This window comes from Thermobia domestica, chromosome 3, assembly GCF_964235325.1.
Source record: "Thermobia domestica chromosome 3, izTheDome1.hap1.1, whole genome shotgun sequence".
In the NCBI taxonomy this organism is placed as follows: domain Eukaryota; kingdom Metazoa; phylum Arthropoda; class Insecta; order Zygentoma; family Lepismatidae; genus Thermobia; species Thermobia domestica.
In genome coordinates this window covers 3,280,467-3,857,182 of record NC_137456.1, presented here as the reverse complement: position 1 = coordinate 3,857,182, position 576,716 = coordinate 3,280,467, and the positions used below count along the sequence as shown (strand labels likewise).

The following is a 576,716-nucleotide window of genomic DNA, read 5'->3' as shown; positions in this document are numbered from 1 at the left end:
CTCCAAGCCAGCCTTTGCAATCGGGAAAAAGTTTGCAGATGTGTTTTTCTTCTTTTAAATATAATAAGACTTGTTACCAAGTGTTTAAAAAAGCAACATTGATTGAAATACTTAATGATACAATATTTCGAAACCTTTTATTAATGTGAGCACATGCTTGTTTGTCGTTTAGCTTTCTATACGTAATGGAAAATTTAAATACGTTAAAAAAATCTTTCCATATGTAAAAGAATGCTCAAATTAAGAAATAGAACATAATTATCGCCTGAGTACTAAAATAAAAGTCAAAGTAGAACAGAAACAGCGTTTGTAATGGATATGAATGTCATAATTATCTTGAGATTCGTTATACATCGCTAGAAGCTTAGTTCTGGAAGTTCTTGTGTTAGCTCATTGGTAAGCTGTCGGATTTCAAATCATAAGGTTGTGAGTTCGATCCCCATCTGGGTCAATACTTTTTTTAAATTATATTTTCCGCAATGCATGAAAAATTATATAAAATAATTACATTAAAAAACATAAGTTGTTTATATATAACATAATCATTGCAGAACATAGTAATTATTATGTTTAAAATATAACATCTGAGATAATTTTCACAGTAGGTCGGTATTATATATGAGAATGTTAAATACAAGTTAGGAAAATCGTTTAATAGCAATAAATAAGTTATGTAGTGTATTTATTTGCAGTTATTTGTCATACAGATTTAACTTCTCAATATTCTCATTACAGTATGTTATTTATATCCGTGAAATGCAGTATATTCCTACGGATATAGAAAGTGTATAAACAGAGTATCCAAAGTCGTATCCTGCTTCAAGACACATAACTTTTCCCGATCCCCTTAACGTCACGGGAAGAAACACAAATTCTCTTTAGAACGGAATGTCGTTACTTAGAGTCTCATTCGAATACGTTGAATATGCTTTTGTGTATTCATCTCTCTCTCTCTTTCGCTAATGTTTATGTGTGTGTGTGTGTTGCGGAATATCTTAAGTTGAATACAACATTTGCAAAGTATATGAGCATCATTGTCATCGAATACCAGAAATTGAAAGTCGTGTTTCTTCAGGTTGGGTTTGCGAGTTCATGTTAGCTCACTGGTAGAGTACGGACTTGCCACTGAAGAGGTCTTGAGTTCAAAGCCTACAGCTAATTATCATTTTTTTGTTAGTAGGATTGCACAGAAATCGGATACAAGGAGTGGTTTACTTCTACAAATATTTTCAGAAGCGTTTAGGTAGCCCTGAAAAGGGCTGTTTTCGGGAGTTAAGGCGGGGACATTAATATTGTGTCCAAGACCCTTCTGAATTTATTACACGCTCCATTCTTCTGGGCATGGAATCTATTACATGGGTGACAAATCTATCTCCTTCCCCTACCTCCAGCCATGCTTCGGAAACAAGATGCCACAGGTCATCCTGAGTTCTTGGTGGATCTGCCTCAGGCTAACTTTCCCTTAGAGTACGCTTCACTTCTGCCCACATATTTTCCATGAGACTGAGGTCTGCTCCACGAGGCGGTCAGTCGATTAAATCAATCTCAGGGTGCCCTGCGAACCATTCCTGAACCACATGGGAAGTATGTATTGGCGACTGGTATTGCTGGAACTGAATTACACCATCAGGCTGAAATACTCGTACAGATGGCACCATGATATTACTGATAATGTCTAAGTACTGAGCATTGTCCAGATGTCCTTCAATTCTATGAAGCTGTCCTGCTCCGCGACTGGAAATCCAACCCGAACATAAAATAGATACATGGCCACTGCGATTGCAAGCAGCCACATATCCATGGTCATTTCGGGTGCCTCTCGGACGATACACAAAACGGCGTCCCTCCTTTGATGTTGTGAATATGGATTCATCTGAGAAAACTAAGTTTTCCCAATTGAGACCCACATTCGCCTGTGCAAACGCGAGACGGTAAATTTTGTGGTCGTCTGAGAGTTTTTCCTTCACGGCAGCAACACGGCCACGTAACCCAGCATGACGAAGCCTTCGCAGAGCTGTATGCTTACTACCAGGAAAGAGAGAAGCTTCCCTTAGCTGTCTAGACGTACTTAGTGGGTCTAACCGGGCTTAGTTTACTAATCTCGCATCTTGAGCTTCGGTTGACACTTGCGGACGACCAGGAGATCGTAAATTACCAGTCTGACCTGTAGCACCATATTTCCGAATCCATCGCCTTCCTGTAGAGGCCGGGACACCTACTCTCCTGCTAGCTGCAGTTGCAGAATAACCTTCCAACTCCCATAAAGTAATTACTGCTGTACGTCTATCCATAGTTACCAATGTTCTGAGCTGTGAGAAGGAAGCAATAGGTAAAAGCTAGTACCTGACGTGTGATTGGTTACTTGCACGACACGCCTATTGTGGGGAACAGCGTTGCCAGATCTAGCATAATGATGCTAGATCTAGCATAAGTTGCATGTCTCTAGCATCTAGCATCTTGCTTTTAGCATCCTGCCCAAATCTAGCACAATTTCAGCAAGTTATCAAAAAGCCGTAAAACCTGGAGATGAGAAAGAAGTTGGTCGTGGGAAGAAAAAGAACGGCAGAAATGGGGTCTAGGTCAAAACCCCCACACTCAAGAAATGTCAAAACACCCACACAAACGGTCATAACCCCCACACAAATGGACAAATCTCCCAAACGAACGAACGGTCAAAACCCCCACACTCAAGAAATGTCAAAACGCCCACATGATCGGTCATAGCCCCCACACAAATGGACAAATCTCCCAAACGCACGAACGGTCAAAACCCCCACAGCCAAAACCCCCACACTCAAGAAATGTCAAAACGCCCACACAATCGGTCATAACCCCCACACAAATGGACAAAACAGCCACACATAGCAACGGTCATAATCCCCACATAAATGGACAAAACTCCCACACAAATGGTCAAAACTCCCACATGCAGAAATTGTCACAACTGCCACACAAATGTACAAAACCCCCACTAAATCGGACAAATCCCCCACACTCTGAAATGATCCTCATTCCACGTCTTTGTTGTGGCTCTTTATGACGCCCAAGAAGAATAGTTGCAACATCAGTTTAATTGGAATAAAAAATGTTATTAAAAAGTACAAGGGCAATACATGCAACCAGGATCATTTCAGAGTGTGGGAGATTTGTCCGATTGTGTGGGGGTTTTGTCCATTTGTGTGGCATTGTGACTATTTCTGCATGTGGGAGTTTTGTCCATTTGTGTGGGGGTTTTGTCCATTTATGTGGGGATTGTGACCGTTGCTATGTGTGGCTGTTTTGTCCATTTGTGTGGGCGTTATGACCGTTGGAGGTTATGACCGACTACCAGTGTGGGGGTTTTGGCTGTGGGGGTTATGACCGTTCGTGTATTTGGGAGATTTGTCCATTTGTGTGGGGGTTATGACCGATCGTGTGGGCGTTTTGACATTTCTTGAGTGTGGGGGTTTTGGCTGTAGGGGTTTTGACCGTTCGTGCGTTTGGGAGATTTGTCCATTTGTGTGGGCGTTTTGACATTTCTTGAGTGTGGGGGTTTTGACCGGTTCCCCTAGAAATGTATCGTCTTCCATTGATTCATACACTCGGTAAACCATACAGGCAGTCTTATTTTCCGAAGTAAGTTCGGAACGGCTTTGGGCTTTTTTTTTCTTTTGTGGCTCCACCCAGGGTTTTCTAATCCTTTAACTCCGAGGCATGGGCGGAGCTATGGAGGCCATTCTCCTCACAACTTTTTGACAACTTCACCATCTTTATTTCTGACTTCATGATCATATTTATACCTGAAATGATCCGAGACCGACCAAAAATCTCCCCCCCCCCCAGCAGACGATTCCCAACTCCGCTTATGCTGCGAAGTAATTTTCTTTCAAGATATGTAAACAAAAACTTTGCATTCATTTATACGATATATACGCCATTGAGTCTGGCAACGACTGCAGTAATTTAGTTGAGTTAAAATTTTGGTGCGTGAAGTATTGAGTTCTATTCATGCATTCTTGCTCTCTGTGTATTTTAAGTTACGTTATCGTATCTCAACTTCGTTTTTTTTAACTCCTGAATTAGTAATTATGAGGATCTAGCATAATTTGACCGAATCTAGCATAAGTTCAATCAGGTTTTGGAATAATTCCGAGCTGTGAGTCTGGCAACGCTGGTGGCGAACGACTTGGTCAACAACTCGCGAAAGAAATCTGAAAATGGTGCGCCGTAATAATAATATTAAAAATAGTTTTTATAAAGGAATATTAATACATACGAAAAGCTGTTTAAAGAATGAATTGTTATACTGACTTTACACGTATAAAAACATATACCATATACCAAACAGATTGAGCGATATGATGATAGCTGTTTCGAGACGAACACTTTCGAAGTCCAACTTTGGGTATCTTCGGAAAACAGTAAACTAAAGCTGCTGGTTCGAACCTCCAAAGCCAACCTTAGTAATCGGGAAAAGATGTACAGATATGTTTTTCCTTCTGTTAAATATAATAAGACATGTTGAAATGGTATTAAGTGTAGAAAAAAGTAACATTGATTGAAATACTTAATGATACAATATTTCGAGACTATGTATTCACACTCTCGTTTCGTCATTGTGATTTCCATACGGAAAAGAGCATTTACGTATGAGCTCAGTTATATTTCAGAAGCAGCTTCCGAAAAGTGGTACACCACCGAGCGTTTAAATCGTGAGTTCCCGTTCGGTGAGATTCTTTTATATTATTTTACTTTCCTCAATGCATGAAAATTATGTAAAATAGTTACATTACAATTCATCAGTTGTATATATATTTTCTTATCATCAGTTGTATATATGAGTTGAATATATATATATTCATATCATCAGTTGTATATATCAGTTGAATTTATATATTCATATCATTTCACGACATAAGTAATTCTTATCTTTAAAATATAACATCTGAGGTATTCACAGAACGTCGGTGTGTTATGTGTGAATATTGAATACAAATTTAAAAAACCGTGTAATAGCAATAAATAAGTTATGTAATGTATTTATTTGCAGCTACTTTCATCGCAGATAACTTCTCAATATTCGCATTACAGCATTTAGATAGAGCATATCGAAAATCGGATCGTGGTTCAAGACGAAAAACTAGCTAGCCCCAAACAGTCACGTAAGAAATTCACGAATCGCAAAAGTAAAGTGAAGAGATTGAGAGCGGTAATTCATTAATCGCTCTCTCTCAACTCTCTCTTATCTGCATTTATACATATAAAAGTGTATGTATGTATGTTCCTTCATAGCTCATGTATGCCTAGAGAAGGGTTTCTCAACCTGGGAGTCGCGGCCCCTAGTGGATCGCGAAGATAGGCGGAAGAGATAAATATAGTTATAATCTAAAACCAGAAATTATTTTTAAATATTATTTTTAATTTTGTTCTGATAGGCATACTTTTATTTTTTATACACACTGTAAAGAACAATAAAAAATAAGTCTACTGAACATTTTCAAAGGGTGTAGAATTCGTGTTACTATTCGGTTCAAAGTCTCTTGTCGTCGCGAATTCTGTCGAGAAATTTGAAGCTTAAAATATACAAAACGATAATCATGCCTGTTGTTCTGTATGGTTGCGAAACATGGTCGCTTACTCTGACGGAAGAACATAGACTGAAAGTATTTGAGAACAAGATCCTTAGACGAATATTCGGACCCAAGAGGAACGAGAATGGGGAATGGCGGAAACTTCATAACGAGGAACTACATAATTTATACGGGTACCCAACATTGTTAGGGTCGTCAAGTCTAGGATGCTTAGGTGGGCAGGTCATGTAGCTAGAATGGAAGAAAGTAGAAACGCTTTCAAAGTCTTGACTGGAAGACCAAATGGAAAACGACCATTAGGAAGACCTATGCGCAGATGGGAGGACAATATTAAGATGGATCTCGCTGAGATAAGAATACAAAGTAGAAACTGGATCCAATTGGCTAAGGATAGAAGTCAGTGTAGAGCTTTTGTGAACGCGGCATTGAACCTCCGGGTTCCATAGGCCATAGAGTTAGTTAGTTAGTAGAGTTGTTTAAAAATGAATTTAAATCAAAGAGGTATGATATAAAACTAATGAGAACTGTATATAAAAATACTAGAAAAATACACATGAAACAAAACCTGCACATTGAAATACAATTAAAATTAAAACCTAATGAAATACCTAAGCATGGTGTAATTTCACTAGTGAAGCAATGCCCGGTTCAATCTTCATGACGAACATTATCAAGCCATTTTCAACTGATAAGCGATTTCTTATCTTTGTTTTAATGTTTACCATAAAAAAAAAAACACTTTCGCACAAGTACGATATAGCAAATGGAATTATTACTTTTAAAGCAGCAATCACCAGACCAGGATATTCTTCTCTCCTCATCAGGCAGAACTTGTCCAAGTCTTCGTTACAGAAAACCAGTTGCAAAAACTTGTCGCATGATCATTCTATTATTTGGTGAAGAAGTTGTGGGCTTAGATCGGATACGTTAAACTCCGATCATTGAAGAGTTTAACATCCATCTTGAACCAGCACCTTCGTCTTTGGGAATATAGATATTACAGTTACTGTATCCACTGTCAGTGCCGGGCGCCGAAAAAAGGGACCACACATTTCGGAGGAACTGTGTTACTCATGTTACGAAAGTGCATGTGCACATGTGTAAAATAGAAGGAAAAACGCAATAAAATGTGCTCAAAATTAAGGAAAGGTAGGGTTTATTTTGAAAATGTTTTTGAGCTTCGTGCCAACCATGGTGGCGCTTCGTAGCTAGTCTGTCGACGTCACTCATATATACGGTGACATCGTACTATACTCTCGCCCCGGGCAATGATTTTCCATGGCACTGTTCACTATAAACAAAAAAATGGATTCTACTATTATAGAAATAGGTATGTTAAAAATCCCACACAAGCTTATTATAAAACAAATTATAAAAGGGTCGCTGGCAAGAGCGTGTGATAAAAGGGGATCGTGATAGGAATTAGATTGAGAACCACTGGCCTAGAGTAATTTTAACCACATTTCTTATAGTTTCAAAAAGAAAGCTGTCGGGTTACCTATGGTGAATGGGAGGGGGATACATATAAAAGATTGCTAGAAAATGATAGATATTAGATTCATAGTTTTCGGGGTCGCTTAGATAAATAGTGAGACTTTCAATTTTGCTTAGCTCCGATTAAGCTCTCATTAGTAGGGATGGGCACGAACGACTTTTCTTTGAAACTCGACTCGACTCGAAACAGACATCTTTGAGGTCTACTCTTGGACTCGGCGCGAAAAATATCTTCCAACTCGACTCGGATTAGAGTCGAGTCGAACCAAAACGAGCCAAATCCTGTGTGTAGTCCTACCTAGACAATACATAGACAATAATTATTCTATCATCAATTATACTACTGTTACTACAAATAATAATAATAATAATAATAATAATAATAATAATAATATGACAACACCGTGTACAAACATGAACGATAGATTGTTAGTAAAGGAATACTAAAAGCTAGTTGACTGCCGACGTCGGTAGTCATGAAGTCTACAAGGCAAGGACATCGTTCATTACCCTAAGCTGTAAGCGTCGGTGGACTACAGATGGTCAACTATTAACCTCTCGCCAGAAATTGGTGGCCCCGCAGCGACGATCCGTGATGGCCCAAGTTCCATTTTGAAAACTTTACTACCAGCGGCAGAGACACGATGAAACGCCAACGAACCACAAAATTACTCTCCCAAAATATGTTAAAATGCCTATATGTGTGATTTGTTTATATTTAGGTGAATCAAAAAAACACAAAACAAATACCCCGGGGTGGACGCGAACTATCAATATTACGATTACTAGGCACGTGTTCTTCTGACTTCCCCACGGAAACAATCATAAAAAGCTTGGTTGTTGAAGGATAAATCATTGACGTCTTAATTTAGCCAATCAGACAAACCCCTACATCTCGAGTTCTAGGAGGTGATACCGTGAACCGTTTCAGATTTATTGCTTTCTGGCGGAGTACTATCCATGCGCAAAATTTGAGCATAATAGCCGACATGCATCTTCGGTGCCTCTTATCTTTAGTACAATTTTAACAAGAGATGCTGTGGGTGAATGAAAATTTGATCCACGACCCACCATGACCCACTATCACCCACCGCCCAAATGACCCATTGGCCCACTCTGACCCATCAACCATCGTGATCCACTCTGACCCACCACCAACTATGAACCACTCTGAACCATTGCGACCAACTCCGACCCACCAAATCCCATCGACATCAACTCTGACCGATGACCCACGTCCTCCTCTCCATTGACTAAAGAGATTACACTTGTAATAAAACAAGACTGTGAAATTATCACTTATCGGAGTTTGAATTTCTACCGTCATTGGCTCAAGCACCTCTTTGTTACAATACTGGTGGGTCTGACCTTTACGATATATAATGGCAAAGTGTTTCTCATCTTCCGAATTAAAATGAATTTAAATTTATCATATGTAATTATTTCTTTGTTGCCTTACAGACACATTTCAGTAGAAAATAGGGTGAAATTTAAAAGTTTCGAATCAAGGAAAAGTAAACCAACGTAAAAAAAAAAAAAAAAAAAAAAAAAAAGAGAGAGAGAGAGAGAGAGAGAGAGAGAAACTAATTTTCTATATAATTAAGCATGCCGTACTAATTGAAAATGCCCATGTAATTAAGTTTAGAATACAAATTTTATGGCCATCTGTCTCTAACTTTATGGCTTGATTGCCTTATGCTCGGAACGCTCCATATATTAAACACCAGCTTCAGCAATTATAAATAGAAAGCAGTGGGTATAAAATTCAAAAAGAACTTTAGTTTGCATTACTCAATTTTTTTCTCAACTAATATCAATCGTTTTCGATTATTTTTACAAATCAACCCACTACCAATTTCCAATATATAGAAAATGCACCCCCGCCCCCCCCGCTCATAAAAGACAATTTTAAAAAATGCCAGGGCATATTCTCTTTATTTTTAATAAAGAGTTATATGCTGAATTTCAGCTCTCAGTTGAACGACTTGTGAGATACTAAATTTTTCGCAAAAATTCGGACTTCTACTCCCCCTAAGGATATGTATTATAATGAAAGTGACACGCGTATGATAACTTCCCAGTTGGGATTGGAGCCTGATTATATACCAAACGTCAATTCATTTGACTTTGCAATTTGACCGTGATGATTACGCAGACATAGTTACTTTCAATTTTTTATGATACATATCCTTATTTCATATGTTACAGATGATTCAAAAATATTTTTTCAAGCAGTTAGCTCCTCTAGAATCTCACAGGCTGCATCCCAAAATCCAACTCCTACTATCCTATGACAATCCAAAAGTGACTGAACTTTTTTTATTAGGAACAAATGACAAAAGAAAAATGGAGATCTTGAAAGTAAAATGTACAAAAGATCGGTGCCCCCAATAACTACATATTTCTCCGCCCCTTCATTCCGAACTTAAAAATAAAACTTAATTCGAATATGGTTAATTAGTGAATTTATTACAGCTAAATTCCACTCACTACATGCAACAGCTACAACTATGTAACCAAAAATAACAACTGTGAAACATGTTCTGAATTACTATTACATTTCTTACGCTATTATTAAACATATTAGAATAGTAAAAGAGGATTGTTCCTGAAATAGTATATTTGCTCATGATTTTTAACTTTTTCATACGGAAAAAAATTAAAATATTATTCAAGTTTTAAAATTTGCACTCTGCAAATACGTTGCCCTCTAGGCAATGGGACTAATGTGGACTAATGGGAAATGCTGCACTGTTAGCGGCGCTGAAAACTTACGATTCGATTCTAATATCGGTTGATTTCGATATCTTTATGTCGCTACGTAACCACCCTGGGTGCTAATGGAAGCTTAATTGCACTTGAATTGAAAGTAGAGCTATTCACCTAAGCGACCACGAAACTATGGATTCGATACTAATATCGACCCATTTCTAGCATTTTTGATATGTATCCCGACAGTACTCTTTTTCCAGACTGTAAGAAATATAGTTAAAATTGCTCTAGATATATCAGAATTGTGTTGAAACACACACATAAATCCACTTTTATATTCTGTATAAATAGAGAGTGAGCGAGCGAGGGAGCGAGAGAGGGCGACTCAAGGCATCACTACTTCCACATTGCAAAAGCATATATCAGGAATTGAATTGAAAATCTACGTAAAGACTTTCTGCTGTGGCATACTTCATAAGGACAATTCCAGTCTGCTCACGTGACCTTTGGGGTTCATGAATTTTTTTGCGAGCGTTCCGACTTTGGATTCTCTGTTTATACCCTCTGTTTACGCATCGAATAACTTTTCAAGAACATAAATGACATTCTGCATTATGAATGTTGAGAATTACTCTCTATATGACGAATAGCTGCAAATAAATACACTACATGATTTATTTATTGCTATTGAACGAGTTTCTTAACTTGTATTTACATCCTCATATATAATACCGACCTACTGTGAAAATTATCTCAGATGTTATATTTTAAACATAATAATTACTATGTTCTGCAGTGATTATGTTATATATAAACAACTTATGTATTTTAATGTAATTATTTTATATAATTTTTCATGCATTGCGGAAAATATAATTTTAAAAAAAAGTATTGACCCAGATGGGGATCGAACTCACAACCTTATGATTTGAAATCCGACAGCTTACCAATGAGCTGACACAAGAACTTCCAGAACTAAGCTTCTAGCGTTGTATGACGGATCTCAAGATAATTATGACATTCATATCCATTACAAACGCTGTTTCTGTTCTACTTTGACTTTTATTTTAGTACTCAGGCGATAATTATGTTCTATTTCTTAATTTTGAGCATTCTTTTACATATGGAAAGATTCTTTAACGTATTTAAATTTTCCATTACGTATAGAAAGCTAAACGACAAACAAGCATGTGCTCACATTAATAAAAGGTTTCGAAATATTGTATCATTAAGTATTTCAATCAATGTTGCTTTTTTAAACACTTGGCAACAAGTCTTATTATATTTAAAAGAAGAAAAACACATCTGCAAACTTTTTCCCGATTGCAAAGGCTGGCTTGGAGGTTCGAACCTGGCTTACTTTTTCCCGAAGACACCCGAAGCTGGACTTAGAAAATTTTTGCCTCAAAACACCAATAAAGAATGCGCTCAACCTTTTTGAGACAAGGTGTACTATTGGGTCTATTGATACCTAATACACAAAATTTCATCAAAAGTTCTTGCCAAATAAATGGTCAGGTCTCAGGAGGTTAAAAGAAATAGTAGCGCCTATATGTTCCATATTTCTTCGAAGTGGAATTGTATTCTTTTTTAAATGAAAATTATCGTGAAACATATTTTAATTTTAATTTGGGAGTTTACTCTTATATTTTTGAGAGACTTTAACCTCAAATAGTGGGATGACTGATAAGCATTAAAGAAAATATGCGGCATGCTGCATCAGAACAGAATCCTTTATCATTTGTCATAATTAGAAGAATTTAGTGAGAATTATTAGAAATTTTTATCATATTATTTAAATGAGGAAGCTTCCAAATTTGAGGGGATATTACCTACTTTGGACCTTTTTTGTCTTTGCAATAAACTGATGGGAATTATGTTGACGCCCTAAAATACGTGATACAATGTTTTATCAAAAATCAAAATCGAATAATTTTTACATATTTTATTCTGGAGTGGAATTGGCTTTACTGATATTAAAATTCTTGACTGGGAAATGTAGACCCAAAAATGGGGTTGTTACGGAAAGTTGAAGAAAGATTCGAAATTTCGTAACACTTGTATAAGGTTTCCGGGGTTAAACGGCCACACACAAATGTTGATTGAGTTGGAAGTTTTAAAAGTTTACTTAAAATAAAACTATATATAGTCTACTTGTGCGGAACATACCAGATGCAGGATACTTTCCCATCTTCTTTGTCAAAATCTCAGAACAACATAAGAAAAAATAAATAAAATCTTTGAGTTTAACGTCGCACAATTATGCTCGTTAGGCTAAGGGAGATGATTAGAGCAAGTGAATGATAATAGAAGAACTCGTGGAATGAAAAGTGGGACAAAACGAGAGTACCCTGAGAAAACCCACGGACACGATCTTATCCACCACAAACTTACTTGGCCGGGGATCGAAACAATAAGGACCCCATGCACCAGAGGAAGCGCTCTGCCACTGAGCCACCGTGCCACAACAACAACAACATAAGAAAACTAGAAGTTACTAGGAAACATTTTAAGAAGCAATGCCTTTCAAAGGTAAAACTCACTGCCCGAAGGTTTTAATACCTCCATGAGCAGAATAGACTGATATGTCCCTCTCCCATATCATCTTTTTAAAACCATATACGTTATCCGGATATTATCCTTTATCCTTCATCCGTATATTATCCGCTATCCGAATGTTCTACTACCCGGATATTATCCGTTATTTGAATTTTATCCATCATCCGGATATTATCCGCCATCCGGATATATCGATATCCGGATATTATCCGTCATCCGGATATATCCGTTATCCGGATATTATCCGTTATCCGGATATTATCCGTCATCCGTTATCCGGTATCCGCTATCCGGATATTATCCGTTATCCGTTTTGTTATCCGTCATCCCGATATTGCAAATCCGGATAAGTTTCTATCCGATATCCGAATAAAAAATTATCCGGATATGGCCATCCCTAATATATAATATATATTATCTATCTTCTATATATATAAAAGAGAACGTACAAATCCTTTGTTAGCTCATCACGCTAATACGGCTGAACCAATTTCTTTCATTTTTGGGGGGTTATTAAGATTTGGACCCTAGATGGTTTTTATCATATCACTTTAATTTTCAATTACCAGTGTCTTGAGATAATTGACCATTCAAGTGTCCATAACGTACAAATCCTTTGTTACCTCATCATAGCTAAATCTAACCGTATTTATACGCAACCCACATGACCGTGTCACTCGGCGGGTTAACATAAATGACAGGCGATATAATGTTAACATTTACTCCAATCTTCTATGGTTTTTATCATATCACTTGAAAGCGAAAAAGTAAAAATTATCTAAGTAACAAAGTTTATTGCGTTCCAGGGTGACCGCAGCGAAGCGGGGTGAACGCTGCTAGTTTATATATATATTATTTAAAATTATTATTATTAAAATTATTTATATATATTCCTATTTCGTTTCTTTAATCCGAAATTTTTGTGCTATTATCCTCTATGGCATAGAATTTACAAGGTGGTAAAATCTCCGTATTTTAATAGGCGCGGGGAATGGTTTCCGCAAGCTCTGCGGGTCTCCTAGCTTGATTCTTGTCGCCACTCAACGTCACGAATACGTCACAGATCACGTGACAGAGTACGACCCCAGCCTTATATAGAGCAGTCGGGTCCACCGACGCTTACGGTATGGAGTATTTTACTTGTTTACTTTTGGGACTGGTTTCTTCGAACGAAGTTTTCCGAAATGATATTCGTACTTCATAAATGTTTCAATAATAACTGAGGTATAAATTGTCTTAACTGAAGAAATTAAGAGCGAGAAATTTCAGTGCGATGATACAAGAGAGACTTGTGCATTTATAATTATCAGAAGAGAAGATTTTGTTTCCTTTTTAATGCAACTTTGGAGAGCTGTTTTAACAAATTCTGACACTAGGCATGTACTTATAATAGGATATAAATATAATAGGAGATGACAGGAGAACAATAAAGAAATGCAGAGGCCTTATTAAACACATGCAGGATTAGACGTAAATGCTGAGAGAACTAAATACATGGAAGTTCGTCGGGATCGTAATACTGCAAATTATGATGAATGCATTAAAATATCAAATAATACTTTCGATGAAGTGGATACTTTGAGATATCTAGGATTAATAACAGACGAAAACTATATTCACGAAGAAATTAAATGTCGACTAAAAGCAGGGAATTCATGTTTTTATTCAGTTCAAAACCTTTGGTCGTCGCGAATTGTCGAGGAATCTGAAGCTTAAAATACAAAAACGATAATCATGCCTGTTGTCCTGTATGGTTGCAAAACAAGGTCGCTTACTCTGAGGGAAGAACGCAGACTGAAAATATTTGAGAACAAGATCCTAAAAACGAATATTCGGACCCAAGAGGAAGGAGAATGGAGGAAACTTCATAACGAGGAACTGCATAATTTATACTATCAAACATTGTTAGGGTCATCAACTCTAGGAGGTTTAGGTGGGCATGTCGTGCAGCTAGAATGGAAGAAAGTATGGAACCTTTCAGTTTTAACTGGAAATACAATCGGAAAATGACCATTACGAAAACCTAGGTGCTGATGGGAGGACAGTATAAAAATGGATCTCGCAGAAATATGAATACAAAGTAGAAATTGGATCCAGTTGGCTAAGAACAGAAATCAATGGAGAGTTTTGTGAACGTGGTATTGAACCTCCGAGGCCATAGAGTTAGTTAGTTACACGTGTACTTACGTATATATTTCAATCCACATTTGAAGTACATTTTTGGTGACTGATTTTATCCTTCATAAAAAAAGGTACTTTTGGGCTGAAGATTCTATTCAACCCTGCTTTTCTACACCTTCCTTTTTTCTACTTCTCTGGGTCCCTACTCTCATATCACCTTTTCAGAAAGAGACGGGTGTACGAAGACAAGGAAAAAAATTACAAGAAACATCCCACAGCCTACAATACCCATTCGATTACAGTAAACAGAAAAACATTATGACTATCGTTATTCGAAGTTGCAGCAATCACGAAGTAAATATTAACTAGAATGAGGAGAGTACGGAAAGTGTTATCCTCATTATAATAGAAATGAGCTAGGGATCTGCGATTTGGTCAATCGACGGATCTTCCTCTGTTACCTTACATTTCTCCCATCAACGGGTCAGTCCGTCAATACTATCTGCACCAAAGTCTATGAACTTGGATGGCAAAGCAGGTTTCATATACATTAATAACCTCCTCATTGTTTCTTCATACTTGGGAAGAGAAAATAATCGGACGGTGCCAGAACGGATGAATATGGTGGATAGGGTAAAAGTCACACTGGTGCATAAGAATTCTGCTTCTGTGTCTTGGTACATTGTCCAGTGACAGCAACATACCTTCCAAGAACAAACCCGTCTCTCTGCTTTCATAGCATCCCGTAACTTTTGCAGCAGGTTCCTGTAATATGTTTCTGATCTTTTAACACAATCATAAAAACATACGGGTAAGTATATCACAGTCAATATTTTTTCTGGTAAAATTAAATCAAACTGTGTATACTGCTCCTTCCTACATACAAAACATTACATAGAACGTGAAATTGCATCGATTGAATTTGACATATTTAGCCATTTATACACTTTATGTATTTCTAATAGTTTGGTATCTTTAAAAATCATATTTCACGGAAATAAGAAAATTAATTTTTCAGCTTTTTAATTGCCTTTTCCAGAAACCACCTGAAAATTTAATTCCGCAGGAAAAGTTTTTTTTAATTATTATTATTATTATTATTATTTAAATCACAGGCTTTAATTAGACACAACTTTAACCTATAGTGTATAGGGAACCGAAGGCTCGGAGGGAAGAACTAGTTTCTTTTAACATAGTGTTTCTGAAATCTTGAGTTTTGTTATCATTATGTCCATGGCACAGTTACAGTTGTGGGATAGTAGCTACTTGTTAATGCCGTAAACAAAGAGATGATAAATATGTTTACTGCCATTTCATCTTGCAAACAATGAACTTAGAGGAACGTTGCCGGCGCCCTTGCTTTTCACATATTAGTTACATCTGCCAATATAAGCCATAGGCAACCATGTTGAGAGAATTATAATTACATAAGGGTCTTCGATATGAAACTATCTGTATTCATGAAGTCACTGAAAATCCTCGATTGATTAATCTGAAAGTACAGCTGAAAATAATACTTCTACATTACTGACAGAAACAAATTGAACTGAGTGAATTTATAATTTGGTTATTGTCGCCAGCAACAAAAGTAACATGCACACCACGTCCCTACTACGAATTCAAGTATCCACATTACACTTTTAGCACGGTAACCTCTGGACGTTAATTAAAATCATCATCATTATAGGAAAGAAACTGTCATGGAATAAAGAAGAAAAACACACATCGCAACGATCATTTTTTAAAAATAAACTATATTTTCACTGTCTTAATTAAAAATGATATTTTCTCGCATTAAAATGCATTATCCAACAATCACATATACATCACAAAAATGTATCGGAAGTTCTTTAACTTAAATTCAAAGGATCATGTCCAGGTAACACTGTTTTACACCAAAAGTTTTTCGATTTCCTGTTGAATGGCTTGGATCTGTGGTTTCAGCTGAGAGCCTTCATTCGCGGTCACTGAGCAAGAGATCACTGGCCTTGACACACCACACGCACGACCCAAAGCTGAAACGAAATGCATTACTTCTATTACTCTGCATAGTATCCCAAAACAATATAACCAATTATTCACCTACTTGTGTTCCCATATCTACTACACCCAATATATATTATTACTCAATTATAACTTAATCATTCTTATAACTTCCACTGTGTTGATACAACTAAACATCTGAGGAGGAGGTTGGAACAAAGTCAGTCTGTTCCTGAAGAAGAGTGATCCAAAGAAGTACTCGAAATATTAGATGTAATAATTGGCACAGGAACACTAGTACAATATTATTCATTACATTGCAATGTGTTCCATACGCTGCATAGGTAATTATAAAGCAACAAGCTTTAAGACTGACATACCACTGTTTCTGATATCCTAAAACGTTACTTTTATTAAATATTGGGTCAGCCCATAAATAATGTTTTCTGACAACGCATGGAAACAGCACCATATGTCGCGTTAATAAAGTACATCGAGGTTACCTTGGTATCCTGAGCAGAACACTTAGTGTAGTGTGCGGAGAGAGGTAACAGGGATGTGCATTAGAACATGGCAGTCAGTGACACATCATATACAGCGTGAAATACTGTATGGGCAGGGAACCCTCGAACTGCTAAAGTGCCAGAGATGGTTCCAGAATTCCGATTGGAAGACATCAGCCTACGTCGAAACTGGAAAATGGGTACCTCATGAGTTGACACAACAGCAAAAACTGCAACATGAAGTTTCCAGTTCCATGCTCTTCCGTCACAGAAGGGAGCCGTTTCTAGACAGGATGGTGAAGAAGAAAGAAAAAAAAAAAAAGAAAGAAAAAAATCATTTCCTATAACATTAATGCACATGTAATTGTGTGCAACAACAGTTGCGGGAAAAACAGTGGCGAAACACGGTCTGTAACCCGCAAAATGATGACGTTTGGTAATGATATGCGTGGCATTGTCCATTTTAAACTTTAGCCTTTGAAGCAAACACTTACGGAAGAGGTCTTCTATCAGTAGCTGGAACGGCTCCAGGCTGCAGAGATGGAAAGACGTCCTGCATTCTTAGTCAGTCACAAGGGTGTGACTGTCCACTCGTCTAACTCTGCAAGTGCAAAAATTGCGGAATTTGGATGGGAGAAGCTCCCCCACGTACTATATTCACCGAATCTTGCGAGCTCCTTCGTGGCTCAGCGGTGAGCGTACGTGCCTTTGGCGTGGGAGACCCGGGTTCGATTCCCAGCAGGGGCTGATGTGGTTCGGACTCCACGTTAATCAGTAGGTCCCGTCTCATATAGCCTCGCTGCTGAAAGGGATGTGAAACTCAAGATCAACTCAACTCACCGGACCTCGCACCAACAGATTTTAATCTGTTTCGCAGCCTCTAAAACCACACTGTTGGAAAAATACTGCGTGATCCTGAAGGTGTGCACTAGTTCTTTCCATTAACTGGAAGAAGACTGAACAGCTAGTTACCACGTAGCACAGGGTTGTGGAAGTGTTATGATGCCTAACTATTACGTTTTCTCCAGTCTTTGATGGTGACAAATGGTTACTTATGGGATAACCCAATATTTTCATCATTACTAAAAATAAGGGAAGAAGATTGAAAGAATGGGCAAATAGTAAAGAGCGTATTCATTGCTGAAGCTGCTTCAAGAGTTGTCCTAGATATAAACTCACCATGCTATTCTGTATCCTGTTAACAGAATCATTCAAAAGCTCACATCTACCGTCCATTCGCTGACCATTATCAACAGATAAGTAGGAAAACAGGGTTTCGGTGGGAATAGGAAATATGAGAAATAATTACACAGGTAAAAACTATAAAGAGAAGCACTCAAAAATAGTGAAATTGCTTCTATAAAAAGAAAATGGATAATCTAATGTGTGTTCGTACAATATTGTATCAACACGTCTGTAATTACAGTATATTCTCACTAATCCGGGCATAGGAACGTTTATTATTATTTCTTTCTTTCTTCATTTACTCTGCCGTTACCATTAAAACAGTGTTGTGCCTTCACGCCAACGATATGTAAAATGTGAGATGCTGAAGTACAGATAAGTGATTGACGCGAATTAGTACGTCCAAATGGAAAAACGTGAAGCTCGATTTGTCCAAGAAATTGGAGATCTTAGAGAAGTTGAAAAATAGTTTTCTCACATTGCCTTGCTAATTGCTCCCCCCCCCCCCCTTCAGTGTCCATGCAGTGACTGGTCCCTTTGGAGATCCATGGTACAATTTGTACCATACGGGGTGTTTCATGGTACATTGCGTTATAACTCTCCTATTTGAGCTTTTTCGTCTTTTTTTTTTTTTTTTTTTTTTTTTTTTTTTTTTTTTTTTTTTCCAAAAGTCCAGAAGCATTGCAGAAGACATTACGGATGGTTTCACACCTTCCTGTGTCGAGACATAGGAGGTGATGACGTCATAAAATTTATATTTTCGTGTAATACTTTTTGGGGGGGTTTATGTAATGTATTTTTGGCGGGCTTATTTTTGCACGTAGAAGATTGAAATTTTGCACAAACATGCAGTCCACCGAGTAGTATTTACCAGATTTTTTTTTCAGATTTCTGCGTTAAAACAGGGGGGGATCCAGAGGGTCAAAAAGTTGCAAAAGGGATATTTTTACCCAAAAATCCCGTTTTTCCTCATTTTCCCACCTTAGATACATGATGGAGACAAGTGAATGGTACCGCCTGAAAGGCAGTTCTATTCTGAAGAGAATGATGTGCGACACATGGCCCTAGGGTAATTAGGGAAGTGTCAGGGAATTTTTATCAAAATATACTTCCGTATAGGGGAATTTTGGACATTTTCGGTACTATTTTTGTGCTGGCTTATTTTTGCCCCTGGAAGATTGAAATTGTGCACAAACATTCAGTCCACCGAGTAGTATTTACCAGATTTTTTTTCAGATTTCTGCGTTAAAACAGGGGGGTACAGAGGGGATAAACGTTGAAAAATGGATTTTTTTAACCAAAAAATCCCTTTCACGGGATTTTCCCGCCTTAGATACATAATGGGGACAGATGAATGGAACCGCCTCAAAGGCAGTTCTATTCTGAAGAGAATGATGGGCGAAACATGACCCTAGGTTAAGGATGTCTCAGGGAATGTTTAAAAATTTCCCTCTGTATACGGGAATATGGGACATTGTCGGTATATTTTTTTTTTGGCGGGCCTACTTTTGCACCTGGAAAATTGGAATTGTGCATAAACATTCAGCCCACCGAGTAGTATTTACCAGATTTTTTTCAGATCTCTGCGTTAAAACAGGGGGGGTCTGGGGGGGGCTAAAGTTGAAAAAATGATATTTAGACCCAAAAAATCCCGTTTTTCCTCAGTTTCCCGCCTTAGATACATGATGGAGACACGTGAGTCATACCGCCTGAAAGGCAGTTCTATTCTGAAGAGAATGATGGGCGAAACATGACCCTAGGGTTATTTAGGGATGTCTCAGGAAATTTTTTACCTGAGGTAATTTGGGGCATGGTGGGAATTCCTGATAAAATTTCTCCCGCCCTTGGTATTCAAGATAGAAACTTGAAATTTGGCACACACATTCAGTATACCAAGTACTATTTATCAGATTTTTTTTTAGATGGCTACGTTCACACAGGGTCGCTCCAGGGGAGGCCCAAAGTGCGAGAAAAAAAATTTCCCTCCGAAATTTTCACTTTGACATCATTTTTCCCGCTCCTGGTAAATGGTATGAGCATGCAAGTGATATCATTTGAAAGCCAGCTCCATTCTGAAGAGAATGAGGTATGAACCATGATCCTAGGATAAATAGTGACGATGCAGTAGCTGCTTGACTGAAAGTCTAAAAAAAAGCCCAAAAAGCCGGGATCCGGAAAGGGTTAGCGAGAGTGCTGTGTATTTACGAATAATGAAGTAATCCACTAATTCAGTCATCAATTACTTGGCGTCAACTATACAATCCAAGTGGTATCCAGTATTCATACAAAGCTGAGGCAAAGACCAGCTATCGAATTTTGCTTCACATTTAAGATTAGAAGGACAACAGAAAATTAAAACTTATGGGAACAATGCTCTGTCATGCTCACAAGTCGTCAACTGGCAAAAGGAATTTAGTGAGGGGACTCAACAGTATGGAAGACACATTAGGAACTTGATGCCCTTTACAGAATCAACAGGGATTAACATTACATGAATCGTGTTTCTTCGATAGCGAGTTATTACTTCCATGAGGGCTGATTTCTTTATTCTGACCTACAATCCAAGCAAAGAAGTGTCCAGTTTCGAAATAGACAGTCTAAAATCAAAGGTTCAGAGAAAGTGCCTGGAAGGTCATGGTGGCTACCGACGATAGTCCTCAAAGGTCCTCAAAGGTCTATTATGAAGAAAACTTGCAATAAATCGTACTCAGTATGCAGACACTGGGTGCATTTTGCACGAAGACAACGTTCCAGCACACTAATATACTGCAAACCAACTTATATCGATGAACTGGAAGCTGAAGTTACGGCCAATCCTCCTACTTACCTGGACTTGCTTATAAGACTACTACCTGTTAACTGTAGTGCAAAAACAGCTTTGCTGGAGGGTATTTAATTTCGACAGTGACATTAATACGCGTGTGATGGGTATTCTCAACAAGCTTTCAAACGAAAGGTTCTATGTGAGGTTTCAGGAGTGGACAGATCATGGGACATTTAAGAGTACAGTTAGATGGAGAAAGGACTTTGAAGGATACTAGTATAAATAACTTTGTAACTGTTGTGTGTTCTATAATGCAGTCTTTGAATGCTTCGTGTACCTTAACATATTAACACTTGTAAACAAAAACACCTTGAGACTTCTGTTCGAGAATGAAATGGTCATTTTGTATATCGACCTCAAAGTCGTGGAATGACTGACAAGAAAAAAAAAGTGTCGATTTAAATCTGGTTGGCATCTTTGGTTGCGTTTCTATAAATCGACGTGAAAATATTTCGAAAATTTAAATGATTCATACGCATTAATTTTGTATTTATATGATAACACAATTAATTCCCCATCAATCCTATTTCTACTAGACCAACCTTCTTTATATCTGTCTTGGAAATGCTGACAGCACGGCAAAAATTCAGATTAATGATTTTTTTTTTTTTTTTTTTTTTTTTTTTTTTTTTTTTTAGTGAGCTTTAAAGCAAGACAGGATACAGAATAGCAAGGTAAGTTTATTTATAATACAGACGGTAATCTAGTTAAACCTTACACTGGCATCCACTTGCAAAACAGTAAGTGCTCTTTGAAACAAAAATATATTACTTCTAGTGCATTTAACTAATTATTATCTATATATTATTTTGTATTTTATAAACAAGGAATGTAATAAAAACTTGCAATATACTAAAATAGTACATACGAAGAACTGATCGATACTATACGGGGTGTTTCGAAAGTCCCTTATCACCCCTTTTAAAATCTGTACGGATGTATTTATATTGAACCTGATGTAGGAAATATACAACAGAGCTAGGGATACACCTGGATGACGGTTCGCAAACGGCCACCATCTTGAATTTCAATTTTTTATTTCAAAACATAGGTGACTCAGCACACGTAAATACTCAGACTCATGTGATACACGGCCTTAGGCTAGAATTTGCTCAGGATGTCAAATCTGAAGTCAGATTTCCCGTATCTTTATTTGGTGAGAAGTTATTCCTCTGTATTTAGTGATTATTCCTCTTTTTGCAGGTGTGAACCATGCCATTAACAACTGAGGAACGCATCCAGATTGTCAAAGTGTGGGGGGTGGGAGAAATTCCCGTGCAGAAGCAGCCGAGTTCAATCAGCATCACCCTGTGTCTCATGCGGAGCACACTGTGTATAACAGGTAAACATCAACTGTCGTTGTCCATAACTTCTAACCAAATAAAGATACCTAAAATCTGATTTCAGATTTGACATCCTGAGCAATTTCTAACCTAAGGCCATGTATTACATGACCCACCTATCGTTTGAAAAAAAAAATATCAAATTCAAGATGGCAGCCGTCTGCGAACCAACATCCAAAAGGTGTGCCTCTAGGACTATTGTATATTTCCTACATCAAGTTCAATATAAATACATCCTTACGTGTTTTAAAAAGAGTGGTAAGGGATTTTGATACACCCGTACACACTGAATCAGAGTTCTACCTTGTTTCGATCTCACGAAGACATAAGGAACATTTTTATCTTCACAAAGCAGCGGTAAATGCAGCAAAATCTCCAGAGGCTCAGCATCAGCAGCCATCACAATGAATTCCGCGATTCCTCTGTTCAGAGTCTTTGTCGCTGAAAGAAATGAAAGGATAAGACATTTTGTCAATATTCCATACATTTACATGATATTCAATAAAAAAATGAAATGAAATGAAATCTTTAAGTTTAACGTCCCGCGGTTATGCCGGTTAGGCTAAAGGAGATGGTGATAATGAGAAATGAATGAAATGGTGGAATGAATAAAGTGGGAGGAAACGGGAGATTCCCGAGAAAACCCACGAGCACGGTGTTTGTCCACCACAAAGTCCTCACGAAGCGAGCTGGGATCGAACCAGGGACCCCAAGCACCGGAGGTGAACGCTCTACCACTGAGCCAATAGAAATGAGTTGAGTTGAGTTGATTTTGAGTTTAACGTCCCGTTCAGCAGCGAGGCTATATGAGACGTGGACCTACTGATTAACGTGGAATCCGAACCACATGAGCTCCCGCCGGGAATCGAACCCGGGTCTCCCGCGCCAAAGGCCCAATAGAAATGAGTCTCGTACCGGAGAAGTAATAAGTGAATTAACATGGCATGGCTTGTGAACTCACATTTGCAGGACTGATTTTTTTTTTACATCAACACTTTCTTTTCTCCCTATTCCTATCTTCAGATCTAGCAAGCGCATATGAACACTTAACAACTTGTTTCGTAAGTGGAAAGTTTCCGGACTTGAATTCTCCAGAATTCAAGGATTTCCCTAAGCTTCACCACGCAAGTGCTCTGGCCAACGTCCTAAATTTCGTTATTTCCCATTGTTAAGTATAAAAAAAATGACTCGTTGTTTCATCTCGAACTTTCTTAATAGTAAACGACTAATAACTTTCAATTACAAAGAAATTATGTATTCAATATAATAATACCAAATCATTATGCAATTCTCAGTCGAAGTAACAACCGGGTCAGAATCAAATTCCATCAACAGTTTTCCAGTAAGTAAAAAATATTGATGGTCTGAAAAGGGTTACTCGAGATGAATAAAAATACTAGAACGGACCGCATTCGATTTCAAAATTTTTGCGTATATCTTTGGAATTCTGAAAAACTGGATCATAAATTTTTTGTATAATATTTTTCCGAAAAAGAGAGAGAGAGAGAAAAGGAAAGCCTTACATATCTGAAACGACATGAGATCTGCTAGAGGGTTCCTTCATTACAACTCAGAAGGTTAATCGCATGCAGTAATACATGTATAAGTATAGCTCTTGCACATAAACAAAACTAATTTCCTCTTCGATGATATGTAAGGGTAGTTTTCCTCAAGGAAAGAACAGACCCCCTGGCGGCAACATTTGATTAGTTAGTTTAGCTTTCAATGGAAATATATATTCAACGTACGCACGGACTCACTTTTGTTACCTCCTACAATATCTGTCAGCAAATACTACATATTCTACATATTACATACATGTCTAGTTATGCTTAAAATCGACATACGACAAATTTTCATGATCTAGCAACATTTTCCATAAAGATAAAATTATGGACCAACAGGAACGTTTCTATTATTACTAGCAGGACCTAAGCTCAATACACTGTAGTATTCTTTAAAATCAAGATCTACATTGTTACAATTACCGTTAGATTACGTTAGGTTAAGTCGAGGTATTCTCAATTTTGCCGTCATCTGCCAGAGCACTAGAACTGATATTACTTTATTATTAACTAGTTACATCTGATGGTACATAATAAACAGATCATACCCTTTTTATACTGTTAACTCATCCGTTTCCGTACTTCCAATTCGGATCGTATTCTATTTTAAAAACTGTACCTCAGTCAATATTATATCGGGTGTTCTAAAAATGACACCCACGGACCACAGAGCACTATTCCTCAGGCCAAAATAAAGCGAAAATGTTATATGATGGTTTGGCCTCCGTCAGCTGCTATGGATGATCAAAATTTCACAATGTGTCAACAACGCAGATTAACTTTGAGCCATTAGCATTACTCTACGAATACAACAAGCAGTTGAATCGATTGCTACACTAGTACGTGATGCTAGTGCCACTCGATATTGACTTTGGCTGCCATCTAGAAAAAAACGATATAACTGTTTGGTAGATTGGTAGATCTAATTTTTTTTTTTTTAAATTTGCGACGTTGTCACATAGTCCAATTTGTCTCTCCAGACGAGGACCCGAAAGGTATACAATTATATACATTTTTTCATTATTTTGAAAATGAAATCTTTGAGTTTTACGTCCCACGGTTATGCCGGTTAGGCTAAAGGAGACGGTAATTATGAGTAATGAATGAAATGGTGGAATGAAGAAAGTGGGAAGAAATGGGAGAACCCCGAGAAAACCCACGCACGCGGTGCTTGTCCACCACAAAGTTCACTTGGCGGGGTCTGGGATCGAACCCGGGACCCCAAGCACCAGAGATGACGCCCTACCACTGAGCCACCGCGGCCCCTTTCATTATTTTGACTTGTAGAATAATGCTCTGTGGTTCGTGAGCGCCACTTTTAGAACACCCTATATATTAGATACAGTCACAATTACAAATTACATACAGTATTATTTCAACATCAGCAATGCGATAGTGATGTATGAAGGTGATGCCCATCAATAATTTATTTTGTAACTGACACAACATTCATATATCATACATACAACGTCTTCCTTTTCTTCTATCTGGTCATATGAAAATTCATAGAAATTTCCACCTGCTATGTACATTCTCATCTCCAACAAGTACCACACATAATAATAGTATTATTGTTACAATAAAACGTTAATGTTATATTATAGAAGGCAAAAAAATACTATTTTTATTCTAACATTAACACTTGCATTACAGCTGATAAAAACCGAGCGAAGGAACAAAAGAAGAACAAACTCGGTATAAATGTTGCCATAACAAATCCAACAATTACTTTGTCCCTTAACCACTTCCCAATTCATGCATCTTTTCCATCAAAAGCTTAAATATTAACATGCTATTATAAACTGTTTAGCAAACATCTCTGGCTGATGCATATTTCCTCAAGTACATCTTACTGATGGTGCTAAATATGTTTGATTATACAGGCTGTAACTTAATTAATATAACAAATATCGGGAGGTGATTCCTAACACCAAGCTAAGTTAAGGAAACAAGGTCTATGAACATATTGACAGTTAGCGAGAGCCGAAAGCGTGGGAACTGTAAGTTCAAAGTAGTAAACATCGAAAACCAATAAGCTTAGAGATGGCGGTCTGGAAAGTCTAGAGATGGCGGTCTAGAAATTCTAGAGGGTGCGCTGATATGCAATATGTAGTAGCTCGGTTCACACACACAGGTGGCGCTTGTGTTCAATACGCCACAGTACAGGAGTGCTGCGAGTGTTGAATAGGTCAAGTGGAAGTGCTCAACTAAAACACGGTGCGCTATTCAAACCGCGAACAGGCCAACATGTTATTCATACACAGTCATACAGATGGCAATGGGCGTGAAGCAGCACCACTCTAACATACGCCAATCATCATACAGGATGTTCGCAGCAATTTATCGGCGCTTGTGAAAACAGGGACAATACTACCTGCCCATGTGATGCTGGTCGATCTCGTCGAGTACGAACACCCGTTATGGATGAATGTATGTCAGAAGCTGTGGACAATGAGTCAGGTACGAGTACGAGGGTCACTACGAAAGTTTTGAGATACGCATTGTTGTCGCACAGTATTTGAATTTCAACAATTGCGTTCGGTAGTGGTATCCAGAGCGAAGAAGCGAAGCAAGTTTCAACTCGCCTCGCTTATCGGAGTGGCCGTATCGCCTTCACTTGTTTGTTGATGTGAGCAATATTCGGCTGTCTAGAATGGAGCTCGAAAGGGAACATTTTCGATTTGAAAAGTGGTTTGAACGAGACACAAAGCCTTGACCGTTTGCAGCGGGCATTTGGGGACCTTGCTCCTTCCCGTGCTGCAATTTTTCGGTGGTTTGGTGAATTCAGAAGAGGCCGGACATCGCTTAAAGATGAAGACAAAGGTGGACGTCCGGCAACAGCTGTGTCAGATGAAAACATTGCCGCTGTGGAACAAATGATTCGAGAAAATCCTCGAACAACTTTCAAGGACATTGAAAATGAAATGAAATCTGTGAGTTTTACGTCCCACGGTTATGCCGGTTAGGCTAAAGGAGACGGTGATTATGAGAAATGAATGAAATGGTGGAATGAAGAAAGTGGGAGGAAACGGGAGAACCCCGAGAAAACCCACGCACACGGTGTTTGTCCACCACAAAGTTCACTTGGCGGGAGCAGGGTTTGAACCCGGGACCCCATTTCAAGGACATTGAATCTACAGTGAACATTGGATCGCCAGCAGTAACAAAGATTCATTATCATCTTCGGCTCAGGAAGGTTTCATCTCGTTGGGTGCCTCACACTTTGACTGAACAGCAGAAGCACATGTGTGTGGAATAGTGTGAAGAAATGCTTGCAAGATTTGATGGAGGCAATTCTCGACACGTCTCTGACATTGTTACTGGTGATGAGACTTGGATCTATCAATTTGACCCTGAAAATACACGCCAGTCTACAGTTTGGATCTTTCCAGACGAAAATCCACTCACGAAAGTGAAGCGACCGCGAAATGTAGGGGAAGAAGATGGTCGCAACTTTCTTCTCCAAATCTGGCCATGTTGCAACTGTTCCACTTGAAGAACAAAGGACTGTTACTGCTCAGTGGTACACCACAGTCTGCCTAACAAAAGTGTTCCAGAAGCTTCGGAAACGGCGTCCAAGAACTGGATTGCGTGGGATCCTGCTTCATCATAACAACTCGTCCGCACATACGGCCAACATCACAATTCAGTTTTTAGAATCTACGGAGGTCAAACTTATGACTCATCCACCGTATAGCCCTGACCTGGCCCCGTGTAATTTTTTTCTGTTCCCCAGGATCAAAGATCGCATGCGTGGGAAGAGATTTTGCAGTCCTGAAGAAGCTGTAGTGGCTTACGAGAATGAACTTTCAACACTTGAAGAAAAAGACTGGCAACACTGCTTCCAAAAGTGGTTTTCGAGGATGCAAAAGTCTGTACAGTGTAATGGTGAATACTTTGAGAAAATGTAAGTGTTAAATTGATTTTAAGTATGTAAGTTATTTCATATCTCAAAACTTTCGTAGTGACCCTCGTATGAGGAAACTTAGCCATGAAATGCATGTTAGTCATATGACTGTGTGACGTGTTAGATTAAAATGTCTTGTACCATACCACCTGCAGTCGGTACAAGGACTGACAGAAGCGGATTTCCAAACATGTGATGCATTCCGCCGGTGGTTAATTCAAGAAATCACTAACTTATCCCATTTCAGGCTTCACAACTGCTCACTGACGAGGCCACTTTGGAAGGAATGGTATCATCAACAAGCATAACACACATGGGCAGATGCACATCCCATGGTATGATTGCCACTAATCATCAATACCAATTTAGACTCAATCAACTGATCGGCCCATACATGCTACCTCAAAGACTGAATGGAGCACAGTTTGATCTTCTGCAGAATACACTGCCCGAACTACTAGAAACTGTTCCTCTAGTGATTCGCAGCAATATATGGTACATGCATGATGGGGCTCCCGCGCACTTCAGTGTGAATGTCTACCGGTGGTTGAACAATGACTTCACCAGATGTTGGATCGGGCGTGGAGGTTCAGTGCACTGGCCTACCCGGTCTCCGGGCCTGAACCCAGTAGATTTTTATATGAGGACGCATTAAAAGTGTGTTGTATGCTACTCCTGTCAACGTTTTGGAACAGTGTATCCATAACGCCTGTGCAACTGTTCGCTATGACTAGGTATCTTTGAACAGGTTTGCCAATCCATGATTCGGCGTTGTAATGCACGCATTGCTATCCATGGCGGACACTTTGAACATCTCCTGTGATGTGCCCAAGGAACGTTACGTTTGTCTCTCTCCGCACGTCGATATCTACCGTTTCAAACTTATTTTTCCCATGCTTTCGGACCTCGCCAATAAACGCAATATGCTATATGTCATAGGACCTTTTTAATTATCTCGGCGTGATGAATCATATCCTGATGTTTGTTACATTGATTGAATTACACGCTGTATATTACTGAGACGACGAAAAATGCTAAAGACTAGGTTGACAACAATATATGCATAAGCTTAAAAAATTTGTTATTACTCCTTTAATATAATTCACTAAATCATCCAGAATTCTTAATTATATACAGAGTGTTTCAAAACAACACCGACTACGTTTGGGTGGTGATTCCCGACAACAAGATAAGACAAAAAATATAGACCAACCTGGGTGCACAAATTCTTCCTTTCGGAATTATCGGCTGCCGAAAACATGAAAAAATTAATTTTATAGGTCCACAGCTCCAAAACTATGGGACCTACCGTAGTCGGGTCAAGATTTCACTTAGGAACTAATATGTGGCCTATCCAAAAATACATTTCAGAATCCTGCCGTACTTCCACAACAATTTTTATAGATGTAGTTCGTGACTACTACAAATTACATGCCCGTAGCCAAACTACCTCTATAAAAATTGTTGTGCAAGTATGTAACGTACCGATTATCGGTCACGATACATTATATTGTTGGGTTGTAAGTTCGAATTTGTGTTCATGTTTAACTTATGATTCGTGTTTCTTATGAATTCGTTATTGATATTCCCTTTTATTAAATGTTTGGTACTATTGAGATGATGCCTTAATGGTGTACATAATCTATATCTGCGCCGTGAGACGAGATATGTTTTATACTAGAATTGTCAAGTTATAGCATGCATGGGATTTCATTGGCCTGTCTGTTCTGTCTGGAGACCATGTCAGTGGAGAGCATTGATTTTGAATGATTAGTACGGTGTTTGTCGGTGATTGTATGTTTGAGCTGTACATACAACACACTATTGACTACGTGCGTTGTGTGTTGCGTTCACACAACATGGCTAATGCGTGTTGAGTTGAATTATGGGGTTGCATGAGGCATGCACGTATGTGGTTTGAATGTGAGTTGTCTCTATTAACTGCTAGTCTTCTTTTGCACGTATTACGCTGTTCTATTGTTTTATTATGATGTTGGAATTGGTTGACATGACGTGATTAGGTGAGAATCAGAAATACATTCTAATATTATTTATAAAGTTACATTTGTAGGGTTTTAAGATATTTAATAATAATGATGCACTTATTTAATAACAACAATGCATGTCTCTAATTCCAAGTTTGTAATGATGGGTATAATAATAATTATTATGTGATATGTTACGCTTAATGTGCGAGTAAGTTGGTCAGGTACAACATAAAAAAGAGAAGAATTCTGCCATTTTAAGAAAACGACAGTGACGACGTGGAGCCCTTAGATTTAGAAAATTAGTGCGCGACATTGCAAGATTTAGGCGAACCTGTGAGAAATTGTCATTCTTGGACTAACCTTGATTACGTTTGGCTAGAAAAGGAAGCTCAACTCAAAATTTGTTTAATCTCATGTGGCTATTAGTCGTCACTTTAGAATGTTCACCTTGGCAGTCTTGGAATAGGCATGGTGAACCTGTTTTGTCGTGAGCAGTATCAGGAGACTGTTGATGACGTTTAAATCTGCAGGACTCAGGTACACGTTTAAATCTACAGAAATTCTGCAAAAATTTTCTGCAGAAGAAACACTTGTGATTGTTAAAATACACTTTACACGACGTAATAAAAAAAAAAAAAAAAAAAGTTTAAACTTTATTTATGAGAGCCGTGCATTTAAGACATCTACACATATCAGGCATGCTTTTATATTTTTCTGTTGGCTATTTATTTTTCCTCTGGCAATTTTTCTGCGATCACATCACAGATCGCGGCATGTTCTGCTATAGGGTTCAGCAATTCAGAAAACTATGGATTAAACACTAATATCGGTCGTGTTAACTTTAGCCAAAAGTAAAGCTGTACCCTACTTGTACCGGAATCTACTTTTTTTCTTTTTTTTCCCAGCATTTTTCCATTAAGAAGAAACTAAAGCTGCTTGCAGTAGAATAATATTAAACAGATGCCACTGGAACATGTGAAACTGTACAAATAGGACGTCCTTATTTATCTAGCAAATCAACTCAAAAGTGCTGCTGGACTCCTACTATTTTGCTAACCCACTCGCAAAGTGTGGTTTGACCTTTCGCTTGACAATTCCCTAATTCAGGTGCGATAGGGACTATGCAATACTTACTAGTGTCCAATGCAAGGTAAATTAACAATGAAGCAAACGAAATTCCTCTCACCTTCATTAGCTCCCTTCTTTAACTGCTTATAGTTCATAGCCTGTTGGACCAGGTTCAAAATCTTCGTTGTTAAGCTGGCGTCTGCCAACGGGTATGCTTTAGGATTTACTTCTTCAGTCTGAAACATAAAAATGACAACACCGTTAACAGTGCACTATTTTTATTGATTAGTATTAAACATCCAACCTACTGAACTACTGATTGATTTCTAAACGACAATTCTTTCTCAATGGAAGAAAATTGTCATTATTTCTGAGACTCTTCTTTTAGTTGCATAAAACTGTTTAGCAGACACGAGAATAATACATCATAAAAGAACACTTCTTAGTAATGAATCCGTCGTCTGGAAATTCATACTATCACTCTCTTTCCGCGCTTTTCAATATTTTCTTGCAGTGTTATAGAAAATTTGTTTATGCCAGTGTACTTCTTTTATGTAATAAAAGTTGAGAGAGAGAAAGTTGACAAAGAACAAATCAAAATACATCAGTCGTGAAAATTAGTATGTCAATGAAGTTTACTCTTTTTCAGTGGCTATTCGTTCTTAATGGTCTGCGGAGACATTTAACTCTGAACTATTTCTCTAATTTCGTCAATTATATTAGTAGGGAACAGACACACAAAATACTCATAATGGGCAAGGTTCTAGATTACTGGTCCCCCTTCCCACTGAGCAGTAATAATGACACAAAACAACGTGCCCTGCGGGGCTCTAACCCGCCTTCACTCACTAACGCTCGCTCGGCAATACTGTGTAAATTAAATGTATAAACTTTAGTACAGACAGAAACCCACCCAGCTACTAACCTACATGGGGGACCAGTAATCTAGAACCTTCCCCTCATAATGTTTGGTGCAAACCGAGGACTTTGAGCAGGCTTGGCTGGTTTAAACGAGCTGGTTTAAAAAAAAAAGTTTAAACTAAAAAACGAAAAATGTTCGTAAAAGTGTAAGTGTTCGTAAAATCTTGATGAATACACATTTATGGGTTATCACGTTTCACTCCCGTATATTATTCGTATTATATTCAGACCTAAATTCCCCATTCATTACTCAAAGAGATTATACTACAAAAGCAACTTTTTTATGAATGTTTCTTTTGTGATTTTTTAATAGTTTATTATTTTTGTTACGCAATTGCAATCATATTCTTTTTATTCTTGATTTGTTTTGCATTTGAGTACGTATTAAGCAAAGTATTTGGTTTGCTGCTGGTTGTCCCATTGTCTTGTTGAGATGTAATTTATTTTTCTTTGTCATGCACTGATTTATGGTTAGTGACGAGTGTTTTTTTTTTTTTTTTAATTATTATTATTATTTTCCCTTATGTTAGCTTTATAGTAGTGGTGTGATTATTTATTGTTATTTTGGATGTTTTTATGGTACCTGAGCGGGGGTTCGGGGCGGTATCCCCCCCAAAAAGAACTCAAAATTGATAGTCAACACTTCACTTAAATTGATTTCTCGCAAGATTTTAGGAATGGTGTTTAGTAACATTTTGGATCGTACATTACTTTGAATGTGATAGTAACTGTAAGCGATTCATTTAATCCGGTTCCGGGAGCAGTTTAGGAATGATTCCTAAACTGCTCCGGGAACCGGATTGTGTTAAGTCAAAGTAAAAATTTGCCCCATCATGATTTCTATTGGATTCGATTCGTGAGGAACTGCTTCCTAGTGATTTAATAAACTGTTCGGAGGAAATATTTCCCTAGGAATCTATTCATTGAAAGAAATGACCAAAGTAAAAACTTGCCGTTTAATATACCGGTACTACTATTCACTGGCGGAATATTTCTGCACGATGTACGAAACTTATATTTTATATTACTCGGAATTACATCGGAGAAACCATTACAAATGCTCGACCCTATGATTTTATCTCAGCCTTGTTTATGCGCATACCCTCCGTCATTGACATGGTTGGCCTCCTTTCTGCTGCACTCCTGCCTTGACTTGGTTAGAATTCTCGCTCTTAGCGACTACCTAGCACAAGTTTTTTTTTGTATATTTGTTTATATGGCATACATCCGGACGCCTATTTATACTCATAATTGGAAGTACTTATAAGGTGACTCTGAATACATAAATGAAATACCTACCTTACGAGAGAACTTCTAAGGCACTACGAATGAATCTGACAATAAAATAACTGGATAGCAGATAATAGCATCGCTATCAAGTATTCAGTTCCAGGGCACATAAGTTTGCACGCATATCATCAATCTGTGCGGAATTACAATATATAACGTTTTAGTGCATCGTTAAAAGCAAGAAAAATGAAAGAGAAAGGTTGTTTTATTTTACCAACTATTTTTGATCTGCACCGGGGAGCGTATGCACGGTATGCAAAGATACTACGTAAGGGATCTCCAAGTAAGTGAATATGGAAACTATATGCAGAAAATATGGCGCTGTGTCCAACATCACATGTCTTCGCCCGCCAAGGAGAAACGCCTTTGGCGCTATTGGGCGACCTCTAACCCGCGATTAGAGATACGAATACCTTTGGAACTATTTGGCAAGCGAAAAGAACTACATGTAGCGCCAGGCTGGATTGTAAGAAAGTAACAAGCACTTGTATTCTGAAGGTGGCTGCAGGTGTACAGAGACGTTCCAATTGATAACCTTATGCAGAGACGACAAATAACACTGTTAATTTTAACAAAAGGAGTCAAAAATTTTCCTAACCCTAAACTAACCCGACCCTTCCCTACCCCACTTATCCCTACCTTACTTTACTCAATTCTACCCTACACTATTATACCTTTTTAAATCGGTCTTAAAATTTGATGATTTTTAAATTCTCGGCATATTTGTGGAACTAGGGGGGGGGGGGCAGAATTTTCTGTGCTTTACATGGTTTAGGCTAGGTTAGGTTATGTTAGTACTTAGTACCTAAAGTTACGTAACATTAACTCATTTCTCCGGTAAACATGGTGATTTTACTTGATTTTAGCTCCGCAGTTTCAAAATTATCCCAAATTTTCTTGCCTGTTATTACGCTTTTTGTCGAAAAGAACGCGGTCCACCAACTTCGAAATATATGAACAGCCAAAAAGTTATTTTCTAAGCAGTTACGAAGAAAATGAAAATGAAATGAAATCTTCCAGTTTAGCCACGTACTAGTGGTACGCCTAAACGCTCTACCACTGAGGTAGTCACGAAGAAATTGATCAATTATTTGTTTATACTTAAAACTGTTAAGCTCTCTTACAGTTAATTTGTAAACACAGATGAAATTACTTCCAATAGGAACAATTACTCTACTAAGAGAAGATTTTGTGAACAAGAAAGGGTTATAGTTAAGGAGGCGTACTTCCCATTTAGGGAAGGACGAGAAACGCCATACTTTCAGGAATTATTCAATGACTATCTAGGATGTTAAAAAGTAGGTAATAGACTGAGTTCTTGCCCTTGTACTTAGAGTGTTTAGGTAGTGCAACAGTAAGATGTATCTTCGTGCACGGGAGATGAGAAGTAGCTGTTCTTAACTATTACACAAGAAAGTAAAAATAACATTAATTTATACATGGTTCCACACTGTAAGTCTATACCAATCTTTTTTACACTTGTAGCGTGTAAACAATACACTACATTTATACATGTGAGTACACACGTGTTTCTTACGTTTAGTAACCACTACACTTACCATTGTGAATCAAGCTTATTTCTGCACGAAACTAAGAAATAATCCTCTCTGCGACTTTTAATCGCTTCACTGAGGATCTACTTATTCAATATATAATTCCACCAAGCGTTTCTTTATAAAAGTCACACGAAAATATATTTTACACACAATCAGACACTCAACAAGCTGAAAACATGAAACCACCGGCTGTCTGGAAACTTCGACTTCGAGATCGATTAGTTTTTATTGTGGTATAATTACTTTTTGAGCCCTATACAGAGTCGTTATGAATCATGATTAGTACCATACTAAAGAGATCGACTAAACATATATTTCCTGCAGTAGTCAGGTTTTTAGTATAACGTTAATCATACTTCAAAACGACTCTTCATAATGTGGAAACTGTCATATATCCTTTTACGTTAGTGTTATTCCATTATGTCATTAATATCCTAAATTATCTTTATTTTGGAAGGTGGAATGATGTGAAGTGTATACTAAGAAGCTTCATTACCTAGGTCTTCGAAAAATTAGCGGATTTGCTAAGTGACGCAACGCAAAAAAAAAAAAATTAATAAACAATTACAACTACGAGGCTTATTATTGAATACCAAAACGCAACTTTTGCGTTGCGTTAGTGCAAGAATACTAAAATTAAAATATGGCTATTAACCCAACTATTTAATATTGAATTCATTATTTTTTTATGGAGTTTTACTATGCGGATCCACAGATTGTAAAATGTACGGAAAAATTTGGGGAAATCTTTAATTTGCCCATTTTATGTACAGCACAGAACTCAACAAACTCCTGCAGGGCTTCTAACCAATACCTCCTCCTACTACTACTACTAATATTTATACAATGAATCCGTATAGTAAAACTGAACGATTATTTTCAGCAATGGAAATTACAATATCGAATTAATACTAAATATGAATATATATCATATTTATTATCTATCAAATAATCACTCGAGTCATAATCTACTCTGAAGTTCGTCACTCTTCCTTTCTGTTATAATGAGAATGATAATCTGCTTGTTTAAAAAATACACAAATATCAGATATTAAAAAAAAATAATGTTAAGCAACTTATTCCAAATAGGAAATAATTATTCGAGTACAAAGGATGTTAGAATAATTGGAGAATAATATCAATTAGAATAATATCAATCGATGTCTACTTAGTGTATCATCAAAACATATTGAAGTCTATTCTTAATACTCTATCGATTCCTATTACATTATTATATTCTTATTTAAATTTGTCAAGCAATGCTGTAAACCATACGAAACTTTGTCGTAGATCAGGTGTTCCCAACCTTTCTTATCAAGCATAGGCTCCTTCGTTGAGTATACCCGTCGCACACTAACCCACGACTTGGCAACAGTGCGGCATCCTGCCTCACATGTAATTTCAAGTTTCTTGTTAATTGCTAGTTTCTATTCTTGACAGACTAAGGATCTTATAAATAGAGGATCTGCCCTTACAACAAAATCTTGAAGCCATACATCACAGTTTCGCCACCCCTACTCTGCCCACTCCGCCCAACAGGATCGCAATGTTTTGAGCCAACAATCATGGCGGAAACGAAAGTAGCCAATCAGACGATGGCAGAAACGAGAGTAGCCAATCAGACGTGCCGATGCTCGGTTGTTTTTTGGCTTCATCGATTTAATAGGATGAAGATACATATGGGCAGATCCTCTATTTATAACATCCTTGTGACAGACATTTTTAGATATCCGGAATATTGTTCTTCTTCCTTTTCTTCAAATTTACAAATAACTTTATATATATATAACCTTTATATATATATATAATGTCTGTTAAATATATATAACCTCTCATTGTTACATTCCCTTAAAAATTTTGCGGGACACACACAGTGATGCCAATTGAGCCTATTTTGGCTAAATCTAGCCTATTTGGAGAGGCATTTAGCCATACAATACAATACAATACACAAACAAATTTACGAAATACTTATAGCCTCAAATATAGCTTATTTTATGAAACTCTTTTGCCATTTTTGCTTTTTTTATTAGCCGTTAAATTAATTGTAAAAATTATTTTTTTAAATATTTTTAATTAGCCTATTTGTCATTATATGTCATCGTACTAATTGATTTCTCTAGACAAAGGCTATTTTATTACGCAACATTTTTTCATTCTTCTTCTCTCTCCCCACCCACAGATATACAAGTATTTAACAATATTTATCGGCTCAAAATTTCAATGTCGCTCCCGTAATGGCCCCATTATGTGCTACTTTTTAATTTTCACATTTCATTACAAGAATGAAAGATTTCTAATACAAATTTAGTAAGCTGTTCGTTTCTACAAGCTACAAAGATTGTTTTTGTTTATCAAGGAAACAAATAGAATATTTAATTAGCTTTAAAACTCTCAATGCAATCATGATTATTCATGTGGGTGTACAGAGAAATAAGAAGTGTTTATAAGAACTATGAGCTGCCGAAAGAAATACTACTGAAAATTCAGACAATGGCAGGCTACATAAACACAGCCAACCCACAATCGAACAATGATGCATCCAGTTCCAGCATCTCGGCTAGCTTGATGTCATCGATGGTGACTTATTTGAATTAAACTAATAATATTGCTGTTGATTTTCATAAATCAGATGAGTTGATGAATTTTATTGTAATTTAGTCATGTATGTTGCGTGTTAGTCTTCTGCGAATAAAATTCAACATTTCATATTTTACTATAACTCACTTATAATCCTACACACAAAAAGGGGGCTTAAAATCTACAATGTGGGTTATAGGTTGGCAGTTCAAAATCTAGCCATTTTTGCGTAAAAAACTTATTTCTTAAGACCATCTAGCCTATTTTCTTCAGAATTTGTTGGCAACACTGCACACACTGCAGTGCGGCAGCGCCGCGGACCACCGGTTGAGAACCATTATCGTACATGTACAGTAATTATAAACTAAGTTACACAAAATGTATGAGAAATGGAAAACGTTTTCAATGTACAGATTTAAGAGAGTACATATAAAGGCATATTCCACTTGTTGATGTTCAAAATGCACACTTTCTGGGCCATATTGATTGTTGATATTATAAAAGAATAGTTGAATCTCAAGAAAGAAAAGAAAAACTAGAAACGACAGGTTCAAGGTTCAGGGTTCAAGGTATTTTTCTTCCTTCTCTTCGGAAGTTTAGTTTCTGAAAAAAATAGAGAGAAAATGAATATGTACTGTTTTTTTTTTCTTATTTAACATTTTCCATTTTCTTTTTCCACCAAAATTCTAGAAGTTCTTTGGGTTTTTTTCTATTTCTTTCTCAGTTCCTTTCCATTTACATTAAAGCCTAGCTTCCAAGCTAATTTAACCAAGCTCCTTTCTTCTCAAGGTTATCGTTCCATTTCCATGTTTTCCTTATTTTTAGGATTTCTTCACATTTTAAAATTAAGTGTTCTAGTGTTTTATCTTCTTTGGAACATGGTTGGCATTTTTCGTCCATTTCTTTAATTTTTTTCAATCTTACCCCTTTTCAAGGCTCCCTGACCTTGCTTTGAAAAGCAAAATGCTCCGTAAATCATTGTCCATGTAATTTATTTTCTCATAACCAGGGCCCGGATCTTGTTGACCTAAAATTTTCTAAAATGTGACCTATGAAATGACACTAAAATTCCTGTAAAATGACCCTAAAATTCACAAACATTGACCTTAAAATGTGCGTTTTCTTAAAAAGTTTATTTCGTTAAACATCGACATTTTCTTAATATCTATTGGATTTTAATTACCATTTGTCACTCATTTTCAAAAGTTTTGTTTCTGTTAGTTGCAGTCCATTGTACGGTATTCTACATACTGATGGTCGTGTGCACCAACGAAGTTCAACTGTTGAACGAGGGTCATAACCAAGCTTGGTGAAAATGTCTGATACACCAACAACGTTCAAGGTGAAGTCTCATTAAAATTATGGATAAACTTGGTTTTAGCTTGAACGGCCGAATTTGTTGGTTTAAACTTCGTTTGATCGAAGTCAGTCTGTTTACATTCAATAATGTCTTTGTATTTTTCCACTAACGAAATTACAATACATTTCTCGTGTTCGGAAAAATGTTTTGCTCGTGGTTTCATTACTTTACCATCACAATTACGATCACTGAAATTAGACTATGCACACAAACTCGAAAAGACCGGCACGCGGTATGCTTTCTTCATTTGTTACTTTGTTAAACGAAGATTAGAGACAAAAGGCGACAACCAATCAGAGTCGATTTTACAAATTGACCGAAGTTTACTTAAACTTCGACTTTCAATGGTACAACGAAAGTCCTGCAACAACGTTTTAACTTGAAAGTTTACTGTTGAACGCGTTTGAGTGAACGCTCGTTTAAACTTCGTTGGTGCACACGGCTGTGAAAGTGTCAATCCACTCCCGAGTTGAAACTAGGAAGCACACTTGAAGAACAGAATTTCGCAAGTGTAGACTGTATACACAAGAATGATAGATAAAAACCCTGTTTAAAATCTTTGTACGTCTTCTAATCCATTTTTAGTTATTCACGTGATCACATCCTTTGTGGTCAACAACAAAAAATTATGTGTTTAGCAGTGGTGCCCACCCCCCTTATGTCCATGACGCACCCCCCCTCAATGGTCTATCCGTAGGTGTTCTTCCATGAAAAAAACTTTTCGATTAATTTTTACACCCCCTCAAACATATTTATATAGATTTTTACCCCCCCCCAAATATTTCAATGGCGCAGTTTGCGTCATAGCCCCCCATTGTGGGCACCCCTGTGTTTAGCCACCTACCAACCCCTACCCCTCGTCAACCAGCTACAGCTTAGTGTTCATTAGCTTTTTTAGGAATGCAGTTTTCCATCCCGATAGTCAGAAAGCAGCAAAAGAGATAACCTAATTTTGTATTTTTCAAATTTGTAAAGAGTGTTCATTTTACGATTTCCTTATGTAGAGGAAAAAGACTAAAAAGACCATAAGTGACCTGAAAGTTACCTTAAAATGTTAAAAAATGACCTGAAACTTCAAAACGGCAAAAAATGACCAAAAGTTGACCCTAAAAATATATACTTTCAGAAGCTTGAGTTGACGGATAACGTTTTTATTTGAACTTGCCTTGTCCTATGCGTAACAGTAAAAAGTTGACTTGTCAACAAGATCCGGGCCCTGCTCATAACGCTTTTTGTATGTGTATATTCCTTTCAAACTGCTCTTTTTGACTACTACTACCACTTTGACTACTTTCCGTACCAAAGAAAGTCAGTCAATCACTTAATATTCCCGCTGTCACCGAAAGAAAGCAGCAGTGTTTACTTACGTTTTAATATATCTTTTACTTCTGTGCTTTTGTTCCTATACTGCTCTTCCTGATTTTATTGCATAGCACAATAGAAACAGACAATATTGAGGAAGATCTCAGTATACTTAAGTAGCAAAAACAAACAAGGTGGCGGCAAAGAAAGGTAAAATAGATATACAAGTACAATAAGGCAGAAAGACAAATAGCGATCAAATTCTTGCTCATGCGTAAGTAAAGTATTTGCACAATGTATTTAATAATATTGTGGGAAATTATCAAATTCTTCTAGTGTTCATATTTCTCAACAATATCGGATTCCACGTTAAACTGTGGATCCACTTCTCATATAACCCCAGCTCCGATAAGGAACACTAAACTTTCAAAGAAATAAAGACGTTTAACAGCGACTTGTTAGCGCCTTCCACATTCTCTCCCTTTCGAAATTTCAAATTTATACAAAACAGAATATTTTAATCCGTTTTGAGAATCTATTTTCTTAAAGACAAATGCACCTGTGCTCTGTGCGGTTAGGAGGAAAAACTCTCATGTGAAAAATACCTATACATTATTGTCTTGACGAGCTGGCAATATTGTTGTCAAGTGTTCTTTGGTTAGCAGTATAAGTTGATAAACCAGTATAAATTGTCAATAATTTAATTTATCTTTTTAAATTATTAAAATTGTACGTATTATTTATTTGTATGTTATTTTTATATGCTTGTTTATGAATTAAAATGACAGTCATTTATTAAAACTTGTTTTAATTCTAAATAATTTAGCTTACATGTTAACGTACCGTATGTTGAATTGTCCCTATTAAACTGTCAAATCAATGAAATATAAAGCTGAGATCATACTTGGTAAATAATTATTTTATAAACATAGATATCTTCCCAACAACTCGTTATTTCCAAACTCAATATATATATTTTTGTAAAATATTCTATTAACACGTGAAGAATTGTAAAGAATAGCACGACATTTACAGGAATATTAGTTTCGATTAAAAAAAAAAAAAAAAAAAAAAAAGAAGAAGAAGAAGCTACTACTCACTTTGATTATAAAATATAGATGTACGGTTATTTGAAATGTTATGCCAATATATTAGCACTTGCTTTGTTAACCCTTAACTGTGCTGATGGGGAATTTAAATACCTCACGGTTTCTCTTCAGCAACGTACGTAGGCAGATACATCTGTTGTTCAATGTAGTTCCAAGCAAACTATTTACAAAGAACATCATTTGTACATTTGCCCTGATTATGTGTAACCATATCTGCAATTATTGCGCGCAATATAACTATTACTACAAGACTTATAGTGCAGGGGTGCCCACAAGGGGGGCTATGACGCAAACTGCGTCATTGAAATATTTGGGGGTTAAAAATCTATATAAATATGTTTGAGGGGGTGTAAAAATTAATCGAAAAGGTTTTTTTTTTTCATGGAAGAACACCTACGGATAGACAATTGAGGCGGGTGCGTCATGGACATGAGGGGGGGGGGCACCACTGTAGAGTGTAATTTTAATGTGGGGTTTTCAGATTCCCCACCAGGAGGCAAAAGTGACTTTTTTTTATCAGCACAGTTAAGTTCAGTGCGTGAAATGATGTTGAATAGAGAAGGATTTTATGAAATGAAGAACTGACAAATATGTTTACCATTCTATTAACTTCAATCCTTTAGTTATCATCACCATCGCCATTATTATTGTTATATTATTATTTTTTACTTTTAATCATGCCTAGGAGTTGATGTACAGATAAATATTTCGAAACTTGAATATACTTCGTACCTCTCAAGTGAGAGAATTAAATTTGAAGTTCCCTAGTTCTAATCCTGTTATGTCAGCTTGTAGTGGTCAAACTGGGTTTTCTCTCGTTTCCTCCCTGTTTTTTATTATTATTATTTTGTAATTCCCTTTGTCGTTCATCTCTTCTAGCTTCTAGAGCATACATATATGGAACTAAAAATCGTTTGAATTGATCTTTTCGTTATACTTCAGCTAAAGCTTTAATTATATGAAAAACGTTCCTTTAAAATTGTTTCTACCTAATAAATGGAAACACTGAAATATGTTGTACATATTAAACTTATTTGATCTCGAGTTCAACTGAGCATACAAGGCCTCTAGAGCATAAATGTTGGAGAGATGGGACAATACACTAAAATAGGCTGGGAGTAGAAGCGTAGTTCTAAGCTAGCTCTCTTGAAAGTGAGATAGTGTAGGGGGAAACGGCTTGTACTTGATAGTTGCTTTTCCAGTGATGCATCAGCCAACTGAAATTGTATTCAGATCCCTGTCGTAGTTCAGGGGTCACATTAATAGCAGGCCGTTCTTCATAACCTCAGTGTTGCATGATGTTCGGAGCAAACCCTCAATAAACTACGTGTATAAATAAATAAAGATCTAACAAAATGATCTGGCATCTTGAGATTTTTTTGATACAGTGAGAGATCATGAAGTGGTTACATTATGTTCCAACTGTATTTATTGACAATAGGTTCTGTAAACCGTGTGTGTAACTACACAAAGTGGAAATTTCTTTCCTTTTTTTAAAAATCAGCATTTCTCAAGTTATTTGTGTGAATTGTGTTGAAACACTATAATATGTCAAAATCCTCATGGCATGTAGTGTTACTAGTCCATAGACAATGTAAGAATGAAACGCTAATTCCATATATTAGTATGTAAACTGAAACTTGTAATCTATTCCAGAGTTTGAGTGCACTATTGTCATCAGAAGAAAAGAGGAATGGAAGACCAAGTGGTAGATGAAGTCCCTGATATTGATGTGGATGACGATGAGAGCTTTTTCCAAGACGTTGACATTCTCCAGTCCCACGGAATCGTAAGCATTTATCTATTTCAGTTTTAGCAGTAACATCCATAAAAGAAACAAGTACCGTATTAGGCTAAGTGGTCAACGTTTATAGTTCTAATCGGGACGTGCGTGGTTAAAATGCTGTAGTAGGCTATCCTGAATGATGTTTGACTTTGGATATTTTCTACAGCGAGTTTCTATTTATAAATTAGTTTTATTATTATGGAATTTGCTTTTCCCTGTCCGTTCGTTCAGGAGACAAGAAAATCTCAAGAAGTACTTAATCCATTTTTCCAGAGAACAGATTCGTTAACGGAGGCGATCTCAAACCTGGAAGTTGTAGAAATTAACCATTTCCGGTCTAAATTGATCGAGCAAAAACGTTACTAGGTAGCGAGAATCCGTTCCATGTAATCCCAAGAATGCATCTTCATCTCCATCCTCCTACTCACACCGGAAGTGATAAGAACCCACTACAACTTCCGCTTTCAATATTGATCTCTAAAGTGTAAAAAGGATCAAACATAGCAAAAAGTGGATTTTTGGAATCGGTTTAGCGTTCTAATAATAGGTACTCTTTTCAGTTTGTCTCTCAACACTCTATTCAAACCTGAAGTAACAAATCAACCATTTCTGGTTTTAACGTTGATCGCTATAGAGTAAGATAGAGTAAAAATGACAGTAGATAAAAAGAAAAGAAAGCTATTTTCTACGATCAATTAAGCATCTCAACAGTATGTTGCAACTTCACTCTAATCTCTCTGCTAATGCCGTAAGAAGTAGAATTCTACCACTACTCCCGGTTTCAATATTAACTGAAAAAATGTCACGTCATACAAACCAAATTCCCTCACGTGGTGTACGCGTGACATTGCTATTTATTATTATTATTATTATTATTATTATTATTATTATTATTATTATTATTATTATTATTATTATTATTATTATTATTATTATTATTATTATTATTATTTTGTTCCTTACACTTACCAAATTCTATTTTAATTGTGCTAGCCAAAATTTTAATATTTTTTTTATTCGATCAGTTCCTTCACAAAAAACACTATATATCGCCCCTGAAAGCAGAAAGTTGCTAAGCGTCAAAATGCAAATTTCTCAGAAGATGAATAAAAACGAATGAAACACTAATTAATTACGATTATTTATTTCTTCAAGAATTCAGTTTCCACTGCAAAGCTTTCATATTGTCTCCTGTCACTTGCCTCTTTTTTGCACAATATTAAACATAAAATCGATAGTCAGTATATGCACCTAGTTGGAAATCAAGGAAAATGGCGCTTAGCACCTTTCTGCTTTCTGAGGGCAATATTTTATCAATAAGTAAAAGGTAGTATGGCTGTTTTACTATTGACAGGTCAGCTTCTAATTTAGGTTAAGATAGAAGCCAATTTCAAGGCTCTCTCACTCGGAACCTCATGTATCAAAGGCGCATGCGCTAGTCAGTGGGCCAGTATGGAGGGCTATAGTATAGAGTGGACTAATACTTACAGTTATGTGTCGAAAACGTCCGTATATGCACCTCCATTAACCCTGCACAGCTTAGTACTCCTCTACATCCTGTTACTAATGCGCTTTAGAAGCTAGAAGGCTTCAAACACACTTACTCGCAGACCATCATTGTTCACGTACCGCTTCTTCCTGACGTGTGATTTGACTTCGGACTTCGAGGCGCCCAAGGATAAGAAGCTGGTGAATTTAGGGACCCACATCTACCCACCGGCCTGGAAACAGTACGTGCAGGCGTTCACGAACAGCAAGTGCGAAGTGGGCTGGAGCTGCACCCTGTTGATAATCAACTGTGATTCTGCAGCTGTGGAAGAATCAAGTCATTCAACATCTCCAGGCAAGTAATCTGGGTCAAGACAAGACTGCTCTATACAGTATCTATACAGTATATATAGTAGTCTTGGGTCAAGGAACCCTCAAAGAAGTACGGACCAAAGATGTGGTGTTCAGTCATTCCTGCTCGAAACATGACGTTTGGAGGATTGCTCTTAAATTCTTGATTTATATATATATATATATGGGTTTTCCTTTCCTCATATGAAGACGTTCCCATCCTGCGAACTTCGATAAATAGCACATTTATCAGAGAAAAGAACGCACTTTCGAGAAGAAATGGTGGGGAAGGTATGCAACAAGATCCTGCATGCTTCCTGGCGGCGGTTTAAGTCATCTTCGGTTAGAGCCTGTCTATCTCATCTATGCTCTCGAAAAGTATGTGAACTATACTTCGGCCCCACCCCCGCCATCCCTCTAACGGAGGAAATTCTCCCTTTGCTTACGGAAAAGAAGTGAATGACGTCAGCTGTGTTGCCAATTTGTCATTCAATCCTTTGGTCTTGACGAGTGAAGATCGTAGGCTACTTAAAACGGCTAACAAGATAGAGGACAGCGAAGTCCGTGATATAATTCATTTTGACAACGCTTCCGCATCTAACAATTGAAAGATCTCGGCCACAACAACTTCTCTCTTTTCTTTTTGAGGGAGGTACGGGAAAGCACACATCGACTGCAGCGCCAGAAGGGGCACAGATCAAATAGAAAGGCTCTAGTGCATTAATGGCCATTGGCCGGAATGCATGCAGGCCTAAGTCCATTCTCATGTGGAACTGTATCATGCTCCTTGCAATTCCATGTTCTACAGAACGCTTTCTGGTCGACTTGCAGAGTGAACGCATCACTGACGCACTTACTTCTGCACACGTTTCCTTTCGGGTTGATGGACGATCAGAACAAGAGACATTCAAAACACTTCGCAGGCAAAAAGCTTTCTTCTCCTTTCACGTGATCAAAGTCTGATACGTGGAAGCTCTTTACCGAACCGTTCACGTAATTTATTTCACCTATGGTATATTTTTCATTGTTGTGTTTCCGTTGATGGATCAACACACTTGCCGCTAAGCTCTCCTTCAAAGTGAAGTCACTGATATCTCCCATTGTTGTTCACCAAACACGGAAAGACGAGAGAATGAACTGGTCAAGGCACAGATTTATATTCTCTTTCCTCCGCGGACAGTTGCGCGGCAATTTATGTGAGAAGCACCGGTGCATATCAATGAACAGGATGGGAGGTTCAAATCTTAAACATCTTACATTATTTCACGCTTTTACTTCGGATGTAAAGGAACTTTCTGACCAGTCTGTATATTTTGTTTTGCTTATTTCATTTTCTTGTTAAAGTTGTCTTTACTTCGTTCTTAACCTAATCTGCCAGTTTATCCAACAATAATATCGCTGTATTTAATGCATTAAAAAATACTTGTATTAAATACTATTTTTTAAACCTATGCACTTTGCTTGGTTTCGCTAGAATGCAGCAGACATCAAGAAATTGAAAACATCTGGAATCTGCACAATTAAAGGAATCCAGATGTGTACCAAAAAGAAGCTCTGTGGTATTAAAGGCCTTTCCGAAGCAAAAGTGGACAAAATCAAAGAAGCCTGCAACAAGCTTGTCTCTGGGAGTTTCCTCACTGCTCTCGAGTACAGCGAGAAACGGAAGCAAGTCTTTCGCGTCAGCACGGGCAGCCAAGACTTTGAGTAAGTTCATTATGTTACATTGTCTAATAAATTGTATATTTCAGCACATTAATCAGAGTCCTGTTGTAGACTTAAGCAAGTGGTTACACAAGGGAGAGGATTTTAATTTTAAAAAATTAAAATCAAATTATAAATATATGATTAACAGTTCTTTAGTTCACATATTGACGTCTTCCGCTTTCAAACTATTTTTGAAAACATTGTTATTATGTGAAAATTACAAAATACCAGAGCTTCAACCGCGAATAGAACTCTTACAGGTATCGTTTCCCGATCTGTCTAAGATTTGAGATTAATTCTTTGTCTTGGATCTGAAAGGGCCAATGTCATTTTTAACGGAAATGAGTTATTCGTCAATTTTAACATCTCAAAATGGATATTTTCTTGTACAAGAAGGGTAAATGTCAATAAAAATAATATATTCCAAGCTATTCCGTATTGACATTTGCTTTTCTTGAATAAGAAAATATACATTTAGAGATGATAAAATCAACGAATATCTCATTTTCGCAAAACAGTGACATTGGTTATTTTAGATTCATATTACTCAGAATTTTGCAATGTGTAATGAAGATGAAGATGGAAGTCTAATAATCGAGTGCTAAGAAAGATTTAATCCTATTAACTATTCTCAACATAATGACATATAAATACTGTGTTTAAATACGAGGTATGGATCGAAATAATCTGAAAAAGTAATATGTAAAATAAATAAATAAATAAATAAATAAATAAAATAAAATAAAAAATAATCTTTCAGTTTAACTTCCCACGTTTATGCCCTTTAGTCTAAGGTAGTAGACTTCGAAAGCTGAGCCACTGAGACTTGCACGTATGTGCCTATAGACTATAGACACATTGTATAAACTAATAGTGAGTCTCTGGAGTGAATAACTGAATTCAGAGGTATAGTTTGTTTCTTCATATAATCTGGTGTATTTGATGGTTGAAACAAAACCAAACTAAAAAGAAACTTTAAACGCAAGCTGTAGACGCTTGTGCAGTTAACATCTGTTCGATAATGGAAAATAAATAATTGTAATTTGAGATTTATGACTTTTCTACCATTTCTATCATTCATATTCACACTTGTGTCGTTAGTATAGAATCAAAATATGGCTCGTTGAATAGTTTGCTTTTATCTTCAAACCTCAAAATCAAAGAAACATTTGGGAATATCGGGTTCTCTGGGAAGCACTAAAGTATCTTCTCATTCCTTTTCTGTCAAGCCAGTTTCTGTAACAATTTCTTTCGTACCTGACTAGCTGATAGTTGACGTTTAAATTTCTTAATTTCTGGTGGTGATGGGTGTGTCCAAACTATGCTCGCAACCTTACTTCCTGGTTTGTGATTATGTACCCAACTTTCATCTACAGTAACGATTTGCTGTAAAAATTCATCTCCCTCGCGACGGGCCAAATGTTTACGAGAGCTGTCCAATCTTTGTGCCTTATGCTGCGCTGACAATTCTTTCGGAGCCCTCCCTGCACATACTTTCCGGTTGTATTTGATACCTTCCGCAAACAAAAAGCGAATCACTGTCCTTATTCCCTTCCCTTCTTGGTACAGATCGACAATAAAGCTGCCATGTTTAACGTTCTGTTACACTCCAACGACTAACGCGGGAGTAAGAGTGACACGTTGTATAGAAGTGTTACAGACGACACTAATTCAGCGCTGGATACTAGCAGTGTTACCAAAGCCTAATGTGAGAAATTGCAATGGTTCCTTTAGTTTTTGACTTTCCTCGTAATAACGTATGTTTTACCTGCGTCTTCTATATCTTGTCGCATCTTCATAACATGTATTACGCAAAATGCATCCAAAAAGAATGAGAAACCAAATTAGTTTTTTTAAAAGAATTTTTAAGAAACAAGTGGGTTAAGCAATGATTAAATGAAACTGATTTAATCACTCAACCCTGTAGTATAACCAGTGCTTGTATATAAGAATTAATGCATTAGATAACTTTCCCCCGTAGTTTGTAACGCAAAAGTTTAATTTTTACTGATACGACTTCCTTCAAAAGCCGCCACTAACTATAACTACTAAAGAGATTAACCTATTAACATCCGTGGCTAAGCGGTTAGCGTACGCGCCTTTGGCGTGGGAGACCCGGGTTCAATTCCCGGCGGGAGCTCATGTGGTTCGGATTCCACGTTAATCAGTAGGTCCACGTCTCATATAGCCTCGCTGCTGAACGGGACGCTAAACTAAAATCACCTCACCTCACCACACCTATTAACATCTTCGCTAAATACTTCATCAGACAGAGACTGAAAGAAAATAAAAACTCAAAGAACAGGAAAGTAGCTGCAAAGCATGGAGTTTGGCGCCATATTGGAATACAGAGTCACATGATACTTTTACTAGGTTGGAAGTAGAGAGTTTAGTGGAAGGAGAAGGAATAATGAATGAAGAGTGATATTTATATATATAATTTCAGCTTGATCCAGTCAATTCTATCATGCGGAATCATTTTCTAAGGTAATATCATACGACAAAAGTATTTACAATGCAGAAGAAAGTGTTACGAATAATGCTATCAGTTCCGTTTCATACATCAAAAATGAAATGGAAAATGAAATGAATTTTTTGAGTTTTACGTTCCACGTTATGCCGGCTAGGCTAAAGGAGACGGTGATGATGAGAAATGAATGAAATGGTGGAATGAAGAAGATGGGAGGAAACGGGAGAACCCCGAGGAAACCCACGCACACAGTGTTCACTTGGTGGGGAGCAGGGTTTGAACCCGGGACCCCATGCACCAGAGGTGAACGCTTTACTACTGAGCCACCACGCCCCCGTTTCATACACCAAGTAAACCATTATTTCAGAAATTAAAATATTACCATTGCCATGTATATACGTTCTCAAGATAACATCATTCATACATATAAATAAAAGAAACTTCCAACTCAATTCGGACCTACACCAATACAACACTAGAACAACTAATTATATTCATATATATATAAAATTTCCGTTTAACAAAACCTCAAAATTCGTTACACCATGTAGGAATAAAAATTTATAATAAATTGCCAAATTGTGCCAACCAAATGCCAAATTTGCAGTTTAGAAGATAACTCATGTTGTTGTTACATAAATATATGTTCTATAGTTTAGATGAATATCTTCAGTCTGATCTTTCTGTATAATATCAAGATTTACATTTACTTGAATGTTGAAATATACAAAACAAGGTACAATTAATATACTTTTTTTTTAAAAAAAAATACCCTTTTAATTTAGTATTTTTGTTAGGTATATATTTTGAATGTATAATAGTTGTACTATTAATTTTTGTACTATAATAATGCATATCTTAAGCGGAAAATGAAATGAATTATAGAAATAAACAGTTTAGGAATGAAGTCATCCTTCGTTGATTTTTTAAGCAGATCTTTGCTAAAATTGTTTTGCGAAAATTTCACGAAGCTCAAACCTCAAACGTGATAGCCCATAACTTGGAAAACAAAAGCTTGCACATTATAATATTCCATATGCTTGCAAAACAGGTGGTGGTCTAACGCTGTGCCAAGTTTGATCCAGATCAGCTGAGTTCGGTTGAACATGTTTTGTTTGCGAAAATATGAAACCCCAAATTTGATGGCCTATAAGTCCGGAACCAAAAGTCTCCACTCGATCATATTTCGTAAGCTCATATACCAGGTGAAAGTCTACCACCATCCGAAATTTTATCCAGATTGGATGAGTTTGGTTGAATCCTTGTGATAGGAAATAATGAGGGGCGAAAATAAGTTTAAAAATTTTGGTAATCATAAGAAGAGGTGTATTGAATACGGATATTTGAAATTGAACATTATCCTTTTATCGCCTAAGCTACATCAGATGTAGACTGATAGCTTTAACACACGAAGTGCCATAGGATGCGAATCCGAGTCTTGCACGTCGGGGATACATAAGCTATCCACATAGCTACAGGAGAGCCCAATAGGTGTATTCGAAACAGTTGCAGTCGGAGAAAGTGGAAATTATTTAGTACGACTTTCAATACTGGACAGAATACTTTCTGGTGGGTTTCCTGGCTTGTGGATTTCGGAGAAGAGAGAGTTTAGGAGTGTCTGGTGCTTTTGGAATTAAGTGCAAGACAGTGTTTGAGATAACCCCTAGAGTAGACCATAATTTACTAGGTAAAATTAGATTTTAATGAGTGATTGCTATAACGCTTCGGACGGTAATCTGAGTCATCTTTCACCACACGTTGGAGCTCTTTCTACGAGGCTTATCGTAAAGGTATAAAGGTAACCAAGGAAGTTCTGTCGCTTTTTGTGGAGGTCTGTGTTAAATTGGTCCTCACACCGTGAGTTGAATCCGAATGGAGATAAGGCGAAGGTCACTTGCTAGTGTGGGTATATTCAACATAATACCTGGTTGTAGTAGTTCAGTTACACCGTGAACTTGCATAAGAGCAGAGTGAACATCGGGCACACATCTACAGAGTGTCATAAGGCGTGTATGCTGTACTAGTTCAAACTGGGGTCAAACACCGCTGAAGCGGGTCGGAAGATATGCCAGGCCTTTGGTGAGGGTGTCGTAATTACGCGGACAATGCAGCGGTGGTTTAACAAGTTTAAGGACGGTTACGAAACACTCGAAGACGCACCAAGCGCCGGAAGACCAACACATGAACAAAATGAAGATCGTCAGGCAGCAATTGAGGCGAACAGTGGCCAGACATGTGAGGAACTGGGACTACAATTCATTGTGAGTAGAGAAACCATTCGGCAGCACCTCTATCAACTTGGGAAGCACTACAATGGGTTAACGATGTTGAGTCGATTGGTCCCACATGATTTGACTTCGGGCCAGAAGGCAACGCGAGCAGACGCCTGTGTTTTTTGCTGTCTCGTTTGAGGAAGAAGCCATTTCTCCACAGTGTTGACATGTGATAAGAAGTGGGTCCTGTACGAAGCTCCACGGCGTCGTCATCGTTGATTAGCATCGCATGAACCGGTTCCAATACAGCCGAAACCAGCACTGCACCAGAAAAAGGTTGTGTGTGCTTGGAGGACTGCTTGCGACATCGTGTATCGGGAACTGCTACCAGCTGGTCAGAGCATTAATGCAACTGTGTACTGTCAGCAGTTGAGCCGTGTTCAAGAAAAATTCAAAACTCTGGAGCATTTTTGAGTCGCAAAGGGGTTACAGGACAACGCTGAGTCCCACATGGCTAAGATGACCTGGGACACCATTCTGCACCTTGGATGGGAAACACTATTGCATCCACCATACTCCTGGACATTGCATCGTCCGATTATCACCTTTCCATTCCTTGGATGATCACCTTAGTGAACGCCAGTTCAAATCCCTAGTAGAGGTGCAACATGTACTTGATATCTTCTTCGCTTCACGGCCTACCAAGTTCTACCATGATGGAATCCATGGCCTTCCAGTACGTTGGCAGAAAGTCTTCGATGCTAATGGGGACTAATTTTGATCTTCCAGGTACGTCTTACGTGACATATCGATGTTCGAAGATGGTGGATGAAAAAGCAAAAGAACTTTCTTGGTTACTTTAAAGAAACAGAACTCAACATGGAGGACACTTTGTGCTCGGCTGGTATTATTTCAAAACTATTCAGCAATTGTTTGAAAGAAAGCAAATATATATATTTGTAGGCGTGATTGTTACTTACAGAAAAGAAGATCCTTAAAGAAAAGTGGGAGGAATTTTGAATACTTAAATAAATTTTTGTATAAGAAACATCGTTAGATCTCTTTGGCTGGAGGTAAAGGAAAGGAGATTTTTACTTAAACCCTTACCATATACAGCCGTCTGCGAGATGACCGGCCTCACCAGGTCGATTAACACAGTCAGTTGTGAGACGGTCTCAGCCATCGATGTCTTTTTCTTTTAGTTCTAGCTTTCTCTAAATAGAATAAATTTTTGTCTTATACCATTTGAAAGCTGAAGGAACTATTTTTGAATGGTTTATCATACATATATGTTGTAAAAATAGTATGTCAATCAGATAATGGTGATATTCCCTGTAAAGCAATGTTTTCTTTTTCTTTTTGAAGGGAGAAAGTAATAAGACAGAATTGAGAAGTTTGATGCAATAAGGGCGTAAGTCTGAAACATGCAGTTGGAGAAAAACGATGTTGAAAATTTAAGTAGTGTTTTTTTCTTACATAAAACAATGTAATATGCAACATTTTATTCCGATATTGAATTGAAATGTTACCAGGGGCTAAACAAGCATGGCAAAAGCCACAAATGCATTGTAATGCAAAAAGGGCGTAAACTCACTTACGCCCTTATTACATCAAATTCCTCAATTGGATTAACAAAAAATTGGCTACTTACCAATGAATCCTCCCTTGAAAAAATTTAAAGATTTTGACGTTTCGGAACTCTCAGCTGGTTCTTTCCTCCCTGGTTTTACTCCTTTTATCTCCTTTCCGTTTTAATTCTTTTTACCTTGCCATTGGTAAGTAGCCAATTTTTTGTTAATTTTGAATATCCCCCCATGCGCCCATGTAATTATAATCCTCAATTGGATGTTAATTTGTGAAATCTGTTTCTATGCAGCCAGCTATTAGGAGGAGGTATTGAATCTATGTCGATTACTGAAGTGTTTGGAGAATTTCGCACAGGAAAGACTCAGCTGTCCCATACTCTTTGTGTGACTGCTCAAATGCCAGGACCTAATGGCTACACGGGAGGAAAGGTCATCTTTGTGGACACTGAAAACACTTTGTATCCTTTTATATGAAGGTTTAACATTTAGTATGTGATAGTTACTCCTTTCGAAACTCAACACTAGTATGTATTTAATATCTATTGTTTCTTTTCAGTTGTGTCTTTTGAACATTTTGTTTTTGAAAGGAAAATAATGTTGTCTGAAAAAGTTACATTTCTCTTGACTGTTAATATTTATCCCTCCATTTCTTTAAAAATCAGCTCAAGATCATTGATTATTTTTAATGGTGATTTTAACTGGAAAACTTAATATTAAAATTCAAAACAGTCAGACGCATAAAATGTGTAAGTTTCTTCCTTTTAGACAGTGCAAAATCATGCTCACGAATTCTATTATTCTACTTACAGATTAACCCCCCCCCAAAAAAAAAAAAAAAAAAAAAAAACTTTTGAAAATAACATTCCCCAATTTAAGAGTTATTACACGATCCCAATGAAGAATCGGGTATTTATGAAATAAAATGCAGTTGCCAAGAAAGTTATACAGGCAAAACGAAAAGAAATCTAAAAATCCGAGTAAAGGAGCATATTAAAAGATTCAAAATCCGGGGTCAGGTTTAATGAAACATTTAAAATAAACATAACACAGGGTAGAAGATTCAAAAATTTTATTTGGAGCTAGAAATGAAGTAGAGACTGATAATAATTCTGAAAATAATTTATTTGTACATTTAAAAAAGAATGAAATTAAATTTAGATAAGGGATGATTGAGTGAAGAATGGGATGCGGTAATTACAAAATTTTGACAGTATTGGCATAACAATAAAAATAATAACATGAGTTGGAAACCTTACCACAAGGAACAAGAAAGACGCGCAAATTGACTCCGCCATATTTTAGTTTGCATCTCGAGATCACTGACGTACTTGACAACGTGTTTCCGTGTAACACAGCTCTTTCCTTGGTAAGTCTGTTTAATTTTTATTCCTTGAATTTTTTTTTCCTGTTTTTAACCTCCGTGACCAAGACTCCAAGGAGAGTCGAAAGCTTGGAAGTTTAAAGAAAATTCAGGAATTAGAGGAATCTGTAACTAGTATGATTCTTCCTCTTATTTTATCGACTGTTTTGTCATTAATGCTGGTATTTTCCTTCACTCTTCCTTGTTCCTTAATTTCATTCATTTATCCTGCCCAATTGATTGTCTCGGTGTTAATTACAACATATAAAAATAACAATAATAAGACAGCTCTGGAATTTCTTCTCAGAAATAGGAATAAAAGATTCGCTTCTTTTAATGATATATACTTGTATTAATGGTTTAACTCAAAAGAGCAAAAAAAAAAAAAAAAAAAAAAAAAAACGAGTCACAATTTTATCCTTCAAGATGTTGTTGGTGCTACTTATGTGTACAAGTTAACCTTTTCACATTGATGATAAAATGTGCTTGATAAATGTTCAAAGTCCTGTTTTCAGTTATTAGAAAGGGTGTCCCATAGGAAGATCACTACCCAACCAACGCGATCACCGTGTAATGTATGGTAGAGAAACGGTACACGGGTTTTCCCTCATCTTCTTATTACAAAAGTTTCATTTACAAGTTTATGTACACTGAATTATATGTAAGTAATGTTTCTAATAATCTTTTTTTCTATGAGTTTGACCTCTTTCCAAGAGCAGTGCGGAGGTCTTGTAGTTTATTGGTTAGGAATCTCCTACCCAGAGCAGCGCGTTAATTGGAAAGGAAGCTCTTGCCCATAGCAGCGCAGAGGTGGGTATCTTCTACCCAGTGCAGCGCGGAGATTGGTAAGGAAGCTTTTGCCCATAGCAGCGCAGAGGTAAGGTTAGAAAGTCTCTCCCGCCCAGAGCAGCCTGGAGGAGGGAAAGGTATATATTAATCAGCTGAAACTTTTGCCTCTTGACGTACTCTTTTATAGCCAGTTTTGTAGGCGGAGCCTGTGAAGGGGTTGTAGGGATCCTCTTCGTGACTCTTCGTGTCTTCTCTTATTTCTTTGGAGGCGGCATCTGTCGGCTGCTTGGTGATTCTTGTGTAGAAGCACGTGGTTACTTGTAAATATGAGAAGATATTGCAATATTGTCTACATTTCTAAATCCATAGGGAACATGATTAAAAGGTGAAGAATTAACAAATCGAGATATCCTTCCGCTGCTAGTTTGAACCTATAAATGAATATTGTGTGTAACTCCTCTTCTTTTCGTTATAGGTCAATGATGCTGAATTAATTCCTATCAAGTGATACTATATTCAAATTTTATTTGCTTTTTCGTTTTATAGTAATATTGGCATGACAATTTTCCTAGAAATACTGTAAACATTTGATGTAAACTTCTACATACAAAAGAACACACAACATTCTTAAGATTACAGAGGTCCTTCATTATTTGAGCCAATATTGTAACGGAGACGGCAACGGTGGAGGGTATTAGTGGTTAAAATATGAAACAAATTTTTAATAATCTCCCGTTATCCGGAATCTTGGTAGCAGGAGCGCACGCTCCGGAAACAAAGTGCATCAAGAAATAATGAACTCAAACAAGAATACCAATATTAATACTACAACACTCTTGGGTCGTAATCGACAATTTACCATTGAGCCTTCAATATAAATCTCCACACTGATGTTATTCACGAAATTGTCAGACGTAGCGTGGACGTAGAGAGATGATGCAATCTAGACTCAGAATTTTCAGAATACACTTGCGTAAACTTGTTATTAAAAACCATTTGTTTCTATAATACCACATTCTATCACAAAACAGTATTCATATACACAACGGATAATGCTCACCACAAATGAACAATATTTTGACGCAAACAGTCGCTTCAGTAATGATTTGATAACGTCACTGACTTTAATTATTGATACCTTTCAACATAAAACTGAGATTGACAAGTACTCAAAAGAAACAAGATATATATAACAATGAAACATACAAAATACTATATAAAACAATAATAATAATAATACATGCAATAAGGTTTCTCTACTATACTTATGTAAGACTTTTCAGAATAAATGAAAGTCCAGACGACAGTAGCAAATTATATTATTTTATATGTCTAGAAAGAATTGTTTTAGAGAAGCTTGATCTCTTATTTATTTTTATATTGATTATTTTTAATTATTTCCTTTTTACGGATGCACTGAACTATTATATTATACTTGCCACTTTGGTATAATTGTTTCTATCTTCAGTTTTGTCTTTGCCCGAACAGATGATTCACTAGTGAAATACTAATTTGAATACAAAGTGACTAACTAACTGACACTTGATGGTCGCGACTGTCAAACTTCTATTTAGATTGAATTCAACTTAGTACTGATACTTCAAACATTCTTCACAGATAAATATGTTAGTTAGCACAGCTTTCAGAAATAGTTCAGTTATGTAACGATGTTATATTACTACTGTAGTTGTTAGATATTTTATAGCTATATATTGAAGTTATATTACACTATTATATAGGCCTATATCAAATATAGATTGATTTTGTTTCAAGCGCTTTTTATGAATATGTGTTCCAAACTTGAGCTTAAGACTAAAAGAATTCAATACAAATGAATGCGTTCATATTGTGCGCTTATTATATACATGACGTTCTATATTTACTGATCCTCCAGAGTGTATACAAGTTATTAACTTCCATTAATATTGACTGGCGCAAGGAACTTTATATTTAATTTTTGTAGCACTGATATGCAGTATCCAATTAAATAGATTAGGCTATGAGTGAAGTATTTGAAATGAATATTATTATACCGGTTTACATAAATAATGTATCAATATTTTAGATTTACTTTTTATATGCGCATATGTTTCTACGGTTATATCAAAAGAATTCTATAACGTTACGAGTGCAAAGCATGCTTTGGTGTATTGTATACCGTATACACATATCACTTGTTTTAATCCTTTTCGTTGACGTTAGTACGTGAATTCACGTTAAATTCAATTGCTTAAATATATATATATTTTTTACTATGACGCATGCAAACAAAGTATATAACCCAAGTATTTTAAATACGATGATCTTCAATAGCAATATGCAATATTTACTTGCAGTATCTTGCTTCTTCACGAATACGCCTTAGCTTCACGCAAATTTCGCTTTCTTACCTTGACCGGCAGGTGAAAGTACGTATTTACATTTTGTCGTTCCTTCTTGGTCTTCATATGCTTCTTACTGTATTATTACATCACTTAAAAATTATTCTTCATCGCTGCCTCTTTCTTTTATTCTTCTCTTTCTGCCTGCCCACCTGCTCCTACTTCTCACACACAATGCTGCTGCTGGTCATGTGTTGTCAATGTTGCCAGTAAAGTTTAGACAGCTAAGTTGGAGTTCAGAAGGTTACTGAGCGGAGCGCTCAGTCACACCGCTCGAACTGAGCGAAACGCAAAACTCGCGAAAACAACGGGTACACAAATGCTGATGAGGCGGCGTGTCCTGTCCTGTGTCAAAGTGGTTGCTGTTATCCTGATCAAAAGAAGTTCCTCTATCATTAGCCTTTCCACCCCACATAACTTTAAAATGAATGATTAGTGATCCCAGTAGAACTGTTTCCATGAATTAAATAAAAGCTGGTGGTTGTAAGCTGTAATAGTTTCAAAACTCTTAAGAATTATTTGATTTATGGATATTTAAATGTGTTGTAACTAAACGACTCCCTTCAAAATAACATTCATCTCATTTTCTTATTAATGTTCTAGTATTAATAAAACATAACTAACCACAGCACCAAATATATGTTAATAATACGTGTGTAAATGTTTCGGCAACGTGACATCGTGTTCATCAGACATGATATGAAAAACTAATCCAAGAATAACTATTTAATATACACAGAAAGTTAAAGTAAGACATGCATGCACTTTCCACAGACAAATAAGTTTTCGCTTAACTTTCTACGTCAAGCGTTTTTTTTTATTTTTTTTATTTTTTTTTATTTTATTTTTTTTTTTTTTTACTGGTAGCAAAGTGTAAATATTTAATTAGGTGCTTGTCACATACTTTCTCTTACAATTAGCACACGTGCTCTGAATTTTGACACTTGACCATCTGTAGTGTTGATTACTCTTTTAGTTCTGCCTTTGCTATTCTGTCCAGCACTGCATTCCACAACTTATGACTCGTAAGCCCGCTCGTCGAATTTATTAATACCATTCTTCCCATGTTTCTTGATCCACTGAGCTTCTTTCCGCTTCCGTATCATACTTTTCTTTTCGCTCTCCAGTCTTTCGATTCTTTCCCAATCTCTTCCATGTCCTATTTCTTTAACACACTTTTATACTGCATTGTTCTCTCTTCTTGGTCTGACGTCGTCTTATTCTTTCTTCCTATCTTTTTCTTGTTTATTTCATATTACACTCTTTACAACTGATTGGATATACTACTACTTCCTCTTCTGCCTTTTTGTCTTTCCTCTTTCCTCTATCCCTTACTAAGTCTAAAATCCTCCCCCTTCCTTTTCTATATGTTTTGATCTTTCTTTCTTCAGCAACATCTTAAGACTGTCTGTCTTATTCTCAATTCCAAACTATCTTCTTTCTTCTTCTATCTTTTCTTTCTTCCTATCTCTTCTCTCAAATATTCTCTTCTGTATCTATTTCCTATTAGTAACTGGGGTAATATTTCCATGTGCTCTTTCTTTCTTCCATTATCAATATCTATCATTTCTAACCTTCTTTCCATGTTTCTTACAAAGTTCTTTTTTGTCCCCACATCTATGTCATTCCTCTTATGGCACTATATCCCCCCAAAGCATTCTTTTCTGTTCCACCTTGTCCGGAATTTTCCACCGATTTTTTTTTTTTTTGGTCATATCCATAAAGCTGATCTTATTCTCCTCTTCCACTTCCATTTCTAACTTGATTCCGTTTTGTTTATCCTCAGTTCTTTCAACAAAATTCTCCAATTGCTTCCTAGTCCCTTTCCATATTCTCAGACAATCTATTATATGTCTACAAAACATTATAAGACTCTGCCTTCTTTTTTCTTTCACTTTATGTTCCCATTTATTCATTACGATTTCAGCAAGTATCAGACTCAATCTTATGCTTACGCTTTCTTTTATCTTCACTACTTTTCACCTGTGGTATACACACTATTCTCCAAATCAACCTTAGAGCTTTTATTACGTTCTCCACTTTCTTATGATATTATCTTGCTTCTCGTATTCTACTGCCTTTATGACGTATTCTCTCTTATTGCTAGGGAAAAGTGAAGGGAAAAACTTGATTGGCTCTGGGCAGTGGCGTATTTACGATTTTGTTTCGGGGGGGGGGGGGCTTTGCCTGTAAATGTGAAAATTCTGCAAGATATTTCATATACTTTACTATAGTAAATAAGATTTCGGGGGGGGGGGGGGGGCTTAAGCCCGGAAGCCCCCCCTAAATACGCCACTGGCTCTGAGTATCCTCCTTTCACTTTCTGTGTACATTTAAGCTGTTATTCTTGCGTTAGTCTTTCATAATGTTTCCAATGAAGGCAATGTGACATTACCGAAACTGTTACCCAAGTATTATTAATATATATCTGGTGCTTTGGTCAGTTTTGTTTATTAATACATGTTAAATTTCCAAAGCTATAATTAACAAGATAATGTTCCAGGATAAAATACATTAAGAAACCTTATTAGATTTAACGTATGAAATATTATCTAAATGATGTTCACTATAGCTTTGGAACGACAAATAACTTAAATGAAAATAAAATTTGATCAAAACAAACACTTATTATTACTATCTATTTTACAGTTTTCAAATATATAATTGTTTTCTTGTTTTTCCATAATTACTACGTTCGTGAATTATGTTATCCATAAATATTATGTAAATTTAGACATCACTTTAACCTTATCCTTGATGAAGACAATGCTGCATTGCCGAAACTATATATAAAAAAAGATTATTAATAATAACTGTTTGCTTTGTTTGATTTTATTTTCACTTCAGTTATCAAGTACTACTGTAAGTAATCAATTCATTCAGTCATTATTTACAAAGAAAGTTTATCCGAAACCGCATAAAAACTAAAGAATAATTATTCAGATACATTTTTTATATTAATTTAAAGAAAGGATATTATGATTGAATAAGGATATAATAATATTAATAATGAGTTAATAACTATAAAAATAGATGATCTCCCTTGTGTCTAAGCTGTTAACGTACGCGCCTTTGGCGTGGAAGACCCGGCTTCGATTCCCAGTGAGAGCTCATGTGATTCGAATTCGACGTTAAGCTGTAGGTCCACATCTCGTATAGCTTCACCGTTGCAAGGGACGCTAAAATCAAATCAAAATCAAAATAGTCTTTCTTTCTTTGTTTGTTGTTTAATGAAAAGATAGAATGTATAAATGATTATAGTTATAAAGATTATAGCTTTGTTCTGTTTTCTGTTGTTTTTTTTTTCACTGCTACCACATTCAATAGCCTTATGTATATATTCAGTACATAAAATTATTCTATTTACTGTGAGTAGTGAACACGTGTTTATTGAAAATAGTGATGTCCATAACTACAATATTTGACACATTAATAAATTACATATTATTCCTAAAAAAATTCTCACTTTTTCCAAAAAGAACATACATAAATTGCAACAAGTTATCTTCTTTTTAAAATAAAACGACACATATTCTGTGATAAATTACATTTTTTATTAATTTTTAATAAAGAAATTTTGTTATTCTGTAAATAAGTTTCTTGAAGATAATATGCATTTTTTCTTTTTATGTTTAAGCATGAGATGAAAGCATGCATATATATGGGTGTATCCAGTGGCGGCGATTCGACGTTAAAAGTGGGGGGGCAAGACATGATCTGAATATTTGTATATCAATGTTAATATACAAATTTCCCTGGTTGAAACTAGATACATTAATAGGCCATTTCAGAAAAGTGGGGGGGCAACTGCCCCCCTTTGCCCCCCCTAATCGCCGCCCATGGGTGTATCTATAGTCATGTCTGTTAGAGTACTCTGTACAGCTAGCGACAAAAGTTCTTTTCGTTTGATGAAATTCGTTTCGTAAATAACTTCAGAATGGAAGAACAATTTGAGTACAGTTTTCAGTAAATTAAAAAGAATGTAATTTTCTAGACGTTCCAGCCATACCAGCGTTATTCCCAAAATAAATTTTACCAAATGGAAAGAAGTTTTGTCGCTGGCTCTACTTAAAGAATTTCTTTTTAAACCATTATCTTTTACTTTATAATCTGCCAACTGTGTGCTTACTTAGGAGTAATCTCAGTTGTATGCAAGACAGGCAAATAAATTACAGTTGTAATTATAATATTTTTTATAATTATAATTATTCTATGATGTTTTCCTTAATACGTATGTTAGTCGCCCTGATAGACTGAGACCAATAGCCAATAGATTCAACCTCGACCAATCAGCTGTGCTAGATAACGTTCTGTACGCTCGTGCATACACCAGCGAGCATCAATATGAATTACTCGACTACGTAGCTGCTAAATTCCATGAAGAGGCTGGAGTATTTAAGTTATTGGTACGTTTCCTCTATTATAACTTCAGTTCAAAGCTAATTAACAGAATTATCTCATGGACTTCTTTCTGATCAATAATCCTTACAATCACCTGATTGTGGAATATATAAGCATGATGTTTGCTCTTTCTTTTTTAAATAATGAAATCATAGAATTAGGGTCATTTATAATTAAAATTATCCCTATCGTAAGAATAGACTCCATAGATTGTAGAATGAAGAGAGAGAAAGAACAGATACATTCCTTAATTTGAGAAACAACTTAGTAGTATATGAGTGCTCTGACGGAATCGACTGTAGAAAGAAACTTTTGTTAATCTCTACGCTAGTGACTGGCTATTATTTCCAAAGCAGTCCGCTTGTGAAGCAACACACTTCACTAGACGACTGTGTAATTATCAGGAACATTCCTGGAACTCGGTTGACGAAATGCTGCCATAGAATATCCCAAATGCCATTAAATCTGTGTCGTTTTAAGGTAATTTCTAACTTTGGAAACAGCCTACAGTCGCGTAGTACTAAGTCAGGAGAATGAGGTCAATGGCAAAGTTCCTGGACGGATTTCTGGTGCAGAAATTAACGATCACTTTGACATTCTTCCAGATTTTTGTCACTTATTTTCCACTAACATGCTTCAGTGCAAATGTTGTATGGTTCATTATCAGAATGCTTAATGATAGCAGTCGAAGCATAGACAGGAGAAAAGAAAAAAAAAATCTCAAATAGTGAGTTCACATACTTGCACATCCATAATTATTAAGCTATGTAAGATTAGGGGTAACCACTATTTCAGCCACCACATATGAAATACATATTAATTATGTATTCTGCCAATAGTATCACTTTACTCACTCGCTCCCCTCGAGTAAGTTATTAGTAAGGGATTTTCTTTCAAAAATATTTAGTGGGGAAAAGTATTTTCCTAGGATTTCGCACCCTGTTCCAGAAATGACATTGTCACACCTTGTGTATACATGTAAGATACATTTTTGTTTCGCACAAATTTTATGAGGGTCAGTAATTAATTTTACTGTACTGAAAAACTATACATTAATTTTACTTCAATTTATCCTTTATTTCATCAACAGTATTTCATATTAAGAACTTACTTAATGTCAAACTATAATAATCACTAAATAAACCAATCACTATGATTAGATTAGATTTGATGTGATTCATAATTAATTATGAAAACCATATTGCATATACGTTTCTACAAAAGACGAAGTGAGATCTGGGCAGCTTGTTGGTTGTGACTAATGAAAGTGGGGTGGCCGTTGAGAACATACTTTGCATGCTCTTAGGGCATAAAGTACTGATCATCCTACACCAATATCTTCATGCAAGAAAAGTGTTCCTCTGATGGGTAGAACACACGATTTGTTTGAGTAGTGCTTCATGTTTCAAAGATTTGAAAATGGAACTACACGACAGATAGCAGCCATAACAAGCAGATACGTAGCCAAGGGGGGGGGGTCCGAACCCCCTCCTTCGAGTCCAGGAATGAAACAAAAAGAAATGAGAAAAAAAAAGAAAGCGTTAAAAATAAAAAGCTACAGCAAGCTTTTGGTTACTCTTTCCAATGAGGAGATTTGTATTACTTGCAATACATGGTGGCCAATCTGCAGAATATCCTGAGAAAGTCAGGGAATTTGAAATTTCAAGAAAAGTTACGGAATTCTCAGAATGTAGGGAAATTTCAAGCTTTCGAAAGCATAATGCCGTTCTGTATTTTATCATAATTTTTCGTCATCATTTCTCTACAGTATCAAACATGTTTTTTGAGAAATAGTTTTCTACTGCTCCTTTAACTTGTCATTTGGAGCAGACAATAGTTGATGGAATAATAAAAGCAAAAAATATGTGGACAGAAGGTTCTGTTAACATTTGATTCAACAGAGAAAGTAACATAGATATTGTAAAATAGTTTACAATACATTATTGGATATGTACTTTTTATAATAGTAAATAGTATGTACTTTTTATAATAGTTGAGGTCATAATGAAAGGAAAATTGTTAAATTTAAATGAACAAAGGAAGGAACGTAAATACTGGAAAATCTTTTTAAATCTTTTTTTTATTCTTTTATTTGAGACTTCTTCAGAGTTTGTTATTAAAATAGTTACTAACATATCCGCATTTTATTGTCGTAACAAACCAGTTGCCAGTAAAATAGTTTAGATTGAACGAGCTCCTGGTGTGATGACCACAGTATTTCATGCCACGGACCCCCCACCCCTTTACGAAATCCTGGCTATGTGCCTGTAACAAGAGGCGAGAATCAGGATTATAGTCCCGGAACGGAACCTCGGTTTGCAGTTTGGGTCTTTCCAAATGAGGAACGTTCTGTAAAACTGAAGAGAGTACGAAACTTCGGTCTGTGAATGGTGGCTACTTACTCTTGGATTTTTGGTCTCCCTTCCTCTGGAGGACAGAAAGACTGTTAATGTTAGTTGTTATGTATAGTTTGAATGTCAAAGCTTTTTTAGAAAGTGCGTAAAAGACAAACAAAAACAGGCCTGCGAAGCCTTCTTCTGCACATACTGTGATGCAAAATCCCAATTTCTGGGGGAACCATGTGTCCAGTTGATATTTACCCTACAGAAATCCAGATCTTGTAATTTCTTTTTTAATTCTCAAAATGAAAGAGAATGTTTGGGTTTTCAGTTAATAGCACAGAAGATGCTATTGGAGTGTACCGGCAAGAACCTCCAAACATACTTGAAAAAGGCTGGTGTGGGTGCTTTCAGACATGGTTTGAAATGATCCAAATCTTCATACATCATAAAGAGAAGTGCTTTGAGTTATGCTATTTATTTTGAACTTTCAACTAATATTTCCGTATCTGGAAATTAAATTAGTAACCCTCATATATACGTCATTTTTGTAGTCTGGAAGAAACTTTAGTGAAATGAAATGAAATATTTAAGCTTTACGTCGCAGTTATACCGGCTAGGCTAAAGGAGACTGTGATGATGAGTAATGAATGAAATGGTGGAATGTAGAAAGTGGGATGAAACGGGAGAACTCCGAGGAAACCCACGCACACGATATTTGTCCACCACAAAGTTCACTTGGCGCGAGTTGGGATTGAACCAGGGACCCCAGGCCCAGAGGTGAACGTTCTACCACTGAGCCACCGCGGCCCGAAGAAACTTTAAAAACGTGACTCTTGTTATTTCTTTTACATTGTGTTCAGCTAAACTTCTTTTGTAAACAATTAATATATATCTTAAATGATGCTCGTTAGCCTTCTTTAATTGTGTTTGTTTTCCAACAGATTGTGGACTCCATCATTGCTCTGTTCCGAGTTGATTACAGTGGTCGAGGGGAGTTGGCAGATAGACAACAGAAGCTGGCTCAGTTGATGTCTCGTCTTCAGAAAATCTCAGAAGAATACAACGTCGCTGTCTTTATAACCAATCAAATGACGGCTGATCCTGGAGCAGGAATGACATTTCAGGTAATATTTCAAGGCAATGAGTTGATCAATTAGATGAATACCCACGTAACATTGAGTATAAAATAAGTATTATTTGTTTAAGTCCGAGAAAATCATATTGCAATATTGTACATATTTAATTTGTTTTCCAAAATATACAAAAATGTAAAATATATATAGAGAAAAAGGTTAGTACTCACCTCAAAGAAACAAAGTATTCTTCTAAGGGCTTTCGGAATACACTGATTCCATCTTCAGCCTAGAAACAATTCGAAAAAGATTTAGAAAAAAAATATTATAATGGATTTAAAATATTTTAGTCCATACTTTTTAATATAATATTTTTTTATTTATGATTTTAATCATATTTCCATGTGATCATGTTTTAATGTAAGTGGTCATTAATTGCAATGTAGTGTATTTCTCTCTGAATATATTCAGTATGAATAAGACTTCAATTGTAGGTCTTTAGAGACAAAATAACTTATGAGAAATACCCTTTCATAACTTTACTTTTCTGACTCCTAACCTTTTCAAAACTACTGATTCAATTATAACTTTACTTTGTTGTTACAGGTTGATCCGAAAAAGCCTGTTGGTGGCAACATATTAGCTCATGCTTCTACCACTCGCATCCAGTTAAGGAAGGGGCGAGGTGAAACGAGAATAGCCAAGATATACGACAGGTAACTTTCATAAATGTTTACATTATTTTAAAACACAAATTGAAAGCACACTTTGTTCTGAGAAAGAAACCACGCTAAACGTGGACAAGAACAACTTAAACAAAGTTGGCGCAATATCATAATTAAACACACATAAACATTTAATGGAACATAAAACTCTTCAAACTAGTATTTAAAAGATTGTTACTTCAGAAAAAATATGTAAATAAGTAACTGACTATTAGTTAAAAACAAAGTAGATCACAGGGAGTAAAATGTACACTGGCAATATTGGCTCACTTAGAGGAAAGTACAAGAGCAAGAAGTTATTTTGCTTCAAAGATTATATATTCAGATAGATTATTACCTATCCTATAGAGTCCCATTAACATCCCTTCTCCCTACCTTCAGTCACTCTGACTGAAGAAAAATAGTCATAAATCTTGAAATGTTTTCGGCGAAATGAAACAATGATTTATACTGTATAATAAATATCAGTTGTTCATTTAGATAGTATTACTAGTGCTACTCAATATTATTTAACTTTTTAGTTAGGTACGACGTGCTAATGTATACAAACAATACTTTACGCTCTTGTTTGTAAACATTACCGCATGGATTTACGACAGAATATTATACACTATGTGAATTTACTATAAAAAGCAAATAACAAACCACTGGCTCCTCTTACAGAGCACATAACGACGATACAGCAGCAGCAGCGCCACTGAACGCCTATGTAATGAAACGCAGCCGGCAAATCTTCACCAATTTTCTGGTCTCCTTTGTAAACTTGCAGTGAAGTCTAAAAGGCAACTACCTTACTCCAAAGCCTTAACTTGCTTTGGAGGTAACAATTTCTAGCCTTTATCTCTTTCTTTGCTGCTTGCAGAGGAGCAGCGAGAGAAACCTAACCACAACCAGGCCTCTGCTTGCAGCGGAGCCTTAACGGGAACCTTAACTCCTTTTCTAGCAGTGAAGTAAAGTGTGTCCTACAACCCCTCACGTAGCTTGTTACTGAGAATTCCTTTCCAAGGCCAATAAGTCAAAAAACACCTGTATTTACCCAAACCTTGCATTGAGGAATTGTATATTAATATTTGTAAATACTATTGTAATCTATTTGAGAATTTGTTAATAAACAATCCTCAACATTTTGGTTTTATTTCAAAACTTCTAAAAGTACGGAAATGTCTAAAGTAATAAATATAAAAGATTTAAATAATAATACTTAGTTTAAAAATTTTAATTTGGAAGTATCTTATGATTTTTCTAATGTGAAATCTCTGCTTTAGTTGTCTTCTGTTTTATACTTCTCATAAATTGTTTTTATCTTTTTACTTTTATTAATGCTGGCAGTTAGATTAGATCAGATTATTATTTATTTTCTAACTAATGTCTAATTTTGATTGAGGAAAATAATCTCATCCTTGCATCCCATTATTGTACTTTTTTTTAAGCATTACTCTTGCATGATGTTGAATGATTCATTAACTCATTTTACTAATTTGTACGTGTTTATTTATAACACAGTTACAGAACAGAACCACTATAGTAAGTATCAGATCATATTTCAGAATGCTTCTGATTCATTCATTAATTCATTCATTTATTTCGTCTTTTTAGTCACATATATTGCACGATTACGTGCGTATGAATAAGATTCGTCAAAGGTACAAATATATAAAATACGTAGTAATGACAAATACATGCCTAAACTACTATGCTACATCTATAATATAAAAGCAGTACAAAACAATATATATTTCCAAAATTATCAATAGACAATTGAATTAAACTACTATTCTACATCTACGATATAAAAACAGTACAAAACAATATATATTTCCAAAATTATCAATAGACAATTGAATTAAACTACTATGCTACATCTACGATATAAAAGCAGTACAAAACAATATATATTTCCAAAATTATCAATAGACAATTGAATTAAACTACTATGCTACATCTATAATATAAAAGCAGTACAAAACAATATATATTTCCAAAATTATCAATAGACAATTGAATTAAACTACTATGCTACATCTACGATATAAAAGCAGTACAAAACAATATATATTTCCAAAATTATCAATAGACAATTGAATTAAACTACTATGCTACATCTACGATATAAAAGCAGTACAAAACAATATATATTTCCAAAATTATCAATAGACAATTGAATTAAACTACTATGCTACATCTACGATATAAAAGCAGTACAAAACAATATATATTTCCAAAATTATCAATAGACAATTGAATTAAACTACTATGCTACATCTACGATATAAAAGCAGTACAAAACAATATATATTTCCAAAATTATCAATAGACAATTGAATTAAACTACTATGCTACATCTACGATATAAAAGCAGTACAAAACAATATATATTTCCAAAATTATCAATAGACAATTGAATTAAACTACTATGCTACATCTACGATATAAAAGCAGTACAAAACAATATATATTTCCAAAATTATCAATAGACAATTGAATTAAACTACTATGCTACATCTACGATATAAAAGCAGTACAAAACAATATATATTTCCAAAATTATCAATAGACAATTGAATTAAACTACTATGCTACATCTACGATATAAAAGCAGTACAAAACAATATATATTTCCAAAATTATCAATAGACAATTGAATTAAACTACTATGCTACATCTACGATATAAAAGCAGTACAAAACAATATATATTTCCAAAATTATCAATAGACAATTGAATTAAACTACTATGCTACATCTACGATATAAAAGCAGTACAAAACAATATATATTTCCAAAATTATCAATAGACAATTGAATTAAACTACTATGCTACATCTACGATATAAAAGCAGTACAAAACAATATATATTTCCAAAATTATCAATAGACAATTGAATTAAACTACTATGCTACATCTACGATATAAAAGCAGTACAAAACAATATATATTTCCAAAATTATCAATAGACAATTGAATTAAACTACTATGCTACATCTACGATATAAAAGCAGTACAAAACAATATATATTTCCAAAATTATCAATAGACAATTGAATTAAACTACTATGCTACATCTACGATATAAAAGCAGTACAAAACAATATATATTTCCAAAATTATCAATAGACAATTGAATTAAACTACTATGCTACATCTACGATATAAAAGCAGTACAAAACAATATATATTTCCAAAATTATCAATAGACAATTGAATTAAACTACTATGCTACATCTACGATATAAAAGCAGTACAAAACAATATATATTTCCAAAATTATCAATAGACAATTGAATTAAACTACTATGCTACATCTACGATATAAAAGCAGTACAAAACAATATATATTTCCAAAATTATCAATAGACAATTGAATTAAACTACTATGCTACATCTACGATATAAAAGCAGTACAAAACAATATATATTTCCAAAATTATCAATAGACAATTGAATTAAACTACTATGCTACATCTACGATATAAAAGCAGTACAAAACAATATATATTTCCAAAATTATCAATAGACAATTGAATTAAACTACTATGCTACATCTATAATATAAAAGCAGTACAAAACAATATATATTTCCAAAATTATCAATAGACAATTGAATTAAACTACTATGCTACATCTATAATATAAAAGCAGTACAAAACAATATATATTTCCAAAATTATCAATAGACAATTGAATTAAACTACTATGCTACATCTATAATATAAAAGCAGTACAAAACAATATATATTTCCAAAATTATCAATAGACAATTGAATTAAACTACTATGCTACATCTACGATATAAAAGCAGTACAAAACAATATATATTTCCAAAATTATCAATAGACAATTGAATTAAACTACTATGCTACATCTATAATATAAAAGCAGTACAAAACAATATATATTTCCAAAATTATCAATAGACAATTGAATTAAACTACTATGCTACATCTAAAAATTCCATATCTAAAAATTCATTTACAGAATAAAAGCAGTGCTGCAGCAGATATGTTTTCATTAAGCTTTTGAACTGTCCTTTTTGTTCTGTCCTTCGGATATACTGAGGAAGTTTATTGTACAATATGGTATCCATAAACATAGGATTCCTTTCATATAACTTAGTGCAGTGCTGTTTGCTGGGAATTTTATCCTTACGCCTGGTTGCTTTTTAAGATTCTAATTAACAGTATTAAGTCACTTTTTTGCTGAAAATAAAATACAATTCTGTAAATATTGTCAATATATTTGAATGGGTGAGTGGAAAAACAGTACTAGTGCAAGAAGTCCTTTTCGAGATAATTCAAATATTAACTTTGGAGGATATGAAACAAATAAATATAGCAACAAGTTCTAGTGTTAAGCTATAGTGTCAAGATATAGCAAAAAGTTTTGAAGGGCAAATACGACTTGAATATTATTAATAACGTTGAATAATTTTAATAAAGATTGTGAACTTGTTCTATCTTTCACCTCAAAGAAGATTCATATACCAAAATTCATAAAAAATAATTATTTAACGCCAAAAAAAACTATTTATTATTATTTCATAAGGATAGTCAGCAAACTAATAATGCAAGTAATATAATAAATAAACCGCATTATAAAAAAAATGAACTAAGCATAAATAAAATTATGCTGGAAGTTCAGTAGGAAAAGAAAACATATATATTGCTGATTGTACTTTAGTGTAGTCTTAATCAGTTAGTAGTTTATTGGGCTATGTTCTTCACCATGTTCTAAGTATTCGAAAACAACATTTATAAGTTTTGTATATCCTAGGAGGCCATGTCATAAACAAACATTCTGCATTCTGGTACACTAAATAACGAATTTCTTGATTTTCCTTTGTTGAGTAGACTTGTCACTTTCATAAATACTTGTGTCACTCATTGTTATATCTATCAGTCAACTGATTCACAAATAACGTAAGAGCATTGAAAACAAGGGAATTACATAAGCCCTATATCACTGTCAATCAGAGTTGCTAACCTCACAGAACATACTTGTCGATTTTTCGTGTTTAAAATTATCGTATATTACCAAAAAAAAAAAAAAAAAGTATATTCGTTATGATCATGATAATTGTAGAGACAAGTATAATACTACTAATAAATAGCAATAATATAGGCTATAATAAGCTTATCTAATAATCTTTAGTTTCAAACTCCGAATCGGTGTAACTTTCGTCACCATTTTTTAAATCCCTATTAACAACCTTTGAATAATATTTCTATCCCTCGTAAACGTAATTGAATTTAAAGAATGGAATCAGGGTTGCCATTTGCCAATTCTCAAATTGATATTGATTTATTTTAGCGGGAATGACTGTTAAAAGTCTGTGTGTGTGTGTGTGTGTTGTATAATTATTTAATGCATATCTACAATTTATTTGCACGTTCAAAAACTGCTAAAGAGTGTGTGTTCTAAACTTATTGTATATTTACCTATTATCGCAAGATTATTATCGTATATTGCATTAAAGCTTAAATTATCGTATAGCACAATAAAGTATCGAATGGTTGGCAAGCCTGTTGTCAGTCATTAACTGAGTTATCTGCTGTGACCTGTCTGAGTCATAAGATGCACAAGTAAGTGGAAGAATGGTACAAATCGAGGTACTGTTCTTTCCCTCATCGTAAAGAACGAACTGCCTGAGCTCTTTACGAGCTCTCATCGTAAAGAACAGTACCTGAATTTGTACCACTTACTTGTGTATCTTATGACTCAGACAGGTCACAGCAGATAACTCAGTTAACGACTGACAACAGGTTTGCCAACCATTCGATAATTTATTGTGATATACGATAATTTAAGCCTTAATGCAATCCTGTTTTCAGGTCAAATGACCTTGTATTGTACTGTTTTCAGTGTCAGCATATAGCTTCATGCACTCAACACTGATTTCCGTAAAGAAAGAAAGAGAGCGAAAAAACGAAAATGGTCAATTTTGGACTAGTACTGTTTTTACATTCACCTATTCATTTCAACCATTTATTGACCAATTTGACAACTTACTGTGTCAAAGTAAACTTTAATTTATGAGTGATTCCAAATTTTCTACAACGATTTGATGTTAGTGTAAACCAAGAAGCTCTGGAAACGTTATGGTTAAAGAAATTCAAAGCCACTAAGTTGGATTCAAGTTTTTAGCAGTAGGTTTATAAAGTTATGTCAGAGGTCAGCACAAATTTACGCAAACAGGTTCACATTATGTTCAAAAAATTCGTATCAGTTTGTAGCTGTTGCTTAACAGAAATTTGAAGTAATTGAATGATAAGCTTTAAAAATACATAATCTAATACGATAATTTTATAATCACAATAGCAACTTACTATACTCCACGTCAGCCGAATTGCCGTATGGCGTCAGCCAATAAGCTTGCACTGCGCTGTTGTCAAACCTTTAGTGACGAATCTAATCATTCATAACTTTAATAGTCCAGCCCTGAAGGTTTAGTAACAGCGCGCTGCAAGCTTATTGGCTGATGCCATACGCCAATTTAGGTGACGCGGAGTATAGTGCATTTCAATGGTTAACACAATTCTGCAAAAGTATTTTTATATCACATACGTTATATAAGAAGTACTAGTGCAAAGTGTTAGCAGTAGTTGATTGTTCGAAAGAAGAATTGTTCGGGTACAAAAGATTTATATTACCAAGAATTTAAATCTCATAGTGTTTCAACTGGACACAGAAAAAAAAGTGCACAATGGGATTCTGGGAAGTGAAAATATTTTCATATGATTTTCCTAGAGCTACTGACGAAGGCGACAGGGATTGTTGAAATAGTTTAGTACAAATAAATTTTTGTTATATTCTTTACAAATTTTATAAATATGTGTCAAATGATATTTTTAAAACATTATATATGACAGTAATTATCAAAGTAAAAAGGCGAAAAATAGATTTAAAAAATAAGCATGAAATTTCTCTGAAAAATTTATTATTATAGTAGAAGCCGGAAATAGCATGATTTGCAATACCACAGATTCAGATTTTATTGGGAGAAAGTATGTCTTCCAATAGGAAATAAAATACTGTTTTTTTAAATAAAATTTTTACTTTTGAAAGTTTAGTCAAAGTAGTAAAAGTTTTGCAAAGACCTTTTCTGCAGTACAATTTTACTGTATTTTATATTGCTGTATAATATTGTAATTATTATTGCAAGAATATTTTCCTCTTTCACTCCCGCAAGATTTATTTTTGTCAGTTCTACGGTCACATTACGAAGTACCGCGCTGAGATTATAGCGCGTGAGTAGTCTGTCTCTCAGCAACCGCATTATATCGAACTTCTACTGTATTTATTATTATTATTATTATTATTGTTATTCTTCTTATTATTATTATTACTATTATTAGTAGTAGTAATACTAGTAGTAGTACAAGTACAATAATAATAATAATAATAATAATAATAATAATAATAATAATAATAATAATAATAATAATAATAATAATAATAATAATAATAATAATAATAAAATTACCCATTAGCCCTCCGAACGCCAAGATAATTTATCCCACGCAATGCCAAGATAGGGTCATGTTGACCCATATATATATCTCTTAAAAATGAAGTAGTTGTTGAAACTGAATGTATGTTAGAGTATGTGTAAAGAGTAGAAACTCTTCGATTTTCATTCATATATATTAAAGCTCCTGCCATCAGTACTGACTTGTGTGCACAGCTCCACAGTGACACGTAACTGAACTGAAGACATTTGAAAGGATTATTTTGACTGGTTTCCACTTATCTGCAAAATTGAGAAATTATAAAGTGTAGGTCATTTGAGTCGTCATCTGAACAGAAAGCAACATTTTTTAAATATATTTATTTAAATATGAAATGAAATTTAGAACTAGTTAGAGAAAACGCAAACGTTAAGACAAATTGACCCATGCTCTATTAGTTTTTCAAATTATCATGTAATAAATATACAACTTAAATCCGATGTAAACTATTCGCTGATCAAAACAATATATACGTTTATTGTAAAAATTATTAACGTGTAACAGTTTAACCATCCACTTGGCTTCATCGGACACTATATATACACACAAGTAATGACATATTATATATATATATAAGAGACAGCGAACAATTCCTAAATTCAGATTGGCTACCACAGACTACTTCAGTCAATCCCCTTCAATCACGAAACAAAAATATAAAATAGAAACATTTTTTTAAATTCTCTCTCCACCCCTTCCCCCTGTTGATACAATATATTATATACATATCTAGTTTATAAAATAACCTTACAAATAAGTCTTAAATATGAGTACTAAATAAATAGTATAAATAAATAATAAATAATAGAATAAATAAATAAATAAGAAGTACTAAAATTTACAAAAATAACCTGTACAATAACATATTCAATCTTCAAGGCTCCTTAATAAATTATTCAATTGTTCATCAATTTTAAGTCCTGAATTTCAGTTCATGATCCTATCACCTATTATTTCAATGAATCTTGCTCCCTTTCATTTTCTCACTAACCTTCTTTCCTTTTGACCCAGCACTTTTACTTCACTCCAATTAATTCAATGTTTCGTGTCTCCTATGTGCTTGTAGACGATGAAACAATTACATGTTAATAATTTTTCCAATAAATTTATTGTTTTGCTCAGCGAGTAGTTTAAATCGGTTTAAATCTACTAAAGCAAAGCTTGCGCAATGGAAAATACAACTTCAGCATTATTTATTTTCCAAAATCAGTAAAAACAAATTCACTCATGCGTATAAAGAATAAAGGACTAACTAACTAACTAAACTAAACTAACTTTATGACCTATGGAATCCGGAGGTTCAATGCCGCGTTCACAAAAGCTCTCTTCTGACTTCTATCCTTAGCTAACTGAATCCAGTTTCTACTTTCTAGTACTATTTCTGCGAGATCCATATTAATATTCTCCTCCCACCTGCACCTAGGTCTTCCTAATGGTTGTTTCCCGATTGGTCTTCCAGTTAAGATTTTGAAAGCGTTCCTACTTTCTTCCACTCTAGTTACATGACCTGCCCACCTGAGCCTCCTAGGCTTGAAGATCCTAACAATGTTTAGTAAACCGTATATATTATGTAGTTCCTCGTTATGAAGTTTCGGCCATTCCTCATTCACGTTTCTCTTGGGTCCGAATATTCGTCTCAGGATCTTATTCTCAAATACTTTCAGTCTATGTTCTTCTCTCAGAGTAAGCGACCATGTTTCGCAACCTTACATAACAATAGGCATGATTATCGTTTTATATATTTTAAGCTTCAAATTCCTAGACAGAATTCGCGACGACAAGAGATTTTAAACTGAATAATAGCACGAATTCCCTGCTTTTAGTCGACATTTAATTTCTTCGTGAATATGATTTTCGTCTGTTAATATTGATCCTAGATATTTGAAAGTATCCACTTTATCAAAAGTATTATTCGATATTTTAACGCATCCATAATTTGCCGTATTACGATCACGACGAACTTCCATGTATTTAGCTCTCTCTGCATTTACTTCTAAACCCATGTTCTTGCAAGCATTTAATAAGACCTCTGCATTTCTTTCTATCATTCTCCTATCATCCCCTATTAAATTTACATCATCAGCATATGCCATAACCTGGTGAATACCGTTCAACTCTAGGCCATGGTTGCTATCCTTTATTTTCCTTATAGCGTATTCAAGAGCAAAGTTGAATAATAATGGCAACAACGCATCTCCATGTTCGAGGCCATTCTCGACGTGAAATCTCGTGGAGAAAAATTTTTCCTACCTGGACTTTCCTTTGGGTTTCATTTAAACATATCTTAATTAATCTAATTAGCTCTTTTTGTATTCCAAATTCTGCAAGAATGTTGTACAATGCCTCTCTCCTAATTGAGTCATAAGCCTTTCTAAAGTGAATAAATAGTTGATGTACCGGAGTATTGTATTCCCACTTCTTTTCGAGTATTTGTCGAATGGTAAATATTTGGTCGATAATTGATCGATTTTGTCTAAATCCGCACTGATAATCTCCAATCATTTCATCTGCGTATGGGGTCAATCTTGCTAATAGAATGTTTGAAAGGATTTTATACGAAAAAATTAAAGGACATAAAAAGAAAATTGACTTCATTTGTCATGTTGATCTGATCTTGACGTTTCGAGTGGTAATCCATTTGCAATGTGGCTTTTGTTGATAATTCTCCAATCATAATTTCTAAAACTAGTTTTCTTCATTCAAGATTATTGTTTTTCTAATAAGTGTTTTAAATTCATTTCATCCCTAGTCCTGATATGCCTGAAAACGAAGCGATGTTCAGCATAACAGCCGCTGGAATAGCAGACGCCAAGGAATAAGTTAGTACGAGAAGAAGATGCTGTTTACATTGTTTCAAATATGTCGAGAACAATATGAATGTTGTAACTCTCATAGATAGTGTTTTCTTGTTAATCAAAATAGTTTATCAGTGTTTTCTGTTATATTTACTTAATATGTCTTCTTTGTGTAAAATAGTGATGACAGTATATATTCACGATCCAAGAGAAAATGTGTGAAAGCAGCTGACATTTAGAGCTGTAGCTGAATTTTAAACTTTGGAGAAGTGAAAATAAGATTTTGATTTTGCCATGTGCATAAGAGGTTTTCACTTTCTAATACAAGACTTCGAAGAAACATGTATAAATATCATAAACGTATCCGTGTATAAATATCATAAATAAATATCGTAAACATTTTATATCCACCAGTACAGAATTGTTCGTACTGTAATAAATTAAATTATGTGGCGTCATTGTTATCATGAGATAACTAGTATCATGGCATACATTTCAAGAGTTGTGTTATAGTTAGTTACGTTGAGAAACGTACGCAGTTAAAGAAGATGTGAATCATGTATTGGTTTTATCAACACTAGTTCACAAAATACTAAAAACTGTGAAATATTTGTTTACCTCTTACGTATTATGTGCTATATTAGGTATATTCCGTAACTTATTTTCCTTATGTTCGTAATCAATGAGGAATTCATTAGTTAATTTATTGATTTCCTTTATATTGCATGAATAACAAATATTATAATGTTAAAGTTATCTGTTATTTTTTTTTTTTTAAAAAAGTATAACATGTTTGGATGTGCATGTAAGTTATAACAATAATTCGGAGTACTAGTGTCAGTTCATCAGAGCTATTTTCTTTCATAATATATAATCTATAATTATTACAATATTGCAAGCGGCGATAATATTTAATGAGAAACAAGCCAAAAAGCTAATACTCACCGCAAAAAACAGTAGAGTTTTCTTCTACATGTAGGAAGTGCTTGCGGAAGAACCCTTCTCCATCATCAGCTTAATTAAAATTCAAAGAGGATTAAAAAAAAAAAAAAACATTATGGAGAATGTAGAAGGGCAAAAAATGGTTAAAAGGATTAAGAAATGTAAAACATAAATCTTCTGTTAAAAAATTAAACACATGCGAATAGGAACTCACTATCATCGTTCACTGCTGTTCACTGTATTTCTTTCCTTGCTTTCCAGATGGCGAAAGTATGTAGTAAAAAGATTACTCTAAATCATATTTATTTCTCCGCTATCTAAATTGAGTATGGGTTTCTCTTTATGAATGTAAATGAGTCTGATTTTTCGTTCCGTTGCTGTTTTTGCTTTCTCAGTTAAACATGAATCTACGATGTTATGGTAATAATCTCTAAAATGCGTTGCCAGACCAGACAGCTGTTGCAGACTCCAAGATTTTGATGTACGAATGTGTTCAGTTATTCTAGTGCAAATGTTCCTTTTTGCTTGACCTATATGTATACTTTATCACACTGACATTTTACCCGATAGACGCCAGTGCTTTGTAGAGGATCAGTAAAAAATGCCTTAAAATTTGTTACGTATTTGTCTATAGATTTGGGAGGAACTTCTGAAATTTTGATGGTTTTTGCAGAAGAATTTTTGCACAAATCTCGACAGAAGATTTGTATTTTACATTTCTTAATCCTTTTAACCATTTTTTCCTTTTCACATTCTCCTTCATGGTTTTTTTTTTCTAAATCCTCTTTGAATTTTAAGTATGCTATGATGGAGGAAGGTTCTGGAAAAGCGCTTCTTACATGTAGGAGAAACCTGTGCTGTTTTTGCACTGAGTATTAGCCTTTTTGCTTGTTTCTTAATCAATAATTACTTTATTTCTGTATTCGAGTAGTAATTATTGAGTATTTATATAGCGTTGTATAGGTATTAGAGTTTCCTTAACATTATTTCCTATATTGTATTAGCAATATGCAATGAACAAAGAAATGAAAATGTTAAGAAAAGTGTTGCCAATAAATGCCCTATATTTATCGTAATACTAAGCATTATGAAGTATGAGTGGGGATATAAGAATTGAATGAAGATAACCGTATACTTAATTTATAATCTACGAATAATTTGTCTATCATATGTCCATTCACAGGCACTGTGGAAGGGTTTCTTTCAAATTTAAATAAATTGCACATTTTAACTATATAATGTTAATATTTCAAATGGCAACTATCTGACGAGTTTACTACAATATAAGCCATTTATCTGATTGTGTTGCAGCTTTCTGAATAATAATCATATTGTTGTCGATGAAGAACAGCAGAGCTATCTTGCTAATGAAGTTCGCGGTAGTTCGTCTTTAGGGAATCATATTTGCTATCAATAACTATGTTCATTATCTATAACAATTTTAAATAAAAGGCTTTGCAATTGTCAGGTGCAAAATAAACAAAATGCATGTACAAGTACTTCATGTTAGTTCATTATTTTTATATTTTAACCATATCTAATGAAGTGAAAATTTGGAATGAGACTGCGGTTGTTGTTATAATTCTAGCATTATTTTTTTTTAAAAAATAGTTTTTTAATCTATTTTGTTATTAAGTAAGTAGACTAGAGACACAGTATCGCCAATTGCTTTATTTAACTAAATAGTTATTAGTTTTAACTGGGTACTAAACTTATTTCGTGGATTAAGATTATTTTGACACATTCTTCTCCAATAATATATTCGATGCTTCTGTTACTACCTTCTTCAGAGACAAAGGTTTGTGTATTTGTAAATGCAACTAATATCATCCGAAGCAACATTTACGTGGTATATTTTTTGACATAATAAAGTGAATTATAAAGTTAAAGTTTTATTAATTTCTTTGACACTAACGTTTTAATGCATCTTGCTTAATGAAACGAAGTTTGTTATTTATGTATACTTAATGTTTAGTAATTAAATTCAATTAATTCAACAACATTAAAATATTCCTTCGAATTTTTAGGAAATGATAGCACAAAAAAGTTTCTCTAGTCTAAACAGACGACGAACTAAAATGCTTCTGTCGTCCCGCTGTATGTCCGTAAGTTGTGTAAAATTAAGCAGAAGACCGATAATTTTGATCAGGCAACACAGGAACAATAACTATTGAGTAAAATATTAGATACTGAGTCAGAGGATCGATCTCTGATGTATTTTGTGCTCTATTGTTTTCTAATGTATTCAACATTTAACTGCAGAATGTGGAAAGAAAATGTACTGAATTCAGTGTAGCATTTTATTGCGTATTAAGTTACTATGTGTCAAAAAAGAAACATTATCCATTAGTATTACACACAATGAATGATGGATTACTTTTATCGAATTAAGATTGGCATACTACATAATGAAATTGTGAAGGTAATGTTTCTTTTTATAATTAAATACCGGTAGTACTTAGTTATTGTACATTAGTTATTTTCATCATATCGTTTTGACTCGATAAGTCCTCTTTATTTTCTCACAGCTACGTATTTTTAGCCCAAGGAATATAATAATAATAATTTTTTGATCTTAAGTATTATTATTATCTGTCTTTTATAATAACTTTCGAAACCACAAGCTTAATATGTTAATAATTACACATTCGTCGATATAGAATAGCTAAGCTATCTTGCTTACAGAATACTGCAGTAGTTCGTCTTGAAAGTATCACAAATGCTATTAAAACAACGTTTATTATTTGCAAGTATGTTAATAAGAAAGATTTGAAATTGCTAATGGATAAATAAGAAAATGCATATATAATTATTTTGTATTAGTTCATTATTTTTATATCTTAAGTCATATCTAATTGAAATAAAAAAATAATAATTGAATGCGACTATGATTATTGTTATAATTCTGATATTTATTTTATTTAGTGTTAGTTTCCTTACTAGTTAAAAAAGTAGTTTATCTTGATCCATTGGGGGACTACTTTCGAAATCTCGATAAGCAACTTTATACCTTTTATTGGCCCTCAGGCTTACAATAGCATCCTCAGCATAAGTATATTTATGATTTACTGTTGATATTTTATAACATTTCAGCGACTATAGGAGAGAAGCAGGCATGGTAAGGTTTAAAAAAATCCAATTCGGGATTTCAGCGTATTTACACGTTTAATAGCTCCTACATGTCAAAAAAAAAGGGACTTTTGGGTGTGTGTCGGTCCATTTCGATGTGGTAAGCTCGCTTAGAAGCTACAGCTAAAGTTCCCAACTGGCCGGTATTTCATCGGCCTGGACGGAAATTGATATTATTTTGATTTAAGGCCGATGACCGGTACAAACTTCTTACCAACTCCATTATGACCCGTATTTTGAAATCTGTAATCCAGATTAAAACATCGAACATCGAAATTCTTCAGCAGTGCTTTTACAAATACAAATTCCCGTTGTATTATCCATTAAGCGATATTTCTTTTAATCTATGGCAGTTTTTTAAAATTATTTATTTAACATAAGAAATTTGATAACATTTTTTTTCAACGTTATTATATTTGATATATTTGATATATGAATTATTTTATCTTGTGAAACATTGTTTTCAACAATAGAGACAGAAGTGTATAATTTGTCATAATTGTACAGCATAAATATAGTGATAAATTTAAATTGTCCATCGATTGTTGGCAAATATCTGTTACGTATTTCGTTAGTACAGTGTCTGTTGCATTGTTTAGTTTCGCGTCCCTAGCTGCTGCATATGATAATTTTCCTTAAAATTCCGACTTCCTTTCCTAGGACTTCTTAAAGCACTTTAAGTTTAAAGAGTAAATTTCATTTTTAAGTCCAAAATTGTGACGTAAAGATTAATATACTTTTGTTCATCTGTTTTGAGAATTTTAAAAACGTGCCAGTTACTGATAAATAGAATAAAATGATCAATACCGACTTCAGCTTCTCATTTTATCACAATGTATCTATTAAACTAACTAGTTAATGAACTAAGGATATGCAGAATAAAGACGCTCTTGCACTTTTGTTCACGATAGTACATTTCTTTCCCATGGATAGGTCCGAACAGAAATACTTCACACTTAGACCTATATCATGGGGAACTTTGAGGGGATACCGGTAATTTTATTTTCCAGAGTTGGCAACCCTAGGCTTCACCGTTGAAAGTACCTGAACTAAGGTTTTTAATACAATTCTCTAAAGAGAATTTCGAATTTTCTTCCTACCCTGAAAATAAGAGCAATTTACTGAAGTATGATGTCTTCTTCTTCTTTTTAAAAAGCCATTTTCTCGAGAATGGCTTTAACGACTTTATTGTTTTCCACAAATCAATATTTTACTAACAGCTATGTAATAAGACTTTTTAAAATATATTATTGAGTTATGAAATAAGACTTATTTTGACATGTTTAGATTATTTTTAAACATAGATCCCATCAGTTTCTTTATTGACTTGGTAAAGTGGTACACAAAATTCACAACGCGGGCTATTTGTTAATAGAATATTCAAGTGAAACTCTCTCCAATGAGTGTAAAACTGTAATCCCCGTTTATTAAAAAAAATCCTTGCAATTTTCTGTTTAGGAAACAGTTCCAAATAGTTTTACTCAGCTTTCCTTTCGTCAGTCTGTCTATATGAGGATGAAAAAGAGAAATAAAATCCTAAAGTACAATTGGAAACCTCCATTACATAAAGAGAAACAGTAAACTCTCGATAAAAAAATGTCTAGAGAAATGGATGTTTGAAGTACACAATCCAGTTCATTTATGTCTAAATGATGGAAATAATGTCGCAAAATGAGTTTCATCTTTAGAACGAAGACAGATACGTGAAAATTAGATAACGATTTTTTCTTTTAAAAAAAAAGTTCAAAAATTGATAGAAAATATTACTTTCGAGAGTAACTCAAACATTACAAAATGTTGAAAGCAGAATATCAGACACCCATATTAAAAGATTAGGGCATTCTGCCTTCTACTATAAGACAGTCACTACTTTGCTTTCACAATCGCTCGATAATCTTAAGAAAATGATTGAGAAATATGATATAATTGTTTCTTTAAAATGTAGATACAGCAATATCATACAAGTGTTTAGAAAATTATATGCATGCTTGAAAACCATATGTTAAATCTTTCGGAGCAATAACTTTTCCATGGCCTTTAAACTTTTTATTGACGTACAATCTATAGGGTTATTATAAATGATGGACCCATTTTTTTTTAAATGTAGTAATTAAAGTACAAATCCAAAATGAACAATCTTTATACCAATGGAAAGAGGAAGATTGAAAGCTTCGGTGGGCAATGATGGTTCCCGAAGTGGCCGGTAGAGTTCGCGCGGCAATAGGCCGCCATTCGTTTTTCTCTCATTTGTGAGTGAGATGGCTACCGTGGAGCACTCCTGGCCACCGAGATCTCCTGATCTCACCCCATGTGACTACTTCTTATGGGGTTATGTTAGGGAAGCTGTTTACGTTCCACCTCTACCAATAACTCTGGACGATCTGCGGAACCGTATCATAGCTGTCATGCACTCAGTAACAGTAGATACACTTGCTCGTGTGTGGAACGAGTTCAGCTACTGCATAGATGTTTGCCGTGCAGCAGATGGTGGACACATTGAACATTTATAATGTATTGCAAAAAAAGCTTTGAAACTTCCACTTTCCATTGGTATAAAGATTGTTCATTTTGGATTTGTACTTTAATAAATACACATCTTTAAAAATGGGTCCATCATTTATAATAACCCTGTACACTGCACTTACAGATTAACCCAGGAAAAAGTACTGAATAATATTAAATATTTAAAAAATAATTGTAAGAAGAATCAATTCCCTCATTTCCTACGCAAAGAATTATCCCTAGTAAGACCTTGCCCTGTTCCACTAGTTTTATAATAATAATAATAATAATAATAATGCCACAAGAGTGTGAAGTTACACTGACAATTTCTACTTCAGCTTCTGTAATATTTTGAAGAATGAGATGGTTAGTATTAGTAAACACCACTATTATATCCTTTACGTGTTATGCTAACAAAGTTAGAAGTTCAAGGTTACTGAATTCCAATGAAATGATGCCAAACATTTGTTGACGTAAGAATCTCAAAATGAAATTCACACAAAACTCAGTGAAGCAGCATTTTTCTCTTATCCGAGAGAAACATTGAATTTGGTATACTATAGGCACATTGTAAAAGTCTCCCAAAATGAGTATTTCTTCGTAAGAAAATAATGGTTTCGTGTTTGGGAAGGAAAATCATGTTCGATTTCCGGAGGGTGCTTGTGAATTCCCATTCCATGGTAAACTCTGGTGAACACATGTAAGCACTTGAGTCCTTTCCAGTATTTCTAGTTCGGGTGATCCAAAAGTTGAATATACAGGGTGTTAGTAAACTATACCGACGAATTGTAAGAGGTAAACCTAACATAAAAATACGCAGAAAAGTACATGAACCTGTGGAGAAAATTGATAGTTTCAGAGCTATGGCCATCGAAAACCTTGGAATAAATAAATTGCAACACACGTTATTTCGAACCAGTGGCAGATCCAGCGGGGGGCGATCGCATCACCTACCCCCCCCTTAAAAGAGGAAACTTTCTTATTTTATATATAAATAAAACCCATCACAGAGTTTGCAGCTCTTAAAAGTAGCTTTAAGAAGTAATATTACAACCCACCGCTCCCCCAGAAGTCCGTCCTGGATCCGCCCCTGTTTCGAACACGAGGAATCATAGAGTTGTGGTCCATTTCAATTTAAAGAAAATCATTCACCATCCAAGCATAGACGGATCTAGAAGATAAAAACTGGGGGGTCAGCCACAACCCAGACTATGATAGGTATATCGTGAATTTACTATGAGCTTTCACAAATATATAAATAATAGCTTAAATTATTTTTATCACCCAAAAAACTAGGAGGTCTAGGCCCCCCGGCCCCGGGCTAGACCCGCTGCATCCAAGATGAACATTTCAGTAATATGCAACGGGTACGCAAGGGATTTCCACAGGGTATAATTCCCAGATATGTTCAACTTAAAGGTAGGTTCAATATAAGCAAAAAGTAAGGATCGACAGCAGTGAACGCGGAATCCATCGAAAGTGTTAGGAGTGCCCAGCTCCACGTTCTCTCATTTTTTATAATAATTCAGTCACTGCGATATTTTTCACGCTTTTAGATGGAACTAACTTCGAAACTGTGACACTTTTCCCCACACACTCAGATGAACTTTATTTTCTTATTTTGATGTGAAGTATCACTTCTTAAAATTTGCCCGTATAATTCATTAACACCCTGTATATACTGACGGAAGAGCATTTAAGTAGAAATCCACAAATCTGACATTCCAAATGTGTTGTGCAGAGTGCCCAAAACTTCAGTACTCACTGCAGTAGCACGAGTAACCACTCTGAACGACCGCACAAGCCGTTGTTCGAGTAGGCAGCCGATCGTACAGTTACTGAATAGTGTCCAGAAGACGAGACGAGACGAGAAATAAGGTTGTCTCGCCCCGTAATTTTTGTTAGAAATCTTGTCTCGTCTCGTACTGTCTCGATTGGTGTGCACATGTTTTTCTTTCTTTCTTTTTTCTAAAGATGTCCAACGATGGTCTCGTGTCCTGCAAAATTTGCATCAGATCAATAGAACAGTTTAAAAGAGAAAGACAAAGATGCGATTGGCACTTTTCGGGAAATAATACTGTGACAGCGAGGCAAAAGAAGATATGTTACATTTAGCCAAAAATCGTTTGTATATCAATTGTTTTTCAATGTTGTTCCGTATCTTGACGCAAAATTTGATACATCAACGTCATCCATCATTTAGAACATTTCTTGAAGTCATCGACAGAATTTTTATTAAGACTATTTAACCGACTCAAGATGCAAAACGAATTGATTTACAAATTATTTTTGGGTAAATTGACATCAGGGTTTTTCCTTCCATCTCCCTTAAAATAAAATTTTAAAAAATCCAAGCCGAAGTTCATAATTCAGCCGCAAGATGACGCTAAATTGCTGCAACTAGTGTTATCTTGTGGTCAAATGTTGAATTAACTGGTAGGTGGAACGACCAAAATTATGTACACTATTTTGTGTGTGTGTGTGTTTAAGGTTTAGTACAATTGTAAGATAATTTAGTATTTTCGCTCCTAATAAAAGAAATATTTTGTTTCGTTTTATGCTACATATGAATAAGAATATGGGGCTTTACAAAAAGAGGTTATGGCCATTTTTTAAAAAAAGAGTAAGACTCTTCATTCCAATGTTATTGGAATTGAGTACGTGCGCCATATTTGAGTTTTAACCTATTGATTTATATGGGAACTGGAATTTTATCGATGTGATTTTACTAATTTCTTCAAGTCTAGTTGTTTTATTGTAAACTAGAGAAGTATATGGCTTCGCACGGGAAGAATAATAATTTTCATTTTCTCTCTGACCCAAATTTCAACTTCTCATGTCGACCGAAAGTAATTGTGATTTTGTCATTTTATGTAACTTTCCAAGGAATACTTAAATAGATCTGAGGAAGAAATCAGTGGAATAAAATATCAATAGTCTAGATTATTTCGAAGAATAATGCCCCCGAGAAATCAATCAGCTAAAAATAAAGATAGCACATGTATTCAGCATCGTTAAGATATGTGTGGCAGTTTTTGAGCCACCATTCCGCAAGAGCACGGTCGATCAGAAAAGAAAAAAAAATGGCGTAATAATATTTCCCTTAGTGTCCTCTAAAGCTAAATCAGATTTGGTAAACATTGTTGAGAAAGCCTAGAAGTAGCTATAGACGTAAAATTGGACTGTAACATCTTTTTGCTTATTCAGGTGAATAAATCTCGTTAACTACGAACTGAAACTAAACAAGAGATTTTTTTCCCTCTAAAATAGTAGTTCCCAACATAAGGAGCAAAGGAAGAGCAAAGGAGCGCAAGCTACTGATAGAAATAAACTACATTCGTAATTACAAAAAGTACGAATTGTATTTTAAAAAAGGGTGGCGTTAAATAATATACCGCACAAACACAAATTAACTATTGAGTAATAACTGTGGTTGCATTAAGAACAGAGCTGATAGAAAAGTAATACTGCACCTTGGTATGCAGCAGTCTTATTAGAAACAAATATAAATTTATTATTATTATTATTATTATTATTATTATTATTATTATTATTATTATTATTATTATTATTATTATTATTATTATTATTATTATTATTATTATTATTATTGAAGATTTGAGAATTTAATGCTGCATCTGAAATCGCAAGACTTGTTAAACCAACGAGCAGCAAGGAAGGAGGTGTGAGCTGTGTACACAATTCACGAAGGGAGCGCCAAGTAAAGAAGGTTGGAAACCACTGCTCTCAAAGGACTGCAATTGTCGATATTTCTCGTTGTTTGACTGACTGAACGCGATATAGCATTTTGTTCATAAAATAAATAAATTTGAAATTACTCTCGTGTTAAGAAAGTCTCCTTGACATTTGGTAGCTGGCATTGCTATCTCCATAGACGCTTCCAGCTCAGGGCCTTTGCAAATGAGTTATCTCCTTTAGTGGAATGTACACAGTGGGCGTTTGAAAGAAGAAGCTTAGTGTAGGCCTATCAGTGTAACATGTTTTCTCGTTTTCGTTCCAAGCAGAGTGAGTATGTGGCTCCAATCACATGAACTGGTTTTACTCTTTGAATCATCTATCTGTGACTAAAATCTTCTTTTCATATTAATATCTGCATAAGCTCCACTTACATGTAGGAGAATTAATTAGCCATTACCCAGTGACATCAGCAGTGACTCAGACGCAAAATCATTGAAAGTGCAGCAGGCAATTATGACGTCACACACGGATAATATGACGTAGTCAGGATGCTGTAGGTCATCGAACAAACTTCCATGATGACGAGTGGTCCGCATTAAATCCATGCTTAATATAATCTATAATATTTGTGTTTGGTATATGTAGATCATGACGTAGCATGTTATAGATTCACGAGTTAGGCCTTCATCACAAATGATCAAAAACTTGAATTTAAACTATATATATTGGTACAAAGAACCAATACATTGGAAATTCAATAATATAGTGTAATATGTAGTATATGGATGACCATTTCCTAAATTTTATGATAGGCTACCATACTGAATTATTGAAATATTTATTTATGAAATATCTATGAACAAAACATTTCAACTGATATATATATTTTTTTGTTTAAAAAGAGAAACTAACCGCTTTTTAACGAAATTGTCCGGAAAAGAACTGATTTTTCAAGAAAAATAACTTAGGTCATGTTGTTGGTTTCTTAATGAAATATTCCTATCCGAGAATGGCCACCATTTTATGTATTTGTGTTTAGTATTTCATAATCTATTCCAAAATTGCCTGGTCCATCCAGGGAAAAAATGTCTGACACCACCTATGTCTAGAGTGGTGAAGTTTGTGACCAATGACCCGAAAGACCCAGAGGTAGTCATACTCATAACCCACCAGACTCGGTGACCCGGGTAGATCCATGACGCGGAGTGACACAGACAGACTCGTGACTCGGACAGACCGAGTCTGATCCGGATAGGTACGGTATGATCTGAAGACGATGAAATATCGTCATTTACACGAGAAATATGCGTGAGACTTCTAATGTAATTGTAATAAATACGACTCTATCCTATACCTCTCTGTTCCCATTCTTTCTTGCCTGTTGTTTACATCTATATCTGTGTCAAAGTCTTGCGCTGAAAGATAACTACAAGGGTTTTCATAGTATTATCGCATGAGAATGACAAAAAAAGATAAGCTACCTATTTTTCCTATTAATAATCGTCACGATTAATCGAGCGAACCAGCAAAATTTTGTCGTTTAGAATATAGAAGATACGAGTGCAAACATTGTTTTGTTAAATCTTTTTGCACAGTCTATGTTATTATTTTTCAGTACAAATAAACATGAAATTATATTTGAAATGTTCAAAGCATGGTATCTTGATCAAGAGATCAGTATCGGACTGGCCAAGTTGAGAGCCCTTGGCGCTGGTATGTATAAAGTTAACACGTCAGTTGCAAAACATGGTGACAAAATCATATTTTCTGTATTGAATAAATATGTAATAGAAAACAGGTCACAAAAAAGTAACAATAATACTGAAATAATCATTACAACAATACATTTTCCAGATGAGAACCTGGAGAGGGGAGTTGAGTAGTATGTATCAAGAATGTTATAAAATAGCTATTTTATAACATCTTTGGTATGTATGAACGGTGTACCCATGAGACAATAGGTGAAAGCGAATCAGCGCAAGGGCCCTTTAAGGACTAGAGAAAGTTTTTGTTAAGTACAAAGTTTTACTGGCTCACGGGGCCGTACTGATATGAGCAAAGGGGGTCCGAGAAGACTTCTGCCGAAAAGACGAACTTAGGCTTCCCCAACCTTCTTGGTAAGAAGACTTAAGAAAGCATTTGCGATTGCGTAAATTCGACCAAGGCCTACAGGTCCTGCGTCTCGTGATCCCTGCGGGGTGCCTCGGGCCCTTGGCGATTGCCAAGTAGCCAACGTGGCCAGTCCGGCACTGTAAGAAATGTCACACCGTGAATCAAATAAATGAATGTTCGAGCTCGAGTAGTAAACATGACTAATCAGCCATAAAATTCTGCAGAAATGCTACGAAGCTGATTCCGTGTCGCCTGGTCTGTTTAGGTCACTGGGTTTTTTCGATTCATTTTACGTGTTTGGGTCTTTGTATTTACCCGGGCCTGAGAAGCGAGAACTAGACCCGGATGACCAGGACAGAAGTCGTGATTCAATTCACCCATGACCCGGTCATTTTTTCATTAACCACATTTATGGTTTTAAAACTAAAGTCGCAGCACTTTGGCCAGGTAGACTATTGCACTGTTATTGTTTAAAATTGTAGAGTTGTATTAAATTAATAAATTGTCTGCACTAAATAATTTTAGTCACGCACAAGTCGCAACCAAAATGGCGCAGGCATAAATCCGAACCTGCCTGCACTAAATGATATATTGTTACAAAGTAAATCCACTAAAGATATCTACGTACACGCTATAAACATTGAGTACAAATAAAATAATCAAAAACACTAAATAAAATTATTGTACGAAATGGGATTTCGAGATGGTTCACCAAACCCTGACGCCATCTTCTCTCTAACCCATAAAGATTTATTATATTCACCCGTTCCTTCACTGGTTCACAGAAGATAATCATAGAACATTGAGCAAAAGTATCATTTCACTTCATTTGCTAGCAATAGACTATGCGCTCTAGGCCAACTGGAATAATGAAGTAAACACGTCATTTATGTGAAAATATTCATTCAGGGAGTTGTGCACGCCACTTGAAGGTTATTGTAATTCTCTTCGAGAAACTTTCAATTTTCTGAAAACTTTTACTCGTGCAGAAGCGTCTAATTTCTCATCTTTTAATGAGCACAGAATATATTGAGATTATCATCTCATTTTTATGCGAGCACAGATTCACTCCGATAATCATTTGCGATTGTTGGGAACTCTCTCATAGCTTTACCAGATTCAACTTCAAATCTAATTTCACTTTCTTTCTCTTCAGTTTATTGCGTCTTTTATTTGCTAACCAATCTTGAACGTACTTTAGAAATTAATTTGTGAATTCAATTACAGTATCGTTTGTGGGATTTCTGTGCACGAGTTGGATGTAGCTTGCAATAGGTTATCTGCTGCTGCTCTAAAACAAGGAATGGAGTCACTTAAAACTTCCAGAAACCATTCATCGTCCAATAAAGAGAGAAGAAGAAGGGGGAAAGTATGTTAATGCATACGATGGATATTCATTATTCATTTTGTCTGCTACTCTCTCTCTCACTCTCTCTCTCTCTTTCTCTCTCACCCCCCTCCCACACACACATACACACAGACAATCCTAAACATAAGTTGCTCCAAAACTCTCGAACAAATGCTGTGAATATAGATGCTTGAATTAATTTTCGTTATTGATTAATAGAAATGAAATCTTTGAGTTTTACTCCGACAGTTTTGCTGGCTAGGCTAAAAGAGACGGTGATGATGAGAAGTGGGTGGAGTGGTGGAATGAATAAAGTAAGAGGAAAAGAGAGAACCCCGAGAAATCCCACCCACACGGTGTTTGCCCATCACAAAATTCACTTGACGAGAGCTAAGATCGAACTAGGGACCCCAAGCACCAAAGGTGAACGCTCTACCACTGAGCCACTGCGTCCTCTTTGACTAATAGAGGTCAGTCGTTCCGCTATTTCAATACAACGGTAAATGACAGTAGAAGTAGAGGAAGTTCGGGTATTATGGAATACCATTTTTGTTTCGCTTGTAACTCAGTTAATAATTTCACATTGAAACAAAAAGGAAAACAAGTATACGCCTTACATATTTGGCTTTACTTATGCGTATCTTGATAAAGAAGTTTCGTTACAGGGGTGGGCAAAATTTATAATTTGTAAAGAAAGCACTTTGGAGGGTAATATGAAATAGTACGGTAATATGGAATACAAATGATATATAGAAAAGAAATGAGTTTTATGTTGAACATACAATGAATACAGTGACAATATATGAACATTCTGAATGCCAAGCCATAACTGAATGTGATTACTTGCAAAAGTCACAAATATAATACTCTGCTTCAGGATCGGCACAGTCATTGAGTGCTCACATTAAACATGATGAACGCTGGACCCAAGCTCACCCCTTGTATCATCAGTAAATTTGCTGTTATAGAAAATACACTTAGCATTGTTGTCATCATAAATGTATGTTTAATTGCCCAATACCGATAGATATTTTTGTAATCGGAATACCATACGGAATACCATACTTTTCTTGCGGGTATTCCATATTGCCCTTCACGCCACCTTGGAAACGAAAGAGCTGTTAAACGCATCCGAAGGCGTATAGAATAATGGCGCTTATCGAACTACCACTCTGTATATCCAATGTCATAATAAACAAAGAATTGTTGTTCTATTACATTTTAATAGGGAAATACAGGCCGTAAAACACTTACCTGTAAAAGTTTTTATGAATAAGAAATCAGATTTTCACGTCTACCAACATAACGAATGTGACAATCACAAGGAGACTGACTGTAGGCATAGGCGGAGTTAGAACTTGGTTGCTGGGGGAGCAGACCTTTTGTCTGCTGGAGGGGCACGGTTAATACAAATCAGAATTGAAGGGTCTTATAAGTAGCGTTTTTTTGTGTAAAAGTTGGGGGTAATGCCCCCCTATGCCTCCCCATAGCTCCGCCCATGCTGTAGAGCATCATGGGAACTTGAGGCAGTAGTTTCTTTCCTCTCCGCTTGGAAGCAACACATCAGAGGAGAGATAATGAGGTATTCCATATTATCCAACTATTCCATAATACCCGAACTTCCTCTATATAAGAGTACTATGATAAGTCTTTGATATTAGTATATGACCTTAGGTTGGAGTGACAAGAACAAAATGTCGGGTTTTGCACCATATAGAAACATCAATTGCAGCAAGTATTACTTTTCTACTGTCATCAGAAGAAGTCTGCTGCTAAAACTCAGCGCAGGCGCACACACAGAAATGTTTGCTGAGATGGCACCAAAATATTCGGGAGAGGGGTCCAATACGGCTATGTAATACTGAGCCTGTCTTGTTCTGCACTCGGAAAGATTATAAGTAATTATTAATCACTGTCACTATATTTTCAGAAAAAAATGATAGAACTAGATTATAAGAAAAGAAACAGTACAGTTGAAGTGTTAAATCAAATATTTAGTCTACATCAATCATTTCTCTGTTAAACAAGTATAGTTCTGTTCAGAAAATCTACTAATGTTAGTCGAGTTACGAAATTCTGGAGGGACCCAAACACCGTGAACCCAACGTGCATGCGTCCCCGACTCTTCGTTTGCTAGTGGAGGAGTATCAAAGGCATACTCTATCTGAAACAACTTGCAGAGATTGATTTAAACGATTCAAAGACAACGATTTTGATGTGAGTGATAAAGAGCGTCCTGATTAGCTTAAAAAAAAAAAAAAAAATGAAGATGGAGAGGCATTACTGGAAGAAGATTCATTTCAGACGCTTAAATAGTTGTCTGAGACACTAAATGTCGATGTGTCAACTGGTAGCAAACATTTAAAAACAATGGGAATGATGCAGAGGTTGGGAAATGTGCATAGCAAAAATTGACAGAAAGAGACGTTGCGAATCGTTAAACCATTTGTAAATTACTAATTCAAAGACAAGCTTGTAGATCAATCACGACTATCCTAAGGCCAAGACAACATGAGTGCGTTCCGAAGAAACAATCAATATTAATGCCATAACAGGATAGTCATGGAAAGAATGTTATGCATTTAATGGCTTGAAATCAATGTAGTTTATTATAGCTGCTGCAACCAAATTAAACTGTTAATGTTGAACGCTACCGAATATAATTTGAATCGAGCACTCAAAGGAAACAATCGGGGATCTAGACATGGTACACGTATATTCATAAAGTACTGACCAAAATTAGTAAAAAATAATTATAATCAAACGAAATCTGTGCGACAGACTTCAAAGGCAAGACCAAGACGAAGACCCGGGTGGTCTTGGTCTTGCACTGAAACCTTTGGTCTTGGTCTTGGTCTTGCACCCCTAATCTTGGTCCTGCTTGCAAGAGTTTTGCAAGTCTTGCTTTTAAAAAATCTTGTTTTTCATACGTAAATTTTACTCAGGATATAAGGGATAATAAATTCTACAATGCGCCAATAGTAACGGAAATGCAATGTATGTTTCTAAATATAATATAGCTTACCTTCATGTAAGTATGATGGTAGTGTACAACATAGGCGATGCTCTTTATTGTTTTCCATGGGTGGCCACTCTTCACTACTTATAAAATAAATCACAACGTTTTGTAATATTTTTTATATTTTTAACAGATCCAATACTCTACTCGTTCCCAAACTGGGGAGGTTACCCCTGAGACGCATGAAAGAAATTCAAGACTGCACAGATTACTTAAATACCATGAATTGCAAAATTATGTTTACACTCTAAAAGCGTCAGTTTTTTTTTTCTTTTCAACCACGATTAGCTAATTTTCGTATTGAACAAGCTTCCAATTAAATATTGAGATTTTGTTTTACTGATTCCAATATATACTCTATGGGGCAGAAACATGGACATTACGCAAAAGCGATGAAAAAAAAAAAATGGAGGCTTTCGAAACTTGGGCATGGAGAAAAAAGGGGAGAATTAGCTGGGTTAAACGGAAAACGAATGAGGTATTAGAAATAGTAGTAGGGGATAGAAGAATTTGAGATGTAATTAAGAGGAGAAAGAGGAATTGGTCGGGACATTGGCTGAGGAGGAATTGTATTACGAGGAACGTGGTAATTTGTACAGTGGGAAGAAAAAGAGGGAGGATGAAAAGGAGACTGTAGTTGAAGGAAGGAATTAAAACAGAAAATTGCTACGTCAAGACGAAGAGACTAGCTGAGGACGACCGTACATCGAAGCTTCTCAGTTGCAGAAGGTGACCTGCCAATAATGGTAGAATAGCTATGATGATGATGGTATGTTTAGTAATATTGACAAAAAAAGAGAAAAAATAAAATACTAATGATTATAATCAAACCTCTTAATATTTTAGAATAATTTGAGTGAAAACTGAAAATACCTCAACTGTCTGTGTTTTTTATGTAAACTAAATTTATATAAATACGAGGGCTAGAAAGAAACAAGTGGCAACAGACAAATCATTCACGAACCCCTTATTGGACAATCATACTACAGGCCTTCAATGTAATCCCCTGCAGCATGTTGCACCCGTTGCCAGATGTGGGGAAGTCGCAGGATACCAGCAGCGGTGCCCTCTTTGTTGATGTATGCAAGAGAGCGCCTTGTAGCTCGAAGTATGGAATCTCTGCTGCGGAAACGCATCCCTTGCAGTGGTTCTTTCATCAAAGGGAACAGATGAAAGTCACATGGGCTCATGTCCGGTGAATAGGATGGGTGCTCTAGAACCTCCCACCCCCATCGTGCAAATAGGTCCCTCACAACACCTGCGTTGTGACAACGGGCGTTGTCATGCAAAACAATGTGTGGATCCCTGATGAAGTTGGGTCGTTTCCTGCGGAGTGCAGGACGAAGATGTTCTTCCAGAAACCTGCGGTAGTACACTGCATTGACGGTCTGGTTCGGAGGAACTGCATGCCGTAAAATTACGAACATCGTATTCCACTATCAGCATTACCTTCCCATTCCCAGGTTCCTGACGCAGCTTCTTGGGTCGGGGAGATGATGGGTGGCGCCATTCATTTGATTGGCGCTTCAGTTCTGGCTCATACGAACGTGAGACGCGCGACCTTCCCGTCTGTACCGTGCCAAATGATCACCTGCGAGGGCGTATCTCAGCCATTTCTGAACGTCTGTAAGGTGGTGCGGTACCCACCGGGATGCAATTCTTCGGTAGCCAAGGACATTGTGCAACACATTCAACACTGAGGTATGGAAGGTTCCTACCTCGTTCGCCAATTCCCTCGCAGTCCATCTCCTGTCTACATGCAGCAACGATTGCATCAATTCAATGACTCGGTTGTCAATCGCATGGCGTCCTCCACCTGGTTCCTGCTGCACACTGCCACGTCCTGCACGAAACGCTGCTACCCAACTTGCCACAGTCCGATACGGAAATGCGTCATTCTCGCATGCTTCACGTAGTCCGGAGCGACGTTCCGTGGTGTTTTTACTACGGACCACTTCGATCTTGTTCTAACTTGGAAAACATCACCTTTAGAGCGTCGTGCTTTGCCAAACTACATTCAACACAATTCACTGGTCTACGATCACTGCCGCGCCTACACTAGCGCCACCACCCGCGTTGTATAGCTCCACCCTCCCGCTACAGGTGTTGCCAACTGCAGCTCGCTCAAAATTCCCTGTTTGGGGATGGGACAGTATTGCCACTTTTTCCTTTCCAGCCCTCGTACTTTTGATCTGTATTAGAAGTACAAAATAAAAGCATTAAACTCCAAGTTATTTGAATTAACTGTACAAAATCACTCTCACTTGTGAATATCGATTATTTATTGTTGTAGTATAATGTTATATCGCTCAATTCTCGATGCGTCGTATACCTAAGGAGGCTACAAGTTATATTGATAAACAATTATTCAACGTATAAGCATCCGCCCATGAAATTAAACTTACAGTCACATGCACTAAGTTTTTGTCAATGTCATGAAAATGTTATTTCGATACTATTAATAATTTTATGAGCACACATTAAAAATTTCCAACGGATGCTTGAGCCTTGGAGCTAAGGCATACTCGTGTAGTCCGCACCTATGGTGTACGGAATTACCAATGTTCAATACTATATTCCTCTTTAGTTTTGGAAGAATACCACTAATATGTTTTGAAATAAAATGAAATATCTAGTTTAACGTCCCACGATTTTGCACCGAGGCTAAGGGAGACAGTGATGATGAGAAATGAATGAAATGGTGGAAAGAAGAAAGTAGAAGAAACGGGAAAACCCCTAGAAAACCTACGCAACGGTGTTTGCCCACCAAAAAAGTTCACATGGTTCAAGATGACACCTATGTGTCTTGAAAATGAGTAATACTAACAGAAAATGCGAACAACCGATTCAGAAAAATGTAGCTTTATGCTACAGGGGCAGATTGACTCACACGGATTGCATAAACTACTGGGAACACATTCACTCCAGCGGCATTTTTACTGAAGCCAACAAATTCAAGTGGAAGATGTAATGATTTTTCCCTTCTTTTTTACATTCTATAAAAAAAAAAATTAAGTAGTACCAGTATTTGTGCAAGACTCTTACGCAAGAGTCTTGGTCTTGGTCTTAGTCTTGCAGGTAGGGTCTTGGTCTTGGTCTTGGTCTTGCACCCCTTGGTCTTGGTCTTGGTCTTGGTCTTTCATCGGGATTCCTGGTCTTGGTCTTGGTCATGGTCTTGCATGCAAGACTCTTGCACAAACTGCAAGACCAAGACTCTTGCGCTCATCACTAAAGGGTATAGATGTTGGAAGGATCTAAAACTAACATTGTTCGAAATAATATTTATATAAGACAATTTAAATATGTGTTCTGCACATAATCGTTTTATGTAATAGAATTTCGCAGAAAATGGATTCTTAAGTTTAACGCTCCATAGTCATGTCCTTTAGGCCAGGAGAGACGGATGATTAATAAACGTGAATGACTGTGACATTAAATTTTTATCCTTTCCACCTGGAATCTAACTAGGAACCACGTGGAACAAATGCACACTCGCTAGCCAATAGACCAGCAAGAGTGGCTTGTAGAAATTTGAGAACTCCCTCGTGGCTAAGCGGTTAGCGTACACGCGTTTGGCTAAGCGTAAGCGGTTATTGTACACTCATGTCCAAAATTATTGTCGCATGTCTATAAATATGTTGTTGTAGGAATATAATTTGGTTACGAATTCGCCCGGTATTTCTTATAATGTTAGTATGATATAATCGGCAAAGACATGTATGTGGCAAATTTCATATCAAAAGAGCAATAAATAAGAACAATAAAACGAAAATAAAACCTTCTTGTCCGTTTAGAAACATTTTGTTTTACTCATTCTAATTTTAATATTTATAATTGTTTTCCTATGAAATTTACCACAAATATACATTTCTCGATTATACACATAGTATCAGTATTAAAAGTACCCTGTAAAATCATTAACATATTATATTGTTACAAGAAGACAGTTATAGATATGCTACAATCATTTTCAACATGAGTGTACATCTGAAGCTCATGTGCGTCGAATCTCACGTTTAGCTGTAGGTGCACGTCTCATATAGCCTCGCTGCTGAAAGGGACGCTAAACTCAAAATCAAATCAAATCAAGAAATTCGAGACGAACGGGAAATAAGGTTTTCCATAGTTTACAATGATAGTTTTAGACTCTTCTAACTCCTATACCCTTTTATGTCTGTCGTCAGATTTTGCATTTTTTCTACTAATTTCGGTTAGTATTTTGCTTATATGTAAATACGATGTCTATCCCCGATTGTTGGGTGAGAACTTTTACTTGTGACTTCAGATGCTGAATTTTCTCGCCGATCACGAACCTTAAACTTGTTTTTTCTCGACATACTGCAACGTCTGTTTCGTAAATAACGATTCCTAATAAAAGTAAAAGTTTATTACCAATTTTCATGCTTCCAGAGTGCTAGCATTCTTCAAAAATACTAGAACAACATGCATGATTCGTAAAACAGCAATCTCTATGGGTAAGTGGTTAACAGAAGGTTCTTATTCGAAACCCGTCGACGCAAGCTATGAACTTCTTAAAATTCTTCATTCTTCAATTTTTTCTATTCCTATGCAATCATCTGATGCTTCAAAAAGAGTTCTCCATCTTCATTTGACAACTGCAGATGTAACGCTCCCAGGTTCGACTGAGAAACTGCTTCACAAAATCACAAATTTCCTCAGAATATGAATAGTCTCTGATCTTTGTTCCTCCAATTTTCATCTTGCATATGCCAATGTAATCCTCTCTATCCCCATATTTTAATCTCTCTTTCTCTATGTCATCCACCACGAACTTTGATTAGAAACACGCGTTTTGTAACCGTAAGTAGTTATTAAACTTAGTAACTTTCATATTTTTCTTGACAACAACAACAACAAAAGGAGGGATCGCAGAATGTCGAATCACACTTAAAATTTTAATTATATTTTTCCTTTTGCTGTTGTCCTGCCTGATCAAATTTAAAAAAAAAAAAAAGCAAAGCGCAACGAAGATTTGAACACAAGTCGTGTGGGTAGAAGTCCTGTACGAATCCAACGAGCTACGAAATAACATAATAGAATTCCTGTACTCTGCAAATATGCTGCCAATAGCCGTAAGTTTCAATCTGTGAAAAAATGTACACAGTTTTTTTTTTAAATTTTTATTAAGTTTTATGATATCTCAATAGTGCCTTGTGTGACCAGCAAAGAGAAAGATAATGCATTTATTACGAATTGGGCCTTTAAAATTCTTAAAATATTTAATTAAATCGCGAGGTGGTAGAAAGGTAAGAATCTTCTATTAAAATGCTACAGTATCAATTAAGAGCGACCGAGCTCTAACCTATAACCTTAGCTTTCAAACCTTTGACTTACGGTTATTTGTGATTTCACGTTTATAACAAAGACAAATATTTTGAGTGTACTTTAAATAAATTAAAATGTAAAAGAGTGTACTATAAATAAATTACTTAAAGAAATATTTTTCACAAAGTTTATCCTTTTAAATTATTGTTCAAAGGCCTTTGCCTTTAATAAGCCTTCTCCGAAATAAATGCAAATGAATTGTGCTGCCATCTTTGGAGCTCTTTTAAACTACATTTATATGTTTGTGTCCAATCCTTTCGACAATGAGATCTCGGAAACTACAGGCTCTAGAAAGATGACGTTTTCATTGACTGATTGCAAATTTCATGTAGATTGTCCAGTTCTAATTGAATATTCAAAAAAGATGGGCACTATTTCTTTATTACATTTTTACGGGTACATTGGAAGTGTTGAAATTAAAAAAAAAAAAAGCTAAAGCATCACATCATCACATCCTAAGGATTATACATTCCAACATCACACTGTTGTATATGGGGGTTGTATATGTCTCAGGCGTTTGTTTCATGGCCAAATAATAATGGAAAAGAAAGGATAACCATTTCTCCAGTGTAAGATGAACCTTTTTTTTGGGGGGGGGGGAAGTGTTTTGCCCAATGAACACCATATATAACTGACATTATAATTAATTGTGTATGTAATGTATTTGCTTATTACATACTGCATGCAAGAAGAAAGAAAACACTGGTTATACATGAATTAGAAACTCCAACCGGAAGCAGGCTCAAATCTTGAAAACGGTGCGAGATATTGAGAAAAAATAATCGAAAAAAGTCTCTCTTTTATGATACTCCTTGGCTTTTTTTTTTTAAAATCAATACGTCTTTCACCTGTGTCTGTAAAGGGACATGTACAGATGTTGTAAGGAATGATAAGGAGATTTATGCTCATATGCGAATGATGCGCTGTGTCGAGAGCGCAGGTTAAGCTAGTCTATATATTAAAATACTAGGTTCATATGTTTGTCTCCAATCCTGTCGACAATGAGATCTCGTAAACCACAAGTGGTAGAAAAGTGCCATTTTCACTGGTCGATTCCAAATCTTGTGTAGGTTGTCCAGTTCTAATTGAATATTTAAAAAAAAAAACAGCCATTATTTCTTTATTATATTTTTAGGGGTACACTAGAAGTGTTGAAATTTTTAAAAAGCAAAGCATCATATTCTACGTATTATACATTCCAACATCACAGTTGTGCACAGGGGTTATATATCTCTCAGGCGTTTGTTTCATGGTCAAATGATAATGAAAAACAAAGGATATCCTTTTCTCCAATCTAAGATGAATCTTTATTGTTTGTAGTGTTTTGCTTAATGAACACCATATATCACTGACATAATTAATTGTGTGTGTGTAATGTATTTACTTATTACATACTGCAAACAAGAAGAAAGAAAACACTGGTCATACATGAATTAGAAACTCCAACCGGAAGTAGGCTCAAATCTTGCAAACGGTGCGAGATATAGACAAAATAATCGAAAAAATTCTTCTTTATGGTACCCCTTGCCGACTTTTATCAAGACGTCTTTCACTTGCGTCTATAAAGGGGCATGTGCAGATGTTACGAGGAATGACAAGGAGATTCATGCTCATATGTGAATAATGCGCTGTGTAGAGAGCGCATATTCAGGTAGTACCAATCTAATTTTCGTAGTTAGGGACAAAAGATACTATTCCGTGAAAAACATGCATTTTTTTTGTGACAATACATGCAATATGAAAATTGTAAGAACAGTATATGTATTGTTTGTTTTGTTTCTGGAACGAAGTTAAAGATTAAACTTCGGTTGTTAATCTATTGAAGTTGCGATTAGTGGTTATTTTAACATTAAACGCGAACTGATAGGGGAAATTTTATTTTATTGTTTCTACTTTTGAAGGTCAATGCCATGACTATGACATTAACGCGAATTCCCATCAAGATTCTGAAGATCGATTAAATAATTAAAAAAAAATCTACTATATTTGGCGTGGGACGAGAATCAAGTTTGCCAATGAGAAAAAATCGCCACGTATTGGTTAGTATCTGCCCACGGTCTCATGGAAGAAAGCTGAGTGTACAGATACAACGTGAAGTAAACCCTCTGAAATCAAAAGCCGAAGGAACCAACGAAAGAGCGGGTATGGGCGGAATAAACCTGGACAGGTCAGTCGGAAGGACAAACACGGAACGCATATAGATAGCGATGACGTAACAGATTAGCTATTGCTGTATCTCTGTATAAGCCATGTTTAAAATAGTGGAAAGAAATCCAAAGGATAAATTTCAAGCAATATAAAGGCGATTCATATACTTTTTTTTGTAATTTATTTGAAATTATAACTATATTATGCAAAGGGAGGCCAGCCTCAACTCAAAAACGAGACGACGAACTTCACGAGTATCGCGTGCCACACCACTGGCGTCTCTGGCATCTAAAATTTGGGGAAGGGGAGGTGGCATCAAAGAAAATGATTTAAACGGTACTACCTAGGCCAACCTGTTTATTATCTTCGATTCTATTTGTTACCTTTCTGCTTACCTTCACGGACTCCCTAAAGTATATCAAGAACTCTGTTATAATCGCTGCACAGCCTGAATATTATATTCCAAATAAATATTATTATTATTATTATTATTATTATTATTATTATTATTATTATTATTATTATTATTATTATTATTATTATTATTATTATTATTATTATTATTATTATTTATATGTTATTTTGTCGTTAGTAAATAAATTAAATTAGAATAAAATATTGAATATTTTATACATCATAATCTTGGGGGGACGTGTCCTCCTCCCTTCCCCCCCCCCCCCCGTTAGAGACGCCCATGAGCAACACTAGTTCACCAAAGTTTTACATCTGAAGCACTGTTTTAGTATTATTTGATTAGGGCTCCCAGCTTTAGCGGGGACAGTCCCGGATTTGCATAATCTGTTTCTCAAAATTGTTCGAAACTCCCATTTTTTTGTTGTTGTTGTTGTTGTTGTTGTTTCAAACACCAGGTAATATCATTCTTGCGATATCTAAAAGGTCCCGCTTTGATTCGTAATCGATGCTCAACTAACAGGATTGAACTATTACTAATTATTGACCAATCTAATTAATTCTACACAGAGAAAAATCCGTTCTCCGGACAGCAGTACATTATACAAATATACGGTATCCTCTTGCTTACTCTAGAAATCAGTACGGAGCACACGTTATCCGTATGCTACATAGGCACTGCCCTTAGATGTTACATCATGCCGTTGCAGGATGTCTGACATCTAACAGTTTTCCATATATCACATGCAGATACTTATGTTACATTCCTCAGCAGTATGTTATATACGTCCATTTGTATGTGAGATCCCGACCGTCTGTATTGTTTCATACGGAAAATACGTATAGATGGAACACTATGAAAGTATTATAAAATATGCGTTTTCAGTTATGCGTTTGCTGTACGTTGTCCAAAAAATACAGGAATTACGCACGTAACCTACCTTTTTAAGTACGCCACCTACATTTTTTTTTCTCAGTATACCAAGTACAGTGCATATGATTATGAGTTTATTGTAAATTTTCATACGGTGCCTTGGTTTTCAGTGTACACTTTTATACTCTGTCTCGGTTTGTTTACTCTGAAAATCTGGGAGCCCTATACATGATTCATAGTGTTAAAAAAAAAAAACTATACATAGGTAAAGTGTTTGTACAAACACAATGAAGAGCATTTATCAACGTTTAAAGATACTCAAGTTCTTACACGTGGGGGCGCGGTGGCTCAGTGGTAGAGCGTTCACCTCCGGTGCTTGGGGTCCCTGGTTCGATCCCAGCTCGCGCCGTATGGACTTTGTGGTGGACAAACACCGTGCTCGTGGGTTTTCTCGGGGTTCTCCCGTTTCCTCCCACTTTCTTCATTCCATCATTTCATTCATCACTCATCATCACCGTCTCCTTTAGCCTAACCGGCATAACCGTGGGACGTAAAACTTACAGATTTCATTTCATACAGATTTCATATCAAGTTCTTACACAACATATTACAATAATAAATATGGTTTAAATGTTGTTATCTTAACACCTTTCATGAACCAGAGGCAGGGACGTACTCAGGGGGTTGGTTCTGGTGGTCCGGACCCCCCGAAATTTCGACTTTTGTGTAAATTTAGCCTAATTTTAGGGGCAATTTTAGGAATTTTAATATAAGATATCCTCATATTGAGTTTGGACCCCTCCCGAAATAAATTCCTGCGTCTGTTACTGACCAGAGGGACATGGTGGCTCAGGGATAGATCGTTTCCCTCTGGTATATGGGGTCCCTACTTCGATTCTCGACCAAGTAAATTTGTGGTGGGTATCATCATATTCATGGGTTTCCTCGTGGGACTCCCGCTTCCTCCCAGTTTCTCATTCCACCAATTCTTCCATCATCATTCACTTGCTTTAATCATCTTCTCCCTTAGTCTAAAGAGCAGAATCGTGGGACGTTAAACTGAAAGATTTCATTTCGACCTTTCATGACCCTCTCGTGACGCGGAAGAATTCTGATAACTTGTGGATGAAATTAAGAACAAAATCTAAAACACACATTTTGCACATAAATTTACAAAAAAGAAGGAAAAATTCGAAACAAGTTGTGAAAACCCTTTTTACGAGTCGAGACATGACGTGAAAGGCATGTACGAAATTTGAAACGACTCGAAACCTCTACAAAATTTACTAGACGATAAGAGAAAACCTTATTTCTCGTCTCATCTTGTCACGTGGATAACACTACTCGTCTCGGAAAATGTATCTGTTTTTAAGTGGAAGAGCTCTGACTCATTTGAAAATTCGTCTCGTCTCGTCGCGTCTTGTCTCGTCTCGTGGACAGGCCTAGTTTCGCCCCTATACTTTGTCCATATAGTTTGGAAGCCTACTGAAGTTTCCTTCACTTCACAAACGAAACTCACTTGTTAGCTTAAAACAGAATCGCAACAAACAAGTACAATAAGTGAAGTTAATAAGAGAAACTCATTGTCACAATAGATGTTGGAAATGGCTTCCAATTTGCTGTTAAACACAACTGATGTTAAGAAATCATTTCTGGTAGTTTCGCTTAGTCCATTCAATATTCTTGGAAGATTCCTATACATCCCATCCTTTGGGTCCTTCGGTGCGAGCGGTCCCGGGTTCGATTCCCGGTGGAGTCAATCGGTCGAAAAAGTGTAAAACGCTTTTTCAGACCAGCCACCCTGAATGAGGTTTTCCTGGATTTTTCTCATCACACCAGGCAAATGCCGTGGTAGTACCTAACTTATAGGTCCTAGGCCGCTTCCTTCCTTCCCTTTCCCCGGATTGTGTGCTCGCCGAGGGACGGCATCCCTCAAAACGTGAAGGGCTAAATGGCCTTAGATGCCGAAAGCCCAGAAATCTAAATCCTAAATCCCTAAATCGCATCCTTTGGGTATCTCCATAAGAACAAGCTAGGAAATTTTAGGTCAGGTAATCTGGGAGGCCAGAGAGGTCAACAAATAAACTTCAAGAACTGGTCAAATACGAACCTTCTATTGGTTAACTGAGAGCAAGCTTTGAGTCTCTCTAAACTTGAATCTGTGATGTAGTTTATGAAATGAAATATAATTAGACATCCTTCAGTTACAAACTTTACGCCAACGGAGACGAATCATCATTGGTAGGATGACTAAGTAGGAATGTGCAGGAAGATCCTGGAGAAAACCCATCATAATCGCAATCCTTCCACAGGACGTGCATATCGTTGTTCCGTTCTTCTCTGTATGTTCGGTGATTACATAACGCCAGTGAAGCTCCCTGTTCCCATATGCTTAATATGCCCGTCCTGTGTTAACCTGGATTCCATTTTAGGTCGGAGCTAACTTTGGATTCTCTTTTGCTATTCGGTTTAGTAGCTATCACTCTGTGTTTTGTGAACGAGTCTCGTGTTCAATTCCTGGTGGGAAAGTGTCGAATGCACAAAAGTGGTTAAGCCTCGTCTAAATAGCCACGCTGCTGACAGAAGACGGGCGTAAATATAAACTAACCAATCAAATCATTTTAAGATGTAGATTCAAGTCTCATGTACCCCCAGCGGTGGAAAGGTCGTCAAATGAATCAACCAATCAACCTATAGCAACAGTTTATGATACGATTGGCAACCATTCTGAATGACTTGTAGACCTATAAACCATTAGGATATATATCGCACACTATTGGTTGGATAATCATTCTTAGACGTTACAGGGTATCTGTGAAGGTTTGAGTCACGGAGAACAGTAGCAGTGAAATTTTAGTTATGGTATCGGTAACACTGCTTTCTTGGCGATAGACAGCACTGACTGGTATCACTGCTTTTAAGCACTCTGGTGTTCCTGCGTGCATTTTTGCCGATCCCAAACGTTTCAGCATTCTTGCCAATTTGATGTCGAGAACATAATCCAAACAACCCCTGCGGGGCTTCTAACCCGTTCCTACTACTACTACTACTACTACTACTACAACTACTACTACATTAGCTGTGGATGTATATAGTACAAGGGCAAACATACTGCCACTACTACATTAGCTGTGGATCTATATAGTACAAGGGCAAACGTACTACTACTACTACATTTGCTGTGGATCTATATAGTACAAGGGCAAACTTATTTTAATGAAAGAAGTTTAATGAAAATTTTAAAACAATGATCGGTAAATCACTTTTTGACTATTATTTTTAATCTTATTTTAACGAAAGAAGTGTTATAAACATTTTTAAAAGTAGTAAAAAAAAACTGTCCGTAGGCAGGATTCGAACCCTCGCCAAAAACATTTTTGTTACTAGCATGTTACACTAGACCACTCAGTTACCAGAGCCGACAACAATTGCTGTTTACTTTGTGCTATATGTAGATCATGTCTTGTGATATCGCATCTGTATCGAACAATCAGATCAGAGGATATGCTGAAACGTTTGGGATCCGCAAATATGCTTCCTTGCGTTCAAGGTAACGTGGAACATTTTAGTTGCGAAGCAATGGCTCATGTAAGTGATTTCATTTCCAGGGATGAGGTTAAATTTGCATTGAAGTTGCACCAGCCGATTGTGGCGTAATGTCATGTGGTGTGTCCACTTTGCACACACAATTTTATTGTTAAACAAGTTGTTTATTTACGCTACTAAACATAACTGAGCGAGCGTCAACGAGCGTAGAAGGTTAGAAGCCCTGCAGGAAATTATTCCAACTTTATCACAATTTACAGAGAAACACCCTTCCCTTCACAGTCGACACGCCGCCATGATAATACCACGTGATATTACATCACGATCGGGTAGTACAATTTTAATGTAAATTTAACCTCACCCCAGTTACACAGTTGAGGAATGTTTGTGGCATGTTTGTGCGTACATGAACGATCACACTCACGGCAAACAATGGCATAGGTAATGCTGCATTTAGAGATCATTTTGGCAAGAACTCACCTTGTAAAGCAATTCTGATTGATTAGGAGAAACGAGCGTTTGCTTCAGGATGTGTCAAAGACAGGCCGCGTAGTGGACGTAAGAAATATGTGCTGCCATCGCTCGGTCAATTACGATTTCTTGAACTAAATCGTCAATTTCAGACAACTCATTGTGGGCAATGATGAAATCACATGTCTCTGATCGTCGATATAGAACAGGTGAGGAATTACAAGAAAGTGTGGATGAGATTTCGAATAATAACCCCTCAGGTGCACCACAACATGTCAAGAAGGACATGGAGACACAGCATGGTAGAGAACATACAGATCCACTGGATACATTTTTCGCATATCCAAATATTCAACTATAATATATACGCAATAAATAAAGCAAAATTACACTGATATTGCTCTCTGATACTGACACCTGGGGTTACAGGAACTTCTCGGGTACACTGTAGATTGGGAAGGAAGAGCGTATGAGATGGGCACCGCAATCACCTGATCTCAACCCATTAGACTTTGTCAAATAGAGGACTCAGATCTGATATGTATGCTATGAAAATTCCAGATTTGAATCATCTTCTGGAGAGGATTAGAACTGCTGTGGGTGTTCTGGATGCTCACACCGAACATGTCGAAGACAGTTCATATAAACATGATCGAGTGTTTGTGAAATCGTGTTTAGAATATGGGGTGAACATACGTGAGGGGAGTTTTGTATTAAGGTGACAGCTCTTAAAGTTTTGATAAAGGTTCCAGATTTTCAGCGGCTCTGCACAATTTAAGTGACACTTATTTTTCTCCATTTGAATTAACAAATAAAAAAATACGCTTTATACCCTGCCCCGAGCACTTCACTCGTCACGATAAGATGTTCGTGTGGGCAGTCTTCATTTTCCTAACGGTTTCAGTTGGCTGCAGTCGGTGATTATAGAGTCTACTTTACGCCCACCACGCTGATGATAGGCTCTTCTATGGTGAGCTCAACAACAATCAGTACCTGCTTCTTCCGAGGTCGCTCCGGAAATTACACAAGCATTTAAAGAAGAGTTTACATCACGAGATGATGTCAGAATTGTGGCAGACAAATTGTCCAGTTGTTCTTTAGATTAAGAAAAATAATTCCTGGGAGGAGCATAATGCAGGAAGTCATTTAGCCAGAAATCGCTGAGATGTAATCAAATGAGTAATCTAAAAATATACAAACTTAGTGATTCACGATTTATAAAATACTTAACAAGATTACTACTTCCAACGTAATTTAGTATACAAACGTAAAGTAATGTACTATCATCATCATCATCATCATTATGAACAATAATTATTTCATTTCAATGCATTTTGCGTTTAGCGTCCCTCTCAGCAGCGAGGCTATGTGGGACGTGGACCGACAGCTTAATATGGGATCCAAAAAAACGTGTGCTCCCGCCGGGAATCGAACCCAGTTCTCCCAAGCCAAAGGTGCGTACGCTAATCGCTTAGCACGAAAGAACTCGAAAAACAATTGTGAATCCACTACTGGATAAAAAGTCTTTACAACTCTTATCCATGATCATCTATTGAGCAGGGTGGATTAAGCCTAGAACGGTCACTTCTGGTACAAGGAATTCGTGGTTTCATTCTAGTTCTCGTCAAATAGGTTTTTGTGGTGGACAAACATTGTGTGGGTGGGTCTTCAAGGGGTTCTCTCGTAAGAATCAAGTCTACATTTATAAGAAATATAATGAATAAAATAAAATATGAAATGAATATAAAATTATCCCTTGCAATAGGATGCTCTCTTAAAAATGGCGACATGATCATGGACGTTGACGCAACCGGTAAGCGTCAGTAGAGGACCTACTGGAAAATCGAATATTGTAGCCTATAATATCACAGACCCGCCAAAATGTTTCACTGTTGTGGGAGATACTGTGGCGGATCTTATGCTTCTCTGGATGCACGCCGCACATAAACATGATCCGTTGTTTGAAATAAGGTGAGCGATGTCGCATCTGCCCATACCACACTTTTTCAGTAATCAGCTGTCCATGATGGATGTTCTCGGCAGCTAAAGCGTGAAGGTCTCGTATCAGTGGTTTTCCGAGGTCCATGAAACGTAACTCGCGGAGGCTGTGCGAGGTGTGTCTTGAGTTTTCCTAAAAACTTGCACCGCAGTCGCTTGACAGCTCAGTGACAATCCGCTTTAATACACAGCGTGACCTGCCTCTGAGGGTTTTCTTCTGACTAATCTTCCTCTTGAACAACGTGGTTTTCCCATGAGTTTTGTAGGGCATATCACCTTGGACACTGTCCCCTGCTACACACCCAATGCATTTGCCATTTTCGTCATCTCGTACCACATAACCAAATATCAGGAGCTCCCTCTTGGCTATGTGGATACGGTGCGCGCCTTTGGCGTGAGGGACCCCCATTCGATTTCCGGTGGGAGCTCGTGTGGTTCGGATCCTACGTTAAGCTATAAGTCCACGTTTCATATAGCCTCGCTGCTGAAGGGGACGCTAAACTGAAATTCAACCCAATCCAATAATCAAATGCCAACAATTTGCCCTCTTTGAAAATCACAGGTCGTCCATTTTATACCATCACCATCTGTTCAATTCACTGCGCACTGCCGTTTTACTGCTCTTCACGTAGTATAATTTAACCTAACGAACCACCACCATGAGCGCAGCTTTGAGGTCGACGTCTGACCGTTGCCAACCCAGAAATTTGACGTATTTAATCTTATATCTCGTAATGAATATATGTAACATGAATATTGTCCGTGATATAAATAAAAACAATATATACTGTACATACATAATCTTACGCCTGTGAAACGATTATGTGTAATCGTTAATATTATAAACTTAGACGTTTGTTATTAATATAAGTAATATTGAATTTATACTTATATTCCACGTCGAAAATGGCCTGAAACAAGGAGATGCGTTGTCGCCATTATTATTTAACTTTGTGCTGGAATACGCCATGAGGAAAATCAAAGATAGCAACCAGGGCCTAGAGTTGAACGGCATTCACCAGGTTATGGCATATGCTGATGATGTAAATTTAATAGGGGATGATAGGAGAACAGTAGAAATAAATGCAGAGATATTATTAAACGCTTGCAGGGACATGGGTTTAGAAGTAAATACAGAGAAAACTAAATACATGGAAGTGCGTCGGGACCGTAATACGGCAAATTGTGGAGGCGTTAAAATATTAAATAATACTTTTGATAAAGTGGATACAGTAGTAGTGGCCCCGTTATATTGAGCCGAGTCAGCAAAAATTTTCTCGATTCTGATTGGCTGAGAGAGGTCACGTGACGTTAAGCCCCGCCCACGCGGGAAATTCAAATTTTCAGGTCACGTGGTATGACGTCATGAGTCACCCTGCGGGGAAATCCCTCACTAATTTGTTCCCTTTTACGGGTAAGATGAGTGTTTATGATTGGTTGATAGCTGTCACGTGATTTTTACACCCTACGATATTTGAAATTCGTTCCCTTTTACGGGTAAGATGAGTGTTTATGATTGGCTGACAGAGGTCACGTGATCTTAGGCCCTGGGATTTTTAAAATTCGTTCCCTTTTACGGGTAAGATGAATCCTTTTGGTACCCCAATGCTGATTGGTTGATAGAGGTCACGTGATCTTAAGCCCTGGGATTTTTAAAATTCGTTCCCTTTTTACGAGTAAGATGAGTGCTTTGGTACCTCGATTCTGATTGGCCGACAGAGGTCACATGATCTTACACCCACCACACACCCATGAGTGAAATATAGAGCGATATGTCGGTGATCCTGTATTTTAGAATTTTGTTCCCTTTTTATGGTTATCCTTAAAGTTCCCATGAAGGGTTCAACCTCCTCCTTAAATAACCCTTTTTTTGGTATCATGACATTGTACTGAAGTTTACCTTAAATATTATCGTTCTCTTTGACAGATAAGATGATTACCAGCTTTTTTACCTTGATGGAGATCCTGTCCTTGAATTAGTTGCCTATGTCTCTGGAAGTAACAATGGTGAAAGAGGGGTGTCGCTTGTAGATTTCTTATAACACATTGTTGTGAGTTTAAGCGATTTATTGCTCAGTAAGCGCTTCATTAATGGAAACAGTGTTGCCAGATTTTTTTTCTACCTAAACTGCTCCGATTCTTTTCGAAACGATTCCGCAGAGTGCAAGAAATTTTAAACTAAAAATTTTTCGAACTAAAAAAAAATTTTGTAACTAAAAAATTTTCAAACAAAAAATTTTCGAACTAAAAAATTTTGAAACAAAAAAGTTTCAAACAAAAAATTTTCGAACCCAAAAAAAAATTTCGAATTAAAAAAATTTTGAAACAAAAAAGTTTCAAACAAAAAATTTTCGAACCCAAAAAAAAATTTCGAACTAAAAAAAATTGAAACAAAATTTTGTCGAACTAAAACATTTTTAAAAACAAAAGTTTCGAACTAAAGATGTAAATCACATCTAAAAATTTTCAAATCAAACTTTTTATCGAACTAAACTTTTAAAATTTTCGAACTAGAAATTTAAACCAAGTTTAAGAAAAAATCCTAAGAAATGTTTCTCCAGGAATCGAACTCAGGTCTTTCAAACCAAAGATGTGTATGCTAACCGCTTAAATGAATTCGGTTTTAATCGATCTTGGTGGGTTTCGAACCATGGTCCTTGAAAAGGATACACATATACTTTAAGAAAATAAATCTGACAGTGTAACGCTTCTCAAATCAAACTTTTTTTATCGAACTAAACTTTTAAAATTTTCGAACTAGAAATTGAAACCAAGTTTAGAAAAATCCTAAGAAATGTTTCTCCAGGAATCGAACTCAGGTCTTTCAAACCAAAGATGTGAATCCTAACCGCTTAGCTATGAATGAATTCGGATTTAATCGTGCTTGGTGGGTTTCGAACCATGGTTCTTGAAAAGGATACACATACACTTTAAGAAAATAAATATGACAGTGTAACGTGGATTAAAATAAAATGCTGATAGACTTCTTTGTGTGACGACATAGAAGTACATATGATTGAAAAAATGCAAACGTCAGCGGATCGCATTACTTTAGTTTTACTACGAACGTGTCAGCATGATTCATGCAAAAAAAAGCAAACATTGACATTCTCGTATGGAATATGAGGAAAATGAAATGTCGTCACAGTTACGACAAGTAGTGACATGATCCTGACAGAAAGCATTTTGGGATCAGAACTGTGATACTAGATGTTGTAACTATTGAGAAACTTGAATGACGTCACGATCGATTGTTACACATCGTTTTGGTTCGTGATTCATGACGAAAAGCAGCGAGCGTTTTGATTGGTTCGTTGTGATGTCATTTTATAAATTTCCTCGTTTCTGATTGGCTGACGGTGACGTCGTTTTCACAGCGACCTAAATAAAAATCTAAATTTCATTTTTCAAATCCTACATCGCTCTCAACTATCGTGTGAAGAAGATCTGTTCTTGAAAAGTGTCTTCATTTAAGAAGCTTTACTACACCGACTTTTTGTTCATTGAATTTGAGGTAAGTTCAGTGAGTCACCCAAGATTCCAAAATCATTTTTATTTTATATTTGTGGGCGGATCACGAATACACTGTTTTACTTTTAGTACGAAATATTTAGACTATGAAGAAATTAGTGGAATGGGAAAGTGGAAGTACGAATCAGGAACCCCCACACATTAAAACTAAGCACGATAAATGATATGGTTTAGCGTCCCTTCAGCGAGCACCCGTCGGGAATTGAACCATGGCCAGAAAAATGTGTGCGCTTAGTTTTGAAAAGAATGCATTACAAAATTTCAGAAACTATGTCTGAGAATAATATGGTTCGATTCCCTTTAAAAGCATTAGCGGCCCCTTCAGCTTAACGTGATATTCGAGCAACCGCCCGGGATTGAACATGGGCCAGAGGCGTGTACGTCAACCATTTAGCTTAGTTTTGAAAAGAATGTATGATAACGCATGAGAATATTAAATTTCAGAAAAGACTTGACAGCGATCCGATGTGGGAAAGCAAACCCACCGAGGCTTGAACCAGGACCTTCCACGTCCGAACCATGTACGCTAACCGCTTAGTCACAATAATAATAATAAAAAAAATACGCTATACAGATTTTGTTTCGACAATTACGTATGTGTAACGTTAATGGTTGGTGAATCTCTTCAACTTGCAAACGCATCATTTAAAGGTCGTTGTGAGTGGGAAAAAAAATGCTTACACGTACTTTATCACATCTCAGTACTGTTGAAACATTCATTCATGCATTCTTTTTATCACTATAGAATGGTAGGTCAGTTACATGCTGATGTAATGGTCTCGAGTTTGTTTTCCAGTATGACAGCAATAAAACACTCATTTCAGTAACATAATTATTTAAAAAAAAAAACTTTGATTTCTAGTACACGTGCTTTCATAATGAGATTCTGAACGTCACCGCCAGGGAATCAAACTCAGGACCTTTACATGAATGGGTTACATGCGTAGGATCGAAACTGCGTACGATCGAAACTGCGTAGGATCGAAACTGCGTACGATCGAAACTGCGTACGACCGAAACTGCGTAGGATCGAAACTGCGTACGATCGAAACTGCGTACGATCGAAACTAAAACCGGCGTAGGATCGAAAACAGATAAGGTCATATGATCGAACAATAAAAAAAACAATTATTTTATAATCACAGAATATTAAGTAATAGTATTTTTTTGAAGTTATATAGGGAAAAACCGGAGTAGGATCAAAACTGTATACGACCGAAACTGCGTAGCGTCGAAACTGCGTAGAATCGAAACTGCGTAGGATCGAAACTGCGTACGGTCGAAACTGCGTAGCGTCGAAACTGCGTAGGATCGAAACTGCGTACGATCGAAACTGCGTACGGTCGAAACTGCGTAGGATCGAAACTGCGTACGATCGAAACTGCATAGAAACGAAACTGACGAATAAAATAGCGACAAATATAATTAAATAATCATACAGGGGTGTACCCAGGAAGTTTTTCTTGGGGGACTATGACTTATTCAGGAGGACCAAAAAAGCTAAGTCTTGTCTCAGCAGGGAGAAAGGAGAAACCTCCCCCCAAAAGCCACTACTTCTGATCAAGTTGGCAAATTCCTTGTTCAGAAGATTGCCGTTAAGTTCAATTGACTTAGCTTAACATTTTCTTAGTTACCTAGTTGCTGTGAATTGTCACTTCTTTTATAGACTTTGCAGGTGGCACAATCGAAGGTTCATGTAATTAGTTCAAGTTTTTGCTAGTTTGGGCTTCGTCCCAAATTTACTAACTTCCAGGGTTGTTTTGTTTAAAACAAAATATTTAAAACAAATGATTAAAACTTTTTTTAAACAATTGATTTTGTTTAAAACAAATTTTGTTTTGTTTTAAACATTTTGTTTTAAACACGTGTATTTTGAAGACTTGTCTTAAACATATATTTATTTGCATTTTATTTTATGTTCGTAAAAAAAAATCTTCCAGAGCAAGAGAACTATAGAACTATCCAAAAGTGCTCCCCAATCAGAAGACTATTTTCTTCCCATGTGAATGGTTTGATTTCTCGTGGCTACAGCAGGTCAATTTGGTGATCTACAATTTATTTTGTCTCTTTTCCCCCTTATTTTTAACGTATATTGTATTGTTTAAATGCTTCTCAGTTAACTTGCGAGAAAGTGTCGTAGTCGAAGGTTGGACTACTTATAGAACTGATATTAAAAAATAAATAAAATAATTGTCACGGAAACAAACTGTTGTGTTGTATTCACTGCGACGTTGAGGTTCTGAAATTAAAATATCGCAAACATTCGTTTGTACAGCACATGTTAGTTCTGTCTCCGTACAACATGGAATCGTTTAACATGGGTTATACGTGAAGAAAAGAAGGACATGATTTGGCACAAATTTATTAGAGTAACTCAAACTCAATCAGGTAAGTAAACGATCAAACGAGTTTGTTGCAAAACGTGTAAGAAAGAAATGGGTGGTTTAGTTCCAAGAACGAAAATCATTATGAAAAATGCAATGTTTGGCAAAAATGGAAACCCAAACAAATGGTAAAAATGTTGATCCGAAAATTGCTTCTGATGAATCTAACGTCAGTGGTGTGGCTGAGATGCAACTGGAAACTTCAGGTAACAATTAATTTTGTATCAACAATATCTTTTTCATTATATTATGAAAATTTTATTTCGTACCTCTTCCCCACCACAGTTCTAAATTTTCTTTGAAACTTTACAACTTGGCATAGCTTGTATGAAGAGACCAGGTGAGAAACGCAAGGTATGGCAGTCGATCGTGTAACTAACCAAGTGTGATACTTATTATAACGTTAGTGCTGAACGTCAAGGTCTGGGACAATTTGATCTCAATTTGTTTGTTTGTATGTATGTACCACGCTACAGGGTGCAATATTCAGTCTTTTAACATTAATTTTTGAGGATAGAGGCACGAGGCGTCGGAATTTGCTGTATAGATTTTGACTGCGATCCCACGTAAAATTTCAAAATTAGTGGGCCAGATCCCACTTTAAAAAAAAGCCCTGTCTCATATAGCCTTGCTAGTGATGCAAGTTGTAATCAATCAAACTAAACAAACTAATTTTATATGTTTCGAACAAACTTGGGTTGCAGGATAAATTTGGCTTCAACTCAACATTTAGAGCACAAGGGATCCAAGTTCATTTTCAGAAAGGTTCACTTTTGCTCAGCAAACGTAATATCTTCGTAGCATAGGGTATGAAATAAATGAAACAAAAACCACGGGAAAGCGTGTGGACTAGAGTTTCATAGGACAACCGCTAGACAAGGGCGTTGACGGAATGGGGAGGAGGGCTAATTTTCCCTTCCCCCTCATACATTTAAGATATTAACATTATACTTGTATTGTGTATATTGCAGCGTTGGAATGATTAACAAGTCAAGCTCCGAATGTCATAGTCAATGATGCATAATTACGTTACATAAATGCAGAATGTGTCCAAAAGAATACATCGACGTAAAATGTCATATTTTCACAACCACGAATCCGAGATGAAAGAAAGAAAAACTACCTGAAAAAAAGGAATCTAGAATTTTGTATGATTGCCGCTAGATAGGGGCGTTCGTTTAGAAGTCATCCGTCTTCTACCCTGAATTTCAGATTTTTGGGGCAGTAATGCAGATTTAGAAACATTTTGCTTAGCAAAGTCCAACATTTAAAAATTGAAGTCCTTGCACCGAATAAATACAGATTTTGATCATTGGCCGTAAGGAGCTATAGGCCTATATTGCTTTCTTGTATTTTTTTTTTTTTTTTTTTTTACCCAAGGATTTCAAAGGTGGCTCTACTTTCGAGTTTCGGGCCTGCTTAAAATTCAGGAAATTGGACCTAAGCAACTTCCCAGTTTTAATCATCTGTATGTTCTTCGTATTTATTCGGTGTAATTACCTCAGGCTTATTCTGTTGGACTTTGCTTATCAAAAGATTTCTAAAACTTTCTTACCGTCCCCAAAATCTGAAATGCAGGGTGCGGATGAGGGTGGTTGCCCTCCTGTTCCACTGATGCCCCTACTAGCGGCTGTCATATGAAACTATCCCACGCCTTTTCGCATGGTTTTAGTTACATTTGTTTTGGATTCTTGACTGCGAAGTATTATTTTTTGAAATAGAATTCATTTGCTGAGGAAAACTGAAGTTTATTGAAAATGGATTTGGATCTATTGTGCTCTGAACGCCCCAAATATTACCTTTCGTCAATAAATTTTTGACTTAAAAAACAACCAATTCAATAGACTTGCAGAAAATATAAAGTTAGCACAATATGAAGTGTGCTTCAAACATTACTTTTCGAAAACGTTGCCCTATTATTATAAAATAATTTTATTAGCACCAGTGTTATGAAATAGTAATCAAATTTTGCAACAAAAATCTCACCCGCCTCCACGAAACGCAGCTTAGCCCCTAAAGGCATAACTACAAAACTTTTAGAAGCGGTAACTCGAAATGATTTTCTTTATGGTTAAAATAAACGCACAACAGCATTTCTGGTAAAATTCTAGCCCTCATGTAACATGACACCATTTGCATTTGAAATTTCGAATACTAAGCACAGATGTTCGCCATGATGCTTGATAGCACCATCTGATGTGTCAGACCACTTCCAAGTTTCATCATTCTCTCCCAACCCGTTCTCAACGCACAAGGATGGTGAGGACTTTTGTTTTGCCATGTATATTGATAGATTGTGTGAAACCTCTATAGTTGATAAGTTTTAAAATCTACCTTAAAAGCTTACTATATCCAAGAAAATACTTACTGTATGAGAGTCACTGGCAAGAGGGTATAATAAAAGGGGTCGTTATATGAAATAAGTTGAAAATTACTAATCTATACGGAAATGTTCTGTACCCAACACTGTGTAGTCTTAAAGAGAATAAAATAAATGAAAAGATCGGTTGAAAGAGCAAAAAGTCTTAATAAATACGTGATTACACGATTTTGAAATATGTTTAAAATAATATTTTAAATTGTTCAAAATGTTTAAAACATGTACTTTTACTTTTTTGTGTGTTTTTTAAAACATCTTTAAAACATTTTAAACACTTTTTTCATGTTTTAAACACGCGTTTTGTTCTTTTTTTTTAAAAAAAACTGTATTTTTTCCAACCCTGCTAACTTTTGACCAAGTTGGAAAATTAGAATGCGTTGCTGCCAATATTTACTTAAAAGACTTCCGTTTCTTTCAATTGACATTTGGATTAGCATTTTCTTACTTACCCAGTTGCTGTGATTTTCAATTTCTTTATGAACTTGGCAATTGGCAAAATTGAATGTTTATATAATCAGTTTAGTTTTAAGTAGGTGGGAATTTGTCGCCAGATACAAAATTTCTCATCCTACGGCCTCGCGCCTCATAAACCTACTAACATACCAAAATTCCTAGTTTTTATTCCGATTTCAATTACGGTACCTAAAATATGAGATTTTGTACATCCAAAAAGTCTATTTAAATTACACAGTTTTTTGTCTCTTTAAAGCTGCTAAAAATGGAAAATATTCACTTTTGGAAATTTTCTATATAGTCCCAGGAGGCTAAAAACTTTGCCAAATTTAATCCTTGTAGTTCTACTGGAAGTGCCTATACTGTAAAAAAATCGTTGTATTATTTCAACGACATGCCTATGTGTTAGCACGATTGTGTTAAAATATAACACAAACAAGTGGTTAGAACAACTCACTCTCCGTTTGGAGTTGTGTGTCAAATGCCGCTAGTTGAAATGACACACAGCCTGTGTGTTAACACAAGTGTAGAATCTTCGGTGTTGTTTTCTGCGTGATTGCCATATATGTTGGGTATCTAATTATAAAGGCTTATGAACTGAAGCTACAGGCAAACACAGTAGAAAGAAATACTTAAACAAATCCAAGTATACGCAAAATTTCAAAATACAAACCGCGCGATGTGTTTTCAATTGTTTTACAAAATGTTTCTGAAGAAACCCTAACAGCACAAGATGTGCTAGGCATGTACCATTTTGGTGTTCTAAATTCATCTCCCACATTTGATGCATTTATTGCTTCTTTTTCAAAGCGGTTGTGTACTAGAAGCAACAAACGCATCAACTTTATTAGATGGCAACTGGCGCCGATCATTTGAAAGTGAATATGGAAGAACTACAAAATAAAGTAAATAGACAGTCGTCATTTTGTAATAAAATTAGGTCTACATGGCGAGCAGATTTTATCCCGAACGGTTATCGTCGAATATACGCGGGTTAAAGGAGCACTCTAATTAGCCAAATTCAAAAGACCTTAAGAATCCTCTAAGACCATAAGAATTCAAAAGAACCCTCTACAAGCGACGGTTTACGTGTTATAGGCTGCCAAAAACATGAAAAAAGGAATTTTAAAGGTCCATAGCTCCAAAACTATGGGACCTACCGCAGTCGGGTCAAGACTTAACTTAGGAACTAGTATGTGCCCTATCCAAAAATGCGTATGTCAGAATCCTGAGGTGCTTCCACAACAATTTTTATAGAGGGAGTTTAACTACGGGCCTATGATATAAAGTATTCTCCAACTACCTCCATAAAAATTGTTGTGGACATCTTAGGTGAATTGAATTTTGGACATCTTAGGTGAATTTAATTCTGTATGGAAATGGAAAACATTTCAGTTTTATTTAAATCTTGGAAAAGAAACATTCTCTGTGTGCAAGAGGTTAATCTATACACATGACGATACATCACTCCAAATGTTTTAAACATATTAACTGGCAGAGTATATAGTTATCCTGGGGGCAAGAAAACAAAGGGATTTTTACTGAAATTAAAAATCGTAGTATGGTGGTACGTACCATACGCATGAACTTACTTTGGAGGAGGGGTCCAAATTCAATGCGAAGATAAAGTATTTTCAGATTTGTCAATTTTCGAAGTTTATGTTTATAATTCCGTACCTATACGTCCGAGCGCAAGTGAACTACGCCAGTCAAACATCGGTCCTTACTGAACAAACTTGGGCACAGATCGTTGCAATTGCGTAATTAGGAGGCGCACCATAAATTCGTATTTAGGTTCTAAACATCGTGTGTGTGTGTGTTTTATCGGGGTTCTCCCGTTTCCTTCCACTTTTTTCATTCCACCATTTCATTCATTTCTCATCATCAGCGTCTACTTTAGCCTAACCGGCATAACCGTAGGACGTGAAACTAAAAGATTTCATTTCATTTCATTTTCGTATTAAGGTTCTAATCCTTGATTTTTCTCACTTTTATATTTACCATAATCTATTAATTTTTAATTACTAGCTTCGTTTATTCAATATCGACATGATACTTTCAGGATATATTAGTGGTGGGCTAAGGTTTATTTGAAGATAGTTGCATCTGTCTCTTAGCAGTATTTCCAGCCATAGAACTATTTATTTCCAGACTTTTTTTGGTAAAAATTTCCTTTTTTCCCTTTTAAAATTTGCCTCTTATTTCCTTCTCTTCTATTGGCTACATTGGAACGAACATACCAGATTCTGGAAGCCTCATCCTTGACTTACACAACGCACTATAAAAAGTTTCACTTGGATAATTGGGGACACTACAATTCCGGTCTTACAGTATACCATATTACATAATTTTAAGGATAATAGTGACTTTCTAGGAAAAATGATATACTTTTTAAAATTACATGCTTAATTTGAGAGATATCATCATGATACTAGCTGAATATATTATTGGTGGGCCAAAGATTACTTTAAAATTGTTTGCTTCTGAGTGGTAGCAATGTTGCCAGCTACAGAAAATGTTAATTGTAATTGTTTGTAAAAAATTTGGGAAGTTTATCCTTTCCCCCCTATTATTTCAGTGTCCTTGGCTATATTCAAACCAACGTACAACTGTCTGGAATCATTCTTGGCCTACAAAACGCACCATAGAGGAGCACGATTGAATAATTAGGGAAGACGGTGAACCACCATGTATGCTGATTTTTGCTTCTGACGCGTAAGAAGTGCCAAAATTTGATGTGTATTATGAGAGAGTTTTTTTCTTTCTCTCTTTGTATGGCAGCCAGCGACTTCAGGTTTTTACTGTACCTTGTCAACATACCAGAAAATTCTTTTTAGGTGACTTGAACCCCTGTGGCTTCGGTGTTCCCAGCTAGAAAAAATCATGAAATTCTGCTAGGGATTTTTTTTTTTAAATTTCACTCCTACATTTTTTCAATAATCCCTCCCGTTAGCAACACTGCAATCTAACTTACACCTAAAAATAGCCATGTCCCTCTTCTAAAATACAAGACGTAAACGATATCAATCGGGATAACAGTGTTTGGGCAATAAATCATTAACTGAAAGTCTACCAAAAACCCCAAAATCGATTTTGTCCCGAAAGGGTTAATGAGATATGCGCGCCAAAGATTTCGGGCTCTAATTTAACGTGAGCCCCCCCCCCCCAAAGTTTCTGGGCTGGTCCAGAGAATGAATGGCCTACATAGTACTGTCTACGGGCTGGATAGGCTACCAAATTTCAGCTTTCGTTCTCCCATAGTTAATGTGATATAGGCGCCGAAAATTTGGGGGCTAACTTCACCAGAGCCTCCCAACTTTCTGGGCTAGTCGAGATAAAAATCGATGGGCTAACAAATTTCATCTTTTGGGCCAATATAGTTAATAAGGTGTGAAAATCAAAGTTTTGGGGCGTTAACTTAACGTGAGCCCTTAACTTTTTGGGCAAGTTGAGATAATGAGTGTACCAGGTACTAAACTTCATGGGCCTTCCAACCCATTATTATTTAGCATTTGGGGCACTCAAGGAACACAGATACAGGGTCTCCAAATGTGAAAATGAAAATGCAATCTTTAAGTTTTATGTCCGACTGTCATCCTGGGTAGACTAAAGGAGACGCAGATGATGAGAATAAATGGAATGGTGAAATGAAAGAGTTGTGGGAAAGGGAAACTCCAAGAAAACCCTCACACACGGTGTTTGTTCACCAAAAACCCCACTTTGCGCAAGTTGGTATAGAACCAGGGCCCCGCAGCATGTGTGAACCCTCTGCCACTAAGCCACTGCGGCCCGGAAGTCCTCGAGACGAGACACATAGGCGTATACCTAACGTGTAATTTGTTCGTAGCGGGAATTTCTGTTATGGTATAGTTAATTACATACAATGAAAAACCGAAAATGTGATGTGGACAATCGCGAACAAGCAATAAACAATCTGCGTGATTTGTTTTAGATTTCGGAAAATAGGTTCTGCCAGATTTACGCTTATCGACTGTAATCGTTTATTTATTTATTTATTTATTTGGGAGGGAAGCAAAGTATAATACATTTCAGTCATTACACATGCAAAGAGATGTTTTATGGTAATTGTTTTTTGCTGAAATATAACTTCGGTATCTTTTATACGTGTTTAGGAGCTGAGATTATTATCTAATAATTATAAGGAAGATACAAGTTTTTTTTTTTTTTTTTTTTTTTTTACGAAGATACAAGTTTTTCACCTTCGTACAACAATTTAATAGGCGTATAGAAGGGGCTCATGCCCAAAACATTGGGACTCCATTTCTGGGGCCCCATGTTGGGGGCCCGGTTCCTGACCACCACTGTGCTGAGGGGAATCGGATCTTTCCAACGTCACCATCTGTATGCAACAACTCCATGCTGAAACGAGAAATAGAGTGGACTCAAGCCCAACATTTCGGAACCACATTTTCTGGAGCTTCGAGGCCAGGGCCCAATTTCTGACATTACCGCTTTCGTTAATCGACCCCGACCTTTCAAACGCTAACACTATAGTACAACACCATGTTAAATAGGCAAATAAAAGAGACCTGAACCCAAACTTTTGGGATCTCATTTCTGGAGTCTCAGGTCCCGGAGCTTTCCAACACCACAATATGTATCCAATAACTCCATGCTTAAAAGAAAAATATAATGAAGCCAAGCTCAAAATTTCGGGACACCATTTTTGGACCTTTGAGACAAGGGCCCAATTTCTGACGTTAACACTGTGCTCAGACGACCCGAACATTTAAAAACTTCACCACCCACCCACATACAATTCCATGTTTAATAGGCGTATAGAAAGAACCCGCGCCCAAAACTTCGGGACCCCATTTTTCTGGAGCCTCATGGCTGGGGCCCGGTTTCTGATATCACCACTGTGCTCGGGATACCCGGACTTTTCCAATGCCACCATCTGCATCCACTAACTCCATGTCTAACACGGCTTCCCCATTGTAGGAGGATTTTGACGAATTTTCTGCAGGTTCTTTACAACTATTTACAACGTTTCAAACTATTCATAAGAAATGAAATTTCAATACATTAGAAACTATGTTCTTTTAAAATGTTCAAAATGGATGACAGCATTGATTTCCAGTAATAGTTGTAAACTTTCGTAATTTTATTCTCTATTTGAATAGTAGTTTAATTTCGAATCTTTTACGGTTAAAAATATTTTTGTGAAATGTAACGGAATACATTGAAATGCTCCTACCCCCACGGGTACGTGTTCCAATTATAAATCGATTTGAGGTTCAGCGTACAAATGAGAAACTCCCAAAGCGAAGTACAATATTGTAACGTTGTTGACATACATATGAATAACTGGTGATTAGGTCGTTAAGCTGTACATAAAATCATATAAATTTTCATTCATATTACGCAGACAAGTACACACAGAACAGCATATGAATCTTTATCTGACTTTTGTTTCTCTAACTTTCTGATAGCCTTTAGAAATAATATCTTTACAATCGAAATATTCGTTAAACATTATTATTATTATTATCCTTCAATATTCATTATACATCATATTCTTCATTACTTTAAATTCTTCATATTACATAACTATTTTACATTATATTCCGTCGAAGCTGTTTCAAAGTTAGTATTACACTTCTGACATAGTCATCATTACAAATCATAATTGATTCTCAATCCATACGCCTGTAACTTGTCCATCCTACCTGCAGTGTGGATCCTACGCAGTTTCGATCCTACGCAGTTTCGACGCTACGCAGTTTCGACCGTACGCAGTTTCGATCGTACGCAGTTTCGACGCTACGCAGTTTCGACCGTACGCAGTTTCGATCCTACGCAGTTTCGACGCTACGCAGTTTCGACCGTACGCAGTTTCGATCCTACGCAGTTTAGGTCGTGTGGAGTCCATGAATATAACCCTAATTTATAGCTGCACAGGTTAAACAAATTAAAGAGAGAGAAAAAAAAAATATTTTTTGAGCGCATGATTAAAACTTAAATTATTTCAGGGCAACTGCGTAGGATCGAAACTGCGTACGGTCGAAACTGCGTACGGTCGAAACTGCGTAGCGTCGAAACTGCGTACGATCGAAACTGCGTAGGATCGAAACAGGTTTTAAGCTGAATTTTTCGATCGTACGCAGTTTCGATGCTACGCAGTTTCGATCCTACGCCGCATTCCCTACATGAATTGCTTAGTTAAGAATTTATCATGAATGTTATGATTTCCCGGGCTAAGCGGTTAGCATACGTACCTTTGGCGTGGGAGACCCGGGTTCGATTCCCGGCGGGAGCTCATGTGGTTCGGATTCCACGTTAATCAGTAGGTCCACGTCTCATATAGCCTCGCTGCTGAAAGGGACGCTAAACTAAAAATCAAAAAATCAACTCAAATTCACGCTGCTCAATTCCTTTTTTCCCATTACATATTTGTTTTTACCGTACCTGTTTGTTTGTTTTCATTTTTTAATCATGGTCCAATCGGGTTTTACTGTTCGCAATGAAATCACTCGTCAGTATAGACGATTTATGTACGTTTATGTATTATGAGGTGTGCACGTCAACCATTTAGCTTAGTTTTGAAAAGAATGTATGATAACGCGTGAGAATATTAAATTACAGAATAGGCTTGACATGCCCCGACGTGGAAAGCAAACCCACCGAGGCTTGAACCAGGACCTTCCACGTCCGAACCATGTACGCTAACCGCTTAGTCACAATAATAATAAAAAAAATACACTATACAGATTTTGTTTCGACAATTACGTATGTGTTACGCTAATGCTTGATGAATCTCTTCAACTTGCAAACGCATCATTTAAAGGTCGTTGTGAGTAGAAAAAATGCTTACGCGTACTTTGTCACATCTCAGCACTGATGAAACATTCATTCATTTCATGCATTCTTTTTATCACTATAGAATGATAGGTCAGTTACATGCTGATGTAATGCTCTCGAGTTTGACAGCAATAAAACACTCATTTCAGTAACATAATTATTTTTTAAAAAAACTTTGATTTCTAGTACATGTGCTTTCATAATGAGATTCTGAACGTCACCGACAGGGAATCAAACTCAGGACCTTTACATGAATTGCTTAGTTAAGAATTTATCATGAATGTTATCAGGTGATTAAGATTTTTCTTTCTTCTTTTCTTTTGTAGTAAATTCACGCTGCTCAATTCCTTTTTTCCCACATTACATATTTGTTTTACCGTAATTGTACCTGTTTGTTTGTTTTCTCCTTTTATTAACCATGGCCGAATCGGGTTTTACTGTTCGCAATGAAATCACGCGTCATTATAGACGATTTAACATTGAGGGCAGAATGCTCGAAATTCAAGTCAACGCACCGCCCGTAGGAACCGATATCATACAGTATGTACATAATAGTTTCCAAGCAATGCTAGACCATTTGTTAGCCAATGTCGACGATGAGGCGATGGTTGGTTTATCGGTAATATCACCACGCAACACGAATAAACCGTTTTGGGTGAGTTTTCGCCAAGCACGAAACTTGACACTGGAAACGATGTGGGCCTCCTTTGAAAGAGTGTTACAAAGTAACAATGCATTTCTCCTGCACGAGCCATTCACGGTTCATTTTCATCGTGTGGATATTCCAAGAGGATACGGATATGGAGATCGTTTAGCACAAGGAGTACTTCAAAATGAAGAATTGTTACGTTGCAAGCGAGGGATTGTACGTGTAAAAAATCAAGATTCAAGGTGTTTGGCGTACGCCCTTGTTATTGCTATTGGCCTGAAAAAATACAAGAATGTAGATGTGAAACGACATAGACAATATCAAGATCAATCAAAATGTGTTGTGGACGATGAAGTGAATGCATTATGTGCAAATGCAGGAGTGAATTTGGATCATGGTGCCAGTGTAAATGAAATTCGACAATTCCAGGCATACCTCAAAGAATATAAAATTACAGTGTATACCAGTTTCACAGGCCGTGACATCATGTACGAGGGACCGAACGATGAAAATCGCACTCCCATAAATTTGATTTGTTTGGCTGGCCATTTTGACATCATCCAATCTTTAACTGCTTGTTTTGCAACCAAGTTCTACTGTGAAGCGTGCCATAAAAAGTATGATCATCGTAACAGACATGTAAAAAATTGTCCTGTAACGTGCTCCAAATGTTTACAGAGACCTCTATGCGACAAGAATCAAACGCTGATATTATGCAACGACTGCAATCGGCAATTTTACGGCGAAGAATGTTTTAATAATCATCGTAATATTGTATATCATCAAGGGGAACCTATATGCAAAATGGTGAAGCAATGTACTAGATGTTACAGAGTATATTCTTTTGTGCATACTGGACAACGACATCATGATTGCAATGAGATCTTTTGCAATGTTTGTAAGAAGATTGTTCCGGGATCCCATCAATGTTTTATGCTTCCTGATCGACAATGTTTGAAACCTGGTGTTCCTTCACTCATGCACGCAAAGAAAGCCTTGTTGATATTCTATGATATAGAATCTATGCAAGACACGAATATTGGCGATAATACGTATGTACACATTCCAAATTTATTGGTTGCAGAACAAGTATGTTACGCATGTGTTGAAAACAATAATATCCAGCAGTCTTGCAGTACGTGTGGTCAGCGCCAGCATATTTTCCAAGGAGAGGATCCAGTTTATGATTTTCTTCAGTACTTGCGGGAACGGCGTCCCAATATAAATAGGATTTTCTGTGTCGCTCACAACGCTAAGGGCTACGATGGACATTTTATTTTAAAGGCTATGGTCGAACAATGCCAATGGAGACCTGACGTCATATTAAATGGAACCAAGATACTGAGTTTAACCTTGAATAATCTGACGTTCATTGACTCGTTGAACTTCCTACCTATGGCATTAAGTAAATTGTCAAAAGCGTTCAATTTACCCACAACCAAAGGCTACTTCCCGCATTTCTTCAACACCAAGGAGAATCAATCGTATATTGGACCACTTCCAGAAACGAAGTATTATGGTGCAAATGAAATGGCCGTCGAAGACAGAAACAAGTTCATGCAGTGGTACAACGATCATCGTAATGACACGTTTGATTTTCAGAAAGAAATTCTCAAGTATTGTATTCAAGATGTCAATGTACTGCGACAAGCATGCGTTTCGTTTATGACGTCATTTGAAACAGAAACCAAAGTGAATCCCTTCTTGGAGACGATCACGATTGCCAGTGCTTCTAATTTAGTATTCCGCCGGAATTTCCTTAAACCCAACACCATAGGAATTCTACCGGCACATGGCTATCGATGGAGAAGTACCCAATCGATCGCTGCAATGCAATGGTTGGCCTACATTGAAAAAACCGAAGAAAAACAAATCTTACATGCGGCCCGACAAAAAGAAGTGTTTATTGCGGGATTCCATGTTGATGGTTACTACCAAGATCCTGAGACGTTAGAGGAGCACGTCTACGAGCATGCCGGCTGTTTTTACCACGGGTGTAAAGTATGTTTTACTACAGGCCGTAATCAGCCCATCTACAGCAATCCAGAAGACACCATGGAATTCCGTTATGAACGAACGCAAAGAAAAAATGCAAGACTGCGTGAATTGGGGTACATTGTACATGAAATGTGGGAGTGCGAATTTAATCAGTTCTTAAAACAAAATCCTGCAATGGCGATGTATCTGAAGAATCACCCGTACATGAACCGCAGACCATTAAATCCAAGAGATAGCTTTTTTGGAGGAAGGACCAATTGCGTGAAATTGTACCACCAAGTCGACGAAAAAGTTGGGGAAGTAATAAAATATTTCGATATTGTCTCGCTTTATCCCTATGTAAATAAGTGTGCTAAATACCCTGTAGGCCATCCACGAATTTATCTACAGGGTGATGAAAATATACCACCAATAAATAAAGTCAATGGTCTAATCAAAATGACGATATTACCAAGTCGCCATCTTTATCATGGTCTCCTGCCTTACCGATGTAACAAGAAACTACTCTTTCCACTGTGTGCTGCGTGTGCCGAAGAAATGAACCCAGACCCTACAGCAACGTGTACGCACAACGATCAGGAGCGATGCCTCACTGGAACATGGGTATCATATGAAATCCAGAAAGCAGTAGAATTGGGATATCAACCAGTGGAAATTTTTGAAATTTGGGACTATGACATTGAACAATATGATCCCACCACGAAAACAGGTGGCTTGTTCACGGAATATATCAATACATTTTTAAAATCAAAAATGGAAGCGTCTGGCTGGCCTAGTTCCTGTGTGACCGAAGAAGACAAATCAAAATTCATACAAACCGTCCTGGAGCGTGAAGGTATTGCATTGGATCGGTCCAAAATTGAAAATAATCCTACACGAAGAAGCTTATCTAAGCTTTGTCTTAATGCTCTTTGGGGAAAACTTTCGCAAAGATCAAACTTTAGCCAGACCACAATTATTGATCGGCCGGAAGAATTTTATGAAAAACTCACTTCCCCCGACATTAAACTCCATCAAATTGTACCCATCAATGATACGATGTTGTATGCGTTCTGGGAGTACAATGAACATGTGCCTGTTCAAAACCGAAACACCAATGTCGTGTTAGGTGCATTTACAACATGTCAGGCACGTCTGGAACTGTACAAGTACCTGGAAATGTTGCAGGAACGTGTTTTATATTTCGACACGGATTCTGTAATATTTACGGAGAAGCCCGGGGAGCCAACCATTGAACCTTCAACGTACTTGGGATGCTTATCGGACGAGATGGAGTCTTACGGACCACGAGCATACATCAAGACATTTGTCAGTGGAGGACCAAAAAATTACAGCCTAGAAATATACAATCCGGATACCAACGTCACCAGTTACATATGCAAAATTAGAGGATTTACATTAAATTACAATGCAGGACAACAATTAAATTTCAATACGCTAAAAGAAATGATTACAAATCAATGCCGTGGACAAGTCACCATCACTATCCCCCATAAGATATGCAGGAACAAAGACCATACCATCGTCACACGCAAAGAAGAAAAAATGTACAGTATCCGATACACAAAACGTCGATTTAAAGAATTCAATTCTTATGATACGGTTCCGTACGGGTACGTTAAAAAACAGAAGATGGAACTGGAAAAAGAAGATGAAGAAGAAAAAACTGTAAATACCCAATAAGGCCGCCATTTCTTTTCCTTTTCCTTTTCTTCTTTCCCTTCCTTAACCACAAAGCAGCAACACCAAGAAGAAAATGAAGTACCCACAAGAGTTCATAAACCATCAACACAACCATCAGTGGAAGAAAATGCAGTCATCTCGTACCGAAGGAGGAACCTTGACCATAAAGGAGCAACACCTAGAAAAATGCAGTACCCAGAAGAGTTCATAAACATCCATCGGTGAAAAAAAAAAATGCAGTGATCCTGTACCCGAGGAGGAAGATGAGCCTAAACAGATCCATCATTTACGAGTAAGTTTTATTTCTCTCTTATCAATATTGACTCATTTTTATTGTTTCAGAAAAAAAAAGAAATTCTTAAATTAATCCATCGTTTCTTCTTTTTCTTTCCAGGATACGGCTACAAGATTCGAAGATGATGACGCGTCCAACATATTCATTAACTAGATCCTGTATTTATTATGTTAATAAATTGTATGAGAAGACCACATACCTTTCGTTAAATACAACAAGTTGAAAAAAAATATGTTTTATTATTTCTTGAAACCCTGAACACTTGTTTTCAAATAAATGGTAATCTTGAAAATTTAAGGTGGAAAATATATCCAAGATTTGGTTTACATGATTTTGTTCGAAAAAATAATTAAAGAATTTTTAGTGTCCAAAATTTGATTTTTAATTTAGTTCGAAAAATTTTTAATTTGAAAATTTTCAAATGTGGTTTACATCTTTAGTACGAAACTTATTTTTAAAAATTGGTTCGAATTTTTTTTAAAATTTTTAGTTCGAAAAATTTTGATTTTAAAATTTAGTTCGAAAGTTTTTAGTTTAAAATATTTTTCGAAAAATTTTTAATTTTTTAGTTCGAATTTTTTTTTGGGTTCGAAAATTTTTTGTTTGAAACTTTTTTGTTTCAAAATTTTTTAGTTCGAAAATTTTTTTTGGGTTCGAAAATTTTTTGTTTGAAAATTTTTGTTTAAAATTTTTTAGTTCGAAAAATTTTTAGTTTAAAATTTCTTGCACTCTGCGGAATCGTTTCGAAAAGAATCGGAGCAGTTTAGGTAGAAAAAAAATCTGGCAACACTGTTTCCATTAATGAAGCGCTTACTGAGCAATAAATCGCTTAAACTCACAACAATGTGTTATAAGAAATCTACAAGCGACACCCCTCTTTCACCATTGTTACTTCCAGAGACATAGGCAACTAATTCAAGGACAGGATCTCCATCAAGGTAAAAAAGCTGGTAATCATCTTATCTGTCAAAGAGAACGATAATATTTAAGGTAAACTTCAGTACAATGTCATGATACCAAAAAAAGGGTTATTTAAGGAGGAGGTTGAACCCTTCATGGGAACTTTAAGGATAACCATAAAAAGGGAACAAAATTCTAAAATACAGGATCACCGACATATCGCTCTATATTTCACTCATGGGTGTGTGGTGGGTGTAAGATCATGTGACCTCTGTCGGCCAATCAGAATCGAGGTACCAAAGCACTCATCTTACTCGTAAAAAGGGAACGAATTTTAAAAATCCCAGGGCTTAAGATCACGTGACCTCTATCAACCAATCAGCATTGGGGTACCAAAAGGATTCATCTTACCCGTAAAAGGGAACGAATTTTAAAAATCCCAGGGCCTAAGATCACGTGACCTCTGTCAGCCAATCATAAACACTCATCTTACCCGTAAAAGGGAACGAATTTCAAATATCGTAGGGTGTAAAAATCACGTGACAGCTATCAACCAATCATAAACACTCATCTTACCCGTAAAAGGGAACAAATTAGTGAGGGATTTCCCCGCAGGGTGACTCATGACGTCATACCACGTGACCTGAAAATTTGAATTTCCCGCGTGGGCGGGGCTTAACGTCACGTGACCTCTCTCAGCCAATCAGAATCGAGAAAATTTTTGCTGACTCGGCTCAATATAACGGGGCCACTACTACTGATACTTTCAAATATTTAGGGTCAATATTAACAGACGAAAATCATATTCACGAAGAAATTAAATGTCGACTAAAAGCAGGGAATTCGTGTTACTATTCGGTTCAAAATCTCTTGTCGTCGCGAATTCTGTCGACGAATTTGAAGCTTAAAATATATAAAACGATAATCATGCCTGTTGTTCCATATGGTTGCGAAACATGGTCGCTTACTCTGAGGGAAGAACATAGACTGAAAGTATTTGAGAACAGGATCCTGAGAAGAATATTCCGACCTAAGAGGAACGAGAATGGGGAATGGCGGAAACTTCATAACGAAGAACTACATAGTTTATACGGTTTACCCAACATTGTTAGGGTCGTCAAGTCTAGGAGGCTTAGGTGGGCAGGTCATGTAGGTAGAATGGAAGAAAGTAGAAACGCTTTCAAAGTCTTGACTGGTAGACCCATAGGAAAACGACCATTAGGAAGACCTAGGCGCAGATGGGAGGATAATATTAAGATGGATCTCGCAGAGATAGGAATACAAAGTAGAAACTGGATCCAATTAGCTAAGGATAGAAGGCAGTGGAGAGCTTTTGTGAACGCGGCACTCAACCTCCGGGTTCCATAGGCCATAGAGTTTGTTAGTTAGTTTTAATATTGAATTTATTGTAATTTTGCCATGTACTACGAATGTAATGTTATAAATGAATGATGAATGCAGATATGTAAATGCGTATACAGGAAAATGCATATAATGTTATAAGACTTGAGAACCATGAATAACTATGTAATCCTAGAACCAGGGGCGGATCCAGGACGGACTTATGGGGGGGGGTTGTAATACTGCTTCTTAGAGCTACTTTTAAGAGCTCCAAACTCTGGGATGGGTTTTATTTATATATAAAATTAAAAAAATCCCGGGGGGCAATCGCCCAGTCGCCCCACAGTGCGTCGCCCAATGGACAAAAATGAGAAAAGAAATAATTTTCTTCGGACTTGCAAATAGCACGGAATGAAGCACAAATGATTCACAAGACAGAAATCCCTAGCCACAAACTGATGACAACCCGTCAGCCCACAGAGGGCGCGCGTAATGTTACCACATTAGACCGACCCGAGTGGAGATGACACTCTTACAGATAACAATTCGCATGCATAACTACTATACTAGACCGACCTGAGTCATTATCTCCACAGCGATCGCACTGGTGTTTCAGACCAAAGCGAAAGTTGAGACCTTTTGTCATTAGTGGGCAGTTATAGCACAGGTACGTTCTTTCCTTTACGACGAAAGATTGGTAATCATTTTTACTGGTATATTTGGAATATCTCAAAAAAGCCTAAACATGTCTTAAGATCTCTGCAGGAATATCTTCCTTTAATGATTTCCTTTGGATTCAGCAATAGTGTGTGTGCAAGTGTCCGCAATATTGACTGTAATTAGTGAAATTGCGAAAGGAAACACCATGAAAAAAAGGACATTTTTGAAAGATGGATAACAACCACCAGTGCTAGTCGGAAGAAAGCGGAAACTATGCAGGCTGTTTGTAGTCGTTATAAAGTTGAAGACGCCGCGGAAGATGTGTACAACAATTTAGAGAAATTTAGTAAGTTATTAATATGACCTTGAGCAAAAAATGGAGGATGTCGCACAGAGTTTCGTCGATTTTCCTAGCTAAAAATCGTGATTATATACACTTCCGAACTACACGTCTCAACAGTGATAACTGCTCGGTATCACAGCAACGTGAAGACCGATGTAGCTTGCTCTACTCGCGGTAGAACCAGTAAACAGTTCGCCGAGTGTTCAGTAAAAACAAATAAAAGGCGCTTAGATCCTCCTCTTGTAGCGACTAAATCGGCAGAAGAGCTTGTCTTTGCTGCCAAAGAATCTTCAGTGCAAGTAAATACATCAAGAAATGACGAATAGTCCAAAGAATTGTCGGTTATGCGGAAGAAGCTTTAGAAGCCCTCCACAAAGTCTTCCGTCACTTTAGGTTACATCTTATAACTTTTCTCTTCAATACTTATTTAGACCTAATGAAGCATATGCTTTTTCTATCTGACCCTATTGTCTCCTCCAAGATACAGATTCACGCAAAGAAAAGGAGGACAGATATGGATCTGAAAAGTTAGTTCAAAACTGATGCTGCTAATGCTGTGCAGCTTCATAATTCTGTCGCTATAGAATTTGATAACTTAGACAGTGATTGTACTGGCTGATCTTTAAAAAAAAAAAAAAAAAAAAAAAACTCTAGAACTATTTCAGTCATTTCATGCACTGCTTTTCATTATATTTTAGTGTTGTGTAGTTTTGAGTCGTATGGGTTCGTGTTTACGAGTGCCGTAAACAGGAAGGACCTTATGCAGAGTCGTTTCGACGTATGTTTAGCATCATACTAAAGGACTGACTACTGCAGGAAACATATGTAAGTCGAACTCTTTAGTATAACAGTAATCACGCTTCAGAACTACTCTGCATAAGGCCTTAAATATCTAACTTAGTTTTTTTACGTTCCTGAACGGGATATTATTTTCTATATCAGTACAGTTGTCAAGTTCGATAACTTCAAGAACAACTTTGCTTCAGTCTAATTGAGCAAAGAACGCTTTGCGACACAATAAACATGTAATAAAAGCTTCAGTATGATTTGTTTTATTTTTGTCCAATACTCCCATACGCTCGACGCACTGTGCGCCCCCTGGATCCGCCACTGCCTAGAACTGTAGGTAAAAACAAAAATCTTTTGCCATTTTCAGCCTAATAACAGGTCGTGGTTTGATGTTTGAAGAACACTGGATTACACTGATTAATAATAAACAAGAAATCATTGAATTTGAAGGTGATTCCTTGAGGCCAAGGCAATTCACGTGTTTTCAAGAGGCGCAAACAAAGACAAGCAATGACGATGTTGTGAGTCATATGTAGTTGTGTATTTTGTTTAAAACGTAATGCCTAAATGGCTTTAGCTGCATTCGTTTGGGAGACAGTGAATTCCTCCCGTGGCGGTCGTTAGCCTATATCTAAAGGCGAAAACGTGTGTAATACGATGAGTATAATACCGCCAGTGCATGTGTATGCTCTACTGAATGAAGCGAGTTTCGTAATAAGCAATTAAGACGTCGTCGGCTCTTAACAAGGAGAGAACCATCATTTTGCGGGCCAAGGTCGGGCCATTCATTCTATGAAACTACTTCCAAAATATTTACATTCACATTACTCATTGAAAACATGTACGTGTACTTTAATAGTACATGTTGTGGTAGAAATATGTTTAAGTCAGTAGTATTAGGTATCGGTACCGTGCATTCAGCACAATTGGTATTTTGATGTGTAGTTTATTAACAGAGATTTTGCACAAATCAAGTAATTCTAAACTTTCTCTACGTAATAATTTGCTATTGGAAACTCGGATTCGATTCCCGGTGGGAGCTCATACGGTTCAGATCCCACGATAAGCTGTAGGTTCATGTCTCAAATAGCCTCGCTGTTGAAAGGGAGGCAAAACTCAAAATCAAATTTAAAAAAAAAAATCAATACTTAATTATTTAGCATTCAGAGAAATAGTCTGTGCTACAGAGATGTACTTTTTGCAATCGGCATTCAGGCTCAGTAGTTTCAATGAGGTTCATGATATCTCAGGGTCTCACTTCCTCGAAAAATTACATTTTGAGTTTTACGTTCCGGACGATTAATGAGTCAATTATCGTAAAAGAAATTTATGAAAAGAGAATCTGGGAGGAAACTGAAGAACCTCGAGAAAACCCACGGACACATGGTTCACCACAACCCAACAATCTCACATGGCCTGAAATCGAACTAGAGACGTTTTGGGCCAGAGATGAACACTCTATCACTTTTTAAAACCGTAATTATCTAACTAACTAACTAACTAACTCTATGGCCTATGGAACCCGGAGGTTCAGTGCCGCGTTCACAAAAGCTCTCCACTGACTTCTATCCTTAGCTAATTGCATCCAGTTTCTACTTTGTATTCCTATCTCTGCGAGATCCATCTTAATATTGTCCTCCCATCTGCGCCTAGGTCTTCCTAATGGTCGTTTTCCTATGGGTCTACCAGTCAAGACTTGGAAAGCGTTTCTACTTTCTTCCATTCTAGCTACATGACCTGCCCACCTAAGCCTCCTAGACTTGACGACCCTAACAATGTTGGGTAAACCGTATAAACTATGTAGTTCCTCGTTATGAAGCTTCCGCCATTCCCCATTCTCGTTCCTCTTGGGTCCGAATATTCTTCTCAGGATCCCGTTCTCAAATACTTTCAGTCTATGTTCTTCCCTCAGAGTAAGCGACCATGTTTCACAACCATACAGAACAACAGGCATGATTATCGTTTTATATATTTTAAGCTTCAAATTCCTCGACAGAATTCGCGACGCCAAGAGATTTTGAACCGAATAGTAACACGAATTCCCTACTTTTAGTCGACATTTAATTTCTTCGTGAATATGATTTTCGTCTGTTAATATTGATCCTAAATATTTGAAAGTATCCACTTTATCAAAAGCATTATTTAATATTTTAACGCCTCCACAATTTGCCGTATTACGGTCCCGACGCACTTCCATGTATTTAGTTTTCTCTTCACTTACTTCTAAACCCATGTCCCTGCAAGCGTTTAATAAGATCTCTGCATTTATTTCTACTGTTCTCCTATCATCCCCTATTAAATTTACATCATCAGCATATGCCATAACCTGGTGAATGCCGTTCAACTCTAGGCCCTGGTTGCTATCTTTGATTTTCCTTATAGCGTATTCCAGCACAAAGTTAAATAATAATGGCGACAACGCATCTCCTTGTTTCAGGCCATTTTCGATGTGGAAGCTCGTGGACAAAAATTTTCCTACCCGGACTTTACTTTGGGATTCACTTAAACATACCTTAATTAATCTAATTAGCTTTCTCGGTATTCCAAGTTCTGTAAGAACGTTGTATAATGTTTCTCTCCTAACCGAGTCGTAAGCCTTTCTAAAATCAATAAATAGTTGATGTACCGGGGTATTGTATTCCCACTTCTTTTCGAGTATTTGGCGAATGGTAAATATTTGGTCGATAGTTGATCGATTTCGTCTAAATCCGCACTGATAATCTCCAATAATTTCATCTGCGTATGGGGTCAGTCTTGCTAACAGAATATTTGAAAGGATTTTATAGGATGTTGACAGAAGAGAAATGCCTCGATAATTATTACAGTCAGTTTTGTCGCCTTTCTTGTGAATTGGAACAATGATTGATTCTTTCCACTCTTGTGGCAATTCTTCCTTGTTCCAGATAAGGAGAATGAGTTTGTGCATCTTGTTCCACAATTTTTCGCCTCCAGCTAAAATTAACTCAGCCGGAATTTCATCTACACCCGGAGATTTGTGTTTCTTCAATTTCTTTATAGCGGCTTCCACTTCTATTCGATTGGGTTCTGGAATATACGGTTCTGCGGTGTGTATCTCCTTTTTTCCACGCACATTAGTTTTTGGCTGCGTGTTCAGCAAATCGTCAAAGAAATCTTTCCATCTATTTAAGAGGCTATCCGTATCGGTGAGAACTGTTCCGTCAGATTTCTTTAATATATAAGCACGAGGTTGATAGCCTTTCTTAAATTCGCTGATCCCCTTATACATGTCCCGAATATTTTTATTTTTACTATTATCTTCAAGTTCCTTAATTTTAGCTTTCAAAAAATCCCGTTTCTTTGTTCTAAAAGTTTTGGAAGTTTTCCGCCTGATATCTGCGAAATTTTGTGTAGTTGTTTCATTCGGATTTTGTAGCCACCGTAATTTTGCTTGTTTTCTCTTCTCTGCTAGTTTAATGCATTCTTGGTCGAACCATGGTTTGTTCCTACGTATTTCCGCGTGTCCCAATTTTTCTATTGCTGAACTTTTAATGCTATCTCTAATTTCAATCCAAGTATCCTCAACACTAGTGCACTCCGAGTCTTCTAAAACCGCGAATCTATTCGAAACTTCAATCTGGTATTCCTCTCTTACCTGGCTCTCTTCTAATTTCTTTAAATTAAATCTCTCCGTTTTCGGACATTGAATATTACCTTTATTCAACGATAATCTCTCCCGTATTACCGTAATTATCACTAATTTTTATTTCATTTTACTTTTTTTTTCAACAACCTTTTTTAAGGAACAGGAACCCTAACACACAAACATCAATGGACGGTTAAAATTCCGAAGACCCTCTCACCAGGCCTGCAACCAGAGGGGGGCTAGAGTGGTCTGGACCCTCTAAACTTTTCGTGGCCCCTCCAGACTTTAACACAAAATGCTATTATTAATACAAAAAAACACAATTTAGCTATTTGTAAGAGAATTTTTAATGACTTGGCCCCCCTAACATATTCATGCCCCCTCCCAAACCTCTGTGGCTGGTTGTGGGCCTGCCTCTCACTGGAAATCAAACCCAGTACTGAGCTACCATTCTTACCGCATTCAATCGGGCTCGCTATCCTCTAATCAGATTGGTGCTAACTCAATCTTACGTTCATTAATCTGTTGAGCTATTCGTTACTAAGAGCCCGTTGAGGTTTGAAGACGTTCACAGCTGAACTCACGAGATTCATTGGGGCTCGCTATCCACTATGATCTCGTGCTCACACAGTGAAATTAAAAGGATGGGAAGGAACCCTACATTTAAGCTCCTCGCCGTTAGAGAGGAACCCACTTATATATAAAACTTTTTTATGCCATATACGATACGAACATTAATGTATAAATGACTAGGAGGTGGGAGACCCGGGTTCGATTCCCAGCGGGAGCTCATGTGGTTCGGATTCCACGTTAATCAGTAGGTCCACGTCTCATATAGCCTCGCTGCTAAACGGGACGTTAAACTCAAACTCAACTCAATTCACCACATCCCTTTCCTCCCACTCCCCCTCCCCCAAAAAAAGAAAATGGAATGAAATGAAAATGTGATTTGGACCCATTTCAGTAAAATGTTTCTATTTCGGCCTCCAAAATAATGTATATTTCGTAAGACTTTAAGTCGTGACAAATATTGCCCCCTCGATTTAAGTAATGGAGCATGGAATGGGTCCACCATACAATTTCCAAAAGAACTTATACATTAAGGTGCCGCTGCTGGACCATCATTTCAAAAAAAAAAAAATCGAATTACATTTATAAATGTAATCTGGGCTCCACTTCAGTAAAACGGCAACTGCAGTCCCTAGAAATAAAAATTTTTATTAATCTTACGTACACGAAAGGATTACGCATAACACCGCACAATGTCCACCACATAAGTCATTATTTTCTGTCCCAGAAAATGTAATTAATATTCTTCTCTATTTTGTACTAACTACAGGGTGTTTCAAAACAACACCGAAAACGTTTGGGAGGTGATTCCTGACACCAAGATAAGACAAAAAGTATAGACCAACTTGGGTGCACAAATGCTCCTTCGGAGTTATAGGCTGCCGAAATCATCAAAAATTAAACTTTAAATATCCATAGCTCCAAAGCTATGGGAGCTACCGCAGTCGGCTCAAGATTTCACTCAGGAACTACTATGTGCCCTATCCAAATATCCATGTTTCAGAACCCTGCGGTACTTCCGCAACAATTTTTATAGAGGTAGTTGATGAGTATATTCCCGTAGCCAAATCCCTCTATAAAAACTGTTGCGGAAGCACCGCAGGATTTTGAAAAATGGATTTTTGGATAGGGCATATAGTAGTTCCTAAGTGAAGTCTTGACCCGACTACGGTAGGCCCCATAGTTTTGGAGCTACGGACCTTCAAAGTTCATTTTTTCATGTTTTCGGCAGCCTATAACTCCGAACGGAAGCATTTGTGCACCCAAGTTGGTCTATACTTTTTGTCTTATCTTGGTGTCAGGAATCACCTCCCAAACATTGTCGGTGTTGTTTTGAAACACCCTGTATAAACTAAGGTAACTGAAGGCACAAAATAGAGAATCATATTACATTTTCTGGGACAGAAAATAATGATTCATGTGGTGGACATTTTTAAACCCCTCTTTTGGTGTGCAATGTTACGCGTAATCCATTTTTAGTATCATCACTTTGAAACCAGCAGGCCTTTTGCGTTTAGGTGTGCGACCCTTTGCGTCAGCTGTACCCGTAGCGAGGTCTAGTGTCAGAACCTTCAACTTTAAGTGTCTTCAGACCGGCGAAATTAAAATATCGCTAATTTTACAGTAATTATGTGATATCTTCAAATAGATAAAAGATAATCGAAATGTGGAACAGGAGCGCCCTAGACAATATTATTTTACATGAGAAACCGTTATCACAACTCACTTATCTGCTTTCGATTTCGAGCCATTTTGAAAATCGGCATTTATTTTCCGTTTCTAAACAACTAAAAACGGAAAGCCGCTAGGTGACTTGTGATAACGGTACCTCACGCAAAATAATATTGTCTAGGGCGCTCTTGTTCCATATTTCAATTATGTGATATCTATTTGAAGATATCACATAATTACTGTAAAATTAGCAGTGTTTTAATTTCGCCGGGATGAAGACTCTTAACTGGAAATAACCACATGCACATTATGGCAACATGTTACATCAAGAGAGGGTAGTTTATGTACACCACGAAAACTTTTTTTGGGTTATTTTCTAGAAATTAAAAGTATTGAATGACACAAAATAAAAATTTATATTATTTTTGACACAAAACTTGAGTTATAACCTGATACGAGAGAAACATCCATAAAAAATCTTATCCTAATTAAAGTGTGGGCAAGTTTTAGCCCACCTTGGTATACGTAGGGTTAAGGTCTTAAATTCTAGGGAGGAGGCTAACTTCACATTTCATACACTTGTAGGGGGTGCAATCATTAATGCTTGTCTTTCCAGAAAGAGTTCCAAGTTACGTGGCTGTGCTACAGACTTGCGCTCATTTATTGAGTATTGAGCTCGAGACCACTTAAGCCAAGGAGAAGACCTCGTGAGCCAGCTCTCGATACCTTTCCCACTCTTACAGAATACATAATCAAATAATTTTTGACGTCGTAGACTTCAGACGACGAATTGAGGAAGAAATGAAGACCATCTCAAAGACACTGACTTCTTTATAGTCGCTTCGTTGTATTTTGCCCTTTCTAGAAAATCACGCAAATAAACTTTTCATTTTTGCAATATTTTGGAGAAAGTAAAAAGTAGGGGTGATATTAATGGGTACTGTCGTCGTTAGCTTTTAAATATTGACGGGCGTGCATTGCAACTTATTTTTTTTAACTGTATCTTATGGTTTGGTTTGGTTAACTTTCACAGACGAAATTTAATGATTTGTCATGAGAGGATTCAGGGGCTACTTGACTTAAAAAGGTAGATGATTGGGTGTGGAAAGCTAGTAGCAATGGAACCAGCAGTCGATACCCTGACAACTTATCAACCAACTGATCCGTAAGACATTTGGCCAGGTAATGAGTTATTATAGCTCTAAGCAAATATTATTATTATTATTATTATTATTATTATTATTATTATTATTATTATTATTATTATTATTATTATTATTATTATTATTATTATTATTATTTCTTCTCGGTTTAAACCCGTTTCAGCTTAATAATCTGACGGCCTGCTCTGGCTAGTCCAGATTATTTGAAGAGTTCTTCTCCAAAGAACTTCTTTTTTTCTGACCATATGACAGATGTCTAGTATTACTGATTTTTGTAGGTTTGTTAGGAGATGTTTTCCATTTATCGGTCCAAGTTGTGTCACAGTAATTTTAGGGAATATTGTTGTACCTGCTATGACATTTGCATGGCTTCTTGATTTCGTCTGTCAGATCCTTATATTTACTTATTTTTGTAGGGTCTACTGAATGAAATGAAATGAAATCTTTAAATTTTACGTCCCACGCTTATGCCGGTTAGGCTAAAGGAGACGGTGTTAATGAGAGATGGGTGAAATGGTGGAATGAAGAAAGTGGGAGGAAACGGGAGAACCCCAGAAAACCCAAGAGCACGGTGTTTGGCCATCACAAAGTCCACACGGCGCTAGAAGGTCTACTGAATGTTATGTTATGCGTTAACGGTATTGCTACATCTGTGAGGATTACTTCTTGATCAATTTTATTGATAACAGTTTCGTCGGGTCTGTTTGGAGGTACGGTTACATCTGTTCTGATTTCTCCATCTCACATCGTGGAATTTGTGTTTATCATTTTCAAGTACTGGACCTGGCTGGTATTTATAGTGTGGCTTGGTATCAACAATCAATGCCATGTTACGTGCCAAAACTGGTGCATGCTTTTTGCAACAATGTTGTGTCTTTTTTAGATAGTCTGTGGGAGCCATTATACGGCATGAGCGTGTGGTGTGTTCAATTGTTTCTGATGTGTCCGCTTTTTTTTTTTTTTTTTTTTTTTTTTTCATTTTTCATCCGGTACTTCTTGCTTCAGTATGTATTTACAATAGTTTCGGGTTGATATCACTCGATCCTATATGGCTATTATTTATTTATTTATTTATTTATTTGAGGCAATTATAAATTTAGGCAATATATATTTAATTCATATAATCTTATTTGCCTCAAGATTCAGGACTGTGGACTCTGTACTGCAAATTTTTAAATAAAATTACTAACTCCGCCGACACTTTCGAAAAGAATGTGTCTTCTACTTAGAGAGTCTGGTTTTTCAGACATTATTATCTCCCGTCTTTCTCTCTTTCTCCGTTTCTCTCTCTCTGACTGAAGCAGAAAAATAATTGAAGTGAAGAAAACAAGAAACATGTTCAATTGTGTTCCTCCAGTATGAGAGCTCTGCTGTTGCTTTTTCCATTAAAAAAAAAAATCTCCAGAGCAATAAAAAGACAGCATCGAAATTAAGAGTTCCAAGTAATTTCTCTCGATAAATCTGTCTGGAGTCGGCCTCAACTGTTTATATTCAAGCGAACTTATGAAGCCACACTTAACACATTATTTCATCGTTCAGAAGAAAAAGAAGAAAAGGATAAGAGAATGAGAAATCCACCAGAATGTAAAAGCTGGCTGAGTGATTTATGTTAATGAAGATTGAATGTAATGACTTCATAATACAATTATGTGTTTTGTAATAATTTTCAAAAGTGTCTTCGTGCGAATAGATGCTTCCTGTATAGTTAACTGATCTCAATACATGGGTTTGGTGTCTGAATATCGCGGTTCGATTTCTGATAGTGCGCAAAACAAATTATTTTTGGTATTGAGTTACAATCGCGAGGTGGTTGGAAAGGATTTGAATTAAAATGACTTATTAAGCCAGCTATACTTCGTAAAGAATTGCAGACAAGAAAAGTGAAAAAAAATTATATAGTCCTTGTTTTCATCGACCAGTAATACACAAGTTCGCCGATCTCAAAAAATAAGGAAGAAGCTTTAAGGTATGAAAAATATTATAGAATAGGCCCTATTACAATCTCTCAATCAAAAGAAAGTACTCATTGGTTGACTGATCGACACCTAAGCCAATCTGCTTAAGGTATAAACTAGAAATTTGGACAGGATATAGGATTTGTGATGTAAGGTGCCACTAGGGATTTTATTTTTATTTTTAATTCGACGGCGTAGAGGGAGAAAAGGGGTGAATTATTACCCTCAAATGTCCATATCTCGGAATTTTTGAAGGTTAGAGACATCAAATTTGGTACATGGATTCTCAGTTAAAATAATTAGGTGCATGTTTAAACGTTTATATAGAATATATATTTCCCCTACAAGGAAAGAAAATAGACAGGTAGAAAAAAAGAGTAGGGGTTGCCATTATTAAAATAAGATGGTCATATCTCAAAATCCGTTAAGATTACAGACATAGAATTTGGTATTTAGACTTTTCATTTAAAATAATTAAAGACATGTTTCAGCGCTTTATAAAAATATTTCCTCTACAAAGGAAGAAAATGGTAAAAAGAAAATAATAAACCAAATCAAAACACTCGGCGTAACAGCCCTTTGTGGCCCAAATTGGCTCAAACGCCATCTGTTAGAGATCGGCTGAAATACGTCGAGCCTATCGACAAATATGTGGTCAACGCGCTGTGTCTCCCTGTCCTCTAATAGACTTATCCGGAGCTTTCTAGAACTAGTGGTCGTCGCGTCTTTTGTTCACGTAACTCCCCAGTTTGACTCACGACGCTGGGTAAACGCCGAAAATTGGGAAGCACCGTTCGGGAATCAAACCAGGGACTATGCGGACATGAATCCAATGCTCTGACCACTAGCTACGGTGCCCCCTAAGAGAAACACAATGGCGGAATGAAAAAGGCGGGGTTGCAATTGTTAAAATAAGATGGCGATATCTCTAAACCGGCAAGATTAGAGACATGTTAATTAAAGACATGTTTAGGCCTATGCGTTTTCCAATGTTTGTCTTAGAAGGGAAGAAAAAGGGTAGGGGTTGTAAACAAGATAGCTATATCTGCAAATCCTTTAAGATTAGAGATTTGCTAGGTATATAAAAGGTACGAGGCCGTAGCCCGAGTAGACATGGGGATCTGGGGGCGAAGGTCCCCAGTAAGTCTATAAAAACATTACTCTAGAAATATATCCTATGCACTACTTTGCATAAATTAGACCCTTATATTTAGAGTCCCGTATTTCGAATATGACATATAAAAGTAATTCAGTCATAAATTTGTAAGGTGTCAATCGTTAGTTACATTTCGAAATCAGAAGAGAGGGGCCATCACAAAATTTGCCAGGGGCGTGCGAGCTTCTAATAGTTACACACTTACACACACACACAGAGAGAGAGAGAGAGAGAGAAAGTGGAGTTGATTTTCAGTTTAAAGTCCCGTTCAGCAGCGAGGCTATATGAGACGTGGACCTACTGATTAACGTAGAATCCGAACCAGATGAGCTCCCACGGGGAAAGAGAGAGAGACAAAGAACAATTATTAGAATGAAAAGAATTTGAGTAAAATATTCATAATTGTCCCCTCTTGTTCACAGAGGTGGATCTAGAAGGTAAAACCTGGGGGGCCAGCCAGAACCCAAAGTATAATAGGTGTATCATGAGTTTATTATAAACTTTCAAAAATATATCTATAACTTAAATTATTTTTGTCACTCAAAACATTGGGGGGTCTAGGGCCCTCTGCCCCGAGATAGATCCCCCACTGCTTGTTCTTGGGGTCTGTCCGCCAGAGCATAGCCTACACCGAGAAAGATCCTGTAGATGAGATCTTCATGTCTTGATAAAAGCACGCATTTTTTTTTTCTTAGAGTAAGTAGCAGAGCGGTTTGAAAGGGCTCCTGCAGGTCATCTGATTGTAGTTATGGCTTGTACGCTTCCTTGAACCAACACAATGGGTCGGTTGAAAGCTGAATCTCACAAACAAAAATAGACATTGCGTCTACCTATATGAGAAATATACAATACATGCCAAGGTAAGTCTTTTTATACAGTTTGTAAGATGCGTCACTACTTTTATGCATATCTTCTTTTACATTCCCACGCTGTTTTTCTTCAGGAGATATAGTAATATCACGAAAAAGTCATAAGTAAAAAAATATTACTTGGTTATTATAGTTAATTTCCTTCTACAAATATTAAATTTCTTTTTGTTAGAGAATTGTTATAAAATTTAAATATATTCTTTCTTAGAAATAAGTTACACGATCATTTCGCTTTTAAATATCTTTATTAGAAGACTTTCTTTGACAAACTTAATAATAAACATTCATAATCATTAGCGGGGAAATTCTGCAGACACAAAGTACTGTAGGCAGCTGCATAGAACCCTAACCTCGAGAGCAATCCAGTTAGGTTACGAAATGGTACAGATTGAGGATACAGGACACGAAAAATAATTCCAAAATTCGTCCTGACAATGTAATGCTATAATCATAAATGTAAAAATTGTTACGTATAAAAAAGTCTAATCTTTTTTTAAATAGTATTGGAACGAAAGGGTCCGTGTCAAATATAGAAGCAGAAGGGGAGAAAATAGAACAAGTGAATAGTTTTCGATATCTGGGTAGTAGTCTTAGTAATGACATGAAGTGCGAACGTGAAATAAAAGCAAGGATAGGAATGGCGAAAGAAGTCTTTAGGAGAATTTTTTTTTGGGGGGGGGTTGAATAGAGTCGAGACTCATAAAATGTCTCGTGTGCAGTATTGTACTATATGAGTTAGAAACATGGACATTATAAAAATGATGAAAAACGACTGGAGGATTTCGAAATGTGCGTGTGGAGAAGAGTGGAGAGAATTAGTTGGGTCGAGCAGAAAACGAATGAAAGGTGGGGAAAATTAACAATTTTAAATATTATTAAGAAGAGGAAGAGAAACTGATTGGAACATTAGCTAAGAAGGAACTGTATCATGGGGGACGTGCTAGAGAGTGTGATGGCAGGACAGAGTAGGAGGAGATGAAGGGGATTTGGAAGTTTGACTATTTCTAAAATCAAAATGTTAAACAAAAGTAAAGTTTGTACTTGATAGATTACCAAAAAAAGTGGCCCCAACTCTTCTAACTGCCTCGGGGCCTTGATCATCATAAACGCAGATCTAATAACCATTAGGCCTATTTAATCTCTGCACACATGATGTTAACAAGTAATGCCAGCTAATTGGTTGCAAATGTTTACTGAATCTGATTAAGAAATGCTCCATTCTTGCATGAAATCAGCGTGGAGTATACTTAGCGCCCGTAGATTTAGCGCCCACATATAATATCGTGTACTTAGCGCCCAGAAAATATTTGATGCTTATCAGTGTGCTAGGGTTGACCAAAGAGAGAACTAGCTTATATGTATAGATGTAATTTCGTACTCATATAATCTATCCCCATCCCCTCTCTTTTGACGACTAAAGAACAAAGATTTTTCACTTGAAAGATCCTGCTATTCTTGCTGCACAATTGTCATATCACTTTTAAAACCCTTAGGCAAGTTTAAAGAAATTGATTCTTTTCTTCCTCTTCTGATCACCACCGTCAGCTCTAACACTCTGACTTTTCATGTACATCTGTAATTACGTACAATTTAATTACGACTTAAGAGCATTACCAAATCACCTATGAGATTTTCATATAGCTATGGATATGAATTCATGTGCCAGTGTTATTTTAAAATTTATATAGTTTTAAATAATAATAATTACACGCACCTTAATGCAAATACTACTGCATGGAAAACAGCAATTATTTATGCACATTGCATAACTTCATTTCCTATCGTAAATACAGGGTGTCAAAAAATTCAAATGCCAAAATTTGCTGGGTAATTCTTTATATCAAATTAAAATAAAACGTTCTAATAAATATGCGTTATAAAACGACTCCTTTCAGTGTTATAAGCCGCCCTAAACACAATCAATTACATTTTAAATCCTACTTTGAAAATAATGGAACATATCGCAAGTAGTTAAAGAAATTCGGCAACAACTAGTATTTCCTCTATCCATATCCAAATAAGAATACACTTTTAACCCTAGGACTACCAGGTGGGTCCATCGCACTCGTACGCATACTTTCTTTAATAATTACTAAGGCTTAGTAAGTATTGATTGATTTTGAGTTTTACGTCCCGTTCAGCAGCGAGGCCTATGAGACGTGGACCTACTGATTAACGTGAAATCCGAACCACATGAGCTCCCGCCGGGAATCGAACCTGGGTCTCCCGCGCCAAAGGCGCGTACGCTAACCGCTTAGCTACGGAGGAGCTCTTAGTAAGTGTTGAGATTCTATGACATTTCCCTGGTTTTGTTCTTGTATTGTGTCATTTAAGTATTTTTTTTTCATTTCCGTGAGTCAAGTGATAGTTTTTAAAATTTATAGCATTGGGTACAGAGTGGGTCCATTAAACTCGAGCCTTAATGAAGAAATATGAGGATAGATTGAGATTGTGGCTCGTAGCGGAGTTAATATTCTGATAATCTTCTAACTGTCCGAATGAAGTCAGATATAACATATTGCAACTTTATGTGTTATTATGTAGTTTTAATGATTTAATTATTTGCAATTTTGCTTATTTTAGTAGCAGCTTTTCTTTATTTATTCACTTATATAAGTCCCTTGTCAGAAGCATAATAGTAGCTTTTGTCTATCAAACTGTATTAATTTTTCCATTGTATGCAGTTGCGTATTCAGGGGGAGTTTCCGGGGATCTGAACTCCCAAGAACCAACATTTTAAAAAGTTGCTAGAATAAAACCTAAATTTGCGCTTTCAGTCTCCACATTGACAAAAAAAGAGTTTTCCGGAGTAGGACACTGACCCCCCGATTAGAAATCCTGGCTTTGCCACTGATTGTATGTAAAGTTTTGTTTATTGTTAGTGTGTTTTGATCATTGCACGTGGTAGACTAACAGTTCACTAACAATGCACGTCACTATTGATGGAAGAGGGGGGACATTTTTGGTAAATCAATAAACGATGAAGAAATTGATTCCCGACAGACGATAAGATATTAGCAGACTTATATACAAATGCAACTGAAGTTTCTTGTTCAGGTACCGATATTCAAATGAGACGTTGAGTAGTTTCTTATTCAGAGAATGGGTTAGAAGTTTGAAGCGTAGCACTATAGCTAATGCAAAAAGCACGTGCTAATGCAAAAAGCAAAACTCCGGAGAAAAGCGATCCTACAAGGACTGCCTTATGTTTTGATGACAACATCGGCGCTATTAGAATACCTGATGATGAACTGTTCCTAATTCGTGAAGTTGCAGATTCTTCATACACTCTGCAATATAATTTTATTCTTACATATATTGGTTAAAACTCAGTTATCATATATTACAGCACAACAAAATCAGACGTTCACACTAATAATCATATAGCTCGCTGTTACACTACAAAACAATGAACAAAATGGCCTATGACAGTATTTTACATAACTGATGTAAGTGGAATCAACATTTATGGTATTGTATCATCAAAGCGTAATTTCAAACGAGAAATAAGCATTAAAAAGTTTGAAATGCCGTAAATTCTTCATTTCGTCTGGTTAGCAGTTCGCCAACGTTGAGAAGAAATCACGGAGAATAGAAGCTTCCCACCATACTGAAGAGAAACAGCCTAAGAAAGTCTCTCCACAAAACAAGAACTTTCTGTCGCAAATGCAATAAAACAATTACCTGTGACTAATTAATTTTAAATTTTGTTACGCAGAAATAAGAAATAAGTCACACAAACACGAAGTACATACTGCAGCAGTTGGGATTGGCGAATTTTTACAGGGAGAATGAGAAAGTCCGATTTCTATGGAATGGTGGACGGATTTGTTTTCCTTCTCTCTGACAAGGGTCAGAAGGGATGGATTATTTACAGCAAATCGTACCAGAAGAAACTGAAGAATTCCTAATTTATTTTGATCAACATTACGTATCAGGTAGTTTCTGGAGTATGCGACTTTCATCTTATGGTGATCTTACATTTCGATTTCTTTGCTAGCTAGCCTCTTTTGTTTCCTCGCAACATACCCGTTCATATAGCAACATTACAGAAAGAGACACGAACGAGTAAATTGACAGAAGCTTCGAATTTGAAATTCCAAAAGATTGAACCTGTCCTCCTTCCTTGTGGATGGACATTGGAAAAGGATGAGGCCATGGTTTCAACTGCATCGAACAAGTGTAGCGAGATGAATTACCGAAGAAGAGAGTAAAATGGAAGACGACTAGCCTTCAAAGGCGCTTGTTCAACTTAGTGATGGATTATTCTCAAGGAAACACCATACTCGTTCAATATCTGATTGGAATTGATTCCTGCATAAGGCTGTAACTTTAGGGTATAATGTGTACAATAAGGTTCGTAAAGCGATTAACTTATTGGTTCGTAAAGTAACGTTCTTTTTATTATAGAACGTTACGTTGTTTTTCAGTGCTTGTAGTATATGATATCAATTGCTTAACTATATAGATTTATATTACGCATAAAGTTATGAAATATGTATCAGGCTTAATGCGGCTAGCTTGTTAGATGTTTTTTTTTTCTGAAACTGTGTAATACCATATGATAATTTGACTTTCTTTCTTTTTTAGTATCGAACCCGATGTTGTTATATAGTCAGAGTTACCATATGTCAGGTTTTTACCGGGACAGTCCCGATTTGGAACCTCTTGAAATGAAATGAATCATTGGATTTTACATCCCACGTTTAAGGAGATAGGAGTAGGATAGAGGAGACTGTGATTGTGAGAATGAATGAAATGGTGGAATGAAGAAAGTGAGAGAAAACGAGAGAACCCCGAGTTTATCCATGCACTCAGCGTCTGACTACTACAAAGCCCATTTGATGCAAGATGGGATCAAACCAGGAACCCCATGAACCAGATGTGAGTGCTTCTACCACTGAACCACCGTGGCCTCCATGAAGACTCTTATTCCGGTGTTTCGCCAGTTTACATTTTGTCCCGGTTTTCAGTCGTGAGAATATGTTCACCGTTTTTAGTATGCCTTATCCTCATTGCAGTATTCTAGATTACGTCTGTTTTACATAGTTTTCACATTAAAAGCTACATATGTAATCTTGGTTTATAGTACATTTAAATATTGGTAGAGCATTGCATACCATGGCGTACAGTTATACAATCTCTGGATCTAATATGCTTGTTGCTTTCCTAATCATCATCATTGATACATCCAATAGAAATTAAATAAAAATGTCTCTTAAACTGCTTCTGTCGATGAAAAGTGGTGGCAAATAGTGCGCTTTGTCGAATTTTAGTGGCAAATTGTCCCTCAGCCCCCGTTCTTCCAGACATGTTGTATCATAATTTATTTAAAGTTATAATAACTTATAGTTTTGGGTATATATATATAAAAAAAAAACTACTGCCCTCCTAAAATTTTCTTCGCCTCCCCCCAAGACGTTAAAGCTGGCGTCGTTATTGGTCGATCATAGCGCCAGGAAATTATAGTTTGGTTACTAGTTATTGATAATTATGCCCATAAACTTCCTTTGAGGTCCCGCTGGCTCACTGGTAGAGCGTTCACATCTGGTGCCTGGAGTCCCTAATGGATCCCAGCTCGCTCTAAATTGGCCTTTGTGGTGGACAAACACCACGTGCTTGGTTTTCTAGGGTTCTTCCGTTTCCTCTCACATTCTGTATTCCACTATTTCATTCATTCTCATCTTATCATACCTGGCATAACCGTCGGACATAAAACTCAAAGATTTCATTTCATAAACCTCCCTTCACACTTTCTCCAGACTTAGGACTGGTTACATTCCTTACAGGAATATAGGTTTATATATATATATATATATATATATATATATATATATATATATATATATATATATATATATATATATATATATATATATATATATATATATATATATATATATATATATAAGTGAACATTTTCTTTATATTTAGGTATTAATTTTCTTAAAATAATTTGCAGATATTACCCTTGTCAGTGATGATATTCACAGGAAGCGTGCTTTCATTTGTTACCCTATTCGCATACTGACTACAGTCAAAATGAAATTACATAGTTAGCAATTTATTCGAACTTCTGGACATAAGCCAAAGCAGTTAAACAGATCCTTTGTTTCCTCGTATTTCTCTAGAATATTCTTTATTCTCTTGTCGATGTTGATATACCTTTTTGCTCTTTTGGTGCCTGGCTCTCCAAATTTCATTCTAGTCCGCATAAAGGTAGTGTTTACACCTTCCTCTTTCAGCTTCTTCACCATCAAAAATATAATATGTTCGGATGTTTTCTCCCTATGATGCAATTACGTTTTCCATTCCATTTTTCCACAACGTTATTTGTTCTATGCTTTTCTTTATAGAAATTCCAACTCTCAATTGGCCATGTAGTGTTCTCCAAGCACTGATCTACAAAATAATTTGCAAACTCTACTATTTTCGGCGAGTCAGGTGCGTTCGACACGATTATCAACCATCCTTCATCTATATCTTCTTTGGGTATAAAACTTAAAGCTCTATATCTTCTACAAAATAATTTAAGTTCTTCACTTTCTCTATAATCTTGTGTAAGTCCAAGCTCTTGAATTTTTCGCCACAAGCATTGCATGAAATGGAAATTACATCCCAAAACTTTTGTTTGTGGGAAGAGATCATTAAGAACCTTTTTTACAGCCGCTTTAAAATCAATTTTTAAAAGCTGAAGACTTCACTCTGGAGCCCATCTCTTGAGCAAATTAAAGAATCTCCTATATATTAATTCGGTTTTGCTTGGTAGTAACGCGAATACAACGGGGAAAATACTGTTTACTTCGTTAGTACTATCCAGCTCCACATGGATGGAATATAATTGTTGAAATTGTTGGGGGCAGTTACTGAAAGTTCCATCCATAAAAAAACGATTCAGCAGTATACTGGCGTCCTCAACCGCAAATATTAATATTCTTTGATCTTCAAAAACGTCGTCCACTACAAGAAAATTACCGCAATCAGGTAGACTTAAAAGTTCGTCCGGAAAACTCATGTCCAAACTTGTTGCAGGATTTTGATCTGTACCTAAAGCTTCTCTTCTTAATTTACAGAGACCAGACTTAACATTTTCATATCTCCAAACTTCTGTCACCAGATCAAAACCCTTTTCTTTCAATTCCTGAACCAAGTGAAGAAAGAAAACCTGTATTGTTAAGTTAGACGATACCAAATACAAATAAAATGATGAACTGAGTACAGGCGCACACACACACACAATATATAGGGGGCACGGTCCTCCCAAAGCTTGTCTTCTCTCTCCAAATATTTATTGAAAATTAAATGTTATTCCATATATACATAAAATGATTATATATATCGGGGATCATTACGGGCTTGGGACAACATAGTGCTACGCCATATTTATGTTGTTTCGAGAAAAGCAAGATTCAGCAGCAGGAATATCACACAACTTAATGGAGGCAAGAAGAACACTATGATGTTTTACTGCCGTCTAACTCCGATTATTGCAAGCCTGTCTGCGTGTCACCCTCTCCCCCGGAGGTAATGATTCATTGAAGCGTCATAATCAGTGCTATCGGCTGCTCTCTCTCTGTCTCTCTCTCTCTCTCTCCCTCCTCATAATAGTTTTACTTAGTGGACGCTAAGTACACTGAACATGGATGTAAGAAAATAACAGGAATTAACGACCTGTGGAAAGAGTGGTAAAATGAACTGGACATCCCTGATTATGAGATACGATCAATAGAAAATTCCTTCTGTGAGCCAGAAACACTGGGCGCTAAATCTACGGGCGCTACATGCACGGAACCGAAATCAGTGTTAAGTGCCAAGAGCAACTCTTTACATACGGAAGATTCGTAGAGCTTTCATTTCTTGAAAATAAATGAAATATTTCAGTTTTACTCGTACATCCCATGCTGATGCCGGCTAGGCTGAAAGAGACGGTAATGATGAGAAATGAATGAAATGGCGGAATAAAGAAAGTAGGAGAAAAGGGACAAGCCCGAGAACATGGTATTCATCCACTACAAAGTTCACTTGGAGCGACCTGGGATTGAACCAGGGATCCCATGCACTAGAGGTGAACGCTCTACCACTGAGCCATCGCAGCCCATGTTTCCATTTTAGCCTTGTTTCCTCGTGACTATGTTCTGTGTCTGGGGTCGCTGTGGATCACTGGTAGAGCGTTCACCTCTGGTGCTTGGGGTCCCGGGTTCGATCCCAGCCCCCGCCAAGTGAACTTTGTGGTGGACAAACACCGTGTGCGTGGGTTTTCTTGGGGTTCTAACGTTTCCTCCCACTTTCTTCATTCCACCATTTTTCATTCATTACTCATCATCACCGTCTCCTTTAGCCTAACCGGCATAATCGTGGGACGTAAAACTCAAAGATTTCATTTCATTTCATTTTCCTTTAGCCTAACCGGCATAACCGTGGGACGTAAAAGTCAAAGATTTCATTTCATTTCATATGTTCTGTGTCGAACAACGTAGTTCAGTTTGAAATAATTCCCAAGTGACGAGGTTAACCTAAGTTACTTTCTTTAACAAAATGTTTAGAAAATATTATTTTACTAACATTTTACAAATACTTTCTCAAATTTCTAAAATCTCTCATCATGTTCTTCAATAATATGAAGGTGTCATCTTTCTTCTTTTTCTTACTGCTATATTATTATTATTATTATTATTATTATTATTATTATTATTATTATTATTATTATTATTATTATTATTATTATTATTATTATTATTAGGCCTATTATTATTAAATAAGGATGAAATTAATTTCTGTAAACAATTCAAGAGATAAATATAATACCTAGAATTTTTAACTTAGTCTTATTCGTAAGTAACGTGAGTATTGCATGCGAGGGTGCCGCGGTGGCTCAGTGGTACACTGACGAAAAAATTGTAGGTGGCGTACTTAAAAAGGACTTAATCTACAGCAGACGTATAACTGGAAACGCATGTTTTATAATATTTTCCGTATAACTGTCCCATCTATACGTACTTTCCGTATATGAAACAATATAGGCGGTCAGGATTTCACACACAAATGGACATATATAACATATAGCTGAGGAATGTAACACAGCTATCTGCATGTGATATACGGAAAACTGTTAGATGTCAGACATCCTGCAACGGCATGATGTAACATCTAAGGGCAATGCCTATGTAGTATACGGATAATGTATGTTCCATACTGATTTTTGTAGTAAAGAAGAGGATTCCGTATATTTGTACAGTATACCGCTGTCCGGAGAACGGATGTTTCTCAGTCTAGAGCGTTCACCTCTGGTGCTAGGAGTTCCGGGTTCGATCCCAGCTCCCGCCAAGTGAACTTTGTTGTGGACAAACACCGAGTGCGTTGGCTTCCTCGGGGTTCTCTCGTTTCTTCCCACTTTCTTCATTCCACCATTTCATTCATTTCTCATTATCACCGTCTCCTTTAGCCTAACCGGCATAATCGTGGGACGTGTAAAACTCAACATTTCATTTCATTTTTTTATTGTATGCGAATCAACATAGTGTAGTATATACGCGTATTAAGAATTAGGCGCATCCACACACCGCAACTTATTATTGAGGGAGGCTTCTGACTCTCACATGAACATTGAACATTGTATGGGAGCGACCCCTTTTTCCTCACGACGCGACGACGTAATGAGAATGTGTGAATAAACTTCGTTGCCAGTTATCATTGGCCTCCTTTACAATATGTGGTATCCAACTATGTGAAGGTAATCATGATATTAAAATCTCTCATAATTTCCTTCTTTAAATACAGAAATTTATTAATTAATTTCACTTCTTGTAGGTATGACAGCGTCTACTATAATTATAAATATTCTTTCTTATAGCTGTTCGCACTTCGTTTAATACCGTGTAGCCATTAAATGAGTGCAGCGTACCGCTACCTGAGAAAATATCCCTTGTTTTTCAGATATCGCTCTAAAATTGAAACCTTACAGAATATGATTTTACGATGCACTTGCCACCAATAAAGGTATCAGTGATCTAATATAAATAAAGAAGTTTGTTTGAGTCTCTATCTGTGTGTGGCCTGGGGACCAGACGAGTGGACCAAGAGTTACCAAATTTTGGTCACGGGTACCTTGGTCCAGGCCCCAGACCGAGACGAAGAATTTTTTTTTAATTCGAACTAGGGGGTCTCGGGGGGGGGGGGGCGTTTACCGGGACATGTAAAAGTAGTAGAAAATGACCGATGTTAGTGTTAAATTCATAGTTTTCGCCGTCGCTGAGGCCGATGGTGAAACTCCGATCACATTAACTTCCAAATTCCCCCACTTGGCTGTGGGCCGGGGCTCATCGGGGTGTTGGATACCGAGACATGTAAAAATAATCCAAAATGACCGATATTAGTAAAAATCCATAGTTTTTACGGTCGGTGACACTTCCACTAGCGATGAATTTCAAATTCAGCTACCATTGTACGCGGGCCAGGGTTCAGCTGCGGGAGGTGGGGGGAGGTTACAGAGACATGTAAAAATTATCCAAAATGACCGATGTTAGTGTCAAATCCATAGTTTTCGCTGTCGTTGAGATGAATGGTGATACTCCGATCGCATTAACTTAACTTCACACAGTCAAGGCGTTATCTTCCAATTACAGCCTCCATCGGCTGGGGGCTAGAGGCGTTGTTTTTTTTTTAATTCGAACCAGGAGGTCACAGGGGTCATTCACCGGGATATGTAAAAATAGTAGAAAATAACTCATATATTTTCCTTTTGTTGTTCAGTTTGTTGACACAGATATCTTACCTGACCCATGGGGAAAATGGATATTTCAGCTAGTATAATTATAAAGATAGTTTGCCATCCACATCGGGGGTGTGGAAGGTAGACCATGGCGGAAAGTGCATCATTGCCATTCAAGTTTAGATATTTATACACGAAGAACACGGGGAGGGGGAAGTAGTATTTGGAAGTCAGAACCAGAAACTAACATGATTTGGAATCGAAGCAAAATCCCTCGCACAAGAGATTCACGAACACAAAAAATTTCACCGATAATCAAAACGACCGCGGGCTTCAGAAAGAAAAGGGATACGATCGCTCAGTGGTAAAGCGCTTACCTCTGGCGCGCGTGGTCCCTGGTTCGGTCCCCGGCCAAGTAAATGTTGTGAACAACATCATGTCCGTAGGGTACTTCCATTTTCTCCCACATTTTCATTCTACCGCTTCCTCCATTATCATTCACTTGCCTTAATCATCGGTCTCCCTTAGCCTAAAGGACATAAACATGGGACGTTAAGTTGAAAGATATCTTCAGAAAGAATCGAATTGTCGATGGGTTGCATCTCACGAGCGACTGTTATAAGTTGACCGGACACTCGTCTGTACCACAACGGCTGTTACCAGAAGTGTTTACCCTCAAGACGAGAATCTTCTCGTCTCGTCTCGGCTCGGAAACGAGACGAGAAGTGCCTTTTCAAATTCTAGATGAGACAAGGAATTTTTAGTCTCTCTTGGGCAACACTGGTTCATCCAAGTCTTAAATCTCAGACATTGTTTTAGTGTTACATCATCCATAGTATATAAACTACAGTCCGGAGCGTCATTTCAGACTTCGCTTTGTGGGGACAAACACCGTGCTCGTGGGTTTTCTCGGGGTTCTCCCGTTTCCTCCCACTTTCTTCATTCCACCATTTGACTCATTTCTCATTATCGCCGTCTCCTTTAGCCTATCCGGCATAACCGTGGGATGTTAAACTTAAAGATTTAATTTCATTTCAGACCGTTTGAGGGGGGCAAGTGCACCACCGATATAAGACTATCACGTCTTGTACTACATATTCATATTCAATACATTACATTTCATTTATGTGTTGTAGTTAATCATATTCAATACATTACATTTCATTTTATGTGTTCACTTTACGGGCCGGTTTTACGTGCCGCACCCTGTATTATATTAATAGACAATCAATTAAAGTATATGTATTCCTCAAACTCTTGCGGGGGCAATTGCCCCCTCCTGCCCCCCTAAATGACGCCCCTGACTACAGTATAAACTAATAAAGTAATTGTACGAATATAATAAAGGTCATTTAACAACGTTTATTGATACGCAAGTCATTACACATGTACTCCAATAGTAAATATGGTTTAAATGCTGTTATATCACACTCTTTGTGAATCTTTCGTGACACGGAGGGATTCTGGAGACTTCTAAATGAAATTAAGAAAAATCAGGACATAAATTTTGTAAATATATATACCAAAGGAGACTAGAAAACCTTTCCAACAATCGAAATGAGACGAGACGAGAAAGCCTTATTTCTCGTCTCGTCTCGTAGGCAACAAGGCTGGCCGCATATTGAACAGAGGTATGGCAGTCAAGACAAGACAGAACAAGGCAGGAGAGAATTCGGAGAGAGATGCCTCAGAGCATTGACTATGTATGTGTTTTACTAACAACATTGGAGGGGCTTTTGCGTAGCATGTGCTCCAGTGAATATACAGTACGAGAGTTTATTGTATTATTCACAATACTATACCTCAATTCGGCTGCGCTGTCCTCCGATTAATATGTGTCCGACCTAACTAGGAGCAATGGCAAAGAAGCCATATTGCAGGGGTCCGGCAACTTTTACGGAGATCGTGATTAGCTTATTGTCTTTTAAGGCTCTTCATTGGTAATTAAATTCTTGATAGTGTCTATCAATTGTATCCTACTTCGCTCCCTCCCTCTCTTTCCTGCCACCATATCCTCTAGCATGTCCCTCATCATACAGTTTGTTAGCCAATGTCCCAACCAGTTTTTCTTCCTCTTCTCAATAATGTGCAGTCGCCCCTTGTCAGTCTGAAAGCTCAGAAAATGCGCTAATAGACAGTGTGATTGGGGATGTTAGAACTGACAAGTTGCGCCCAGGATTTTATAAACATTGAATTCGGTAGAGCGTAAAGTACAGGATCTGACCTGGGTTGCATATAAATAAAATCAAACATATACAAAAGAAACAGATTGTGATGTTGAAGGGGTTGAAAGGGGTGAGAAGGGAGTAACTTTTAGGTTTGGTTAATCTACTTGCACTTACTTGTAAATCTTGGTGTTGCCTTCTCGATGATTCTCCCAGTGGATTGATGTCCGTCCATCCTTCTCTCTGGTCAGCTGGGCGTCCAGGTAGTCGTGTGTTAAGAGTCTGCGAAACCCGGGCAGGAAAACCAACGTTGCGAACACAGTAAATCTAATCAAAGTCGAAATAGCTCTTTAACGGATTATCCATCGCAACTGATAGCTACAACGTTTGCTAAGGCAAAGGCTCTCTAAGTCAGAGCAAGGTGAACTTCTTGTAAACTCGGAATCGTGGTTCGTGCTCCTACATGTTGACTCGTCTCTCATACGATCCGGACTACCTCTTCCAAAAGTCTCTCAATGGTTTTTGTTCCATGTCCCCTTCGTCTTAATATCCTGGGACGTTGACTATTTTTTTCAGTTTCGATGAAAAGTGCGTGCTCATAGATTAACCAAAGGTGAGGTGATTATACGAATGCTGACAGGGAAACAATCTGTCGTTTTTATTGATTGAGAAATTACATGTATAAGAAATGACAGACAGCAAGAAAACTTCCTAGTAGGAAAAGCAAATGAACTTAGAAAAAAAAATCGAAAAGTGATTCAACATTAAATGAACGATTATGCTTTTCACTGTAATGAATTTTGAAATAAAATGTCCCAAAGTCCGAAATAAAATGTTTCGTTATGTGTCCAAATACACATATCTTCACAATAATATCTAAAACAGTTCTTTTCTTCCCCACCATTTCTAACAATCTCTCATTCGTTTTCTGCTCGACTCAACTAAATGTCTCCATTCTTCCCCACAGTGGCCCCGTACAGCCTAGTCGCTGATACTCTCGCTTTCGGTGCGAGCGGTCCCGGTAGGGACACTCGGTCGAAAAAGCATAAAACTCTTTTTCAGGGCAGCCACCTTAAATGAGATTTTCCTGTTCACACCAGGCAAATGCCGGGGTGGTACCTAACTTATAGGTCCCAGGTCGCTTCGTTCCTTCCCCAGTCCTTTCTTCCTCCCCTTTCCGAGGGACGTCATCCCTCAAAACGTGACGGGTTAAATGGCCTTAGATGCCAAAAGCCCAGAAAACTCAACCCTAAATCATTCTTCTCCACACCCTTGATTGTCATTAAGATTGTAGCATGACTATCTTTTATTCTGGCTACCACTGAGCCACCATACCCCGGGAAATATTTGATCGAGTAAGTCGTTCAATGTTATGAAGAACGTTTATTGAATGTGCATATTATGAGAATGCACGTATGCAGAAGAAGGAAAAATGCATGTTCGTATGTTATGTGTACTCTTAAGGAAGTCGGTCAGTCCCATCTCTCCTAGAGCATTCCCCTTTCTCATCAAGGGAGGTTGTTTGTTTCTTGCTGTTTGTTACTTGTGAGTTGGCAGGTTATTGTGCTCACGGGAAAAACAAACAACATATGTAAATTCACACACAAACAAAGTGAAGGTAAGAAGATGCTTTCTGTAGTTTGTTCCTGGCGCAGAGGAACGTTTCAAAGCATTTGGCCTCGTTCTTATAAATATTCAGGCAACTGCAAAATGTACTAAGTGCTTCAAAGCTTAGTTCGTGTTCTACAAAACCTTTCACTCAATGTTACTGTTTCGAGGTGAAGAGTTGTAGCAGTTTGTTATGAAACACTATCTCATTATCTTTACCATAAGTATTCTGTTACTGGTTGAATGCATTAAGATTCTAAGTAAACTTGTCATGTTGACGCAGGAGTGCTCCTCCTCTAAATTGTGTGGGCGCAATCGCCCAAGTTTATTATTATTCACCCTTAAAATTACCAACCTCCCTTCCAAATTTACCGTTCTTTACCCTTAAATTTATCATTTTCCCACATGGGACGAAGCAGTGTTCCATGTGGGTGGGTTCATAAATCGCCATAACTGCCATTACTGGGTCCCTAGTAACAACAGTCTTGGAGCTACAATTGAAAAATTGCAGTCACGTCCTTCGCTGACTATGTGGTGTGGTATTCGTGATGACACTGTTATCGGTCCTTACATTCTTCGTGAAACAATGAATGCGGAAAGTATGTGCACATGCTACAAACGTTTGATTATTGAATTGTTTCAACCTGGGACGGAGTGGACAATTTGTACTTTATGCATGATGAGTCACCTCCCCATTTTGCACTGATTTCGCGAGAATGGCTTGACAGTGCTTTTCCAGGACGCGTTATTGGACGTCGTAGATATTTTGAGTGGCCACTGAGAAGTCCAGACTTGAATCCATTGGATTTTTGCCTCTGAAGTATTTAAAAGGAAAACTGTATGCCAGAAAATCGCATGACTTAGACACTTTGGAAGCAGTCATTAAGGAAGAGTGTGTGCGGGTAGCAAACGACATGTTGCAACCGTCTGTGAGGAACGTTGGACCTCGACTGCAACAGTGTGCTACTAATGCTGGTGCCTACGTTGAACAAAATGGCAAGAACCGTAGTACATAATAGAATTGACAGCAACCACGTAACATTGTTAATGACAGAATAATAGTGAAATGAAAATAAGGATACAATTGTGGATCACCCTGTATACTATTTGAGAAGAAGTTGCTATTAGGTATGTGATACGAGGTAAGGGTAGGTGTCGGAGTAAAAAATAACAACACTAGAGACAATTAGAAAGAAGAAAAGAAACTGACTAGAACATTATTTAAGAAGTGTTATTAGGGCTGTGATAGAAGGTAAGAGTTAAAAGAGGGAACAGTACTGGAGATTATTAAAAACAGGAAAAGAAACTGGTTAGGATATTATTTGAGAATAAATTGTATTATTGGTGATGTGATGGAAGGTATGGTAGAAGATAAGTGTTGGAGAAGAGAGAAACAATGCTGGAGGTAGCTAAAAAGAAAAAAAGAGGAAAAGAAACTAGTTAGGACAATATTTGAGAAGACATTATGTTATTAGAGATGTGATAAAGGTTTAAGAGTGAAAGGAGATAGGAACAATACTGGAGATAGATAGAAAGAGAATGAAATTGTTTAGGACACTATCAAGAATAAATTGTGTTATTAGAGATGTGATGAAAATTATGGCAGAAGATAAAAGAGAAAGGTGATGAAGAGGATTGAGCAATTGATGAATGGTATAAAAGAGTGCAAATTTTCAGTTAAATGAAATAGATTAGCGTTGAAGACGTTCCCAACTTCTGAAAAATGGACTGTCAGTCATAACACTCAGATATAAGAGAACCTAGACTGACTGATTGTCTCAAAAGAATCTTGACAGAAGTTCGTAAAAGAGTACTAATGGAGAATCGTTTCTTTTATAATTTAACATGTTTTCAGTTTCGAGACATAGGCTACATTTTTTTAGCTTAGCATTAGATCCGAATCAATTTGAGATCGAACCCATGGCCCACATACCACAGGTAAGTACTCTAACTTAAAAAAAAAATTAAAAACCTGGATCCTAACTTGTTTCGTATTTATGTAGTTGCGGCTCGGTAGGGATCTCACATCGATAAAATAAAAATACAATTTTATTAGGGATGCATTCGAGTCGAGTCGAGTCGAGATTTAAGCCTGTCTCGACTCGTCTCGAGAAAATGTTGTCTCGACTCGTGTCTCGACTCGAAAATATGTTTCTGTCTCGACTCGTGTCTCGACTCGACAGTCTCTGTCTCGACTCGACTCGAATTCGAGTCGAGACGTCTCGAAATTCGAGTCGAGACAAAATGTACGAGTTAAAATATACGCACACATCAGCCAGACCATCATGACTACCTACCTAATTGTCAGTATGTTGACTTTTGGCATGGATAAAAACGGCGACACGTCTTGGCATACACGCAATGATGCTTGATAAGTCGCTGGAGAGAGCTGGCACCACATGTGCTCACTCAGGTCATCTAATTCCCGTAAATTCCGGGAAGGGGGGCGATGTGTTCTGACGTCACGTTCAATCACATCCCACAAGGGACATCACTCAAATGTCCGGCTCCAATTTCAATGAAACTTTTTTTGCTGATAGAAGGCATGTATGCATCATTACTTGTGATGACAAATTTTTGCCATGGTGCATGTTTTCTATTTTTTTTAATAACTTTTAAGAATTGTGATGTGGTTATTAGAGATTACTACAGAAGTCCCTTACTACCCTTTGTAAACGGAGCGTTAATGAAGAAAAGTGAAGAAAAACCATGTGGATACATATAAGTCCTGGGGGGAAGTCGTATGGTAGATATGACCTTGATGGCAGCCATCTTGAAATCCGCCATTTTGAATTAAGGTCAAGTTTTCAAAATGGGAATAGGGTAATATGATATATAATTTCGTGCTAGAATTTAATTACAAAAATAATGGTGAGGTTAGTTTTAAGATACACCCATTTGGGGGAAAGTTACAGGCATATTAATTGTTTTTACTTACTGTGTGCGTAAGTCCCTTCTTACTTTCGTCTCAAGACCTGTAAATCGATCGCAACGGCAGAGCCCGGTTTCGCACTAGTGTTTAGGAATCTTTAAACTCACTTGAGGCAATATTTGTGGATTATTGTATTGTATTTTGCCTTTAATTAAATTTGAACCCACTTCATGATCTTGTGTAAAGTATCACTAAAAGAGAATTTCTGTTTTTATGGAGAACGTAAGCATAGCAATTATAAAAGGTGAGTAAGGTGCGTATGTATTTATAAGAAAGTTTATTTTACGAGTCTTTTGTGGTTCCGCCAACCTATTCTTTAGTTGTTTTTTTTTAATACTCATATCTCATAAATAAAAGAGCTATTATAAAATCTCTTACCACTATTCTTTAATACTTATAAAATTTTATTTATTGTAAAAGCACTGGCGAGATATTTCTTATCGCCCACTAAATTATGGTGGAGCTCCTTCGTCGCTAACGGTTAGCATACTTGCCTTTGGCGTGGGAAACCTGGGCTTGATTCCCGGTGGGAGTTCATGTGGTTCGGATTCCACGTTAATCAGTAGGTCCACGTCTCACATAGCCTCGCTGCTGAACGGGACGTTGAACTCAGAATCAATTCAACTCAAAATTATGGTTTTGACTTTATTATGATGTCATTAGTTTAAACGCCCAACTGCCCAGTAATTATAAACATTGACTACATTATAAAATTGTAATTTGTGACGACTAAAATAACAGAAATTAAAGATTATTCTTTGGGTTTTGGAACATTTTGAAAAACGTGAAAAACTGTTACTGCACCGATACAACACACCTTTTGGATTTATCATAACATGTCTTACATAGCTTTGGTTCGATTCTCAACACGGACTGCAACTACCCGTTAAATTGTGCATCCGAAAGGCACTCTTTGTTAAACCTCGCTTATCACCGCTCATCTTAATAATATATATAACTTCACCGCGAAGCAAATATTGCATTTCTCTCTTTCATCCTAACACAAAACAAAACTAACCACAGCTGTGACACGAAGGAGCTATTTCGAAAAGAAACAAGCTATGCTTCATAGAGATGTGTACCAAATGATAGAAGTATAAAGTATTGTTTTCTTTACTGTTTATTGATATCAGTTGGTGTTCTTAATGAGTTTACTCATTAGTTTAGAAAGAGTATATATGGAATTTGGACATATGTTGTACGTATTCTCCTGAGAAATTGATGAGACCAGAAAAGTTATAAGGACAGATGGAATAGGTTTAAGCGCATCTACGTGACTTTATCAAATATTTATTCTCCATAATGGTACCACGCGGAAAACTTGGTATAGGCCTACTTTTATCTTTGCCTCCCTCTGTTAGCTGTTTCGTATCATATATATCGGATGGTTTTGATATTTCTTCTGATCATTAAAACAACAATGATACCTGTGTGCGTGCAGAAATGCAAAAGCACAAGGTAACTTCCTATTTGTTTTGGAAACAACAAACCCATTTCACGTGTGCGAGAGAAATTGAGCACAGCGAGATCGGGTGTTTACTCACGGTCAGTTCGCAGCAGGAGTCCATGGTAAAAGATTTGGCTATCTCGAAAACACTCGCAAAACCTTACAAATACAAAAGACTTCGCTTCAAAGAAAGTTTAGACACAGATGTTTCAATTTTCTTTTAGCATCTTTCTTCAGCAAAAGAGTCGGTTCATTGTATTCGAAAAAGGAAAGGGAGAAAGGGTGAATTTATATTTTATGTGGGGGGTAACGTTGTAAGTAGTATAAACAATACATACCGCTTCCGACTTTGTACTGAAGCACTTCCTTTAGCGGTATATCACTAGATCTATTCTGTCCCTCATCCCACCTCAAGTTGTAAAGTAGAAAGGGTCAGAAGTATTCAACATGACTGCGCACTTGAGTTTCAGTTCACAATACGAAAACCAGTGAGCAAGTAAACAGTCTTTTGTAGGATCGTGTTTTACTTCTTGAATTTATTTTTGAACATTTCTGTGAATTCAACAACAGAACGCAGTAGAAATACGGACTAGTTTTTACTCCAACCATTACTTTCGCTCCAACCCAGGGATGCCGCATTTATGATTTCGTACTAGATTTAGTGATTTTACTATTGAACTAGTGATCTAGTACGTACTTTGGGTAAATAGGCACATTCTAGTGATTTTTTTGCATTTTTTTCTGATGCAGACAAATGAGAAGGAAATGGTTCTTAAAATAAAAGGAAGAAGTATATTGCAGTTCAAAACAAATGTAGAAACCTTAAATTATTTTTTCTTTTCCCTCTGACTGAATGAAACCCCTGCTGTGTAACGACCTTAGGTAAACAACGTCTATCTTTGGTCCGCTACCTCCTTTTGTTAGCCGACATGAGATGGGTTACTTTTTTTTCTGGAAGTGAAGAAATAATTATCCAGTACATTTACGTTTTGTCAGGCACACAGGCGCAGTCTGTACTTGTTTCCTAACGAATTTTAGCAACATAACATAAATGAAACATATGTACCAGAAAATAGAGGCAGTACAAACGGAAATTTTCATCTGTGACACATTTGATGAGAAATATAGTTAGATGTCACGTGCAAGCACTCTAAACATGTCTTATCCTGTAATTCTATTCGTATGTTTATGTAGGTGAGACTGAGAAATCAAGAAACAATAATAACTGGTTTTCTTCCAGGGCAAAAATCTAATTGTGAAGGGGTGTTACACTGGGACTTTAATTGCATCCTTTGTACAAGATTAACAAGTAATAGCAATTTTTTAATTTATTTTAGTTCTTGGGGAGAGGAAGATGGAAGCGAACTCTCGTCAGGACCTCTGCAAGGAAACATGAATACTATCCGCCACTGTTTGTTACATTACACAAAATAGTTTTTTATATATATATTGAGTTTTAGTCAGAGTTTTCATTCTGCAGGAGAGGGGGGGGGGATAGTAATACCTGACGAACATTTTCTATTCTCAGAGTGTTGCAATGATAGTATTTCCTCCATTATAACTTGGCCAAGCTAGTTGCATTATATGTAAGATTAAGTTAGCCTAAAAAGCTTAAATTTCTATGCCTGTTTTACTCTGTACCATATTATATCTATGGTTATATGAGGCATGGATCTACAGTTTAAAGTGGGATACCGGTAACAACTTCATGAGCTTCCACCGTAAATCGTACCAGAGTCTCCCGCGATCAAGGCGTATGTGTTAACCATAACCATACAGCCACGAGGAAATTCACATAAGCACACACACATATATATTGTTGAGTTGATTTTGACTTTACCGTCTCTTTCAGCAGCGAGGATATATGAAATGTAGCCCTACTGATTAACGTGGAATCCGAACTACATGAGCTCGCGCCGGGAATTGAGCCCGAGTCTTCCACGGCAAAGACGCGTACACTAGCCGCGGAGTTCACACACACACACAGAATCAGAGTCCTCACACACCAAGGGTGAGAGCTGTGCCACTGAGTCACAGCGGCCACGGGACTAGGTCGAGTCCACTTTACGTTCATAGTTTCTTAGTACATAAATGTTACGATTATGAAATAGATTTTCCTTAATGAGCTGCACAAAAACAAAAGCTTTCGAAATGCATTAAACAATTAGCTCGATTTGAGTGTGAACTTAAAGTTATATCAGAGTGTAAATACGGATACGCACCAAAGCTCGAAAACTTAATACACTATTTCTCCTATATAGTCAGCATGTATCAAGCAATCGTTCAGCTTTCATTTGAGAGGATGGAAATCGAAGGCCCCTGAACAACTATGTTACTAATTTGCGGAATGTATTTATCTTACAGTGAACTGCTTTGATGCCAAGTGGCCTAACTCCAAAATTGAAATTTTCCAGGAGTGAAAGTTGAAGTTCAATATATCATGAACAATCCATATTTCTTTTATGTTGGGAACCAAAACCATAACTACTGTATGTAGTTCATTGTTTTATAACTTAGTGTTTACAAAAATCCTTTTAAAAAATACCTATTCATAGAAGTGAATGATACTTATCTGTACTAGTTCTTGGCATCCAAGCAGTCCATTTATTGTAATACTAGCTTAATATACCCATTCTTCGCATGGGGGCTGTATTTGGAAGTCAACACTTGTGGAAGTATCACCATTCATTTCAGTGACCGCGAAAACTATGGATTTGACACTAGTATCAATCAATATGGGCTATTTATACATGTCTCGGTATTCCTCACCCGCTGACACCCGGCCCGCATACAGTAGTAGCTGAATTTGCAAGTCATCGCTGATGGAAGTGTCACCATTGATCTCAGCGACCGTGAAAACTATGGATTTGACACTAATGTCGATCAATTTGGATTACTTTTACTACATGTCTCGCTAAACGCCCCCCTGAGACCCCCTGGTTCCAATTTTGACAAAAACGCTTCGCCTTAGACTGGGACCTGGACCAAGGTATCCGTGACCAAAATTTGGTAACTCTCGGTCAACTTGTCTGGTCCCCAGGTCGGTTCCAGTAAACGTCCCCCCCGAGACCCCCTGGTTCGAAATTTTTTTAAAAAAAACGCTTCGTTTTGATCTGGGGCCTGGACTAAGGTACCCGTGACCAAATTTTGGGAACTCTCGGTCCACTCGTCTGGTCCCCAGGTAACACACAGACAGACAGACAAACACACAAACAAACTCTTTATTTTATTTATATTAGATAAGATATACTATGTAAAATAGTATCGTATCATAATATGTGATTTACAACAAATGTTACATTATATATTATCCGTAGCTCGTGATATGCTGCAACATATTAAAGCCTCAGAATAGTTGGGCAAGCGAATAATCCAGAAGTTACGTAACCCTATTGCGTTCATGGGAACGAAAACACAATAATTATAACTATGCTAAATTACTTAGACTACCAACTGCTCATTCAGAGAATTTATGAAGTTCACTTTATCGCAATAGTTTTATACAAACTAGATTTAGACTACGGATAATAGTTTTATACAAACTAGATAATCAATTATTATTATTATTATCATTATATTTGCAGTACAACCAAATACAACGACATTAACTATTAGTTCTAATTAACTGAATTGAGCTGAAAATTAAATCTTGATCTTTAAAGATTAACTATTAATTTTATGCGTTCTGTACCTTTCTGAAGGAATAAAAGCTGGAATTGGTTTCAAGGCTGTTTCTGAGTGAATACTTTCTTCAAAATAATATTAAAAATTATAGAAAGATTTTCGAGACATTCGAGTCGAGTCGAGATTTTTAAGAGCCGTCTCGACTCGACTCGTGTCTCGACTCGAAAATTCGAGTCGAGAAATACGTTTGTCTCGACTCGTCTCGAATTTTACAAAGTGTGTCTCGACTCGAATTCGAGTCGAGATTCGAGACATGTCTCGACTCGAGCGCATCCCTAAATTTTATAGCCTTGTTCCCCAATGTAATGATTCTTTATACAGTAATTAAGATATTAGGTACGTTTTCTAGCTTTAGGTTCACGATAAAATTTTGTTTTATATATGTGACTCCTCTCACGAGGTGCCAGACTGGTATTATCTCTGATTATTCTTTCTCTAGTTAACTTTGTTTTATTTTCTAATCTTACACGAACGTCAAAGTCAAAAATACAGGAACATCGAAGGAACTTAAAAAAAATGCCCATGCTCTTCAGTGGGAGTGGGAACCATGATGGATTGCGATTCACAAACTGCAGCCGAACACCGCAGACCTTTTTTCCCTCCATTAAAAATACAGAAAATTTCAGAATGAGTATCAGGGTTTGAATGCTTTGTAGTATTTATTACAATTAAGGTACAATTATAAATAATAAATGAAATGAAAGAGCAACTCAAACAGTTTTTGTTACAAGTGTTCAATGTGAGCACCATTCGTCACACGGCACACAACGAGCAATAGACGAGTTCTTCCCAAACCTTGATCAATGTGCTTGGAGTAATTGTTGCAACAACTACGCCAATTCTCTTTCTTAAGAGTCTCTATCACTGTGAAATTAAAATACCGCTAATTTTTACAGTAACTATATGATATCTTCAAATAGATAAAATATAATCAAAAAGTGGATCAAGACCTCCCTAGACGATGTTATTTTGCACGAGGTACCGTCATCACGAGTCACATAGTAGCTTTTCGTTTGCTGTTGTTTAGAAACGCGAAAATAAATGCCGATTTTCTAAATGGCTGGAAATCGAAAGCAGATAAATCAGTCGTGATAACGGTATCTCACGCAAAATAATACTGTCTAGAAAGGTCTTGTTCCACTTTTTGACTATCTTTTATCTATTTGAAGATATCTATTTCTTTTATCTATTTGAAGATATCTATTTGACTATCTTTCATCTATTTCAAGATCACATAATTACTGTAAAATTAGCGGTATTTTAATTTCGCAGTGATGAGGCCTCTTAAGTCGAGTAGGTCAGCTGGTAGCGGAGGCACATACACATTAGCCTTTATGAATACACAAAGATAAAAATCTAATAGCATCATATCTGGTAAACATGGAGACCATGCGAAACAAGCTCTGTCCTTCAGCCCTTTGCGGCCAATCCAGCGGTCTGGTACAACGTCGTTTAACCATCGCGTATATCGTTATGCCAGTGAGGCCGCGCGCCATCTTATTGCCAAATAAAGTTCTCTGATTCACCTTCCTACAATTGAGAAAACAGTCATAGTTGTAGTGCATCAAGATTAGAAGCACCAATTACAGTTGCTTCACCGCTTTCTGCTCACTAGTTGCCATCTTTGCTACTTGCGCTTTCTAACAACAGACAGAGGAAATAGTGCATGTGCATGCGTGCGTACAAAACTTTTTGAGTTGCTCTTTCATTTCATGTATTATTTATAATTGTAAGTTAATTCTAATAAGTACTACAAAGCCTTAAAACCCAGATTTTAGTTTTGAAACACCCTATATAAACTCAAACTTTATTTACTTTTTTTTTTTTTTATTATTACTAGCGGACTCCACCGTGGCACGAACATAGGCATAACTGAAAGGGAACAATTCGAAGCCAGGTCCACCCTAGAATATCATTGGAGCATAGGGTGAAACTGTGGTCGTTGATTTGATTTTTAATTTTCAGAAGCAGAGAGACATGCCTTCTTCCAACCAAAATATCCTAATTACGCCAATGGGTATGAACAGGGACGTACGCAGGGGGTGGTCCTGGGGGTCCGGACCCTTCCCTCCCTCGAAATTTCGACTTTGTGTAAATTTAGCCTATGTTTAGGGGCAATTTTAGGGAATTTAATATAAAATACCCTCATATTGAGTTTGGACCCCTCCCGAAATAAATTCCTGCGTACGCTACTGGGTATGAACATAAAAATATTGAAGATATTTGCAAAGGTTCATGCTCTTTAGTAGAACGAATCCGTGTTGGGTTTCGCCTCGCAATCATCAACTTAACAGCTCAGACCACGCGGCTACACCGGCTTATCCGCAAGAGAAGTTATAACAATCGCGAATAATGATCTGATTTTCTGAACAATATTCAATTGTCCATGTTTGCTTCCTCATTATGAAGCTATAGTTAAATCAAATATGAGTTGCCTTTTGATTAAAAGAACGTAAGAAGGCTGACGTTCAAATTTCAATGCACCGCTATAGTGAAAGTTGCAATGACAATGAGAAAACATACAACCTGTAATCATGGCACATAATGAATGGAACAGATAAATCACGTCAGAAGCATTTGTAATTCTGTAACCATTGTTGGAATTGGGTGTATCTCTGTTACATATTTGTGAATTGTTAGGAGTGTGTGAAGCGTGACTAAACATCCTATGATATCCAGTTTTCCTTCACAAAATTCAACTTAGATTTCTGCGTCATCATAGCGTCACCGAGAAGCCGTTTGCCAAAATGTAAACCCACGACGTTCCAATCCTATATTATCCATCAACAGCAGGCGTCAGATCTTGTTGTTCTTCCAAAGAACAAAGGTTATGTAATTGTTGCTTTCTCATCTTACGACTCGTCTTATTCAAGCCGTGTGGGAGTGTTCAAGGAGTAATTTGTTTAACGAAACCTGATTGTTTCTTCTGATTGACTGGATTGCCAACTTGAAAGAAACAATCTTTGTTTTATATATCTGCTTAAGAGCCTGCCTTACTAAAAATAACACAAAATTCATAGTTTTTCTTTTGCTTGTTCTTCGTAAGTGAAAGGAGATAATGAAATGGAACTTACCACAATCATAGACAATGTTATTCTACAACAGAAAATATGAACCTGAAGAATTTTCAGTGTTGCCATCCATAGAAATTACAGTGTTGCCAGAATAACACTTCTCCCAAAATTTAAGTTAAGGCATCTACTAGAGGAAACAACTCGAATACATTTGATACGTACCATGCTGTTTTGGTATCATGTGAACTACTTTTCAAATAACATTATTACTTAATTTTAATAACTGTATGTTAAAACTATTTTGTTTATTATAAACTAAATACAACTGTCATTTAAAAAAGTGGTATCAGGACATTTGCGGTACTGGACATTTGCGGTACAACCAGAAAACCAGTTTTTCTTTGACATTTGCGGTACTGTTTAAAACTTACTCTTAGACAGTGGCACATTTGCGGTATACACCGTGTAACGTGCGCCAAAAGCATCCATTTCACCCCCACGTTAGTCTAAATTAGAATGAATATAATAATAAAGGAGGTGGGTATGGAGATGGAACAGCCTAATATGTGATTCACTCTGATTGGCTGATTTAAGTAGGTTATGAATATATAAGGGGAGACCACGCGGGCCACCTGATGGAAACTATCACAGTAATCGAAATCTCTAAGAACAAACCATGCACTTTTAATCATGGTTTACAGTACAGACAGTATTGGAGAGACAAGAGCGAGAACGTAACTTGGAGGAAACAAATATTGTCCCTTTGACCGACCCGGCTCGAGCTGATGGCTCACCTGAGCCGAGTGGAACCGAGTCGGTGGCTCATCCCGACCGAGCCGACTCGAGCTGTTCGCTTAGATGAACCGAGGTGAGCCGGTTAACATCAGTACCCGGGTTGGGCTCAAAAATTCGAGTGTGCAGGCCTCAGCCTTGATAGTAAGAGCCTTGATATACATACCTAGGTATTAGTGCCATATTCAAGGCTTCTCGTTTTAAAAAGCTATTGTCGTTTCGTTATCGAGACGAGACGAGATGCGAGCACTGTTCCCTCTCGTGAGCAACACTAAAATTAATGCACATTAGTTACATTTCTCATGGCTCTCGCTTTCCAATCTAATCAGGCCATGAATTCAAAACGAGCTGAACGAGCGAGAAATTTATCAAACTCGAATCGACTCGAAACTCGTCCTCAAAAATAGTGATTCAGCTCGGAACTCGACTCGAAAAAAAAATATCTTTGACTCGACTCGTGCTCATTTTTAATTTCGAGACGCTCCTGTTACTAACAGAGGGTTAAGCATGTGCTTGTAATGTTGAACAATATAGAAGATGTTCTGTTCGAAAACAGCAAACATATCTTTAGAAACTGATGACCTGTTTCATCTGTATCTCTGGAATAAAACGTAGAAACGTAACTTGTTTTTTTGTGAGTAATCTAGTATAAAATGTAAACTACTCAAGTGCATAGAAAACTCTTACGTTCTGTTGTAGTAGTTGGAATCACGCAAACGACCTTCGCACAAAGTGATTCTCTCATCCGCAGAGGTGGAGGATGAGAAAAAGACTGAAAAAAAAAAATGTGTTACATCATGTTTTGTGAGGTGCGGTTGTCACGCACGATTAAACTAAATATGCGTAGTTACGTGGATGGTAGTGATTAAGGAGGTGTGGGAAGCTACAAGAAACATGGGAAGAAACCGGAAACAAAATAACGTTCGTGTTCAAAAGGATAATTCCTCCCGGTTTTAAGTTTCACATATTGTTCTTCTGTTCACACGCACTTGCCTCACGTTTTGGTCCAATCTTTTTATAATGATAACGTAAAACAGTCTAGCCATCTGGTGTTCCCAGTTGTGTTACAACCAGGCTAAATCGACATCTTTCTGAGTCTCCAGCAGTAGGAGAAAAAGTGAGGGCCCCATAATATTTCATGAAGTTCAATAATAATAATAATAATAATAATAATAATAATAATAATAATAATAATAATAATAATAATAATAATACGAAAAGTGAGGGAGCTCATGTGGTTCAGATTCCACGTTAAACAGTATGTTCCGTCTCATATAGTCTCGTTGCTGAAAGGGACGTTAAACTCAAAATCAACTTAATACGAAAAGTGATCAGAAAGTAAGATTGCAAAGCCAGCAGTGAAACGTGTATATATTATTTCATACAACTAGTACAGCCAACAGATAGTACACACATTAGGTTATTTTTCTACATAGTCTCCATATTGGTTAAGGCACTTATCGCATCGTGGGATGAGTTTGAATTGGAGATTCCCTCAAAAATCCTGTCCTTGCATGTTCTCTTCGTCTGAAGGGAAGCGACACCTTCCCAGTACTCCTAGCTCCTTCAAGTGTTTGAACAGATGAGTTTCTTGGGCCGAGATCCGGGCTGCAAGGAGGGTGGTAGATGATGTCCCAGCGAAACTGATTCAACAGCGTGGTGGTCTTCTGGGCTGTATGCGGACGCACGTTGTCGTGAAGGAAGACTTTCGACAACATTTTGTGATATGCTGACGAGACATTACAGTCTGTCTGTAAACCTCTATCAGCTGCCGGTGAATTTCAACTGCGGCTACATGTTTCGCCCACAGAAATCGAATAATTGGGTGGACTTCTTTGCAAGACCAGTTTTCCAAACCAGTCGCTATTTGTGTTTACGTACAGTTAGCACCATAGGTGGAGGGTGGTTGAAACTCAGCACAATTGCCAAATCCATATATTTACCGCACACTCCTCTTCCCTTTATAACAGACGAAACTCCAGAAATATATGTCTTATAACCTTAATTTGTGACGAAGGAAGAATAACCCCACCGCCTCACCTGGATCACCTATATAACCGAGAGGATTTCGGCAACAAGCTTCAGTCTGTAACTGGTCTCCCTTCCTTTAGCTTGTTTCAGAGCTCTAGGAGATACCTAATCCAAAGCTACAGATTTCTCGGAACTCTAGGCTTAGAAATATATGCCTTATAACCTTAATTTCTGACGAAGTAAGAACAACCCCACCGCCTCACCTGGAGCACCTATATAACCGAGAGGATTTCGGCAACAAGCTTCAGTCTGTAACTGGTCTCCCTTCCTTTAGCTTGTTTCAGAGCTCTAGGAGATACCTAATCCAAAGCTACAGATTTCTCGGAAATCTAGGCTTCTTCTCTTCCCACTCAGCTTGCTCGGAGTTTTGTTGCGACTCCTAACCTCAGTCACCTAGCTCCTTCGGAGCTCTGTGACTCTTAACCCTCTTATTGCTTGAACGGAGCATTAGGATCCTAAAATCCACTTCACCTAGCTTGCTTTGGGGCTCTGTGGGACACTTGCTCGGGCCTTGGGTCACTTCTCTTTGCTGAGTAAAAGGGAATTTACATTACAGTAATATTTGAAATATACTGTTTACAGTGGACTTTGTAACAAAAACCAGTAATGGGAAACGATTCAGGACTGTAATTTGCTCTACATATGCTCTAACCTACTCCTGCAAAACCAAACTTTACGATATACATGTACTCCAATCGATATAACAGATCTAATTGAAGCACTCTTCGTTGGTCGAATCGCAAGCGCCTGTGCCTATAATGCATTTGGCCCCAGGTTCAATCCTCGGTGAGAGAGCACAAAAAATTTAATTTCATAATCATTCAGTTATCATTAATCACCCGTCTCCCTTAACCTGAAGGGAATAACTATGAGGCCCCGTTAAACTTTTTTTAAAAAAAAAAACTTTTTTTTTTTTTTTTTTTTTTTTTTTTTACAAATAAACTAATATGCTTGGGAATAAATTCTCATGAGAAATTTTCGAGAAACACGAATATTTATGGTATTAAAAAGGACATCATTCGTTGTTAATCTGACAAAGTTGATAGTCTTCAAGGAGTTAATCCTTTAAGTGTTTACCCTGTCCGCTCGATAAACAAAAAACTCAAGAACTACTCGATCAACCATCAAATGCAGTCAAAATGTAGATTTGATTCAGTCAAGATTCAGTCAAAACTTGGGAATCAAGTTCGATTTTCGAGCCGATATCGAAACCCAAAGTGATAGAAATTAATCACTTACGGTTTAAACGTTGAGCCCTACTAGAGCAAAAACAGTAAGAGATACAGAAAAAACGATTTCCTACAATCGATTAAAAGTCTAAAAAATACATTACATCTTCATCCTTAATTCTATACTAAATCCGAAAATGGTAGAAATTCATTACAATTTCTGGCTCCAATATTGATCTACATAGATAAAACTATAACAGAGAACGAGAAGCGGTTTTTCGGACATCTTTTTTTAACCTTCTCTTGAAACTGAAAATGGCAGGAAAAAAACACTTCCGGTTTAACGTTGATCGTTATAGAGTATAAACGGTAACATATAACGACAAGTGTTTTTTTTTCAGTCAATTATGCGTCCCAAGAAGATATTCCATCACCATTCTATTCTCTATTAAAAATGGAAGCATCAGAAATCAACCACTTCCGGTTTAACGTTGATCGTTATAGAGTATAAACGCTAACATAACGGCAAGTTTTTATATTTTTTTCAGTCAATTATGCGTCCCAAGAAGATATTCCATCACCATTCTATTCTCTATTAAAAATGGAAGCATCAGAAATCAACCACTTCCGGTTTAACGTTGATCGTTATAGAGTATAAACGCTAACATAACGGCAAGTTTTTATATTTTTTTTTCAGTCAATTATGCGTCCCAAGAAGATATTCCATCACCATTCTATTCTCTATTAAAAATGGAAGCATCAGAAATCAACCACTTCCGGTTTAACGTTGATCGTTATAGAGTATAAACGCTAACATAACGGCAAGTTTTTATATTTTTTTTCAGTTAATTATGCGTCCCAAGAAGATATTCCATCACCATTCTATTCTGTATTAAAAATGGAAGCATCAGAAATCAACCACTTCCGGTTTAACGTTGATCGTTTTAGAGTATAATGCTAACATATAACGGCAAGTTTTTATATTTTTTTTCAGTCAATTATGCGTCCCAGGGAGATATTCCTTCACCATTCTATTCTCTATTAAAAATGGAAGCATCAGAAATCAACCACTTCCGGTTTAACGTTGATCGTTATAGAGTATAATGCTAACATATAACGGCAAGTTTTTATATTTTTTTTCAGTCAATTATGCGTCCCAAGAAGATATTCCTTCACCATTCTAATCTCTATTAAAAATGGAAGCATCAGAAATCAAGCATTTCCGGTTTAACGTTGATCGTTATAGTTTTTTTTTTTTTCAATCAATTATGCGTCCCAAGAAGATATTCCTTCACCATTCTAATCTCTATTAAAAATGGAAGCGTCAGAAATCAACCATTTCCAGTTTTAACTTGATGGACACAGAATAAAAAATCTTTTTCATGTAATATCTCTACTAAAACCAGAGGTAGCAAAAATCAACCACTTCCGGTCCAAACTTAGGTCGTTATAGAATGAAAATGACAATCAATTAAGCGTTACAAGTGTATATTCCACCTCCACTCTAATCTCTACATTAAAACCGGAACTGGTAGTAAATCATACATTTTTTTTAAATGGTGATCGCTTTACAGTAAAGACAATAATAAATAGAAAAAGTTTTTTTTTTTTTTTTTTTGCAATCGATCGAGAATCCAAAGAAAACATTTTATTTCCACCGTTAATACTTTACTAAAACCGCAAATGGTAAAAGTCCACTACGACTTCCGGTTTCAACATTTATCTACACACACCAAGAACGATAAGAGATGATGAGAAGATGATTGTTAGTATGAAAAGAATTATGAATAAATAAGTTGGTAATCAGCACAAATAGGCTTTAACTTTGTTATTACTGATATAAATTTGTTATTATTAATAAACCTTAAATTAGTGCAGAGAATTACGTAAATTACAAAACTTTTAAATCAACAAAATAAAGTGGAATTTTGATCTGTTAGCAGAAACTCAACTGTAATTTAATAACACTACAACAAAAATACGTTAGGTTATAAAATGAATAGTTTAGCTTACTTACTTTTAAAGTACACAACTAAATTTAAATTATTGTCTTTTTGTCATCCATTTAATTGAGTTTTGCAGCTGCTGTTTTGAAAAGTGAGCGTCAACAAGTTTTAAAACGAAAGGTAATACTAGTTTAATTTTTTAACTTGTTTCATTTAAACATTTTATATTATTAAACTTTTATCTGTATTTTTTTTTAAAAAAAAAGAATAATGACCACTTCAATAAGTCAATTTTTAGTATTTATTTTTTTATTTTCATTTTTAAAAGTTGTTAATATACTGTATGCTAACTATTCTCTAGAAATCATATTTTAATATTAATTTACTAAGGCAAAGTTAACAAATTGTTACTAAGTTACCTTTTAGATATTACTAAAAGTGTTTTTTTTTTTTTTTTTTTTTTTTAAATAATGCTTACGCCTTCAATGATGATCAAAAGACTTTTAGTCAATATTCATTTACAAAATTATTTATTTTTAAAACATTTTTTCCTTTTAATTTGTAATTTTATACGCTTGTGAATGTAAAGGCGATATTCAGACAAAAATTCACTCTGTCATCCTTACAAATGTATACATGCTTCCCCACACCTACTCTCAGGCGAGCAAGTGTTCACATACACTCATACTGTATAGCATAAAATTCTACGTTTTTATACAGAAATTGTTCAACATCAATACTAATATAATTAACGTTCCCACGTCAAGTTAAAAGAAAAAAACTTCACTTTTCTTGCTTTAAATGATACCCTAACACATTCTACATCAGTATTTTCTTGTCAATTGCCCAAATAATTTCGTACAGATAGACAATATACGTGCAAACTATATCATGAAAATGATTATTCATGAAATATATATCGATTTGTCGATGGATCGCTTTATGCTAGAAGCAAGAATTGTATCTATTTCGGTTCAGGACAGGGAAAAGCTGGAGAACTTGGTGAGGCCCGAAGCGTAGAAACAAGGTGGTCACTACAAACAATAAATGTATGTATTTTCACTGTGTACTCTTAGGCCTATCTAATTGTTGGAGGATTACCGCTTTCTTCTTAGAACAATATTGAACAGTTCAGAGACCGGAGGTTCCGACAGATTTACGGATAATTGCGTGTGTTTCAATGTGATAAATTTGTACGAGCTTCGTGATAAGAAGAAACTTCTGCTACAGTTTCATGTACACGCCATTTAGTAGGGTAATGGTTTCATACGTGAAACCTTTATCTTCTAAGAATAAATAGATCTTTCCTACATTGTGCACAAATACAGCTTCGGTGGAAATAAAAGCCTATGTTTAGCAGAAGGGATCCAGCTCTTTCTTTTAAAACATGTCACAATTTTGACCATTTCTGTTCGCATTTGGTTAGTAATTTTTCAAAAAATGATAGAATTTCGCTTATTTCTACTAATATTAGGTTAGTTTAGGTTAGTTCAGGTTAGCTTAGGTTAGGTTAGATTTGGTTGTTATGTTACGTCTAAGTTGCATCATCCAATTCTCCTATAAATTTTGTGTTTTTTACGTGCTTCTCGACCCGTTCTGCTAAACATAACCCGAAATTAATATATTATACACTCTTCTTTTATATGGTCACTCATTTCAGCTGTACAATTACATTTTTTCGACATATCGTAAAACTGTACTCTTTAAACTTTTGTACTTTACTGAAATAAACAAATCATTAATATATATTCTTGGAAAAGTTTCTGATAAATGTACGCAATCAAAATCTCCGTATAAACATAATTTCAAATCAATATAAATAATTACACGGAATAAAACATTTGTAAAATATAAATCTGAAGTTATTTTTTTCCCACTCACAACACCTTCTGCCCATACCTGCTAAATCAACTTAAACCTAATTTTCCAACTCCAAGAATAAATTAAGAAAACGGTAACAATTTGATACGGGGCCACCCTGTAGACAGTAGATGAAGGAGATAGGAAGACTTCTGACTTCATTTATTTTGCCTTTATCGCCAGTCCATTATATGTGATCGATATAAGATAAAACTAACCAAGGCAAATTTCCAGATACGCAAATGAAAGTGTGTCGGTACCATTCATCTAGAATCATAACATGGTACAGAGAAGCATTCAACGGAATCTTCAATAAGTGTTTTCAATTTCCTGTATTCTTTTGAATAAGAATCTCCGTATGCGAGGTGTAAAGAACCATTCTCCAGGCTTCACCACTGATTGCATTGTTTCCCTTTAATTAAGCAACTGCAATTAACACTGAGCCTGCAAGCTATGTTCAACTAATTAACTGTTAAATTTTCAGTCCACAATTCCTGGAATAATTGCTATATATATATTCCTTTGCTTATATTAACTAATATTACTATTATTGTTTCTACAAAGTTCTGTCTATGACAACCATTTTACGTCATTTGCCTTTCATTAGTCCATTAAGGAATTCTCCCTTTTCTCATGATTGGTCATCAGAATAGTATTACGACGTGATATTGTAATCTAAAGTAGCAGGGGTGTCGTTCACAGTACAATGGAACGAAAGTTAATTTTAGTTTAGAAAACTTTACACCTCACTCTTCAGCGATTTCAACCTCTAACAATAGAAATAATCCTTAAGAGGCCTCATCCCGGCGAAATTAAAATACCGCTAATTTTACAGTAATTATGTGATATCTTCAAATAGATAAAAAACATAATCGAAATGTGGAACAAGAGCGCCCTAGACAATATAATTTTACATGAGATACCGTTATCACAACTCACTTATCTGCTTTCTATTTCGACTCATTTAGAAAATCGGCATTTATTTTCGCGTTTCTAAAGACTTGAAAACGGAAAGCTTCTAGGTGACTTTTGATAACGGTACCTCACGCAAAATAATATTGTCTAGGGCGCTCTTGTTCCACATTTCAATTATATTTTATCTATTTGAAGATATCACATAATTACTGCAAAAATAGCGGTATTTTAATTTCACCGGGACGAGGCCTCTTAAGTCACAAACGGTGGACGTCATGTTTCATGAAAATAGAAAAAAAATTAACAGTTATCGTTAAACATTTTTCTTATGATGGACATAAATTTACTTTTTACCACATGGCTCAGTGGTAGAGCGTTCACCTCTGGTGCTTGGGGTCCCGGGTTCGATCCTAGCCCCCGCCAAGTGAATTTTGTGGTGGACAAACACCGTGTGCGTGGGTTTTCTCGGGGTCCTCCCGTTTCCTCCCACTTTCTTCATTCCACCATTTCATTCATTTCTCATTATCACCGTCTCCTTTAGCCTAACAGGCATAACCGTGGGACGTAAAACTCAAAAATTTCATTTTTCATTTCACTTTTTACCACAGAGTAATAAAATTGTAATTTCTGCATGTACAGAATATTGTTATTTTTCTCCGTTTTTAAAATAACACGAGGAGTAATCAAAAAGTAAGGTTACAAATCCCTGAGTGAAAAGTGTACATATGATATTATACAACCAATCTAGCCAACACATAGTGCATACATACACTATGTTATTTTTCGACATAGTCTCAGTGTCGGTTGAGGCACTTGTGGCATCGAGGGTGAGTTTAAAGATTTCCTCCTGGTAAAAATTATGTCCTTGGGTGTTGGACCACGTTGTCATGAAATGTTACACCTTTTCGTCTGAAGTGAAACCATGGCCTCCTAGATGTTTCTTCAAGTGCAGGAACAGGTGGAGCGAAATCCGAGCTGTAGGGAGGATGGTCGATGATGTTCCAGTGAAACTGATTCAGTAGCGTGATGGTCTTCTGGGCTATATGTGAGCGCGCGTTGTCGTGAAGGAAGATGGCGCTCTCGGTGAGCAGTCCTGGTCGTTTCCACATGATTGCTTCATTTCGCCCACAGGAGTCGAATCTCTGAGCGGACTTCTTCGCGAGAGCAGTTTTCCAAACGAGACACCATCTGTGTTTACCTACAACTAGCGACATAGGTGGCAGATGGCTGAAACTCTGCACAGTTGCCAACTCCATGTATTAAAATTACCGCATACTCCTCATTCCTCTATAACACACGAAACTCCACAAATATCGGTCTTGTAATCTCAGTTTTTGATCCTCTCTCGTAAATGCAATATACTCTAATAATATAGGAATTAAAGCCTGTGACAAACATCTTGGCATTTCATCTAAACGAATAAAACGCAAGCTCTAACGCGATGTTGCCGAGTACTAAGGGGTCTGGCTATGGCTAAGCAAGCCGCGATCAGGTGGAAGAGGATAGACGTGGATGTGTACAAAATAATCGTGGCAATTCCGCTGGACTCTCATTTGCTAGCAGCATTTAAAGGGAACTTGGAACGCCGCCTTCAAATGCCAAGATGTTTGTCACGCCGTTTAAAAGTCCCAACAACAGAGATGACCCTTGAATCTCAGAGAAAAGTTGTAAGTTTCATGAAAATTGGAGAATTTTTACAAAGTTTATGTGGAAGTGGGACACATATTTTAACATAACATAAATTCATATCTTGTTCTTAGTTAATTTTCAACCAAAACTATTTCTATGATTGGGAAGCCTAAACAAAATCTTATATATATATATATATATATATATATATATATATATATATATATATATATATATATATATATATATATATATATATATATATATATACGATATGCCAGGGACGTAGAGAGGTGATATATAAGTTTCATATACATATATACAAAGAGGTATCAAAAAGTTTCTAGGCTAGTTCTGTAACACACCAACAGGTGGCAGCGAAAGGCTGCACGCATAAACAGTGGGAGAACTGACCTTAATTCAGTGTGCCAAGAGAGATCGTCCTCTGTACATTGGGAGCAGTGCAGCTGGTGTTATTCTGAACACGTTTGCCACCACGTCAGTGATTTCATCATGGACAACAAGTTAGAACAACGAACAAACGTGAAATTCTGTGCGAAACTGGACAAACAAAGATCGGTTTTTCCTGTGCCTTTGCGTACAGCATTGCACTGCCATCTATTGGCGTGTTACAGAACTAGTCTCGACACTTTTTGATGCCACCTCGTATATAGCGTACATTTTAATCAATACTATATTAATATATTAATTAAAATCTTGAAACTCTATCTGCACTTACGTGGTGGAGCATTCCCTCCCCTCTAAAGAAAACCTGAAATGACATTATTGAAATCGAATGATTTTGTGGAAAACATAGTGGAAAATTATTTTCTTATTAAATTATGGTATTGCTGAACCTTCCAAGTTGGTGTGAACTGACCCTATTTACCCTGTCATCTTTAAACAATTTGAACACCGAGCAAAATATATAATTGGGAAGACTAAAAGAAATGCATATAATACATGGTATCCATTTAGTTTGAACTTCGTTTGACCACATCCTCGTCAATCTCATGTCAGTGAAACTCACAATCACTCTGATTCACGCTCATGGACCTCACTGGAATTATCAATTATTTTAATTATATCGATTATTATATTATCGATTATTTTTATTATATTATTAATCTGGATAGACTTCGTAATCAATCAAATTCGCACTCGCCAACTTAAATTGAATTCACTTTCAGCAATTTAAGTGAAGATACGATCAGTTGAATTTGAGCTTTCCAACCTTAATTGAAGTAAGGATCGCTTGAATTTAAGCTGTTCAACCCCAACTGAAGTAGCGACCACTTGAATTTAAGCTGTTCAACCCCAATTGAAGTAGCGATCACTTGACTTTGAGCTGTTCAACCTAAATTGAAATAGCGATCACTTGAATTTAAGCTGTTCAACTCCAATTAAAGTAGCGATCTCTTGAATTTGCATTTTTCAATTAAATGGAAGTCGCGATCTCTTGAATTTGTGCTTTTCAATCTTGAAAATCGTGCCCAGTCGAACTGACCAATCTCGCCAATCTCAATAGAACTCACTGTCCATCAAACTTTGTAGTCCCTAAAACCATATAAAGACACATAAAATGTGTAATAATAATAATAATAATAATAATAATAATAATAATAATAATAATAATAATAATAATAATAATAATAATATACGTGATAACGCATATACTGTATATTCTTAAACATCTGAAACACTAACAATAGCACTTAAAACTACGCAACTGTTATTTTATTGTTTGTGTAACTTCTTCCTCCCTGAATGAGACTATTGCCACACGTACATACGAGGGGGAGTCCGAAAATAAATTTCCGTCTCTCGTTTTCACCAGTAAAGTGAACAGCAATAGGGAAAACAAGACAGCGGTTGCGCGCGCAACACACCCAGACACAACTGGGTATCGTTTGCTTACGATCCTGCAGATGACGCCGTCGCAGCGCCTACGCCATGCAGGGACCAGTCTCTCAATCTGAGCCTGGTAGCTATGGAGAGAAGGCATGTTTTGACGTCGAGACCAAAGGAGGAAATGCAAGCCGTTGTCCATTATGAATGCGCACCTAGCGTATCGGGAACAGAAATCCATAACCGCCTCGTGGGAGTCTATGGGACTGACGCGATGTCGAAACAAATGGTGCGGAGATAATATCACCAATTCAGTGAGAGGCGGCAGCAAGTGCTGGACATACAGATCTGGAAGGACTTGCACGGCTACTACAGACGAAAATGTCAGGGTGGCTGCACTTTGGAAGTAATGCTAAAGTCACAGAAGTTGTTCGACGCTTCTTCCGTATGCAAAGCCTTGAAGTTTTCCTGGAAGAGTTTTTGAAGCTTATATACCGGTATGACAACTGTCTCAATGTACGTGGTACTTATGTGGACAAATAAAGGTGCGTCTGATCTTTATTTTAGGTCTTGCATCCCCACCTCTGTCCATAGTTTCCTGGGGAAATTTATTTTCGGACTTTCCTCGTATAACTTGGTACAAATTTAGATGCTAGCACCAGTAATCACTACTGCGGCTTAAACGCACTTTCCATATCATCAAGAAATTCGTTTATTCTTCCTCTTAATATCTTAGGGTTTACTTCCAACCCTCGACTAGCATATATACCTTAAGCGAATGCATCTATACTCAAATTCACTTAATACATAAAGAGGATATTCTTTAATAATCGATCAATATTTTCCCATACTCTACAACAAAAGTGGATAATTTGATAACATTTCTCAAATACAGAGCATGTGCTAAATATTTAAGATTCATTGCCCACAAGTAACATCAACTCCCAAGTGAATTTTAGGACCAAGATAAAACAAATTGGTATATTTTCACATAGAAATGCACTTATATACGTGAAATAATTGGAAAGTTCTTTGCTTACCACGGGTTACGTTTGAATGTAGTCGCCTTTCAGCGCCACACACTTCTAACAGCGGTGCTCCAAACTCATGACCTCTTCCTAGTAGAACCTCTTATCTTACATGTGAAAACTGTCCTCCACTGTATTGATGACGTCATCATTTGATGAAAACTTGGTTTCACCGAAGTGCCTCTTAAGTTTGGAAACTGATAAAAATCTGAGGGAGCCAAATCTAGCGAATAGGAATGGTAGGGAAGCAGTTCGAAGCCGCAATACTCAATGGTGGATTGTTGGATGGATCTGCGCGTGCGTTTCGAGAAATACTTCTGCAACATTTCACAACGTTTCACCTTGATGCCTTCATTGGGCAACACAACATGCATCGTTCACTGTTTCAAACATTTTGAGTTAATGACCAGATGACTGACACTCATGGCATTAAATAAATAAATAAATAAAATCACCTTCTCAACTGAGGAACTGACTTGAACTTCAAGTGTGGACCAGGAAGGGTGTTTTTACTGTTTGGATTCTACTTTGGACTGTGGCTAAAAGTGCTCGGTCCATGCTACGTCTATGGTCACAAAATGTTCGAGAAATATGTCACAGAATCTGTCTCAAGAAGGGTTAAGTCTCTCCCGTTCGTTTCCAAAAGCCAACATTTTCTGAACCCAGCGACTTGACATCTTGTGGATGTCTAGCACAGCTGACACAACGTACCCAAATCGCTTCTGTGACATGTCTACCTTCTCTGAAATGATACGTTCTGTCACTCACCTGTTTGCCATGGCGATTACGAGAATTTTGTGATGTTTTCGTAAATGAATTTGACTTCTCCAAATCCTTTTCAAGTACGCCACGGTTTCTGGAAACCAAATCTGTGGTTGCTGCTATTTTGACTAAATGATTTCATATTGTATAACCTGGAACATTATTGGATCAAAAGATCCAATATATTTCAGGCAAAACTTTTCTTGCAGGCCTTATAACTGGAGAACTACATATAGTTTAGCCAAACCAAAACTATCACTTAACTCAGTAGGATGTGCTTGTTAAGTCAAAGACACAAAATCTCGAATTAGGGGCCATTTTCAAAAATTTTGTGGCCTCTGATTCAAAAACTATTTATTGGCCAAGATCAGTCTTTTGATGCAACTTTTTTTTTTTGATCATTCCTAAAATGTTTGGCCAAAATCGCAATTTTTGGATCTTTTTTTTTTTTTTTTTTTTTGCCTGTCTAGGGCCAGAAATTAATAGTTTATAAAATCAATTCTTATTTTGAAGAATATGCCTTTACATTTGAGTTTTCTTTAAATGTAGGTATTACGATAGTGCATTTACAGAGTGAAGCATATCTATACGTTTTTTATCCGATTGTGTGTTAATAAAACATCAACTGGTTATTCTTTTATTAGAAAGAGTAGGTAATGCACGACAGGGATTCAAACCAAGGCCGCCGTCACCTGAAAAAAGGAGCCACTAAACCTCTCCTGGCTTCGTACATATCCTCTCAGAGCGGCCGACACTTCCTCGTTAGACGAGAGAAAATGCATCATGTATGTAACACGGAGATTCCATTTCAAAGTTATCCTCTTGACGGGGCTTCTCTGCGTACGTTCCTCTACAGATGAATTATTCATTACCCCCTCCCCAACCATCATCACAACCAAAGAGAAAAGGGAGAGAGATTAAAATAAATGTGTCACCCGCGCATGTCGAATGCACTACTGAAATGCAATGCTTAAATCAAAATGCAGCTTCATAAAGGCACATCTGCTAACACGTCCGAGATTATATGCAGTGAGTTGTTTTTCTGCAGTACATATTTTTAAAAAAAATCTTTTCACTGTGCCTCTTCACTACTTGTGCTATTGCAACCAGTGCTTTAGTGTTTGTAGTATGTTTAGCTTGATGCTTTAGTAATGGTTATCCCGTTACTTTTTTCGCTCATTGTGTGAATGAAGCTGTTCTCATTCTGAATGTAAATTATAACCACTGGTGGCGTGCACGGTAGAAGTGAGATTTTTTTTTCTGTTTCAAAGTTGAAATATTTAACCACTTTACCATTACCGATTTCGACTTCAACCAATTTTTAAACACCTCCCTTTAAATGCACGCCATGCTTATAAAAAATTAGTTTCATTTCATAAAATTTTCTGTGAAATAAATATTCGTCCTTACCTGCAAATCCATCACCATGCAATAGGGAGTTCAAAGGAGACTATGTGGCTACTGTAGCCATAGTGGGTGGTGGGTCAGTGGGAACGGTGGGTCGTGAGTCACGATGGGTGGTGCGTCAGTGGGTCATGAATCAAGAATTCATTGACCCACGCCATTTCTGGTGTTGGCACACAAATATTTACGTTTTTTGTCACCAGCACTGTTGCCGATGAAACAAACGAAATCAAACAAAAAGGAAAACTAGACGAGAGTCGAGATTAGATGATCCGATATATGAGTGGCTTTTTGAGTCAGGACGAGAAATATGGCGAATTCATGTCTTGTTTTCTGGTCGAGATGACAAACAATTGACGTGAGCAACACTAGTTTACCCAAGTCTTCTCAAACACTATCCTAGTGTTACATAATTCACAGCACAGCCATAAACACTGTAAATCGATAAAACGATTGTGCGAACATAATTAAGAATTAAGAATATTTATTAACATTTAAAGATACGAATACCATGAAACAGCATATTTCAACAATGTATATGGTTTAAATGTTATTAAGTCACATCGTTCGTGGATTTCTCGTAACGCTGAAGGTTTTTGATAACTTCTATGTAAAAATAAGAAAAATATATGGCATAAATTTTGTACATAAATTTCCGAAACGAGACGAAGAGAAAATATTTTTTCTAGAATCGAGAGATGAGAAATAATTGCTCGAGAATCGAGACGAGAAGAGACGAGACGTACAAAATTTACGAGATGACATTCGTCTGATTCTTGTCTTGATTCGTAAGCGATTCTAGTCAACAGTAAGGTTAATAGGACGAGACGTTACAGTTTAAAGTGGAATCTGAACCGGAGTGGGTCATCGTTCAAGATTTATGACTGGATTAATGAGTCATGGGTCAACAGGACTTGTCCCACTGCGAACTACCATCCATCGTGACTCCCTCTGACCCACTCTACGACCCACTCTGCTCATTTCATTGTAGACAGCATCTTTTAAACACTTGTAAATTTGTTTACGTTTTACTTTCAAGGCCTCCATTTTACTTCCTTTTTCATTTATTTCTATTTATTTGCCTGAGATGAGTACACCTAAGTGAATAAAGAACTTCAGGCATTTTTGAATATTGATATTTCTAATTGTAATAGTAGCAACAGGACTTACTACTTGGCTTTCGAGACACAGCCTGTGCGTGTCTTGAGGAGTTGACTACTGGAAAAAAATATATATTTTTTTTGGAATCACCCTGCAATAGGCCTATATGAATTACTATATAAAAAATTGAATGTAACTATGTGTGCGTGATTATCACTGCCAAATGGCAAAGCGAAATGAAATTACTTTTGGTATATAGTCAGGGATGCGCACGAGACGAGTCGAGACAGGACTTTCCTGACAAAATTCGAGTCGAGACACTGCTCTTCCAATAGAGAAATATACATTTTTCGAGTCGAGACATCACTTTTACAGCATATTTTCGAGACGAGACAGCCACAAATCTTGTCTCGTGCGCATCCCTATATATAATTAGGCCCCAATCCCAATACGAATGTTAGTGTGTTCGAATTTTTGCGAAAAATTTAATATCTCATGACTGGGTCATGAGTTAGAGTGGATCATGGTGGGTTGTGGGAAAGTGGGTCGAGGGTCAAGTTTTCGTTGACCCACACCATCTCTGACTGAACCAAAGTATTGCGTTGGATGCTTATCACAGGGAATGGAACCCTAGACTTCAAGCAGGAAAGACTCATAAGTTGACCATTAGACCAGATGGTAATTTTATTTTTAATGATAAGCATAATAATTGAACAGCATTTATATAGTAATTTATATTACTTCTTAACATTTGTATTACATTATTTATATTAACGTATTATATTAGGTTACAGGTGATTGCGTAAGTAACCTTAAATATTTAAGGCATTTAAGCGTTAACAGCATTTATACAAAATATGCCAGCAAATGCGTCATTATAGGATTAAATGATCGTCATAAAAATTAATAAGAAAATGTTTTCTAAATTATACAAATTGCAAAGAGAAATGTAATTTTCAATTAGCAATAATTAGGTTATTATCATCGATTTAGAAATTCATTTCCTTTCTGTGGAGAGGAACAAGTGTAAGAATTGATTTTAAAAATGACGTATTACACAAAATTCACAAGTTATGTAAATTGTAACAATAAATATTTTGCAATAAAACCTCAACAGGTATTGGTTTTAACATGACTCATGTTATGTGTATTATGTGTGTTTTATAATTACTTCTTCTGTTATTGATAATTGATTACTTTAGGAACTTACAGCTACGAACTGTTAGTAATTAACCACTAACATCATTACAACTATTTTGAGAAGTTTGCCAATTGATATCATATCAATAATTTGCAAACCTGAGCCTAACATGCTAAAACTAATTCAAAATTTACCAATTTTCTTTTGCTTGTTATTCATAAATGAAAGGAGATAATGAAATGCCACTTACCACAATCATAGATAATGTTATTCTACAACAGAAAATATGAATGTAAAGAATTTTCAGTGTTGCCATCTGCAGAAATTACAGTGTTGCCGGAATAACATTTTTCCCAAAATTTAAATGAAAATGAAATGAAATGTTAAGTTTTACGTCCCACGTTATGTCACCTAGGCTAAAGGAGACGGTGACGATGAGTAATGAATGAAATGGTGGAATGAAGAAAGTGGGAGAAAACGGGAGAACCTCGAGAAAACCCACGAGCACGGTGTTTGTCCACCACGAAGTCCACACGGCGCGAGCTGGAATTGAACCAGTGACCCCCAAACACCGGAGGTGAACGCTCTACCACTGAGCCACCGCCCCAAAAATTTAAATTAAGGCAGCGACTAAAGAACGAACTCGACTGCATTGGATTACGTATTATATTGTTTTGGTATATTGTGAACTACTTTTTAAATAACATTGTTATGTAATATTAATAACTGTATGTTAAAAATACTTTGTTTATTAGAAACCAAATACAACGATTATTTAAAAAAAATAGTTCCTAGGGTTCCAAGACAATATAATACGTAGTCAAATGCAATTGAGATCGTTCCTCTAGTCGCTGTCTTAACTTTGGGGGAATTGTTATTCTGGCAACATGTAATTTCTGTGGATAGCAACACTGAAAATTCTTGAGGTTCATATTTTCTGTTGCAGAATAACATTATCTACGATTTATATATATAGATTGTGGTAAGTTGCAGTTATCTCCTTTCACTTATGAATAAACAAGCAAAAGAAAAATGGTAAATTTTGTGTTATTTTTAGTATGTCAGGCTCTTAACTAGTAATACAACGTACTGTAGACGCAAGTAATAGGTTCGAGAGGAGTTTCTCAGCCTTACCCTTGACATATTTCAACCCCAACGAAGAGTCTTCGCTGAATCCTGCGTCTTCTGCAGCCGTGAAGCGTGTTTGTAGCCCAACGAAGCGTAGCTTTAATCTATGGCGTGAGTGGTCCTGGCTTCGATTCTAGATGGGGGCACTCGGCCGAAAACTTGTAACAGCTTTCCGTAAAAGCTAAACACTTATCGATACAAGCTATGAGAAGAAAAATATTTTCTATTTGTTGTCTGCAAAGTATTAGTTTATTAAGTAAGTGTTCTTCCCTTAACTTGAGCCCTCACCCTGATGGTCTAATGCCTAGCGCGTGCGCCTTTGATGCACGTGGTTCCAGATTCGATCCACGGTGGAAGAGTACAAAATTGCAATTTCACAATTGTCTGCTTTCGCTAAACATCCGTCTCCTTTAGCCTAAAAGAGATAATCGTGGAACGTCAACCTAAAAAAATCCTTTTTTTCAACCTAGCTTTAAGTCATAATAGTGTAAGTTCCTACATACGTGACTTCCTCCCTTAAGAGCCGCCACAGAGTTCTACTGTAATCTTTTTCATTAAAATTGTAAACAGAAATAATATCGATTTTATTCAAAAATTATTCTTAGGAATAGCATTACATTTTAAAGGCCACGTTGACAGTGGTATTGGTAGAATGCTCACTTTTATTGTATGAGTGCTGTGATTCAATGGATTTTCTAGTGGTCAAACACCGTTTGTCTGGGTTTGCTCGGAGGTTGTCCAATTTCCTCCTACACTATTATTCCACCAATCCTTTCAGAATTGTTCAATTTCATCAACCATCCATATCCTTCATCATAAATGGAATAATCGTGGGACATAAAATTCGAGATTTCGTTCCATTCTCATACGCGCCTGGCCAGAAATGCAATTTATCGATTCTCAATAACATCTGTAAACCATAGGAATATTTTTCCAACCTTGCCATCCTTTGTTATATATTGTAATAATCTTCAAAATTGCGACTCACTTGGTACGCACACCATTTGGTTAAGTAATACCGCAATGAAAGAAGAACTGAAAATTTAACACCCGATTTCGACTAGCATTCCTTCTGTTATAGAGCTTCTTAGGTTATATTAAATCCTTTTGAAAGGTCTAGTAAGAGTAATTAGTCACATTCGACAAATGGTTCGCAAGTATCTATTCACATTTTGGAATATATAAAAAAATACTTGCCTATTACATACAATGCATGCTAGTTAATAAAAAGCTTAGAATAAATCGCCATTCCGTATTTTAGTTTACTCATAACCTAACTTTGTATCATATGATGCGGATGTTATAATAGACTAATAGGAAAGTTAGACACTTTAGTCACTTGTGTCGCACATTCTCCGTCATTTACTGCTTTAACTATCTTTTAGAAGAATATTAAAAGTGAAATCTTCTTATACACCGTCCAGAGAGAGAAAAAATCGATGACAGGAGAAGGGAATCAAAATTTCAGCATGGAGAATCAGAAGATAACCTCTGCGATTTCAGGATAAAAGTAAAGTATAGGTCTTTTTTTGTCATAACATTTATTTGGACAATAATTTTTTGGATTGGTCTAAAATAGAAAGATACTTTCTTTCAGAAAATTTTGTCCGTTGGGGGTGCACTGGGACAGTACTAACTAAGGTGATCGCGAGGACTCGTGAAGCTTGACCTAGATTTACTAATTTCATCACCCAATAGAACGGAAGGATGTGTCCCGGTCGTCGGTTTTGAAATTTTGGCAGAGATGTCTCTCGCGCTATACAGAGAACATCTTTTGAGGGTACAATGTTGTCGGATTGCCGCTAAGTTTAGTTTTGTTGTTATTGTTGTTTGTGTTTTATATATTTGCTATTATTATTGTTAGCGTTTAATTTGAATACTATGTTAGTATTCATGTTATAGTTCTTTAAGTGCTGTTTTTTGTCGTTCCTTTGACATGTCTTCTAAATTTGATGATTAAGTTTATTTTTGAGTTTAACGTTCCTTTCAGCAGCGAAGCTTCATGAGACGGGGCCTACTGATTAACGTAGAATCCGAACTACATGAGCTCCTTCCGGGAATCGAACCCGAGTCTCCCACGCCAAAGGCGCGTACCTTAACCGCTTAGCCACGAAGGAACTCTCTTCTAAATTTGGCAACGTTGTTGGTGTTGGTGCACTTCTTCTGTTTCCCTGTTTCTCAGCTCCACGAATCGTTCCGAATTCTTCCGAAGTGTCACAAGTGAAGGAAAGCAGTTCAGTGATGCGAGCAGTTCTGCACTCCTGATCCGAGTTCAGTGATTCGTATAGAGCCTAGGCCTCACGAATCGTCGCGGTCACTTTAAAAGACGTGCTATCACAAGAGTGACTATAGTCCCTATTTAACATATCTTCGTTCCGGGTACAGGTGGGTGGCCAACTTCAGGAGGGAACAAAGCACTGATCCGGAAATAGTCTTGCAAGAAACACTGAATAGAAACAAATACAACTGAATACGATGAAACATCTGCCAGAATTATCTTTATTGGAAAGCAAAGTGAGAAAATGTGATTCAGATAGCTTATACACAACTATTCCTCTGTTTACCAGTCGTGAGTGCTCTATTAAGGGTTACCCTCGAACTCTGATTAAAATAAATAAATAAATTTTGAGTAGAGCATAAGTATTGAGGCGATGTGTTTCTGAACTTTTTTAAAAAATTTATTTTTGAACTTTACATGAGACACGTAGATCAATCTCACTTTTGTGCTGCGAAAAATCATGGGATCGATACCAGCTTTGTGCCCTTGTGGTGGACATCACGTCCGTGAGTTTTCTCAGAGTTTTCAGTCTCTGAAGGATGGCCAATTCCGGAAATTTCTGATGGTCAAATAAAAATATATGGTTTGGAGCTCCAGTTCCGCATTCTTCTTCTCGGCTACCCTTGTATATATCGCTATTGTGAGTTCCTTGTTGCTCCCATTTTTTAAAAATGTTAACTTTACCAAATAAAACCTTCTTTTGGGTTTGCACACTAATGAATATTGGGCTCAGACTGTTTTATTGATGGCCAGGAAGTTTTGTGAGTCAGAGTTTCTGCAAAAAATGTTTTCATTACACAATAAATGAAACTTGATTACGAGAGCTATCATTTTAAATTGTCCTGTTTCTTTATATATAAGTAGTGAGTGTCGGCGAGGACTTTTATTTTTTTTCACTCTTCAAAACTTTTCTGCACTCCTGATCCGAGTTCAGTTTGTTTTCCGGCGGGAGCTCATGTGGTTCGGATTCCACGTTAATCAGTAGGCCCACGTCTCATATAGCCTCGCTGCTGAAAGGGACGCTAAACTAAAATCAACTCAACTCAACTCAGTTTGTTTTCGAGGGTTATCAATTTTAGTAGGCTCAAGTGGGCAGGTCATGTAGCCAGAATAGAAGAAAATGGGAACGTTTTCAGTCTTAAGAGGCCTAATCACTGCGAAATTAAAATACCGCTAATTTTACGGTAATTATAATATCACATAATTATGTGATATCTTCAAATACATAAAAGATAATCAAAATGTGGAACAAGAGCCCCCAGACAATATTATTTTCCACGAGGTACCGTTATCACGAATCATCTAGTAGCTTTCAGTTTGCAGCCATTTAGAAACAAGAAAATAAATGCCGATTTTCTAAATGGCTGGAAATCGAAAGCAGATAAGTGAGTCGTGATAACGGTATCTCATGTAAAATAATATTGTCTAGCGAGCTCTTGTTCCACTTTTCGATTATCTTTTATCTATTTGAAGATATCACATAATTACTGTAAAATTAGCGGTATTTTAATTTCGCCTGATGGGGCCTTTTAACTGGAAGTTCAATCGGAAAACGACCATTAGGAAGACCTAGGTGCAGATGGAAGGACAATATTAAGATAGATTTCGCAGAAATAGAAATGCAAAGTAGAAACTGGATCCAATTGGCTAAGGATAGAAGTCAGTGGAGAGCGTTTGTGAAGGCGGCATTGTTCCTCCGGGTCATAGGCCATGGAGTTAGTTATATGTGTTGAATCCTATCTATATTTCCTGGGTTTTTGAGACCGTGAATTTCCTACAACAACTTGACCAAGTCTCCAATTACATAATGAGATAGCATCCAAATTTTATCCCTTTACCAAGCCCTTTTGTCCCTTTACAAACAGCAGGTAACGGAGTTCAATTAACTGTACTTTCTATTGCTTGTTGTGCTTTTTTCTTCAGAAGAGGGAAAGCAGGCATTGTTTTAGTAATTCTATAGAAAAAGACAAAATGTATTTCAAATGAGTGAAGCGCTGTTACAGATATATGGAATGACAAGAGCTGGTCTCCTCTTTTGAGGGAAAGAAAAAATCGACGCATGCGCCTTATGATATAAACAATGATCGGCCGCGTTCTCGTTTGCTTTTCTGTGGCTTCTATGTTCTTCGTGTTGCTCCCTCGCATTCAACAGGCGGCATTCATTCGCGCAGGAAGCTTAAAGGGAAGGAATGTAAAAACCTTCCACAACATACAATACTTAAATTATGATCATATTTTAAATTTTGTGTAAGGAAAAGATAACAATTTTGATCAGTAGTCGCTTGTGAAATTTTATTTCTAAAATACAGTGAACGGTTCTTTTAACTGAACATTCAATGTGTGATTTATTTACTGTGAATGTTAATTAATATTGAGGGCTACAGTCGTTTCGTGATATTTTCTGTGCATTGTGTTCTTTTCATTTAACGCAAAGTGTCTTTATAGTGAACAAAGCTTTTCAAAGTTTAGGATCCAGCGGAACTCTTTCCCAAGTTTTAAAGCTACTTGTTGCGTTTTGGTCCAGTTCCAAAATTGTTCCAAACTCTCCCTCGCTGAATATAGCGGTAAGTAATTTTATTTTTGTTTATAAGAGAATTTTAAATTTCAGATGTTTGTATGATTTATAACATGATTTTGTTAAGTTTCGCTTTTTCATTGTGGATGATATTTTTTTGTTGTTTTGAAACTCATTGTGCAGTTGAACCGTTAATAGCTTTGTTTTCAAGAGGGAAGTGGTCAGTGACCTTTGTCGGGGCTTCTGCCTCTAACCTCTGTGCTGTGTGAGGGAGGCACTCAGGCCTTCATGTTGACAGATGTTCCTAAATACGCTTGTCATCTGTTCCTGTCGCTGAATATAAATTAATTGCTGCACTAGGGCTCTTTTTTGTCATATAAATGTTTGCTCTGAAGTGGAAACGCCCACTTTATGATGACTTTTGTTTAAAAAAAAAAAAAAAAACTGCGTAAACTATCTACGGTTTGTTGTACTATCCGCTGATTTAGAAACTACTATGTTAGGCAATGGTGAATCTAACCCAGAGCCGGGGGGCCTAGCCCCCCAGTTTTTGAATGACAAAAATAATTTAAGCTATTATTTATATATTTTTGAAAGCTTATAGTAAATTCATGATATACTTTCTGGGTTCTAGCTGTCCCCAGTTTTCACCTCCTACAACCATCACTGATGTTAGGGGTTCGAATTCAATCATAATTTTACTTAGTAGCTATTTGATTAAAATGTCCCAGATTCAATAGCCAGTCCACTGCTAACAAATTCCACTGTATAAAGCAAAATTTTATTATAATAATAGACACCAGGGTTTTCTTCTGGAGAATGTTATGTGGGGGGCAGGGGCAAAATCAAAATGAAAAAAAGGGATGCACTTAGACACCATGTGTTAAAGGATGTGTTATACACGAATGACGTATAATCCAAATTTAATATATATATCTTAGCTTTGAGGAGAAAGGGGGTCCAAGCCTATCCAGAGTTATACCTGGAATAAATTCTGGTACAGTAGAGTCCCTAAATCTCGGTACTCGATAACCCGGGTCCGGATAACTTGGCCACACCCTGGCAGAAAAAAAAAACGCACAATAACGTTCAAGTATTTTTCTGAGGTCTGTCTTATCAGGTAAATTACTGTACAGTCTGTATTCATTAATTTTCATTTTCATATAAAGTAAAGGCTCCTTGCCTTCATAAAGTACGTACTTTTTCATTGTTTAAGGGCAATTGGACAGTTTATTCTCTGTTGTATTCAGGGGTGGATCCAGGGGGGCGATCGGGCCGATCGCCATCCCCCCAGAAGAGAAAACTTTCTTATTTTATATATATATATATAAATAAAACCAATCCCAAAGTTTGGAGCCCTTAAAAGTAGCAGTATGACAACAAACCATCCCCCGAGAAGTTGGTCCTGAATCCGCCCCTGGTTGTATTCTCCAATATAAACAAATACAGTACTGTATTTTCTGAGGAAATGCTCGTGCTTATTCTTTTTTAATCCCATTCCCTATAACCCGCTATTTTCATAAACTCGGCCACCCTTCGGTCCATTTCAGGTCAAGTTTTTGGGACTTTTCTGTGCTATGTGGCTATGGAATTCAATCCGTAATACAAAAACCTGCCAAATCTGCAGTGTTACCATAGCAAGCAGAATATATCTTCTATTCGAAATCGAAACTAAAGCAACATTTTCTTGAGTCAGAGCTTCGCTCCATCGTGGCTATTTGGTTAGCGTACGCGACTTCGCCGCGGGACATCCAAATTCGATTCCCGGTGGGAGATAGTGGTTCGAGTGCCACGTTAAGCGATATAACCTTGGTGATTCTAAATTCCAATCCAACCAATCATTTCCTTGTGTCAGGCTACCAGAAACGAGTACCCATTCTATCTTTTCTGCTCTGTTATGAAGTCTTTTTTCGCCGTCTTCTCTTGCAAATGAACGTGTTGTGAACAAGGTAGAGACAGTCCTGTACATACTGTACATGCAATTAAAAGGATTGAAAAGCGGCTTGGGTCCCGAGTTCATTTCCAGCACACGCTAGCTGAACTTTGTGGTGGACAAACACCGTGTGCGTGGGCTTCCTCGGGTTTTCCCGTTTCCTCCCACTTTCTTCATTCTACCATTTCATTCATTTCTTATCACTGTCTCCTTTAGCCTAGCTGGCTTAACTGTGGAACGTAAAACTCAGATTTCATTTTTCGAAAAGCAGCCACCACCTACCTTATTTAGAGCACTACTTTCCGCCCACGAAAATTGAATTTATGGTTTTATAGTATAATAGCCGTGCCAGTAACATTTCCAGTCGGAAAACTTTGGTAACAGTTCACAGAAAGAGTGATGTCTGTGGTTACTAGTGCTCGTGCTACTAACAGATAACGTTTAACTTATCATCGAAGCGTCAGCATAACACAAGCCAATATTGAGGATACGAAAGAACAGAGACGGTGGACGTAAAGAATCCATGAAATGAATAGTGTTTCTTTCAGGGAGAGAACAAACTTCTTTATATGAGGCTACCATACTTTGTAAACCGCTAACGCTCTCGCCTTCGGTGCGAGCGGTCCCTGGTTCGATTCCCGGGGGCACTCGGTTGATAAAATGTAAAACGCTTTTTCAGGGCAGCCACCCTAAATGAAGTTTTCCTGGGTTTTCCTCATTCACACCAGGCAAATGCTAGGGTGGTACGGTACCTACCTTATAGGTCCCAGGCCGCTTTCTTTCTTCCCTTTCCCCGGATAGTGTGCTCGCCGAGGGACGTCATCCCTTATCCTTGACGGGCTAGATGGCCCTAGATGCCGACAGCCCAGAGCTCAAAATCCTAAATCCCTTTGTAAATGTTGAACTGTAGTGAAACCAAAATTTTGAAATTGGTTGTTTACCATATTAACTATGTAAAATAATGTGAATTATTCAGTCTGTCGTGGAAAGAACGAATCTGTTTCTATTATATAACTTTCCGTCAGCAGATTCCATACAATATTTTGGCAATATCCAGGGCCGGCGAGAGCGGTCGCGGGCCCCGAGGCTGAGCAATCCCGGGCCCCTTAAATGACTTTTTACGTACTTACCACTTTGGACGGAGGTAAACTAAAATGAACATTAAGACTTATTTTGAACTCTTTATTAGACCATTAATGCGTTTAATTTACATGTTAAACAGTATTGCTATATCTCCAAATAAGTGAATAATAAGAACTCTGAACCTAGCCTAAGTTCACTGTTCGCTTAAAAAAAAAAAAAAAAAAAAACTAATTAATTCACTATTTATGATTTTGGTTAGACCCTATACATGTTGGTTCTAAGATTTTTGAAGGCTTCAAAACTAAAATGAATAAAAAAATTATATATTTAAATATAATGGTATCAAAATATAGAAAAAAAAGTAACTTATCTATTTGTAATAGCAAAAGTTCTCCCCTAATGCTCAATCAAATGCTCAAACACACTAATTTGTGAAGGAAATACAAAAAGAACATATTAGATAGTTAATAAAAGCTGAGAAAGTAAATGTTCTCAACCATCCAACCTACCCTGTACTATGAAATCTTTGCACAAATTGTTGCTATAAATAATTATATAGAAGTAAGCTATGCAGTTAGTCTTCCTTAACTAGAGGCATTAGGCCTAATTTAGTTACTTCAATGAAATATTGCTCAAGTTAATTATAGTGTGATTAATAATATGATATTAATAGTAATTGTCTGTAGGAGAAATTTATTATATGTATTACTACTAGACAACTGTTACAGTTACAATTTATCCTTTTCTACGTATAGTTACAACAAAATTCCCTTTTTGGCCTTTTTCAGGGCGAATTCATCAATGAGAGCATCCAGTTTGGTACACTTGATAAGTTCTGTCTCCACTGCCAACAAGCCTTAGCTTGATAATCTGTCTTGACACATTGTAGGGAGTAAAACATTTTTTACTCTATTTAACAGAGAGAAAGAGCGCTCTGCACTAGCAACGGTAGCAGGGATTGTGGCGAATTTACGAAGGGCCACTGTCAGATTTGGAAATAAAGTTTCTAGATTCAAAGTTTTGATGTTATTTAGGAGATCCCATGGTGAAAGCGTTTTCTCACCAAAATTGGCCGAATATATCAATTTCAGGCTATGCAGTTCATCAGAAAGATCATCTCCTAAATCTTTTGGGTATCGTTGGACTAGTGAAGCTGCTTGTTCTTGGCTCTGTCATCTGTCATTTCTTTGCAAGACCACAGTACACAAAAATTGTTACACAAAGAGCGCACTGATTGGAAGCGAACTGAGTAAAAATATACAACATTTAGTAATTCTTTATCCTCGGCCGCCGGGCCCCCTTTGGGGCCTCGGGCCCCAGGGCTCTGGCCCCTCCTGCCCTCCCCTCTCGCCGGCCCTGGCAATATCCACTTACCGTGTGGAATGAGACTGTATTAAATTAACACTGTCAACTTCTTGGAGTAAAAAGGGTCGTGATTCGCGGAGGGCAGGGGAAAATTGCCTCTCCTGAGTTCGGGAAACACATGCATTCAATAAATTGTATATATATATATATATATATATATATATATATATATATATATATATATATATATATATATATATATATATATATATATATATATATATATATACAGAGAGAGAGAGAGAGAGAGTAGCGGATCTAAATGGGGCAATGGGAGCTATAGCCTCCCCCCCCCCTTGACGCTCAGGTATACACTGGATAAAATGGGCTTCAATCCTGCTTTACACTGGATAAAGCGGTAAACTATGGTTTAGCCCCTTCCTTTATCATATCCTGGATCCGCCACTATATATATATATATATATAAAATATAATATCAAAGTGAAATTCTATTCTTATGCCGCTAGACAATCCTATATCAACAGGCGTTTAAGTCTGAAATGAATAAATCCATTGGTCACAAAAGGGTCATAGACCACTAGTAAATGAGTAGTGTTAAGTAATTTCTCTCGTAAAGTGTGAATCCCTCTAAATCTTAGTTGTGAGTCTCTTGTAACCTAACTCTTCTTTGTAACTGCAAAATCCATGGCAGCAAGCGGAGTGGCAGAGAATTTTTTTGTGGGAGGGCCCAGCTGATTTTCTTTCTTTCTTTCTTTCTTTTTTTTTTTTTTTTTGTATAATTTATATTCCTTGAATGACATTCCAGTATAATATTCCTGGGGCACCGAATCCACGGAGATGTGGGAGCACCCCTTGGCTCCCTTTAGCGTCGTCACTGCTCCATGGCCCCTTGATATTATACATGCGTTAGTTTACGTATTCCCGGATTTGATTTGAGATGCATTTGTATAATTATTTTTTGTCTTGTGCATATACCGCAGGGGCGCGTGCCTTAAATTTGGGATCATTGCTTAATATTGACAATGGGAGGGTACGAAAAACTGAAGGGATGGGACATTCCCGTACTTAATATTTTTCAATAAAATTCTCCCACTTATAAATTACTGGGGATGAATAAAATAGAAGTTTGCAAATATGATGTGAGAATTATTTAAGAAGTTACTGCAAAACTATTGTCAGAAGTTTCCATATTAAGTAACTGATGTGTAATTACCATGCATTTCACATATAGTTAGAGTGAAATAGTTGTTAGAGTATTCATTATCTTACCTAGTTTAATATGGACGTTCAAATATATGAAGTAGGAATGACCCATTCCGGAATTTTTACTTTCCGGAATCCGGATTTCGGAAAGAAATCTGGAATTTTTCCCAATTCAGTAATTTTTTTTTGAAATCCGGAAAGTGAAATTTTCGATTCTGAAAAATAAATTTTCCGGAATCTGTATTCCGGAAAATTTTGGCCTTCCTAATATGAACTCTCTATATCGAAAATTGAAGGATTCTATTGCGAAGCGTACACCTTTATCCCATTTCAATTGTTATGGTTTCGCACTCTGGGTCTGAGCAATGGGATGTAAGAAAATTAGGGGGAAACAAAATGATTTTTGGATTCTCCTTCGAGATACCCTGTAAATTTAGTGGAGAAAATGAGGAAATTTGCACAATTTCTGTAAACCTCTTGATTATTCGAGTCAGGTTCTACTTTATTTACTATACACACAACTATTTAAAATACACACCCAGTTGTTACAATATATAAGCTCTTAACTGTCTGTATGCAGAGCTGGATTAACCCATGTAGAGGTGCGGGGCTTAAAAGAAAAAGACTCTTCTTACTTCGCCTAATACATTTCTGTGAAAGTTAAGTGTATACGTTTCATATTTTTGGTCATATTTAACATAATTAATATTAAATTGATTCATAACAGTGAAATAGGTAAAGTGTATTAGCATACAACAATAATGGAGCGGGTAGTATAGTGAGATTATAGTTACAGTGTATTGCCTGTTACAAGGAGACCATTACCCAAATGATTTATGACATTTTCTTTAGATGTGACACATAGTAGAATAAAAAAAAAGAGTCAATAGAAATAATAAGAAGAATGTATAATGTAATTAATTAATATTTAGAATAAAGAAACAATTACATATAGGTTAATACACAAATAAAACACGAAAAGAAAGAAGCATACAATTGCTATAAAACGTGTAAATTGGCAATAGATAATTTTAACCTGTCATACAATACCATACGTAAGTTATACTTTCTTTCTGAGTTTATACTTAATGTCCTGACTTCGATCCCAGTCACCGCCAAGTGAACTTTGTGGTGGACAAACACCGTGTGCGTTCCTTTTCTCGGGGTTCTCCCGTTTCCTCCCACTTTCTTCATTCTACCATTTCATGCATTACTCATCATCACTGTCTCCTTTAGCCTAACTGGCGGCATAACCGTGGGACGTAAAACTCAGATTTCATTTCTTTTTTTTAATGTTCTGACGACAACTACTCCGAGACTTCTTGTTGAAGCTCTGAATGGAACGAAGTGAATCCGAAATAGTGGAAGACGAATGAATGATCGTTCAATGATTGTTGAATGATTCCAAAAGAATGATAACTTGGTTTATAAAATCTGTCTTTTTATATTTGTAAATGCCCTTGTTTGTTACAACTAGTTGGTACTATATTTTTGAATCTTAGACCAGTTAAAAATAGTTTTCTAATAAATATTATTGTTATGTATACAAATAAAGTGTTGATTATTTTTGTTTATTTTATGTTAATAAAAAAACTTAATGCACTATTAATAATAATTTATTTATTATGTGATATATTTTAGCTTATGATGATTAGTAAAAAAAGAAAAAGTATGATTGTTTTTAGACAGCCAGTTGAGATTTTGATCAGAATGGAGGACCGAAGCTACAGCCCCCCCTAAGCCTCTTCCTTAATCCGACCCTACCCTGCTTGTACGATTTGTAGTATTTGAAAGAGAATAAAATACAATAGTTGTCAAAAATTATATCCTTTGTATGCAGTTGGAACCCTGTCTTCAGACGGGAAGATGGAGGGAGCAGGTGGTGACCACAAACATAACGGGATATGAGTTGCTAGGAATTTCTAATGTAGAATACCTGTTGAGGGCAGCAGTTGTGAACTTCTTAACCCAAAGGGGCGGGGCTTAGCTACCGCAGTACTTTCACTCTCTGCTCATGGTCTTAGCAATTTGGGTAGAAATGAACGTCGGGAGGGGAGCAGTTGTTTCAGAAGGTCGTATATGTAAGTCCTACTTGAAAACTGTTGCGAATATTCATTTGGAACAAGTTGATTTTATTTCATTATTGAGAGCTTTCCCCAAAATCACGAAGTGTGGAAGAGGGTTCTGTAATCTAATTGCAGGATGTAAGCATGCCTTATTTTAACATTTGGTCAGGTTTAATCGATTTTCAACCTATTACAATATTACGAAGCCACATAGGACTGTTAAGTATCATTGTCAGTCGCTGTGGTAACTTTTCTCAGTTTATAATGTACTACAAAGAACGGTCGCCCAGGTCACAAGTGTCAGGCTCGTCACTCTTGATTGTTCAATTTATTCGCCATTTCTACACGGAGCTATTCCACTTTTTTGATTTTGCATATGCTCCATTCAGTAACTTAGGAGTATTACTTCCTCAAGATCCATGACACACCCCTTAAATTCATCTCTCATGTATTTGCACAAAATCGATAATAAATGCTACAGCAAGACAATCGAACTCAGAGGCTCCTGGTGTATGCAAAGCTGTAGAACACAGCCTCTATGTTCGATTCGAGCCTGTTCCTTTCCAAGCCCGGCTACCAAATATAGCGATCTTCAGTTTTTGGATGATGGTCTACTTGCTCACCGAATTCTGTTCAGATCCAGCCAGTAGTTACCGAGAAATTACCACTTAAAAGCTGATCCGATCCGAGCCAAGCCTGTTCCTGGTCGAGCCCGGCAACCAAATATAGCAGTTTTTATTCCCTAGACCATGGACTATTTGCCTCTAAATCTTTGTTCTGATCAGATCAGTAGTTACCTAGAAATAAAGTACAAGGCAAGTTAAACGGAGCCGAGTCCGGCTATCAAAGATTCCATTAAAAAAAAAAAAAAAAAATCCTTTGGATATGTGCTACTTGCAAAGAACGCTTCCTAACTTTTCTGCTAAGGGTGCCACATAAAGAACTCAAACCAGCAGTGAACCACTTTGTCATGTATGGAAATAATTATTAATTAACTGGCATTGTCTACCTATATGCAAACACTTGTAATAAGTTAATTTCACAATAATATGTTAAATACGTAGTAATATGTGTAAAAAAAAAGTATTGTAATTGGATTTACATATCTGTGTCAAATATGAGCTCTACTTATAATTGGAAATGCGTGAGATTAAGTTCCATAATTTGACTCTCACGAACTGTAAATTAAAGTAGAACAAAAAAGCATTGTGTTATTAAATTAATCCGTATTCTGTTATTTCCTGATTAGCTAGGAGACTTACGTTAGAAATATTTGGATAGTACTCATTCTTCCTCTGCAACTTAACTGCGTATAACTTAAATGAAGAGGTAATACCAGAGGTGTCTTTGGGATTTTAATTTTGGGTAGGACCGCTCCCCTCTTATGGATACATAAGCACATTTGATTGATTAATAACAGTAGGAAATTGCTTGTATAGTAGCGGTTGATGCTATTTGTTAAATAATTATCTACCATTAATATACATAGTGGAAAATATTTTTACTCTTAATTGTATCTTTTAGCGTTTATGTATTTTTTCAAAAATTTTGAGTAGGCCCGTGCCTACCCGGCCTACCTTCTAAAACCGCCACTGGGTAATAGCCTACGTGACAAGGATTACCGTCCGTCCCGAACTAGGTAGGACATCGCCAATTTTAAGAATTTTCAGCGTCCTGAGTTATGTCCAAGAGAGACGCAAAATTATCCAAACACTAACAAGATACACGATAGAAGTTGTTAGTGAGATACGTAAATTTCGACTCATGATATGAATCTATGATTGTTGAGATGTCTATGTGGTTATATCGCTAAAATTTTTCGTGTTAGCAGCAATCAAAATCATTGCCAATGATACTATTCTTTTCAAGTAGCGGTTCAGTGGTTCGTAAGCTCTGTTCAACTAACCGCTAATAACCTGACGATACGAATTTTTTGTGTTTTTGGTTTAAATGCTTTTTCGTGAATATCTGTATTTCTTTCTATTATTCTTAAAACTGTTCCACTTTCAAATACGAGTAAGAGAGGAGCTGCCAACCTGCGTATATTCGGTAAGTGTGCCCTGCTTTAGGTTGACCAACAGATGGTAACTGGAGAATTGTCCAAAGCAAACACCTGTCATTATGTTCATCAGAGTGGAAAGAAAAGAAGGGACAGGGAGAAGACTGTTTCTTCCTTTTCTTTTTTCATCGAAATAAGAGTAGAGGAAGGGAGGGAGAGAAGCTTCCTTTCTTTAAGTTTTTTTTATTCTTTTACCGCAAAAATCCCCCTTTAGAAAGAAGAAAGCAAAGAAAGAAAAATAAATTATTCTCTCTGTTCTTTGTTTCTTTCCGATGTCTGATGAAGGTAGTGATCTATTGTCGAATCTGTTAAACAGATTATTGATATAAGTATTTGTTTTGTTCAGATTTTACCTTTTTGAGGTATATTTCTCCTTAGGAAATTATTAAGAAATTAATTATTTCTGTAAATAACTCCTACGGAGTTGGATATCATATGATCCTAAAAGAAAGATAAAAGATACATCTTCCATGTTTCTCGGATAACTGCTGAGCTTCCTCGTACCTATATGCTCAACGTAGAGGCATTAACGTGAGAGACCTGGGTTCGCTTCCCGGCGGAAGCTCACGGGGTTCGGATCCCATGTTGTAGATCTAAGTCTCATATAGTCTCGCTACTGAAAGTCATGCCAAATTCAAACTAACAGATCAAGCAGATAGCTCGTAGGGTACGTTTGTTTGACTAGTTACACAAAAACAGCTTGATATTGTAATGTCTTTGAGCTAGTCAATAACTGTCCGGATGTTTCCCCTTCACCAATTTTATTATAAAATCTAAATACAGTTATCTTTGAATTTACAAAGAACAATTTAACCAAGTCTGTCCTTCTAAGCGACCAAGATGAAGGAGAAAGGTATTTTGCGTGGTGCCCCTTTTACTCAAAGCAGCCTCCAGAGCACCTGCACTGTTTTAGGAGAGTCTTGCGGGAAACCTCCACAGCCCAATAACAGCTTCGCGACATTTGGCTGTAGTTAGGATTCCCTAGTCCAAAGAGACCTCGGGTTTAGGTAAAAGTGAACTCCCTAGTCCAAGACGACCTCAGGATAGGGCTGTTCCGATAATCGAATAATCGATAACAATTCGATAAAATTTCAAAACCGTTTCATCGATAAAGAATTTTAATTTTATCGAATTATCGAACTTTCGAGACTCCCGAAATGTTCGAGACTCTCGAAATGTTCGGGACTCTCGAAGTGATCGAGACTCCCGAAATGATCGAGAATCTCGAAATGTTCGAGACTCCCGAAATGTTTGAGACTCCCGAAATGTTTGAGACTCTCGAAATGTTCGGGACTCTCGAAGTGATCGAGACTCCCGAAATGATCGAGACTCTCGAAATGTTCGAGACTCCCGAAATGTTTGAGACTCCCGAAATGTTTGAGACTCTCGAGATGTTTGAGACTCTCGAGATGTTTGAGACTCTCGAGATGTTTGAGACTCTCGAAATGTTTGAGACTCTCGAAATGTTTGAGACTCTCGAAATGTTCGAGACTCTCGACATGTTCGGGACTCTCGAAGTGTTCGAGGCACTTGAAATGTAAGAAACATTAGACAACTTCGAGACACTCGAACTGTTTGAGAGTCTCGAATTGTTTTAAAGCAGCAAATACAGAAATATATCAATATGATTGCATTTGTCGGGTCGCTTGAATATTTTGAAAAGTTCGGGATTATCGGAGTGTTCGGAAGAAACAATGTATTCGAATTTATCATAGTTGTATATAATATGTATTACATTTATACAGGGTGTTCATTTTAAAACTTCTCTCCTTAGCAATGAAGTGAAAGAAAAGTTTTTTCCCCACAGATCTGTACAAGGTTTAAGCAGTCTGTCAGAAAAGAGAAAAAGGAAAAGAAAACTTGCATCACCTAAATGGAATTGGAATCCAAGACACCATTAGTCTACTAATACGAGTATTCACTTTGCCGATTGCGCCAATAACGGGACAGGCAAAAAAAATAATTTTACATATGATTTCGAGGGTTTAATTTAAAGTTCTGTATAGAGACAGCTACTGATATAGGTAGAGGTAAGGAAATTACATAAGGCTGAAGACTTAAAAAACTCCCGTATCGAAAATTTACTATCCGGCGCTCGGATGCCTTCGAGTATTTGAGATTCTCGTGAAACAAACCTTGAGAATTTTGGGTACAAAGCTCTCTATTACAGGCCGTCCTGTCTGTCTGTTTGTATGTGGCATCCGACGATAACTTTGGGTTGCCATATTTTGAAATTAGAAGAGCGAGGGATTCTAAACCGTAAGTACTGATGTGAACTAGTGTATTAAAAATACTGACGATCCTCTTGACAACTTTTTTTTAGTGATTTCTTTGTTAAGTGACACTTCCAATGTACTTTTCTAACAAAACTAAAGTAAAGCAAATTTAGTTTTTGCCTTTAATGTTTTATTAAGTTCAACAAATGTGAGTCTGGAATTGTAAAGTAAGTATTACAGTAAGATATCTCTAATAAGGATATCAAGTTGTTTAAAAAAAAGCGATATATGGCAGATGCTCATACGGTTTTCTCTCTAAAAAATACAAAACAATTTCTAAACTTTTATCATAAGAAAGCTAAAACATATTTAGGAATCTTGGTCCATCTCTTATAAAATTTCTAATCATTTTCAAAGATTACTACTTGAAATCATACTAACATACGAAATTACCACAGTTTCACAATATATGAAATACAGTATAAACATTTTAAAAGAAAAAATTGCTAATAATGAATCTAATCTAAACAAAATGCTAAGGATACCGTAGTTCAATTTGCAATCATTTCTGAATATATAAAGACTAGTTGAACATATAGATTACGTAACAACATAGACTTGTTCAGTTGAACTGCACAGAATGTTATCAAAGAAATACGCACCCATGAGATCATATATTAGTATTCATGGGTTGAACCAAAATGTTGTATGATTATGCCAAATGTTTTTACATTTTTCATTCCCTTTAACTGTTTTTAAAAAATCTCGATTGCATAATATATCATAAAATTCTACGCATGATACGTCTTTCATATTGTACAAAACCAGTGGTAATAATTTGGCAGTTTCTACATTCATCTTGTTTCTGTCATCTGTCCATTCGCGATTGAGATTGACAAAAAAATCTAGCGGTTTACGTTGAATATAACAACACTTTATCAACAAAGTAGTCTTAGATTTTTCTCTAATCCAAAAAAAGCGGGTGGTTTTACGTGATTAAGAGATGATTAAGCGGGAGACGAATATAAGACCTGAAAATCAAGTAGTATCCGCTAAAATCAGGTAATATGGCAACCCTATTTCAGGAATTGCCTTCCAAACGTTGGCGGTGTTGTTTTGAAACACACTGTATAAAATAATGCACCATGTTGTTCTGAATTGAACTCTTACGTTTTTAAAACATACATTATTTGTCCAGGAAGCAATCTGCCTCCACCAAACGATGCTTCTGGATCCGTTAGTGTGTAGATTCATCATAATGTATATACAAACCGACTGTATAGAACATATGCTACACTGTATATTCACTGTCGAGGAAATAGATTTATTTCCGTTTTTCATCTTCATTAAACTTAGTGATGATTTCAAGGTTTCTCCCGGGTAGGCTTACCATACGTCCTAGATTCAAGCTTGGTCCGAAAAATTGTCTGGGACTAACTAATGCCCGAAAATTTAGGGAAAATGGAAGACCGGGAAATTTCGCTGTGTTTGGTCAAGTGTTTGGCTTGCAATTCTGTCTTGTGCTGATATTTATGAAAAAATCAATAGCGATGACGTGTTCTTCGCAAGAATACTTTAGGCCTACTCAGGAAAATAATTTCGACAATAATATAAAAATATTTTTTAAGTATAGAAAATGAGCATAAGCATTATTGGAACTTAAGATTAAACTTTTCTTAACTTCTTAATAAACACACATCATTCTTAAAAATATCCAGAAATTATGATAATCCTGCCCCGGGGGATTTTGAATACACGGAGGGTGAAAGTAGCAAAAATACTGGTAAGCCACGGTGAACATGATCAGAGATATGTTTGCGGGGGAATATTCCTCCTGAACAACCCCCTAAAATCACCACTGATTTGACTAACATTTATTTTACTGAAAGGCTAAAGGGGGAGTCTGCGCCCAAAGCATCAACATATCTGATTGCGGCAATGTGTGAACTAGTGGCCATTAACCCTTTCAAGTTTTTTGGTAGTTTTCGACCGCTATTTAGTTCCGGTTGTTTTTTTATTTTCCAAGAGAGGAGGCATTCAAGAAAGACTTGGAAGGGTCTATACGCTTCCGAGCGTCAGAACGTAGGCGGCTATGACGTCATCAATTTACAAATTCCCTTTTTTCTCCTGAGGTCTAACTTCAACATTTTTTGTTGAGCTTTTCTTTAAACCTAGAATCATAACATTTTCCATAAACAATCAGTGGACCCATTAGCTTTTATGAGATTTTTTTTCGGATCTCTTCGTCAACATAGAAGGGGGGTTCAGAGGGACAAAAGGGTAAAAAAGGAATATTTTTGACCAAAAATCCCACTTTTGCGATTTTTGCTCAGCTCGGCTACATGATAGAGACATTTGAGTGGTACTTTCTGAAAACCAACTCGATCCTGAAGAGAACAACGTATGAATCATCATCCTACGATAATTAGGGACACGTCAGGAAATTTTTGGAATTTGTATAGTATCCTTGGAAAATTTCGGAAATATTCGCAGAAGAGGAAAATATCCCCCCCCCCCTTAGTATTGAAGATAGGAGATTGGCATTTGGTACAAGTAATTACTACCATAAGTAATATTTTTTAAAGTTATTTCCAGATCTCTATGCTAATCCAGGGCCGCGCCAGAGGGCCCCAAAACGGGGAAAAAGGGGGTTTTCTGCAAAAATCACTATTTTCCTTACTTGTAACCTTCTTAGGAACATCCTAGGGAGATGAGGGTAATACAATCTGGATGCCTGCTCTATTCTAAAGAGAATGGCGTATGAATCGTGATCCCACGATAATTAGGGACATGTCAAGAAATTTTTGAAATTTATATAGTATATTTGGGAAATTCTGGAAATATTCTCAGAAGAGGAAAATATTTTTCTCGTCCTTAGTATTGAAGATAGGAGATTGGTATTCGGCACAAGTAATTAGTACACTACGTAATATTTTAGAAAGTGATTTCCAGATCTCTATGTTTACCCAGGGCCGCACCAGGGGGAACCAAAACTGAAAAAAGGGATCTTTCAGCAAAAAATCCCTATTTTACTCAATTTTTCCCTCCTTAGGGACGTCCGAGGGACATGAAGGCAATACAATCTGGACGCACGCTCTATTCTAAGAGAATGGTGTATGAATCGAGATCCTACGATAATTAAGGATGTGTCAAGAAATTTTTGAAATTCTTATAGGGTATTCTGGGACATTCTGGGAATATTCGCGGAAGAGGAAAATAATTTTTCTCATCCTTAGTGTTAAAGATAGGAGATTGGTATTTGGCAAAAGCAATTAGTACACTACGTAGTATTTTCGAAAGTGATTTCTGGATCTCTATGTTTACCCAGGGTCGCGCCAGAGGGCTCCAAACCGGGGAAAAAAGGGATTTTTCAGCAAAAATCAGCATTTTCCTCAATGTTTCCCTCCTTAGGGATGTCCGAGGGACACTTGGGTGATACCATCTGAAAGGCAATTCCATTCTGAACAAAACGACGTATGAACCATAATTTTACGATCATTAGAGACGTGTCAGAATTTTTTTTTAATTTGTAGGGTGCATTTTAGGGAATTTTTGGGCGTTTTTTTGATGCTCTCTCAACATGGGTAAAAAGAATTCCCGCCCTTATTATTCAAGACAGGAAATTCGAATTTGTCACAAGTAATTAGTACACTACGTAGTATTTTTCCAAATTTTAGGAGATTTGTGCGCAGACCCGGTAGAGCCTTAGGGGGCCCCAAACTTTGAAGAAGTTTTTTGGGCAAAAATCCCGATTTTCCTCAAATAATCTCCTTCTGGTACATCATAGGGACATACAAGTGGTACCGTTTGAAAGGCTTTTCCATTCTGAGACAAACGAGGTATGAACCATGATCCTAGGGTAAATAGGGATGACTGTCGCTGCTTATCTGAGACTCAAGAAAAACGCCGAAAAAGGCAAGAATTTAAAAGGGTTAACAGAAACCAAACACGACAGAAGATAACAAACACATTTGGCTTAGCTACAACATTTTAGCACCGTACGCGATTAATATGGTTGAGGTGTTAGGCGTATACTATATCGTATGAAGAGCAAATTACCCTATTTGTACGTTTAAGACCGTATGACTGACAGCAAATAACAAACAAGAGATAAAATTCAGGAAGAAATTGAACTTCCTGTGTGTGTGTGTGTGTGTGTGTGTGTGTGTGTGTGTGTGTGTGTGTGTGTGTGTGTGTGTGTCGGACGAAAAAGCAATCCCTTTTTGTACGCTTTCCTTTCTCCTCACAAATACAACTTTGCAATAACTTATCAGATGAAAAAAAAGTTGTTTGACTAGTTTGGCTGCAAGAAGGAATCATTGGAGAGGTGAAGAATACTACTTTTGATAATACCCGAAACTTCGATAATACTCGAACTTTCGATACTACCCGAAACTTCGATAATACTCGAAATGTCGATAATACCCGAAACTTCGATAATACTCGAAATTTCGATAATACCCGAAATTTTGATAATACCCGAAACTTCGATAATACTCGAAATTTCGATAATACCCGAAACTTCGATAATACTCGAAATGTCGATAATACTCGAAATGTCGATAATACCCGAACTTTCGATAATACCCGAAGCTTCGATAATACCCGAAACTTCGATAATACTCGAAATTTCGATAATACCCGAAACTTCGATAATTTCAAATACTCGAACGGTTTCGAGTAACCGATGACAATTCGATAAATTTTCACTCTCGAAGTTCGATAGGTCCTCAGCCTTATCGAACACCTCTACCTCAGGAGCGGGTGTTGGTTATTTAATCAGTGGTCAAACTGATAGCTGGTTCCTCCTCAAGCTGCGCTTTTATAGATGGTATCCTGGTGGCTCGTTCCTCCTCGGGCTCCGTCGCCTTTGTTTCGTATCTTCCTGGTTGTAGCTTTCGTCTGCTTATACTGTTTGTAAATAGTAGCACGTGTTGTGGTAACACGTGCTTGCGCTGAAGGTGGGAATCCTTACAATACATAGTAAATCATTGTAATTTATAAAAACTCCGCTCAAACTTTTCCAATGTTTTTGAAAAAAAAATACCACCTTAGTATAGTAGCCTCGCCCAAAACCTTTTCACTTTCTTTTGATTTTATTTTATTTTCAGTTTAGCGCCCCTTTTAGCAACGAGATTAATGGGACGTGGAACTACAGCTTAACATGGGATCCGAATCACATGAACTTCGCCGGGATGGAACCTGGATCTCCCATGTTAAAAGTGTGTACGCTAATCGCCTAGCCACAAGGGAGCTCTCACTTTATTTCAAAGGGATGCCGCCTTAGTGCAATAGCACTACTCAAAACTCCGGCGAGTAACAGGTTTTTAGACCAGCCATCCTGCGTGAGGTTTTTCCTGGGTTTTCCTCATTCACGTGAGGAAAGAGCCTGGATGTACCTAACATAATGGTACTAGGCAACTTTATTCCTCCCCAATTTCCCTGGTAGTGTCCTCGTCGAGGGACGTCATCCCTCATACGTGAAGGGCAAAGATGGCCATAGCTGCCGAAATCCCAGGTATCTAATTCTAATACTAATCCTAATCACTGAATTTTTCTGCTTTCTTTCTCAAAGGAACTGCGGCTTTTTATAGTAGCCTCATTCAAACACTCCTCTTTTCTTTAAAAGGAATGCCATATTTGTATAGTAGTCTCGCTCAAAACATATCAATTTTCTTTTAAAGGAATGCCGCTTTAGTATAGTAGTCTCGCTTAAAACTTTTCCATTTTGTCAAAGAAATTCCGATGTTGTATAGAGCTTACTGAAGATATTTCATTTCTAAGGAATGACAGTATATTCAATGACAAATTTTTCCTACACTATTTTACCCCTAAAATTGACCTGTTTCTTCTTGAGTTTTTTTTTTAGTACACGTACATATTACACAATAAGTTTGCCCTTAGTTCTTGGTGGCATGTACAGAAGTGATTACTATTTCTTTAAACTGTTATTAAAGCTCGCCGACAGTAATGTTCTGAGCGAGTGTGCTGTGCATGAAAACTGGTAAATCAAGTCTAAGTGCAATCGTCATTATTTGACTCACGTGAGAGTACAAATTTCCTCCCATTGACATGTTAACGATATGTGAATGTTGTTTGTTTTCTGCTACTGTTTATGATCATGACATTCTGACAGAACAAACTATTTATTGGAATTCGTGCTAAGAAATCGAAATGGTCTGAATGCTAATGGAATGTCTGTGACAGACCTGTTTATAAATGACCACGTTGTGTTTCCGTCGGCTAAAAACAGAAGGTAATTGGACAGGTGTTCATGAAATCATTTGGAATACGATGGAGAGGAAATAGAAGGGTCCTGCCTTTTAACATTGTCCTATTATTATTATTATTATTATTATTATTATTATTATTATTATTATTATTATTATTATTATTATTATTATTACTGCTACTACTACCAATAATAATATTAGTACTGCTAATATTAGTACTACCAATAATAATAATAATAATAATAATAATAATAATAATAATAATAATAATAACTGGTATGGAAGCACATTAATAGGATGTTGTAACTGAAATAAAATCTTTAGTTAGTCCCATAATTAAGTCCTGTGCAAGGGCACCCATCAGGGGGGGCAAGGTGGGGCGCCCAATCCAACGTTACTATAGTTTATCACCATAATATAGTTCATTTGCAAGCCTACCGTGAAAATTTTAGGGGGGCCAGCAAAAATTTAGGGGGTCCGCCCCCTAGACCCCCCTGGATACGGGCCTGGCGCTCGCCCCCCTAAGAGGAAAATGTACTTGGGAATATTGAAAACCCAATACAATTTTTACATTAGTTTCAGCAAAATTTGAAACTATATTTGAATCGTCGCTTATATTCCCCCCCCCTTGGAAACTACAACATGGGCGCCCTTGGTCCTGTGTAGGCTAAATGAAAATACAAGTGGTATACGATGTTGCCCAGCACAAGCTTGCATGAAGTCGAATCTGAAGCCCTTCGCACCTGGAGGTGTAGACTCATATCGCTTCACCCTGTAGTTTCAACCACGAATGGAAATTCAACGGTACATGTCTCGCTTCTGGTGCACGGAATCCCTGGTTCGATTTCAACCTGAGTTTTGCAACCGTAACGTTTATGTATATTTAGTTTTAGGGCAACTAGGATAATAGTCCGGCACCCCATGATAACAAATGTTGTGGCCAGACTTGTTTAAACTTGTTTTATTTATGCTGTTAGAAATATAATAAGTGAGGAAGTCATAGTTGATTGAAGTACAGTGAAACCTCTACTAACGGACACCTCCTGTAACGGACATATTTTGTAATCCCCAAACACTGTAATAGGAAAAACCACATTGAGATACCTCTGTAAAACGGACACTCTCTAGTACGGACACGGACAGTCTTTTCTGTCTTTTATGGGTATTTTTTACCTCCGTATTACGGACACTTTCTCTAGAAACAAGTTGAAAAGTATAGTAAGAATACATTTTTAGTAATTCATAAATGTGTCACGAAGGAAGCATTGTGTGTGAAGCATTTTGCCTCCTCAAGTGCCTGCGCAGCAACCCAGACGAAACGTCCTTTCCTTGCATCCTACTCCCACTGAAGCTGTTTTAGACAGTTTCCCGCCGTTTGGGATGACACGGTATTCTACTGTTCCACTTCAATCTCTAACCAAACAGAAGATCGGGTACGCATATTGTCTCAAACAAGACACTACTGGATTGCAATTAATCCACAAATTACAGCGACACTCTAAAAATGTATTACCTGACCAGGATATTAGTGCGGTTTTTCGTGGAGGGCGCTAGTGTAGTGTTTACATCAGTTTCTAGGTAAGCGCGGTGGGACAGGGGAACGGAGAGCGTCACTCTGCAGTGTATCCAACGATTTTCAAAAGTTGCAGTTTACATGTTATAAGTAGCCTAATCTGTTTCGCTTAATAAAGAACTCCATAAATTATATAGTTGTTATTGAATGCAGTAATGGTTATTCCTGCAGTAATGCAGATGTATTGTGGATAATGGCATATGCATGGAAGTTAACAATTTAAGAACAAGATAGCATACAAGTGAGTTTCTACCGTGTATTAAGCAGATTATATAAAAAAAATGATTACGTTTTATTTGATTTCATTATAAAACAGTAGCAACCTGTAAAACTCAGTAATAAGATGTAATGACTAATATATTAATTATGGGTTGGTAGCTTAGATACTTGCGCAATATCTTGTAACTGTAAGTTTAAATCAAGTTAAGGCTCGCGATGCTTGTATTTGTTTTAATGTAGGTATATCGATTGACAACTAAATTATTTTCTTGAGTTGTAGCCAAGAAAGAATTCCGATACGAATTCGAGAACTGTGGAAGTTCTCTCCGTTGGTCTATTGGCTAGCGCATGTGTCTTTGTTGTACGTGGTTCTGTGAGAGCCCAACAATTAATTTTACAATGTTTCACTTTCATTAATCATCTGTCTTCTCTAGCATACAGATCACAATCATGGGACGTTAAACTAAAGAAATTTCATTTCATTGTTTCGATTAATGTGAACCCTTTGGGGGAAAAGGAAGTGAAGAAGAAATTCTCCTTAATTTTTTAAAGGGCTACGGGATTGGAAAGCTTGTCTTTCGGGATTGCCTTGTAAAACCTGATTACAATGTATCTTTCTTTCAGGATTATAATCGTAATCCAGTCTTTTGGTAAATGTGAAATAAAAGTATCGATAAAACATCAGCGTATGGGTAATGTAAGCATAAATATCATTGGTTCAATACACAATAAATTCACAACTTTTATTTATGAGTATAGAAATTCCCTTTGAACTCCCTCTGAATTTCGTTCAGACCCTAGGTCTCTTGTGACAAAGAATTAATTCTATTATCTGTTTTCATACACAATATAATTTTGAAACTTGGGAGCCTAGTGTTGTCTTTGTGTCTGTAATACGTAATCATTTGTCGATTGACTTCAGAAGACTGAGTTTAGCCCGTGAGCATAAGTTGCATATAGTTCAAACATATCAGATGTACGGTCTTGTTTAACAAATCCTGTATGCACATATGAAATTCAAATACAAAGGTAATCAATCGTCTTTAAACAGCTGTATTTTTATTTCAAGATAAGTACTAAAATGTGCTACGTAGATTTCCGGCCAATTGTTTCATCGCCGGTATCTTTGAGCAATGAGATAGCAGTGGAAGACAAACTTCGTTCTTCTAACTTGATATTTTGAAAAACTTACGCAAGCGGTTTTGTTTCTTAAATACATATCTATTCACTCTAATCAATTTCAAAAGTACCATTAACTTTATAATAACATAATGAATGTAAGAGTTACCCTGAAAATGTATTTTGTATTTCTTTTTTAATATGAAATTAATTTTTCTGAATTTCACGAGCTATAAGAAATCAATTGTCAGGCTCCCCACTTTAAATTTTAATCGCTCCCCTACCGCCTCAATGTAACATTGGGTTTATTTCTTTTAAATTTTTTTTTTTCAAAATATGGTAGAAATACTGGATTTTTAAATTACCAAACCATGCTAAATAATGACAGGTTAGATATCAGAGAAAGTTATCTTTATCTACCTTCTTAATTAGGCGCGGATCCAAATCTCCTTCGGAGGCGGTTAGATTATCAGTTTCTCTCTCACCAGTCTTTTGCAGCACATCCGAAAATGATCTCAATGCAAATTTGTTACTGAAGGTACTGTCAATCGATCGATCACATGGTCCAAATTGGTAGCAATTTCGAAGACGCCTTATCTCAAAACTACACAATAGAACTTGCTTTAAACAATGAAAGCGCAGTTGCCAAAGTATAACTTTGATTCACAAAGATGAACTTCGAGGTTTCGTTAACAGATGAATTAGGAATTCCTTACACTCTAATGCTACGAAGTTCTTAGTGTTTCTTTGTACAACACTGAGGTTAGTTTATTCGCAAGTTATTGTCGTATTAATATGGAGGGTGTTTTTTTTTTTTTTTTTTTTTTTCTGCAGTCCCTTAAAATGTTCTGAAAATAACTTCCATAACTTTTGAAATTGTGTTTGTCTTAACTTGAACATATGCGTGAAGTGGTTTATTATGAACAGGGCAAAAACAACTGTGATAGATTAATTACAAATGATCCGGTTAGAAATACTGTTGTTTGTATTTTAGTTCCAAAATCGGCCGCCCGCATTCGTTCACTGGTGGACTAATAGTAAGTAGTGATAGGTGTAAAGTGCAGAAAACTATAAATCTTATTTCCATGTTGTGCCTCGAATGCCAGATGGATAATGCAGGTACTAATATTTTTGCAATATTCGTAAATATATGATTCATGCAAAAACATTTTTTTAAATTCCATATTACCTTGTTTATTAATTTAGGTAAGAAAGCATTGAAACCTCTCTTAGACGGACACCTCTCTATAGCGGACAGTTTTTGATTCCCCACGGCTGTCCGCTTTAGAGAGGTTTCACTGTATATTTTTAATTTCTGCGAAATGAATAAGTGTTAAGGAAATATAAAGTTTAAAAGAAATAATAATAGTTTAATTTATTGAAATAATTATCGTTGTAAGTTTTGGTGGTTATTAAAGTAATTTTAAACGAACTGGAACTGCAATATTTAATTGTGTATATGTATGTTTCAGTTTGTGGTGGATAAAATAGTTTCTTTGTGGTTTTCTCGAGGGTCTCTCGTTTCCTTTCAAATGTTCATAATCTTTCACTGTGATTAATCATCCGCGTCCTTGAGCTTAGACGCATTTTCAACAAATATTTTCATCTGAATCCTTCCAGTCGCGAGAGGGTTTCATGGAATTGTGTAGATAAGTGGAAGAGAGAAATATAATTCCAATCTGATGCCTCAAAATATTTTTAAATATTATTTTGAATTTTTTTAAAATTTTTATAGATACTGTTAAGAACAACAACAAAAAATAGGTCTACTAAACATTTTCAACAGGTGCTGAGTTGTTTAAAAATCAATTTAAATGAAAGAGGTGCGATATGAAACTAATTACGTATAACTGTATATTGAAATACCAGAAAAGTACAAATGCAACGAAACGTCCATATTAAAATATAATTACAATTGAAAGCTAATGTGTTACCTGAACATGGTGTGATTTCAGTAGTATGGCAATGTCCGGTTCAATTTTCGTGACGCACATTATCAAGTCATTTAAAATAATAACTTTTCTTTTTAAACAACTGTCCACGTTTTTCTTAACCAAAAGTAGAAATCACTTTGTCTTTTTTTTTTTTTTTTTTTTTTTATCATATGACAAAATTAAAGGAGTTATAAAGTTTTAAAAGTTTCAAACGGCCTCTATTTTGAAACAGTATGACGGATCGGATTCGATATTTGTTATATTAATGGTTTTAATCCATTCTCTTTTATGAGAGTTAGCGTATCCACTATACACAAGAAATGAATTCTACTATTATAGAAATAGATGGATATCGTGAGATCTTCATAATAGGTATATTAAAAATCCCACACAAGCTTATTACAAACCAGAAATTATAAGGGGGTCGCTGGCAAACAGATGTGATTAAATGAGGGTCGTGATTGAAATTCGGTTGAGAACCACTGCATTAGAGAACTTAACGATTGTTTAATTTATACTTCCATAAATCTTTTATATATATATATATATATATATATATATATATATATATATATATATATATATATATATATATATATATATATATATATATATTTTTTTTTTACGTAAAATTAAATGGGTGCTATGAATAATGCTGTAATTGGTAAGAAACTTTAGTTGTTTTAAGGAGACATCAAACACGTTTTAATGATACAGTAATTAGAAATAGGTTTCTTTGCTACCTCGTGTGTTTTTGGTATACGTGGTCCGGGATAGATTTCGAGCTCGTTCTATATAACCTTGCTTATGACAATGAACGTAATTACGAATCAATGAATCAAAGTATAAATATCGTTAATTAAGCCGTCCATGAACCTCTGTTAATAAACTAACCGTTCTATGTAAATTGTTCATGAATGCTAAATAAAGAACCAACTACAAATAAGGGATGTATATGAAGACAATTTGTCTTTGAGAGTTAAATGTGGGTTACTGGATCTTCCTCGTGGAGAATTTCGCCTCTCACAGAATTCGTAGAAAAATACATTGTCTGTCTCTAGAATTATGCCAGGGAGGATGTTATGATGTTTTGTAGTCTGTCGTGTTAAAGCTGCATAAATGGATAATCATCAACAGTGACAATGTTACGTAAATGAAATGCTTCCAAGCATAAGAGGAAGTGAATGTGTAACATTGTCTTTACTTCTTCGTGACAAGAGATGGTTGAGATATATAACAGCAAATCCTTTGATATGTTGTGCAAAAACTCGACTATAAACTCTTTTTAGTTACAGAGCATGAATGGCTACAGTCAACCGATCCCGATCCGTTATTTCTCGACCTCCATTGTCATAATCGCCACCGTCCTTATAAGTATTCTCCCATTGTGAGCACGGCACAGTGACAGCCGGGGTGAAGCGTTATAAGGTGACGATTGAGAGGTGAAGTCCATTGGGAGTTCGAATCCAAAGATGTTATAAAATAGAGGATTTCCCCATACAACAAATTCGTGAAGCCGTACGTCACAGCTTCGCCACACCTACTCTGCCACACTGCGCGCCACTAAAATCGCAAAGTTTCGAGTTAACAGAGCGAGAGTGGCCAATCAGACGTGCCGGTTCCGACGATGCTCGGTTGTTTTTTTGGCTTCACTGAGTTCATAGGATGAAGATATGTATGGCCGAATCCTCTATTTTATAACATCATTGTTCGAATCCCTCTGAAGAGCATGGTCGGAATTTTCACTGTCCTCGATATATCTGTTTGTGTCCGTGTCGTCTTTGCAATATACCGTACGTAGAAAGTACGTCAGAACATGGCGAACAATTTCCCGGTTGGGGCGAATTAAAAAAAGAAATGTTAGAACGCTTACCTTTGGTGCGTAGGACCCATGGTTCGATCTCCGGGCAAGTAAGTTTGTGGTGGACAACCTTGTGTCCGTGGGTATCTTCAGGGTACTCCAGTTTCCCCCACTTCTCATTTTTCCAACCTTAAACTGAAAGATTTTATTTCCATTTCATTTACTTCCATTTCCATACTTCGGGGATTGATGTTGCATGATGGTCTGTGCACCTGAACCGGATTCAATCTCCAGCAGTGGTTCCAAACTCACGTTAACAGTAGGTCCCGTCCTTGTAATGTCGATGATGCATAAGGACACAAAACCAAAAACCCAAAACCATTACTACCTCATTGGTTTTCCGTTCATTGAAGCTTACCTCCCTCTTCAACACCGAGGCTATTTGAGATGGAACGTAGTATTTAAAATGGGATCCCAGCCACTACTCGGGTTTGTAACATGTGCGCGTTAGCCACAAAGGAACCACTTTCCATTTGTCTCAGTTAAACTTCCACATTCAAATTTCTAAAACTTCTAATAGTTTTTCTTCGCTTTCGCGTTGTATACATGTTTCTGTCTCATACAGTAAAATAACTTTACAGTCATTTGGCGAGCTCCTTAGTGGTTAGCATACACACCTTTGGTCTGAGAGACTAGGGTTCGTTTCCCGGAGGGATCTTATGTGGTTCGGATCCCACGTCAAGCTGTCGGTCTAGGACTCATATAGCCTCGCTGCTGAAAGGGACACTAAACTCAAAATCAGATCAAATCAACGAAACATTTGGCGGGTATTTTTAATGCATTTAAGTACGAGGGCCAACCTGGTTTTTCAGCTCATTAATTTAGCTAGAAGAGATTCTTCTTATTTCTTTGAAATCAACAATTATTTTAATTTCTTTTTCGTTTTTATCAATGTTGATAAAAGTCTCTTGCTTTGTGAAAATGGATATCTCCGCTCCCACCTAATGGGCTTTGTGGTGGACAAACACCGTTTGAATGGGTTTTCTCGAGGTTCTCCCGTTTCCTCTCACTTTTATTATTCCGCCATTATCATCCATCTTATCATTCGAACATAGTCGTTGGACGCTAAACTTTAAAAGAAAAAGTTGCAGGAATCCCATTTGCCTTAACGAGTTTGATTCTTATATAATTCCTATTAATGAAATAAATATCAATTCATTTCGTCTTGATCAGCATCCGAAAATGTTGAATTCCATCGGGAGTTGAAGCAGTGCCAAAGGCTTGCATGGTAACCAATAGAAACAAAACATGTTCTTGACAGTGCAAAAAGTGATTATGGAATACTAGGGATTGTCATGGTAACGGTACGTTCGGTTTTAGTCAATAAATCCTCCTCCCTATCTTTACAAATAACATAAACTTCAGTAAAGTAGTTTTTCCCTGGTCGTTTAGTTAGTTCGAATTAATTACATCTCGATGTTTTCTAGTTTCAGCAAACTGCTGATTGGTAATAATAAAAAAAAAAAAAATCTACAACCGACTATTACACTGTATTACCCGCTTTGATATGTTTGTGATAGCATGAATAGGAATGATCTAATCTAATACATACTATTGGACACATAGAATTATTACTATTACTACATGTAGTTGTTCCTCCTAAGTCTTCGGCGCACTGTACGCTATAGGTTAAAATATTACTTAGAGGTCTTACGTTTAACTTTTGTCTTTTTCATACTTTACACTACTTGTTAGTACGAATCGAATGCAAGATTCTGAGGGTTGGTCTTGCAAGGTGTTTTTTCCCACCAGTCTTGGCTTAAAAATACACACTAATAATAATAATATTATTATTATTATTATTATTATTATTATTATTATTATTATTATTATTATTATTATTATTATTATTATTATTATTATTATTATTATTATTATTATTATTATTTTGAATGCTGTGAACAGCTCATACGCAGAAATACAGCACTATGTTAAAACCATTATATAATCATTTTAAACAGGCCAGAAAATTTATAGTATAGAATGAATATTAGAGTAGATTAAGGCCCTTGTTGAAACTGGTTTATAAAACAAGATAAAAATTTAAAAAAAAAAGTCAATTTCATAACACATCATTAACAGAACTATGGAAATTGAAGTTTCATTTAATTACCATTTAAAAGAATGAATCAATCTTGCTTAAAATTGCACACCTAGCATGCAAAAATCTTGTTCACTTATTGTCATATTTTAACACAAAAGACTTTTTTTTAAATAAAAGATTATAACATAAAAATACACTGAAAATACACAATAACAATAAAATCAAGATTGGTAGCTAGAACCCTTGTCATAAGATTAAAACAGTTTAATTTTTTATAAGAAATGCTCTCTTATTTGTCTTAACATAATGCTCATTTTAAATTATAACACATTGTCACCCTTCTTAGTATTTTACGTTTTAAATATAATGTTACCAATATCAATCGAGTCCTACTATAAATCGGTACTCTTGCTTATTCCTATATTTTCTAACGAATATTCGTTGTTATATTTGTTATCCAATAGCATTTGAATAAAGAATTTATCAATAAATTTCCTCCTTTCCGATAGAGCTCCATGTCCTCCCGAAAGTTAACTAATATTCATAGTCATGTAAATTATAATCCTTTTTTCATTTTGTAACATAGTAGCCTTATAAAACATTTCTGTATAGCTTCGATTTTGTTAACAAGTGTGTTAGATAAAATGTTCCAGACAACCAAATTCCAGTTTGGAACTAACAAGCATTTTATATAGGTACACGTAATAATAATAATAATAATAATAATAATAATAATAATAATAATAATAATAATAATAATATCTTTCATAACCTCGGTTGTGTAAACCGAGGCAGGCAGACATTCAGATGTAAACTCAGATGTATTTAAACTCAGATGTATTTTTTTTTTCAAAATGGTGTTTCTTTTTTCTTTCCTACCAAACCGGAGCTCGAGTCAGGAGTCTTCCAATTATGAAGGGAAACCATGGATCTTTCCAGCTGAGACTGATATTACTTTTCCAAGTAGTGAATAAAAGTGTGCAGTGAGATTCGTGAAGCCAGAAGAGTCAGTGGAATGTTTGCCGTAGCAATTAATGAAGTGAAAGAGTAAATACCACTGACGTTGTGGTGGGTCACCCATTTTCCGTTATGAGGCCACACACATATTTATTCTCGCTGAGTAAATTTAGTCGTGCGAAATTTCTCTTTACACAAAGTTCAAGGCCGAAATGTCCCTACAAGGAGAAAGAGAGAGTGTTTGACGCTTGTCTAACATCTACTAATTGCTTCCGCAAAATAATTGGGGCTCCTTATAATCCTTAGCTGCTTCAGAACACAATTACGAAACATTTGCAGTTCAAAGGGACAAAGTAGTTCTTTCTCATAGAAAGGACAAGTAAAGGATCTAATCGTGATGACGGAAGTACGGCCCACGGAGGACCCCCGAGCGTAGAAGAGTGCCTTGATAAAAAAAAGAGTTGACATAGGAAAATCCTTTGTTAAGAGTTGAATATTGCAGTTTAAAAAAAAAAAAAAAAAAAAAAAAAAACAGAAGTAGGGAGTACAGTGGTAGAGTGCCTGCCTCTGGAGCTTGAAGTTCCTGGTTCGATCTCCGACCAACTAAGTATGTAGTGGGGAACATTGTGTCCGTGGGTTTTCGCGGGGTGCTCCAGTCCCCTCCCACATTCAGTAGTAAAAAAAAAGTAACGATACGGGGACCTTATTCCGTACCAGCCTTCACAAAAGTTTGGAGCGTAATGAAACGCCGAACATAGTAAACCCAGTCGTAACCATTATGTACACTTTTGTAATCTAAAACGCAAATTCTTATGAAATGAGCCCCATGCAGTGCAGAGGAACATGAGATAGTTGCTTTCGTACTGGATATCATATTTAATACCATCTGTGTTTGTCATTAGGTTGGTACCAGTTATTTAGTATAATAAGAAATCACATTGATATACATTTTTCAGTTTTAGCGGAATTACGCCACCTACACAAAATCAATTTGGATCTACAAAATAACAGACGTAGGAAAGACGTAACAGTCACTTGCTCATGTCAGTTATTTCTTCAATAGAAGGCACTGACTTTGTATAGTGTCAAGCAGCCAGAGAGATCCCTTGTATAGTACAAGAGGGCGAAACAGTGATACCAACCCGTGGAAAAATCCTATTTTGGGGGATTGTTTTTGTACATTAATTTCTCGAAGACGGCTGAAGGGAATTTTTGTCTCAATTAGCAGCAAATATGAGATTTTTCGTCGATAGTAACATTCTCTGTGGGCAGAAAGCAGACCAATGATTTCTCCATAATCTTGGAGTCAATATTAATGGTCAAATTTTGTTAACGAAAAGTTTGTGCTACTGCAGAAGTAACCTGTGATTTAAAAAAAAAATCAAAGAAATGTAACTTGCACTCTCGTACTTTTTAAATAAGAGAATATAATTATGAGGTAAAAATAAAATTAAAAATTAGAAGCGACCAACTTTGGAGATGTTCTACACAAAACGACTGGAAAATAAGGTTCTTCTAGTATCTTTACGTTCATTGCAATATGATGACACAAAGGAATTATGTAAATACTAAATCCTGACGGCAAAACGTACTCGTCAACATTTGCAACTCTTTCTCTCAACTAAGAAAATTAGTTATTCATTAACTACTTGGTAAACGTAGATCATCAAAATTTACGGGTAGTTTACTCATATATTGTACAAAATGTGCAATGAGATTTTAATTTTTTAGGTTTTATTTTTTAATTCTGTAATTATTATAACTGGGAAATTTAAGAGCAAAATGGGAATTTCTCTCTCAAGATGGGATTTTATAATGTTTCAAGTTGACATCACTGGTGCGAATACGTGAGGTAGGGTCATTAATATACTACAAACTGTGTGTTGTTAAGATCTGCAAATGTTGATCGCGTTACTTACTTTCTTCTTTCAGAAAAGTTAATTACTTTAGGAACTCAACGCATCTTCTCTGACGTCCTGTAGAGTATAATGTTAGAGCTACAAACTTTCGTCCTACATTAATTTTAATCGTTTATTTCCTGTCTTAATTTACTGGAGGTCGTGGCGTGCGCAGAGATTACGGGATTATTGCATAATTTAAGATAATTGAGGAATCCAAATGTTTACTTTCGTTGCATGACAGCAGTATTTAAAGTGTTGCATAAGCGTTTGACATTCGAGAAATAGATGTATCTCAAAGACCAGAACTGATTAATGAAGAGGCTTTAACAGGTCTATTTGTGATATGTATCACGGCGTCTATATCTGTGATCCCTAAGAAGTTGTTACCTCCATTTCATTTTCGAGTAAGGGATGAAGAGAACCAAGGTTAAAGACCCTCCTTAGAGATGTAATAAATGCGATTGGTTAATGTCGCAACATTTCAGTTTGTCTTTGAATCAACCGAACACCAACGAGATAGTAAAGTTACCAGATGATAATAATAATAATAATAATAATAATAATAATAATAATAATAATAATAATAATAATAATAATAATAATAATAATAATAATAATAATAATAATAGACTCGGTGGCACCATCCATGTGGTTTGTGAACGAGTGAGATCAGTTAACTTGATAACTTACCTTACACAATGTACGATGAAGTATGATATTTTGCCGTATCCATCCTCGAACCGGGAATCACGAAAATCAAAGCTGTGCTAAAAGTGTAGCTGTCAACACAGGAAGCGTCTTTTCGTATGAAAATGCTATACATCATATTTCTTCACTTCCTCAAAATATTTCCTTTCCTAATTCTGGTGGAACTGAGAAATAAGGAATTGGAACTGGGAGTTAAAGGATAATCAATAATTCATATGAATATCTCGGTTACCGATTGCTATAGCGTTAATTGTGTTGTATAGAGCAATGGGTCCAACCTCCTTTGATGACGAGACAACATAGTTCGCTGAACGTCCACGTTATCCCGACACTTTTGTTTGATTTTTTTTTTTAATCGATAATCTAAGTTATTCTACACGGAGAACATAAATGATTCATTCATTTTGAAAAGGCTATATTTTCAAAAGTATTATACATACAGTACAAACATGAAAGATATATGGGAAGAACCACAAACTCACCAAGTTTTTACAACCTCTACACATGTTCAATGTGTGCGCTTTCGGTGACACGACACACGTCCAGACGATACTCGAGCTCATTCCATACACGGAGAAAAATGCATAATCCAGTCGGCATGTAAATGCTGTTTTTACCAGGTTACGCGCATCACCACATTAAGTAATGTTGTTTCATCAGTAGTACGATCTACACCACCGTCCAGCGAAAATTTTGTATTGTGGGACTAGGGATGCGCTCGAGTCGAGACATGTCTCGAAACTCGACTCGACTCGACTCGACTCGAATTCGAGTCAAGATTCGAGTCGAGACACACTTTGTAAAATTCGAGACGAGTCGAGACAAACGTATTTCTCGACTCGAATTTTCGAGTCGAGACACGAGTCGAGTCGAGACGGCTCTTAAAAATCTCGACTCGACTCGAATGTCTCGAAAATCTTTCTATAATTTTTAATATTATTTTGAAGAAAGTGTTCACTCAGAAACAGCCTTGAAACCAATTCCAGCTTTTATTCCTTTAGAAATGTACAGAACGCATAAAATTAATAGTTAATCTTTAAAGATCAAGATTTAATTTTCAGCTCAATTCAGTTAATTAGAACCAATAGTTAATGTCGTTGTATTTGATTGTACTGTAAATATAATGATAATAATAATAATAATTGATTATCTAGTTTGTATAAAACTATTATCCGTAATCTAAATCTAGTTTGTATAAAACTATTGCGATAGAGTAAACTTCATAAATTCTCTGAATAGCAGTTGGTAGTCTATAGTAATTTAGCATAGTTATAATTATTGTGTTTTCGTTCCCATGAACGCAATAGGGTTACGTAACTTCTGGATTATTCGCTTGCCCAACTATTCTGAGGCTTTAATATGTTGCAGCATATCACGAGCTACGGATAATATATAATGTAACATTTGTTGTACATCACATATTATGATACGAGACTATTTTACATAGTATATCTTATCTAATATAAATAAATAAAGAGTTTGTTTGTGTGTTTGTCTGTCTGTCTGTGCGACCTGGGGACCAGACGAGTGGACCGAGAGTTCCCAAAATTTTGTCACGGGTACCTTAGTCCAGGCCCCAGATCAAGACGAAGCGTTTTTTTTTTAATTTCGAACCAGGGGGGTCTCGGGGGGGACGTTTACTCGGACCGACCTGGGGACCAGACAAGTTGACCGAGAGTTACCAAATTTTGGTCACGGATACCTTGGTCCGGGTCCCAGTCTAAGGCGAAGCGTTTTTGTCAAAATTGGAACCAGGGGGTCTCAGGGGGGCGTTTAGCGAGACATGTAGTAAAAGTAATCCAAATTGATCGACATTAGTGTCAAATCCATAGTTTTCACGGTCGCTGAGATCAATGGTGACACTTCCATCAGCGATGACTTGCAAATTCAGCTACTACTGTATGCGGGCCGGGTGTCAGCGGGTGAGGAATACCGAGACATGTATAAATAGCCCATATTGATTGATATTAGTGTCAAATCCTTAGTTTTCGCGGTCACTGAAATGAATGGTGATACTTCCACAGGTGTTGACTTCCAAATACAGCCCCCACGCGAAGAATGGGTATATTAAGCTAGTATTACAATAAATGGATTGCTTGGATGCCAAGAACTAGTACAGATAAGTACCATCCACTTCTATGAATAGGTATTTTTTAAAAGGATTTTTGTAAACACTAAGTTATAAAACAATGAACTACATACAGTAGTTATGCTTTTGGTTCCCAACATAAAAGAAATATGGATTGTTCATGAGATATTGAACTTCAACTTTCACTCCTGGAAAATTTCAATTTTGGAGTTAGGCCACTTGGCATCAAAGCAGTTCACTGTAAGATAAATACATTCCGCACATTAGTAACATAGTTGTTCAGGGGCCTTCGATTTCCATCCTCTCAAATGAAAGCTGAATGATTGCTTGATACATGCTGACTATATAGGAGAAATAGTGTATTAAGTTTTCGAGCTTTGGTGCGTATCCGTATTTACACTCTGATATAACTTTAAGTTCACACTCAAATCGAGCTAATTGTTTAATGCATTTCGAAAGCTTTTGTTTTTATGCAGCTCATTAAGGAAAATCTATTTCATAATCGTAACATTTATGTACTAAGAAACTATGAACGTAAAGTGGACTCGACAAAGCCCCGTGGCCGCTGTGACTCAGTGGCACAGCTCTCACCCTTGGTGTGTGAGGACTCTGATTCTGTGTGTGTGTGTGTGTGTGTGTGTGTGTGAACTCCGCGGCTAGTGTATGCGTACAGAGTCGGAAGCGGTATGTATTGTTTATACTACTTACAACGTTACCCCCCACATAAAATATAAATTCACCCTTTCTCCCTTCTCTTTTTCGAATACAATGAACCGACTCTTTTGCTGAAGAACGATGCTAAAAGAAAATTGAAACATCTGTGTCTAAACTTTCTTTGAAGCGCAGTCTTTTGTATTTGTAAGGTTTTGCGAGTGTTTTCGAGATAGCCAAATTTTTACCATGGACTCCTGCTGCGAACTGACCGTGAGTAAACACCCGATCTCGCTGTGCTCAATTTCTCTCGCACACGTGAAATGGGTTTGTTGTTTCCAAAATAAATAGGAAGTTACCTTGTGCTTTTGCATTTCTGCACGCACACAGGTACCATTGTTGTTTTAATGATCAGAAGATATATCAAAACCATCCGATATATATGATACGAAACAGCTAACAGAGGGAGGCAAAGATAAAAGTAGGCCTATACCAAGTTTTCCGCGTGGTACCATTATGGAGAATAAATATTTGATAAAGTCACGTAGATGCGCTTAAACCTATTCCATCTGTCCTTATAATTTTTCTGGTCTCATCAATTTCTCAGGAGAATACGTACAACATATGTCCAAATTCCATATATACTCTTTCTAAACTAATGAGTAAACTCATTAATAACACCAACTGATATCAATAAGCAGGAAAGAAAACAATACTTTATACTTCTATCATTTGGTACACATCTCTACGAAGCACAGCTTGTTTCTTTTTGAAATAGCTCCTTCGTGTCACAGCTGTGGTTAGTTTTGTTTTGTGTTAGGATGAAAGAGAGAAATGCAACATTTGCTTCGAGGTGAAGTTATATATATTATTAAGATGAGCGGTGATAAGCGAGGTTTAACAAAGAGTGCCTTTCGGATGCACAATTTAACGGGTAGTTGCAGTCCGTGTTGAGAATCGAACCAAAGCTATGTAAGACATGTTAATATTGAGCTCTTTTGTGGTAAAAGTGAACTTCAGAAACACACAAAAGACCTGAAACATCAAGCTAATGTAAAGCAATTGAAAAATAGCCTACCTATCGCTGCATCTTTTCTGTGGCTAGAAACATGCAGTGTATAGCAACAAGAATCGTGTTAAGGACTTTTTTTTCGAACATAACATTCCCTTCCACACCATAAAAGACAATATAATGTTTGTTAAAAGAAAGTGCACATAATATTTTTAAATTTTGTTTGTGATCCTATCATGCATAATTATAAATAATGCCTTTCATACTACGAGAATGAGTTCAACTATACGTCATGGCCCCTCTAAAGCGGGGCCGCGGTGGCTCAGTGGTAGATCGTTCACCTCTGGTGCTTGGGGACCCTTGTTCGATCCCAGCTCGTACCAAGTGAACTTTGTGGTGGACAAACACCGTGTGCGTGGATTTCCTCGGGGTTCTTCCGTTCCTCCCACTTTCTTCATTCCACGATTTCACTAATTTCTCATCATCACCCCTCTCCTTTAGCCTAACCGGCATAACCGTGGGACGTAAAACTCAAAAATTTCACTTCATTTTTTCCCTCGAAAGCGATATCTTTCAAAATTATTTATTGTTAGATATTGTAAATTTACGGTATCTATTTTAGTGGACGGGAAATTTTGCATCTAATCGGATAATTTCTTGGCTTCTAACAGGAATTCGCAGTTACGAAATTTGCATCACTGTCTTTTGAAAGGATGCCTAGAAAGCAGCGAGGCTATGTGAGACGTGGACCTACTGATTAACGTGGAATCCGAACCTCATGAACTCCCACCGGGAATCAAGCCCAGGTTTCCCACGCCAAAGGCAAGTATGCTAACCGTTAGCCACGAAGGAGCTCCACCATAATTTTAGTGGGCGATAAGAAATATCTCGCCAGTGCTTTTACAATAAATAAAATTTTATAAGTATTAAAGAATAGTGGTAAGAGATTTTATAATAGCTCTTTTATTTATGAGATATGAGTATTTTGAAAAAAAAAAAAAAAAAACAACTAAAGAATAGGTTGGCGGAACCACAAAAGACTCGTAAAATAAACTTTCTTATAAATACATACGCACCTTACCCACCTTTTATAATTGCTATGCTTACGTTCTCCATAAAAACAGAAATTCTCTTTTAGTGATACTTTACACAAGATCATGAAGTGGGTTCAAATTTAATTAAAGGCAAAATACAATACAATAATCCACAAATATTGCCTCAAGTGAGTTTAAAGATTTCTAAACACTAGTGCGAAACCGGGCTCTGCCGTTGCGATCGATTTACAGGTCTTGAGACGAAAGTAAGAAGGGTCTTACGCACACAGTAAGTAAAAACAATTAATATGCCGGTAACTTTCCCCCAAATGGGTGTATCTTAAAACTAATCTCACCATTATTTTTCTAATTAAATTCTAGCCCGAAATTATGTATCATATTACCCTATTCCCATTTTGAAAACTTGACCTTAATTCAAAATGGCGGATTTCAAGATGGCTGCCATCAAGGTCATATCTACCATACGACTTCCCCCCAGGACTTATATGTATCCACATGGTTTTTCTTCACTTTTCTTCATTAACGCTCCGTTTACAAAGGGTAGTAAGGGACTTCTGTGGTAATCTCTAATAACCACATCACAACTCTTAAAAGTTATTAAAAAAAATAGAAAACATGCACCATGGCAAAAATTTGTCATCACAAGTAATGATGCATACATGCCTTCTATCAGCAAAAAAAGTTTCATTGAAATTGGAGCCGGACATTTGAGTGATGTCCCTTGTGGGATGTGATTGAACGTGACGTCAGAACACATCGCCCCCCTTCCCGGAATTTACGGGAATTAGGTGACTGAGTGAGCACATGTGGTGCCAGCTCTCTCCAGCGACCTATCAAGGATCATTGCGTGTATGCCAAGACGTGTCGCCGTTTTTATCCATGCCAAAAGTCGACATACTGACAATTAGGTAGGTAGTCATGATGGTCTGGCTGATGTGTGCGTATATTTTAACTCGTACATTTTGTCTCGACTCGAATTTCGAGACGTCTCGACTCGAATTCGAGTCGAGACACGAGTCGAGACAGAAACATATTTTCGAGTCGAGACAACATTTTCTCGAGACGAGTCGAGACAGGCTTAAATCTCGACTCGACTCGACTCGAATGCATCCCTATGTGGGACCACCATTTCAAATCTAGAAATAACGCCATACCCATTCCGACGGTGGTAACTTAGGTATATAATGTTGTTACTACCTTCCTACGAGTGTCCCCTCTTGGTTCTTTCTAAATCTGTGACTCCCTACCTTACGAGAGTAATAGTTTTTAACACGAAATCAATCATGTGAATAAAATTATCCAATCTCAGAGAGTTAGTTCGATGCCGAACTCCAGACTTGGCATGGTGTTCCCACCTGCTGTACTTTTATACATGAAATTACATTACTTAAGGAGCGCACACGCGTAAATACGATGTATCCACACAGAAATCCTAGTCCTTTCTTTCTCAGTGTACATTTTGTAGCATACTCTTGTCAATTGTCTGCACTGCAGCACTGATGCCTTCTTTGAGCTCAACTAAGGATTGCGGTAGTGAGTGTACATGAACAAGATCCTTAATGTACCCCCACAGGAAGAAGTCGCCGGGTGTTAAGGCAGGAGATCTGGGAGACCAGTTGCTTTTCCGTTTACACAAACAACCAGTGTTCTTGAATTGCCGATACCACCGCAAAATACTTTGTTTACATGGCAGTTCTTTTGCATACTCTCTTCTAAAAGCCCGTTGCTCCCCTATAACAGACGAACATCTGGCATATTGAAGCACACAAAAACTTTTTTTCTTGCTTTCCCTCCATTGTCGACAGGTACTAACCTCGTACTGCCACACCCGATCGGGAAGATAATGAACTCGTTGCTGCCACACAATACAAACTTGGTGAGTTTGTGATTCTTTTCATATATCTTTGATGCCGTGTATACGTGTAATAATTTTGAAAATATAGCCTTTTCAAAACGAATGAATCATTTATGCTAACCTAAGGGCGGATCCAGAGGGGGGCGATCTCCCTCCCCCAGAAGAGGAAACTTTCTTATTTTATATAAACAATATTTTATGTAAATAAAACCCATCCCAAAGTTTGGAGTTCTTAAAAGTAGCAGTATGATAACTCTCCCCCTTCCCAGAAGTCAGTCCTGGATCCGCCCCTGTGCTAACCCTGTAGTGTAAGACTGAAAATTTCTATAAAATGTTAACTTTATGTAGTATTAAGCATTGTTGTTCTTGCTAGAGGAGTTGCCTGCTACAGTCTCTCTCAAAATTGATTTTAACTAATCATTACATTGTTTCATGATTTTTAAATCCTAAGATTTTGAGACACACTGGTTGTGAAGCACTGGTATAGATATATAACGAACGCTAGTCATGTTTATTTATGTATACCGACCTCAATTTTTTAAAATCTAAAGAATTAACACTGCGTAAAGCGAATAAGAATTCATTAGCATTACGTAGTGTTATAATTGACATTTGGTAATACACATTGTTAAAAATAATGAACTTAATAATAAAGTAATTATTTAGCGTTTATTGCCTTATTACAATAAATAATGTTTAATAAAATTATTTTAACATTAACACATTTTAAAATCAATTTAATCAACAACACATTTATAATTAGTTGTATTTTCACAAGTATAATTGAATGCTTTGTCCCTGAATATTTCCTTTTGCATTCTGACGTAATGTGTTATTTTACTTTAAGTCATCTTGTGGAGTTAGTTGTACGGTTCAAAGAGCATAGCACTTTTTCTTTTTAATATATTCCAAAACCGGAAGCATTACGTAATATTGTATAGTAGATTTAATTTCTTAAAGTTGTTTATAAGACTGCTAAATATAACCATGTTACGCACGAGACTAAATTTTCCGACTCGTCTCCCATTTAAAGAATGTAGTTCTCTTCCTGTGAGCAGTAATACTCTATGCCACTCAATTTTAGAGAGTGTTGACCTACTATTTAATGAATTCTCATATTTCATTAATGAAATGAAATTTTTAAGTTTTACGTCCCACGATTATGCCGGCTAAACTAAAGGAGACGGTGATGATGAGAAATAAATGAAATGGTGGAATGAAGAAAATCGGAGAAAACGGGAGAACCCCAAGAAAACCCACGCACACAGTGTTTGTCCACCACAAATCCCACTTGGCACGAGCAGTGATCGAATCAGAGACCCCATACACCAGAGATGAACGCTCTACCACTGAGCTACCGCGGCCCCTATTCCATTAATTATATTGACCAAGTGCATATCTTTGAATATACTGTAAATTTTTATAAAGTGTCCCGGTACTTTAATGTAGAAATATGGGAGCGCTGTTCTATCCGCACTTGCAATCTTTAATGAGGCTGACAGTTGCTCGATATCGTGCCATTGTCTCTCGCTTACTTCTTAGAAATGATATATGTAGCGTTATTCATATCCTCTCTACGAAAAAAAAAAAGAAAAAATGGGAAAATGTTTTAGATGAAGATTACATAAATAGTGTCGGATTTTTTATTATACTTCTTCCCGTGCTAATTCCTAATACAAATATACATTACGTAAGGTTACCATGCAAACTCTTTTCCTACATTTCTTTTTAAATCTATAAGTAAGGGATTTCAACAAAAGGTTTATTCAATGAAACATTTTTTGGTAGTTAATCTACCGATAAGATTAGCCGTTGGATATACCAAAGGAAATGAGTTAAGATAAAGGAATTCCTCACTCTATTCATACTACGTTCGTATAATAGTGTGGGTGCGCCATATATGGAATACGAATAGACTTTACGTAAACTTGTGCACTGTGTCAGCCTCCGTCTGCGCATGAGTGGTTTGCTGCCGAACGATAACATAACATTTCCTTTTGTTGCAGAATAGTTTTTTTTGAAGAACTTTAGTTTTTCGGACGTACATTTCCAGGCTGCTGAATATACGCAAAGAGGCATATATTATTGTTGAGTTTGTGATATTTAGATTACATATATAGTGTACCATAAGGGCATAAAGATTCAGTACACAGAGAATCACGTAAGCGTATGTAGGAAGATAACTATCCAAAATGGCGATTTTTCTAATATGGAATACCAGCAGGATCCTAATATGGAATATTCCTAAATAGGTTCATACGTATGTGAACTAGAAGTGAAGAAGCATAACTGAATTGTATGTTATATTAGACCTGACATTGTTTTAGACCGAGCATCAAGGAAGTCTCCTAGTCGAAACGTTTCGCATTTGTGTTGTCTGTCTACAGGGTGTCAATAAAGTCTGGATACATGGGGAAAAGCACAATTTAGTCAATTTAATGGTAATGAATAATATTTTCTACATTATTTCCGTGCTGTTCAATGCATAATTTGATGCACTTTGCAAGATTAAGGTGAACTCGATGGAATAGATCTGAATTGCCGTCGATTTCAGCACACCAATTGGTAATGTGCTCTGTCAGGTGATTTAAATTTCTAATCTTCATCGAATAAACTTTCTCTTTCAGCATATTCCAGAAAAAGAAAAAAGTGGAGAAAAGTCTGTCGAACGAGGGGACCATTTCACATGACCTCTTCTCCCAATCCAGTAGGGAAATTGTCATTCAACCAAACTCTAACAGCTGCAGCAAAATGGGCAGGGGCCCCATCCTGCTGAAACCAGTCTGGAAGTTTCTCACTCAAACGCTCAACTTGAGACATCAGTTTGTCTCTCAACTTGTTTAGATAAGTCTCACTAGTTATATGTTCAACAAAGAAGAAAGGTCCTAGCACGGAACGGGGTTTGTCCAACATACTGCCTGCTTCTTTAAACTTGGTGATTAATTTCCCGACGGCAGTAAAACAAGTAGGTTGACAATGAGGGTGTCGAAGGTTAAATTCTTGCGCATTTTTCCGATACGATCATCCCTTTCGTCTACTTAAGAGTACCAACTTGACTCGTTCTTCTTTAGTCAATCATCATTCAATCTGGAAAAATAAAAACAAATTACTAGAATTCTCTATTTGCCCAGACTTTATGGACACCCTGTATGTGGGTATCTGTTTGTGTGTGTCTGTGTGTCTCGCGATAACTCCTGAGCACATCAATCAATTCGAATAAAACTTTCACAGATTAATTATTTGTTCAAATGTCTCAACTGCCGTGTCGTATACAGTGTTAAGTGAAGAGTACAGCACGACAGTACCGATTGAAGTAGTGAGTCCGCTACCACAACTACAGCCGCAGCATCGCAGCACACGTAGTTGAAAGCAAGATGGGCAAAAGTACTTACGAGTACTCCGCACAAAAACGATTTAGAAGCTGCCTCTACTTCATCACAACGGGCCTTTACCTCATCATTGCAAGTAATTAAAAAGATGTTTAGCTTTCTAAGCCCCACCCAACAAAATCCAATCGAAACAGCCAAAGAAAAGGACTTCACACTACTACAAATTAGATAGTTAATCCGAAGAATCAGTGAATGACTTGAACGAAAGTAGTGACAGTTTAAGTGATTCTACTGATGATGTTGACGATGATGATGAAAGCGGACATTGTGGTAAATTGTAGTCGCTCAGGGAGGGAGATTGGTTAAAATGCCCAGTTTGTAAAAGGTAATCTCACGAAATGTTTCCCGTGAAAGGTGGAGAAAAACATGTTTGTGGCCATTGTTCTGCAAAGTAAAATTGGTATCAAAATTTAGACGCCATAAGACACGCTAAGCCAGTATGTTTGAACTTTTTCTTTTATATAGTTTTTTTTTTAACTTTATTTGTCGCACGTAGTTTGATTCCCGTTCTATTATTTTTAATATTGGTTGTAGCTAGTAAACATACTTATTCCAAGTTAAAAGATATTATAGCTACTCCAAAAGTTAAAATAAGTAGATATTATAGCCTATTACAGTAATTTACAAACATAGACCTAATAATGAAGAAGTCAAGTCAAGTTCGATAATTATCTTTGTACTACGTAAAATTCTGGTATTTCTGCTGTTTTATATTTTAATTATATTAAGAATGTTATGTAATTTTATGTGCACTTGTCTTATAGACCTACCAAATACCCATCCTGAGTGAAGTTTTTGTGGTTTTCCTCAGTCCTATCAGACGTATGTCAGGATGGTTCTTTCCCTGAGGTCAGGATCGAGTCCTTTCCAATTCATAGACTTATCTTAAGGGCTGATGAGATCTCGGAGTTGGCCTTTGCTCTTTTTCTTGCACTAATAAATAAATTTATTTCTTAAATAAGCAAATAAATTGCTCGAACGCATTGCCCATGCTCGAATTATCCAAATGTCGCATTGTAGGCAGATGCGCATACTTTGTTCTAGTATTCAATTTTAAGAACAGGTAGTGTTCCATATTAGGAGCGGGGTGTGCCTAATATGGGAAATTGAGTTTCTTTCAATTTTGTAATATTGTAAAAAGTCAATAATGTGGAACAAACTTTCATACCTGTATTTTGTTTTACAAAGGCACCACAAGTATTATGATGTATAATATTTTTATTCTGGAATACACGTTTCTGAGAAATAAAGAAGAAACAAAAAGTATTCCATATTCGGTACCTTTACCCTATATATATATATATATATATATATATATATATATATATATATATATATATATATATATATATATATATATATATATATAACTTGAGTTTTTCTGGCGTATATTTCCAGGCTGGTGAATGTACGCAAAGAGGCATGTATTATTGTTGAGTTTGTGATATTTAGATGACATATATAGTGACCATAAGAGCATAAAGATTCAGTACACAGAGAATCACGTAAGCGTGTGTAGGAAGAGAAGTACGGTATCCAAAATGGCGATTTTCGTAATATGGAATACTAGCAGGTTTCTAATAACCGAGCGAAGTAGCTCAAGTGATAGAACGTTGGCTTCGCATTCGGGAGGTCGTGGGTTCGAATCCCGCTGCCGACCATCCTGATTGAGGTTTTCCAGGGTTTCCCTCAGTCTTACCAGGTAAATGCCGGGATGGTACCTACTAAAACAGGCCCTGGCCGATACCTTCCCAAATCCTTTCCATTGCTATTTTTGATGTTGTTATCCAGTGTAAAATGGCCTCGGAGCTGTATCTGGTGATTGTTAAATAAATAAATAAATAAATAAATAAACTAAATAAAATATGGAATATTTCTAAATAAATTCATACGTATGTGAATTATAAGTAAAGAAGAAAAACTGTATTATAATGTACTTTATATTAGACCTGACATATTACTTTAGACCGAGCGTCAGTGAACGTCTCCTAGTCATGATGTTTGGCATTTGTGTTGTCTGTCTGTGTGTCTCGCGATAACTTCTGAATGCGGAACCGATTCGAATGAAATCTTCACCGATTATTTATTGGTTCTAATGTCCCAAGTGCATTGTTATCTACAATGCAAAGTGAAGGAAACAGCACGATAGTGCCGATTGAAGTAGTGAGTCCGCTACCACAACTACAGGTACAACATCACAACACATATGGTGGAAAGCCAGGTGAGGTAAAAGTAGTTACAAGCACTCCGCAAATAAACTATTTAGAAGCTGCCTCTAATCAGAACGTCTACAACGCGACATTCGGATAATTCGAGCATTCGTAGATTTTCTTGGAATACACCCCTTTCCTCCCACATTTTCACTCCAACGATCACTTGTTTAATCATCAGTCTCCCTTGGCCTGAAGGCTATAATCGTGGGACGTTAAACTGCAGGATTTAATTTCGTTTTTCCTAGTTGTCTTTGTCTCGTTAGACTAGTCAGTTCCAATTCAATGTCCTGTCGCAATCTCAAATGAACAAACACAAAGAGCAAACGAAAACATGGGAGTTCACACAGACAGGATTTGAGACCCAAACAAGAATATTGATGATGGATGGTAGAATCCATGGTTCGAAGGTACACCACTCATGGATTCATGATGATTTGTACAGTAACAACACTTCTCTACTTGTTTCTCCCGTCTTACCTACTTCCTTCCCTCCTGGGCTGCATCTGTTTCTCTTCGAATGTAAAAGTGCTTTTAATAAAGATACATATCTGATGCTTACGAGTGAAGGTAATACTCAGTGGTCATTAGTCGAGAAATACCTTTTTAGATTTGAGACGAGATGAGAAAAATGACAATTCTAGTCCCATTTTCGAGACTAGAGACCTTATGCAGAATCGTTTTGTCGTATGATTAGCGTTATACTAACAGCCTGACTACTGCAGGAAACATATGTTAGTCGAACTCTTTAGTATGGCACTAATAATGCTTCAGAACGACTCTGTATAAGGCCCTAGAAGTCTTGTGAGCAACACTAGTTCACTCAAATCATAAATCTCGAACACTGTTTTTAATGTTACATGATTCATAATATAAAAAGTATTATTGAAAAAGTCATTGTATTAACACAATGATGAGTATTTATCAACGTTTCGAGATACGTAAGTCATTATACAGTATACTCCTTCTTCTTCTTCTTCTTCTTCTACTACTACTACTACTACTACTACTACTACCACTACTACTACTACTACTACAACAACAACAACAACTACTACTACTACTACTACTACTACTACTACTACTACTACTACTACTACTACTACTAATAATAATAATAATAATAATAATAATAATAATAATAATAATAAATATGGTTTAAATGTTGTTATAAGGAACTCTTCATGGACACCTCGAGCTGTGGAAGGCTTGTGATAACTTCTAGATGAAATTAAGAAAAACATATTGGGCCATAAATTTTGTACACACAGTAAATTTACAAACTTTTCGAAAATTGAGACGAGATAACATTATTTCTCGTCTCATCAGGTCTCGTTGGTAACACGAGTAAAGCATATTCACTTTTGGTAAGGGGGCACGGTGGCTCAGTGGTAGAGCGTTCACCTCCGGTGCTTGGGGTCCCTGGTTCGATCCCAGCTCGCGCCGTGTGGACTTTGTGGTGGACAAGCACCGTGCTCGTGGGTTTTCTCGGGGTTCTCCCGTTTCCTCCCAGTTTCATCATTTCATTAATTTCTCATCATCACCGTCTCCTTTAGCCTAACCGGCATAACCGTGGGACGTAAAACTAAAGATTTCATTTTTTCATTTCACTTTTGGTAAGTTTTGGTTCACTTCACTTTTGGTTCTGAGTTTGATTCCTATTGAGATCCCAGTTTTTACTAGATTAAATGGGTGTACTATAAGAAACGAAAAATAGCCATATTGCGATAATAATATATGGAAATATGTTCATTCATTTTTTGGGAAGACATCTTGGGAACAAAATTCTCAGTTTAGCGTCGCTGATTATGATTTTTAAGCTAAGGGAGACGGGTGATTAAGACAAGTGAATGATGATGGAAGAATGGATGGAATGAAAATGTTGGAGGAATCGACAGTACCCCGAGAAGGTCCATGGCCACCATGTTGTCCACCACAAACTTACTTGGCCGGGGGTCGAACCAGGGATCCCACGACCGGAGGTAATCACTCAAGCACTGAGTGACCGTGCCCCTATTTTGAGAAGAACTGAAAGCTACTTCCACGATACAGGGTTGCACCTTGGCTTCTGTAAAACTTCTTAACTGATCAGTTTTAATTCATTATTGGCGGTTGTTACTTGTGATAAATCCATTTGCTTTGTTCCCCATCAGCCTACAAAACACGATAAAGAGTGTAAAACATTGATGAAGCCCATATGTATGAGTAAGAGTTTTCTTCTGGTATGTGGGCAGCTCAACACGATAACGGTGAGTAAACAGCCGTTCACACTCGAATGTATTCTTGGACATACACTTGAATGTGTCGCAGACCAATTGGCTCAGTCTCATGGAGTAGCAGAGGAGGAAATAACATATGTACGTACGTTGTTACGCTGTTGCGGAAAATAGATAGCAGGAATCGATGTTAAAACTCTGGCCCCAAATACATACATTCAGAAACTTGACCAACCATCTTATTCCTCTATTTAACATTAGAGATGAAAAAGAGTTTTTTTTTTTTTTTTAGGGGGAGGTGAAGTTTTTTCCTATAAAAAGACGGATTTTAGGAAGGAAAGAACGGATTTTGTTTTTTTTTTAACATTTTATGACATTCTTGTTCAAGTACATTCTTTGATTCCCTGTACTGGATTCTACAATTAAGAAAATGTTTCTACAAGATTCAGTAATTATGAATCGTATGTTCATCCTGAGGTTGGATGTGCTGATTGGTTCCCAGTCTTCCAGCAGTTGCCAGCAATGTGTAAGTTATGCAGCACTCACATCGCAAGTGTTGTTTTGGTTGCCTAACTATTATTTTTTTAAAATCAAGTATCAGGAAGTTAGACGTCTTCATGCGTGCTAGTTTCGCTGGTTCATTGCCTCTCCACTGACACCAGTACAGTTGAGTTACCGTCCGGGAGTGTACTGTGTCCTGTGATCGTTTAAAATGTCTAAAACAATTGCTGTACGCACCGATTGTGAGATTCGTTTTGTTATCCGGTTTGTTAAGGAAGGAACGTTACGCCGGCCGAAATTCATCGTCAAATTGTAGAGACTTACGGAGTTACGGTGAACATGCAATAAGTGATGGAATGGTGCGATAGTGGGTGAGGCAGTTCAATGAAAGCAGACAAGACAAATATGTTCAGGACAAACCACGAAGTGAGCGGCCTTCTCTTGCGACTGGTGAGTGGTGAGGGAAATGGACCAAAAAATTCCTGATAATAGACGGTGCAAGATGGCAATGCTTTCAGATGAGTTTCCTGAAGTTTCGAGAACTATTTTGCATAAGACTGTTACCGACCACTTAAATTGTGGTTGTCTTCATTGGCGGGATGTTTCTTTGACGAAGGTATGGACAAGTTGCTCACGCGCTATGCCGAAGTAGCTCAAGTGGTAGAGCGTTGACTTCGTATGCGGGAGGTCGGGGGTTCGATTCCCGCTGCCGACCATCCTGACTGAGGTTTTCCAGGGGTTTCCTCAGTCCTACCAGGCAAATGTCGGGATGGTCCCTACTAAACAGATCCTGGCAGATACCTTCCCAAATCCTTTCCATTGTTGTTGTTGTTAGATATCCAGTGTAAAATGGCCTTAAAGCTGTACCTGGTGATTGTTAAATAAATAAATAAATAAATAAATAAGTGTGTGAACATTGGTGGACACTATGTCGAATAATAGTTTAAGTTGTGCTCGTTCATGTAAAAATAAATTTGGCTTAAACAAACCTGTTTTAGTATTTATTTTTCAAAACTGTACCGGTACTTACTTTCCGGACATTATATATATATATATATATATATATATATATATATATATATATATATATATATATATATATATATATATATATATATATATATATAATATGAGAACAAGATCCTGAGAAGAATATTCGGATCGCAGAGGAACGGGAATGGGGAATGGCGGAAGGTTCATAACGAAGAACTACATAATTTATACGGTTTACCCAACATTATTAGGGTCGTCAAGTCTAGGAGGCTTAGGTGTGCGGGTCATGTAGCTAGAATGGAAGAAAGTAGAAACGCTTTCAAAGTCTTGCCTGGAAGACCAATCGGAAAACGACCATTAGGAAGACCTAGGCGCAGATGGGAGGACAGTATTAAGATGGATCTCGCAGAGATAGGAATACAAAGTAGAAACTGGATCCAATTAGCTAAGGATAGAAGTCAGTGGAGAGCTTTTGTGAACGCGGCATTGAACCTCTGGGTTCCATAGGCCATAGAGTTAGTTAGTTAGTTAGTTACAAGGCCGGATTTAGGGGGGTGCACCGGAGCACGTACACCCCCCTCTGTTCTGAATATACACTATCTAAAGTGAGAAACTGCCAGTGGAAATAGCAATACTTTCCTAAAATTTCATGTCATGTTTCCGTTTAGGGCTTAAAGTGGTTTTGAAAAACACAATAGTTTGTCAGTTCCTCATACACGTAAGAGATGCCTAAAGGCATTTTAAAAAAATAAATTTGATTCAAATGTACTGATAGTTATTAGTGCACCCCCTTCAGAAAATCCTGGACCCGGTCATATATAATATCTTAATATAGCGCTATATAATCTTCCTGAACGGGGAGTGGAGCTAAACCCCGAAACACTCTTCCGCACAGCACTGGAGGAGAATCTCCTTGTATTGTGCTGGTGCTCAACAATACAATAAATGTTCTTCATTGTTTCAAAACAAAAAGAAAAGAGAAAATTGAGATGAAGGAAAGTGAGTCATTCGAACTTGTACTGGTTGACATGAAATTCACTTTCACTGTGACCTTTATGACCGATTTCCCATCAGGGACCTTGAACCTCTCCGCAATTGACAAAGAACATGCAACTACAATCACAGAAGTTTCATGTCAACTTGTGATCTATGCACGTATACACGTGAGAAATCACTACAGAAAAAAAGTTATAATTAGAAAGGAAAAAGAGAAGCAGGATGCATATGCAACTGGCCTTCCCTGTAATCTAGTGTTGCGTAACCAATATTTTTAAAGGTCAAATTAAATAAGGTTTCCAAATATTTATAACTTTAGTCTCGAGTAGTGCCCGTAGAGCCACACTATAGGTCTACAATAGAGTCATTTCCAACTGAATGCTCTGTAACGTCAGTTTCCTGCTCCTCTTCACGATAGACCACACGGATAGGATAAGGAGCTGGTAGATAGCTCACGTTGATAGAGAGTGGTATCAGGGAAACTAGAACGTGGGTAGCGTGGTCGAATGGTTTTGCAGACATCTCTTCGATCCATGACTACACATACTCTGATCAAGTTCGTTATTCTATTCTTCTGTATTATTTTTCCCTCTCATTAGCTCATTTTGTCCCTATTTTTCTCAGATGATAGCTTACTCCTATATTATATACCGTTCAACGTGAGCAATACAGCCATATGAACGTACAGTTTAACGTGGTATTCGAACCACATGAGCTCTCAGGTTATCTTCAGGGCCAGACAAAGACTTTCGTTGCTAGCTGTAAATCCAATTTCAATGGACAAAACAGAATAACATCTTCAATAATAATAATAATAATAATAATAATATATTCTTTGTGTGCCTGTACATCAGCTTCTCACATGGGTGACGTAGAACCACCATATTGTGTATACAGATACATCTTCACCATATCTAATTGTGTACGAAGCCAGTTTTTTTTTTAGTTTTCGGCTCTGAAAATAAATATCTTTATACGCGATCAAATTAGGTGACTCTGGATGATATATACGGTATGTATACAACTCAGATGATGCAATTGGCCCTTGTGCCGCCTTATTTAGCGGGCTTAAATAACATGAGATATGTCAAAAAAAATCGCGTGACTAGGTCTAAAGAAGAAATAAAAATGCTTTTCTGTTATAAGTTAATTATTTTTCTGGTTCCTGGCTGTCTTCACTTGGTATCCTGGACGGAAAAACATCCTCATTCCTTTGTCTTGAACTGGTTTTTACTTACATCCATCTATTTTTCTTTCTTTCTTTCTTTCTTTTTTTTCTTTTTCTTTTTTTTTTTTTCAATTTGAATGGAATGCCGGAACCTTGTTAAAGGAACTGCGTTTTATACCCTACAGACGGTTTCAAGAAAAAAAAGTTATTTTGCCTCAAGTTCTGGTTAAAAATTTTGGTAAATAAACAACTAGGTGATAACAAGTATGTGTGTGAGATGCCGGTATTGAACCACAAATATACCGGCACTACCAGCAGACATTTATGCGTTATAATGACAAAAACGGTAAACAATAGGTTTTGAGGTAACAACAAGTCCTGTATGGTTCTTGCAGAAAACAAGTAATTATCAACACGCAAGCGGTTGTTACGCGAGCAGATGCTGTTATTACTGTGCAGTAAAATGCAAGTTTTATTTATATTCATAACTTGAGTTGATTTTGTAAGAAAAAGTGAAGTGAAATGAAAGTCTTAGTTTAACGCTCAGGGCGTAAGTCCTTTAGAAAGTCTTCTTGCTGCTCTAGTATGTAGCGTGTGTGCTTTTGGTGTAAGGAGAGTTCGGGGTTCGATTCTCAATGGGGCTCACATCTTACCTTTAAACTGTAAATATGGTCATATATAAGCCCGTTACAGAACTCTTCGTAGCAATGTGGTTAGTGTAGGGGATACTTGGGTTCTAGGGATGCGCACGAGTCGAGACATGTCTCGATTCTCGACTCGAATTTTCGAGTTGATACACGAGTCGAGTCGAGACTGTTCGTAAAAATCTCGACTCGACTCGAATATCTCGAAAATATTTCTATAATTTTTAATATTATTTTGAAGAAAGTATTCACTCAGGAACAGCCTAGAAAGCAATTCCAGCATTTATTACTTTATAAAGATACAGTACACATAAACTTAATAGTTAATCGTTTGAGATCAAGATTTATTTTTCAGCTCAATTCAGTTAATTAAAACTAATAATCAATGTCGTGATATTTGATTGTACTTCAAATATAATAATAATAATAATAATAATAATAATAATAATAATAATCTAGTTTGTATAAAACTGTTATCCGTAGTCTATATTTAGTTCAGGACGCATGGGTTCAATCCCTTGTGGGACCTCATGTGGTTCGGATGCCACGTTAAGCTGTAAGTCCACGTCTCATATACCCACACTGCTGAAAGGGATGCTAGACTCCAAAACATCCAACCAAAGGATATAAATACAATGTCCTTGAAACTGATACACGGATGCACTAAAAATGAATGCTAATCGACCAATTGGTAGAGTAATAATGTGGATGGAGACGGAAGGATCTCGAGGAGACTCATGACCAGCACAAACTCATATGGCTTAGAATCGAATCAAGAACCCTTCAATTAATTTTATGCAGTTTTAGTGAACCGAGACACACACACACACGCTCACAGGCTCTGTTCCTGGTGGGACTCATGATCTTTGACTCAGAATCGTGGATCAAGTGGAGATACTTAATAACATTTAATTCCGAGTCCGGTTCCGAGACATCATTTTCATGATACCGTGGTCCCGCGTAGCGTAGTCGCTAACGGGTTCGATTCCCGGCGGTGACACTCGGTCAAAAAACTGTAAAAGTTTTTTTCAGGCCAGTTATCTGAGTGAAGTTTACCTAGGTTTTCTGCATTCATACTACGCAAATGCCGGGATGGCACCTAAGATATAAATCCCAATTCTTTCTTTCTTGTCTTTCCTTGGATAGTGAGCTCTCCGGTGGACGTTATCCCTCATATGTGACGGGTTAACATGGCCATACATGCCGAAAGCTCAGAAACCTGTCTTAAATCCTTTCATGAAACCTTTGCAAGATGAGACAGCTATAAGTTTTGTCTTGTAGGCAATAGGAATTTATAGCGTCCTATCTTTGCCAACGCAAACATCGCGTTCGATACAAAAATATTCTAACTGAGGAATATGTCGTAGACTCTGGTGTGCCTCAGGGATCGAACTTAGGACCTCTATTATTTATATTATTTGTTAATGATTTACCACCTGTAATAACATCCTCCCACAAACTATTGTTTGCTGACGATTTAAAAATCTATCGTAGTATCTCCACGGAGTTAGACGCTATTTCTTTGCAAAGCGATATAAATTCTATTTTCCAATGGTGTGAATCAAACAAATTGCTGTTAAATATTAAAAAATGTAAAGTAGTATCATACACCAGGAAAATGAACTATGTCCGCAATGTGTATACTATTAATCAAACACCAATTGAAAGAGTGGATTATATAACTGATCTTGGAGTCACTCTGCAGTCAAACCTATCATTTGATATTCATGTCAACAGAGTAGTTGGTGAGGCCTTCAGGAACCTTGGCTTTGTGATGAGATTAGGAAGTGATTTTTCTAACACCGATGTCCTCAAAACATTATACATTGCCTATGTAAGGTCTAAGGTGGAATATGCAGCGATAATATGGGGTTCTGATAGTAAGAAATATACAAGTAAAATCGAAAACATTCAAAATAAATTTGTGCGCTTTTTAACATATAAAGAAACAGGGATATATCCGAAATTTGAGAAGTATGAAGATCTACGAAGCAAATATTCATTACAATCACTTGAAAGCAGGAGGACTCACTTCATTTTATCTTTCTTACATAAAATAATACACAGTACAGTAGATTCAGAATATTTACTATCAGAAATCAAACTTCACGTCCCACATAGAGCAACCAGACCCCATAATAGCATATTCCATCTTTCAGCGCAAAGGACTAATGCATTGGATGTATCGCCTGTCAGAAAAATGTGTTTATTGTATAATAAGGTGTCAGAAAAGCACCCAGAGATAGACATTTTTAGCTATAGACAGAATTTTACTCTAAATAAATAAGGTGTAGATCATGTTATATGTATTTTAAAGTATTTTGCAATCGTATTATTTTGTTATCATGTGTGTATTTTAAATTATATTATCATGATGGAAAACTGTAATTAGGCATCCGCCTGTTGTTTTCTGAAATAAATAAATAAATGAATGAATTTTAAGGAATGACCAGGCAGTTTGAGGATTTTTTTTAAAGGTTTATTCTCATTTCTACCAACGAAATTCCGGGATGACACTTTTAAATATAACTTCCCTTACTGTTGTTTTAGTCATTTCACAATATATTGTCCGTTAACCAGAAAGTCGTTAATCATTATCAATTAAACAAGCTGAAATACCCGTTCTTCGTACGGGGAGAATACATTTATGAGGTCTAAGGAAAGTATTTGAATCCACTCCTCCCATAGGATACGCATGTCAACGAAAGTATTATCCTGTTGTGTAGGCAACAAATATTGTTTCAAGTTACCAGGTTTTGTCTAATCCTTTAGGTGCTGTTGCTAAACATAACCTCGTTTCCACCACCACCCCCCACTCTAGGAATGTTACAGGTGTCTTAACCCCAAACTGTTTTAAGTCATTGTGTACCACGTTTGGTTGAAATTGCTCCAGGCGTTCCAGAATAACGCTGGAACTTCCATCTATCCACCTATTTTTATTTATATATTGCCCCCAGAAAGCAGAAAGGTGCTAAGCGCCAAACTACACATTTCTCAGGACAGCATAAAAGCGAATGAAACACTAATTCCGATTCTTTCTTTCTTCTAGAATTCAGTTTTCATTGCAGACCTGTCATATTTGCGGATTTATTGTATCTAATGGAACTCTAAACAAAGGTCATTCAAAGATTTGTGGACCACTTTATTTTCATCCCCTTCATGGTGCTTGGCACCTTTCTGTATACTGACATTTTTGTACTTTTAGTGTCCAAATGACAAAAGTAGGATTGGTGTATACTGATTTAAGGATAAAATGAATTCTTTTGTTTGAAAAGAATTTACTTTTATTACCTAAAACCCTATTTTGTTTCAGAACAGCCTATTTTCACCTCTTTCATGGTGCTTGGCACCTTTTTACATTCTGACGATTTTGTATTTTCAGTGTCTAAGTGCCAAAAATAGTATTGATGAACAAGGGCGCCCATGTTGTGGTTTCCAAGGGAAGGGGGAATGGCAAGTATAAGCGACATTTCAAATGTAGTCTCAAATTTTGCAGTAACTATTCTAAAATATCTATTGGGTTTTCGATCTTCCAAAGCACAATTTCCTCTAAAGGGGGAGAGGGTCGAGCACCCCAGCTTGCTTCCCCTGATGGGCGCCCTTGTTGGTGAATACAGGATTATGAAAAAAAAAAGATTGTTTCAAAAAATGTACACTAATGTCCAAAATTATTCGCATGTCTATAAATATGTTGTTCTAGGAATATAATTTGATAACGAATTCGCCCGGTATTTCTTATAATGTTAGTATGTGTATAAACGCCAAAGACATGTATGTGGCAAATTTCATGTCGAAAGAGCAGTAAATAAGAACAATAAAACGAAGATAAAATTTTCTTGTCCATTTAGCAACGTATTTTACTCATTATAATTTTCGTATTTATAATTTTTTCCTATGAAATTCACCACAAAGATATATTTCCCGATTATACACATAGTATCAGTATTAAAAGTAACCTAAAAAATCATTAACAAATTATACTCTTCCAAGAAGACAGTTATAGATATGCGACAATAATTTTGGACATGAGTGTACGTTTATGAACTAGGACCCATTCAACTTATACATTTTGTAAAAACGAATTTTAGACCTATTATTTATAATAACCAAATTATTAATTTTTAGTGGTAGTAGGTTACAACAAATTTTATAATAGACTTTTAGTGGCACTGGACAAAATTATGCAATAAGAAAAGAAAAACTATATAGGCCGTAGAACATCACGGTTAAGAAAAAAAAAACACATTTAATACAAGATTAGTACTAGGCCAGGCTAGTGTTGCGCTGAACAAGCACAAAATAAAATGAAGGGCTTAGATCTATTTTTCCTGCTCCATGAACGCAAGAAAACCTACACAAAAGACTGAATAATAATAATAATAATAATAATAACAACAATAATAATAATAATAATAATAATAATAATAATAATAATAATAATAATAATAATAATAATAATAATAATAATAAAGAGCTGGGGCCTCCTTGGAACATTCTGTCCAGGCAGGCGTTACATCTTAAAGAATACAATACATAAAATTCACACAAAGGTTTTTTTTTTTTTTAGTTTGTTTTAGTTTTAGTTCTAAGTATCACTAAACAAACAAAAGAATAATAATATAGAAATATCTACTCTGAACATTTTTCCACAATCATCTCAACAACAGAGAATAAAACACAGTCTAATTACATGAGAATAGTAAAGTGAACGACAGATGTTGTGCTGATTAATCGTCAACATCAACAGCATCTGATGATTCTGAATCTCTTGCAAAATACGGTAGTGCGTAATACTCGGCCTTTGTTGCTATTGTTGGTATAACACATCCATCGCAGTTTTTTTTAAAAAATCTTTGTACTTTCGCTCGCTAATTAGAATTTTGCTCTGGTATGCCTGTTGAATAACAATATCCTAAATTTTGGTCCTGGATAAAATTGTCATTCTTGATTCTTCCTCAGCAAAAGAATATCTAAGCTTTATTTGCTTATCACATTTGGTAAACTGAAGCACCTTCAACAAGCTCCACCGAATGATGTTGCAGGAATTATCCTTCAACGGCAGACGAATCATTCTTTGTTGAACTGTGCTCCAGTCATGTCACTGTTTTGGCCGCGAGCCTGTACAGTGGTAGATGGTTGATCATCTGCTTAGAATGTTGGTTATCTACTTTTTCTTTCAATGTAGTTTTTCTGACAGATGGCTGATTGTTCAGTGGTTCTTCTGCATCACACTTGCCACTGTCTTCTGATGAAGCAACTCTACTAGGAACCTGATTCACTCCTAATATTTCCTTCTTTCTGGCTAATTTCCCCACTTTTTTCTTTCTCAGCACTTTCTTCGTCTACACTATGCTCTTTCTCTCTGCTTTGTTCTTTGTCACTACTCTTCTTTTTGATCACTTTCTTCTTTGTCACAACTTTGTTCTTTCTCTCTTGTTTATTCCTTGTTACCACTCTGTTCTTTCTGATCACTTTCTTCCTTGTCACCACCCTGTTCTTTCTGATTGGCTTGAACTTTCACCTTTTTGTTTTCATAAACATTGTCCATCCTTTTCTTCACATTCTTTCAATAGTGCTAAAGATTTCTGTTTACAATCAGTTATTTTCTCTATTCTCACATAATAAAACTGATATCTATAATGGGCTTCACACATCGTGCCTCCTCTCACACCCCCACGAGTTTGAGTTCCCTTCACCACATCATGCATGTTATCGTCCAGCCACCAAATAACAATCCATAAGTACTCTTTTCCTAACACTGTTTTTCCTCTTTTTATCTTATGGCTTTGTGTGGAAGATTACTGGCACATTCTCTTTTAAAGAGAGAAAAAAATAAACTTTATTGTAATTACTAAAAATTACTAAAGTGGTACATGCAGCTAGTCTGCAGGAAGGTTCCAACTCCATTGTACTTACCAAGGTGGTTCATGCAATTAGTCTGCAGAAAGGTTCCAAGTACCAGCAAATGGCGGTTGGCACCTTTCTTCAGACGGAACTGCTGAATATTAGCACTTAGGTCCTACATGTAACTTTGTACTTGCACTCCTGTCACTTGTCTCCTTTTTGCACAACGTTAAACATGAATAATCAGAATATGCACTTATATTAATGCCACATTGACTTGATCCCCTAGTCTTCCGTTGCAAGCGCTGCTATCGGCAGAAGGAATTCCACTCGCTTTCGCTCGCTTAGCAACAGCTGAACCCTTAGTGGCTCAACGCGTGGGTGTGAGCTTTAGTTCGCATTTTTTGTCACAGCTCAAGACATTTTGGCAGCACAATAGTTAGAAATCAACGAAAGTGGCGCTTAGCACCTTTCTGCTTTCTGGGGGCGATATGTAGATACCATTTGTTGCCTGATTCCTCCATAATAGCTTACCGGTACATCACAAGAAGGGGGCCAGTAAATGTCTAAATTGCGGTACAGGACTAACCAGATATAATTTAAATATTATACCTGGTTACTCTAATTGTTGTATGTGAAGTTTAATGCAGTGGTTCCCAATCTTTTTTGGCTGACTGCACACTTTACTGACATCGCGATACACTTATTTGATAACAGTATAAGCATGTATATTTTTATAAAGAAGTACCTCGCTGTGGTACTGACTATTATTACTGTCGCTGGGGGCGTTGATTGGTAGTCTATGTGAAAGTTGATCTTAAATAATTATAAAATGCATCATGATTTTTAAAAATTCTAAAACGTCGCGACACATTGGTTGGGAAACACTTGCTTAATGAGTAATGCAATTTTGTTTGATTTTTATGTTCTTACTTAAAGATAATATTTTACTTTAATGTCTACACATGTGTTGAATATGAGATGTAACACGTTACGCCTTATTATTCCAGATACTGTACGAATCAGCTCTTGGTAAGGGGAATTCATGATTGCAATATGGCAGCAAGAACATTACACATAGAAAAGGTATACAAAATAGGTCTATATATATCTATATAAAGTAATTTATCAATTCTTTATATATACGGGGCAAACTAAGTGCTACTGCAAATCAAACATAAAATTTAAATGAACACCTGAATCTATTCAGAATGAACAATTTCCAACATTTATTTCTGTCCAGCTATAAAAGATAAAATCGTTCTTTTTATAATTCAGCAGCGCATAGAGTTTCTTCTCGCCAATCGAAAATCAAACTCTATTCTCTGTTTGATCATCATGTTTTAAAAAAAATACCAGACAAAGTCGCTTCCCATGAGCAAGATTCTACGTATAATGACAAAATACTATCAATATATCGACAGTAACGCCCTCTTTTCTGCCCATACGAAGAGGTTTTGTTGCTTTCTTCGTGTTTCGACCGTAATTGTGGCGTCTAATAGGAAACCTCTGCGGCTATAAAATGGAACGTGAAAGAATAATAAACTTTGCAAAATCACCATCACTCTTTGGTTGTAGATCTTTTGTTCATTTATGAGAGAGACCACAAGGTCTTATTAATACATTTTTTTAAAAGTCGTTCTGTTGTTGTTCTAGAAAAAAATGGTATTAGAATCAGATATTTATTTCGATCAAAATGAGTATAGGTGTTGATAGCATTGACAACGTTGCAGTTAGGTGCATCACCACTCGGAAGTCAGTACATATTTTGGCTTATTCCCTTAACTACTGAGCAATGAAACGTTACATATTATAAATATTGTATTATAAGATAAAGTTATTTTTCAGCTACAACACAAGACACTGATTCATTTGATTGTGTTTTCTGACATCGAAAAAGGTAACAAAGAGAAGAAAATATTTGATTCGTTGTACAATGAGCACACAAGATAGCAATTTGAATGTGTAAAGTACTTTAAAAGTAACGATCTTATTACGAAATAGATATACTGTTTGACCATTTTTCGTGTTATGTTTCACATCTTATTTAAATAATAATTTATATTTAAGGAAACAGATTTTGAGAAGAAACTTACGCAGAACGCCATAATGCGTTGTTGTCAAATTTGTATGTTTAATTCCTGGATTGTAGCGTTGCAGTTCGAGAAGCGGAATTTAGCTGTGAATTGCAGTAAGGGTCAAAAACTAATTTCTCCAGCCAGTCTCCACGCCAAATTCCATTATTTCTTTTATTATCTGGCACCAGTAAACACACGACACTATCTGGCAACGCCGCACTATTGTTTTGCATAGTACTGAGAACACCTAGTGATCCACCTTAATATACTTGTAAAAGAATTTTAGTACAATATTGAAAATATTTTAATATCTGTATCATCATTATTTACATCGTAAATATTATCACGTTCTATCATTTTTTGGGAATTTGGAATCTTCTGTGCACTACGTTGCTCTACTACTCCTAATCACGCGGAGTTCACTTCAAATCTACCTTCTTTAGATTTGAAGATATATACCTACTGTATACTGTAGATATATATACAGTAGAGCGTCGATTATCCGAAGTAATTGGGGGACATGGGTGTTCGGAAAACTGGTTTGTTCGGATAATCGAACTGCACTGTACTGTACTGTACATCTACAGCCAGTGCCAAACCGACAGAAGTGTGCTGGTTGTTGAAACACGGCGACTGGCGGCTTGGCCGGTCAGCAGCGCCTTATGAAGGCCCCATTAGAAGCAATGTTCCGCCAGCGGTGGCTCAGTGCGGCGACTACTGTGGGAAACTTGGTTTGGGAGTGAGGGGGATGATGGACGGTAGCGTGGGAGAGTAACAGGTGCGAGCGAGTACACAGCGGTCGTTCGGCTGACGGACGTTCGGATAATCGACGCTCTACTGTATATATATATATATATATATATATATATATATATATATATATATATATATATATATATATATATATATATATATATATATATATATAATATACTCTAATTCCGCAAGAATTTATTTTCTTCTTCCTGAAGGCTTCTTTCCCAATTCCTATTCCTTTTATTTTTGTTTCACATTTGGTTCACTAATAATATGCACTATCTCATAAGTTTCTACATTTTTACGTTTATCTTTTCTACTTGTGTACTTCTTATATTTGCTGAGCCCCTTCGTGGCTAAGCGGTTTACGTACCCGCCTATGACGTGGAAGACCCGAGTTCGATTCCCGGCGAGAGCTCATGTGGTTCGGATTCTACGTTAATCAGTAGGTCAACGTCTCATATAGCCTCGCTGCTGAACAGGACGTTAAACTCAAAATAAAATCAAATCAAATCTTATATTTGCCTTCATTCTAATCACTATTCCTTTAGTCTTTTTATTATTCGTCTTATCGCCTTATGTTCTTACTTTTTATATACAGGGTGGTCTAAAAGTAGGCATATACCCTGCATTGATCAAGTATAACATCCTAGTTTATAGATTTATTTGCTTCGACTGTTCTGGGTTTAAAGTATAAATAAAAGGACATTAAGAACAAATAATAAAGAAACTAAGTCTATTTGATGGATAACAATAAGAAATTATATAAAATGCAATGAGCTGATCAGTACGGTACTGTATACCTACTTTGGGGCCATCCTGTATATACATTCTGTTAACGTTCGATCATATTCTGCTCTACAGTACATGAAAATATTTTATTCTAACAAAATCTCTTTAACATTGATATTTTTCCAAATGTCCTTTCTGAGGATTGCAAGGGGCAGACAAGGGCGCCCATGTTGTAGTTTCCAAGGGGGGAGTATAAGCAACGTTTCAAATATAGTTTCAAATTTTGCTGTAACTAATGTAAAAATTCTATTTTGTTTTCGATATTCTAAAGTACAATTTCCTCTAGGGAGGGGGCAAGCGCCCCACCTTGCCCCCCTGATGGGCGCCCTTGGGGGCAGACGTACATTTCCATTCCTTGCGTACCAGCTACACCTTTATTGCAATGATTCTTTTAGGTACTAATTTCAAGTTAATTAGAGTTCATATTGGCTTAGTCGTAGGGCGATCACTTCTGGTGCAAGAGGCTTTAGTTCGACCCAAGCCATGTTAGTTTGTATTGAACAACTTCGAATCATGGGATTTTTCGGAGTTCTCCTGTTTTAAATAAATAAAGAAATGCCGAAGTGGCATCGTTTATAATTTCTAAACGAAATTCCGCAAACCAGAGGTTCTCAACCTTTCTCAGTAGCTTACCATCCAAGCATATCAATTATTAATATTACCCATAAGTCATATGCATCACCAATAGCGGTTTGTGTACCATTGGTGGTACGCGTACACAGGTTGACAAAACTCTACCGTAGACCAAAATTAAAAAAGAAAATCTGATTTGCTATTCATAACATACTTATCACAAGCGACACTACAAAAAGTAATAATGTTAAAAATATTTGTGTAATGAGGGTGTACCATTCACCTCATATGTATCAAGAGCTACAAGTGATTTATTTTTCGTTGTTTACAATGTCGTATATCTGTCACCTGTTAGATTTAGTATCTTTTTGTTAACTGAATGACCCACATTGAAAAGAAGTTGTGCGGAAGCAGTGCGCAGAATCAACCGTTGATTGATAGTGTGCGGGAAGAGAGGGGGAGAAAATGTGTTTGTTGAGTGTATGCGAAGATTCCCACAGCGTTCGGTAAAATTGCAGACCCCCTGGTAACCTGTAACTACACTGCAGCCGACAATTAGGTTAGGCAGGCGCACGAGTTGTTTCACATTTTCTATTTTTTTTTTTTTTTTTTTTGTTCAAAGAAATAGTTTACCCCTTGAATCACAGGAAATTAAATAACTACAATTGATTTCCTTTCTCCAGCACAAAACATTGTTTCTAACTTCATTTTACGAGTTTCATTGTGTTGAAACGTGTGTTAAAGGTAATCAATATCACATCTGGTGATCAGTAAACACAAAATAGAATTGGCACTTCTATCTCAAACTTATTTGGTTGATTAACAACCGACAATTGGTGTTTATTAAATCCTTGATACTTTCGGCACCCCGGAAGTATTCTCAAAAATTTTGAGTGCAACTTTGTGTTTATATTTATGCCATTATCGTCAGTGGCATATCGAAGGAGAAAGGGATTCTCGGTCTGTATTTCCCCGGTAAATTTAATGTTGAGAACTTTAAGTAACGTGATTAAAATGAAAATACAAAAACTAATATCTAACGTAATGCTGTAAAATTGTTTAAAGCATGAAAAAGCACTGAATAATATGAGATATTTTAAAATTAGCTCTAGGAAGTTCCTCATTTCCTACGTGGAGGGAACGCCCCTACAAAAAAGTACTACAGGAAGTTAAAACATGTCAGTGTTTATTTGTTACATTCATTTAATTTTCATTTGTTTGTACCCATAACATATTTCCATGCGTGTGGCAACAAAAATTCGTATTTTTGATAAAAATATCTTCTGAGGAAGGGCTCTGAATATGCGATGAAAGAAATGTTAGAAAGACAAAAACCATGGTGATTGGAACGAAAGGTCCCTGTCAAATATAGAAGTAGGAGGGGAGAAAATAGAACAGATGACTAGTTTTCGATACCTGCGTAGTATTATTAGTAATGACTTGAAGTGTGAGGGTGAAATAAAAGCAAGGATAGGAATGCTTTAGGAGGAAGAAGTCTGTTTTGTGGGACCTTGAATAAAGAGTTGAGTAAAACACTTATAAAATGCTTCGTGTGGAGTATTGTGCTATATGGGTCAGAATGGACACTACGCAAAAGTGATGAAAATCGACTGGAAGCTTTCGAAATGTGGGTATGGAGAAGAATGGAAAGAATTAGCTGGGTCGAGCGCAAAACGAATAAGAGGATGTTAGAAATGGCGAGGGGGAAAGGACAATTTTAAAAGAGGAAAAGAAAGAAGAGGAAGAGAAATTAGTTGGGACATGGGTTAAGAAGGAACTATATCGTGTGGGGCGTTTTAGACGGAATGGTGGCAGGAAAGAGAGGGAGGACGTGAAGGAGACTGCAATTAATGGACGGTATCAAAATACAAAAATTGTAAGTGAAGTTGAAGAGGTTAGTGAAAGACCGTGGAGCATGGAAGCTTTCCAGTTGCCGCAAATGACCTGCCAATAATGTCAATACATATGATGATGACATGGAATTAATACTTGTGGATTTTATAAAAATAGTTACAACGTTATTTACATTTACAGGTAGTATGACTCTTGTCTTAATAACAAACAGCAAAGCTCGTTCCTGTTCTGCATCATCACTATGCGTTCTCAAATAAAGACAGGAGCGAACGTAGCGGAGCAGCAATTGTTAACTATTAGGAATTAGCGTTACTCATAGACTGATACGTTTTTATATTAGGCTAATAACTGTTGCCAAACTTTTTCGTATAGATCAGAATGCTTGGTGTATCGTTTATGACGTCATTACCTATTGTTCATCCATTTTATGAAAGGTTTTGAAAACGATTATTGGATCATGAAATAGCATTTTGGCTCCTTTCTAATTTTTAAAATAGCATTTTCCATTTTCTTGAAATTATTCACTACAAATTTAAACAAAACTTAGCGAAGAGCCAGAATAATTAAGCGCGAGATCCTGTGAAGTTTATGCAAATGGGACATCTCTAGGCTAGAATATTTTTATTCTTACAAAACCTGATAGTCTTTGTACCTCTTTGATTCTACTTTCTTCCTCAAAAGAAAAAAGAAAAAAGAAAAAATGAAAGAGAAATATAGGTAATGTTTCCACGTGGCAGTGAAGTAACAGGATGATGTCCATGGAAGATGATCGTTTGATCTATTTTGAGATGGGAATTTTATTTCACGCTTCCGCTGCGAAACGGATTTCCATAATAAAAGATGAATGCAACAACTACGTTCAGTGCATTATGCATTCAGCCGCGGCCTCCTAGTTTTAATGCTGTGTGATGCGAGTGAAAGGTAGATAGAGAAAGCGAGCCCAATTGAATGGCCGTCGCCATTTCGTTGAAGCATCGACCCAGCGCATTATTATCATCTCCAGTTGCAGAGCTTTTAAGACTTAATTGTGCACCATGTTCATTTTTTTTTTTTTTAACTTGTGCGTTCGGTTCGAGTTACAGGATTATTATTCCCACTTGTCACTTTCTCAGAGGATAAAGTTTCATTATGTCCTGCTTTCGCAAACTGAGCAACGATTCTAAAAATAGAGCTCTATTGGAATTTATTAACCCCATGAGCAATAGTACCAGACCATGGTTGAAGAAAAAACTACTTTTCGCTAGCATCAAATAAAAGCTCAATTTTATGTATTCTTCTGTGTACAAATTGATTTTCAAGCAGCGTAGTTATTGGGTTTGGTTCTCACTAGACACAAAAGGATAAGATTCAATATATCTGCTTCTATCGGAAAGAATTTCTCAGAAGCCTCCAACTTCTCTGCCCGTCACCACAAATAGATATTTCCTTTGTTTGTACTTTATCGTTCTTTTGCAACACTAAAGCTGCCAGTTTCCACTGGAAATTGAGCCATGGTCTTCTGTCCGAAATAGATTGGTCCCGTTTCCATCCTCTCGTAAAGATATCGCAGTAACCAAAAAACTCATTAAAATTTCTCTTTGTCATTTTCTTGAAAGTACACGTACTGATTAAATTAACCAATGTTTTTGAGGTAATGGTCTTCATCCTAATCCACTTCGTCAGCCAAGCCTAGCCAATAGCGTTATAATTGCTTTGAGAACAGATGCTTTGACAACTGGAAGTAAAGTTATCGAAAATGAAAATTACTACACCAACTATCTAGTATTTTTTTCTAATTTCTATAATACGAGGTGGTATCAAAAAGTTTTGAGACTAATTCCGTAACTCAACAGATGGCAGCACAGGCCTACTACACACGCACTCACACGGAGTGAGAACTTTCATATTCCAGTATTATAAGAGACATTGTTAATATGTGCATTGAGACGGCGTACGTTACCATCTCTCTGATTTCAACATGGACATCAAGTTGGACAAACAGCTAACCTAAACATTTTGCGTTTAACTACGCAGAGCTACAGGGACGAAGCATCTGTCACTACAGTGGAAGAGCTCATCTTCTTCACCATTGAAGAAGGCGAAACAACTTATCTCGATCAAGTCTTTTTAGTTCATAGTCTTTTTCGATATTCGTGGAATAGTTCATCAATAGTCCGTCTTCTATAAGCACATTGTTAATATCGAGTTCTACTGCAATGTGAAATTCTAGGACGTCTGAAGGAGGACATTTGGTGAAGCGATCCGATCTATGGGGCATTAAAAAGTGGAATCTTCACAAGAGTGCACATTCTCATCGAGCTCTCTTCATACGTGACTTGCCCACCAGAAATATAGTCTCACTCTCGCACACACTTGATCATCCCTAAAGATGAAATTCCTTTTCAAGGGGATTACATTGTTCAGATCCACAGAAGAAGCATGTATTTCTGAAGTTGATAAAACACAGGAGGCGCTGTATTGGTGTAGAACGGAACGTTTTGATATCCCCTTTGCTAATATTGAGTTCAGGTCTTTCCTAAGCATAGCCAAATGTACCGAAGAGCACGAGAATGCTCTCAGAGAGTAAATGTTTGGTGTCACAGCTACGGAGTCATGACTAAGAAATGCACAGAGAATTTGGTATCTATTTGTATTTATCAATAGAAAAGCGTATAATGAAGGAATAGAACCGTTCCACGTATTGTAGTTGACTGGGTTCTTGCTTCAGAATTGTGAGCTGTAACAGTGTGTGATCTTAGAATGCTGAGTTGGTCTTCCTTAAACATTTGAGCTGTTTATGTAAAGCCCTCCGATACTTTCTAATGAGCCACGTACTTCATTTGACTTTTTTTTTTTTTTTTTTTTGAACATGGAAATACAACTACGCGTAAGTTAGCCAACGAAGGTTCTTCTTTACGTTCCACCACTTTTCTAACTTTTAAGAAATAACTTAAACATTAAAGAATATATTTAAAAATTAGAAAGTAAGGCGTTTAGAATATACAATATATAAATCAATTAACAACCGCTTGCAAAAATCTATGTGTAACGTCATTACTTGTCGGATACTTAAATATCTACAATAGAGCTCCTTCGTGGCTAAGCGGTTAGCGTACGCGCCTTTGACGTGGGAGACCCGCGTTCGATTCCCGGCGGGAGCTCATGTGGTTCGGATTCAATGTTAATCAGTAGGTCCCGTCTGATATAGCCTCGCTGCTGAAAGGGACGTTAAACTCAAAAATCAATCAAATATCTGTATCATGTAAAAGATCTTGCAAACAAATACTGCAGTAATTGATTTAATAGCATTTTATAGGTATTATACTTTTTCTTCACATTCTTTATTGCTGTGTGCTATTTACAAAAGCTAAGAAAAAGTTGTATTGATTGCAAGGAATTGCCTTAAATTTAATTGCGCAATTTAGTTATGGTTACAAACCACCGATTAAAATGTCAACATGCACAAATAATAATCATACCAGTAATAACGTAAGGTCTTGTTACGTTTTATAAATCGATTAATGAATGCTTCTACATGTTAACCAAAACCACCCATCCGAGCATTCACGTTTCCTCTTGGCGTGTCTTTGATGTGGAAATGTGAATTTGCAATCAATTGTACGGTCTGTTGGCGATTGGTTGCTAACTCATACATAGCACCGGATAGTACCAAGTTCTTGGCTTTCACCGGCGGCGTTTCGTGTTTAAATAAATCAAATGCAACGTGAAGCTTCAGTGGTTGACCAAACTTCCGATCTCAACAAACTGTTGTCATTAGTCTTGTTGTTGGAAAAGCTGGTTGCAGCAAGTGTTTCTCTCAGATTGAAGCGTTTTATAACCAAAGAGGCAGTTGACTTTGTGGCTGGCCACTTCGTTATGCAAATATCCGATTTGTCACTTCATTATACGGTGAACGTCCAAGTTTATATGTGGTGGTTACTCGTATGTGTGGTACAAACCGTGCAGAATTCAGACATTTTCACTGGGGAAAGGAGAATATGAACCGTTCAGGGGCCAGATTGTTGTTCTATCTATGCTGCACCAAATTTAACCAGTAAAGCCCCTGATTCTTTAAAGAATCCAATCCTTTAATGAAAGCAAGCTACAAATATGAACTCTGTTGTAACTGGGATGGAATTTGTGTCCATTCAAACGAATCTTCGTAATTATAACAATTCCAATACATCAGGCGCGTATCCAGAAATTTTCAAACGGGGTGGAGGGCTGAAAAATTTGGGGCAAAACTGAATACAACATAGGCCTATTTTGTGTTGAACATGAATCCAGATATGGAAGTATGGCTATTACACACACACACACACACACACACTATATATATATATATTATAAAAAATATAAATTTATAAACATGTGCAGGAGAAACGTGCCAAGAACAGACAGAGCCGAATTGGAGTGGGGCTTTAAAGCGTTCCGCTACAATAACATATTCGCTTGTTAAAAGTGTTTGTTGGCGTGTGTGTATGTGTGTGGTGGTGCGCAGGTGAAGAGGGATGAGCCATTCTGTTGCAGATATCTGCCTTTTGTTCTGCATTTTCTAAAAATTAAAAAAAAAAAAAAAAAGTTAGGTGACAATTTCGTGAGTTTTTCTCTTATCACTGCAAAGTACAGTAAAAAATCTTGCGCACTCAATGGGGGAGGGGTCTCGAGTCGGGTGAGCCCCCCTAAATACGCACTACAATACATCAACAAAAGCGAAAAATGAATTAATTTTCATTTGTTTCAACGCTAGATGACTCCATCATCACCACAATATGTGTAAAGAATTTTCTTCTACCGCATTTGATGCCAATATTGTCAATGCTTTGCCGATTAATAGTTAGATAAATCCAAGTCTAATAGTGAAGCCGGCTCTACTTCCACCCGCACTTCAGAACTTAGAAAAAAAAAAAAAAAAAAGAGCCCTGTGCGAAAGTAGTTTTATAGCTTTTGGGAATCCCTTGGACCACTGATCGTCACCCAGATTCCCTTCTGAAATTTGGTGCCAGAACACAAACACGAGAGTTCCCCTAGCTGTATAATTAACGATGGAGGCCTGATGGGAGTGCACCAACGCGGAGGTCCACCGGGTTTGTGACTACTCAAAAGTGGACCTCCACATATATTTGTACACTTTCTAGATACACGACTTGTGTGGCAGAAAACGAACTAATGTAGTCTGAAGATTTATGATACGCTTCATATGCACTCTTTCTATTCTCATTAAAAAAAAAAAAAAAAAAAATGTTCTGTCATTTTCTCTGAGAATATAGGTGACAGTACTTAACAATTACTTATCGTGATCGAGTGTAGAATAACACCGGTTGAATACTACTTAGACGTAATCAAGGGCGCCGATCCTGGGGGGGACCCCCCAAAGTTCATATGGGCTCCCCGCATTGTATCTATGAATATACAATATTTGGCATAATTTGAATGCAGTTTCTCTTATAATAATTATATATGTCTTCTGTATCTGAATGCCCCCCCCCCCCAAACTTAGAGAAATCGGCGCTCTTGGACGTAGTATCTTATAGTACTGGACTCCACAAACCTGAGATCCTTCCTTAATTGTGTAGTGGAGAGAAAAACTGAAAATAATGGAAATAAACATGCTTAGCTTATCTGTGAGTGGAAGTTTCAGAAGCCAGAGTGTGAATTTCATTCTTTTTCTTCACAACAATCGACAAGGACTGCTTTGAGGACTATTTAAGTGAGTTCAGTACACATCCATTTGCATAAGAATTTGCACACTTTGGCATATTGTTTTAAATATTCATGTTTCCATTTCAAGACAATTTATATAAAGGAAATGAAATGTAATATTTAGTCTAACGTTCCACACTTATGCACCGAGGCTAAGGGAGACTGTATTATATAAATGACTATCTTCTTTAGAGAATTCGTACAGTTAGTAAGTGAAAATGATGACCTTTATTTTGTCATTCTCTCTAAGTCATGTAAGTTTTTTAACTGCAAAATTAAACCTCTAATTGTTGTAAAAAAAAAAAAAATGAAATTTTGCGTTAATTATTAAGTTTCTGCAATTCGGGTTTATTTCTGGCTCATTTGATTATCACACGAGCTGGGCCCGGAATTCGGGCCTAAAGGCTAAAACACATTTCGGACTCGGGTCGCGCCTCACAGTATACAGGGTGGTCCATAAGTCAGTACAATGGATTATTTTGGAAACAAACATGATTAAAGCAAATCTGACTATCGGAAGGCGAACTTGGGTAAAGGAGCTACCGATTGATGCATGTGTGGTGAATGGCGGCAATCTTGATGGCCGCCATCTTTGATCCAGGTTATTTTTTTCAAATGGGAAGGCATGTAACACATCAGTTAACACTGTTTTTTTGCAGTGGAATGCAGTCCCACAAGCAGAAATGCGTTATCATGTCCCGTTCCAAATTTATGACGCCTCAAACTCCCACCTACAGGATGTGCTCCACATGTTGACCTCCATCGCAACACACAACCGATCTCTTAATCCAGTCCTCCTAAACCCGTAACAACAGAACAGGGGCGATGTTATCATATGCGTTCTGAGTACGTAGCTGTAGGTATGCAACATCCTGCCAGGTATGCAACATCTCCTAATATACCAGGTGTTTTAAGTGTCCCCATTTAAAAAATCCAAGGGAATGATATCCGACGACCTGCCTGGCCACTCCACAGGGCCTCGGAGACCGATCCAACGTCCAGGAAAATGCAGATCCGAGCATTCTCGCACAGACAGCGCATAGTGCGATGGAGCACCATCTTGCTGAAAATAAAGGTGGCATCAGGGCGGAGAAGCAACGGGAACACCAACTCCTGTAACATGTCCAGATATCGGACACCATTTAGGGTACCAGAAACGAATAAGGGTCCTATGATCGGCGTGTTCCAGATGTCAAACCACATCATGATATGAGCAGGGGTAACCCTCTTGCAGGATTTGTCGTATGTGGGTTTGCATCCGACCAAAATCGCATGTTCTGCCGATTCACTTCCTCATCCAAATAAAAGTTTACCTCGTCTGTGAAGAGAACGCTGGCTGGGAAATGCGGATCTAGGTCATATTATGACAAAGCCCAATTGACGAATTCCATGCCCCGGTCTGGATGATCCTCTGAAAGGTTGCGGACAAGCTACAGCTTTGGAAGAGGGTTCCTTCTTTTCCCAGACATTAAAATGATCTAAATTCTTTCCTTGCTTCGTCAGTGCCATCTCGATCTACCGGCAACGAAAAGAAAAACTGTCAAATTTGGGGCATCACGTCTTTCTTGCAGCGTTAGTTCCATGTCGCTCTCCCTGCAAGGAAACAGAAATCCGTCAACTTTGGGGAGTCATAACTTTGGAACGGGACATAACGCATTTCTGCTTGCGGGACTGCATTCCCCTGCAAAAAACAATGTTAATTGATGTGTCACATGTAGTGCTCTCAACGGGTCGGGTCGGGTCGGGTTGAAGACCGACCCGACCCGACCCGTGACCCGAATTGACTGACCCGACCCGATGACCCGACCCGACCCGACTGACCCGAACCGTGATCCGATCTGATTGACCTGACCCGATAACCCGACCCGAGCTGACCCGGTTGACCCGACCCGACAACCCGACCCGAATAACCCGACCCGACAACCCGACCCGAGCTGACCCGATTGACCCGACCCGACAACCCGACCCGAATAACCCGACCCGACAACCCGACCCGAGCTGACCCGATTGACCCGACCCGACAACCCGACCCGAGTTGACCCGACCCGACAACCCGACCCGAGCTGACCCGATTGACCCGACCCGACAACCCGACCCGAGTTGACCCGACCCGTAACCCGACCCGAACTGACCCGATCCGAGTCGGGTCGGGTCGGGTCACGGGTCGGGTCGGGTCAACCCGACTTGTTTGAGAGCACTATGGTCACGACACTGGGTGAACGCCAAAATGCACTTACATTGGGAAACTAGTTTTAAAAGTATAATTTTAGAAAATAAAGCATAAAGCATAATTTAAAATATATAGCACAATTCTTGGAAAATTCTATTTAACTGAAAGTTTAACATACTGTGTTAATATTTTTAAAGCCAATATTTACAATGCAAAATCATTGAGAACATAACAATGCAACAATGAAAATCTTATTTTCATTTCAGTAAACTTTTCGGTGTAATCCTTTGATGTGGAGAAAACAAAGTAAAAGAAGAAATTTTTCCGCCAACAATGAATAGTATGCAAGAACTCCGTACTATATTGTTACAGTGACGACGCCAGCTTTAAGTTCTTAGGGGCAAAGGAGGGGCAGATACATTTTCGGGGGCGGCTATTTGCCATACCAAAAATGACATATTTATTACGTTTGCCTTATTTTACATTACATTGTGTATTTCGTTGCTGTTTTTATGTTAGATCTATATGATTATAAATTAAACTTATTTCAAATAAAATTTGTAACTAACAAATAAGTAACGTCTGCACATGAAATATTTTTCAATGAAACTTTTGAAGCCTAAACATAAATTGAATTACTTTCGCGTATGCTACAAGTAACACATTCGTCTATATGCTACGTATCTCTCTCTCTCTCTCTCTCTCTCTCTCTCTCTCTATATATATATATATATATATATATATATATATATATATATATATATATATATATATATATATATATATATATATATATGTAGAGAGAGAGAGCCAGAGAGAGAATTTACGAGGAGCTGCTGAAAATGTAGTCCAATCCAGAAGGAGTGTAGGTACTAGGTAGAAAAATGAAACCGTAGTTTAGAAAAACATATCTCTGTATGTACAAATATAAATTTTCATATTAATAATGAAATTCTTATTGTTTCTCAGGCCTCTGAAGTGATTATGTGTGCCCAAACAGATAATTTCACGAACATCCAGATCCTTACTGTTATAACATTTTTGTTCCACCAAGGAAAGTCACCGAAGTAAATTAATTAAAAAATCAGTGAAACACCACGGGACTCTCCTCCGTTATATATAGTGGTGAAGAAGTAAGTGGCTTAGTATAAACGTAGCAATTTCTCAACAAATTATGCTTTGCATCCAGGATGATTAAAAGCAACGACTCTTCCTGAAATTATGGATGAAATTTGTGACATTATTCTTGAAAATTGCAGCATTTCAGCCAGTGGTGGATATAGCCCGGGGCCGGAGGGCCTAGGCCACCCCAGTTTTTGTGTGACAAAAATAATTTAAGCTATTTATATTTTATTATAGTCTGAGGTCTGCACCCCGCTTTCTCAGTTTTTACCTTCTCAGCAAAACTTGTGTCAGGGACTCTGGGCATTTCTTTGGAAGTCGTCGGTAGCATAATTCAGAATGGCTTGGGTATGCGCAAGTTCTCGGCATAATGGGTTCCCAAAATATATGTCAGGAGAATAAAAGGGTAACGGCATTAAGAGAAGTATTCTTCCAATTTGACCGTAATGCTGATCAATTTCGCTGACGAATAGTAACCATAGATGAAATATGGTTGTACCACTATGATCCTGAATCGGAACAACAGTCAATGGAGTAGTAGCACTCATTTCTCCATCGCCCCAAGAAGTTCAAGACACAGAAGTAGGTTGAGAAACTGTTTGGAACATTCTTCTGGTATAAGTATGGAGTGGTAGACTACCTCATCAATGGTCAGATATTTAATCCAGAATCTCTACATGACTTACAAAACTGAAAGAAAAATTCAAAGTACAACGCTGCGGAAAATGAAAAGAAAGGAATTCTGTTCCTTCAGGAGAATACACCTGTCCATCAAGCCCCTGTGAACATAACTGACATTGCATAATCTAGGATTCCAATGTCTAGATCATCATTCTTATTCTGCAGATTTAGCTCCGTCTAACTATTACGTGTACTTATTTCCCAAACTTAAATAACACTTGAAAGACGCCATTTTAGATCTGATAGGGGTAGTGCTACGAACAGTGGTGCGAGGAAATCTAGATTTTTTTTTTTAACTTTTCTGCAAAAGCTGGAGCACTGTACAAGGTAGTATATTGACTCTCGGGGGAAGAGAAAAAGAAGTAAAACCTCACCAATCCACGTGCACTCCTTCTGGGTTGGGCTACGAATTTTTCAGCAGTTCCTAGTCAATATGGTAGACGTCACGTCAGTACTTTGAAACAAAATAAGTAAAGGAGCACTAGTATAAACCAATTACTAACTAAAGATCAGCACTCTGACAATACATTTTATTGGGAATCAATTTCATTCCATAATTTTATTATTATCATTTGCAGGAAGGGAAAACACAAATCTTTTTATCTCCTTCAAAAAATTAAGCCCTGGTAGTTGCAAACTAAGCTGTTATAAGCACATCCTCTGAATATTGGAAGCCGAGAATAATGTTTCAGAAAAAAGAAGTTTTAAATAAAACAAAATATGAAACTGAAAACTTCAAACCTGGACAAATACAAACAAGTTACGTAACTGGTTTTACCTTTCTTTTGTTTCCAATCGAAGTTGATCCAATGAGAAGAAAACAAGTCGACCAAATCTACTATTGTTCGCTACGCACAATTATTAAAAATCATAAGAAAGAAGTATAACTAAAATTTGCCTCAAAAGGGGCTAAATTAGAAAACAGAAATATGCGTGCATACCCAGACGCTCAAAGAAGAAAGCTTGAGGATTAATCTGCCACATAGTAAATTCATTGAAAGTAGACTACAATTTGTCAATGAGATTGGTTATGACACTGATATTTAATACTACATGAAGAATGTTTAAAGATTGTACGAGTCTGGGGAGGCAGTCTAGGTGGCAGTCAGGGGGGCAGAAGTAGCTACTAGGGGGGCGCTCGCCCCCTTGCCCCCCTCTGGCGTCATCACTGTATTGTTATGTTTACTTTTTGAACTTAAGCACTTTCTGTACTTTTTGGTGGCATCTTTTACTTTCCCTTTCTGTATATATGTACCTGTAAGGCGCACACAAATGATAGAAAAAATTTATTCGAGCAAAGCACATCTCTTTACAATGAATTAAGTAGAAAGTTCATTAAATATGAGAGAAACTAGTTGCAAAAAAATATCAATAAATAGATCAAGATATTTAGAATATTTGATGTATAATAAATATACATTATACACGATTAATGTAAAATAATCATTGAAATTAACAATAAAGCATAATTTAAAAAAAGCATAATTAAACAAGAAATAAAGCATAATGTGGGTTGCTCTAACAATTAAGTTGTATGAAGACGAGAAGAAAACGAAAGCTGATTCCTTAACGAATTTCGTTGAACTTCTTTGTGTCTACAAAAACGCATTCCTAGAAACCTACAAGCTAGGTATCATCTCTGTGATTATATCAGTTTCTAGTGCTACATGTGAAAGGTCATTCTCTTCTTTGAAAAGATTGAAGACTTGTATACGCAAGTCATGATAGGTTGAAAAACTTAGTGTTACTTTATATTGAGAAGAAAATTGCTAAATCGTTAGATCTTTAACAAGTTGTAGATATGTTTGCTCCTGCCCACACGAATAGAAAGATCCTCTTCAAGTAGAGGCATGAACCTATAAGTTATTTTCTTTACCTGTAAAAGTGTATATGCTTCCACTTAAGTCAACCAGCTACACATATTTTAAACGCCATGATTAAATAACTATTTACTTATATTAGAAATCAATTGCATTAATGAATCCTAGTTGTTTGAGGTACGGTACTAAATTCTTATATTTTCACTGTTTTCCAAAGAGTAAAATCATGAACAATAAAGATGGAAACATTCAACTTGAATACACACACACACACACACATACATATATATATATATATATATATATATATATATATTGGAGATGTTCCCCTCAAAATCCTCTTGGGCCCTTCATTGCCCCCCCCCCACCATGCACCAGAGATGAATTCTCTACCACTGAGCCACCGCGGCCCTGCTTGGGCTTGGTCGTCCATATCCAATCTCTCTTTTGGCGTTACTTAAACAACTTCTAGTTTTGTTCTAAATCCAGACTCCATATTGGCGTAGATATTAATATTACAGTCGATTGGTAAAATCAATCTTCCACATTTAAAAATTAAAGTACACACAAGTATAAAAATAAACATTTATCATAAAAACACTAGCTGCAAGTGTTCAAAATAGATTTATGGTTTCTATAAAATCAATTGAAAATTGCAATTTTTAATTAGGCAGCTAGTGAAAAACAGCAGCTTTCGACTCCAGCCGAGTGTAAACTCAACCTAAACTCAGTTGACCAAAGTGAACTGACCCGACTGACCCGACCCGATAACCCGACCCGATAACCCGACTTACCCGACCCGACAACCCGACCCGATAACCCGACCCGAGTGACCCGACCCGATAACCCGACCCGAGCTGACCCGACCCGACAACCCGACCCGAATAACCCGACCCGACAACCCGACCCGAGTTGACCCGATTGACCCGACCCGACAACCCGACCCGAATAACCCGACCCGACAACCCGACCCGAGTTGACCCGATTGACCCGACCCGACAACCCGACCCGAATAACCCGACCCGACAACCCGACCCGAGCTGACCCGACTGACCCGACCCGACAACCCGACCCGATTAGCCTGACCCGACAACCCGACCCGAGCTGACCCGACTGACCCGACCCGATAACCCGACCCGAGTTGACCTGACCCGACCCGACCCGTAACCCGACCCGAACTGACCCGACCCGACTCGGGTCGGGTCGGGTTACGGGTCGGGTCGGGTCAACCCGACCCGTTTGAGAGCACTAGTCACATGCCTACCTCCCATTTTTTTTTTTTTTTTTTTTAAACTGGATCCAAGATTGCGATGCATTAATCGGTAGCTCCTTTACCCAAGTCCACCCTCCGCTAGTCAGATTTGTTTTAATCGTGTTTGTTTCCAAAATAATCCACTGTACTAAGACTTATGGACCATCCTGTAAATTCACGGGCCGGTTCGGGTGCGGCTAAAAATTCTGGCGTGTGCAGACCTCTAGTCTGTGCACAAGAGGTCAGTGGAAGTTTGTGTGGTTCAATCCACGTTAAGGCTGATCTTATGTTGAGCAGATGACAGAACAGCACAGCCGAGTTTCAGTACTGTTAACAATGCAATGAAACATTTCACCACATATTCACTCGAGCACGTGCGTGTCCAACGTTGTAACTGAGACACAAGTCAATGTAGTCAGGCCTTCTGCTTCGATTTGGCTGGCCTTCCTCTGGTCAATACGTGCCCAGTCGAAACGTCTACGTTACTTACAGCCTCGGTGCTGAAAGTCTGTAAAGAATCGGAACTAACAAACAAGTTTTATAACGAGAACTATTATTTTACTTGTATTTGTTATCAGCGTCGCCAGGAATTCAGTTTCGAGTGTGGAGGAGGAGAGGAAGGAGGATTTATTGTGTCATCGAAGAACGTTCGTATGGCAGTAATGAAAACATTGACTGAAGCTTTGTTTAGAAGAGTATTGTTGCGCATGAATCAGAGAAATGGAAATCAGAAAGGAGAAAACTGGAAGAATTCAAGATGTAGTGTTAAAGAATCCAAGAATACTTTATACAGGGTGTTTAATAAGTAATGGTCATAAATTAAACCGTAGATAGTACATGCCAAAACTAACAAAAAAGTCTTAGTAAACATGTGTCCGCAAACGCTTCGTAACGGAGATAGGGGCTGTCAAAAGTTTGGGAAAATGAAATTTAGAGACGAATATCTCAAAAAGTGTGAATCGGACAGAGGGTGGTCCAATGAATGACTATCGAAGTCAGACATGCGCTATGCAGAAATGCATGGTTGATAACTCTGCAATGCGCGCGCAAGTGATTCGCCAAAGAAACGGAAGGAATCCCAGAAAATTGTCTAAGGAAAGGGGGCTCGAGATGAACATCGAGGGCGAGTCTATCCACCAGTAATTCATACGTCGTGGTACCAGGTCGAAAGCTCGAAAAGATACAAAATGGCGGACAATGTTTACGTGCCGTGTGTGGTTGCATAACCAACAGGAAATGACAGATGTAATCGAAGTGTGGTGATGTACGTTCAAAATTGCTCCAGGAAGAATTCCGACAACTAATGCATACGTACAAGTGTGGCAGCACTTAGGTAAATCAAAGGGTATGCAAGGCACTGATAAAGCATTATGTGCTAAGCAGTTAACGTAACGAATATCCGCAAACTGGATTGCAATGGGAAAAGCATGACAACATTCGAGTATGTGGGAGGCGAATCTGAAACATTCCGCATGTTGAACGCGTAAATGTATTACAACAAGCAAAAAATGATGGACATGTAGTGTTTCTCCATATCAACAAACAGAAATCGTCATGTTGGTAATGTTTACAGCATTAATCATAAGGTAAACAGTAAATACCCAGATTGTAACCACAGAAGAGATGCATGAGAAATTAACGTACCTCTATCATTAAAGTAAATGTTGGAAGTGTCGTCCATTCATGCGAATGCATGCTCGTACTCGTTTTCGCAAAGATCCATGTACTCGTGATAACATGTCGGCATTCTGTTGAATATGTCCGCACCATTGTTCCACCCTTTCTCGAAAATCTGAGATCAGAACCACTGCATTCAGTGGGCACTTCAGCGGATTTGAACCCGTAACGTCATGCACCCAAGATGAGCTCAAGGTCTGTTGCAACCCCGATTCAGTATTTCCAGCTGGCTTGCATGTTCTACCAGTGTTCCTTTCGGCCATTCCATTCATTTTCGCGCATCATTTGTTTTACCTTGGTATTGGTACAGTAAAGGACTACTCTGTACATGTGCATTCGTCTTAGGAATGTGCTCTGAAGTAGTTTAGAACATGCACCACCACCTTTCTTCGATTGCCTCTCTCATTTCCTGTTGGTTATGCAACCACACACGGCACGTAAACATTGTCCGCCATTTTGTATCTTTTCGAGCTTTCGAACTGGTACCACGACGTATGAAATACTGGTGGATAGACTCGCCCTCGATGTTCATCTCGAGCCCCCTTTCCTTGGACAATTTCCCGGGAATCCCTCAGTTTCTTTGGGGAATCCCATGCGCGCGCATTGCAGAGTTATCAACCATGCATTTCTGCATAGCGCATGTCTGACTTCGATAATCATTCATTGGACCGCCGTCTGTCCGATTCATACTTTTTGAGATATTCGTCTCTAAACTTTATTTTCCCACACTTTCGACAGCCCCTATCTCCGTTACGAAGCGTTTGCGGACACATGTTTCCTAAGACTTTTTTGTTAGTTTTGGCATGTACTATCTACGGTTTAATTTATGACCATTACTTATTAAACACCCTATATATCGTGTGCAGAAAAAGAAAGGAACAGAACCATGTTGAAAAACTCAAACGAAAGCCATGACAGAGAATAGTAGTAGTTTGACTGGCTATTTAATCAACCGGCCAATGAGAATACACTAACATTCTGCTGTAAGGAAAAAAATCAGACGTGGAGACCAAGACGTAATTAAATACAAATAGTACGTGTGTCCATGCAAGAACATCTTCCTGCGTTTTTAACAGTTTATTTTTTCTTAAATTTAAACTAGGCCCGCATAGATGAATAAACAACCAGAATCTATTCTAGCAGGATAAAATCTATCAATTATTGTCGACAACGAACGACATACCTTTTGGCGTCATAAACATTCGAAATTCCACGATTTTAACCAAAATTACGAGGGAGAATTTACCTTGAAGCATTCAGTTTTGTTCAACTGAATGAGAGAGAACGTTTGGAATAAGTGATTTGCTTAAGAAGTATCCGACTTTTATTCATTAAAAAGTGTGTATTCAGATAGCTACCATAATCTTATATTAACCTTTTTCAAAGTAGTCTCCTATACTGCCACACACGAATTGGTGTCTTCTTGTACTGTTTAAAGGCCCTCCAGCACTTTGTAGAAAATATTTTCAATGATCTTATGTTTAGACAAAATGGAAATTCCCGTTCTGCTTAATCTTTTGAGGCTGTATTTTATGTAGGGAGAGAGATTTTTAAAAGGGAAATTCAGTTCCGAACTGCGTGCCTCCTAGCGTGTTTTCTTGCACGTCGGAACCATTTTTCTTAATGGCTGTAATAAGTTGTTTAGTAATTATAACATATTCTGAAAGAAGAATAACTATTTCTTCAAGTTTCATAATAAATTGTATATATTATTCTACTTGTTTTTCCAGGAAAAATGACTAAGATGTAGTTCTGTTATTAACAGTATTATTCACATGTACTTTTGTCGAGATGAATGGGATTTTTTTTTTTTTTTTTTAAATGTCTGCAGAGAAATAGAAAATTGATTGACTCACTTCCAGGAAAGCTGTTGACATTGCAACTGAAACGAACAAAAAACAAACTTGCTTCGGTCTAATACCATGTTATTTCACAACAAAATTTCATTCGGATTTCCAGTAGTTACGAGAAGAAACCTCATCCTTTACCTTTCTGTACGGAAGTCTACAAGCTGAATTTCATTATCCAATGATTCCTACCTTGAGGTTTCCAGAAATTGATCTCTAATAGGTTGAAATTGAAAGAAAACGAAGTTTTTTGTGAGTTGGAACGCTTTCTGAAGAGTACGTGAAAACAGAAAATAAACAGATGGAGGCTTAAATATATCTAATGGTTCGGAGGCTGCCAACATCTATAGCTATATATAATACTCGAACAGCCTTCAAGCCATCAGATTGCATTTGCTTCAATTCCAACGTTTAAGCACAACTTCCTGAACCTTAGGAATCATCAAAACCTATCACTCCTTGTAGTAATATTAAAGTATTTTTACTTTCAAGTGATAATAGGAAAGAAGATTGTTTGGTGATCGTGAGAAAATAATAAATAATTCCAGGTTTTAAACTGATTTACGCGTTTCATGGCCACTACATGTCGAAAAAATATTGGATATTTGTTTCTGTCTGTCCATCTCGCTATATGTACGCACGCCTAGAAAATGAAATGAAATTTTTCAGTTTAACATCCCACGAATATGCCCTTTAGGCTAAGGGAGACGACGATTAAGGCAAGTGTATGATGATGGAAAAATTGGTGGAATGAGATTGTGGAAGGAAACGGAAGTACCCCGAGAAAATCCAGGAGCACGATGTTGTCCATCACAAAGTTACTTGGTCGGGTGTCGAACCAGAGACGACACACACCAGAGGTAAGCGCTCTATCATGTGGCCACTGTGCCCTCTTTTGTTAAATTGTGTCATTGTTCAAATATAAGACATAAATAAACTGATATATCACATCCTGCTCCCCTCTTTCAAATTTCTAACTTAATTATAATACAATATGAAAGTTTTGAGTGAAACATTTATTGTGACAGATAGAGCGCAAGCGATATTATCTTTCAACATATTTAACCACCGGAATTTAGATACGTGCCATGCCGTGGGATCAACTTTCAAATTTCAATGTCATAAAGTCAGCCATCTGGGCAGTGGAATTAATGTCAGTTCCTTCAGCACCCACCTGGCACGGTATTTTATTGAAACCCAGGTGTTTCGTGATATTTTCGTGCAACAGCAATCAGGAAATCTGTAGGAATTGGCTGCTAAGTTTAACTATCATGAAACGATGGTTCTCCAGAATCCGCTGTCGCACCAAACTCACGCCTTCTGTCATGAGAGAGACTAGCCACTTCGCAACTTAACAGCCAGTTTCCACATATTTCTCTATCACTGTTGCAAATTTTCATGACACACCAGGTTTCAAGAAATTCTGTGTCAAGTGGGTACCAAAGGAACTGATATTGGTTCCAGTCCCAAACAGCTGACTTTACGACACCGGAATACAAAGTTGATCCCACGGTATAAGTGTGTCAGTTCCAGCAGTGAATAGGTTGAAAAGTAGTGACCATTGTGGCAAGAAGTGCTTGAAGGTCATTGACCCTGGGGAAGGCCTGTAGCCAGTCCAAAAATATAGGGGGGCCCGGCTGAAGTTAGGGGGGGCATGCAACCATATTATAGTTCATTTGCCAATCTACCGTGAAACTTTTAGGGGCAGCCAAAATTTAGAGGGGGGTGGTCCACCTAGACCCCCTCGATACGGGCCTGCCTTTCTCGACGCGCCTCGTATATTAAAAAGCATTCTATATCAACGATTCTTGAACTTCGTGATTTCGAAGACCTCTTTGACATGATGTTTATTATGCCAGCTTCTAACCATTATTTTCAGTCTTAGTGGATCAATTTGGCTCTTCACAAAGACGAGGTAGCAGGCCAGCAACCAGAGAGACACTAGGGGGCCTGACCCCCCAAAAAACTTTTCGTGGCCCCTTCAGCCTTAACACAAAATGCTATTATTAATACAAAAAACACATTTTAGCTATTGGTAAGAGAATGTTTGACTTGCCCCCCATCCCGTAACCTCTGTGGCTGATTGCGTGCCTGCGAAGTAATAATTTGATTACCAGAGGTCGACACAAAGTCTGATTCTGGCGCTGTAGGTGACTTAGTTACTTCAATTAACAGTAAACAAACATTGATCTCAAGTAAGGGTTTTTAACCTGGGGGTCGCGAACGAAGCTGAAAATATAAATGTAATTAGTTTCTAGTAGAGGAAAAAAAAAGTTTAGAAATAGGCATATTTGTATGTCCGTACTTGTTGTCCAATACATCGAAGAATATTAAAGAAAAAATAGTCTTAAAAATAATTGGAATAAAAGAAGCACGAAAGTGATGAAAACCACAAATTGAAATACAAGAAAAAGATAAATACAACTGTAAGTCATAGACAGCAATAATCAAAAAGATTATTCACACCGGAAATTATTTATGGAGGTCATTGACAGGAGAATGCGATAAAGGAAGTCGTGATAGGAAATAGGTTGAGAAATCCTTGTGCAGGATTTCTAAAATACCACTCGACACCTAACTAAAAATTGTCTAGTTGGCCATAGCCTTTCATGGGCTGTAACGTTTATAAAAATAGATGATCCACTCTGGTTCTCCGTATCTCGTAACTTTCCCATGGTTTACATCTGTTGTCTTTTATGCTAGGTACTATACAATGCATGATCCTTGTAATGGCTGTGTTCTTTCTAATGCTTAGTTGATTGATTGAACTGGAACGAATTCTGTCTGTAATCTTTCAGCTACATTGTCCTTGAGTGGCAAGAATATCTTTTCATCTCCGTAATCTCTTCCTTCAGTAATCCGTACTATGTGGTATTCTGTTATCAAAGTGATGATACAATTGTTAGAGCAGCAAAAGTGTAAGGGATAACACGCCAGAAACACACAGTAACTTTACGAGTATGCTTATATCGATCTGAATTTATGACCCATTTCAAGTTTCTACACTCGTTTAAAATTGATAAATTCCCATTTTTCTTTATCTGTTGAAGATTCGTGGCTTTAGTTCATTCGTTATTTATATTTAACACAATGTTTACCACTGATTCTTGGCTTGTTTTTGCTTCATAGGTACGGAAGTATTTAGATTTATTGTATCTCTTAAGTAGGCTGAAATTAATTAAATTAATGTTCTGCAACAGACAGGTGGGTACTAACGTCATGTTTTGAACTCATGTCAGTCTCTTGAGCTAAAGGCACGTGTAGCACCGAAAGTACATTATTCCATTTTGATTCTAGAGGCATGGTAGTTCAGTGGTAGAGCGCTTGTCTGGTACGTGGGAAATCTGGTTCGATTCACGGCCAAGTAAGTTTGTGGTGGACAACATCATGCTCGTGGGTTTTCTCGGGGAACTCAGGGGCGGATCCAGGGGGACGATCGGAAGAGGAGACTTTCTTATTTTATATATATAAATAAAACCCGTCCCAGAGTTTGGAGCTCTTAAAAGTAGCTCTAAGTAGCAGCATTACAACCCATCGCTCCCCCCCAGAAGTCCGTCCTGGATCCGCCCCTGGGGGAACTCCTGTCTCCTCTCACTTTCTCATTCCATCAATTCTTCCATTATCATTCACTTGCTTTAATCATTGTCTCCCTTAGCCTAATGGGCATAATCGTGGAGAATTCAAAGATTTCTCCATTCTGATTCTGTATGTATAATGTTCGTATGTAAGAGAACTGGGAAGATGGCGAGCCTATGCTATTGTTGTTATTCCTCCACCGTCTTGTTCCAAAGTTGGGCACTTGAGAAAAGTTTAAAGAAAAATTCTACCCATCTCTAGACGTGAGACATCGAGGAGGGATAAGAACTCTGACCTATTGAGTAAATTCATCACTTTTCATCTCTTTGCCATGTATGTGTCACTACTGCACGTATATTGGAAAGATGGCCTTAAAATATATTAAATATTCCTTCTTCTTCTTTTTACTGCTAAATTTGCCCTGGTTGAAGTGTCAAAATTCGCTGTAAAAAAAAAAAAAAAAAAAAAAAAAGCCAATTTTGAGGAAAATTATCCTATTGTATTGTTTTGTATGTGGTCTATTCAAAATCTTCTAAACTGAGGAAACGTATGTAGGAATCGTAAGTCTAATGTAATGAGGATTGGAGAAGCATTTGCTTAAAAGAAAATGTACAATTTGACGTAAGGAATGCTGGATGCCATGAAGTGAGTTAACCCTTTCTTTAAAGTTTTCTTTTTCACTTTGAATAAATTGCATCCATCTTCATTTCAGAAAGATTTAAATAGATTTTCAGTTCTATGTTATGAATAATAAACAGTTTTCTTGAGTATTTAGATGAAAGAAATTAAAATGTGCGGTGATACCTTTCTCCAAAGACGTAACTTTTATCGAAAAAGAAACTTCCTTCTGTGTAACTGAATATTTAAGAAGGATGCCTTGCTTAGTAGTATCTTCCATTCAATTTCCAGAAGAGGTTCCGACTTTCGTTGTTGGCGCAGCATCTTCAAGCAACTGAGAAGCTAATTGATTATCTTTTAGCTCTTTGTAGTCAAGAAACTAGTATTAATTATGGAAGGTGATTTGATGAACATATGCTTTCGTTACGCTAATACTGTGTGTGTGTGTGTGTGTGTGTTCTGGGATGGAGGAAGGGGGACGTTCCATTTCGCCCTGTATCATAGGTTTCATTTCAGATCGTGGAAATCTGGTAGCTTCCGAATTGTGTGAATTCAATATGACAGCGAGAAGTAATAGAATTATCAATTCCAAGGTTTCAACTAGCTGTACCCAAGGACGCCCATGTTGTGGTTTCCAAGGGGGGGCAAGTATAAGCGACATTTCAAAAATAGTTGCAAATTTTGCTGTAACTAATGTAAAAATTCTATTGGATTTTCAATATTCTGAAGTACAATTTCCTCTAGGGGGGGGGGGCGAGTGTCCCACCTTGCCTTCCCTAATGGGCGCCCTCGGCTGTACCCGAGACTAGAAATAAGGTTTTCTTGTCTCATCGAATTTTTTTCTATTATCGTTCTGCTAATATGTACAAAATTTGTCATGGTTTTCTTAATTTCCTTTAGAGAGGTTATAAGAATCATTCCGTGTCACGAGAGCTCCACGAAAAGTGTGGTATAACAACATTCAATCCAGATTTATTATTGGGATATATAGGGCTTGTTCGTAAAGTAATGAGACTGATCGCCGCGCGGCGCTTCAGTTTCCAGCAGCGCGATCGCCGGCGGAGGATTTATGGTGGAAGGTCTAAGCTAAGCAACGCGCGTGTCTGAGCTCTAACGCAGTGAGGATCACGCGTGTCGCGAAAGCTGTTTTTGAGTTTTTGTCACTCCGGAACGAGCTGCAACTCCTTTTCCTACAAAGAAGTCCTTGCGCGCCTGTACAGAGCCGTCAAACGGAAAAGACCGGGGATTACCGATTGCTGGAAGCTCCACCACAACAACGCTTCAGGAAATACCGCCCTACCTGGCCCGGGTAGGGGTTGCAACCTTGCCGCAGCCACCGTATAGCCCTGCTATCACCCCATCAGACTTTTTCCTGTTCACGAAGCTCAAGAGAAGTTTGAAAGTCATCTTTTCGACGATGTTCCCGCCATCCAACAGGCTTCCACAGAGTCTCTGAAAGAGGTTACGGCAGCTGACTTCAAGGAGCCTTTGCAACGTGGGAATCACGTTGGCAGCGGTATATCGATGCTTAAAGAGACTATTTTCAAGAATTTTAACAATATGTACCGACTGGAGCAGTAAATTGTTTCTTTTTACTGACTGGAGCAGTAAAATCTTTCTTTTTACTGACTGGAGCAGTAAAATGTTTCTTTTTACTAACTGGAGCAGTAAAATCTTTCTTTTTACTGACTGGAGCAGTAAATTGTTTCTTTTTACTGACTGGAGCAGTAAATTGTTTTTTACTGACTGGAGCAGTAAATTGTTTTTTACTGACTGGAGCAGTAAATTGTTTCTTTTTACTGACTGGAGCAGTAAATTCTTTTTCTCACTACCTTACAGAGAAACCCTGTATTGTCCAATGATTTGTGTATCTTTAAACGTTGATAAATGCTCTTCATTATGTTCGCACCATTATTTTAGCAACTGACAGTTTTTATACTATGAATTATGTGGCACTAAAACAGTGTTCGAGAACTAAGAATTTGGTAAACTAGTGTTCATTATGGCATACGTCAAATTTATCGTGTCTCGAATTTAAAAATGCATTTCTCGTCTGTTTTTCAAGACAAGACAACATAGGCAACACTAGTTTTAACAGAGGGATAAAGACTGAGATGGATTCTGTTGTTGGGATGCTGAATCCGTATTAAAAATCGTTTTTGCTATCTTATAGTTTCTCCATTGCATTCAATATTAAGACTGGAGGTAATGAATTTCAATACATGTAATTTCTGATTCCCATAGAAGGATAAGGGTAGAGATAAAATATACTCTTGCGATCTTGTATTCATATTTGGAAACATAGCTTGTAGCTACTTAATACCGTTTCTGACTTACAGAAAACAATATTGAAAGCAGAAGTTAAAATACTGTAGATTTCCACAATTTTCAGCTGCAGCAGAGACGTCAGAATGGAGATGGAACTTATTTGGAGGGCATTGAGTCCATATAAAAGAAAAAAAAAAGTCATTGTTGTAATTTTATACTCTGATATCTGTTAACAAGGGCAGCACCGTGCCGTGGAGGGACAAGCGCGCCGAAGTAAGGGGAGCGCAAATTTTGGGAGGAAAAAAGAAGTAAAATAGAAGGAAAAAGTAATAAAAAGTGCTCAAAATCAAGGAAAAGCAGTTTTTTTTTTTTTTGAAAATTTTCTTACGCATCGCGCCAACCATGGTGGCGCCTCGCAGCTGGTCTGTCAACCTCACTCGTATGTCTATGGGGGGGGGGGTTGGAGGTGTCCTATACTCTCGCCCCGGGCGCTGATTTTCCACGGTAAGGCACTGAATAAGGCCCGCCTGTAGATTTAATGCTCCTAAACTAATTTTCTATGACAGCCCCTGCTTCGTTCGTCACTCAACTGTTGCCAACTCCGTCTTTATAAAAATACAAGTTCGTTTACTTTATGAGCGCACTAATTCAAGCAACAATCAAAAGTAGTTAAATTCCTGTATTGTCAATAGATTAAGCTTTATTCGTGTCACTAAGGTCGTGTTTAGAAAGTAGCGAAATTCATATTTTAAACATTTAATTCTATTTAAATTAATCTTTAGAAAAGTTAGCAATTATTATCTTGTCCTATCGGTAATTTCAAGCTTTAAATATCACAATTGAATGAAGGGAAACTTTAAAGATATTTTTCACGCTCCCCCGTCCCTAAAAATTCGGATCCCCTAGGTCAACAGACAGATGGATCGAAATAGTCATTTTATACGATTCCCATCGTTACGAATATGCATAGTACTTAGTTTGGAAGTCAGTGGGGCTGCTGTTCGGAGAAATACAGTATGCAGTTGGTGTCGAAAAACACGTAGGGTCTTATGCAGAGTCGTTTTGACGTATGTTTAGCGTCATACTAAAGACCTGACTACTAAAGGAAATATATGTTTGTCCAGGGGAAGATCCAGGACGGATTTCTTGGGGGCGGTGGGTGGTAATACTGCTACTTAGAGCTACTTTTAAGAGCTCCAAACTCTGTGATTTGTTTTATTTATATATAAAATAAGAAAGTTTCCACTTCTAGGGGGGGGGGGGCGATCTCTCTCCTCTGGATCCGCCCCTGTGTTAGTCGAACTCTTTAGTATGGCACTAATCACTTGTCAGAGCAACTCTACATAAGACCCTTACATTCTGCTTCTTTTAACCACGATGCCTACCCAATATTATTTGCTGTATACTTTGTCCTTGAAACGTAATTTTAAACCTTCAATAGCTACTATGTTCATACGTGGCTGTATGATCTACAAATTGACACCAAATTTTGTACGAAGAGTGTTTCTTCTTCACTTAGCGTGTGTCGTATAATTACAGTTGTATATTGAGATAGCCTTCAACCGTGAGGACAGAAGACATGTCTTCCTGGTAGGCGTTGGATTCAGCCTGTTGTTGTGTAACGTTTGTGTTTGCAAATCGTCCGCGCCTGAGTGTAGAAGAGACAATCCACAGTAAATGCTGAAAAATCAATTCAACAACACTTCTCATAGGCTTTTGGAGGTCATATGTGACACCTGATCATAGTACATTATAGAGCCACTTAGTTTTAAAAGTTGCTCATGCATTGCTGTTCTTCCTTAGTCATCGATCATGACTGGATGTGTATTTACAGGTATATGCGCCTCCACCAGATTCGCATTCATTTTTGCTTACGTCACCATCTCGATATATGACCTAGAATCGTGGCTCCAAATTATGTGTATGTTTGTGGGCTATATGAGATTAATTTATACGCCGCATAACCATTGTTTGTCCTGATTATACTACTTAAGACAATAGTGTAACTACATAAAGAACAGGGTCTACCTGCCAACGGGGTAACGTGGGTTTGATCCCCGGTAGGGTTGTTACTTGTTTCTCTTTCCAATGCGACGGTAAAATATACGTAAGTACTTGGGGATAAAGGTGCGATCGTAGCGTATTGACATCTCCTGCACATGCCAGAAAGTAGTACCAACGAGACGAGACAAATTGTTCGTCTCGTCTCTATTCTTTTTTCGAAAATGAAACGAGGGTCAAGACTAGAAGTAGGCACGTAGCCAAGGGGGGGTCCGGACCCCCCCTCGAGACCAGAAGTGAAAAAAATTAGGGAAGGATAAAACAAAATGAAATGAGTAAAAGAAGGATCAGCGTTAAAAATAAACTACAGGAAGCTTCTGGTTACTCTTTCTTGTGAGGAGATTTGTATTACTTGCAATACATGGTTGCGAGGTGAGCGATATATACTGGAAGAGTCAGGAAATTTGAAATTTCTAGAAAAGTTGCGGGATTCTCAGAATTTCTGCTACTAGTCAGGGAGATTTCAATCTTCCGAAAGCATAGTGCCGTTGTGTAACAGCGTGGACATATTTTATCATAATTTTTCGTCATCGCATCCTTGCAATATCAAACATGTTATTTCAAATAAAATTTTCTACTGCTCTTTAATCTGTCATTTGAAACAGACAGTAGTTGACGGAAAAATAAAAACAAAAATTTATGTGGAAAGAAAGTTCTGTTAACATTTGATTCAACAGAGAAAGGAACACAGATATTGCAAAACATTTTACAAGACATTATTGAGTATGTACTTTTTATAATAGTGAATATGTACTTTTTATAATTAGTGAGGTCATAATGAAAGGAAAATTGTTATATTTGAATAAACAGAGGAAGGATGTATAATACGTTTTTTTTTTCAATACGTTTTTTTTTTACTCGAGATTTCTTTATAGTTTATTAAAATACTTACCAACATATCCTTACAAACCAATAAATGTTGATAGTAAAGTAGTTTAGATTGATCGAGCTCCTGGACCTTCAGAATTTTGTCATCCCCCCCTCCCCGCCGTTACGAAATCCTGGCTAAACGAACTAATATATGTTCCAGTAAAATTGTTTAGAATGATCGAGCCCCTGGTGTGATGACCACACTATTTCATGTCACGGACCCCCCCCCCCTTCACGAAATCCTGGATACGTGCCTGCTAGAAGTATTTGCAATTCCATACGGGACGAACAACAGCAATCCTCATGAAACGTGAAAATTGTGACTAGACGAGAATTTTTTCTATAGTTTTGTGGTCAACACTAGTTCATCCATGTCCTAGATCTCAAACATTATTTTAGTATCACGTTACTCATAGTATAAAAACTATAAATTGATGAAGTAAATGTACGAACATAATGAATACCATCTATCAACGTTTAAATATATGCATATCGTTACAAATATACTCCAATAAGAAATATGATTTTGACGTTATTATACCACACCGAGACCTCCTGTGATAAAAAAAAATGATAATTTGTAGATAAATTAAAAAAAAACATCAGGGTGTAAATTCTGTACCTAAATTTACAAAACGAAACGAGAAAAACTTTTCGGGAATCGAGACGAGACAAACTTATTTCTCTTTACTATCTCGTAAACAGCACTATCAGAAAGTGTAGAGCCTTACCTCAACACAGTCTTTAGCCTTTAAATCATTCGCTAACATTAAAAGGTTTTGGGAATTGTAGTCACGACTCTTCAAGGGAATAAAGTGGAATGCAAATCACATATATTTCCATCGAGAATCGAACTCGGGTATTTCGGAAAAGGCAGACATACATTAACCATTTAGGGAGTTCTTGAAGTAAACGGTGTGGAAACCAGGGTTATTAATGATAAGGGAACATATAGTCGTAAATGGGTTTTATTGGGTTTCGAAACCGAATTTCTCCTTTAAAAAAAAAAAAAATGAAATTGAGAGTTTCTGATCAAAACTCGGAACCGAAATTATTTTCTGAAAAAAAAAAAAAAAAAAATCCGTTCAGGTTCCGGAACCAAAACAGATTTTTCTGGAAAATATTTACTTGGTCCATTCTGTTACCGAAATTGTATCAAAACTGCCGTTTCATTGTTGTGACTGAGTCAAGCTATTATCTCACAGTTACTCAACTTTGTCTGCAGGTTGTGCTAATGATATGTGCAAACCACGATGAAAAGGTTTAAAAACATAATTCATTATACCTGTGTTTTTTGTTTCTTTCAACGTCAATATATATTTCTGTTGAGAACCGATTCGTAAAAATGTAGATCGATTTACACTCCGAGGTACGCCGAATTAAAACGTTTATTTAGGTTTGGGAACCAGAACCCGAATTTTTTTTTTTTTTTTTTTTTGAATTCGTTACCATTAACAACCTTCATATAAACATTGTAGTATCACCGTTACTTTAAAAAAAAAATAGTGGCATTGTCTTTTTTTTTTTTTTTTGTATAAGTATTTTGGTTTTGGTTTTTCTGTACGAGAAAATTCAGCTGCTAGTTCGTGGAGTAAGCTCAGGTGCCTTTTATCTCCTTTCGTCGTAAATGTACATTTTTTTCTGTGTTGGTAATTCGTTTTGGGTCATTTCGTGTTTTATATATGTCTCACGATGTGTTATTAACTGCATTTGCTCCTAGCATTCCTTCACGACATGCGGCGGGGTCGTCTTTTGGTAGAATCCGGCTCAGGAGAGAGACAAAGTAACTCAAAGAAGAAATGAAGTTCTCGACGTGGTCGATCACATCCGCGGTTTGGGAGTCTTTCTCTCATGGTGAGACTACGTTTGTTTGCGTTCGTCCCACATTCTTACAATGTTACACTTTTGAGTCTTCTAGGCGTCTTTTCTTCTACCCAGCGACATGTGAATAGCATAAGAACTTCATAATTTCTCTTAATAGGATATTCACATAACATTTTTATCTAGGAAATGAAAAATTAGCCTTTTTCAAATTAATATAACCACCTACTGGGGCCTCATTCCGCAGCGGTTTGCAATAACTAGTTTAACGTAGTAATGGCCAAAATTTTCTGGAGTCCGGAAAATCTATTTTCCGAAATCGGAAATTTCACTTTCAGGATTTCGGAAAAATTCCAGAAATTAGAAAATTTAAGAATTTTTCTAAAATCCAGAATTTTTCCTATCTTACTTTTCGGATTCCGGAAAGTAAAAATTCTGGAATTGGCCATCCCTAGAAGTCTATTGCAACTATGTTGTCGAATGACTAATAAAGTATTCTATTCTAGTTTAAACGGTTATAGTTGCTTGCATTTTTGTTGCGTTCGGTTTGCAAAGACTGTTACGAAATGAGGCCCAAGCTGCCTGTCAAGGAGTTCATCTGTGCCTATGATTGCTTGCTGTGGAGTTTTATTCCCTTTCAGTATCGAGAGAATCAAACTATGACCTTCTACCAGAAATCGAACTCAGATCTTTTGTGCTAAAGTCACGTACGCTTACCGTATAGCCACCAGTTTGCTCATATATAGTTGAGTAGCTTCTTAATTACGTTACTCTGGAGGTTCAATGCCGAAAATTCTGAACTTCCACGGGGAATGATCCACGGACTAGTACACCGAAAGCACTCGGCCTACAATTATCTTACCCACAGCCTTGTACGAGTGTACCGTGAAGGCTGAATCACAGAATGAAAAAGATTATTAGTAATAAAATGAATGGTTATATGTTAACAAACACACATCTATGTCTTAGGTGGAAAAAATGAAAGGAAATCTTTTAAATTTTAGCTGAAAACCACTCATTCTAGTTTTCGAACTTATTGCATAATTTAAAAGACAAATTCTGATCTAACCATATACTATCTAATAAAAACAGCGCTACAGTTTCGGCAAAATATCTTTGCCTTTATCAGATACTTTGCCGAAACTGTAACTATATTATTTATTAAGTAGTATATGCTTTGATCAGAATTTCTTTTATTAAATTTTACGTTCCACGGTTATGTCGGCTAGGCTAAAGGAGACGGTGATGATGAAAAATGAATATAATAATGGAATGAAGAAAGTGGGAGGAAACGGGAGAACCCGAAAAAACAGCGAACACTGTGTTTGTTCACCACGAAGTCCACTTGGTACGAGCTGGGATCGAACGAAGGACCACATGCACCAGAGGTGAACGCTCTACCACTCAGCCATCGTGCCCTCCATGTCTTAGGCGGAAGTCCGAACACGGTGGCTGTTGTCTTATATTCCCTTAGCGCCTGAAATCATTGGTCTGTAGTAATGCACGTATTATACAGTGCGTCCCACTAGCTTTCGAACCCGAAAAAACGTTATAATTTCCGAACAAATATACATAGGAAAATGAAATTCACAATACACGTACCTTGTTTCATGCTGAATACATGACCGTCACAGCAGGTGCTGAAAGTGTCCTCCCTGGACGTCAAGACATGTTTGTACACGGCGTTCCATATTGTGAAAAGTCCGATGTAGAGTCTCCGGTGTGATCTCATGATTCGCATTCTCAGTGTTGTTTTGCAACTCTTGCAGTGATCGTGGGTTGTTTCGGTAGACACCACCTTTAAGAAAACCCCATAAGAAGAACTCAGGTGGTGACAAATCCGGGGATTTTGGCGGCCACAATCCTTTGAAGATTATCCTGTCACCAAAAAAGGACTCAATTTCTGCCATGGCCACGTTCGAAGTATGGCATGTTGCTCCGTCTTGTTGGAAATAACCGTGACGCAGTTCTTGATCGTCCAGCTAATTCACAAATTCACTGAAGATGGGTAAGTAAACTTGTGTGTTTACTGTATCTTCAAAGAAGATGGGTCCAATGATACGCTGTCGGGAAATTGCACACCAAACTCCCACCTTCAAGGGATGGAGTGGAATCTCATGGTACACATGCGGATTTTCGGCGGCCCACACCCGAGTATTCTGCGAGTTCACATAACCGGAGAGATGGAACCAAGCTTCATCTGTGAACCAAGTATAGTCTAGGATTCCTATATTGTCATGCAACAAAGCTTGCAACCAGCGACAATACATCACGCGCTTTTCCCAATCTGTAGTCTTCAAATCCTGGACGACTGTAACGCGATATGGAAACAGCTTGGCTCTTTTGGCGGCTCTTTGCACAGTTGACTTTGACATCCCTACCTCTTGTGATAATCGACGCAGGCTCTTCTTAGGGGACTGCAAAAGATGTTGCCGCACATTCTGTACTGTTTCCTCGGACATCCGTGGACGCGCGTCTCCATGTCCCGTAAGCAACGTTCCTGCTGTTTCGAACTTGTTCACCAAATGATGTATTGATGATTTCGATGGTCCTTTACGGCATCCAAATTCACGGCAAAATTCACGTTGAACGATCTGATACGATCCCGATATCCAATATTTTTTAACAATGAACACGCGTTGCTGTACGGTGTACAGAACCGTCCTCGCGATGCAGCGACTCGAGTCACACTAACGCACGCGCACCACGCCAAGCAGCACCTCCCCTGGCGCCACCTATCGTCTTTGTTTTGATGTGTGCGCTTCTGTTCAACCCTTTTTCGTGTTTAGCATGAAACAAGGTACGTGTATTGTGAATTTCATTTCTTATGTACATTTGTTCGGAAATTATAACGTTTCTTTCGGGTTCGAAAGCTAGTGGGACGCACTGTAGTACGGAAGCTATAACGTCGTTGGCTTCCCGCGAAAAGTTGTAGTGACATATTATGGGGAGTGGCCAGCTTGGTTACCCGTGGCTCGCTGAGTGCAGTAGACGGTTGGTGGTTATTGGCTACCCTCTTACCACACCCCCAGTGACGAGCAGGTCCAATCGCGGGAAGCCAACAACGTTATACCTTCTGGACTATAGTGCAACGATGAATCATATCGGGAAATGCATTTCCTGGACGGTAGAATTTCTTGTCAACATCTAAGGATATAGTATCCCAAGATATTTTATATCCCTATGTATAGTATAATTGTGTTTTCATAATTAATATTGTTAATATATCTTAAATTGACTACTAACATTGTTAATTGTGTGGGTCTCAGCTGCATTTGTTTTTATAGCTGTTGGCAAGGTCAGAGCACATCATATTCTATAAATAGTGTAGACATAATGATAGTTGACACACGATGCATTAATGTAAGAGATCTTTTAAAACATTATTTTGAGAAACAATAGTTTTTTTTTTTAATTCCTGAAATTGAGAATATTTAATTTATAGCATGAATTTTGTAAATCGTAAAGTTGATTGATATTTGATTCAAATGTTATTATAAATAAGGATCTCAGAATCACATTTTTAATATAGCATTGTATTAAAGGAGATCAAATGATATGTTATTTTGTAAAATAAATAATAATAAAAAGATGAGATAAAATATCTCAAGCTTACAATATTCCTATATGTTAGAGACAAATTATAAAATTTGTTGTGGTAAAAATACATTACAAAACTGCCATACGAATTGTACAGTCTGCCACAAAATGAAACGGTACCTTTATGTACAGTTTACATGTAAAAAATAAAACATAATACACAAGATGTCTCAAAAGTCTCCTGACGTAAGCTAACTCTGTTATTATCAGAGTTACAACAAAATTTAAGAGGGGGAAACCGTCTCTAAAATGATGTTTACAATCTAAAGTGAAGGATTTCTTTTTCTTTCTTTCTTTCTTTCTTTTTTTTTTTAATCAGACGAGCCGTTTGAGCTGTACACTCTTTATGCGCCCAATAATAAATGAAAATGCAACGTCGCTATTTACCTGGACCCACAACATACAGTAAACGGGGTCATGTTTGAAATCGGGGCTGACCATCGACACGTTAGCGTAAAAGCCTGTAACTTCATTCACTTATGTTGTGGATCCAGGTAAATGGCAACGTTGCATTTTTATTTATCATTGGGCGCATAAAGACTGTACAGACCAAACGGCTCGTCCGTTAAAAAAAAATACACTTTAGATTGAAAACATCATATTTGGAGACTGTTTTCCCCTCTTACATTTTGTTGTAACTCCGATAATAAGAGTTGCCCTATGTCAGGGGATTTTTGAGACACCCTGTATATTATATCGAAAATGTTGCTGTAAAGGCGACTTTGGTCTGATTTGATGTCAGAGTTGTTGATGTTTGAGTTATTTTATATTAGTCTAGGTTCAGTAAGGTTTAGATCAGTTGTCTAGGTGGTTGTTCGTTTTTGCGATCACTGTTCAGTTTATTAATGATTACGGTCTTGCAATGTTTCTTATAGGAAGAACTGTACAATTTATTGCTAATAAAACAACATTAAAATATTCTGCCGTGGTAGAAATTGTTTGATTTTATATGTTTAAAACATCTCCATAGGAAGTACTGTACGTAAAAATTATTGATAATAAATCATATTATAACACCTGCCGTAGGATAAATTGTATAATTTATTATTAATAAAAGCATATTAAAATATTCTGCCGTGGCAGAAATTGTTTGATTTTATATGTTTAAAACATCTGCCATAGGAAGTACTGTACGTAAAATTTATTGATAATAAACCATATTACAACACCTGCTGTAAGAGGAATTGTACAATTTATTGTTAATAAAAGCATTAAAATATTCTTACGTGGCAGAAATGGTTTGGTTTGTAGGTTCAGAAATCTACCATTAGAAGTATTGTACGTAAAATTTATTGATAATAAATTATATTATAACATATACCATAGGAGGAATTGTACAATGTATTGTTAATAAAAACATTAAAATATTCTGCTGTGCAGAAATTGATTTATATGTTTAAAATATCTATCATAGGAAGTATTGTACGTAAAATTTATTAATAATAAACTATATTATGACACCTGCCATAGGAGGAATTGTACAATTTATCGGTAACAAAAATTCATGACATCAAGAATGCAGAAGAAATTAAATAAAACATATGTTAAACGTTGACCTATGTCAATACTCTCCGTTGTAAATGACATTTTCTCCCTTCTTTACGCAATTAAAAAATGCAATCCCTGCATGTTTCTATATCGTAATAGCAAATTAATCCATAAGGAGGTTAGTTTGCATAAAACGAAACGCAATTTTATTTAATTCATTATCAAGGTAGAGGCACGCGACAACGATATGCCTGTACAATATTCAAGAAGATATGACAATTTAAATGCAGCGAGGCAACACGTAATGGATTTTAAGCACGTTACTTACGTGTTGGTATGCGGTACGTAAATCTCCAGTTGAAAGTTTGTGATGGAATACTTAAGTAAGTCTTGATCCAAGTTTATTTAATGAAGTGAGTGTCTGTGTATGTGTGCATGTGTAAACTACATCCATGTTATCTTTCACAGACTAAAAGCTTTTAATGTTTCTGTGTTTTAATGGAAAAGCCTAAAATTTAACTTCTTTTGAGGCTTGGTTTCGTAACAATAAAGTTAACATGGGATGTCACAGGAGTTGTTTTGCCAAACTACATAAACCATAATTAACTTAATCTTAGCAATAACAGGGGACTATATAGAGTCCAGTATTTTGAAATTAAGGTTTTAGTTCTTCAATTTATATGAAAGCATATGATGTTTTGTCTTTTATGTTAATAAGAGTGTAAAATATTTATTTTTCTACGATAAAAGTTATTGTTTTGTTGGAGAATAATAAAGAAAAATCAGGCGGTGAATGCAAAGTAAGATCCTTTGGGCCCAATTAGTTACTTTGAATTTTAGGAAATACTTTTCTGCATATGGCTTTTAACTGTTAATTACAGTATTGGCTAACCAGGACAACAGTGCTGCTTTTGGCTGGGGGCGCTGGTGTTTTGATTACCTCAGTTGCTGGGCAAGGACAGTGAGACAGAGGAGCGGCTAAGTAGCCTAATCTGCTTGCGCTTAACGCCAAAAATTATATAGTGGTTATTGAATGTAGAAATGGTTCACCATTCCTGCAGTATTGAAGATACATTGACAGGCAAAGTTCTAGGAGGCAATGGTACCATTCGGTAGGCAAGCGTCAGGTTGTGAGCCAGAGTTTAGATATTTCTGAGGATTAGATCAAGTTTAATACTAAATTTGAGAAAGATTGGGGCTCGAGCTAACTTTTTAAAAAAATTATCGGGCCGGGGTCGGGCCAAAAACTTTCAAAATTTATCGAGCCCGGGCCGGGCTGGGCTCGGGCCGAAAATCTCCAAAACTTTTCGGACCCGGTCCGACAAAATTCGGCCCGTGCAGGTCTCTAAGACGCACACAAACGCTTTACAAAATGAAACAGTCCCGAACAAGGTTCAAATTTGCCTTCATCCTCCTTACTCATTTTTCACATTTGTATTGCGTAGGATTCGAGACGTGCTGTTTTAGAAGTCTTCTTGCATTGTTGAAAGCAAGGGAGGAAGGCAAAAAGTCCAAAAATAATCTCTCATATAGAAGTGTAATGTCAAGGTTTTCCACACTGGTTTATAAAGAAAAGTTTCTGTATTTTGTACTTTATATGCTTTCCGGCATTCGCCTGGTGGGGCTAAGGAAGTTCTTTGGAAAAAATTGGGTTAGAATGGCCTTGCCGGACCAAATCCGGAAGTTTTTTTTTTAAATGTATTTCTTAAATTTTTATTGCCGCCCTTATACAAAAGCCTGAATTCAACATTGATTTCCAGTGTTTCTATCGGTTGAGATCAGAGCAACAAGAGAATGTTGACTAAACAGACTATACCTTTTCCGCCCCGCGCACAGATGCTTCAGTTTTTGGTAGCAGTAACCCAACGCATCTAAATCAGTTAGATAACATGCATACCTGCATATTTCTTTGTAACGTAACATCAATAAATCATAATTCCATATATATGTATATTAAGCTTCGGTAATAGGGACCTGGGTAATAGTAAATAGATCGCATATATATACAAACACGCATATAATAACATTCCCAACATGAATAAATTATAATTGCTTCTAAGTTATAATCGTATCGATCTGAGAGCCACATGCCAAGCTGTTCGTTTCAGTAGCTTGAATTATGGAGCTGATATTAATTATTTTCAAATTTGCTTATATTTTTATTCCAGTTATCCAGTGTAGTGGAACCTAAACTTCTACGTATTAGAAAGAGAAATTGAAGCCGCAGCTAAGACATTTAAAATTTCCAAAATAATTGATCTAAGACTGAGATACATTTTAGTGGTATGAAACTGGTATATCCGTGTCAGTCCATTATCTTAAAAGCTTTCACAGATATTCTAGTAACCAAACAGAAGAAATATTCTTGCGCTAACAGCACCATAAAGCTTAGATTCCGTTTGTGTTAACTTGTTGTTATGCATCGCCACACAATAAAATACAAATTATGTAACATGCCAGTACACGCAATGGCAAAAGAATTATTTCCGGAGATACAGGAAGCTTTATTGCTTGCGTTTTCCTAATAGTTATTACAATGGTTATTGTTACGACGTACGGTATGGATCTCATGTCCTTGGAACGAAAATGGACAACTGGAAGTGTGAAATGTCTGAACTAGACGTGGAGGTTAGGCTGTAAGTAATGGCTGGTGACGGATGCTCATGTTATGTGATGTCAATTGTCTGTTGTTTGAACATGTTACAACATCTTGTATGACTTTACAGAAGAAATGTAGCCATTTGAAAAGTATTGACAGAACTCCTTTCACATTCTAGCGACATTGTTGCATGAACTAGCTGGCTTATCCGTACAATGCATATAGGGTCGGCTCTAGGCAATTTGTCGCCCCATGCAGTGGCATTATTTGTCGCCCCCTTTCTCCAGAAAGAACATTAAAAGCCATGATTTTAAGTAAACTACCCCAGCATGAACAACGAAGCGCACTCGCATTGAAATGCCTAAACATTACAAATACAATCTCGTTGTGTCTGTTTTTTTTCTTTCTTTAAATAATAATCTATTACGTTAGTGAAAGATAAAGCACACACACCTGCAGAGGAAAGATAGTAATCCTTTTCATAGAATTCCATATCGAGGTACAATCTCAATATATCAGTTTGCAATTCCAGTGCAACTAGCTCTTTTATCTTTATTTCTTGATTTTCCTTCTACGTCTGTTAAAAATTAAAAAAAAAAAAAAAAAAAAAAAACTTGTTTCCACCTTCAATGATTATTTGTGACAAAGATAAGACTAGTTTTCATATCAACACACTGATAACTAGACATCGGATTTTTATGCAAATGCATATTTAGTTTGCTTATATGTATCTCTGTTAAACTTGGTAGATGTTTGTAACAACAATAATGCAACTCGAATTTGAAGTTTCATAGTGCATATAAATGCATATTTCGAAGGGTAAAACATATATTAATGCTTAAGATCATATTCAACATATTCTGTAAGTTTTTATTTCAAATATACGCTTATAGCATGCAATTAATCCAATATTAGATTATATTTGCTTTAACACTGTCCATACGACCTTAAACTAATGCGACCTAAACATGATTTATAGATGTAGTATTCAAATAGGTCAGGTCAGCTCAGTAAATTTAACTACCATCATCATAAAGTCTGTTTCCAACAAGAAATATTTAATTTAAATGACTTAGTTATGACAGATTTTGCCGCCCAGTGCAAATGCATTAGTACAGCCGGCCCTAAGTGTATACAATGATCATGTTCAGCACGTGGAGTTGTTATTCTGTGGATAAGGGAGGAGACAAGGGGTGAAAAAATCTCGCACTCTCTCATATTTGAACATTCTTAATTATTGAACTACGTAAGATTAGGGATACCGTTAACCACTAATGCACCCGTTAATTACAAATGAAGTGCACGTTATTACATATGAGTTACTGTAATTAACTTGCGAACTTCTGATAATAATGTCACATTATTCAAGAGCTGCATTAAGTTATTACTGGAGTATTTTTTTTAAAAGAAAAATATATTAAGTGGGTTTAATTCAGCCAAGGGGGTCTAGGGGTAGGGCCTCCTAAATTTTTGCTGGCCCCCTAAAATTTTCACGGTAGGCTTGCAAATGAACTATGATATGGTGATGAACTATAATATGGTTGGATCAGCCCCCTAACTTCTACCGCCCCCCCCCCCAATTTTTGGGGTGGCTACCGGCCTGGTTTAATTATACGCTATTCCTACGGAGCAAAAAGAAAAGATTAATAGAAAGCCATACCACTTTGATGTATCCTTCCATTTTTATCTAATTCCACTAGAACTCCTTTGTATTAGACAATACTGATTTCATACTTGATCATTCTGAATTATTAGTGTTTTTTAGTCGTCGCGTGTACCGGTACGTGCTTCCCTAACTGACAACTGCATCGTATTGACGCATACTTTTTAATGTTTCTACATTAATATTTCACTAACATTTTTCTCGTTGACATACGTATTTATTAAATATTACTCTTTCTTCGAGAATTACCCGTAAATTTTCCCAATATAAGGCATCGGGATTCTTAATTAGTACCAAAATAAGGATGTTCGTATAAAGAAAGAAAATAACTATTTTATTCCCTGCGTTATTTTATATAATTTTCGACAAGCAATTTATGGTCCACCCTGTAGTTATGTGAACAAAGCAAAACATTGCACTGCAGCCATATTTTGTGAATATCTTTCATATGCAGTTTCTCCTCTATCTTGTGCTGTATACCAATGTCATATTTTGTTTCGTCCTCTGTACTTGGTAATGCAGTAATTGACCAGTTGACATGGCGGGTAAAATTACAAATGGCGCGGACTAAATTATTCTGACAGGCCGTGCTGCCCTCTGGGACTTCATTTCAGAATCACTGATGATCTGCTGTAATATGAATTTATGGCTCTTTAATCTTCTTTTCTCTGTGACAGAGGTACGAAAACACCATCCGTAATACACTCTCTGTACATTTATTACAGCGAACACTATATCGTGCGACGTTCATTTGTCTATTTATATACGTTGTAGACGGTAATAATGTGAAATACGTTTACTTTTTTAAAATGCAGGTCTGACTAGGTTGTTTCTACTTAAGGGTCTTCACTACAGCGAAATTAAACTACTGCTAATTTTAGAGATTTTTCTGTAATATCTTCTAAACAGATAAAAAATATTCGAAAAGTAGAAACGTAGTGAACTAGAAAATACGATTTTGCATGTGATACCGTTATCACAACTCATCTATCTGCTTTCGATTTGCAACTGTAGATAGATTTAGCATTTTTTTTTTTTTTTTTTTTTGCGGGTTCTGTAAATAACAGATATGTGAAGTGTGGTAAAGGTATCACGTGCAAAATCGTATTGTCTAGTTTACTAGGTTTCTGCTTTTCGAATATTTTTCTTGGTTTTGAAGATATTACAGATAAACTTTAAACTTAGCGGTAGATCAATTTCGCTGTAGTGAAGACCCTTAAATCTATCTGCTCTGACTTCCAGACTTCCAGACTGCTATGCACGCACCGACCCTTGGGGATCGGGAACAAGGGAGCCCCTCCTGTAAAGTTTGTTTCCCCTTCCTATACTTTTATTAAAATTCTTATTGATTTCTTATATCTTGACAATATCTCACACACACACATACCAGAACATCCCCCCCCCCTCCAAAGTTGCACAGAAATCGGCACCACTTCTGCTATGCCTATGTATGAGAATTCTTATAGAATGATAGGGAACACGGCGACACAGCGGTAGATTTCTTACCTCTGATGCATGGGTCCTTGGTTCGATCCCGTCCAAGGAAGTTTGTGGTGGACAACATCGTGTCCGTGGGTTTTTTCGGAGTACCCCCGTTTCCTCCCATATTCTCATTCCACCAATTCTTCCTCACTCACTTACCTTAGTCATAGTCTCCCTTAGTCTAAAGGACATAATCGTAGGACGTTAAACTGAAAGATTTCATTTCATTTGTTAGAGAATGACGGCATCTCTCTATTCTTACAGAATGGCGGTGTCCGTCCATTCACCTGTCTGTCGACTGGTATCAGAGCAAAAACGGTAAAGAGACAGTGATAAGTTGTTTTCTGGAATCTATTCAGAGACCCAAGAATACAGGGGCGTAATTAGGGGCCCCACAGACCCCGCATTGCGGGGAAGCCTCAAGCCATCAGGGGTCCCCAGATCGTGAAGTCAGAAGGGGCCCACTCCACGCTGTCTGCGGGAGAGCCCCCAAGCCTTTAGTTACGCCACTGCAAGAATAGGTTGCGTCTCTTCCATTACGTATCTCTCCGTTCAAACCAAATGTGGTAGAAATAAGGCATTTTCGGTTTCAAAGTGAGACATCGTTGTCTGATATTCCAGAAGTGTTCCAAGAATAAGTTCCGATTTGACTCATACCGGAAGTGGTGAAAATCTAAAATTTCCGGTTTCACCAGTGAAAGTGGTAGCGATACAACGGTAATGGATAGCCAAATTCAGTTTTATGAGTTGACTTCAGTGCCGAAAAATAGATTGAACTGGAATTTCCGTCTTTATTCCTTTATTGCTGCAGGATGATGGTAGATAACTTGTACCACTTTCGGTTCTGATGTTCATTTCCATAGGGCGAAGCGATAGTACGGTGGCTCATGGTAGAGCGCTTGTCTCTGGTACGTAGGGTTCCTGGTTCGGTTTCCGGCCAAGCAAATTTGTAGTGAACAAAATCGTGTCCAGTGGTTCTCTCGGGGTATTCTACATTATCATTCCACCGATTGTTATTCACTTGCCTTAAGCGCTCGTTTCCTGAGACGTTAAACTGAAAGATTTCATTTGATTTTCTTTCCATAGGGCGAACATTATAATAGGAGGCGATAGACATTTGTATATGGCTTCAGAAACTAATAATTAGTGCCGTTTCAGCTTGTCACCTTCTATTGAAACCGAAAGTAGTAAAAGCTTGTATAATAATAGTGGTTACAATATTGAGCGATATCAGTTTGAATATTGATGACGCTATATAGTCCAGTCAAAGAAAAAAAAAAAATAAATAAATCATGTAGTTTTGAAATTTGATGATTGTGATTACGATATTTGTGGGGCAGTCTCCAAATTAATCTCATGATTTTGACTGAATTGTTGCGGACATTGTAGATTACAAACTACCAAAATAATTAAGAAAGAATAAGAGAAACGTGGTGCCATCTATTAGTGATAGTCGAAACCTTATACTCCAGTATTGCAATGGGTCACGAACTTCGTGTCCTGTGACCCGGAAGTACCAGAGGTAGTCAGACCCATGACCCGGAGTGACGCGAAGACAAAACGTTGTCATATACTTGGGACGTATGTGTGAGGTACTAATCCAATTATAACAAACTTTATTATCTTTTCTTTCATTATCTTTTCATTAATATAATTTTCTTTCTAGGCTTGTTGTTTGCTTTATTGTATATATATATATATATATATATATATATATATATATATATATATATATATATATATATATATATATATATATAACATTGCACTAAAATATAACTACAAGGTTTATCAGAGTACTAACGTGTTAGGGTTACAGAAGAGATAAGATACATATTTCTCTTTTGCAAGATCCTCAAAGTTGAATTGACCTGTATAACTCATGACTTAGAATATGAAAGATGCCGTTAAGCCTAAACAATGTTTTGTTAATTCTTTTTGTATATACTGTGGTCAAAAATCACGTATAATATAACGAATAACTCTATGAAACCTGACATTTTAAAAACAGAATTGTATATTGTATGTGTATAAAAACGAAACTCCATATGTATTCCATGTATATTTGGTAAATACACTCTCTACAACACTTTATCACTACATATAACAGTTCAAATTTTATACACTTATCAGTACACACAACAGTCCAAAGCTTTAGAGCACTTTCAGTACAGATAACAGTGTAAAGTTTTACGGCATCTTATCACTACAAGCAGTATTTATATTTCTCGGAAGAGGAAGAATCCTTTCTTGAAATACAAAATTATATATATTTTCCCCAATAAAATATTATTTTGAAGAAAATACATAGAATAGGCAACATTAGGCACTAAAACAATTATTTAGGCAGGAATGGGCGAAATAGGCAAAATAAAAGTGGCTTAAATTGAAACTATAACCCCCATATAAACTTTAAAGCGGTCATTTTTGATCATATCTTTAATATTTAATAATAAGTATTTTGTATAACATTAGGGATGCGCACGAGATGAGTCGAGGCAGGATTTTCCTGACAAAATTAGAGTCGAGACACGGCTCTTTCAATAGAAAAATATACATTTTCGAGACGAGACAGCCACAAATCTTGTCTCGTGCGCATCCCTGTATAACATCCGGTCTCTACTCATCACTATTTTGCTTTTCGATGAGCTTTCAGAACTTCTTCATTTTTTTTTTTTTTTTTTTGACAAATCCAAGAGAAGATTGATGTTTAATTTCATGATTTGCTTTTTTGCTATAATTTTCATTAAGAGAACTTTAGACGTTTGTTGCTGCTGTGCATCCAGCATCGTTGTTAGTCTCTGGTGCTGAATCTTGGTGTTGAGTAACATTTACATTACAGTTGTCAGTTTGCTCTCTCCCTCTCTCTCTGTCTTCATCTTAGTTTCCTCAGACAGATGCATGCAACTAATAGGAAAAATGTGCATGACAATACGAACGCTATAATCGTCCTATATGTAGGAATCGTACAGTGTTCCAATTTTACTTTTTAACAACGAGAACGAATCATACAAAAGTTTAAAAATTAACATTTGTCTAAATTAAGGTGGATTTTTCTAGGTGAATGAGAAAAAAAAACATAGTAACAATTTGTTTATTTTTATTTGTTTATTTTTACAATTTATTGATGACTTCTTTTATGTGGCGAAGTTAAGGCTCTGCAGCCTTCTCCGAGCACTTAAGAGCCTGATTTACTAAAAATAATACAAAATTTACCCTTTTAATTTTGCTTTTTTTTTTTATTCATAAGTGAAAGGAGATAATGAAATGCAACTTACCACAATCATACATAATGTTATTTTGCAACAAAATATGAACCTGAAGAATTTTCAGTGCTGCCATCCATACCAATTACAGTGTTGCCAGAATAACAATTGCACCAAAATCTAAGTTAAGGCAGAGACTAGAGGAACGAACTCAACTGTATTTGATTACGTATCATGTTGTTTTGGTATCCTGTGAACTACTTTTTAAATAACGTACTTTTTAATAATTGTATGTTAAAACTATTTTGTTTATTACAAACTAAATACAACTGTTATTTAAACTACACTGTATGTGGTTCTCCAGATATAAGGCGTACAAGAAATTTTTTTGATTGAAATACTGTATATTGGATCTTTTGGTCAAAAAAATGAAAATAATATACAAGAGAGGAAACAAAAAAGACGTCTATATAGGACGTCTATTTTTCTTGTCTTTTTCCTCCCGAATTTTGCGCCCTCTTACTTCGGCGCCCGGTGCTGTACTCCCCTCCCCCACCTTCCCAAGGCACGACACTGGGTAAACTGTTTCAGAGGCGTGTAGTACTTACTGTGAAGGATTTGGAGTATGACTCCAAATCGTGATTGAATATGGAGTGCAAGAAATAATCTTTTGCTTCTATTATGAAGATCCGATAAATATAAAAATCTACGCTTGCAAGGTATGATAGTTCTGACGTAGTAAGAAATTTGTACAATAAGGTTTATTTCAAATCTGTTAATAATTAACGTTTAAGTGAAACCCGAAGTTAAGTTCAGTGTTTTCATGAAAATGCGAAAATGTAAATATCGATAAATATGACATCTGCTCTAAAAACCTAGAAGAGCCTACTAAGATTCTTTCCAAGTACTAGATTGGTACTTATATAAACACCACCTGTTCCTTTTATCAACTGGTTTCCATTGCACTAAATTGTTTAGCATCATCTACAAGGCTAAGGATATGACTAGAATACTCATCTTTGGTGAATCAGGTCCCTGGCTTCCATTTGGTCCTCTACGCGTAAAACTACTATTTGTCATGTAGGCCAAGCCAAGATCAAGGTTCTACTGTTGGAGTTTTGGAAAATGTCTCTAACGTACCGTACTCGTACCAAGCTGTACACGGGGCTCATACAGGTAAGTGCCACGAGCGGAGTCTTTTATAAATATACCACATTGACTTGATCCCTAGTCTTCCGTTACAAGCGCTGCTATCGGCTGAAGGTATTCCACTCGCTTTCTCTCGCTTATAGTACTCGCGCCCAGTCGTGAAGTTTGGTCTCTAAAGCAACCCCAGCAATATATTGCTTGAGCTCCGATGCATCGGAAAACTTCGTGGAGTCGTTGAGTCGCTTCCCGAGCACACACTTGGGAAAGCGTCACACAGCTGAAATTCACCAACAATGTTGCCAATCTTTGAAGAGATAGAAAATGAGTACTTAAAAAAGCATTTAAAAATTACCAATAATAACACTGTACAACAATAACCACTGTAACAATTATTCTAAAACGGTAACAATAACACGAATAGTAACAACTAAAATATAACGCAAAAAAAAAAAAAAAAAAAAACAAATAAAAACGAAACTTGGCGCCAATCCGACAACACTGTACTCTCGGGAGATGTTTTCTGTGTAGCGCGAGAGATGACACTGACAAAATTTGATGGGTGGGGGTTGATGACTGGAACACCCCCTCGCGTTCTATTGGGTGGTGAAATCTATAGATCTAGGTCAAGCTTCACGACTCGACGCGAATACTATAGCAACAGCTGAACCCTTATTGGCTCAACGCATGAGTGTGTGAGGGTGTGGGCTTTAGTTTGCATTTTTGCCACGGCTCAAGACATTTTGGCAGCACAATAGTCTATATCGTTTTGACTTCCCTCAAAAGCCGCCACTGACGTTTCCCCCACAAACCTGTTTGGTCTGGATGGAATTAGATGAGAAATGAACACTTATTTGTTATGGTTCTGATAAGATTGTCCCTATTCACAGCAGTCTTTTTCAGAAAACAAAATTTAAAAAAAAGAAAAGAAAGCAAAAAAGAACACAAAAAGAGAGAGTATTGTTGGACATGTTATCGTATCTTGGAAACGACAGGGAAGCTAGTTTCTTTTTGTTTTGAGATACTCGAATGGAAAGTTTTCTTTGTCAAAATGTTGTCAGATGTAGAGGACATATACATTGCTTGCTTTACATGTATTACAAACAAAAAGAATATTCCCTTTGGTCTGCAACATGTTTTTCATTTTCAAATGCCATGAAAATGAATGACTCAAGGCGATAAGTTCTTTTGCTGTGCTCAACATTTTGTAATGGCCCGCTCCTCCGTTCGGTGCTGTTGGGGATTTTCCATTTCATTACGATATCTATTATCGTGCTTTGGTCTTAAAAAGAACACAAACAAATTGCAGAAATGGCAAAGTGTTAGAAAAACATGAAGATCAATGGTTCTCAACCTTTCGGAGTCTAGTGCCCCTGTTGGGTGAATGAAATTGCCTTCAGCGCGCCCTGTCATCTTAACCCAATCTACCTACAGTATGCAAAGACTGAACGTAAGACTTGGAGAAAGCAATTTAAGAATCAGAAAATGGCTTCAATTCTTAAAACCAGGCTTGAAAATTATTATTATTATTATTATTATTATTATTATTATTATTAATAATAGTAGTAGTAGTAGTAGTAAAAAGGCTAAAGTTTTGATAATTTGTAAAATGCATAATAGTCTTCGTCCAATAAGAAAAAGGTCTTAACTGGTAATTTTAAACGCTCCTAAAAAGTCTAACCCCAAATCGACCCTTTTTGTTCCAGAACCCTCTCTGGAAGTGAGAACGCCCACGTTGAGAAAATTAGTTTTTTTTCTTTTTTTTAAATCTCACCACTCACCTGTCTTTTGAAGGTCATATTCTCATAAGTCGTATTAACGCTGTAACCAATTTTTCGCCATTTCTAGGGCAGTGGCTAACACCACACATACGGTGTACACAAAGATTCCTGTATGTTGCACTGCCAAAGAGGGAGGTGAGAAACATCTCCTGGTGGAGGGAGTTCCTGTGGGAAGTAAAAGTCTTCCCGCCATGTGCAGTGTCGGCTTCGGGACCGGAGTGTTAAATCAAGCTCACATTCTTTCAGCGGTTTGACCACAAACCGGGCAGAATTAAACGCAATCTGGAAGCTCTCTGATACCAGAAAGGGCCTACCTATCTCATGTTACTTCAGAGGTATCACTTGCATAGCGAACCCTCTCCCGTTTGGGAGTGGGACGAACTTCTCCAGCCGCGGAACTATAAGCAACAAACATTATATTCTGACAATTAATTATGATCCCTCTCCTCGCTTCTTAATTCCTTGTTCCCAAGTTTTGGGTCCTAAACTTCCACCTGACTAAAGATGGTGGTAAATTTAAAATGTATGATGAAGTAAAATTCTTGAGATGCGAAAGTCAGAAGGATGTAGAGTAGCCCTTGAATACAGTGTTGATTTACCAAGGTTTACACTAATCCTGTAAATGGGTGGACGATTGTGCGATAAGGTCGTAGTGATTTGTTTACATTTAAATCAATGACGTCAAACAAGGTTTTTGTGATGTATACGTTGCTTACGCAAATAGCCGTTCGAGTGCCTTCAGCGTACCTTTGTGGTTTGAAATGGTTATAACACTGCATCCACAAACACAGATTTGAGCACTGAATCAATATAGACTTAGGAGATTGGACAAATAACAGTTGAAATAAGAGAAACACATGGAAGATCTTTTTAATATTTAACTTCCTCTGTATGAACAAATGGAAGCTAATAAAACAAACTTATGTTTACAAATGTTATCAGCAGTTATTATTATGGGTGGTTACTTCCTAAATAAAGACCTCAAGACAAATTTATCTAGAACACACCTTACAGATGTCTGCCTTCTACCCTTTTACTTTTGTCCCAGTACACCAGGACAACATTTCCACTGCATAATTACAGTGGCGGATCTACCCTGGGGCCTATCCCCCCTTTTTTGAATGACATTAAAGCTAATATATATATCTAATATATAAAGTTTATAGAAAGTCTTGCCTTTTATTCTTTATTGGAAACTTTTTGAAACATTAGATATGCAGTGTATAAAATAATACTTGAAGTCCACAGTGTTAACGTCCAACCTAGCTATAATATCCATCTGTATGAAGCTTCTGCAGGAACCATAAAAAATTGTCATCCCTGTCATAGTCTAGGTTCTGGCTTCTCCCGGCTTTTACGGTCTAGATCCATCACTGTGTAATTAGAGAAGCATGTTCAGGATTTGGTTAAGATCTATGTATTTGTGTTCAGGATAGGAATGCTGAAACAGACTTTTTAGGAATAAGAAAAGCAGATTTTGAGCATTGCTAAACCAAACTTCCTCAAATGCTTACTGTGTAAAGCAGAAACGTCGTAAGGGTCTTCGTTACGTTCATCCGCTACTTGTTTAAATTTTGGTGAATAACTTGAGAAAGATATTTTTAAAAAATGTAAAAAAAAAAAAAAAAAAAAAAAAAAAGTATGCCAGACAGTATTTGGGAAACCTATTAAATACATTAATAAACTGTTTATAGACTTTAAAAAATAATTGAGTTCATTTTGAGTTTAACGTCCCATTCAGCAGCGAGTCCATATGAGACGGGACCTACTGATTAAGGAGGAATCCGAAGCACATGAGCTCTCGCCGGGAATCGAAACCGGGACTCCCATGCCAAAGGCGCGTACGCTAACCTCTTAGCCACGAAGGAGCTCTAAAATATGTAGTACAAAAATCTGGATGTGCATAATCGTCGGGCACTCGAAACTTAGGTTTTAGGATTTATGGATTTAGGATTTAATTTCTGGGCTGTCGGCATCTATAGCCATTCAACCCATCACGGATGAGGGATGACGTTCCTCGGCAAGCACACTATCCGAGGAAAGGGAAGAAACAAAGGATTGAGGAAGGAAGGAAGCAGCTTGAACCTATAAGTTAGGTACCACTCCGGCATTTGCCTGGTGTGAATGAGGAAAACCCAGGAGAACCTCATTCAGGATGGCTGGCCTGAAAAAGCTTTTCACCTTTTTCGACCGAGTGCTCCACCGGGAATCGAACTCGGGACCGTTTGCACGGAAGGTTAAAATTTACAATGGGATGGAAGTGTGATAATTCAGTGATAAAGCGATTACCTCTAATGTTGTTCGATGTAGGGAGTGTCAGAGATGGCGTGAGTTAATTAAAACGACCCATGACCCACTTTGACCACGACCCACCATGATCCACCGTGACTCAGGGACCGCGGTGGCTCAGTGGTAGAGCGTTCACCTCTGGTGCTTGGGATCCCGAGTTCGATCCCAGCCCCCGCCAAGTGAACTTTGGGGTGGACAAACACCGTGTGCGTGGGTTTTTCGGGGTTCTCCCGTTTCCTCCCACTTTCTTCATTCCACCATTTCATGCATTACTCATTATCACCGTCTCCTTTAGCCTCACCGGCATAACTGTGGGACGTAAAACTCAAAATTTTCATTTCATTTCCACCGTGACCCACTCTGACCTATCATGGTCCATGCTGATCCAACATCCATCAAAATCTACCGTCATCAACTCTTACCCATGATCCACGCCCTCTTGCTTCTCCACTGACTAAAGAGTTTATACTTGAATTAAAACAAGGCTCTGAAATTATCAGTAATCGGAGTTTGAATTTCTACAGTCAGTCGCTCAAGCACCGCTCTGTTACAATTCCTGTCGATCTTACCTTTGAGCCAAATTACGACGAATATCAATTTAATTATCATATATAATTATTTTCTTATTGAGTTACAGATACTTTTCAGTGGGAAATAGGATGAAATTTGAAAATCTTGAATCAAATTAAAGGAGATCAACTTAAAGAGAAAAAAGCAATATAAAATACGACCGTGTCTCGAAGCCAAATAGTAAGTCCTATTGCTAATATTAAAATTACAAATATCAGTATCCAAAAGTGGCTGAAGTTCTTTCTTCACTTAGATATACTCATCTCAGGTAAGTAAATAGTAATAAATTAAAAAGGAAACAAAATGAAGACCCTGAAAGTAAAACATAGACAAATTCACCAGTGTTCAGATGTTTCTATAACGCACTGAGCAGAGTGGGTCAGTGGGTCAGAGTAGCTCATGGTGGATCGATGGGTGGTTGATTGCAGTGGGTCATGTCTTGTTGACCACAACCCACTGACTCACTTGGCCCACGACCCACTGATCCGATCCATCTCTGGGAAGTGTGAATTTGTGATGGACAACCTCGTAAGTACAAGTTCGTGATTCTTCCGTTCCGTTCTTTCTACCGATTTCTCCTTTAATCATTTACTTAATTCAATCATCTCTATTCTTCAGCCTACAGGCCATAACACAGATAAGCTAAAGATTTTAAATCACTTTTGACGCAATTAATTGAGATCTTAACATAATTGTTATCAAATGTGAAGCATAGGAGGTCTATTTCCAATTTCTTTTGAGTATTTTCATTTTTTGTTTTTATTTTTCTGAATATTTCTTACTACGTTTGAATTATAATCACAGCATCTGTGATTGTCAGAGGAAAGGGAGATGATGATGATGAATGAACATATACTAGCTGTAAGCATTTGTCGTTACTAGGTGTTAATTCAGAACCTGTATACAAAAAAGGAAACATAGTGTCATTATTCCATTGACCGGGTATTTATCCTCCGCTGTTATATAAGCCCGCATAACAAGTATGTCTTGGTTGCATAGAAGTAAGGGGTTCCGTAAACCTGCAAGAAACATGCATACATTTTCACATACCTTTTCACTCTAACGTGGCAACCCCCTTAGTCAACATTAAGATGGGTTACCACGTTAGGAGAACTTGTAGCTGTCATAAAAAAAAAATCTTGAAACCCTACCATATTTCACCATGTACACATTGTTTTATGACCCTTTCAAGACTTTTTTTTTTTATCTTGCATGGAGTTGAACAGTGTGCAACATTCTGGGACGTCTTGATTACTACCTGCTATCGCTGACAAAAGAAAAACCAATTTCGCCGCTTCCTAAACAACGGATTATTTTGGACAGGGAGGGGAAGTGCGCCAAAATACTCGTTTTTAAGAAAGAGGTTCACTATTTGTCCACTGGAGTGCAGTGTTGCATGTGTGGAGACACCTTTCTTGCTTTCAAGAAGTTGTAACATCTAAATAGTAAATAGGAAAATCGGGTTGCAAGGTTTTATTTATGACAGCTACAAGATTCATTTAACGTGGCAATGTGGCCTTAGGTACTAAAGCAATTATTTAGGCAAAATAAGCAAAATAAAATTAGCTTAAATTGAAACTACATTGTATAACTCCACATATTACTTTAAAACGTAATTTTTGATCATTTCTTTAATATTAAACTATAGGCATTTTGAGTAACATCCGGTCTCTACCGGTAGTTACTATTAAAGGTAGGTTTGGAGGTCCTGTGTAGTAATAGCTGAGGTCCGTTATATCTTCCTTTTTAAAATTCTCTAATTAATAGCCATGCATAGATGTACTGTGACTACCCTAAGAGAAAATCTCGAATTATAGTAACCGTGGATAGGTTAACATTATGCATAAGTGCTAATGATAGAACATTACATGCATGAGGCTTCTCAAATGTATCATTTGCAGTTTGACACGGCAGCTATAGGAAAAATGTGTCTACAGCTGAAGATGGGATTCGAACCATCGCTTTGTGCATGACGCACTCCCAAGATTTTGTTTCATCTTAAAGATTATCTTAGTGTTTACTGTATTCTTGAACACGTCGAAACGCAACAGTCAAATATGATCGTTGCTGTGACATCTTAAAAGCATCTTGATGTTGGCGCTTGGATGATCTGATGATGTGAAAATTTTCTCTGTCTACCTGCCGAATAAGCAACATCGAAAATATTTTTCTTCCCCAAATCGACTGCCAATCTGTGAGATTTGAGATTGAAAAAAAAAAAAAAAAAAAGTGTTATTCGTACCGTAGGCGTAAGCATGGCGACATTTTTACTTGTGAAAAAGCCACTAATGGTGTCTTAGAGTTGAGGAAAGTTTTGCTTTCCTTCGATGCACGAGTCCAAATCTGAAAGTTTGAGAGAGAAACTGTCTCTCACAGTCTAAGACAGAAGCTCGTCGTAAACATCTCTTAAAAAAAAGAAAGCATCTTCAACTGCAGGATTTCATATTCCTTAATGTTTTTTTCGCTGTCCATGAAGAGTTCCTTCTCAAAAACAATCCGTGCAACAACGATCATATATATATATATATATATATAATATACAGCACATCGAACGAATGTTATTATTATAAGAGAACTGCTTCTTTCTCATGTTGCCATGGTTACCGCCTTTTAGGTAGCAACAACTGAAGGCGTCATATATGGTGGAAGGAGTCGATTCAAAACAAAACAAAACAAAAAAAAAAAAAAAAAAAGTACAGTTTGCTTCACATGAATGAGATGAGAAATACAAAGCTTGTTGAAGCAACATGGAGTTTTTTAAAATTATTATTCAGGGTTGTCTGAGCATAATAAGGTGGTCCATTAAAGAAAGAAAAGAACCCATCTTTTGATAAGAATTCTGCGCACACCAGAGAGGCTATACATAATTTCTGTTTTAAATTTTACATAACTGAAGTAGAACCATACTACGTTACGGAGATAATCTCGGTATAAGCAAGCCAGGCAAGTGGAGAAAGAAACTGGTTATAACGTTACGTATCCAGAAGAGAAACCGCTTAACAATAATTGTTTCACATTTTGTGCATTTATACCAATATAGTTATACTGTATTTTAAAATTAGTTTTATAAATAAAATTCCGTAAATTTTGTACTATAGTGAGCGCAACGACTCGTGAAGCTTGGGCTCCACGAATCGTAGAAGTGCTGCTTTCCCTCACGTGTGACACATCGGAAGGATTTGGTACGATTCGTGGAGCTGCTTTCCGAACGCACAGATGAGAAAAAGTGAAACAATAATGTTGCAATACTTAGAGGTTATGACACGAGCAGCACTTAAAGCACTATAACACGGAAACTAACAATTAGCCGAATTAAAAGGTAACAACAATAATAGCAAAACATATGAAACAACAACAACACTAACAACAAAACCAAACTTAGCGGCAATCCGACAACACTGCACCCTTTAGGAGATGTTGTGTGTATAGCGCGAGAGAAGACACTGACAAAATGTCATGCATAGAGATTGACGACCGGGACACATCCTTGCGTTCTATTGGGTGCTGAAATTGGTAGATCTAGATCAAGCTTCATGAATCATTGTAATAACTACAGTGTCAATAGAAGAAAATAGTAATTTTAATGAAAGAAAAATAAACAATTGAAAACTATCGACAATAAAGGAACTTTGATAGGTAAACCAAACTCCTTAATATTTCAAATTCCTGTTAAAGTCGTACAACCGAAACATACGTATGCATTACTGGATTGCATACGTTTCAGGCGTCTATTTATTAACAGCCTTATGAACGCATAAAATACGTATTCTCATGTATTTTTATCTTAGTAATATATCAGGTAGTCTAAAAAGTATTGAGCCCTTTGCGTGCGAGATTGCGTAAGTACTCAAATCTCAGGGTATGTGAGTCGCAGCGGTTCAAGCTTAACATAATTTGATAGCTGACAGCTGAAGGTAGTAAATATGCAAATAGTGTTAGAATACATGTAATCAGACGTAAGGTAATACGCCGTGAAGGTGAACGAACTTCGCGCAAAATGCGCTACATTATACATTTTTATTTCGATAAAGGCACAAATCGTGGTGCAGGCCCGTAAAGCAAATTTGTGTCGTTTGTGGGCAAGATACAAAGCAACAACCAAAATTTGTGTCGTTTGTGGGCAACATACGTTATGAAAAGCAGCAGCCAAATATGGTTCAGTTCACCTTCGTTGTATAAATTGCGACGTCCTAGATGCTCTACGCACTGAGCGGCCAATCATAGAGAAAGTGGATGATATTCTGATAGAAGTGGAGCTAGACCGGCATGTAAGTAGTCATGGCATCGTCAGTGACTCAAACATCCACAATCAAACAGCGTTAAACCATTTGGAAAAAACTGGCTACAAAAATAAGCTCAACATTTTGGTTCTACTTGATCTGACTGAAAACATTTACTCGATCAAATTTGTACCTGCGAATCTGTACTGAAACGCAACGAACTCACGCAATTTCTCAAGCTGTTTATCACTAGTAATGAAAAGTGGAAAATCGACAGTAATGTGCTAAAAAGATCGTGATCGAAATGAGGAGACCTTCCACAGTCTGTGGCAAAGCCTACACTGATGCTCAGTAAGGTTATGCTGTGTGTTCGGTGGCACTGAAAGGTCATCTTGCATCACGAGCTTGTTGCCGCCTCGCCGGACAGAACAATAAACTCATACAGTGTCTCACATAGGATCTCGGGGCCCCTAGACACTTTTGCTGTCTGTGCTCTCGATGTTTCACCAGGCCTTCATCCCTAACTTAAAAATAAAACTTATATAACTAAATTATGCTTAATTACTGAATTAACAATTTATTAGTTAAATACCAGTCACTAGATGCTACAGCTACAACTACGTAACAAAAAATAACAAATAGGACATGTTTGAATTATTTTTAGATTTCTTACACTAACATTAAACATATTAGATTAGTGAAAAAAGGTTTGTTCACGAAATAGTATATTTGATCGTGATATTTTAACTTTTTCACACGAAACACATTTTTAATGTTATTTAGTTTTTAAATTTTGCGCCCTTCAAAAATTTTGCACTCTAGGCACGGGCCTAGTTGACCCAGTGGGGAAATGCGGCACTGAACTCAGACCTATATTGTTGAAAATTAGCTCGATTTCACCTAGCAATTCAAAAGAAATGGCCGGAACTGATAAACAGAAATGGTGCCATATACCACCCTCCAGATCACATACCTGAACCTGGCACCGTTAGACTATCGTTTATTTCAGTCTCTGCAAAGCTTCCTGAGTGCTGTTAGTTTCAAAAGAGGACTGTGGAAACCACGTTTATTTTATTTTATTTTATTTTATTTTTTGTCTGGAGACCACAGAAGTTCAAATAACGACTGGAAAATGGTGTTTTGCCGGGAAAATGGAAGAACACGTCGTCGAACAAAAAATGGTACATATGTGGATTCATAATGCTCATATCACAATAGATGTATTCCAAATTTAGACCTCCTAAAGCTCAATAGTTTATAGAGACGCTTATAAAATATATTTCTGTGTGTTATCGAAACTTCACAGAGAAGGGAGTAGCCTACAGCCACCGAACGTTGTAATCAGATAGATCGTCACCAGATCTAATAGCATTCGAACCTGTTTTTTCGAGTTTAGACTCGAGAGGGCACTGCGCATGGGGTGTCACTCAAGTACATGTATCCTGTGAGGTAGGCAAAACTAACAGTTTTCCAGTCGTCCGGGTTGCTTTCCCGAAAATCGATAGGGGTAGTGCCAAAAGATTGCTGGTCGTTACGTATTTCTGGCATTTCTTTGCGTCCAGAGATTTTGCATAAACATTTTCTTCCCGTGCGAAGAACGGGCACTTGTTTCAGTAAAAGATAAAGCTAGAAGCAAACTTCAGTATATAAAATATTCTCAATTATTTTGAATAATTCGGTGAAAGTGGGATCAAGATCGGTTGAATGGTTTCCCTGTCACCTCGACTTATTTACATACACCCAGGCTAAATAGAGAGAAAAAGTACTTTTGAACAGGGTTAAAAATAGATTGCATTGTTTTTCTTAAAAAAATGGGAAAGTTTAGCTGGAAAATCAGAACGAAATAACGAGAAAGTGAGAGGGGAAAAGAAAGGAAAGGAAGGTGAATCGAAGTAATCTTTAAGGTCTAATAAATACAACTTTTTTGTGAAGGTGTTTTAGATATTCTTTTCGAAATTGTCTTCTGAAGAGTTTCGTTATTACCGTATTAAGCTTCATAAGAGAAGTCATAATTTTTAGTTGTGAAATGTACTCAATATACCGCGAATCTAGTCGAAAATCTCGTTCCCATTAGTTTCGATGTTCAGGGCTCTACAAATGCTGCTCATGGTCATTATGGTCGCTCATAGTTAAAATGGTGCTTCTTTGTTGCCCAAGTGGCTAAGCTTTCTCTGTGCATTGCTCTGGGTTCAGTTCCTGCTAGAGGTAAGAAATTCTCGAATGCAAACGAGAGCTGTGACTTGGCTCCCACTTTTAAGCAGTAACGCTTGTCTCATATAGCCTGAGTATTAAAAAGGGACGTTAGTTGTCAATCAATCCAATCTGAAATATAATCAGGGCGTAGTTTAACATATTTTGTCATCCCGGACCATTAGAAATTGCCGCGCTATCAATATCGTCTCACCGCCAAATTTTTGTAATATCCAGAACTGGAGCGTCAAAAAAAAAAAAAAAATAATAAAATAAAATAAAAATAAAATAATAATAATAAATAAAATAAAAATAAATAAATATAAATAAATAAATAAAAATAAATACGGCCCTGGTCATAATATTGGTGATTGAGTTAAAATACAGTAAGTTTACAAGTATAAGCAGCAGAGTAAGTCAGTTACGCACCCAGAATTTTTTTTGGGAGGGGTCTAAACTTTGGGTGGGAGGGTCCAATACTTCAAGCCACCAGGCGCGTATCCAGGGGGGTCTAGGGGAGCCGGCCCCCTCATAATTTTTGCCCGCTCTCCTAAAATTTTCACGGTAGGCTTGCAAATGAACTATAATATGGTGATGAACTATAATATTTTTGGATCGGGCTCCCCCTAACTTCAGCCGGGCTCCCCTATATTTTTGGGCTGGCTACCGGCCTGCAGACCACTACATCTACCTATGTATGTTAGTATTGAACGGGTATTATTCTACACCCGATAAGTAATTGTAAAATACTTCCAGCTATATTTTCAGAAAAGAATGATAGAACTAGATTGTTTTTATAAGAGACAGTATAGATGAAGTTAATTACTTCGGCCATTTTGACTTCAACTTGCAACAGTTTTGATAACTATTCCTTAATGCATATGTTTTTCCTCTACAACTTATTGCATTAATAAAGTAGACCAATTTGGACTTTTGCTAATTAAAGTATTTCACGTAGCTCCCAAAATACTTAACATTGGTGTAATTTAATCTGTAACATCACTCACTAAAGCCATGTCACATGCACACTAACCGTTCCCATACGTGTTGCAAACATTGCTTTACGTGTCACAAGCATATGGTTGGTGTTTCAGGTCAGTGAATAAGTTTTTTGGGCACTGTTCTGCTTTAGAAGCTGTGACTGTTTTGGTTAAAATACTCCGTATTCTTTACTACAAAATAAGAATTACATATTTTCAATAAATAAATAAATAAATAATAAATATAAATATATAATATAAAAATATACAAAGAGTTTTAGAAGAAAAAGAAACGTCGTACGACCTATTTCACACGAAAATGGTTTACAAATTATGTTCCTCATCGTAGAATAAACGTTTACCTTCATTCTTCACGGAAAAATATGATTGTTGCAGGATTTGCTCTGATAACGATTAACAGCAAGTTGTAAACATAGTTTTTCATTTTGTTCGAGTAATGACGTTTCCTTTTCTCTCTTCTTCTTAGTTTTTTTTTCTTTCTGTAATAGCAGTACGAGCTCATATCTCACATTTGTAGGTTGAGCGCTCAAAAGAAATCGAAAACAGGAAGTATTTTCTCGAAAATTATCAACGTTTATGTGTCTTCCCCGTTGTGCTACGCAAGAAAGGGCAGAGCATTTTGATACCTCATTACATTACTGGAAGTTTTATGATAGGGGGCGCGCACAAATTATAAATCGATTTTGTACAGTTTATAGGTTCAGCCTTGAATAAACATATAATGTTTGTGAACTGTTTAATGAATGAAAGGTATTCAATGTGCGCTCCACGTCTTACCCTACAAATATCTAATTATTCTGCAGAAGTGTAGCGAGCAGGTTTATCTAGGAGGGGCCCGTCGTTTTGAGGGGGGCAGCTACAATGTACAAAGCCCAAAAAATTGTTAAAGCCAGTGATTTTGAGACCTGAAAAAACCGGAAAATTTTGGTTTCCATCCGGAAAACTAAAACCACTATTTTTTAAAAGCTTTTTTTCTTTTACTCCATAAATATTATGTACCAGGTAGTTTTTATTATGCTGCAACAGAAGTGGAATATTCTAACCATTGTCTTCCGTCATACCACTTGTTGGAAAACGAGCGTGATCTATTTCCTATTTCCGACATTGGATAACACGACAGAATTGGCTGTACGAGTTTCTCTAACCCTAAGTCACTAAGACTGCATTTCTAAATTATTTTCCTTACTTCTAAAATCTTGCATATTTTGTTCCTTTTTTTTTTTTTTTTTTTTTTTTTTTTTTTTTTTTTTTTTGCAGCAGCAGTATTATCTTCTGAGCTGCTGTTCGTGCTTTCTTTCTTAAAATACTTCAGCAAAGACATACTCACCTTTCATTGTGCACAAGATGAACAAAGTTTTCGACATGGATTACTGAAAAACCACTGTTGCCAAGCAACAGAAGTTTTCCCATGTCAAAGGAATGTGATAGATTCCTGCTGATAGATTCATATGGACATGATCTCACAGAAGCACTAGATCAGTCGATTGTAGCAGATGTGGTAGCAAACTATGCATTTGGTTATTCTTTACACGGAAGAGATACCATACTATTTTTCGATCGGTAAGGATTGGTAAATAACTTACCGTAAATTATTATTATATGTAAACTTTGTTATTGTTAAATGACTGAAGGGAGGTAATCTTACGACGATGTTTTAAAAACTGGTCATTTGGGGGACCTGGCCCCGATGCCCACCGTGGCTACACCCCTGTGATTCTCCCATTCTTCCCAAGCCTTCTGCAGCATATCTTGAATGATGTGGACGGAGTTTTGATTGGCCCTCCTAATTCCGTCAGTACCTGCGGAAGCAGGGGACTGGAACATTGTCCTTTGACGGACGAAGTGGATGCATCTGCCATTAAAAAAAGGCCAAATATTACCGAAGACATTGTTGGAATACTGCTTGAAGCGTTTAATGAGGACTCATGTGCGAAGAGCGACTTGGGAACGGAGCACAACAGAGTTCATAGCAAGGACGGTTCTAATGAAACAATTGCAATTGTATTCCCTACAAATTTCAGCAGCACAAAAACTAAAGCCCGACGTTCCAACGAAGCTCCTGCCGTTGTAACGTAATAATAACTTCCTGATTAAGTTTAAAGATGATAGCTTGGTCAGAATTGATCATCCCGCATAGCTTTTCCCTTGGTGACAGATAAATTATCCTAGTTTATCAAAGGAACGGAATGTTTATATTCCTCCATTTCCACAGACTGCAGACATTACGAAAGTCGATTAAACCTGCCGTCTACAATGTCACTCATGCTATAGAAGGGTTTGTAAGTAGTACAAATGCCTGCTGTATATACGTATGTGTGTAGGGTGATACATAGAGCGCACATTGAATGGCTTTAACTACAGAAATAAAAACTTCATTAAAAACTTCACAAACACTACAAACTTTATTGTTTCAATTGGTATGTGTTTTACTTTCTCTCCAGGATTGGTTACCCTGTAATTGTACAAAATCGACCATAATTTGTGTGCAGCTTGTGTTAGCAGGTTTATGTTATAAAGCTTTTCTTTTGCTTCGAGAAACTTCTTTCCCATGTAGGCTATGAACCGCATTTGAGCATGTTTCGATGTTTGCAATCAGTGATAAGCCACTTTCATTGTTTAACATTCATTGTTTATCAACGGTGGAACATCTGTTCGGTAAGCGTGATTCTTAGGTGAGTCGTTTACATTTATTACATTAAATTGTCTTTTTTCTTCAAGCCCAAAGAAGAGCTTCTTTGTGGCTAAGCGGTTAGCGTTCGCACCTTTGGAGTGGGAGACCCGGGTTTGATTCCCGGCAGGAGCTCATCTGGTTCGGATTCCACGTTAATCAATAGATCCCGTTTCATATAGCCTCGTTGCTGAAAGGGACGTTAAACTCCAAATCACCTCAACTCAACTCAAGTCCAAAGAAAAGTACAATCTTACCGTTTAATACAGAATTCTATTTGATTGCTTTTGTTTGGTGTATTGGAGATAAATTTCTTTTTCAACACCGACGCAAGATGAGGTACGATCTGTTGTTTAAAGTGGAATCCGAACCGATACTGTGATTTGTATCTCAGGCAAGTACCCTCCAGCACGAATCGAACCCGGAACTACATGAACGAAAAACACGCACATTAATTAAATAAAGTTCCAGATGTGAAAATTCCATCGCGACACAGGCCCGTATCCAGGGGGGTCTAGGAGGGGCCGCCCCCCTAAATTTTTACTGGCCCCCTCTAAAATTTTCACGGTAGGTTTGCAAATGAACTATAATATGGAATGAACTAATATTTTTGGATCGGGCCCCCCTAACTTCCACCGCCCCCCTAAATTTTCGAGCTGGCTACGGGCCTGTCGCGACATGTGGGAGATACAATAATTGAAACATTAGTAGCAACTCCATGTAATTTTATGCTTTTTTTTTTTTACAAGCTTTAATAAAAAAATGCTACAGAAGTAAGCATAAACATACTATGAAATATACATCAAATTAAAGGAATTTTTATTCAGAATGCAAATCAAGTTTCCGAAGTTATCTATATCTGTAACACTGGTTAATATTTTACAAAATGTGATAGCCATTGTTAACGGAAATTAGATTTGTCAAATGATTAACTTGAGATAATTCAATTTCCACGGGATTTGATTACTAAATTGCAGAGTTTTGGTATGGAATTAACTAACTTCTGCACTGTCTCTACTTGAATGCGTCGTTTATTGCTTCAATTAGCTAAACTCTTGTTGTAGGTGTCCTTGCACAAACTATAACATTCAAATCACGCCATAAATTTTCAATAGAGTTTAGGTCTGGTGAATTAGCGGGCCAGCGAAGTGATGTAACAAGCCGTAAGACTGGCTTTCGTCTTTATGGCACACTTTTTTCCCATTCTACGTTCGATGTAAATGAATTGCACGGCTTTTCCTCTAAAATGCACTCAGTACAAACTTTTATGAAAGATAGTCATAATTTTTAGAGTATAAATTTGAATTTCAGAACTGACAAGTTTCAGTACACGTTTGACAACTTCAGCACACCATCTGCGTATTCGTCAACACCTGTACTGCGAGAATGGACGGGAAAATGGTACTGCACAAATGAGGGGTTGATTAAAAAGTCAAACGCGGACGTCAGAATAAGCTAGATCGCGCCGGCCATGAAATGAATATTCGGAAAGACTGATTTGTGTTTCAATTACGTTACATTTTGTAAAGTATCACCCATTGTTTCAGATACTGGTAACTTAAGTAATCTAATTTACGTTCTGCATAAAAGTTTCTTTTAAACTGATACATTTCATTGCTCTAGTGGCTGGAATGCATCTTTGGTCCCGGGTTCGATTCTCAGTGGAAGAGCATTGAACTGACGGCTGGTTTAGATTCCATTTTAAACTGTAGGTTCACACCTCAAGGGGCGCTACATTAACAAACAAACAAACAAAAACGCTGGTTAGAAACAGTAGAAACTTCTTTGGTGTATACAACTCACTCTTTGGAAAGAGAAATAACGAAGAAAAGAATAAATATAAAAGTTTACAGGATGACTGTCACGATAAACGTGAGTTACTTTAGCATTTGCTTATATTCTTAGAATATTATTTGGCTAGATCCAGTTTCTGAATATTAGGCAATATATTTTACAACTTGTTGCATCCGCCTTTTCTTCTTTTTTGACGTGGCCTCTGAATGTGGCTTGCAACACTGCAGTGAAGTCATGTATTATGTTATTCTTCTACCTGAGATAGTTGTGGTATTATGTAATTACATGACGTCATCCTTCTCACATCATCGGTCAGCTCAATGACCTCACAGATTCTAAGCGCTGTGGTTTTGTTTCTTCATGCTTTTGTTTCCAGCGAACCCTACGCCATCTTCTGGTAGAATAAAGAAAGTGGAAGAATTTGTGCAGTGATGCCAATTGAAGGGAAATTTCCCTTGGCGCAGGGAAATTTTGAATAAATTTTGAAGAAAAGGGAAAAAGGGAAATTGCTTGTAATCTCTCAATATTGCAGGGAAATTTGAACCTCTCTTCAATCATTTATAGATTGAATGTATTTACGTATCTGATTAATCTAATTAAAATTCAGTATAAATTCAACATCCTATTTGTTCCAAACACAACCCGTTGCACATATTTCACGTAAATTCTCACAAGTTATCTTGGTTTGCATTCGTTAATATTTATCAACATTATACATCGATCAACATACTCAGTTAAATTCGAAACATTAGAACAATGCTTATTTAAAATCTTTTATCAAAATTAATCTTCCCATTGTTGAATTAAATGCAATGCAATAAGATGAAATATTTCTCAATTAAATTATCACTCCAACTATTATAACACTTTCGTTTTCCCAATCAGAAGGTGTTTTTTCCCAACCAGAAGATTGATTGTGAAGAGGATTAATCAATGTAAGAGAAGAAAATCTGCGTATTGTAAATGTAAATATGTATATATGGGCGAATACTGGGTCATTAGTGTATGTGTGTTTATGTAAGTTTACTAATTTTCTGGTGACTGTGCGCACAGAATTATAAATTCTTAAGAATTACCCACCTATAAACTTTGATTTAGTTTGTATTGTGCTTACGAACATTCCTCGTGTACAGCCAAAGACAGTAGCAGCTAGAGTTTTCTTTGTAACTGTTCGTATTCGTTTCAGTAAATATGGTAGTGCTGTTCTTAAGTAAGTACATATCAAATATATACTTAATATTTTCTTTGTATCTTAGTTTACATTAATATTAAAATCTATCATGATATCTAGGATAAAAATTAAATATACATAATATTTATTTTATATTCTTTATGATTTATTTAGGTTGTCCGTCCTGACCGAGGTATTTATAGGGTTTTTCCTCAGTCACACCAGGCAAATGCAGAGATTGTACCTTTAGCATAGGTCCTAGCCTACACCTTTCCATATCCTTTCCCTTCCTCTATCGCGACGCCTTAGATACCTAAACAACAAATCAAGTTCAAATTCTGCGTAAGCTCAAAAGAAGGCTGTCAGGTATCTGCTTGTATGTGGTTATAAGATTGGGGTGAGGGGGTGGAAGCGAAAACGATTAAAACTACGTTTACAAAATACAGTACTTGAACGGTTTGGATGAAGGGAAATTTTGACCGGAAAAGGGAAATTCTGAAGCTTGTGAAGGGAAAATGGCTCTGAAGGAATTGGCATCACTGAATTTGTGTATTGTAGGTAGGCCTAATTCTTCAGTTTTGAGTTGCGTCGGGCTTTTGTGTTGTGTTCTTACGCAAGCCAAGTTAATCCCCTTGCCTTATATATTACACTGTCTGTGTCCTTCCAGCTGCACCATACCGCGTACAATAGATCATGTCCAATATTGTTGGGAGACATGTTTTCTCAACAGTACGGTGCTCACCTCTGGTGCTAGGGATTCCTGGTTCAATCAGAAGTCAATGGAGTTTGTGGTGGACAAAATAGTGTCATGTTATTGGATCAAAAGGTCCAATATATTTCAGGCAGAAATTTTCTTTTAGGCCTTATATCTGGAGAACTACATATAGTGTAGCCAAACCAAAACTACCACTTAACTCAGTATGATATGCTTATTCCTTAAAATATACGGAAACTCGATTTAGAGGCCGTTCAAATAATTTGTGGCTCCTGACCCAATATCTAACTATTGGCCAAGATCGCAATCTTTTGATCAATTTTTTGGATCATTCCTAAAATTCTTGCTTTAAATAATGTAACAAGGCTAGTCTTGAATATAACTACTAAGGAGAACTGTTTATCATGACGACTGAGAATACATATTTTCTAAAGGACATAACACAAAGTATGGTGGAAGGTAAACGTGGAAGGCGAAGAAGATTCTATTAAAAAACAGAATAGACCGAATGATTGGAATAACGAAAACAGAAACATAGTTTTTCTTCTAATATGAATCATGCAACATTAAAGCAGTCTTCGAGATGTAAAACTTGGGTGAACTAATTTTACTCATGAGACTCATGCAATTTCTCGATATTTGATTCTTGTCTCGAAAACGAGATACAAATTGTAATGTTTATAGTCTCGTCTCGAATTTATTAGGCACACCTCGTCTCATTTACGAGAAAAATCAAGAAGACACGAGGAATTTTTCGTTTCGTGGGCGACATTTGGAATAACCTATGTATATATACACCTCAATTTGTAAAATTGTGATGGTGGCTGCTGTTAGCAAGGATTTCTTCACAGCTTTGGTGTGTTTAGTAAGTCTTAATTTCATGCTTCTTGGTCTCTTCTCATCTTCAACAAATGGGAGTTGAACTTAGTATCTAAAGCTATTTGTATTACACAGACCCAAAAGTATGGTAGGCATTGCATGCAACAATTGAAGACCAGCTGTTAATCAACAGGTGGAAAACCATGTAACTCTCTCCGATTGTGAATGAGGAGCGCCTTATCGTATGAGGGTTGACCTTACATGTTGGCCTGTGTGCCCGCTGAATGCACGAAATTTACCTGCCGTAGTTTCATAATAACCTCTATGTAACATGAAGATGCAACGTACAAACACTCAAATGTGGCAGAGTGGGAGGGTGTCGGGGTGATAAGAACCTTAATCTAGAGATCATCTTCTACTCTTAATCATGGGAGTATGCTGACTTGATAGTAGAGCGCTCACCTCTGCTACGAGGAATCTTTGGTTCAATCCCAGGCCATACCAGTTTTTGGTTCACATGTCCGTGGTTTTTCTCGAAGTTCTTCCATTTCCTTCCATATAATCATTCGCTTTTATTAATAATCCATCTCCTTTAGCCCAAAGGGCATACTCGTGGGACGTAAAATAAGAGTTCACTTCTATTTTACTTCTAATCATAAGACAATCTCAAATTTGGATCTGATATCATCAATACGTAATAATAATAACATAATGCCACATACGAGGGGCGTCCAATAAGTTATCTACCTAGACAGGAGGGGCGGAGGATAATGACGCCTGACACGCATGCCAAGCAGAGGCGTCATTTAGGGGGGGCAGGGAGGGACAATTGTTCCCCTGAGTTTGAGATTTATATAGGCTTTATCAAAAGAATAATGGTAAATCAGTGAAAAACGAGAAATTTTTACTTAAATCATGAGATCTTGCCCCCCCTTCCCAAACAAAATCTGAAATGACGATCCTGATGCCAAGGCCACTGTAGGGAACCTCGCTGCGCAATTTGATGTCAGTCGGAGTAATGCAGTGGTCGTGAGCAATATGTTTGTGCCGTAGGAAATGGGTGATATCAATAAAAATAAGTAACTACTCCTGAGAAGTCCTGCTCGAGAATCGGAGTAACTACACCTGGAGTAATCTCCTCCCTCAATTTCGTATCAATAAAACAAGCCACTACTCAGGTCTAGTCTGCTCCAGATTTATGAACGTTTACTCGCGCTTCCTCTGCACGTAGCACTGAGTCGTATCAATAAAAGAAGTAGTTACTCATTTCTCCCATCTGTTGGGCGGTCATTTCGTTGTGGGTAACTTCTGGCGCAATATCCTAAACGCCATGGAAGGGACAAGTAGCAACGACAGTTTCAATTAAAGTGCATTTGTGGATATTATAAAAGTTCCAGTGGTACTTTCAAAGTCACAGTTACCAGAAAGTAAATGAAGGAAAGCCGAAGCTTTGAAGGCAATTACAGTGAAATGCAACGAAATATCAAATACATCTACAAATGAGACACAAATCCAAAAGAAACTAATTTGAAAAAGAAAACGGGAAACAAGAAAGTAATACTGAAACCACGGGAACGAACCTCTTGGAACTGATGGATGTTGATTGAAATCCAGCAATATCAAGATTAGCACGACAAGTGCATATCACGTGTTGTCCAAGGTCTTGTCCAAGATTGTTTGGCTTTAAGAACGAAATCAGACACTTGGTCCCTTTGTTTCCTTTTTTAAATAGTCCAGCCAGTCACGTCGTAAAGCACGTCCATCTGATTGTTTTTTCCACACCATACGTGTCCCCTTTCACCTTGGCATAAAAAAATATACATTCTCATGTATACACCCTTCCTATCAGCGTTGAGTTGAGTTGATTTTGAGTTTAATGTCCTTTTTAGTAGCGAGGCTATATGAGACGGAATCCACTGATTAACTTGGAATCCGAACCATATGAGCTCCCGCCGGGAATCGAACGCGGGTCTCTCGTGCCAAAGGCATGTACGCTATCCGCTTAGCCACGAAGGAGCTCTTCCTGTTAGCGTATTCGTCTCCAAAATACTAGGTTTCTTTATTGCCACGTGTTTATAGTCAAGTGCTCCGATAGCACCCGGAAATGTATATTGTTCTTGCCACTCTGCCTTTGCTGTTTGAATATTATACACACCTCCGGAAACAATCAACTTTCAGATTTCGCAATAATCGCATCCATTACACTTGTAGTAGTCATAGACACAGTACTTTGAGCCACAACAGAATCCCCTGACATTCAGACCTGGAATCCCGGATCACTCACGTAAAGCAAGAAAACCCGCATCTTTTCATCATTACGTAGTGCATCACCCCAAATTTCCGTTGATTCTCCTAAAAAATGTTGTGCTAACTACTCTACATTTTCTTTCATGAACCTATGTTTTTTGTAATCCCCATTTGCAACATTTCTATGCAATTTATAAATTTTTCTACATAGCAAAACAATCATATACTCTGCCATATTTCGCACGGAGTCACCTATTTAGCTTGCTCCACAAATTTGGAGAAGTTACTAGCATCACAGAAGAGTCTTTCATTTTTATTGATATCAAACGCGTAGTAGTTACTCGACTCGAGAATAGAGGTGTGGTTACTTCAAAAGGGCGGGGCTTCTTCGAGGTCAGCCGAGACGACTAGTGCTCAGTTCTCTTTTTATTGATACCAATGCGAGTAACTACTTCAAAATTGGGCGTAATGAGTAACTTCTTCGCTTTATTGATATCACCCAATGTCTGGCAAAGTTGAGGACATGGTCCTGCAGGATCTCCGTATGAAGATCGCCGATATTGCAGCAGCATGTGGCATATCCAAAGAATCCATCCTGACCATTCTGCATGACCACTTGGGCATGTCAGAGGTCTCAGCTCGTTGGGTCCCCAGAATGCTCATGCCTGCACAGAAGCAGTGCCAGATGCAGGCCATGACAAAGAGTATTTTTCTCTGGGATTACTTCGCTGCCCACAAAGTGGCTACGGTGCATACATCGGGGCTACATCGAAAAACAATGACCAGATGAGCCTATCTGCATTCCTTCCTGTCTAGGTAGATAACTTATTGGACGCCCCTCGTATATATTTCTAAAATAATATTGTGTTAGAATAGTAGAATAAATTTATCATTAAAATGTCCTTTTTTTCTCTATTGTTTCGTAGTGAGCGGGCATTAATTTTAAAGGGCGCGTCAATAACTGTTTGACATTGCATTGTTTCTAATAGCTTCAAGTGAAGGAGAAAACAATGGCGTGATAGGTTACAGCCTTGCTACGAGGTAAAAACGAAACATTATAGAAGTATTTTACTCAGGTAACTTGAACATAATTATTTTGTTGCAGACATTAATATTACATTAACTGAATCAACCTTTAGCTGCGATTTATGTTCCTACAAAGACTCTTAAGAGGAGAAATGTATTTATTTCGCATTAACTGACCATGTGTTCTAGGTACCTTTTTAATTTTATAATAAAGAAACATTTGATTTCATTCGACGTCGCCAGGTGGATAGTTTGCGGTCAAGGTAGCCGGAACCGCGCTTCGTGATGTATGAAACCATTACATCATTTGGAACAGCTGTTCCATCACGATTCACCTGTTTTTTTCAGATAATATTTTTTTATTTGTGCTAAAATTCTTCCTTAGATTATATGTGTATGTATATATATATATATATATATATATATATATATATATATATATATATATATATATATATATATATATATATATATATATATAAATGTGTGTGTGTGTGTAATATATGGAAAACAAATTGGAGACCACTTATTTCTATCTGGTTTCTTAATTTTTATGTCAAAGTTTTAAAAAATTTTCTTAACTTATTGATTTACTTACAAAAATGTATTGTTATTACTGTTCTTCTACTCTTGGAGGCGGCACATTGCCTCAGGAGGTAGAAATTTCACCTCGGATGCTAGGGGTCCTTGGTCTGATCCCAGACCAGTTGAGTTTTTGACAATATCACGTCTATGGGTTTTCTCCAAGTTCTCCCAATTCCTTCCACATTCACCTTCCACCAATATTTCATCACAGTTCATCTTCATTAGTCATCCGTCTCCATTAGCCTAAAGCGCATAAACGTGGGACAATACAGCCAGAAATTTCCTTTCACTTAAGTTAAATAGTAAATCTTTCCCGTCTTTGCATATGGCTCACCCCGAGATATTAACATATTCTTTTAAAGAATAAAAAGTAATGATATATATTATATGTAAGTTGGTTTTAATTGGGTCGTTTAGTTCACAAAATGTAATGGAACTGGTCCTTGTTTATGCGGCTTGTATGAATTCCTTGTACGATATTGTGTAGTTCACAGACCGGGAGAGAAAATAAAATAGAAGCAGGCATAAGTTGAATGTGCGAGGAGTGATCAGAAAGTAAGTTTACAAAGCCTGTAGTGAAACGTATATATATAATTTCATACAACCAATACAGTCAACAAATACTACATACATTAGGGTGTGAACTTTGTGGTGGACAAACATCGTGCTCGTGGTTTTTCTCGGGGTTCTCCCGTTTCCTCCCACTTTCTTCATTCCACCATTTCACTCATTTCTCATTATCACCCGTCTCCTTTAGCCTAACCGGCATAACCGTGGGACGTTAAACTTAAAGATTTCATTTCATTTTTTTTTTTTTACAAACATTAGGTTATTTTTCGATATAGTCTTCATATATCGGTGAGACACTTGTCGCATCGTGGGATGAGTTTGAAGATTCCCTCCTGGCAAAAATTCTGTCCTTGCTTGTTCAGTCACCCTGTTACGAAGTGTTTCACTTCCTGATCTGAAGCGAATCGACAGCCTCTTAGGTACTCCTTCAAGTAGGGAACAGATGAAAGTCGCTTGGAGCGTAAAGTGATCCTCCTGTTGTCGTGAATCAGCTCCTCCATGCGAGCTATGTTCAAATTTGTTGCTGTCGTGCTGGGTCGGTCACTGCGCTCCTCGTCTGTGACGTTTTCTCAACCAGCCGCAAACTTTCGACATTATTCTGCGACGTGTTGACGAGACATTAGTCTCGCAGTGAAGCTCTGACAGCTGCCGTTGAATTCCAGCCGCGGTTACGACCTTTCGCCCACAGAAATCGAATAACTAAGCGGACTCCTTTGCGAGACTAGTTTTCCAAACGAGTCGCCATTTTACACACAACTAGCGCCGTAGGCGACAGGTGGCTAAAACTCTGCACAGTTGCCAACTCCATGTATTAAAATTACTGCACTCCTCTATAACATATCCGCACTCCAGAAATTTCGGCCGTGGAACCTTAGTTTCTGATCTTTCCTCGAAGGAGGTGGGTGCTTAGCAACAAATTCAACATAAGCAAGATACTGTATATGTTGAAGCAAGAGTAAAGACAACAGTTATGAGTTGCACAATTAAATGTGCCGAAAAAAAAAAGTAAAAAAAGTGCATGAATCGTATAACTTAGAAAAAGACATTTTCTACCTGTCGTTTAATGTGCTACGGTTATGCTCTTTACACTAAATCAGACGAATGAGTAATAAAAGTGAAAAAGTGAATAATTATAAAAGTAATATTTTGTGCTCCTCCACCAGAAATCAAACACGAGCCCAAGTACACCACAGGAGCACCACACGCTATTCACTAGACTAGTGAGAAAGGCTTCTTTACTTAAAATAAGAAGTGATAATATTACAAAAATAAGATTTTAAATGCAGAATTATTCAGGCGAAGAAAGCATTTGAAGAAAAACGAAAGGTTTTTACCTAAAATATTAGCATGGAACACAAGAAAAGATTTGATGCTTATGAGACATGAAGGAATCTCATTATTAGGTAGGTGGGGGGGGGGGCAGAAGAAACAAGTAGAGGAAAGACAAGACGAAATATATAGAACAAATAAACTCTAGTATGGACAGTAACGAAGATCACGCAATCCCATATATGAGATATTCGAAGATGTATGTTGTAGTAAGAAAATCTACTCGTACATAGCCTTTAATATAGGCAACCGATATTTCTTTGCTACTGTGCAGGTTGCATAGAAGCTAGGGAATGTTATAGATTTTAAACGGGATAATTATCGATAGCTATCACCGCATGTTAACGGATTGACTGCATTAATGGACTCGGTCGAGATGATTATAGTAACAAAGGCTGTATATCCCTTTATTATTGATGACCAACATATCTTTACTACTGAGCTGGTTGCATAGAAACTAGGGAATGTTATAGATTTTAAACGGGATATGCATAGTTACCGTTTAAGACGGCGTTACCCATGACTAACAAACGGACGACTAACAATACAATCTTTTAAGACCCACTAATCTGATCCTAATAATACAACGCATTGGGGTAGAGAAAGTAAGTGGAAAGCGTGGTTCAGCAAAGGGCAGATATCGAGAGCTGCCTTTGGTCGAATGGGACCGGTTGCTTTTTTTGCATTATGAATAAGTTTTGACTTAATTTGTCGGTTGCAGGTGATGCTTTAGACCTTTCCATTTTTCTTTGATTATGAAAATTTGATGAAAGGCGTTGGCAGGTCTCCGAACGAACAAGGCTCCTTCACTATTTTCGTCTTTTGATTGACAATCGAATAAATAGACATTGGTAGACAATGCGGTGCAAGTTAAATTCTGAGACTCTTTCACGGTCTAGAACTTAGAATCTGGTCCAATTTACATAATAATGCTTTCTGCTGTTCTGGTTTCAATGAAAAAAAATAAGTGAACTTTTCATGAAAAATAAAACTGACCATTCCTTGGGGACCTATGCCAAGTTTATATGGATTAAATAAATTGTTTTTCATCCGTTGTAAGTTTAAATGGAGAATATAGTATCAGAATGGAGGCCTGCGTTCTTTCGAAACTTATTTTGGACTCATTACCCGCCGATCATGTTAATTCGCTTGATTTAACGTTTGAAACTCTTTCTGTAATACGGTATTTGATTTCACGTTCTAGTGTTTAATATATATAGTATTATCGGACCAGCTATGTGAAATCCGAAGATTCCTAGTAACCTCTAATTAAACTAACGAGGTATAATAATTTAATATTCTGAAATATAGGCTAAAAATAAAAAAAAAAATGCTTTCGTAAACTTCGACATAGGTGACCCGAGTTCAATTCCTGGTTGAAGCTCATGTGGTTCGGATAAAAACAATCACCTAATGGTTGATGTCACCTTCGAACTATTCTATTGTGAATTTTTGACGACTTACCACTGTCACAAACATCCCTCTTATTTGTCAGAACGTCGCGCAATATGAATGTTGCGACTCATTGATATCCAGAATGAAAAGCCATCAAATATCCCCATGCCGTAAACGTCGCCAACACTTAGTGGCCCATTTGCCGATAAATGTCTATCGTCGATATAGCGACGAGTCGAATTATTGCCGCTTGTGTGCCACTGGCGGCAGGGTTTCGTCGAGTCGAAACAGATATCTAAAGTCGGGGTGTTGAAGTCACAACCGCGTAGCAGCGAGGACATAATTTTGGTTCACGCTCCTTCGATTCGTCGCGGAGAATCGCGAAGGGACCAACACAAACTATCGCCAGTCACGTGCATGCGGTTATCATATATTATTTTTCCTGATGAATTATTTCTAAAGTGAGCTCCGGGGTTCAAGACTAACCCCTGCCTCTACATCATGAAGTGAAAAATCGTGAGATGAGTGCGTATAATTGTAAGAATTTAGATGGCAACTGTCACCGATCATTAGAAAGTGAATATGGGAGAACTTTGAAATAAAGTAAATGAGCCGTGTCCTTTTGTTATAAAATTACATGGCGAGCGAATTTTGTCTGGTCCCAAACGGTTATCGTCAAATATACAGGTTACAGAAGCACTCTGATTAGCCAAATTGAAAAGACCTGAATAGGGATGCGCACGAGACGAGTCGAGACACAGCTCTTCGAATAGAAAAATATAAATTTTCGAGTCGAGACATCACTTTCACAGCACATTTTCGAGACGAGACAGTCTCAAATCTTGTCTCGTGCGTATCCCTAGACCTGAACGATTTATCCCTCTACAAGCGACGTTCTCTTCATCGCCTCCGTGGCCAAGTCGGAAGAACAAGCGCCTAGTGATGATGAGCTTGCTGGCGCGCGCGCACTCGCCGGCACTTTTTTTTTTAACTTTTTAAATTGTTTTTTTTTAGACCCACCTTAATGTAAAGAAATTACTCATAGGCGATTTAACATTTTGGGGGAGTAATTTTGTTTCATTGGCGTTTCGTCGCGGTGGTATTTTTTTCAAAACGGAAGTGGGGAGGGCACCACGGATCGTCGCTGCGGAGCAGATAAGTTTTGCCGAGATGTTGCTAGTTGCCCACTGTGGTCCACCGACGCTTACAACATGGGGATGCGTTCTTTCAAGGTACTACTTTCGTATTTTGGAAGTCGCATGGTGCTAAATCGTGGGAATAAGATAGTTGGTAAAATCCGGGAAGGGGATGGCTATTGTAATCCTTCGTCTTATCTCTTTATTTAACCAGTTTCTTAATTTCCAGTATGTTGCCTACTAGACGACAAGAGACCAGACAATTTTCATGTTGAGAATTTTTTTCCAATAGAAACATATAATTTCCGAGACGAGACACTTTTCACGATATTTTTTTTTTTAGAGACGAGAATCTCAACTCTTGTCTCGAAGCCAACCCTAGTACATAATGAGACAGAGCTCTTTCAGTAGAAACATATACACTTCCCGGGACGACACCACTTTAAGTATTTTTTTTTTTTTTTTTTTTTTTTTAGAGACGAGTTATAACTTTCAATGCATTTTCTAGAAACGAGACATCACTTTCAGTACATCTTTGAGAGAAAACAATCTCAACTCTTGCCTCGTAGCAACTCTAGTACATATTAGTGGACATAGAGCTCTTCCAATAGAAACTTACACACTTTCCGAGCCGAAACATCACTTTCACTACACCTTTTAGAGACGAGACAGCCTCATGTATTGTCTCGTAGCCAACCCTAATTTCCAGATTGCCAGAATAGAATTCATCCCACGTCGACTCTACTTTCTTAGTGATCCCACGGAGCTACCTTAGAATGAATTGACTTAAATCTGTCTTGAAGCAGAACAATCAGGCAAGACTTTCATAAGAATGAATTAAAATTCAGATTGTGTTTAGTACCAACGTAAAATGTAATTAATTTTCTTCAAACTGTAGCTTTTACTTCAGCTAGTTAATATTCATCTTTGGGCAGGGGCAGAATAGGTTTAGGGAAAAATATTTGAAAGCTAAGTTTGAACCCTTCCCGTCTGTCTTAGAATGCGTTGTTTTAATCGAAATGAAATCCTAAATACCCAGAGGTCAGCGAAATACTGTGTTCAAAAAATTCATTTTAAACGATTCTATAACTTTCCCGTGACGATGAGACAGATATACGTATTCGATTTGTAATATAAATTGCCTCCATCCCCCTCTTAGAAGTACAATTTTCGAACACTCTGCTACACATGTCCGCTTATTTTTAACAAGGGATTTATGTACAGTATGTCATTTCCCTAATTTGAGGGACTAACCAGATACTCTATTTTTGGCATGCATTTGAACCACCTTCTCCACCTTTAGGATACGAATTTTGTTCCAAGTAAGGTAATAAGAACTACTAACTACTGTATGTTAAGTGCATATCAACAGTGTGAGCCATTTTCCCGTGATGATGAAACAACGTCAATTTAAGTTTTTATAATAGATATAATTAGATTTAATAAAATAAGGGAGATGAAACAAATTTACTGGAAAGTACAAACAATGTAATAACATCTGGATTCTTTTTCTTCCAGATTTTCAACAAACAGCAGGAAAAAGTTTCACCTTGAAGACTTTTTAACGTTGTGCAGTCTGGTAAGTTCAAATTGCTTTGCAAATTGTTTTTCGAAGCATTGAGTGAATTGTTAAATTTTCTGTCTTCACAGGAAATGACACAAAGAAAATTCGATTACATATGTCTGCTCTTCTTCAGTTTGTTTAAATAAACCCTTTGATGTAATTACAACAAGGTAACAATTATTTGCTTCTGGTTTAGTACATTGTGTAACATTATTCAGCAGATACGGCGTTGAAATGTACACATCAGAGGCAGAAAAAGTGAGAATTCTTTTCGGCTAATAATAGCGTTTTCTCAATGCCGTTACCTAAGAGGTACAATAGGACAAATACTATCAAAGGGTTATCGAATTATACTTACAAAGCACCAGTCCAATTTGGTGAATTAAATTGCTGAAAATCATTGCTAGCACTGTGTTCAGCTCCAAAAGAAACAGAGGAAAAGAGGATGTTTAGTTGCAGACCGTTGGATGGGAGATAAATGAGGGCAAAGTGCGAAAATGGAACTAGAAAATGTATAGAAATACAATGTTAATTTTGAAATAAGTAGAGGGATTGAGGTCAAATGTTGGATATGAGGAATGCGTGTAGAGCTCCACTGAATAGGCGTAATGTGAACAATGTTTTAACTGCTAATTGTATGTAACTGGTTGTGAAAAGAGTCACCAGTGTTAGAACCGGCACATTTTGTTGGAGGGGGTCATTAATATATCAGAACCATGAATGGGACAGGGGTCTTTGTGCAAGGTATCACGCCAACATTTATCCAATGGAACTACTAGTTACTTACACGTTGCAAACATTCTTCGTGATGTCCCAGGATTCGATTCTGTATCTTTCTACCCCTCGTGCATACAACGTGTTAATGGACTGTACTACAGAGTCTCTAGTTCCTCATTTACGTCACCTTTACGACTGTGTTCATCCATTGCCATAACGTGGAACGCCTCCTGTCCCCCATGATTCACAGTACGCCTACTTAGTGGAGCTCTTCATGCATTCCTCATATCCAACATTTAACCTCAATCCCTCTTCTCGTTTCACAATTAACATAACATCTCTAGACATTTTCTACGTTCTATCTTCGCACTTTGCCCTCATTTATCTCCCACCCTGTATACGGTCTGCCATTAAATACAATCATTTTCTGTGTTTCCTTTGGTGCTGAATCCAGTGTTACCAATGATTTTCAGCAATTGAATTCACCAAATCGAAATGATCCCTTGTTATTTCACACACAATTGATACAGAAAAGTATCACTTTTCAACATGGAAGAGGAACTATTTTTTTTTTTTTTTTTTTTTTTTTTTAGCAGAATTAGAGAAAGAAGGTTCCCAATTCGACCCGTATGTATGTATGTATGTTGTGGATATGTTCACACATAATTGCAACATAGGTGCACGCACTTCCTTGGTGATTCCACGAAACTTCATCAGAATCTAATTATAGTCTTTTAGAAAAAAAATGAAATCTTTAGTTTTACGTCCCACGGATTTTGCCGATTAGGCTAAAGGAGACGGTGATGATGAGAAATGAATGAAATGGTGAAAGTAGGAGGAAACGGGAGAACCCCGAGAAAACCCACGAGCACGATGTTTGTCCACCACAAAGTCCACACGGCGCGAGCTGGGATCGAACCAGGGACCCCAAGCACCGGAGGTGAACGCTCTACCACTGAGCCACCGCGCCCCTATAGTCTTTCGAGTTAGACCATAAAACACCTCTCAACAGCTGACAGTATTAACACCGTAATTAACAAAGTTCCTTTTGTGTGGGGGAAGGGGTGGAGAGGAGAACGGTGGCTCAGTACTAGAGCGCCTACCTCTGATGTGTGGGGTCCCTGGTTCGATCCCCGTGTGCTTTTCGTGCTGTTCATTTCCTCTTACATTTCCATTCCACCGATTCTTCCATAATTACTCACTTGCCTTAACCATCCGTCTTCCTTAGCCTAAAGGACATAATCGTGTTACCTTAAACTGAAAGATTTGATTTAATTTTTGTTTAATGTTTCTCAAAAACTACTCATGAGGATTAGCACTCATCTATATCAGTTTGTTAAGCTCAATGAGATCTATTGATTATTGTAGGTTTTATCCAAACCAAAACCACTTTGCGTAACAGCAATTTTCGTGGGTTTGAGCTGTTCCAACGCCATCTGTTAGCGACTAGCTGAACTACGTAGTGTCAAGCGACGAACGTCTGAACAACGCGCTGCGTAACTCTGTCTTCAACAGGGGTATTGGAAGCTTTCTAGACATAATGGTCGTCACGTCTTTTATTCACGTGCAAGGGCGCCCATCAGGGGGGGGGGCAAGGTGGGGCGCTTGCCCCCTTAAGAAGAAATTGTACTTGTGAATATTGAAAACCCAAAAGAATTTTTACAATAGTTCCAGCAAAATTTGAAACTATATTTGAAACGTCGCTTATACTTGCCCCCCTTGGAAACCACAACATGGGCGCCCTTGTTCACATGGCTTTCCATTTTGCCTCATGACGCTGCGTAGACGCTGAAAATCGAGGAATCACCGGCCGGGAATCGAATCCAGGACCATGTGTGTCCAACTAGGCTATAGTAGTGTCCACGTTTTATCTTTGAACATTTTCCGCTAAGAGTACTGGAAAATATTAAGACATTGTTAACCTCAAGTAAGTTGTGGTTATTTTGTTCCAATAGATTAATATATGAAATGTTAGGAGGTAAATTTTGCCATCTCATAGCAATTCAATTACCCTTTTGCCCGAAGACAATAAAAATTCCCATATCATTGAAAAAGAACTGAAAAATCAATTACAGTAAATATTACGAATTCCTAACCTAATATCCGGGCGTTTTATTACATATATTGAGCACAGGTATTGGTCTCCAATAAAAATTTCGTAGATTGAATTTCCTCTCACATAAACCTTCACCGGAACTTGCCGTCTGAATTGGATGATATTCCTTCATATTGCACTGTTATTAAAATACAAACTGCAGAAAAATGGATGTAATATCAAAGACCGTTTCTGTGTCATCTTTACACGATATACTAAACACTTGAATATGGAAGGAGCGGGTTGTTGGCATGCATTATTCAAAGTCAGAAGCAGTTAACAGGATTATCGGGTTTCCATCCCAGACCTTCACCGAAGCAGTTAAAATGGATTTTCTCCTTTCGTCGTAAGGAAAGGGTATTACTGGCTTAGTGCCCTTCCACTCTATTGTATTGCTTCCTACGCCAAAACAGCTTTTTTTTTTTTTTTTTTTTTTTCGGTGCGGACAAGTAACACACTTTTTATTTGTAATTACGTCCAGTATGCTTCTCTAAACGGTTGGAAGTCCATTTTATAAATTAGTTTCTCCAGCAGCCTGTTAGATGCTACACAAGTCACACTCCCAGACTGCTGAACTTGCTCCCAGTGAGCAAATTCATGTAACTAGCTTATAGTCGACAAAAAACTTTTAATGTTTCTGGAGAGGGTGTATTTAGTAGTACATCCGTGAGGCGTGATTTAACGAACCTCTTTTGCCTTGCAATAGACACTTGACAAGAACTTTTAAATGTTAAAACAAATTCAATTTAGACTTCTTCATCTACAGTAGCAAACTGACCATGCTAACACAAAAACGAACATTCAATTTGCGACAAGCAGTAGTAGTATGTACCGAATGTAAATAAATACTTACAAGCAACAGTAAACATACAATTTAAATTTCTAAAAATGCTTACGTACAAGAACACAGCTTTCTATCCCAAACAGATTCCCTACGTGGACTTAGTAAGGAATTTGAATTTCCTAACGTTGACGAATCGACGAAAGATGTTTGATTTACTATTTTTATATAAAGTATTAAATAATAAAATTGACTGTCCAGAGCTACTCACGAAAATATATCTGAGCGTTCCAACAGGAAGAACAAGACCAGGGAATACTGGTATATTTTTTCTATGAAAGGCCACGAACAAATATTCTCAGTAAATCTCCGCTGTGGAGAATGTGTGACTCCTACAATGAATTAAGTCATAAAACTGATGTATTAGATATATTCAGTATGTCAGAATATGTATTTAGAAACAGGATTATTATCGAGTACCTGACACTCGAAGTGAATTGATTAATTGTACGGGTAAATGTATAGATATATGTCTATGTATGTATTATACGACACTATAATTAGGCATTAAGTATGTTGTGTTGTTTTCTAAATAAATAAATAAATAAAAATGTACTGACATTTCGGACAACTGATAATGATGTCAATACCATTAGGCCAGCTACAAATAGTGTACTGAAGTAATAGCAACGAGTCATGAAGCAGTTCTGTGATTGGTCTAGAGTCCAGGCTTCATGTGTCGTCGTGGTCACTATAGCATATTAATTTCTTAACTATGGAGCGCGTCTTTAAACAGGCTCGATCACTGACTGTGAATTGGGGAGAACGTCTATAGATAGAAGTGCCTCATAAAATGATTTTTCTCTTCTCGAGGAATGCGTCTACAGACGCATTTCCTTCGAATTCGATCTGATCATCGTTCTGCCATCTAGGGTCATTTATTTATTTTCTTTTTACAATCTCTTCTTCATAGGAAAAGAGGAATTCGCATCTCGTCTGCGATACCGCCACAACTCAAATTTTCAAGTTTTGAGATATGAGCATTTAGAAGATTTAAAGCAGGGTGCGAATTGGCGGGGGGATGCCAAGGATTCCCCCCCTGACAAAAATCTTTCCCACCCTGGAGAAGAAAAATTTTATTCCTGGCAGGGATAACTTTTTCCCCCTCTGGAGTATTTTTAAATGGACATAAAGACAAGAATTCTTACTTTGCGTAGCTAACCTAAATATTACTTGAGTGAAAATTTATGAAAGATCTCATATATATATATATGGGGGGGAGGACTGGGTGCGCATATGGGTGAAATTCATCCCCCCCTGGGAAAATTTTTCAATTCGCACACTGATTTAAAGTGTTATTTAAAAGCAGAATCGCAAGAAAGACATAACACAAATATAACCTTCTAAATGTTGAGAAACACTTTACATGACGTCGGATAATAAAAGTAGTCCATCAATGTATATTATATTTTTTTTTTTTAAATCACATTTTCACTTTTTAAATTGTGGCGGTATTGCAGCTGAGATATGAATTGTACCAAAAATGTAAGCTTTAGTTTAACGTCTCACGTTACCATGGCCTTTAGGCCAAAGGAAATGGATGGTTAATGAAAGACTTGGTGGAATGAGAATGTAGGACACGGAAGTACTTCGACAAAACTGACAAGCACGATGCTATCCATCAAAAATTGATATGTCCTGGGATCGAAGGAAGGACCCCTAGCACCAGAGATGAGCGCGTGCCTGTGCATGTATGTACAATATTATATCTCATTGACCTGAACAAAATGGAATGAGTCATAAATCCTCATGCGTAGCCTTTGAGAAAAACATTGTTTTGTAAAGCTAAAAATTAACGCTGTACGGTAGCCACGTTACCTATTTAATATGAAACCAATAAACTTTTTCACTGTGAAACTGACATGTTGACAGTATGTAATGTGATTAATAGGTGTAGCCCAAAATCGTGATAAGATTTTCAGATAATATGGCGCTTGTTAAGGAATCTGAAAAGAATATCAGTATAATGCTAGAAAACTTGAGGGAGGGAGCGCTGTGAAGAATATGGGATGAAAATAAATGTTAGTAAGACAAGCTCTTCTTTGGACTTTGGATTTCAGTTTACCCCTTTTCAAGTTGTTCTTGTCCTAAATCAGTGTCAGAATGCGAATAAACTCTTCTGTTTCACACGTGAAACCTCTTAGAAGAGTAGAGTGGGTAATGATTCAAATCAAAAGTTTTAAATAATATTCTCAGAAATAGTACAAGTGGGAAGGCAAGGGCATTTTCAAGCGGTGGTTACGATCACTAACAACTAACTCCAGAAAATCGTGTGCCACAAATGCAATGCTGGGATAGCTAGAAAACGGAGTTTTATTGTATTGTAATGTCCGCAAGGTTCGTCACCAGTCATGCTGGTGTCTAGTAATGTCTTCGAACCCACTCTGCATGATTTAATTTATATAATATATAGTTCGCAATTTCCCAAAACAATAGAAATATTTATTTATTTATAAAAGAGAAAAAGAACTAAATAAAGGTCAAATTATTTGTTTGAAATACTACATATAAGCCTGAGAAAAAATAAAAGTTACAGAAAAAAACTTGCATTACGTAACGAAAACGTAAACTCTCTCCTCCCCTTGTCACACTTCGTAACGCAAGATCGAATCTCCTCCCCCCTTTTGCCGCGTTACGTAATATGTGTACCCCTAATGGCAGAATACCTATGATGATGGTGATTATGTAAATGTGCAAAGATACAAAGACAATTTATATCAATTAATAAGTGACATCGTCCTGAATAAAATCATTGCTTGAAGGCAAATTCTTGTGCGTAATTTTCGAGAACTTTTTTGGCGCTAAAGAGTCTGTATTAGTTTGCAGTTTGATTGAACTAATTGTCTTGTTTCATTTGTCTCCCTGACATACTGACATTGATACTCCTGCCAGTGATACGTACGGTTCTAACACTGAAGCATATAATCCTAACCTTGACAAATAATCAGCATATAATCCTATTCCTTCTAGTTCTTCGAATAACGAATACGAAAGGCTTGGCTATCCCCCTGCAGACAGCGTGGAGTGGGGATACCTCTATGCCCCACTTCATGATCTGGGGGTCCCTGATAGCTTGGGGCCCCTGCAATGCGCTTTCTGCGAGGCCCTTATTTACGCCCCTGAATAAGATCTACTTGAATGTTTTTTTTAATGGGTATTTTTAAACACCGTCAGCTTAAATTATTTGGTATTTTATAAGTATAGAAAAACAAATGTGCCAGGTTAAACTTCGTCCGAACGATAAAGCAAGCTTCGTGCTGAAGCAAATTATTGAAGCTCGTATCGTCAATAAGTTGGTGGAGGCATAAAACGCTGTATCGCCTGAGACTCAAGGAATCTGTGCCCTCCACACTCTTGCTGTAACCAGGGAAACGCCCCACTGAAAAAAAAAAAAACTCCAATTTCCTACGTCAGATAACTTCTATCTATCCTCTTAAAGGCAAGACGTTTATAGATTCAAGATTCTCTGCTGGCCACCCACACAATGCCCAGCTATATTAACAATATGGATGAGAGCGAGCTTCTGTGTTTGTTTTATTCAACAAAATTTTACAAAGATTGATCCGATTTTAATGAGACTTGTGGCGTGGTTTCTTCTAGACCAAGGAAATGAGCCTGTTGTCCAAGATTAAAATCCGTCAAGATTAAGGGGATAAAACGGGGTGAAATCAACCTTATGTTATAGTGATCGCGAGAACTCGTGAAGCTTGACCTAGATTTACCAATTTCACCATCCAATAGAACTTGTTCCATATTTCAATTATCTTTTATCTATTTGAAGATATCACATAATTACTGTAAAATTAGCGGTATTTTAATTTCGCCGGGATGAAGACTCTTAAGTACTTTCTTTTTTATGTCGTTCGTTTCTCATGTCTTCTAAATTTGGCATCGTTGTTGCTACATTTCTGCTGTTTCACTTTTTCTCATTCGGAAGACAGCTCCACGAATCGTTCCGAATTCTTCCGATGCTTCACACGTGAGACAAAGCAGTTCTATGATTTGTGTAGAGTCCAGGCTTCACGAGTCATCGCAGTCAGAATAGAAGTTTGCGAATCTGGTACGTTATATGATAGTAAAACCATTTTTAACGATAACATTTCAATTCTGATGCGTATACCCGTATCCTCACTGTCAACAGCTTAAACCAATTAAGAGTAAGGGAATGAATGTCTGTTTTTAATTATATATCAAAAGTGCGGAGCCACTGAAAGTTATTGCAAATAATTTGTTTTAGATCTAGGGTGTTTCAAAACAACACCGACATCGTTTGGGAGGTGATTCCTGAAACCCAGATAAGACGAAAAGTATAGACCAACCTGGGTGCACAAATGCTTCCTTTCGGAGTTATAGGCAGCCGAAAACATGAAAAAATGAAATTTAAAGGTCCATAGCTCCAAAACTATGGGAGCTACCGTAGTCGGGTCAAGACTTCACATAAGAACTAGTATCCAAATACCCATGTTTCAGAATTCTGTGGTACCCACACAACTATATAGAGGGAGTTTGGCTACGGGCATATAATTTGAAGTTCTCACCAACTACCTCTATAAAAAATGTTGCGAAAGTACCGCAGGGTTCTGAAACATGGGTATGTGGTTAGGGCACATACTAGTTTCTAAGTGAAGTTTTGACCCGACTACGGTAGGTCGCATAGTATTGGAGCTATGAACTTTTGAGGTTGATCTTTTTTTCATGTTTTCAGCAGCCCATAACTCCGAAAGGAAGCATTTGTGCACCCAGGTTGGTCTATACTTTTTGATTTATTTTGGTGTCAGGAATCATCTCCCAAACGTTGTCGGAGTGTTTTGAAACACCCTGCATAGTATATTATAGGTGACCCTTCTTTAACGATAAATTCTTAAATTTACGTTTTGCGATTTTTTTTTTTTTTTTTTTAAAGAATTACATATGATATGTTGCTTCCATGTAAAGCACGTACAATTCAACGGTCTTGTTTGTTCTGTAGTCTGCGCAATGCCCCTAAAAGCACTGATGAAGATAATTTATGAAACCACGTTCATAGCATTGTTTTATAGCGAATAAAAAAATTCCATTTACATTATAATATATGTATAATTTCCCTTGTATGAAAATAGCAGAAAGCGAGAACGCATAAATTTCCATTAAGTAATAAGTATGGAACGTTTTTCACGTAACCACAATGCAAGATCTTCTGCAAAGTAGGCTATTTAACAAGCTGAAACTTCCATAAATTCTCTAATAATAGTCAAAGCTTGAGAACATAATGTAAGAGAGTTACCATCTGCCTTCGCGAGTTTCCAAGAGAAATATTTTTAGTTCGCTTCTTTAAAACTGTTAAAAAATGTGTTATTTTTAAAAGCAACCTTTTGTTTCCTCTTCCGTCTATCAACGTACTACTAGTGTTGAAAAATGAATAGGATCTGGCACTCTTGAAGCAGGTTAATAAGACAGTGGAACGTTATCTTCAAAACACTGAAGCTCATTTTATTTATTGAGAAAGCATTAGTCGAACTAGTTACTGAACATGACGTAATGTAATTGAATGGTGTATTTTGTCTCAGATAAGAAAGATGAATTATGTTTTGGTTTTTCGTTTAAATAATTTAATTTTGCGATAACATCTCTTTACTACCAAATTTTATTTATTGCGATAAGATACATTACACTGTTATTTGTGGGAAGTTCAGTCTGAAAAGACAGTGAGAGTAGTGTGAAGTTCTTAACCACAGAATCCTACATAAATACAGACATATCAATATTGAGCCTCCACATGCTACAATCAGAGGCTCTGTACCAATGGCGGATCTAGGTCAGGGTCGGGGGGCCTAGGCCCCCGCATTTTTTCAGTGACAAAATAATGTAAGCTATTATTTATATATTTTTGAAACTTTATATATACCTTTCATAGTCTGGTACTGGCTTCCCCCCCCCCCCAGTTTTTACCTTCTAGATCCGCCTGCTCTGTACGTCATGGCATGGAATCAAACGGGCATTGCATGTTTTTCTGAAGAATAACTCACTGCTTGGGTGCGAATCTCCAAAATATTGGGAAGCTCTTCTGGAGAACCGTGTCTAAATATGAGTCAACCAGCCATATCCTACTAAAGTTTAAAGTGCCTTATCCCAAGCGGCCGTGAAAGTGGTATCTGTTATTATTCGAAGAGGATTTGCAAATTCCGATTCCGAGATACTTGCGGCTTGGCAATGTCCTGTTGAAATATAGCGCACGAAGTTGTCTAAATGCCCTTTTTAGGCTAATGGAGGCGATGATTAAGGCAAGTGAATAATGATGGAAAAATTGGTGGAATGAGAAAATGGGAGGAAACAAGAGTACCGCGAGAAAACCCACGGACATGATGTTGTCCACGTCTGAAGATGAACCAGGGTGTCCATTCCTCTCTTAGGTTATGATACATCCAGACCCGTGGCTACAGTTTGGCCTGGAGTGTTTTAGTTCCTGAAACTTTGAGTTTTGTGGTATGTACAGTACATATGAATCTAAAGTAAATTCAAGTCATCTTCCGTCTCTTTCTTAGTTTCTAGCTACGGGCCTAGACACATACTTCTAAATTTACCTGTAGGGGAAGGCATAGGCGCCAACTTGAAGGAAATATTGGGGGTGACAAATATTCAGCTATTTTGAATCAACTGCTTGATGAAGCCCCCGTTCCCTGCCCCACATCTCGTCCGCTACTAAATTCACGACCTAACTCAAATTCACTTAAAGGCATTAATACAAATTCAATTTCAAAATTTGGGAACTTTACTGCAACTTTGGGCACCACATTGATCTTTACTTTTCTTATCAGTGCTACCAGAGTGTTGGTTGAAGCTTCAGTGCTCTATTGAAAACACTGTTTTGAAAACAGTATTTTCTATCGAATAAGAAGGTTGTTCCTAATATTGAATTAAAGGCACGACGAAGTTTGCAACAGAAGTTATTGCTGTCTTTGCTAATTCTTCCTCGACTGTATTATATTGGAGGGTCGAGGATCCCACCGTTAAATATTGGGGGGGGGGGGGAAATGTCTTGCTCCCCAAAGTCGGCGGCTATGGGGGAAGGCACGGTGGTACTTCTGGTATATGAAATCTCTGGTTCGACCCCCGGCCAAGTAAGTTTGTAATGGACAGCATCTTGTCCGTGAGTTTTCTCGTGGTATTTGTTTCCTCCCACATTATCATCCGACCATTTCTTCCATAATTCATTTCCTTTAACCGTCCTTCGCTCTTAGCCTAACGAGCGTAATCGTGGGACGTTAAATTAAAATATTTCATTTATTCCCCCAAAAGTTATTTCCTAAAATGAAATCTTTCCATTTCATTAGGTTTCAAGGTTTACGCGCTTTAGGTTAAAGGAAACCGATGGTTAATGATTATGAAAGAGTTGCAGGAATGAGAATGTAGAGAAAAACAGGAGAATGCCAAATGAGAATGTATAGAAAAACAGGAGAATGCCAAATGAGAATGTATAGAAAAACAGGGGAATCCCAAATGAGAATGTAGAGAAAAACAGGGGAATCCCAAATGAGAATGTAGAGAAAAACAGGGGAATCCCAAATGAGAATGTAGAGAAAAACAGGGGAATCCCAAATGAGAATGTATAGAAAAACAGGAGAATCCCAAATGAGAATGTAAAGAAAAACAGGGGAATCCCAAATGAGAATGTAAAGAAAAACAGGAGAATCCCAAATGAGAATGTAGAGAAAAACAGGAGAAATCCCAAGAAAACTCAAGAACACGGTTGTGCACGAGAAACTCATATGAGCTGGGATCAACAGAGGTCAATTCGTACCAAAGATGAGCACGCTACCACTGAGCCTCAAACTACATTTCATGTTTCTAATCTTAGCCAATAGTTCAGATCTCTAATCAGTACACTCTCTGAAACTCTCGGTAACAATTTTGATTTAGGAAGAATATTGTTGTGTAAATTATACAAAGACATTTTACAGAACTAAGGATCATGGAAGTGATAATTGCCCACACTTTGATCAACAAGCTTGAGGCGTGTGAAGGCGCACTCAGAGTTCCGTTTAAGGTGGATCACCACTCGGAAGTCAGTATAAGCATTAGTTCATTGCCTTAACCAACGCGTAAAGAAATAGCACATATTATAAGTATTGCACTATAAAACAGAGTTATGTGTCAGCTACAACATGAGATACTATTTTCTGTGCTTATGTATTATGTTAGCTAAAAAAGTAACATATAAGAGGAAAACTTAATCAGTTTTAAGATGAGTACCCAAGATGGCGCTGCAAGCTAAATGAGAGGGCTTCTGTGTTGCCACATCTTTGTACACATTCACGTAAATCCATCTGCTAGCTGCTCACTTCTTCAACCACCCCTTTCCAACATGGCAACGTTGCGTCAGAGCGTTCGTTTCATCGCTTACGTTAGACCAATGATGTGCAAACTACGGCCCACGTACTAGATGCAGCCCCCTGAAAGGCTCTATCCAGCCCGCAACGTGACTCTTAATCTGACGAATGAAAGGAATAATAGCATAGGAACAGACTTAAGAGATGATCATTGACTTCACTTCTAAAAATCAGCGCATCCAAGTTGGAACCAGATTATGGGGAAACTTCGAATATTACGAAGAATATTGCAAAATATTCAGTCTTGTTCAAAAATCTTGGCCACCCACCTTCTTTATAAGGCGATATTCTAGCAACCGTATTAGAGAATTCTTGTATTATGGCTCTAAATAAAGATTTCAACTGGCCAAAGAAAATCTACATTTATTTGGTTTAGTTCCAACTGTGAGTAAGAGCACAGGGCGTTTCAAGAGAAGTGGGAGGCCAACTTTTTTAACAAGACTGTACCATTGTTTTTAATAAATTAAGTATATTGGTTCGCCTAAAGTTTTTTTTTCTTTTTCGTTTGGTTCTTTCGTAAAAAAAAAAAAAAAAAAAAAGACCATCACTATCTTAGACCACACGCCAAGTTTGTCCTACACAGGCTTACCAACTATACGATAATTTAAATCTTAATGCTATACACAATAATGCACATGCGATAATGCATGAGTGTACGATAATTTTTAGAACGCACACCTTTCGCAATTTTTGAATGTGCAAACAAATTTTAGATGCGTTTTAAAAAGTTACAAAACAGAAACACTGAGATCTAAGATCACTGCTAAAATAAATCGATAACGATTTGAGAATTAGCAAATGAGAATCTTTCATCCATTCTTTAAATTCAGTTACCTTTACGAGGGGATGGAAGTATTGTTGTTGCTCAGATGATGTTAATAAGGATTTTAAAAAATGGGAAGGACAACGACGCGGCTTTGGATTAGGATTAGGAATTAGATTTATGGACTTCCAGCATCTAAGGCCATAATAGCCCATCACGTTTTAAGGGATGACATCCCTCGGCGAGCACGCTATCCGGGAAAAGGGAAGGAAAAAAGGATTGGGGAAGGAGGAAAGCGGCCTGGGACCAGTAGGCCTATCTTAGGTACCATCCCGGCATTTGTCTGGTGTCAATGAGGAAAATCCAGAAAAACCTCACTCAGGATGGCTAGCCTGAAAAAGCTTTTATACTTTTTCAACCGAGTGCCCCCACCGGGAATCGAACCCGGGAACGCCGATTTGGAGTTGGGAACTAAAGATTACTAATGGGCCCATTATTACTATTGTTAATAGTATAAATATTATACTTGTTTCTACAATTATCACGTGCATAACGAATACGATAATTTTAAAGACGAAAATCGATAATTTTGTCTTCGATGTTGGCAATCCTGGTCCCACGCTTTAGTATAAAAAGCCCAATTAGAAAAAAAATATCCAGGCCAGGCGTTGCAAACTTTTACTATTGACATAACTAGTAGTTCTTTGTTGCTTCTTTCAACTTAATTTTTTCAGTACCCCTGCTTATGAGCGCCTCTGGGTAAGACGTTTTTCAAATCCGAAACATTAAAGTTGAAAGACGAGGATGACTATAAGACACACTCTCAAATATTACATTTTATTTAGGATTCGAATCACAGGATAATTGAATAGAGTTTCCATTAATTAACATTTGATGTTTGTGCTTTCGCCGTTAAATGTTGTTAAGGGAAAATTAGTTTTGGATCTAATAACCCTCGAAGCGGTCAAAGCGCCACTGTTTTTGAGTTAATCCATCGCCGTGACGGCAGCTATGAGAGCGGAAGCCACAAGTGGTACGTTTGACTGAACGCAGTAAACCCAGTCATAATCCTCTCACAAAATAGTTGACAATGAATTTCCAATGAAATTTTGTAACAATACTCATTTAGCTCTTTACTTATTCTGTTTAAAACCGTGTAGTTACTTTTTAAAAGTCAATAATTAACAGAAAACAAGGAAAAGATAGTTAGATAGAATGCTTGGACATAGACTGTTCTCATTCAAATGGTGCTAATGACAAATTGTTATATTTTTATATACATTTTTTTTTTTTGCTTTTCTCTTTTCGGCAGTGTTGCCAATTTGGGGGGAAAGTCGCTAAATCTAGGGGATTCGCCTTCCAGGATAGCGACAAAAAATAATTTTTCCGATTAGCGACTTTTTTGGTGGTTTTGGAATGACAATTTGGCGACTTACTTAGAAATCTAGGGATTTTTGCGCTGCGAACAACTTATCCTAAAGTAAGTACTATTAGCTCGAATCAGTTCAGATATACTATGTTTGTTTTTCTTTTGCTTATTTGAATCAGTGCAGATATTGACGAGCTGGGAAAGTACGAAACATTTATCTCTATATTCCCGCTTTGATTATTATCTCTTACTTTCTAACGGGGAGGCTTTTAATGTCCTTTAGTTTACAGAACTTCCGCTTAGAGGCACAAATAATACATTACCGACAGCAAACTGATTATCTGTAGAAGCGTGAGTAGAAGTGTAGTAAAATTTTTTCTAGACCTTTAATTTTGCTCGTTTTTCTAAATTTTTGATTTTGTTGAAGCAAAATTGATCATAAAGTTAAAAATATAGCTATAAAAGTGAAATTACTGTCAGTTATATATGAGTCTTTTATATATATATATATATATATATATATATATATATATATATATATATATATATATATATATATATATATATATATATATATATATAATATGAAAAAATTAGCGACTTTTCACCCAAAATTGGAGTCATTTCATCTCCAATTTAGCGCCTTTTTGTATCAACTTGTTGGCAACACTGCTTTTCGGTTGTGGTTATGCAATGAGAATGTTAGAAATTTAAGATGCAGTGACCGTAATGAGCATACCACATACGGTCATATGTTTAAAAAACTCTTTCTACAATAAAATATTTCTAATTAGTGCTTAAAAGAACTACTAGTACCATAAACATGTATTAAAACAACTTCCACACGTTGAACATTTCGTCCGAGATCGCTTCTAGCTCCCTGAATACCCACATGAGCACTAATTATAACATACAGCAAAAATCAGTGCTATATTAGTGCTCACAATATTGCATAGACAGAAAATGAGTGCTCTTACCAGAAAACCAGCATTTCACATTCTTTCGGGTGGGCCTCGGGTTAACTGCTGTATTGCCGGACAAATTTTAGCAAATTTACCGGGTCAATTTAGAATTTATTTAAGTTTGTGAGGAAAAATGAGTGAAAGTCAGGTAAGGGGAATAGTAAAAGTTAAGAAAGGGGTTGTATTTGTTGGTTGTTTTTGCTGTAAGTGGCACTGTATGTGGAGGTGGATGAACTATTTCGCGGAGAGGTGTACTTGCTTTACTATACGGATCCATAGATTGTAAAATGTACAGAAAAATTTGAGCAAGTCTTTAAGTTGCCCATTTCATGTCGAGAACAGAACCCAACCAACCCTTGTGGGGCTTCCAAGCCGTTCCTACTACTACTACTACTACTACTACTACTTATACTATGGATCCGTATAGTAAAACTGCACACCTAATAACTTAATCTAATGTAACTTAATGTAATCCAACCAAATATAACCGAATGCAGTATATTTTGGTACTTTTTTCGATTTTCAAATTGGTCCGGTGATACAGCAGTAATGCCTGAGACTCTCTTCATGTGCAAATAAATAGCCCCATACCCACTTTCAATAATACAGCATTGAGTTCGGAAAGTATTTAAAAAAAATAGTGCTGATGATACCGCATAGAAAGAAAATTAGTGCTCTTAACAGAAAGCCAAAAAATATACGGAAATCCGGCATTATCAAAGAAAATAATTGATACCTCATTTTCATGTTGGAATAAACAATAATTTTACATAGAGAAAAAAAAAAAATCACGAGATAACCCGTCTTATGCAGAGTTGTTTTGACTTATGATTAGCGTCATACTAAAGGTTTGACAACTGCAGGAAACATATGTTAGTCGATCTCTTTAATATGGCACTAATCACGCATCAGAACGACTCTGCATAAGGCCCACAGGCCCTAAAACTCGGCACTGGATAACCGAGCAATCCGGATAAATCGGCCATATCCTGGCAGAGCGAGAAAAAACTGCGCGCAGATCCATTCAAGGTCATTGCCGGGTATTTTTCTGAAGTCTGTCTTATCAGGTAAATTACTGTACAGTTCATTTTCATGTATAGTAAAGGCTCTATACCAAGGATGTTATAAAATAGAGGATCTGCTCATACAACAAAATCGTGAAGCCATACGTCACAGCTTTGCCACACCTACTCTGCCCATTCTGCGCCACTAAGATCGCAATGTTTCGAGCCAACAATCATGGCGGAAACCAGAGTAGCCAATCAGATGTGCCGGCTCAGACGATGCTCGATTGTTTTTCGGCTTCATTGAGTTCATATGATGAAGATACGTATGGGCAGATTCCTCTATTTTATAACATCCTTGCTCTATACCTTCATAAAGCACGTACTTTTCCTTTGTTTAAGGATAATTGGGCAGATTATTCTCTGTTGAATTCTCAAGCAAACCAATACATACAAGTACAGTACTCTATTTTCTTAGGAAACACTCCTACTTATTCTTTTTTAGTCCCATTCCCGATAATCCGGCATTTTCACAAACTCGGCCACCCTTTGGTCCACATTAGGCTGACTTTTCAGGACTCTACTGTGGTGACATTTTTGTGTGTGTTTCGGGGTCCGAGCAACAGGTTATAATTTTGATCTTATTCTTCTATTGCAACCAGAAGTAATAGCTGTACTAACTAATTGAAATTTGAGTGTTAAATTAGCATACTTCGAAAGTCTACTCTAGTTTGACACTGTGATAAGAAACTATTATTATTATTATTATTATTATTATTATTATTATTATTATTATTATTATTATTATTATTATTATTATTATTATTATTATTATTATTATTACGGTTGGGAATGGAAGAGAGAATTAGTGTACATGCTTTATATTGTGACAAGGCGTCTGTTAAGAGAAGTTCTGCCACACTTGATGGACATCTCCATTCTGCACTGTTGCATTTGTTTGTTCTTTTTAAAGAAAAACGCAGACGTGCATATTTATTTTTGAGACAAGCAATTTGCAACTGTCTGAGCTTGGTTGCTCTAGGGGGAAAGGAAGCCTTTAAAGTTCACACTAAGGGTTTCTAAGCGCAGGCATCATTGAGTAGGCCTGGAACCTTTCTCTAACAACCTTCGAAGGGGAACAAAAACTCTTTGTTAATTTCTCTATTACGGTAATGTATTGTACCTAGTGTAAGTTTCAGAGGAGACAGTTCGTATTTGAAATAATTTTAAGTGTTGGACTAAAAAGCATCTCTTTGATTTCGAAAGGAATTGGGTTGATCATGACTCATTCATATAATCTGTCTGTCTGTCCGTTCGGGAGACAGAAACTTCAAGAACTACTGGATGGTTTATCAATTTTGGCTGGCGCGGGAGGCCCGGGTTCGATTCCCGGCATGAGCTCATGCGTTTCGGACCCCACGTTAATCTCTAGATCCACGTCTCATATAGCCTTGCTGTTGAAAGGAACCCTAAATTGAAAAACACATCAATTTTGGCATGGACACGATCGCTCAGTGATATAGTGCTTACCTCTTGTAACCGGACAGTTATAAACTTTTTATTTATGTTATACTTTGGTTTTAAATTCAACTTTTTAAAAATAAACAAAACAAAAAAATCTTTTATCTAAATAAAATTAAAACTCTATAATAAAATGTTGAAAATTATGTAATTTGTCTGCAAATTCGTTTTATGTGCTAAAAACAGTTTAACTTACATACTGAACTTCCTCATTATGTAAATCTTGCGTTGACAGATTTCTTCGTCTAAACCAAATTCCAACTTATACATAAACCCAAATTTTTGGGTCCTGTATTAAAAATTAAAATCAATCACACATTTAAAACTTATATATTTTATTCACGCCTAAAATTTCCTAATTTATTTAATGTTACATAACACTTCTATCAAAAATATAAAACAAAATCGGTTATATTTTTTTTTTTTAAAAAAACCTCTCGCAATGTACCCCCATTAAAATAAACCTTAAGCGTAACCACACTCTGGTGCATGGGGTCTCTGGTTCGATCCTTGCTCAAGCAATTTATGGTGGACAACATCGTGACCATGGGTTTTCTTGGGTACTCGCGTCTTCTTCCACATTCTCGTTCCACCAATTCTTCCACCGTGACCTCCTTTACTGCTGAAAAACAATCGTGGGACGTTAAACTGAAAGATTTCATTTCATCAATTTTGGCCAAGATGTAGAGGAGAACAGTGTTTCTTCCAGACTTGTTTTTTGGGGGGCACTGCCCCCCAGAAGCTTTGAAAGTGCCCTCCCTGAGCAGACCAAAATAATACATTTACAATATAATAATAAATAAAATAGTATCAGCAGTGCCCCCAGAATACTAAGTGTGACCCCCCCGGAACATTATTTTTGAAAAAACCCCTGGAAGAGAAACATTTAAAAATCGAGTTTTTTGATGGTGGTGCGTCATCCAGTTGATCCTAAGACATGAAGACTGGTTCTCATGTATTATTTTAGGTCTATATAAAATTACCCCTTTGTAGTATGCAACCCAGCTTCCTTACATTATTTGTATAACATTGCTGCTTTCAATATAACCAAACTTCATGTGGTGTCCGCGTGACACTGCTACCTGTTTAAATGTCTGTTCTGTTTCAACACTTCTTTCAGGCAATAAAAAATATGGGCGGGCAATAAAAGATATGCAACAAATGAAAGTTCGGGAAACCAATATACCTGTGTTAAGATATTTGACCATTTTGTCTCCTCGACTGCTCAACAGAAGAGTTCTCTTCGATGTTCGATCCCTTGTTATTTCGAACACAGGTCATATAGCGACTTCAATATTACTGAACGTTGCTTTGTGTAAGAGAGGTATTACACGATGCCTACTGCCATTTCCATTTTTTTTCCGATTCGTGTCTGTCTGCCTTCAGGATCGTCCTGGGATCACTTTGATTTTGCTCAACATTTTCTTCCTGAAAACTAATTGAGGAATGTTTCATAGTTTTTACACAGTTTCAGCCTTTTGGGAGCAATAGGGAGTGGTAACGGCCTTTTGTGCGTCTTGACTTGACTGCGATCTGTCATCGAGAGGTTCCACCAAACAACCGGAAACTTATACTACATTATTTTTTTCTTTAGGGCCTTTCAAATGTAGTTCTCGACTGCCTTTCTTATTTAAAATATTGAGCTATCCCCGGTCACCTCTCTAGGTGCGCCACTAGTGGAATCCACTTAGATCATAATATCAACGTGTTAAAATAATGTATACAGGTCTAGCGATGTTCGCAAATCTCAACTATTTCGGAATCGTAGGGGTGACAACGGACTTCGTGGACATTCTGTATATGAAAAACAGTAATTTTGGTAAGAAGTTTCAAAATTGAAGTTTAATCTTCCTTTTCAGCACCGAGGCTGTATGAGACATGGACCCACAGTTTAAGGTGGAACTCGAACCTTCGTAATGCGTTCCAATATTTAATGATTCCTTTAATGCTAATCGAACCTGGTAGAATGTGCAGCAAAGGCACACGCACTAATAGCTAGACTATCGGGAAAGGCTAATATTCGTGAGAGACATTTTCCGTGTCAGTCTCCTTGCAAATGCTTTCTATTGTCATTTCCTCCTCTATTCTATTCTTACAGTTTTAGGTGTTGATTGAAATATTCAAAAAATGTCCAGTTGTCTCCACGAATTACCACAAGATGGCTCTTTTACGTCGTAAGGATCAATTTTAGATCTCAAGCAACATATTCGGGTTCGATTCCCGATGGGGGCATTTGATCAAAAAAGTGTAAAAAGTTCTTTCTGGACAGCTATCCTGAATGAGGTTTTCCTCATTCACGCCAGGCAAATGTCGGGGTGATACCTAACATATAGATCCCAACATGGGCGGAGCTATGGGGGCATAGGGGGCATTGCACCCCCCAACTTTTTGACAAAAAACAGAAATGCTACTTATAAGATCCTTCAATTCTGATTTGTATTAACCGTGCCCTCCCCAGCAGACAAAAGGTCTGTCCCCCCAGCAACCAATCCCTAACTCCGCCTATGGATCCCATACTTCTTCCTTCCTTCTCTTTCCCCGGAGAGTGTGCTCGCCGAGGGACATCATCCCTCATACAGGACGGGTTAATATGACCATAGATGCCGAAAACCCAGAAATCTAAATCCTAAATCACGTGACATATTATCAATTAACTTAGTCCCAGTGTTCGTAGTTTGAGGGTCGTAGGTAAATTTAACAAATAGGGGGGAAAAGGGATTTTTTTTTTTTTTTTTTTGATAAGACACGAAAATCCAGGAAAATTCTCTCGCAGACTATAGTTCAGAAGGCATAACGTCGTTGGCTTCCCGCGCTTGGGCCTGCTCATCACTGGGGGTGTGGTAAGAGGATAGCCAATCATCACCCTTCAGATTTGTCTAACTTACTCATCGCAAGGGTGATGATTGGTCATCCTCTTACCACACCCCCAGTGACGAGCAGGCCCAAGCGCGGGAACCCAACGACGTTAAGCGCGCCATAGACGCACGCACTTGCATTAGCAACATGTATGAAAGGTTTCTTTCATCATGCATCTTGAAAGAATTTTTTGCCCACACACGTACCAACGTGCTGTCCAACATACTGAAAGTAGTTTGAGAAATGTGGAGGACGAGGAAACGCGTGCTTTTTCTTTTTGCAACTGCATGACCTTGGCATGCGACGGAGGAGAGACTCACGTGATTTCTTCCGCTGTCGTGATTGGCGGACCTAAATATAAAACAGCCACCTTGCATGAACGAGCCCATACACGGTAAACATGCATGCAGAACGGCAAAAACATCAAACATGTTTTCAGAAGATTTTGAAAACTTTCAACATGAATGAACTAGGCCATACACGATCAACTTGCCTGTGGTTTTATCATTTTTCATACAAGTTGGGCTGTTTCTTCAGGCATGTGTTTACGTGTATGGGCCGCTTTATACCTTCTGGACTTTAGTTGACCAATACAAATGTTTAAGCTTTTCTTTGTTCTTCAGAAATGAACTAATACAATAGCAAGAGAGAGACAGAGACAGAGAGAGAGAGAGACAGAGAGAGAGAGAGAGAGAGAGAGAGAGAGAGAGAGAGAGAGAGAGAGAGAGAGAGAAAGAAAGAAAGAAAAAAAATCTGAACAAAACAAATATATTTGGCGCTTCTTTTAATATAGCTAATTTAATTTTGTCACATAATTTTTATCAGGAACAGGACACTCAATCAACTAGGGAAAAATTGATATGAAAATTGAAACTTTTATGTCGTTCGAGGGAAATTTTCTTAAGGAAACCTACGAATACTGCTTAGTACTTGAACTTTGACACACACACGGTATGTAGTTTGTAGTTAACGTAGCCAGGAGCGATGGACTGGGTAAAAATGTTGAAAGGGGCTGTTGAACTCTTCTGGAACCAGTTGTGCAACAAGTAAGTGTGTTTCATTAAAGGAAGAAGAATACTGTATATTATGCGTGGGCGTCTGGAAGCTTGTTTTGTTTAAATGAACTTGAGTTTAGGACAAAGAAGACTCGCTCTCATTATTCCAGACTCGTGTTCAGCAGTTTGCGGAAGAAATCTAAAAGCTCATTTCCATTTTAACTCAAATCGAGCGTTATCGGAGTGAAGTAATTGTATTAGATTGTTTGCGTAAACTTTGTATTTGCACCACGGGTTGATATTAAAGGGTGTGCAATGTTTACTTTCATAGTTGGTTTTTATTTGCTTGGTTTGATATACAGGGTGTTCGGAAACACCAAACAACTTTGGGAAACAAATCCTCACACGAAAACATAAGAAACTTATACTAGGTCAACATGAGTACACAAATACATAATTTTGTTGCTATAACCCTCTGAAAATTGGTCGGAACGATATAAAACAATAATTAGTTAAGAACAAAATGTGGGGTGGAGGTCGGGTAGAAGATAGTAGTTATTTTACACCTATATTTCATCAACGTGCATCCAGATATGGGGGATAAAAACTGATTTTTTTAGCCTAGAAAATCTGGAGAGGGGATATTTAATAGAATTCTGTATCACACAAAAGATCTTTTGTACCAGACTACGTACAGATTTGTTGCTTAGCCAGGACTAATGCGTACAGCCCCAAAGAGAGAGAAGTCATATGTCCTCCGTCGACAGATGCAGGATACAGAAAATCATGGGTATGTACTTTGAAAAACATTATTTGGTTGGGTTTTGTACTACACAACACATTTCCTAACAAAGAACGGACATGAACGTGTCATCCGGACATCCGAATTAAGCCTAGTTTATTCCATAAACATAACAAAGATATGTTCATGCACAAAAAATTACGATCCATCGACAACGGAATAAGTCCCTGGGGCTCATTAACCCTGTTAGTATAAAGAAAATCATAGACTCGCAGTGAAATAGCTGTTGCATTGACACTGTTCAATGGAAAGTCATGGTTTATAGTTTATTCTCTTCAGCATAAAACAAGCTTTCCAGAGATGCCATTGGGGGCCCATAACGTACTATTTGAACAGGGATAATTGGAAGAATGTCGGAAAAATTCCCTCCAGAAACCTATCCCATCAACTTTGGCCCACTCTGGAGTGGCCCTGGGTAAAAGCACACAATCCAAATGTCTCTTGAAAATTACTATAGGGATAATAAATGAGTGTATCAAGTTTTGTTTTGATGGACGGAATAGGTATCAGGTCGCAAGAGGAAAGTTGTGATTGAAATATACAGACTAAAATAGCACATATGTAGGAAATGTAAACATCGAATTAATATATACAATTACAAGGAAATGAAAAGTGTGGTTCAAACAAACGAACCGAGATATTGGTGGGCAAAAAAAAAAAAAAAAAAAAAAAAAAAAAAAAAAAAAAAAAAAGATAACAAATTAATGTAATACAACATTCTGTTAAGAATCTGCTAACACTGTCTTTGAACTCGTGTAAAAATTTCTGTTCCTCCTCAGCTGGTAACGACATTCCATTTCCATAAACGGAGGCCACAAACGAAGTGAACAGTTGTTGGACATCCTTATTATTATTTTTTTTCGACTGTTGACAGGCAGCAATTCCAGTCATTAACCTCAGCGAAATAACATTTGAATTCATTTATTGCAAAGCGGCTGCCAAAATTACATATTAATCGCGAAATCTAGTGTTGTTTTGGTTGCGAAAATTACTTGTATGAGGGAAGCACTATGTTTGCAGTTTATTTCCTGTTTTCACTTCTAGATTATTTTCATCTTTTTTTAAAAAAAAAAAAGTTTTAGGGGAAAAGGAACATGAAAAATTGAAGCATTTGGTGAATATTTGTCCATTTTAAAGCCACCATGGTGTGACAGGAGTTTGAACTTCGGAATCTCCTCTATAGATGCGAATATTTTATAGTTCATTTTTTTTTTAAAAATAATATCTTCATACGGCTGAAGATTTAAAAAAAAACATACAATATCAGCAGTAAAGAAGCAGTAAAAGCAAAAATCGAAATGTCTTTAGATAAAAGAAAGGCTTATGTTAAGAATCGTTAGAGCGTGGCGGATCTACCTGCGGTCGGGGATGCCTAGGTCCCTCCAGTTTTTTAAGTGACAAAAATAATTGAAACTATTGCGAATATTTTTTTTTGAAAGTTTATAGTAAATTCATGGTATACCGATCATAGTTTGGGTTCTGGCTGCCTTCCTCCCCCCCCCCCCCAATTTTTATCTTCTAGATCTGTCAGTCCGTTAGAGTTATACAAAAGACATATCAATTGTTTTGGGTGGAGTGTTGGGCTGCAGACGGCAGAAACAACATTACAAAAAAAGCGGACATTATATTTTGTGGAGAGAGGACATTATAAAAAGCGGAACTCCTCCGTGGCTAAGCGGTTAGCGCACGCGCCTTTGGCGTAGGAGACCCGGGTTGGATTCCTGGTGGGAGCTCATGTCGTTCGGATTCCATGTTAATCAGTAGGTCTCGTCTCATATAACCCCGCTGCTGAAAAGGACGTTAAACTCAAAATCAACAGCAATTACAAAAAGCGATAAAAATGAAAATGAAATAAAATCTTGCAGTTTAACGTCCCACGTTTATGCCCTTTAAGCTAAGAGAGATGTTCATGAAAGCAAATAAATAATGGTCGAAGAATTGGTGGGATGAGGAAGTGGGAGGAATCGGAAGTACCCTGAAAACCCCCACGGGCACGATGTTGTCCACCAGAAACTTACTTGGCCAGGGATCAAAACAAGGACCCCACGCACAAGAGGTAAGCGCTCTACTACTGAACTCCCTGTATATAGCTACGGGCATATATCAGTTGCTTCTGAAATAAGAGTTCCTTCGTAGCTAAGCAGTTAGCGTATGCGCCTTTGGCGTGGGAGACCCGGCGGGAGCCCACGTGGTTCGGATTCCATGTTAATCGGTAGGTCCACGTCTCATATAGCCTCCCTGCTGAAAGGGACATAAAACTCAAAATCAAAATGAAATCTTTGAGTTTTACGTCCCACGGTTGTGCCGGTTAGGCTGAAGGAGACGGTGATTATGAGTAATGAATGAAATGGTGGAATGAAGGAAGTGGGAGGAAACGGGAGAACCCCGAGAAAACCCACGCACACGGTGTTTGTCCACCACAAAGTTCACTTGGCGGGGGCTGGGATCGAACCCGGGACCCCAAGCACCAAGCACCACTGAACCACCGCTGCCCCAAAACTCAAAATCAATTCAACTAAAATAAATAATTAGTAGTGGACATTCTTATATCTGACACCCAATATTGTATAGTGGCTATATTTTTGCGTTGCGAGGGCGCAAGAAACTCCTAGCTCCGCCACTGAATAGCACTGCAGTATTGCAGTCAATTAAAAGAAATGGTGAAGGTAATGATAACTTTAGCGAAGCTTCTTTCGTTTTTACTTTAGAATCTTCATTTTCAGGAAATGTGATCTTGTGCGAGGAAGCAGCCACTTAGAAGGTATCCTAATCAGAAACTTATTCACGGAGTTAGTAAGCATTTGCTAATCAACGTGGCTGCCTTCAAGATATTCGGAAATTCTTACGTCACGCGATGTAAGTCTAAGTAATTCAACGGAGACTAAATGGATAATGTTGTTTTGACACGAAACATTAAAAAAAAAAAAAAAAAAAAAACTTATCAGTTGATTATAGAGGCCTTTGGCCAGTAGACAGCACGAGAAGTTAAACTCAGAATGCCATGTCGTGACCTTGTGCAAGAAAGTGAACAAAACAGGTCACCTAATTACATACATCAAACAATTTCGACGATTTTTTTTTTTTTTTGCGATATCTGTAATTTATATTGGATTTCATGTCTACGCATTACGTTTAAAAGTCTTGCAGGCGAACTTCAGCGGTCCAATTTCGTTATTATTATTATTATTATTATTATTATTATTATTATTATTATTATTATTATTATTATTATTATTATTATTATTATTATTATTATATTTTATTAATTAGAGCGAAACTCCTTTTTCCTCGACTTAGGCATTGGTTTGTCGGGACACTCCTCGGACGTGTCTGAACCGATCTTAATAATCAAATTTGATAGTTATTCAAGAGCACTGGCTGACAAGTGCCGTAAGAGGTCGCACGTCCCGATCGGACATACCATTGAGGAATAATTACCGAAAGACGTGATGCCTATAGACTTAACCTTAGAAAAGCACTAGCATCAATTACCCACTACACTGGGTTAAATTAAATATATATATATATATATATAGAAGTGGTAATATGCTCCGTTAGTCACTTTTTACTATTACTAAAGCGATCTCTGATGTCGGTCATTTCCGATGACTTTTGTGTTTCTCTTCTCTCCTTCCCCCATGTTGCGTGACTGAATTTAGATTTAAACGGCATCGGAAGTGTCACTGTTCATCACAGCGACCCCGAAAACTATAAATTCCATACTAATATCAGTCATTTTCGATCATTTATAAATACCTCTCCCTCCTCCTCTAAGTTGCACCGTCAAAGTGATATGACAGAAAACATCTCAGGTCCGAACCTTATCTATGCTGAAAATTTGATCGAGATCGGTCGGGTGGTTCAAAAGGTTGAGTCACAAACATAGTCACTTTGAATTTTATAATATAGATTTGGCGTGCGAATTCTCATTGTAAACAATAGTAACTAGATTTTCAGCATTAGGAAAAATAGAAATAGGACGAAGCCCTTTCTATTTTGTTCTGCGAATACAATTTTTAAAATCATTATGCTCTTTGCTGATATGCCAAATTCAACTACCTGCCTAGTACAGACTGCACGGGCCGAATTTTAAAAGCTTTTACCCGACCCCGGCCTGATAATTTTTTAAAATTTAGCTCGAGCTCCAATCTTTCTCAAAATTTAGTATTAAACTTGACCTAATCCTTAGAAACATTTTCTAAACTCTGGTTTACGACCTGACGCTTGCCTCCCGAATGGTACCATTGCCTCCTAGAACTTTGCCTGTCATCGAGAGAACAAAAACTCCATTTCCTGTAACAAAAATCTAACTTAATTGATTTTAACATAAAGTGACGACGACAATATTGTTTAGCGACAAGCAAAACTTTCCCACCCCTTCTTCTCATATTTTGGGTTCAGTGAAGATCAAGGTCAGGGCTCAATTTACCGCGCTATGCCTGCAATCCTCTATAGTGAAAGTGGAGCCGCTAAGCAACACAAACTGTAAATAGCTATTGCATTGTTTGTAACATTTTTCACGGGCACACTTCTTCAACGTTTGGCTTTATTCCAATTATCGTTTAACGAAAGTCAATAATTATTAAAGAATTGCAATTAATCGCCCCCAGCCAGGCCCGTGCAGGTCTCTACTGCCTAGTTAGGACGAATGAACTAGAACAGAGTTCCGACAGCACACTGACATAAACACTATATTTGTCTCTTGAAAACCTTCAGAAACAAAATTTTGTAAATTAACATATGCATAGTAAAATTACCTCCAGAAATTCTTAGGATCAGATTTGTGAGATCATTTGGTTTCACAGTTCTTACACGTAATTGCCAATTTTTTTAATAAATAGTCAAAGTTTTAACTTAAAATAAGTATGGTCATGGATCTCTGAATATCCTCCTGAGTCTTTATGCAATCTACTATTCATAATTTTCTTTCTAGTTGCATAATTTCTTGTCCAAAAACAACCAAAATAGAGAATTATATGCAATGAACCTAATTTTTAATCCTAATCGTACTGAACTTCGGCCTTATGAGCAATCCTCCTCCATTCTTATCTATTTCTCCTTGCCACCTTCCATCCTTATGAGCAATGCTCCTCCAGTCTTTTGTATTTCCCGTCGTCTCCTTCCATTCTTTCACTTTTCACGACCTTCAAATTCTTCGTTCATTGTCTTTATCCATCTTAACCTAGGTCATAGTCGTAGTCTCCCCAAATATAGTCTTCCTTTGAGCTGAGCCACAGACAACTTCTGAAGGAGAAAGGTGTTGCCAACTACCATTTACTGTTACGTGATACTCCTACACACATTCATTGTTTTGTTTAGGATGTCTACGAAGACTTGGGGGTTTATGCAGAGACGTTTTGACGTACGACTAGCGTTACATTAAAGGCCTGACTACTGCAGGAAACATTTGTTAGTCGAGCTCTTTAGTATGGCACTAATTACGCGTCCGAACGATTGTGCATAAGGCCCCTAACGTCTGAGTAAAACTTCATCGAGTAGGTGTGTGAGTCAGAACAAACGTGGAAATGTTTTCTGGCAGAGCATATTTTGTAAGTCTATGAAGAAATATGTAAGAAAAACGCTAATCAAATATGGAATTTAGGGTTGGCTAGAAAACTAGGTGAGGCAAAGGTCTTCCAATAGGAACAGATAGTTTCCGAGACAAGATATCACTTTCACGTCACTATACAGTCTCAACTTTTGCCTTGTAAGCAACTCTAGGAACATTCCATTCTTCGAGACAGATACAAGTATACTATGCAAAAACTAGGACGTGGAGAAGGGGAATAAAATTAGCTGGGTCGAATGGACAACTTATAATTAGGTTAGATTAAATTTTGACTTTAGCGTTCCGTTAAGCAGCGAGGTTATATGAAACGGATCTACCGATTAACGTGGAATCCGAACCACGTGGAAATCGAACCCAGGTCTCCGACGACAAATTCGCATACGCTAACCGATTAGCCAGGAAGGAACTCTGCAAAACTAATGAGAAAGTACTAGAAATGATAAGAGGACAAGGACATTTTGTTGTAACTGAAAAAGGGGAAAGAAGTTTGTTAGCATATTGGCTGATAGAGAAATTGCATCTTAAGGAAAAGTGGCAAAAATGAAATCTTGAAGCTTTGCATCCCACGGTTATGCCGGTTAGACTAAAGGAGACGGTGATGATGAGAAATGAATGAAATAGTGGAATGAAGAAAGTGGGAGGTACGGGAGAGCCCCGAGAAAACCCACGCACACAGTTTGTCCATCACAAAGTTCACTTGTCGCTAGCTGGTATCGAACCAAGGACCCCATACACCGGAGGTAAACGCTCTACCACTTGAGCGGGGAAGTGGTAAAATATACGGTGGAAGGAAAAAGAGAAAGGATTGAAAGAGGTTGCAGTTGAGGTCGTAGCACTTGGAGGTTTCTGAATTGACATTTGACATGCCTTTAATGGCAGAATATCTAGGATGATGGTGATAATGATTTTCCCAATGGGGCAACGGTCTAGACCAAAAGCCTCTGCATTTGACGAGCACTTCGTTCAAAGGCAATCTCAGTAGAGAAATCGGAAGCCACTATCTCAGTAATGCTAATGTCTCTTTGCGAAATAGTTTTATTGAATTTTTTTGTTGCTTGGACGAAGGCGAAGGTTGTAGTTGAGTTGTTCCTTCCTTGGTTGCCGAGCACCGTCCGCGTCCGTTCCTTTCAATCGATCCGAGTCATCACCCACCCACCATCGCACGCACGCTAGCAAGTGCGTGTTCGCTTGTTCCCAGTTGCAAAATGCTCGTTTCTCTCCACACGCCTCGCGCTTTGCCCAATTTTATGCCTACAGCAATGCGGCATATGCCTAACCAATGACATGGCCACGGCTGATAAGGATATGACATGGCCTTTTACATTAATCCTCTTTATGTATGTAAACTTTATGGGTGTTTTATTCAACATGTGTGCAACATTTCTTAAGATTAGTCTTTAGGAGAGGTCACGAGAGCTATTTGAGTGTGTTGACCCACGTACAATACTTACCTCTGCAACGAAAAATAGTCTAGTCATAACATAAATGATAATGGGAATACTGCGGGAAGGATAAAGGGTGAGGGAAACACGAAACACTCTAAACCTGATCGTATTTCTAACAAGAATTTTAGGAATCATCGAAAAAAAAAAATAGATCAAAAGATTGCTATCTTGGCCAAAAAATTTAGGACTGATCCAACAAATGCATCAAAAGATTGCAATCTTGACCAATAATTAGTTTTTGGATCAGGGGCCACAAAAATTTTGAGCGGCCCCTAAATCGAGTTTTCGTATTTTTTTTGTGGAATAAGCACATCATACTGAGTTAATTGATGGTTTGGGTCAAGAGCGCTGATTTCTCTGTAAATTTGGGGGGGCATTCAGATGCAGAAGGCATATATGAGGATTTTAAGACAAATTGCATTCAAATTATGCCAAATATTGTATATTTTTAAATACAATAAGGAAGTCCGGGCCCCTTCGGCTCCCCAGGATCGGCGTCCTTGGTTTGGCTACACTGTAAATAGTTCTCCAGATATAAAGGCTGCAAGAAAATTTTTGCCCGAAATATATTGAATCTTTTGATCCAATAAAAAAGCTAAATTTTCAGTTTTCTCTATTGGTCTCGCTTTGGTGCGAGCAGCCCCGGGTTCGATTCCCGGTGAGACACTGTCGGATAGGTATACAAGGTAATTCAGGCCAGCCATCCTGAGGGAGATTTTTCTTAAGTTTTCCTCATTCACACCGAGGAAATACCTAACACTAAAGATCACAGACTGCTTTCTTCCTCCCCCATTCTTTTATTTTTTCCCAATTTCCCTGGATAGTGAGCTTACCGAGAGACGTCATCCCTCATATGTGACGGGCTAAACCGGCCGAAAAGCCAGAAATATAATTCCCAATTAGTAATTTAAATATTGTAAATTCACAAAGTCATGAGTAATAAGAAGTCTATAACAAAATGAATTGTCGGAGGAAAGATGCATCAAATCTAGGAACAAATAGAAAGTACAGGGTGACCACAAAGTCCCGTTACCCCTGAAAATAAGTAACAAAGCCATAGCTATAAAGAAAAAAATATATAATAGATAGCGAGAAGCAGTTGTTTAATGTGCATTCAGTATCGTTAGAATACGGGATATGTTCAAAAAGTATTGATCCTCATTTTCTCTCGCTTAAACCAATGAAGCGCGGGAGACTGTTCAGTGTAAATATAGAGGGAAGACTCATGATTAGTCGTGAATTTTTTTTTCTCTGCCCGCAGAAGGCGTCAGTTGCTGGCAGTCGATCAACGAGTGAAGACGTGTGGTGAGCGGTCTCGGATTTCAGTTTCTTGTAAAATAACAGAAACACTTGAGCAGCGATATTTTATCAAATTTTACCAAAAGCTTGGCGATAACCGAGCGGAAACCATTCAATCAGATCGGTACATTTCAATTTTGAACGAGAATTTGGGCATGAGGAGAATGTCCGCGAAATTTTATTCAGAATTTCATCGCCCAAATACAACATTCCTGTGTGTCGTCGGGCTTCCTCCTCACCCGACATGGCTCCGTGTGACTTTTGGTTATTTCCCAAGCTGAAAAGCCACTAAAAGGGAGCCGATTTAAGTCAAGAGAATACATCATGTGGAATGCGACGGCATAGTTGCTGACCATTCCAAAAACCGTTCCAGAAGTGTTACCAACAATGGCGGGAACGCTGAGAGACGCTGCATTACCAAGGAGACTACTTTGAAGGAGATTAGTGTTTCTGATTTCCAAATCAATAAATGCATTTTTGCCAATCAAAGATTCGATACTTTGTGAACATACCTTATACAGTAGTTTCTGTCTCTAACGTGGTTCCAGCTCCCGAGCGGGGTAGCCCGGATCATATCGCAGTTTGTTTTACATAAGTGTTCTTTAAACGTCATTGACACTACTTGAGAGACAGCTATTCGATTCAGGAATCAAAGATTAGCTCTTAACAACCGCGTAATCCACTTTAATTTAACGTTAGAATCAGCTATTCTCTTAAATCCTCCCGGGGCTCAGCAGCAATACCTTTGCTGTTTGTCTTTCCTGATTGGGTTCAAAGAAAACACAGCCCTCTGGGCTCTTTCGTCTCTCTCTGTTTTTATACTCTCTGCCTCTAGAGAGAACCTTTTCATCATTTCCGGAAGAACAAACGCCCTTCACACGAGGGTATTACGATTTCCTTCTTTCTTTATCTTTTGTTTAAGACGTCATTCATTGTTATAATCTTCCACTTCACCAACCGCTGCCAGAGGAGTCTGTTATTGAGCTGTTTGTGTTGTGCACTGACCCACAATGCTCATCCATCAGATTATGTAGGTCGGACCGAGAGGACGGATTATTTCCTCTGCAGGTGGGGGAGGAGCAGGTTTTGTTGCGTCTCAGGTAAACAGTTTTATCTCTAAATCTTATGCTGTAACTGCACACACAATACTTGGCAGAATTTTGAATTTTATTTGCAGGTTTAAAAATACTTTGTTAAAGAGCTTGTTTACCAAAACTCTTTTATACATTTACGCTGTCTGTTGGTGTGTGCTGTCCGTCCGCTGGAAGACAATAGATATCAAGAACTACTTGATGGATCTGACCAGAGTGTAGAGAGTTAAAAGTTAAAAACTGACTTCTTTAAAGGAATCCATCTACCGGAAGTGCGACAAATAAACAATTTCCGGTTGTACGCTTAATCACTACAGAGCAAAAACGATCATCAATAAGGAGAAACGAGTTTCCTGTAATCGATTAAACATATCGAGAATACATTTCATTAGGTGTCTACTAGAAATAGTGATTTTCAAACTGCCATTCCAGTTCTTATCTGCAAGTGCAAGTTATGCCTCCCACATATCTCACGCGTAGTTTACGTTGCTTAAACATTTTACCAAGTACCTGGAAGTTATACCTCTTGATATAATAGTGTAAGCTATGCAGCCCACATAGCGTACATCTCGTTTGGGTTGCCTAAACATTTTATCAAACACCTGCAGGTTATACAACCCACATATCTTACGTGTCGTTTGGGTTGCATAAGTTGTCGGTAAAATACTTCCACCCATATTTTAAATTATAGAAAGTAATATAATTAGACTGTTTTTATAAGAGAAAAAAGTACAGATGAAGTGTTAGATCAAATTTTCATGTTACATCAGTCATTTCCCTGTTAAATAAGTGTAGTTTTATTGAGAAAATATGGAATTGTAAATCGAGTTAGGAGGTTTTGGGGGAGGAGTTCGGACCCGTGGACTCCCTTCCACGTAAGCACGCATCTTTCGTCTACAGCTCTGAAAAAATCACCATGATAATACAACACTCAAAAAGTTATGTAAAGAATGTGGGATGAAAGTAAACTATAAGAGATAACAACAATGTATTGATTTGCAACAAAGCAATCTTTATCAAATTTAGAAATAGGAGGGAGGAAGTAGAGCTAGTGTTGCTCTTGAGAAGAGAAATAAGATTTTTTAGTCTCATCTGGCCTTTTTTTTTTTTTTTTGTAATAGTCTCTTCTCGTCTCGGTTCTCGAAGAATTGTTACTCGTCTCGTCTCGATTTTTGGGAAGCTTTTCTTATCTCGATAATCTAATCTCGTCTTGAAAATTTATGTACACTCCGCAGCAAAAAAAAAAAAAAAAAAAAAACTGCAACATGAGCTTGTAGGTTTATTGTGAAACTAAGCCTAACAGAACAGGGAACTAACATAACGTCTAAGTAGCATGAATCACGCCAAAAGAAACCTTGACGTCCTCCCATGCACACTTATTTTGGAGCAAAAGACTTCGTCGTTTCACAATTAACTTACATGCTCGTGTTGCAGTTTTTTTTTTTTTTTTGCTGCGGACTGTATAAAAGTTATGTCCTGATCTTTGTTTCAATTTTATCTAGAAATTATCAGAATAATTCCTCATCACGGGAGGTCTACGAAGGATGCGGTATAACAATATTCAAATCATATTTAGTATTGAAATATATTGGGTAATGACTTGCGTATCTGTAAACGTTGAAAAGTGCTCTTCATTATGTTCGTACAACTACTTTATCAATTTATAGTTTTTATCCTGTGAATCAGATTACACAAATACTTTATCAATTTATAGTTTTTATCCTGTGAATCAGATTACACAAATACTTTATCAATTTATAGTTTTTATCCTGTGAATCAGATTACACAAATACTTTATCAATTTATAGTTTTTATCCTGTGAATCAGATTAAACTAAAACAGTGAGACCTAACACGGATGAACTATTGTTACCCACGAGGCTTGAGAAATTTCTCGTCTGAAAAACAAGATAAGGATTATCATATTTCTAATCTCGTCTCGAATATAAAAAATGTATGACGAGACAAGACATGGAATACTGAGTAGAACAGGTGAATAATTTTCAATACTATTATTTGCTGAAATATTGATCGGTGTAGATGGCTTATATTAATGTGATGTTTTATTGTGGACAACATACATACATAATAGAATGTAATAATCACAATGCTCTGTGTGAATAATCAACGTCACGTTTGCTAGAAAAGCTGATGACTATGTGCATAATCAACTTCTACTAATTAACTCTCGAATATAGAAGTTCATTAATAATTTATTTCCTTCAAAATAATGACGTGGTGTACACGCTGTCACATTACTCGTATATTATTTTCCAATAAAGCATTTACCGTTATGCTTTAACTTTGCTAAATAATACAATAATATACGTACATTTTATTCTATCTAACTCTCATCTAATTTTGGTCTGCTTACACAAAGTATTTTTCATATCCTTACCATCAGAGTATGTACACTCATGTCCAAAATGATTGTCACATATCTATAACTGTCTTCTTGTAAGAATATAATTTGATAATAATTTTGCAGGCTATCTTTCTGACTGATACTATGTGTATAATCGGGAAATGTACATTTGTGGTAAATTGCATAGGAAAATAATTATAAATACGAAAATTAGAATGAGTAAAACAAAATGTTGCTAAATGAACTAGAAAGTTTTATTTTCGTTGTATTGTTCTTATTTACATGCTCTTTTGACATGAAATTTTCCATATACATGTCTTAGCTGATTATACACATAGTAACATTATAAGAAATACCGGGCGAATTCGTAATCAAATTATATTCCTACAACAACATATTTATAGACATGCGACAATAATTTCGGACATGAGTGTACTTAACGTTATGCCTTCTTTTCACAATATGATACACATCACCCAACAGATATTTAGGGTAGTACAGGGTACTCAAAACAACCACCCACATTTTAAAAGTTAATAAAACAAAAAAGTATTAGCCATAGACACTTGTTTACCTCACTAGACAATACTAAACAATTTGTATTTGCATAAAAAAAAATCGCCCGAAAGTACTGTTATTAGTTCATCATAAACTCTGCAGTGTCATTTCAAGGTTTCCTTGGGAGGGGGTGGGAGAAGGTTCCCCAGCGACATTAGTTTCATGTTCTTTTATAAGTGTGAAGATATACACGAAGATGTTATGTATTTGCATACATTAAGTTACTTTATTTCGTACATTGACACATTTTATTTTAAATTAAACTCAATGTTGTGACTTCAACATCAATCAAACGATGATGCTTTTCATTGAGTTCAATTTAAAATAAAACGTTTCAATGTTTGTAATAAAATAACACATAATATATGCAAATACATAACATCTTCATATATATATATCTTCACATTAGTATAATAGGAGAACTGAATAAAATTTTCAATCTCAGGGGAAATTGTCTCCCTGCCCTGTGCAAGTGGCGCTCCTGAATGAACTGAATTTATCTTATTTTAATACGTATTTATTCTCTAATAGCTTAGAATTTAATAGAGCTTTAAAAAAAAATAAAAATAAAAATAACTTTCAACTGTTGACGATGACTGATGACTTATCCCTTAGGATTCAGATAGGAATGGTGCATCTACTTTAGTGAAGGCAACACTCAGGGAAATGAAAACTGAGGTGAGTAATTGAATTTCCCTTTCGGTCTCCTTGCGTCACTGCTGTTTTCCAACTGAAAGTGAAGCTGAAAAATAGAATTAGTTAAAGAGGCTGAGAAGTTTCGTGATTTCACCCTTCCAAGTCAATCCCCACTCACGACTCACATCAAAGGGTCTCAAAGGGGTGTCGTGTCGCAGAGAAAACTCAGTCACAGTCTTTCTATTTCTCCTGTTGATTCTCATTATCTGCCAACTCTTTTATCATCATTTACTTCCATTTCTTATCCGCTCTCTTCACCCTAAAAGCATATGTCATGTTCTAGGTGTGACCAATGGATTGAAAAAAATTTGATGTAATAATCCGCTTTGTTTTTAGCCAAAATATTCTATGCATAAGTATGGGAATTCTTATAAGACGGGAAACCCCGTCTGCCGACAAATATCAGAACGAAAACGGCAAAGAAAGGAGAAATGGCCTTCTAAGATTATTCGTCGTTCCAACAATAACTTTCTTGTCGACCATTATTCCCCTATTCATACCGGAAGTGCTGAAAACCTACGATTTCCGGTATTCAACACTGATCGCTATAGTAAAAGGAGTTACAGGTAGCGAAAAGACTTTTCGCATGGTTTCAACACTACAATAATATATTCCGACTCCGGCTTTATCCCTGTATTTCAACCAGGGACGGCTCTATAATGTAATCACAAAGTCGCATGCCTACTAATAGGAAAACAAACATTGGACATTTATTCGTCTAAACGAGTGAGAAACGACCGAAGAAAACAAGTTATTCTATGCAATTGCCTGCCTCTTTCAAGCAATTGCCTGCCTCCAAAAGCAGCCATGAAAATATCTGTCCTTACGTACAATGTGATCATACGTTTTTCGTGATTGAGAAAAAGAATCTGTTTCGGCCAGCAGACGGGACCGAGGGAAAATGATAAATAGGGCAGAGCCTAAGCTCTGTGCTGATGTACTTAATCCGAGGGAAGTAAGATTGGTTTGTGCCCTTCGTATATATATATATATATATATATATATATATATATATATATACACACACCAATGAATGCCATCAAAGACGAGAAGAATCCACTGGAGAATTTCGAATAATTCTTTGTTATGAAGGAGAGAGAGAGAGAAATAACGAACACTTATTCTTTCGGAGTTTAATAGCACCTGATGCATGTTTATATAACTTTCTCGGGAAGTATTTAGGGAACGAATGAATATTCTTGAAACTTCATTTTAATTTGTTTTACCACTGAAATGTCACTGCGAAAGCAAAGATGAGAAGCTACAGACAAATATGTGTATGCGGGGCCGGATCCAGGATTCTCTGAGGGGGTGCACCAATAACTACCAGTACATTTGAATTAAATTTGAGTTTTTTAAATGCCTTCAGGCATCTGTGATGTGAATGAGGATTTCCTTTGGAAATGCTAAATGTCTGCTCTCGATGAATTCTTTTCCTTCAACCTTCAGGAAATTGACTTAAACTATTTATTTTGCAAAACTCACTGCTAGCTTCTCACTTTAGGTAGTGTATATTTACAACGAAAGGGGGGGGGGTGCACGTGCACCTTTGCACCCCCCTAAATCCAGCCCTGTATGTGTTACATTTGTAATTCGAATTATGAAATAAATAGTGTGTAATCAATTGTCAAGTCATGTAGAGTAGGTTTAAGGCGGAAAACACTCACAAGGGACCAGTAAATTCGATCCCCGTTAGGCTTGTAGAGCTTCATGTATATTTTAAATCTTCCTTGTGCGTATGTGGATTCCAAATGCGACTTTGGTATGGAATACCAGGGTTTGATTATCGATAACATCATGTGTGGTTCAGTCTTCGTTAAACAGACGGTCTACGTCTACGTCTGGTAATAAAATGGTCTAACAAATTATTCATTTGCTTTAGAAATGATCGCAATTGAATGCATACTTGTTTCAATGCATCATGAAAATATTATCGGCTCTCTATTTTATAAGTAAGTAAATAAATATGTGATAAACGAAGCTCGTTATCTTCTCTCAAATGTACCACTCAACCCTAAATTTATTGTTCTGGCCCTCACATGTACCTTTTCCTCAAATTGATTATTCTCCAATTTGATTGTCTCATTTTCAATGAAAAATTATGGTCCCCCAAATATTCTTATGGGTACAGTCTGTACCCTAAAACCAGCCTGTTAGTCACCCCTGCGTGTAACACTCTCGAGCGGTCACATAAACGGTTGTGTGAGCTGATTGCTTGGAAGATACTTTTGCACACTCGCTGCAGACTTTGGCGTAGCTAGGAAGTGGTCTTGATGGAAGTCTGCTGGTGGTGAAGCACCGTTCCGCTGTATTCCATACATGTTTAATGGGGACTAGGACAGAAGACCTAGCAGACCAGAGTAGAAGATGTATACCGAATAGACTATATTGGGTTGACTGGGCGGTTTGGGCCGTGTGTTATTTTACTGCGCATGGATCCCTCAATGTCCCGATAAGGTTGGAGGACAGGATTGAGAACGCCACATTTCCCTAAAGTATGACTAGAGCCAAGCGGGATATGTAGCTTATTGTTCCCGACAGCAGAATGCCAAATGTGGGTTCTGTACGGTGAGTGCGAATAGACACCCTGAATTTTCCTGTACCCTACGAACACGCATGCAGCCATCATTATAATATATAATGCAGAAATATGACTCATCACTGAATACCACCATCTCACCAACGCCACTCTCTCTTCTGAAGACGTTATCGGCGATGGCAGGGATAATCGTCCGAAAGGAACCAGAGTATGTAGACCTGGGTTTAGCATTCGTTCGCTCACATGGAAGCTCATAGCGGTTCTGTTTGCGCTTGCTATGGCTTCTGAACTCAATGGAAAATGGTGAAGTTTTAGGTTACCAACGCGTCTTTAGAGCGCAGAGGTTCTATATCCAATTTCAGAAATTTTACAGGAGAGTAAAAATAATGGACATAGGACATAGGACAATATTTCATTCATTATTTCTTGTGAACAAAAACGATTTCATATGCTTTCTTATCGCCATGTGAAAGAGCGCATCATGCGACATCTATAAGTATAAAAAAACTGAATTTCGAAAAAAAATTGGACAGAACCTTTGCGCTCTAAGGACGCGCAATAGTGCAATGAACTTCTATGAAGATTCTACTTCCATGACGTTGTAGGATGTCAGAAAAGAGACTTTTTGGCAGAAGCGGGGAGTAGGGTTACCTACAAGATTAGAATTGGGGCTGACTCGTCTCGGAAATATATCACGAAAATTGTTTTTCGTTTCGGAAAGTGTATCTTGTGTTGAAAGATCTCTCTTTCGTCTCGTCTTACGGGCAGCCCTAGGTGGGAGGATAATACAAAAAATGATCCTAGAGAGGTACACCAAATAATAATCCAGAATGGATTTGCTTACGGATAGGGTTCAATGGGGTTTTGTTTTTGCGGACACAAACCTTCGGATTCCGAAAGTCATAGAATTAATTAGTTACGTAACGTCGTTCACATTAGGAATACACGCGGCATCAGGCCCGTAGCCAGGGAGGGGCTAGAGCGGGCAATGCCCGCTCTAAAATATTTTTTGCCCGCTCTAAAATATTTTTTCCACTCTAGAAAGGACGTTGTCCAGAAGTTTCAAATTGTTTTAGCAAATCCCAAATAGGAAAATCTTGTGATTTTATTTACTAAGTAAAATTGAACTTAGCGCGCATTTACTACTACAGTATTAACAAATGAAATTGAACGTGACGTATATTTCTACGAAAAACAACAGTTATTCTTATTGCTAGATATACTCAATAATCTTCCATGTATTACTTTTCCTAATTCCAAGAGTTTGAAGAATCACAATCACCACAAGCATTCAAGGCGTTGGACAAGATGCCCTTCTAAAGAATACCCATATGAAAATTGACCCGAAAACAGGCCATGTTACATGAATGTGAGTGCCTGGCTTGTGCATGTGTAACATTGCAGGTAAAAAACATTTGTTTTGCCGACTTGGCAGTACATGTCCCACGTGAGCCTGTAATTAACGTGTAAAACATGCAACATGTCCATGTTCCCTACAGTGCAAGGAAAACGCATGTCTCATATATGAAACTGGTACCGAAACTGTGATGTCTGGAGAAAACGTACATGCGCCTCTAGAATAGTCAGATACAAAAAAATCAGTGGGGAATTCGGAAGTTTTGTTTATTGTAAAAGCGGCAACAATGCTGTTTTTCACGTGATTTGAGTCTTTGCGGGGAGCACCCACGAAAATAAATCAGTGATTGTAAAATGTTTCTAAATAGCAGTTTGCATCGGCTCACTTTGTGTTTTCTGAGTGGCCCCGAACAATTTGTTTCACGATTTGTTTACAAATAAACGGAATGAAGAGATCGTTAATTCCTTTAATGCACTCAGAGAAAAAAAATCAAGACGGCAGCAGAACACCGAACCTATTATTTTAAAAAGATTTTGTCACACACCATTATAATTGCGCGCAATAATAAGTAGCAGAATGCTTAGCGAATTTCCAGAAGGAAACAGAAACAGCAGAAAATGAACTACAGGCGAATGTACCTCGCCAGACGTTTTCAATTACTCTACTGACTATTATAACGTCATAAATATGAAGCAGGCATCCGTCAAGTCATTTTTTGGTGCAAAAGTTATCGAAAATGAAACTAATTCAGAAGCAGGGTCATCTGTATCAACATGTGTAGAAGGTCAAGAAGAAACTAAACGTCAAGCATCTGATTTCCACCATGTTGGTGTTGATTTCCACCATGTATCAGACCTTGGCAATACAAAACCCGCTCAGCCGCATCTTTTAAATTTTCCATGTCGAATTGAACCAGAAATGCTGGAACGATTTCGTCCAATATGGTACAAAACGTGGGATTGACTCGAGTATTCTGTTATGTTAGATGCTGCCTTTTGCTTCTCATGCCGGAAATATTCATCAAGAAACAGTGATCCCTCATTTGTGCAGAATGGTTTCAGAGACTGAGAGCATGCAACCGAGAAAAATAAGGGATTTTCTCGTCACGCCGATTCTGAAACTCGGAGCCACGCTGTGGCTTGCTACTTGGAGCAACGGAAACGTGAGGACTCGGACGAAACGGTCGTGAAGAAGGTGTGTAGTGATGTAATTATGAATAATAGGTACTATGTGAAAAGTGTGATGGAAGTTATTCAATTCTTGACTGTGAATCAGTTGTCCTTTAGGGGAGATTCTGGGTGTGAGTAACTCGGGAAACAATCAAGTGGTTTGTTCTTAAATTTGTTTGAATTTAGTATTCGTAAAGATCCGAAATTAGCAGAAATTGTCAAAACTATCCCTGCCAATGCAACATACACTAGTTCGGATATTCAGAATGAGATAATTCATTTCATGGCAGAATCTGTTAAGAGGAAAATAGTAAATGAAGCAAAGGAAAGTACATTTTGTTCATTACTTGCAGATGAAACCATAGACAAGCAACGAATCGAAGATTGGCTGTCGCAATTAGGTACCTTGTGAATTTTAAAGTGCAAGAAAGATGCGTAGCTATAGTGAGGTTGGACAAACAAGACGCTGCCATATCCTTCATTAAGAACGCCATTTCCTTCACGATGCAATGAAGGCATATGCCTTAAACACTTCGATTCAGCAACCATTGAAACGCAAATGCACACTCCCCAGTCGCTTAGCTGATTCGGTTGTTGATTTGGAAGGCATAAATTTGGAGAAGGGAAAGGAAGACGAGAAGGAGCTGAAAAGATTATTCTGCGAAGTTCTCGATATCTCCGTCGAAGAAATTCGGATCAGATTCAGGGAGACAGGGACAGCTGTGATTGGTGCCATTCACCACTTACTGAGCGAGAAAAGAAGTGAAGAAAATTTGAAATCCCTGTGTGATGTAAAGTACAAAGACCTGCATTGCAAAGTGCTTCATAATTTTAAGCAGGAAATAAATCTAGCAAATCGACTGATCAACAAGACATCATCTCTGGAAGAGCTCACAAAACAAGTTGGAAAATATGGTGAGGTTTTCCCGGGCCTAAAGATGCTTACATAAGCTGCTCTAATTATTCCGTTTTCTATGTCCACGGTCGAAAACTGATTCTCACATCTGACAGCTCTCCTTCGACCTCAACGTCTGTCTATGGGACATGAAAGAAAATCGAACCTCGTTCTCCTGGCTTAGAACAAAGATATTCTGCGTGTACTAGATCTAAACGAGCTTGTAGTTGAATTTGCGAAGTGCTCACGTAAACTCCTTTTGATGTAATTACTTACATAAAGACTGTAAAAAATATTTATTTTACTTATGTCAGGGTTGTTTCTTAATTTTTACACATAAAAATATTCCATAATCTACTTGTAATAAAAGTATTGTAGTTCCAAAATACTATAATTTAGATAACAGTTAATAAATGTTCCTAAAATAAATTATTATTTTTTTACTTTTAGTACCACTTAGTGTATTGAAATATATATTAAATTATATACCATCATTTTAACAAAAAATGTTAATGATGATATTTGATAGTCATGAATTTGGTACTGTAATATTTATCAGCATAATAAAGTGTTTCAACTTTCTTATAGATTCTATAAATAATAAATAAATATATAAATGAACATAGACATTGACAACAAGCGCCTCAAGGAACAAAAACTATATATATATATATATATATATATATATATATATATATATATATATATATATATATATATATATATATATATATATATATATATTAGAGAAAGAAAGAGTTTTGTGTTGCTTGAGGTCGCTGCCATTGCCCCCTCAGTATTCATCATTGCCCGCCCTAAGCAATCAGGCTGGCTACGGGCCTGCGCGGCATGCATAGAATTGAGAAACATTTTTGGGTAGACGACGGAGAAGATGATGTATTACAAAGCAGGATCTTCAGGAGGTGGGTAACAGCAATTCTGAGTGAACTGTCTAAGAACAAGATTGGATAAACGAAGAGCATGTCGTGTGGTTTGTTTTTGAAAGCATAAGATTAGTTTATTTGTGTTTATTTATAGCAAACTTCAGTAGGTTTATGCGACACACTGAAAACTAACTCTGGTCTATATAACCCGGAGGTTTAATGTCGCGTTCACAAAAGCTCTCCACTGACTTCTATCCTTAACCAACTAGATCCAGTTTCTACTTTGTATTTCTATTCCTGCGAAATATATTTTACTATTCTGCCATCTGCCCCTAGGTCTTCCTAATGGTCGTTTTCCGATTGGACTTTCAGTTAAAACTTTGAAAGCGTTCGTACTTTCTTCCATTCTAGCTACATGACCTGCCCACCTAAACCTCCTAGACTTGACGACTCTAACAATGTTGGGTAGACAATCTATGAAGTACCTCGTTATGAAGTTTCCGCCATTCCCCATTCTCGTTCCTCTTGGGTCCGAATATTCGTCTCAGGATTTTATCCTGAAATACTTTCGGTCTGCGTTCTTTCCTCAGAGTAAGCGACCATATTTCGCAACCATACAGCACAACAGGCATGATTATCGTTTTATGTTTTTTAAGCTACAAATTCCCCGAGAGAATTCGCGACGACACAAGATTTTGAATTGAATAACACTGATTCTCTGCTTTTAGTCGACATTTAATTTCTTCGTGAATATGGTTTTGGTATGTTAATATTATCCTTGATATTGAAAATATCCACTTTATCAAAAGTATTAATTTATATTTTAACGCATCCATAATTTATCGTATTACAATCCCGACGAACTTCCACATATTTAGTTTTCTCTGCATTTACTTCTAAAACCATGTGCCTGCAAGCATTTAATAAAACTTCTGCATTTCTTTCTAATGTTCTTCTATCGTCCTCTATTATATTTACATCATCAACATACGCCATAATCTGGTGAATACCATTCAACTCTAGGCCCTGGTTGCTATCTTTGATTTTCCTTATAACGTACTCTAGAACAAAGTTGAATAATAAGGGTGACCACGCATCTCCTTGTTTCAGGCCATTCTTGACGTGAAGGATCGCGGGCAAGAATTTTGCTGCTCGGACTTTACTTTGGGATTCATTTAAAATATTTTAATTAATCTAACTAGCAATTACTAGTTAGCTAGGAAGATATGTTTTTTCTTAATCTGATTAGAAAACAAGCTTAAGAAGAGCTAGTTAGATATGCGACACATCAAGTATGAAAAACCTAGAGTATTGTTGTTGCGCTTGATCCTCTTTAGTGTCATTATCAGAGTATATTAACTATGATATCCTATTTGTCGGAAGGAAACGATTGTATGTTAATGGAACAATGGCATATTGACTTGTACAATTTCTCATAAATATGTCAATCGGTTCGTGCGAAACGCTTTCAGATCGATGAACGCCGTTATGACGACATTATGACGGCAACAATCAATCCAACCGTTGCTAGCGTTCATACAAAGTTCTCCTTTTGTTTCAAAATTCATTTATATTTCACTTCCCCCGGCGACGCTCTCTTTCCAAACTATTTAGTGCCTGCGGGCGGAGTCAATTGAAATCTACAGAGCGAAAGGAAGCAGCGAACATCAATCCGTTTTGTAGAGATTGCCTCTTGCAACATCAGACAAAAAGATATAAACAAATAAATCTTTTCTTTGTTCGTGAGCATGCATTAACTTAGGAGATTGGGAAAATTCAAGGGAACTTATGCAGCTCAGAGAGACAAATACAAAGAAAAGCAATGCTGAAATTATTGGTCTAGAAAATAGCTTACTTGTCGATTGATGTAAAAGACTCTTTTTCTACTATCTGTGAGAATAAGCCCAAAAATGAAATGCGACTTATATATTCATACAAAGATTTTTATTATTTTAATGTCAAAAAAACATTCGAGATTTTGTTTAATGTCTTCCTTGTTGACTTACGATGTGCAACAACATTCCACAGCTCAGTGACTCAATAAATGTAGTTTAGTTACAATCTCTCTATTTACCGTTTCATATGTGTACACTTTTCTCTAGAAATATTCGTGCTATTCTTTATTTAATTAAGCAAAATTGTTAACTCCATATGTATCTATATATTAAAATTCTAGGTTTATATGTTTGTGATCAAGAAACGTTTATATGTTTGTGGCCAGTTCTTTCGACAATGAGATCTCGGAAACCACAAGATCCAGAAAGATGTCATTTTCACTGATCGATTGCAAATTTTATGTAGATTGTTCAGTTCCAATTGAATATTTAGAAAAATGGCCGTTATTTCTTAATTACGACTGGAAGTGTTGAAATTTTAAAAAATAAAGCATCACATCATACGAGTTATACATTCCAACACCACACAATTGTATACTGGGTTAGTATATCTCCCCGGCGTTTGTTTCATAGCCAAATGATAATGAAAAACGAAGGATAACCATTTCTCTAGTCTAAGATGAATCTTTATTGTTTAGAGTGTTTTGCCTAATGAACACCGTATATCACTGGCATTATAATTAATTGTGTGTGTAATGTATTTACTTATTACATACTGCATGCAAGAGTAAATAAACACTGATCATACATGAAATAGAAACTCCAATCGGACGTAGGCTCATATCTTGCAAACAGAGACACTGAAAAAACAATAATCGAAATAATCTTCCCTTTATGATACCCCTTGCCGATTTTTATCAAGACGTCCTTCATTTGTGACTATAAAGAGGCATGTACAGATGTAGGATTGTAGGATTTTAGATTTCTAAACTTTCGGCATCTATGGCCATTTAGCCCTCACCTTTGAGGGATGACGTCCCTCGGTACGAGCACACTATCCGAGGAAAGGGAAGGAAGAAAGGATTGGGGAAAGAAGGAAACGGCCTGGGACCTATAAGTTAGGTACCATCCAGGCATTTGCCTGGTGTGAATGAGGAAAACCCATTAAAACCTCATTCACAGTGGCTGGCCTGAAAAAAACTTTTTACTCTTTCGACCGAGTGCCCCACCGGGAATCGAACCAGGGACCGCTCACATGTACAGATGTTGTGAGGAATGTAAAGGAGATTCATGCTCATACGTATGTGAATGATGCGCAGATTCAGCTAGTTGCTTACTAAAGTGTATCAATATACAATCTTTAAAACATACAGTGAAAATATTTTTCTTCAAATATATTTAATACTGAAAATACAGTTTACTTATACACTAGTGAGTTTTATATGCAGGCACACAGTCAAACACGATCATCAACGTATTTTACATTGTATTCCACTGGAAAATCACTAGGTCCAATTAGAAGCCTCCAAGCGCAACGATCTCCCTAAATTCTTAATTTCAACGTTAAAATATTTCTCTGAATTATATCTTTCCTCTTACTTTTTCACGGTTTCTCTTAGGGATGGGCACGAGACAAGATTTGTGGCTGTCTCGTCTCGAAAATATGCTGTAAAAAAGATGTCTCGACTCGAAAAATGTATATTTTTCTATTGGAAGAGCGGTGTCTCGACTCGAATTTTGTCAGGAAAATCCTGTCTCGACTCGTCTCGTGCGCATCACTAGTTTCTCTTTCATTCTTTCTTTCTTTCTTTCTTTCTTTCTTTCTTTCTTTCTTTCTTTCGTTCTTTCTTTCGTTCTTTCTTTCACATATACACACACACCTTCTACCTACCTTCTATCACATCTGTAATAACACAAATAATGTTCTGATCAGTTTCTTTTCTTCTTTCTAATTATGTGTTTATCTTTACTGTTGTTCTTTTCTTCTACAACATTTACTATTAACTTCTACTGTACATTCTAATTAAAATAACTCTATGGCCTACAGAACTCGTAGATTCAATGCCGTGTTCACAAAAGTTCTCCACTGAGTTCCATCCTAAGACAACTGCAGCCAGTTTCTACTTTGTATTTCTATTTCTACGAGATCCATCTTAATATTGTTGTTTCATCTGTCCTTAAGTCTTCCCAGTGGTCTTTTTTCTCGATTAGGCTAGCGCTTCTAGGAATGGAACGATTAAGGTTTAATGGAGACATGAGCATCATGGTTATTTGTCTTCGTCCCTATCAACTAGACTTCATCAAACACGGACTGCCGCAAAATATAAAAAGACAGTAATAAATAGGAAAATATAAGAATAAATCGGGAACAATAAAACCAAGAAGAAACAAGAATAAAAAAGAGGAAAGATGGAACAATAACAAAGTAAAAAAAAAGAGAGAACAGGAACAAGAAATACTACCAATATGAACAGTAAAGAAGACATGCAACAACAATAAACAGTGAAAAAACAAGACAATAAAAAATAACAATGTTTTACTTTTACTTACTTTTGTTGCACTTTTATGATCACCCACAAACCATCTCATTATAATATGTTTATCCTGGTGTCCAGTGGCGGATCCAGGGGGGGCGTTCAGGGCGATCGCCCCGAGAGGAAGGAACTTTCTTATTTTATATATATAAATAAAACCAATCCCAGAGTTTGGAGCTCTTAGAAGTAGCTCTAAGTAGCAGTATTACAACCCACCGCCCTCCAGAAGTCCGTCCTGGATCCGCCCCTGCTGGTGTCACCAGTCGTCAGGGCCTCGTGAGCCTGCATTACAAAAAATGCATTTTCCAACGAGGAAGTGAGGTTGGCGTTTTAGCACTCACAAAGGAGCGCCTCTTACTCTACTAATATTTAACTAGGCTCAAGGGAGCCCATATTGTGGTTTCCAAGTGGGGGGGGGGGGGCAAGTACAAGCGACGTTTCAAATATAGTTTCAAATTTTACTGTAACTAATGTAAAAATTCTATTGGTTTTTCGATATTGCCAAGTACATTTTCCTCTTAGGGGAAGGAGCGCCCCACCTTGTCCCCCCTGATGAGCGCCCTTGACTAGCCTTGAAGAAATAAGTGAAATCAATTAAAATCCTTGTTTGTTTCACAGAAAACGAATATTAATACTTCATTTTTCAAGCAATGGGGCACATTCAAAACTACTAAAAGCTAAAAGCAAGTACTTAACATACATTTTGTTTTATTTTGTGGTGGACAAACATCGTGTGCGTGGGTTTCCTCGGGGTTCTTCCGTTTCCTCCCACTTTCTTCATTCCACCATTTTTCATTAATTACTCATCATCACCGTCTCCTTTAGCCTAACCGGCATAACCGTGGGACGTAAAACTTAAAGATTTCATTTCACTTTCATTTTGTTTCATGAAACCCACTAACAAGGATAGAGTTTTCAAAAATGATCTATTATTCGCTCATCCTGTCTATATATTCATAATCTGTAGTGGTCTTATTTATTGTGTTATTACTGTAGTAAAAGTTTTAGTAGTGAATTCAGTTTAAAGTCTAAAATATATTAATGGATTCTTCTTTTTCTCTTGTTTTACAGGAGTATTTAATCTACAATGGCAGACAACGCAACAACACTAGCTCCACCCAGTGACGAAACGTGTGAACCTGGATTATTGTTACCGTTTCTTGAAGAAGATAATTGGAATATTGGAGTTCGAGCAACACTTTACTTGCTGGGTTTGCTCTACTGTTTTCTTGGAGTCGCCATCATCGCTGACATTTTTATGGGAGCTATCGAAACGATCACAAGCAAAACAAGGAAAGTGTATTTGGCCGCCGCCAAAGAAAATGAACCGGAAGTGGTTGAAGTTAGAATCTGGAATGATACCGTTGCCAACTTAACATTGATGGCTCTAGGGTCATCGGCACCGGAAATTCTTTTATCTGTTATCGAGATTATTGGTAAAAACTTTGAAGCTGGAGAACTTGGACCTGGTACAATTGTTGGTTCTGCTGCTTTTAATCTATTGATTATCTGTGCCGTGTGTATAGTGTGTATTCCAGACGGTGAAGTCAAACCCATCAAGATGATTCGAGTGTTTGCTGTCACGTCCTTCTTCAGTCTTTTGGCGTATTTTTGGCTGTTAATTATCCTGAAATTCATCACTCCAGACATTGTGGATCTCTGGGAGGCCATCATTACGTTCCTGTTCTTCCCGTTGCTTGTCCTAGTGGCCTTTATGGTGGACCGGGACATGTGTGGCTTCCCGAGAGTTCTGCAGCCGAAGAAGAAACAACTAGAGCTGGGTAATTTCCAGCCGGGTGAGTGTAAGTTGAACTTTTCCATTCTTTTCCCTGAGTTTTTAGCTCCTTTAATGGATGTTGATGATGGTTTCAAGTCAACCCACTCAGATGCACTTCCGCTTCTCTTCTCTTCACTAATGTCCTTCGCAGAACGTTCATCCATGTTTCACACTTCTTGTATTATGTGTTAACGTAACCGTTGTGTGGTAGAGGGTAGGTAGGTACTTGACTGGGTGAGTGTTAACAATATTTCTTGTTTACTGTTTTATTTACTTCATACGAATATGTTGGATGAGTAAAAGTTTCCTAAGGCTGTACACTAACATGTTACTTTAGAATCTTCGAATCTAGACGCGAATTTGGTTTCAATGGAAGCATTTTATTGTAGCTTATACTGTTTTTGTGTGTGTGATTCTTCTCAATACAGCATTTACAACGCGTAATATCTAACATTTGCAAGAGTCGTTAGAGGATGTAGCAGTTACAAAGCAGAGTAAACTTTCAACATGAAGGACACCATGTTTCGTGGTTGTTACTGGATACTTACGGACAAGTTCGTGAACAGTCGTTCTTTCAGAAAAAAAAATGTTCCGGGTGGGGGGACACCTAGAATTCCGGGGGGCATTTCTAGTACTATTTTATTTCTTATTATATTATTATATGTATTATTTTGGTCTCGTCCGGGAGGGCACTCTCAGAGCTCCGGGGGGGAGGAAGCAGTGCCTCCCCCCAAAAGTGTCTGGAAGAAACTGGTTGTGAATTTAATGGAGTTCAATATTGTACTGAACAGAATCGATGATTTCACCCCTCTTGAGGAAGATATGATCGACTACTTCCACCGTATAGATCACAATGTGAGCAACATCGGTGGGTTTCGGAAACCATCTGGACGTTGATCACGATTCAGCTATTGTCCTGATCGTTTGCGATTGTCATAGCAGACGACTTTTTAATCTAAAGTGATAATCCGATGCAGAAAATTTTCCCGGTTAGCAACTCAAGAGAACTGCACACCTTCAGACGACTGTTCTTGTTTACGGGTATGAACTGAATGTGGCATCCATGAGTAACTTTTTCATCTTGGGGATTACAGTGTCACCAAACGATGGTGGTATGGTATACTTAACTTTTCTCCAATAGCTCGACACATTTCCGAGAATTCTCTTCCACGGTGTTCCTTAGGAGCTCAAAAGAACTAATGATGGTTGGTATCCACAAGGCTCATTGCTGGATGCTGTCACCGAAATGAAATTTGACAAAGCAACTGCGAATGATCGGTCTTCATTGCTGGCCCAAATACATCATTCTTCTTCTTCTTCTTCTTCTTCTTCTAACTAACTAACTCTATGGCCTATGGAACCCGGAGGTTCAGTGCCGCGTTCACAAAAGCTCTCCACTGACTTCTATCCTTAGCTAATTGGATCCAGTTTCTACTTTGTATTCCTATCTCTGCGAGATCCATCTTAATATTATCCTCCCATCTGCGCCTAGGTCTTCCTAATGGTCGTTTTCCTATGGGTCTACCAGTCAAGACTTTGACAGCGTTTCTACTTTCTTCCATTCTAGCTACATGACCTGCCCACCTAAGCCTCCTAGACTTGACGACCCTAACAATGTTGGGTAAACCGTATAAACTATGTAGTTCCTCGTTATGAAGCTTCCGCCATTCCCCATTCTCGTTCCTCTTGGGTCCGAATATTCTTCTCAGGATCCTGTTCTCAAATACTTTCAGTCTATGTTCTTCCCTCAGAGTAAGTGACCATGTTTCGCAACCATACAGAACAACAGGCATGATTATCGTTTTATATATTTTAAGCTTCAAATTCCTCGACAGAATTCGCGACGACAAGAGATTTTGAACCGAATAGTAACACGAATTCCCTGCTTTTAGTCGACATTTAATTTCTTCGTGAATATAATTTTCGTCTGTTAATATTGATCCTAAATATTTGAAAGTACCCACTTTATCAAAAGTATTATTTCTTCTTCTTCTTCTTCTTATTATTATTATTATTATTATTATTATTATTATTATTATTATTATTATTATTATTATTATTATTATTATTATTATTATTATTATTATTATTACTTAGTGTGCAGAATCTTACAATTTGAAGTTATAAAGAAAAGTCACTCGCAATTGTGTGTTCATACTGCACTTCCATATTATACTTGCTCCCCCCTCAAGTGTCTGGAAAGCCCAGCCTGTTTGCTTCACACGCATTACAAACGTGACCTTAGTCTATCTCTGTGTCGTGTTGCTGAAGTGAGTTACCCACCAGACATGAGTGAAATGTCGAACATTTTATTCACACCAACCTACTATATGTATAGCAACCTCTACTGTTTTACATGTCTATGGTTTGGTTTGATATCAAATTGCTGTAAACGACATTATGATCTTTACATCTGTTGCAAACCATCTGTGCAATTTTGCGAAACAAGTCAAATTTGCAAACCCTTATAACTTTTTTTCCTAGTTATTCGAAATTCGTCGTATCATGATTATAGGTTTTGGCGCTAACACATCTTTGCAACCCCGCGCAGCATAGTCGTTAACGCTCTTGTCTTTGGTGCGAGCGGTCCCGAGTTCGATTCCTGGTATGGATGCTCGGTCGGAAAGGTATAACAGCTGTTACAGGCCAGCCATCCTGAGTGAGGTTGTTCCTCATCCTCAGCAGGTAACTGCCGGGATGGTGCTTAACATGATGCATCCAGGCCGCTTCCTTCCTTCCTCATTTCTTTCTTCCTCTCCAATCCCCGGTCAATGTGATCACCGAAAGACCTCACCCTTCATATGCGTGATAGGCTAACATGGCCATAGATGTCGAAAGCCCAGAAATCTAATTCTTAATCCTAATCCTAGTGACGGATTAACATGGCCATAGATGCCGAAAGCCCAGAAATCTAATTCTTAATCCTAATCCTAGTGACGGATTAACATGGCCATAGATGCTGAAAGCCCAGAAATCTAATTCTTAATCCTAATCCTAGGGACGGGCTAACATGGCCATAGATGCCGAAAGCCCAGAAATCTAATTCTTAATCCTAATCCTAGTGACGGATTAACATGGCCATAGATGCCGAAAGCCCAGAAATCTAATTCTTAATCCTAATCCTAGTGACGGATTAACATGGCCATAGATGCCGAAAGCCCATAAATCTAATTCTTAATCCTAATCCAAGTGACGGGCTAACATGGCCATAGATGCCGAAAGCCCAGAAATCTAATTCCTAATCCTAGTGACGGATTAACATGGTCATAGATGCCGAAAGCCCAGAAATCTAATTCTTAATCCTAATCCTAGTGAAGGGCTAACATGGCCATAGATGCCGAATGCCAGAAATCTAATTCTTAATCCTAGTTCTAGTGACGGGCTAACATGACCACAGATGCCGAAAGCCCAGAAATCTAATTCTTAATCCTAATCCTAGTGACGGATTAACATGGCCATAGATGTCGAAAGTCCATAAATCTAATTCTTAATCCTAATCCTAGTGACGGGCTAACATGGCCATAGACGCCGAAAGCCCAGAAATCTAATTCTTAATCCTAATCCTCGTGACGGATTAACATGGCCATAGATGCCGAAAGCCCAGAAATCTAATTCTTAATCCTAATCCTAGTGACGGATTAATATGGCCATAGATGCCGAAAGCCCAGAAATCTAATTCTTAATCCTAATCCTAGTGACGGATTAACATGGCCATAGATGCTGAAAGCCCAGAAATCTAATTCTTAATCCTAATCCTAGTGACGGATTAATATGGCCATAGATGCCGAAAGCCCAGAAATCTAATTCTTAATCCTAATCCTAGTGACGGATTAACATGGCCATAGATGCTGAAAGCCCAGAAATCTAATTCTTAATCCTAATCCTAGGGACGGGCTAACATGGCCATAGATGCCGAAAGCCCATAAATCTAATTCTTAATCCTAATCCTAGTGACGGATTAACATGGCCATAGATGCCGAAAGCCCAGAAATCTAATTCTTAATTCTAATCCTAGTGACGGATTAACATGGCCATAGATGCCGAAAGCCCATAAATCTAATTCTTAATCCTAATCCAAGTGACGGGCTAACATGGCCATAGATGCCGAAAGCCCAGAAATCTAATTCCTAATCCTAGTGACGGATTAACATGGTCATAGATGCCGAAAGCCCAGAAATCTAATTCTTAATCCTAATCCTAGTGAAGGGCTAACATGGCCATAGATGCCGAATGCCAGAAATCTAATTCTTAATCCTAGTTCTAGTGACGGGCTAACATGACCACAGATGCCGAAAGCCCAGAAATCTAATTCTTAATCCTAATCCTAGTGACGGATTAACATGGCCATAGATGTCGAAAGTCCATAAATCTAATTCTTAATCCTAATCCTAGTGACGGGCTAACATGGCCATAGACGCCGAAAGCCCAGAAATCTAATTCTTAATCCTAATCCTCGTGACGGATTAACATGGCCATAGATGCCGAAAGCCCAGAAATCTAATTCTTAATCCTAATCCTAGTGACGGATTAACATGGCCATAGATGCCGAAAGCCCATAAATCTAATTCTTAATCCTAATGCTAGTGACGGGCTAACATGGCCATAGATGCCGAAAGCCCAGAAATCTTATTCTTAATCCTAAACCTCGTGACGGATTAACATGGCCATAGATGTCGAAAGCCCATAAATCTAATTCTTAATCCTAATCCTAGTGACGGATTAACATGGCCATAGATGCCGAAAGCCCAGAAATCTAATTCTTAATCCTAATCCTAGTGACGGATTAACATGGCCATAGATGCCGAAAGCCCAGAAATCTAATTCTTAATACGTAATCCTAGTGACGGACTAACATGGCCATAGATGCCGAAAGCCCAGAAATCTAATTCTTAATCCTAATCCTCGTGACGGATTAATATGGCCATAGATGCCGAAAGCCCAGAAATCTAATTCTTAATCCTAATCCTAGTGACGGATTAACATGGCCATAGATGCTGAAAGCCCAGAAATCTAATTCTTAATCCTAATCCTAGGGACGGGCTAACATGGCCATAGATGCCGAAAGCCCAGAAATCTCATTCTTAATCCTAATCCTCGTGACGGATTAACATGGCCATAGATGTCGAAAGCCCATAAATCTAATTCTTAATCCTAATCCTAGTGACGGATTAACATGGTCATCGATGCCGAAAGCCCAGAAATCTAATTCTTAATCCTAATCCTAGTGAAGGGCTAACATGGCCATAGATGCCGAATGCCAGAAATCTAATTCTTAATCCTAGTTCTAGTGACGGGCTAACATGACCACAGATGCCGAAAGCCCAGAAATCTAATTCTTAATCCTAATCCTAGTGACGGATTAACATGGCCATAGATGTCGAAAGTCCATAAATCTAATTCTTAATCCTAATCCTAGTGACGGGCTAACATGGCCATAGACGCCGAAAGCCCAGAAATCTAATTCTTAATCCTAATCCTCGTGACGGATTAACATGGCCATCGATGCCGAAAGCCCAGAAATCTAATTCTTAATCCTAATCCTAGTGACGGATTAACATGGCCATAGATGCCGAAAGCCCATAAATCTAATTCTTAATCCTAATGCTAGTGACGGGCTAACATGGCCATAGATGCCGAAAGCCCAGAAATCTTATTCTTAATCCTAAACCTCGTGACGGATTAACATGGCCATAGATGTCGAAAGCCCATAAATCTAATTCTTAATCCTAATCCTAGTGACGGATTAACATGGCCATAGATGCCGAAAGCCCAGAAATCTAATTCTTAATCCTAATCCTAGTGACGGATTAACATGGCCATAGATGCCGAAAGCCCAGAAATCTAATTCTTAATCCTAATCCTAGTGACGGACTAACATGGCCATAGATGCCGAAAGCCCAGAAATCTAATTCTTAATCCTAATCCTCGTGACGGATTAATATGGCCATAGATGCCGAAAGCCCAGAAATCTAATTCTTAATCCTAATCCTAGTGACGGATTAACATGGCCATAGATGCTGAAAGCCCAGAAATCTAATTCTTAATCCTAATCCTAGGGACGGGCTAACATGGCCATAGATGCCGAAAGCCCAGAAATCTAATTCTTAATCCTAATCCTAGTGGCAGATTAACATGGTCATAGATGCTGAAAGCCCAGAAATCAAATTCTTAATCCTAATCCTAGTGACGGATTAACATGGTCATAGATGCCGAGAGCCCAGAAATGTAATTCTTAATCCTAATCCCAATGTACTTTGGATGTTAATTGCCTCATCAGTCTCATTAGTATTGTAGAGGACTCCAAAATTTGAATGTTTGTGATATTGTAGCGTCCTTAGTCTAAGTACTGAAAATAATTATATATTATTATAGGGTTTTGTTTAATACATTATGTTCGAAATATGCAATAATCTGATGTGATGTCATTTGAAAATATGCAACTTTGTTGCATTAGTAATTCTGTTAACCTGATAGGACTAGTTTTACGTACTCCATAATACTGTCTTTCGATATTTGCATCATACAAAATTCAAGCTTGTTTTGTTAATTGATTTAAAAGTTTCAGGATAAATGGAGCACCCTGTATAGGCTATCACAAATGCTTCCGTATAAATTAAATTAAGATAAATGTACTCCTCTGAAGAGAATCAATGTACTAGATTCTATTGGGAATTGCTTAGTGCGCAGCCTTATTTTTAAGACTGTACAGTACAATGAAAAATATAAGACTTCAGTTTCTTTCAAAAGTAGATGTTTAACAGTTTTCTCCAATAAGAGTAGAATGAACTGGAAAAGAATGACACATTAACATATTTTAACAAACTTGCACAGATTCTTTACTCTTCCAGTTTTCCTTTCGAACTGAATATATTGTCAGCTATCTGTAGGATTTGGATCGTTTTCTTATTTTTAGTTTAACGCCTCGATTATGCATTGAGGCTAAAGGTAGATAGTGAGATGAATGATGATAAAGGAATAAAGTAGGAGGAAACGGGATAACGCATACGGTGTTGGTCATCACAAAGTTCACTTGGTGCGGGCTGGCATCGAACCAAGGACTTTACGCAGTCCAAGGTGAACGCTCTACCACGGAGCCACCACGGGCCTAGATAGTTCATAGTTCTAGGCTAAGGTTACGAAGTGCATGCGGTCTGTATCAGAACTTCCTATCAACTTGCTTTTTGCGTCACTTCTTTTTCCTGTTTTTTTTAAAGAATTACGGAAATACAATAAATTCAATTGCAACAGGTTTCATTATCAAAATCAGTTGCTATACAGTATTTGAACGCAGTGTTTCCAACTCCAATACCATTTTTTTACATTATTGTTTTTGAAAGAAATAAGGAAACTTTTCCTGAAATTTGGCAACAGTTATAGAGGCAGGAATGATTTTAAGGGTGACTCGGGGATATTTTCTTTCCTAGCCAAATATTCGATTATGCTCGACAAGGGCTACCAGTATTTTTGCAGTACTGCTTTAACCTCCCTAGTGCATTGAAATTCTCCCCAAGGAAAATCATCTGAAGTCATCACTGAATATCAGGCATTTGAGCCATCCTCAACGAAATGTAGAAGTTTACAAACATGAACGACATTATTTCAGGGACAGGTTTGACTACCAAGTTCTTCCGTGATTAGCTGCTAGAAGATTCCAGTTTCCTCCCATTTTCTTTTTCCAACAATTCTTCCATCATCGTACACTTGCTTCAATCATCGTCTCCCTTAGCCTAATGGTAATAATCGGGGGACGTTACATTGAAGCATTTTGGTATGTGTTATTGAAAACCTACAAGTACCTAGTGGAAAACATCGGGTCATTGTACTTACTTACTTACTTACATGAGATTAAACAATAACCTTTTTATCATGGAGAAAAGGCAATGATATACTGTTCTTTGTGCGAAAACAGCTCCCTTTCGTATAATTTATGATCACATTTTGCGATTCAATTTTTGGTTTGCATCGGATTTGTGATTTTTTTTTGTAGCAGACTGCGATGCCGTACCCTGATTATATACAATATTGAAACAATATTATAATCAAAGAAAATTTGAAGTTTTAGCTGATTGAAGTTTTAGTGTCCCTTCTCTGTACTGAGGCTGTATAAGACATGGACTTAGTTTAAGATGGATTTCAAACCCGGAGACACACTCACGGGAGGTCTATGGGGTCCAGATTTCCCCCGAAACTTCGTAACTCAACATACATTTGTACACTTTATCAATAAAACACTATTTGTTTAAGAGGGAAATAGGCCTAATTGATATAGCATGAAAATTTGATCTTACTCTTATTTCATCTGTACTCTTCCTCTTAAAAAAAAAAAAAACAATATAGTTGTATTCTTTTTTTTAATATAGGTGCAAGTATTTTATAATTACTTATCGTCTTTTCGCGTGCAGAATAATACCCGTGTACATAGATGTTGTGGGTTGTAGATGGGACCCCCTTAACAAAAATTCCTGGGTGCGCGCCTGATTACGGAACTATCTCACCGGGAATCAAATCCGAGAGGACGTAAACAAAAGGCTCACACACTAGCCACTAGACTAGCAGGGAGGGATTTTAAGGTTTCAACGACAATGTTGAGTTATATCCCGTTGGCTATACTATGATGTCTTAATGATTGAGTTGTTAGTCCCTTTCAGCAGCGAGGCTATATGAGACGTGGACGTATTACAGCTTAACGTGGAATCCGAACCACACGAACTTCCGCCGTGAATCGAACCCGAGTATCTCACTCGTCTTCCTGGTGTCGCAGTAAAAAGCCTAATGAGAGTACTTCAGCTTCAGTATCATGCTAATAGATGGCGTGGATATCGCCTAGTATCAATTTGTAATTTTGCAAAAAGGTTCGTTTTTCTCGGAAATTACACATGAGGATTTGCATTCAGCCATGTCCGTTTGTTTAGCTTAATTAGATCTGCCGATTGCTGTAGGTATCACCTTTGGATAGCTTTCACCTGTTATACTCGAATAATATGGTGGAATGGTGGACGTTATGTTGACCGTACTAGGTTTATTTGTATTTAAAGGAGAGGGAAAGGTCAGGATTTCGAAGCTAAAACTGATGATTCATCCACTTTACTCTGCAGACTTTATTCAACACGACTCAGTCGTCTCTTGTAGTGCTCTCTTCCTTTATAGGCGTGGTAATGTTCGTGTGAAAACGTTTGCACTCGAGATTTATTACACGCTATTCGAGTTAAAGTTCCAAGTAAGAAACAACATTGATTTTATTTTCACGTTAAAAAAAAAAAAAAAAAAAAAACTACTTTTCTACACGAAACTGTCAATTTTCCTCATCAATCAGTCATGATACTTATAAACGTGAAACCCGGTAAATATAGCTGCGGTGGGTTGAGTATTATCTTATTTCAAGTAAAAATAAACTTTTGTCACGCCTGTATTGCAGTTTCTGACATATCACAAGTTTGTCCTTTTCCGTGAGATTTAAGCTCAGGCGGAAGGACTAACCTCAAATATTGTTTCCCTTGGCCGTTCGCCTAGCTTCTTGAGTGAAAAAGAGTAATTTCTGAACCATTAGAGCTTTGTCTGGTTCTGTTACACGAAGATCTGGTGGAAGACGATGGACGTAGAACAGAAGTTCAATCCATGTAACAAAAGCCAGGAACAAGAGTGGTGATTAACCTTTCAAAGTAAAAATAGGATAAATTTCATTTTCGCAATCCAAAATTGTCTCCTAAAGATTAATATACTTTTGTTCATTTGTTTCGATAATTTTAAAGAAGTGGCAGTAACTGGTAAATACAATAAAATGATCAATGCCGATTTCAGTTTCTCATTTATATCACAATGTATCTATTAAGCTTACTAGTAAGTGTAATAAGGATATGCAAAATACAGAAACTAATGCACTTTGTTCACAATAGTACATTTCTTTTCCATGGATGGGTTCAAACATAATTCGCACTTAGACATTTATCGTAGGGAATTTTGAGGGGTGCAGCTTTTGGTAACTCTTTACTTTGGGGAAGGCAGTGATATCCTGTGAGTATATAGTATTGCCGAACGAGCGGCAGCGAGTGAAGGCGGGTTAGAGCCCCGCAGGGCACGTTGTTTTCTGTCTTCCTTTCTTGGGAACCGTAGCTATAATTGCCGGAATGGATTCAGATGAATTGGTTATTGTCACTGCCTTGCCTAAAGTAAAGACTTGCCCAGCTTTTGTTTATTTTCCGGAGTTAGCAACCCTAGTTTATATCAAATGTAAGCTTGCTCCAATCTTGAATACGCGACCTTGTATGGAACGCAGACACAGAAACGTGATAATAATATATTCAGTTCAAAGGTATCTTATTTATAAACAAACACAAGATTTTCCTAGAACTAAAAAAACTATAACTTTTTCAATAAGAATTTACGTATAGCGATAACCGTTAAACAGAGATATAAGATTCTATTCTTACGGAATATATTGCTAAATAAACTAGACTGCAACGGACTACTTTCCAGCATCCAAATAAACACATAAATATGAAAAACAGCATGTTTAGGAAAATAGTACAAAAGTCTGGACACACAATTTTAAGTGAGTCATCAACGTGGAAGGTAAATGAAATCTGCTTATCAAAAGGACGAATAATAAAGATATTTATGCTGATTTCCTTATGAATCTTAAGTGTTGAATACCTGTACCGTGTTTGTTTATTACATCTATATATTAGCCCAAAGTTTGTTATATTATAATTTCTGGAACTAATTAAAACTTAGTTTACTCACTAGATGTTCAATGATAACACTCAAGATAAAATGTATTTAAACTGATGTATTTTCTGAAGATTTTCTGCATTCACCTTTTTATTTTTCACAAAATTCCTTCTTTATAATTGAAAATGCATCCACTGTTAATGGCTACGACTTATATCAGAACTGTCTAGAAAAACATTTTTATACATATCTGGCCACAAAACTTAGACGTTAAATGTTCATGTCTGTCCATAGAAGAAATTGCTTTCATACGTTACAGACTGTTGTCCATATCAACATACACATTTTTATAAATGTTATTGTTATATTATTAGCCGATTAATTTACGTGAGTAATTGGTTTGATATTTTATTTGAAATGTTCTGGAATTTTAATGTTTCGATTTGGTTGTTTTCTTCCCCTTCAAATCAATTTACATCTCCGTTTTTTTAATTAAAACGGAGAAAATTGAAAATTAAATTAAAAATTAAAAATTCTTATATTTAAAAATTTAATTTAGATTATTAAATGTATAGTTTAGCTTGGCTATTGAATGTATAGATAATGGAAATGCGAGGGAAATTAACTAGATTTGAGAAAGAATTCAGTAAAAGCACATCATACAAAAACGTCAGTTTATTTCAAAGAAAGCGAAAAATAATTACCCAAATGAAGATGGCGACGGTATTGTAAATATAGTATATGATAAAGACCATTGTACAGGACAAGTCAAAATGATGGACCCGATTTCAGAACTTTATTCTGTAAAATCTAATAAACTATGTTGTTATGAGACATCCGCTTCGAAAGTTTAACTTTCAAACGTTTAGTTTTCCACGCTGTGTTTCCACTTTCTACCGCTAGGAGTCAGCAGCGAGTATGAAATAGATTTCTGATACTGACCAAAATGAGTATTCGTAGATCGAGGGAAATTTCTCTAATCTAGGGAAAATTCATAGGTAAATTTGGGGAAAAGGGATTTTCTCCGATAGAAGTAAAAAAAAAAAATCCAGGGAAATTTTCGCGCTGACTGACTGACTGATCATATATATATATATAATGTGTGTGTCTCTCTCTGTTCAAAGTACTGTAATTTGTAACCATTATTGGTTGGGCGTATTTTTTGTAAAAAAAAAAAGAAAAAAAGTGAAAGAAAAAGTTACATAACAAAAAATCAAGTGAACAAAATAAATGTGGTTGACACTTCCTTTACCATAGCTAAATTAATCTTATCACACAACTTCTATCATAAGTATTGGACACTCAACAAACTAGGGAAAAATTTATTTAAAAAAGGGAAAAAATTATCAATTGAGGGAAATTTTCTTAAGGAAATCTACGAACACTAACCACAGTATCATTCTAAAAGTTTGGCAGGACACAGGCTATCGGCTTGATGTGTGCCGTGTTAAACGAAGTGTTCACATGGAACACTTGTGATATGTTTGAAGGAAACGTTGACAGTTCACCTTTCTTCGCACATGTCTCACAATAAATGAGATGTCACAGAATACATTTCTGAAATCAGGTCCACCATTTTGACTTACCCTGTATTATTGAGTGTAACACAAGTTGCATTTCAATAAATAGCATTTTTTTATCATCTCTAATTAATTGGTCCAAAAACTCGCACCATTCTATGTTTTTCAAATGGTTTATACCGCATTTTGATTTACGTTGTTTTGATAAATAAAAATTTCATCGAATTTTATTTAACTCTTTAGCATGTTTTGTATATTTGTTTTTAGTGTATTGTGACGTAACATATTTTTGATTAATGTTTTCTTTATCTTCTGTTTTTATTTTATTTTTTCTAGCATTGGTGTGCAAGTGTCCAGTGATCTTAATTAACAATACAAAGATAACAACACAATTTCTTTAGTAGTCTATTATAAAAATTGATTTTTAAAAAAATCTTAAAAGAACATACTAAATTTTCTTTAATTTTCCTCACTAATACTGTATGTCTGTTGAAATTATATTTTTCACACTTCTCATTTACTGGCCTATATTCATAAAGATTAATTTATCCTGCAAAATTGATATAAATGAATCTTTGTTTCATTTACAAGAAAATTTCATTTCTTTCAGTTGGGTGGAGATCTTAGTATTGACTTCAGTGCCGCTCTGAAGAGCCCTAGGAAATTTGCTGCCCCGTGCAGTAGTATCATAGGGAACACCAGTGAGTGACATAACCAGGGGGGCAAACGGGGCTTGTGCTCCGGGCGCCGGATTGGGAGGGCGCAAAATTGATCTAATATTTGTGGAGCTTTTTGGTTGGTCAGGGGGCACTTCCGCGAGTTCTTGTCCCGGGCGACAATTAGTGTATTAGCGTGCCTCGGAGACACCGTAATTTAGTGGTTAGAGGGTTGGATTCATGTCCGTGTGGTCCGGGGTTCGATTCCCGGCCGGTGCTTTTCCAATTTTCGGCGTCCATCCAGTGTTGTGAGGCAAACTGGGGAGTCACGTGAATAAAAGATGTGACGGCCACTAACTCTAGAAAGCTACTAGGTCGCCAGTTAGTGATAGGGCGACGCGCGCGTTGACTACGCTTTTGTCACTAGACTGGACGTAGTTCCACCAGTCGCTAACAGATGGCGTGGAGCGGCTTAGGCCCACAAATCAGCCGTTACGCCAAGAGGTCGTGGTGGTGCAATGGTATAATATGCCGCCCTCTCCTTTCTCCAGAAAGAACAAATCCCACGGGTTTTAAGTATGCTACCATGGGGGAGGGAAACAGCATTCGCAGTCAGAAGGGACTAAACCAGGGATGCAAATAAGCAACAAGATTTTACTAGCCCAGGAAAAAAATATACTAGCCCATATCCCACAATAGAAGTAATTTACTTACCTTTGGTATTTTGATAGTGATAAACTCGCCCACACTGATCAACCACTCGCCCCGGGCGAGTGGTTATTTGCATCCCTGGACTAAACACTATAAACACAATCTGGTTGGGTCTGTTTTTTTCTTTAAATAATAATCTATTATATCAGTGAAAGATAAAGTGAACACCTGCAGAGAACTTTTTTTTTTTTTTATAGAATTCAATATCGAGCTTCAATCGCAATATATCAGTTTGATTGTAATTCCAGTGCAACTAGCTCTTTTATCTTTATTTCTTGATTTTGCTTCTACATCTGTTATTTTTTTAAAAATAAAACTTGTTTCCACTTTCAATGATACGGAACTTGTTTGTGACAAAGATAATATTAGTTTTCTTATCAAAACTGCGATAACATTAAATGGAACAGGTGTTCGCTACTGTTCGAGAATTGAGTTCTTGCATTTGACAACAATCAAGCAATTCATGCTGGGATTTGTATGACCATTTGCTTTAGTACTATCCATGTGACCTTAAATTAATTGCGACCTAAACATGATTTATGAATGTATTATTCAAATAGAAGGCCGGCTTAGTAAATTTAACTACCATCATAATCTGTTTCCAACAAGAAATATTTAGTTTAAATAATATAGTTATGACAGATTTTGCTGCCCCCTCGAACTTGCAGCTCCGTGCAAATACAAGAGTTACACATATGATAGAGCCAGCCCTGAAGACCATTTCCTAATTGTCGCATAGCTATCAGAATTATGATATTTTACGGTGTGTTCCCTCCAGAGCCACCACTGATTGGCCTTAAGACTATGCAGAGGGGGAATACTGGGACAAGAGTCTCTAAAAAAAAAATGTAATATTTACACGGAATAAAATGTCTTGATAAATAATTTCGATGCCCCTCTAGTAGGAAAAAAAAATGCAACTTATCAAAAATTTCATGTGGAATATTGGGAAAGAAACATACACACTACGCAAAAGTGACGACAAGCTATTGGAGATTTTCGAAATGGAAATGTGGAGAAGAATAGGGAAATTAAATGAGTCTGGCAAAAAAAAAAAAGAAAAAAGAAAAAGAAAGAAAAAAGAAAAGAAAGAAAGAAAAGGAACATTTGGGAGGGATGATGGTTGTAATTGAAAAGAGGAAGATAAACTGGTTCGGACATTGGTTTAAGAAGTGTGTGGATGCTTATACTGGAGAGATGCAGCCATCAATGGCAACTGTGCTCAGGTCGGACCGGCCAGGACAGAAGGGCAGGGATCCCTGCCGGGGCCCTCTTTAAATGTATATTGTAGTGTGTTTCGTTCCCAGAGTTCAGTGGCCCCAACATTGATTGTAGTCATGTATCCCATTATTGGAATTAAACTAACAGTATTATCGTGTTTGGGGTCCTTTGTTTGTGCTCTAGTAGGAATATATTTCAACAATATGAAGAATGGGGCCCCAGAATCATATTGTCTAAATGTGTATTGGGTTCCCTTGAATGCCGGAATGAGACTGACTTTTATAAAATCCTTATGGGCTCCTCTGTCAATCATTTGACAAGTTATTGGAACACCATAAAGAAACAAACCAGGTCCCTACCCTGGGGCCCCATTACGTCGCGTAAATGAAGCTGACAGCTTTATGAAGAAAAGCGACGCCACCATCGCAAAGGTTTTATGAGTCTGTTAAACTTGTACTACTACAACTACTTATTATTTTATTTTTTAGGTGACAAGCGCAATTAAATTTCCTACAATCTTTTCCCCGTTCAAAAAATTGAAAACATCCATGTTGAAGAATGGTCGAATTTTAATACTTTTAGTCTATCCGAACATTTGACTGTTACTTGTACTCTATATCAATTGGGCCAGTAAATGAGAACTTTGAAGCACTATTAATTTAATTACTCATATAATCAGGGGTGGACTGGCTATGTAGAAAGGGCGCGGTCACATACTCTGGGAGGGCGCCGTTCATCTGAGGCTTTCGCTTGTATGGAATACCCGCTCCTAATAAAAGAAAGCGCCGGGGGGCTTCCCTCGGAAAATTAGTACACAAAACACAACAAAAGATTAAGTAGCTATTGCAGTTAATCACGATAGAATTATACAAATTCAATATTTTCATAAACAAACAAAGAGACTTTGAGTACTAAATACGAGGAGTGTTTTTTAAGTAAGGTCCGTTTTGTTGTAGACACTAGTAGTTCGCGCGCATACCACAACTAGCGTGTGCGTCGTGTACCGGCATGCCTCGGGAACACCTGTGCTCAGTTTCAACTCTGTAGCTGACCTCTACGGTTGTATTCTGTGCTTTCACAATATTTAAGACTATCAAGACGCCCGTCGCTTGTGAGGTTCGCTCAGTGATACGGTTTTTGTCAGCAAGTAACCTGTCTGCTGCAGAAATTCCTCGACGGATTTGCGAAGTGTACGGTGATACTGTTATGAGTGCAAGCAAAGTGCGTAAGTGGGTACGAGAATTCAAAAATGGCCATGACAACGTCCATGATGAGGACCGCTCCGGTCGCCCTTCTTCGATTACAGACGATTTGGTGGCTTCAGTTGAAGCGTGGGTTCGTGACAACAGGCGCTTCACAATAACAGGTCTCTCAAACGAATTTCCTGACGTGTCGAGATCAGTGCTTTACAAATTTGTTTCTGAACCCCTAAAGTTTAGGAAACTGTGCTCCCATTGGGTCCCGAAACTCCTAAAGAGAACCACAAAAACCAAAGATTTGAGTGTGCCATGAAGTTCTTGACTCGTTATCACGAAGAAGGCGACGGCTTCTTGAGTCAGATCCTAACTGGAGACGAAACATGGGTTTCGCATATCACGCCTGAATCGAAGCAACAGAGCATGGAATGGAGACACACACACTCGCCTGTAAAGGTGAAGGCCAAACAGACTCTGTCCAGCGCAAAATCATGGCGTCGATGTTTTGGAATAGGCATGGTGTTTTGTTGGTCGACTTCATGCAACGAGAAACCACTATCAATGCAGAAGCATACTGCCAAACCCTGTGAAAGCTACGCAGAGCGATTCAAAACAAACGACGCGGCATGCTGACAAAGGGCATTATTCTTCTCCATGACAATGCAAGACCTTACATTGCAGGTCAGACCCGCGATTTGTTGGACAGTTTTGGCTGGGAAGTTTTAGACCACCCACCCTACAGTCCTGATCTTGCGCCGAGCGATTACCATCTGTTCCTCCACCTCAAACAACACCTCAGTGGCAACCGTTACAATGATGACGACGATGTGAAAACTGCAGTGAACTCTTGGTTATCGCAGCAGGCGGCAAGTTTTTATGAAGAGGGTATTTTGAAATTAGTTGAGAGGTATGATAAGTGTTTGAACAAACTTAGCAACTATGTCGAAAAATAGAGTAAAGTATGTACTTTCTGAAAATACATTTACTTTTTTGAAATAACCTTTCGTTGTGTACTTTGTTCAAACGGCCTTACTTTAAAAAAACACGCCTCGTATATTAGGCCTACATAAATCTGCACATTTTAACTGAGACTACAAAAATCACACCAGTTGTTTAAATTATTCGGCTACATTTGTTAACAGCCTAATTATAACAAGATTTGAGTTAAGTTTGGGGCTTATGCTATTTTTCATACTTCTGTCCTTTTAAAGCTATGTTCAGCATAACATTAACTTATTTTTCATCTATTTTTAAAACCGTTAATAAAAAGTATACATGAAACATTTACTACAAATTAACAAAAGTACAATTAGAATTATATACCTACCTAGCGAAAAAAGAAATTCAAAAACAAAACTGGAAAATAAAAGTAAAGTCACTGCTTTATGCTTGAAGGAGCCTTCGCATCTCCTTGCTTTTTTCACACATTTTATCAATAATAAGATTGTTGTCTATTTTGGTCAGAATGTCTCTTTCTGAGTTCATCAAGAACAATGATTCCAGATGTTCATCTGTAAGTCTTGAACGGAGTCTTGTTTTTATGTAACGCCACAGGCAGCTTTAACGGCGGGAGTGGGAGGGAGAGACATGTAAAAATGATCCAAAATGACCGAGATTAGAGTCAAATCAATATATTTCGAAGTCGCTGAGATCATTAATGGTACCACCAAAGCCTAAAACAGAAAGGGCAAGGCCGTAAGCCGAGTAAAGACGGGATCTGAGGGCGGAGCAGGGGGTGTGGGAGGGTTGATATATAAAAATCATCCAAAATGACCGATATTAGAGTCAAATTATAAATTTCAGGGTCCCTAAGAACATTATAATGACATTCCCAAAGCCAAAAACAGAAAGAGCGAGGCCGCAGGCCGGTCAAATACTGAGATTTGGGGCGGAGCGTGGGGTTGGTAAGGGTGATATGTAAAAATCGTCCAAAATGACCGATATTTGAGTCAAATCCATATATTTAGGGGTAAATCTAATATCATTCATAGCATTCCCACGCCGAAAACAGAAAGAGCGAGGCCGCAGGCCGAGCAAATACCGGGGTCTGGGGTGGAGCCCTAGCTGGCCAAAGGCTAGCGAATTTATAAAATAATTATGTAGCTTTGTTTGTTTTTTTTTAATTGTGTTCAGAGCGGAAATTGTGCACCTTCCCGAGGCTAAGACGGGTCTTCGCCCCTCCCGAGGAGGGCGCAAAGGCACTGATGTGAGGAGGGCGCAGCGGCCATCGGGCCGGTACTTGATTATGGCCAGTCCACCCCTGCATATAATGTATATAAAACATTCTTCACTTGCTGTCCTTAAATGTGTAAAAAAGAGAATCTTAATTGTGAGTTTTGACGTGTACACATGTTTGTTCTGTTGTAGTTACACACGTACGTGTTTTAGCTGTTAATTTTCTTCATATGTATTCTGTCCTTTTGTTGTTTTGTTTCCTCATTTGTTTTTTCATTAACCACGCCATGAGTGGGTTTGTTATAAATATAATCTTAAATTTATTTCAGAAACAGCAGAAAAGGATTTCTTTATTATTTTGCAAATCTCCTTAAATGTTTTTGTTCATTAATGTTGACTGAGTCTTCCAACAACAATATATTATTAAAATTCGCTTTATTCTACTGTGCACATCACTATTATTATAAAACAAGGAGACAGAGTACTAAATATTTTTCAAAAGCTAACAATTTTTCTTTTGCCCGTTTTTCGTAAGTGAAAAGAGATAATGAAATGTAACTTACCTCAGTAATAGATAATGTTATTCTTCACCCGAAAATACGAATCGAAAGAATTTTCAGTGTTGCCATCCATAGAAATTATAGTGTGACCCGAATTTGAATTACCCAAAAATCTAGGTTATGGCTGCGACTGGAAAAATGAACTCAACGGCAATTGATGACTTACTATGCTGTCTGTGTTCCTTGTTAATTACTTTTTGCATAATATTTGTATTTTAATTCTACTGTTTATTAAAAATTATTTATTTTGTACTCTTTATTAGAAAATAAATACAAATATTATTTAAAAAGTAGTTAACAAGAAACACAGACAGCATTATAAGTCGTCAGTCGCCGTTGAGTTCATTTTTCTAGTCGCTGCCTTAACCTAGATTTTTGGGTAATTTAAATTCTGGTCACACTGTAATTTCTGTGGATGACAAAACTGAAAATGCTTCTGATTCATATTTCCGGGTGTAGAATAACATTATCTATTATTGAGGTAAGTTACATTTCGTTATCTCATTTCATTTACGAAAATCTGGCGAAAGAAAAATTGTTAGCTTTTGAAAAATATTTAGTAGTCTGTTCCCTTAAGTAATTTTTTTTATTTAGGGAGAACAAGGTTTTTACGTCTGTCAAAAAGATTATATAATTATCTATTTCAACTTCATATTATAATATGCCTTCTTAGTACGTTTGCTTCTAAGTTTTAGCATTTACGCTTTGTTCTCAATAAATTCTTCAATTTACTAGATTTGTTTTACCATGACAATGTCTAGATATAATTTTATCAGTTTTCTATTTAAGAACTTTTATTTAAAAGTACTAATTTTACTCTTGCAAACAATTGTCAACACTTTTGCGGAAATTCTGTCAACATTTGTGTCGTTTGAGTATTTACGGTTTTCGTAAACCGTGCTGCCTAAGAATTTTTATTATTGTTTATACTTATGCAGGAACAATTAATTTTCTCGTCATTTTTGTGAAAATTTCTGTGAATTTCGTTTCTTATTTCTTAAAGAAGATAAACTACTTTACTGCTGTTTCTGATGTGCCATAATGTTAAGTTAATATTGCAATTAAAACATTATGCATAATTGACATTTGCATGTGCGGAATAAATTAAATTTTAAAATTTTATAAAATTATTCTTCCAAGAAAATGAAACTGAAGTATAAATTATTTTCTCGATTTCAAAGTTTATTCACAATGATGAGTAACTTATATTAAATAGAAGAAAAAGTTTTATATATATATATATATATATATTTATAAAGTATTATGTTTAACATCAAACATGCTCAATATGAGTGCGTTTTGATTCAGGACACAAAATCCTATAATCTAATTCTTGCTAAATTTTTTGCAACATCATAGAGTAAATAGGTGCAACTTATACGTACACGAAGTTCAGGTAAATTAGTAGATAGGGGCGGCTGATATACTTGGTTTTTAACATAACAAAAGTCATACGGGTTGATATCTGGCGATTGGTGGGGCCAAGGAAGTAGAATCTAATCTTCACGACTAGCTCGTCCTATCCATTTATTTGGTAACCTTCTATTGAGTTCCCTCCTGACATCCAGGTGCTAAGGTGAGGGTGTTCTGCCCTGCTGGAAAATAATTGTCCATGTTCTCTTCCAGCTCCGGGAGAAGCCACGTCTGCAGCATGCGAAGGTAGGAAAGTCGGTTTACAGTGTCCTCCTCGAAAAACAGAGGTCATACTTTTTACGATAACTGCAGAAAAACAGGTTCACTTTGGTGAATGACGGATATGTTCTTCATAACCGTGGCGATTTTCCAGTCCAGATCCTCATGTTCTGTTTGTTTACTTTCCCCGAAAGATGTAAGGTAGTCTAATCACTAAATATAACTGACTCAATGAAACTGTCTCTTTCCATAAGGTTTTGCATCACAATGCAGAACTCAAATCTCTTATCCTTATCAATAAGTTTAAACGGCGTCAACAATTTCAATCAGTAGGGTGAAATTTCAAACGTTTTCGCAGAATCTTCCACGCTGTTGCCTGCTTAAAGTTCAATTCTGTGCTTGCACAAACTGTTGAATTTTGTGGGCTTCGGGCGAAAGTCGCACTCCACGATCAACTGTTCCTCATCAACTCCTGGTCAGTTGTTGGTTTTCTCTTGCAATATATTCACTCTCTTTAAATTGTCTGTACCACTTCCAAAGTGAGAACCCGTTTGGCGGATCTAATTCTAACTTCATCCTGAAATTTCTTTAATGAATAACTACAGACCATTTTACATGAGATTCGGGAACATAAGATGCTGTCATGTCTTCTTTTCCTGCCATCTTGATTTACTACCACCCTAGCGTGAATGTGTAACTAAATACAGCTTTGCCAGATACTAAAACCTTTTGAGTTTTCCTTCCATTTAACGTAAGTGGCATATCATTGTGAATAAATTAACTTGAGTTATTAAACTTTGAAATCGGGAAGATCATTTACAATTGCCCTGTATTTTATTAAAGTCAAAAGAAATCTTAATAAAAATTATAGCATATATAAAGTAAGGTATAAGATATACTTGTATAAACATATAAAAACAAAGCCGTAATAACATAAGATGTTCAGTTGCTATCAATGTATGTAAAGTTTGTAAATAGTGCAAGTTATGAAAATTAAGTCTTGTTTGAACATACAATCTGTGAAATAAATTTGTTAAATCCATGTTTTCTAAAATGACCTCACGCATTTAAATTTTACTCCTACTTATATAAAGAAAAATTGAGTTTTATCGTATGGAAGAATTTAACTTGACTTATATTAACAGGTGCATGCAGTTATTTTTGCATAAGGATAAAAATCTCTGCGATTCTTTGCTATTTTCTGCTAATTACGTTTTATAATTGTTTCAAGGTTTTCTCTTTCAGAGTACCAGGAACCAGAAAATGTTCTGTTTGTTTGATTATATATAAAATGTTTGAAATTAGCATGAAGTTTGGAATTAGACTTGAAATGCATGCTCAGAAGACCAGATCAATTGTTTTGTGTTGGACAACTATTTTTCTCCATGTTCTTTTGTTTTATACTTTAGCAGAGAAAATGCTTAAGGAGAAAATGTATTTCAAAGATGGAAGACTGGACAGAGATGCTCTGATTGCCTTTGTGAAAGAAGTGAAAAAATATCCTGGCCTATCTGATGAAGACGCAGCATTACTTGCTGCTTCCAAGTAAGAGTTTCTCTTCTATAGTTTCAGTCAGTTAAATTTGTTTTAAAAAACGTTAGTCTTTTCTTAAATAACTTCTGTAAAGTAAATGATGTTTATTAGGTACTTTCTCTACCTTTTTCTTTTTAAATCTGGTAATTAGTTCTTAAACATCCTCGAATTTTTAATCGAGACATTAATTTTCTTCCCGAATTTTTTTACGTAGGTTCTTGTTCTTTAAGAGTTACGACACGTACGTTATATAACCTTCCAAACATTGAAAGTATTCACGTAGTTCCACAAACTATTCTTACATTTTCCAGAATTATTGCTAAATATAAACAATAAGTAATTCAAGTTCCTTTAATTTTATTTATTTATTTATTTATTTATTTATTTATATTTAGTTGAAACCAGTAGGAAATAGAATATTATAATGAAACCCTATTTGTGTATAATGCAACAATTAGTAACGGAACAGGGAACAATGTAAACTTGATATAGAGAAATATTAATTCAGCTTCTGTGCAAGGTCGTCGTATCTGATTAACGTACTGTTGGTTCCTTGCGCATGCATATAAGGGAATAATTTTCTTTCTACTTCGTATTTCGTATCAGCCCAACTTGAGAGTTAAATTTTCCAGGTTCTTCAAGACTGAAACCACGATGCTAAAGATAAATCGCGAAGACAAATATATGTAGCATTATACTTTTGGAGCAAAAACGTGTCAGAAAAAGAACTCTAGTCAAATCCTAATTACACTTTTAGTTTTATAAAGTTTATTAAGAGTGAAAAAGATACTAAATAAGAGAACATATTTCAAAGTTAACTGTAGGGAGTTTATCGCTTTTTGCTGCTGTAAACAATAGTATAAAAATTTTAAAATATCAGTTTTCAGTAGTTAGTATTTTGATTTGAAAATACCTACTATTGTTTGTGCTTCTTATGGTTAAGTGTTCACAAATTAAGTATCAGATCAGAGATACTGATGACATGAGGTTCAACAACAAAAAGTATTTTGAAAATACTATTATTATTATCATTATTTCAAATTATAGTATTGGATAACACACGTAATATATTATGGGTACAAAGTAGCGTTTAATTGACAAAAAAACTTTTCTACTTTATTGCTGCACTTAGAGCTTTGTCGCTTGCATAAATGAGTTTCTTATTTTTCTTCTTCTTCTTCTTCTTCTTCTTTTTTGAAAGTAATTAATTTTATCTGAGACTTTTTAATGCTCTCTTATTCTCAATCTGGACCAACATTTTAAGTTCTTATATTTATATATAATATTAAAGTTTGTTTTAAAGTTATATACAGAAATAAGAAATTAAAATATTGGTCCAGTTTAAGGTAACATACACACACAATTTAAAGTATTGATGTAGATTGAGAAAAAAATATAAAAATTATAGATAAAATATATTACTTTAGAAAGAAAGAGCAATATCTAATGAACTCATGCATGCAAGCGGCAAACCTGTGAATGCAGTAATGAAGTAGAAATATTTTAAGATGGAAAAGAAATTAATTTTGCCAGTTAGACACCATTTCGTACCAATAATATGTTTTCTAGTTTATACGCAGGTTGAAAAACAAAATAGTTCGGTGAACACTTTTAACGTAATACGTAAAACTTTGCGGAACACAATGTCTATCCTTACTCCTTTATAAAGCAAGAGAAAATGATATTCTTAGTGACACTGAAGGTGGAACGATATTTAAAACTTTTAGGATTACCGTAACGCTGACTATATCAATTAAACTTAAAATTCCAGGCTTGTAGAATCTCAACCTCACTCTCGAATGTGGTACCGCATTGGTGCTGTACGAACTTTGACTGGTGGAAGGAAACCTCATCCTCAACTGAGTATGAAGTTAAAGGAGGTAGGTAGACTAGTAATATTAAATTAGAAAACAACTTCTGTTTACTGTAGCAACATAATAATAATAATAATAAAAGTGTCTTAATATACTTCTAGATAGATTTTCAGATTATATATTCTGTCATTCGATATCAGTACTTTTAGAAATTGTTTCGTAATATCGGCACATCATTTATTTGAATTTGTGAGTCACTTTTACGGTATCACTTTTATTGTAGAAAGAAGTGCAAGATGGATTTCTATAGTAAATAAATAAATAAATAAATAAACCTTAAACATAATATTATTCAAGATTTTGAGCTTTTTATTGTAAATTCACGGTATATGAAAAAAGTAGTCTAGATGTAAATACTGTACAAGTAAAATAAATACACTGCTCTATTCGGGACAGTGCCCTAGTGGCGCAGGGTACTCTCGATTCAGCCTTTCTGCTCTCATTTTCCCCAGGATACTTTGCGGTCAGTGACGTCACGTGGAGGTGTCGCCAAGGATGTTATAAAATAGAGGATCTGCCCATACCACAAAATCATGAAGCCATACTTATCCTATGATAGGTGATTTTCTTACCTGTGAAAGGTTATTTGGGGTAATTTCTTCCCACTCCTATTTGTACACCCATGGGTGCACCATTTAACCATTGTATAATATAAACCTGAAGTAACGACTTAACTAGAAATAAACTACAGACACAATACATGTCTAGATATGAAGATTGCAATGTTTTGAGCCGACATATATTGCGGAAACGAGAGTAGCCAATTAGACGTGTCAATGCTAGGTTGTTTTATGGCTTCATTCAGTTAATAGGATGAAGATACATATGTGCAGATCTTCTACTTTATAACAACCTTCGGTATCGCGAGGTATCGTTCAAGTACACAAGTAAAATACTGCATACGCAATATGCTAGTTAGTATATTGTTTCAAGATGGGCAAAAGTCCCTCCACAGGACGTCTCGAGTAGGGAGCCAATTAGAACGCTAAACGCGAACTGGGGCTACTTATTTTATATATTTTGGCGGTGGCCTATGGAATTGTGGAAGTAAGGTGCCATATTTTTCGAAATTTCGTCAGATATTGGAGGTCATATGTTTAGCATGTCGCTCTGGCCTCCATCATTCTCGAAGTTGCCCCAAGTACCCACCTGACACAACATGAGAAAGTCCTTAGTCATATTGATGACTAGCACTGAACGAGAGTTACTTCCATCCTTATCGAAGATCGAATATGGACCCTTCAATTAGTAAGTCGATGTCTTACGCCGTCGCGCCCTTAGATATAAATACAGTAATAGTTAACACATCATATATATGATATTTCAGGGATATGAATTCATATACTTATTTAATTTATTAATCATTAATCTTTTATTGCTTACATTTGAAATTAAATTCTGCAAAATATACAATTCTCAGTTAATGTTATACATGTAAAAGAAATGAATATTGTAGTATATGGAATTCATAATAATAAAAAAAATGTAAAATACTTCCCTTTGTTTCCAAGTTGTTTGAGTGTAATAATATTTCGCTCTCTATTATTGTCTTCTTCTGTGATAGTGAGATAAAAAATTATGAAGAGGAAAGTAAATTGAAGTATAGGATATTCCCTTTAAAGTTGGTAATAAACATTAAAATATATTTCATTTGTATACTTTTAGACAGATGCAAATGATAAATATAATAGTATACAATATTTTCAAACGTACACTTTCTAAAGTATATGTATCTATTATAAAGGAATGATTAGCACTGCATAAATAACGAAAGCAAATTTTGAATAACACATCTTCCCCCCGCACACACAAATTAAAAGTTCTGTCCGCCGGACCCCACGGTATGGATTCGATGTATTTTGTTACAAAGAATCCAAATTTCCAATTCCCAGGACGATTGACCGTGTCAATTGTGTTTTTGTACGAGAAATGTGTCCTCCATATCCAAAAGGGTATGGATTCGATGTATTTTGTTACACAGAATCCAAATTTCGAATTCCCAGGACGATTGACCGTGTCAATTGTGTTTTTGTACGAGAAATGTGTCCTCCATATCCAAAAGGGTATGGATTCGATATTTTTGTTACACAGAATCCAAATTTCGAAACCCCTTGATGATTGACCGTGTCAATTGTGTTTTTGTACGAGAAATGTGTGTTCTCCATACCAAAAGGGTATGGATTCGATGTATTTTGTTACACAGAATCCAAATTTCGAAACCCCTTGATGATTGACCGTGTCAATTGTGTTTTTGTACGAGAAATGTGTCCTCCATATCCAAAAGGGTATGTATTCGATGTATTTTGTTACACAGAATCCAAATTTCGAATTCCCAGGACGATTGACCGTGTCAATTGTGTTTTTGTACGAGAAATGTGTCTTCCATATCCAAAAGGGTATGGATTCAATGTATTTTGTTACACAGAATCCAAATTTCGAAACCCCTTGATGATTGACCGTGGCAATTGTGTTTTTGTACGAGAAATGTGTGTCCTCCATATCCAAAAGCGTATGGATTCGAAGTATTTTGTTACACAGAATCCAAATTTCGAAACCCCTTGATGATTGACCGTGTCAATTGTGTTTTTGTACGAGAAATGTGTGTCCTCCATATCCAAAAGCGTATGGATTCGATGTATTTTGTTACACAGAATTCAAATTTCGAATTCCCACGACGATTGACCGTGTCAGTTTTGTTTTTGTACGAGAAATGTGTCTTCCATATTCAAAAGGGTATGGATCTAATGTATTTTGTTACACATAATCCAAATTTCGAAACCCCTTGATGATTGACCGTGTCAATTGTTTTTTTGTACGAGAAATGTTTCCTCCATATCCAAAAGCGTATGGATTCGATGTATTTTGTTACACAGAATCCAAATTTCGAATTCCCAGGACGATTGACCGTGTCAATTGTGTTTTTGTACGAGAAATGTGTCCTCCATATCCAAAAGGGTATGGATTCAATGTATTTTGTTACACATAATCCAAATTTCGAAACCCCTTGATGATTGACCGTGTCAATTGTGTTTTTGTACGAGAAATGTGTGTCCTCCATATCCAAAAGCGTATGGATACGATGCAGTTTGTTACACAGAATCCAAATTTCGAATTCCCAGGACGATTGACCGTGTCAATTTTGTTTTTGTACGAGAAATGTGTCTTCCATATCCAAAAGGGTATGGATCTAATGTATTTTGTTACACAGAATCCAAATTTCGAAACCCCTTGATGATTGACCGTGTCAATTGTGTTTCTGTACGAGAAATGTGTGTCCTCCATATCCAAAAGGGTATGGATTCAATGTATTTTGTTACACAGAATCCAAATTTCGAAACCCCTTGATGATTGACCGTGTCAATTGTGTTTTTGTACGAGAAATGTGTGTCCTCCATATCCAAAAGCGTATGGATTCAATGTATTTTGTTACACAGAATCCAAATTTCGAAACCACTTGATGATTGACCGTGTCAATTGTGTTTCTGTACGAGAAATGTGTGTCCTCCATATCCAAAAGGGTATGGATTCAATGTATTTTGTTACACAGAATCCAAATTTCGAAACCCCTTGATGATTGACCGTGTCAATTGTGTTTTTGTACGAGAAATGTGTGTCCTCCATATCCAAAAGCGTATGGATACGATGCAGTTTGTTACACAGAATCCAAATTTCGAATTCCCAGGACGATTGACCGTGTCAATTTTGTTTTTGTACGAGAAATGTGTCTTCCATATCCAAAAGGGTATGGATCTAATGTATTTTGTTACACAGAATCCAAATTTCGAAACCCCTTGATGATTGACCGTGTCAATTGTGTTTCTGTACGAGAAATGTGTGTCCTCCATATCCAAAAGGGTATGGATTCAATGTATTTTGTTACACAGAATCCAAATTTCGAAACCCCTTGATGATTGACCGTGTCAATTGTGTTTTTGTACGAGAAATGTCTTCCATATCCAAAAGCGTATGGATTCGATGTATTTTGTTACACAGAATCCAAATTTCGAATTCCCAGGACGATTGACCGTGTCAATTGTGATTTTGTATGAGAAATGTGTCCTCCATATCCAAAAGGGTATGGATTAAATGTATTTTGTTACACATAATCCAAATTTCGAAACCCCTTGATGATTGACCGTGTCAATTGTGTTTTTGTACGAGAAATGTGTGTCCTCCATATCCAAAAGCGTATGGATACGATGCATTTTGTTACACAGAATCCAAATTTCGAATTCCCAGGACGATTGACCGTGTCAATTGTGTTTTTGTACGAGAAATGTGTCCTCCATATCCAAAAGGGTATGTATTCGATGTATTTTGTTACACAGAATCCAAATTTCGAATTCCCAGGACGATTGACCGTGTCAATTGTGTTTTTGTACGAGAAATGTGTCTTCCATATCCAAAAGGGTATGGATTCAATGTATTTTGTTACACAGAATCCAAATTTCGAAACCCCTTGATGATTGACCGTGGCAATTGTGTTTTTGTACGAGAAATGTGTGTCCTCCATATCCAAAAGCGTATGGATTCGAAGTATTTTGTTACACAGAATCCAAATTTCGAAACCCCTTGATGATTGACCGTGTCAATTGTGTTTTTGTACGAGAAATGTGTGTCCTCCATATCCAAAAGCGTATGGATTCGATGTATTTTGTTACACAGAATTCAAATTTCGAATTCCCACGACGATTGACCGTGTCAGTTTTGTTTTTGTACGAGAAATGTCTTCCATATTCAAAAGGGTATGGATCTAATGTATTTTGTTACACATAATCCAAATTTCGAAACCCCTTGATGATTGACCGTGTCAATTGTGTTTTTGTACGAGAAATGTTTCCTCCATATCCAAAAGTGTATGGATTCGATGTATTTTGTTACACAGAATCCAAATTTCGAATTCCCAGGACGATTGACCGTGTCAATTGTGTTTTTGTACGAGAAATGTGTCCTCCATATCCAAAAGGGTATGGATTCAATGTATTTTGTTACACATAATCCAAATTTCGAAACCCCTTGATGATTGACCGTGTCAATTGTGTTTTTGTACGAGAAATGTGTGTCCTCCATATCCAAAAGCGTATGGATACGATGCAGTTTGTTACACAGAATCCAAATTTCGAATTCCCAGGACGATTGACCGTGTCAATTGTGTTTTTGTACGAGAAATGTGTCTTCCATATCCAAAAGGGTATGGATCTAATGTATTTTGTTACAAAGAATCCAAATTTCGAAACTCCTTGATGATTGACCGTGTCAATTGTGTTTCTGTACGAGAAATGTGTGTCCTCCATATCCAAAAGGGTATGGATTCAATGTATTTTGTTACACAGAATCCAAATTTCGAAACCCCTTGATGATTGACCGTGTCAATTGTGTTTTTGTACGAGAAATGTGTGTCCTCCATATCCAAAAGCGTATGGATTCAATGTATTTTGTTACACAGAATCCAAATTTCGAAACCACTTGATGATTGACCGTGTCAATTGTGTTTCTGTACGAGAAATGTGTGTCCTCCATATCCAAAAGGGTATGGATTCAATGTATTTTGTTACACAGAATCCAAATTTCGAAACCCCTTGATGATTGACCGTGTCAATTGTGTTTTTGTACGAGAAATGTGTGTCCTCCATATCCAAAAGCGTATGGATTCGATGTATTTTGTTACACAGAATCCAAATTTCGAAACCCCTTGATGATTGACCGTGTCAATTGTGTTTTTGTACGAGAAATGTGTGTCCTCCATATCCAAAAGCGTATGGATTCGATGTATTTTGTTAAACAGAATCCAAATTTCGAATTCCCAGGAGGATTTACCGTGTCAATTGTGTTTTTGTACGAGAAATGTGTCTTCCATATCCAAAAGGGTATGGATCTAATGTATTTTGTTACACAGAATCCAAATTTCGAAACCCCTTGATGATTGACCGTGTCAATTGTGTTTTTGTACGAGAAATGTGTGTCCTCCATATCCAAAAGGGTATGGATCTAATGTATATTGTTACACAGAATCCAAATTTCGAAACCCCTTGATGATTGACCGTGTCAATTGTGTTTTTGTACGAGAAATGTCTTCCATATCCAAAAGCGTATGGATTCGATGTATTTTGTTACACAGAATCCAAATTTCGAATTCCCAGGACGATTGACCGTGTCAATTGTGTTTTTGTACGAGAAATGTGTCCTCCATATCCAAAAGGGTATGGATTCAATGTATTTTGTTACACAGAATCCAAATTTCGAAACCCCTTGATGATTGACCGTGTCAATTGTGTTTTTGTACGAGAAATGTGTGTCCTCCATATCCAAAAGCGTATGGATACGATGCATTTTGTTACACAGAATCCAAATTTCGAATTCCCAGGACGATTGACCGTGTCAATTTTGTTTTTGTACGAGAAATGTGTCTTCCATATCCGAAAGGGTATGGATCTAATGTATTTTGTTACACAGAATCCAAATTTCGAAACCCCTTGATGATTGACCGTGTCAATTGTGTTTCTGTACGAGAAATGTGTGTCCTCCATATCCAAAAGGGTATGGATTCAATGTATTTTGTTACACAGAATCCAAATTTCGAAACCCCTTGATGATTGACCGTGTCAATTGTGTTTTTGTACGAGAAATGTGTGTCCTCCATATGCAAAAGCGTATGGATTCAATGTATTTTGTTACACAGAATCCAAATTTCGAAACCCCTTGATGATTGACCGTGTCAATTGTGTTTCTGTACGAGAAATGTGTGTCCTCCATATCCAAAAGGTTATGGATTCAATGTATTTTGTTACACAGAATCCAAATTTCGAAACCCCTTGATGATTGACCGTGTCAATTGTGTTTCTGTACGAGAAATGTGTGTCCTCCATATCCAAAAGCGTATGGATTCGATGTATTTTGTTACACAGAATCCAAATTTCGAATTCCCAGGAGGATTTACCGTGTCAATTGTGTTTTTGTACGAGAAATGTGTGTCCTCCATATCCAAAAGCGTATGGATTCGATGTATTTTGTTACACAGAATCCAAATTTCGAAACCCCTTGATGATTGACCGTGTCAATTGTGTTTTTGTACGAGAAATGTGTGTCCTCCATATCCAAAAGCGTATGGATTCGATGTATTTTGTTACACAGAATCCAAATTTCGAATTCCCAGGACGATTGACCGTCTCAATTGTGTTTTTGTACGAGAAATGTCTTCCATATCCAAAAGGGTATGGATTCAATGTATTTTGTTACACAGAATCCAAATTTCGAAACCCCTTGATGATTGACCATGCCAATTGTGTTTTTGTACGAGAAATGTGTGTCCTCCATATCCAAAAGCGTATGGATTCGATGTATTTTGTTACACATAATCCAAATTTCGAAACCCCTTGATGATTGACCGTGTCAATTGTATTTTTGTACGAGAAATGTTTCCTCCATATCCAAAAGCGTATGGATTCGATGTATTTTGTTACACATAATCCAAATTTCGAAACCCCTTGATGATTGACCGTGTCAATTGTATTTTTGTACGAGAAATGTGTGTCCTCCATATCCAAAAGGGTATGGATCTAATGTATTTTGTTACACAGAATCCAAATTTCGAAACCCCTTGATGATTGACCGTGTCAATTGTGTTTTTGTACGAGAAATGTCTTCCATATCCAAAAGCGTATGGATTCGATGTATTTTGTTACACAGAATCCAAATTTCGAATTCCCAAAACGATTGACCGTGTCAATTGTGTTTTTGTACGAGAAATGTGTCCTCCATATCCAAAAGGGTATGGATTCAATGTATTTTGTTACACATAATCCAAATTTCGAAACCCCTTGATGATTGACCGTGTCAATTGTGTTTTTGTACGAGAAATGTGTGTCCTCCATATCCAAAAGCGTATGGATACGATGCATTTTGTTACACAGAATCCAAATTTCGAATTCCCAGGACGATTGACCGTGTCAATTTTGTTTTTGTACGAGAAATGTGTCTTCCATATCCAAAAGGGTATGGATCTAATGTATTTTGTTACACAGAATCCAAATTTCGAAACCCCTTGATGATTGACCGTGTCAATTGTGTTTTTGTACGAGAAATGTGTGTCCTCCATATCCAAAAGGGGATGGATCTAATGTATTTTGTTACACAGAATCCAAATTTCGAAACCCCTTGATGATTGACCGTGTCAATTGTGTTTTTGTACGAGAAATGTGTGTCCTCCATATCCAAAAGCGTATGGATACGATGCAGTTTGTTACACAGAATCCAAATTTCGAATTCCCAGGACGATTGACCGTGTCAATTTTGTTTTTGTACGAGAAATGTGTCTTCCATATCCAAAAGGGTATGGATCTAATGTATTTTGTTACACAGAATCCAAATTTCGAAACCCCTTGATGATTGACCGTGTCAATTGTGTTTCTGTACGAGAAATGTGTGTCCTCCATATCCAAAAGGGTATGGATTCAATGTATTTTGTTACACAGAATCCAAATTTCGAAACCCCTTGATGATTGACCGTGTCAATTGTGTTTTTGTACGAGAAATGTGTGTCCTCCATATCCAAAAGCGTATGGATTCAATGTATTTTGTTACACAGAATCCAAATTTCGAAACCACTTGATGATTGACCGTGTCAATTGTGTTTCTGTACGAGAAATGTGTGTCCTCCATATCCAAAAGGGTATGGATTCAATGTATTTTGTTACACAGAATCCAAATTTCGAAACCCCTTGATGATTGACCGTGTCAATTGTGTTTTTGTACGAGAAATGTGTGTCCTCCATATCCAAAAGCGTATGGATACGATGCAGTTTGTTACACAGAATCCAAATTTCGAATTCCCAGGACGATTGACCGTGTCAATTTTGTTTTTGTACGAGAAATGTGTCTTCCATATCCAAAAGGGTATGGATCTAATGTATTTTGTTACACAGAATCCAAATTTCGAAACCCCTTGATGATTGACCGTGTCAATTGTGTTTCTGTACGAGAAATGTGTGTCCTCCATATCCAAAAGGGTATGGATTCAATGTATTTTGTTACACAGAATCCAAATTTCGAAACCCCTTGATGATTGACCGTGTCAATTGTGTTTTTGTACGAGAAATGTCTTCCATATCCAAAAGCGTATGGATTCGATGTATTTTGTTACACAGAATCCAAATTTCGAATTCCCAGGACGATTGACCGTGTCAATTGTGATTTTGTATGAGAAATGTGTCCTCCATATCCAAAAGGGTATGGATTAAATGTATTTTGTTACACATAATCCAAATTTCGAAACCCCTTGATGATTGACCGTGTCAATTGTGTTTTTGTACGAGAAATGTGTGTCCTCCATATCCAAAAGCGTATGGATACGATGCATTTTGTTACACAGAATCCAAATTTCGAATTCCCAGGACGATTGACCGTGTCAATTGTGTTTTTGTACGAGAAATGTGTCCTCCATATCCAAAAGGGTATGTATTCGATGTATTTTGTTACACAGAATCCAAATTTCGAATTCCCAGGACGATTGACCGTGTCAATTGTGTTTTTGTACGAGAAATGTGTCTTCCATATCCAAAAGGGTATGGATTCAATGTATTTTGTTACACAGAATCCAAATTTCGAAACCCCTTGATGATTGACCGTGGCAATTGTGTTTTTGTACGAGAAATGTGTGTCCTCCATATCCAAAAGCGTATGGATTCGAAGTATTTTGTTACACAGAATCCAAATTTCGAAACCCCTTGATGATTGACCGTGTCAATTGTGTTTTTGTACGAGAAATGTGTGTCCTCCATATCCAAAAGCGTATGGATTCGATGTATTTTGTTACACAGAATTCAAATTTCGAATTCCCACGACGATTGACCGTGTCAGTTTTGTTTTTGTACGAGAAATGTCTTCCATATTCAAAAGGGTATGGATCTAATGTATTTTGTTACACATAATCCAAATTTCGAAACCCCTTGATGATTGACCGTGTCAATTGTGTTTTTGTACGAGAAATGTTTCCTCCATATCCAAAAGTGTATGGATTCGATGTATTTTGTTACACAGAATCCAAATTTCGAATTCCCAGGACGATTGACCGTGTCAATTGTGTTTTTGTACGAGAAATGTGTCCTCCATATCCAAAAGGGTATGGATTCAATGTATTTTGTTACACATAATCCAAATTTCGAAACCCCTTGATGATTGACCGTGTCAATTGTGTTTTTGTACGAGAAATGTGTGTCCTCCATATCCAAAAGCGTATGGATACGATGCAGTTTGTTACACAGAATCCAAATTTCGAATTCCCAGGACGATTGACCGTGTCAATTGTGTTTTTGTACGAGAAATGTGTCTTCCATATCCAAAAGGGTATGGATCTAATGTATTTTGTTACAAAGAATCCAAATTTCGAAACTCCTTGATGATTGACCGTGTCAATTGTGTTTCTGTACGAGAAATGTGTGTCCTCCATATCCAAAAGGGTATGGATTCAATGTATTTTGTTACACAGAATCCAAATTTCGAAACCCCTTGATGATTGACCGTGTCAATTGTGTTTTTGTACGAGAAATGTGTGTCCTCCATATCCAAAAGCGTATGGATTCAATGTATTTTGTTACACAGAATCCAAATTTCGAAACCACTTGATGATTGACCGTGTCAATTGTGTTTCTGTACGAGAAATGTGTGTCCTCCATATCCAAAAGGGTATGGATTCAATGTATTTTGTTACACAGAATCCAAATTTCGAAACCCCTTGATGATTGACCGTGTCAATTGTGTTTTTGTACGAGAAATGTGTGTCCTCCATATCCAAAAGCGTATGGATTCGATGTATTTTGTTACACAGAATCCAAATTTCGAAACCCCTTGATGATTGACCGTGTCAATTGTGTTTTTGTACGAGAAATGTGTGTCCTCCATATCCAAAAGCGTATGGATTCGATGTATTTTGTTAAACAGAATCCAAATTTCGAATTCCCAGGAGGATTTACCGTGTCAATTGTGTTTTTGTACGAGAAATGTGTCTTCCATATCCAAAAGGGTATGGATCTAATGTATTTTGTTACACAGAATCCAAATTTCGAAACCCCTTGATGATTGACCGTGTCAATTGTGTTTTTGTACGAGAAATGTGTGTCCTCCATATCCAAAAGGGTATGGATCTAATGTATATTGTTACACAGAATCCAAATTTCGAAACCCCTTGATGATTGACCGTGTCAATTGTGTTTTTGTACGAGAAATGTCTTCCATATCCAAAAGCGTATGGATTCGATGTATTTTGTTACACAGAATCCAAATTTCGAATTCCCAGGACGATTGACCGTGTCAATTGTGTTTTTGTACGAGAAATGTGTCCTCCATATCCAAAAGGGTATGGATTCAATGTATTTTGTTACACAGAATCCAAATTTCGAAACCCCTTGATGATTGACCGTGTCAATTGTGTTTTTGTACGAGAAATGTGTGTCCTCCATATCCAAAAGCGTATGGATACGATGCATTTTGTTACACAGAATCCAAATTTCGAATTCCCAGGACGATTGACCGTGTCAATTTTGTTTTTGTACGAGAAATGTGTCTTCCATATCCGAAAGGGTATGGATCTAATGTATTTTGTTACACAGAATCCAAATTTCGAAACCCCTTGATGATTGACCGTGTCAATTGTGTTTCTGTACGAGAAATGTGTGTCCTCCATATCCAAAAGGGTATGGATTCAATGTATTTTGTTACACAGAATCCAAATTTCGAAACCCCTTGATGATTGACCGTGTCAATTGTGTTTTTGTACGAGAAATGTGTGTCCTCCATATGCAAAAGCGTATGGATTCAATGTATTTTGTTACACAGAATCCAAATTTCGAAACCCCTTGATGATTGACCGTGTCAATTGTGTTTCTGTACGAGAAATGTGTGTCCTCCATATCCAAAAGGTTATGGATTCAATGTATTTTGTTACACAGAATCCAAATTTCGAAACCCCTTGATGATTGACCGTGTCAATTGTGTTTCTGTACGAGAAATGTGTGTCCTCCATATCCAAAAGCGTATGGATTCGATGTATTTTGTTACACAGAATCCAAATTTCGAATTCCCAGGAGGATTTACCGTGTCAATTGTGTTTTTGTACGAGAAATGTGTGTCCTCCATATCCAAAAGCGTATGGATTCGATGTATTTTGTTACACAGAATCCAAATTTCGAAACCCCTTGATGATTGACCGTGTCAATTGTGTTTTTGTACGAGAAATGTGTGTCCTCCATATCCAAAAGCGTATGGATTCGATGTATTTTGTTACACAGAATCCAAATTTCGAATTCCCAGGACGATTGACCGTCTCAATTGTGTTTTTGTACGAGAAATGTCTTCCATATCCAAAAGGGTATGGATTCAATGTATTTTGTTACACAGAATCCAAATTTCGAAACCCCTTGATGATTGACCATGCCAATTGTGTTTTTGTACGAGAAATGTGTGTCCTCCATATCCAAAAGCGTATGGATTCGATGTATTTTGTTACACATAATCCAAATTTCGAAACCCCTTGATGATTGACCGTGTCAATTGTATTTTTGTACGAGAAATGTTTCCTCCATATCCAAAAGCGTATGGATTCGATGTATTTTGTTACACATAATCCAAATTTCGAAACCCCTTGATGATTGACCGTGTCAATTGTATTTTTGTACGAGAAATGTGTGTCCTCCATATCCAAAAGGGTATGGATCTAATGTATTTTGTTACACAGAATCCAAATTTCGAAACCCCTTGATGATTGACCGTGTCAATTGTGTTTTTGTACGAGAAATGTCTTCCATATCCAAAAGCGTATGGATTCGATGTATTTTGTTACACAGAATCCAAATTTCGAATTCCCAAAACGATTGACCGTGTCAATTGTGTTTTTGTACGAGAAATGTGTCCTCCATATCCAAAAGGGTATGGATTCAATGTATTTTGTTACACATAATCCAAATTTCGAAACCCCTTGATGATTGACCGTGTCAATTGTGTTTTTGTACGAGAAATGTGTGTCCTCCATATCCAAAAGCGTATGGATACGATGCATTTTGTTACACAGAATCCAAATTTCGAATTCCCAGGACGATTGACCGTGTCAATTTTGTTTTTGTACGAGAAATGTGTCTTCCATATCCAAAAGGGTATGGATCTAATGTATTTTGTTACACAGAATCCAAATTTCGAAACCCCTTGATGATTGACCGTGTCAATTGTGTTTTTGTACGAGAAATGTGTGTCCTCCATATCCAAAAGGGGATGGATCTAATGTATTTTGTTACACAGAATCCAAATTTCGAAACCCCTTGATGATTGACCGTGTCAATTGTGTTTTTGTACGAGAAATGTGTGTCCTCCATATCCAAAAGGGTATGGATTCAATGTATTTTGTTACACAGAATTCAAATTTCGAAACCTTTTGATGATTGACCGTGTCAATTGTGTTTTTGTACGAGAAATGTGTCCTCCATATCAAAAACCGTATGGATTCGATGTATTTTGTTACACATAATCCAAATTTCGAAACCCCTTGATGATTGACCGTGTCAATTGTGTTTTTGTACGAGAAATGTGTGTCCTCCATATTCAAAAGCGTATGGATCTAATGTATTTTGTTACACAGAATCCAAATTTCGAAACCCCTTGATGATTGACCGTGTCAATTGTGTTTTTGTACGAGAAATGTGTGTCCTCCATATCCAAAAGGGTATGGATCTAATGTATTTTGTTACACAGAATCCAAATTTCGAAACCCCTTGATGATTGACCGTGTCAATTGTGTTTTTGTACGAGAAATGTCTTCCATATCCAAAAGCGTATGGATTCGATGTATTTTGTTACACAGAATCCAAATTTCGAATTCCCAAAACGATTGACCGTGTCAATTGTGTTTTTGTACGAGAAATGTGTCCTCCATATCCAAAAGGGTATGGATTCAATGTATTTTGTTACACATAATCCAAATTTCGAAACCCCTTGATGATTGACCGTGTCAATTGTATTTTTGTACGAGAAATGTTTCCTCCATATCCAAAAGCGTATGGATTCGATGTATTTTGTTACACATAATCCAAATTTCGAAACCCCTTGATGATTGACCGTGTCAATTGTGTTTTTGTACGAGAAATGTGTGTCCTCCATATTCAAAAGCGTATGGATACGATGCATTTTGTTACACAGAATCCAAATTTCGAATTCCCAGGACGATTGACCGTGTCAATTTTGTTTTTGTACGAGAAATGTGTCTTCCATATCCAAAAGGGTATGGATCTAATGTATTTTGTTACACAGAATCCAAATTTCGAATTCCCAGGACGATTGACCGTGTCAATTGTGTTTTTGTACGAGAAATGTGTCCTCCATATCCAAAAGGGTATGGATCTAATGTATTTTGTTACACAGAACCCAAATTTCGAAACCCCTTGATGATTGACCGTGTCAATTGTGTTTTTGTACGAGTAATGTGTGTCCTCCATATCCAAAAGCGTATGGATTCAATGTATTTTGTTACACAGAATCCAAATTTCGAAACCCCTTGATGATTGACCCTGTCAATTGTGTTTCTGTACGAGAAATGTCTTCCATATCCAAAAGGGTATGGATTCAATGTATTTTGTTACACAGAATCCAAATTTCGAAACCCCTTGATGATTGACCGTGTCAATTGTCTTTTTGTACGAGAAATGTGTCCTCCATATCAAAAACCGTATGGATTCGATGTATTTTGTTACACATAATTCAAATTTCGAAACCCCTTGATGATTGACCGTGTCAATTGTGTTTTTGTACGAGAAATGTGTCCTCCATATCAAAAACCGTATGGATTCGATGTATTTTGTTACACATAATCCAAATTTCGAAACCCCTTGATTATTGACCGTGTCAATTGTGTTTTTGTACGAGAAATGTGTGTCCTCCATATCCAAAAGCGTATGGATTCGATGTATTTTGTTAAACAGAATCCAAATTTCGAATTCCCAGGACGATTGACCGTGTCAATTGTGTTTTTGTACGAGAAATGTGACTTCCATATCCAAAATGGTATGGATCTAATGTATTTTGTTACACAGAATCCAAATTTCGAAACCCCTTGATGATTGACCGTGTCAATTGTGTTTTTGTACGAGAAATGTGTGTCCTCCATATCCAAAAGGGTATGGATCTAATGTATTTTGTTACACAGAATCCAAATTTCGAAACCCCTTGATGATTGACCGTGTCAATTGTGTTTTTGTACGAGAAATGTCTTCCATATCCAAAAGCGTATGGATTCGATGTATTTTGTTACACAGAATCCAAATTTCGAATTCCCAGGACGATTGACCGTGTCAATTGTGATTTTGTATGAGAAATGTGTCCTCCATATCCAAAAGGGTATGGATTAAATGTATTTTGTTACACATAATCCAAATTTCGAAACCCCTTGATGATTGACCGTGTCAATTGTGTTTTTGTACGAGAAATGTGTGTCCTCCATATCCAAAAGCGTATGGATACGATGCATTTTGTTACACAGAATCCAAATTTCGAATTCCCAGGACGATTGACCGTGTCAATTTTGTTTTTGTACGAGAAATGTGTCTTCCATATCCAAAAGGGTATGGATCTAATGTATTTTGTTACACAGAATCCAAATTTCGAAACCCCTTGATGATTGACCGTGTCAATTGTGTTTTTGTACGAGAAATGTGTGTCCTCCATATCCAAAAGGGTATGGATTCAATGTATTTTGTTACACAGAATCCAAATTTCGAAACCCCTTGATGATTGACCCTGTCAATTGTGTTTCTGTACGAGAAATGTGTCCTCCATATCCAAAAGCGTATGGATTCGATGTATTTTGTTACACAGAATCCAAATTTCGAATTCCCAGGACGATTGACCGTGTCAATTGTGTTTTTGTACGAGAAATGTGTGTCCTCCATATCCAAAAGCGTATGGATTTGATGTATTTTGTTACACAGAATCCAAATTTCGAATTCCCAGGACGATTGACCGTCTCAATTGTGTTTTTGTACGAGAAATGTCTTCCATATCCAAAAGGGTATGGATTCAATGTATTTTGTTACACAGAATCCAAATTTCGAAACCCCCTTGATGATTGACCATGTCAATTGTGTTTTTGTACGAGAAATGTGTGTCCTCCATATCCAAAAGCGTATGGATTCGATGTATTTTGTTACACATAATCCAAATTTCGAAACCCCTTGATGATTGACCGTGTCAATTGTGTTTTTGTACGAGAAATGTGTCCTCCATATCCAAAAGGGTATGGATTCGATGTATTTTGTTACACAGAATCCAAATTTCGAATTCCCAAAACGATTGACCGTGTCAATTGTGTTTTTGTACGAGAAATGTGTCTTCCATATCCAAAAGGGTATGGATTCAATGTATTTTGTTACACAGAATCCAAATTTCGAAACCCCTTGATGATTGACCGTGTCAATTGTGTTTTTGTACGAGAAATGTGTGTCCTCCATATCCAAAAGCGTATGGATTCGATGTATTTTGTTACACAGAATCCAAATTTCGAAACCCCTTGATGATTGACCGTGTCAATTGTGTTTTTGTACGAGAAATGTGTGTCCTCCATATCCAAAAGCGTATGGATTCGATGTATTTTGTTACACAGAATCCAAATTTCGAATTCCCAGGACGATTGACCGTGTCAATTTTGTTTTTGTACGAGAAATGTGTCTTCCATATCCAAAAGGGTATGGATCTAATGTATTTTGTTACACAGAATCCAAATTTCGAAACCCCTTGATGATTGACCGTGTCAATTGTGCTTTTGTACGAGAAATGTGTGTCCTCCATATCCAAAAGCGTATGGATTCGATGTATTTTGTTACACAGAATCCAAATTTCAAATTCCCAGGACGATTGACCGTGTCAATTGTGTTTTTGTACGAGAAATGTGTCCTCCATATCCAAAAGGGTATGGATTCAATGTATTTTGTTACACAGAATCCAAATTACGAAACCCCTTGATGATTGACCGTGTCAATTGTGTTTTTGTACGAGAAATGTGTCCTCCATATCAAAAACCGTATGGATTCGATGTATTTTGTTACACATAATTCAAATTTCGAAACCCCTTGATGATTGACCGTGTCAATTGTGTTTTTGTACGAGAAATGTGTGTCCTCCATATCCAAAAGGGTATGAATCTAATGTATTTTGTTACACAGAATCCAAATTTCGAAACCCCTTGATGATTGACCGTGTCAATTGTGTTTTTGTACGAGAAATGTGTGTCCTCCATATCCAAAAGCGTATGGATTCAATGTATTTTGTTACACAGAATCCAAATTTCGAAACCCCTTGATGATTGACCCTGTCAATTGTTTTTCTGTACGAGAAATGTGTGTCCTCCATATCCAAAAGGGTATGGATCTAATGTATTTTGTTACACAGAATCCAAATTTCGAAACCCCTTGATGATTGACCGTGTCAATTGTGTTTTTGTACGAGAAATGTGTCCTCCATATCAAAAACCGTATGGATTCGATGTATTTTGTTACACATAATTCAAATTTCGAAACCCCTTGATGATTGACCGTGTCAATTGTGTTTTTGTACGAGAAATGTGTGTCCTCCATATCCAAAAGCGTATGGATTCGATGTATTCTCCATATCCAAAAGCGTATGGATTCAATGTATTTTGTTACACAGAATCCAAATTTCGAAACCCCTTGATGATTGACCGTGTCAATTGTGTTTTTGTACGAGAAATGTGTCCTCCATATCCAAAACCGTATGGATTCGATGTATTTTGTTACACAGAATCCAAATTTCGAAACCCCTTGATGATTGACCGTGTCAATTGTGTTTTTGTACGAGAAATGTGTGTCCTCCATATCCAAAAGCGTATGGATTCGATGTAGTTTGTTACACAGAATCCAAATTTCGAATTCCCAGGACGATTGACCGTGTCAATTGTGTTTTTGTACGAGAAATGTGTGTCCTCCATATCCAAAAGCGTATGGATTCGATGTATTTTGTTACACAGAATCCAAATTTCGAATTCCCAGGACGATTGACCGTCTCAATTGTGTTTTTGTACGAGAAATGTCTTCCATATCCAAAAGGGTATGGATTCAATGTATTTTGTTACACAGAATCCAAATTTCGAATTCCCAGGACGATTGACCGTGTCAATTGTGTTTTTGTACGAGAAATGTGTGTCCTCCATATCCAAAAGCGTATGGATTCGATGTATTTTGTTACACAGAATCCAAATTTCGAATTCCCAGGACGTTTGACCGTGTCAATTGTGTTTTTGTACGAGAAATGTGTCCTCCATATCCAAAAGCGTATGGATTCGATGTATTTTGTTACACAGAATCCAAATTTCGAATTCCCAGGACGATTGACCGTCTCAATTGTGTTTTTGTACGAGAAATGTCTTCCATATCCAAAAGGGTATGGATTCAATGTATTTTGTTACACAGAATCCAAATTTCGAAACCCCTTGATGATTGACCATGTCAATTGTGTTTTTGTACGAGAAATGTGTGTCCTCCATATCCAAAAGCGTATGGATTCGATGTATTTTGTTACACATAATCCAAATTTCGAAACCCCTTGATGATGGAACGTGTCAATTGTGTTTTTGTACGAGAAATGTGTGTCCTCCATATCCAAAAGCGTATGGATTCGATGTATTTTGTTACACAGAATCCAAATTTCGAATTCCCAGGACGATTGACCGTGTCAATTGTGTTTTTGTACGAGAAATGTGTCTTCCATATCCAAAAGGGTATGGATTCAATGTATTTTGTTACACAGAATCCAAATTTCGAAACCCCTTGATTGACCGTGTCAATTGTGTTTTTGTACGAGAAATGTGTGTCCTCCATATCCAAAAGCGTATGGATTCGATGTATTTTGTTACACAGAATCCAAATTTCGAATTCCCAGGACGATTGACCGTGTCAATTTTGTTTTTGTACGAGAAATGTGTCTTCCATATCCAAAAGGGTATGGATCTAATGTATTTTGTTACACATAATCCAAATTTCGAAACCCCTTGATGATTGACCGTGTCAATTGTGTTTTTGTACGAGAAATGTTTCCTCCATATCCAAAAGCGTATGGATTCGATGTATTTTGTTACACAGAATCCAAATTTCGAATTCCCAGGACGATTGACCGTGTCAATTGTGTTTTTGTACGAGAAATGTGTCTTCCATATCCAAAGGGTATGGATTCAATGTATTTTGTTACACATAATCCAAATTTCGAAACCCCTTGATGATTGACCGTGTCAATTGTGTTTTTGTACGAGAAATGTGTGTCCTCCATATCCAAAAGCGTATGGATTCGATGTATTTTGTTACACAGAATCCAAATTTCGAATTCCCAGGACGATTGACCGTCTCAATTGTGTTTTTGTACGAGAAATATCTTCCATATCCAAAAGGGTATGGATTCAATGTATTTTGTTACACAGAATCCAAATTTCGAAACCCCTTGATGATTGACCATGTCAATTGTGTTTTTGTACGAGAAATGTGTGTCCTCCATATCCAAAAGCGTATGGATTCGATGTATTTTGTTACACATAATCCAAATTTCGAAACCCCTTGATGATTGACCGTGTCAATTGTATTTTTGTACGAGAAATGTTTCCTCCATATCCAAAAGCGTATGGATTCGATGTATTTTGTTACACATAATCCAAATTTCGAAACCCGTTGATGATTGACCGTGTCAATTGTGTTTTTGTACGAGAAATGTGTGTCCTCCATATCCAAAAGCGTATGGATACGATGCATTTTGTTACACAGAATCCAAATTTCGAATTCCCAGGACGATTGACCGTGTCAATTTTGTTTTTGTACGAGAAATGTGTCTTCCATATCCAAAAGGGTATGGATCTAATGTATTTTGTTACACAGAATCCAAATTTCGAAACCCCTTGATGATTGACCGTGTCAATTGTGTTTTTGTACGAGAAATGTGTGTCCTCCATATCCAAAAGGGTATGGATCTAATGTATTTTGTTACACAGAATCCAAATTTCGAAACCCCTTGATGATTGACCGTGTCAATTGTGTTTTTGTACGAGAAATGTGTGTCCTCCATATGCAAAAGCGTATGGATTCAATGTATTTTGTTACACAGAATCCAAATTTCGAAACCCCTTGATGATTGACCGTGTCAATTGTGTTTTTGTACGAGAAATGTGTGTCCTCCATATCCAAAAGCGTATGGATTCAATGTATTTTGTTACACAGAATCCAAATTTCGAAACCCCTTGATGATTGACCGTGTCAATTGTTTTTTTGTACGAGAAATGTGTCCTCCATATCCAAAAGCGTATGGATTCGATGTATTTTGTTACACATAATCCAAATTTCGAAACCCCTTGATGATTGACCGTGTCAATTGTGTTTTTGTACGAGAAATGTGTGTCCTCCATATCCAAAAGCGTATGGATTCGATGTATTTTGTTACACAGAATCCAAATTTCGAATTCCCAGGACGATTGACCGTGTCAATTTTGTTTTTGTACGAGAAATGTTTCTTCCATATCCAAAAGGGTATGGATCTAATGTATTTTGTTACACATAATCCAAATTTCGAAACCCCTTGGTGATTGACCGTGTCAATTGTGTTTTTGTACGAGAAATGTGTGTCCTCCATATCCAAAAGCGTATGGATTCGATGTATTTTGTTACACAGAATCCAAATTTCGAAATCCCTTGATGATTGACCGTGTCAATTGTGTTTTTGTACGAGAAATGTGTGTCCTCCATATCCAAAAGCGTATGGATTCGATGTATTTTGTTACACAGAATCCAAATTTCGACCTGTGGTGCTACGGGTCTCGAGTTCAAACCCTGCTTCTGCCAAGTGAACTTTGTGTTGGACAAACACCGTGTGCGTTGGTTTTCTTGGGGTTCTCCCGTTTCTTCCCACTTTCTTCATTCCACCATTTCATTCATCTCTCATCATCACCGTCTTCTTTAGCCTAACCGGCATAACTGTGGGACTAAAAGTCAAAAATTTCATTTTTTCCAAATTTCGAAACCCCAGGGCGAATCGTCCTGGGGTTTTGAAATTTGGATTCTGTGGGATCCGCTGAACAGAACTTTCGTTTTTTAAATTTTTTTTCATAGCTGTATTACGTGAACCTTCGTTCTCGAAATTCCTTAAGTTTTTCACCCATAAAAATGAATCACACGGTCAATCTTTCTGGGATTTTGAAATTTGATTTTTGTATAACAAAATACATGAATGCATATCCTGGGGTTCGCTGCAAAGAACTTTTATTTTATGTGTGTAACTGTGTAATTATTGTTTGGATTCTTTTGGTACCTGAAAAGCGTTTTGTCCCCTCTTCATGTTTGTAAATAAATCAATTTAATATAGCACTGAACTTCCACAATAAAATGTAGATACCAAGATTTGTTCAAATGTGAATAGACAGTACCTCTTCGAAAATTACAAATGAAATGTAAATAGCATCTATACTATAGCAATAAATTACTTTTAACTGTTCTGTCAATTGATGTGAAGTTCATAAATAAAACTGTATGTACTCAGTAAGTATTGTAATACATAGCTTATTGCCTTCTTTTAAATAGAGTAAGTAATGCAGTATATTATTTTGTGTAGCTTATGAATAGCAGAATTGCTGTAAATTGAGGCTTAACAGAAGGATGTATTAATTGAATAAATTTTCTTTCCAGTTGGTGTCTAAACCACTTGAAACAGTAAGGATGATATCGCTAGTTTGTTGATGTGTAGTCATAGACACTTTTTAAATAGTTTTATAGCATTTTTCCCTGTGTTTATTTGTAGATTTACATACCCTGGAGCATGTGTTGAAATCGCTATGAATGTGATAAATGATATGGCATATTGCTGTATTTGAGAAGTATGCATGAGATACCCTGATTTGATTTAAGATATAAATAGCTAGAGCTATGGTTTGCAGTGATTGCTTGTTCAAATTGTGTCGTTGACGATTTCATATTTGTGGGAAGAAAATTTAAAATTTTCTAATTGGTTTGATCTATTTTCATTTAAAAACAGGCATGTAAAATTCCAGTATTAATTTCAGAATTGTAGTCAGACATATGAGAAATGTCATGAAACAATAGATTTTTCCTTAGACGAGAATATTTAACCCAAAAGTAGCTTTCGTGGTGACCAGTTTGTTATTTTTCATAATAATGAAGATCATTATTCTTGAATTAATTCTCCCATATAACTTGAATGAGATTGTTACAACCCAGAGTTTGGTTACAGATCTTATTTTGTTGCCTATTATTGTTTTTCCCAACTATTTCTAGTTTATCCAATAACTAACTGGTTCATATTAGTTTTGCTATCCTGAATAGCTCAAACTAGCAAACAAATCACTGAATTAAGCAACGTTAATCTTTAAAAAATAATAACTGTGTAACAGTTTCGCCAACTATCTACTTTGGCTTCATCAGGCACGATCTAGATAGTGTCTGATAACGCCAAAATGATTAGTTAGCGAAACTGTTTCACAGTTATTATTTTTTAAGATAAACATTGCTTTGTTTGAAAGTTTGAGTTATTTCTTGTTTGTTAATTGTATTAGATTCGATTTTCTGTTGGGTTATTCAAAGTTGACCTGCACCATGACGAAATTATTTCTCTTGGTAATTCTGTTCATGTAATTTTCTTTGGATATACAGGGTGTTCATTTATTATGTAGCCAAAATCCACTGGGGAAATCCTCACACCTAAACAATAAAATAAGTCCATATGCACATAAGGCACAAAAACGCGTCGTTTCAAAGTTATGAGATGCCGAAATCGAAAAAATTGTAACTTTGAGGCTGCCTAGCTCGAAAACTGAGAGATAGCAAAGGCAGTTAAAGAAATATTAGAGGAACTAGTATCGGCACAACGGATTTTATAGAGGGAGCTGCGGTATACGTCTCGTTCTTCCTCCCCTGTCTCTAAAATCCTATGCGCCGGTATAACCCAACTCTGAAACATGGTTATTTAGATAGACAATATACTAGATCCTCTAATATTTCTTTAACCACATTTGATATTTCTCATAGTTTTCGAGCTAGGCAGCCTCAAAGTTACAATATTCTCGATTTCGGCATCTCGTAACTCTGAAACGACGCGTGTTTCACCTTATGTTCATATGGACTCCTTTTATTGTTTAGGTGTGAGGATTTCACCAGTGGATTTTGGCTACATAATAAATGAACACCCTGTATAGAATTCATGTTAATTTGATATTGAACATAAATGTAGTTTGAATTACGTACCTATATCACAGAATAGCGGATATTCTCTATTATTTCTAATTGTGTTGAATATCCATACAGTATTTAGTTAGGAATTTAGCGATCTAGAGTTATTTTTGAATAGATTATTATACTCGGTCTGAATTTTTGCTCATTTCTACTTTCTTTTTCTAATCTTGATCCAAAGAAGAAAAATAAGGCTCATTATGTAAAAAGTAAGCTACTTTGTGATAGTGTTAGCAATATTAACTAAGCAATGTACCGGTTAACGTAACCGTAAATTTTACAGTGGACTTTTTTTTTTTTTTTTAAAGGAACATTAAATCACCCCTCTTCTTTTAAAATGAATAAGGTCAATGTTGGTAAATGTACGTGAAAACATATATTTCCAATATAAATTGTATTATATCTGTATAAAGAGATCTAAAAGTTAATTTTGCCACAGGCACTTTTTGCATCAAAATCTCTAATATATTTCAATGAAAAATTTTCTTGTAGGCCTTATATCTGGAGAGCTACATATAGTGTAGCTAAACCCAAACTATCAGTTAATTCAGTATGATGTGCTTATTCCGTAAAAAATACGTTAACTCGATTTAGGGGCCGTTCAAAAATTTTGTGGCCCCCGATCCAAGAACTAATTTATTGGCTAAGATCGCAATCTTTTGAGCCATTTTTTTTTTTCCGATCATTCTTAAAATTTTTGTTCTACTAAAGTTTAGCGGTATTACCACTTCTTGAACGCAATGTTTGATTTTAAGAGGATGCTTAAGATAGTAGTCTTCCACAAAATTTTGTTAAATTTTGGTTTCCGAAATAAATCTCAGACTGGCAATTTTACTGAATATATCGAAGTACATTTTGCCAATCTCTCTGGATCTTTATATCCCTAGTCAAATACTGCCAATGATTGTACTTTAAGTAAATGAATTAATGTGATACGCGATGAATCAGAGTATCACATATTAAGATACCATATATATAGATATATCTAGATACATTTAGACTAGATATTTATTCAAAGATTTCGTGTTTGCAGATGAGCAAAAAAAGGCACGTACTGAGATACTATTACCTTCCAAAGTCCACGAACAACTCTGGGATTATTTTATTTTTTCTTACTATATAATTATATCTACCAAACAATTGAAAATTGATATACATTAATATAAAGTTAAATCGGACAATGCTTTTATTTTACCTGGGAGATTCAACCTCTAACATCTAACCATTATCAAAAGAAATACATAATAAAATGCAGTTATTGATATAAACAATAGTAAATTAATACATTACATACGCATAAGATACTTATATACGCATAAAAGTCTAAATATAACCTTAAATATTAAATAAATACTTACAAAGTGTTATTTCTTTAAATAAGAATAATTATAACAGTATTAATTGTAATTAAAATAACCAATGATTTGTTTATTCTTGTTAAAAAATGGATCCTGCATTTTTATTTTTTTATAAAGCCTTCAAGTGAAAACCAAGAATATTTTTGGACAAGGATATAACTTAACTTCTAAAAAGTAAGAATTGATTAATTTCCAGATTTTATCTCGACCATCATGAAATTTCATTTCAATTTCATTGTCTCAATGAGAAACTATATTTTCTGTTACGCAGAATTGAAGTGAATATTTAAATTTGTATTTGTAAAGTCATGAATAGTTTTCAATAATGTATTTTGTCAAAAACTCGAGTACAGTAACTTGAAGTAAACCAGACTCTCATTGAGCTACAGATTTTTGTACTTAAAGTTTTGTGATCATTTGGAAGTTTGAAAAAAAAAATAAAATATAATAATAATAATTATATGGATGGGGACGCATTTGTTTTACGATTGCACATATCAGTTCCAATATTTTTTTTTCTCCTGAAGCCAATTAGAAATAAAGTTTAGCTCAAATTCAATTTTATGGTCACCAATACTAGTATTCAAAGAAACTACAGATATAAGGCATGCATTAAACACATCTAGTCTTTTTTCTGAATAGCTTTCTTAAATTAGAACAATCGCAAGTTCGAAAAATATGTGATTTGTATCTTTTTGTGCTAAAGTTATTGCCCTTCATTTAGTATAGTATATCACAAACAAATCAAGGACTATTGTAAATGTCCGTAACGGGACATAACATAAAATGTGCATAAAATGGCTGTAAATAGCTAGTAAACAGGTCTAAATAGAATTCTGTATTTGCCGGGAGAATGATAGAAAAAGGTATTAAATTCGTCCCTACGGGTAGACTTGTGAATTTTGTAGGGATCTTAGGAAGTAGACATTATGAAGAAACTGTCCAATATTTGAAAACTAAAGACAGGGTCCATTTTTTGTACAAGATTATACATTAAAACACATGCATTTTGTACATTGCATGTTTTCTATAAAAATAATAATTTTTATCACAAAGGTATGGAATGGCTTCAAATGAGCTGGCAACGTTATGGCTGGTGATTAGACTTATATCTGGAAACTTTTCTATCACTTCATTCATTTTAATTTTTTTAATTTTTATTAAAAATAAAATATGATTTCATTTTATTTCTCCGTCTCATGGAGCATGAGGAGATTGTCTAACAATATTTTTGCATGCTCTTCAGAAGTTTCCAAAGCGGTTAAGACGTACATTTCGTGATGAAGACGATATGTTGGAGAAGGTATAACAAAGGACCTTGGTTCAAAATTCTCAATCGTCTCTTTCCACCTTGCTCAATAATAATCTTATTGCAAGCTCGTAGCTGCATGATTTTTAATGCATTTATTCATCTGTTTGTTTATGCCAGTTTTCGTTTTATGGTTTTTATTATTTACTCCTATCGCGAATATACAAAAACAAATTTAAAAAAAACTTTGTTTCTCAAGTAAATCTTAATTTTAATAAATCGTTTATTAAGGGCAACAATTTAAAATATATTGTATACATTACATAAGTTACAATGATTTTTAAACATTAACATTTAACAAATATTATATTTAACATGTTGTAAAATAACTGTAATTATAAAAAGTTTTTAATGTGAAGTGCTACAACTCGCAATCATTTCTTCTTTAAAATATTTTTTTATTGTATTATGTTATTATTACACATGGTATTATATAAATGTGTCCAATATTTTGAGAACATATTCCTCACACCAAAATAAGAAATAAAGTTATTATAGATCTGTGCTCAAAAGTGGATAATTTCGGAGTTATAGGGTGCCGAAAACGTGAAACAAATGAACTTTAAATGTTAATAGCTCTACTACTATGGGACCTATCGTAGTCGGGTCAAGATATCACTTAGGAACTGGTATGTAAACTATCCAAAAATTAATCTTTCAAAACCTCCGATACTTGCACAATCATTTTTTAGAGAAGCTGTTTGAGAGTACTTGACCACTCTCCATTTATCTCTCTAAGAATTGGTGTGCAAGTACTGGAGCATTCTTAAACATGGATATTTGGATAGTTCACATACCAGTTACTCAGTGATGTCTGGATCCGACTACGATAAGTCCCATAGTAGTGGAGCTATGAACTTCTAAAGTTTGCTTATTTCACGTTTTCGGCACCCTATAACTCTGATACTATCCATTTTTGAGCACAAGTCCATACGGACTTTTTTCTTACTTTGATGTAAGGAATGTGCTTCCAAACACATTTATGTACACTCTGTATAATAACCGTTTATCACTTGTATTTTAAAAGTTTGAAAAGATCATAGTACTTTTTGATTTTGATCTACGGTTACGGTCTATGAAGACTTGTATTGTTAACATGTCGTAATAATAAATATTTAAAATAACATACAACGTTAAAATGTATAGATTTGAATCAACTTATAATTTTAAAGTTATTTTAATTTATAACTTTTAGGTATAAAAATTATCAACAATTTTTCAGTTGTAAGAATAATAGTCTACAAAACGTTCTAACGATTAATTTCCTGTAATTACTACAATCAGTTTCTAACGGTAAAATAAGCTTGTGTGTCTTCTATACATTGATATGATATATGCCTGACTGTTTATTATTTTTAACAAAAGACTTTTTCATTAAAAATATTTTCTATAAGACGTTTGTTACCGATAAGGTGTATATTAACGTAATGTTATATTTATTTGAACGTTTTTTTTTATTCAGATAAACCACTTAAGTTTGATTAAAAATTTTTTACGTAAAATTATGTAAAAGTTCATTCCTGTCTCGTATAACATAGGCTTCAGTCTTGTATTCAAAATAGCCTATATTATAGCCTATCATAAATTAAATCACTGGCATAAACATTTTTTTATTAACACAACTAACTGTGGTTAACGCGGTAGTTTGCTATTTTAACACTTTTTCCATCCATGCATATGTAGAGTAGTTACTTAACATGTTAGTATGCAGACATTTTAAGTAGTAAGTAGGTAATAGCTAACAATGGTGGAGGTCTTTCAGAAATAAAAAAAAAAAATATAAAAGAAAAACCTCGCACATAACAAGATATAATACAGTTCTACAGTTTTCTAATGGTAAGAATAAGAATAAGAATAAATTGTTTTTCATATCTACAGTAAAGTGACATAAAACATGTTATTTAAAATCTGAATACGATATTTAGAGTATAATTGCGTTTATAGATACATTACACTTCAAAACACTTTATTTGTAGTTAATATTCATTTTAGAAGATTAAAAGTATCTTGTATTTCTGGTAAATAAATTTCAAAAACGTACAAAATTTATTGTTAAAATAAAATAAAATAACTATATTAATGAAATGAGATTCACAGATCGCTATAAAATTAAAAAACAAACAAAATTTGTTTAATAATTTTGTAAGTTTTAGTGAAGTTTGCGAATTTGAATATTTAGTTCGTAATAAATTTTAAACAAGTTTGATTTTGTTCGTATGATTTTAAATACAAAATGTAAAATTACTTGTGAAGTTTGACTTTAAACCTATTTATTTTGTATAAAGTTTTATGATGGAATTTAATTAATAGAAGTTATTTTTATAGGTAAAGTTTTGAATTACTATTTCAGTCATAACCTGACATTTTGTTATTAATTGGAAAAATTTTCACTTATCTTTTGACATATTCACACATAGTCTCATAAGGTAGTTATTTTTAAAGAAAGTATTATTAAACATCTACTTTTAAAGGAATGTTTATGTAGGATTAAAAGGTACTCCATATAAACTCGTTTCTTATTAAAACTAAATATTTCTACTAATGTTCGATTATTTACATTTTTTATTATAATACAGAGTCCGCCAGAAAAATGTATACACTCTTTGTCACCCTGTATCAGGCTCTGGTATTGGCAATATTGTTCTGAAATTTAAATATGTTGTAGTGTGGTTTTTCACTCAACAGATGTCAGCATTGTTAATTGTTTCCAGTTAAAATTATGTTAGTTCGGTTTTTTGCTCAACAGATGTCGATAGTCTCAGCACGGTTAGTGAGATAAGAAATTAGTAGGTGTACGCTTGATCTTCGAGCAGCGTAAGTATGGCGTTTGATTGTTAGGCGGCTTGATGATTCAGTACCAAACTCCCCTCTCCACTAATGCTGCACTTCGATGGCATTCCTAAACCTGATAAAAACACTTGGTAACGTATTTACGCTGCTCGAACGTCAAATGGGCACCTGCCATTTTCTTATCTCACTAATCGTGCTGACAATGTCGACATTTGTCGAGCAAAAAACTGTACTACAGCATAATTTTAACTGAAAACAATTGACAGTGCTGACATCTGTTGGGCGAAATGCCATATTACAACATACTTAAATTTCAGAACAATTGTCAATACCAGTATCTTTATACAGTATTACAAAGAGTGTATAAATTTTTCTGGCGAACTCTGTATAATGAATTATACATTGTATTCATTAATTGCACACTAATAATTTAAATTTTTGATTAAGATTATTGGACACATTTTCTCGTAAATTGTATAATAAATCTTTAATATTGTATTCTTCTCATTTGCTTCTCATTTGAAATAGTTGAGAGTCAAAAGAACACTTTGGATTCATAAAAACACACTTAAAAAAAAACATGGGTTATAATTTCATGGCTTTAATGCTTGCTTTGAAGTGAGAAACTAGTATTATTTGCATGTACCTTTTAAGATGCTTTTGTTGCATGTGTTTTTATATACAAGAGAAAATTCTTCACTAAGCACCGTTTTTGCACTAACAGTAAATATGGTTTTTGTAGGTGTATGAAACGATAAAAGAGAGCCCAGAAACCGGTGATCTGAGTCCACTTGTGAAGCCAATTGTAGGAAGCAAAGATACTATTATTGAATTCCATGCCGTATCATGTGCTGTGCCTGAAAATATTGGACAGTTTCCTGTGACCATTGTGAGACACGGAAATGTTGAATCAACAACGAAAGTTAAGTAAGTATTTATCTCAATCTGTTAGCTGAATATTACTATTTTTTTTGTCACATTTTAAAATTTTTCAAGAAATAAAACACTACGTCATTTTTTGCAGAAAATAAAACATTACGTCAAAAATTAACAGCGTATTTTCTTAGTTCTTATAAAATGCTTTAACTGAAAATAGTAAGATTTTCAAGATATTTTGTATTGTTGAATATTAAACAACCAAACGCATAACGTCTTAATTATAGATATAGTGCTAAAAAATAAGAATTTCAATGAAGAGCTGTGTTTCAGCTTAAAACATTTAATAAGAATCAATAACGCGTTGTAAACATTATTAGCATTATTTCATTTGATGTTAAAGTTGGCTGACGAACAGGCTGAGGGGTTCTGAAAACATTTTATTATTATTTATTAAATTTGGCATGCGGAGATATTAAAGAAAGCCACACAATGTAGAATTTAATAATAAGCCTAGTTCACCGAATATCATACGTGGAATACAATCGAAACGTTGATTAAGATATAAGTGACTCGTCACTCGCATGGGTTATACGAGCGGCATCTATTGTGTCGTAATCTAAACGCCCACCTGGAAACAGTGCGTATTTTAAGTCATTTTCACTAGGCGACATTAGAACGTAGGAACAGCTTGCATCATGATATGAGGTATCAAATTTAAAGTCTTCGTAAGGCCTCGTTACACACTCAAGTCACATCGCCTGGAAGGAACGTGTGAACAGTAAATGTCACACTTAGTACCACACTTTCTGTAATATATTTTACAAAGTATAAGTGACACTGTCCTTAATGTATCGTTTAATATTTAATGGTTACTGTCGGATTAAAACCTTAGTACCTCTAAGTTCTATATTTTTATCTATGAAGTTGACTAGTTTTTGTATGAAATCCAGTGAGAACGAAATTCAGAATGTAATAAAATGAAATAATGAAACACTAACATAGTAGAAACAGAGACTACAGTATCTTAAAAATAATCAATTAGATAATGAAATATTAGCATTAAATTGCGTTAAACATTTGACCGAAAGTGAAGAAAATATTAGAACATCCAAGGATGGATAATCAAATCGGGGAAGACGAAACGATGATCTAAATCAGGGCTGTCCAATATGCGGTCCGCAGATCGTAGAAGCAATTCTGTGTAACTCACAAAGCCCCGATGATTTGTCATTTAATATAATAATCCATTTCAGTGACACTTTTATTTATTAGTTTTGTTGAAATTTTAACGACTTGCCTCCATTCATATTTCCGGTTAACATGGTTGTTGCTTTCGAGATTATTGTAATCGGACAGCACTGGTCTATATGCATCAGAAGACATGGAAAATATGACTGATTAAAGCATCGTCAACTATACACTATCTAACCGGAATTCCCTTAACTAAATTTTAACTAACTCTATCAAAATCTTAAACTAAATATGGCCGATGATATAAAGCACCAATAGTAATCACGATGGGCCAAAACAAGTGCTGAAAGAAAAGTAATGATTAGAACAATGATTCGCACGTAAGTCAAATTCAAAGGTTTTATTTATCAAACAAAAATCCGAAATAACATGTAACACAACACTGAATTGTTTTCCATATTGTTCTTTTATACTTTGATAGCATAACAACATGTTGAATTCATTCTTTAATATACCAGATACACATATTCTTGTATTTTCCGTAAAGCATTTTGCATATAACACAGATGTGAAAAGTACGAAGCAGAGTTAACGTAAGCAAATAAAGAAACAGATCCAGGAACTTAAGTAAAATATACATTATTATTTTATGAACTTAATACAGGTACTGAACATATATAAAATTTTGAATATATTTAATTTCTTTTATTCGTAGTAAATAGTGAACAAATACGAGTAACTTTGAAAACTTTTGTGCAGATATCAGAGTAACTTCACTTAGTAAATACAAAATGAAATTATGTTGACTAAAATTGGATATTGACGATATATTTAATTTTCTGTATATAAGTTGATGTTTTTTGTTATTCTACACTATGTTATTAATACTTGCCGCACTTGGTGTGACAATAATCAACAGAGCGGAGGCTATAGGGAAAGAACATTAAAATCACCACTCTGATGCCATTTTACTAGCGTCGCAGAGGGTGAGTAACGTTATCTGAAGTTATTTTCAGATTACAACGATAGATTCCATTAGTGAAGAAGTCATCATTATAAATTTAGCGACACTGAATCTAGTCAGTTAATTGCAGTGAGGTCATTGACTTTGGTAATTGACTACTATAGTTGACGACATTTAAAGAACACATATAATAAAGTACCTTAAAGCATTAATATCACATATAGAATCATAGCAACATATCAATGTAACAGTTACGTAAGAGACAGTAAATATATATATGGAATATCAGAATTTACGATCATGTTTTTACCAATCATTAAAAGAAAACTTTTGAATTCTTTGACTTTGAAAAACTACAATCAAAATCTTAATAACTAGCTTTAGAACTAAAATATGACTGAGTTAAAGTACAGCCACACAAGAGATAATGATAACTTTCGCACTAGATGCGGCTATCTTTTCAGAAAGTTTCTTCATATATTATTGGTCCTTATACAGGGTGTCTACTAAACTTCCAAAATGGAATTTCGTGACTTTCTCGTGACCTTTACAAAATCATAAAATTTTCTAACATTTTGAAGAGTGAATTTGGTTGCGAATTAGGCCGAATTTTCATCCATGCGATAGAAACGTACTTTGCTTGCGATTTGGTAGCGTCTAAACCCGACCATAGACATTTTTGGTGGTGAATTTTGACGTTTTATAGAACAAAATTTTCCAATCTGTACTTACATTTGTACTGTTTAAAAAAATCGTGACCCAAAAGCTGAATTTCGTGACTTTTTCGTGACTTTCATGACCGTTTTCTGATTTCGTGACTTTTTCGTGACATTCGTGACTTTCGTGACCGATAGACACCCTGTTATATAACTCCGGATCTGAAAGTTTTTGTCTTCTGTCTTTAGTTTGTAAAACTTCTGCCACAGCAGGCTTAGGATCATAAAATGCTCTTCCAACACTATTAACAGCATTACGCATTCTTGAATTTAGAGCCTCCCTTGTACAACTCGACTGCTTGCTTGTTTCCAATATTGTATGAACTGATACTGTTCTTTCAAGTCCATCGCTTTGTGGGGTCAAATAAATATAAGACTCCACCAATTTTGAAAATACACGTTTGAGTGCATTTTAGACACTTTTAAATAGTGATATAATTTTGCCGTGGAGTTACTCAAATGGAAAGGAACAAGAAGTTTTTCAACAGCAAATAAACTTACAATATCGTCTGTCAAAGAAGAAACTGCGCTTTTTCACATAAATTTTCAATTTGAACGCGTGTTTCTTCATGCGGGCTTCTTGCATCGATGAGTGCATTTATTGAATTCAGGATGCCTTGTTGCTCATCATAAAGTCTTTCGGAAATAAATTCTTTGCAACTCAATACCTCTTCTGTTCTTATTGCGGACCAGCACCTCTTAATGGGCTCAAAGGGAGTTGACAGCACGTCTTTAGGATGTTCCAAGCCAGAATGAGATGGGTCATCTTCTTCATCACTTGTAGCATTATCGTTATTGAGCAATCCTTCTTCTAGTCCACCAGGACAAGGTCCTTGTATTAAAGTAAGACGCTGTATGACATTTTTTTTTTCCACAAGCTCTATGTTTATCATGGTTATCATTGATTTTGACATTCTTTTTGAAGTGTTTCAAGGCATCTCAAGAAGTCTTATCATGAGACAAGCAATCACCATCTTTCCAAAGACGCAGGAATCCTCTAGCAGTAGCTTTTTCTACTTTTGTTGCTTCTGCATTTTCAGTGCTTTTGCATACATGTATAATTCTACATACTCTTGTCGAAAAAACAAGGAGTAACTGAAATTTTTCTCAAAGGTGACGTCGATTTGCCCGCACTATGGCTGTTCACTAGGCGACAGTAGCTTCCCACTAGGCGACACTTTTGTCGTCTAGTTTTACCTTATTTTATGCACTGCCTGGAAGAGATCTTTTGGGAGCCTAAAAAAAAAAAAAAAAAAAAAAAAAGGTGGGAGGATTATATAAAGTAGGATATTAGGGAAGTGAGGGATAACAATCCAAAGTAGGTTGTCTTGATGGAAGATAGGCTTCTTGAGGAAATGGCGATACTTTTGATGTTCCTTCATAGATGAAGTGCTCATAACAATACCTTTCTGTTTTATCACATGACGTATAAATTGTATAAATTAAATAAAGTAAAGTAAAGGTCACTTTCCATTCGGGACAACTCATAGGAGTTTTAAGGGCTTGGTGGATGCAGAGATTCACATTTATTAGACTTCGGCATGTATAGTGATGATATAGTTAGCACCCCATCCCATTCCAATTGCCTTTATCCCCCAGGTTTCCCCAGGTACCCACATTACAGAAGCTAGATGGATTCCTAAGCCGCATTGCATTTATAAGAGACTGCTATGTATTCAAATATCTAGGATCAATATCAACAGACAAAAATCATATTCACAAAGAAATTAAATGCCGACTAAAAACAGGGAATTCGTGTTATTATTCAGTTCAAAATCTCTTGTTGTCGTGAATTCTGTCAAAGAATTTGAAGCTTAAAATATATAAAACGATAATCATGCCTGCTGTGCTGTATGGTTGCGAAAAATGGTCGCGTACTGTGGGGGAAGAATGCAGACTGAATGTATTTGAGAATAAAATCTTGAGACAAACATTCGGACCGAAGAGGAACGGGAGTGGGCAATGGCGGAAACTTCATAACGAGGAACTACATAGTTTATACGGTTTACCCAACATTGTTAGGGTCGTCAAGTCTAGGAGGCTTAGGTGGGCAGGTCATGTAGCTAGAATGGAAGAAAGTAGAAACGCTTTCAAAGTCTTAACTGGAAGACCAATCGGAAAACGACCATTAGGAAGACCTAGGCGCAGATGGGAGGACAATATTAAGATGGATCTCGCAGAAATAGGAATACAAAGTAGAAACTGGATCCAATTGGCCAAGGATAGAAGTGAATGGAGAGTTTTTGTGAACGCGACATTGAACCTCCGGGTTCCATAGGCCATAGAGTTAGTTAGTTAGTTAGTTAGTTAGTTACCAGAGACGCCTTACTATCTTTAATCATACGGCACGTAGAGAATTAAAACATAAACACTCGCTGGAGTACATGAACAAATTATACACACCACCAAGGGTTAGTGTACTCTTGATGAACTGTTTTATACGAGAAAACAAATATGCGTGCATGTGTTATGATAGCTTCTTCTCTCCAAAATAGTTTATTTTTTCCTTGAATCCGTAATTTTGCGAGTGGTGTGTAGAACTATAGGGCGATTACTAGTTATTACTATTATTATTATTTAAACGTAAAAGTGCTCTGTAAAATTAAATAAAGAACCTCATGTAAGAATTGATATTGCTAGCATGATAAGTTGTCGATAAAGAAGACACTCGTAATAAAATTCGGATCCAACAATATAAAATGTGAGGAAAATGAGTAATATTTATAATAGTGTATTGCCGCAGTATTCAACTTCATTTTGCAATAGTTGTTTTTAACTATATTGCTTTTACAATCATCGTTACAATAATGCTATTTGTTTAAAAAAAATGAAACAAAAGTTGTGTATTCATGAAAGCACTCCAATAGCAGATCAATGCAGACGTTTCAGCGACAAGTTGTCATCATCCTCAGGAGGAAACTGATCAAAATATTCTCAAAGGATATTCACTGAAGATGACAACTTGTCTTTGAAATATTTGCATTGATTTTTTATTCGGGTATTTTGGTATATACAGGGTGAACATAAAAAGTGTCTCCCTGATAACAAACATTAATAACAGTAAAACTAAGAGTGATAGAAGAATACAGCAAATAATAGGAAAACTCGAAGCGTTTTTTACCTGATTCAGAGAATTTCTACATGTGGTCCATTAGTTGCCCATGCGAAACTTGCGTGTCAGGGACGGTCTTCTTTTGTTAACGCATGAACAATCTGCACCTTATATGCGTATAACTTCAAGCGTTTATGTAAAATATTTAATGCAGTTGACTTCAGGATGTCCAGTTCATGTGATGCGTTACGCAAGGATTTTCGTGGGCTTCGGGTTAAAGCAACACGAACAGCTTCCACACGTTCCTCAGTTAACACTCGGTCTACCGCTTCTACCACGATCTAAAACACTTCCTGTTACAATAAACTTGCTGTACTATTCCTTTGTGTCCTGAACATCTGGTGGCTGCTCTCCATACCCACTCCTGAGTGTTCGTTGAACTGTGACGGGAGATTTTGTTTCATGATACCACAACACATTCTTTGCTTTCTGCCGTGCTGACGCCCTTTTTAAACAAAAGACTGTTGTGCTGCGGTCAACTGCAGTAGATGGCAGCACAGGCTGTGGCAAAATCTTGAACTATCATACAAGCGATGTTTTTCAGACCCCATGCTTCTTTCATTCTTTGTTTTCTTGTTATTAATGTTTGTTATCAGAGATAGACTTTATGTCCACCTGTACTTAATGTTTGTTTTGATTACCTAATATGCATCCTATTAGATCAGTAAGTAATAACATTTTTTCTTACTATTTATATAGTAATAAGAAATAGGAATATTTGGCGAAGTTGCAAAAACACTTCAGTCTTTCCTGATAGTTTTTTTTCCCTTGTTGATAGCTTTCTACTTTAGTTCTTCTAACTTTTAGTTAATATTACATCTTCATAAGGTAAATAAGTGTATTTTGTTTTTAAAACTTATCACTTCAACAGATGCACATCTGTGGCTTTGTCTATGAGGAAGGTGATTGATGTTTATGATGTGTCAGAGGTGAAAGGCCGGTAGGAATATAATAATATTTGGTTGTTTTATGTGTTAATTCAAGCACAAGCACTGCGAATTGAAATGTTATTTTCTAACACAAGAGGTAGGCACTTTTTAAAATCAAACTTCTGTCATGTGTGATCAAACAATTTGTACATGACAATTTTATGTAGGTTTGTGTGTGCGAGTGTAAGAAAAAAATGTAAGAATATTGTATTTTTCTTCATTTTATAACACGTAGAATCAGGTATATATATATATATATATATATATATATATATATATATATACAGAATAACTTTAAAAAATAGTGTAATTATATAAAAATTATCAAATTGCAACACAACCCTCGAAGATGTGAATAACATCAAATAAAGACAATTGTGTTCATTTTTATGTGCTTTTCGTGTAGTGGTGTTTTATTTTATGCATTTTTTACGGGATTGCATTTTTTAGCACATATCAAGTTATATAAGTCTCTCGTCTTCACTATCTTTTAATATTTCACAACACTTCTTTTACAAAATATCTGAGAATTACAAATTAAGATATTCTCAACGAACTTAAAAAGTCCATTACTGAATTCTCTTCGTCTGTTTCTGTGTGTGTGTCTCTGTTATTTGCCAATTTTTCAATTTTAAGTTCTCCATTCGATAGAACATCAAAAATTATCTGAGAAAGTGATGGATTTTTTTTTCATCACTCTTACCGTTCCTGAGATATTGGCCAAAAATGTTCCGATTTTGGGAGATTTAAGGAGCCATACGATCTCTTCAGTGGCCACCGCTTACTATTTAGTACCAAAATGTTCACCATCCTCTTAGGTATTGATCAACACCAATATCATCTCTCTATGGCTTACCATTCTCGAGATATTAGCCAAAAAAAGTTCCGATTTCGGGAGATTTATGGAGCCATATCTCGGGAACCGTAAGTCATAGAGATGATATTTTGCGATTTTTTTAGTTTTGAGTTCTCCATTTTGATCATTGAATTTAGTTGATTTTAACGTCCCGTTCAGCAGCAAGGCTATATGAGACGTGGACCTACTGATTAACGTGGAATCCGAACCACATGAGCTTCCGCCGGGAATCCATTTTGATCATGTGTCTTCGTAATACAATATATCGTAGAACAGAACTTTTATATAAAACATGTGGGAAAAATTTAGTACTCAAGGAAATTATAAATGGATAGATATATTACAAGAACTGTTTAATGAGTATAATAATAAAGTACCATACATAGAACAATCGGTATAAACCAGTAGAAGTTAATAAGAAAAATTAATTCTTTTCATTTTCATTCTGGCAATGCTCTTGGAGCATTCTCAACTTTTAATGAGTTTTTTTTTTTTTTAATTATTCTTTAGTTACGATTGTAAAGTTAAACGTTAAAGCTTTTCGAAACTTAGAATGCACTACGGTAAATAATCTTCAGTAATCAGTGAAGAGCAAAAGTGATATCACCATAGGATGACCAGATTTAGAAAATAAAACCCGGGACACACTGCGAAGTGGCATAATTTGACAATCTAAATAAATATAGATATTGCTCTATGTCGTTATTCATGGCATAACTGATCTTCGATTTTCGACTCCGAAAGGTTGTCGAACGTCGAAACATGGAGTTTACTACTTAGCTGTCTGTTCGAAAAATATGAAACTACTTAACAAAATTTCGAAATATTTCAAAACGAAGACTCAATTATTGGGCTTAAGAACATATAAGAATTATACTACGCAAATGCGAGCCAAAACCGGGACACTCTTTATGTATAAAAACAAGGGCAGTTTTCGTCTTGTTTTCATGTTTGCCAGGACGTTGGACGACTTTCTGAAAAAAGGAACAATCTCATCGCTTCTCAACCTAATGTTGCTAGATATATAAACTGACATTTATTTAGAACATACACTGCTTTTGTGAAAATCGCAACACCAGGAAGAAATGATGGAGATGTGTTGAAATGTATGTGATTTGTATGGCAGATTATGAAATACTAACAATTGTAACTTCAGTGGGATGGCGGATGGGTGGGCCCCAGAAGTGCATTTGGTTGGGTGCTCGGAGTAGTACTTCGAGAGAGCGGTTTACTCGGATCGTGGAGCTTTGACCAAGCGATCAGGAAACATGTGGATAAGCATTACCATGTGTCGTCTACGCCTAAGAGAGCAATATATACATACAACTGCGTTGTAACACGCCTGCGTGGCCGGAGCATGAGAAAGCGGATTCTCGTACTGCATAGGACATGCCGTCACGACAATGATGTATATGTGAAAACAACGAACAAAATAGAACCATACGCAGCAACGTTTGGAGAGTAGACAAGGAATGTGACCACATCTTGTAATGACATATTTCTTGCCGCATGCCCATGATTAAACTGTGCAGCGTCGCCGACAACGTTAGCTTGTACTCGAAGTACTGTAATGAGTGTGGATTTGTCTGCATCTACAGTCTAACGGAGCCTGCTGAATGCTGGAATTGCAGCATTGCATACCTTTGCGTTGGCATCCATTGATCCAGAACCAAAAAGCTGCAATGGGCGCGTGAAATCTGTCGTTAGTTTGCTGAGCTACACACGGTTATGTTTTCAGACAAGTCCTTTTTCAACCTGTTCTACAGTTATGGCTGCATACGCGTGATTTTTTTTTTTTTTTTTTTTCATGCTGAGCGCAATTTCCCAGCATTGTCGAACACCATAGTGGCTAAATAGGAGGTGTGATAGTGTGGGTTATTTAGAAGATGCGGTCTCGGCTGCTACGCATTGAAACATTGAAGGCAACCTCATTAATGACCTCTACATCAGGAAATTATTAGATGCCGAGGTCATATCCTTTCTTCAGACAATTCCGGGTGCTGTATTTCAGGAGGAAAGTGCCCGGTCCCTATATTCTAGGATCGGGCATAACTAGGGATAACGGGTATCACTGTTTTACTGGCCTACAGTCATGTCATATCGGGCCTATCTACCATGTGCGGAATGTGGCTAGTCAGCACTTTGTTCGTGATGGTCCTCCAGCATACAGTGACGATGTGTTGTGTACTCACATACAAACAGCTTTGCTTGCGACTCTTTAGGACACGTCCAACGTCTGTTTGATTCAATGCTATGGCGTATAGAGACTCTGATTCCATCATGTGGATGCTTCACACCATCTGATTTGCCAATGCTACAAGTGTTGAAGACTTTTAACATTGTACATTTCTGTATAGACATGTAATTAATCTGTTTTATAAATTTCATTGCACTGAACACACGTCTTTCTAGGCGTTGCACTTTTTAGAAACAGCAGTGTACATTTTCATTAGTAACAGTGAAGATTCATGACATAATAAATAAATAAATAAATAAATAAATAAATAAAATAGAGAGCTTGCTCAGTCAGAAAATAAATATAGCAACATTCACTTTAAATTAGCGAACGACCCGTGTACCATATTCTTCCAGCTATATATCTTGAAAACCAGTTTCCATGACAAAGTTAAGCTACTATTTATTATTACAGATGTGGAATTTTATCTCCGAAATTTTTCTGTGTATTTTTGTTACTTAATTTAATAAGAACACTGGATAGCTTATTCTCTTCATTATTATACGGTAATGATTATTTGTGTAAAGCAAAAGCTTAACGATCAGTTGTAATAGAAATCAAATAAAATGGCATGCGATCTGCTTGTTGGCTGCCAGCATTTAATTTGTTTTGATTATTTTCTAGGGTGGAATCAATTGATGGAACTGCTCAGGAGCATGAGGATTACATTCCAGTTAATGAAATTCTAACTTTTGGTCCACAAGAAACAGAGAAACAGGTGAGATAATGATAGAGATAAATCATTTATTTAGAATATCTTAAAATTAATAGGTTATAAGACACTTATTTATGAACGCCTTTCTTGGAGAGCGTTGATTTGAAGTTTGAGAGCTTGGGAGAGTTTAAATCTATATTTATTTATTTATTTATTTGTTTATTTATTGGAGCCTTATTTTGCTTGAAAACTGTCTATACAGGCAATGCAATATACGTATTACAGTTATTTTGTTAGTGTTGTTTATGTAGCTTATGTAGCTGATGGATAAGAGCAATAGTAATTTCAGATTTCCCTCGGCAGAATTTTCAGTATATGAGAGATGAAAAATACTACTGTGAATATAGATTATTTAGGCAAGATTAATTAAGTTAGGTTGGTAAAAGAACTATCTCCATAAACGAACATTGCGTCCTGAAAAATGTATTCCTAATACCTGACACAATTTACGCCATTACAGCGTGTGTTACTATATGCAATACGTAGAGCTTTGAAATGAAATGAAATGAAATCGTTACTTTTACGTCCCACGGTTATATCGATTAGGCTAACTGAGATGGTGATGATGAGAAATGAATGAAATGGTGGAATGAAGAAAGTGGGAGAAAACGGGAGAACCCTGAGGAAATCCACGCATGCGGTGTTTGTTCACCACAAAGCTCACTTGGTGCGAACTGGGATCGAACCAAGGACCTCACGCACCAGAGGTGAACGTTCTACCACTGAACACCGACACCGTTTGGGAGGTGATTCCTGAAACCAAGATAAGACGAAAAGTATAGACCAACCTGGGTGCACAAATGCTTCCTTTCGGAGTTATAGGCTGCCGAAAACATGAAGAAATGAACTTTAAAGGCCCATAGCTCCAATACTATGAAACCTACCGTAGTCGGGTAAAGAATTAGGAACTAATATATGCGCTATCCAAAAACACATCTTTCAGAATCGTGCGGTACTGAAGCAACAATTTTTGTAGAGGCAGTTTGGTTACGGGCATATAGTTTGAAGTACTCACCACCAACTACTTCTATAAAAAATGTTGCGGAAGTACCGCAGGATTGTGAGACTTGGATATTTGGATAGACAGATACTAGTTCCTAAATAAAGTTTAAACCCGACTTCGGTAGGTCCCATTGTATTGGAGCTATGGGCCTTTAAATTCGTTTTTTCATGTTTTCGGCAATCTATAACTCCGAAAGGAAGCATTTGTGCATCCAGGTTGGCCTATACTTGGTTGATATCCAGGTTGGTTTCATCTTATCTTGGTATCAGGAATCACCTCCCAAACGTTGTCGGTGCTGTTTTGAAACACCCTGTGTATACTATCTTCGAAGGCAACAGGATTGGTTGCCGAAATTATTCAAGGAATATTAAAGGTGAGTGATAGTTTATCTTGAAAGAAATGTGTGAGATGGTATTTTGTGTTAAAATATGAGTTATCTTCATTTTGTTACGTTTCAGATAATGGTAGAAATTGTGAACGACAACCAATGGGAGCCAGATGAGGAGTTTTTCCTGAAACTTGCTGTTGTCGATGAAGAAGGCATCGAAAAGTGTCAATTGGGTCGTATCCGGATAATGGAGATTACAATCCTTAATGATGATGGTAGGTGGTGAGAGGCAAAGAAGTAAAATACAAAATTGAATTTCTTGTATTATGTTGTTGAGTATAAAAGTTTGAAAGCTACAAATTTAAGTAGCAATCTATATATTAATGTCCTAGATTTATGTGTTTATGGTCAAGAAAAAGTTTCTATGTTTGTTGTCAATCCTTTCGACAGCGATTCTCTTCATAGGCTCTAGAAAGATGCCGTTTTCACTGGTCGATTGCAAATTTTGTGTAGATTGTTCAGTTCTAATTGAGTATTTAAGAAATGGCCGTTGTTTCTTTATTATATTTTTAGGGGTACACTGGAAGTGTTGAAATTTTAAAAAAGCAAAGCATCATATCCTACGAGTTATACATTTTATATGACTTACGTAATGTGCAATGTTAAAGCGATGAAGTCTTCTCCATCCTTTAACGACATAAATACATAGTCATGAATAAAAGTGAGATGGAGCCTTGACTAACCTTATTAATATTACACATTATACAATCATATATATACATATGCAAGTTAACATGGTTATTTAATTAAAATTATTTTTGTTAACATTTTCTGTTTATTTCTCTCTGCTGTTTATTTAAGTTCATCTACAGCTTTCAATACTAACTAGTATTTTCCTCGGTCGAGAGTGAAGGTGAGCAAGTCATTTTGATTCTCACTTTCGTAAACTTGCGGCAAGATACTGTATACTATGGTATTTTATTAATGTAATTGATGCGTATAGTACAGTTATTTTCTTTCCACAATATTCTCGATTTTTACTTTATCTTACTCATTTTTTTTTATACAATCGTCAATAAGAACACATGGTTTCAGAATAGTTGAGCAGTTTAGAAGTGTATCATAGTCAAGTACTACATTATACACAACAATGTACCTTACAACATGGGCGGAGTTAGGAATTGGATGCTGGGGGTAGACCTTTTGATCGGTCTCGGACCTGTGGAATACCTCCTAGACGAGTTCTCAGAACCGAAATTCCTGTCAAAACAACCGTACAGTCTCGCAAATTTTGACAGATCGTGCTAGGTGGCCATGTTATAGGTGGTATTTTTATTTTTGTAAAAAAGTTGGGGGGGCAATTCCTCCCATGCCCTCTTCCATAGCTCCGCCCATGCTTACAAAAAATGTCTGATACAAACTATGACTTATTGAAAAGCTAATTCTTGAAACTTGTACCTCATTAGATCTAAACAAAACTTGAAATAAAGAATAAATATATGAGTTATCTTTATTAAATCTCAAGCTTAATATATATTATTTTTAATTTTACACAAATTGCTTCATTTCTCTCTCACATTTTTAATAAAAATTATATCCTAGTCAAATTCCGCTAGCTTAGTTACTCGATTTGTTCTTAAATATTACGGTATATATTTGAGTGATAACTTTTTTGCATTATGATCAACAAACCATTGTGTACTTTCTTTTATTATGATTTATTTCTTAATGTAGTCATATTTACGCTCACATCCCATTGGGCTGTTTGTCGTCACAAGTATTAATATAATTTTATCTGAGCTAGAAATTAAACCATATATATCTGAACATAATATTTTGAAAGAATTTTGTAGTTAGTGATATTTCTCGTAAACTCAATTTCACTTGCAGAGCCTGGAGTAATATCGTTCCAAAAGCGAGGTCTGCTTGTGAAGGAGAGTATTGGTACAGTGGAGATTCCAGTTGTTCGTAAGAATGGAGCAGATGGCGAAGTGGCCGTGAAATGGAGAACGATCGATAAAACCGCTATCAACGGCAAAGATTACATCGGTGGCGAAGGAGAAGTTGTCTTCAAACACACTGAAGTAGGTATTTCTTTGAACTTTGTGCTAGTGTATAAGTTTTTCGGTAAAAGTTTTGCTGTTTTGAATGGTATCTGTTCTTGAATCAGCATTTAGTGTGTCCAAAACATGTTTTGCCACATGTTGATAAGAATTTAAGATTAACCCTGTTGCTTAAGTTTTAAAATTACTCCACTCTTACTTTGGGCATTGAAACTGTATTTACTAAATACCCTCAAGTATATTTGTTCTTAGCTATTAAAGAATGGGTTACTGATGTTGATGTGAATTTCTCATACAATAAAGGCAAAGGACGGGGCTATTCGGTCGAAAAAGTGTAGAAAGCTTTTTCAGCCCAGCCACCCTGAATAAGGTCTTCCTAATTTTCACCAGGCAAATGCCGGGGTGGTACCTAACATAGATCCCAGGCCGCTTCCTTCCTTCCCCAATTCTTTCTTCCTTCCCTTTCCTCGGATAGTGTGCTCGCTGAGGGACGTCATCCCTCAAACGTGACGGGCTAACATGGCCATAGATGCCGAAAGCCCAAAAATCTAAATCCTAAATCTCATAAAGGCAGAGGAACTGGACTTTTAGTTGTTTTGTCTAGTCATGCAATGAGAGACGATCTATAGGAGCGTCATATCAAAATACGTCATATCAGTTTGCACATTATTTCAGGATTTTATCAATAAATAGAAATTAAAAGACGACAAAGTTGACGTATTTTGAATTTACGTATCGGAGGATTGAATTTAATTCTGTTCTAGACTAATTTTTCACTCCCTGTATTTAATTTGGAATTAGTCTTATTGTGCTCGAATCGTCTAAAATCAGACAGACAAATATTTTATGCCGACAGAATTTAAGAAACTAGGTGGAACATGTTTATGTCGTCTTGAATTATGTCATTGTTTGTTGTACACAACACAATCGCTGAAATGTGTATTTCAGTGACTTAGCACTTCCTTGCGTCTGAATGAAGAAACTTGTGTGTCCGTAAGTTAAGCAGTATGCAGAATCCTGCTGATTCGGTTTTGAAAGAAAGTTAATGACTCGGCAGGTTACCATACGGTCTGCAATTCCGAATTATTATCTATCCTAAAATTACCAAATATATAATACCGTTCAATCTTTCAGTCAGACAGAAGACAGACAGATTCTGAGTAGTGAGGATCATCATCTGATAAGAAGGGTGCAGATTGTTAGTACTAGAATCCTTTGTCTACTACTTCCAATCATGAGCGGTCAATTTATGTTCAGGCGAGGAACCTATGCTTGAGTGATTGCTAGTAAACTCAGAGTAACAACATTAAACATATACTGTGGTTCAATTGAGGTCGAAAACTGGAAATTTATTTTAACTCTTTCGCTGCAAAATTCGACTTTAATCGAACTGATAATTTTAGCCTTTGGCTGCGATATTAGACTTTAGTCCATAACTTCTATTTTTGTTTACACTTCACTGTGATATTCGACTTCAGTCGTTCCTTGTATACGGAACATTTGACAGCGATAATGCGTTGCATTGCAGTCAATTTATGAATTTCAAACAGTTTCAGCACTAATTGTACACACTATTGCACTTCGTGAATTTAAAATATTCACCTAACATTATTTTTGTCTTTAAATGTGATCTGTTATAGTTATATTGGACAATAAAAAGACTACGTTAATTTAATATAAGTGTCTTAAAAGCAAATTTCCAAAAAGAAAAAAAGATTTAAATTTCTGCTGAATAATTGCCTTTTTTCAGGTATCACTCGGAAATTTAATTCCTCAGCGAAAAGGTTAAGATACTCTCTTGTCTTTAGTTCGATATTTGTAATAGTTGCTTGCCGCATTTTTTGCGAACTTAGTAACAATGTAAAAACTTACATAATTTCATCTTATGGAAAGAATATCGAATGCTGGCTATTAAAGTATAAAATCATAGCTATGTTGATATTAATTGAAAATAATTGTGTTTTACAGATTTTAAGAGTGTTGGAAATTCCCATAATAGATGATATGGATCCAGAGAAAGATGAATGCTTTGAGATTGAACTGTTCGAGCCGTCCGGAGGAGCCAGAATAGGAAACATCAACAGAGTAGCAGTCACCATCACCAATGATGATGGTAAGTCTAGGGGCCCTGTTTTCCTAGAATTTACCTTTTCTCTCAGAATTTCTAAGAAAAACAAAGCTTAAGTTAACGTTACCTCTTAGGGACTAGTAACTCATCCGTACAACAATTAAAGGATAAACGATTATTTAAAACTTGGGAAGTACATTACCATATTGAGCGGTTAATTAACAGAGAATAATAATGTTTCTTTAACTGAAAGTTAGAAAAAGGTAACTAATTCGCTGTGCCGCTGCTGCTGCTGCTGCTGCTGATTATTATTATTATTATTATTATTATTATTATTATTATTATTATTATTATTATTATTATTATTATTATTATTATGTGCACTGAATATTTGCAGCAAACTGTCTAAGAGTATGTGCCTTTTAAGAATTATCACTTTGCTTCACTGAAAACACTCATTTCAGTCAGGAATATCGTTTCCATCTCTTGCCGCAATTCGAACAAGGTCTCCTAACATAACTTATATATATATATTCTTTATCAAGAAAGTGATTACTTGAATGCAGAATTTATTAATTCATTCTGTTAATTTTTTTGTCACTTAGATTACTGCAATCTACTTCTTTTTTTAATGTCAATTTCTTTATTACAATTTTTGTGTAAAGAAATAAACAGGCTAGAGCCATGGAATTCCATATAGTGTTATTTGTCCTCCCAATTTTACATAAAACAGCCCGCTAGGATGAGTCGAAAATCGATTGCTATTGAATTGTATAAAAGCAAATAAATTAATGGACAAATAGTCATATTTGAATACACTATTTGTTACATTGCTTATAGATAGAGGGGTGACGGACTATCGGTTAATCTACATTGGTATAACATACTACCTATTCCATATTACTTCGGATTATGTACAACCCATTTCCGAATTTATTGTAAAAGGAAATGTTTTAGGTGCATGTTCTTTAAAGACAGAAAGTAATTTTGGATATTAATTTTCAGATTTCAACAGTGTGATGGGTCACTTGATGAAGTTGACGAACGCCAACATGGATGCTCTGAGAGTCCACCAAGACACTTGGGGCAAACAGATACGAGACGCCATGAACGTCAACGGAGGAGATCTCGAAACAGCAACCTGGGTTGACTACCTCATGCATTTCCTTACCTTTGGATGGAAGGTATGATTACAGGTTTCCAATGTAATATTCTATTAACTTTGAAATTAATTGAAAATGAAATATTTCACTTTAAAGTCCTAGATTATGCCCTTTAGGCTAAAGGAAACGAATGACTAAGGCAAATGAATGATGGTGGAATGAAAACGTGAAAGGAAATGAAAATACCATGAGAAAACCCATGAACACGATGTTGTCCACCACAATCTTATTTGGTCGGGAGTCGAACCAGGAACTTAACGCACCAGAGGTAAGCACTCTACCATTGAGCCACAGTGCCCGCAATATTCTATTCACAACAAAATATCTAGGCAGGGCTTTATTTTTGGTTCCCCCCTCCCCCAAGCTCAAAAAGGTCTTCTGATACGATTTTTAGGATAACGTAACAATTATTATTTTGTCGTTAAGCAACAAGAAGCTATAAACTTAAATTAGCTTATGCATTAATGCTGATTATAATATATTACTATAGTCCGCGTCACCTGAATTGGCGCATAACGTCAGCCAATAAGCTCGTAGTGCGCTGATTCCAAACCTTCAGTAAGGAATTTAATCTTTTGTAATTGATTTTGTTCATATTTATGGTCATTTATGAATGGTTAGATATCTCGCTGAAGGTTTGGCAACAGCGCACTGCAAGCTTATTGGTTTAGGCCATACGTCAATTCGAGTAAGGCGGACTATAGTCCATCTTGTTGGGCAAGTCAACCGTGGGTAGTTGGTTGGTAACATTAGTCTTCTCGTGTTATTCAGAAGTATCGTGTGGAGCGGCCAGTTCTTTACTTTCGACGTTTGGGCGTGCCTTCTTCACTTCTTTTATGAAGTTAATCTTAGTCATTTCCTTTCATTTTTTTCTAGCCTCCATTCTCCCTGCAATCAAGTTTTACACCAATCTGAGTATCATGTAGATGGGGTCATCAATGACTTTATTCTTTTTTCAATTGCTTAACATCAGCTGTCGCTCTTATTTTGCTCCCTTTGCCACTGTCTCAGTGCTCACTTTGTTCATACAGGAGATAAACATGCTACTCCAACATCACATTTCGAACGCTCTGATTTTTCTTTGTCAATTTCTACGATTGTTCAACTTTCAGATCTTTACGTTCCAACACTCTATACAAAGACTTTTATAAAACATTTTTTTTTTTTAATATCATCACTGATATAGTTGTACTTGTCAGTAATTTTTTTATGATTGAAAGCTCCTTGAGCATCTGCGAATCTGGCTCTGACTACTACTTTCTCACCTCTTCTATCATGATGAGATTAAGCTGCCCAAGTAGCAGAATATTGTAACTTGTGCCAACTTGCCTGCATCTAGCCAAACGTCAACATTCTCATCTTGTCTTTTTGTGTATTTCATTATTTTGGGTTTATTTTTATATATTTTCAGTATGCATTTCTCTTTTAACAATTTGTTTAAAAGTTCTATAAAGAATCCGTACTATCACCTTTTTCTAGCACTAGGGTAATATCATCTGCAAAGCGTGCCTATCATTGATTTTAACTCTCCAGATATTTCCGTTCCTTTATTCTTGTAGTGCTTCCTCGATATAGAGTAGGACAGCAGTGGTGGTAGTCTGCATTCTTGCTTCACTCTCTTAAATATTCAACGAACTTTAGAAGTTCGTTACTGAATTCTCTCTCTGCGTGTGTGTGTCTGTCATTTGAGAAGTTCCCAATTTTGAGCCTTCCATTCGATAGAGCATCAAAAACTATCTGAGAAAGTGATGGACTTTCTCGCGTCACTCTTACCATTCCCGAGATATTGGCCAAAAAAAGTTCCGATTTCGGGAGATTTAAGGAGCCATATCTCAGGAACCGTAAGTCATAGGGATTTGAACCCTCCATTCGATAGAGCATCAAAAACTATCTGAGAAAGTGATAGAATTTTTCGTGTCACTCTTACCGTTCCCTATATATTGGCCAAAAAAAGTTCCGATTTCGGGAGATTTAAGGAGCCATATCTCAGGAACCGTAAGTCATAGGGATTTGAACCCTCCATTCGATAGAGCATCAAAAACTATCTGAGAAAGTGATAGAATTTTTCGTGTCACTCTTACCGTTCCCTATATATTGGCCAAAAAAAGTTCCGATTTCGGGAGATTTAAGGAGCCATATCTCAGGAACCGTAAGTCATAGGGATTTGAACCCTCCATTCGATAGAGCATCAAAAACTATCTGAGAAAGTGATGGAATTTTTCGTGTCACTCTTACCGTTCCCTATATATTGGCCAAAAAAAGTTCCGATTTCGGGAGATTTAAGGAGCCATATCTCAGGAACCGTAAGTCATAGGGATTTGAACCCTCCATTCGATAGAGCATCAAAAACTATCTGAGAAAGTGATGGAATTTTTCGTGTCACTCTTACCGTTCCCTATATATTGGCCAAAAAAAGTTCCGATTTCGGGAGATTTAAGGAGCCATATCTCAGGAACCGTAAGTCATAGGGATTTGAACCCTCCATTCGATAGAGCATCAAAAACTATCTGAGAAAGTGATGGAATTTTTCGTGTCACTCTTACCGTTCCCTATATATTGGCCAAAAAAAGTTCCGATTTCGGGAGATTTAAGGAGCCATATCTCAGGAACCGTAAGTCATAGGGATTTGAACCCTCCATTCGATAGAGCATCAAAAACTATCTGAGAAAGTGATGGAATTTTTCGTGTCACTCTTACCGTTCCCTATATATTGGCCAAAAAAAGTTCCGATTTCGGGAGATTTAAGGAGCCATATCTCAGGAACCGTAAGTCATAGGGATTTGAACCCTCCATTCGATAGAGCATCAAAAACTATCTGAGAAAGTGATAGAATTTTTCGTGTCACTCTTACCGTTCCCTATATATTGGCCAAAAAAAGTTCCGATTTCGGGAGATTTAAGGAGCCATATCTCAGGAACCGTAAGTCATAGGGATTTGAACCCTCCATTCGATAGAGCATCAAAAACTATCTGAGAAAGTGATGGAATTTTTCGTGTCACTCTTACCGTTCCCTATATATTGGCCAAAAAAAGTTCCGATTTCGGGAGATTTAAGGAGCCATATCTCAGGAACCGTAAGTCATAGGGATTTGAACCCTCCATTCGATAGAGCATCAAAAACTATCTGAGAAAGTGATGGAATTTTTCGTGTCACTCTTACCGTTCCCTATATATTGGCCAAAAAAAGTTCCGATTTCGGGAGATTTAAGGAGCCATATCTCAGGAACCGTAAGTCATAGGGATTTGAACCCTCCATTCGATAGAGCATCAAAAACTATCTGAGAAAGTGATGGAATTTTTCGTGTCACTCTTACCGTTCCCTATATATTGGCCAAAAAAAGTTCCGATTTCGGGAGATTTAAGGAGCCATATCTCAGGAACCGTAAGTCATAGGGATTTGAACCCTCCATTCGATAGAGCATCAAAAACTATCTGAGAAAGTGATGGAATTTTTCGTGTCACTCTTACCGTTCCCTATATATTGGCCAAAAAAAGTTCCGATTTCGGGAGATTTAAGGAGCCATATCTCAGGAACCGTAAGTCATAGGGATTTGAACCCTCCATTCGATAGAGCATCAAAAACTATCTGAGAAAGTGATGGAATTTTTCGTGTCACTCTTACCGTTCCCTATATATTGGCCAAAAAAAGTTCCGATTTCGGGAGATTTAAGGAGCCATATCTCAGGAACCGTAAGTCATAGGGATTTGAACCCTCCATTCGATAGAGCATCAAAAACTATCTGAGAAAGTGATGGAATTTTTCGTGTCACTCTTACCGTTCCCTATATATTGGCCAAAAAAAGTTCCGATTTCGGGAGATTTAAGGAGCCATATCTCAGGAACCGTAAGTCATAGGGATTTGAACCCTCCATTCGATAGAGCATCAAAAACTATCTGAGAAAGTGATGGAATTTTTCGTGTCACTCTTACCGTTCCCTATATATTGGCCAAAAAAAGTTCCGATTTCGGGAGATTTAAGGAGCCATATCTCAGGAACCGTAAGTCATAGGGATTTGAACCCTCCATTCGATAGAGCATCAAAAACTATCTGAGAAAGTGATGGAATTTTTCGTGTCACTCTTACCGTTCCCTATATATTGGCCAAAAAAAGTTCCGATTTCGGGAGATTTAAGGAGCCATATCTCAGGAACCGTAAGTCATAGGGATTTGAACCCTCCATTCGATAGAGCATCAAAAACTATCTGAGAAAGTGATGGAATTTTTCGTGTCACTCTTACCGTTCCCTATATATTGGCCAAAAAAAGTTCCGATTTCGGGAGATTTAAGGAGCCATATCTCAGGAACCGTAAGTCATAGGGATTTGAACCCTCCATTCGATAGAGCATCAAAAACTATCTGAGAAAGTGATGGAATTTTTCGCGTCACTCTTACCGTTCCCTATATATTGGCCAAAAAAAGTTCCGGTTTCGGGAGATTTAAGGAGCCATATCTCAGGAACCGTAAGTCATAGGGATTTGAACCCTCCATTCGATAGAGCATCAAAAACTATCTGAGAAAGTGATGGAATTTTTCGTGTCACTCTTACCGTTCCCTATATATTGGCCAAAAAAAGTTCCGATTTCGGGAGATTTAAGGAGCCATATCTCAGGAACCGTAAGTCATAGGGATTTGAACCCTCCATTCGATAGAGCATCAAAAACTATCTGAGAAAGTGATGGAATTTTTCGTGTCACTCTTACCGTTCCCTATATATTGGCCAAAAAAAGTTCCGATTTCGGGAGATTTAAGGAGCCATATCTCAGGAACCGTAAGTCATAGGGATTTGAACCCTCCATTCGATAGAGCATCAAAAACTATCTGAGAAAGTGATAGAATTTTTCGTGTCACTCTTACCGTTCCCTATATATTGGCCAAAAAAAGTTCCGATTTCGGGAGATTTAAGGAGCCATATCTCAGGAACCGTAAGTCATAGGGATTTGAACCCTCCATTCGATAGAGCATCAAAAACTATCTGAGAAATTGATAGAATTTTTCGTGTCACTCTTACCGTTCCCTATATATTGGCCAAAAAAAGTTCCGATTTCGGGAGATTTAAGGAGCCATATCTCAGGAACCGTAAGTCATAGGGATTTGAACCCTCCATTCGATAGAGCATCAAAAACTATCTGAGAAAGTGATGGAATTTTTCGTGTCACTCTTACCGTTCCCTATATATTGGCCAAAAAAAGTTCCGATTTCGGGAGATTTAAGGAGCCATATCTCAGGAACCGTAAGTCATAGGGATTTGAACCCTCCATTCGATAGAGCATCAAAAACTATCTGAGAAAGTGATGGAATTTTTCGTGTCACTCTTACCGTTCCCTATATATTGGCCAAAAAAAGTTCCGATTTCGGGAGATTTAAGGAGCCATATCTCAGGAACCGTAAGTCATAGGGATTTGAACCCTCCATTCGATAGAGCATCAAAAACTATCTGAGAAAGTGATGGAATTTTTCGTGTCACTCTTACCGTTCCCTATATATTGGCCAAAAAAAGTTCCGATTTCGGGAGATTTAAGGAGCCATATCTCAGGAACCGTAAGTCATAGGGATTTGAACCTCCATTCGATAGAGCATCAAAAACTATCTGAGAAAGTGATGGAATTTTTCGTGTCACTCTTACCGTTCCCTATATATTGGCCAAAAAAAGTTCCGATTTCGGGAGATTTAAGGAGCCATATCTCAGGAACCGTAAGTCATAGGGATTTGAACCCTCCATTCGATAGAGCATCAAAAACTATCTGAGAAAGTGATGGAATTTTTCGTGTCACTCTTACCGTTCCCTATATATTGGCCAAAAAAAGTTCCGATTTCGGGAGATTTAAGGAGCCATATCTCAGGAACCGTAAGTCATAGGGATTTGAACCCTCCATTCGATAGAGCATCAAAAACTATCTGAGAAAGTGATGGAATTTTTCGTGTCACTCTTACCGTTCCCTATATATTGGCCAAAAAAAGTTCCGATTTCGGGAGATTTAAGGAGCCATATCTCAGGAACCGTAAGTCATAGGGATTTGAACCCTCCATTCGATAGAGCATCAAAAACTATCTGAGAAAGTGATGGAATTTTTCGTGTCACTCTTACCGTTCCCTATATATTGGCCAAAAAAAGTTCCGATTTCGGGAGATTTAAGGAGCCATATCTCAGGAACCGTAAGTCATAGGGATTTGAACCCTCCATTCGATAGAGCATCAAAAACTATCTGAGAAAGTGATGGAATTTTTCGTGTCACTCTTACCGTTCCCTATATATTGGCCAAAAAAAGTTCCGATTTCGGGAGATTTAAGGAGCCATATCTCAGGAACCGTAAGTCATAGGGATTTGAACCCTCCATTCGATAGAGCATCAAAAACTATCTGAGAAAGTGATGGAATTTTTCGTGTCACTCTTACCGTTCCCTATATATTGGCCAAAAAAAGTTCCGATTTCGGGAGATTTAAGGAGCCATATCTCAGGAACCGTAAGTCATAGGGATTTGAACCCTCCATTCGATAGAGCATCAAAAACTATCTGAGAAAGTGATGGAATTTTTCGTGTCACTCTTACCGTTCCCTATATATTGGCCAAAAAAAGTTCCGATTTCGGGAGATTTAAGGAGCCATATCTCAGGAACCGTAAGTCATAGGGATTTGAACCCTCCATTCGATAGAGCATCAAAAACTATCTGAGAAAGTGATGGAATTTTTCGTGTCACTCTTACCGTTCCCTATATATTGGCCAAAAAAAGTTCCGATTTCGGGAGATTTAAGGAGCCATATCTCAGGAACCGTAAGTCATAGGGATTTGAACCCTCCATTCGATAGAGCATCAAAAACTATCTGAGAAAGTGATGGAATTTTTCGTGTCACTCTTACCGTTCCCTATATATTGGCCAAAAAAAGTTCCGATTTCGGGAGATTTAAGGAGCCATATCTCAGGAACCGTAAGTCATAGGGATTTGAACCCTCCATTCGATAGAGCATCAAAAACTATCTGAGAAAGTGATGGAATTTTTCGTGTCACTCTTACCGTTCCCTATATATTGGCCAAAAAAAGTTCCGATTTCGGGAGATTTAAGGAGCCATATCTCAGGAACCGTAAGTCATAGGGATTTGAACCCTCCATTCGATAGAGCATCAAAAACTATCTGAGAAAGTGATGGAATTTTTCGTGTCACTCTTACCGTTCCCTATATATTGGCCAAAAAAAGTTCCGATTTCGGGAGATTTAAGGAGCCATATCTCAGGAACCGTAAGTCATAGGGATTTGAACCCTCCATTCGATAGAGCATCAAAAACTATCTGAGAAAGTGATGGAATTTTTCGTGTCACTCTTACCGTTCCCTATATATTGGCCAAAAAAAGTTCCGATTTCGGGAGATTTAAGGAGCCATATCTCAGGAACCGTAAGTCATAGGGATTTGAACCCTCCATTCGATAGAGCATCAAAAACTATCTGAGAAAGTGATGGAATTTTTCGTGTCACTCTTACCGTTCCCTATATATTGGCCAAAAAAGTTCCGATTTCGGGAGATTTAAGGAGCCATATCTCAGGAACCGTAAGTCATAGGGATTTGAACCCTCCATTCGATAGAGCATCAAAAACTATCTGAGAAAGTGATGGAATTTTTCGTGTCACTCTTACCGTTCCCTATATATTGGCTGAAAAAGTTCCGATTTCGGGAGATTTAAGGAGCCATATCTCAGGAACCGTAAGTCATAGGGATTTGAACCCTCCATTCGATAGAGCATCAAAAACTATCTGAGAAAGTGATGGAATTTTTCGTGTCACTCTTACCGTTCCCTATATATTGGCCAAAAAAAGTTCCGATTTCGGGAGATTTAAGGAGCCATATCTCAGGAACCGTAAGTCATAGGGATTTGAACCCTCCATTCGATAGAGCATCAAAAACTATCTGAGAAAGTGATGGAATTTTTCGTGTCACTCTTACCGTTCCCTATATATTGGCCAAAAAAAGTTCCGATTTCGGGAGATTTAAGGAGCCATATCTCAGGAACCGTAAGTCATAGGGATTTGAACCCTCCATTCGATAGAGCATCAAAAACTATCTGAGAAAGTGATGGAATTTTTCGTGTCACTCTTACCGTTCCCTATATACTGGCCAAAAAAAGTTCCGATTTCGGGAGATTTAAGGAGCCATATCTCAGGAACCGTAAGTCATAGGGATTTGAACCCTCCATTCGATAGAGCATCAAAAACTATCTGAGAAAGTGATGGAATTTTTCGTGTCACTCTTACCGTTCCCTATATATTGGCCAAAAAAAGTTCCGATTTCGGGAGATTTAAGGAGCCATATCTCAGGAACCGTAAGTCATAGGGATTTGAACCCTCCATTCGATAGAGCATCAAAAACTATCTGAGAAAGTGATGGAATTTTTCGTGTCACTCTTACCGTTCCCTATATATTGGCCAAAAAAAGTTCCGATTTCGGGAGATTTAAGGAGCCATATCTCAGGAACCGTAAGTCATAGGGATTTGAACCCTCCATTCGATAGAGCATCAAAAACTATCTGAGAAAGTGATGGAATTTTTCGTGTCACTCTTACCGTTCCCTATATATTGGCCAAAAAAAGTTCCGATTTCGGGAGATTTAAGGAGCCATATCTCAGGAACCGTAAGTCATAGGGATTTGAACCCTCCATTCGATAGAGCATCAAAAACTATCTGAGAAAGTGATGGAATTTTTCGTGTCACTCTTACCGTTCCCTATATATTGGCCAAAAAAAGTTCCGATTTCGGGAGATTTAAGGAGCCATATCTCAGGAACCGTAAGTCATAGGGATTTGAACCCTCCATTCGATAGAGCATCAAAAACTATCTGAGAAAGTGATGGAATTTTTCGTGTCACTCTTACCGTTCCCTATATATTGGCCAAAAAAAGTTCCGATTTCGGGAGATTTAAGGAGCCATATCTCAGGAACCGTAAGTCATAGGGATTTGAACCCTCCATTCGATAGAGCATCAAAAACTATCTGAGAAAGTGATGGAATTTTTCGTGTCACTCTTACCGTTCCCTATATATTGGCTGAAAAAGTTCCGATTTCGGGAGATTTAAGGAGCCATATCTCAGGAACCGTAAGTCATAGGGATTTGAACCCTCCATTCGATAGAGCATCAAAAACTATCTGAGAAAGTGATGGAATTTTTCGTGTCACTCTTACCGTTCCCTATATATTGGCTGAAAAAGTTCCGATTTCGGGAGATTTAAGGAGCCATATCTCAGGAACCGTAAGTCATAGGGATTTGAACCCTCCATTCGATAGAGCATCAAAAACTATCTGAGAAAGTGATGGAATTTTTCGTGTCACTCTTACCGTTCCCTATATATTGGCCAAAAAAAGTTCCGATTTCGGGAGATTTAAGGAGCCATATCTCAGGAACCGTAAGTCATAGGGATTTGAACCCTCCATTCGATAGGGCATCAAAAACTATCTGAGAAAGTGATGGAATTTTTCGTGTCACTCTTACCGTTCCCTATATATTGGCCAAAAAAAGTTCCGATTTCGGGAGATTTAAGGAGCCATATCTCAGGAACCGTAAGTCATAGGGATTTGAACCCTCCATTCGATAGAGCATCAAAAACTATCTGAGAAAGTGATGGAATTTTTCGTGTCACTCTTACCGTTCCCTATATACTGGCCAAAAAAAGTTCCGATTTCGGGAGATTTAAGGAGCCATATCTCAGGAACCGTAAGTCATAGGGATTTGAACCCTCCATTCGATAGAGCATCAAAAACTATCTGAGAAAGTGATGGAATTTTTCGTGTCACTCTTACCGTTCCCTATATATTGGCCAAAAAAAGTTCCGATTTCGGGAGATTTAAGGAGCCATATCTCAGGAACCGTAAGTCATAGGGATTTGAACCCTCCATTCGATAGAGCATCAAAAACTATCTGAGAAAGTGATGGAATTTTTCGTGTCACTCTTACCGTTCCCTATATATTGGCCAAAAAAAGTTCCGATTTCGGGAGATTTAAGGAGCCATATCTCAGGAACCGTAAGTCATAGGGATTTGAGCCCTCCATTCGATAGAGCATCAAAAACTATCTGAGAAAGTGATGGAATTTTTCGCGTCACTCTTACCGTTCCCTATATATTGGCCAAAAAAAGTTCCGATTTCGGGAGATTTAAGGAGCCATATCTCAGGAACCGTAAGTCATAGGGATTTGAACCCTCCATTCGATAGAGCATCAAAAACTATCTGAGAAAGTGATGGAATTTTTCGTGTCACTCTTACCGTTCCCTATATATTGGCCAAAAAAAGTTCCGATTTCGGGAGATTTAAGGAGCCATATCTCAGGAACCGTAAGTCATAGGGATTTGAACCCTCCATTCGATAGAGCATCAAAAACTATCTGAGAAAGTGATGGAATTTTTCGTGTCACTCTTACCGTTCCCTATATATTGGCTGAAAAAGTTCCGATTTCGGGAGATTTAAGGAGCCATATCTCAGGAACCGTAAGTCATAGGGATTTGAACCCTCCATTCGATAGAGCATCAAAAACTATCTGAGAAAGTGATGGAATTTTTCGTGTCACTCTTACCGTTCCCTATATATTGGCTGAAAAAGTTCCGATTTCGGGAGATTTAAGGAGCCATATCTCAGGAACCGTAAGTCATAGGGATTTGAACCCTCCATTCGATAGAGCATCAAAAACTATCTGAGAAAGTGATGGAATTTTTCGTGTCACTCTTACCGTTCCCTATATATTGGCCAAAAAAAGTTCCGATTTCGGGAGATTTAAGGAGCCATATCTCAGGAACCGTAAGTCATAGGGATTTGAACCCTCCATTCGATAGAGCATCAAAAACTATCTGAGAAAGTGATGGAATTTTTCGTGTCACTCTTACCGTTCCCTATATATTGGCCAAAAAAAGTTCCGATTTCGGGAGATTTAAGGAGCCATATCTCAGGAACCGTAAGTCATAGGGATTTGAACCCTCCATTCGATAGAGCATCAAAAACTATCTGAGAAAGTGATGGAATTTTTCGTGTCACTCTTACCGTTCCCTATATATTGGCCAAAAAAAGTTCCGATTTCGGGAGATTTAAGGAGCCATATCTCAGGAACCGTAAGTCATAGGGATTTGAACCCTCCATTCGATAGAGCATCAAAAACTATCTGAGAAAGTGATGGAATTTTTCGTGTCACTCTTACCGTTCCCTATATATTGGCCAAAAAAAGTTCCGATTTCGGGAGATTTAAGGAGCCATATCTCAGGAACCGTAAGTCATAGGGATTTGAACCCTCCATTCGATAGAGCATCAAAAACTATCTGAGAAAGTGATAGAATTTTTCGTGTCACTCTTACCGTTCCCTATATATTGGCCAAAAAAAGTTCCGATTTCGGGAGATTTAAGGAGCCATATCTCAGGAACCGTAAGTCATAGGGATTTGAACCCTCCATTCGATAGAGCATCAAAAACTATCTGAGAAAGTGATGGAATTTTTCGTGTCACTCTTACCGTTCCCTATATATTGGCCAAAAAAAGTTCCGATTTCGGGAGATTTAAGGAGCCATATCTCAGGAACCGTAAGTCATAGGGATTTGAGCCCTCCATTCGATAGAGCATCAAAAACTATCTGAGAAAGTGATGGAATTTTTCGTGTCACTCTTACCGTTCCCTATATATTGGCCAAAAAAAGTTCCGATTTCGGGAGATTTAAGGAGCCATATCTCAGGAACCGTAAGTCATAGGGATTTGAGCCCTCCATTCGATAGAGCATCAAAAACTATCTGAGAAAGTGATGGAATTTTTCGTGTCACTGTTACCGTTCCCTATATATTGGCCAAAAAACGTTCCGATTTCGGGAGATTTAAGGAGCCATATCTCAGGAACCGTAAGTCATAGGGATTTGAGCCCTCCATTCGATAGAGCATCAAAAACTATCTGAGAAAGTGATGGAATTTTTCGTGTCACTCTTACCGTTCCCTATATATTGGCCAAAAAAAGTTCCGATTTCGGGAGATTTAAGGAGCCATATCTCAGGAACCGTAAGTCATAGGGATTTGAACCCTCCATTCGATAGAGCATCAAAAACTATCTGAGAAAGTGATGGAATTTTTCGTGTCACTCTTACCGTTCCCTATATATTGGCCAAAAAAAGTTCCGATTTCGGGAGATTTAAGGAGCCATATCTCAGGAACCGTAAGTCATAGGGATTTGAACCCTCCATTCGATAGAGCATCAAAAACTATCTGAGAAAGTGATAGAATTTTTCGTGTCACTCTTACCGTTCCCTATATATTGGCCAAAAAAAGTTCCGATTTCGGGAGATTTAAGGAGCCATATCTCAGGAACCGTAAGTCATAGGGATTTGAACCCTCCATTCGATAGAGCATCAAAAACTATCTGAGAAAGTGATGGAATTTTTCGTGTCACTCTTACCGTTCCCTATATATTGGCCAAAAAAAGTTCCGATTTCGGGAGATTTAAGGAGCCATATCTCAGGAACCGTAAGTCATAGGGATTTGAACCCTCCATTCGATAGAGCATCAAAAACTATCTGAGAAAGTGATGGAATTTTTCGTGTCACTCTTACCGTTCCCTATATATTGGCCAAAAAAAGTTCCGATTTCGGGAGATTTAAGGAGCCATATCTCAGGAACCGTAAGTCATAGGGATTTGAACCCTTCATTCGATAGAGCATCAAAAACTATCTGAGAAAGTGATGGAATTTTTCGTGTCACTCTTACCGTTCCCTATATATTGGCCAAAAAAAGTTCCGATTTCGGGAGATTTAAGGAGCCATATCTCAGGAACCGTAAGTCATAGGGATTTGAACCCTCCATTCGATAGAGCATCAAAAACTATCTGAGAAAGTGATGGAATTTTTCGTGTCACTCTTACCGTTCCCTATATATTGGCCAAAAAAAGTTCCGATTTCGGGAGATTTAAGGAGCCATATCTCAGGAACCGTAAGTCATAGGGATTTGAACCCTCCATTCGATAGAGCATCAAAAACTATCTGAGAAAGTGATGGAATTTTTCGTGTCACTCTTACCGTTCCCTATATATTGGCTGAAAAAGTTCCGATTTCGGGAGATTTAAGGAGCCATATCTCAGGAACCGTAAGTCATAGGGATTTGAACCCTCCATTCGATAGAGCATCAAAAACTATCTGAGAAAGTGATGGAATTTTTCGTGTCACTCTTACCGTTCCCTATATATTGGCCAAAAAAAGTTCCGATTTCGGGAGATTTAAGGAGCCATATCTCAGGAACCGTAAGTCATAGGGATTTGAACCCTCCATTCGATAGAGCATCAAAAACTATCTGAGAAAGTGATGGAATTTTTCGTGTCACTCTTACCGTTCCCTATATATTGGCCAAAAAAAGTTCCGATTTCGGGAGATTTAAGGAGCCATATCTCAGGAACCGTAAGTCATAGGGATTTGAACCCTCCATTCGATAGAGCATCAAAAACTATCTGAGAAAGTGATGGAATTTTTCGTGTCACTCTTACCGTTCCCTATATATTGGCCAAAAAAAGTTCCGATTTCGGGAGATTTAAGGAGCCATATCTCAGGAACCGTAAGTCATAGGGATTTGAACCCTCCATTCGATAGAGCATCAAAAACTATCTGAGAAAGTGATGGAATTTTTCGTGTCACTCTTACCGTTCCCTATATATTGGCCAAAAAAAGTTCCGATTTCGGGAGATTTAAGGAGCCATATCTCAGGAACCGTAAGTCATAGGGATTTGAACCCTCCATTCGATAGAGCATCAAAAACTATCTGAGAAAGTGATGGAATTTTTCGTGTCACTCTTACCGTTCCCTATATATTGGCCAAAAAAAGTTCCGATTTCGGGAGATTTAAGGAGCCATATCTCAGGAACCGTAAGTCATAGGGATTTGAACCCTCCATTCGATAGAGCATCAAAAACTATCTGAGAAAGTGATGGAATTTTTCGTGTCACTCTTACCGTTCCCTATATATTGGCCAAAAAAAGTTCCGATTTCGGGAGATTTAAGGAGCCATATCTCAGGAACCGTAAGTCATAGGGATTTGAACCCTCCATTCGATAGAGCATCAAAAACTATCTGAGAAAGTGATAGAATTTTTCGCCTCACTCTTACCGTTCCCTATATATTGGCCAAAAAAAGTTCTGATTTCGGGAGATTTAAGGAGCCATATCTCAGGAACCGTAAGTCATAGGGATTTGAACCCTCCATTCGATAGAGCATCAAAAACTATCTGAGAAAGTGATGGAATTTTTCGTGTCACTCTTACCGTTCCCTATATATTGGCCAAAAAAAGTTCTGATTTCGGGAGATTTAAGGAGCCATATCTCAGGAACCGTAAGTCATAGGGATTTGAACCCTCCATTCGATAGAGCATCAAAAACTATCTGAGAAAGTGATAGAATTTTTCGTGTCACTCTTACCGTTCCCTATATATTGGCCAAAAAAAGTTCTGATTTCGGGAGATTTAAGGAGCCATATCTCAGGAACCGTAAGTCATAGGGATTTGAACCCTCCATTCGATAGAGCATCAAAAACTATCTGAGAAAGTGATAGAATTTTTCGTGTCACTCTTACCGTTCCCTATATATTGGCCAAAAAAAGTTCTGATTTCGGGAGATTTAAGGAGCCATATCTCAGGAACCGTAAGTCATAGGGATTTGAACCCTCCATTCGATAGAGCATCAAAAACTATCTGAGAAAGTGATAGAATTTTTCGTGTCACTCTTACCGTTCCCTATATATTGGCCAAAAAAAGTTCTGATTTCGGGAGATTTAAGGAGCCATATCTCAGGAACCGTAAGTCATAGGGATTTGAACCCTCCATTCGATAGAGCATCAAAAACTATCTGAGAAAGTGATAGAATTTTTCGTGTCACTCTTACCGTTCCCTATATATTGGCCAAAAAAAGTTCTGATTTCGGGAGATTTAAGGAGCCATATCTCAGGAACCGTAAGTCATAGGGATTTGAACCCTCCATTCGATAGAGCATCAAAAACTATCTGAGAAAGTGATAGAATTTTTCGTGTCACTCTTACCGTTCCCTATATATTGGCCAAAAAAAGTTCTGATTTCGGGAGATTTAAGGAGCCATATCTCAGGAACCGTAAGTCATAGGGATTTGAACCCTCCATTCGATAGAGCATCAAAAACTATCTGAGAAAGTGATAGAATTTTTCGTGTCACTCTTACCGTTCCCTATATATTGGCCAAAAAAAGTTCTGATTTCGGGAGATTTAAGGAGCCATATCTCAGGAACCGTAAGCCATAGGGATTTGAACCCTCCATTCGATAGAGCATCAAAAACTATCTGAGAAAGTGATAGAATTTTTCGTGTCACTCTTACCGTTCCCTATATATTGGCCAAACAAAGTTCTGATTTCGGGAGATTTAAGGAGCCATATCTCAGGAACCGTAAGTCATAGGGATTTGAACCCTCCATTCGATAGAGCATCAAAAACTATCTGAGAAAGTGATAGAATTTTTCGTGTCACTCTTACCGTTCCCTATATATTGGCCAAAAAAAGTTCTGATTTCGGGAGATTTAAGGAGCCATATCTCAGGAACCGTAAGTCATAGGGATTTGAACCCTCCATTCGATAGAGCATCAAAAACTATCTGAGAAAGTGATAGAATTTTTCGTGTCACTCTTACCGTTCCCTATATATTGGCCAAAAAAAGTTCTGATTTCGGGAGATTTAAGGAGCCATATCTCAGGAACCGTAAGTCATAGGGATTTGAACCCTCCATTCGATAGAGCATCAAAAACTATCTGAGAAAGTGATAGAATTTTTCGTGTCACTCTTACCGTTCCCTATATATTGGCCAAAAAAAGTTCCGATTTCGGGAGATTTAAGGAGCCATATCTCAGGAACCGTAAGTCATAGGGATTTGAACCCTCCATTCGATAGAGCATCAAAAACTATCTGAGAAAGTGATGGAATTTTTCGTGTCACTCTTACCGTTCCCTATATATTGGCCAAAAAAAGTTCCGATTTCGGGAGATTTAAGGAGCCATATCTCAGGAACCGTAAGTCATAGGGATTTGAGCCCTCCATTCGATAGAGCATCAAAAACTATCTGAGAAAGTGATGGAATTTTTCGCGTCACTCTTACCGTTCCCTATATATTGGCCAAAAAAAGTTCCGATTTCGGGAGATTTAAGGAGCCATATCTCAGGAACCGTAAGTCATAGGGATTTGAACCCTCCATTCGATAGAGCATCAAAAACTATCTGAGAAAGTGATAGAATTTTTCGTGTCACTCTTACCGTTCCCTATATATTGGCCAAAAAAAGTTCCGATTTCGGGAGATTTAAGGAGCCATATCTCAGGAACCGTAAGTCATAGGGATTTGAACCCTCCATTCGATAGAGCATCAAAAACTATCTGAGAAAGTGATGGAATTTTTCGTGTCACTCTTACCGTTCCCTATATATTGGCCAAAAAAAGTTCCGATTTCGGGAGATTTAAGGAGCCATATCTCAGGAACCGTAAGTCATAGGGATTTGAACCCTCCATTCGATAGAGCATCAAAAACTATCTGAGAAAGTGATGGAATTTTTCGTGTCACTCTTACCGTTCCCTATATATTGGCCAAAAAAAGTTCCGATTTCGGGAGATTTAAGGAGCCATATCTCAGGAACCGTAAGTCATAGGGATTTGAACCCTCCATTCGATAGAGCATCAAAAACTATCTGAGAAAGTGATGGAATTTTTCGTGTCACTCTTACCGTTCCCTATATATTGGCCAAAAAAAGTTCCGATTTCGGGAGATTTAAGGAGCCATATCTCAGGAACCGTAAGTCATAGGGATTTGAACCCTCCATTCGATAGAGCATCAAAAACTATCTGAGAAAGTGATGGAATTTTTCGTGTCACTCTTACCGTTCCCTATATATTGGCCAAAAAAAGTTCCGATTTCGGGAGATTTAAGGAGCCATATCTCAGGAACCGTAAGTCATAGGGATTTGAACCCTCCATTCGATAGAGCATCAAAAACTATCTGAGAAAGTGATGGAATTTTTCGTGTCACTCTTACCGTTCCCTATATATTGGCCAAAAAAAGTTCCGATTTCGGGAGATTTAAGGAGCCATATCTCAGGAACCGTAAGTCATAGGGATTTGAACCCTCCATTCGATAGAGCATCAAAAACTATCTGAGAAAGTGATGGAATTTTTCGTGTCACTCTTACCGTTCCCTATATATTGGCCAAAAAAAGTTCCGATTTCGGGAGATTTAAGGAGCCATATCTCAGGAACCGTAAGTCATAGGGATTTGAACCCTCCATTCGATAGAGCATCAAAAACTATCTGAGAAAGTGATGGAATTTTTCGTGTCACTCTTACCGTTCCCTATATATTGGCCAAAAAAAGTTCCGATTTCGGGAGATTTAAGGAGCCATATCTCAGGAACCGTAAGTCATAGGGATTTGAACCCTCCATTCGATAGAGCATCAAAAACTATCTGAGAAAGTGATGGAATTTTTCGTGTCACTCTTACCGTTCCCTATATATTGGCCAAAAAAAGTTCCGATTTCGGGAGATTTAAGGAGCCATATCTCAGGAACCGTAAGTCATAGGGATTTGAACCCTCCATTCGATAGAGCATCAAAAACTATCTGAGAAAGTGATGGAATTTTTCGTGTCACTCTTACCGTTCCCTATATATTGGCCAAAAAAAGTTCCGATTTCGGGAGATTTAAGGAGCCATATCTCAGGAACCGTAAGTCATAGGGATTTGAACCCTCCATTCGATAGAGCATCAAAAACTATCTGAGAAAGTGATGGAATTTTTCGTGTCACTCTTACCGTTCCCTATATATTGGCCAAAAAAAGTTCCGATTTCGGGAGATTTAAGGAGCCATATCTCAGGAACCGTAAGTCATAGGGATTTGAACCCTCCATTCGATAGAGCATCAAAAACTATCTGAGAAAGTGATGGAATTTTTCGTGTCACTCTTACCGTTCCCTATATATTGGCCAAAAAACGTTCCGATTTCGGGAGATTTAAGGAGCCATTTCTCGGGGACCGTAAGTCATAGAGAGATGATATTGGTGTTGATCAACCAAATAGTAACCGGTGGCCACCGTTTTCCAGATATTGGCCAAAAAGGGTTCGCATTTCGGGAGATTTAAGGAGCCATATCTCAGGAACCGTAAGTCATAGAGAGATACAGAGATATTTTGCGAATTTTTCAATTTTGAGCCTTCCATTTTGAGCATGTGTCTTCGTAAAACAACATATCGTGGACCATTTTAACAGAATTGTTAAGCAAAGCATATGGAAAAAATTGAGTACTGAAGGAAATTATAAATGGATAGATATATTACAAGAATTGTTTAATGAGTATAATAATAAAGTACATAGAACAATTGGTATAAAGCCTGTAGAAGTTAATAAGAAATATTAATTCTTTTCATTTTAATTCTGGCAATGCTCTTGAAGCATTCTCAACTTTTTTTTTTTTTTTTTTTTTTTTTTTTTTAAGTTTGTTTGCCTATCAATGCTGTCTAGTTCTTGCACAGCTTGAAGATAATTCGTTGATCTCTGTAGTCCATGGTGAGGTCTTTAAGAACTTTGAATAAAATTTCCCAGTCTCAACATGTCGAATGTTTTTCCATGTCAATGAAAGCATCAATTAAAGATTTATCCACCTCCAGTGCCTTCTCCATTATCAATCTCGGACTTATCATGGCTTCTTATGTTCCTCCGCCTCTGCGGAATTCAAATTGGTTCTCTGGTAGATTTTCCTTATTTTTTCCATGCGATGATGTTTTATTTGTGTTAGAATATTTTGAGACATGTGGTACAAGGCTTAATGTTTTATAGTCATTGCATCTTTGAGCAGAACTCTTTGTCGGAATTGGAACCAAAATCTTTTTTTCAAAATCTTTTGAGGGGGGACGCGGTGGCTCAGTGGTAGAGCGTTCGCCTCTGGTGCTTGGGGTTCCGGGTTCGATCCCAGCCCCCGCCAAGTGAACTTTGTGGTGGACAAACACCGTGCTCGTGGGTTTTCTCGGGGTTCTCCCGTTTCCTCCCACTTTCTTCATTCCACCATTTCACTCATCTCTCATCATCACCGTCTCCTTTAGCCTAATCGGCATAAACGTGGGACGTAAAACTTAAAGATTTCATTTTTCATTTCAAAATCTTTTGAAATATTCCATCTATATATGTTTCATTGATTAGATTATTGCATTAATTTTGCATTTTTCTTTCATAGCTTACAGTAATTCTTCTGGCATTTAAATCTAGTCCTAGTGCTTTCTTAGACTTCAACGCTTCGAGCTCGTTCAAATTCTGCTTTGGTTATGAGTGGCTCGATTTCATCTACTCCGATTTCATGTTCATTTTCTAGAATGTCATTCCTCAGTTGTCTTCATATAATTATTTTATATATTCTCTCCACTGCAATGTTATTTCTTTTGGGATCAAAAGATCGAATATATTTCATTCAAAAATTTTCTTGTAGGCCATATATCTGGAGAACTACATATAGTGTAGCCAAACCCAAACTATCACTTAACTCAGTATAATGTGCTTATTCCGTAGAAAATACGAAAACTCGATTTTGGGACCGTTCAAAAAATTTGTGGCCCCTGATCCAAATACTAATATTGGCCAAGATCGCAATCTTTTGATCCATTTTTTGGATCATTCCTAAAATTCTTGGCTAAGATCGCAATCTTTTTACCTTTTTTTTTTATCATTCCCTAAGTTCTTTTTCATTAATTATTATTTCTTTATTCCTGCTTCGATTAGTCCATATCATACTTAATTTATGGTAAATATTGCACACTTGTGTAAGATATTTTTATATCAAAATTATGCACAATTAGGATATTATTCCAATAGTTGAGTATAATATATAATAAGCTTTTGGTTATAGTTGAAAATCAAAGAAAGTAAGTTTCACGGATTTAAGGATCAATTCGTTACCTCAGGCAGTTAGTGTATTCATAAAAGCTATGAACATTTGCAGTACATGGACAATGATAATGATGATAACAACTGTTATATTTTTTAAAGAGTTACTGGTTTCATGTCCAGATAAAATCAAAATAGATAGCCATAACTCAGGTTCATACTCTAAATCCTTTAGAATAAATACCTCTGGAACAGTTGGCTTCAGTCAATACATAACGTAACAACCAACACTTGCCAATTTAAAAAAAAAAAAAAAAAAGTTAGTTTCATTTCTTAAGCTAGGTTGCTATGCTGCAAGAATCTTGCAAGCATGCAATATTTCTCCATGTAAACATAATCTTGAAAGGGACATGCAACAATTTTTTTGAACGTGCAAGCAGTCAAGTCATGTGCAACTTTCTGGGTCGTTTTGCTGCTACCTGCTATGGCCCTCTCACTGACATAAAGAAAAAACAGTCCCGCAGCTTCCGAAACTATGGATTCTTTTGGATGGGGAGGAGAAGCGCGCCAAAATACACGTTTGTCATGAGGAGGTTCACTATTTGTCCATTAGAGTGCAGTGCTGCGTGGGTGGAGATATTTTTCTTGCTTTCAGAAAGTTGTACTGTGTAAACAGTAAATAGAAAGGTGAGGTTGCAAGATTTTTTAACGACAACTACAAGATTCTTGCAGCATGGCAACCTAGCTTTAAACAAAGGTAAATAAATAAATAAATGAATGGCACATAATATAGTGCTCTTCAGAAATCTTCATCTTACCAGATTATTAGTTATTGATAAACGAACACAGACCTTTTCAGTGTGTTTTTTGTTTTATTCTTTTTTTTATTTCTACTGCTTTTATATATTTGTTTAGCCATATGTACAATACTCAATTTCGTGTTTTCTCCATGTTATTTTTATTTTAGATTGTGCAGTTAAGAAAAAAAACGACGATACTTTGCAGCTCCTCGTATCTCAAAAACACAACTTTACAGGAGAAGGAAAAATGTTTGAAGAAGTTGGAGTTTAGTTAAAAGTCAGCGACTTTTGTAGTGGAGAAGTCAATTTGTTGTCGTAATTGACTTCTCCATCAGAAAAGTAGCCTTCAACTAATCTCAAACTTTTTTTTTTTCTTCAGCAAACTTGTGTTTTGTTTTTGAGATATGAGGTAGTTGGAAAGTAAAATCGAAAAGCATTTTAAGCCACATATTCTTCATACGTAAAAGTACATATACCAATTGTATTACTTAACTAGTATCATATTCTTTTATATATGAAGAATGTGGGTTAAAATTATTAAATCCTGTTCCTTTTTCTTTCTTATTTGCTTGTATTTTTCGTGTATTATTGTATTTTAAAAACAGTGGTGTATGTATTTAAAAGTCTGGAGAAGGCTGCATAGAGAAGTCCTCAATAAGTAAATAAAATAAATAAATAAATAAATAAATAAATAAATAAATAAATAAATAATAAAAATAAACAACAAAAATAAACAAAGAATTAAGCGTATCCATTTAGGAAAAAAAAAAAGAATGACATTCGTACACTAAAGAATTGACTCCTTGATGCGAAGAAAAATGTATCAAGACAATTGAAATTGAACTAGGGAAAGAAGTGCATGACTGTACGCTTCTTGAGCAAACACATACCATTCACTCCTGATATGTACTCGGACTTTGCATTTACATCTATACAGGATGAGAGGGGGGAATGGAGTTTAGTATAAGGAAAACGCCTGAATCCTCTCATTTCCTCATATAATATGAAGACAATTATAGAAAATAAAGAAGAGTAAACCGAAAAGAAAAAGTGAGGCATTACCAATACCTGTTTTTGAAGTATAATATCACATCTACCTGATCCCTTTCCAAATGAAAGGTCACTGACATTCTACAAAAGTTATCACAAGGAGAATCTAAATTCGAGATGTATGGATTCCATTTATTAACACACACAACAAAATGCAAACTAGAATTAAGAAACACCTCAGGAAATCAAAACTAAAATAATTTGAGGAGTGGTAAACGCTCACATAAGATTCAACATGACACTAATAACTACAGATTTTTAGGCCATGCTAAAACAGCAAGTGCAAGAACAATTTTTAAGCATACCATATTCTTACAAAGAAATTACACTAAATTTTACCAGGGAAAAGAAGAGCATGACAAAATACAATGAAGGTTTATTGCGAAACAAAATTCAATTTAGTATTCGGAGCTCCTTCATGGCTAAGCGGTTAGCGTGCGCGCCTTCGGCGTGGGAAACCCGGGTTCGATTCCCGGCGGGAGCTCATGTGGTTCGGATTCCACATTAATCAGTAGGTCCACGTCTCACATAGCCTCGCTGCTAAACGGAACGTTAACTCAAAATCTACTCTACTCTTCAATTTACTATTCAAAAGAAAATTACTCCTCTTTATTATAGTTTAGGAATCACTAATTAGGGCTAGATTGATCACAAGACAACTGAAAATTTTAGCAACATTGGTTCACTTGTGAAAAGCAAGAATAAAAAGACAAAGGAAATATACCATTATCAAAAAGATCAGTTTTCATATTACTAGGTGTCTTTATAACAGTCCTAAGAACTCTCCTTAATAATGGAAACTGTTCATCTCACTTGCTTACTCGCCTGAATAAAACACGGGGGTATTGAAAGCTTTCGGTTAGTTGAAAACTTAAGAGCAGAAAAGTAATCGGAAAAATTTAAAACATTAAAATATATTCTCTGCACACTAATTGCATTACATATGACAATGTAACTATAAGGGACAGATGTGGAAAGAGATTTAACAGGTTTCAATACAAGAAGAAACGATAGAGTGTATGAAACGGTTTTCTGAAGAATCATGAAAAAAAGTGAATAGTTTGGAGTGAAGTATGCTTTGAAAGAACGTAGCATGTTGTCTTCTATGCTATTGAGCGCAGTTATAGAATTCAAGGCTTGGATGAGTAAAAATAAAAATAGAAGGATAGAAGCATTCTAATATTTGTAGAAGATATTAGTAGTTGAAAAACCGAAAAGTAGATAAGAATACAACTGTACACTTGGAATTGATGTAGCCAGTATATGACAAAGAGAAATGTAAAGCTATGATCACTTCAAGAAACAAACATCAAAAAGAATTGTTAATGAAAATAAAAGTTATAATTATTTATTGAGTATTTCACATAATTGAATACTTCACATTACTCATATAGTAATGTCCTTTGTAATTTTTTTCTCAAATTTACACAATATTCATAAATTACCACTGTTGGGGAAGAAGAAAAAAACCTAAATATCGTGTTGTGAAAAATGATTTAAACTATTGTGTGTCCCTGAATGAGTGGCCGAGTGCTTCACTCGAAATATTGGAATCGGGAGTTCACATTTCCCTATTCTTTTAAAGTTAGATTTGCCACGTATTTTAGAAGAAATTGTTTATGTAATTTTGAATTACATATCACTGTGGATTTTGACTACTCTCATAGAGAATTTGTACATTACGCAATGAAAATTGTAAATTTCAGGTTGCTACTAAAGATGTGAATAAATAGAGGCTTTAATAAGAATCTTGGTACTCTAGAATCATTTTACAGATGTTTTGTATAATAGTACATTTTAAATCTAAACTTTTTTTTTTTTATTCATTCACAATAATCATAAGGTTGTAACGAAGTCTCCATTATTTCTACCCCCCCCCAAAAGAAGTTAGCAATCCTTTGTTGTAATGTCAGTCAGTAGAAGTGAAATTTGTATGACTTATGCCCCAATAAAGATTAAAAGAAAAACAGTCAACATATTTGTATCAAATCTAGTTTGTAGGGCTATTGTGATAAGTAAGCTTCGATATTACGTGTATTTCACTCATAGGAAAACTATCAGACATGTAGAAGTAGTTTCTTGATGAAAAGACAGAAGATCACCAACAAACATTTGACAGAATGAAATTTAAAAAAAAATAAAAAATTAAAAAAAAAAAAATGGAAAGAATGATGGGAAAAGTTCCAGAGTGAAAAGTGAAGTGAAAAAGTTGTTAAAGAGGCCTTCGATACACCCAGACCAGACTCAGTGATGGAATGTAGAATTTAATGGTGGTAATGATGAGTTAGATATGGACTTCACAGGAATCGTAGTTGAAGTATTTAGCAAGTTTAAGAAAACGGATGCTGATTAAATGCACACGATTTCGGCGAACTCGATCGCTTTCCTCAGTTCGCGATTCTTCATGCAAAATTATTCTCACAACTCAAGTTCCTATGTTAGTCTTTATTTCAATTGCAAATTGCTATCTGTTAATCTGCTAAATGAGTAAGAGATTTGTTCTTCGCAATCTAAGTTCGATATATATATATATATATATATATATATATATATATATATATATATATATATATATATATATATATATAATATAATTTTTTTTCCCAATTGCTTAACTTTAAATATCTCACTTGACAATATAATCACGGTGAGTCTTCACAAAATATTAAACAGAAACACTACGAAAAAATTACACTTTTGGTAAGCATTCGTTTACTTACGTTAACTGCATGCGTAAATTAAGTACTTTGACTTTCTATTTAAAAGAGTTATTTTTATTGTTTGCAGGTTCTGTTTTCGTTAGTTCCTCCCCCCGCGATGTTTGGAGGTTGGTTGTGCTTCTTCTTTTCTCTCGCCATGATTGGATTCCTCACCGCCATCATCGGTGACTTGGCTTCACTCTTTGGATGTATGGTTGGACTCAAAGACAGCATTACAGGTAATATTCGTCACGTATCAGTATTAGCGTAAAATTCAATTGCTTAGACCTAATAATAATAAGAATAAATGAAGTCAATAGTGAATAAAAGTAGTTCCTTGCCTTGTGGTACAGTCTGCAGCAAAAAACCTGCAACATGAGCATGTAAGTTCATTGTGAAACTACGCCTAACAACCCTAAGTGGCACAAATCACGCAGGAGAAACCTCTGCGTCCTCCCCTGCACACTTATTTTGGAGCAAAAGACTTCATCGTTTCACAATAAACTTAAATGTTCATGTTGCAGGTTTTTTTGCTGCGGACTGTACAACTTACCTCATCGAATACTAAGGAAAAAAGTGTTTATGTATTGTTATCATTCAAACTTTTGTCTCAATTTAAGTTTTTGTCTTTTTCGTCCGTATGCAACACCTTGATTATGAAGGACGAAGGTTCCAAACTATGACCGGGGCTTAAATCCGATGAACTTGGCTGATGCCCAGACTGTTATGCAAAATAACTCTCATAGTAGCTGTTGTTCCCCACCAGAATGGACCGCTTCTAAAAGAGCGATCTAGATTAGGAACACACCACCAGCCCTGGCTAACCTTTTTATTTTTTCTGGAAAACCTTTGATAAAGAATCAAAAAAACTCAGAAAACTAAGCCGAAATTTTACTTTATGCATGACGTATAAAAAGTCCAGGGTCATAGGCAAACTCCATTATGATTGGAAAGGGAAGAAAGTTGTAAGAAATAGGCAATGGTGTTATTCTAAATTTTTTAACCGGTATATATATTTGTATTAGCAGACCTCTTTGTATTAGCATGCTATATAAATCTATCTTGCATGAATTGTTTCCTAAGAGATTGTCTCTCTCTCTCGCTACATATTACTTTATATATATATAATATATATATATATATATATATATATATAAAGTAATATGTAGCGAGAGAGAGAGACAATCTCTTAGGAAACAATTCATGCAAGATAGATGTATATAGCATGCTAATACAAAGAGGTCTGACGAAAATAGCTAACACTGCAAATATCTTGAAAACGAATTATGCAAGATTAGATGGTTGTCAAAAAGTATTGGAAAGACATTGATCCAGCAATGAATCAACAATTATTGATAATAAATAGTATGTATGCGTTTCAAATATAAATAACCCTCACCATTACACTCATGTGAACCCAGTTTTCATTCTTGATATCTGAGCATTTGAGATTAAGAAATAAACGCTTATACCTTGTTTTAAGGGATCATATGTTTAAACCTGTAGCTGTAAGAATTCCTAAAAACAAAGATAGTTAAACTAAAATTTACTATTCTCGGTATAACTCGGTAAAATTTACCGTCATGTTTTCGTATAACAAACGGTTCTGCGAACTCGAAATATTTTAATACCGGGTGAATAGAACCACTGGAAATAAGTGGTTTTCAGTCTGAACTGGTAGAAGTTTTCCAACCGTACCACTGTTTGGGCTCCACACTGGTAAGGCGCCCTGTGTTAAATGAATGAGCAAGATTTTTAGTTCAGCGGGATCTTCGAAAGGAACATAAAAGGTACACATAATTGGCACGAGGAACGTGTATATCGTTGAATGAGGAAACCTAAAAAACTTCCAATTTATTTATCAACAATGCTGTATTGTTGATATGGTGAAGGCCCGAGAGAACAGCTCGCTGAACTGGCAACATTGTTTTTTCATTTAACATAGTATTCCTTACCAGTGTGAAACCCAAACAACTGATGAAATCGGAAAAATTCCTCCATTTTACATTAGAAACTACTTCCTCTTCCTCAAATTTCCTCTTTTTCATTTTTTCGTACCTTTACTTATAACGGAATTCGCTTATGGCCTTGGACTTTTGATACGCCCTTTTCTATAATAATAGAGTATGCATTAAACTTCAATGGCTATATTGCAAAGAGATATTATAGCTTTTCTACTCGTAGCTGTACTTTTTCTCAAGTGGATGTTCATTTCATTTCATTTATTTGCCTGTTTCATTAGCTTACAAAACACGAGAGGTTCTCATATAAGCATTAAGAGTTGAAAAAAAAAAAAAAAGTCAAGTGCCACAGGTATATATTGTGCATCTTCCTAAAATACAAAACCATGTTATAGGATGTATCAAGTATAAAACATGGCAATTTACATTAATAGATAAGCTCCAGACAAGCAAGAGGATGGAGGGAGATCAATCAAAGACGAGTACCTGTCCGCTGGATGCTTTCCAATATATAGGTGCCTTGGGTGGCGTGGCGCTACCTCCCATGTCGTCATGTGACTTGTAGGTGGTGCTGGTGGTCTGTGGTGTGCTTTTTGTCAGTGATCCCACGTGGGGTGTAGTACTCCAACGTAGATACATGCAGGGGCGGACTGGCAACCATAGGGCCCACCCTGCTAAACTGAAATGATGGCCCACTGTATAAAAATGTAAAAAATGTACTTGGCATTCTTCATATGTATTACATATAAAAGTTCATCTTCGAACCCATAAATAGTATCCCATATATTCATACAAAAACAAAACATTAATTACAAAAAATCTGAGGTAGGAACATTTTAATAGTAACTCATACAGTGTGTAATTGGCAGTATCATTTTTTATTGTAAACACACACAATGCCGGAATTGGTGCTTTCAGTTATTTATATAGTGCTTTTGTTTTTTTTATGTAATGAATTTAAACCATTTATGTAAACAAATGAGTGTCATGTTTTAGAAAACTCAAAATATATACATGTGCAATAAGTAAAAACTAATCTCAAGCCACCTTTGAAACACTAAATAATTAAAGCACCGACAGAAATAATGTAAGTTTCTTTCCTCATAAATCAGTTCTAATATCAAATTGGTTGAAATTTTCTACTGAATTGCATACTGTAACCTAATATAATATAATATTAATAATTATACCAGAAATGTATCCTAATATTAATATCTTCATTATGCCCCAGTTACACTCGACCCGAGAAGGATTTAGCCGAAACGGCGCATAAGAAAGTTGACCCGAGCCGACCCGTGGCTAGAGCAGCCCTGACCCCTAGCGTAGGTGACCTGACCCGACCCGTGTCTCAAGCAGGCTTGAATCGACCCCTGACCCATGAAAGCCTGATCTGACCCGTTTGAAAGCACTACGCGGCAGCAAACAGTTCAGTTAATATCGTGTTCGCCTGTTAAAGTTGTGTAATTTCAAGTAAAAATAGCCATAAAAGATAAACTACAATTGACTGAAATCATCCAAAGACGTGGTGTATACATTATAATTTATAAACACCTTAGACAGAAAAAAAAATACCTGGCAACTGTCCTGCAGTACTCGAATGAGTCACATCACGCTCATTTGTTTGTTGGGGCTTCACAGATTCAAATAGCCTACGTTGTTTTGGGTCAGATGCAGCTTTTTGTAAATCACATCTTCGTTTGTGTTCTCGCTTTTTAGCACCACTGTTATATATATATATATATATATATATATATATATATATATATATATATATATATATATATATATATATATATATATATATATATATATATATATATATATATATATATTTCAGTAATCTTACAATCACTCCTACCATGCATACTGACACAACCACATATGTCTTCCACGACAAACGACACGTAACTGGTGTTCCTATAATTGAATTGCTGCTATCGGATTTGCTCTTCGATGTAATATACAAATAAAACACGAGCCGAGGGCAGCAACTTCATAGTAATTGTTTGAGATTTGTATAAAACAATCGTTGATAGTGGCGACTAATTTCTTTTCGCTTTATCGCACTGAAAAAAAAAGAAAAAAAACGAAGCCTGATCCGATTTCTTTCTTCGAAGCTTGGTCTGAGGACAATGCAGTTCAAAAGCGTTCCGGCTCCACCTCCACTTTCCACAATAACAATATCTACGAAACTATTGTTTCTTTAAAACATCGCCACTCGCCGGCTTGTAAAAGGACCGGAGTAGGCAATGGTATCCAAATCCAATAGCCTGAAATCTACTGTGTTTCTTAAATAAAAAAAGTAGTAGTTAACGTGCTCGTTTTTAACAGCTGCTGTATCACAAACCCCGCAATATTTTAGGGCCTGATTGTCTCATAGACGAAACCTTTTCAAGTCGATAAACGTGAAGAAGAATAAGGTCTCTTCATGACAGTTTAACTTTACGTCTTTTTTATGGGAAACACAAGTTTGCGGGAGTTACCCTGACATATTTTTGATGCTGATAGGTTTAATTAATCACATCTTTTTAAAATTGGTGGAGGGGGCCCACCTGTTGGGGGGCCCACCCTGCATTTGCAGGGTAGCAGGGTGGGCCAGTCCGCCCCTGGATACATGTGGTTGATGTCTACAAACAGGAGTAGTCATTGTTTATAAACACTAGCACGTGGTACATTACAATATTCTTTGAATTTATTACATTACGACATCGAGTTACTGCTTTGGGCTGCGGTCGCTCAGTGGTAGAGCGTTCACCTCTGGTGCGAGGGTCCTGGATTCGATCCCAGTTCTCCCCACGTGAACTTTGTGGTGGACAAACACCGTGTGCGTGGGTTTTTTCGGGGTTCTCCCGTTTCCTCCCACTTTCTTCATTCCACCATTTTCATTCATTTCTCATAATCACAGTTTCCTTTAGCCTAGCCGGCATAACCGTGGGACGTAAAACTTAAGATTTCATTTCATTTTTCGAGTTACTGTTTGTAACTTTAGTAAACAAAATATGGTGTAATTTGAAGATTCAGTTGAGTTTACGAAACTGGACTACATTTGTAACATTTGCAATAACAAATGGTTCTTTCTCATTTACTGTGTAATTCGAAGCTGTTTGCACGTACTTATTGTCATTTGTTTATAAATAAATAAAATGCACATGTTTATATGAATTACCCTGTACTTCAGATCTATTTTAAAACAGTATATTCTACCTTAAAGCAGTAAAGCTGTATATTTTGCAGTATATTCTACGAGCAGTATAACCTCGGTGTTGAAGAAGGATGTTAAATTCTAATTAGTAAATCCAGTGCAGTGGCCCACTCAAGGGAGTGTTTCAGAGTTTTATTCCCCATGTATAAAAACACCTACAGTTATATGAACTTGGGAGCTTGGCCCCTTTGCCCTTGACGAACTTCGACGTACGGCACTAATTCAATGTCATACTATTTTATGCTTTTATGTGGCCATTTCTTAACTGTAACATAAGTATAACTCTAGAACCTTCTAATGAAAATATTTTGTTTTCCAGTGAATTATTCGTAAAATTTCTATTGAATATGTTCGTTTCCGTTGCAGCTATAACCCTTGTAGCAATGGGCACTTCTCTTCCTGACACGTTTGCAAGTAAAACAGCAGCTACTCAAGAGAAATACGCAGACAACGCCATCGGGAATGTGACTGGAAGCAACTCAGTGAACGTATTCTTAGGTCTTGGCCTTCCATGGCTTCTGGCTGCCATCTACCATGCATCAAATGTAAGTTTAAACTTCATAAACTACACTCTTCCTTCTATGTATGAGAGCATTGGACACCTGTTCGAAAATAAATCAACATATGATTTCTTATAATGTACTATAGCGATGTTCTGCTAACTAACGTACGAGGGTAAGTAAAAAATTATCCGCAATGTAACTGTAACTTTCCTTACATTGTGCATTCTGACTTCTGTCCTTGTTTATTTTATTGTTATGCTGTTATGGCCATGCTATGAAAGTTTGATCCTAATTCCTCCATTTGTCTTCCTTTTGTTGCAGATAGTTTATGGCCCCTCCATTAGAAAATTTGCAGCAAAGAGGAACCACGAGCAGTGATTCGTTTTTTGTGGTCGGAAGGTGTATCAGGGGCCGTAATCCATCAAACACTTTCGACACAATACGGAAACAGTGTTTTTTCCCCGCAACGGAGTGTCTACGAATAGATTGAAAATTCAAAAATGGTCGAGAAGTGATACGCACGAGGAATTAACCGGACGAGTGACTTTATGAAACCCATGTCTGTTGTGGATGATTTCGTGCGCGAACCATGACTAATTTCCACACATTGTGCCACATCATCAATAGTCATTCGTCTGTCTAACAGAACCGTGTCACGTTCACTGCTCGTTGTTCCTTTTTGGTGCCGACTTGTAATGGAGCGGCCATGATCTATCTGCAAAAAAAGGAACACAAATGGAGGAATTAGGATCATACTTCCATGACTACAACAGCATAACAATAAAATAAACGAAGACAGGCGTCAGTATGAACAGTGTAAGAAAAGTTATAGCTAGCTACATTGCGGATAATTTTTGACTTAACCTCGTATAATTAACTTAATTGATTCTTGACAACATCTAACATAATGGATTAAAATTAACAAATTCTTTGATATTTTGGATCTTTCCTGCTGTTTTCTCCTTTTTCTTTCTGTACGCTGTGGGCGATGTGTAGATGATTGAAAAGAGAGGATTAGGAATTAGATTTTTGGTCGGATTCGAAACCATGGATTAGAGAACAGATGTTGTGGAATATGAGGGAAAGAAGACGTGGAAAAATGTTGATAGAGAAGATGGGGAGAGAGATGCACAGAAAGTTAAGCAGCGAGTTACGAAAGGAAACAGACAGAGCAAGGCAAGAGTTTTACAAAAGAAAATGCGAGGACATACATGAATTAGAAACAGTTGGGAAATATGAGGAAATGTACAAGATGAAATCTATAGAACTTCAGAGGAAACAAGGGGGCATTACAATGGCAGTAGAAAAATAAGGATGGGGAGGTAGTCAGCAAGAGAAGTAAAGTCTTAGGAAGATGGAAAGAATATGTTGATGGTATATATGAGAGTAGGGATAGAAAGTATGGCCTAGATCTTGAAGTAGAAAGTGAAGTACGCGAGGATGATAAAAGGTTTAGTATTCTTCGGGATGAGTTTGAAAAAGCTATATCCGAGATTAGGAATGGAAAGGCAACTGGTAGATAATACACTAATCGAATTCATTAAGAATGTGGAATACAAGGGCAAGAAAGAATTGTCTCGACTTGCAATGAAATATATGAAACAAAGAGAGTGGCCAAAAGACTTTCTGAAGACGATCATGATACCGATGGCTAAGAAATTGAACCCAGAGAGATGTATTATAGAACTATTAGTCTCATATCGCATACAACAAAAATTGTGCTTAGATTACTGAACAGTAAGGAAGAACCAAATGAAAAAGTTGAGGAGGAACAGTTCAGGTTCAGGAGAAGTAAGGGCACAAGAGATGCAATTGGATTATTAAGGGCGATCGCTGAAATGTTTATAGAAAGGGGAAAGAGGTGTGTGTTCGTGAACTAGGAATAATTATTGGGAATTCTAAAAAGTGTGGGTTGGAATTGAAAGATCGGAGACTCATAAGAAACAACCATATGAACCAACAAGTAAGTGCTAGAATAGGGGGAAAATGACAGAGGAGAGTGCAGTTGGAAGAGGAGTTCGACAGGAATGTTGTCTCTCTCTCTGACGTTTTTTAACACCCATCTAGAAGACGGCATTTCAGTAGAAGATAGAATGATTACGCGTATACGGTTTGCAGATTATTTGACGCTTGTCGTGGAACCTGAAAAAAATCTATAAGGTGTTAGAAAACTTGAAAAAGGGCTGCAACGAATATGGAATGAAAATAAATGTTAGAAAGACAAAAGCCATAGGGACGGAAATGAAACAGTCGGTGTTAAATATAGAGGTAGGAGGGGAGATAATAGAACAGGTAACTAGTTTTAGATATCTGGGTAGTATTATTAGCTGTGATATGAAGTTCGAACGTGAAGTAAAATCAAGGATAAGGATTGTGAACGAAAGAAGCATTTAGGAGGAAGAAAAGTCTATTTTGTTAGCCCTTGAATAAAGATTTAAGAAAAAGACTCCCTAAATGCTTATTGTAAAGTGTTGTACTGTATAGAAGAGAAACATGGACATTATGTAAAAACGATGAATAAAACTGGAACGTTCGGAATGTGGGTGTGGAAAACAATGGAGAGAATTACCTAGGTCAAACTGAAAATGAATGAGAGGGGAAGAAGAGAACAATTTTAGATGTAAGTAAAAATAGAAAGAGAAACTGATTCGGGCATTGATTGAGAAGGAATTGTATCATGAGCAACGTGCTAGAGGATTGGATGAGACAGAGGGAGGGAGGGAAAGAGAGGGAGGAAGCGAAGGACGGTACAGTTGATGGGTGTTATGAAAACAGAAAAATCATACATGAAGACGCAGAGGTTAGCTGAAGAACGTGAAGCATGGAAGCTTCTCAGTTGCGTCAACTGACTTGCGAATAATGGCAGAATACGCACATGTTCAAAGGCGTATACATTCATTTTAGGGCTTGAACCAATAGGGTTAGAAAAATAAGCGAGGTGAAGGAATAGGTCTTTGTTGTAGGACGATTAAGAAAGTGATATTGACGAAGCGGCAAAACGAGAGATAGGACGGAGGATTTTAAAAATTGTGATTGTTTTCATTATTTCTATAACATCACAACAAATTTTGATAGTAGTAATTACAAGTTCTTACAATTATATAATTTTAAATAGCGTTGCAAACTTTACCAATCGTTATCATATCTCCGGAACGGTTTGAAATAGCAAGTTACTGTAAGTGACATTACGGTCTTTACTTCTACTGAAAACCATCTGCGTGATTGGATGTTACAATTAACTAAGCATTTTCTCAAAATAAAACATTTTGAATAAGTGAAATTTTCAACCACTTGTAACCTTGTTCGTATTTATTTGAAATCTGTTATATCATGAGCATAGTATTCGACACCATGTCTGTCATATCATTAGCATAGCATGGTTCTTTGCATGTGTTTGTTCCGTTTCACATGTATTATTACTGTTATAGAACTCTTCAATGCTCGAATGTTGGTGACATTGTAACGTCTTTAGTTTTTAATATCGAATAATAGATGTGTTGTTACAAGTTTTCGTTTAATTCTTTTGTATATTTAAAATATGTAATAATCTGACATAGCGTCATTTCAAAAATATATCTTTTTATGTTGGTTTGGAAGCTGTTAATCTGGTGGTATTGCAGAGCATGTTAAACAATTTCTCCTTCTGTATATTTGGATCGAATAACATTTCAGTGCTTTACATTTATTTGTTTAAAAAATATTAGGGCGTTTGAAGATAGATGTTCCACCTTTTACGTATATATACTAGGCCTATAAGAAAAGAAATTATGAATTCATGACTTTTTGAAAAAAATAGATCTTGCTGTTACTTACGTTTGTGCCCCTTGTATGTGCCTCAATAATTGTTATATACTGTACTAAGTACTTTCATAGTGCAGAGTTAGCATAAATGATTCATTTGTTTTTGAAAAGGCTATATTTTCAAAACTGTTACACGTATACACATGAAAGATATCTGAAAAAAAAAAAACACAAACTTACTAAGTTGCTATTGTGTGGCAGCACGAGCCGATTATATTTCCAATCGGGTGTGGCAGTATGGCAGTACGAGGTTAGTACCTCTCGAAAATGGTGAGAAAGCAAGAAAAAGGTTTTTGTGTGCTTGAATACGTCAGATGTTCGTCTGTTATAGATGTGCAACGTGCTTTCAGAAGAGAATATGGGAAAGAACCGTCACGTAAACAAAATATTTTGCGATGGTATCGGCAATTCAAGAACACTGGTTGCTTGTGTAAAGGGAAAAGCACCTGGCTTCCCCGATTTTACGTCCTGTGACTTATTCTGTGGGAGTACGTTAAGGATCTTGTTTACGTATCCCCATTACCACAATCCTTAGTCGAGCTCAAAGAACTCATCAATGCTGCAGTGCAGACAATTGACAGGACTATGCTACAAAATGTATGGAATGAGCTCAAATATCGTCTGGACGTGTGCCGTTCACCAAAGGGGCACGTATTGAACATTTGTAGAGGGTGTATAAACTTGGTGAGTTTTTTTTTTTTTTTTTTCCATATATCTTTTATGTTTGTACTGTACCTGTAATACTTTTGTAAATATAGCCTTTTCAAAATGAATGAATCATTTATGCTAACTCTGTACTTTATTAAGCTCTTTATACTGATTAAGTACTTCAAAAAAGAAACCAAATAACTCTGAAACTAGAAATACATTATGGAAAAGTTGTACTGATTTTATTATTATTATTATTATTTTATTTTATTTTTTTTTTATTATAGCAAACTGTATTTAAAGTTCCGGCAGGAAGCCTTGGTTTTAGCGTCCTTGTGTACTCGGTGATGGCGTTGTTAGCCATTGCTCTTCTGATGGCCAGAAGATACCTAAGCGTTTTCGGAAAAGCTGAACTGGGAGGGCCAAAAATACCCAAAATACTGTCAGGGGCTTTCCTAGTATTGTTATGGCTCATATATGTTATGTTTTCGTGCTTGCAAACGTATGGAGCTATTAATGTTGATTTCTAAATTTAAGAGAAGAAAAATCAATTTTAAAGTATTGTTTCAACTAACTGATGCTACTTTTAAAATAAAATACCCTACTACTATCGATCAATGTTGTGTATTACGTCATAAACAGATATACTGAGAACCTTGAATATTATTTTCGGTGTTTTAATGCAATTTTTTGTTTTATATTTTAATGAAAGCATTTTATTGTGTTAGTATTGTTTGTGATACAAAAAAAAAAAAAAAAAAAAAAAAAATCTTCAGAGGAAAATACAAAGCTTTTACTTGTATTTTTCAAATGGTTGTGAGTCAGTTTACTGATAATACTATGGGCCTAGACATCTCTATTTTTTTTTTAGAAGTAATACTAACATTTTTATATTTGGGTTATGTTCACTTACTGTACTATAGCTTCTAAGAAATTGGGCTGATAATTTCCTCATCTACTTCGTAATGGATATTTTCTGAAATTATTGCATCCCTATGAAGCTAGGGAAACCAAGCTCTTATCTATTGTCTCTTAATTTAATGTAATATTAACTGTTCTGTTTCGGTGTTCTCCGACACCTTCCTCAGCAGATCCGAACAACTCATACGCAACCCACCTCACTTCTTAGAATTTCTTCTTGCGCTGTTGTGTTAATAAGTTCCTTGTACTGGAATTTCTTCTTTTGAAAATGTAATTGCTGTAAATGACTTATGCAGGATATTTTTTTAAAGAAGCCTTATGTAATTTTGTGGTAGTTTGTGAAAATTCCCCCATACTTCTAACAGGCACTTTGTAAAAATGCTGTTATAATCTTAAATCTATACAAAAATGAACAATTTTAAGAATAGACATACGTAATTATTGAAGTTTAACGTATAATTAAGTTCAATATAGTTTAAAAAGTTGAACTTAATACAAAGTGTTACAAAAATTTGACACAATATTTTGGGAATAGATTTCTCACATCAAAATAAGAAAAAAAAAAGTTCTTATGGACTTGTGCTCAAAAGTGGGTAGTTTCGGAGTTATAGGGTGCCGAAAACGTGAAATAAGTGAACTTTAAATGTTAATAGCTCCACTACTATGGGACCTTTCGTAGTCGGGTCAAGATATCACTTAGGAACTAGTATGTGAACTATCCAAATATCGAGCTTTCAGAATCTTCGATACTTGCACAATTATTTTTAGGAAGGCTGTTTGGGAGTACTTGATCACTCTCCACCTATCTCTCTAAAAATTGGTGTGCAAGTACTGGAGCGTTCTTAAACATGGATATTTGGATAGTTCACATACCAGTTCCTCAGTGATATATTGACCCGAATACGATAGGTCCTATAGTAGTGGAGCTATGAACTTTTAAAGTTCACTTGATTCACGTTTTCAGCACCCTATAACTCCGAAACTATCCGCTTTTGAGCACAGGTTTATATGAACTTTCTTATTTTGATATGAGAAATCTGTTCCCAAAAGATTGTGAAACATTTTTGTAACACCCTGTTTGTAACTTCTAACAGACAGTTTGTAAAGGTGCAGCTATAATATTAAATCTATGTTCAATTTAACCATAGAATATCTGATGAATTTTGGATATTTTTGGTCATGAATCAGAAGTGACCAAAACTTCCATAAAGGAGCCCCAAATCACATTAGTCTTCGTAAAAAATCATCTTCATAAGTCTTTTACAGCAATTACACTTTCAAAACAAGAGGATTCCGATGCAAGGAATTTACATTATCATCATACCAAGAAAGTAGTACAAGTAGAAATCTTCAGAAGTAAGATACGTTCGTGTGTGTTATTCGGATTTGCTAAGAAAGGGGTCAAGAAACACTGAAATGATACAATTAATAGTACATTAAATATCAGACGTAGTAATTAAAAGAGTAAGTTCACAAATTATTAAAACATGTGTTAATGTATGTGATGTATATCCAAACAGTTTAACGACCATTTAGAAGAGATAAGTGTTAGAAAATCCAACGCAAATAAACAAGACACTTCTAAACTAAAAATATGAATTTAATATCACGCTGAAGTCTACCTTGGATTATCTATACGCTAAGAATATGTAAAACTATTGTTCCGTCACTATTTTGTATAAGAATGTAGAATTCTATGAGGTTAACTCTTATTATCTGCGAAGTTTTAATCATAATAATAATAATAATTCAAGTATTTATTTGAAATTGCTTTTAATTCTCATTATAATATTCAAGGATCTCGAAATATATGTAATTCAACAATTTCAATTTGTATGTGCTATAAAAACGGATATTTAAAACATTGTATATAATTAAGATACATTTTTTACTTCAATTTAACTATTTTTGCTGATAAAGTGTGATTAAAATGAATATTTTGTTTTAAAAAGTATATATATATTTACCATGTAGTTTATATTCAAAACGTGTCTGCATAATAGCTATTTAAGTTTTCCTTTATCTTGGAATAAACAAGTAAACTATTTGTACTATTTAGACACAATTCTTATGATCATCATCATCATCATTGAATGAAACATTAATTACCTGTTGTTATTATTAATACATTTTTTTTAAGTGTGTTTCAAGTGTGATTGTGCCTTTGTGATGATATAAATACCAACAGGAAATTATTTTGATTTTTTTTTTTTTTTTAATTTTAAGGTTCAACTTTACTCTAATAATCAACTCATATTCATTAACATTTAATGTGTAGTACATTATATTCCCTGATATTGAAAATGTTATTGTATGTATTTTGAAAGATTTTTTTAGAAACTATCCTACAAGTAAAATGGGCTTTGAAGTGATTTTTTTTTTAATAGCAAAAAGTAAATAAATATCTAGGTTAAAATTCTGGATAGTCTAGCTAAGCAAAAAGCTATATTTTTATACTAATTCCAACCTGTTCCTAGCGTTTCTGAGCATCCGAAATTGTAGTGATCTCGGAGAAAGAACCGAAAAGCAGGGCTTAAATTTCTTTGGTGGAGAACTTCGTAATGTAAGTAGGACAAGGCTTATTCCTTGTCTAAATATTCAGTGTACTTGTTATTTTGAACGGAGTTTCTTAACTAATAGAAAACAATATTGAAGCAACATATAGTTATTTGCAAAATTTCGTGTATATAAGACTTTTAAGGGCTAAACTGTTCTTCGTTTCTGGTAAATTATTGAATTAAGAATGAAAATAACAAATTAACTTTTTAACCCTTTTACGATCTTAACTTTTTGAGGTAAATTTTAAACATTCAGTCAAGCAGGTACTGCTTCATTGCTATTTATCGTGGGATCATGGTTCATATCTCGTTTTTCTCATATTAGAGCAACCTTTCCAACGGTATCACTCGCTTGTTCATATTGTACATCTAAAACGGGAAAAAACCGTTTTTTTTTTGAAAATAACCTTTTTTTATTTTTAAATTTTGCGTCCCTCTAGGCCGGGTCTGGGTTGACATAAGGATCTCAAAATCACTGGAAAAATACGTAGTTACGTATACAATATGTGTGCAAAATTTCAATGTGATATCTTGATAACTAAGAGCGGGAAAATTTTTAGAAAATCTAAAGGTGACTAATATTTAGTATATATATTTCTATGTATCTATCTACAAGATGGTAAGAAACTTTGAACAAACTTCGGGAGCTGATTCCCGACACCGAAACCAGCAATTCGGCGATATAAGGTGCCAAAAGCATGGGAAGATGAACTTCAGAGGTCTCTAATTCTAAAACAACGCAACGTGGAGAGTGCGGTTTAGAACGTGACACTCGAAGTCATACCTGCTCGATTGAAAAATGTATGTTTCAAACCTCCGCAAGACGTGTGAGACGGATTCCCCAAAGGAACGTAGGGATTACTTGCCAGGTTATACGAAATCCCTACGTTCCTTTGGGGAATACCTCGGCGATTACAAACCTTTGGTAACCAACTTAAGCCAAAAGTACCAACTAATTAACATCACATGAAATATTTTAGAAACCTCCGTCTTTGGTGCGGAGCGATCAGTACATTTTTTTTTTTTTTTTTGGTCAAATGTTACTTTCATTCATACTCCAATAATTTTCCAGGAAAATGGAAAAGCAACCTCCCTTTGTCCGTCAATGAACAACGTATTTCAAACTAGAACTCTGGTGCTACTTTATTTGTATTTTAGTTTAGATCAATATTATTACAATAATTTCTGTAGAAAGTTATCCATTCACATCTTTTATCATTCATAGTGTCCATACATAATTATACTAAAGTAAGACTTTCATTTCATTTGTCATCTATTTATTGGGTGGATGTTCTTAAATAAAGGCTTCCATTTTTTTGTACATTCCATAAATACCTTGTAGGTTTTAAACTAGTTTTCATGTGTGCAGATCTGTATATCAGTACTTAATTCATAATTACCAGTAAGTAAATGTAATAATACCATTCAAAATAAATGTATAGTTTTATGATAAGACAGATAATTCTGTGCAGAGTGCAATATTTTTAACTTACAGATCTAAAGTAAGTTTGAATGAAAGACCCTATTGTTATTGCATTTTAATATATAAGGTGTGAATTGTATGGATGTGCGTTTTTTTTTTTTTTTTTTTTTGCTTTTTGTTTGTTTGTTTAACCATAATGTCTCCCTGGTATACGAGGGTCAGTCAAAAAGAGTTCCCGGAATGTTGTTCTAGTTTTGGCATTTGTGACGCAATTACAATGAAACGTATACAGCACAGTCTTTAGGTTGCCTAATTATGAGTTTGACAAATATTAACACGTCAAAACAGGTAGTGTACTAGTAATGTAGGTGAACATTGGAGAGTGTGTGGCAGTAAAGTATATGAAATATCTTGCAGAATTTTCACATTTTCAGGCAAAGCCCCCCCCCCCCCCGAAAGTTAGCAAAGCCCTCCCCGAAACAAAATCGTAAATACGCCACTGGTGTGTGGTGATCAGTTGGTGCAATTTCACAGATCGAGCAATGCGCAAACATAAAGTTCATGTGCAAATTTATGAAAATCTGACGCAGAAACTTTGATAACCTTAAGAGGCCTCATCCCGACGAAATTAAAATACTGCTAATTTTACAGTAACTATGTGATATCTTCAAATAGATAAAAAAGATAATCGAAATGTGGAACAAGAGCGCCCTAGAGAATATCATTTTACATGGGATACCGTTATCACGACTCACTTATCTCCTTTTAATTTCGAGCCATTTTGAAAAATCGGCATTTATTTTGGCGTTTCTAAACAGCTGAAAACGGAAAGGCACTAGGTAACTTGTAATAACGGTACCTCACGCAAGAAGTAATATTGCCTAGGGCGCTCTTGTTCCAAATTTCAATTATCTTTTATCTATTTGAAGATATCACATAATTACTGTAAAATTAGCGGTATTTTAATTTCGCCGGGATGAGGCCTCTTAAAAACAGTTTAGCACCATCTATTGTTTGGCTCTTTTCAGAGCTAAAAATATGCGTTTTCTGTTTCTCCAACGTAGAAGAGATCAAAACCAATGCGACGGTTGAACTTGGGAAGATATCAAAAGAGGGCTTTGTCGATGCTTCCACCAATTGCGGCGGAACATGTGTGTCTGTATGTTCCGAAGGTGTCAACTTTGAAGGCGGTAAAGTAAATGTGTACTTCATATTGTGGTAATAAAGAACTACAACAGAATTCCAGTAACTTTCTGACAGTCCCTCGTATAATGTTAGTAACTAAAATAGAACTTCACGTTACCTTCACTGATTTTGCACAATAATTTAGTACAAGATTAATTATATTCCGTTAATAAAGTTTCAGTTTGTTTACACTGAAGAAATATGAAACTATTCGAAATATGCAATGTATTGTTAGTAATAAATATGTTATGATGATATTGTTAGTAGCAATTATTAACATTTAAATGTAATATAGTGTTAATAGTGTTACATCAGCTGTACGTAAACCATGTAATGTATTAACTCACATCTAGAATCAAGAAATTATTGGTCTTGTATTGAATTTTTGTGCAAATAAATTGATGTAAGAAAAAAAAATAAAACTTTGCTAGATATTCAACCATATATAATAATAACAAATAAACTAGATGTTACCAACTTTGTGTGCTAATGAGTTTCTTCAAGTATTTTTAATGGATTTATTTATTTTCTTAGAAACTAGAATGGAATATCATTTTCCGCAGCTGTTAACCATTTTCTTTAGAGTAAAGATGACCACGTATGATTACTAATAAACTAAAATACTATCTGGTGCCAATTAGGTTCTGGAAGAAGTTGGGAAATTAATAATAATAAAAAAAAAAAGTGTATACACACACAGGGTATTACAAAAATATCTTACAATATTTTGGGAACGGATTCCTTACATCAAAATATATGAAAAAAATGTGGATAGTTTCGGAGTTATAAGGTGCCGAAAATAAAAAATGTGGATAGTTTCGGAGTTATAGGGTGCCGAAAATGAAAAAAAAATGTGGATAGTTTCGGAGTTATAGGGTGCCGAAAATGAAGAAAATGTGGATAGTTTGGGAGTTATAGGGTGCCGAAAATGAAATAAAAATATGGATAGTTTCGGAGTTATAGGGTGCCGAAAATGAAAAAAATGTGGATAGTTTGGGAGTTATAGGGTGCCGAAAATAGAAAAATGTGGATAGTTTCGGAGTTATAGGGTGCCGAAAACGTGAAACAAGTGAAATTTAAAAGTCCATAGCTCCACTACTATGGAATCTATCGTATTCGGGTCAGTATATCACTGAGGAACTTGTATCTGAACTATCCAAATATCCATGTTTAAGAATGCTCCAGTACTTGCACACCAATTTTTAGAGAGGTAAGTGCAGAGTGATCATATACTCCCAAACAACCTCTCTAAAAATGATTATGCAATACCGGAGATTCTGAAAGATGGATATTTGGATAGTTCACATACTAGTTCCACACCCAATTACGATCGGTCCTATAGTAGTAGAACTATAGACCTTTTAAACTTTTTTTTTTTTTTTCATATTTTCGGCACCCTATAACTGCAAAACTATGCACTTCCGACCAGACCACAGATCCATATATATTTTTTTATTATTATTTTACGTAAGGAATCTATTCCCAAATAATTGTGACAAATTTTTGTAACACCTTGTATACTTATTGTTTGGCACACTACTAATTTTAAAATCCAGTATTGTACTATATTAATATTTTAGTACGTAAACGTATAAATATGAATACAAAATGGAGTTAATGTTACAATTAATTCTCATTGTGATTCTGTGAATCAGAAGAAAAATAATCTTGCCGTATATTGTTTTTAAGTAATGTAAACATTTATTGTTAAGTGAGGATATGGCAATGTACAGTTTAATTAGCTTACTATTTAGATGTTTTACTTTTTAATTGCGATTAAAGCTTATAGCTAATATACTTTTTTTTTAAAAAAAAAATAAATTATATATATTCAAGAATCTATTTTGCTTATACATGTGTGTAAATAGAAATGTGTATTGCATGTGTATTGTAGTACAAAAGCTTTGTGTTTTTAATGTATTTCTTTGGAGAAAGTGTTTTGTTTTATAAGTGACATTTGAAAATGGCAGCTGCTAAATCAATGAAGTAGCGATTTTTATTATCTTTTTTAGTGATAACCTAGGGAGTAAATGTGGTAAAAGACATTTAAATATGAAATGTCGCGTAATTATAACAATCTATTTTTATGTCGCATTATTTATGATCAAAACGGCAATAGATAACAATGTAAATTCCAATAATGAACACTGTTTTAGAATATGGATCAATGTTATATTAAAAATTATTACCAAAATGAAATCAGATCTTATCTATATTATTTATTGTAAAACTTAATTGTGTATTAGATATGTTAATTTGTGTAGGAAAAAAGACATCTATTTGACTAAGATATTTATCATTTTTAATGTTAAATTTCATGTTATATCTAAGAGTAAAGAACATATATTGTTGCAAGTTGTGTTTGCGTCCTTTTCCTTCTCTCTCTTTTAGTAAAACGATTCTGTTATGCGCGTTATAGAATTCGTCCCCCATAATTTTGCCTCCAACCATCACCTGGAATATTTATAGTAAAGATTCTTAGAAAGGATCTTTGGGTAGATTGAAATAACAAAATTTTATGATCTTAGGGTAATGAGAAAAATAATGCTAAAATTACTGAAAGAAATAACAGGATGCGTATCAAATACTCATAACAAACTTTGAGTACCACCTAAACATTCAAACTAGCAGCCCGAACACAAACATTTCAGAGACAAATTTTCGCCATCTCAATGAATATTCCTTTACAATCATATATGTTATTTCTACAGTAAAGAATAAGATAATAATACTGGAAAAAGAAAGAGTTCCCAAAGGAACGTAAATTCTTAGGAATGTGCACTGAAGATGGTGAAAACCTGTCGCTGAAAAGTTTCCGTTCGGATTGGGTACCTAGATGCTTAGGTTGCTACTGAATTTTTATGATTAACAATAACGCTATTACGATTCATTTGGCATGAAATAGGGTCAATTGTCAGACTTCATTTTCTGTAGCGACAAACTTCGGGTTAAAATTCATAAAGGTAGCTAATTAATTTTTGTGAGTAATGTTGACTGCGTTTGCGGAAACGAATGACTACCTATTTTTTTTCCCTGTCAATGACTACAAAGAACAATGAAATTATAGCAAATAATGTTTCAATATTTTATATACTGTATTATTTGTTTTTTGAAAGCAATTGTTTTCTCACCAGATAGCTTTGCAATGCAACAATATATGTTTGGTATCGTTTAGGAGAACAAAACCTATATAAAAGAATGTTTTTGAGCAACTTGAAAAGACAACTATAATCGTTACAAATAAGTTCTATTTTTGGTGTATGTCTGTTTTTGATCACTCATTTATTAGATTGATTAAAGTTCTATTTTTGTTAAGATGATGTAATTTAACGCCATGTGTTCATGTACTAACAATGTTTATGTATGCAAGGAGAACGTGTGTTATATTTTCAATCCTGCTGAAATAAAGAATTTGTTTCCTATTTTCATAATGTTATTTAGCACTCATCTGAACCTTTTACTTTTCTTCGAATTATGCATTATTACTATTGACAGATATATAAACTTTTTATTTTTTAATTTTAAATTTTCTTCCTTGAAAATAGAACAATTGTATTGAGTGTTGGGTTTAAAATTTTGTAATCAGTTGATTAATAAATATCTTATTTTCGGCAGATACATAAAACGGTTCTGAACCCGGCATTTGCCTGGTAGGATTGAGGGGAACCCTGGAAAACCCCAATCAGGATGGTCGGCAGTGGGAATCGAACCCGCGATCACCCGAATGCGAAGCCAACGCTCTACCACTTGAGCTACTTCGCTCGTTAAAAATAATGCAAAATAATACATGTAATAACAATGCAATATTATTATAATACAAAATATACACGTAACAAAACAACTAAAAGTATTTTTTTAAAATATAAATTCATATGTATGAATGATGATGTTTTGAGAATGTATATACACGACCATGGTAATATTTTAAGTTTCTGAAATAGTGGTCTATTTGGTATATGAAACGGAACTTATAGCATTATTCGTAATAATTTCTTCAGCATTGTAAATACTTTCATCGCATGACCGTTATTACCCCAGAAAATGATTCCATATGATAGAATTGACTGGATCAAGCCGAAATATGTTGTTTTCAATGTTTCCGTAGTTAGAATCTTACTAAGTTTACGTATAAGATAGACTCTCGCGCTTAGTTTCCTCAACAAATCATTTACATGTTCATCCCAGTCTATTTTTAATCCTAAAAATTTACAAGTGTCTGATACCTACATGAGCTCCCCATCTATACGATTTGATGTATATTTAAGGAGTTTAGTTTTCCTTCGTTGAAATTCATTATCGTTGTTTTCGCTGTATTTAAGTTGAATTGGTTTGTTTTTACCCATTCTGTAAGTTTATCTGCCGTGTTCTTAAATATGTATTCCTCGAAGCAAGGATTATTTGGGATTTCAACTAAAATGTTTGTATCATCAACAAAAAGGACGCTTTTGTTGGGAACTATATAATCGAGAAGTAAGGAAGAGTATAGGACCTAATATTGATCCTTGTAAAACTCCGTGCCTAATGTGCTTATGAGTGTGTAGCCCCCCTCACTCCCATTCCATTTTAAATTTTCCCGTCTTTCTTGGCTGAATTGGAATAAGGCTCCATGTACCGTACGTCGACGCAAACTGTGTTCTAGTTTTATCTTTTTCTATGAGTTGGCAGTCCTGTGAATGGTGACTTGTGCTTCCGGTTCACCGAACAAAAGAGGTGCAATATGGTCATGATAATATAAAATATAGTTCCTTAAACCCGAATGCCATCGTGTAATGTTTTTGCTGTTTTTAACATTTTAATTATTTCGTCTTAATGGTAAACTTATCTAACGCCCTCTGATATGTGTATTTCTCATGAAGGATATTTATTATGAATATTTATAAAATCTTTTCTGGCGTGCTCAGCATAAACATACGGACGCTGAGGCAAAAAAGCCGCGAAAAGTGCTCTAAGTGGTTATGGCGGTTTGAATGGTTCTACTACCGTGACGCCCGAGAAGAATATCGAAGTTTTCCCTCGCAATCGTTTAAGATTTCATAAATTTGATAACGAGAAGAATAAGTTAAATCTGCGCAGATATATAAATATAAAATGAACACAAAATCTATGTTCGTGTGCCAAGACAGCGTATAATATGTGAAGTCATGTAAGCAACGAGGCATGAGTAAGGAACCAATACAAGTAAAAGGGTGAATTTCATTCCAAATTGAAAAGTAATAACTTCCACGGAAGCTAAATAATGACTATCCAACGAACAACAAGAAGCATGGAGAAATCTTATTCGTAAGAACGACTACATGATTCCCCCCCCCCCCCAAAATCCAACAATTTATAGTGCAGTTAAGTGTGATACAGAAATGGCGTGTGTTTAATACTAGTGCATTCCGTAATATAAATTTTAGCCGGCATTCGTAGTGCGTCATCTTCTTTAAAGAAAGAAAGAAAAAATGAAAATATATAATAATTTCTTCGGATAAATTCCACATTAATAAAGTTTTGGGCTCATGGTGTGTTGGTACATGTTAAATAAATCACTAACAAAATGTTGTAATGTTGTAAACGTAAGTATTATAAACCTGTGTTAAGCGAATAAAATTTACATACTATCTATTTCTTTATGTGCAATTACCTTTATAGTATTTCTGCACAATCACTACTGAAATGCTGGATGTTATGTCTAATGACTTGCACCTATTCCGCTGATACCAGCAGGCGTGGCAAGGATGGTGGGCACTCGCAGTCGCAACCTCAATGAAATAGTATTTTGGTTCGAGATCCAACTTGGAGGTTTGCGCACTGTCCTTTATAGTTTTGTCATTTGTATTGCGAATGTCCTTTACACGCCAACTACTAAAATCAATCACAGGTAAGGCGAACCGAACAGGAGTTGTATCGAGCGGAGTTATAAGAATTGGTTATCCCGAATGGGATCAGGTAAGGATCAGATTCTGCAGGTCGCAAAAATGGTTAGCTCGAACAGGAACCAGACACTTCCGGTCATAAAAATGGCGCTCCGAAACAGGAACAGAACTCCTGTATCGTAAAGTAAAAGTAGTGATTTATGCGTAGAAATACTGAAGTACAAGGTAAGTTCTGACTCGTGTTTAGAAATTTTATGTAATGGTACAAAATTAATGAAAGCAATGCCAAGTTGTTGGACGCCATTAAAGGCGAAATGCAAAATTTACGCGAATCTTTAGAAAACAAAATCGAAAAGGTGAGTGAGCAAACTAATAACGTACGTGAGGCTTTAGAAAGTAAAATAATTGAGATTAATGAATCTTTGGAAAATAAAATTGTGGAAGTCAGTGAAATAACAAAAAAGCAGATTGACGATAAGCTTGAGGTACAATTAGAAGTTATTAGAAAGGAATGTGTAGGTAGATATGAACAAATATCTAAAGAAATAGACGAGAAATGTGAGAGGGTAAATGACAAAAGTGAAGAAAAGGGGGTCCAAGCACTTGAAAAAATTGAATCAATTGAAGCTCCAATTGAAAAGGCTAGTTGTGCAGATGTAGAACAAGGGTGCCAAAAGGTAGTAAATGAGTCAGTTTTTGTTAGCGCTTGCAATGGTAAAGAAACAAGTAGTCAGCCAGTGTCATACAAATGTAAAGGTTTAGTTAGACAAACTGTTACGTCATGTAGGCCTAGTGTTCGTTCGAAGTTTAAACAGAAAGTAGATGCGTTGAACATAAAATATTTGTCATGTTACGGAGGAAAATGCACTGATAGGTTTTGTGCGTGTAATTGTACTAATGTAGTAATATTAATGAATGGAGGCAAGAGAATGCGCTCTTTACTCATTAGTCATATGTTGAATTTAATGGAGCTAGGATGCGTCCAAAGCACGTCACAAACAGATAAGTTAGCATGTATTCCAAGTAATGACATATGTTCGTACTTCGTGAACATAGTTAGGGTTCAGATTGACGAGAAGGAAAACAGTGGTAACAGTTCTCACTTGGTGATGATAAATGTGTATGTTACAAACTTCAAGCGCATAAAGTTTTATTGTTTTCTATGCACCCAAATATGTGTAATGAATGATGAAATCAGTTCAGGCACTAGTAACATCAATGAGAATAATGTTAGTGGAATATCATGGCACAAACAAGTTGAAAGTTGTCGAAATAATTTTAGTAAGTTGCAGTACATTTTGAGTAAATCCGTTAGAAAGTACAAATATTGGTCACAGCGTAGTAAGCACACGTCCGATAAGAAACGAAAGTTGTGTAAATTGAAACGAAAAATAAAAGGCATGCACAGAATATTGCGATCTTTTGAAAGAATGTCAAAATTTGTCCGTAGGAATTTTAAGAAAACCCAATGTCAGCGCAAAGGTAACTCCATGGTAGCTAATTTTAGTGAAAAAAGCAATGTAGTCACTTCAGAGAAAGCACAATCAGAAAATGTAAGTGAAAAGCGAAATGAAAAGTTGAAATCTAATAAATCTTGTAAGTTGTTCAAAAAGTCAAAAGTCAATGCGAAAGGAAAATATATGCAGAAGTTAGTTGTTAAAAATCATGATGGTGTCCGTGAAAAATGTAGAAATCAGGTGAAAAAATCGTGTTGTAGCCAAGCGTCAAAAATTCAAAACAAACGCGAGAAAAGGGCAAAAGTTAGGTTAGTCAGACGAACTTGTGCTAGGTGGCACGAGCATTCAGTAATAGCACAGAGGCGTAATCACACAGGGAAAATGAAAAACCGGGTTGATCATAAAAGCAAATTCAATGTTTTATACAAAATTAGGCAGAGAATTTTCCGTAACAAAATTTCGAAAGAGAATCAGTGCACTAAACATAATTACGAAGTATGTGAAAATTGCAAGTTAGTGAAGCAATGTGGTAAGTTGAAAGTCAACATTTCTGTCAATATACGATTTGTTGTTGCTACTGACAGTGAAAAATCACACGCGTATGGAAAGCCAGTGTTTATTAAAGTAAATATTCCTCGCAGAAACCACACAGGCAATTACGAAGACATGTTTATTAAACGTTTTGGAATAAAATTCAAAATTCTTGTTGTACTTGAAAAACCAAGAGTAGGAATTGGATAAAAATATGCTTGCGAGAAAACTGGATTGTGTACATTTTGAAAATTTGACCGTAGCAATGTTTAATATACTTGAATATTACAAAAAAAAAAAAAAAAAAAAAAATGAATGCATAATATTGATGAATGCAAAATTAAATATTTCTTTTTTTGAACCGTATGAAAATTAGAAATTGAGAAGATTGGTAAATTGTTAGATCCTTTAAATGGTAAATCTGTTGGTTCGCATTCTGTGGATAGACTTAAGGTGTGGAAACCTACGAAACAAACTCGTAAGATCTGGTTGGACCTCGCAGTGAAACATAGTTCTGAGAAATACCATGATGTAATTTCAAGCGAATTTAAAAATTCAGATTTAGAAAGTAGTGTTGAAACTGTTCTTTGCAATGCATTAACTACAACACCAGTATGTTTGTCTCAAAGTGTTCAATCAAGAAGTAATAACCAGCGAATACATAAAATTTTAGAGAAATTGTTAGATGTTGACAAGTATTTGAATTTTCTGTACTTTAAAAATCTGTGTTCATCTGATGTGTTGGAATTTGCGTTGATAAACTTACAAAATCCTTATGTGTTATTGAATGAGAGAGTATAGGGAAAATAAAAAAAAGAAAAAAAGAAAGAAAAAAAGGTTGTTTCCTTTGATATATGGAGGCATCTGTGATCAGCTATGCGACTTCCAGATGGCCGTTGATATTTTCTTTTCCAAAGTAATGGAAAACCAGTAAAGACATATCCCAAGTCATGGAGATGAGGTTCCCCCCCTTATGTGTTTTGGGTAACATTATATTTATGTAATACTCGAAGTAAGCTATTTTGGTAAATCCCATTCTTTATTATTTTAAGTATTTAACCTTGTATTCTTTAATTCGGCCTCATCTCGGGGTGGTAAAATAAATAATTCATTGTGGGTAGGTTTCTTCAAAATTTAGCCAGGCAGATCCTGTCGAGTGATCAGAGAGAGTCATAACTGAATTATTACGTTGTAAAAATTTAGCTGTGAATCTTAAAGGCGCCGATAAATTTTATTAAATCTCGACAAAAATATATATTATTCAATATTGTGTGAAATAAAGTTTCTAATATTTAACATGTTTTAAAATTTTGTTTACTAATGAAAGATTTCATTTCATATATTCGTGTTACTGTATTAATGCATTGTGTTTGAAGTTAATTAATAATTTAATAGTGCTGTTTGAATGTTGCATTTTAAATGCTCGAATAATGAAAGTGTTGCATTATCAAAGGTTATTTGAAAATTAGTTATAAGGAAGTACATGTTCATGAAAAGATTATTTTTGCATTTCATATGCTATTTCTTTTTCGAAATATTGAAAATTTCATATGTTTAGTACGATAAGAATATTTAGTGTAAGATGTAAAAACACGAGTCACATACTTACAAAGAAAAAAAAAGGGATTGAAATTTTATGATTTATATAATGGTGTAAGAAATATATTAGTTAAAGGAACGTAAAACATATATAATATAAAATGAAAACATAAATAATCAATATATTATTCAACTTATATTGAAATATTGTATTATGAAAACAAATGTAATCTTATATTTACACATATAAAAGGAGAGCCCATTTAAAGTATATAGCCCATAAAATAAGATAGCCCATCTACGTTTGTGGAAAGCGTTAGTGAACTATAATAAATCAAATATTACTAGTGGAAGAAAGAAGAGGAATAATAACCGGAGAAATAAACTTTTGGGGAAGAGGAATTTCAAGGTTCCAGGATTCTGATAATCTTCAAAGAAGATCATCGTCCCACTCGCGCGCCATTTATGAGTGTGTAGCCCCCCTCACTCCCATTCCATTTTAAATTTTCCCGTCTTTCTTGGCTGAATTGGAATAAGGCTCCATGTACCGTACGTCGACGCAAACTGTGTTCTAGTTTTATCTTTTTCTATGAGTTGGCAGTCCTGTGAATGGTGACTTGTGCTTCCGGTTCACCGAACAAAAGAGGTGCAATATGGTCATGATAATATAAAATATAGTTCCTTAAACCCGAATGCCATCGTGTAATGTTTTTGCTGTTTTTAACATTTTAATTATTTCGTCTTAATGGTAAACTTATCTAACGCCCTCTGATATGTGTATTTCTCATGAAGGATATTTATTATGAATATTTATAAAATCTTTTCTGGCGTGCTCAGCATAAACATACGGACGCTGAGGCAAAAAAGCCGCGAAAAGTGCTCTAAGTGGTTATGGCGGTTTGAATGGTTCTACTACCGTGACGCCCGAGAAGAATATCGAAGTTTTCCCTCGCAATCGTTTAAGATTTCATAAATTTGATAACGAGAAGAATAAGTTAAATCTGCGCAGATATATAAATATAAAATGAACACAAAATCTATGTTCGTGTGCCAAGACAGCGTATAATATGTGAAGTCATGTAAGCAACGAGGCATGAGTAAGGAACCAATACAAGTAAAAGGGTGAATTTCATTCCAAATTGAAAAGTAATAACTTCCACGGAAGCTAAATAATGACTATCCAACGAACAACAAGAAGCATGGAGAAATCTTATTCGTAAGAACGACTACATGATTCCCCCCCCCCAAAATCCAACAATTTATAGTGCAGTTAAGTGTGATATAGAAATGGCGTGTGTTTAATACTAGTGCATTGCGTAATATAAATTTTAGCCGGCATTCGTAGTGCGTCATCTGCTTTAAAGAAAGAAAGAAAAAATGAAAATATATAATAATTTCTTCGGATAAATTCCACATTAATAAAGTTTTGGGCTCATGGTGTGTTGGTACATGTTAAATAAATCACTAACAAAATGTTGTAATGTTGTAAACGTAAGTATTATAAACCTGTGTTAAGCGAATAAAATTTACATACTATCTATTTCTTTATGTGCAATTACCTTTATAGTATTTCTGCACAATCACTACTGAAATGCTGGATGTTATGTCTAATGACTTGCACCTATTCCGCTGATACCAGCAGGCGTGGCAAGGATGGTGGGCACTCGCAGTCGCAACCTCAATGAAATAGTATTTTGGTTCGAGATCCAACTTGGAGGTTTGCGCACTGTCCTTTATAGTTTTGTCATTTGTATTGCGAATGTCCTTTACACGCCAACTACTAAAATCAATCACAGGTAAGGCGAACCGAACAGGAGTTGTATCGAGCGGAGTTATAAGAATTGGTTATCCCGAATGAGATCAGGTAAGGATCAGATTCTGCAGGTCGCAAAAATGGTTAGCTCGAACAGGAACCAGACACTTCCGGTCATATGCTTTACCTCTGACTTGGTTTGTCCTATTTTCACACATTACATGCGATTAGTTAAATAGGATTTGAACCATAAATTAGCATGACCTCTAATACCATAACTATGTAATTTATTCAATAGAATTTTGTGCTGAACAAGATCAAAGGCTTTTGTGAGATCCAGAAAAATTCCACATGTTTCATTTCTACTCTCTCTTGCTTTATATATATCACTTAGAAAAACAACTACAACATTGTTAATTGATCTGCACTTCCTAAAACCGAATTGGCTCTTTGTGAAGATATTATTCATTTCCAGAAAGGTTACCAATCTGTTATACATAACTTTTTTCTAAAATTTTGGAGAGAACAGATAGAATAGAGATAGGACGATAATTTCCTGGATCAGTAGTTGATCCTTTTTTGTGTATAAGTTTTCTTTTGCCAGTTTAAGATCCTCTGGAAATGTTCCCGTCTCAAGAGAGAAATTGCATGTATCAGTCAATGGTATAAGAAAATATTCGAGACATATTTTAAGCACATAATAAGGAATATCGTCGGGCCCAGACGATTTTTTCGCCTTCATTTTTTAATAATCGATCTTATTCCTAACTCTGTGGTAGGTATTAAGTATATAGATTTAGAGTTGGTATATAATTTTGTTAGTCTTTTCAGACCCAGAATTATTTGAGTATATTTCAGCAACGCTGAAAAAAAAATCATTAAAGTAGGTTTGAAATATGGAGTTTATTTGTTATTTCTTAGCCATAGTGGATTATTTTTTAAATTCCTATTTTCTGCAGTTTTGATGCGGTTGATTGTTCGTTTAGTGTTTGCCATAGGGTTTGGTTTTTGTTATCTGACTTAGTTATCCTATTTGATGTACTTCTATATTTATTAAAATATTGTTTTAGTTTTCTATTATTCGTTTTTTCGCAACTGTATGTAATGGTTTTTTTTTCTCATGCAGCGATTACCCATAAGCACTCCGCCAGCGGACCGCCGTATGCCCATCGACGTGCGAGTGGCGGCCACCTGCTCGATTACACTAATTACGCCTTCGTCCCACCGGCGGGGTATCCGCCATAATCCCGCTGCTTCCCCGCCTTTAGCTGATACCCAGCCGCTGAAATTCCTCCACGTATTTCCCCATGTGCAAGACGTAATCGGATTTACCGCAATCTACTGCGGATTGCCCCCAAAAATTTATCTTCATGCCGCCTTTAATCATCTACTCTCAATTTTGGCAACAACGTATTAGCACTTAAGCACTGAAACCTTTATACCAATACATGGTTAAAATACAAAGATTTAACACCATTTTTAAAGAATTCCATCCCAGCCGGGGATGGGTGGGCTGTAGAAGTTCGTTCGTTCGTTCATAACTAGTTATAATGACTAGCACCCTTTTAGAGGGTTACGCCCTCTCTTAGGGAAGAGTATTGCGTAAATGGAAGATATAAGGGATTGTGTGACGGTCTCATAGAAGTTCTTTATTACAATAATTTGTAAGGTTTTAAGGATCTTTCTGATCCTTAACATTTGGTAGGAAGTTAACGAGGAAATTGCAGTTAGTTTAATATTGTACAGAACTGGAAAAGCAGAAATATGGAAGTAATAATGGATACTAGTGATAAGGCATATCATATTTATATAGATTGTGAATGATGAGCATGAAGGATGAGGCGAGGTGTGCTATCACATCACAACACTAAAAGCGTTAATCAGATATGAAGTTATCGTCTCGCCTAGGGTCTGCTCTAGTCTTCAATGTAGACAATGTGAGCCTTGTTAGTAGCAGATGGATTCAGTGTGCAAATGATGGAAGTATGAGTGGAAATGATCATGAACTTGATAGTCTGTGAGGTGCTCCTGGTCTAAGTTGTCAGGGGGTAGAGTGTAGCAGTAAAGAGTATAGAGTAACGATAGCGGTGGAGGGTAATATCGAGATGGAGAAGGATGGAGAGCTAAGTGGTGCATAGTATTCAAAAGTAAAGGGTGTTAGATTTTATAACGAGAGCATATGTATGTGAGTCGTAAAGTTTCAAGATGAAACTGAAGTGTAGGAAACTGAATTCGGTCGTACAAGTCTGCTGTGGGACTAGGCAGTTTGACTCGATATGCAATGCGGAAAGCATGTCGTTCTAACACTAATAACTTTTCGTAAATTGTGCGAATGGCCGCAACCCATGCAACATTTCCGTAAGTCAGCACAGTGCGTAAAAAGGCCTTGTATGTGTTCAGAATTGTGTTCGGTTTCAGTCCCCAGGACGTTCCGGTGAGCCGTTTTAATGTTAAGTCTATTGTATGCTTTAGTTGTGACTGTTTGAAGATGTTTTTTCCAAGTGAGATGTTTATCGAATGTGATCCCCAAGTAAGTTACAGTTGAACGTGTCTGGATGGGAGTTTGGTCTACTTGTAGTGAAAGGCGGTTAGGATTTCTTCGGGCTCTTGATGTTCTTTTCGGAGGGATGAAGACAATGGCCTGTTTTTGTGGCGTTGATCCTTAGCTGCCATTTGTGCACCGGCGAAGAAAATTGTTAATTGCTAACTGTAGAGCAGTGTTGATGGATTGTAGACTAGATCCTAAGGCAAGAAAGGCAGTGTCGTCGGCATATTGAAAGAGGTGAATTTTGTCAGGAAGTGGAGGCATATCGGCAAAACAGAGAAGATAGAGAAGTGGTGACAGAGCCGGTCCTTGAGGTACTCCGCAGTGAAGGAAAATAGGATGTGAGAGGCAGTTATTTATTGGAACATATGACAGACGGCCGATTAAAAAGTTGTATATCAGTCTTATATATGGAACAGGAAATCGAAGATGAGTTAACTTGTATATGAGTGTGATGTGCCATACCCTGTCAAATGCTTTCTCGAGGTCAAATAATACAAGATATGATGGTTTGATAGAGTTATAGTGTTGTGTAACGGTGGTGGTTAAGCGAAGTAATTGATCGTTGATCGAATAACCTGGGTGAAATCCTGCTTGGTGTATGGGAAGTATCTGGCGCCTTTCGATGTATGCATGCAGACGTCTTACTAGGATACGTTCTAGGATTTTATTAAAAGTAGATGTTAATTGAATTGGGCGGTAGGATGGTAAGTTGGCACAAGGTTTCTTTAGTTTTGGAAACATGGACGTCTTAGAAATTTTCCAGGTGACAGGAAAATAGCCAGTACGCAGAATGAAAGTAAAAATCGTGGCTAACAAAGTAAGCAATATAAGCGGGCTTTCTTTTATATGGCCACAGGTTATTGTATTAAAGCCAGGTGCACTATTCCTTTTGTTGGAACAACTGTACTGATATCTTGAACTGTTCATTGGCTCTGTTAGAGGTTCATTTTGCTGAAGAGTATGAAGGGTATGAGGTTGTAATGAAGAAGAAGATGGATTGACTGTGTCAGCTGGTTGTCTATATGAATATGTGGGACTAAGTGGTGTGAAGATGTCTTGGAGGAAATCAGCAAAAGCATTAGCTTTGGCGGAATCTGTTTGTATAGGTAAGTCATCATTTAATAATGGATATGCTGTTTTAGTATGTTTTCCGCAAAGAGCATTAAAATGTTTCCAGTACTTGCTAGGATGAGTGACGTCAGAGAGAGAATTACAGGTTTTAACCCAACACCGTAGCTTGTAAGCACAGATGTAATTCTTAACCATCCTCTGAAGTTGCCGGTGATGACGGAGTGGTTCTGGACTTTTTGTACGTTAATAGTCACAATAAAACTGTCGAGAGCGAGTGATAAATGTGAGATATTCTGGTGGCAATCTTGGTCGATAAGGCATTGATGTAGTTACTGGTATGTAAAGTGAACTTGCTTCTTGGATTGAAGTTGTGATGGTATGAATGTCATGATACAGTTCGACTTCTGATGTAGGAGGTTGTAAAGGCTCTATTGCTGCCGATAGATAGGTTCAATATTGTTCCCAGTTGGCTTTGTCAAAACGGACGCTAGTTCTCTGAAATTCTGGAGAGGGAGACGTAGGATGAGTACTGAGTTGCAATTTGGTCGGAACATGGTCACTTCCTAATGGATCGAGAACATCAATATGGATTTGTGAAACGAGATTAGCAGAAGTAATGACAATATCTGGCGTGCTTTTTGATACAGTTCTAGTGGGTTTTCGATCATAAATAATACCAGTCGTGTGAGTTGTGACAAAGGTTTGAAAGGTAGACCTGTCTCTTTCTGATCTGTTGTGCATGTTGAAGTCGGTCATAATTATGAATTTCTTATGATTATCGGAAATGTGTTGCACGAATGCAGTAGGTAGAGGCTTTCCAGGTCTGATATAAACAGTAGCAACAGTTATGGCTATATTACTGAAGTATAAATTAATTATAAGATATTCAGGAAGATCTGGCAGCCTACAAAAGTGTCGACGTGATGGGATACGTGGAGAAAATCCCACGGCTGTTCCTTCATTTGCACGCCTCCTAGGAAGAGTGCTATCTTGTCGAATTAGTGTATATACAGAAAAGTGCCAAGTCATGGAGAGAGTGAGAAAGGTTTCGTTAAGGATAAACACTGCAGCTCTTTCCTCCAGCAACAGCGCTTCGAATAAAACTATATTCTGATAAATGGATCTAATATTGAGAAATATAAAGATTATATCCATGATGAGTAGGTTAGACAGTAGTTTCCAAAGGTGCTGTATGAAAATGGATATTTTGACCAGAATAAGTAGCATGAAATGTAACATGGAATATTTCTTTTGCTGCGTGGATGATTTGTTTTAAGACATGTGAACGATTAAATGGTTGAATATTTTGAAGAGTAAGAGTTAGAAAGGCAAGCATATTGCGCACTGTTATTGAAGAATCCAGTGATTGTGGAACGTCTGCAGAATAGTTATATATACGTAATGGTGCCACGTACTCAGGGTAAGCCTCGGTAGGGGCAGGTTTGCCCTTGAACTTGTAACTATATGTCGGATGTTGTTCGTGACAAGTGTAATAATTCGGTGGTTGTTGTAGATTTGGACATGTACAAGTGGAGTGTTCACCAGAACAGTAGCCGCAAACAGTGGTATTTGGGCATGTTGCGGTAAAGTGTTGTTATATGGCTGGCATTTCTCGCATTGAAGTGGTAGTGGTGCTGGTGACCGTAAAGGTTCAACTCTGTGTGTTCTGTTCTATAGATATGCCTAGTGCTCTCAAACGGGTCGGGTTACGGGTCGGGTCGGGTCGGGTTATCGGGTCGGGTCAGTCGGGTCAACTCGGGTCGGGTTGTCGGGTCAGGCTAATCGGGTCGGGTCAGTCGGGTCAGCCCGGGTCGGGTTGTCGGGTCGGGTCAATCGGGTCAACTCGGGTCGGGTTGCCGGGTCGGGTCAATCGGGTCAACTCGGGTCGGGTTGTCGGGTCGGGTCAGTCGGGTTATCGGGTCGGGTTGTCGGGTCGGGTCAGTCGGGTCAGTTCACTTTGGTCAACTGAGTTTAGGTTGAGATTAAACTCGGCTGGAGTCGAAAGCTGCTGTTTTTCACTAGCTGCCTAATTAAAAATAGCAATTTTCAATTGATTTTATAGAAACCATAAATCTATTTTGAACACTTGCAGGTAGAGTTTTTATGATAAATGCTTATTTTTCTACTTGTCTGTACTTTAATTTTTAAATGTGGAAGATTGATTTTACCAATCGACTGTAATATTAATATCTACGCCAATATGGAGTCTGGATTTAGAACAAAACTAGAAGTTGTTTAAGGAACGCCAAAAGAGAGATTGAATATGGACGACCAAGCCCAAGCAGGGCCGCGGTGGCTCAGTGGTAGAGAATTCATCTCTGGTGCATGGTGTTCAGTAGCGTACCTAGAGTTTTTTAGGGGGGGGCAATGAAGGGCCAGAGAGGATTTTGAGGGGGACATCTCCAATATATATATATATATATATATATATATATATATATATATATATATATATATATATGTGTGTGTGTGTGTGTGTGTATTCAAGGTGAATGTTTCCATCTTTATTGTTCATGATTTTAATCTTTGGAAAACAGTGAAAATATAAGAATTTAGTACCTCAAACAACTAGGATTCATTAATGCAATTGATTCTAATATAAGTAAATAGTTATTTAATCATGGCGTTTAAAATATGTGTAGCTGGTTGACTTAAGTGGAAGCAAATACACTTTTACAGGTAAAGAAAATAACTTATAGGTTCATGCCTCTACTTGAAGAGGATCTTTCTATTCGTGTGGGCAGCAGCAAACATATCCACAACTTGTTAAAGATCTAACGATTTAGCAATTTTCTTCTCAATATAAAGTAACACTAAGTTTTTCAACCTATCATGAGTCATTGACTTGCGTATACAAGTCTTTAATCTTTTCAAAGAAGAGAATGACTTTTCACATGTAGCACTAGAAACTGATATAATCACAGAGATTATACCTAGCTTGTAGATTTCTAGGAATGCGTTTTTGTACACACAAAGATCAACGAAATTCGTTAAGGAATCAGCTTTCGTTTTCTTCTCGTCTTCATACAACTTAATTGTTAGAGCAACCCATATTATGCTTTATTTCTTGTTTAATTATGCTTTTTTTTTAAAATTATGCTTTATTGTTAATTTCAATGATTATTTTACATTAATCGTGTATAATGTATATTTATTATACAACAAATATTCTAAATATCTTGATCTATTTATTGATATTTTTTGCAACTAGTTTCTCTCATGTTTAATGAACTTTCTACTTAATTCATTGTAAAGAGATGTGCTTTGCTCGAATAAATTTTTTCTATCATTTGTGTGCGCCTTACAGGTACATATATACAGAAAGGGAAAATAAAAGATGCCACCAAAAAGTACAGAAAGTGCTTAAGTTCAAAAAGTAAACATAACAATACAATGATGACGCCAGAGGGGGGCAAGGGGGGCGAGCACCCCCCTAGTAGCTACTTCTGCCCCCCTGACTGCCACCTAGACTGCCCCCCCCAGACTCGTACAATCTTTAAACATTCTTCATGTAGTATTATATATCAGTATCATAACCAATCTCATTGACAAATTGTAGTCTACTTTCCATGAATTTACTATGTGGCAGATTAATCCTCAAGCTTTCTTCTTTGAGCGTCTGGGTATATTTGTTTTCTAATTTAGCCCCTTTTGAGGTAAATTTTAGTTATACTTCTTTCTTATGATTTTTAATAATTGTGCCTAGCGAACAATAGTAGATTTGGTCGACTTGTTTTCTTCTCATTGGATCAACTTCGATTGGAAACAAAAGAAAGGTAAAACCAGTTACGTAACTTGTTTGTATTTGTCCAGGTTTGAAGTTTTCAGTTTCATATTTTGTTTTATTTAAAACTTCTTTTTTCTGAAACATTATTCTCGGCTTCCAATATTCAGAGGATGTGCTTATAACAGCTTAGTTTGCAACTACCAGGGCTTAATTTTTTGAAGGAGATAAAAAGAGTTGTGTTTTCCCTTCCTGCAAATGATAATAATAAAATTATGGAATGAAATTGATTCCCAATAAAATGTATTGTCAGAGTGCTGATCTTTAGTTAGTAATTGGTTTATACTAGTGCTCCTTTACTTATTTTGTTTCAAAGTACTGACGTGACGTCTACTATATTGACTAGGAACTGCTGAAAAATTCGTAGCCCAACCTAGAAGGAGTGCACGTGGATTGGTGAAGTTTTACTTCTTCTTCTCTTCCCCCGAGAGTCAATATACTACCTTGTACAGTGCTCCAGTTTTTGCAGAAAAGTTAAAAAAATCTAGATTTCCTCGCACCACTGTTCGTAGCACTACCCCTTTCAGATCTAAAATGGCGTCTTTCAAGTGTTATTTATGTTTGGGAAATAAGTACACGTAATAGTTAGACGGAGCTAAATCTGCGGAATAAGAATGATGATCTAGACATTGAAATCCTAGATTATGCAATGTCAGTTATGTTCGCAGGGGCTTGATGCACAGGTGTATTCTCCTGAAGGAACAGAATTCCTTTCTTTTCATTTTCCGCAGCGTTGAACTTTGAATTTTTCTTTCAGTTTTGTAAGTAATGTTGAGATTCTGGATTAAATATCTGACCATTGAGGAGGTAGTCTACCACTCCATACTTATACCAGAAGAATGTTCCAAACAATTCCTCAACCTACTTCTGTGTCTTGAACTTCTTGGGGCGATGGAGAAATGAGTGCTACTACTCCATTGACTGTTGTTCCGATTCAGGATCATAGTGGTACAACCATATTTCATCTATGGTTACTATTCGTCAGCGAAATTGATCAGCATTACGGTCAAATTGGAAGAATACTTCTCTTAATGCCGTTACCCTTTTATTCTCCTGACATATATTTTGGGAACCCATTATGTCGAGAACTTGCGCATACCCAAGCCATTCTGAATTATGCTACCGACGAGTTCCAAAGAAATGCCCAGAATCCCTGACACAAGTTTTGCTGAGAAGGTAAAAACTGAGAAAGCGGGGTGCAGACCTCAGACAGTTCGGTTCGGGTTGTCGGGTCGGGTCAGTCGGGTCAGCTCGGGTCGGGTTGTCGGGTCGGGTCAATCGGGCCAGCTCGGGTCGGGTTGTCGGGTCGGGTCAACCGGGTCAGCTCTGGTCGGGTTATCGGGTCAGATCAATCAGATCGGATCACGGTTCGGGTCAGTCGGGTCGGGTCGGGTCATCGGGTCGGGTCAGTCAATTCAGGTCACGGGTCGGGTCGGGTCGGTCTTCAACCCGACCCGACCCGTTGAGAGCACTAGATATGCCCCATTAGTCAGAACAGAATTAATGGTGGTTTGAGAAGGAGTTAGTACTCGAACAATGTACGTGGGGCCTGCAGTGTTTCTAATTCGTATAACTTTCTGGGGTGTGTGTCCTTCGTAGGTAAGTTCCTCCTGAATCTCTTCATCGCTATAAGAAGGATCAACACCGCGAATCACCACGGAAATGAGGGGAGGATGGCGAGGTGGTGGTATTTGCTTGCGTTGAGATGCACTGAGGTTAGAAGTTTAGCATCTTTGCCGAAGATATCTATAGGTACTTTGTTCTTTATAGTGCTAAGCAAGTTTGTATCTTCTGTTTAGAAAATGAAGCCGTTCCTAGTCTTGACTATTTCTTTGAGTGAAGCACGAGGAAGGTACTTGCGCAGTTGTAGAGCAACTTGTTTCTCAGTCGAGAAACGTGAATCGAAATTGGTCAACAGAAACGAGTAAATTGATTGAGATGAAGAGCGAGGTAAGGCTGGAGCTGCAGCAGAATCTGTTTCCGTGTTCGTAGTATTGTCCACTCAATCTGGTGAAGTGTGTGCTTTCTGTGCAGGTGGTGAGAATTGCAAACGGTTAGAATAACTTTGCTTGATTGAAGAGCGGGAAGTCACAGAGGTAATAGAGCTTTGAGATGAGCTTCTAGTACGACCAGAAGTGTTTTGTGACTGCTCCTTGCATTTTTCCACCTTAGTGGAGCAACCAGGAAACCCAGGGATGATACTTGGCAAAGTATGTCTGTTGATTGTGCGTTTGCCATGATCGTTGCCATTGTCTGCCATAGTGAAAACCGCCTAGTGGGCTAAGTCCGAGTATGAGATGAGTGATGATGATAATCCAAAAATATAAGCTACCCTCCGAAAGCGTTAACTTCCGTCAATTCTCAAAATAACGTATGTCTGGGATGCTCACAGATGCGTATGCCACACCTGATCCTCACTACCAGATTAACAGTTATAAGAGAGGCTGGGTTCAGCTCAAAGGTAAGTATGTATGTGTTGCTGTAGAATTTTTTTTGTTAGGGAGGAAGAGACAATATGGGTTCACTAGGAGAGTTGAAGTCTATTATAAAACGATTTTCATCCTCCTGCCTCTCAGTGGGTTACGCCCTCTCTTTGGCATGCGATTCTTATACACAAAAGAGGCGCAAGGAAAGGTAGGTGATGGACTAGGAGATATTCTTTATTAACTGCTGAAGTGGAACATCTATTAAAAGGGTTGTGAACTCATCATCATTTAATTTTATATTATCGTTTTACAGTTATTTTAATTTATGCTGAAATATATAATACATGGTGCAACAATAACTGTAAGATTAAATAATTATATAGTGCAAAAGGAGAAATATGAAATAATTGAAAAAGAAGAAAAGAAAACAAACATGTTTAATCATCAGTGCAACAAAATAAAAAATATAGAGTAGGTGCAACATGTGGTCAATGAAATTATGAGAAGTGAAAATGATAAATGAGATGAATGCTAGCACGTCACAAACATAAATGTGTTAATCAAACAGATGCAGGGTTATATCTTCTGTCCCGGGGGTACTCGGACTGATGAACACAGGGGGAAGCCCTTGTTGATGGTGAGGATCTTCGTGCAATAATGGAAAAAGATGAGGAATGTGATCGGCAATGAAATAAATGTCGTAGATTTCTCGTTTGTCCGGAGTCAAGTGTGTGCTGTTGATATATAGAGATATAAATATGTTTAATGGTGAAAGTATGAACCGGTAGGTGGAGTCGGTGAGAGCATCGGAGTGAAGAATGTCTAAAAAGAGCGGATGACCTGTGTGTATCCGAGAGTTGATATATCTAATACGGAGGTCTGCAAGATGTTCTGTAATTTTCGGAAACGAGGTATATTCATAGGCGAGCCATGTGGGATATGGTAGCTTAAGGCGATAAGCTAGACGAATAACATGTCTCTCCAGTATGCAGAGCTTTTCGTAAGCAGAAGCAGAAGCATTACACCAGGCAGTATGCCCTTAAGTGAGGGTAGGGCGGAGAAACGCCTTATAGGTGTGAAGCAAGACATCCACTTATAAGCCCCAAGTTGTTCCAGTGAGTCGGCGTAAGAGATTCAATCGATTTTTAGCCTTAGCTGTTAGCCTTTTCAGGTAGGCGTTCCAGGTGAGCTTAGAATCGAAGACCACGCCTAAATAGGTGACAGTGGGTGTAGGATGGATAAGATATCCATCAATAGTGACTCGGAGAAGAGTTGGGTTCCAGTTAACTCTGGAACGTCTTTTAGGTGGTAAGAACACTACTGCTTGTGTTTTTCTTCGTTGATAGTTAGATGCCACTTCTTACACCAGGTGATGAAATTATTGAGTGTAGTTTGAAGAGCAGTATTAAGTTGATGTACAGTTTTGCCAAGAGCGAGGAAAGCCGTATCATCTGCATATTGAAAAGTGAATACATTGTGCGGAGTTGAAGGTATGTCGGAAGCATAAAGCATATACAGTAAGGGGCTAAGTGCTGATCCCTGAGGAACTCCAGTAAACGAAAATAGAGGCCAAGAGAGCACATTACCAACAGTGACATAACCAATACGATTTGTAAGAAAAGAGTGAATGAGCTTCAAATAGCACATGGAAAGGTTGAACGACTGAAGTTTTTGAATTAGTCCATAATGCCAAACCTTATCAAAAGCCTTTTCTAAATCCATGAATATAAGACATGAGGGGAATGCTCTGCTATACTGGTTTGTGATGATAGTGCTAAGGCGAAGCAATTGGTCATTTATTGAGAAACGTGGTCTGAAGCCTGGTTGATGAATAGGTAGTATGTTACGCTTCCAGGTATGAGTGAAACCGACACTCGAGAATTTTCTCTAGTAGCTTACTGAACACTGATGTAAGTTGGATTGGTCTCTACGAGCTGACAGAATGTATAGGCTTATTTGGTTTATGAAACATGCAGACTTTTGATACTTTCCATTCCAGTGGATATAGACCAGTTTGTAGGATGAAATTGTAGATTGCGACAAGGAGGACCAGCAGCGATTGTGGAGCTTCTTGAATATGACGGTAAGATACGTTATCAATTCCTGGTGCTGTATTCTTTTTCCTCTTTAGTGCGATTTGAAGTTCAGCAGTGGTGATAGGTGCTGTAAGAGGATGCTCCGGATCAATGACATGCTCTGTGGAAGGTTGCAGAGCAGGGATGTTAGATAGGTTTACCCGTTCCGAACGTGTGGAAGCGGCAGAAGGAGTAAATACCGTCTGTAACTGAGTAGCAAAGGCGTTCGCTTTATCTTGATCCGAAAAGAGAGGCGTGCCATGGTCAATGAGAGGGTAGGTAGTTTTGGTGTTATGGTGGTTATGATTGAAACGCTTCCAATATCTTGAAGGATGTGCGTCCTCAGATAAGTTATTACATGTTTTAATCCAATTCCTACGTTTATATGCGTCCAGATAGTTTTTAACTGTGCGTTACCACTGACGGTGGCGGTGAAGGGACTCACGGTTTCCTGTTCGATAATAATAGTCGTGAAGATGTTGTCGCGCTTTCTGTGCAAATGCAAGGTACGTAGGAGGCAATTTCGGTTTATAAGGATGTACTTGATCTTCCGGAATGTGATGCTGAGAGCTGCGTTGGATTGCAGTAGTGATTGTGTTGATACAAGCAGCGAGGTCAGTGTCATTGGTAGGTGGTGTTACACTATGAAGTGTATCCTCAATTTCTTGTTGAAATTCAGGCCAATGAGCCTTATCATATCTCAGGACAGAGCGAGGCGCAAGTACAGGACGAGTTGGCAGGCCATGCGTTAACGTTAGTTTTACTGGATGATGGTCACTACCAATAGAGTCGAGCACATCAAGCTGGCATTTATTGATGAGATTCACAGATGTAATAACAACATCTGGTGTAGTTTGGCTTATAGGTCTAGTGTGCTTAGGAAGAACATGAATATAGAGCTGAAGATGGTCAGTTATATACTCTTGAAATTCATCTTTTTCTCTAGCACTCCTACTATGGATGTTAATATCTGCCATGATAACGATATTGGAAAAGGTATTCGCTATATACCGGAAATATTCTAACGGTAAAGGTTGGCGTGGTCTAATATAGATTGTACTGAAATTTATGGTTATTGATGGGAAGTATATGGAACAAAGGAGGTACTCCGGGATATTATCGAAAGCTTGTGGGGTATATGTCCTAATTGGATATTTTGGAGAATGTCCTATTGCGACTCCACCTTGGCCACAAGCCATGTGGTCGTGATAATCGTGACGTAGTAATAGATATCCAGGAATACGAGCTAATATTTTGTTTTTAATTCGGTTTCGTTGAGAGCAAATACAGTGATATGTTCCTCGAGTAACAGAGCTTCTAACAAACGTCTATGTTGTAAAAATGATCGTATATTAACAAAGACGAAACTAATCTCCATAGTGAAATATATATATATATATATATATATATATATATATATATATATATATATATATATGAGTTTATACTGCAGTTTCTAGTGACCCAACATGGAAATGAACATAATTGTTGGAATAGGTGGCATGAAGATTTATGTGAAAAATTGATTTTGCGGCAAAAATGATATGTTGGGTAATATGGGCTCTCTGGAATGGAAAGATGTTTTGAAGTACTAAACTGGTAAAGCGGAGAAAATCTTCTACTGTGAGTGGAGGTAATATGGATTGATTAGGTTGCACTGTAGTGTCTGTCGTTTTTAATGGTACAGTTAATTCCGGACGTTCCGGTGTTGGTGCTGGTTTAGCTTTGCAACGGTAGCTGTACGTAGGATGAAGCCCATTACCACATGTGTTGCATTTAGGTGGTCCTTGTAGATTAGGACAAGTTTTGGTGTCATGGAGCGCCGAGCAATAGCCATATTTCAGTTGGTTAGGACAGTTGGCTGTAGTGTGATCATTGTAGATCTGACACTTTTCACAGCGAATCGGTAAAGGTCCGTTAGTCTTAAACGGTTCAACACGATGTATTCGCTTATAGATAGGTGCGCCAAATAGAAGAAGATAATCAATAGTGTCCTGTCGCTGAGATAGAACGCGTACTAGATATGTCGGACCATTATTATTTCTAATGCGAATGCATTTATCAACTGAAATTCCTTCTTGTTTAAGTTCTTCCTGAATTTCCGCATCTGTTAGATCGGGTGAAACACCTTTAATTACAACAGATAGAAAAGGTGTCTTTCTAGGTGGCGGAGATTGTTTCTGTCTTTTATCCGTTAGCTTAGTAAGTTTAGCGTTCTTACCAAAATTTCGTAAGAATCTTTATTACGTATAGTTATTCCAAAGTTTGGATCTTTCGATTTTAGTATGTAGCCATTTTTGGTTTTTACTATTTGAGCTAAAGTATCCCGGACCCGAGGAACATACTTCATTATTTGGAGAAAGATCATTTTTGGATTGGTGTATTTAGCGTCGTAATCAGTGAGAAGGAAGTGATAAGATTCGAGATTAGCTTGTGATGAAAGATTTGGAGACACCGGAATAGAATTTTGTTGTGGATCGACCTCGATATCCATGGAAGGTAGTGGTGAACGGGACCGTATACGTTTCGCAGACTGAGTAGATTCGTTAGGTGGATGCCGATCTTTAGATGTATTTGACAAAGGCTCGTTTCCCCATGAAAAATGCCGGGTGCGAGTGGATGGCCCGCGGTGTGCCGGTTGTGTTAGAGAAGTACTTGGATTAGAATGAATAGTTTGTGGTAAGCCAGTATGTCGCCCGAGTCTCGATTGTCCAAGTGAGTTGCCAGAGTCCGCCATAGTGATGAAATACCCAAGGGCCGAAGCTCAAATGAGGTTGAAGGTGAAAGAAAGTATGATAAGATGAGGTTCAAAAAGCAAGCTGCCCTCCGAAAGTGAAGACTTTCGTCAACCCTCTGAGTGCAGTACGTGTGCTATGCTCACAAATGCGTATTGCAACACTTGATCCTCGCTCGCACATTAACTCACATAAGACAGGTTAGGCCTCTTGATTCAGTATGTGCTGTAGAATTTTTTTTGTGTTAAGGAGGAAGAGACAATATGGGTTCACTAGGAGAGTTGAAGTCTATGATAAAACGATTTTGATCCACCTGCCTCTCAGAGGGTTACGCCCTCTCTTTGGCATGCGATTCTTATACACAAAAGAGGCGCTAGGAAAGGTAGGTGATGGGCTAGTAGATATTCTTTATTAACTGCTGAAGTGGAACATCTATTAAAAGGGTTGTGAACTCATCATCATTTAATTTTATGTTATCGTTTCACATTTATTTTAATTATGCTGAAATATATAATACATGGTACAACAATATCTAAGATTAAATAATTACATAGTGCAAAAGGAGAAATATGAAATAATTGAAAAAGAAGAAAAGAAAACAAACATGTTTAATCATCAGTGCAACAAAATAAAAAATATAGAGTAGGTGCAACATGTGGTCAATGAAATTATGAGAAGTGAAAATGATAAATGAGATGAAGTGCTAGCACGTCACAAACATAAATGTGTTAATCAGACAGATGAAGGGTTATATCTTCTGTCCCGGGGCGACTCGGGACTAATGAACACAGTGGGAAGCCCTTGTTAATGGTGAGGATCTTCGTGCAATAATGGAAAAAGATGAGGAATGTGATCGGCAATGAAATAAATGTCGTAGATTTCTCGTTTGTCCGGAGTCAAGTGTGTGCTGTTGATATATAGAGATATAAATATGTTTAATGGTGAAAGTATGAACCGGTAGGTGGAGTCGGTGAGAGCATCGGAGTGAAGAATGTCTAAAAAGAGCGGATGACCTGTGTTTATCCGAGAGGTGATATATCTAATACGGAGGTCTGCAAGATGTTCTGTAATTTTCGGAAACGAGATATATTCATAGGCGAGCCATGTGGGATATGGTAGCTTAAGGCGATAAGCTAGACGAATAACATGTCTCTCCAGTATGCAGAGCTTTTCGTAATAAGAAGCAGAAGCATTACACCAGGCAATATGCCCTTAAGTGAGGATAGGGCGGAGGAACGCCTTATAGGTGTGAAGCAAGACATCCGCTTGTAAGCCCCAAGTTGTTCCAGTGAGTCGGCGTAAGAGATTCAATCGATTTTTAGCCTTAGCTGTTAGCCTTTTCAGGTAGGCGTTCCAGGTGAGCTTAGAATCGAAGACCACGCCTAAATAGGTGACAGTGGGTGTAGGATGGATAAGATATCCATCAATAGTGACTCGGAGAAGAGTTGGGTTCCAGTTAACTCTGGAACGTCTTTTAGGTGGTAAGAACACTACTGCTTGTGTTTTTCTTCGTTGATAGTTAGATGCCACTTCTTACACCAGGTGATGAAATTATTGAGTGTAGTTTGAAGAGCAGTATTAAGTTGATGTACAGTTTTGCCAAGAGCGAGGAAAGCCGTATCATCTGCATATTGAAAAGTGAATACATTGTGCGGAGTTGAAGGTATGTCGGAAGCATAAAGCATATACAGTAAGGGGCTAAGTGCTGATCCCTGAGGAACTCCAGTAAACGGAAATAGAGGCCAAGAGAGCACATTACCAACAGTGACATAACCAATACGATTTGTAAGAAAAGAGTGAATGAGCTTCAAATAGCACATGGAAAGGTTGAACGACTGAAGTTTTTGAATTAGTCCATAATGCCAAACCTTATCAAAAGCCTTTTCTAAATCCATGAATATAAGACATGAGGGGAATGCTCTGCTATACTGGTTTGTGATGATAGTGCTAAGGCGAAGCAATTGGTCATTTATTGAGAAACGTGGTCTGAAGCCTGGTTGATGAATAGGTAGTATGTTACGCTTCCAGGTATGAGTGAAGCCGACACTCGAGAATTTTCTCTAGTAGCTTACTGAACACTGATGTAAGTTGGATTGGTCTCTACGAGCTGACAGAATGTATAGGCTTATTTGGTTTATGAAACATGCAGACTTTTGATACTTTCCATTCCAGTGGATATAGACCAGTTTGTAGGATGAAATTGTAGATTGCGACAAGGAGGACCAGCAGCGATTGTGGAGCTTCTTGAATATGACGGTAAGATACGTTATCAATTCCTGGTGCTGTATTCTTTTTCCTCTTTAGTGCGATTTGAAGTTCAGCAGTGGTGATAGGTGCTGTAAGAGGATGCTCCGGATCAATGACATGCTCTGTGGAAGGTTGCAGAGCAGGGATGTTAGATAGGTTTACCCGTTCCGAACGTGTGGAAGCGGCAGAAGGAGTAAATACCGTCTGTAACTGAGTAGCAAAGGCGTTCGCTTTATCTTGATCCGAAAAGAGAGGCGTGCCATGGTCAATGAGAGGGTAGGTAGTTTTGGTGTTATGGTGGTTATGATTGAAACGCTTCCAATATCTTGAAGGATGTGCGTCCTCAGATAAGTTATTACATGTTTTAATCCAATTCCTACGTTTATATGCGTCCAGATAGTTTTTAACTGTGCGTTACCACTGACGGTGGCGGTGAAGGGACTCACGGTTTCCTGTTCGATAATAATAGTCGTGAAGATGTTGTCGCGCTTTCTGTGCAAATGCAAGGTACGTAGGAGGCAATTTCGGTTTATAAGGATGTACTTGATCTTCCGGAATGTGATGCTGAGAGCTGCGTTGTATTGCAGTAGTGATTGTATTGATACAAGCAGCGAGGTCAGTGTCATTGGTAGGTGGTGTTACACTATGAAGTGTATCCTCAATTTCTTGTTGAAATTCAGGCCAATGAGCCTTATCATATCTCAGGACAGAGCGAGGCGCAAGTACAGGACGAGTTGGCAGGCCATGCGTTAACGTTAGTTTTACTGGATGATGGTCACTACCAATAGAGTCGAGCACATCAAGCTGGCATTTATTGATGAGATTCACAGATGTAATAACAACATCTGGTGTAGTTTGGCTTATAGGTCTAGTGTGCTTAGGAAGAACATGAATATAGAGCTGAAGATGGTCAGTTATATACTCTTGAAATTCATCTTTTTCTCTAGCACTCCTACTATGGATGTTAATATCTGCCATGATAACGATATTGGAAAAGGTATTCGCTATATACCGGAAATATTCTAACGGTAAAGGTTGGCGTGGTCTAATATAGATTGTACTGAAATTTATGGTTATTGATGGGAAGTATATGGAACAAAGGAGGTACTCCGGGATATTATCGAAAGCTTGTGGGGTATATGTCCTAATTGGATATTTTGGAGAATGTCCTATTGCGACTCCACCTTGGCCACAAGCCATGTGGTCGTGATAATCGTGACGTAGTAATAGATATCCAGGAATACGAGCTAATATTTTGTTTTTAATTCGGTTTCGTTGAGAGCAAATACAGTGATATGTTCCTCGAGTAACAGAGCTTCTAACAAACGTCTATGTTGTAAAAATGATCGTATATTAACAAAGACGAAACTAATCTCCATAGTGAAATAAATATATATATATATATATATATATATATATATATATATATGTATGTATGAGTTTATACTGCAGTTTCTAGTGACCCAACATGGAAATGAACATAATTGTTGGAATAGGTGGCATGAAGATTTATGTGAAAAATTGATTTTGCGGCAAAAATGATATGTTGGGTAATATGGGCTCTCTGGAATGGAAAGATGTTTTGAAGTACTAAACTGGTAAAGCGGAGAAAATCTTCTACTGTGAGTGGAGGTAATATGGATTGATTAGGTTGCACTGTAGTGTCTGTCGTTTTTAATGGTACAGTTAATTCCGGACGTTCCGGTGTTGGTGCTGGTTTAGCTTTGCAACGGTAGCTGTACGTAGGATGAAGCCCATTACCACATGTGTTGCATTTAGGTGGTCCTTGTAGATTAGGACAAGTTTTGGTGTCATGGAGCGCCGAGCAATAGCCATATTTCAGTTGGTTAGGACAGTTGGCTGTAGTGTGATCATTGTAGATCTGACACTTTTCACAGCGAATCGGTAAAGGTCCGTTAGTCTTAAACGGTTCAACACGATGTATTCGCTTATAGATAGGTGCGCCAAATAGAAGAAGATAATCAATAGTGTCCTGTCGCTGAGATAGAACGCGTACTAGATATGTCGGACCATTATTATTTCTAATGCAAATGCATTTATCAACTGAAATTCCTTCTTGTTTAAGTTCTTCCTGAATTTCCGCATCTGTTAGATCGGGTGAAACACCTTTAATTACAACAGATAGAAAAGGTGTCTTTCTAGGTGGCGGAGATTGTTTCTGTCTTTTATCCGTTAGCTTAGTAAGTTTAGCGTTCTTACCAAAATTTCGTAAGAATCTTTATTACGTATAGTTATTCCAAAGTTTGGATCTTTCGATTTTAGTATGTAGCCATTTTTGGTTTTTACTATTTGAGCTAAAGTATCCCGGACCCGAGGAACATACTTCATTATTTGGAGAAAGATCATTTTTGGATTGGTGTATTTAGCGTCGTAATCAGTGAGAAGGAAGTGATAAGATTCGAGATTAGCTTGTGATGAAAGATTTGGAGACACCGGAATAGAATATTGTTGTGGATCGACCTCGATATCCATGGAAGGTAGTGGTGAACGGGACCGTATACGTTTCGCAGACTGAGTAGATTCGTTAGGTGGATGCCGATCTTTAGATGTATTTGACAAAGGCTCGTTTCCCCATGAAAAATGCCGGGTGCGAGTGGATGGCCCGCGGTGTGCCGGTTGTGTTAGAGAAGTACTTGGATTAGAATGAATAGTTTGTGGTAAGCCAGTATGTCGCCCGAGTCTCGATTGTCCAAGTGAGTTGCCAGAGTCCGCCATAGTGATGAAATACCCAAGGGCCGAAGCTCAAATGAGGTTGAAGGTGAAAGAAAGTATGATAAGATGAGGTTCAAAAAGCAAGCTGCCCTCCGAAAGTGAAGACTTTCGTCAACCCTCTGAGTGCAGTACGTGTGCTATGCTCACAAATGCGTATTGCAACACTTGATCCTCGCTCGCACATTAACTCACATAAGACAGGTTAGGCCTCTTGATTCAGTATGTGCTGTAGAATTTTTTTTGTGTTAAGGAGGAAGAGACAATATGGGTTCACTAGGAGAGTTGAAGTCTATGATAAAACGATTTTGATCCTCCTGCCTCTCAGAGGGTTACGCCCTCTCTTTGGCATGCGATTCTTATACACAAAAGAGGCGCTAGGAAAGGTAGGTGATGGGCTAGTAGATATTCCTTATTAACTGCTGAAGTGGAACATCTATTAAAAGGGTTGTGAACTCATCATCATTTAATTTTATGTTATCGTTTCACATTTATTTTAATTTATGCTGAAATATATAATACATGGTACAACAATATCTAAGATTAAATAATTATATAGTGCAAAAGGAGAAATATGAAATAATTGAAAAAGAAGAAAAGAAAACAAACATGTTTAATCATCAGTGCAACAAAATAAAAAATATAGAGTAGGTGCAACATGTGGTCAATGAAATTATGAGAAGTGAAAATGATAAATGAGATGAAGTGCTAGCACGTCACAAACATAAATGTGTTAATCAGACAGATGAAGGGTTATATCTTCTGTCCCGGGGCGACTCGGGACTAATGAACACAGTGGGAAGCCCTTGTTAATGGTGAGGATCTTCGTGCAATAATGGAAAAAGATGAGGAATGTGATCGGCAATGAAATAAATGTCGTAGATTTCTCGTTTGTCCGGAGTCAAGTGTGTGCTGTTGATATATAGAGATATAAATATGTTTAATGGTGAAAGTATGAACCGGTAGGTGGAGTCGGTGAGAGCATCGGAGTGAAGAATGTCTAAAAAGAGCGGATGACCTGTGTTTATCCGAGAGGTGATATATCTAATACGGAGGTCTGCAAGATGTTCTGTAATTTTCGGAAACGAGATATATTCATAGGCGAGCCATGTGGGATATGGTAGCTTAAGGCGATAAGCTAGACGAATAACATGTCTCTCCAGTATGCAGAGCTTTTCGTAATAAGAAGCAGAAGCATTACACCAGGCAATATGCCCTTAAGTGAGGATAGGGCGGAGGAACGCCTTATAGGTGTGAAGCAAGACATCCGCTTGTAAGCCCCAAGTTGTTCCAGTGAGTCGGCGTAAGAGATTCAATCGATTTTTAGCCTTAGCTGTTAGCCTCTTCAGGTGGGCGTTCCAGGTGAGCTTAGAATCGAAGACCACGCCTAAGTAGGTGACAGTGGGTGTAGGATGGATAAGATACCCGTCAATAGTGATTCGGAGAAGAGTTGGGTTCCAGTTAACTCTGGAACGTCTTTTAGGTGGTAAGAAAACTAGTGCTTGTGTTTTTCTTCGTTGATAGTCAGATACCACTTCTTACACCAGGTGATGAAATTATTGAGTGTAGTTTGAAGAGCAGTATTAAGTTGATGTACAGTTTTGCCAAGAGCGAGGAAAGCCGTATCATCTGCATATTGAAAAGTGAATACATTGTGCGGAGTTGAAGGTATGTCGGAAGCATAAAGTATATACAGTAAGGGGCTAAGTGCTGATCCCTGAGGAACTCCAGTAAACGGAAATAGAGGCCAAGAGAGCACATTACCAACAGTGACATAAGCAATACGATTTGTAAGAAAAGAGTGAATGAGCCTCAAATAGCACATGGGAAGGTTGAACGACTGAAGTTTTTGAATTAGTCCATAATGCCAAACCCTATCAAAAGCCTTTTCTAAATCCATGAGTATAAGACATGAGGGGAATGCTTTGTTATACTGGTTTGTGATGATAGTGCTAAGGCGAAGCAATTGATCATTTATTGAGAAACGTGGTCTGAAGCCTGCTTGATGAATAGATAGTTTGTTACGTGCTTCCAAATATGAATGAAGCCGGCACACGAGAATTTTCTCTAGTAGCTTACTGAACACTGATGTAAGTTGGATTGGTCTCTACGAGCTGACAGAATGTATAGGCTTATTTGGTTTATGAAACATGCAGACTTTTGATACTTTCCATTCCAGTGGATATAGACCAGTTTGTAGGATGAAATTGTAGATTGCGACAAGGAGGACCAGCAGCGATTGTGGAGCTTCTTGAATATGACGGTAAGATACGTTATCAATTCCTGGTGCTGTATTCTTTTTCCGCTTTAGTGCGATTTGAAGTTCGGCAGTGGTGATAGGTGCTGTAAGAGGATGCTCCGGATCAATGACATGCTCTGTGGAAGGTTGCAGAGCAGGGATGTTAGATAGGTTTATCCGTTCCGAACGTGTGGAAGCAGCAGAAGGAGTAAATACCGTCTGTAACTGAGTAGCAAAGGCGTTTGCTTTATCTTGATCCGAAAAGAGAGGCGTGCCATGGTCAATGAGAGGGTAGGTAGTTTTGGTGTTCTTCCCAGCAAGTTGATTGAAACGCTTCCAATATCTAGAAGGATGTGCGTCCTCAGATAAGTTATTACATGTTTTATCCAGTTCCTACGTTTACATGCATCCAAATAGTTTTTAACTGTGCGTTGCCACTGACGGTGGCGCTGAAGAGAATCACGGTTTCCTGTTCGATAATAGTCGCGAAGATGTTGTCGCGCTCTCTGTGCAAGTGCAAGATACGTAGGAGGCAATTTCGGTTTATAAGGATGTACTTGATCTTCCGGAATGTGATGCTGAGAGCTGCGTTGTATTGCAGTAGTGATTGTATTGATACAAGCAGCGAGGTCAGTGTCATTGGTAGGTGGTGTTACACTATGAAGTGTATCCTCAATTTCTTGTTGAAATTCAGGCCAATGAGCCTTATCATATCTCAGGACAGAGCGAGGCGCAAGTACAGGACGAGTTGGCAGGCCATGCGTTAACGTTAGTTTTACTGGATGATGGTCACTACCAATAGAGTCGAGCACATCAAGCTGGCATTTATTGATGAGATTCACAGATGTAATAACAACATCTGGTGTAGTTTGGCTTATAGGTCTAGTGTGCTTAGGAAGAACATGAATATAGAGCTGAAGATGGTCAGTTATATACTCTTGAAATTCATCTTTTTCTCTAGCACTCCTACTATGGATGTTAATATCTGCCATGATAACGATATTGGAAAAGGTATTCGCTATATACCGGAAATATTCTAACGGTAAAGGTCGGCGTGGTCTAATATAGATTGTACTGAAATTTATGGTTATTGATGGGAAGTATATGGAACAAAGGAGGTACTCCGGGATATTATCGAAAGCTTGTGGGGTATATGTCCTAATTGGATATTTTGGAGAATGTCCTATTGCGACTCCACCTTGGCCACAAGCCATGTGGTCGTGATAATCGTGACGTAGTAATAGATATCCAGGAATACGAGCTAATATTTTGTTTTTAATTCGGTTTCGTTGAGAGCAAATACAGTGATATGTTCCTCGAGTAACAGAGCTTCTAACAAACGTCTATGTTGTAAAAATGATCGTATATTAACAAAGACGAAACTAATCTCCATAGTGAAATAAATATATATATATATATATATATATATATATATATATATATGTATGTATGAGTTTATACTGCAGTTTCTAGTGACCCAACATGGAAATGAACATAATTGTTGGAATAGGTGGCATGAAGATTTATGTGAAAAATTGATTTTGCGGCAAAAATGATATGTTGGGTAATATGGGCTCTCTGGAATGGAAAGATGTTTTGAAGTACTAAACTGGTAAAGCGGAGAAAATCTTCTACTGTGAGTGGAGGTAATATGGATTGATTAGGTTGCACTGTAGTGTCTGTCGTTTTTAATGGTACAGTTAATTCCGGACGTTCCGGTGTTGGTGCTGGTTTAGCTTTGCAACGGTAGCTGTACGTAGGATGAAGCCCATTACCACATGTGTTGCATTTAGGTGGTCCTTGTAGATTAGGACAAGTTTTGGTGTCATGGAGCCCCGAGCAATAGCCACATTTCGGTTGATTAGGACAGTTGGCTGTAGTGTGATCATTGTAGATCTGACACTTTTCACAGCGAATCGGTAAAGGTCCGTTAGTCTTAGATGGTTCAACACGATGTATTCGCTTATAGATAGGTGCGCCAAATAGAAGAAGATAATCAATAGTGTCCTGTCGCTGAGATAGAACGCGTACTAGATATGTCGGACCATTATTATTTCTAATCCGAATGCATTTATCAACTGAAATTCCTTCTTGTTTAAGTTCTTCCTGAATTTCCGCATCTGTTAGATCGGGTGAAACACCTTTAATTACAACAGATAGAAAAGGTGTCTTTCTAGGTGGCGGAGATTGTTTCTGTCTTTTATCCGTTAGCTTAGTAAGTTTAGCGTTCTTACCAAAGATATCGTAAGAAGCTTTATTACGTATAGTTATTCCAAAGTTTGGATCTTTCGATTTTTAATGTAACCATTTTAGGTTTTCACTATTTGAGCTAAAGTATCCCGGACGCGAGGAACATACTTCATTATTTGGAGAAAGATCATTTTTGGATTGGTGTATTTAGCGTCGTAATCAGTGAGAAGGAAGTGATAAAGTTCGAGATTAGCTTGTGATGAAAGATTTGGAGACACCGGAGTAGAATTTTGTTGTGGATCGATCTCGATATCCATGGAAGGTAGTGGTGAACGGGACCGTATACGTTTCGCAGACTGAGTAGATTCGTTAGGTGGATGCCGATCTTTAGATGTATTTGACAAAGGCTCGTTTCCCCATGAGAAATGCCGGGTGCGAGTGGATGGCCCGCGGTGTGCCGGTTGTGTTAGAGAAGTACTTGGATTAGAATGAATAGTTTGAGGTAAACCAGTATGTCGTCCAGGTCTCGATTGTCCAAGTGAGTTGCCAGAGTCCGCCATGGTGATGAAATACCCTAGAGCCGAAGCTCAAATGAGGATGAAGGTGAAAGAAAGTATGATAAGATGAGGTTCAAAAAGCAAGCTGCCTTCCGAAAGTGAAGACTTTCGTCAATCCTCTGAGTGCAGTACGTGTGCTATGCTCACAAATGCGTATTGCAACACTTGATCCTCGCTCGCACATTAACTCACACAAGAGAGGTTAGGCCAATTGATTCAGTATGTCGTGCTGTAGAAGTTTTTTTTGTTTTTTTTTGTCCGTCGTCCCGCTAAAGGGTTTTGCCCTTTCTTCGGGTAAGTGCTTTATATAAAATGTAGTTTGCAATTTAATGTGGTCGGTCTAAGAGGTGCACAAGTATATAATATTTATTTATTTATTAAATACATATAAACAGAGAGGAGATGGAAGGGTGACAATAACATCTAATGAAGTACAAGCATACTATAAGCATGAGACAGCAGTATTGTTGAAAATAATAAGTTTATTACCATGTAGTGCGGAGTTAAGACGAGTGCAAAACTGGAATGAATATGGTACAGGAGGCAATATGGAGAGAAGTAGATGAAGATGAAATGAAGTGCTCTGAACGCCACATCACAAGGTATTTGTTAGTACATACGAATGCGAGTTATGTTCTGTTCCTGGGGCGATTCAGGAACTGATGGAGACAGAGGAAGCCCATGTTAAGAGGTGGTTACGGTGCGTGTGATGGATATATGAATGATGAAAGCTCACGTGGTTCGTAGATGTGAAAGATTTCGGGATCCACTACACCATCATCGACTTGCAAATGATAAAGAGTCATGAAGTGCTGTAGGGGAGTATCAACGTAAGCTGAGGGTGCGTCGTGATCCCGATCGTACCGTAGGATATCAAGTAACATGGGATGCTGCTGGTCAATTCGCTTGCAAACGTACCGTGTACGAAGCTGTTCGAGATGGTGCAATAAAGGTGGAAAGTCAATCAGCTCGTAAAGTAACCGTGTCGGATGCGGTAAGCGGATGCGATGTGCTAGGCGTAGAGCATGGCGCTCTAGGATAGCCAACTTCTGATAGAATTTGGGCGGTGCAGATGTCCAGGCAGTGTGACCGTATGTTAATGTACTGCGCATAAATGCTTTATATGTATGAATTACTGTTAACGGTTTTAAACCCCAGGTTGTACCAACTAGGCGCTTGAGAAGGTTGAGCCGATTTTGCGCTTTGCGTATGATCTTGGTGAGGTGTGGGGTCCAAGTAAGTTTGGAGTCAAATATGACACCAAGGTAAGTAAGAGTATTTGACGGCACGACAGGTGTATGGTCTACTTGGAGGTTTAATCGACTTGGATTCCTGTAGATACGTGAACGGCGTCTACGTGGCAGGAAAACAATAGCCTGAGTTTTGGTAGAATTAATACTTAATCGCCATACATTACACCAGTCAACGAATGCATCAATTGCCGTTTGCATAGTTTTACTAATGGATTGTACTGTGCGGGCTGTCGTAAAAAAGGCGGTGTCGTCAGCAAACTGAAATATGTTGATGTTGTTTGGAACCACAAGGTCGGCAACATACAGTAGGTATAATAAAGGAGACAGTGACGAGCCTTGAGGAACGCCAGATTGGATGAAGATCGGATGAGAAAGTGTTCCGTTAATAGAAATATATGCTAGTCGCCCTAGTAAGAAAGAATGGATGAATCTGATATAAGAGGATGGTAGAAAATAGTTATGGAGTTTGTATAGTAAACCAGGGTGCCAAACTTTGTCGAAAGCTTTTTCTAGATCAAAGGCTACCAGACAAGAAGGAAAACCTGTGTTGTATTGATCATAAATAGCCGTAGATAGTCGTAATAACTGATCCATTGTACTAAAATGGGGTCGAAAACCGGCTTGATGAATAGGAAGTAGATTATGAGTTGCAAGATGAGCGTGCAAGCGGCGGACTAGAATGCGTTCTAATATTTTGCAAAGGCAACTGGTGAGATGAATAGGGCGATAGGACTGTACGTCAGTTGAAGGTTTGTTAGGTTTGGGAAATAGAAGAACTTTCGAGTATTTCCAGTCGATTGGAAAAAATCCAGTTCGCAGGATGAAAGTATATATGGCGCTGAGAAAAAGTAGAAAAGCAGGTGATGCTTGCCTGACGAGAACATAGGTAACAGAATCAAAGCCTGGTGCAGTGTTTCGTTTACGGAGCAATGTTTGGCGAATATCATCTGGTTGAATCGGAGTGGTAAGTTGATTATTGGGCTCTAAAGAGTGGCTGATAGATGGGCGCAGAGAAGCAGATGTTGGATCTGTACGTCGGTTTATTGAATTTTGTAGGCGCTGCGGTGTATGCCAACCAGGAAGAGGTGTAAAAATATCTTGAAAAAATGATGCAAACGTATTTGCTTTATCCATATCAGTGATCACTGCCTGATTATTGTGAACAATGGGGTATGCTGTGCGGGATACTGTACCGGTGAGTTGATGGAATTTGCGCCAATATTTACTGGGGTGTGATTCACTTGCAAGTGTGTTGCAAGTTTGAATCCAATGGCGTTTCTTATAGGCAACAATATAATTGTGCGTAATTCTAAGGTATTGGCGATGAAGTCTAAGCGCTTCAAGATTACCCGTAGCGAGGTACTCACGATGTGCTCGACGAGAAGCGGATATGAAAGGTAAATAGTGCGGAGGCAATTTTGGTTTATGTAATTGTACTTCTGCTGTTGGAATGGAACGGTGTGCTGCTTCTTGAATAGATTCAGTAAGATTAGCAATTGTGTGATCAAGATCGTATTGTGTAGTAGGTATGAGCAAGTTATTAACAGCAGTGTCCAGATCGGAGCGATATTGTTCCCAATTGGCTCGTTTGTAGCAGAATATTTTCTGAGGAGGTATGTTAGAGTGAGAGCGAGGAGAACAGTGAAGTGTAAGTTTGATAGGCACATGATCACTACCAATCTGTAGAAGGCAATAGCTTCCAAGCATATCTGAAATATTTCGTTATTGTCAGTGAGAATTGTAATTTTGGAGTTGATTGTTTGCAATGAGCAAAGCTTTAGTCAGTATATTTGATATTTTGCCAAGTAACAAATAACGTAACATGTTCTGCTGTAATCGGTCACGAAAATAGTTTTGTAAGCCAACAAACTCTGACAATAGTTACATGAGTATAGTGCTGCCACCTGTTGCTCTTATATCCTAGGTCAGCAGACGTTACCGAGTTCTCTTCTGTTCATATGAGAACCAGAACAAATGACGGTCACCACGCGGAGAGTGAAGAATTGTGGGGTAATGCAAAGCCGATCCGTTTCCGCCACACGACCGTAAGCAGGGACAACCGCCACGATCAGCGTATGGTCCGAAGGCTACATCCGTCGTAGTACCGCGTTCGCGGGTACCCCGACAAAACCGTCATCGGTCCGTCGGTGGTTGCAGTTACTCAACCGACTCGATGTCCCGCCTCGTTCCCGCTCGAAATCCATTTATATACCGCTATACTAGCGATCGGCTCGACGATGTGCGGCGGACAATTGCTCATGGGGTAATTATGCCTCGCGTTATCCAGTTATATTTTGTTTTATTTTTGAACGCCACACCATCGGTGAGTAGATCCAGAGAATACAAACGAACGTTCCATTGATCCAAAGAAAGTGACTCCTCGAATGTTATGATGCGCAGCATATACGGTAATAGGGTTCAAGGAAGGAATGGTTGTTAACAGGAATGAGTACGTAAGAAGCCTTGCATTTCGTATCAAAGTTTGAAGTCCCGACTGTCGTCCGGCCATTGTAGCCTGGTTGTCACTAAGCTTTCCAACTGACAGATATTTTTGTCAGGCTGAACTGTATATATTTCAAGGTTTAAAATATAATTATTCCTCATCTAGTTTGAGGATTAGGAACTGAAACTGGTAATTTTATTTCTCAAAGTTGGGAACTCTAGTTGTTATACATTTGACCTCTGCATTTGTGAATGTCAAATCCATCACTTGAAGTTAGTTTAATGTTTCCGCAGAAATGCTATCAGTTTTCTTTTCCTCAATAACAACAAAATTTATAAATACTTCCCGAAATCGAACTGAGTTTCGCTGTATATCCACAAATCAAATACTTTGCGATAACTATTGCACATCAGAGCAATCAGAAGTTGAATCAAATATAGGACCTAATACTGAAATATTAGTATGTGCTGGCGAACTTTTTCTCCAAGAAAATTAATTAGTTTATTTTAAATGTCATGAGAAAAATAAGATAATGCTCTTGGTAATAGCCTACCTTTTTCGTGGTTATTGAATCGATATATGCTTTCATGATGGGGTCAGATTTCGACAGATACTTCATTAGAGCTAAAAGGTTTCCCAAATTCGGATTTTCAGAGATACTCTATGTTTGCGAAAGGAAAGGTTTGATTCTGCAAGGTTTGATTAGAATCAGTGAGATGATACATTTTAAAACATCTCCTTTTGCTGAGGAATTCGTCTTCACAGACTGTCATCGATCAGTTCACATGTATTCATGCAACATTCTAGTCTTTCCATTTCTAAACAGCCGACCGACAACTCGAGCTGCTTTCATGGACCTTAATTCTTGGATTCAAATTTCTTCAATTTGATAAACCATCAGCGCTACAAAGAATGATTCCTTTCACTTCCTCATACGGGGAAACAAACAATGCTCGCTTCTGTGGGGAGTTGCACAACCAAGTTCTGGAAATCTTTCGTCCATTCGGCATAATTTTTCAAACCAGACTTTCGAAAAGAATGTCCTGAACTATCTTCTGGAAAACCACAGTCTATTCTGCAGTTCTTCTTGATCGATCTAAACCATTAATTCACGAACTTCTAGCAAGCAATATCACGAAATGCAATATATAGAATGTGCTGGCTTCTGGTAGCTTTTCGGCAAGTGGATTCATTTCGGTGACATAGTTTTCAGGAGTTGCAGACAAGGCTATCTTCAATGACGATAGTTGCTTTTGTTTATACGGTATTTCTTTTTGTAATCTGAGATATGACCGTCATCATAATTGTCATAGTCTCTATCTCATATAGTAGAGTTGCATCATTCAAACTAGCTCTATCTCATATAAACTCTAACAAGACCTTTGTGATGATATGCTGAGCGCGTCATAGGTGAATACTCATCCTTGATCTCAGTTTCTGAATCCAGAAGTACGGGAAGAGACTAAATTGGCCGAAGTTCTATTTTCGGCGCAGATTAAGAATAGTCCGTCAAATTCAAAAAGCAATTTTCTTTCGCTTTTCTTTCTTTAAATGATTCTGCAAAAACACAAACCAACTTGTGTTAGGTGGTGGTAAAAAAAAGCGAGAATGCATTCTAACCGGGTTAGGGCAGGAGCGCAGTAGGGGGTCCACGAGGGAGGTGCATTTGCAGGAAACAGGCGCGTATCACCGCAGAGTATTCATAAAAATGAGGAAAGTGCAATAACACACTTGGAATCTCATAAAATCATATAGGTTACAACATTTGTAGTGATTTCACACTGGTAACTCTATACTTGTAAACATTAAATATATACTTTCACGCACAGCAACAATGCGTTTTCACTACAAATACGTGCTTTTACGTTCATAACACAAACAATAGCAGAAGACTGAAGGACACCACCAGGAAGACACGAAAAGAATTCGGAAAAACCACTAAGATGGCTGACTCCCCTTATGGGTCCTCCTTCCAAGATGACCTCAAGAAAAGGAAACTATCAGCTTATCGCTGATCACTCATCCATCAACATCTTTCCCTGGAGCCACGGAGAATTCCTTTAGAACCATCTTCAGAGGCTGCTACGAGCGAAGGAAAAATGAAATGAAATCTTTGAGTTTTACGTCCCACGGTTATGCAGGTTAGGCTAAAGGAGACGGTGATGATGAGTAATGAATGAAATGATGGAATGAAGAAAGTGGGAGGAAACGGGAGAACCCCGATAAAACCCACGCACACGGTGTTTGTCCACCACAATTTTCACTTGGCGGGGTCTGGGATCGAACCCGGGACCCCAAGTACAAGAAGTGAACGCTCTACCACTGAGCCACCGCGGCCCCTACGAGCAAAGGAGTTATCCTCGATACCTGTCTACGAGCTAAAGACAATTGAACCTTTATTCCGAGGTCACTTTCGCGTGGCGAGAATCTTTGTTGAAATCTGAAAACATTTAGAAACTTACAAGAACTTTTATAAGACTTTACTTTTATAGTAGAAGAGCGATGGGTTTAAATCCCGTGTCCTTATTTAAGACTCTACCAAACAGATTATTGCAATATGGTTTTCCTCTATTTTTCAGAAATAATCCGCCGGTGTAATTAGTATGTTACACTGTTACGTTTGATATGCACTCATTCATTTTAACTCTACTATAGTCCTTGTAATGGTTTCGCACTTGTAACATTGCACTTGTAAACATGAAATAGGTCGTTTCCTATGTTGTAAAAAGAAATCCTCCGCCACTGGAATTTAATGTCCTACACAATCTTCTTTCATATGCATTCACTCATTTTAATCGTGGGGGGCACTGTGGCTCAGTGGTAGAGCGCTTATCTCTGGTGCGTGGGGTCCCTGGTTCGATCTCCAACCAAGTAACTTTGCGGTGGTCAGTATGGTGTCCATGGGTTTTCTGTGGGTACTCCTCCCATATTTTCATTCCACCATTTTTTCCATCGCCATTCACTTGCTTTAATAATCATCCACCTTCCTTAGGCTAAAGGGAATATTCGTGGGACGTTAAACTTAAGAATTTCATTTCATTTTTCATTTTAACTGCAAAATTACCATTTTTATGACGGAGTATTCTTAATCAGTGCCAACCCACGTTCACGTCCACCACAAACTTACTTGGCCGGCGATTGATATAGGGACTCCACGCACCAGAGGTAAGTGCTCTACTACAGAGCCCGCCTATATGATATATAAATGATCTGGTAGAAAGTAAACGACAGTGGGGAAGAGGACTTGATTGAATTACAGTCCTCAGCTTACATTCTTCCAGGGCTCTTTGCATCATAAAAATTCATACGTCGATTTTTTTTAGGTACTACAACCTTCAATTTGTTGCAAACACGAATGAATAAATACGAAAAACAACATTAATAATACTGCATTGAAAAAAATAATTACATAATACGTTCTATAAATAAGATACAGAATTTATATTCTTACAACGTTGTTGATATAAATAAATAAATAGTAGCAGTTCAACAACTACCTAATTAATTAGTGTCTCACTCACTAGATGGGGCTAGGGGGCCAGGCTCCCCTAAACTTTTCGTGGCCCCTCCAGACCTAAATACAAAATGGTATTATTCATTAAAGAATTTTTAACGACTTGGCCCTCCTAACATATTCAAGCCCCCCAAACATGTGTAGCTGGTTTCGGGCCTGTCTGATGTAAGTATCATTCATCAGTGACAGCCATTAGATAGTAATCGCCCGAGAATCCGTGCTCTAGAACAGGCCCGTAGCCAGCCCAAAAATGTAGAGGGGGTCCGGTAGAAGTTAGGAGGGAGGGGGCGAGCCAACCATATTATAATTCATCAAATAGTAACATCAGCAATTCATCATATCTGCTCTTGAATGTTTAAGTATTTTGCTTCTACTTAATTCTATTATCCCCCTCTACACATACACATTAAGTTAACATCCTGTAATCTATATGAAAAAAGCGTGAATTTTATTAAATGGGTATTACTAACTACACGAATTAGAATTAAAAGATAAATGTTTTAATAGTCCCACTCCCACATGTAATACTAACATTAAGATCAAGAACGAGAGATGATCTACTATGAAATAAGGAAATTCAACTTTATTTAGGCTCTTGTTTAGGGTTAACTTGTGAAGTTACTCTTCCGTTTTTATCAAAATTTTGAAAATTTACCTAGAAGAAATTGATAATTTTATTGCTTGTGTGCTTGATAACATGTAAGTGAAGCATAATTTATGTGTAATATCTTTTGATAAGCGGTTATAAAGACGGGATAAATTCGCAAGTATAGGGAACTACTTGTGTATGGACTGGACTGGATTGTGGATAATTTTCGAGTAAACATGCCTGCAAGTGTACAGGGTCTTTGCGCTGGATATGAATTGACAGTAGGGCCTACTAACATTTGTAAAACATGATGTTGATAATGAGGTTAATCTTTTGAATATTCATGGGTTAATGAATGATAGAACAAAGACCACAAACAATCGTTCACGATTTTCTGCTTGAGATAGGAGAGCTCTACAAACCTAAGTACTAACGTAAGTGGGAAGTAAACATAACCTAACCTAAGTAACCTAGTAGTGCGTTATCCCACCTTACTTCGGCTTTTCGCTTCGCTCGTTCTTCCCTCTCAACTCCGCACTCCTCATTAACTACCCACAACCGTTCTCCGCGCGGCCAGCCAGTCTCCCCTTTAGGTTAATAATGATTTCCATATGTAATTGTAGTTCCTCCTCAGTACTCGAGGTAACGTAACAGAACATAAAACGAGTAAAGTTTAAGTAGAAATTGATGATTGTAGATTTTATTGTTTTTTTTTGGGTGAAAATTAGGTGGACGACTAACTTTGAAGTAATTCCCTTGTTTACAATTACAGTTGTATTTTTTGAATACTTATACTAAGTTCTTGTTTAAAATCTTAAATTAAACTCGTTTTATATAAATGAACCACCTGCACACTATACCAAGAAGACATATACTAAAACAGCTAAAAAAAAATACTATAATGTTATTCAAAGCTACACTGAGGAAAAAATGTATGCGGCATACGTAATATCGTATGTTACATTTGTAAATCCTGTAGTTTTTGATTTAACGTACAGCAAGCGTATAACTGAAAACGCATGTTTTATAATACTTTCTGTATAAGTGTTCCATCTATACGTATTTTCCGTATGAAACAATATAGGCGGTCAGGATCTCGCATACAAATGGACGTATATAACATATAGCTGACGAAGGTAACACACACATATATGTATGTAATATAACGAAGACTGTTAGACATCAGACATCCTGCAACGGCATGTTGTAATACCTAAGGGCAGTGAATATGTAGCATATCATACGGATAACGTATGCTCCGTTCTGAATTTTGTAGTAAACAAGAGGATTCCGTACCACTGTCCGGAGAACAGATTTTTCTCAATATAAGTAAAACGCTACACCCATCTAGTATCGGTAAAAGCATCACTGCTTCTTTCATGTTGAATTACAACATTATTACGCGTACGCGACTAAGAAATAGTTCCAATTTTCAAAGTTTTTATATGAAAACTAGCTACTTCTATGGGATTACCCACCCCAAGTACAATACAAAACATTTTGCTACTTAATTTCTCCTCTAAATCTTGCAAATTTTTACTTGCCCTGGCTCCACAACCCAGAATTTAATCCTTAAACGTTAAATATGTTCACTTGCTCAGTTACTCATCTAATTAAGGTAATTTAGGTAACTTTATTCTTTTACGAGAACAAAAATATGAAAGTCTTTGCAACCATTACTTTTTCGGTGAATGTTGCACCACAGTTCTTGTTTTACATATCACACCACAATAATTTTGACCCTACTAGAATCAATCGCCTTTAGCGGAACTCGGAGCTCTTAACTCAATTCATAACTAATTGTTCTACAGTTAATCTAAGGTTTGCTGTTGACGACGATTTTGCAATGCATGTATGTACTACAACTACACAATAGAATAACAATAACCTACCGCCGTTACTGCGATCGACAAAAGATAAACGTAAATTGCTCCTGTTTTTATGATTTGGCTTGCAGCAAGCACTTCATACTTCGTCTCCTACTTCCCAGATCGCTATTACAATTGTGGCATGAAGTATTATTAACATATTCCTTCTTTTCGTAAAAACTTGCTTCAATATGTATTGTGTCATTTCATATCGAGATTCGGGAAGACTGATAAACTTTACTTTAACTCCTTTAAAATACGTTTGGAAGTGTTCGTCAAATAGTTAAAATGGAAACATTCTTGGAATAATCTCTTTTATATTGCATTTTATTCTTAGTGTTTACACATAGAATTAATCGAGATTTTTTGCAAGCCTTCCATGAAAATTTTAGGGGGAAAGCTGCCCCCTTGCCCCCCGTGGATACGGGCCTGTTCTAGAATAATACTCTCGATTTTTAAACTAGGCCTATGTATAAACAACATATTATGCGTCATTCAATAAGATTTTGAAGCTTATAAAATCCTGAATACTCAAACCGATTACACTTCTGTAAGTAGCTCATCTGTAGAACATCCATCATGAATAAAAATATTTCCATTATTCCTGCCATCTAAATGTTCAGTATATTAGTGAGTTCCGTTGCCCGTCAATTCATCCTGTATTATTCTAAAAACAAATTATATTTAATACAGTGAACCATTTCCAATCCACTAACATTTTTTTTCAGACGAATGATTTATTTTTTGGCAATTGTTACTTCAGTAGTTTTTCATTTCATCATACTACCTTGAATAATGACATTTCTTAGGTCCCTCTTGTCCTTTGATATCTAATCAAAGATTTTTTTTTGTCAATCTGTCACCATTTCTCTTTCACAATATGATCGACCCACTGTCAGTGTAATGTCTTTTATTTTCATGATATTATCCCTCATTCTTATCTTTTTTATCTGTTATTTTTTCTATACAGGGCGCCCGAAAAAGAATGCACTCTTTTCAAAAAAATTCTCGATCCCCCTAATGCGATATTAGACTCCTTTATATATAAAAAGCAAGATCAAAGTTTTTCTTATATCCCTTACAAAGATTCAATATTGGCGCCCTTCGTGACACGACAGTCGATAGTCCATTTCTTTCCATACTCGAATCAACATGTCTCTTGCAATGGCAGCAAAGGCTTCTGTGATTTGTTCTCGTAACTCCGTCAGCTCTTGAGGCAATGGTGGAACAAAGACATGATCTTTGACAAAGCATGTAAAAAAATCTCATGGTGTTATGTCTGGAGACCTCGGGGACCATGTCAACAACGCTTCATCATCAGGACCAGTGCGACCTGTCCAAGGTTGTGGGAGATGTTCATTCAGATACCCTCTCACGTCATTATGGAAGTGAAGTGGATCTCCATCCTGTTGGAAAATGAAATCTTGGGAACCGTCTTTAAGAGGCGGTATCAACCAACCACATCTAGAACATGCTAAGATAGAGTGTCCCGTTACAGTTCTTTATGCAAAGAAAATATGGACCATAAAGCTTGGACCATATGGCATCAAAGACGTTCAACTTTGAAGAATCTCTGATATGCTCAACGATTCTCAGAGGATGTTCTCTAGATTCGAACATTATGCCTGTTGACTTTGTTGTTGATATGGAAGGTCGCCTCATTACTGAAGACTAATCTGTCCCTAAAATCATCATTTTCCAGGAATCCCAACATATCTACACTGAAGATAGTGCATGCATTTTGTCATTTCCAGTGAATGCTTGCACAAGTTGCAGCTTATAAGCCTTGAATTTCAAAAGCTTACGAAGAACATTCCAAACTGCTGAGCAGAGCAATGCTAACTCACGGTCTGCTTTCCGAACTGACTTCGTGGGGCTGCGTTGGAAGGATTGCTGAACTGTATCCACTATTTCCTTTGAACGCAAAGAACGGCAGGTGCATTTGCTTTTGCATAGGGAATCTATTTCTATGAGTTGGTTATGCCAAAGCCTAATTGAGCCTTGTCAGGTAGATCGACCCCAAACTATCGCCGGAAGTTTCGTTGAACTATGATAATGGACGTTATCTTTGCGTATCCCACAGCACAAAATGCCTTCCGTTGCTGTGTGGGCGCCATCTAGGAACAATTGTGGTTTTGGGAACAGCAGGTATTTCAATCAAAACTTCGAAGTATCTAGAAAAAAAGAAATAAAGAAAAGAGTATAATCTTTTTCGGACACCCTGTATTTGCGAGTGGTTCCCAGTATACATCCGTTGCTTTACCTCACTCTTGACGCTTGCTCAGGCCGCGGTGGCTCACTGATAAAGCTTTCACCTCTGGTGTCTGCGGTCATGGCTCAATCCCCACTCGCGTCAAGGGATCTTTGTGGCGGACAAAAACCTCTCTTTGAGTTTTCTCGGAGTTCTCCCGTTTCCTTCCACTTTCTTCATTCCACCATTTCATTAATTTTTCGTTATCAAAATCTACTTTAGCCTAAACAGCAAAAGCGTAGGACGTAAAACTTAAAGATTCCATTTCGACTTCCTCATGTTTCGTTCTGAGTCTGCGAATGGTAAATGTGTGATTTTGTTAGATTGTTGTTATTTCTATATGAAAATGGCAGAACATGATATGCATATACATTTATACAAGCAAACAAATTACAACCTTATGATTCAAATCAATACGAAGATGGCAAAGGATGGCATCTATATCTTTTTTCTGGCCATTTTCAGATTTTTGCTCTGGCAGTCATAGTAAGATCTATATGCTGGATAAAGTAAATAATGGCCTAATTCAAAATTCCCTATGTACAGTGTACATGCGAGGGTGATTCAGGAAGAAATGCCTCCAAGCCCACTACTTGGCCAATAGTACTGCAAACATTCTGAGCTGTTCCCTATTAATGCACTGATGTTTAAATTATAGAATGTCACTTGTTTCACCTTTCTATCTCTTTTCGTTCGAGAGTAATGGAGCAATCCATGGCATTCAGTGGTGACGTCCGGTTGAAACAGTAGGCTCTCATTGAATTTCTGATTGCGGAAGGTTGTGCGCCCACGAACATTCATCGTCGGCAACGAGTCATGGATATACCATTACGACCCGGAAACGAAGCATCAATCGATGGGCTACCACCACACACCGTCTCCTCCGCGAAAAAATTCAAAGTTGTCCCACCTGCTGGCAAATGTGTTTGTTGACATTCTGTCTCATGCTGCCTATAGTACGGATCTTAAGCCCTGCGACTTTGGGCTCTTACCCAAACTGAAGGATCATCTTAAGAGTCTTCATCCCGGCGAAATTAAAATACCGCTAATTTTACAGTAATTATGTGATATCTTCAAATAGATAAAAGATAATTGAAATATGGAACAAGAGCGCCCTAGACAATATTATTTTGCATGAGGTACCGTTATCACGAGTCACCTATAGCGGCTTTCCGTTTTCAGCTGTTTAGAAACGCGAAAATAAATGCCGATGTTCAAAATGGCTCGAAATCGAAAGCAGACAAATGAGTCGTGATAACGGTTTCTCATGTAAAATGATATTGTCTAGGGCGCTCTTGTTCCACATTTCGATTATCTTTTATCTATTTGAAGATATAACATAATTACTGTAAAATTAGCAGTATTTTAATTTCGCCGGGATGAAGACTCTTAAGGGCCAACGCTAAATTTGTGACGCGGAGGTGGAAGCAGCAGTTCGGCCAGCAACCACCATAATTCTTCGCCGACGCGACGACATGAAAAACCTTGTTTCACGTTGGCTGTAAAGGGGACTATATTGAAAAATGATTCCACCATTTGTAGCTGACATTGCAAGCTTTCCACTGATATCTGTATCGGCTGCTATCTATCAAACACAAATAAAGGTATCACCTTGGAGGCGTTAGTTTCTGAATCATCCTCGTATATATATATTCTTCGGCTCACCAGTGAACCGAAAATATTTTACATTTAGTTCATACAGCTGAAATTTGCTTACCTGTACAAATGTATATAAAATATTTTGCCATCCTCGTATACATTTGTTTGTTGAACTTCAGCGGCTCTTTACAGCACCAAGGATATTTGAGACGTATAACTCGGGCAGTTTAATGTAGAATCCGAACCACTCTTATACATTCAAATTGTAATGTTCGCGCACCAGCAATCGAACCTAGGACCAAAGACTAGCCAACAAACATCAAAAACAATGTTGGTCTGATCTCTGAAAAGAACTGAAATGTGAAACAACTATCGACAGGATGTTTCAGATTCAAACAGAACAACAACGTTGGAAAACAAAGGTGTATCAGAAAGTAAGGTACATTTTCGATTTATTAAAGAATGTGTAGCGATGTATGTCTGAAACAACTGGTTGTATCATATTAAGCACATGGCATCACACTAACATTCGACATAGGAACCATTGAGGTCCAAGCATGCATTCCAACGTGACACCAAATCGTCCATGCCCTGTGCAAAGAAATGTTGCTCCAGGTTACCTAACCACCTAGCCGTAGCCTGTTGTGTATCGAAACGCCATGCACGAAAGTGTATCTTTAGGGTTACAAACAAATGGTAGTCAGAAGGGGTTAAATCAGGTGTATACGGAGGATGGTCAATAATTTCACAGTTGAAACTCATGGTGTGTGTACAAATCTGTTGGGTTGCATGTGGTTCTGCGTTATCGTGCAGTAACAGCATCCCCTCTCGTAGTGTTCCTTTTCGTTTTTGACATATGGTTCTTTTTAGTCTGGCCATGGTTTGGTAGTACGTGTCCGCAATAATGCTTACATCCTTCACCAGAAATTCAACACTAATAACACCCTGACGGTCTCAAAACACTGTTGCCATTGTTTTCTTGGCAGTTGTTGGAGTCTTGAATTTCTTGACCGGCGGTGACGACGGACGCATCGACGTCACACACATCGCTATTGGTGATCGATGTTGTTGGTCTGCCACTTCTGTCACCATCTGTCACAGTCCTCCTACCACTTGTGAATGCGTTACACCTTACATACACTATTTTCTGCGACATAACACTTTCTTCATAGACGTCCACAAATTCTCGATGAATGTCAGATGGTTTCTGTCCTTTGGTCCATACAAAACAAATAACATCCCGCACCTCCTCCTTGGAGTAATGTTCAAGTCTATACAGCATCTTTAAATTGTTTTAGGTACAAGTTTACCTTACTTTTTGATACATCTTAGCATATTTTAAGAAGTTATTTTATTAGCCATTGTTCAGTTCCTACCTTCTTACAGTTTAGCATTCAGTAGTCATCTCCGAAGAATTATTAAAAAAAAAAAATTAAATTAAATATTTCAGTTTAACATCACTCGATTATTCTCTTTAGGTTAAGGGAGACGGATGGTGTAAAGAAAATTAACGGACACTGTTGTCCGCCACAAGCTTACTTGCCCAGGGATCGAAGCACGGTCCCCACGTAGCAGAGATAAGCACTCAACCACTGAGCCATCTTGCCCCACAAAAGAATTTAAATAAAATCAAATGAAACTTTTAAATTTTACGTCCCACAGATATGCCGGCTAGGCTAAAGGAGACGACGATGATGAGAAATGAATGAAATAATGGAACAAAGAAAGTGGAAGGAAACGGGAGAACCCCGAGAAAACATTCGCACACACTGTTTGTCTACCACAAAGTTCACTTGGCGCGAGCTGGGATCGAACCCAAGACCCCATGCACCACAGGTGAACGCCTTAGCACTGAGCCACCGTGCTCCCCTCAAAATAATTTAACAACTGATGGCATGTCGCCCCAGCTTTTTGAGTGACAAAAACAGTTGAAGCTATAATTTATACAGGGTGTTTTAAAACAACACCGACAATGTTTGGGAGGTGATTCCTGACAATAAGATAAGACAAAAAGTATAGATCAACCTGGGTGCACAAACGTTTCCTTTCGGAATTATATGCTGCCGAAAACATGAAAATGTGAACTTTAAAGATCAATAGCTCCAAAACTATGGGACCTACCGTAGTCGGGTCAAGACTTCACTTAGGAACTAATATGTGCGCTGTCTAAAAATACATGTTTCAGAATCTTGTAGTACTCACGCAACAAGTTTCATAGAGGGAGTTTGGCTACGGGCATATAATTTGAAGTACTCACCAACTGTCTCTATAAAAATTGTAGTGGAAATACTACAGGATTCTGTAACGTGGATATTTGGATAGGACATACTAGTTTCTAAGTGAAGTCCTTGACCCAACTACGGTAGGTCCCATGGTGTTGGAGCTATAGACCTTTAAAGTTCATTTTTTCATGTTTTCGGTAGAATATAACTCCGGAAGAAAGCATTTATGCACGTAGGTTAGTCTACACTTTTTGTCTTACCTTGGTGTCAGGAATCAGCTCCCAAACGTAGTCGGTGTGGTTTTGAAACACCCTGTATATTTTTGAAAGTTTAACCTTTAAGCTACTGAGGGATTTAAATATTGCAGCCCCCCTTTTACGGCGCCATTTAAAGTGTTTTCGTAAGGGTTTACAAATACGTCCATTTCTTCACTACTGTTTATCGAAGACACATGAAACAAAATGTTTTGTGTTCACGAATGTCTAGGCTTTCAAATGGTACCACTTACATGCCCATACCATGTACCAAGAGAGGGAAAAAGTGAGGTCAATGGGAAAATTTCGGTGAAAAACATTTTTTTCACACTTTGGGCCCCTCTGGAGCGGCCCTGTGTGAATGTAGATATCTCAAAAAAAAAAAAAAAATCTGATAAATACTAGTCGGTAGACTAAATGTGTGTGCCAAATTTCAAGCTTCTATCTTGAACAGTAAAGGCAGGAGAAATTTTATCAAGAATTTCCACAATGCCCCAGATTACCGCAAAAGACCCTGATCTCAGGTAAAAATTTTCACACACAGAGATGGTCCCTTGTTCCACCAGTAACATGAGAAAGACCTTTCCGTAATGTAAACAGGAGTTAACAAGTCTAACACAGGCATTTTCCATGTGACAACATAAATAATTTATGACTTCTGCCAAATAAAACTTCAGACGGATGGCAAAGAAAGCAAAAAAATAGGGGGGGGGAGGGGAGCTTGTTTGGGCTAACAATGGTGAAGTATTTCTGTCTGATTTGTTTCTTCAGTTATACACGTCGTCTTAGCAGCATTCAGAGATCTCTGACGCAGGACGAAAACAGGATTTCCAGTGTTACAAAAGTTAATGTAGTACTATTTCGAAACCGAAATATCCGTAGTTAAGACAAGAAACAGCGTATTTCGAAAACGAAATATCCGTAGTTTATAGGTTAAAGTAAACTCATGATATACTTATCATAGTCTGAGTTATGGTTGCCCCCCTTAGTCTTTACCTTCTAGATCCGCCTCTGAAAGTATCAGGCCCGTATCCAGGGGGGTCTAGTGGGGCCGGCCCCCCTAAATTTTGGCGCCCCCCCTAAAATTTTCACGGTAAGCTTGCAAATGAACTATAATATGGTGATGAACTATAATATTTTTGGATCGGCCCCCCCTAACCAGCCAGGCCCCCCTACATTTTTGGGCTGGCTACCGGCCTGGAAAGTATCATTTACGTAAGTTGAATTTACGTGATTTGGGTATACTGTATTTAAAGAGAATACATCTTCTGTCTAAACGAGGCAATTAGCTGAGGATCGCAACCAGTTGAAGTTTCTAGACGAACTTGTGAGTGATGATTGTGACAAAATAATTTATTTTGTAAGAAGTGATAATTACAATAAAAACCATTGCTATGATCACTATTTAACTCTGATTTTATGTTCGTTTTGTGAGATTATACGCTGAATTTTTTCTCCTTTTTTTTTTTTTTTTTTGCTTGTTTGTTTGTGAAAAATTCGTCTCAAGTACGACTAGGACGTGGCAGTGTTGCCAACAAGATGATACAAAAAGTCGCTAAATGGGAAAAAATGAAATGAAATCTTTGAGTTTTACGTCCCACGGTTGTGCCGGTTAGGCTAAAGGTGACGGTGATGATGAGTAATGAATGAAATGGTGGAATGAAGAAAGTAGGAGGAAACGGGAGAACCCTGAGGAAACCCACGCACACGGTGTTTGTCCACCACAAAGTTCACTTGGCGGGAACAGGGATCGAACCTGGGGCCCCAAGCACCAGAGGTGAACGCTCTACCACTGAGCCACCGCAGCCTCTCGCTAAATGGGAGATGAAATGACTCCAATTTTGAGTAAAAAGTCGCTAAACATTATTCGTGGAATTTCGTCCTTCTCTTATATATACATATATCATATAGGTATAAAGATGCATCATGAATTCAAGCCATTATACTATCTACGCTACAAAAACGTATACCGGTACCCGTACGTGAAAACGTAAATGAAAGAATCATATGTAACTAACAGTAATTTCACTTTTAATACAGCACATAGTAATAACAATATATATTATGATCAATTTCTCTTCGACGAAATCAAAAATAAGTTTAGAAAAACGAACTCAAGTAAAAGTCTTACATCCAATTCATTTTTACTCATGCTTCTACAGATAATCAGCTTGCTATAGCTAATGTATTATTTGTGCCTCTAAACGGAAGCTCTGCAATCTAAAGGGCATTAAAGGTTGGAGTTGGTCCCCGTTAGAGGGCAAGAGATAGCAGCAATCAAAGTGGGAATATGAAGATAAATGCTATGTCCTTTCCTAGCTCGTCAACACCAGGACTGATTCAAATAAGCAAAAGGAAAGGAAATGAAATGAAATCTTTAAGTTTTACGTCCCACGGTTATGCCGGTTAGGCTAAAGGGGACGGCGATGACGAGAGATGAATGAAAATGGCGGAATGAAGAAAGCGAGAGGAAACGGGAGAACCCCGGGAAAACCCACGAGCACAGTGTTTGTCCACCACAAAGTCCACACGGCGCGAGCTGGGATCGAACCAGGGACCGCAAGCATCGGAGGTGAACGCTCTACCACTGAGCCACCGCGTCCCCAAAAATAAGCAAAAGAAAAATGAACATATATCTAAACTGATTCGAGATAATAGTACTTGATTACCTGGGACAAATTGTTCGCAGCACAAAAGTCGCTAGATGTGTAAGTCGCCAAATTGTCATTCAAAAATCACCAAAAACGTCGCTAATCGGAAAAAATATTTTTGTCGCTATCCTAGAAGTCGAATTCCCTAGATTTAGTGACTTTTCCACCGAATTGGCAACACTGGCACGTGGTCAGCTGCTTTGCTTCCGCTGTTGTGGCAGCCAATCAGAAGCAAGGGAGTGGATACAAGTTTAAAGGATTAGTGAAGTAGTTTCTATACAGCGGGAGACAGAGTTCGATTGCTTCCAGAAGCCTCCGTATCCAGTGGATTAAAGGGTAAATTGTGTTTTAAGCAGTTTTGATCAAGTAGAAATGTTATTCATAGAAGGGTTAGCAATAGTAAATCACGGCTTTAACTAGTTATCATCATTTTCAAATTACAATAAATGGGAATTTCGAGGAAATTATTTCTATCATTTGTTTTTCACATGTTTTCCGCTATTTATTTGTTCAAGAAGTTGCCTTTATGCACTTATATTAGTGTATATGTTACTTGTTTTCAAGTTTGTATTTCAATTTTAAAAAGTTAAAATTGAAGTTACTACTCTCGATATATCTATTGAACCCTGGACATTTAACTTAATTCTAGCAGTAGAACTCCCTCGTGACTAAGGGGTTACCGTAAGCGCTTGATACGGGTTATATTCTGGCGGGGGCTCATGTGGTTCGGATCCCATGTTAAGCTGTAGGTTCACGTTTCATAAGGCCTCGCTGTTCAAAGGGACGCAAAAGTAAAAATCAAATCAAGTAGTTTGTCATTTTGGGTAATAGTGTGTGAGAACTCCCTGCTCTGCGTTTCTTCTGTGTTCTATTACCACTTCTACATGAAATGCCATGAATTTTCTACGTAGTGCAACAGTAAGAAGTATCCATGTGCACAAGACATGCGATATGCGTTAAATTCCCCCTTCCCCACACACATAGTCATAGATAAAGTACAAGGGCACTTACACATGCAGATATGAAGTACAGGTACGTTCTTTTTTATTTTCGTATCAGTCTATAAGTAAATAAAAGTCGCTTTGTTACCCCCTTTGTAAGTTCGTACATACTCAATGAATAATCCCTAAAAGTATGAGCGTCCTGCTCCTTCGGAAACTGATGCAGCTTCATGTATACTATATCCTCATTTTGTGATATTTTGCTAGGTAAAGGTGCACTTTAAGCAGAACATTCATAGGAACCGTTTCAGAATAAGTAGCAATACGAGGAATTACACTATTAAACAGGAGGGTCATTTCAGATTTTGCTTGGGGGTGGGCAAGACCCCTTGATATAAGTAAAATTTCGCGTTTCTCACTGATTTACTACTATTTTATTGATAAAATCTCTATAAATCTCAAACTCAGGGGGGGGGGCACACTTACCTTTGGTTAATATGCAATAAATTCCATTCCACTAACACTCAACTTATATACTCGGGGGCGCGGTGGCTCAGTGGTAGAGCCTCCGGTGCTTGGGGTCCCTGGTTCGATCCCAGCCCGCGCCGTGTGGACTTTGTGGTGGGCAAACACCGTGCTCGTGGGTTTTCTCTGGGTTCTCCCGTTTCCTCCCACTTTCTTCATTCCACCATTCACTCATCTCATCATCATCACCGTCATAACTGTGGGACGTAAAACTCAGATTTTTTATTTCATTTTCAACTTATATACTTGTATAGATGTAATGATTACGGGCGTGCTTCGGCATGTGGGACCTAAGTTCGATTCCTGGTGGGAGGTTCATGCGGCTCGGTTCCCGCTTTAAGATGCAGGCCCCAAGTCCTGTATAGCGTCAATGCTGAACGGAACTGCTAAACTGCTAAGGAAAAGTTACAGGTGTGCTGTAGAACTGAAGAACCGACTTGATATCAAGTAGTAAAACAGGAATGAAATGAAGTTAACTTTCCATGCTTGTGCTTTATACGCTAGAGAAGATGGAAAGTGATCTAATGATTACGAAATTTATTTGTACAAATGTCCAAGCATTACTGACATCTATGGCCTTTAGACCGTCACGTCACATATAAGGGATGATCTCTTGGCGTGTACACTGTCCGGGCTAGAAAGTGGCCTTGAGACCTGTACCATCTCGGCGTTTCCCTGGTGTAAATAAGGAAAACTCAGGATAATGATTCAAGATGGCTGGCCTGAAATAAAGGTGTTTCACCTTTTCGAACGAGTGTCCGCCACCAATGATTATGAAATACTGTAATTGGTGGAACAAAAATGAGGGAACAGGAGAACGGAGACATGATGTTGTCCACCACAAAGTCACGTGGCTTGTCATTAAACTATGGTTTCTTTGCATAAGAGGGGGAGCTCTTTACCGCTGAACCATTGGAACCTCCATCTTGGAAAATAGTAAACTTCAAATGACATTAGACCTATATATTGAACAAAGGATTGATAACACTGCTCAACAAGAAATTGTTTATCTTAATGTTTTTACATTTACCGAATGATTTTGACGTGCTAATTACGAATCTGGTATTAGTTTTCCTCAAATGTCGTTTGTTTGGGAGGAATTTTACAAAATCGTATTTGTTCAAGATATAGGAAAAATTTCAGCATTTACTTTGGCTGTCCATAGATGGCAACACAGAACAAACTCTTGTGGGTTAATTAGTTTCGTTTCGTAACATATGCGTTCTATGATTACAAATTTTGAATACAGCATTTATTTTGAATGAAAATAACTATCTAGAAAAATATAATTTCTTATTTTTCTCCTTACTTTTACAAAAATTTTAACTTTTACTTAAGTAAAGTCAGTAAATTTCTATATGACTACTTGGATAGCCAGCTGCATACAGTATTGAGTAACTATAGTGGTAACTATATCAGTGGCATTTGATTTAATTTCACTAGGTGCTGTGTGGAAGATAAAATGTGTACAAGTAGGCGTTGTAAAATGTCAGTAGACTCATTTTGTTATGTTTGTGGATATTACATAAGCCCCAAACAACTTAAACATAACAGTCTGCTTGGAACAAAGTTCTGTGTTGCATATGAAGTTTACTTTCGAGTGCCCGTAGGTGATCAAGACAAACATTGGGCTCCGCATGTGTGTTGCGGTAGTTGCCGCTCTACATTAGGTTTGTTACGGGGAACCAGAAAGTGTATGCCATTTGCTATTCCTCGAATTTGGAGAGAGCCTACTAATCATCATAATGACTGCTATTTCTGTTCAGTTGACGTGACACACTATAAAAACAGAAAGAATAGGAGAAAAATAGAATACCCTAGTTTACTTTCATCCATTGCTCCAGTTCCACACAACTGGAACGAACTTCCTGTACCCAAACCACCAGAGATATTGCCATCGGAAGGAGAGCCAGAGGAATCTCCCGATCTTGGTATTAGTTTTTCGCATGAAACCAGGAAAAAGGAACCACATTTGCTTAATCAGCAAGAACTTGATGACTTGATAAGAAATTTAGATCTTCCCAAATCAAAGGCACAACTTCTTACTTCACGTTCAAATGAGTGGAATTTTCTCTTTCCAACATGTAAAATATCAAAATATAGGAAAAGGCATAAGACTTTTTCACAATTCTTCAAAATGGAAGGAAGTTTGTGTTGTCATGACGTTAGTGGTCTATTTGAAGCCATCGGTTTCCCACATCAACCAGAGGAGTGGCGTCTTTTCATAGACAGTTCATCTAAAAGTTTGAAGGCACTTCTTCTGCACAATGGAAATGTGAATCCCTCTGTACCAGTTGCACACTCAGTACACATGAAGGAAGACTACGAAAACGTGAAATTATTGTTGGAAAAGATTGAGTACCAAAAATATAAATGGGATATTTGTGGAGATTTTAAGATGATCGGTTTTTTTTCTAGGTTTGCAGAGTGGCAATACTAAATATTGTGTTTTCTTTGCCTTTGGGATAGCAGAGCTACTGACCGTCATTATACACTCAAGATGTGGCCAGAAAGGAAACATTTACTTCCTGGCACTCACAATGTCACACATGAACCTTTAGTTGAAAGAAAAACTCTTACTGCCACCACTCCACATAAAATTAGGACTTGTAAAACAGTTTGTTAGAGCATTAGATCCACATTATGTAGCTCTTTCTTACATAAGACAAATGTTTCCACAGTTAACTGACGCTAAAATCATAGCTGGTGTATTTACTGGCCCACAGATACATGTGGTGCTTCAGTCTGAAGAACTTCAGAATAGAATGACTCGAGAGAAAAGAAGTGCTTGGGAAGCTTTTAGGGCGGTAGTGTAAGGCTTTCTTGCTAAAAATAGGAGTGAAAATTATAGGGAGTTAATAGATTCTTTGATTGACCTATATCGCAATTTGGATTGTAGAATGTCGTTGAAATTGCATTTTTTGTTTTCCCATCTGATTTTTTCCGTCCAAATTTAGCAGATGTGAGTGAATAACATGGTGAACGCTTTCATCAAGACATTGAACAAATGGAAAGAAGATACCAAGGGCACTGCGACACCGCTATGATGGGAGATTACATTTGGACATTGATTTCTGACAAATCAACTTCGCACAAGCAAAAGAGCAAGCGTACTCATTTTAAAAATGTTCTGCATTATGTGATTGTAATGAAAGTGGATATATTCTTGCTAAGTTTGTTTTATTTTGTACGCTGTGTTCGAACTCCATAGTGACTAAGTTAATTCTGCATAATTTCTTCAGTAAAGCATATTGTAAGATAACAATTAGCTCTAAATTTCTAGATAAAAATCAAAACCGGGCCAAAACTGCGGCTTATATAGACTAGCCATTTAATATTCACTTCTTCTGCGTACAAAAAGTGTTAGAAATATAATATATTTTAGTTGGAATTAGAAGTTAAGAACTATTACACGCAAATAAAAAATGACTTTTTTCATTTTTCTTTGCCAAGTTCCACTTGATTTCATATCCAAATTTCTAATTTTGTCCCCAATATTTTGTGTCGTCTCGTGAATACCAATTTAAAACTTACAGAATCGTTTTCTGATCAAAAACATATCTGATGTAATTTGATTAACTGTACAGTGTTGCCAACTCCACAAATAAAAATACTTAATTTTGAGGAAAAATTAAGAATTTTCTCAAAATTTGTTGAATAAATTTTCTTTCGCATGTAATATTGCAAATAAACTTACACAATTTAAAGCCTGTTCCTTTGCTTAAAAAGCAAGGCATAACCGGTTGTGTTAGGGCAAATGGTTTCTTAGTTATTACGCTTTAACGAAAAATGGAGGAAAAATTCGACAAATTACCCGATTTCTAAGGGTTAAAGGCGAATTTTAAGGCGACTTTTGACATTTCGGGAAAACTAATGTTATGCACTTTATTAGTACCACCCAACGATATTTAAAAAAGAAAAGAAATCAGATAAACATGAAGTTGGTCAAAATTTGTTAACCAGTGTAATTGATTCTCCACACTTCGCAATATCTGAAAGAAAGTGGGAGGAGGAGACTCAAGGGTTCAAATGAATTGTACACCGATGGTATTCAGCCTAATAATGTACGTGTAACGCCTGGAGTACGCGATCACTTCGTATGGGGTAGGTAAAATTGTTTAAATGATGATAATACGAGTAGTAGGCAATTTATAATTCAATACAGGCTAGTATATAATAAGAAGCAAACTTGGGGGGGGGGGCACTGTACTTTTTCCCTTGAGCCGCCGATTCGCTGAATTTGCGTAAGTCATATATTAAAACTTGACATATCCTGGGCATCTTGCTGCTTGTTCTGCGTCTAGGCCGATTAAGGCCTAAGCTATAGAGGAATTTTAATATAGGGGTGTGAAAAGCACTACCAAAATACTGACATAGTAAATTGACCACGCTCTGAGGCATGGCTTCCTGGCGGAATTAACCTTCGGGACACCCTCTGAAATTTTCACTGGCTTTAAACATTTAGGTGACAATATGAGATTTCCATACTTACGAAAAAAGCGGCCCGGTATGACGACTTTACCTTGCAGAATGTGCTTGATAACTCAAAAGTCAAATATTTTCACAGTTAAAAGTAGTCTACATTCATGTATATTATGGATGCGAGCTCTTTTCTTTTTTTAAAACCATAAGTCGCTATTTGGCCATGGCTGCATTATAGTAGGTTTGCACGTTTGTTCCATGCTAAAAATAAAAAAAAAAAAAAAAAAATGTCCTTATTTAACTTATAGCATGATTCTCCGGTTTAAAGTAAAATGAGTTAATTAGTAATAATTTATGTAATTTGGTATAATCGCTTGTAATTTTGAATTAAGGGTTGTTTAATTCTTGAGTTTATGCTTGAATGGGAAAGTATCTCTAAGAGTACGGGGAAAAAATATCTGTACGCTAGGAAAAGATTGTAACAATAATCTGTACTATTTTTTTCGTTATCTTGAAGCTGAAGCAAAACGAACATTTGCTGCAGTAGAGAAATTGGTGCTTGCAATAAGTGCATGCTTTTTTTTTTTTTTTTTTTTTTAAGGTTAAGTTTTCCGTAATTGATAATGTAAATACAAATAAACTATTGGCGCAATAGCCGTGGGGAACAGGGGCGGTTTTTTGGTACTGATGCATTTGGTGAAAAATGTGTGCTCAGCCCGTCTGTTGCTTTCTCCGTTAATGCTGACTTTTTGCAATGGAGTTTGTTACTTATTTCTTTTAAGAGCTGTCTGATCTTGAGGACGTGTCTTTCTATGTGACGAATCACAACCCGAAGTATATGCACAATGCACATCATTCTATTCAGTTTCAATTGACAGGATTAGATTTTCGATTCAAAGTTGCCAACCCTGTAACTCTTACTCGACGCGGAATTCGACAGTATGCGAGAGGACTTCGCTGTCACGAATCACATCCTGGAGTTTATGCGCATCTTTCAGGTTCATCCTATATGTATCATCTGTAAAATATAGAATATAGGTGTTCAATAAACCAGTCATACAATCAGGGCCGTGCCGTGAGCGGGATAGTAGGGCAGTCATTCCAGGCCTTACTCCTTGGAAATGACAGACGAACCTCTCTTTGGGCGCCCTAGCACTGCGGCTAGTCATAAAAAATATTGCAGCATTAAGAAAACTTGTGGTAGGGGATAGTTATATCACATACGAGGACATTCTGTCAACCTTTAAGATAGGAGCGTCATTTCAAATTTTGCTTGGGGCAAGACCGCTTGATATACGTAAAATGTCGCGTTTTTCACAGATTTACTACTATTCTATTGATAAAATTTATATACATCTGAAACTCAGGGGGAAATGCCCCTCCCTGCCCCCCCTAAATGACGCCCCTGCTTTAAGATTGGACCAACTGCAACCTAGTCCATAACAAATGATTATTTCGATCTTTCCAAGCGTTGCAGTTGCTGATTCCCACATGTGTTCGAGCAAAAAGATGACCGTGTGGAGTTGTGCCGCTGTATGCTTAAAAGATTTCCGCAGGGGCAAAGTAAGGAAGTTTATAATATCGTTGCAAGTGAAGAAAAATGGATTTGTAACTATGGTCCCGAGAGCTTCCTCCTGGCTAAGCGGTTAGCGTACGCGTCTTTGGCATGGGAGCCCCGGTTCGATTCCCGGGGGAGTTCGTGGTTCGAATCCCACGTTAAGCTGTAGGCCACGTCTCATATAGCCTCGCTGCTGAAAGGGACGCTAAACTGAAAATCAAATAAACTATGACCTCGAAACAAAACAACAGTTGACAGTAAGGTGTTTTCAAAATGAAACTCCACCTTCAAAAGTGAAATGAGGATATAGTTTGGGTACAGTTACGGTAGCATCTTTTCCTTTGACTGACCGTGTTACAACTACACAGTTAGATGATTGAGGTACACTCATGTCCAAAATTATTGTCTCATATCTATAACTGTCTTCTTGTAAGAATATAACTTATGATTTTGCAGGGTAGTTTTGATACTGGTACTATGTGTATAATCGGGAAATGTATATTTGTGGTAAATTTCATAGGAAAGAAATTATAAATACGAAAATTATAATGAGTGAAATAAAATGTTGCTAAATGGACAAGAAAATTTTATTTTCGTTTTATTCTTATTTACTGCTCTTTTGACATGAAATTTGCTACATACATGTCTTTGCCGATTATACACATACTAACATTATAAGAAATACCGTCGAATTCGTTAACAAATTATATTCCTGGAAAAAGATATTTATAGACATGCGACAATAATTTTGGACATGGGTGTACATTGATAAGTTGTACGTTACTACCTTTCGAGTGTCTTTGTAGTAACAATTCTCTTTGTCAATTAGATATGCAACAAGGTACAGTTATCAGTTACGAACAAATATCGTAAGTCGTTATTAATCAAATCAATACCTTTTCCTGAACGAAGATATGTACAAACTACTGTAATTTCAGTATTGTTTCGAGCACAGAAAAAAAGTCTGTAACCTCTTTTGCGCATTTCAAAAATAGCCATGAATCCAAGATGGCCGACGCGAATGTCGCCCAGACCCACAATATTACATTACAGCTACCTGTGACCTACTTTCGGAACACCGTATCGATCCCATTGAGATCCAAATTTGCATTGGTTACACGTAAAATAGCGCTTATAGCACTTCCTTAAACTTTGGAACTTAAAATAGCATATGGAAATATCTATATATCCTTCATTAAGTGGATCTGGTGATTTTCCTCATCACTAAATGCGGAAAATTATAAACGTTTTTATTGGTGTTGGAAAGATGTAATGCAATTATTTTAATCTGTATCCAATTTGGCAAAGGGAATTTCATCAGCTTTTATATTAAATACCGGTAACGGAGCTGTATTTGCTCCATTTATTTGTTTGCTAATTAGATGTTATATGCTTTGCAGCATGTAGGCTGCTGTAATTGATAGAATACATTTCAGTGAATTAGGAAAACTTTTCTTGTTTTTTTGAAGTTAAAATTAATTACTAATTGGTTTTGGAATATCTTTGTATTGTATAGAGTTGGTTTCATTATACAATGTGTATATAATAGGGAATCTGCAGTGAGCAGATATCTAGTTACTATGCATGAATAGTTGGCTAACTCTTTTTTTCTTTCTTTTTTTTTTTTGTCATGTCTGTAACTCAATACTCCGCCATTCACAGAGCTGATCATATTCTGAACGGGGTAGAATTTATCCAAGACAGTTAATACTGTAAAAAATAAATCTGTGTTTTAAACAATATATTTTGTTATTTAGAAAATACAAGGTGGCCACAAAATCCTGTTACTCCTGAAAATAAGTAACATAAACCACTAAACGTACGTGAATAACTACACAGAAGGAACTGAATGACATGAACAGCAATGCTTTCGAAAAGTTTTATTGAGATGGGAAACATTAAATGTCCAAAGGATCAATCTCTCGACCGTCACTCTCATGACAAAGGGTTATATGAAGCTAGGTTGTGAGAGACATTTTGCGGAACATTGCAGTTGTCGGAGCTTTTGCGTAGACTCATGCAGCGATCTCTCCACGGACGCCGCCAAGAAACGATGTTTCTCTTTCTGCTCGTGTGGACGGTCTGCCACTTTCCTAATCCTTCACACTTCCTGTGGCGAATAGTTTATTCCCATCGTAAAAGTATTTGTTTCGGGGGAAGGATCTCCTTGAAACCTTGTCTGAAAGTCTGCATGCACTTCTGCCAGTGTCTTGCCTATGTGGTTTCTCTCATGCACCAAACAACTTACAATAACACGTTCTTCAATGCTGTAACTGGAAGGGTCAGCCATCGTTTACACCATCTGAAACAACGGAAAACCTTACATTAGCATTTGCAAAGGGGTAACAAGAAAACTTACATTAGCTGTTAGCAAGGACAGGCACGTAGCCAGGATTTCGTGAAGGTGGGGAGGGTCCGTGACATGAAATACTATGGTCATCACACCAGGGGCTCGATCATTCTAAACCATTTTACAACAACATATATTGGTTCCTTTAGCCAGGATTTTGTAACGGGGTGGGGGTGGGGGCGTGACATGAAATTCTGAAGGTCCAGGAGCTCGACCAATCTAAACCAATGCTATTCACCTTTTTTCTCGCGTACCCCTAGACTCAGTTCGCCATCCAATTGTGTACCCCTGAAGCTGTTTAAAAGAAATTACTTCTGTAAATCAAAATTGACTTATTAACCTTAATACACATGTTCTGTTGATTAAAAAAAAGGGGGGGGGGGCAAACAGAGACCCAACAAAAGAACAATCAGTGTGCCAATCAAAAGACTATTTCCTGGCGGATAAAGTGCACATGCGTAAAAAAAAATAATACGGGGAAATTTCAAAATATATATAGGAGACATCCAGTTCTACTGAGGAGGATTTTCTCCTTACCCTCCCTGATAATTCGCACACTGAAGACAATGTTAAAAATTCAAAAACTAAACGCAAATTTAGAATTAACTTATTAATGATATGACAGGTTGTTTCCGAGACGCCAACTCCTCGATTCCTGGTTGAATCTTCGAGAGTGCGAGAATCAAGAGCTGATACTGGATTCAAGCAATTGCTGTGCTTCGATTTTATTGACGTTAACGCAGAGAAACCATTGGAAAGAAAGAAATTTCTCCAACTATGATAACTCAAATATTGGAAGTATGCTTATTTTAGGATTAAGTACCCTCAGAAACATCTCATACTCCCTGCTGAATAGCACTGATCTACACTACTTTACTATCAACTATATTGATTTGTTAGGGCAATAAAATGAGGCAATGTTGGTATTTTAATAAACTATGAAGAAATCTCGAGTAAGATAATAATAAAAAAACGTATTGAAAAAGATTATTCAATATGGTGGGGTGCTGACTGCCACAGCCAATTATTCGTGCTGATAGCCACGACTGGCGCTGATTGCTAATATCAAGGTGCTGACTGCCACGAGCCTGAGAGAAAGTTGCTAGACGTAACATTACCGGACGCCAGGAAGCACGAAAGAAACTAGATGATCCTTAGGATCTTGTTGTTCAGACCAACACCTAACAAAGGTAAACAGGTTTCTGTATGTACACTCATGTCCAAAATTATTTTCACATGATTATAAATATGTTGTTCTAGTAATATAATTTGATAACGAATTCGCCCGGTATTTCTTATAATGTTAGTATGTGTATAATCGGCAAAGACAAGTATATGGTAAATTTCATGTCAAAAGAGCAGTAAATAAGAACAATAAAACGAAAATAAAATTTTCTTGTCCATTTAGTTACATTTCATTTTACTCATGATTTTCGTATTTATAATTCTTTTCCTATGAAATTTATCACAAATATAAATTTCCCGATTATACACATAGTATAAGTATTAAAAGTACTCTGCAAAATTATCAAATTATATTCTTACAAGAAGACAGTTATAGATATGCGACAATAATTTTGGACATGAGTGTACTTTGTTTTGTCATGGAGCGGTACGTACAAAATTGGTACGATTTATGTATTCTCACTTGAACTCCCTATGTCAGCATGAACTGTGTACAGCTGTGCAAATTGTTTCGAGCAGCTCTTGAAAGTTCCATCAAAAAAGCACTGCTGGCTGTCCCTCACAAGGGAAGTTCAGGAGAAAGCACTCGCCTGCAGAGAAACTAAGCATGCCATTTGAAGTCCCAATTTATGCTGATTATAACAAGCTAATAAAATTCCTGTACGGTTGAGAGCAGTTCGAGATATTCAACTTGGAAGTTTATATGAGAGCTATCGGAAATAACAGAAAAAAAGTGTTTCGCAATAACTAACGAGCTTGTTAGATATAATTAGTCATTACATTGTTCACAATAATCATATGTTAGAGATGAAAATTGATCACTGTTGTTCTTCTGTTTTATGAATAAATGACGCAGGCAAAATACTCCCTTGCACCATGAACATTTTATATGTGCAATTGTGTTGCATCCGTCAAGAGAACAGTTCGCAGAACTAAAGCAAAAAGCAAATTCGACAAGTGATTCAAAAGTTATAGGCCTATAATTTGTTCGTAACCTGCCTTGCAGAACGCAAACTGAAACAATCCAATGTATCGCGGTGATCGGAAGTGATTCGTATGGACACGAACTTTATTTGATTCTTTCGTTAGTATATTATAACGTCCAGATGAAGAAGATTCATACTATGTACAAATCTCCTGCTATAATCTTTGATTGATCGGAATCAAAACACATCAAATGGTTGCACAAATCGTGTGCAATTCTTTGGTATCTTCTCAACCATTAGGTCTTTGCCATCCGTCATGCAACTTGTAATGGACAATTTGTCTGTGAATGGACCCCAGTGATCAAGCAATAGCAATTTCAAACCATCAGGCTTCGCCATAGGTGAGAATACTTAACGCATTGAAACGTGCATCCACTCATTTTCTCATAAATTTCCAAGCTGAATATCTCGAACAGTTCTCAACGTACAGGAGTTTTATTACCTGTTGTAATCAGCATGAATTGGTCCTTCAAATGACATGCCTATTTCTCTGCAGGCGAGTGCTTCTCCCAAACTTCCCTTGTCAGCTGGCTTCAAACCATCATATCCATTAAATAATACAATAAAACAATTAATATAAACAATGAAATGTGCAAATTGTACATATAACAGAAAAGACAATCCCTTTATAAACATCCAAGTGTATGTCGTTCCACTTAGTGAGCAACTTTGTAACTTATAGGATGCCACATAGATTTGCTGTGATGATTACTAAATTAATCCCTACTAAATTAATAATCATAAATTTAGTATGAGGGATTAATTCCTCTCTTTCCAAATACAGTTTCTCCCAGGCTCGTGGCAGTCAGCATGCCGTCGTGGCAGTCAGCACCTTCATATTTGCAATCAGCGACAGTCGTGGCAGTCAGCACCAATAATTGGCTGTGGCAGTCAGCACCCGTGGCAATCAGCACCTATCCTTCAATATTTACGTCCTTCCTGTTTATTCAAATATAACAAATTTCCTTTCATTATGACCTCATCTATTATTTAAAAAAATACATATTCACTATTATAAAAAGTAAATACTCAATCTCTTGTAAAATATTTTACAATCGTATCTGTGTTCCTTTCTCTGTTTCTTCTTCCACAGAACTTTCTTTCCACATAAATTTTTGTTTCTATTATTGCGTCAACTAGTCTGTTCCAATTGACAAGTTAAAGGAACAGTAGAAAACTTTTTCTGAAATAACATGTTTGATACTACAGAGGAGCGATGACGAAAAATTATGATAAATGTCTACACTATTACAGAACGGCAATATGCTTTCGAAAGCTTGAAATTTTTCTGACTAGTAGCAGAAATTCTGAGAATTCTATAAATTTTCTAGAAATTTCAAATTCCCTGATTTTTCCAGGATATCTCTCTCACCTTGCTACCATGTATTGTAAGTAATACAAATCTTCTCATAAGAAAGAGTAACCAAAAGCTTCCTGTAGTTCATTTTTAACGCTGATCTTTCTTATTTCATTTTTTATCCTTAATTTTTTTCATTTCTGGTCTCGAAGGGGGGAAGGTCCGGACTCCCCCGTTGGCTACGTGCCTGGCAGGGGGTAGCCGGACTCTGTGGCCAGTATATTCTAGTGATGCCCTGCACTATGGAAAGTTTTTTTGAATTTCCTATCAGTTGTGTCCTTTACTGATAGTCAACAGAAACCAATAGGATCATTCATAGACGCATACTCTACTTCTTTAAATTTATACTTACAAGTTACCCTGAAACTATTTCTAGATGACCACTAGTTCAATTACTGGGCATAGGTCTCATTCAAACGTCTTCGAAAAGGTACGCTATATTTTAATGAAAATCTGTTAATTCCTGACAAAGATACTATTTACTTTAATCAAATAGTTTCTCGTTATCTCTGGCTACTTTCAACCCCAATCTGTAGTTCGAGAAGCCTAAAAGAAAGTAAATGTTACATTCCGTAAAAGTTAGTTTCATGAAGGTTATTGTTGTACAGTCACCGGCAGAAGTATCTCTTCCCCGTGAGTGCTCTAATTCAATTTCTTGGTGTCCAGAACATTTGCACTTGTGAAAACGCCTGGACAGATGCAACCTAACTTACACGAAACTTTTCTCGGCACTGACAGCAGTTGCTAGCATTGAACCACGTGTTATACATTAAAATTGTAGAATAGGTGATTAACGAAACCGTTCTCCATTTTGAGATGAAAATATGTGGATCAGAGCGTGTTGTTCAATGAGCACATCTATTAATCTCAATATTGCTATGTAATGTATTTTTGGAGTGAAAGGAGTTAATTTGCAGGATTAAATACAGGCTGAGAGTTTGAAAATAAATTTTAGGAAATATATTTGGAGCGAAAAGAGGAATACGCAGTTTGCATAATGAATATGAGCGGTAAGTCTATGGTAAACTTTCCGGAGAGGCTAACAGGATAAGAGGATAAATACGATCTTAGGGAAATGGGTAGTAATAATGTTGAATTTTAACAAGATAAAACTCAACAATAAGAGGCTTTTCTCCAGTTATGAACCTTAGTTTGACCTATGAGGTTATATCTTTGGGAGAAGACAAATTGCTTTTTATTTTTCGCAGAACTTATTTGTAGTGAATTTTAATCAGTATGTAACATGCGATGATTGCCTCCCCACCATCACCTTAAATCTGTACATTAACCTTGATATTAACAAAGTTACCGCATGCAATTTTTTCACGAACATTTACTCTTTGGAAAGAATTTATACAATCTTTTGTTTGTAGAATTCTGCGAACAGCGTGAAGTCTGTGTGAAGTTTTGTAATTGATTTAGAAAGTTCTTTCTGATCTAGGAGTTCTCCATCACTGTCAACGGTTGGAGGAAACTTTGGTTTTCCATCAGTTCTAACAGGAAGACTTTTTTTTATGCGTAAAGAACTCAAGTTTAAGGTTATTGATACTAAGTAAAGCCAACTACTCCAAACAAAGGCCTGAAACAATGTTGAGAAACTTAACAATGGTTGTGAAATAAATTAAACAGAACAAAGAAAAAAAAGTTGTCAAAGACCTTCTATACAAAACACGTGTGTTTACTCTTGAACTTCCCACAAACTCTTTTTAAATTAAGAATTTTAATTTTTTATTTCAAGAACTTGCCAAGGTTGAAGATGGTGCAGCAACTGCAGTAGTATTAGAATATTTTCTTTAACTTTTTTTCTTTTTCTTTTATTTTTAAATGTTGCTTACTTAAAAACAATCTTTGTAAACTCAACATATGTCCTTGTTTACTTTTACTTCTCGTGTTAGCTTTTTCTCATGATTGTATTTACGGTATTTTACGGACTATATTTCTTCGAAAAATTGCCTCCAAAAATCAGGTGCGTCTTTACTCGAAATTAATATAAAAATGTCCATTGTTTGATTTAAAATTCCCGCCAGTCTTAAAAATGGCCATATATTCGATGCCGCGGAAAACCTATCTCGATATGGCAATTGGCAGCCGCAGCGCACCGATGCAACAAACTTGAGTTGCGGGATTCACAAGCTTTCTAACACTGTCTCCCTCTCGCCCCGCCATCACAAACCCAGAACCACAGACTTGAATATATAGACCGTAAACTCTGCGAAAAGCTGGAAACAAGGCGAACTGTAGCGCCTCTAACATACGACGACGGAATTAACCAGTCGATCTGTTAGTCGACGACTCATGACGTCACGCTCGAAAACCGATGGCAGCGCCAATCCACTTACGACGAAACATCGTCCCCCACCAAACGTGTAATCTAATAATAAAAATGGTAAAAATGTTACGGTCTTTTTTAAAAAAATGTTTAAAAATTAAGGTGTTTTATAGTCCGTAATACAGAGGTTGTTCAGCCTACGTTGGGACAATTTCGTTCCTTCCCCCTTCCGGACAGAATGGACTCACCCGACCTGGCTCGTGGCGTCCTGCAATGTTGTGCACTGGCTTTCTGGGAACGTATTTGTTTTTCCGTGCGGACGACAATAACGCACAAAACAGGACCATTGTTGTGAGTGTTGTGTTAAATTTGATTCCAAGTGTTTGGGTTTCTGCTCTGTGACCAAAATGCCGCCCAAATTAAGCCGGTTTTGGGAAGGCTATGTTGCGGCTCTTTATGAAGCCCACTTTAGTGTTTCTGTCATTAGAAAACAGTGCAAGAAGAATGGTTGCAACATCAGTTTAAGTGGAATAAAAAATGTTATTAAAAAGTACAAGGGCAACGAAGCTCCACCATTTGGATCACCAACGAAGTTGCCTAGGAAGCGGGAATGCACCAAAGCCACCCCCACCATGCAGAGGAAACTTCGCAAAATGGCAATGCAAGAAAATCCGCCAACACAAAGGTGTATGGCTAATCGTGTTGATGTGTCTTTGGGGACTGTGAGCCAGACGTTACACCATCAACTCAAGCTGGAAAAAGCCATAAACTCGCGGCCATCTTCTCACGGATACCCACCAAAAGGAACGAAAGTGTAACGCCCGAAAGCTGTACGAACGGCATCTGACAAAATAAAGGTGGATGTACGTCGTAACGCTCGATGAAGCATGGATGTACCTTTCCGACTGCGGCAAACCGAGAGCCATCATGTACCGAGAAAAAGGCGCCAAGAACTTCAGAAGGTGGGTTCGTGTCTTTAAAGAATCCTTCCCAAAAGGGTTCATGGTCGTTACTGGCTACTGTTACCAAGGTAAACTGAAGATTCGTAGGGTGGCAAAGAACTGCAAAATAAATTCACATTATTTTCAGCAGCAGATCATGCGACCGATCTACGAGCATGAGATTCCAACAATGTACGGAAATTACGCCAATCTGGTGCGCATTCATATGGACAAGGCCTCATCACATACCTCACGATCGTCCCTCGCATTCTACAGGGAGATGGAGGAGGCAAGTGGTATACAGGTGATACCTTTCAATGAGGTACCTGTTCAATCTCCAGATGCAAGTCCTATGGACTATTGTGGATTTGGATTGCTGAAGCGGGCTTTGGGAAAACGGCGTGTGACAATTGCGGAAGGATTTTGGAAAGTTGTGCAAAAGGGAATGGCACAAGATTCCCCTTCCAGTTCTTCAAAGAAACCTATTACAGTGGAAATTACCCTGTCGGGCTATTGTTAGGAACTAAGGGAAACACATCGAGCACTTACGGACATGGCGCCATGGATTCTTCTAAGTTTTTAGGTAAGTCGAAATTGGTCAAATGTAGACTGAACAATCTCTGTATATGGTAACTCCTTCCCTGGATTTTGCCCTTTCATACATGGTTTTATTCTACGTAGTCTGAGGTATCCGCCGAAACATCAGAACACACCGAAGCCAGGAGACTTCTTCTATAGTCGTCCCTACTCATAAATTAAAAAATGAACAGCAGGGACCTCGTATTCTGCTCGTGTTAAATTATACCAAAGTCAGGAAACTCGTAGTTTTCTTTCAGGTCCATCTACACTTGTGTGGGGTTGAAATTTCTGATGAGTCTTCTGCATAAAGCCCTGGTGTCCTCCCTAAAGTCATTCTTAAACCATCATCCACCCATGCAGTTCTTTCTTGGTCCTCCTCTACTTCTCTTCCCACTCCCTGGAGCGCAGTGGTTCAGTGGTAGAGCGTTTACCTCTGGTGCATAGAGTTCTTGGTTCGATCCCAGCTCGCGCCAAATGAGCTGTGTGGTGAACATGTGGTGAACAAATATCATGTGCGTAGATTTTCTCGGGTTCTCCCGTTTCCTTCCACTTTCTTCATTCCAGAATTTTTCATCTCATCAGTCTCCATTAGCCTAGCCGGCATAACCGTGGGGCATACAACTAAGATTTCACTTTTTCTTCCCACTTCCATTGTCATCAGTCTTCTGAACACACAGTCGTTTTCGTTCAGGTGCCATAAACTCCTTTCTCGGAGATACTCTCTTAACTAACTCTATGGTCTATGGAACCCGAAGGTTCAACGCCGCGTTCACAAAAGCTCTCCACTGACTTCTATCCTTAGCTAACTGCATCCAGTTTCTACTTTGTATTCCAATCTCTGCGAGATCCATCTTAATATTGTCCTCCCATCTGCACCTAGGTCTTCCTAATGGTCGTTTTCCGATTGGTCTTCCAGTCAAGACTTTGATAGCGTTTCTACTTTCTTCCATCCTAGCTACATGATCTGCCCACCTAAGCCTCCTAGACTTGACGACCCTAACAATGTTGGGTAAACCGTATAAATTATGAAGTTCCTCGTTATGAAGTTTCCGCCATTCCCCATTCCAGTTCCTCTTGGGTCCGAATATTTGTCTCAGGATTTTGTTCTCAAATACTTTGTCTATGTTCTTCCCTCAGAGTAAGTGACCATGTTTCGCAGGCATACAAAACAAGAGGCATGATTATCGTTTCGTATATTTTAAGCTTCAAATTCCTCGACAGGATTCGCGACAACAAGAGATTTTGAACCGAATAGTAACACGAATTCCCTGCTTTTAGTCGACATTTAATTTCTTCGTGGATATGATTTTTCTCTGTTAAGATTGATCCTATTAATAGTTATTTGAAACTATCCACTTTATCAAAAGTATTATTCAATATTTTAACGCATCCATAATTTGCTGTATTCCGGTCCCGACGCACTTCCATGTGTTTAGTTTTCTCTGTATTTACTTCTAAACCCATGTCCCTGCAAGCGTTTAATAAGATTTCTGCATTTCTTTCTATTCTCCTATCATCCCTTATTAAATTTACATCAGCATATGCCATAACCTGGTGAATACCGTTCAACTCTAGGCCCTGGGTATCTCTAAAACCTCGGTTATTCCTCTTACTATTTCCCCACTCTTTTCTTGTTAGCCATTAACGGAACCAACCCCAATCTCTCTCTCTCTCTCTCTCTCTCTCTCTCTCTCTCTCTCTCTCTCTCTCTAGCCAAGCATTCTTATTTTGGTAACTTGAATGTTTTTTCTATGCTTTCCTTATTGACCATATTTGTGTTCCGTACATGATTACTGGCACTAAATCACGCTAAAGATAAAAAACTAGTCTGGGTGCATTAAATCACACCAAAGGCAGGGAAATCATTTTGCATGCTGATTGTGTCAAACCACGCCAGTCAGAAAACTAGATTTAATCAGAGCCAGTGTTTCTTTCAGGCAACGTTCCGGGGAGGGGGGAACAGCGGGTACTATTCTATTAATATATTATATACGTATTATTTTGGTCTCCGGCGGGCATTCTTAGGGCTTCGGGGGGACAATGCCCCCCCAAAAAACAGGTATTGAAGAAACACTGATCAGAGCCAGTGGTACACAGGATTTTGTCAAGGAGGGAGAGAGGTCAAGCTACAAGTTCATATAGGTTCTGGATTTTTGTATAAGTAAATTAATACAAGTTTTCCTTAATATCTTATTACATAGAGGATGGGGTTAAAACAAGGAAACCTCACTTTGCGTACGCCACAAGACTAGCCACATTAAAACATGCCAAATTCAAACTCAGTTTAGTCTTACTAAAGGCAAGTAACTTGTTTAGTCTACGCACATTAAATTGTGACCAAGGCAAGAAAGAAATTGTTTGTCCAACTACATTGAAATGTCAAAGGCAGGAAAATAATGGTATAGTCTGAGGATATTACTGTAAAACGCTCAAAAGGTTACTACAAGTTAGGTAACCTCTACGCGTTAACGTGTCAGGTCAATGGAGTTTCTTATAGCTCATTTTCTTGCATCCCTTTGTTTCATAAGAGCTCGTGAAACCAATCATGACCTCATAAATGAATGAAATACACTTTTTAATGTAAAAATGTGTTAATTTACTGCTTTTATAGTTAAGAGAATAGCAGTTTGAAATTATATTACTGAAATATCAATTACTACAAAGAAAAAAAAAAATAGAAACAAAAAAAAAAAAAACTTTCCTGTTCCACTCGTTCGAGGTACAATTCCCAAACTGTGCAAGTGAATCAGATATTTATTCTAGTTATGAAAATAGCCAGTATACCAAATGTAGTGCATATTTATTAAATCGAGCGATTCAAAGTTTTTCTTCACCCTGCATCTTCGTAAAGAATTCGTGCAAATAAGGAATATTGTGTTCATGGGATTTCTCGATTCTCCCATTTGTTCCTACATTTCTACTTCATAAATTCTGTTCATAATTATTTACGCTCATTTCATAATTCGTCTTTCTTAGCCTGTAGGGCATAACCTTAGGAATTTCTCGTGCAAATAAATATGAATGGAGTACCTTTATACGAGGGATGATCAAAAAAGGTTACAGAGCATAAAACTTTGGTTATTCACTGTAAATTAAAAAAAAAAAATATTTGTAGATAAGAACATGTCTGGCTCGGTGTAGGTTTGAAGACTTTGTATTCTGATCATGTATACCCAAAAAGCGGACATTAAAAATAATTTTTCTGGAAAATTTGTCAATCGTAGAAGTGAGGTAAGTGGTTCGTTTCTTATAGGCCAAAAACATTACACCTGCTAACATTCATAGGCAGATTGGAAATGTGTATGGGAAGGGCTAAATATCAAAGCAAGATGTAGGGGAAATGGTGTCGTGCCTTCAAAGACGAACCAATGACACAGCGGTAGGCCTAGTACTTCAACCAGTGACGTTACGCTTGGAACTAGAGCACTCCTTCTACAACCCTGACCTACCCCAGTAACTTTAACCTTTTCCCTGTTCTAAAGCAAAAAATGACTGGCCACCATTATCTGGCATGTAATTATGACAAAACCTGTGCCAAGGGCGCTACGAGAATTTGATGCAGAGTTTCTATGCAAATTATACAGAAAACTTGATGTACCGTTGTGATAAGCGCTTGAACAAAAAGTGCGATTCCATTGAGGACTTGCTGAGTGCCCTCTATCATCAAATGTGTTGATCTTCCAGCTATGTCTCACACACAAACCATAATAGGCTTTGTAACCTTTTTGTGGACCATCCCTCGTACCAGTAGCGGTTCGTGGTCTGTAAAACCAGCAGTTGCAGTATCAAAAGGTACATGTTTACGCGCGACTTCCACTCCACTCCCAACCTTCCTTCTCTTGTGTCTTTGCCTCCAAGCTCTACTGCTATGTTTATTGATTTAAGTACAGGGTGGCCCAAAAGTAGGTATACAGACCAGGGGCGTCATTTAGGGGGAGCAGGGAGGGCATTTGCCCCCCTGAGTTTGAGATGTATATAGATTTTATCAATAGGATAGTAGTAAATCAGCGAAAAACGCGAAATTTTACTTATATCAAGGGGTCTTGCCCCCCCCAAGCAAAATCTGAAATGACGCTCCTGATACAGACCCGTACTGAATTCTATATCATTTCTTATTGTTATCAAACAGGTAGACTTAGTTTCTTTATTATTTGTTCTTAACGTCTTTTTACTTATAACTTAAGCCCAGAACAGTCGAAGCAAATAAATCCATAAATTGAAATGTTACACTTCATCAATGCAGGGGTGTATACGTACTTTAGGGCCAACCTGTATATTAACAATTACTGAACTAACCTATCTTTTCTGTTTCCTTCCGAACAAGGTAAACAATCACTGTCATTGCACATTTATACGTTATGCATATACGACACTTTTAAACAAAAGATAAATATAATGTAGCATGTGTTGTAAGGCACGGAAATATAAACAGCATGAGAGCATTACGGAAACATTGAAGAAAAAGAATATGAATATATATAAAGCTAAACAAAATTATTTAGCTAAATAAATCGTACCTTATTTGAAAAGGAAGTCCATCATTCGTTCTTTTCGAGCTGCAAATTTTTCTATTACTTGTTGATTGAAATCTGGAATGCTGTTCACCAAGTCTCTCTCAATAGATAACATTGCCAGGGCAGATAGTCTCTCTTGTGGCATGGTATTCCGTAGAAAAGTCTTTATTCTCTTTAAGGTAGAGAAGCATCTCTCTGCCTCCGATGAAGTCATTGGAATAACGAGCAAAACCTTCAGAAGTTTGGTTATTTCAGAAAAGGTTCTCTCAATGTTATTGTGCTGGAAAAATTCTAATAAACTAACTGGTCCAGATATTGATGAAAACTCGGCAGTGTTATATATTATGGAAAGTTCGAAATGAAGCTGCTTTGCGTTGACAAATGGATAGAAGTCGCAAACGTTTTGAACAATTTCTTCTGGAAATTCCTTCGTGTATTCTCCAAACTTTTCATTACAGAATAAAGTGCCCGCCACAAGATGGCCCGTAAAACTAAATCTTTGTTTACCGTTACTAATAATTATAATCGCATCACACACTTCCATGTTTAGTTGGGTGTTATCAGTTTTTCTTCTTTTCGATGTCTCCGAGGAAACTAAAGGCTCAATATCTATTTCTTCGTTTCTTATTTTTTCAACACTTTCTACAAAAACTGAAACATACTTTTGAGCACCTACCACATCAATGTCCTTGTTCATACAAGATGTCAACATGAGGTAAAATTTTGTGGAACAGAGTTAGCCAAAACACAAAGCTGCGTCTAGTAAGCGTGTCAATGTGCGCTCTTGCCTTCTCGATTGTGCTCGAATTTTTAATATCTTCATTATTTAGAATATGTTTCAAACATTGAATTATTTCTTGTCTGTACAGATAAATTGTATTAACGCCGCGTGATTGGAAATTCCATCTCGTAGGAACAGACCGGGGAAGCCTTTTCTTTACGATATCAAGTAATTTTGTACGCTGTGGACTTGTTGAGAAGAAGGAACAAACTCCCTGCAAAGTGGCAAAAAATATTCTAACATTTCTTACCACTGAAGCAGCATTGAGCATAATTAGATTCAGCTGGTGGGCATAACAATGAACGTACTCGGCGTTTGGAAAGTGTTGTTTAATAATTGCTTGTACTCCTCCAGACGTTCCGGACATTACTGACGCGCCATCGTACGTCTGCGCGATTAATTTCTGTGGGGTCTCCTCTAACCTATGTTTTTCAAGTTCTTTTAACAGGCATGACGCCAAAGTCTTTGCATCGTGTTTAGGAGGTTCGAGGAAAGTCCAAAATCTTTCAACTGGTTTTCCATTCACTAAATGTCGATAAATGACGGCCATTTGAAAAGTATTAACCACATCACTAGTTTCGTCTGCAATCACAGCTAAAAATTCTGATTCTTTTATTTCTTGTGAGATTTTGTTCTGGCAAACTTCTAACATAATATTTAAAAGTTCATTTTGAATCGTTTTAGATGTTTCCTTAAAGACAGTAGCTTTCTCCAAATGAGTTTTCATGGCTGTGTCAAGTTCTGCACTGAAATCAATGAGGCCACGGAAAACACCTGGGTATGAAGATCCTTCTGTCTCGTCATGACCCCGCAACGATAATTCAAATGCACCACAAAAACGCACACAATTAATTATAATATTTAGAATATAACGATTATGTCACTCTTTCGTTATGCAAAGCTATATTTCGCCTATAGTCACTAACTGCTGAGCTATATTGGCAGTACCAAATAAAGCTAACTGTAATACATTGTTCATATGGATATTTGTAGCTTTGTGTCCCTTAATTCGTTCACTCAAATGATTAATATCTTTTATGCCTATTTCAGTCCAAGCACGTTCACTCCCAAAAAGTAAACAAGGAAAACAAAATAAAGCATTTTTCCCCTCACAATCACAAAGCCAGTCTGTGTTGTTATAATACTCGATTTTAAAACAGCGCTCAAACTGTCTCCTACCTGTTTTGACTGTTTGATTGATTGTTAAAATTTTTGTTGGACGCCCTAACCTTTTTATTTCAACCTTCTCCTCCATTGGCCTACGAGAAAACGGGGTCCTGAGAAGACTGCAAACTGAATTCATTTTGAGTTTTCTGTTACTAGCGTTATATTTTAATATTAAAAATATCACTCACAGGCTAAGAACAAAAACACCATTACATTCTTAAAACACACACTTACAATAAAACAGCACAATAGGATTTTCAATTGCAACAATATTATGAGCAAAACCTCGGACACACTCTGCATATCACTCCCTCTATTCTATTATTATTATTATTATTATTATTATTATTATTATTATTATTATTATTATTATTATTATTATTAGTTTGTTGTTTGTTCTTACAAACTGCCTCGACCCATGCAACACCCACGCCTTCATCGCTGGTGAGTGAAGGAATTCATAACTATTACAGAAGCTGAGTGGCAGTTGCCAAGGTCTCCGCAACTGGATGGAGACTATACAACAGGATAGGAGCGATGCAAGAATAAAAGTGCTTTCCAATGTTAAGAAATAGGAGCTCTCTGCCGTATGCTCAATGCTATTGGATCCAGTGGCAAAGCTATTTGCCACTGGATGTGTATTTCTCTCTCTTTCTTTCTGTTTTTTGACATGATTTTTTAAGAGATACATCAATACTGTTTTTGTGCCAAAGAGCAAAGGATTATTTTTACGAAAACATTATTTTAAAATTAAAAAAAAAGTCTTTGGAAGTAAAAATCATATACAGTTGCACAACCGTGCAACATATAGTACCAGCCGCCACTGCCTCGTACATAGATAATTCGTTTGTAGGAATGTCTATTCTTTGAGATATATTTCCAATGGGTTAAGATTGATTTCATCACAAATGTTTAGCATTAACAACAATGGACAAAATCCCTTTGAATGTATAAAAGCTGTATAAAGAAAAAAAATTAAATTATAAGTGCAAACTTTTTGTCTCATGTCCTATAATGGTTAGTGAATGATTGTGAAATAACCAGGGGAATGAAAATGGTAGGAGAAAGTGCTAGAACCCGGAGAAGATTAGTATACGATGTAAATGAAATCGTCACATTGCCTTTTATCTAACCAGAGGTGAGCGTTCTAACACTGAGGTATAGTGACCCCATTTGTAGCTAATATCTTGGGACCATTAGTAATTAGAAACAAATAACTCGACTTCTACATGGAATTGTGCTATGTACTGTACATCTTTAATTTGTTTTTTTTTTTAATTGACAAATGTAGCCAACTCATAAATATGCGTAATAATAAATACCGTTTTTGCAACGATGCGTTCCTGTAAATGATTGTATTGTCTGCAGCAAGAAAAATCTAGCACAAATTGTGCTCCTTTGTCTATTATTAGACATATACGGTGCAACAATATAACATTTTCTATGTAATTAGTTTAACACATCTTACTCTTTCTCGCCACTGATCAATGGATGAGTAGGAGATAATTTCGCCACTTCCGGTGACAACGGAAGTGCAAGACTTCGAAGCTTACATTTTTGGTTCGCAACAGTATGGGTACTACAGTAGGTGTAGAAACAATAGTCCGGTATTTGATGCGTATTTATTTTCGAACAGATAACATTTTCTTGCATTTCATATATATCTATTATTCCAAGTTTCTTGTGAAGGAAATTTAGACAAACTTCTGTGTTTTATTACAATGTTTATATGTCGTCATATAACAGAATCAATGGGACTTCCATATGTTAGGGAAGCACGATGGCTTAGTGGTACAATGCTTACCTCTGGTGCGTGGGGTCCCTGGTTCGATCCGCGGACAAGTAAGTTTGTAGTGGACAACAACGTGTCCGGGTTTTCCCAGGATACTCCCCTTTCCTCCCACATTCACATTCTACCAATTCTCGTATCATTCACTTACCTTAATCATCCATCTCCATTAGCGTAAAAGGCATAATTGTGGGACGTTAAACTAAGATTTTTTCAAATATAATCTTGGCCAGAAGACGAGGCGAGATACAGGCTCGTATCCAGGGGGGCCCGGGCCCCCCTAACTTTTCACGGTAGGCTTGCAAATGAACTGTAAGATTTTTGGATCGGCCCCCCCCTAACTTCAGCCGGCCCCCCTTACATTTGGGCTGGCTACCGGCCTGGCGAGATATGATTTTGTTGACTTCTCTGGAAAATTTTGTACAACTTTCATTGGTCTGTTTTCGAGGGATTCTCGTCTCTTCTCGATTCTCGGGAAGCTTTTCTCGTTTCCTCTCGAAATTACTCTAACCTTTTTGTATGTTCAAAATTTATGCCCTGTTTTTTTTTTCTTTCTTAATTTCATCCACAAGTTATCTAAGGATGCGCACGAGACAAGATTTGTGGCTGTCTCGTCTCGAAATTGTGCTGTAAAAGTGATGTCTCGATTTGAAAAATGTACCGGTATATTTCTTTATTGGAAGAGCCGTGTCTCGACTCGAATTTTGTCAGAAAAATCCTGTATCGACTCGTCTTGTGCGCATCCCTAAAGTTATCTAAATCCTTCCGCGTCACAAGAGGTCTACGAAGGATGTGATAACAGTATAACATTTAAACTATTGAGCTTCATTGTGTATATACTTGCGCATCTTTAAATGTTGATAAATGCTCTTCACAAACACTTTTTAGATCAAAAGATCCTATATATTCCAATTAACAATTTTCTTGTATGCCTTATATCTGGAGAACAACATATAGTGTAGCCAATCCCAAACTATCACTTAACTCAGTATGATTTGTTTATTCCGTAGAAAATACGAAAACTCATTTTAGGGGCCTTTCAAAAAATTTGTGGCCTCTAATCCAAAAACTAATTATCGGCCAAAATCACAATTTTATGATATATTTTTTTGAATCCTTCCTAAACTTTTCTTGGTCAAGATCGCAATCTCTTGATCCATTTCTTGATCATTCCTAAAATTGATCAATTTATAGTTTTTTATACCATGAATGATACAACAATAAAACCTGCAAGAAAAAAGTATTATTAAATCTTAAATTTGAATATATTATAATAATGGATACTGACCGTAAGTCGCTCGGGAGATTGTAATTATGTTAGGAAACCCGTCTTACAAACAACCTCAATTAACTCCAAATCTTAAGAATAAATGCTCCAAATCTCTTGCATATTTTAAAAGGTATATAATAAAGATATACAAATTCTAATATCCTGTTAATCCAGAGGATATCAGTTTGCGGTTGTGTCTAGGAGTATAAATTTAAGCCAAAGAAATTACATACGGGGACATATCCTGTTAGTAAAATTCTTAAATTCTTTCCTCTCTATGCTTTATTTATGAAAGAAAATCTTTGGGCTTAACTTTGAGTTAATCTAATTCGCAAAAGAGTTATAGAGTCCACAGATTGACTCTCGGAAACTATATTCCAAACTATAGCCCGTATTCGAGATATAGCTTCTACTCTCATATCTCTTTAAAGAACATTAAATGAAACCTTAATTTAACTAAAGTTATTCTAAATCTTGGGGCCTGCGGACTCACCTTCTTTGCATTCCTTCACCACTCCTTCAGAAACCTCACCTAACGCCTACTCGTAGTATAGCCTGTCAGAGGCAGTATTACCAAATAAGGATTCTATCTAATAATTTTACAAAGATTGGGTAGGGTTAAAGATAAGGCAATATTTCCTCAAGTAGGAATTCTCTCTCACTACGGAATTGCTTAAATTGTCGGATGTTTAACAAAACTATATGGGCCCATAATCTCTATCGCTCAAGAGAAAGATCTATATACTCGATTCAGCAGACCGATCACGACACCTGCCATCAAAAGGGGAATCGAACCCAGAAACCATAGGATCCATAAATACCAAATTAGCCTGCTGCAGGTCCTCAAGTAGAAACCAGATTTAACTGAGAGCTTACAAAGCCTCAGAGAAACTTTAAGAAAAATTCAATTTCCAAAATAGGAGTAGGATTAAAACCACATATAGTATAATAACTTCTAACTAAAGTTCCTTATAATTCAGAAAAGAAAGAAAATCCTAACCAGGGACTATCCTATCAAACTCATCCTACACAGGAATACAGCCTCTCATTTAAAGAACTGAGAAACTTCCTGTCTCAGAATCACTCATCTGAGTCTCGAAAAAGAGTTAAACTTCTTAGGAACCTAACATAATCCATAATGCCATCATTAAGGCAAAAAAGCCAGCATAAGCTGTGAAAAAATGATCTTCGAGGCGTCGAACGTAAAGTCTAGCCAAAAATGAAGATGAGGAGGACAGCTCCTCCTCGTATTTATAGGGAACTACCCAAAGGGACGCTTTGACCTCCCTTACAAACAATTCATTGATACTCCGAGAAAACGGTCTCCCCCCTCTCCAAAGCTGGCTGGCTAAATCCATGAAATAAGCTGGTTTCTAAAACTACCTATACGAAGAGGGGAAAGAAAGATTTTTGTCAATTTTTTAAGAATCTCGAAGAAAAAAAATACATGGAATATACATATATACAATAATATTAATAATAAATTCTTATATGCTAATCAAATATATGAATTAAATGATACCAGGCCTGTGATCCCAATCTTATTTAAACATAATTAAACATATAATAATAATAATAATAATAATAATAATAATAATAATAATAATAATAACAACAATAATAATATACTGTACTAATAATATATATACCTACGATATTTTTTAAATATATACAAGCAAGAGGCATAAAGTGACTCTTGCAAAAACAGTATTTGAAATCTAAGACTGGAATGAACTAGTGCTGCACACGAGGTTCAAGAAATTTCTAATCTCTTCTCAAATTTAAAAATGTACTTTTCGTCTCGTGGGAAACACCACTGCTCTCCCTTCTATATGTTCAGGAAACAATCATCAAACCCAAGACAAGAGAACATCTTTAAATAGATTTCTTGACTTCAATTTCACCTCTGAGTATTTCTGTTTACTTCCTCGTACGAATATTAAATTGATCTATTGTGATTGGGATTAAGGTAAACAAAGGTTTTGTTCGTATGACCTTTACCCTTTTGCGCAGGAACTCCTATGGCTTCCCTACGACTAATTTCTCTTTCTACTAAAGCTTTCCGGGATTTTATATTTTGTATTTTTGGGGATAAATTGTAATCCAGGATTGCCTTGAACGCATATTAATCTGCCGAAACATACTTCATTTCAAAAGTAAATAATAATAATAATCAGCTTACGCTACTATTCAGCTTACGGACACAATTTCTAATCCTAAGCGAGAACTGCACTAATTACATTAAATAAGCAACTCTAGTGTAACCAGTGACCCGGAAGCAGTTAATTTGGTGACCCAAACAAACCATTGTGACCTAGAGATAACATATCATTTTCATATGTACGCAGTGAATCACACTAATGCAATTCTAATACTTCATTTTTTCCGTTTCTTCTTTCTCTTTTTAATTTTCTATTCATTTTCTTTCCAGTTTCTTCTTTCTCTTATCACTAAATCTATAATTTTCTTTCTCCTTATGTAAGCATTCTACTGAAAGAATGTACACATATATTAACCACAACTTATTATTTGGTCTAGGAATTAATTCGTGCGGTTGGTACGCACACATTGAAGCTGTAGTACAAACACAAAATACATAAATACCTTAAGAAAAATATTGCCCATCGCTAGCCACCACTTTCGCCCATCTGTCAGGCAATGTACGGATTCCGTGGCGAAAGAAGTCCTCATCCTTTGAAGCGATCCAGTCGATATCTTCTGAAGTAGTAAAGCGCTGTCCAATCAAATCGTTGTTCATGCAATCGAACAAGTAGTAGTCCGAAGGAGCAACGTCTGGTGAATACGGCGGGTGGGGTAAAACTTCCCATCCGACATTTTCTAAATAGGTTTTGACCGGTTTTGCGACATGTGGGCGAGCGTTATCATGTTGAACAATAAGTTTATCATGTCTGTTCTCCCATTCTGGTCGTGTTCTGGCCAGAGCTTGCTTCAAACGCATTAATTGTCGTCGATAACGTTCTCCATTCATAGTTTCACCCGGTTGCAGCAGCTCATAGTACACCACACCTTTCATATCCCACCATATGCACAGCATAACCTTTGCACAGTGAATATCTCGTTTTGGTTGTGATGGACCTGGTTCACCTGGTTTCACCCAGGCCTTTTTTCGTTTAGGATTATCGTAATGGATCCACTTCTCATCACCCGTAATAATTCGATGCAGAAACCCCTTTCTGCTCTGTCGTTGAAGCAGCAATTCGCAAATGGTTTTTCGTCTTTCAACGTCTCTGTCTTTCAATTCATGTGGAACCCAATGTGACATCTTTTGAATCATTCCCATGGCTTTCAAGCGTTTGGAGACAGTTGTTTGATCAACGCCTAATACTGCTGCAAGTTGTTCCTGCGTTTGACACGAATCCTGCTTGAGCAATGCTGTCAATTCTTCGTCTTGAAATTTTTTTGGCTGTCCAGCTCGCTCTTGGTCTGCCAAGCCGAAATCACCACTTCTAAACCGTGCAAACCACTTCTGATACGTTCGCTCAGCTAGAGCATGGTCACCATACACTTCCACCAAAATACGATGACTTTCAGTCGCACTTTTCTGCATGTTAAAGTAATGCAGCAGGACACCCCGCAAAAACACTTTATCAGGCACAAATTGCGCCATGTTCACTTAACTACAAACTGGTGTTGTTGACGCTTTAATCCACTGCCCTATACTACGAACGATACGCGATGACAGGGGTTTGCAACACATGTGTGGATACACGGAACTGTGGGACGCTCCGTTCGTTGCGCCATCTCTTGTCCACCCGCACGAATTAATTCCTAGACCAAATAGAAGGGCAAACCCTAGAGACCATTTGAACAATCCTGCCTGCTATTACACTAATCTTTATTGCCCTCCCATCCTTACGACTCCTATACTTACTAGACGAAATTCATCAACCAGCAATCACTCTTAAAACAATTGGGCATCAATGATACTGAAGTTATGAATACTCTGACTTCTCCTTAACAGAATTTGATTCTTATATAATCCCTATCAATGAAATAAATCCTAATTCATTTCGTCTACTGAAAGATAACTACAAGACCTATCAGAACAGAAATGTGAATCACAGAAATGAAAAGCTAAGTTTTTCCTTCTGATATATGCTTAAAATTGAATGGATCGAACCTGTAGAATTTATCGTGTAGAACATCAGACATATCTCGGAGTCCAAACAATGTTAAAAATCATTTTGTGCAGTCTGTGTTAAGAACCACTGCATTATTTCAGTATATGATGATGAAAAAACATGACACTATATTTGAAATAGTCAAGACATTGCTAGAAATATTTAGTTTGATCATGAAATGACATACCAGAAATTACACGTGAATTGCCGAGTTTAAGTAGTGTAGGTCATTTAGCCATTATATAATTCTGCAGTAATGCTATTCCAGCTGTTTCCGGGTGATCGGATCTCCTCGGGTCAGAGAATCGAGACCAGACCTAGACAAAAGTGGTACCCCAAGTGACGGGTGACATTATTGCTCTGCATACAGCAATTAATGACAATACGTAAACACTTTCACTTGGTTCTTCTTTAAACCTAAAAATGTGTCCTTCCCATAAAAATTAATGAAATAAAAATAATACAATTACTGAATAAGAATAACTTGAATAAATGAGGTATCTACTCGTACGTAACATTTCTTTGAAACCATCTTCCCTGGTTCGATTCCAGATCACACCAAGTGTCTTTGTAGTGGACAAACACAGTGTGCGTGGTTTTTCTCGAGAGACTCCCGTTTCCTTCCACTTTCTTCATTCCACAATTTAATTCATTTCTCGCCAACATTGTCTCTTTTGCTTAGCCGGCATAGCCATGGGAGGTAAAACTCATTTTATTTCATTTCTTTAGAAGCCACTGGAAACAAATGTCGAAAGTATTGGTTGAGACATGTGATCCCATTTAGTACAGTCAATTTAGCTCTGAAAAGCAGTGATGAGAGACAAAATTGCAACAGAAACGTTATCAACGGTTGTTAAACAATTGAAGTGTGATAAAAACGAGTATATGAAGTCTACCATGGAATTCCATCTGATAAAGTCGGAAATTCAACATTTAACATGATACCTAACAAAATACTACATACGGTGTATTAGATGATGAAACAAACAGAATTTGGGGGCCCTAGCAACCACCATACGCTGACAAAATTATGCTAATGTGTACAAACACGCTTATGACAATAATATAAAAAGTGGTCATTGCTGCAGTACAAAGCGAGATAAAAATTCAGAACGAAATTTCTATATAAAGTCCTGTATATCATTTTCGAAGGGCTGTTGCAGACCTTCGCGTTGACGACCCTGGTGATTCTTCTAATTATTCCAGGATCATGATTTATACATCGTTGGAAAGCTTATAGAACACATATTCCAACGAGATAACATTTTGTTTGTAATTCCCGCCATATTTGTAGTAGTAGTAACCGTCCTGAAAATAAATGTAATTTGCGTTTTCAACTGAGATTGAAAACCTGGCCAATGTTGCACCACCCTCCTCCCCCTACAAGCAACAAGTATACATACAGGGTATTACCATGTAGAGGAATACTTATTTGCTTCACATACGAATGTTAGTGTACTTCCAGGAGGAAAGGTTTCCCCACAGAAAAACTGATTCAAAAAAAACAACAAAAGAACCACGAGCCCCTTCAGTCGTTGTACCCCCATATACATAACATTGAGAAACTTCACCCTTCGGTAATACATGGATGCAAAAAATAGCTTAATTTGGGGCGGAGTTATTTATGTTTAATCAACGCAGCAGTTGCGTCAATGGGCATTTAAAGATTATGGCCTAGTCATTATAAGCGCCGACTTGAAAATACTGGGGGGGGGGCATACGATGAACAAATATATCATATTCAGCTGTTTTCTATCAACTGCTTGATGAAGGTCCCCTTCCCTCCCTGATATCTCGGTCCACTACTCCGTTGTGGAATTCACGACCTAAGTCAAATTCGTTTAAGGGCATTAAAACAAATTCAAGTTCAAAATTTGAGAACTTCACTGCTACTTTGTGCACCACATTGATCTTTACTTTTCATATCAGTGCTGCCAGAGTGTTGATTGAAGCCTCAGCGTTCTATTAAAAACACAGTTTTGAAAACGGCGTTTCCTATCGAATAAGAAGGCTGTTCCTAATATTGAATTAAAGCCACAACGAAGTTTACGATAGAAATTATTGCTGCTCTTTGCTAATTCTTCCTCGACTAGATTCTATTGGAGGGGCTAGGACCCCATCTATAAATATTGGGGTGCAAAAAGTGTCCTCTCCTCCCCAAAGTCTGCACCTATGCTAGGCACTGCTGCACTTGATGGTAGACACGCAGACTCTGATGCAAGCAGGTATCGTAAGTGCGTGGCAATACATCAGGTTTCACATGAAAAACATTGGCGGCCACTTTTCTGGTGAACATCCGCATAAGAATTTGCTACAATGATTCATCTGGCTGTCCACCATACAACAGATCTTCTACTGCTTTTCCAAACCTAATTATGTCTTTCTTCTGAGCGGTGAGTTTTGACTATCGATGCATGGTTTCGAACTTCTTCACATTTACCTAATAATTTAAAAGGTGCTAGTTTTCCTATTGTTTATAGTCGTGATGATATTACATTCCAGAATTGCGTGGAAAAATAGTATATTGTCGCAAACAGTATCACTTAATACTATTGTAAGTTTTAATATACACTAACACATTTTTCGTATTCTTCTTTGGTTCAGGGTATAGGTTCATATTATGAGGAATCTCTGGTATACGTATAATGAATAAGTAGGACAAGATGATCTGTCAACAACAACTACTGTTATCATCTTGAGCAGCATTGAGCATCTCACGAATAATCTGCAAATCAGTATTAGCTGTTTCATAAATAACAGAGCACCCATCACACTGCAAGAAGCGACGTAGAAATGTAACAAGTGGCTTGGCTTTGAATTGGAATCAAAAGTAACGGTTGGAAACACTGTGTTTGAATCTCATGATTGTTCACTCAGACTTTTGTACAATACTCTTCATGATACCCATCAAACATAAGAGTTGCACTGCCATATCGTCGCTTCACATATGAGACGAAAAAAAAAAAAAAAAAACTTCAAAAACATTTCATTATGATTCCATGAAATAGGATGTATTAGAGCTCCACCGTCAGTTACATACTGAACATTTCCACTTGGTATTTAGCTATGTGCATTCATTTGTTGTAAATGGTGTATGCACTTATATAAGAGCTGCTGCAGCAAGAATAATGTTGTCCTTATCTTCATCAATGTCTGTATGATTCATATTATGACATTCTTTGAACACTACTGCTGCTGTTCTTCGGAAAGTCGAGATTTTTTTAAATACCGATATTACATATCATGAGATAATCACCAAAATGATCAAGTAGCTTGCGTTGCATGTATTTGGTGCTGTATGAGTAAGCCTGACTTTCAGATGGTAAGTGGTCTTCCATTTTCTTCATCAAGTTTACTACTGTCAACTACTCCTCATCGTTTTCTTCTAAGTATTCGGCAGTAGCAATGAATGCATCACGCTGAATTTTGTCTTCAGGTCGTCCGCATTTGTTAGTTGCCCCTTCTTGAAATTGTGCAGGAGTTCCTTTTCCAGTCCGAAAATTCACCTTTCGGACTACCTTTTTCATGATACTACTACTGATCTGCAGCATGAAGATCTGAAACAGAATGTATACTTCTCAACACAGATTCAGCACAGCCATAATTTGTTTTACTACATATCTGCTGTATCCTCTCTTCAAAAATAGTTCTCACAGCAAACGCTTTGCAAATTTCTCTAGTATAGACTTATTTCAATATCACAGAGTACAGTAATGCTGGGAGTTTAATATCGGTTCACGAGATCGTAAACTATGTGATCTCATCTCTGGTTCTGATGTTCTGAGCTCAGATGATGATTTCAAATTTACAAACTTTGCCCGACATTGTTTATGAACACGCTGGCCTACATGAAGTTGCAAAGGAGAAATCTTCCTCTCCTTACATGTCTTTTTGACTTATAGTACAAAGTACACCCTTATCCGTTAGGTCTTCTATTTCAGTCTAACATAAAAAAAATTAGAAATATATATCTGCCACGACGCAGGATACGAGACTAAACCACACGCGGGACATATTATGCTTATGATTTCCTTCTATTCAGGTTTACTGTAGCAGTTTAAAATGAAACACAGTGAAGCTCCATAAACTTCAAGTAACATCAAGAGGAATAAAACAAGAAAGGAAACTGCACGCAAAATATAAAATACGTTAAGTATATTTCAGACAAGACTTTGTGTACGGTTTCATTTTAAACGAAGTATAGATTTTGACATCACAATTTCGTGCAAATTTCATGGCTGAATTTTATTATTTCAGATGCAGCAAAGATAATGAGCAAACGAGAGGAATAAGCGTTACGTTTCTAGCAAAGAATGCAGATGGTCTTATACCATCTAGTGAGCTATTTGTAAAATCGGACATGTTCAATATACCATTTGTCACATTTTGTGAGATATCATGTTGAAATTTAGTCCTTATCAGATGGAATTTGATAGTAAACTTTATGCCATTGTTTTCAACATACTTCAGTTGTATAAAAAACATCCGTAACATTTTTGTTGCAATTTTGTCCCGCAAATATCGTAAAATGTCTATATTAATTCCACGGAGTGAAAATGTGTTTATTCATAGCCTATAATTATTGTAAGATTCCCATTATGAAATCTGTACCTCGTAGGTTTCGAAGTGATGTGCCCCATCTGTTAATTAAATATTACATGATATAGATACTGGATGAAATGCCAATTTTTCGCACGGGAAGAATAAGTTTATGGAAAATTTGAAACTTAAATTTTGACACTCTTTCTCCTTAAGAAGCCCCATCACGGCGAAATTAAAATACCACTAATATTACAGTAATTGTGATATCTTCAAATAGATAATCGAAATGTGGTACAAGAGCGCGCTAGACGATATTATTTTTCATGAGATACCGTTATCACGAGTCACTTAGTAGTCCTATAATTTATAAATTTCCGCTTGCAGTCATTTATAAACGCGTAAATAAATGCCAATTTTCTAAATGGATGGAAATCGAAAGCAGATAAGTGAGTCACGATAACAGTATCTCATGTAAAATATTATCTAGGGAGCTCTTGTTACAGTTTTTGATTATCTTTTTATCTTTTTGAAGATACCATATCATTAATGTAAAATTAGCGGTATTTTAATTTCGCCGTGATGCGACCTCTTAAGGTATGTATTATGATAAAAATATTGTGCACACTTTCGGTTCCCGAGTTATGGGCAGTCAATTATTGTCACAATTTCGAAAAAAAAAAAAAAAAAAAATCCGATCTGAAACTTTGCATGGTAGTAGGTCTTGACCTACTACACAAGCATCAAATATTGTTGCGGAGGCTTTTAGTTCATAAATTATCCACAAAGCTCTGAATAATGTAATAAAAGTCTAAACCACTGATCATAACAAAAACGTAATATTGTTTAAATAGTAATTAAGGGACAGTTTTGGTAATTAGATGACGATATTTCATGATTTGTATATTTCACTTATGGTAACACAAGCTACATCTAGAAGTTGAAATGTAAAAATTACTCTGTATTTTTCAGGTAATCGAAACCAGTGATGGCACATTACGTGACTCCTCAGAAACATGTGTCCCGAGAACCATCAACGCAGTTTCCAAAAGTGAGTGACTACCACAGAAATTGTCGAGATGAAAGCTTCCCGGCACAGAATAATCTACAGTATAACAATGAAACAGTGTCGAACATAAAGAACGAAACAACAGCGAAAGCAGAGGTAAAATTTGGAAAAGAGAATCGACAATTTTATTTCAACTCTTCAGGGATGAGTGTAAACCGAAACAACACTGGACGTCCAACAGCCGCTACTGGTGCGATTCCCAAGGACTTCTCATTGCTTGGAAGTAAAAAGGCGCGGAAAATGATTTCAGATACTCGTCGTTACCCTGTTTCTGAGAATACACTCAGGGTTTCGAATGTAGCCAAAATCTTCCGGGGCGGTAAAGTCCGAGGACCATATGATACGCGCGAGGTTTCCAAATATGAAAACACAGCTTATGAACCTTTTGATTTTGTTCCATCTTATTACGAGAGGTCCCCCCGTACGCCACTGGAATTTGATGGCTTTGCCTTCTCATATGGAGGAGAAAACTTTTAAATATATTTTTCTAAGCTTTCGAGGAAGCTTTAAAATATTTTGAAGAAATTTTGGTGTTCGATTTTTTTTTTTTTTTTTTTTTAACAAGGGAGGCTCCACATCTGTAAAAGTTGAAATATGCCATCTTAACACCAAGTATTACAAATGTTAAGAGCTCACAATATTATCAAAATTTCCAGTGATTTCGTTATTATAAAAAGCTATTTTATCCCTGTTTGATGGCATCTGTTTTAGAATTATGTTCTTATTAAATAAGAATTCTTTATTATATGTACGTTATGCATTAATGCAACATTGAATTTTATTTTCTGAAAGATGTGGAAAGTTTTCAAGATTCAAAAATTAGTTTTGTAAATAGTATGGTTCCTGTTCTTGTGTTTGGAAAAGCCTGATATGTATAGAGTTAATGTTTGGAGGAAGTTGCTCTGTCTGTTTATGCATGGGATTGGTTGTTAATCAATCAGAATTTGGTTGTAAATACTAACAAAATTTGGAAGCAATCTGTAAAATAAAAGCATTATTTTGATAGTTTTTAATTTTCTTTCTAAATATAAAAAACCCAGAAATATTTTGTTCTTTAATTCGGTTATCTCAATATGCTACATTTGTTTTTGAGTGTTAATAGTCAAATATAGAAGATTAGAGAAAATAGATCACTAGTTTTCGACAGAGATGGGTGGGTCAATGAAAATTTTACCCATGACCCACTCTGATCCATCACCCACCAACTTCCATCGTCCCTCTTCTCTACTGACTAAAGAGTTTACACCTGTTATAAAACAAAGCTGTGAAATTCATTAATCGGGGTTTGAATTTCTACGGTCGATCGCTCAAACACCGCTGTGTTATGATACCGGGTGGATCTGACCTTTAAGATAAAAAAGTGGTAAAATGTTTGTCATGGGCGATATCACGATGAATTTCATTGTTGAATTAGATACATTTGAGTTAAAAATAGGATGAAATTTGAGTCTCAAACAAGAGAAAAAGTGTAAAATTCAACTATGTCGAAAGCTACCCGTAAGTAATAAGTTCTATTGCTATCATTACAATTACAAATATCAATAGCGAAAAATGCTTTTTTTTTTTTTTTACTTAGATATATTCGTCTCAGGTACGTAAATAGAAATAAATGAAAAAGGAAGAAAATGGAGGCATTAAAAGTAAAACTTAGACAAATTCACCAGTGCTTAGATGCTGTTTACAATGTACTAAGAGCAGAGTGATTCTGTGGATAGCAGATTGACCCACGACCCACACTCAATCTCTGGTATTCGATACTTGGAAT

At 37.0% G+C, this 576,716-nt stretch overlaps 5 protein-coding genes across 9 annotated transcripts; 3 read left to right on the top strand and 2 right to left on the bottom strand.

Moving 5' to 3' along the window:
• Positions 1-16,190: 16,190 nt before the first annotated feature.
• On the bottom strand, positions 16,191-34,805 carry hoip (NHP2-like protein 1 hoip). Of its 2 annotated transcripts, XM_081753975.1 has the most exons (4): positions 34,593-34,805; positions 30,941-31,058; positions 22,598-22,735; positions 16,191-16,471 (listed from the first exon to the last, which is right to left on the bottom strand). In XM_081753975.1, the coding sequence occupies exons 1-4, from the start codon at positions 34,593-34,595 to the stop codon at positions 16,347-16,349; spliced, it is 384 nt and encodes a 127-aa protein (XP_081610101.1). In that variant the 5' UTR covers positions 34,596-34,805; the 3' UTR covers positions 16,191-16,346. The 2 variants fall into 2 exon arrangements, with proteins under 2 accessions (XP_081610101.1, XP_081610100.1); XM_081753974.1 differs by lacking the exon at positions 34,593-34,805 and having other exon boundaries at positions 30,941-31,067.
• Positions 34,806-40,476: 5,671 nt separating this feature from the next.
• LOC145682380 (meiotic recombination protein DMC1/LIM15 homolog) lies at positions 40,477-79,707 on the top strand. Of its 2 annotated transcripts, none has more exons than XM_081753973.1 (8): positions 40,477-40,560; positions 42,597-42,729; positions 46,040-46,269; positions 52,829-52,996; positions 61,309-61,474; positions 64,753-64,935; positions 65,491-65,600; positions 75,864-79,707. In XM_081753973.1, exons 2-8 carry the CDS (start codon positions 42,634-42,636, stop codon positions 75,931-75,933), a joined length of 1,023 nt encoding a protein of 340 aa, XP_081610099.1. In that variant the 5' UTR covers positions 40,477-40,560; positions 42,597-42,633; the 3' UTR covers positions 75,934-79,707. The 2 variants fall into 2 exon arrangements, with proteins under 2 accessions (XP_081610099.1, XP_081610098.1); XM_081753972.1 differs by lacking the exon at positions 75,864-79,707 and adding an exon at positions 66,273-66,570.
• Positions 79,708-191,372: 111,665 nt separating this feature from the next.
• On the top strand, positions 191,373-487,605 carry LOC145682379 (sodium/calcium exchanger 1-like). 3 transcript variants are annotated; one of them, XM_081753971.1, is made up of 14 exons: positions 191,373-191,824; positions 324,560-324,620; positions 372,203-372,927; positions 394,660-394,792; positions 396,552-396,660; positions 426,112-426,296; positions 436,877-436,970; positions 438,429-438,573; positions 440,189-440,382; positions 442,330-442,474; positions 443,435-443,613; positions 468,070-468,220; positions 473,511-473,689; positions 478,384-487,605. In XM_081753971.1, the coding sequence occupies exons 3-14, from the start codon at positions 372,219-372,221 to the stop codon at positions 478,624-478,626; spliced, it is 2,466 nt and encodes an 821-aa protein (XP_081610097.1). In that variant the 5' UTR covers positions 191,373-191,824; positions 324,560-324,620; positions 372,203-372,218; the 3' UTR covers positions 478,627-487,605. The 3 variants fall into 3 exon arrangements, with proteins under 3 accessions (XP_081610097.1, XP_081610096.1, XP_081610095.1); XM_081753970.1 differs by having other exon boundaries at positions 394,657-394,792; XM_081753969.1 differs by having other exon boundaries at positions 191,374-191,824; positions 372,203-372,933; positions 394,657-394,792.
• Positions 487,606-538,781: 51,176 nt separating this feature from the next.
• On the top strand, positions 538,782-575,956 carry LOC145682378 (uncharacterized). Its single transcript, XM_081753968.1, has 2 exons — positions 538,782-538,903; positions 574,855-575,956. The coding sequence occupies exon 2, from the start codon at positions 574,871-574,873 to the stop codon at positions 575,426-575,428; it is 558 nt and encodes a 185-aa protein (XP_081610094.1). The 5' UTR covers positions 538,782-538,903; positions 574,855-574,870; the 3' UTR covers positions 575,429-575,956.
• Positions 553,243-561,702, bottom strand: LOC145681347 (zinc finger MYM-type protein 1-like). Its single transcript, XM_081753003.1, has 2 exons — positions 561,226-561,702; positions 553,243-553,470 (listed from the first exon to the last, which is right to left on the bottom strand). Exons 1-2 carry the CDS (start codon positions 561,700-561,702, stop codon positions 553,243-553,245), a joined length of 705 nt encoding a protein of 234 aa, XP_081609129.1.
• Positions 575,957-576,716: the final 760 nt, after the last annotated feature.

What these genes read in the sequence shown, in the direction of transcription:
- hoip (XM_081753974.1), bottom strand. Translation starts at nt 31,067, where the DNA reads ATGTTTCAGACTGAAGAAGTAAATCCTAAAGCATACCCGTTGGCAGAC. An exon ending in AAAGAAGGGAGCTAATGAAG is followed by an intron (nt 22,736 to 30,940) that starts GTGAGAGGAATT and finishes CATTTCTTTCAG; the next exon opens with CGACAAAGACTCTGAACAGA. An exon ending in CTTCGTGAGATCGAAACAAG is followed by an intron (nt 16,472 to 22,597) that starts GTAGAACTCTGA and finishes ATTTCGTTTCAG; the next exon opens with CTTTGGGTCGTGCGTGTGGT.
- LOC145682380 (XM_081753972.1), top strand. Translation starts at nt 42,634, where the DNA reads ATGGAAGACCAAGTGGTAGATGAAGTCCCTGATATTGATGTGGATGAC. An exon ending in TTCTCCAGTCCCACGGAATC is followed by an intron (nt 42,730 to 46,039) that starts GTAAGCATTTAT and finishes TGGTTTCGCTAG; the next exon opens with AATGCAGCAGACATCAAGAA. An exon ending in CTGGAGTATTTAAGTTATTG is followed by an intron (nt 61,475 to 64,752) that starts GTACGTTTCCTC and finishes GTTTTCCAACAG; the next exon opens with ATTGTGGACTCCATCATTGC.
- LOC145682379 (XM_081753969.1), top strand. Translation starts at nt 372,219, where the DNA reads ATGGCAGACAACGCAACAACACTAGCTCCACCCAGTGACGAAACGTGT. An exon ending in GCATTACTTGCTGCTTCCAA is followed by an intron (nt 394,793 to 396,551) that starts GTAAGAGTTTCT and finishes TTAAAATTCCAG; the next exon opens with GCTTGTAGAATCTCAACCTC. An exon ending in TTGTCTTCAAACACACTGAA is followed by an intron (nt 440,383 to 442,329) that starts GTAGGTATTTCT and finishes TGTGTTTTACAG; the next exon opens with ATTTTAAGAGTGTTGGAAAT.
- LOC145681347 (XM_081753003.1), bottom strand. Translation starts at nt 561,702, where the DNA reads ATGAAAACTCATTTGGAGAAAGCTACTGTCTTTAAGGAAACATCTAAA. An exon ending in TGCTCAATGCTGCTTCAGTG is followed by an intron (nt 553,471 to 561,225) that starts GTAAGAAATGTT and finishes ACATTGTTTCAG; the next exon opens with GCCTTTGTTTGGAGTAGTTG.
- LOC145682378 (XM_081753968.1), top strand. Translation starts at nt 574,871, where the DNA reads ATGGCACATTACGTGACTCCTCAGAAACATGTGTCCCGAGAACCATCA.